Source organism: Ischnura elegans, chromosome 1 (genome assembly GCF_921293095.1).
Source record: "Ischnura elegans chromosome 1, ioIscEleg1.1, whole genome shotgun sequence".
NCBI lineage: Eukaryota > Metazoa > Arthropoda > Insecta > Odonata > Coenagrionidae > Ischnura > Ischnura elegans.
In genome coordinates, this window is record NC_060246.1 from 100,131,204 (window position 1) to 100,707,919 (window position 576,716).

Consider the following 576,716-nt stretch of genomic DNA (forward strand, 5'->3'; position numbering starts at 1 on the left):
CTACTTATACCAGCCTCCGGATTGAAAGAAAGATAGATAGATTGAGAGAGCTGGCAAAAGTAAGACATAACTAGCAAAAATGAGGTAAATTCTTGCTTCTATTTATTTAGTTTTCAAAGTGACAAAAAAACTGTTTCGGAAAAAGTGAAGAAAAACATGCCTTGAGGTGGGTTTGAGGCGATTTTTCAGTCAATACTAAGTACTCGTCTACAGTTGGAAATGACACGACGTTTCCGGCATATCGCGAACTTCAGCGAGCGGTGACTGCTGAGCAACCGACCGGTAAACGTGTTCAAGCTCTGGAAAAACGATACTGAGTATGTTCAGCGGAAATCAATCAGGCATAACCTGAAGCTCACTAGGGATCAATTTTTTCTGAGAAGCCACGGATGAAGGATCCGATTCTGGAGGAAAACACCAAGAAAAGCAGAAAATTTACTTATTTTTAAGGCTGATCCAGGAATTGTATCAATAAATGATATACTAATGCTTTTGCGGAGCAATATTTGTGAGCCCTTCGTACTACAGGTTGTAAAATCAATGAAATTAATGCCGTTAGTGTATACTCAAATAACCATTTATTGAAGGTATTCTACCATTTTAGGAACACAACCATTTTTGTAAACACTAAGTAATAAAGTCAATGACAACTAAGAAAAAAGCAAAAATGGGAAGGGTAAGCAAGAATGGGAAATCTAATATCACTAAGCTTGTTTGACCCATGCATAACAGAAGTGATATCTGAAATGAAAGCAAAGACAAGAGTTATTGAAATAAATGGCAAACAAATTAATTTCATTCGATTTGCTGACAACATAGCTCGAGTAAGTAGCAGACTCTCTAAGAGGGAATGAAATCGAATTCTTGATATTCTAAATGGTTAATTAAAACTGAAACTCCAGTAGAAAAAATAAAATAAACACAAAAAAAACAAAAATCATGGTGGGAGAAATAAAAAAAGGCTGAAAAATAACGAATATACTTTTAGGTGGAATGAGATTAGAAGAAATGGCTGAGTTCTACTTGGAAAGCGAATAAGAGAATAATTGAAACTGCTCCTCTTAAGTTCAAATGAAGAAGCGAAGCCAAAATAGTGTAAGCGAAGAGAGCCTTTCAATGACAGAAAAGTCTCCAAGTAAATGATAGTATTAGTACTGAAAGCTGGGAATGAATAGTGATAAGTTTTTAATGATGTGAGCGGACATACGTATGTGTGATATGAAACTTATGAAACTTAGTGATGCGTGGAATGCCATTTAAAGAAAATAAGAATGGTAACTTCTCCTTTTTATCCGATTTACCGAGAAATCTCCACGCAAACAGGAGTAGCCTGATTGTAGCGGTTGTTTATAATTTCATCTCAACGGTTTTTTGTACAGTCAAACTTATTTATTCACCCTCACATCGGTGGACGAATCGTCCGTTAAAGCGTTGGTTATGTGATGTACAACGATTTTAACCGGTGGAAATCCTGAGAAAACTAAAAAACTTAAAACGTAAATAATTCGCCCGGAAAGAATTACATCATAATTTTCTTATGGTCTAGTTTATTGTCTGAAAAACCTCTTATTTCCGAGAAATTAATACTTACTCAAAGAATGGAAAGCTTCTAATTGCCACCACGAGAAATAATAACTGTTGTTTTCTTCTTTATCCGACTAAATAATTACAAAAAATGGTAATGTGTCAGGCTCGTTTGATGGGCTCTGAGAAAAGAATGAGGGTTTCACTGACAGTGAGGTTTTGAATTAGAATCGGGAGTAGGTAAGAGCATGTGTCGCTCCCACTTGTGATGGCGTGTGAAGACTTCATACTCGTATGCGCGCTCATCCTCGTAATTACCCGTTTTTCGCTCCATGGGAAACTCTATCGGGTTCCCGGTCCTTCCTCGCTTTCAATTATCCACGCGAGAGAGTCCAATTCCATTGGACCTTTTCTAGATCCGTTTGATTCAACCCAGCCTCCCCTCCAAAGGCACTTTTGAAGCTTTACCTCCCGATCGACTGCCCTAAACTCGTGTTTCCTAGCAACGATTTCTGTCGAGGTTCGTCCTCAAGAAATTTCACGACTCATCGTTTCTGAATCCCAACAAAAGTTTATCAAGAAACAAAAAAACATTGCAGCACATATTTCGGTGGGAAAAATGAATGCTTAAAATATGTTAGCAATAAGGCCTTAATGGATGAAAAGTATTCCACGTCAAACGAGCTGTTGATACGATTTATTCTTAGAAGTAATAAGAAAAATATTTTCGCCTCGTATTATTCCCAACTGTGTTCGACTCTTCTCAAGTTGTGGTGTGTAAGGTCTCATTTACTTAACACCTCTTCACGTTTTTTTATTCAAACGTATTGAAATTATCAAAGCTTATTTTCAACTTGAAGGAAATAAGTGAGAATTTTACATTGTCTCTACTGTTTGTATATTGTTTGAGTTATTACCATAGGAAATTCAAGAATAAATCTTTCACAATCCAACATGCACCGAAGTATTAATTAGTAATATGCACGGGTGATTACGTATAGCTCCAAAAAATAGCAATTGGTTAGCTCTCATTCACATTGTAGGGAAATCCGTGAATATCATACGTGCACGAAATAATTAAGGATAAATGACATTTAGATTTTTATCCCCTCAATTTAACTCCAGATCTGATCTGAACAATTTAATAGGCCATAAGGATATGATAGGTATGGCTATTTCACTCCCCCTAGATAAGGCTGTGTCTCAAACCTGTCACAAAATTCACAGCTTAGTTTTAGGAATGAAATCAATCGCCAACGCGTTCACACCATGGCTTCATTTTAGACGCTAGGGAATTATCTTGTGATTTCACTCATAGTAATTTGACACAGGTGGTCGGTTTTGCAAAGGTCATGCCATTCAAATGCGGATCCTGAAATATGAATGCAGTTAATAAGGCAAAAAGGGATGCAAACATTCGTACGTACTATTTAATTTAGTGTGGAATTTCCATGGATATAGTGTTTGTATTATGAAATTCTTAGAGTTCCATAAGCAAAACCAGGTTTCATTTTTGAGGCATGACGAATAATGGCATGCTTAGTGAAAACAAAACCAATAATTTGAACACGATGGAAATAAGATAATGCAAAACATCATCGGTCTATAATAGCTATTAAGTCATTTATTTACAGCGAAAAGTTATAGATTTGGTGCTCTTCGAACTATTTAAGTGGCTTATATACCACATTTTATTACAATAAATACTCGTTTTTTAATGCATTCGAACTATGGCGTCAAATAAATTATACAAAGATGTTCCGGAAATGTATTTCAGAATATATTTTTCTCCTAAAAATAAGAGAGAGAGAGAGAGATAGAATTGTCATGAATTTATCAACCAGCTTCAAAAAATTGCTCGGTGATATATTTGGATGAGTACGCCATCTTCTCTTTCTCTCGATTTTCCATAGCAACGCGCTAACGAGTTTGACTCTAAATAAGCAGCAGGGAGGAGCGAAATCAGTAAAAAATCTAGTTATGCCCGAGAAAATTGATTTTAGCGCCGTGATAGCGATTGAACGAGACGGCTTCCTGCTGCTTTGGATTAGCTCTGGTTGATTAAGTTAACAGGTAACGTTTCGTTGTTGACAAAATTCAGAAGCAATGAAGAGGCAAGAGTCATAATTGAAAGATCCCTGCGAACGCTACCTGCGAAACTAATTTATAAAAAAATTGCAAAAGAATGGAAAACGATTGGGGATTGATATCGCAAGGGAAAATTAGAAAAAACTTAATCAAGCGTATGATTAAAGACTTGAATGGTAGTGTCCAGTTAATGGTGATAATTATTAACACATACGCCTAAACAGGGCTATATTTGTAGCCATTTAAGGGTTTATTTGAAGCAGTTCACATTAAGAGATCTTTAAACTTTACCGATGAACCCCTTTGTACCATTTCCCTGACCCTAAGTGTTGTCCTCGATATTGAATTAATTTTCATAAATATCATAAAATATTAATTAATTATTATATTAATTAAATATTCGTTCTAATTGATTAAATAATTCTAGACAATGGAAAGCAAGTATTCGTGAATATTATGATTTGAAATTTAACTGCGGAAGAACAGCTACTTCCTTAATCCTTTTTTTGCAGCAATTTACATATTTTATAACATATTAATAAGGCCGATAACACTTAAATCCATTTTATCCAATTTTTGTGACTTTAATTTTAACGGGTTGAGCCCTGGACTGTAGAAAAGAGTCAACCGGTTTCCACTCCATTTGTGACTATAAAGTGCGACTTCACTTGCTCGGATTTCGACTCCATCGTAGGCAGCACAGGAAAAAGAATTAGAATCCTAACTTGCTTGATGCGTGATGTGTACACATCAAGGCCTATTTTTGTGTGAAGTGCACCTTTATAAAACAAAAGCAACCTTAAATTCAAAACACTGAGAGAGTGATTATCTATCCAATATAGTAAGATAAAACCTATGACCTTGATTGATTGACCAATTTCAAACGGTTCTTTAGTGTTTTGCAGAAATACACATAATTGTCATGCAGTATATAGATAGTGTGTCTCACGGAGAAAAAAGGAAACTAAATACCGATTAATGGTATGAATGAAAATGAAGCTTTATTTAAAATATTCACGAAAACAGTTTTCAATGAGCATCGTTATTGCTCTGATGCCACTTGCCGTTCGCTCAAAAAACGGCTTGGATTAGAATTATTTTCACCAAATTAATATCGAATGGCAGAAAAACGATTTAGATTTCAAAATCTTTCTTACCATGCCGATCAATGTACTATGCAAACTCATTGGAATTTAAATGGGAGTGCTTTTGTATTCGTATTTTCATTATAAAATTATCAATCCTTCCAGAAATACATGAGATAAGGTGACCCCGTTAAGTAATTAAACTAAAAAGTTATTTCAGACATACTGAAAATACAAATATTTTCCAGGTTTCGATTTGGTGGTCTTTTGAATGAAAGGAGAGCGACCCCTAGACCACTTTGGGCTGAAACACCGTGGAAATAATGAACGAACACTTATCACCGTTGGGTGAGAAAATTAACGTCAACCTTTGGTTTAAGTCCATAATGTCCATAAAGTCCATAAATTACAAAGATCCAAAGATTACAGTTACATGAAGTTGATTTGTCCATCCTGTAATGATAATGTACAATTGCTTTAAAATAAAATTTAAACCCTAAGTAACGATATTATCATCACCCTGATGATTATGGAGTTGTATCACCCTTAATCTAGTGGGACTGTAACATACTAGTAAATTAAATCTGTTAAGTATTTCTGGAAAATTTCAACTGTTACGCAAATGCTCTTTTCACGACCGGATTTGATACATTATTGCCAACCTAAAATTAATGCAAAAAGTACTGAAAGCCGGTCACGAAACATTTTAGAAAACTTCCCAGTAACCTTTCGGAAAAAAATACCCGGTAACCTTAAATTTGCTAACACACTAATAATGATGTTGTCTCATTTAACTTAGGGTCGTGGTACATTGAAAATCGACATGGGCTTCCTTCAATTTTATTACGCGATGGCGACCCCGAGAAAACTTCACAATTTTCGCCGGAAAAGTGTTAAATCATACATACTACGGAAATTCTTTCAGCCTTACGCTCGCTCTCCCTGCTCTGGATTTTCTTCCCTAATTCTACTCCGACCGATTCCAACCCCCACCAACAGTCCTGAGCACTTTCCATCCCTTATCATTTTCCGCATTTATTCATCTCTCATTCTCGACGCACAATATCCAACCCCGTAGCCAATTCACCGTCTCTCTCTCTCTGCCTGCCCTCCCCCCATACGGTCTCCATCAACGTTTTTATCGTTCCAATCCAAGGGCGTTCTCTTCATCTGGAAACCCCTCTTCCTTCCTCCTTTCTCGCCTTCTTCTCTTTTTAGCGACCTCATTTTCATCCGGGAGACCAATTTTTTTCCATCTAATTTTTTTCGTTACTCCCTCGAAAATTCTATTTCCTCGGCCCATTTTGAGACTCGCGCCCTCGTTCATGCCAATATGCCGGTTTCATCTTGCTCCAGTTTTCTCCTTTCCCTTCTCCAGCTAATAAGGCGATGCGAGCTCAGTATATAGGGTGGAGGAAGAAAGAAACCTTGGCTCCTTTTACTTCCTCCGTCAGCCGCAGCCGAACTTGGAGCGGAGGAGCGGCGGCTGGGGGATTATACAAGTGTGCGGTACGTCGCACAGTCTAGGCCTCCCCTTCCTTCATCACCGCGAACAGCGGAGCTATTTTATTTCAGCGGCCGCTATAATCCCGCCGTAAATTGAGAGCGCTCACTTCTTATCACATGGGTAACAACAAGTGGCCTTAAATTACGGTTTCCGTCATAAAACACTTCGTGTAAATCATTTAAGTTCCATTTTTAATATATATTTCGTATAAAAATGTGATTTTCAATTCTCCCAGGAGAAAAAATCGAACCAACTAGCATTGCCCGTGATAAAAAACTTTCAGTTTGACGTACTCTAATGATATATGCGTGATTTTTTAAAATCACCTTGGGTGTTTGAACCTGTTAGATAAGCTTATATATATTTTAATCACTCCAGATTTGTTTTATATTTGGTTAAATTTAACCAACATTTTGGTTCAATTGTTTACATGGGATTTTTCACTCACTACAGAGAAATAAATTCGAAGTTATTTGCATTTATTTAGATCTAAATCTCATTCAAAAGAATTCTAACGATGTATGCGTGATTTTTAACCTCCTTGAGTGTAAGAAACTGTTTGTATTTATTTGGATTATTCCATTTATTTGGTATATATATTTGGTTAGCTTTATTTAGTTAGTTTTGGTTAAAATTCTAGGAAAAAATGTAGCATGTCATATATTGCCAATGGAGATAATGACGCCAAATCCTTAATTTATATTTTCTTATCTCCAATATATTTTCCAATACCTCTCATTATATATTCTTAAATATTTTTGTTTGCATAATTTTATCGGCAAGAGGAGCACCTCGTAAAAAGTCCTATTGTAGTCTAAAAGTTCAATATTACCAAACTGCTATATTGATTGGAGTCAATGAATGGTTTGTAGAGGTAAATCATTGAGAAAGTGAAAATTATCAGAAAAGAATACTTAATAATCATGTTTTGTGAAGACAGGATATACCCACAGTTTGAAATGTCACATTAATTTATTAATATAATGTGATTAGAATGAATAAATAAAGTATTTATCCATAAACAATACGTAAGCATAAGGCAAAAAATAAAAATCGACCATGTTTGTGGGGGCCGATACTCTTTACCCTGTGATGGAGGATATAAAGAGAGCCGTAATAAGCTTAACTACTTATGATTACCGAATTAAATGCTCTTGGAAAAGCCTCCATACTTCCGAGTACATTCATCATGAATTAAAAATTACCGTTATACAACTGCATGTCCTCAGGTCGTCATACAACATCAATAGAATATAAAGTGGTTGTAAATATTCAACGAACAACATATTTTTCCGGGGATCGAGGGTAAAATAATTGACTACGAATTGAAAATATAGCCTTTATTGAATAAAATTAATGAATGAAATTAATGAATAAAATTAATTTTTACCAGGAAAATATCCGTGCTTGGAGATACTAAATGAAATCGATATTGGAATAAAAATTAACAGTGTAACGCTCAGTACCCTCAACATATCATATTATGGGAAATAATTGATTAAAAGCTTCAGCGAAATTAATTTTCCCTTCCCTTTACGTCATTGTTGGATGGCTTATTTGATCCCAGTCTTACATATGGAATCGCTGTGAAATGTGGTTGAAGCCATTGGGTTATATATTCACTCCTTTGTAACGCGTATAAAATTGTATTTCCCTCAAGTTTCTTCTGGAACAGATTTATAATACATTTAAAAATTTGCGGGTCAAATTCATTTTGATTGCAATGCTAAAAATTTAATTTTATATCTAATTAGTAGAGAATACGTGGATATTTCCATATTTACGGGTTTTCGCTGCATCGGCTGTCAGGAGTTGACAGTTTTCGCGACATTCCACCAGGTGTCTTCAGGTAAAAGTGAGTAGAAAATATTTCGAAAATAATTATGCACTTCATAATACCAGCTCCATTTTAACAATGAAATAATTAGAAGTACTTATCGGTGATTTTGAGGAATGAATATATCTGAAAGAATAGGAGTGACATTAGGAATTTGTTAAAAGATGGAGAGTGATTTAATGAGCATTTTTAACAAAGGAATGAGTGGAAACACTTTCATAAAATTCGGAGAAAATGGGAAAAACTATGCATCTTCTATGTAAGAAATAAAGCTATGGAGCAAAATATTTCAAATACTAAGCGTATGTATTGTGCAAAATATGACAACAAATAATCATGAAATTGTTATTTAAAGAGCTAAAATGACCGAAGCTGTCCTCTTTTTGCCTATAGATGACAAATAAGGGAGGTCTGGTTGCTGAAAAATGCTTGTAAGCTGCACATACTGGATAAATAATAATGTAATAAAGGTAATGCTGATTTTAAATACACAATTTAAAGGCCAAAGATTCGGTTACACCACCGTTTTTATTAAATGCTAAATTATAGCCTAGTTTGAAAAAAATAACGAAACCAAGTGCTCTCCCAAATATTTTATGCCTGACAGCTAAGTTTGCTTAAGTGGCCTCTGATAGGGCTAAAAACTTAGCCAAGAAATAGGCCAAAACATTTTCTTACCTCTCTCTATTCTATCTCTATATATTATGATCTCTTAGAACCGAATTCCTCTGTCAAATCCTCTATGGTTTCACATCACGCCCGGTGAATATCCCTCTCGTGATATTCATGGAGCGTTCATAGAAAGGGGTCAACGTTAGATCAACCGTGTCCTCGAGCGTTTACCCACCTAACCCCCTCAAGGGCGGATAATCTCATTTGCCGGTCGTTACCCCTAATAAAAGCCAACACCGCGGGTCGGGGGGCGCATGAATGTTAACAAGGAATGTGCATGGCATTACGTGCAACGAAACGGTCTGTTTCACGGAGCCGCATCGCGATCGCTTCCAAAATTGTTGACATCGCCCACACGTTTCCGTTTGAAGACCTCAAACGGACCGGTCGGAAGCAATGCATTGCGCCTTGCGGCCGTCCGTCCGCTGCTCCAGAGCGTTTACTTACCTCCGCTCCTCTCATCGCTGATTCCTCGGAACTGCCGAGCGGTCCCTGGGGATGGTCGAATGGGGAAGCGTTTACTTAAGCCCAGTGGCGTCACTGATGTCCACTCCTCACCAGCTAGAATGGAGAAGAAGATATCAGCATAAAACTTAAATATATGAAATGCAGTCTATTAACTTTAATCTCACGTTAATTTCCTATATTCAGTGAAATTATGGAAAAATGTTGAAAATGGAAGGCATGAAATTCTACACAAAAATTGTCTCCTAAATGTATTTGCTACCAAGTCGGCAAATTTTTTTATATAAAAATAATAAACGACATTTTTTATATTAAAATAAACGACAAATCGTTGTTTTAGGACTAAAAATTTAATGGTTTGCAACAGTATTTATGATCTAGAATATTCAAACTCGCGCTGATTGTGATCAGGTTAAGCTAAAGATACCCATGCCAGTGACCTCCATTTTTACCTATCTCTGGTCAACTAACTGATGGAAGATGCGAGAAAGGGCTCGATTATGTTGCTTTTTGGTAGTTTTGTTTTCAGGGTCACATTAAATAAAAATATATGACATGCAATGCATGTGGATAACCGTAAAAGTAAAACAAGAGGGAAAGATAAGAGTGTAAAAACGATTAGCAACAAAAATATAAAACTAGGCTGGTATAATAGTTTGAAGAGTGTAATAATGGAAGTCCTAAAAGGCGGTATCGTAGCCTACATCCAGTAACAAAAACCAGGGACACCAGTGTCATGTTTTTGCTGAGCTAAAAATCGGAGTGTCGCCTTCTATTATCAAAGTCCCTTTTTCCCAACTGGTTTCTCAATCAGGAGCTGTAGATTTAAAATGATCTTCAATTTTTTAACAATGTCATACAGTTGTATGAAAGTTTAATAAATTTGCCTTATAAATTTTGACTAAAAATTTGTTTCTGTACCATTAAACAATATTGATTAGTCAGCAAATTCCATTTGGTATAAATAAATTAAACTCATTCATTTGATAGTAGTTATTAGTTTAAATAGATATATTTGTCCACAGGAAATATTTCCAAGATGAAAGGTAATACAGTTACAAAAGCAAATTATGAATGCTTCTGTTAAAAGATGATTGCCTCTCTTCCCAGTAACCATGCCTTCATGTTTATTTTAAAATTTCTCATTCAAATTACAAATGAGAGAATTAAATAAAATTATGAATCATTTAAGTCCATTATAAATCCACCCTAAAATTTTCATGTTTTATTCATGCGTCGCAAAATAAATTAAAAAAATAGAGTGGGCAAAATCAACTACAACTATCAAATTCCTCAACAATGTATTATTATTATTATTATAGTATTCTACCGATTAAGGTAGGTTTCCATGGAGTATTCGAGAAGCGATCTGGGAGCCTCCCTTTTCTTCCAGCACTGCCTTCTTTAATTCACTGTAAGGCCTACTCTCTTTCAATCTACCAAAAAGTCCTATTCTTTTCCTTCCCCTCCCTCGTTTCCCTAACATTCTACCCTCCAACACCATTTTCAACATCCCCTCCCCACTAAGTACTCGCTCCATCCATACCTCCTGTCTCCTGCGTATCTCATCTAAAAGCTGCCTCTCCTCGCCAACCATATCCAGCACTTCGTCGTTCCATTTCCTCTCCGTCCATTTCACCCTCTCCATTCTTCTCCATACCCACATCTCGAATGCCTCCAATCTTCTCTCGTCTTCTTTCCTCAGTGTCCACGTATCCGCACCGTAGAGAGCTACACTCCAAATCAAACTCTTCACCAGCCTTTTCTTTAAACTCTTACACAACGATCCTCTCAGAAGCTCCTTCCTGTTAATGAACGCCTCCTTCGCTAATGCTATTCTCTTCCTGATGTCCTTACTACTGTATCCGTTTTCCTCTATCGTACTGCCTAAATAGTTGAATTGCTCAACCTGCTCAACAATGTATAACAAATTTTAATTTTTTGAACAAAATCAGTGGTAAACTAAAAATTGATCGAATGTACAAGTATAAAATGTACAGTTAAAATACATGAAGCAAAGCAGAATGTTAAAAAAATTTAGAATGACTTAATCCGAGTTTTGACTTCGCCTTCCAAGTTCTAGAGAGCAGATCCGTGGCCTAATGTAGATCCTCAGTCGCGTTAATGCACATCCCGCGTCACAAACCGCACACCTAGTAAGTTCTGTGTGGATAATAATTTTGTGGGGCTCTGAATCAGAAGGTTGGGAAATGGCGTGGAATGACTCGAAATCGTAGCAGGATTTGGTGAAATACCTACATAACCATTTGCGGCTTTGGAACTCACTTGCATGAGAGGCCCAAATAGAAAATTTAAAAATCCCGAAAAAATATAGGAGTGCCTTTGAAGACTTGGGATCGAATTCACTGAAGCCCAAGCATATGACAAGATAAGCCTTTTAAGCAAGTAAGCCACTCATGCAAGGAAGGTGTACGGCTTTAATAGGAATCAGGTGTTCCCAAAATATGGACCGCACGCTAACGAATATTTGACCATGCTCTTCCCCGAGGCTAGGTTGTTATAGGATTTATTTTTTATATATGATTTATTGTTATCTATATCAGCCAAAGTTAAAGTGCCAAAAAATACCCGACCTTCATAGCTATTAATGTATGTGAGAAACCGCGTTGATATTATAATTAAATTTTTTATGAAGCATCCCGCGTGGTTTACAAAAATCGATGGAGAATTCATGTAGTCAACGTGTTAATTGCGTATTCTACGATAACTCCCTCAAACCCCTTCCTTTTCCAGGGGAACTTTATTATCATAAAACCTCCTGTTTAATTTAGATTTAGAGTTTTTAAAACATGTAGCCCTCATTTTTCAAGAGTTTTTTCTCTATATCTTACTGCTACATTAAATTATTTTGTACTTATTTCCTTGGATTCGACTTAGTTTTTTGCATTGAAATTTGTAGTACGCATTGCAGTGTAGCAATCATGATGAGCGTAGCCATCATTTGGCCAACTTATTACTTTCCTTTTGCTAAATCGTTTCCTCATTTATACATACATTGTATATATGCCATTTAGTCCTCCCCTCGGATTTACATTTCAATTTGAATGTTGTAGAAAATTCTGCATTTTTTCGAAATTTACTGAAGGCTCAGGGCACAATAATTCATTTAGGTAGGAGGAACAAGAATACTTTAAATTTAAGAAAAAAGTTTGTTACCTTTCCTCGATTTTTTTACTTTCTTCGTCTCTATTTTCCTGAGCCATCAATGATATATGCCTCATGTTCATATTTCTGCAGCATCGGTGTTACATTAATAATACTTATCATCTTTCTAATAAATTTTGCATTATTTATTTGATGACATATATTTGGATGAGATGTAATCATAGATAAAATGGGCAATTATGGGTTAATATTTCTCTGTTTTGGATATACCTGAGAGCGAAGTTATCTGCCAAATAGAGCAATCCCTACGGAGTGAGGAGCTTATTTTTTCAATCCGAGCAAAACGCTATGAGGCCTTTGAGAGAAAGAAGTTTTTTTGCGGTGATTTAAGTCGAGCCGTTTAGAGTTGCCCCATGATAGAGGATAGGGGTTGGAGAACCCTGATGACAGCGCGTGTCACAAGGCCAATAGTAGACTCACGTTTGCAACCCACATCTTTGCTTTCCTATACATCCTCGTCACTTGTACGAGAATCCTCAGGAAAAATTTTATTCCGATCTCATGTCTAAAAATGTATTGAGCCCTAACTTCGCTATGCCTTTTGCTCACTTCTAACCGTAAGTTTCTGACCTAACAACCTTGTCCCTACCCCTCTTTGAATCCTTTCAACTGAGATAGAACAAGTCTTGCTGGTTCAAATCAAGGAGGTGGTTCCTAAAAAGGATACCTTTTGATCTGAATTAGAGAATTTTTCGGGTCAAACAAGTCCCACCGAGAATCCTGTAAAAATACGCAATGTTGCACTAACTACCTCTATAACAGGTATTGTGTATAATTTGAAAATAGGAAATATACTTTTTTAAAGATTTCTTTTCATACCACCAAAAACAGCTCTATACGGCCTTTTACGTCGGAGTTATGTCGTCAACATGCGTAATGTATAAATCAGAGAATGCTACTGGTAATCTCTGAAAATCGCGAGCGAACTCAAGCCTTAAATTGGAGGGTATCAGGACACAAGCTCCCACTTTATGCCATTAAGATACTCCTCGTACTTCGTTTGGAACCATTTTTTATCGGGTAACCTTGATCGCATAGAAAATATAAAACAATTTGTTTAAGAAGACAGTAAACTGGATACAAGTCTTCCAACGGCAACTATAAGACTATAGGCTTAGTTGGCTGCAGGGAATTATAATTCTAATGAAAATCAGTAATCCGAATATATAATCATAAAAAAATAATTTTAGACGCATGTCATCAAATTTGAGAATAGCCACTGTGTTATAAAAACGTGAAAAACAATCGAAAATAGATTAGATTAATCGAGCCATCGAAGAAGAATAAGATGCACTGCAGAGAGAGAGAATTGGTGTGGAAGAAGAGTCGGAGACGTCGTCAGTTCACCGGTGTGCGAAGGGAGAAGGGGAACCTGGAGTGGAGCGTGAAGACAAGGCCATCAATTTATTTGAGGGCTCGTGGGAGGATATCACCCGAAGAACTCGAGACCCATGCGTCTCTAGGGCCTCGCAACTTCTCCTTTACCTTTCAAAGGTTTTCCCTGGATTCCCGTCTTACGAGGTTTTCTGTCGGCAGGAGCGAACTCAAGCCTTAAATTGGAGGGTCTCAGGGCACAAGCGGTTCAAGCCCCCACTTTATGCCATTAAGATACTCCTCGTACGTCGTTTGGGTTACTGGAACCATTTTCAATCGGGTTGTACCTTTGAATGCAAGAAGTGAAAACATAAAAATTTCGTTTGCGATCAATATCACCAAATACAGAAGAACGACTTCCTAAATTTTCGATATAATATAGTTTAAATGACAGCAAGTTCATTATTGTATAAAAAATTAATCGTTACAACTAGCTAACATTTAGAATATCAGTCTCATTCTTTCTCCACGAGATTACCAATCAATTGAGCCCTCGAAATTAAGTCTTTGGAATAGCTATCAATAAATGTTAAAAATATAAACTACATATAAGGAGCTGTATCAGATGAAAATCAGCGCACGTGAAAATGGATGTGAAAGAGGTAGTGTGAGCATTCCGTTTTTGAAAGAGACTACCTATTTAATTTTTTTCCCAGAAATATGGTCAGTATATATTCGACAAGGAGACTCAACTTTAATTCTTTTTTTTGCTAACATTTGTTTTCCTCGCAACAGAAGAGAAAATTGGTTATTCCTACGGGTTTTTTGAACTTTAATTTGTTCACAAAAGATCTGTGAAAGGCCTAATAGTTCACAAGGATAACTACACATAAAAAATAGTGTTGCGTGAAATTCATTACAAATTTTGTTCATCGATCAATATCCTGCAGTATTGAGAACATAATTATGATTCAATTTAATTCAAATTATGGAATAGATATGATGCTCACTATATTAACCGACGAATTCTACAAATAGTATTTATAGTGCGACTTCATTAGGAATTAACTGGGATATTATCAACATAATAATTAGTCTGCAATATTTTAATTAGTAATGTGAAGATTGTTCTTATCTCTCTAGTTATTTATATGATAAAACATAATTTTTAGCTCGCTCTTTTAGCATGCATATATCATCAGTAACACCAAGAGTAACGATGGAGTAAATGTAGAGACATTTTAAAGCTTTCATAGAGGTGGGAGAGTGTTTAAGCATTTTCTCTAAAATGTTCTTCAGAATTTTTAATCGACAGAATTAAGAATAAAATATAAGTATTTGCTAAAAACATTGAAAGTTCTGCCTATGCATAGTAAAATATTCCTAGAAGGTTTGTACTTGTTACGTAATACTTTAACGTTATCTACTGACCAGAAGATGTACCCTTAAAACAGGGGCGGATACAGAAAAAACTCAAGGGGGGGGCGCAACATATCTTGAGTTGTCTTTACTTTTATCGTAATAAAAGATCACAGTCAAGTCACAGCCAAAGTATAAGAAAATTTTATTTAAAATGATTGTAAACATGTAAAAGATAATGCCACCTTATGATATGAAAAAGTTGCAATTGTGGTTTTGCAATGTTCGGCAATACGGGCGGACCCGCAAGGGGGGGCGCGCGCCCCCTGCGCCCCCCATCTGTATCCGCCACTGCCTTAAAATTAACCATTTCTAACACAGAGCTGCTTCTGGGAGAAATAAAATTTGTAAACATCTCATTTTAAAAAAAGTGATACTTTTCTACTCAATCATAATTATTATGGCAGCTAAATATTTCACCATTAAACTTTACAGCACAAAAGGACATGTGGTTTAAATATTTCCTGAATAGAGCGGAAAATGTATACATTTTTGGTGTTACATAGTAGCAACATTTTTTTATAATGGGCTAAGTGATCGCTTGTTTAATACATTCTGGACGAGCCCAATCATTGCGATGCTTTTATTTTTGTTATTTTGTTGGCAATATATATAATATGTTGACACATCTAGATGGTGACTTTCACCACTAATGATTGCGCGCGTTAGAAAACGATCACTAACGTACGGATATTAAAGCAAGATTGAGTGCCCTTTTAAAGGAGGGGTCATAAAGAGGATCCAAAATTATATATTGACCGCATTGAGATGGCTTTTAACTAAATACGCGCCCAGGGTTCTCCCTTTCTCCGCATTCTTTATCAAGCCTCGCAAAAGTTTCGCACAATAGAGGATAATGTCGACGGCCATTTCTCTGCTGGAGGAAATGAAAGTTCTCTGAGCTATCTCCATCTGATACGGCAGGTAATTTAGAGAAACCGCTTGATGAGAACTTGATGGTTTTGCCAGCTCTGTAGATCTCAAAAGAAATGAGATAGGATCCCGTGCGTTGTAAATTTGGCGGCACAATAATTACAGGAAAAGGAGAGAGGTGTGCTGTTATGTCCGATGCTGTATAGAATAAATATTTTTACTGTAGCCCGCAAGTTTAAATAGAATCAACTCTACGTATGGAATAAAAAGGATTCCTCCCTTGGTAATGTTCAAGTCCTTTTTAAGGAAATCTTTGCTCTTGGAAAAAACAGCTCCGTCGAATAGATAACTGTAAAAATTTGTGGTTTCGATGTGTAGGATGCAGTAGCCGCGGCTGACCTTAAAAATTCCGCGAATGCAATGCCTCTGGTTCAATGTATCTCAGATATTTGAATATACCTCTATGAAATTTTCAAGGGCTCGAATTCAAAGAAATTAATTTACGAGCAAAACATTCTGGACATTACTGAATAAGAAGAGGAGAATAAAATATGTCTTTCCAATAAGGGAGTTAAATTACTCTTAAAATTTTTTTATTTGATTTTTCACCGGAGGAATATTTTACCTTGGATATTAGATTCCCTAAATTATTAACTTAAATAACCGTTCAGGGATACATCCCTCAAAAATATCTTACGAAAATTGTAAAAAAAGAATTTCAAAGCAAAAATAAAATAAAAAGGTTTTGCAGCGAGAATCTTACTTAGCTTTTATAACTCTGGACAATTGTTTACATTAAGTTACTCAAGAATATATACCGTTGTACTTTAAGATAACTTTTTATCGATATCAAACTAAAGTAAAACGTATAAATGAAATCGTGAGAGCTCCCACCATAAATGAGGATGCTCCATCCGAGAAATAAACTCAAAAAAGGTAAAAACAGAGTTATTTACTCGAGCACTCGCCAAATCTAAGCTATCAGTATCTTTAGATATCTCGTGTGTGTTTTGAAAAACCGAACTTAAAAAAATAAAATACAGCCTCAATAGCATTAAATTTGAATAAATAGCATTAAATTTGAATAAACTTAGGTTCTATTTGCTCTTCCAATGAATTTCCGATCCGGAATTTGCCATTGTGATAGACTGAACCTGCTGTTAGGTATCTAGGGGCACCCTTTGTCCTGACGCAAAATCTCGTGAACCCTTTGGCCCGGATGCTTTGCACTACATTCCATTAGCCATCTCACCCCTTTGGCCTTATACCACCGTGAAACGCTGACAAAGGCTACACGATCCCGTCTGTTTGAACTACGGGACGCACTCCCTAGTCACCTTCGGGGTCGAAAGGCACTCTAACGTAACGCGGACTCCACGATCGATACATCGGGAGTGACGGAAACGTGATTGAGGGACGTGGTAAAAAAGCGAGTTTTGACTATTTTTCCCTACCTATCTCCCTTTGCTGATTGGTTGTTTGGACCCCTGACAGACTCGCACAGCCGCAAGTGGGGACAAATGTCCTGGACGCAACGGAAGGACACATCCCGCGCTGAGATTTAAGGGAGCCTTACGACTTCTACCCTCCACAAAACGGACGACCCGCGGAATCGGAGAAACGTATTGGATTCGGAATCTCCTCGATAGCCGTGAGCGGACGGAAAAAAGCTTTCCATTTACGCATGATCGTGAGCGGACGTTCCGGTGGATGAGCCAATCAGCCTACAAAAAGTAACGAAGTTTGTTTTACAGCTTACGGCGAGCCTTTTTTTTATGTGTTCAATCGAACCCAATACTGTTCTATGGTACCACCTGTGCTCCCGTTTTCTCTACGCAGAAAAAAATATCGCAACAAGCAAAGCCATTTCAGTACAAAACGCTCGATACAGCAATCAACTAAGCTGGCTTCTCGGGAGACTGCGAAGGCTAGAGGAATACATAGACACTATCGCATAAGAGAAATTATATCATGTATCCAGTCTATTTACCGACATGAGTTATTTTATCTTATTTTATTTTCTCATTGACGAATATTTCTCAGGTTTTCAGCCAGGTTAATGCTTTTATATAAGCCAACGTTTCGGGAGACGACTTGTCTCCCATCCTCAAGGCTGTGTTACTTTATGGACTTGTGAAATTGAGTGTAAAATTGGACTTACATAAAATAACACAGCCTTGAGGATGGGAGACAAGTTGTCTCCAGAAACGTCGGCTAATATAAAAGCATTAACCTGGCTGAAAACCCGAGAAATATTCGTCAGAAGAATTCACCAGGAAAAATTAAAATCGTATATTTTCTCATTAATTATTGAACACCTAGTCGATGAATGATAATACTTCAATGATACTGGCTAGCCTCATTTTACAGCAGACCTGAAGGGTGTCTAGGGACCGTGGAGAACCTAAATTAGAAATGAAAACTTTACGATACAAGGATTAATTAGTTAATTAGAAAATAAAAGTATGAAACCAATTTTATGCTTAAATAACATGAAAATAGACTGCTCAAATATTGTCATGTCACAGTTGTGCGCCAATAACCATTCCAATCTCCAAGTTCCAAAATCTATGGACTCTAAAATGACACCAAGCTCTTGCGCTCTAAACGGTGGCCACGAGCCGGAGACATGACCACATTCCTTCTTTTGTTTTTCGTGCTCTCATATCATTCTCGTACGCAGCGCTTAATTAATCATTTTCCAAACTGTGGTCAGAAGCCGCTTCTGAAGACGCGTCTTCGTGACCAACGTATCCTGTATATAACGAAGGATGAGCCTACGGTCACAGATTGTAAACCTTCGGCGCGTGCATAATGTATCAACCTCCACACGACGCGACGGTACGCTGCCGGACGAGTCTTGTGTCTACCTTCATCCACCGCGTCTTCCCTGATCCACGGCTCGTCCTCTGACCACGCTCTTCGACGAGTAAGCCAAAACTCCAATCTGTATTGTTGCTATGAGTAATTATATGGATTTTACTGAAACAAATTGTGTTTTTTTCTTTATCGCGACCACCTCTGAGGTATGAAAAATGTCCAGGCCAGCTGAGTTATGCAACGCAATCACGAAAAAACTCGACGACGTCCGATCCTTGTAAAGAATCGATGATTTTCCTAGACATGATTCATGAATGTCGATCTAGCAACTAATCCTCGTTAGATATAATCTAGCCACAGAAGTTGTCGCCACTTTAAACGAACAATTCAATGTTTTAATTACCTATCATTGAGTATAACAAAATATTCACATTTTTAGTTCCTACAAAAACTCAAATCGTCAATTAGGGATGAAGTGGTGGACCAATTTATCTTTAAAATTCTACCCTAGATTAAATTTTCCATTTCTTGAGATATATGACATCATAATCGAATTCTTCGTTCTAGAACGTCGCCGATGCGTGAACACATAATTTACGTGTAGTTAAGAGCTGAGAACCACACTAAGTTTGCCCTCTCCTGTCGCCGTTTATTCAGCACGAGGTGCAACTTGGCATGTAAATATTCTCACGTGTTGGCGGTTCCCAGGGCAGGGAGGGCTGAAACCTGTGGGAGATCGAGAGAGAGAGAGAGGTGGAGGGCTTGAAGCGAAGTTTGTGTGACCAAAGTTGAGGGTCTGAATTGCATGCGACCGCCCGCTTGGTTTTGAACCTCCACTCCAAAGCACACGTCACCGACACCTCCACCGCGGGAAGAATGGTCCCCTGCAGGGGGTCAAGGGGATTTCGCCTCCAACTTCCCGCCTCTCCGTTTTCCTCTCCAGCCCTATCTTCTCCCCAACCTACCACTATCCTTCCATTCCGTTCTATTCAGAGAAGCTAAACTTACAATTTTATTTCTGAACGCGTTTGTCCAGAAAAAAGTGCCTTGGAAAGCCGTGTACCACGCGCACCTATTTTCCGGGAAACCGTGGCGGAAGAGGAGGTTGCGCATATAACATCAGTTACTAATCTCCCTGTCATCACCTAGAAGTCCCAACGGTGGCTCAGTCCCCTGAATATGGAGTAATAACATATATTTGTATATTACTCAATGCCTTGACGCCAAACTTGAGTCAGTAGGGCGTGTTTATTGCTATTAATTTTGTGGCATTACTCAAGCCCCCGTTGTTTTTGTTATAAAATCGGGGTACGCATGGAAAACGGGCTTATACAATAATTTATTTTCATTACTTGAGCATTTGCATTTACTACAGAAGATATGGCTAAGTGCAGGAAGACTTGAAGCCAATGAGAGTCTTGAGATGAGGGACAAAGCAAGAAGGACAACTGAATGAGACGAATTGTGGGAAAGCAAAGGCTACAGAGTGCGATGATGATGATGCGGATGTGTTTGATGAGGGTGTGTTCATGCTCTCAACAATGTAAAAACTCAGTAACTGAAGTGAATTCGATGATCGAAGAGTCGTCTGGATTATTGCGCTTTATAATCGGGCCATGGGCTACGTATTACTGATAATTTAATGAAATGAACCCAATGTGAGTACCTCAAATATATATCACACCCATTTGTATCATTGTCTTGCCTAACATTTGAATATCTATTGAAAATTTGTGTTCTAATCGATAAAGTATCGATATCACTATCGAAAGGTTTCCGATTGAATTCCAAATAAATTATTTGACCCCCCTAAGCAAAATAGTTGTGGCTGGAGATGACTATGGAATGAGTGCTTCCTGCAGCGTGACTTACGATATTCGTACGCATGTTTTTAATCTCGGGTGAGCCTTCACCTTTACCTGTCCAATCCAAGCTTCTCTTCACATCACAAACAATAAATCCTCTAGAAAAAATACTGGCTGAGTTTGTAACCCAAATTCACTTTCAATAAAGTGACATTACTGCATCTCTTAATTGCAATAAGTGTAAATTAATACGTAGAGTAATTAAGTATTTTAATGTTCTACTTTGCCATCTTGGCAACAAAATTTTTTTTCAGTTCTCGACTTCTCGGAGAATATTTTTATTGTTGTATAAATATCCTTATATAGCCAATGTTTGATGTGCAGGGTAATAAAATATTTATGTTCAAAATAATTAATTTTTGAATTATAGGCGACTTATAGGAAAATTGATTGGAAAAAAAGGAAAGAAAGCGGATGCGTGGGTGCAGAAAATTAAATGGGGAACTTTGGGATCGGTCGACCTCCTGAAGGTTGGTTCCTTCGGAAAATACGAGAGGTGGACAGAATGGGGAAAGAGTTAAAGCAAATAGGGAATGGAAGGGGAAATGATAAAGTAGAAATAAGAAGGAGATATTAGGGCGAATGGGACTATTGGAAAGCAAGGTATTGGTCGACCGCCTGAAGAAAGGATCTTCTGGTATTTCCTCTCATCAACCAAGCGGTGGAATATATTATAAAAAGCTGATAGATTTTTGAAGAAATAGCGGTTTAACTGTGGATTTTTTTTGGGATAATGCCAATTACTTTTCATTCTAAAACGGTAAGACGGTATCAGGGGCGCCGACTTATAAAAAATATTGGGGGGGCCCATATCGGAGGTCTTGCCCCGGGAAGAGGTTAAATTAAAAGTGTGTCGCAGCACTAAAACACTACCATGATTCACACCACTTGATTCAGTTAACCCTTTATAACCCAGAGCTGCTTAAGGTAGAAATCAAATTTATAGATGTTTTATTCTGAAAACATGAAAAATTTGCACTCGATCATAATTATCGAGGCAGATCAATATTTCGTCACTAACATTTACACCACAAAATAATGCGTAGTTTAGATATTTCCTAAATAGAGCTGAAAGTTTATACATTTTTGACGTTGCTTTGAAGCAACATTGGGTTATAATGGGTTAACCTGCTTAACCTTATAATTATTTGTTTTAACACATTGTTGAATTTATTTTAAAAGGTAACTATTGTCAAACATGGGAAATAAAAATCACCAATATATTTTTGTGATTTCACAAAGAATTATAATACTTAATTATTTTCTTTAATTATTGAGGGGGCTCAGCCCCCCCAAACGAATCTTTGAGGGGGCTCGGGCCCCCTCAGGCCCCATGGAGTCGGCACCACTGGACGGTATAGGAATAAACTGGGGCATTGAAATTACTCAAAAAAATTGAAGGGGTTTTGAAAAGTCAAGGTCACAGTTTAAAGTCTATTACGATTGGCTATAGAATAATACAGACTGCTTTGACTTACAGTTTAAAGCTTTATTTATTCTCTATCCACAATGTTTGAGTTTATTCTGTATGATCATATAACACGTTATTATCACATAGAGTTATCATCGGTGAATAAAGATATGGTAGAAGAGCTCATATCTCTAATGCCCAACCTCGGTGTCATCGAACTCTGCTATTAATTACAGTTTTAAAAATCGTCATTTTTTCCACTATTTGAAAGTAGGGATAAGTTCAAAAGAATAATAGGGTGTTAGTTAAAAACTTCAGGATCAAGTTGATATAAACTTGTTACTAGAAAAATGAGCTAACTTTAAAGGTGATTGGATTTTGTAATGAGATTGGAGCAGATTTTATATCAGAGTCGACTCTATTTCAGGTAAAACCCTGAGCGATACTTAAATATGTCAATTTTTTTTGTAAATTCAACATCAAACCCGAAGTAATTGCGTGAGATTGAATTCAATGCCTGATCAGGCCTGAAAAATCACATCAGACCTCGCATAATTATATTAAGCTACATTAAATTCCTTATTAGACCTAATCAAGGTAGATCATAACTGCCATACATAGACCAGGTTTTAAATAATTCCTATCCAGACCTGATACGTTGGAATCAAGGATTTCCACGAGGTTTAATTGAACTTCGAATATGACTCAAAGGATTGATTATAAAATTAATACAAACTGGCCTCTTATAATTACAGTTTTCATTTCTATTCACTATCTTTCCAGCATATTTGAGTAAATGCTGTGTTACCATATTGAAAATATCCTTCGACCGGTTCGAAAAATTTAAAATGTGTTCAAAAAGAGTCATATAGAGAATAGGATCGATTTTTGACAAGTTCCCTTTGTGGACATTCATTGTAATGAGATAGAAACAGCTGTAGTAATTGTCCACACCATTTTATTCACTTAACCGGTTTAAACGTTCACACATAATTATAAAGAGCTGTCTCTCAGTAGAAACGGCTCTTGATACAGACGTGTAAAGGTTGAAACCGGATGAGTGAATAAAATAGTGTGGATAATTACCACAGTTGTGACGCATACCTTCATGTCGTGTAACCGGTTGAGTAATAGTGTGGGAAATTACTACAGTTGTGACGTGTGAACGTAGAAAACGGTTGAGTAAATAAAATAGTGTGGCAAACTACTACAGCTGTTTCTATCTTATTGCAGTAGAGATTGATAAAGGGAATTTATGCGGGCGAGGAAAGACAAGGGCGAGGGAAATATGAACACGGAGTGAGAGACTTAGAGGGGACATGAGGGACGTTCGGAAAATGCGAAAGGTGAGCAAAAAGGGGCAGCAGGGAATGGCAAAGAGGAAGAGGAAAGTATAAGAAAGGATGGGAGAATGAGAGGGGACAAGGGACGGGTCACAGGGTGCCGAAGGGGACTGAGGCGGCCCAAGGAATTAATTAGGCCGGCCGACAAACTTTCCTCGTCGCATCCTCCACGGCCCGCTTCCTATGTCCACCCCCTCCGACTCCCCGGCATCCTTTGCCGCTTCTTCTTTCACTCCCAGGACTCTCCACACCACTGCCGACGTCCATACCCCCCGAAGGGAGCTTCCCCGCCCGAGGGAGAGCTGCGGAAACCCCTCGGCGGTGTTTCCCACATATCCTTCGCCCGTTCCATAGATTGCCCATCCCCCTCCGTCTCTCTCAACTTCCTTCTCCCACCGTAACCCCTTTCAGCCCTCGGGCCAGAACCAGACTTCATCAAAGGAATGAGATCATAATGTTCGGGGACCGATAAGTGTTTGACGTATTCATATTTTTTTTCGGAAGCGATTCCCAGAACTGATGAAAAGTAGCTAATTTGACTACATGTAGGGAAATTATCAGGGGATCAGGTAACAAGGAGGTTTATTGAGAGATGAGAGGAAATGGTTCTTCAGTCGAGAATATCAATTTTGAGTAAATAAAAGGAGGAATAAATTTACCATGAAACTTTAAATATTTCACAGGAGTAATTTTGAGGAAATTCGAACTTCTCAGTGCAAAGAAAATTTTTGGCTAGTAAAAGACTTAGAGAAGAGTGGTTATTTGCGTGCTATTATTGAAAAACTAGAACTAATTTACAGTCACATTACCCAAAGTCATCTTATTATCGAATTAATATTTTTTTCCCTTACGGAATTGTTTATTCAATTATTTCATTGCAATGCTTTATTTTCTCAGAATACTCAATACTCTCTATTTTCATTTGAAAAACATTATGAAAAACTGAATGCAGCTGCTGGTTTTGTCATTGAAGTTTATATTGATTGTTTTAAGACAAATTATAATGATACTTACACCTCCTGTCAAACACAAAATATAATTTTTCCGAGGAAAGTGTGAAATTTAAAAAACTTTTGTTTTGCAATATTTTTTATTTTTTCCGTGACGCATTTCGTCGTGCTGCCTTAGTAACATGGTACCTACAAGGCAAAGTATGAACGTTTAAATAAGTAGTGATGAAAGTTTCTTACAGCTGCATCAATGGTTTCTTTAATTCAGTTCCAGTGGCCGCCAAACTACAATGTACTATAAATATGACTCAAAAAAGTATTATTCCAACAGATTTCGGCCACTTAGGTTACAAAGGACACAAAAATTCACAATCCAAAGAGAGTCACACTTCATAACTTCTACCTCGATACGTATATTTTTTGACATATTATTATTTAGTAAAAATTATGGTTTTAAAACCTGCTCGCCAAGTAAAAACTAAATCCTACCATATAACCTTCTGTAACCTTAAATAGTGTAGTTTCCTTCATCAAAGAAAACGAAAGGCATTGATTGCAATTCGTTACCCACCATTAGTGTATTCATAATACACAAATTATTTGGTTTTTGAAATACCGGTTTAGACGAATGGCAAGGGTCAAATTTTATCCTCATTTGAAAAAGGCCAGATTGCCGCCCATGCGATTCCACTCCACGTGACGTCACAGGGACCTAGTTTCTGCACGAGAGGATAGGAGTTATACATCGTCTGAGGTTACCAATGCATGCATGAGGCACAGAGCTCAAGGAAACATGTCTTAATAATCACTTATTAAAACTAGCTAAGGTCGGAAAGTTTTCTTCGTTTGACAAGGTATTAATAAACCTTTTTTTAAGCAAAGCGCTACCAGCCAGCAAGGTACTCAGCTACCCGCTAGTATCCTGCGTCCTATCAGCGCTCAGAGCCTCGATCAAGGTCACCTCACAAGGCGGGAGGGGGAACCAGAAATGCGTCGCACGGACTTTTTCCCATCATTCCTACTTACGCGTCGCGTTTTCGCGCGCTTGAAATTTTTCACTTTTCATTTAATCGCGAAAAATAGATATCGTCATTTAAAAATCTAAAAGCGTGAAATACGTACTCCAGGAGTAATAATCTTTCGATTTAGGCAATAAAAAAATAATAGGAAACCACCCTATTGTCGTATAGTCTTTATGAAGGAAAGATTTAGCCCAAATACAATATTCTCTCTTACTCGAACTTTGATTATCGATTTACAATAAAATAGTTTCGTTTATGAACTTGCATTTTCCATTTCCACGCAGAATGAATCACCTACACTAATATGACTTCTTGAATACCGATGAGAAATATCTATCAATACAATCATCGTTAGTATGCAAACGCACAGCTTCAATCAAGACTATGTCAATATTCCACTCCAAAATTTCACTTAGTTCAGCCCGTATTCCGTACCATCCTTCAATTTTTTATTTCAGCTTCTGAAACTCGATTATTAAAAAAAATATTTTAGATTATAGATAAAAGAAGTGAGAATGAGAAGCATAAATTCGTAAATATTCATTCAATATTATTTACTCAAGAGCTGCCTCTTATCAGTTCGGAAGAATGGTATGACCAGCCCTCGGCAATCTTTTTCCCTCTCGTATATACTTATATTAATTTTTTATTCTATTGTTCCCTCTTGGATGTTTACATCTCGCCGCATATCATTCTATTACAAAATCCTTCCAAGCGAAAAATTCTCTGACATTCCCCCCGGAAACTTTTCCACTGGGGCTGAAAAGAAAAAAATGTAAGTGGAGACAGACAGAAGGGTAACGCATCCTTTTATCTTTCCACCCTTCGCCGCCTTCTAACCACTGCTAACATTTTGCATCTACCAACTTGGTTCCGTCGCCGAGTCATCGAAGTATTGGGGTAAAATTTCCGTATCTGCCGACAGTTTGACATTTTCCTTATTCAGTTCCAATTATTTCCACTCGCACTGCATTTCCAAGAAAGACAATCCCTCCGGCAGATGGCTTTGTCCCCAATGATTCCCTTGTGTTGCGGGATTTAGGCCAATGATCTTTGCGATTACTGCGAATTTTGGCTGTATATTCACTTTTCCATAGATTAATTAGGATGTAATGCATGTATCACGATTAGTTTTACTTTAATATAGGAGAATCTTCTTAATATAGCAGTGAAATAAAAACGGAATTCATTTTTTTTGTCGAGGGAGACTATGAGCGGACTCCAGGGTATTATGCTTCCCAGTGAATTCTTTTTATTATAAAATAAAATCGTTACCTGACTAAGCTGTCACTCCATTTGTACCTAGATTAAAAATCCATAAAATTCTCGTTGAGTAATTGTAGAGGATAGTGACATACTGAAATCTCACCAGGTAATATTTTTAACCCCTTGTTTAAACAAAGAAGATGACACCCCTGAGGCTGAAACCCTTCTCAAAACATAATTATGTTGATTGCTAAACACAGGGTTTAGCTGCATAGGATTCAAGAAGTGATTTCATGAAACTCGGAAAACTAACATATGATGAACGTAATGGTAATGGTAATGAAAAAGGTAATTAGAAAGTGTTCTTTTCCTATATCACTGCATCAAGCTGAATATATGACCTTAAAAAATATGATTGGCAAAATAGCTTAGCCTACAGATATAGCTGTTTAAAAGATTCATTCAATACCGGTACAGAGTTGGAGCAGTGGTTCTAGGTAGATGATATTAATCCATTCGTTGGCAGTTGAAAAGTCATCTGCAATGTAGAAAAAATGAAGGTTCCATAATTTTTGGTTCTTCTCCATGTATTTAAGTTATTAAGATAGCTTTTTCCGTCACTCAGGCTAGGAAATTCAGGTCAAAGTGCCACTACTACTTATGTAGTGGCACTTTGACCTGACTTTACAAGGTAGTGAAACGTCAAAAAGTATGGAAAAAACCCGCTTTGTCAATATTCGACAAAATATGAGGTCTCTTCCCCAACCGTCAGGTTTTAGAGTTTCTACCCCTCTATATTCTCTACGATAAATGATAATTACTTTTCCTACGTTTGCAAAATAATTAAATTAATGGCAGAAAATTCAATGCAATGAAACGAAAAATAGCTGTTTCATATTAAGAGGGTGTAGTACGATGTGAAAAATAACGCAACCGAAATAGGCTCGATGATGAGTGACTTACGAATATTGTTCATAGGCATCGCTTACAAGTTCATAAACTAAGTTTATCGATAATTAAGAAAAATGGAGAATATGGGACGTTGAAGAGATTATTATCACAATAAATCATAAAAAGTATGCTGGGAAAGAGCTATTAGGAGCCCAAAATCGACCAATCGACCTTTTACCAAACCGCTCATAGTGATCTAGGCAACCCAGAATATTTACCTAAGCTCTCTAAGAAACCTTAAGTAGTTGAATATTAGGTAAAAATGATGAGGGTTGTATATGGGCATTAACACTAGTCAACAATTCTCAGATTAGTTTGTCAAAGTTCTCCACTCAATTTTCCTATCAGAAAATCTTTTCTTTCCCACGCATTTCTTCTCTTTCACATCTTAACCTATTTCATGCATTTATTTACTTGATCTTGATTGATTTACTTGATTGATGAGATCTACCTTTTCTGACCTGGCCATCATGACACATGATCATAGAAATATTTATAAAAAGCTGATGGTTGAATTAAATGACGAACCTCATGTTTTTATACATTAGCATAGAAATAAGGAATAAAAATATTTGGTTCCTTATTTAACTCAACCGTGATCTCCGGTTAGATAACAAGGTATTGAACATAGTTCAAGCATGATATTTTCACAGATTTTATTTCCTTCTGAATCTTAAGAACCAATTCCATTAATGCTTTCTGTCTCCTTTTGATCTCATAATTTCCTCTCCGTACTCCTTGTAGCGAGCACTTCCTCGTTCCAAGACCTTGGTCTCTTAAAATAATTGTCATTTAAGGTAATAAGACGGCCAAAGGAGTCATGCGGAAACTACTTGTTTCTTTGATGTTATAGCTTTCTTTGATCGCTCATAATAATAGTCTCAAGATGATAAGATCTTCTTTTCAGAAAACCTTGGGTTTACAAAGTAAGAGATTGCATAAGAACAATAATAAGGTCAACTTAATGCTTTGAATTAATAAATTATACACCTGAAGATAATTAAAATTGTAATCATTTAAAATAAGGAAGTATTTTGATATTTAAGAATTTAGTTAATTAATAAAATATAAGTGCATGACTAAGATGGAGGCTACGCAAAACACAACGGTGGAAACATTTTCAGTTGAATAGACATAAAAATACGGGCACACTACGGAAATTGAGAAATACACTGTAATCCTCAGTTAAAATATTTTTTCATCGGAAACTAAGGCTAATCAGGAATATATGCTTACATAAAAGCTTAAGACTATACAACCTAACGATTCTAAAAAAAAATGGGGAGGCGCCTCCTGTGATTTTCCCTCTATATCTTCATCTACACCACTATATTTTGCAGATGTTCGCCCATCCTAAAAAACATGAATATAGCGCCTGAGATGTTTTCAGTAAAAAGAAACGCTTGAATTCCCAAAGGATACACGGAAAGGGAAGGACTTGGAAGGAGTTATGGTACAAAGCGAGGCGGCCTTTTTCTCATCTTGTACTCCGGTCCGCTTCCGTCGCATTTGCTCTTGGGGACCCCGTTGATTCGGAAATACCGAGTCTCTTTCCAGAAATATGAGGTTAAACGATAAAAAAATATTCATGGCCAAGATGGAGGATGATACCAAAGGGTCGAGTGCAGACTGAAGGAAGAGCTGTGTGAAAAAAGCCATGACACTCCCCGTAAATACTTGAAACCACTCCTCCATCCAACACTCCCTGGTGGGTGGAAAATTATCTCAGGCAAAAGCTTTCTCCGGCGACATCCCTCCGTATTTTCGGAAGGAAAATATACTTATTTTCTCCAAAGAAGTGTACGGTCCGTGGGAGCGATGGGATGTTGGGCTGGTAGTGGAGTGTTGGGAGACTTTGATGACTCGTGAGGGATGAGAGTTGTGAGTGGAGGAATAGAGTAAGTTCTACGCTGGGGGGAGAGGAAGAAAACAGCTCCCAAGCGGTGAGATGACCTCTTTGCCATTTCCTTCCAAGCAAACGGATTTGTTAGTGGAGGGAGGGGAAAAAAACTGCGGTCATCGCATCGCGGGAGAGAAGACCACAGAGGAAGGAGAGATTAGAGTGACGACGTGTGGAGATGTTTCCCGGGGTCGATGAAGGGAGGGTAGAGCATTCAGCTCCTTACACATACATTTTCATATATTTATTGGGAAATTAATTAATCAATTATTTATTCACTTATTGCCACACCACCGAAAATAGCGCTATTTGGCCAATCAGTGGGGTTTTCATAGCATTTAACTATTATACGTACAGGAACATCTTTGCCCTGGATTGAGACAACCTTCCCATTCGGGACTATAACTCAAGACATTCGGTTAGGCTCGCGAGGACCTTACATCGTCGTCACCGAGGCCGGCATTAAATAGTTAAATAAATAAATTTATTCAATTCAATCAAAAGTAACCGACAATTTTCCATATTAATTTAATTTTATTACACGCACGGCATCAATAAATATCGTATTTTCTTCCTGTGTAAATCGTTCACGGTTCTGAAGTAAAATAAAGGTATCTGTGGAAAATTACCAGTACATTTTAATTTACAAACATTTTAAAATATAATCAGATAAAGCCTGAAACAGCTCTCTTTATTTTCCGGTTCAGTTGATCGAAGCCATTATAGAAATGAAAATTCTCAAGGGAATTTAAAAAAAACTGTGATTTAAACATGTTCTAATATCTATACGCATGCCACTATCATTTGAATGAAAAGAAAATCAACTAACATATTCTACTTACATCTCGGAAAAATCATCCACTATAATTCCCTCATTGAGAACACGGTGAATGACCTTAAAAACGATTACTATAAGCGGGGTCTAATAGCACATTAGAGGGTAAATTTTTTAACTACGACGTGACACTACGGCAAAATATGAATATTATATGCAAGGACTAAAGTCAGTATGCAATGTTCATTTTTGGAGGGATTGAGAAACTGAAAGATTAGCACAATGCATAGCTTTGCTCTCAAGATTTGAAGTCGAAAAGCACCGTATTAAAAAAATGCCGTTTCATTTGTTAGATGATGGGGGGAGGGTGGGTGGTAGTGGCAGAATCTTTGAGAGGGAAGGCGGTCTCCGCACGGGGAGTCGTGATTTATTCAAGTGCGGGCGTCTCTGTGTGTCGAGGGAGAAACTCGGTTTGGGTGAGACATAGAAAACCACCCGTCGCTCCCTCCCACACCTTTCTCTAGCTCCAACACGCCTTGGAATGATTTTTTACTGATCGATGGGGTGATTTGCTTTGATACAGGAGACCGCGGTTTCGGAGAAAGGGATCGTTCTTGACTCGAAGGGGAGTCACATATCCTATTCCTTTGACGGAAAGGAATTCCTCTGAAACCACGGCGGGGCCCTTTCACCTGGGACGTTTTAAAAGCGATTCACGCCAGTGCGGCCATTAAGCTCGGAAAAAATCAGGTTTTGTGGATCCGAGCATAAATCTATGAGATTAGAGATTCAATTTTCCGGCATCAAGAAGTATTTTTACATTTGTCCTTAATTCTGGTATGATGCATATTTTATTTGGAGGGAACTTACGACAGTTGAGGTCATTTGTGCCCTGAGGGAAGGGTAGGGAAGGATGGGTGGAGAGAAACCCGGCACCGCCATTGGCTTGCTATTGACGAAAGTTGCCAAGGTGATCATTGCTTAGCGTCTCATCTGACGGACCAAGTGCTATATTTGAAGTGCCCTTAACAAAATATTCAGTTATGGATCGGGCAGTGTTTGGAAAATCTCCGCTACTGCCGGGATTTGAACCTGAGCCTATGGGATAGGAAGTCGACATTTTAGCCACCAATAATAACTGAACCCTTCTAAAATCTGTTTGAACGAAGAATCTGAATCATACTAATCATTTATATATTCGCGAATCACAGAAATAGAAAATGATTGCTCCATGTGATCAAGTAAAGGAAAATTATATTTGGATTTTTTTCTCGCACTGTATTTTAAGTAACAAGAAATTTTGTTTCCCTTCAAAGGTACTGATGAATTTATTCCCAAAACAGTACGTGGAATTGAGTAGAATTTCCTTCTCGGAAATCGCACCATTTTGGAAACATCAAAGATAAATGTTTTCCTCACCGCAAAAAGTCAGTTAAAAAACAAAAATTATGAATAAATTCATTAATTTCAGGCAATGTGCGGAGATTTTGATGAAAAAATTTCTTTGACTTGGTTATCGGAAGGAATCTGTTCATAACTTAACTTAACTATATTTTTTCCCTTTCCATTCTTCCCCTACTTGAAACAGGTTAAAAAATAATATTTTCTGCGTTGAGGAAGTGTGTACAAACGCAAGCCTGTTGGATTTTTGGAGCAAATTATTGAACAATTTTATCATTGAAACCATTTGCGTGAAATATGAAGACCTCTTTTTCTACTTTTCTCGCAGGCCAACAGTAATTTTTTGTGCACTATGATTAAAATAGTCAATTTTGTTTCGAGGAAATAACTGCTTTTAATAACTGTTAGTATACTATATGAAACCCTCATAGCGCAGATTTCTAATCGCAGGATACGATGGCCAACCACCGGGTATTCACAGAAATAAACTATCCGCTGACACGCATGATTGAATGTGTGATTTTCATACGCTAATGGAACAAGCCATACATACATTATCTCTAGGTCACTAATGCTCACCACTGAAAACGTAGGAGAGAAAGAATACTAAATTAAAATACTATCAAAAGGTGTAATTTTCATACAGTCTATTATAAGTATCTATTATTACTAGACATTTTTATCAAAATGGCACTTTACGGCCTTGATTTTTCTCATATGATAACATCATAAATTTATTTGAACGAGGAAATAATTTGACTTATAATCGGAGTTACGCATAATAGAAAGTAATACTCGTAAAAATTTAGAAAAAAAGGTCAAAAACATGCCATTCCTTCAAGATAATTGAAGCGTTCCTAACATGTCTTCCCGAGTGAGCTTAATTTAATTTATCAGATTGAAAAAAAGACTATGAAATACCAATGTACAATAGGTGACTTTGATTTCATCCATCAAACCAAGTAAACATTTGCTTTCTACGCTCACACTCAACTCTAGATAATACAATAAAAATTTCACTCTTCTCAATGTCCAAAAATTGGGGTTAACCACTGTAGTTGGGTTATACTTTCACGGTTAAGGTCATACCGAGCGAGAGGTTGCCTTAAGTGAGAAACTCACTGCACCTTGCGCTGGCATCATGATTATTAGCTCTTCACGGGGGATGCCTTGCCAGTGAAGTATCAGGCATCGGCCTCCGATGAAAGTAGCACATGTGAATAGATACTGGAGACTTGGCGGTTTCAACTTATAAAAAATTCACTCTGACCTTAACAAAAATAAGCACAGAGTCACCGATGAAAAATGCATCTCGCTCACTTTTATTTTAAATCAAGCTGCATAGACGTTCAAGGGAGAACTTTTCCAAGCGGGAATGTGCAAAGGAGAGGGAGGAGGCGACAGAAATAAAGTTAGCTCGGGCGAGATACGGGGAGGATAGAGGAAGAACACGTTTGACTTTTATATGGCAGGTGGTCTGCCTCCAGTTGGTCAAACCCAATTAATTCCCAAGGTCGGTGGGACGTTCGTTCAGTGTTTTAAATTAAATTCCACCTCAGCTTGCGGGTCACGGAGTGGAGGAGGATTGGCAGAGGGGGTTGTTAGTGGTGGGTGGATGGGGAGGTCGCGGGGGGGGAGGCTGGAATGGGTTGGATTGTGGGAGGGGGAGAGGAAGGTGCATTGCAGGCGTGGTCAGGCATCAAATGAGCAAGGATCTGGAAGTCGTTATCTCGGTGAAGACAGAATGGAGAATATTTCTATGGCAACGAGAAGAAAGAGAGCCAGCCCGGGCATAAAATATTTCTGCGCATAACTCGACTAAATTAGTCCTGAAGGTCACCAAGGACACGGTTCAAAATGTACCAAGGAATCAATAATTTTATTTCGCAGCCTACTTGTTTCAGCTAAAGAATATGTCTAATCCTACGATTAAGATTCATCTTCGTTCTTTGAGAATCTTCAAATGTGTATGCAATACATTAAAAATCATTCGAAGAGAAAATAATCCCGATTGATTTCATAGGATACCCTACCATACCTAGTCATATAGTATATATTACCTTATAAAGACGTTGATAATTAAGTCGGTAAGTACCCTTGAAATATTATAGAAGAAAAAACTCAGTAAGACGTCCTTCAATGCTAAAGATATTAAGTGAATCCTTGCCCTAAAAATGGGGAGTGAAGCCAAATATACTTTAATCGCATACTAAAAGCATTTTTCGGAGATGAGCATTAAAAATAAAAGTGAATATAAATAATGAATACCCGAATGAACTAAAGATAATGCGGGTTACAGGATCCATAAATTTCATCTAGAATATATCCATTACAGTCTAAGTGTTAAAACCAATTACAACACCGAAATGATTGGTTATACGTATAATAAAGAATGGATACTATTTACATTAGCTATTCCATAGAAAATTTATTAAGCTAATGCATTTGATTTTAGGACGCGGTGATTCAATTTGATTTTAATTTGATTAAATTAGCTTTTATTTACATCAGTTTATTCAACTGCTCAAATATTTTCCGAATAATATTTGTGAGAGCCTGAGAATGCCGATAAGCTAAAACCTTCTTAGAGCAGCGAATTTTCATCTCAGAAGATTAGCTTAAACTTGTAAATAACCGTATCAATCAGTAGTGATAAAGTAAAATCGAAAAAAATAAAAACAATGGATGTGTTAATATTTATAGAAGCAATATGTAGCTATGCTTAAGTAATTGGATGACATTTGTGGGCTTGATTCACAGGAATCTGAGGGAAACGACGATGAAAAGATTTTTCACTGCCGATGATGTTGGAACATTGGAAGTTAGGGAGAGAGATGGAAAGTAAGTAGTCATGGGCCAACTGTACACTAAAACATGAGATGAGGTTAAATTTTTTTTGATAAATTTACGTGATAAAATGAAGAGAATACATTTGATGTACGAAGCATTGCTATTGAAGTATTTATGGCTTGAACAATTGTTTCTGTATCTTCCAATGGCAGATCCTAGGTCCCAGGGAAGGTCATTCATTACACTAGGCATTTTGTTAACCCATACCAAACCATTTGCCCCAGAGGGATATGGGGACATCTTACCAACGCCTCTACAACACCGTTTCAACTTTGGTTCCGGATGTAATCGGTGCTGTACAACGATCCCTATCTTCCCATCCCTTGACATGGCAGCCTACCTATTTGGCAGCTGAATACTCATAGGACTAGAGTTATGGAGGGAGTGAGTACATTAATTAATCTCAAGGTAAATCTTATACTATTAATTACCTTATAGGGATAAAAATAATTGAAACTGAAGTAATAAAATTTGTTAGCCTGTGAAAAAATTTATGCAAAGTTTTTCTTTGCCAATGCGTCTTGATGCATTACGCCAAATTGATTGATCTACTCTAAAATATAATACGAAAAACACTGACATTAATGGGAAAGCAATAAAAAGTACCATCTTAAGGAGAATATTTAATTCTTACGGCGTATATAGAAAAACAGCACTAACTCAATTAAAGTACAATAAATACAAGTGTTATATTTTCAAAACAATAACTCAGCTGGCCGTACCCTAGTGCAAACAAGATTTCCAATACCATTGGTCATACGTAGCCAACCCAATCCTAAATCATATTGCCCTAGACGCTCCAGGACGCCTTCTCAAAGGATCCAATAGAGCGTTCCAGCTTCGGGTGTGGATGTAATCGCCGCCGCAACCCAATCCGTATGCGCCAATTCCCGCACACGCAATAGTTACGAAAAAAAAGATTGAAAAAAGAACATCGCAACAAGAATACCGACTCGCAGTGACCCACCGATCGAAATTTTCAGGCCACATAAAAAATAAACAAACGAAAGCGTACCCAAACACGCACACATTGGCTTGGTGGCGTGTCCCCTCGCGGATAACAACCAATAACAAACATCCCGGCCGTAAATATTGGGACGAGGCCGCAGAACCGAGCGCGCGCCCTTTCTTTGCGTATGGCGGGTAATGAGAGAGAGACGATCGCGCTGGGCGGGAATGACTAGGTAAGGGCGACGCTCCTGTGGGATGGCCACCGCAAAACTGAACCTGCCTGGCCGACGACGGTGAGGAATATATATGGCGATGGTGAGGCGAAGTGTGGTCCAGATGGGGATTGGTGAAGGGAGGAGGGAAAAAAATAAATGACTCCACGAGACTCGAATTTTTGGAAACGGGCCGTAAAACCTTGTGTTGTCGAATACTACCACCATAAACTATATGGCTCGGCCATGAAGATACACGAAGAGACTTTGACCATACTGACGGAAGGACAGAAAAGTCCAAATATGCATTGCTGTTCGTTATCTGCACGGTTCGTTATCTGTAGGGTTATTCAAAGGGGAGGATTTTATATTGCACCTCCACATTAAAACTGTTGAATAACGGGACAGCAAATTAATCGATAGTAGAAAAGATAACGTAAACGAAGAGTTTCAGAATACGAAATAGAATAATTAAAAAATATCTCTTGTAGATTTCGTTAACATACCTTGTGTTGCCGAATCCTGCCACCATAAACTATATGGCTCAGCGATGAAGATAGACGAAGGGACTTAACCATACCTACTGATGGAAGAGGCAATTAAGTCCAAATATGTGTTGCAGTTCGTTATCTGTATGGTTCGTTATCAGTGGGGCCATTCAAATTGGAGTATTATAGTATACCGCACCAGGGCTGCCAACTTATAAAAAACATTGGAGGGGACCATACTGGTGTCTTGCCCCGGGAAATTTTATAAATAGTGAGTTTTAAAATTTTTAAAAGCATTTTAGAAGTCATTTGTTCAACATTAGAACCCTGGAAACTCGACTCTCGATGACTCAACACCCCGGGGAAAATCGACAAGCCTGACTCTTCTTTTCCTCCCAACATAAAGAATTTTTGAGGGGGCTCGGGCCCCCTCAGGCCCCATGGAGCCGGCGTCACTATACTGTACCTTGATATTAAATCTGTTGAATAATATTCTAACAAATCAATGATTAGGTGAGAAAATAGGGTAAAATAAGAGAATCTGAAAACGATGTAGAGTAATCAAAAAAATTCTCCTGTAGATTTCATTAACATACCTTGTGATGTCGAATACTGCCACCATAAATTATATGGCTCAGACATGAAGATACACGAAGGGATTTTGACCATATTGATGGACGGAACAGAGAAGTCCAATTATGAATTGCAGTTCGTTATCTGTAAGTTTATTCTAATGGGAGGACAATATCGCGAATTGATATCAAATCTGCCGAATAATATCCTAGAAAATCAATTGAGAGAAGAGAAGATAGAATAAATTAAGAGTTTAAGAAAACGGAGTAGAATATGTAAAAAACCAATGTACCCTACCACCATAGCATCCAAAAGTGAGGAAAATAACATGCACTACAGCTATGTTTAATCAGAATTGTACGGCATATTGCAGCGGCCCTCGTCAAACACTTGGTAGATGTTTTAGTGGACCGATTTTTATCATTGTCTCGTAGAAATTTTTTTTTCTGAAAACCCGTAAAATATTAATCTTATAATTTAATAATTAAATAAAGGTACATAAATATTACCAGATAAATCGATGTATTTGGCTCATGAATACTTAAAAAAGGTGAGGTGTGTAACTACTGGAAAGCCTAAAAGACTTGCAAATATTTTAGTTAATTGATTTTTTCATGCTTAGAATTTCAACGTATCGCGCTATAAACAGTGAAAATGAGCCAAGAATTACATTTCAAAACAAATTAATCATCGAAAGTTAATAAAATAATCGATGAGAGTTGTTACATTTTAATAGAAAATTTAACTGAAACCCTTGTGATAAAATATGTTTGCACGAGATTCACTCGCGTTCTTTTGCAGGTTTCATCAACATCCCTTGCCTCGTTTCAACCAACCGCTACGCGTGCATGCAACTTGTCCTGTAATTTTTATTTATCAAAACACATAGATGCACCTCAAACCGTAGGCCAGGTGGGATTAAGCCTTCCACTCCACTTTTTCCGCGCCGATAAGGTAGAGCCACGGACCACGACCGCATCGTTTCGGCAGATGTTGAGAGCCCTGTTACGGGGTGGAAGGAGACTGCGGAAGTGGACGGCGATGGGTGGTGGCGCTGCTGCTGCTTGTGGTACACGTGTGTGGGAGGGGGGGAGGCTAAAATGAAGCAATGAGACGGAACAGATGCCCCGGATTGAGCATGACTAATGGGTTTATCTGCAGCGGGATGGGACGGCGTTAATGGCGAGGCCGCTTTACCATGGGAACACGATGGTAGGGCAATGATGGGGATGTGGACAGTGGCCCGTGGTGCGGCGTGGTGTGGCGCAAATATCGGGCGGTGAAACGATCACGGGTGCGGAGATGTAAAGAGGGATGTTTGCGAGCGGATGAAATCAAATGTTATGAAATGGTCGTGATACAAAGAAGCATGAAGGGAAGCGGAAAGTGAGGAGACTGAATGGTGGAGTATCCAATTAGGGAGACGATTAGTAGGTTCGCTAATGACTTTCCATCCTCAAGGATTGCGGTTTGAATCATGGAAAATGAGGATTTGTACCTGCATATTCGAGAATACGCAAAGCCTGCGATGCAGATTTCATCAGCAGCAGTATTTATTCATGTGTATTATTTTTCTCATATTTATATTTGCTCGATCACACTTTGCCTCATCGGTGTGGTAATTTATCTTGTCATTAATTTTTATTTCCTCTTCAAATTTTCACAAATATTCTTATTACACTCTAAAAACACTTTTTTTAAGATAACAACTCGGGAGCAAAGACACACTCTCACGCCACAACTATTACAATCCAACTCCGCATACACTCCCTCCCGCGCCGTCAACAACAATGGCCCCACTTCACCTCTGCTGCTCATTGTTGCCCGCTTCATTGTCCTCCTCCTATCAATCGTCACACCCACATCCAATCCAAAACAACTCAAAATTAAGTGTCACATACCTAATTACCAGTACTGCAACTATTGACAACGGTTCTCATGTTGCTTTATTTTGCTGATGGAATGAAGAGTATCTCACAGTAGTTATCTTTACGACTGGTTGGAAGGGAACCCAAATCTTCCATTTTTGCCATACTCCCTATATTTTAATTACTTCAACGGCTAATAAACCATGCAAAACCTTGAGTGCTGCTTAATCACTGATGAAAATATTTCAGCTAGATCACCGATAAAGCTGGCCAATAGCACTAAGGGGTGTAATTCAAATATTACCGCGGTAGGATATCTGAGATAGAGGAGGTCAGAGGGGTTATAAAGGCGAAGGGGAAGAGAATTCTGAACCCAACTTTTGTCAACAGATCCATCCGAGGAATGACTCTGGCTCACGCCACGCGCCACGGTATTAGTGGCTGTATCTGTGGCTCGTATGGCGATGATTTTCAAGGGAAAATGGAAACCATGGAAATTTTTTTACAATGGAAAATATTCAGGGTAATTTTGGAACTAGTAACGAAGTCGAAACAGTTACCTTTACAAATAACGGCGCTTTAAAGAAGATATTTTCTAGAATTATTAAGGAATGCATTAGAAAGAGCCTTACATGACATAAAAAGCGATATAATTAGAGGTTTTCTAAATTGATTAGAAGTATCTTTTTATACATTTTCGCATGAAATAGAGAAATAATTTTTATTAATCTTTGTTGGCTTGAAACATATGCATTAGAAGTTCTTCCTTCTTATTATAATCCATCATTATTTGGTCCACGTAAGGTCAAAAGTCTTGAATAATTATTTTACTTCAACATGAATAAAATGCTTCGGTAACAGTGTAATAAGAGGTTGTGTAATTCAGGCTTGAAATGGGAATGGTGTTATCATGCAATTTCGCAATAAATAATGATTAAAAGCAGAGTATCAAGCATTCACCAAAAAGGCTATAAACCTTTAGTATTTTAGAATAGTATTTTCGTTACTGAAAGTTGCCATTGCTTGCAAATCAAATCCTGATATGGTAATCAGTGTATACAATGGCTTAATAGAATATCCATCCCTGAAATGCCTAAAGGGCAAAATACTTTCTTTTATACTAACTAATCCCCAAAATCATCAGTTTTGTTCAATAATAAACATGATTTTTTCAACGAGTAAAAGTGAATAAAAGTTTCTGTGTCTTACTAATTGTTCGAAATAAACGTGAAAACCATTGAAATTATTAATTTCCCATTCAGTATTAAAATTATTAGTGCGATGTCGATGCTGTTTAGTTTAACATTTTGTGCAAATAAATATTTTGTGAAGCAAACAGAAAGATTGAATTATTTATATTTATTCCTACAAAGTGACTAAATCGGCAAATTAATATGAGGGACAAAAATCAGCCATGATAGGATTTTATTGGCCATTTACTAAGTGTAGTAGGCTTTGAAACTTTATAAGAAATCAACTCAACTATTTTTCAGGCGAAGTAATAAATTACTCAATATAACACGAGTTATATCCCCATAACGATTTTTTGCAAATGAGGTCCTGCATTCTCTCTCGCAAAAACCTTATCAACCATATCAGGAACATATTTGCGCATGGAAATAATATTTTTAATAGTAACCTGCATATCACTAACTGAAATTCAACCACGGGGCCATCATTAGAAAAGCAGCAATCAGGATGCATACAAAACTGAAACAGTAAAAATCTGAAAATTGAACATAATTGGCGAAATATAAATTCAAGACTGCAAAATATATGCCCGAGGTCAATTTTTGATCTATTAAAGGGCGTCCATCAGCCGTTGAACGTCGTAGTTCTCGTTTATGGTGTTACACTAATCTAATTAATTTTTGGAAGAAAAACCAACATGCAAGTGCTGAATAATACGATAAGGCGATATTATTTTATATAGCCTGTGAATATGCTTTACGTGAAGACATCGAAATCACGAAGGCATGTTGACCGATAGCGATAACGATTGCCCAAAATTGTGAAAGTATTTATTCCGTTTTGCATTAATAAAAACAAATCAATAAGTTATGTTCATTAAAGAAATATTTCAAGAGAAAATAAGTAAAATTCAAGTAAACCATTGGAAAGGTTAGATAAATGATTGTAACTTTGATGAAACCAAAAACAACTCTCAATACGTTAATTTTATATCTGAAGCGTTTGCTCGATCATTTAAATTACAAAAAATCTATTTGGGCACATTTTTATCTTAACGGTCGGTGAGAATGATTTGAAATCGTCTGATTGGGCCAGAGAGTCAACGATATTGATTCATGAAGTGTTGGTAGGCCTTACCGTGCGTTTGGAAACCGTCGCTAACCTCTAAGTATCCGCACAACTACCTATGGAATTAACGAGAATCATCGGTAGAATGTGTCACCGGAATAACTCTTACCGACAGTCGTCGGTAGAGGTGCATACCAGTAACGACAATCGTGGGTAACGAGTTCAGAATTCGGCCCCAGGGTGGTATTCCGCCCGACCTCACCCGGAAAATCTGCACCACAGATGGAACACTTTGGAAGAATTCGTTTCTTGGCTCGCATGAATTTACTCATGGGCATTGGCTTCAGCAACAATGACTCATCCTTCAATAGATTCCATGGGGAGTACTTGGTGTTAAGCCTGTATCCAAGACCGTTTCGTTTCCCGCGAGTAGGAATTCTGGAGCGTATATCCGCGAGGTTGGTAAAAGTCATTCATTAAGGATTCATTGGATCATGATGAGGGTTGAGGGAGGAAGATGAAGATAGTAGTGGTGAAAAGGCAAGAAACAAGACCCAGAGTTTTTCTCATCGTGGTGGATCGGCGGTAGGGAAAAATACGCTTATGGTGGGCTGGATAAAAGGAAAGGAACGAGTGAGTCGCCACCACCTGCACCTCTGGTTGAAAGCGCGATAAAAGGTCTCTGGATGCGATAAAGTTGATAGCTTAGTAGCGTCTAGGTTAATTAAGTAGTCAAGAGTACGGAAGAGCAGCGTTAATACTCTTTCAGGTGGAAGGGACGTAAATTTCCCTCGGGAGCACAAAGACTGAGAAGGTAAAGAGGAGGATGTAGATTGAAATGGTGGTAATAAAGGCTAAACGGTATTTAGCCTTGTCTCCAAAATGTAGTCGGTAGATCTGGTGCCTGATGTTGGAGCTAAGAAGTAATAGATTGCATACGAGCGATAGGTATATTCTTAGTAGGTAGATTCTTCAGAAAGTGACCTAAATTTTCCTGTTGTAATAAATAAATAAAATCAAAGAAAACTTTGAAATATAGAACCGAAGTTTTACTTAATGCTAGTTGTAAAGAAATTCTGCGAGGAAAAATTCATCTCAGCATATCATTTCAATATTGCATAGTTGGTATTCAGATGAGGTCAAAACTATCCTAAACTAATTTGTCGTTTTAGCAACTTCCCATTTACCATCAGAATAAAGATTAAAATTATTTTATTTTGGTATCTTTTTCCCAATGAAAATTCTATAACTAATAAAAACTCAGATACCTAACAGATCCACCCAGAACTTTTCATATAATTTCGAAATAAAATACTTGAATCAAATATTTGGTGCACGTCTGAAATGAGCATGAGGAATGAGTCAGAAGGACAGACATATCCTTAAAAGTATCCCCTAGATATATGAGAAAAGAGAGTGACATCTCATAACTAAAGTTTAGACAGATGTCAAAAGTCTCAATTTGAGTGGCCAAGTTTCCAAAGGCAGCTAGCTCCTTATTCTATCACTACCACGCAAGTGTTGGACGACCAACTCAAGAACTTTGGGCTCTCAATCCTTATCTGATTACTTATAGATCATGATATCATACAACTCTGTGACATTGATGACATATAAAAGAAATCACAAGCCTTCATGGACATGCACTTTCTCAGAATGTAGGGGAGGAATTTTGTGTGAACCTTCGCACTAAAATGGAAGTTCCGCATAAAGAATTTTGCAAATAATAACGGCATAATAATTTTAATTAATAAATCACCCAATGCGTACTTAGCGTTTTTTGCGTGTGGTAAAATTTAAAATTGAAATAATCTGGTGAGCAACTCATCTTTCTAAGTAAATGCAATGAGGTAGAGGATGATATTGGTTCCTTTTAGCTTTCCATATCATTCCAGGTAAAAGATGAGGATAAATAAACAAAAATAAAATTGGACGTATAAAACAGCGTACAAGTATCATTATTTCCGCAAACTATAACGAATAATCACTTGACATCCAAACACATCTCATTCTCTCTCAAACTCATTCTCTTGAGTATGGGAAAACAATTTTTTTTCCCAAGAGATGGAAACTAGGTATCGATCCCTAAGTCGCAGGATCTTTAATCTCTTATGGGACGGCACAAGGGTGGGCAAATTTCAGGTGTGGCAGAGAGTCAGGGGGGGGGGGGGGGAGGGACAATGGAAATCTTGCGATGGGAAGGGGAAATAATGCTGAGACTGGGGAAGAAATAAAAAACAAAACGGCCGGAGTACAGTGGGCTGAAATCGAAAGAAGCTGGCCACAAATGATTTTTTCCACTTCTAATTTTGCATTAACCATTAACTTTCCAATCATATAATCATCAATGAACACATTATTGAAATAATTTTATTTATAAGTCCTTTTTAAAGAAAGAGACGTCTGCCAAGTTAATATAAAATATCTCAATTTTTTCCCATTCTTTTGGAAAAATTGACAAGTATTTTGCTGCAGTTGCGTTTTGTATTACGCCGTGCATTAGGCCGCGGCGTAATGCACGGCGGTAAGCCCCTCAATGTGACTCGAGGTGTGGAAAACGAAGTGGGAGAAGGGTCAGCCAACGTAAATGAGGGAGGTAGAAACATTACGAGGGTACGGCAGAAGAGAAAGAGAATAGCTGTGAAAGAAGAGGCGAGAGAGCAATTTCAGGGATAAAAGGAAGACGAACAGGGATTGTTAAAGACACAACGGTAGAGTAGCAGGTGTGGCAACCCTGAAGAAACCGTGAAAGTAGGTGTTCTCTTTCGAATACCCGGGGAAGGATAAGATTGTCGTGGAATCTTTGGCAGGGGACTTGGGAGGTTGGACCACTGGATGCGACTGTGAGGGTCTCGCACACCGGATTTGGAGATGGTCGAAGGAGGAAGAAGAAGGGATGCGTGGGGGTAAGGGTGGCGTATCCCTTGGGAGATCCCTGGGAGGAGTTAGGGGCCCGGAAGTGGGGAAGGAGTTTCGGACGAGTTGGGACGCACGTGGACGAACGAGGCAGAGACAGAGAAAAAGAAGAAGATGAAAGAGCGTAGGTGAGGGAAAAGAATGGAATGAAACGCGCGCAACAAATACAGAATGAATGGCTGCAACACAGGATGGCAACAATGTATGGATGGAATCACTTGCACTCCCAAAGTTCATAGAAAAGCCGCGCTTTGATTCCCATACTTTTTTATGCCTGAGTTTTAACTTGTTGGCTTATCATCCTCCCCAACTCTCAGGTTAAATAAATAACTGCGCTGGTGAGAAAGGTAGAGTCATATGTATTGATTTATGTGTGTGTATACGAGTGCAAACGTTGGGGCTGTCCAGCGTGGATCAGTTAAATTTTTGATTCTTGTTGGGAACTATAAAGAAAAGCTACGTTTTTTTCCAGTTAATTTCATGATTAGGTTTGAAAATTGTAACTAACTATCCGGACCAACTTTTGCGTTGAATATCTGAGTCAGTGAACACTGTAGAGTCGTATACATGGATTTATATGAATGCATGTGAATAGGTACAGCAAGGTTGTGCAGTGTAGACCCGATAGAATTATGAAATTGCTGTGATACCAGTAGAATGCTTCACACATTTAGTGTATTAAACCTCTAAGTGACGTCAATTTAGAAATTAATGCTGTTACTCTAAGATAAACGATAAAGTAGAACGTCTTATGAATTACCTGCAAGAGTCGTGATGTGTGCGTGAAAAGTTTAGAATTACTTGTAATCAACATCAATTACAGTCATCGATAGATAAATATTTGAGTCGGCAAATAAATAAATTGACAGATAAAAAAATAGAAATAAAAAATCAATTTATTATTAATTAATTAATAATTAAATAATTAATTATTGATTAATTATTTTATTGATAAATATTTGAAGTTTCTCCATCATTTACGTTGAGTTCATAATTTAATAGCTTTAATAAAAAACCCACCAATTGGATGGCAACAAAACTATATTTCGTGTTTGAACCTGCTAGACATGTGGATTGCATTAGTGAAACAAGTAGTAATCATATCGATTGGAAGATATTTCTGCGGATAAATGTGGGAAACGAATGAACCATGAAATCGATATATATATATTTAAAAATATTTGGAAAGTGACTTCTTAGCACGTGTCCCAACACCATGGAATATACTGCAATGATAATTATTTCAGAACCTACGGTTGTATAAAGCATATTACCAACGTCATCGAAAGTCAAAATACAGCCACTCTGTGCATGGCATGCCATTTCAGAGAAAATTTTCCTATCATGATTTCGTGAGAGTAGCCGTATTGAGGTGTATCAGATTACTTACTATGTCAAAAGCCATGGTCGGAAATATCGAATGACCTTGAGGATGGAAATATCGAAGTTGTCTCTTCAAAGTTAACTATTAACTTCATGCATTTAAATGAAAAATTGACATTATTGCATTCTATGGTGGAAATGCATCGAAAATACATACGTGCCCAAAATGTCCTACCTATATATTATAATTAAAAATGCTTACCCATCAACGGAAAGTATTAACTTTTTCGTAAATTAGAACTTAGTACTAGTTTAATAAAATTTTTAGTAAAACTAGACTCAGTGCAATACAGAGTCTTTAAAAATATAATCTTTCCTTTTAAAAGAAGAGCGAAAACCGAAAGATTTCATTACGTTAAGTTCAACCACTAATAAACATGATGAAGTACAATTTGTGAAGTTCTTCTATCATTTTGGTACATACATAGGAGACCTGAAAATTTCTTGTTTGAACTGTCCACATTGCCATAAATGTCATTTTTTGCTATGAAATTTTAACTATTAGCGATACAGTCTCTTAAACCAATCTCTGTCTCGTTCGTAAGTACTGCAAAACGCCGAGATCTTCGTTGACCATCCAGAACCAAATCGCAAATATGTACACATTTATATTTGCGGTTTGCTTTTGCAAAACGCACCGTTAAAATCTGCAAACATGAGATTCTTGTAAGCAAAAACAGCACTGAATTTACAGTTTTCGACCCTATCCCAGCAGCCACGTCATTCCACTGATATGAGCGGACGAGGTTTTGCCTCAAACCTGAAGGACATTTTCGCCGAAGCATCCCAATGTTTGCCCTTCCTCAAACAGCTCCACGGCTGGCTGAAGGGGTATGAAAGTATACCAAGATGAAGGGTCCATTGCCGGTGTGATATGGACCCTAAAGCAGTCATATGATCCCGGTTTATACGAAGGGAGACATCCCGACAGCCCTCTTCTATATGTGCTGCTCTCTGGTGGTAACATATGGTGATAGGGTGATGGGAGGAAGAGGGTTGCACGAAGTGAAAGAGATAAAAAGAAATAGTGTTGGTTGCCGGGGTTTGCGTGAGGAAACAACTCGAGATGAGGAGGCATGGAAGGGCGTAGTGTAGGCCGCTTTGAGGATGGGAGGGCTACCCAGTTTCATCTATTAACTTAGCGACACGTATTCCCCACGAGACGTCTTCTCCTTTCGCCATGAAAAGAATTTATACCCCAAAGAAGTTCCGACCTGAATACTAAAGCGAGCCGACCTATTTATCATAAGCAATCTATCCCCAGTCACGTAGACCTCGAAGACTCATTGGTGGAAAATTTGTGCCCTGCAAAACGTAGATGTAGAACTCACTGAGTGGCGTTTTATTGCGCGTCTTCAGTTTGGAAATGATGGAAGCGTATCGTAATATTTCGGAAATTTAATAGTCTCATTTTTCCTTGTAAAAGAGTGCACACCATTATATCATGAAAAATTCGTTCAAATATTGTAACATGACTAGGTTTCGTATTTGATTACAGTTCCTTAATGAAACTGTATACAAATGCTTTGTATGTAATTATCTTCTTCTAACAGCAGCTGAAAAAGAGTAACTTATAGAAAAGGCAATATTATCTACATGTATGAGAAATCCATATCCAGATTACGAATCAATTATCACAATGAACGCTCAATAAATTAAAATCAATGAAAATAAACGTAAAACTAAATTGAATAAGGAAAAATTAATCATCATTTCTGAGTAATATCAAATTTTAGTTGAGGGAGGGAGGTCAATGAGGGAGATTTTTTCGTCCCCTACTGTGTTCTTTTATTTTTTATCTCTAGCAATATAAATATACGCCGGAGCTCATGAAAGTGGTTCAAGTGACAATATTTGGACCCCGTTGATCACTCCCCTACGCAATTTACTCGTGTTGCAAATTGAATTTCCTTTCATTACGAAAAAAAGATGACATGGGTATTAATGAAATTCCGGAGAAATATCAGTCCTCTACCTAAATACATTTTGATTAAAAACTCTCCCTACCTATGTATCAAAGATTTTTCTGCGGTGGACAAATATAAAACGAGGAAGAAAAAAATGAAACGAGGATGGGAAAATTAATCCCTTTCATGGCACGGGCGTGCGGAGTCAAAAACACGAACGTTCCGGAAGATAATTGAGCCCCCAGACTTCATTACGTGAAAGTAGGAATCCTTACTGCTGAGTACCACGAGCGGAGTGCATATTTGCCGAGCGGCTGCGAGTCTGAATTATTTACGCAGTTTCAAACCAAAACGAACGGAGGACTGTTTTTCATTATTTCCTTAGGGAGGAGAAGAAAAAAATGGGAAAAAAGTCGAAAGATAAACCAAGAAGATTACTTCCACGGATCGACGTGTTATTAATGCGCGGTTGGAATCAAAGGGAAGGGTAAAAAAATAATTGAAAAATAAATCAAAACATGGGTAAACGGTTCTTGGGAAATGAGACTGCAGGGACAAGTGCTGAGGAAAAGAGTAATTGGTGTCTCTCTCTTAGGAATGTTGATCGCTCCGAGAGGTGACCGGCAGACATTTTGTTCCTTCAGAATGGAAGGTAATTAATATGGACTTTATGCAAACTGGAGCAAGAATAAAGATAAATCGAGATAAATCTTGCGTCAACATAAGCTAACTCCTTCAGAATGGTTCAGATGAAGAGTCATGTGCACTTATTGGCGAAATAATTGAAATAAATAATTGCTTCCTTTGTGAATGTGCAGAAAATTTGTACTTTTAAGTTTTCTTAACTTCAATGAGGAGTTATCTTCAAATTTTAAATGGTAAACATTTTTCTGGAAGACTTTCTAAGCTAAAATTGCAGTTACGGCAGAAAATTTTACCTAAAATATCCATCACCACATTTTTGCTGTTGTTGAAGAAAGCAAGAAGTGCACTAATTAGGATGGGAGTAGGAGGGGATGATAAATGCGGTGTCTGGGCGGAGAATCCTCATATATCATGAAATATCACCAAAAATGAGAAAATGACTGTAATTGGCCACTTGACCTACTCGGTGAAAACCTACAAGGAAGTTCGTTCCATACACTAGATACGATGACTAATTAGAACCTCAAGCCTCGACAAGCTTACCAAAATAGGAGGTTCCCTTTAACCATAATATGTAGTCTATAGAACTAGCCCGAATGTGAGGGCCGATCTTTCCGAAAAAACTCTGATCATGATCCTCATTCCTTTACTCGTGACACCAACCTATAATCTCTGCCTCAGCTCCTCCTGTTGAAAGCAGGGTAAAAACGTAAAAAGTAAAATATTATATCCCATAACTCTGCACTCCCCAGGAAATCACTTTCTCTTAAAGATATCCATTTTTATTCAATAATGTAAGAGACCCTCTCAAATTGTTGGAAATCCGAAGAAACTTGCTCGAGATACTTCACAAAAAATGAAACGAAAATTTCAAAGCAATGGTAATGAGGAGTTAGATGTTAAAGACGGGGAGAAGAGAATAAAGCTGACGGCCGCCGAAAGAAATGGAGGGTTTGGTAGACAAGCGGTATCAGTGGCGGGTATAGATCCTGATTCCGAAGATGAGGGGAGGGGGCGGAAGGGGATAAGGGGGTTCGGTACCCTCTCTAATACACAACACTGAGGGGAACACCATTAGAAAATCAAAACATATGTTTGGCCCCATACATTGGCAGTCATTTTGAGTAATTTCGGTGTCGAGAGGCGATCGCGAGTTTCTACTATTTTCAGAGGTTATTCGTTGGGCGATTGCGGCCATTCAGGCCTACCTCTCTACATCTCTCTCGTGAATTTGGCTTAGTAGTGCTTAAGAATAACTCAAAATGATAGATTGATGATATTGTGCGGGTGATTCCGTAAAAGTTATCACCGTGGCTATTCCCGGTATACTTCAACAAATCGATAATATTACTGGATCAAGATAAACGTGAATTTCGGTCTACTAATTTAAATTTAGCACATCGAAAGTGAATTTACATTTACTTATACTCGAATAATAATATGAATGACGGAATATCATTGCGTGGCGCAGCCTTATCCTTGCGCATGATTCATTAAAAAAATTCAGGCATTTTAATCAATATTTTCTATATTTTTCCCATTTTGGTTGACGGGGAGACTTATCTCCATCATCACTTTATACACGCCCCTAAAATAAGTGATTTCTGGGGAAAGGGAACAAGATTGGAGGTATCTGCGCGTTACTGGGGGGCTGAGCATGGCAAACGGTATTGTTTTCTGCGGTCGATTTCGATCATGTTAGGCTGGAAATTATTTTATAGGAAATTTTTGTGCGAAATCATGTTTTTCTTGTTTTATACAACACTCCCAAAGAAACGAGGTGGGATCGAGAGCTCAACACGAGGTGAAGAAGTAAGTTTCGTTGTAGAATAGCGTGTGCGTAGGAAATCTATGGTAAAATATTTTAGATTAACATGGAGCTTGAAGTAAAGAGACTTAAATGCTTGAAACACAATAAAATATTCTGAATACGCAATGGAAATATATGACGAATCGTGGATAAATTAACATTTTTTTAGAAAAATGTGAACATAGAATACGCGATTATTTACAGGGATGCAAAATTAATTTACGGCTATTATTAGCAGCTGTATAATTTTAATAGTAAAATTTCACTTCAATTGAGAGCACTTAGAGTAAAACTAGTGTCAAGATTATATTAAACTAAGAAAAAGAAACAAGACCATCTGGAAGTCGATAGTGGAGGAGGAAATCAGGAAAAGCATTTGGGATGTGAACCTGCAATGGAATAGAAAAATAGGTATAATTGAAAGGAATAGAGATACCTAATAATGTTTAAAAAATTCACAACAAATGATTTTTCTGGTTTTGAATGATGCGTAGAAGGATTTTCAGTATGCAAAAACTGACTGGTTCATATTGGACAGCAATGTGAACGAATGTATCGAATTGCCGGGCATTTCTCGAAACCAATTTTCCGAGAATTACTAAATATCTCATTTCTGAGAATAACCAAACAAGTATTTACTTTTGATTTTTACCACAATGAAATCCAGATAGCTGGGTTCTTCTAAATGAACCTGTAATCATTAGACCATATGTAGAAATACTAATGCAGTTATGATTGCAGAACCAATTTTACCTCAATAATTTGCATTCATTAATAACTAATAAACTTAATTTTGGGAAATAAATATGCACAGGTTTTACGTTTTCAGCCAACAGGACTTAATGTGACGCTTTTGGACCGTTATATTCCAAACCAGTGCTTTGCAAAATGACGAATAATTACCGTGGACTATTGTGCGTTGGGAGTGAAATGAAACGTCACATGCATACGAGGGTTAATTATTTGACGAAGCTTATTTTCCGCTTGTTGTGTATTAAAACTATAATTAGTTTCATTAATGGAATTAGCCCATTTTAATCGAGTCATCAATTAACGGGGGTAGAATTGACTGAAGTGAATAAAGAGAGGATTCTAGCTACACCGTAAAGGAATGTTTTTTTCCATATATTGTAATCGATAATCTCCCCTTTCGTGGATATCCACATACCAATTGGATACCAAATTTAAGGCCTGTATACTAACAAATTTTAACTGCATATGCTAATACTAGCAATTCACTCTTACTAACGGATCTATTGAGAATGAAATTTAAAAATTTCAAGCAATTATAATGGAATTATTATAAAATATGCAGCCCTCAGTTTAATTCATTTTCTCATACAAAATAAAATGTGTGAATCAACTACCTTATGAATTGGAAAAAAACTTTTGGTATAAATATAAAGACTGTGTATACATATATGTATCCATGGTTAGTAAGGATATTTAAAAACTTGATAAGAACACCACATTCTCAAATACAAAATTCTTGACTAAAACTTGAAATGGTTTATATGTTCATATTCTGGGAATTCACAACCTTTGGTTGATATTCTAGGAGCCAGTATTTTATCACGTCACTCTTTATCGTCCACATTTGTTTTAGATGTAGATTTGAATCGTAAAATGGTTAATGGCCACTGGTGTGGTGAAACAAGAAAAATTATGGTTATTAATTGCATACGAGTTTGTAAAAAATATATAATTGAAAAACTGGCAAATATCAAACGAAATTTATTGGTAAACCTCCCTCTGGATATTTGAAATACTCCAATTATGCGAAGAAAAAAGTCAAAATGTTAGCGCCTGTATGGCAATCTAATGGTTCCATATGTAGACTCCCTTTATTAATTTACCTGAAACCATTGCCACACCAACGAACCCAAAATAATACCTATTTTATTATATAAATAGCCACTCAAAAAATAAGGTAGTTGACCGGTAGAAAGGTCAATATATTATCAGAATTGCAAGTGAAATATTCTAATGACTGATTAATATTTGATATTTATCATCGACTCTCCCTGTATTCCTGATATTATAGTAGTTTATTGCCATGCAATGGTAATATGCATTGCGCAAACAGCTGAATAATTCAATCAACTTTATTTCATCAATAACTACATCATCAACCACATTTCATCAATAAGTGTGGTCGACGAATTACTTAAGAAAAAATGGCAGAAACGCTGGCAAAAATTTTCTGGAGGTTCTCTTTTTAGGTATATTAAATAATAACCACCATCACAATAATACATACATATTTTTATACTTTACTTTTCGAGTAATCGACAAAGTTGTGATGGTTGCTGAAAAAGTATCAACAAATTAGGCATGTTATATTCGGTTGATCGATGCCCCTAGTTCTCCTGATATAATTCCAGGAGAGTGCATTAATATAAGCGTAATTTTATGACGAATATTTTCTGCATATATATTGTTTGAATGACAAAAAAGCCTTGCTAATAATTGATTGAATAAGTAAACTCTTCAAAACAGCGGCGCGCCAAACAATTAATTTAAACAATTAATGCAGTGCAATAATATTAATAATAGACTTTTAATATAAATTTCCAAATAATATGAACTTATTGTTTGTATCAAATACGATCAAACATATGAGAAAGTAGAAAATTGTGTGAAAAAAGTGCCCTCTTGGTTCATTCAAAATCAGTTGTTCAAAGATTGTCCATAAATAAACAATGCAGTCATTTTATATGCATATATGTTTATGTTTTAAATAACTAATTAAGTTTTATGATAAGTATAATTTGTATTTACTATGATATGCCTGGATAATCTCAAATCGAAAAAATCGCCGGCCTCGGTGGCGGCGGGGTAAAGTCCTCGCCTGCCAAACCGAAGGTCGCGGGTTCGAGTCCCGCCTGGGTAGGTTGCCCCTATCCAGGGCATGGTTGTGTTTGATAGTTGTTGTTTCATGTTATACCCTCCGATGTAAAAGGCCTTGTGAGCTGTTTTCGGGGCGATGGAAATAAATAAGAAATAAATAAATAAATAAATTCCAATGCTAAATAAATAAATTGTTTAAAGAAAATGTGAAATAACAATAAAGGTATTGCAAATACATAAACAATAGTTATAAATTAAGAATAAGCGCGTCAAAAGCAATAGGAGTAGACCTTAAGGTCAAATACATACACAATAACAACGCCGTAATTAATTTTGGCCAGCTTTTTTCGATTTGGAACCACTGCTGTGCGGCGGTCGATCAGTAAGTGTCAAAACATTAGCAGTATCGCTTGTCAAATAGTTTCGGGGTTCTGGAACCGCCTTTGAGGTGTTCCCTCCGCGTTCCGTGTATTTACCAAACTCTGCCCAAAAGCACTTACAAGACGGCGGCGGCCGTGTCCCCTCTCATCTCAGCCCGATATAGAGACGCATCTCCCTCCCTCTCTCTCTCTGTGCCGATGTTCTGGCTTCCTTTTCCCATCGAAACCAACCCCACCCGATCCCAAAAGCTCTCCTCGCTCCTGCCTCGACCCTTGCTAGGACTAAATTGCATTCCCAAGGCGACTTGTCATTTCATGAGATTCCCTGAGGGACGAGAGTCGAGATTCGGCTGCCTCCCGTGCATTGCCCGAGAGTAGTCGCGTGTATTCCTACGGTATCGCTGGAATTTGCTCGGAGGACACAATCACGAGTGGCGGGTGGAACGAGATTTATTGTTCAACATCCAGCCCGAAATTAAAAATAAAAAAATCAAATGAAATTTGGCTTTACCTTCATCAGAACTGGTGCAGATGTACCATTATCTAAACCAATACTGATGGAAATATTATAATTTAACATATGAGTGCTGGTTGGATAGGGGTTTGGCCGAAATGTGGATATAAATTTTAGAATTGAACCGAAAATATATAAAAACAAATAAAATTTGGCTTTAACTTCTTCATAACTAGTGTAGATTTATGATTTTTTTTAAACAGCACTTATGCACGTTTTATGATTTTACAAATAAGAAATCATTGAATTTTTGTTTTAAGAAATGAGCTTGTAATATTTATAATTGAGAAGAATTGGATGAAATTGAATGAAAAATCACCATGCCCAGTCAAGCTTAATGCCGATTAAGAAGCTTACAATTTTGTGATACGAAAAATTTCTGTCGAAAAAATAGACATAATATGGGATAGTTACATTGGAGCATGTGAATATCCAGAAAACCAACTGCAACTAGAAATTTTTTGTAAAATATGCTTTAAATAAGCCTTCGTCCAATGTACACAAATTGGAACCTCCTTTTTTAGGAGGAATGAATTTTTACAACTTTATTGTGGGTCATAAAAGAAATAAGTACTATCACCAATTCCCTTCCTTCAGGAAATGGAAAGCCGGTCACCGCATCAAATCTTCCATGAAATTAAGTATGTGCATTTGTACAAGAAAGATAATTTTCTTGACATCCTTCAGTTTAAATGGTATTATTTCTTTTTCGGAGACCTCAATTCATTGTCAACTGAATCCTAAGCTTCGTGTGATAATTGTTAGCCAAATACTTATATACACAATAATGTGATGTAAAAAGATACTCGGAAATAATTGCTAGTACACATTCTCAAGATTAGTGTCAGCTAGCATAAAGGTGGTTATCTAAAGCACGGGATATTACATATTTTTTATGATATATAATTTGAATTAATTTTAAATATGCTACAGGACCAAGCCACAGGATGAAAAAAAAATTCAAAGCAGATTTCCAGTATTGAGTGACTATTGCTACTCTGATGATTTAAAGTTATTTTTAACTTTAATTGACATTCCGTAGCCAGAAATAAATTCAATTTCAGTTTTAATGATAAAATCTATGGTGGAAATATTTAGATTTCCACTATTCCATTAGAAATTTCTATACCAAAACTTCAGAAAGTCATAAACGCTCTCACGGTCTTGAAAAATTTTCCTCCATGAGAGAAATGATTTTTCTGATGGTGTCCTTTGTTCTGGGAATCGGAAATAATTGGCATCGCATTCTTCGACGAAGCAATATATCGGTGTGAAGTTTGTGGGGAGATAGCGGTCTCATATTGAAAATAGGCCGCGATACCGAGGACACAAGAACCAACGCACCACTGGGCTGGGTATATCTCTCATTCCCTTTCTCATCGCTGAGAAATATCCACAAAACTTTTCAAGTTTTCCTCAAGCATGTATGCTCATCGTGGTGGAAAAAATCTCGATTTCCGGTCGGATGCCGTGGAACATGAAACATTCCATTCGTTCGCCTCCGTAATTGCCGCACGAGATAGGAAAGAAATGCAAAAAAATGAATAAAAAAGAATAAAATATAATCTTTCTCCTAAAAATGACTTCGGTTTGTGGACAAATTTTTCAACTGAGTGGTGCTGGGTATGTATAGAGCAAGCGCTGGTGAAATGACGGCTCTTTCCTTTTGGAAATACGTTGGCGAACGAAAGGATTGAAAAGAAAATGTCCGAAATGGCGGGAGGATTTTAACTCTTCTTCAAAGTTTATTTTTTTTCTTGCGGGAGCAAAGAGGATAGTCAATATGTACTCGCTTGGGCAATATGGGAGTTTTTCTCCTGTGAAAAACAGCACGCAGGTTTCTCTCCGAGGGATTTTGCATCCAGAAGAAAATCCCGGGTGATTTCGCTCTGGGATGTTCATTTTTTTCTCCTTTGCACTCTCCTCCAAACAGATGACTCCAGAGTCGTCGTGGGATTTCGGATCTCCCCACTGAGCTGGAGACTGTGTACTTTTTGGAAATATTCGCGAATGGCTCCTCGGTATGTGTAGGCGAGTACGTATGCATGATATCGCGGTCGGGATGTTTGCCCGGAAGGAAACTGGCATTCAGCTTTGTCCATCGCATTATCGCAAATCCCAATACAACTCGCGGTTCCATACAGAGCTCTGCAACTAGACCAGAACAACACACACGCTGTGGTCATTCTCGTCTCTTTTCCGTTCCGCAAGCTATTTTTACTCTAATTTTATGCAGAATACAGTACCCAGATATTTTTCGACAGTTTTTCTGTAACAAGACATCACTAAATATTTGCATTTGTAAAATGTGGTGCTCTCGGAACGCAATGTATACGTGCACAGAAAAAACATTTTAAGAGGTTTTGAGATTGGGAACCCATTACATAAAAATTATGAGTAATCGTTCTAAAATATATCAGATCTTTGTTTGGTGAGCATATTAACAAATGTTTATTAAATCCGAATTTATATATGCATCGATTATTCCCGTTAGTAATTTGTAATTTTTTTACTGGTGTTAATTTAAATTTCAATATTTACAAGACGCATGTGAAATTTATCCTGCACAAGTAAACGTAAAATCTAATCGCTAATGAACGCAGTTCTATTGGCTTGTTTTAGAAGCATGATGATTAGTTCAAGAGGATAGAAAAATTGTATGGCTATCTTCATTCATGATATTTGATGATAATATTATTTACCCCATGATAATGGCTTCAGATTTGGCTGCGTTTTGCGTCAGTTTGCTTTTCCTGAGGTGGATGAAAAAAACGCTAATAGTTTATATAATAGGGTGTTATCAGAATTTACAAATCAAAGCTTGTGATGGACCATATGATAAATTTAGCGTACTTGGAAATTGAGATAACAAATTCAGTAAGCACTCAATATTCGTTGTGTAGTTAATTAAACACCACACTTCAATGCTCTCATTAGTTAGCCTGGTTATTCCGTTTACAAGAAAGACTATTAATAGGGATTTCCAAATGTTTATTGCTAGTTCTGAGTTAAATGAATTTAATTACACCATATATTGCCATCATTATTCATACCACGTTCAGCGAAGTTAAAGAAAAAGAGCTACTAAATGTGCTAATGTTATCGATAGTATTACTTTCTCTCTCACCCACAGAATTCAGGAAATAACCATTAACTAGCTGAAAAAGGATGCCGATATGCTTTGAGGTTTTGAGATTGGGAACCCATTACATAAAAATTATAAGTGGTCGTTCTGAAATCTTTGTTTGATAAGCATATTAACAAATGTTTATCAAATCCGAATTCAACGGAATAGGAAGTAAAAACTAATGCTCGAATTTTCTTGGATCATTAATTCATTCTACCATACAGTCATTGGTTTTGCCAGGCGAAACATTTGAGAATCATTATTTCTATTTCAATTTATTTCGATTGCGATATCCCAAATCACCCATGAAGTACCTAAATGTTAATTAGTGCACTGATTTCATGCAAGAAATTTATTAATAAGACCTTTCCAGCAAACTTGAAGATTTAAAATGTCTAATAATTATGTTAATAATATTTTGTTCAAAGCTATATTATTTCCAGTATTTAATCTCTACATTACGAACATCTAGCATTATTTGGGAAGCTTTCTGCTCTAAATACGTCAAAGTAATATTCTATGAAAATTACTGCACTAGAAGTACCTGCATGAAAAATCATGCGTGGAATAGCAATTACAAAGGAATTTAAATTAGAAAATATTGGCTTATATGAAATATTAATTTGAACTTAATGAATTATGCAATCGAAAATAGTATAAATATTTTTATGGTAGCAAACTGCAATAATTTGTGGGTATATTACGATAGCCATTCCGTTATCTCTCCGGAAATAAATATCCTTAAATGTATGGTATAGATCTGAGTGTCTCTAGAGTACTGCCCTCGACTGTGTTGCTTCTGCCAAAATGATACGCTTCCCTACGGTATAAGGCTCGCGAATCCCCATGAACTTCGGTGCGAAAGAAGGCGGTACATGCTCGCCATCTAAAAGTAATAGGTTTTTAAAAACATAGCAAGCAGTGTCATTTTATTTAAAGGGACTTTCTCCATCAAATAAAAGGTATTTTGACTAGTATATTACGGACAAGGACATAAGTTGGGCTATATTCCAGCTTCCAAATACTTCAATTCTGCTACCATGCATGGCATTCCATACCAATGAGTTGAGTTATTTCTATAACCTTAGCTCGTCAAAGGAAAGCTACGCGCAAGATAATTTTCTAAGTATTGCCTGCGGGAGAATTCCATATGAACTGGGTGAGCAAGTTGTCGGAAAAAAGTAAAATATCAGAAAGGTTACAAAGACCATTAGAGGTACATAAGTCTACCCGTCTGAGTAATAATGCGACCTGAAATCGCTTATAAGATTGTTACTCACATTTGCATGAAATGAGAAACTTTCAAGGGACACGGATGTTACACGGAACAATGTTAAAAGAGTAAAATTCATGTGTTAGCTGCCTTAAGTACCACACGTATCCGTAAATATTTCTATAACATGATTTAAAGAAAGACTATCACATTATTAAAGACCAAAACAGGCAAATTATTAGCACTACATCTTAATACGTACCGGTAGTAACAAAAATACATGTAAGGACTTAATTTGATGCTCGATATCATGTAAATGCACGAACTTTAAAATTTCTATTTCGCTAGGCAAGGTAAAGAATTTCTCCTATTATTGAAATAACTTGAGCAAGTCCACTGGAAATTCATTAGATCTAACGGAAAAATACTATGAAATTTCGCTGTAAAAATGGAATTATGGATTTATTGGAGCTATTTAAAGACATTGAATTGGGTTGCAATCTGTGGACGAGATCATAAGAAAAAATACAATACTTCCTTCTCTTCACAGTTGAGGGTCTCCGATGAAAGATAATCCTGCATTTGTAATATCTCGAATATGGGAAAATCATTTTCTGTAATTCGCCACAAAATGGGTAGCATTGCATAGATGGTCAACAATATGAAGATGAGCAAGAATGATGGCAATAATTCAGAAATAGGAATATAGAGCTTCATGCATACACAGGAAAATATTGCAGATTTCGAAAGGCGCCATTATTTCTTGAAGGGAGGATATCGATAAAAGAATATATATCGCAACCAATGCGCCAGTCCAATTCGCGAAAGGGAAGAGCTGCACCCAGACAAGCACGGCGGAAGGATCCTAGGGGCGCCAATAGCCCTTCATCGGAAGCCATTACTCTTGGGCGAACTCTGCGGAGGCCGTGAATAGCCAATCGATCAATGAGACTCTCCTCGAATCGACGAAAACTTCATCTTACCCTCGTCCATTTTTTCTTCTCCCCTCTGAAATAAAGCTCTCCTTTTTCTCTACCTCCGTCCCTCTCCATCTTTCTGGAAGAATACGCTAAACGCATAATAAGAATTTACGATTTTATCGATGCATTGGTTCGTCATTTGTATGTTTGTCCATGCTCTGCTTTGCTGCTCAATGCGATAACTTACTAATGAGAAAATTATGTTGGCATACACGGAGTTTTAGTGCTTTAAAATGAAAAATGGTATTTTATGAGTTTATCAATGAAATATTGCCTCATTAAGGCTACTACTTTTCACGATTGAGCAGTTAATAATATAATAGAATTAATGTAGGTCCACTCGAAATCGTAGATTACATTTAGCAATTTTATTGGTTGAATACGGGAAAATCATGAGGTTGTATTTTAATTAATAACAAAAATGAAGTATGGACATAATTATAAGTCGTGGAAGGGAAAGTTTTTTTTACTTACCAATAGTGCCTAAGTTCTAAAATTCCTATGACTGTAAACCTCACCGAATACACACCAATGTTGAAAGTATTTAAACTAGAAATTTTCCGAACACTGAACATTTTAATGAAACAGTAAGATGCACAAAAGGTAATTTTTTCCATATTTTAAAGTCAGCGTGTTTAAATTCATTTCGTTTCGTTTCTACATTTCACTCCTGTGAACGAAATAGTGTAGTTTCCTTCATCAAAGAAAACGAAAGGCATTTATTGCGATATGTTACCCACCATTAGTGTATTCATAATATACAAATTATTTAGTTTTAGAAATCCCAGTTTAGACGAATGTCAATGTTATTAACCTCATTTGAAAAAGGCCAGATTGGCGCTCATGCGATGCCACTCCACGTGACGTCACAGGGACCTAGATTCTATACGAGTAGATAGGAGTTTTACATCGCCTAAGATTACCAATGCATTCATGAGGCACAGAGCTCAGGGAAACATTTCTTAATAATCACTTATTAAAATTGCCTATGGTCGGAAAGTTTCCTTCGTTTGATAGGGTATTTATAATCCTTATTTAAGCTAAGCGCTACCTGCTAGCAGGGTACTCAAGGCTACCGCCATGCTCGGCAGCAAGCAGCCTGCATCGTAGCGGCGTTCATAGCCTCGTACTCAGGTACCTCACACAGCAGAACGAACGAAGCCAGACGTCACACGGGCTTTTCCCAGCATTCATACTTAGCCGTCGCGTTTTCGCGCGCTTGAAAATTTTCACTTTTCATTTAATCACGAAAAAAATATCGTCATTTAAAAATCTAAAAGCGTGAAATGTGTACTCCAGGAGTAATAATGTTTCGAATTAGGCAGTAAAAAAATGAAAGGAAACCACCCTATTATTGAACCTCCTCACTGACTCCATCCTCGGTTTTTCAAAGCACCTGTGATTGTACAGTGTACAGTGTACACCCTTTCCTTCTTTTCTTCCCCTTCCTCCGCCTTCCCGTCTTATCATCCCCATCATGCCTTTCCTATTTAAGACGTTGCACACTTTGATATATTGTACCTGATGCTGCTGTAATCGAAACCGGTAGTACCAATAAATTTAAAATTGTGGAAATTGCTCCTGCTTTTTCATTATGTTCCGTTTCCTCTCCATCTTGCCTGAAACCTCAGATTATATTCCTATTATTGAAATTTTACAGGTTTTTACTTTCGTTTAGTTTCTGTTCCCATCCCTGGTGATTGATTGATTTGCGACATTTTAAACCTATTCGCTAGTCGATTGATATCGAATCGAATATCGAAAATCGAAATATCGAATTCCGAATGATCGATAGGATCACTTATGCAACACATCTCAATGCCCTGCGTCCGTTTATGCCCTCACCCCACCTTTAAGATTCGCCTTCCCTCCAGAGCATTACAGAGTCCGGCGGTGTGCTCACGATAGGACGTTAACCCCGTCTTCGTCTTCGTTTCGCCTCCCTCATCTTGCCCTCTCTGGCCCGAGACTCACACGGAAATACCCCTCTGTCCACTTTCGGACCCTCAGGCACGTCCAAGTTTCCTTTTTCGAGTTTTGCACTTTTCCCCGCCGAACCGCCGTCCCTTCAACACCACGCCTCCGTCTGCAGCCAGTCTCTAGTTCGCTTTCACTCCGTTTTCCCCGCTGGAGTTTCTCTCCCATTTCATTTTCATCCATAGCCCCATTATTACGAGCTGTTATCGACGACCGAGGTTATGCTGATTAATTTCATTTTCTCCTGTGCTATCGATCGTACCGATACGAATTTTTCTTAGTATTGTAAGAATAAAAATTTTAGTATTTTGTTATCTTTAAGTCTATATGCCAATATCTGTTCTAATTTTATTTGGATATCTTATTTCAAGCTGAAGCAAAGAGAAATAACAATGTATTCCTTTTTCCTGCGATTCCGTTTGAATGAGATCAATGAAGTTATAAGGATATAATCCTTATTAAGAGGCCACATTATTGCATGATGGCCATTAAACTCAATCGATTTTTCTGCGATCAATTGCAAATTGACTTCCCTTGGATTCGATTATTAGCTAGTGATATTCTCATTTACCATCTGCGGCAGCGAGCAATTCTTTATTCTTATGAAATTAGGGAGATGACGATGGAATCTGCTACTCTCTCACTGACTGGCTGATCAACGCTTGATCATCCAAGAGCCTCAATTATCATTGAAAAATCATATCCGCTACCTCAACTACCTCTACCTCATCCCACGCCTGTGGCGTAGGCAGGAATTTCGTTCGGGGGGTGGGGGGGTCCAAAACCAGGGGCGAAAATTTTTGAAAAACAGGGTACTAAGTAGAGGGTTTTAAACTAATTTTAACATTTTTAATAATCGTAATAACTTCATTGGTTGAAGAAATATAGTGTAAATTCATGATTTTTCAATATTTTGTTTTCTTTCATGAAAGAAAATAATTGCGTTTTTATATTTCGGGGGGATGCGGACCCCCCGGATCCCTCTCCTTGGCTACGCCACTGTCCCTCGCCTCTCTTGCCATCTCTGCAGCGTACGCGCTAAAATGCAATGGAGATAGAGGAGAACCTTTTCTCGCTCATCGACCAACGCTTACCCACCACGATTCTCTCCCAACTATCCTCACTTGCAAAAGATGACGAATTAATTTGGGGTCATTCACCAAAGAATTCAATATCTTTATCTTTCTTATCTTTAAGCCTAGATATAAAGGGCGCGAGTCCATAGATTTTCAGTCCATGAAATTCTATTGACTCAATTTGCTTTTTTAACTAGTAATAAGCTATCAATATTGAAGGTTTCTTTAAAACTTTATTAGATTTGTTTGATATTCATGAAGGTATGGGACATGTATGCAGTACATAAAAAAATTGCGCAATTATTCTTTTATCTGATATGTATATTTTTCATCACAAGAAGCTGAGAAATAAGTTTTCAGAGTAGGTACCTAATATGGTCAAAATGTAATTTCGACACTTATACCAGCCTTCCAATTTTAGATTTTCTTGTCACTATATAAATATATAATATTACGCCGAGATTAAAAACAAAAAAAAGAGTATGCATATAATAAATCTGATCTATATATGTTTTCATCAGGTACATAAATTGAATAGTGCCTCCATTTTGTGGGCGACACAAAATGATGTATTCTACTATTCCACACTATTAACTCCTGCTTCAAAGCCAATATTTCCACGAGGGTAAAAAGGGCTCATGAGCCCTCTTTAAGGTAACTTCTTTCTAGATAATTGGTATTATATTAGTTTCCCCACTTTTGCTTTACGAAGTCTACTGAGACTATTAGTTTAGATAGAAACAATCAACCATCATCTTACATTTGAGGAGAGTGTATACTTGATATCGTAGAAAAGTTTGTCGATCAATACTTCTCAGAATGAGATCCAGTGCTCAAAGTTTTATCGAAAGAAAGATTTCGTCTAGTAGCTTAATCATAAAAGTAAGCGTTCCCTTGAATTTGGCGACAGCAGTCGATCGATAGCCGCCGGTTCATTTGAGGACAATCGCCTGAAGCAATGGATCTCAACATCCAAGCGGGTTACTATATAAGATTTCCTATTATATTTCCAAAATTTCGTGCATTTTATGTCAGGACGATAGTAAAACAAATTGGAAGCTAAATTTCTGGTCTTCAAAACTTCTGTTGAAATACTAAATAGCTTAATAGCTAAATAAGGAAGTATATCCGTGTAATAAGCAAGTTAGGTGCGTTATAACGGAATAAATTGGTAGCGAAAAGAAAAATAAAAGCCAATATAACTCAGAAAGTGTCGAGAAAGACGCTCACCATCTCAAGTTTAGCAAAGACTTTAATAGAAATCTATCATAACAGCGATTAGTTTTGCAGGATTTCAAGATCAGTTTAAAATAAAATACATGGGATTTTGAAACCTTAGACGCAATGATTTAAAGAAACTTCCCGTGAAAGTGAAATGTTTTTGGAATTTCGTATTGTTGTGATATTTTTATTATTGAAAACCTTTATATTGAAAACGGCAAGAGTCAGGAATTCAATGGAACATATTTAGTTAACATAATATAAAAGCATAAAAATAAACTTCTTTTAATAAATTGGATTGGATATTGGAATATAACATCGCATAAAAATGAGAATTGTAGACAAAAATATATCGTTGGAAGAATGTATGTACAATAACTTTAAGGCCTTTTATTTATGAATCACTCGAGCTAACGCCTTGTGTGCAATGCTTCCTTAACCAATCTCACTCTTGAAGAAATGATATAAAAGGACTCACTTACTCATTCAGGTTGGTTTGCACAGGTAAGCGCACAGCTAACCTCGAAATAAGTGATAGGCGTGTAAATTTCAAGCATTTCAGGATAGAGGATTGGCAGGTCCTTTGTCTAGGTCGCTTAGCACTGCGAAGATTTTGTTTAGAATGTCGGAAGGTTTCACCTCGGATTTGAACCCTGGATCCCTCAATTAGCAGCTAAGTGCTCTACCCACTTGACTACCTCGCTCTCTGTAAGAGCACTACAGTAAATAAATAAGTGCAAAAATCCAGAAGCATATAAAAAAGTACTGCCAATAGATCATAGACATTATAATATTGGCCATATATAATGAATATTATTGAAATCACGAGTGAACTAAAAACTAAATTCGAATGATAAGTATAAGGCCCTCCGCATCCGGTAAAACTGGAGGTTTTAGGGATCAGCCCTCTTTACAGTTTAAGTCTAAAAAATAGCATGGCCAAAAATGATCTATCAATCAAATTTGGAGAATTACCGAAAGACTAAAATTTGTAAAGAATTTTTTGTTTAAATCCATTATTATTTAGGATAAGTTAAAAAATGTGTGCGTTAGTTATGTTTTTATTAACGTCATAGGACATTTTGGATAAAAAGATGGTCTAATAATGCTATAATATACATATTTTCTGACACCAGTATCTCGCCATCAAGTGGAATAAAATGGCAAAAAAACACTACTCAAGATAGTGTTTTTGGTATAATCAATTTCTTTCTGCGTCAGATCATCGCTTGTCAATAATCTTAAGATTGGTATTACGCAGGTCTCTACTCAACTCTCCTACAAGCTAATCGTGTCACACCTACGTATGTCTTCTTTTTCACATCCTTCATTACCTGTTCCATAAATTTTGTTCGAGGTCTTCCTTTTCCGTTCTTGTCATCCAATTGTCCCTCGACGATTGTCTTCATCAGGCCATCATGTCTCAAGAGATCTATAAGATTGTTCCATCTTCTTATTAAGGTTTTCTCTTCTCTTCAACTCCTCTTAGGACTTCCTCATTACTAACTCGGTCGATCCATTTGATTCTCATCATTCTTCTGTAGCACCACAGTTCGAAAGCCTCTATCCTAGATTTCTCCGTGGCTGTCATTGTCTATGCTTCCGAAGTCATCTAAAATGTATCTTTCAAGCGATACAAATATGTGGTTACATAACCAACAGCAATTGCATAAAGCATTTGGTATGAACCGGAAGTTACATTTTAGTAAGATAAAGACTTAAAAATCCTAGAGAAATAATAAATTAGGCAATAGTTTGTCCGCTTTCGGTGCAGCGGCAGTAGAAAACATACCACCTCCAGTCTGAACGGGAAGTAATGTCTCATGAAATAAAACGCTTTAAACTCAAAGGAACTTCGCGAATTAATCGATATTTTTTATTAATTAAATCGTTGGCGTGGTTAAGTAGATACATGCCACTTTCGGAATGAACCGGATATAATAATTTAGTTATACTTGTCCCATTAACCATGTAAATATGTATTAAGTCAAACTATAGTAGGCTCACTTAAACGGTTCACCGGTTGCGTTGATACATGCCACTTCCGGTCTTAACCGGAATTGATATTTTAGTAAGATATAACCAGTAGACCATATATATATAAGTATGGGTTCGAGCAATAGTTCAATCACCTATAACGGTGCAGCGGTTGAGTAGATTTCTTAAGTTACTTTCTCTAATTCAACCTTGTCAACAATGGTTTTATCATTCAAATCGGAGAAACTTTTTGGACGCCATGGTGTAAAAATTATACTTGCATACATACGTCCATATATATAACCGGGAGCGAAAAACAATACACTTTTTTCCCCTTGGTCATACTGTAATAAGGAATCTTTAATTGAAAATTATTGTTATGTGAACAGTACTAATTTGTTCTGATGCAGAACAAGATACATTTGATAAAAATGTTTTTAAAACGCAGTGGTCGTGGTAGAAAACTTTTAAAATCTTATTTATGCTCTGTGGCGTTGGAGCATCATTCACGCATAATACTATAGCCATATACCAGAGGTCAGTGGTTGCACGATTTCAGGACTTAATTAACCCTGTTCCATGAGAGCACCAAATCTTTGTCCCTTCCGCTCTGAACACCTCAGTCCTTCTCCTCCCCATCCTTTTCAGAGTTTCCGTTTCTATTTCCGGTTAACATTTCTACTTTAGGGAAGAAGAGAAAGGAGTGAAGGCTCGAGGAAACAAGGTACAGGACGAATGGCGGTTGAAAGAGAGGCAGAGGGAGGTGAAGGATGATGTTTCAAAAAGCGTGATCAAGGTTGGACAAGTACATAGGGGGAGTGAGAGTAAATGCCTTCGCAAATGTACGAGATAAAAGGACCAGGATAAATTTTGTGGCTTAAAAAAATTGCATAAGTTGAGACTGTGTACGCATGTTTAAGACTTTTGGGCAATCTACGGTTTTATTGAAACCATTGATGCATAGCCCGTCATCGTAAACTTCTCTTGCAAGGCCACCGTTTTAGCACGCAATTACATGACGGTAATAGTATACGAGCCGTGTTTTTCCTTTAGCTTTTATTTTTAAAGTAAAATCAAGGAGGTAAGATTTACAATCTAACAATGCACGCAAAGAACCGCATAAGGATTTATCACTCCGGAGAGTTATTCACCCACTGGAAGTGAATGGCTATGGCCTGAACCAAGTGATAACAGCGCGAATCGAACACTTCTCTATCCCGCCCACACAAAGTGAAGCTGTGAATTATCCTCGTGGGAGAATTCATCAACGCAGGCGTATGTAACAAATTATGTAGTTTTTTTAAAATTTTGCTATTGCTGATAATATTGCCGTTCGTTAATCTTAAACTTCCTCGAGGTTCTGGGAATGTATACATACCGCAATGTTATTACGATAGCGTTAATCGATCAATGCATTAGGAATTCCAATGAAATTGAAGTGAATGTAACCCGCATTCATTCAATATCTACTCGCTTTTTCAGGGCTGGATTAAATTATCACAGATTATCTTTTCTAGAAGTTTATATATCTAGAAGTTTCTAAATTTCTTTCGTGGTAACCATGGTCGTAAACATTATAAAACTGAATTCAATGAAGGAACTAATTGGTTTCATGAAGAAAACATTAAGCTTTAATTTTTAACATTAGTTGGAAAATTATGCTAACTTTATGCAACTGGATAAAATATAATTTGGATCAACCAACGTTGATGTCCCTACCCTCATCCATATATTGAAATAAAAATCGCAATTATAGTCTTTTTGTTTCGAAATGACTATTAATTCATATTTAAATAGACAATAGATAGCATGAAAATGGCACAAGCGAAGATACTGGGAGATAATTTCCAGTTTTGAAAGCGCAACAATAAACTGAATTTGAAATCAAATTATTTCATTCACCGCTGCATTGGTTATAGACTACAACTTCAGATATTATATCTTCTAGAGATTTGGTGGCAAAGAAGGGTGGAATTTTTTGGGAGCCGGAAGGCTATTCCACCTTTCTAACTCGAATGAGTTGATAGAAAAAGGATCCTGGGGTTGTGGAGGGGTGAAAAGGCTAAGTGGAGGGTTCGGTTGTGGGACCGTCCGGGTGAGTCAGGGTTTCCAAACCGATAGTGAGGAAAGGTCCACGGCGTGGCCGCTTCCTTTGTCGACGGGAGGACGTGGGTGAGAATATATTGGCGAGGGGGTCGAAGCCTTTCGCCACAAATTCTCTCCCTCTCTATATATGCATCCGATTCTGGGAACCAGGACGACGTTGACCGATAAGACGATTCCGAAGTGCGTACACAGGGGGACAACAGAAAGGGAAAAGAGTCGAATAAATCGTGTTTTGCGAGCGAGTGTGTAGCTTTGATGGCACGTGGAAGCTAGATCGAACTAAATGCAAGGGGGATCGGGTTGTTGTGATGGCTAGAGTGTTGGCTTCCTACCCGGCGGGCTCGGGTTCAATTCCCGGCAGTGGCAGAACATTTTCAGAGACTGCCCGATCCCTGCTTGAATGTTGTGTGGAGGACATTTCAAGCGCAACACTCCGTCCGTCGGATGGGACGTTAAGCCGTGGTCCCCTTGGCGCCTTTCGTGAAGAGCAGGCTAACGCCGACGCCGGGTTTCTCTCCACCCTTCCTTCCACACCCTTCCCTCATGGCGCAAATGACCTCAGCTGTCGGTCGCCTCCTCCAAATACCATACCATACTAAATGTAACGGTAAGTTGTTAGGGCTATGAACGTCATATCACTAGAATAAATGCATAGAATTATACATTTATGCTTGGTTTTTTGATTGAATTTGCTTCTCTTTGATATGCATCATCATCCCACATCTCAATTTCAAATACATATATCATACTCAAGAAGTAGGGCAACGAATCATTAGAACTTATTCGGTTACTAGACATATTTATTGAAGACAGCTGGGAGCGTATCCAGTGAAATAAATCGGATGAAAATAAACTAAATAGGAAATATCACACACATTTTTACATAAAATTTTCATACACATATACCAAAATTGCTGTGTAAAGATTTTTATTGTGATATAAAAATATCTACATTATATTAGTAAATAGTGAGTTATCGTTATTCAACAAATATTCCGCTACCATGTACGCGCAATACACAAGAATCGTTTCGCGTGTAACACGTCAACTCTTGCCTTCAGACTGAAAGCACATTTCGTGTAAAGATGAGAAAGATATGAAATTAAAGGCCAAATCCGAAGAAAATCGTACTGAGGCTTTGAAAATTCCAAATTTGAAAAATGAATCCATTTGAATGAATCATCTTCATTCTTAAGAACTGGAAACCAACAATAAATCGTAGCAATAGCTAAAATTGAGAATGCACTTTCTATGTTGCAATTCATGCAACGAAGAACTAATTTTTTAAATCTTATTTTTGTAAGTGATATCAAGAAAGTTCTCCAGTCGAAGCGGAAAGCCTATCTTTTACCGTATAAAGGCATTAAAAATACAAGTATTTTGATAAATTAAGTAATAATAAGTGAATTTTTATTTTTACTTATGCAGAACTGTTTTTCCATTATAGGAACGGTACTGAATAGTGAGAAAGATTGTCTAAACAGAATGCCACTATGCTCGTAAAAATAAATATTAGTGGAATTAATATCATGCTAATTTAGTCAGACTCTCTATTATCAATTCAATGCTTGATAACGACAAAAAATTCTAAATCCAGATTTATTATTATAGTATTCTACCGATTAAGGTAGGTTTCCATGGAGTACTAAAGAAGTGATCTGGGAGCCTCCCTTTCCATTCTGCACTGCCTTATTCAATTCACTGTAAGGCCTATTCCCTTTCAATCTATCTAAAAATCCTATCCTCTTCCTTCCCCTCCCTCTTTTCCTAACATTCTACCCTCTAGCACCGTTTTCAACATCCCCTCCCCTCTAAATACTCCTTCCATCCATATCTTCTGCCTCCTCCGTATCTCATTTAAAAGCTACCTCTCCTTGCCAACCATATCCAGCACTTCGTCGTTCCTTTTCCTCTCCGTCCATTTCACCTTTCCCATACCCACATCTCGAATGCCTCCAATCTTCTCTCGTCTTCTTTCTTCAGTGTCCACGTTTCCGCACATTAGGGAGCTACACTCTAGATCAAACTCTTCACTAACCTTTCCTTTAAATTCTTACTCTTACATAACGCTCCTCTCAGAAGCTCCTTCCTGTTCATGGAAGCATCCTTTTCTAGTGCAATTCGCTTCCTGATGTCCTTGCTGCTGTGTCCGTTTCCCTCTAATGTGCTGCCCAAGTAGTTGAATTGCTCTACATGCTCAAGTTTTTCCCCACCTACTTTTATCTTATTATCAGGCTATATTGTGGAAAGAAGCCATTTGAAATATGACTTTACTTGTACACTCAGCATATACCTTCTAATATATAGTAAATTTTGATGTGTTACCAAAAAGTACCTTGGTAATATAATATTGGGTAAAAAGCTTTAGTTTCTCAATATAGTATAGAATCACATTATAAATCCAAATTGACTACCACGAAATTGAAAATCCACGATCACAGGAAAGTTTATCCCCTATTTTTACATTTCCTACGTAAAATTCTAATTCTACTTTTGAAGAAAATGTAGTTTCATTTATCCTATCGACCAATAAAATCCGCTTTTTCTATTGCTTAGGAATCGTTGAGAAGCTTTGGATCCACGCCTACGCACAGTTCCTGCGAGAGGGGATGGTTTCTGAATGGGGTCGATCAAAGAGAGGACTGGGAGCCGAACCCCTTTTTCCTGTGTACCAATAGAATGGACGGCAGCGATCTATTCGGTCTCTGTTTGTCGAAAGGAAGCAAGGAAGGAGGCTACGGCAAGGGAGAGGAAAATGACACGGATAACGCGGATTTCGGCCGATGGCGGCGTGGGAGTCGGCCGAGGTCACCCGGATAGTGCGGCGACGTACTACAATACTTTGCTCGAGTTCGCTTTCGGCGGGCGGGCGGCATCGACGTTTCTCATCCACGGGGACTTTAAAAAAACTCTTCCCATCGACGTGGAAGTTTTCGCTCAGGAAATCCTCCCTGGGATCCAAGCTGGTAAATGGCTTCGAAGGGGACTAAATAATATGAGTGGGAGGGGAGAGTGGGGTTATGGAAGGATCGGCAGGAAGTTAAAGTCTGGAGGGGGGGGGGGGGGGTGGGAGTGCAATGGGAGGAGGGGGGCGTAGGAGTTGGGGTCCTAGCTCGCTTCCCTCCTCTCGCTCCCTTCAAACTTTATCGGAAAGTGTTTAGGAGTGCCGAGGTTACACCGTTTTGTTATAGAGTGAGAAAGGGATAAAGGGAAACTAACAGCATCCGCTAATCGGTCCTTATAGTTTGAAAACTATTTTTTCCTCCTTCGAGTGCTAGAGCAGCATCAATGAGATCACGAAATATATTCACATTATGCCTTCGCGGATGAAATCTTTAAATTGAGAATAAAATGAATGACTGGAGTTTTCATACGGATGTTACCCCTTCGTACGAAAAAAGAAAGTTGTATTTGAAATTTTACTAATAATCCAGTGAAGTATATTGAACGCTCGAACACATCCCTGAGGTAAAATAAACTTTTTGAGGATATATAAAATTATTCCTCAGCTTGAAAACCTTTACCATGATCAGAAAAGCATGAAAACGAATGATCTTTAATTAAAAGTTCTTGAAATAAAATAAGACTAAAGTTACTTAAGCTAGTAGAAATAGTGCAGAGTAGATAAATGAATAAGAAAAACATATTAGATTAGGAGGAAAAAAATATTAAGTCTGATATTCAAACAATACTAAGATATTCAAACAATACTGGTCTATAAATGAGAAAACAGTTATTCAAGGGAGATGTGGTGACAGAAGAACTCCAAATTGGGTAAAGTTTCAAATATGATCGTTCTTTCGGTTCCAAAATTACAAATTTAATAAAAGAATTACGTAAATGGATGGGAAAGATGAATGACGAGGAAAAGAAAAATCATCCTCGTTCAGCCATTTTCTCATAAAATGAAAATAAAATAAAATGCAAAAGCTGCCGCCTGCTTTCCAGGAGCTAGTGGAGTTCAGGCTCATTAACTCGCTCAGAGAGACCCGATCCATGACAGAAAGAATCGCTCACCCGGGTAATGATAAAGAAGAAACACGTGAGACGGATAAGCAAGGCTAGGAAGAAGAGGAGAAGCGGTGTCATGTCAGTGAAATCATTAACTTATCAGTGAAAGGGTGAGACCGTCGATTTTTTAACCTCTAATTGCTCGAGGAGTAAGAGTCGAATCGAGAAACGGATAAAATATGGATGGGTCTCTTCATTATCATCAAGCACTATCACTGCCGAAAATAAAAAAAGCGAATAAACAAATGGCGAACGAGCCCTTTGCAGGGGAAAAAATTAAATCTGAAATGGTTCATTGACACACGGTAATAGTAGCGCCATAGGTACCTAGATCAAACTCAAGATCCACACACAATTATCGTCGCTATGAATGGTCACTCTGACCGCATTGATGGCTAACAGAAGTATTATGCTCTCTGAAACTCTTTGGTATTTTTATTTATCTTTCTGAATGAATTTTGATAAATATTGTAACTAATTCAGTCCAAGCATAGGCCAGGGTTGAAAAAATGGTAAGCAAGGAATAGGACCCTATTTTTATCTCTGTGGGCAGTATACAAGGAACTGATAACACATGAAAATATTTAGGTAGAAGAATTCATAAAAATACCTCGCTAAATGCGGTTACTGTGAATATTAAACAAATGATAATTAAAAATAAAAAACGTATACCAATACACGTGCATAATTAATGAATGATAACTAACCTCATGACCTGAGAATCACGGTACAAAGGTGGAGTAAATTTTGGTGCAAAATCGTTAGGCGTGAGCAGAATTTTTAATATTCGCTCACATAATGTTCCTAATCAATGCGACCATCACAATGATGCTCTAAGTCATCAGTTTAAATGATGGCTCATCATAAATTAAGGGCCGCGCATAATGAGGGTGGTCCGAGGATGTTTTATGCATGCGAATTGGGGGAAATTTGCTTCCGATTTAGAATTTCATGAGGCATTCGTACGCTGTTCAACAGCTAATGAATCATCGAACTGAACTAAACCCTCTCTCTCTCTCTCTCCCTCTCAGTTAGACTCAGTACGTGATCAATACTTTGGGTAAGTTTTCATTTAAACACACATATTACAAGCAGCTGCATAGGAAGCAAGATGGACAATATAAATATATTATCCAACGTTCAACAATCGTATTAAATGGGTACTTTTTACATTAACTTAATAGATGGGACAAAATTAGAAATATACAAAGGATCGCATCGTAATTTTTAAGGCAGCTTCATGCAAATACCAAAAATTTAAAAAAGATTAGGTTATAAACAATGGGAACGGACAATGCGAGCACTATCTCTCGTTAAAATTGCTTTGTACGTACTAGCAACAAGTGCTCCGCGAAGCGGTGTTCATAGGATGGATATTCTGAATTCGTAAATTAATTCATAAAATTCAAATAGATATATTTCGAGGAACTATTACCATAAAAAGAGGAATAAATTAATAAAAAAAAAGTTTTCCCTCTGGCAATGAAAAAGAATTAAGAAAATATTTGGGTCTAGGTCGGAATTCAATTTATACCGTCATGATTTATGAAATTCAAGTTTCTTGATTTCAGTCGAAAAAATAACCATTAAAATAGAATGGAACTCATTTTTTTAATAACTCTTCGTCTTAAATAAAGTTGTTCAAGAGCATTTAATTCTAAGGGTTAGGAGGAAATTAAGATGTGGAAGATTAGGCTCTAGGCTTACATCGCCTCTGGGATTTTAAACATATCTTTCAGTTTGGCCCAAAGAATATCTTTTTATTGACAGTATACATAACCTAATACAAAGAACAAGGAGGGAGAGAGAGAGAGAGATGGAAGTCAAATACGGGATCAAAAAGATTCTTAAAAGAGATATTTATTTCCTAAAAATATAACCTTGAAATTTATTTAAAGCTACGTTAGTAGCATAAAATGTGGAAAAAAGATTTGCACTTGTTATCTGAAACTTTTTAAATGGAACCTCTTCAAAACTTCATCCTTCTGAAATTAAGTTTTCATCTCCTTAGTTATGAATTCCGTATTCCACCAAATTCTATTTACATGGATTGTAAACACTTAGATTAATGAAATTGAAGCTTGAGATGAGTATAAAATGCAAAATCCTTGCGATCAGCAAATTTTTTAGGTATCCTCGATAGTTAACAAATGGATAGTTGTTATAGGAAAATACTTTATTATATCTTTTTCTTGGAGGCCTGAAAATCGACATTGCAGTGCTTGCCAAAACTTTCATTTTGTTCCTAGAAATGATTTTCTGACAAACCCCGTTTGATGAAACATATACCACACTACACACCCAAACCATCATATTTCGTCGTAGATGCTAAACTTAATTTTCTGTGACTTTCCTTTCCAATATTTCCATCAACCCTTCATCCGGCTAGTTTACAAAGAAGGAATACACTTTACAGCCTCACGTGCTGTTTTGATACCAAATACAGATTCATTGTTGGAGACGAGGCGGATTTTTCACTTATGGCTTCTAATTGTTTAAAAAACAAACACAATTATCAGCAGGCCACTAAAACAGACTTTCCTTCTTGCAGTTTCAAAACGCCCATTCTTCTTCCAAAGCCACTGATATACATCAAATATACCTAACTATTCATTCCCGGATTGTATAAGTCTATTTTCATCGAATAAAATTACAGCATTCACCACACTGGGAAATTATTCAGCCACTCACTACTTTGCTCCCTTATTACCCACGTTAAAATTCCAAATTGAGTTTCAAGGGTGATATTTTTTTGAAGCATTTTCCTCAAGGACAATAAAAAAAGTTTTCAATGTTGCTCATAGCCACTCTGGGAGGATCACTTAAAATAAAAACAAGCGCCATTTCAAAGTTTTTTTTAGAGGGTTTTCATTCTCTGAGAAGTTTATCTTTTTTTTCGAGGAAAAACAAACTTTAACGCTGATGAATTTATTTCCTTAAGGGGGAAAAGAAAAGAAAAAATTGGCTCTGAAGTTCTTTTTTTCAATTAACCTGGCCTACCAAGGTCTTTGGAAGGTCGGTAGGAATGAGAGAGAGCTGATTTGCGAACGAGATGCGATTCCAAGAAGGCTCAGCGGGCGGCGTTCTGCTCCAGTAGTGCCACAGCAGCTTGCTCCCTCTGGGGGAACTTTCTAAATTGCGCGACGAACATGCTTCTTGCATTAATTGAAGCGGCGAAATACCCAACATGACCACGATGGCGCGGCGTTGAGTAACAATCGGGAAATTTTCGCATGAAACTTCTTCATACGAAAATTTGTCGAGGTAATGGGTGCCGCTAAGATGAGAGGAAACAGTGTCACGCCTCCAGAGATTCACAGTTGAAAATTTTTCGTTTTTTTTTGGTATTTATTTGCTCACACTTCGTACTATCTTTATCGTACGCTGCTATAATTTTTGAAAACTATTAAAGTGACAACTACCGTTTTTGAAGGGAAATAAGAAGTAGCAACTCTTTCTCCCAACCATAATTGTATGAGTACGGAGATCAATCACCTTTGTTAATGAAAGGTTTTTAGATATTGGCGAAGCAAATGATAAAATAATATTTTTTGTAAAAAATATTGGATTGTATAGCGCATGTTAACCGATAATAAAATGATATATCAGAATAAAGTCAAACAGAAAAAGTGCTGAGGTTAAGGTTGGGGTTTGTATTTTACCGTCAAGATTTATGGAATTGGATTTTCTTTATTGAAGTGGAAATTACAACAATATAAATAGAAGATAGTACATACATTTCATAACTTTCCGTCCCAGCTAAAGTTCCTTAAAAGAGTTAATTAAGTGGATTTAATTATGAACGATCCTAACCAATTAAGAGCACATTAGCTCACAATTCTCCTATTTTTCTTGTGTCAGTAAAAACTCGATAAAGATAAAAATTAATCATCTCACGAATCATAACACGTCCACAGAGCAATTAGGGAAGGAAGAGCAATAGTAGAGCAAGTACTGGCGTCACCTGCAAACGATCGCGTAAAAAATGAAGTCTTCCATTTTCAAGCGAGATAATTTAGCGAAAGAGAGTTAACAAAACTTTTTTTCGTAATTAGAAAAATGTTTAGCCCTGCTTATTTTGCGAGAAAAAAGATTTTCGAAAAAAGTTTAATATGCAGATAAACAGGGGGAAAACTTGTTTTTTTATTCATTCATTCCTTCTTCATGGTAATATTTCCTCGATGTACATCTTTCTTGATATCTATGAATGTATTTATGAATTCAGAATATCCTTCACATATATTTTTCGTCCCTGAGGTTGTGTAATAGGATAGACCAAAACAATTTTTGGCTTCAACACATTTGATAAGTGGTCATCTGAGCATACAACTCACTTCTGCCATGATAATCGACCAATACTCTTATGGAGTTGGTATCTGAATTATTCCACAATGAATTAAATATTTACTCTGTTAAGCACAGATAATATTAAAATCGCTAGCTCCACTGCAGAAACGCTCAACAATTGCCCACCGAATCAAATCCGCTCGTCTAGTACTATATACTAGTAGAGCTACTAGAGGTGCGTCTTTGATTCGATGGGCGATTGTTGAGCGTTTTTGCAGTGGGGGTTTAAAAATATAAAAAGTCTACCAAGAATATAAGCAGTTTTCAGTTTAAATGTAAATGAGATGCATTGAGGACCTGAAGATTTTTGACAATAGAATTAGATATTGTGTCCGGGTGGATCGGAAAATGAATGTGATTTCTCGAAACAGTTGAAAGTGAATTTATTTTGCTATCAAAAAATTTCAACTGATTTCTTTCCTCATATAATCGTTGTCATAACGAGATGGTTTAAAGGACTATTCAATTCATTATTTTATTATTTTATATCTCAAACCTAATACCAAAAAGACTAAATTTGATATCCTTTCACAGAAATCTATGCAACTCGTTATTACTTACTGAAACAATCAAATTTTTCTTACCGAATACGAATCTATCTTTCCTGGTGTTTTAATTTATTTATTGTTTATAAACACATTAAAATATATTAAAAATACATATCTCAAATATTTAAATACATATAATACATTAAAAACATTCCTTTTACAAATTCTTAACACGCTTTTCACTATATAACCAACACATATTCTGACTTATTGGGCAAGAAAAGATAAAAGAGAAAAACCCTGATATTACAAAATTTTAGAGTAAAAAAATATTTTTACAATTAGGAGACCTTCTGAGCCAAAACAGGCTCATCAGCAGGTTCTCCATAATTCATTTGTAAGAAGTTAAAAACATCTAAAAACAATAAAAGAAACGATAAAAAAACATATATTGCCTTAAAATTAAAAATTAAAGTCCTCAAGTAGATAATTTAAAAGTTTACCTTTTACATCCGAATATGTGGTTAAACCATGCATTTCTTTAGGTAATTTGTTAAACAATTTAGGAACGGTAACCACCATTTTTTTCACCGTATTGATTGAAGCATTTGGGGATTTTATATTGGTATATACTCCTCTTTTCCATTTTATGAAGATTGTCTTACAGTGTTTTGTATTTATTGGAAAAATAATTATCTATTACTAAAATACAGGTTAGAAGTTTTTCGAGTGGTAGTATTCTTAGTGTTTTATAGAAATTACTAGCTGACCCGGCGAACTTCGTATCGCCTAACAATCAATGAACTTAAAGTTTACTTACACCATTTATAAATCAAGAGCGGCTGTATCGTTTTTAATCATGTTTAATTTATTATAATGAAATATGGATACAAATTCAATAAAACTACGTAAATGAGTACCAAAATTGCTTGTCAGAAGGACATTTTCTTTATTGAATCTATATAGGGTGGATCGGAGCACGTCTACGCGGATATTTTTCAGCAAATTTTATTACGTTTTAGCTTAAGAAATTTTGGGCATTGTGGTTTAATAAAGCAGTTCATGAAATAAAAATTATACGCATTCAGTTGTTGGCTATTTGCGTTATTAGCTGTAAAAAAATGTTTTTAGGTCCAAGTCTGTTGCATACACTTGGCCCATTCAGGGGGGAGGTTGACACAACCCCAGACCGACGCTTGACTGATGCTCAAAATCGTGCAAGAAGAGCCCCTATGAGGCAGCATTCGCATTAAATGACTTAAGGCGCGCCAGTTTTAGTATCTCTGTTTGAAAAAAATGCACTGCGTAAACGTACTGCATGCGTAAACGCACCACGGTGAGCTCTACACATTCGGGTTTAATTTCTTGCGTCAAGCACCTTCTGAGAAACAACAGTTTTTGTTTTGTTACCAGGCGCAAGATGAAGCGGATGAAGCTAAATAAATATAGCGAAGCAAAGCAGTGACGCAGCGAGGGGAGGTTTTGGGGGATAAATCCCCCCCCCCCCCCCAAGAGCTTAGAGAATTTTTTTATGAAAGATTTTGTTATTAATATTAGGGGGACGGATTACTAACAAACAAAACATATTTAACTATTCACACAGACGCAAAACCCACTATTATGAACCATTTATCTTAAAAAATGTCTGGGGGAAGTGCCCCCACACTTCCCGCTTACCTTAGCGAGTTTTCTATACCCTACAGACCCGTGGTATTAGCTGCGCCCAAAACCCCCTATCCTAGCTACGCACTTGAAGCGAAGGAAGAAATACAGAGGATGGTTTATCGACTCGTGAACATAGCACGTTAAATTGACCATGAGAAAATCATGGGTTTTCATTAGCACATGAGCACAAACAACACAAAAACTGAAAGACTGGCCATGCGATTTTTTAATCGTTATCACGAATGCAACACGAATTGGAAATTGAATACGTTTAATCTCAAAAGGGCATATGAGTTGAGATAATGGAATCTACGGAATAAGGACTTCCTCACCTTTGAATTTTCCTTTGAGTGAAGTTGCGTGAATCACATTCATTACCAATTATTTTAATCACCAAACACGTTCCGTTGGATAGTTATGGTTGGTTTAGGCTTCGAAAGATCATGAACACAGAAACTACATTTTTCTGTAAATCGTGCCTTGGTAAGCTAGGTATGTCCAAGGACTTAAAATATTCAGATAGGTAGTTGGTGATTTCGTCTTCGTTTGTTACACATTTAAAAGATTCGAATTCATGCAGAGTACGAACTATTTGAATTTACCTCGTTTTAGTCATCCGCATCTTCGTTCTTGCTCGCTAAATCAACCATCTTTGATTCTTTTGGTGATCAATCATATTCTGGAACTCTTTGTTGATGATCTCACTGAAACTAATTTGCAATCATTCCAAGGAAATGAGTTAAAACTACTCGATTCCTCGACAGGAACACGGACATTACCGTTTGTCAACAATTGCTTGGAGATTTGTTTACAAACACGGTAGTGAAGTGTCAACTCGAGCTTGGCCACGGCTGGGCTTAGGCCCACCACACACGTTCCGGCCCGGCCTCAAGGCCCGGACTGTACAGTCCGGGCCTTGAGGCCAAACTGAACGTGTGTGGCGATGCCTTGAGGCGGATCGTCGGCCGGACGGCCGGATGGGAATCCAATGAGGCCCGGCCTCAAGGCCAAGGGGCCTTGAGGCCGGACCTCATTGTTTGGCCGGAGTCGTGTTCACCCCCCACGCAAACCAGTCGCGCGGTAGCTCTGTTCGAAGGTGTACCTTTTGTGCTCGACATGTCAACTATTGAAGTGATTGAGGCAATTGCAGTGATAGTGTGTGTTCTAGCGAAAAGGAAAAAGCGCAAGAGAAGCATGTGGGCGAAGTCGTGGCTTGAAAGGAAAAAGTTTACTCATGTTATTTATTAACCGAACTTCAGTGTTATCCGAAAGATTGGAAGAACTATTTAAGAATGGACGAACCAACTTACCTGGAGTTATTAAGAATGGTTACACCTTTTATTGCCAAGCAAGACACTGTTATGAGGCAAGCTATAACGCCTCACGAAAAGTTAACAGCAACATTGCGATATTTGGCTACAGGCAGGACACTGGAAGATTTGAAGTTCACTACTAGAATTTCCCCTCAATCTTTGGGACAAATTATACCAGAGACTTGCTTGGCATTAGCAAAAGCACTAAAGGACTTCTGTAAGGTAAATAAATAAAATAACTGATTGTGAGAGTCAAGCAAAATAAGTGGGCACACCTGTTAAAGTAATATATATATATTACATGAGTTATTACGCTATACATAGTATAACTTCTATATGAACAAAATTTTCTATCTCCCGTGTTGTCTTCAAATTATTAGCCTATTTATACGTTCAACTCGTGTATAGGTACTCACTTTACTTGACTCTTAATGCAATGTACGCAATTTGAAGTCAATTTCTATTGAACAACCGATGGAAATACAAATGCAGAGCTGTTTACAAACACTTCAAACATAAATTGACCCGTATTACTGTCCTTGGTAATGTTAAGTACTTAGGGCCAATATTTTAAATTATAAAAAAATATAAGAAAAAGTTATTGTAAATGGGTGTAATAAACTTGGTTCTATAATGTATCAAAAAAAGATTGCTGCTCCTCAGATGTTGATCGGTAGTTAGAATTAGTTTGATGTTGTTGGACGGATATTTGCGACTGGAAACTGTGATCTGATGAATGTGATGGAGGGCCATATTCCAAAGGGAAACCGGTATTTATTGAAGCATTTCTATGGAGTGATCCTAATTCTGCTTCAAACAGAGCATCATTCATCAGTTTCTGTGCAAAGATTCGCTGTTCAGGAATAAGTAGACGAAGTTTTTGGGCAACATGCTTTCCGTACAGATCAAACTGGTCTTCTTTCTTGACCTCCTTTAATCTTTGGCCCACAGTAACCAAAAGTTGGTCAGTTGGCGTTAGGGGTTTAGCTCGCTTAAATGGCTTGGAAGTTACAGCTCCTGAAGGCCCAGATGGTGTTGACTCAGAGAAGCTCAAGTTATCAGCCTGCTGGGCAAAGCGTTGGGCTGACGACACCTGAGTGGTGGGCGGAGAACATGTATTCTGCTCGGATGTCACATCAATACTCAGTTCTTCCTGAAACCCAACATATATGTTAAGTTCCACAAAATCATTTAATATTGGCTTACTTCTAATGCTATTTTTATCATGCACTATTTTTTCAGTGTCCAAAATCAGAAGAGGAATGGAGGATAGTGGCCAAAGGGTTTGAACTGAAGTGGAACTTTCCAAATTGTTTGGGGGCAATTGATGGCAAACATATTGCAATAACACCACCTCCAGGATGCGGGTCTTTTTTCTACAATTACAAAAATTTTCATAGCCAGATACTCCTGGCATTAGTTAATGCGAACTATGAAATACTTTACTTTAACTTTGGATGCAATGGCCGCGTATCTGATGGTGGAGTTTTTGAATTGATAGACATTTACAAAGTTCTTAATAATGGACGCCTTAATGTGCCCAAAGAAGACGTTGTTGACGGAGTCAATCTTCCATATGTGTTCATCGCAGACGATGCTTTCCCGCTTCGTGAAGATCTTATGAAGCCTTTTAACAGCAAAATCACTGACAAAAGGCGAAAAATTTATAACTATCGCTTGTCAAGAGGACGACGCGTGGTTGAAAGTGTGTTTGGTATACTCGCAGAAAGATTCGGAGTTTTACAAAAACCTATTTCCTTCATAAATTTAGACAAGGTAGAGAGTGTTACTGTTGCTTGCTGCTATTTACACAATTACCTTCGCAACAAAATACCTAAAGAATACAGCCCTTCTGACTGGTTGGACAATGAAGATTTGGAAACAGGTACATTTACTGCAGGACCTCGAATGGATCCGAACAAAAGTTTGGCACCTGGATCTAATCGGTCAAAAAGTGATAAAGCGAAAGATGTAAGGGAAAGATTCGTGAAATACTTCAACGACGAAGGAGCCGTGGAGTGGCAGGATAGATACGTGCATTAAGACTAATAACATATCTTAAATCTGAGGTTATGTAATAATTTACTAATTAGAAAGTACGAAAATAAAGTCATATGTTAGAAACCATCTGTGCCTGCGTCAAGACATTGCAAACATTGATCTATGAGTAATTATTGAATAGTATAATAATAATAATTTAATTGTATGCGTACCTGATCACTTCCATCAAGGTTTGATACACCTTCCATTGCCTCCTCTTGATCTCGTAGGAAGTTCAGCTCGTTGAAGTACCATAGTTTCGGAACGTACGCGTCCTCAGTTCCCATCCCCGATTTTTGTGAACATTTAATTTTTTTCAGCTCTTTTCTGTATGAACTCCTTAAGTTGTTTATTTTTTTAACAACACTGTCCTTAGTTGCTTGCGGGTCAATCTTTTTCATAAAATTCAATAAATCCTGATAAGCTGCCTCCCTCATGTCCCTGTTGCGGTATTCTTTGGCTTTAATTTTCCAGATACTTCCGTGGCCCCGGTATTTCTCTATGAACTGAAGTAGGCAATCCCTTGACCAGAAAGACATGCTTCACCTAAAGTATTTCACAAAATCCTTCACCATTCACTACAACGCCAACAGGCACACTACACCATCAACAACAAGACAGCTTTGATGATACGTTCATCAAATAGATTTTCTTATGAATATGTATCCATGTTGCTATGCATGTTGCTATGTATGTTGCTATTATGCTTTCGAATAAACAAGGATGCTGATTACGCTCCATTTTAACAATCAGATCTCAAAACAAGAATAAATATCAAACACTATTGAATATACTGCTGACATTTAACGTGTATGATTTATGTAATTACATTGCTCACATTCTACAGCACAAAACAATGCCAATAAATTTTTAATTGATCCTTTGGTTTCAAAGTTAGTAAATATTAGCGTTGTTTACAACAAATCTATCAATTTTCGTGGTATCAAAAATTAAATTTCTGCAAATTGTTAACACGTTGCGTACCGGGGTATTTAAATTCCTAGGAATTCTGGGTGGATGTGTTAAGATTGGAAATATGTGCCTATTAGGGCGTAATGCCTTTGTTTTAAACATGGTTAAAAAGCTAATGTTTAGAATATAACTTTACCCAAGCAAACTTAATGATGCATCAATTTATTATGAATAACGAACAACAATTGAAAACGTACTAACAACTACGCATTGTACGCTTTAAAACTGTTTAGGTTGACGCGCCTAAATGACGAGAATCTTCGTCATCCGTCCGGAACGTTCGGGAAAAAAATGACAAGAATTCTCGCCATCTGTATGCAACGTGTTAATAATAGATTTGGCTATCTTATATAAAAATCCCAAGTTATTGGATCGAAAACTACGGGACTACCAAGCGCTCAAAGTTGGGAAACTTGATTTTAGGCGCAAAAAACGGGTACTTTTTTATAAAAAAAAATTACAGAAAACAATATGGGGCGGAAATTTTTTTACGTAGATGATGCAACGTAGAAATAAATTCCCTTTCGTAGCTTTTCGTTGCATTGAAATTGATTGCCTCATCTAGACGATAGAGCTCCTCAAACTATGGCGTCTCGCATTTTTTTTTACAAATAGTAGATGCGAGAGGGTTGAAAATGTGGTGGGAGGGGGAAAACAAGTGTCTCGAACTGCAGGATTCACCCTTCACACTCCGTTCCGACTCCGTTTCGCTTGGCCTTGAGGCCGGACCTCATTGGATTCCCATCCGGCCGTCCGGCCGACGATCCGCCTCAAGGCATCGCCACACACGTTCAGTTTGGCCTCAAGGCCCGGACTGTACAGTCCGGGCCTTGAGGCCAAACTGAACGTGTGTGGGAGGCGGCCAAACTGCGCAGTCCAGGCCTCAAGGCCGGCCTCGAGGCCAGGCCTTGAGGCCGGGCCTTGAGGCCGGGCCGGAACGTGTGTGGTGGGCCTTACAATTAGCTCGAATTAAATTTTTTAAATGTAATTTCAATTTAATTAATATTTTGAATATATTTAGTAATTAAAATGTTATATTGTTACTGAATTCAGTTATTAAAGTGGTAAAAACAAAACAAATTATTTATTTTGTAGTTTTGACCGACTTATCAATTGTTGTGTTACTTTAACTCCTAAAAGCATGTCCATAGGAAAGAGATGATTTTTTTTGGTGAAATTATCCTTTTTTTAATAGCCTATATGTTAACCCCACCTGAGACGAATCCAAAGAACCAAATCTCATTGAAATCGGTGCAGCCGTTCTCGAGTTATAAGTGTTCTAACTAACACGATTTTCGACTTTCTTTTATATATATAGATTTGTATCGTGAGAGTCTGAGTTAGCTGACATGTTATTATCATCTTTTTGTTGTAAGCAATCGCTTTGATGATCCGGTTTTGTGTACTATATAGTTTTAATTTATGTACCCTACTGGTTTTACCCCCAATAGTAACACCATATCTTAATATTGATTCAGCTGTTGCGAAATACAACACCTTTTTAACTTTAATATGCAATAAATCTCTAATATGATACATTTGATAACTAACCTTTCGTACTTTACTACATATCTTCTCACAGTGTTCCCTAAATTTGAATATCTGATCTATTATGATACCGAGATACGTATATTGTGTTACTTGTTCTAATTTGTTGCATTTACACACAGACTTGGTTATTTCAGTATGCAGGCATTTATAATCATGTATTGTTATGTGAATCTGTTGAACGTTAGCTGCATTATTGGCTATGGACATAACTTTGGAATTCTTCATGTTGATGGAGAGGTCATGGTCATGTGACCCTTTTGTTAAGTTATTTACATCATTTTGCATGTAGGCAATGGCAGTATTTAAATCTCTATGAGCATATCATACAACATCATCAGCATAAAGTAAAATATCACAATTTAAAATACATTTAAATATACTATTAATATACACAGTAAACAAGATTGGTCCTAAAATAGAACCTTGAGGTACACCATATTCTACATTTCCTTGGTTTCCAATACAGTTTTTAAATTTCACCTTGATACTACTCTGCAGGAGATAGCTTCTAAACCATTTCAGGATATACCCTCTAATTCCAATATCCTGCAGTATATGCAGCAATGTGGGCAAATTGACAGAGTCGAAAGCTTTTTTATAATCCACATATGTGACTACTACTTTATTATTCTTATCAAGGTTGGTATTTATTACGTCGGCAAAATTTTCAAGTGCATCTTTAGCTCCTCTACCTTCCACAAATCCATATTGGTAGTCAGAGATTATTTTATGTTTTTTCAAGAAATTTGTTAGATACTGTGCCACATATTTCTCCATAATCTTATTGATAGTTGGTAGCAGGGAGATAGGTCTGTAATTTGCAAAATCTTTGTAGGATCCACCTTTATATATAGGTCTAACCAATGCAATTTTTAGCCCCTCAGGCACTATTCCTTGGGTAATGCTTCTTTTTACAAGAGTAGTTATAACAGGAAGAAGTATAGGGTTTGCCTTGATATCTCTGATTCTGATTCTATCTTGACCTGGTCCCTTATTTTTAAGCTCTTTTACAATTTTTTAAAAATAATATACTCCGTGGGTTCCGGTAAAAAAATACTATGGAAATAAATGTCATCATAAAATTTCTGTCCACAAGTACATTTAGTCTCTTCGCTTCTTATTAAAAATTGTTTCAAAAACTTATTACATATTTCTTGCTCATTAAAAGCATTAACTAAGTGGCTAAATATTGTATCACCATTACATCTGCTAATATTCCTACCTGTAACTCTATTAATTTCATTCCAAAGTGTCCTATTATCTTGTATATTTGATACCTTGGTATTAAAGTGATCAATTTTTGCTTTCCTAATATGTTTCACAGTTTTATTTCTTATGCTTTTATAATTTTCTTTGAGAAAATTATTTCTGGGGCTATTTTTCCATTTTTTAAAGGCCTTATCTCTTTCTAATATTAATTTGTAGATAGTTTCATTCATCCATTTATTTTCTTTCCTTCCTATAGGCTTGAAGGTTACCTTTGATTTTTCATAAATGTCATTGAATATCAGACTAAGTTTTGCAAACATAATATTAGGGTTGCTCTCCTCCACTACAGAGCTCCATTTATAATCATTTATCTGTAGGTCCACCTTACTATTGTCAATATATTCTATTTCCCTACGTCTATAATTTTTACAATCAGCTGACTGACCCTAACTTGTTTTTTTCTTTTGGTCTATGAAGGACACACCGATTAAGTAATGATCTGAAAGTCGATGTCTTATCATAAAACTGTTAACTAAGTTAGAATGTCCATTAAAATGTGTATGATCTAAACATGATTGAACCAGATGACCGTCTTTGATCTCTTCCCTTGTATATGCATTAATTAATGACAGGTACCCATGTGACAAAAGAAGTTCTTTATATTTTACAGTATTTGCACAGTGCTTATTTTTAAGATTTATGTTTATGTCACCAATGATGATGGACTTCTTGTTTTTGGACATCTTGAAAATGTTTTCTAGCTCCTGTAGGAAATGCAAAACATTTTGATCAGGAGGCTTATATATAGCCATTATTTTTATAGTTTTACCTTTTATATTTAGGGTCCCTATAATTGATTCCGAATTTATCATCTTAAAGTATTCATCAGTGAACTTAAAATCTTGTTTTATGTACAGTAGAATACCTCCACCTCTTCTACCTTCCCTTAGTGAGGAGTATACGTGGAAGTTAAAACATAATTTTATAGCTTAAAAACTCAAAAATATCATTTAAAACCTTATTATATTTTATACTTCTGTAGATGGAAACGTGATGACGAATTAAATGTTATGAATCAATGGTGACTACATGAGAAAATTGTTTTAGCTATACGATAAACACCGATTCAGAATCCATCTCTCATATTTTTTCTGACACTAATTGATATTTTCGTTTTATATGTGATTAAAGTCGTGCTAACTTTAATAGATGCCTCCTTAATATGGCCCTCTAATGCGGTATGCGTGAAAGGGAGTTTCAATTTCCATTATGCGCGTGTCCGAGAAGAATTCGATTTAATCATTTCCAATATGTACTTCTTTCAAATGCTTCAAGACTGTCCACAATGGGCAAAACATTTTTGATCAATTTAAATGGGTGAAACATGTCCGAGAACAAAAAGTGATGCAAAACAAAAGGTAGAAAATGAATTGATATTTAATAGTGACCAGCTATTCTATATAATTCTATAAAATGGTCACTAAGAGCTGTCACCATGAAGTGACCAGCATTCTGTTTCCTCTTGTTGCATGCGTGCGGTGGGCGTGGTAAACCACCAAAAGCGTCCAAGGACGATGGCCAACCCCGCCTGCAGAAGCCGTTAAAAAATTCTTTGCCTCTGCCCCCATTCTACCTGTGGAAGTGGTCGACCGCGTAACTGACCACTGGGCGTCGCATCTTCGCGCCTTATTTCAGAGCCCTTCAGCGAATTCCTTCCACAAAATGAGATCCGAGTTAATTTTTAACGGAATTTCCCTCGAGGGCTCGACCGCCGTTCTTCTCTTTTCTCATTCGTCCTGTCGTTGCCATGGTGACACGAATCCATTCACGGAAACACTCATGGGGAAGAGAAGGGCGATAATGGATTAGCGGAATGCTAGAGCGCGGCTCAATCACTTTGCTTTCACTTTCCTTGAACCACTATGTCTGCCCTTTCCCAACGTTTTGCTCTTTCACCCATTTTCAGCAAACGCTTTCTTTTCGAAAACTGCGAACTGTATGATGAGTTTTTGGATTTTTTTCTGAAAACTTAGCCACCGTTTGATGAAAACAGTGCATCAACTATTTTATAATTTTATAGTCTGAGGTTTCAGGCGAGATGGAGTGGAAACGTGACATAATGAAAATGAAAAAGCAGGAGCAATTTCCACAATTATAAGCATTTCCAATATGTACTTCTTTCAAATGCTTCAAGACTGTTCACAATGGGTAAAATATTTTTGATCAATTTAAATAAAATTGTGGAAATTGCTCCTGCTTTTTCATTTTCATTTATAATTTTACTTGACATTTTCAGGGATTGTTGCTAGTACTCTACTAGAATATTACCGCTTGCTCCGCTTGCATTCCTTAGCTGAGGCTGATTCGTTAAGCTGATCACGAATTATCAATTCAATGGTCAGCATGATTGCCTTCCTGAAAAATCTCATGCGTAATTCGCACGCAGCCCAACAAGTTCTGTGTTTTTTGTAAAATTTCAAAATGCAACAATTCGTAAACCGATATCTCCTCTCCAAACTATTTTCACATTAAAATTTAGTGTTATTTCATGAAATATTTCGAAAAGTAATGAAAAAAGTTTAAAAATTAACTGGAAAATTGGAATTGAGAGGAGGAAGAAATACTTAGAATTCGCTTGTTAAATATCAGTCAAGCGTTAATATTTTCTTAAAATGAATATTAATATGTTAAAACAAAAAAATTGACATCAGGTAAAGTTTTTCTCAGAAGAAATATAGCTATGGTAGCGAGACGAAAAGGAATATTTGAGTCTCACATTTCAAAACCCAACTTCTCTTTCGGGTCGAAGAAAAAAAGGCCTCGGAGAGTAATTCTTTTCGTTTCCATCTTTCTCAACTCCTCGTCCATTCAGACACCACTCCCACGCAGATATCCATCTACTTTTACTTTCCATTTTCCCAAGCGGACCTGCGCCGAAACTCCAGCCCTCCTCCCCTTACTTCTTTCGCAGTTCCAATATACTACTCCGTTCACCTCCCTCCATCACTTCGTTGACTAAGCCCTTTCCGTCCACGTTTCCGATCGGAAAGGCTTTCCTAGATGGATGCCTCCTTATTTCTTCGTTCACGCCCGATGGAGGAGACTACGGTCCGATACCCCGGCGAAAATTCCTGGGCGCAGTTGACTCCCTTCTTTGCACCAATCTCTTTCCTTTGCATATCGGACTCCATCGACTCTCTATTGATGTCCTACCTCTCGATCCACTGCGCGTCCATCTTATTCAGCAGCAAAAAAACTCTTCTCAGGCCATGTCAGAAAGTTCAATTTTCACTTTCATGGTCATGGACAAAATTCGTTCTTGATAATTAAATACCTGGGGTGAGAATGAGAAGGAATCAAAATTTGATATCATGAAAACGCCAAAGAAAAAATTCCTAGAATTGGATAGGGCATATGAAGAACAGTTAGAAGTATTGAACATTTATCACAGACAATTTTCTTCGTTGAAATCTCTCAGCCAAAAAGTAACCGCAGAGAGACTTTTGGAATAATTTAATATGAGTATTTAATTTAATATTTAAAGAAAATGCTGGGAGAAAGGAGATATCACCTTTCTCGTGGCGAAACACCTCCTCGAAGATAAACATTCATGTGATTTTGACCCAGAGATCGTCCATGTGGAGAAAAAATGCCGAAGACCAGACACTTTGGAAAAACCGGAAATTTTGCAAGAAGGAGCCATTTATCTTATGAGCGAGCAAATATTTTTTGGATATTCCCCACTCCTTTCCCAAAGTGCACCACGCAATGACGTATACCTCTCCTAAAATTCCCCTTCCCCCTGCCACCCAACCGTTCTGTATAAATACAGCTCCGTGACCAACTAATCCTTACTGTACTTGATTATGACCTAACGGTTGAAACGCGTCGTACTTTAAATAAACCTGTGGAAAAGTGCCATCTCTATTTTCTTTTAATACCTACAGGATGTCATACCACTACATTTCACCTGCTTCTGTTACTTTTAATTTAATATGTTTTTACATTGATCATACAATTTATCCATTTGGAATTTATTTAACTATTTTATTGTACGCCCCATTATTTATTTATTTATTTCCATTACCCCATAAACAGCACATCTACGGCCTTTACAATGGGGAATTAACAATTAACAATGAAGGACATTCACACACGCCCATGCCCTGGATGAGGGTAACTTACCCAGGCGGGACTCGAACCCGCGACCTTCGGATTGGCAGTCGAGGACTTTACCCCGCCGCCAACGAGGCCGGCGGTATAGGGTAAAACGCTTTAATTGTCAAAAATGTGTTTATATTTAAAATAAGGAATTTTGGTCTTTTGACGGGATAATATAATAATAATAATAATAATAGTAAAGAAAAACGTAAAGAGTTTCAGGTCAACCAGATTACAGTTTACTGCCTTCACTTCCACTGTTCTTGCTTGTTCATCATTCCGGTTTTATAAATTTCATGCACTTAACCTTTAGAGTCCTGCAACGTTGTCATTCGTTTTGGGTAAAGGCCGCAGTCAGCGGCCTTTACCCGAAATGTTTATTGCTACCTGGATATCTTACGCTTGGGCACTTTCCCTCACCAAAAGGATCGCTAAGGGGCTTAAATATATCTCTCTCACGTGACAGGGGGTGCCTCCTGCACAGGGGATCTCTTCTGTACAGGCTGGCAGCTAAAATCATGAACTCCCGCAGCCCAAGGGTTAAACTCAACTATCCCATTCATAACATAATTCTTGACAAAAACATCGATTGGTGACTCCTTTTATCATTTTTTAGAAATATAAATTAACACTCTCAACGGTCGCTAATTTTTATTTCATCAAGTAATATTTGAATATTAATACCGAGGCACATATATGGCATTGCCGACACGGCATAAATTATGCTGAATTTCTCATTTTTTACGATACTCAATTATTTACAATATAGTGAAAGTAGTATAGCTGTTTTGCGGAGCAAATCAAAATGATAAATGGCGGTATTCTACTTCTACCCTTTATTCTAACCACCAATTTTTAAAATCACATATCACGAAATTATCATGGCATACAATAAATTTAATAATAAAATCGTTTAAATGTAGTGCTTGGAAGAGTGGGAGAAAAGAGAAGTCTTCTAAAAATATTAAGGAGAGGACGGGACAACTTAGTGGGCCACATTATGAGACATTATGGCGGTACGAAAACAATCGTAGAAGGACAGGGGGAAGGTAGGGAAGTAAGGCAAGGGACGGCCGCGAATGAGTTACATAGGGCAAGTTATAAAGGATATGAAACAGAAGAAATACGTCGCTATGAAAAGGTTAGTGGATAGGAGAGAGGAATGGAGGGCTCCGTAAAACCAGTCTTGGGACTGTTGACTAATGATGATAGGCAATAAATTAAAATTAAATTAGATATGAAAATGTTGTGATATCTCTGAAATTGAAGCTTTTATCGTAAAAAATACGACATTGAAAGTTGAAATGTTTCCGATTATTTGGAGTCTAATGTAAAAATGAGATGCCATTCTCTTTGTGGATAGCATAAAATGAACGAAACTTATCTCAAATAAAATCAGCACAAGTTTCATATCCTTCCATCACTGCACATTAGGTCATTCAGCTTTTTCATGGTTACTTCGAAGTGCATCGAACAAAATGCCTTTCCACAGCTCAGTGAATAAGAAGTTGCGACCCCATGTTAAGGGTACAAAAAATGACTAGAAATTTCTCCCCTACCTCCTTCTAAGTATTGAAAAGACATCCTGAAACATTCTGCATAATGGCTTATGTTTTTTCTTAATTTAGTTCAAATGTACTTAAAATGGACGACCTTTTAATCTTAATTGATTAATTAACTTCATATTTTGTGCGATCGTTTGCAAGTTACAGGTTGCAGGTCCAGTACTTGCTGTACTATTACCCTTTCTTCCCTAGTTGCTCTGTGGTTGTATTTTTTATTGTAAGATGATAATTTTTAAAATCGATATCGCGTTTTAACTATCGCGAAAAAAAATAGAAGAATGATGAAGTAATGTGCTCTTAATTGGCTAGTATCGTTTATAATTAAATCCGCTTAATTAACTATTTTGAGAAACTTTAGTTGGGATGGGAAGTTATGAAATATATATGCTCCCTTCTATTTTAACTGTTGTTATTTCTACTCAAATTAAAAAACTCCAATTTCATAAATCTTGCCTTAATTTTTTCTACTCATATGCTTATATTTTTTGGTGCCACAGTCATGTAGCCCACGCACCACGAGCCACATTTTATTCCACAGTAATCTCCTCTTTCCTGTGCAATGCGGATTTCATTTTATTTGCCACCCTTCTTTCTTCAATATTTTCTTTTTTTTATATTTACTTGGCGGAAACGTCTCCCTTTGTAGAAAGGGGGCATTCTCTTCACCAACACCCCTCCGTGACGGAGAAAAGGGTAAAAAAAAGAAGTGTTCTTTCTCTATCTCTCTCACACACACACACACGAAACGTAGGAGAAAGCCGCAAATGTTGGAGCCACTCCAAAACCGACCACCCAGAGAAACCTCGGTTGGCAAAAACTATTGTCTGTGATCGCCTGCCCACACTCCCTCATTGTCCTGCCCCTCTTCCGTAAAAAAATAAGGACGCTTTGGCATTCCCGCGGCCTTTCTATCGGTTTGCCGCGCGACGGCAGCGCCCTATCAAAAACCCGTCATGTACCCCGTTATCGAACCTCCGTTTTCCGTCACACGACTCCTCCCCAGTGACCAAAAACGCGCGCCGCTCGTCCGTTGACCCGATGACTGGCTGCGTCGCCAGTTGGTACAACAAGGGCGACCTTTCCGCGGGACAGGGCGAGAAAATAATGTCGGGGAAATAAAATAAAACGGTCGATCGACCGGGACTCGGGCGGGAATCGACGTTTGGCATTTTCCAAAAAGGTTGATTGATGTGTTTCAATCACGCCCGTTCGACCCGTGACCACAGCGCCACAGTCTAGAAACTAATTGCCTACAATAACATCGCATAAAAACGTGAACGACTGAAAATTCAATACTTACCATTCGAATTGCTATGAAAAATACAGATAATAATATGAATTGGATAAGTTTGTACTTGAAAAATACATTGAAAGCCGGTTTCCTCGAAGCTGATGACCCAATATGACATATTATATTTGAATATATATATAGAAAAGTTTGGAATTCGACCAATCGTTTACGATAACTTTTCATTTTTCTTCACTTCAGATAGAGAAGATAGATGAAATTAAGTATAAATTTTTGTCGAATTTCTTCCTAAGAATGGTTTGAATGAAATGGAAAGAAGATATCCTCTCAAATTCTCCGACCAGTTAATATTTTCACACGGAGTTATTTTTTCTTTTTCCAATGCTCCATTAACTGTTCCATGTATTTAAGATCTTACTTTTCTGCTATAATTATTACCTAGTCTCTCGACGATTGTCTTCGTCGAGCCATTATACCTCAAGATAAGGCCGATTTAATTTCTCTACTTTCTCATTAAGGCTTTAATAAGGCTTCTATTCTCTCCTACTCTTATTAAGACTTCCTCATTGCTCATGCGGTCGGTCCATTCGATTTTCATCATTCTTTTGTCGCAAAATTTTTTAAATGCCTCCATTCTTGATTTATTTGTTTACAGCGGCTTCTTTAAGGCAGCGAAATGGCATTGAAAAGCTTTCGCAAGTCTTACTTCAAGAGTCATACTAGATCAAGAAACGATTCGCGTTCATCATTCCATGATTTGAACCGTTTCGTTGGTATGGATAGGTGAGGAAAGAGCTCACCCCAGAGTAAGACAAAGGCGTATGAATCCTTTCATACAGTCAGAGCGTATGAATCTCGTCACACAGTCAGAGCAGGGGCAGCTCCTCTCCCTGGGTCACCTCGCAAGAAAAGGAAATGTGTTGTAAGTATGTATCTTAAAGCTTCAACTGGGATCTCAGAGAGACGTCAAAGGAAAAAAAAATAATGCGGATAACTAAGCAAATGTTACAAAAACAGACCTGTGACCAGATTCCCCTCCCATTAAAAACAGTTGGGAACATGAGTGCCTTAATTATAGCCCAAGAATGAATGGGGACTTTTAAATACGTTAAAACTATTTAACCACTTTAAAGCAATCTTCTATTGGAAGAGATACAAGAATGAAACGAAAAATATGGTCTGATAGCGCTTACAATAAATCCATTAAGCAAAATGCATACACATTTGTAGTAGTAAGTGATTACATCCCTTGGCTATTGACTGGCTTTGCAATACGAAGTTTCTTCGCTAAAATTCCGAGCGGATAGGATCTTTCGCCACATAGGCACTGGATGCGAATATAAGTTCATAAATTTACCTTGAAGAGGGTTCCGACTAATCGTTACGTTTTTTATTATAGTGATTAATCTAGTAGTAACACGCTACACGAGCCAATAGAGAAGGGCTTTTCAACAACGCAGCAGGGCAAATAGAATTAAACATAGTAATGGCTATATCTTACACACCATTGTATGCTACTCCATACAATGTACAATTATATTCATTATATAGAACGGGAAAAATGCAAGAAAAACAAAGATAAAAAATATGGGTAAATAGTCATAGGGAAAAACATAATGGATGGTGGTTTTGAAAGCGAGATGAGGGAGGGGGCACACTTTTTCCTATTCCTCTGCATTCCTCATCTCCTGGCCCTTCCTCACACACTCATGCCTATATTCCTTCCCTCTCCTCGGGGAATTCCTCAAGATTAACCCCGAATCCTCCTGCCTTCCCTCCACTCTCCCTTGTACCCTTTCCTTCCCTTGAATCTCACTCCATCTTCGCGCCCTCCAGAAAAAAAGCCCTATTTCTTCAGCAAACGTCTCGCGCATTCTTCCCAGTCACTCCGCTCGACCTTTCCCGGAACAATTTCTCCTCCCCATGCTCACCGTTCAACCCAATCCACGCACCCAACTGGAGCTCACCTCTCCACTTCCACCCATTTAATCTTCTCCCACGCATCCATCGCAATATTTCTTTCCCCGAATCCTTCGCTGTCTTGTTTCGCCTCCTCGTTCCTCTCTTGTTTTTTAAAGCTGTTTGATGCGTAGTGAAAGAGCGTAGTGGCTTAGTAAGTAAAGCGCTTTGGCTGCTGGTTGAAGGGTCTATGGTTCAAAGCCAGAATGAAGCCTCCGGACACCTCCAAATAAAACTCCTCGAAGTGCGAGGTGATAAGCCTCCCTACCCTTAATCTGGTCTGCACAAACGGCACTAGCTTAGACCAGGGTGAGCTCTACTCTCACCCATCTAAACCAACTTTCGGATTGAATCACTGAGCGAATGAATTTTTTGTTAGCTGGAGGGGTCAAGTATTGGACCTTTATATAAAATCCCTCTCCCTACCTGGCAGCGTAGAGCCTTCAAGTGCAGCCTGCTTGGGCAAAAATTGAGGCAACGATCCTAGTTAATTTTAGCATGTATCTAAGACGAAAATCACGCCCATTTCAGGTGTATCTACATATCTAGACGATTCAAGCGAAATTGGGAAGGAGAAATGAACCTCATCATTTCGAAATAATCAGTGCGTTCAACTACTGTCCTATAAAGGAAATCAGTGCTACTAAAGCTCCGATTAAAAACGATGGCCATGCACGTGGTAACTGTAAAAGAAAAATTCAAGCGAGGACTCGTATCATGAAACGATACCTGCAATCCCTCCTCCTGCATTAATTCTCAAAGTTTCAGCTCTTAAACTCCTATCTACTTACGGCCTTCGTGGACGATCACTACGATTCTCTTCAACGATTCACAGATTCCCGTAAAAAAGCGACCATCATCGGTCAGGAAACGTTGGGGCCACCAGAAAATTGACGCGGCGACGTAGCCCATAAGTTTTTAATCTAACAAGATCACCACGAATTGGCGATGTCAAATTTATTTACCTCATTTCTTATATTTTCGCTTTCTGCTCCATTATCCCGTGTTCAATCTCGTCCCATCAATCTCTCAGCAGGGCGCTGAGGAAATGCCTAAACTAACCCTTTCAACCATCATCCATCTGCTACAGACATACGGCATTCGCTCTTCCACCCAAAATCTTCGTTAAACCCAATATACCAAATCCATAGCCTTATATAGGCTTCAGTGCAAATTTATTACAAGGCGAATACACAACCGTTGGTTGGCAAATCGTGCTCAAATTTTTTGATTCGGTAGTTCATGGCTATAAATTCAATATGCTGAAGCGAAACGACGCACCTACCGTAAAATTTCCAGAAAAAATGCAATTAAAGATTGTAATAAATGAAGTTACGGTACACAAACTGTACTGAATGCAAAATACAACATGTCGGCGCAGTCATTACGGTGGTCGACTGCGGATGCAGAGATGACGAGGTTACGCCTCACCGGCTGAACTTTTTTCTATGTTTTTAAAGGACTTAATTTTTTAAGTTATAAAAGATTATTTTTTCTTCGTTAGCTAATTGAAATATTTTTAACGCCATTTAAAAAATATTAATTAGTGCTGTCCAGGGTAGGAAATGAAGCAAATAACTAAAATAACCTCTCCAATGGCGGTTATATTTTTGGGAAATGCGCCTAGTCAGCAGCCTCTTGCGTGGCTGCACCCTAAAACTTGCCCCATTGTAAGTTGCCGGATGCATTACATCACTGGCATGCCATATTCTTTGGATTGGGACTGTTACTCTACCCATTTGGTGCAACAGTTATGTTATGCAATTTCAGATTGGTCACTTGCAGCCTATCATTTGGCTTTCGATGAGACCATTTTGGAAGCGATTGTGTGGTTTCATGGTGCAGAAACGGTGCAGTTAGAGTGAAGAAAGGTTTCTGGATGTTACCACAGGGTAATTTGCACCGTATCTCCCGACGCACAGTGGGTGGAAATCGGAAAAAGCCGGACAAAATGACAAAAGGGCTTTTTTTGAGTTGTAAATTTGAAACTTCGCAGGTATACTAAAAAATGATTGAAATTTATGGGCATGTACTTAATTTGACATAGATCCCACCCGTTACTGTAATAATGGCTCAAACGTGAGCTAATTTCCATTGTAACGCCTCGAAAATCTTTCAAGGTAAATAGATGGTGAAGTTATAGGTGGATTCTTGCGGAATAAAAAACCACATAATCTGTTGCCATGGTGTTTTTTTCTTTAATTATCCGTAATATTAAAGAATATCATCGATAAATTCTTACCATGCAGTTACAAAATGGCGGATACAGCTTTTCGACTAAGTTTTACATTTAGGTAGAGTTTCAAATGAGTTTTCGGCAAAGTCACGCAAAGCAACTCATATGAGAGCATTCTTTAAAGATTTCTTGAGGTTTTTATGCAGTTAGCTTTGAAATAAGTTTGCGACGCCGGAAATTACAATGACTCTATCAGGTATGCTATGTGTCATCTTTTTTCAAGTGGTCAGAATCATACCCAAAATAAATTACGCTGAAGAGCGCCATTTAATGACGGAAAAAGCGTTTGCACTCTCCACAAACTATTTCAAATCACTTTCACAAATTCTGCGCACTCAAAAGAACTTAACTTTCCTTCGCCACAGTGAAAGTAGAACTGAGGGTATGATGTACATTTTAAAAAAGCTAGAAGTTCCCGTGAAAATACCCCGTTAAGATCGTCAAAGGCTCCGCTCCGCGGTGTCATAAAACGACCGTTTTCGCAGTAGAATCCTGGGGGTCAGGGATCGGGGAGTAAATAAGGTATAAGAGTCCCAGCTGGTTAGTAGGTCTTGTTGTATGAGTCCCAGGAAAACAACTCACTTTTTCGGAGTTTGAACGCTTTTAATAGAAGCATGGTCTTCGATCGTATCCAAAGAAAACGAAATGAAGTTCAAGGAAATGTGCACTTACCTCGGCTGAAAATCAAGCGAAGGCCGGGGTTTCTTCACTTGATACGCCGGGAGAATCTTAGGTGCAATTAAAGTTGGGGAAGAGTTTCCATGGTTTATATATGGACGCGATGGACTCCGTGAGAAAATACCAGGGACTTTTGGGTTCAGACTTCCGAGAAAAAATATGGAGGAATAATTGCTTTGAGGAGGAAGAAGATGAATTTCACGGACGTCGATCTTTAGTTAAGAGACGCGTGCGGTCCGCATGAAGCGTAAGAGAAAGGGGAAGGGGTAAGTTTTAGGGTTGTTGGAGTCGACTTTGAAGAGTCAGTTCATTTGCCGTCTAACACAATGACACCTCTAATGAGCGAAAAATTCGTGCGTTCTAAACTGTCATTTCGGATATTTTTTCATCCTGTGCTTTCTCGTGTACAAAATGCGAACAGCCGTAAGTTTTTTCTCCACATTATCTCTATATTCGCTGAAAAATAAAAAAAATGTGTCAGTGTGGGAAAAAATCACTAATGCTCACGAACAAATCGAAGAATTTAAAAAAATGTGTAAAAGAAACTTTTCCATCCAATTAGAATTGAATCAAAATTGCCGCATCCAGGGAGGGCATTCACTCAATCCGCAGCGTCACCCATCTTGTCCGCGGCGTCAATCACCCATCACCGTGAAAAGGTAGCCTTAAATTGGAATCAAGAGAGGTAGGGATAGCAGTCTTCGGGACTGGTAATACGAAAGATAAAACTCCCAGCGGTACGAACAACGAGGCATCTCAGCTCCTAGTTCTATCCACTTTGGCACCTTGTCTTGGTGTTCGATTGTAAGTATTCTAGCTCACATAAAGACGTTTTCAACAGATCTCGGCAACTTATTTCTCTTCTGCAATGAGCTAAGCCCTTGTGCATTGTGTACCTACCATCCAGAGTTTTTGCATCAGAAATTGGCCCCAGCCATTCAACCGTGGAGTGGAGCATAGATGCAGTCAGACTTAGTCTAGTAGTACGTCAACATGGCCTTGGTTGATTGGTTTGCCGAGAATAAAAGAAATATACTACTACAAAACGTGCGGATTTGATTTCGGTGACTGATCAGGGCCATTTAATCTTGGAGTGGGTAAAAAAATCAGATTTGCCTCAAAATACCGATTTTACTAATAGCTCAAATGATATAGCTAGAGTTAATAGAGTGAAGTAGCTGTGCTTTGGTATCTCTAATATTTTACTTAATAATGCAAATGTTATTTTGGAAACAAGCGAAATATTTGCACAAAATGTAGAAAAGTGCTATGAGTGGCTTTAATTATTCAAGGAAAAGAGGAACCAAGACAGACAAAATGAGAAATTGTGATTTTACTTGACTTCAATGGTATCATTTACTTTTGACAAACAATATAAAATTTTATTTTAATGGTAGTCCTTTTTGATTAAAACTCCTTTTTGATCAAGGAAGCCAATACCAGTGGATACATACTAATTGCAATTCCTCTCCACTCATAATTACACTATGACTTAAGAGTAAAAATCTATTTATCAGCGGCCATGATTTGGTAACGATTATATGATTTAAAGGAAATTATTACCCAACAGTGAACTGTATTTCATCTTTCTTAACGTTTGCATTTTACCATTGAATAAAACTTATAAATCAAAATCACTTTTTGCTGTTAACATACAAAAAGCATGAGTAATAGTTGAGCCAGTTTAACTAAGTTTTAAATTTATTTATCATTCTTGGTTCCCAGGCATCTTATTTTCACCCAAAATGTTTAGCGGCTACGAAGTGTAAGAGCAGGTTTTATTTTAATCTTGAAAACGAGTTTAAATCACACTGATTGATGTTATGGACAAGTCACAACAATCTCGCTAAAACTGTCGTGCTTGTTGTCATTTTGAACGAAAACATTCATTTCTACCTCGGCTATTGGGAATGTCATAGTTAATGACTAGTTATAAATAGGGAAAGAATGAGTTTTCTTGCTACCCAAACTAAATATTTTAATAACTCCAGCAGTATATCTCACACAAATTAATTTACACACTATAAAAATGGATGAATATTGGCATTATTGAGTCATGTACAGCATTTTGAGGATTATAGATCACGCAATGAGTGTCAGGTAAAACGTGCCACATTCAGAATTACCGTATTTCAGTTGAATAGACTTCGAACCTCAATTATTAATTGAAAAGCGTGACGCGTGCTGTAAATAAACTCAAACCTTAAAATTCCGTTACAAATACAGCTCATTATGTTCTACAACAAATGAAATTAAGGCTTACTTTAAATAGCCACTCATTACTCTCTGAGTGGAGCCGTAATTAAATCTTATACAGGCATCAACATACAAAATAAAGTAAGTCATATCACTATTTTCGGTGGAAATATTCTGAATCAAAATCTAATGTAATGCTTGATAGGATTACCATTCAAAAAAAGGGACTTATCCATAAGCCTCTCTGCATTCAAGCTTCGTTATAATCCCCATTACGGACGCGCGAATGAATTCCACATTTTCCCAGTTAATCACAGCACTTCACCGTGAATCCTCATCGAGATTTCAAAAGACCGCTTTAATGCGAAGGTAGGCAGGTCGGTTGGTAGAGGAGGGGGGGAGAAAGAGAGAGAGAGAGAAAAAAATAAATTCGATATTCCTTTTTAGGGATTCGAGGACCATTTCAATTCCTCCATTCACCTCAGAGCGTGGTGATATCCGTCCTCAAACGGGTCTCTCTCTCAGCACCTGCTGCGGATTTGGGTCTTTTATATTTTTTTTAAAAGGGCGGGGATTTAATTTTTCTCCCTTGGACCCCTAAAAAAATCCCCACTTCAACATTCTCCTCCCCCTCTGCGTTTCTGTAGCCTTTTTCCTCATTCCATTCGAAGATTTACAGCCACCATACACACCCCACTTCAAGTCTTTCCTCATACATCCTCCCTCTAACACTCGCTTCCTTCCCTGAAATTATACCGTCAAACCCTTCGTTAACAACCGCTTGCAATTTGACAGGGTGGAGGATTTTTGGAAGGGGTGAGTGGATTTCAAAAGGAAAGGGATCAGGGAGTGGTATGTGGGGTGGGGAGGTAGGCGGAGCCTATTTCCTCTCGAGAGAGCCGACGTCGGAGTATCTTCGTGGGGAACGACATGGGAGGCTGGGTATACCAGCAGCGGAGGGCAATGGTTGAGCGGAGGGCGGGAAAAGATTTTGTAATCACATGGAATGGTGTGGAGTGCTTAAGAGAAAACTTTAATCCGGGAAAAAAAATGCTACCCTTCCCCGCAATGTGTTCGTCTTTTGTTACGTTTAATGGTTTTGGCCGCATAAGTCGGCTGAGTGGGGATTTTCTGCCACGCCCATTTCCTATTCTCTCCCCGCAACTCATTTCTTTCGTTTCCCTTTTCGACTGGAGAATGGTTCATTGGTCAGTTATTTTGAGAGGGGACCCACAAACAAGTTAGCGTAAGCCGCTGGGGATGGATAGATTAATGGGATAAGTGGGGAAACCCGAGGGAGAAGTAGGGATGATGCGAGACTTCCTAGCGTTAATCTATGTCCAGAAATCCCCAGGTTTATTGTAATGAGTCCTTCTTACATCTTCTTTAACAAGTTTACAGTAACTGTGTAGGCTACAAAATTACACTGATAGTTTTTCTGTTGACCTATTTGGGGAAGTAGGAGTACTAATCTCTCTACCATTGTTTAAATCTCGATCCCATGGCATATTATCTAACCATAAAAAGTTTTTCATTTCCAAATAAATAGGGTTAGATTACTTTAATTATTTTTTAAGATTTAGAGGAAAATATTTTTTCCGTTACGAAGAATGGTTTACACAAATAAATCACAGCAGTAAATTTATATGATTATAAATATTTCAAATGACAATTAATAAAATAATGAGATCATGATGGTGCTATGACTTAAGAGTACCAACAACTTAATTCAAAGATTGGTTCAGAATGTATGCACATATAAGATAAGTGAGGAGTAAAAATTTATTTCCAGTCTCATTTTCTTCATTCTCGTGAACCCTTCCATACCTATGTAACTTGAAACTGATTCTTAAAACTTACGCATGGCTGAGAAGTCAGCACTCTTGTGAGAAAAGAGAAGTTTGATGGAAAAACATACAAAATTCTAATCTTAACAAAATAATCCTCTTTCGCATTGCATATAATGGGAAATCTAGGAGTTCTGATGATAACACTGAGGCGGAATATAAACGTTCTAATACCCTGCCATTGAATGAGATTACAACGATGTCATAAAAGGATGTATGATAGTTTGAAGGATCATAAAATTAAAAAAGGTAAAAATTGACAAAATGTGCAGAATGATAAGCTCCTATCAGCGAGGTTTTCACTTTCCTCAATAATCACAGCATGAGTAAGAACTTTTACATAATAACGCACCAACGTATTCTCCATTGCATAATTGATAAGCTAAGATACGTATCCCCAGGAACCATGATATAGTGTTAGTATTATTGTTGTTATTTAACATCTTGAATGTGATACCGCTGAAAACTACTTTTTTTTGGACATGAAACCCATCTCGCTTATTCCATCACTTCTGCTCCTCCGTCTCCTACCTGCTTCTTCCTCGTGGACTTTTCCATTCCTCATGTGCCTTTTTTCATCTTCGTCCTCACAAATATCCTTCAGGAAAGCAAAGAAATCGGTCTCTCTTTCACCCAGATGCCTTGCCATAATCTCCATATCTCTCACTCCACATCCAAAGGAATCCTTCCTGTCCAAAAAAGACGACCCGTGCGATGCCTGAAAACAACATTTCTTTCCATTCGCATTTACATATACATATATTTCACAAGCCTGGAGACATTCGCCCCTGCTACCTATCCTTTGCCTTTTTCTCTCTACGTTCTGCGGTTACGCTTTCGGTCACCTTTGAACTTGCAACTCAATCGTTCTCTTCGTATTTCGTCCCCCTTAAACTCCTTATCATTCTCTCAATGTTATCCATATTTCCGGGGTTTTATTTCCCACCAATACGCAGCAACTGATCACCCTCAGTTTTATTTTTCTCTTTCGCAAATTTTCGCTTCCAAAACTCCACCCATTTTCTCTGTTTGTTGAGGGCATGAGCGAATAAAATGAAATTGAGAAACAACGGATCCATTAAATGCAAGCTGGAGCAAGACCCACAACCACCCACCTCTTAAAAATGACCTTGAATGTCAACGATAGTCACGTCGTACATCGTCGTACAAATTTTTATCTACTAAATGTGTGTGGATAGAGTTACTTAACGTAAAATAAAGTGCAAGCTTCAGAAATATGCTGTAATTTATGAAAGTGCCATTGTAAATGAGAATAGAGTAGGCAATGCAATAAAATAAACGGAAATCATGAAGTGTCAAGGGAAGATTGGTGAAGGATTGATAATCTTGCATGTTACAACCTCATTGCTCATTAATTTACAGGAAGATTAGGAGAGACAAGTGGTAGCCTTACATCCTAGACGCTTAAGAACATGATATTGCAGCTTCGAGATTAGAATAATTGCAGAACACAAGTTATAATTTCTAAAAACTTAGGCACAAAATCTCCTCCGGAATCAATTAACACCATATGCTCAAAAAGAAATGGAGATAACATTTCTCTTTTCCCATTGTTTCATCAAAGGATGTTGTGGGATTTAAAATATAATAGCATCACTCTTATTATACTCGATTAATCCGTATGTGCTGGAAAATCCAAGATACTTGCCGTACTCTCCTTGCGACACTTGCGTTATTCCTAGATGTCCTATTACATGCAAGACCAAAGATGAAAGCCTTTTTTTAAGATTGAAATTTCGTATACTTTTTTATCAACAATTTTTTTTATACTTCTCATTACAAAACTTATATGCCCAAATAATATTTTGCCATACCAAACACGTGTCTCGCCCTTCCCACCAACCGAATGAAATCAACCAAAATATCACATCTTAATTTTTCCCCTCCTCAAATTTCCTCTTTCCCCAACCCCAACCATATTCGCCCACGCTTGGCAAGGGGGAAGTCGAATAAAATGAACAGGCTTTAGCACCCCCTGTCGTTGGCACTAACGCCCTGTGACGATTGCGACAGACAGTTTTCGCGTGATTTGGGGGGGGGGGTGCCGAGGTTGGTAGGGGAGACGCTGTGGTGGATGCGGGGAGTTGTGGGAGGGGGGGTCTCTCATCCCGGACCAAAACCGCCTGCAGATTGCACGGGAGAACGAGCAGCGAATATAAATACATTACCGAGGGAGACTATTTGATTTTACCGCTCTTTTTCCCGTTTTAATTCGATCAATTCATGCTCTTGCCTTGGAACTTGGCTCTTTCTCTCACCCCATGCGGGAAATTGATGTCCAGTGGTAGGATAGACAAAACCACCGCACTTTATTATCGAGTTTCAGTGTGTCGAACGCTCGAGGAAATTCGCAGAGTTGTAGTAGATTGAGGGGTGGTGGTCTGAAATGATGAATCTGTCTCTGTCTATTAATTCACCTTTTGAAATTGCTTACTTTTTAAATGAAAAAATGTACAAATCTAAGTAATTTATTTGAAACTATTGCATTCTGAGAAAAATTAAATTATGCCTATGCCTGGCATAATATTAAAACTGAACGCTAGTTTTCCAATAGAGATAAAACCGTTTCATAAAAATCTTAAGTATAATTTGAAAATTTCCGTGTTATCAGAAATATAACTTGTATTAAAACAATTACATTAATTATTAAAGGTATGGAATCTCACATTACTTGATCAATCTCGTCTTACTTGATGCATTATAGGTCTTATGTGTTTCACAAAAAATTATACATTACGTAAGTGAAATAAATTAGTTGAAATACAAGAACTGTTTGAACAACGCAATGCCATTCTATTTATGTTCTTTAATATTAAAACCATTGGTTAAAAAAGGAATGCATTTATATGATCGATTTAAATAAAAGCAGTGTATTTTCTGAGGTATTTTGCATCTATTGCGCTCACTGGGAAGCAAGGCCGTGGTTATAAATAGAAACAAAAGCATGCCCAGAATTTTCCAGCACTGCTTTCTTCACACACATTCTTCGTTGCTGCGTCAACTACCTGGTCAATTTCCTAATATTGCATTCTCCAAATGCAAATTCATATAAGTATTGAGTTTTTCCTTGAGCCATAACCAATCAAACTACATATTATCTCATGGCTCTAATAATCCAGGAAATAAGACCAGTAATCCGTTAACCCCGACTTTTAAGACCCCCACTCCACCTAATTGCTTGATTAGTAGGGGTGCTTTGTGAATTTCATCGAAATATATTTCACACGATGATGAGTATAAACTTTTACTACTCCACAGTCTTGAATTCATCAAAGGCAATGACGCGATAAACATGACGTAAGAGACCTTTATGAGCTAGACATAATTTTTAATTTTGAAAACCATTAAAATCTCGTTATATATTGTAAACGGAGTATTACATTTTCCAAGGAGGCTTCCACGGTGGTTATAACGGTAGGCAGGGATTCTTCCGGGTTTCCTTCCGCGTTTATCCGTTTTACGTGACAATATTTCGCCAACGTTCCAATTGGATTTATCAGGTCCATTGAATTGTCAAGTCAGAAATTTGGTAGTCTTAATATACACCCTGTTTGGCGCCTATTTTGTGGAGGCGTTGGAAAAAATAGGCGCCAAACAGGGTGTCTATAAATGTGACCAAATTTATCCTTCGACACCTTAGTGGACCTGAGGAAGCCAACTGGAACGTTGGCAAAATATTGTCCAGTAAATTGGATAACGCAGAAGGAAATCCGGAATAATCGCTGCCTACCGGAGTATTAAATTTAATAAGAGTATTTACTTAATAATAATTTCAAGAATTCATAATTCGTACAAGATATATAACAGAAGGAAACGCCTCATTTTGCCAATCGGAACTCAATATGGACACCGATAAATTAAACGGGCATAAATTAAGCATAAACGATTCTCAGAATAAACAACAACCTAATTCTCATACAGTCAAGAAGCGCTTACGTGGAACTCTCGCTATACTTGCATCGTCATTTCCTCGTGCACAAGATTGGCTGCCTTCAAGCCATCCCTCGCGCGTCTAATCAGCTTTCAACACCTTCCGCCCAGTCCTCTTTCACCCTCCATCAACTTCCTCGCCTTTCTTCCCTTTTCAATTCCCCCTCCACAACATCCTCTTTAAGGAGTCTTCCTTGCACCTTTTGTTCTCCCCCGCCGAGGAGAGAGGAAAGCAAAAGGGGGGTGCGGTGTGCGACAGGGTTAACGCCTTGCACCTCAGCTCTTCAATCTTGCAAAGTAAGGAATTCAATTATGTGACGGATCGACCGAGGTGGCAAGATGAATTGTGCTGGCGGGTGTTGGGGAACGGGGGTTTGAGGGTCTTAATGTATGGGTCCGGGGTTTGAGGCGAGGGTGGAGAGGTGGGGGAAGAAACGTGAGGGGTGTGGAAAGCCGTAATGACCCTTGAAACGAACGTGAATTTGAGTTAGGAATTCATTTAAAGGGCACCGCTAAAAAAGATCCGTCCTGAGTTGAGTAATAATACATTTTGCGGCTGTAAGCGCCAAAGCCTCATTTCACCGCGAACATGCCGCTATTCATGACTAAGACAAGGGCTCGTCAATGGGTTTTGGGATGAATAAAAACGTTTTTTTTTACTGAAAAGGACTTGAATTCCTATGCAAGGAATGCATCAATGCTGGATTGTCTCGTACTCAAGAACAAAGGATAAAAACTCGATTATAGTCGCCAGATTTGAGTATTCGGGGGACATACAGAGAATTCAGTTGGAAAGAAGGATTCAAGGTATAAAGCCTTACACATTAGGCGTGGAAATATGACGTTAAGATATAGTTCAACATAATGAGGTAAATTAAGTCGTCAGCTTCTCATGCCTAGCCATCCAAGTTATCAATAGAGGTGCATACTTCACTGATGAATGAACAAAAAGATATCTTCAAACGAAGAGTTACTTTATAAAACAAATTCTATCACAAGTTCACATATCCTATATGTATAAAATGTAATCATATCATTCCCCAAATTTTTCCTCGTTTGATTCATTCATTGAAGATCCTCATTTATTATAACAAAGGATTTACATGAAATTCTAATTAATTCCACCATCATCGTTATCACATATCCATGAACAGCTAAAAATTTAATTTTTTTTATTGGAGTCTAAATTGGAGAAAAGAGTAAGAAAAATCAAGGATGGAATACATATGTGAATAATTTTCTTGCATGCTTATTCATTCAGCAGTAATAAAAAAGGTATGACTGAAGTAATTTTTTTTGAAGCATTACAAATCTACAAATTGTGAAGGTAAAGGGATAAATTTCGTCTCACAGTTGACAATGAAATGATTAACCAACTACCTCTTGGCTATTCATTTTCGTAGACTTCTGCAGTGGACATTATGTGCACTATTCACGATCGGTAGGGGTAGCACGCGACGCCTTTTTGGGAAAGACTAGGCGTCCATTGCAGGTTACGATAATCAGTCAATGCTCGCGAAAGCTAGGTCGACTGGACACCATGCATGTCTGTTCCTGAGAGCGAGAAGCCTATGAAGTCCGCATTACAATGCGTAATGCACGCTAGATTAATACATAGACGATAAAGTTTCTTAGGAATTTTCGAAAATAATCAACTTCTCAAGGCAGGACATAACAAATGCCCGGATAAACATTAGGAATAACACGAAGAAAAACATCATAGTGGGAAAACGTAGGCAATCGGTCATCTCCATTACAATAGTTTAAGGAACTATGGCTTGATATTGAGGATAACTCATCATAATTAAAGATAGTGATGAAATTGATTTTTGCAATGTTACTATAATTGGTTATTGTTTTTACTCCATCGTCATAACTTCATTCAATTAAATATAAGTAGGAGAAAAACTATAACGACAAATAGACGGTTTTGTTAATAATACGAACAATGCTTTGACCATCTAGCTGAGGTGGTCTTTGTGAGATTTTGGCAGAGAGCGAAAACGAAACGTGCAATAAGGTTTTAAAAATGGGGCTTAATAATTTGCGATAAAAAGTGCTGTTAAATTATCAGAAACAAAACGTAAAATTTCTGGTTAAGTTGTATTTTTCCATACCAAAATCAATAACTATGAAGTTTGCAATGCAAAGAAATGAAATTCATGAAAATATAAAAAAACAACTTTGATTCACACAATTTATTAAAAATTTATGCTAAATTAGAATATGAAAAGTGGCATAAATATAGTGTCTCAAGCTTAAACACATGGTTACTATAAATTCTGTACAATCAGGATCTATAATTCTCAAAGCATCAAGGTGGAAAAAATTGGTAAGAAACGGAAGTACAAACTTCCACATTCCTCACTAGCAAAAATTAAAATATTGAGGCATCACTATTTTGTACCCATCCAAATAATATAAATTATCATAAACTTAAGGAAAGGACTTTAAACAAACTAATTCATAAAGTACCGATATTCACAGACTAAAAGTGCAAGGTAAACTAGAAATTTATCGCAAAATTCTCTGCAATAAGACCTTTTGCATTTTTCATGCAGCGCAACAAGAAAAACATGCTGGAGCGGCGAAATTTATCCACGGGACAAGAAATAGTGATGCTAAAAATATCGGTAAAAATTGAATGAATAAGTTACTGCGAATTTAAAATATGCATGACTATCCCAATTAACCCCTGAGGACTTTGAATTTTTGATAAGATGAGAGTGAAATTGAGTCGGTGAGGTAGGGTGGTGACTGACAGAGGCGTAGTTTTGATGTATACGAGGGATATCGAAAGCGCAGAAATCAGTCGCGGGAACCACAAGGGGAGATTAATAATAAACGCAATACGGTAATTGGCATTTGCATACTCTCACTGGGGAAATCGGATATAAAGGCGGCGCACCGAAAGCAAAAAAAATATCCCTTCAGTCATACGCAGAACGGATAGTGCGGAAAGAAGACGGAGCACTGATAGGAAATATTCAATGAGACCGCATGAGGTTAAGAAAGACTATGTAGCCATGTAACTATGCATCTTTTCGTATTTTTTTGCATGCTATTTATAATTAATTATAAAAAATGATAATTATACATAGCAAAAATCTGAATAATATTTTATTAAATAAAATATTATGATAAATTTCAGAAATTTATCGAAATATTTTATTAAATAAAATACTATGATACATTTCTGAAATTAAGTCATCAAACCATTGCCCAAAAAAAAGATACAGCAAAGAATACCAGGTGGATTTCCAACGAAGTAAAATTATGCATATACTCAATCCTTAATAACTATACCCTAATTGGGAGCAAAAACGGTGGCATTTGTGGGTTCTTTAAAATATATTGAAACCCGAATCAGGTGTCTACAATATTCGAAGGATATAGGAATTATTTATGACACCAAGACGAAAGAAAATCAATGCGAATCCACAATATGATTGTATTGAGGTGGAACCTTACTTTGGGCAAAATGATACATCAGTAAGGAGCAAAGAAATTCTTCATAGCTCATCATTTCAGTGTGAGAAATTCCAAAAATTAAATATCTAAGTCAAATAATATAATGTCCATAATGGAAATAAGTGGAACGAAGTCCCGTGACTAGGGATAAATGAATAGGTTTGGTCAGCAAAGTGAACCAGGTTTTGGCTCAGCAAAAGTTTTGAATAAGGTCTGCTGCCTCACTCTGACATTACCGGAGACACTAAGTTTGAAATGGCCTTACGCCGTCGAAGCAAGTTTGGCTAAGGTGTCAAAACGCGTTGAATGACCCCCAAACCGCTTCTTTAAGCTCGGATATCCCGGAGCTACGCTTTTCTTGGCCCTTCCTCTCTAACCTTATAGTCGACTGTAAAACAGAAACCTCTCCACTTTCTTAATCCCCTCCAATTTGTACCACTTCTTCATCCCTTACTCACACTCTCTTGATAGCTTTTCGTCCACCATCCGGCTAACCCCAACCCTCACCCCACTGGTCCTTATGATTTCACGGCACGGATGAAATGGAACGAATCATCATTTCACCTCACGGATTCGGGAATATAAAATTACGGAAAAAAAATGAAATGTGATAAAAAGGGATTCGATCTTTTCGCGACTGCGTTTAGAAAAAAGGAAGTGGTGAGGGAGTCTTTTCCTCCTTTTCAGCGTACCTAATCTTCCTTTTTTTTTACATATTTATTTTGCAGGAGAAGTGAGGTGGATGAAGAGAATAAAATTCGGTTAAGCTGTCGCCGGTGGGAGAGTAGAAGGTTACCTCGAGAGAATTATTCGATACCCCTCAGTGGGAATCTTCCTTTGGATGTGAGGCCGACGATACTTTTATTTAATTTTTTTTCGATAAAAGGGCGAAGATGAGGGATACTGGATGCTGGAAAAATTTCTTTCTATCAGCATATATGCGAAGACATTTATGAGAATACGATTTGGTCAGACATGACTAAATTTGAGGGCAATTATGAGTTATTAAATCAATGTACTGGAAATTATGTATAGATGTATGATAAGCAGAATCATAAACCATTGTGAAATTTTCGTTATAATCTAATTAAATAAGTGCATGTTTGCTACAAAAACATAATTATATTTATTAAAATGGCAATGGTTAGCGTATTGAATAAAAATGTTATCTTTCGGGTCAAATATGCGCATATCAAACTTTGATTTTCATTGCTTATGCTTCACATATTCAATCTTTGTTTTCGAATTATTGCTACTAGTCGGAAATTAGTGGCAGCGCATTTAAAATGTTAAGAAAAAAAAGACTATTAAAATTCTGTTATCCAATATTTGCAAGAATATTTACATGGATCATTCATGAAATCTGATATATGACCATGAGTGCATAAAATATTTCACAAAATAACTACATGGTTCAGCTACAAAGAATGAGTAATGATGTATAATATAGGGCTATGAAGAATGTGCATGATATAGAGCTCCAAAATCCAAGTTAGTTGGGTTATGTAATGTCTGAAAAAATTCTTTTAAAATAATTTCCTCCATTTTCTCCATTACAATTTCTTTACTTTTTCCACTTGGAATAATATGAAAATCTGCTATGAGTGTCCCACAATTACCTCCTGATCTAGTCACCCAAAAGAAGGGAGGAGAAAGCGAAAATGTGGACTTTGGGTGAAAAGAAGTGGATTTCTTCCTGAGAGGAATGTGAGAGTGGGAGGGATAGAGGGAAGTGGTTCATAACGGTTCTTCGCGAAATGACCGACCGATGATCGAGGGTGGTCTCCCCGAGTGTGGGGCTGGTTAGTGGATATTAACGCGGGGGTGGAAATTTAGTGGGCTTTCGGGAAAGAATTGGAAGAGTGTGGGGAAAGAGGTGCGGAATGGGATTAAGGGATAGCAAGGGCACCGGGATTATAAGGCGAAGAGGATAAAAGGATGGTGTCGACGTTCCTCTCTACACCCTATTTCTGTAATTTTGTGAGCGATAAAAAATCTAGTGGTACGCTGCAAAAAGTAATAGCCTATGTCCCAGAAAAAAGTCCATAAAGTCCATAAAGTAATTTCATACATTCTTATTATAAGCACATTTAATTATAAATTTTTTTAAGGAAAAAATCTGCTGACGTAATTTGTATTAATGCCATCAAAAATGTTCTAAGGAGTACCAACCCATCCACTTTCTTTTACTTATTTCTCATCTTGAAACATGGGGTTCATATGAAATGAAATATTTTCACTTTTTATATTTAAAAATCAATTCAAGGAATATAAACGAGAGACAGTATTTACTTGAAGTTTAAAGGCCAGGAAATGAAACTGAAGTAAAATTAAAATTTATTGTAGTAACATTGTAGATTATTTGAAATATGCAAAGAGGAGGCCTAAAAATTGCTTTCGTACAATATTCCAATTTTTTGTACTGCTTAAGAGTAAAGAAAAACTTGACCTTATGGAGCATAAGAGCTGGCGATATATGAAATAAATAATACCTTTTTAATTCAAGGAATTCACTGCAATGAATTTGGAATGAACGAGCCATTGAAAGAGAAAAAAATTGTCGCACATAATGAGAAAAATATAAAGGTATATAAATCTACTTTGAAGACTCGAGGATAATATCATATTAAACTTCTGGATACAGATTCGGAGTTCCATTATCCAAATAGAAGAGGTTAGTGCTACACAATGCATTACAAGAAGCTCATTGAGTCGAATAACGAGGAAAGAGATCATCCTTGTTGTGGTATGTAACTTTCTGAAAACAGCTGGCTGTTAAAAATTGCTTTCGTACAATATTCCAATTTTTTTTTACTGCTTAAGAGAAAAGAAAAACTTGACCTTATGGAGCATAAGACCATGCTACTTCGATGGAAAATTTTGTAAGGTAATGATTTTGATCAACATATTTCACAATTGAGGTTTCTCGAGGACCTACTTAAACTATAACTTACCGTCAGAATTCAATAGATTGAGAACCCAATTATTTTTAGCGAAAAATGGATATGATAAAAGAGTGATTTTTTCCTCATTTTAGGCACTTAATACTCCCTGAGGGTAATCCTTCGAAGCTACTTCCTATTACGCCAGCCATTTTTCAGAGTAAAATGAGATTAACGACTGAAAGCGCCAAGTGAGAAGAGAGAAATTCACAATAGGCAGCGCGCGCGGAAAAAAATAACCTTTTAAACGGTTCATTATCTACAAATAACGTATTTTCAGTCAAAGCACGAGGAAAAAAAATATCCATGCAGAGAGAGAACGGCGATGAATAGCATCAAAGGTAGCAGGTGCGGCTTTAAATTTCTCCGTAACGATCTTGCGCCTTACGTATGAGCTTAAATAAACGTGCGCCTCATCATTACTCTTCATTTCTCAGCGCAGCGTCCGTTGCTTTCCAAGTCTATCACAAAGGCTCGCCCTGTCAGATTTATGGCACTATGAATTACTCCGAAGAACTCCAATGTCCAATCAGTTCTAGATTTACTCACAAAACACCTCGAATGTAACGGTTGAATGTAATGGATAATATAAGCAGGGTAAAATATTTGATTTCAGCTTGATTTGATTTCATTGTCTAAATGAGTGTAGGATTCTGGTTTGAGTTATGAAAACTTAAAGGTTGGAAAGGGTGACTAGAACCCTAGGTCATTTTATTTACAGGTTGATAGAGTGGAGTGACTATATTTTAGGCAATTATTTTTTATTTTGACTCAGGTTCTTATTCAATTGATGGAGTGCACAATCCGTTAAAACCTCGAGCACAACACCAATGATCATGTTAAAATAGAATATCTATGCCACCATTGAGATTTCACCCGGAGAAAATGTTAAATTTCGACTCTGATCCTATCATTATTTGCCGCGAATGAGGATAGATTAGCACTTAATTACAAAACACTAAAATAGTTGAATTTGCCTTCATGTTTTGTTAAATCCATCGCCTGGAGGAAAAGCAAAATCATTTATTCGTTCCAATTTTAAAAAGTTCATACTACTCATAATATATCTTAGTATTTCGCTTCGAAGATTATTTGTGAAGTAAAGCACTGATCTGGAAATATCTGGAACTACTAATCAGCTTGAAACATCGGCCTACGCTGTTGTGATCATTTTTATTCTATGTAATTTAAAGGAAGAATGTTCATACTCGAAATGCTGTACTAGGCGCTATCTAGTTTGATAAAATATATTAACCCTTAGTTTTCAAAACTTAGTTAACCTTACCTTAGTAAATCACTAATATACCTGCTTCTTGTTAATTGCATCTCTTGTCAGTTAACGCTTGAATCATCCACCGACCGCAATCCATTACCCCTTGTAACGCTTCCCTGACATGGTACACAAAATAAAACTGAACTAAAAAAAAATGAATTCGGATGTCTACCCCTGAATTGAGGTACGATGCAAATCACAGCACTGGCAGGACGAAAAGTCACCTTCCGACGGCCATAGCGGTTATAATAGTGGTAGCAGTTAGTTGGATTTTACCGCAGGGAAATGGGGGAAAAAACATGAAAGGAGAGTGACGCACTATATGGTTTGCGGAACCCCTTTTGGGGTAACGAGCCGTCAGTGACGAGAGATCGCGTTTGTGCGGGACGGTCGGCAGACAAAAGACGCTCGCGTGAACGACGGCAGCGGCGGCGGCTGTAGAAATTATTCTCGAGCATGCATCCGTAAAGATAACCTTACCCCTTTCCCCCGACTGTAACGCACTCCAAACCCTCTAAACCATTCCCCTCCGTTAACCCTTCGCTTTCCGCACTCTGAGGATATAAAAAAAAGAGGTTACGGAGGATGGATGGTGAAGGCGAAGGTAAAAGCAAGAAAGGGAGGGAGAAAAAGCCGAAAGTGAAAAAAGGAAGAACCGAGAAAAGAAAGAAACTGAAGAGGAACTTTGGGGAGGGAGGGAGGAGAGGGTGCACGAATGTGAGGAATAAAAATAGGCGTTCATTAAATGAGTTGCCGACGGCTGACGGTGGTGGTACTCAGGGCGTGGGAGGGGGTGGCAATTTTATATATACGTGACAAGGAAAGGTTTCCAAAGTGAGGAATGAGAGAAAATGACATGTAGAGTGGTGATGGTAGAGGTAGTTGACAGTATTGCATGTCATTTGATGCTGGTAATTTTGCAACACTTAGTATCATTAGAACGACTGCATTTATGGAAAAATGATTAGATAGGATTTAAAAGTTCTCATTTTACACAACCATTGGATCCAATCACTCATGCCAAATATACTAGCATATGATTTACTTCCGGTGAATCACTAAAGATATTGATTATATGTAGCGACATACACTTGTTTATCATTAAAATAAGCCACAAAAGTTACTCAACTAACTTACGATAAACATTTTAAGTGTTTTGTTATCATGCTTTAGCTCATCACAGAGGGTAGCTCCCAGGTAATGTTAAACATCACTGCTGCACAAGCCCATAACAGGTAACTAATTTTTGATACCATGCTTTGCATTTACAACAAGTTCCCAATATTGCTTTGATTCAATCACGCACCATGATGTTTTGGATACAAATCCTCGTACACTTCTAGGATGTACTAATAAAAAGTTTTCTACATTAGGAAGTAGCAGTGAAGTCTTGAATATGTTTTAAATGAAATTGTATCCGCCAAACAGAGTGGTGACAATATTCCTCTATAAAACTTTTTAAGCGACTAAAGAAACAAGTGGCGCTTCAGTTTATTGAATGCTGAATATCCATAATTATTTCTAAGTCTACCACAAAATAGTGCAGCCATAAAATTAAATTTTGCTTTGATTTTTTACATGATTACTTTTACTGAGAGAATACGTTATGATATATTATGAATGGAGGAAATCCCCCTCAAAATAGTTCACCCACGGCGTAATTTCGGAGATGGCGTGTATCACATAAAACATGGCAAAAGGTATATTTTATGCTCCAACATCACTGTAACCAGAATTTTACTTTTGATGTCAACGTAACCTTCTGCGTTTTAAATAAGTATAGTATGAGCTGACGAAGGGTTGGACGAAAGAAGGACCCTAACAAGCTATCGGTCTCAACCCGAGAAAAAATGACCTGATATAAAGATTTATTTTTTCATCAACCTTCTCGCGAAGGGGTGCAGGCCAGGGATCTGTTGGGCTGTCGGCAGAAGGGTGCAAACTTGACGAGGGAGCAGAGGAATCGGTGCGGAATGGAAAGAGCGGAGAGTGGTAGGGTGGGGAATGAGATTGGATTTGAGTCGGTGGGAGAGCGGAGCAGGTGAGGGGTGGGTGCGGCCACATACTCCCGCTGCTTCCTTCCCACCCCCTGCGGAGAGACCTCGAAGGTAAAGGTGACGGAGGAGCGTATGACACGGAGATAAGAATAGGACTTGCGTACAGAATAAATTAAAAGGTTCATAGATCTTTATTTTGAAATTTTTACCATGATCGAAGTGATGAAACCTTTTCCATATTCTAAACAATTTACATATACTTAAACCCTTGAATATGACATAGTTAATGGCGAAACCGAATGAGTAAATGAAGTTTGTAGATGTTAAAAAAGATTAATTACTCTAAATCTGCGAACTGGAGATGGATTTTTCCTAAGCGCAAGCATAGGAGTACGGTACAGCCAATAAGAACCACGAGCTGGGCAGCAAAATAGTTCTAATTCCTGTAAAATTGAATATTATTCCTCCATCTAAAATTGTGAAAGCAATGACACAGCTTAAAAATTCTTCCCAGTCCACAGGCTTGTTCTGAGGAATTCTGAAATCGACTGCATCTACTTTATTGGAATAATTTTCCATGCTAAAAAATTAATACGGTACAATAATTTCAATCATAACCACAGAAATACCAAACATCCAAAAGAGACTAATTTGGTATGAAATACAATCAAGCAATATGCGAAAGTAGAAAATCTTCTTTCGGCTCATTCACAATTTACTTTTCACATATTGTGGTAAAATAGATAATAAAATACATTGAATTGATGCTTGGAAATATTTTTCTCAGAGCTACCTTGAACCTCGCAGATTTTTGTCCGCGATATCAAAATTATTACTTCGTACTATTTAACCCTCCATCAGTCGCCTTAGAATTCGGAACGCTATTTTTCAAGCGGCGTCTCACGGACACCATTTTTTAATGGTTAAAAAGGGGTGAATTAAAGTAGAAATAACTTTTTTAACTACGAAAATTCTATCACAGAACATTAAATTACATGTATAGCTAACAGATTTATGCATAAAAATGATGGGGATATATTTATCAATAAAATACTTTGTACAACTTATTTTGACGCTTATATCAGCTGTAATTGCATCGAAATTATATCAGCATGTTTTATTTGAGCAATAACAGTAAATGTTTTCTGATTGCTCCAAGAAAATGAAATTTTTATAATTATTAAATTTTGACATTTAGTCATTCTGTTATTTTTTCGCCCATAGGCGTAACACGTCTTTCGGGCTGCGGAGATTTCTTATGTTCCACTTTCTTCATTGTTCTTTTGGAAACATATGCACGTATTGTCACACAATTCATTGACTTCAGTGTTATTATTAATTATAATATTAGGTTATTATGTCATTTTCTTCCAATCTAATGGTTAATAAGTAATTTTGGACCTCTTTTTTTATGCTTTCCACCACTAATTCATTTGCCGGATTTTTCATGAAATATATTCTTTGCCGAAGTTTCAACGAAATATGACTATTCCCTGGATAAATTATCTGCACATTTATTGCTACTACATTGAGTATTGCGTAGAATTCCACCATTGGTCAGCGATTAGTGTTTATTGAATCACAGCATGTCGAACATAATTTATCCACAACGTCAACCTCAGATTTCGTGGCATTGTAGAAAGCAACAATTTCAGGTTTTTTTTGGTTGTGCCTTTTTCTTCATCAATATAAGAATCGTGATGCATTGATGATAATGAATTATTTAAATACCTGTATTTTAAATTAAAAACGTATTAAAATTCTTTGTAATGAATATCGCGAAGGTTTTAGCATATAACGTTTTGTAGCTCAAGTTGTCACAAGGCGTCTACCAGACTCCAAAAGCTACAATATATCAATATTTTTCCAGGAATATGACAAAACATCAAATCGCATTGGCGACTAATTCAGAAGCATAAAATATTAAGATACAAGGAAGGTGAGCTTGAGTGAGTAGCTATGAAAACACTAAGTGGGGTTAGAAAAGATTTTGTTTTGGCGCCTGATAGACGCTGTGCGACCAACGGAGGATTAACCCTAAACTACGGGCGCGGTTTTTTTTAGACGTTAGTACTGGCGTGGGGACATTAAAGATCCCCAAATTGTTTATTTAATTTCTTAAAAACTACTGATATTTTGTTAGAACTACCATGAATTTTTGAAGGTATAAATTATTTTCAACAGATGCAGATTATTAGCTTTTGATATTTTCAATATTTAATATTTTTTCATATTTTTAGAGAAAAAAACCTTGCATATTTTTGTGAATACGTAAATACTTAATAAATAATAATCCATAATAATCCATACTTAATTTTCTCTTTATGCAGGTCCTGGGAACTCACAATTCAATGCCAAATCACCATGGGAGTACACAACAAATTTACCAGCGTGGGGATCTACTACCATCACCCCGCGCAAGAAGTTAAGGGTTAACGGAGTTCCCAATATATGGATAGGAGCGAAATATAGTTTTTAAAATTACATATCATCTCTATTTCACAAGAAATCACTGAATTCTATTAAAATTATTACAACTGCAAAAAGACTGGTTTAAATCTGCCAGGCAAGGCGTGACCCACCTTTCCTCCACTTTCATGAATGGTCTGTTCTATCACGATCTATTGAGATCAGGGTAAAGTGCACACAAGGGACAATCCGGACCGATGGGAAGGGGTTGGGAAGGGAAACTCCCTCTAATAAGTCCACAAAACAAATCTGGTAAAGGTTTTTGATGGGAGTGTTTAATAAAGGCTCCGCTGGGGATTCATACCTGGGGCTCTTCAGTGAGTAACTTGACTCTCTACCCATAAATATTGATATTTTCTAACCCCACTTCGTGTTTTCATAGCTACTCACTCAAACTCACCTTCCTTGTATCTTAATATTTTATGCTTCTGAATTAGCCACCAACGCGATTTGATATTTTGTCAAGAAATCTGCCAGGCAAGACGTGACCCATCTTTCCTTCACTTTCATGAATGGTCTGTTCTATCACGGTCTATTGAGATCAGGGTAGAGTGCACACAAGGAACAATCTGGACCGATGGGAAGGGGGTGCCGAGGGAAACTCCCTGTAATAAGTCCACTCTGAACGCACTCTCAAAGGGCTGCGTGCTTAAATGTACTCACTCAGCGTAAACACCTTCTTGCTCCTGCAACACATTACTCTTCCTTCATCATCACGAGCGAGGGGGGCCTAAGGAGCATGCGGCCTTGGTGATTTAAACGGCTCCTTTCATGTCACATGGCGACGGAAAGTGATAGTGCCCCATCAAATTTGCTGCACGATCCTACTATGAGAGCGTGGTCGTCTCCTGGGTAGAGAGTCAAGTTACTCACCGAAGAGCCCCAGGTATGAATCCCCAGTGGAGCCTTTATTAGACATTCCCATCAAAAACCTTTAGAGTGCGAGGTAGCCCAGCGGAGGGATATACCGTGGCTGTCTCGTGGGTAGAGTCTGGCTGCTGTTTGAAGAGTCTCGAGTTTAAATCCCGATGAAAACTCTTTACGCCACCAACCGAAATTTCCCGCAAAGGACGGCAGTCAAACGAAAGGAAATGGCTCCCCCACACGGGCTGTGAAAAATTTGAAGACCCAGGGCTTCGACTATGGCTTGCCTATCTAAATCAACCTTGGAGTTCATGTACTGAGCTAGTGTCTACAGATAATTAATTTATGTACACAAATTTATAACCGTTCAAATAAATGCCCATGAATACATTATATAAATGTATCAAGAGAGATATACCTTATCTATAAAAGGTGGCTGGGGAAAGTCTTAGGAATCAAGGCAAAAAGATATTTGGGTTATTACCAAAAAAACTCACGCAAAGAAGTGTAAGAGAAAACAAATGTATGGGAACAGTTAGCAATTGATTGAGATTAGATTGCGTAAGGTTAAGAAAAGGTAATGTGGCCAAACGTTTTGAAGCGAATTACTAATTATTCTGAACCGTAGTAAATAGGCAATAGAATAAGCAGAAATAGCGCGCCCATTTCCTTGTAAATTGTATAGCATAGGGATTCGGCGTACTCTCTGTTGTGTGACGCAGATAGTTAAGGCGCCAATAAAATGGATCTGGTATCGATCAAAAAGTTAAAAAAACACGTTGCGTAATGTGCAAATTGGTGGGGAACAACACGAGAGGACATTGAGATGTCTCCGGAGGGCCCCTGCTGCCGCAAACGAAAACCCGCGGGTTCGTTGTACACGTAATTGTTTTTCATCTCACAGCTTCCGCCACGGCTCATGGAAAATTTTAATCGTCAAGCCCGCGGTGAAATTGCCGGGGGGGGGGAAAGGGTTGAAGTTAAATTTTTAGCCCCTCGAGGAGAACTCGTTTCGGCACGATGGAAGGGGATGTTCAAGGCTATGAGGAAAAGCGCATTCGGATGGTCTAAATGTGGAGTTAGCGCATGAGGGCATGGTACCCTCCTTTAAAATAACGCTCAGTTAGTGCTTAAAACATATGTATAGATTTGTAAATGAAGCATGGCCTTTATGAAAATAGAAATCCGTCCGTCAATTAGAGACAATTCACTCTGTTTCTTGCATAACCTACATTTTAAAAAGTACTTTAAGCAATGGTGTTGAAACATATTTGCATGTGATTCAATCAGTGGAAATTAATCCCATAAATTATGTTTTTTATTCGCCTAAAAGACCTTTAACATTTACAAAGCCTTAAATCCTTTGAGGTGTGAATGTTATTAAGATGAAGGAATGTTTGCATGTGATAAAAATAAATAAAATATGCTCTTTTGAGTCAAAATGTACATAAAACGAATCTATAACCGTCCATTTTATGTGTAGTGGAGATTAGTTTTACATGATTGGAAAAATATAATCACAAAATTGTGAATAAAACATATGGTACATCAAATGCACCGTAATAACGCTCACAGTGGACGTAATTTTGTTTAAGTTGCACTCAAAATTGGGTAAAATTTAGCTTATACGATGACCCGTAAGTGATGATGTAAAGATTTGAGGAGTGGTAAAAGGCGTTTCCAATGCGTAGTCTATGACTCTCAAAGAAAGATTTTTTTACAGCATAAAGCCTCTCCTACTTGTTCGATCGTTTAACGCAAGATTCCAGGTTTGACTGAATAACGCCATTCCTGCCATTACTGAATAGTCTCGTAGACCGCATGCGATGTTATGTTAATTGTACTGAAATATGCACTGAACCGAAAAATAAATAATATAGATGGTTGCAGATTTTGAAGGATATAGCGATGCAGTTCAACGGCGGTATTTGATTGGAATTACAAATGTTCTAAATCCTTAAATTATGGTATTTCAGGCGCAACGACTCCATATTGATATTGATAGAGTACATACGGCTATTATGAGTTACCAAGCGGTGATAACTCAATATATTGTTACCGCCGAATAGAACGAATAACTGCTGTCTTAATTATGCCAATTATTCATAAGGATCTTTCAGCCAATGCAGTAGATGAATTATTCTTAATCCTTCAATGCTGGAATAATTATCTGAACTCAATTTTTTTGCCTTTTGACATCGGATGCAGATGCTTAAAATTTTCAGCCAACAAATATGTTTCCGATTTTCTTTTTAATTTTAAATTGTATTATTTCAACCCGAGCCCATTGAAAGCAAGTCAAAACAAGGACAAGCTCCAGGAACGAAAGGGATTTAAAAAAACTATAATCCTCACTCTACAACGCATCATGTATCCTCGTTGAGCCTCGTGATGACTTTGCTCCTGACCTCTTGTCATGCAATTTCCCCAAACTCACTCTTTTAATCCCATTTAAAATTTTTATGTAATCGAACTGAACAAGACCGGATAACCGGTAATGACCTTTCGCCCATTCTCTCATTACACCCATGCATTCATGCTAGAAATAATATTTTTTTCTCAACAAAAATTCCACTTGTCGGCAATCAATTTTGTTTTCGCCTCTCCCAAACAAGGCCGAAAGCCCTCGATTGGAAGCTCCGAACAACTCCAGCATCGTATCCCAATAAATTAATGACGCGAACACACTGTGAACTCAACCTTCCTCCTGGTTCGACGCTGGTTATACAACAGGCAGCGAGGGATGAGCGAAGAAGGGAAAATGCGGAAATTTGCTTTTCCCCGCGATTTGTATCACACCACGTGGAGTCAAACATACATCATCTGTACAGCAACAATATTAAGTATAAACGTAATGAAAACCTGAGAAGCCCTCATAAATACCATCCACCAGGTAAATATAAAGCCACATATTTGCAAATTGATTATCAGTCACCTACTACGAAAGAAATTCCAATATTTGGCACTACGAAAATGAAAGATACCCTTTTAATTTAACACGGCGAGGCGTAATTTCAAATGTTAGGTTTTAACCTTTTTCAACATCACTATGGCTCCTTTAAATTATCGCTGATTTCTGGCATAAAACAGTACCTACCAAAAAATGTAACCATCATGTTCCTCCACCGATAGGAGTTCAACTTTTATAAGTAGGAGAGCTTAATACCACAATTAAAGGTCAGGGACTAAGGTATTCCGGCTACATAGTATCGAGCAACGACAGGAAAATCGTATACTATTCGCATTTACCCAGTTGTCTCGCCGATGTTTATTATATACATGCATTTCCGTGTTCATATCTAGTATTAGACTGGCGCAACCCCAATAAACTAATATTTTTCCTCAGTATGATAAATTCACTTCCTTATTTATGGTAACTGAGAGAATGAACTCAGACCACAACCCAGGCACTCCGTAGAAGATAAAAAATACGCTCTTCTTAAACATGATGATTTGATTACTCTACCCGATTTAAAATTAACAACATGAATGCAACATTATTACAGGAACGATTAGAATAATGTCAACATATGGGACCAATATTCAATAAAGTTAAAGACAAAGTATAATGTCAATTTTGACCAGTGTTGGGATTAAAAAGAAATAATCCAGGTAAGAAAAAAAAATTCAATTTGGCTAAGATTTTCCCCCATTTTTTTAAACATTGATTGTGATAACATATTTTATAGATATTGTTAGAATAATAAGCCTGGATTGAATTTTAATTCAATGCAATAACATCCATGAAAAATATTAAAATATTAACCGCAAATAATCTCCTATGCATGTATATATGAAAGCTCGAACACTTCATCCTAAATTCTGTATGATCGAGTGATGTGAGTGTAACCAATGTAAGGAAAAAAAACAAGCACACATGCTCCCATATGATACACATTAGGGTAAAGCCAGTCGTCCAACCAGGGGGATTTATCGACACGCATCGGTTATATTTCCCGCGGCGGCCGGCGGCGTTATTTCGGACACAAAAATTGAACCGATCAATTGCGCGCACACGAATGTGCCGAGGAAAAAGGTGGCCAGAACGGTAGATAGCGGATAGCGCTTCGGGGGGCGATATCAGGCACGAGGAGAGAGCGGTAACTATGGTCGCCAGCCCCAAGGGCAAAAAAGGTTTGCTATCCCCGATATGGAGAAAGGTGGGAATGTATACTGGGGTGAAGGAAAAGTGATAAGGCAGGCGAGCCCAGGTGAGGAATTTTATAAACCGAATGGTAGAGAAGGGTTTTTAACAGAGGAGTGAGGTGAAATGGGAGAGGTCATTACTGATAGATTGACTGGATGACACTCTTTTTTCCCTCAGCAAATAAAGCGAGAGAAAAAAAGGCATTCCCTTTCCCCGTGGCAAACCTGACCACATGTTCCGAAACGATGGCTACACGAGCGCGCTTTACGTATATTTTTCATCTTAGCATGTTTTTTCTATCTCCCTCCGTCTTCCTTTTGTGTTATTTTGCGGGAGTTTTTTTTCGTTGAAATTTTTTCGCGCTCTCCTGACCTCATTTTGTTCGATACAAATTTTTATCCCTGGACAATTCACTGCTTACTCGTGAAGAGATGGATCGAGCAATGGTTCACATAGATATGAACACGTAGTAGCGTGGAGTGAGGAGAAAATACATGGTTTCTTTCTTATTCGTGTCCTCTTTATACACTGCCTACGCTAATACATGTCGATTTTCTGCTAGCCTTCGCGCATAAATGCACCACGCATGTTAAATCAAGCACGAAGATTTCTATTCCCGATTTCATTCCACAACCGGAACAGACTCCCTCGCTCAATTTTTATCATGAAATCAACGTTTATTCCATAACTCATGTAGTAAAGAAATAGTGCACATCCTTTAATTTCGTATACCTATGAAGTATTTTTCACCTCTTTAAAAATGTCAATTAAATTGGTTGACTCGGTGTAATTTTCTGCAGGCAAGCATATGAACCTGATGTTAATCTCAAATAAATTCACTTTCTTTAGCAATATTGGAAAATATATTGAGTTCCTCCTGTATTCATCCTGCAATGCATACCTGCTCGATTAAAATCACTGCTAGAGAACTCAAATTATCCACAGAAATTTTTTTCAAGCTATTTATTTTGGTATATATTCGGTACATACAGAATAAAAACAGGAATTTCAGATTAACGAACCATAAAAAATTGAATTACGAAATAATTATAGAGGAATGTTTTAGTTATTCCAACCGATTTTTCTACAATGTGAATTATCATTATTCAAATCAAAATTTGTATAAGTATTAATCTTAGTATTTTTAATGATTGGAACCAAAATGAATAGAAACAGATTTAACGGCTTCGTTTACGAACATATTCGCGCAATATCCGAAGTATATTGATATGGTTGGATCATTTCATCCTTTGCTCGACAAAATGAAACCTTCATGAAACGTAAAAATGAAAAATAGAATTATTTTTGCGCACCTCAACTGTGAATTATACCTGGGTAATTCTGCGGTTCCCATGTATTCCTGCTATTGCCTCAGGGTTTACGACGCAAGCGTGATTTTTAGGGTAAAAGGATTATTGCCTGCACTGCCAAACCCGATTACTTGAGTATTTTTTTATCAAGGGAACATGCTCAATTAACCATACGCTCCACCCTTTTTGTAGAATTAGACCGAGAGGAGTTTTATGGCAGCCATTTGCAACGAAAAACGAGTCGTGAAATGCAAAATAGCACCCTTTAGTGGCCAAAAAAGAGCCAATGATTGCATGCTTAACAAATAATCAGTGCTTTCTGTATCATGAACCTAGCTTAATCAATTCACGAGGTATTTGTAAGCTCGATAAACATGGCCAAAGGCTATAAAATAAAATAGTGCGTAGGATATTATTTCATCTCGTATGGTATCGTCTTTGGCCGTATATTATTGGACTTTATGGCTTCCTTCGCCAGGGATGTATTCCAACTGGAAAAACAGTTTCCATGAAATTATTCCGCACGCAAGAAATAAAATGATTTCATGACATTTCTTGCCACATTTTACAAATGATATCCTCATTGTACTACAGAAAAAACTACATTTTACTACAAAGAAACTACATTGTACTACAAAGAGAAAAATTGTGGACTTTCTCCGATGAAGTAGTCCCTCGCTTAACGATATGAAACGGCTTCAGAGGACCGATCTTAAATCGAATTCCATCTTACGGTGAATCGGCATAATTTATGTGCAAGTAATTAAAGCGTCAGCGCATTTGAGTGTTGCTATTTAAATAAATTCCTCAAGTGAACAAACAAGGCGAGTAATTTCACAATTGATGTCGTATTGTGCGAGTGGAAAAAACTTGAATTTTGAAAAAAAGTAAATTTTTAAAAGTGAAGTCTCCCAGAAATGGTGTTGGTGATGAATTCTGAAGATATAATGGACGGACAGGATCAGAAACGTGGAGCTATACCGAAGAATAGGAGAAGAAAGAGATTTGTGGAGTACCATACGCCAGTCAAGGATACGGTGAATGTGTAAGTCGTGAGTGAGGAATGTGATGGAGGGAAAATTGAAGAAAATGTCCCACAAGGTACACCAAGAGATACGTACCTGGGATTGATAAAGACACAAGGAAAAAATCAGGGAACTAAAGGAATCATCACAGGAAATGGAGAAATAGGCGTAAAACTGCAGAGTACACCAATCCTAGGATTGTAGTACGATGCGTATGTACTGAATTCAGACGCGTGAACAGGGTTCGTCCGTCTCGTCTGTCTCGGTAACGTCGAAGACCGGGGACGAGAGGAGGGTTGAGGCGGCGGGGATCACGGCGTCGACTGCGGGGTCGGAGGAGAGGCTCCGACGGAGAAGAGAGGGAGAAGGTGACGGACGGAGCGGGGACAGAGGTTTTGGTGCCGCCGCCGCTGCAGGAGGTGGAAGGGGGTGCGGCGCGCCTGCGCCGTCGGGTGCCGCCGCCACTCCGAGTGAGGAATACGGATAGGAAGAGAGAGAGAGAGGGACAGCGGCTGGGAGAAGAGAGACGGATGCAGAGAGGAGGAAGGGTATCTGAGGCGAGCCTTTTGGCCCGGCGCGTCTTCCGCGCCAGTGCGAGTGAGGCGCCCGCGGTGGACGCCAGGCGTCGAGGGACGACGAGCAGTCACGGACGCCCGCGCTTTCGAGACGGACCGTCTGGGAGTTGAGAGGAAAGGGAGAGTGTGTTTGTGAATCAAATACGGCGCATCCTTGCGTGAATTGTGCTGAAATATCGACGGAGTTTGGCGCGAGGTGGGCCCGTCAGTCCGCCCTGGACGTCGTAGGGGACGAGACGATGGAAACCTTCTCAAACAACCCCTGAAATTATTCGGGAGTAAGTGTGCAATCAACCATCTTATTTTCTTGCTGGATCGCCAATTTTAAGTCTCCACATAAGGGAAACTGTTTGGGGAGGGAATATAGGGAGAAGAACCCTTACCGCCCAGTTTCGGGAACCCGGCACCTGTGGGATGATATCGCCGAGAAGATCCATGGGGATTGCCTGCGAAGTGGGACGACTATTCCCATCGGGTGTAGACTCTGAAAGGGTGGAGGCTATCCTTGGGTTACTCTACTAGTATCAACCCCATTTTCAGCCTGAGGACACTTGTATCCCGGCGATTCGACACCTGGAAAGTCACTGGTTCTAGTCGCCCAGGGAGGATGAGGGCAGTGTTTAAACTATAGGTGCACGTACTTACTAAAGTAAGATAATAAAACACCGACATCGTAGTAGAAGAGGTGCGGACGGTGTGGAGTGGTGGCCTTGAGTTATTCCACCAGACCGGTGCGGCGGCAGCAAGTTCTGGGGACGACACTTGTTGGAGCGCCCGCGTTTGCGTGAGGAGATCGCCGGGGAAAGAAGGGTTACGTCCCCCGCGGCCGGCATGGCTGATCCTCGGCGGACGACATGAAGGTATGCCTGAGATGAGTGGAGGGAGGGCTTGGAGAAGGGGAGTGAGATAACACGGCCCGTGTTCTCCTGTCGGGCTGCCGAGTGAAAAATTGTATCTTCGGCGCCTCCTCGAGCAATATCGTTAATGGAACGCCCTTCGGAGGCAAGGCGTAAGCCATTCTTCATTTACTTCCCCCCTCTTTCGTGTCTATTTCATTGTTTTCATTCTCTTCGGGATAAGTTGGGAGACAGGGCTTTTAAAGGATTAGGGTGCCTACTGAGGTTAAGTTTATCTTTTTATAAAAAAAGTTACACCTATTCCCCATCGCCTGCGGGTTTGCAGCCTTTTTCAGGTGGAATTGATAGGTTTATTAACCTACCTCTCCCGCAGCAAGTAATAAAATGAAAATATATATTTTTTTCTTTTACTATTATTACATATTTCTTTCACTTCTCTTTCTATGAGTATCGTGAGATTAGGAAACGTTCAGAGTGGGAGTCTATCATGCTTCCTAAGGCTCAGTATTAGTTTTCATTGAAACTGTGGAGTGAAAATTGGTCTTCATCATCATGTATTTTCGAAACTCACGGCTGTATTTTAAAGAATAAAATGCCATTGGAATATTTTTCCCCTTATTGAAGAGAAAAATGTTTCAACCATGTTTTGGATAAGGAAACATACGGTTAAAAAGCTGCAGCAACGGAGAGTGGCCATGCAAATACTTTCGAGAACTCATATGTCTCTTCTACGGTTTGAATGTTTGTGAAATGTAGGAGAAGAAACCTTTTTATATATTTATCATTGTGTTCAGGAATTAATTATTGCTTAAAGAGATTTAAAATCACACTTATATCAAGTCATGATTAACTAATCCCGATTTCAAAAATATTTGGAGAGAATTAAACACCCGTTAATCAAGCCATAAACGCATAATATTGCTAATTGTATGAGCTCGTATAATATTTCTGTATTTTTAAGTTGAAGATAAGTTATGAAAATTTTTAGCTTGAGTTTAATTTAGGTTCTGTATTCTTTCATATCCTATATTATTTCCTTAAGTACAGTACGTACAAATTAGATTGACGAAAAACTTCATAAATATGAATCGTTTTATACTGCTTTTTGAATTACTATCTTCGATAATTTTCGTCCTAACTAATTTTACTTTGATCATATTTTTGTAATATTATAAAAATAAATTTGTGAATTTTGATTGCGGCGAAACAAGAATAAGTTGCATCACATAAAGGATACGAAAAAAATTACAAGACCAAAAAGTGAAATATCTTGGGCTTCTATAAATATGTAACTTAACCATAATCAAATTTCTTGACCGAACTTTTTCGAGTTAAAGAATAATTTCGTATCCGGTAGGTTACGAGTGAAAAATATTTGTAACGATACGAGTATATTTATCTCGCACCAAATATTCAGAAAGAATAACTTAATACGCTATTAACGGAGGGATTAATTATATCGCAAGTGCATATTATTTATTACAGCGACGCTTCTTTTAATACTTTAAAATTATCTAAGTTGGGTGGCTAAGCATTTTGTCTACTCCCATAATTCTTAGTCCGCAATAAATGACCTGCATTACTGAAGATACGCAAACTTTGACTGAGAAATCTTTTTTTACCTGTTGTTGTTCAAAGCTCTCTATAGGCTCATGTGGAAGCCTGACACTTCATTTGTTCCCGATACCCTCTCTTAGGGTTGATGGCATCGGCATAATTCATATTGCTGAAAATTTTACGAGCACATTATGTGGTAAGGTCAAAATTCAGGGAAAAGCACAGCAACACAGTGGCGGGGTTGCTCACACAGCACCTGAATCTATCTCTCCCAAATGACGACATTTACAATTCATCGCATCACGGGACATTCATGACTGCTGATGAAGTTTTCACGGACGGTACTCAGAGGTCGCTAATTTCTCACGGGGGACAGACTCCAAGCGGAGAGAAAATAAGCCACGTCGGAGTCCAGTGCTTAATTTTCAAGCAATATTTCCATATATCGAGTCCAGACCCGATTGGCGTACAAACACTCGCATGAGCCACGCGTGGCTGCACTCACAGCCAACCTCCGGGACGTTTGCTGTTTGGACGATATTGATGATTACACATGGGCGCACAGAGTGCTTTTACAGGGTAGTTTGGCGTTTCAGAAACTACTCGTCTCATCCAAAATTGAAGTGAATGCGCTGCAATATAACTATCAAGTGTTTCATGGGCATTTCCTGACGCACTGACGATGGATCACCGACCATTCGCTAGCGTTACTCTTGTAGTGGCGGTTATGCCTTTGGTCTCTCTCGTTTGCCGTCGACTTGTTGAAATTTGCAGGACAACCTGAATTTCTATCCGGTGCTCGGCTACTCAGATTACGCACTCGGGGTTGCCGTTCGAGTAATTGGGACACTCGACCTCTCATAGCATCTCCCACTTTACGGACGATCAAATGGACTGATGAAAAGGCTTTTTTTCCTTTGAACATTTTTTTTCACTTACGTTTGTTAGCAATTGCAAGGAAAATTTTAAGAGAACTTACCAGGAACTTTGTACCACGAATAAAGCATTTTTGGTGACTTTACTGGCATTTATATCAGCCAACTCCATTAATCACTTAGGGAAAGTAAGGTAGCTCAAGTGAAACACTTAATGCTTAAAACGGTATCATTAGTAGTTCAAACGAATAAGTATTTAAAAGTAAAACGAATAGTTGATAAACATTTTGAGGTGACCCAAAAATAAATTTTTTACAAGCTCGTCGCTGAAGTACTGAACAATTAAATGAGAGATAAATACAGGCAATTAACTATTTGAAGTTGAAAACAATAAATAAAATACTTCCCAAATTTCTGAAGGAAGCATAATTCTTTCAGAAACTCTGCTACGCATTCAAAATTTCTGCGTAGATATTGTGGACATATGCAACTTAAGAAATTGTGCAAATTACATATTCGTCATGAAGCGTTTGCATTCAGCTGGAAATCTACCCAAAATATATGAATATTAAAAAAATCACCCATATATGTCCTGGAAATGGTTCTCATAATTGATTTTTAAATTTGTAAACTTTGATGAAATAATTTTCCACGGAAAAAGAGGTTTAATTTCTGGCGAAGAAGATAAACATTTAGAGTATCACAGGAATTATGCGCCATCTGCGCCATATGTAAAAAAAATTGCTTTCTTACGCGTTTTACCGTTTTTGCTATTAAATCTATAACAGCATATGACAGAATAGGAAAAAGCTCGCATACATTTGGAGTATTGGTAAGTTTAGATGCATGATCGATGAAATATTGATGATTAGCAAAGTTGAGTTCTAGTTATTGGAAGATACATTAAGTTCATTGATTACCAATAATAGTAGAACGATAGAGTCAACGATGAAATGAAAATGTACAACCTTGGTAACTTTTCACAAGAAAATTTATTCGTACGACGCGTTTCGACGCTGAGGCGTCATTATCAAGTACACTCTTTGTGGTATCTACAATCCAATATATACCCAAATTCTGGCAGGGGTGGAGGGAGAGGGTTATACAGGGGGGGAAAATTGGGGAGGAGTGGGAGGGTTGGTGAGGGAATGGAACTAAATTTTCTTGACTTAACTATATCAAGGACGAGTGAAAAGTGTGATTTCGCCATTTTCCGGAAAAACTCCGCTACAGATCATGTCATACCAGCCACCTCCCGTCACCACTTCTCACAAAAACTATCCTCTTTCCACTACTTAATTAACCGGCTACTGGACATTCCCCTTTCTAGAAACAATTTCGAAAAAGAACTGAATACTATTAAATTTTTAGCAAAAAGGAATGGCTATTCATACAATTTGGTGGAAAAACTGCTGAAGAAAAAACAATATATAAGAACCAACAGCATGTTATACCATAACAAAGAAGAAAACAGTGAGGTTAAATGGTGTAAACTACCGTATTACGGGTGGCTGACTGAAAAACTATCCAGTGTCTTCCCCAAAGAATTTAGACCAGCGTTTTACAACCACGCTAACTTAAGAAATCTCCTCAACAGAACAAAAGATAAAGTGAAAAAATGGGAATGCAACGGGATATACAAACTCAAGTGTAATGATTGTGACGCAGTGTACGTGGGGCAGACGGGTAGGGCGTTCCAGACCAGAACTGAAGAACACAAAAGGTGTTTACGCACGGGGAATTTACAGCAATCCCACTTTGCAAAGCACCTGTGGGAAGAGGGACATCATAGTGACTTCGAACCGGACGTTTTACACAGATTCAAGAAGGGGAGGAAGATGGACGTCCTGGAGGAGTTGGAGATAAAAAGAAATTTGAGTTTGGGACATGTCCTTAATGACATCGTCTTCCTTAGAAATTCACCTCTCATTACCACTGCACTTAACCTTAACAATTTACCCCTTTCCAAACCGACCCTTTCCCCCGGCCCAGGAACCCTACCTGCCTCTCCTAGCGTGGGCTTAGTCACGCTTCCCAACCATTCCCTCACCAATCCTCCCACTCCTCCCCAATTTTCCCCCCCTGTATAACCATCTCCCTCCACCCCTGCCAGAATTTGGGTATATATTGGACTGTAGATACTACAAAGAGTGTACTTCGTAATGACGCCTCAGCGTCGAAACGCGTCGTACGAATAAATTTTCCTGTGAAAAGTTACCAAGGTTGTACATTTTCATTTCAACATGGATTTTCACAAATTTAAAGCCGAATCAATTGAATTCACGAGTCAAAGATCCTTAAATAGCCCCGTCAACTTTATCATATCGACCAGACAATTTTATCTTATTTCAAAATAGAAACTCAGTTTCATGTGGCGCTACTTTACTTACCACAATTCTTTGCAGGAATGTTATAGTTATTTTTTACTCATTCATATCAGTTATTGTATTCACTTATGCCGCAAAAACTCCCCAATGAAGAATTAAATATTAAGGTCAACATGTACTTCTGAATAAAGGATCAGAATAATCCGGATTAGTGAACACACACTTAGGAGGCCTTGAAATTCATTATTCCATACTAGCATAAGATCAGAGAGAAAAAATATTTAGAATTGGAGTTCGCACATTGAAAGAAGGTGAAGCCTGGGATATATTTAAAAAAACTTCCATGTACTCGTCTCAAAATATCTCATGCTCTACCACCTGGAATTCAGTCACGGAAGCATAGAGCGTAGTTCACGATCGCTTTGCCTTCACTGCACTGCATCCACTCGTGAAAGAACGTCGGGTAACGGGAGAAAAAAAATTATCGTCAGTTACATTGAGAGCAGGCGATCGAGCGGGAATAGGAGATCGATGGCGCGACGGAGGCAAGCAGCCAGTCTGGCATCACGAGGGGTCCCCGAGTCAGGAGGCCAATGCAAAGGAGTGAAAAAATGAAAAAAAGGGAAGGAGACAAGAGATGATGAGACGAGATCGAGATGAGATTCTGAGATGATTGTCTTTCGGTAGTTCACGGTAAAGAGCAAGGCGGCGGCGAGAGATGGGGTGGATAAAAATTATGAAAGAGGATGACACCAGTTTCGCCGTGGGAATTTTTATGAAAACGATCTATATAGTTAAAAGATGGTGTCTGTTTGCCACGGATTGCGACCAAAGTTAGCACATAGGTGCATCTCGTGCTCACACACCCTATAGTAGAACCGCTTCCCGAGATGCGAACTTCGGTTGTATCCGACGGGTCCTTTGCTTTGTGTTCTCAGTACTGGTTTTTTACGTCACGTCGTACAACTTCTGCAGTTATAAATCTTGTAGGGTAGGCACACCTTTTGACACGATTGAAGAGGAAACAAAAATTCTGCTATGGGACCATGAATTCCAAGTCACAAGTTTTCCACTTCTCTGGGTATTATCGTTCCCGAGCGACGCCGGGTACTTGTTAGTGTTCCATTTTGACGAAAGAATTTCAAAGGGAGCTTATTTATGCATTAAATCAACTTTTTATGGAGAGAATTAGTGGAACAGCATACATAAATGATACACAAGTACATCATAATGACCCCTTAATTTTAATTTCACAAACTCTACTACAGGTGTTTTGATTGGATTGCAATCATTATCAGGTACTAGTGATATATCGCATGGTGATGTAATAGTGTTTGTGCCATTAAAATTAAGTGGGCAGTACGATATTGTTCTGAATATATTATTTATTGAATCCACTGCAAACACACAAATGTTGTTGAAGTAGTTAGTTTTATGGTGGTTATTGCCTCCTTTCCCTTCATTTCTATTTATATAATATTTCTTTTCAAGTAAAGCCCAAGATGTGCACATATACAGTGTAGAGTAAGAATGGTGGAAATATGGAGGAAAGTGAAAGAAGAGGTAAAATGAAAATTGAACAAGCGCAGTTCAACTCCCAGTCCATGCTCACTAAGCGATTCAAACTGAATACCAGTTTGGATTAGAGAGGTTAGACTTCGCCATGAACTGGGACACTGGCGTGTGCATTACACAAATTAAGTACAGGGAGGTCATTTTATTTCCCTGGGCTACCTTGATCTTGGAGGAGGTTGGAGAGGGGGACTTTTGTGCAAAGGGGTCCCACGGTTTCCCGAGCCCAGTTCTGTGGGCAGCATGGCTGCTTATTGGGGAGATCTTTGGGTTATTAAATCGGAGAGTCCTGGATTGAAATCCTGGGTGTGACCTTCTGACTCCCCCAAAGAAAAATTCTCTGAGTGCGAGGTGAGTTAAGTGAATGAAATAACCCCTCTACCCTGAACAAACACCTTTGGTATAATATAAGATGAGCTCTAGCCTCACCAATCTGAACCTATCCTCGTTATTAGTCCATGGTGGCTCTCAAAAACATAAAATTTACGGAAGCAGCTATGTAATAATTATTCAATGATGACATTTGATTAGGGTATAATGTTTTCTCAGTGCAACCAATATTAATTACGCCTTTTTTGAGCGTCTATATCGGAATGTTTTTATAATCTCCCTTTCAAACTATTAGCACGAATGACACATTTGTAAAATTATGGAAGTGACGTAGAGAGATAAAATTAAAGTTGAGACAAGGATAAGGCCCAAATCGGTTACAAAGAAGTCCTGATGGTAAATTGACTTAATGCTAAGTCTTCTAGCACTACGTCTCTAGTTATTATCCATCTTCTGTTTCAGTAAATAAAAAGTTTCCCGACAAAACGTGAATGGACGTTTAAGAAAATACCTATAAATCTAGTACACTTGAATTAATCACAGAATCTGGACAAGGTAACAAAACTTTAGTGAATCTCATAGAGCTAGTGCATTTGCTTCCGAGAAACAAAATATCGTTAACCATTCCAAGAAAAGGAGCATAATTTAAAAAATTATCTAAATTTACACAAACAATTGGTGGAACTCAGTGCAAAATAATTTTTGAAATGCTCTACTTTCAAGGTCAAGTATCTGATTTTTCACGTGAAAGCATGCTATTACATTTGATCACCATCATTTTCCACTTTTTATTTGAATATTTAAGACTAAAAAGCTATCTCCCTGCTTTGTCGTCGTAAAAATGCACCGTAATTATTTTCAATTATTTAGTAAATGTTATTTATGAGACCTTTTTCCTAATCACTAGAAGTATAAAAAAATATATTTTAATACGAAAATCTATTTAATATCGGAAATAAATTATTTAATGTAAAAAACATATTATTTTTAAAACCTGAAATTTTGTTTTGGTTTTGCGAAAAATTCTTATGCCCAAAGCAAAATTTATATTATACGTTTAATTTACCGGGATACATATCTATTGTGAGTTTTTTTTAGTATTCACTACCCTATCAAAATTCTGTTGTCAGAATTAACGTTCCACATTTTTGGGTACCCCTTGGTATTAAGCTGAAAGCCGCTTGCTCCATGCTTTCATATCCGGAGTACTCAATCTCTTCCGCATGCGACGGAAGATTGAATTATTACGGGACAAGACCAGGTTCGATTGGTAATGCTTAGCAATGCATGAGAAATGAACGAGATTCGTGCAGGAAGATTGTGTTGAAATTCAAATGAATTTTGAATGGTCATTCCTGCATTTCACATTGTCAATCTTTCAATCTGTATTATACTGCATCAAAAGCAAACGTGACGTAAACTTTTATAGGTCCTTGAAGAAGTGAAAAAGTATTTGGCATAGAGCAAAACTATTGGGAGTGGGATTAAGAGCTCAGTTTATTCTTATTTTGCTTTTATTTAAGTATAGCCTTATATTTTATGCACTTAGTTTGAAAAATTTTAATTTATTGATTTCAGCTGAGATAAATAATACAATATTTTATGAAATATATGTTCATAATAATCAAATACAAATAGATAATGGGGCTTAACTATCAAACACTGACTGCTACTAAGAACAGCGACTACCTACTAAAAAGAACCCTACTGGGTCACTGGATAGGCACATTTTTTCTGTGTCAGCAATAAACCTTTTTCTTCATCAGTATTTACGACGATTTTGACTCTTTTCTGGGGTGTGAATAGAAACAAAATTTCGGTAAAAAACCCCTCTTAAGATCTCGGACAGAAACGGAGATATATGGTCCTCCGAACCGGCAAATGATGGCTGGGACCGCGATATGCCATTACCCACATCGTCCAAAACGCCGCCGCCACGGCGGTTGAGGCAAAATCCACTTTGCATAAGTGGTCGCCAGACGTGACCGTGATTCCCGAAGCATGCTCCGTCAGCGTAGTCAGGTGTGCAAGAGCCATTGCCGAGCTAGATTCCGGCGCGATGACTCTTACGGATACGTACTCTTAGGTACCACCACCACCGCCAGCAGTACCGCAATGCAATGTGACGTTCGCCCGCAGAAAATTATGAGTCGCGGTAATGGAGTGGAGTTTTGTAGGATCATAGACCGACTCCACTGATACCTATCACTACAACTGAACGTTACCTTTTCATTTTTTCCCTCTCTTCCATCCTACGCGGTGGCAGAGGCAGGTATTTCCATCGTAAATGTGCGAGGCGAGGATGTGATTTGGGTAACGATACAACCTCTATCACTTCTCGTTGAACACCATTATGCGGTCATATCCACACGTACATACACACGAGGTTGCCAAATGGCATGGAGGAGGACGTACCTACACCTGCACGAGTACTTTGCGACAATGAGAGGCGTGACTTCAGCGCACTTGAGAGTGGGAACTGGCGCAGCTCTTAGGATATATAATGGGAGTTTACACGAGGTGCAGCAACAAATGAAATGGTGAGTGTACCCACCATCATCGCTGGGAAAAGTGATTTTCCTAATGGTATTCCATTAATGCGCCTGGCTCATTCGAAATCTTAAGTCACTTAGCTATCTTTCGTGGTGATGCGCGAGTACTGAGAGTGACATGGAATTTTCTCTTCACGGTAGAATGCAGAAATATGCTATTAACGTGGATGGGGAACCATTTACTTTGGCTGAGGAAGACAATTCTCAACTATTTCTGTTTCATTCCAATGAAATTTTATAGGCAATGGAAAGAAATATCTAGTGATAAAAACGAAAACAGTGTTCCCCGCTTAGATTCATATTTTGTGTTTATAACAGAAGAAGAAGATGAATTAAAGTTGATATAATTGTCATCAAGTATTAAGGGTAGATTGAAGCCACATAGTCTAAGAGGAGGCTCAGTTATGAGAAGCATAATCAGAGAAAAATATTTCGAAAAAGACCCAAAATGAATTTTTTGAGATAATTTATAAAGTGAATCTGAGATCAAGGAGACTAAATGACCATCAGTATTTAATTGGGAAATTCAGGAGCTTTGAATTTTTGAGTTTCTTAGGAGAAAAACGACTCGTCTACAAAATTTTCCAGCACAAAATAAAATGCAGCGTAGTCAGCTAAAATGTTTGACTGGAAACAGTGAATCGAATTCTCTCTCCATAGTGTGTTCAAATAAAAAATGTCAACGGAAACATTCACGCCCAAAAGTGTCAATTTTATCCATTTCCGCCTAGCACACCGTAGCCACATGACTACATCCAACGATTCTTAGCATATGTTGCTCTAGAAGAAAACCCGCACTTCCTTTTACTGTCGATTTTACACAAATATGTTGTTCAATCTTTCAAAAACTCAATCCATTTATTAATTTATTTGTGAAGCTGGTCGGCATAAGCGCAATGACAGAAAGAGACGGGTGCAAAATGGTGATTCAGTATGGACTGATACTATCTGTAAATTACATACAAGTATCATAGAAGTAAATAGAAAATGGCATTTTATAGGTTATTTTAACTTTCCTGAACACAAAAGTATGCCTGCGCTATCTTTTCTATCAAGGTCACTAGTAGAAATTGAACACTAGATTCTGACCTAGTTACTGCCCAGTGCAGGTAAGGTATGGCTACGGGTCATTATGACGAAACAAGTTGATGTAGGATATCACACAAACGTTTTGCTTTAAATTACTATAGACGACCATAGGATCAACGTACTTAAATGTCTTCACAATCGCGAACAGAAAGTTTTTTGGGAGCAAATGGGTCTAAGAAGGCAATTTTACGCGCGAATTTGTTCCATCTGAAACACACAAGTATTTATTAGAGGAGTATTAGTTCCTTAATATTGCCGCATCTTATATCAGTTGCTTACTCATTTAGTTTAACTTTCTCGGGGAATTTACTAGAGGAATATTTAAAATTTTCCATTGATAACGCCGCAGGTTATATCAGTTGCTACCTTATTTAGTTCAACCTACTCGAGTTTATCCATCGACACACTCTTCCAGCTTTGGAAATGAAACATTCATTCCTTCATCAATCTCTCGAATACTTCCCATTGGAAATCTGAAAGGCTTCATCTGAGATGAGGGAGGCAAAGTGGGGAAGAGGGGTGGGGGAGGCGAGAGAGGTGGGGGAGGGGGGTGATTGAAGGGAGAAAGGTGAAGATTGAAGGCAGAGAGATATATGGACGGAGGAAGACGGGAGGGACACAAGAGAGCGTAATCAAAACTTATGCCGGCTCTTAGCACTCTCGAAACTTTGGACTTTGGTCCTTACCCATCCCAGTGCTTTCACTCCTTTTCCCCACCACCCACAATACCCCCCCCCTCTCTCTCTCTCTCTCTCTCTCCGGACCCCAAATTCCCTTTTACCCTCAACAGGCAATTCCCATCCCATACCACTTCCTGCCCATCCTTCCCACCATCCTCTTTCCTGTTTCCCCACTAAAGTCCTGTCATCACCATTTTCCGTGCGCGATCTCGTCGCGAACGGCTCTATCTTTTATAATCGCAACCCCCCTCTCTTTGCTTCTGTTTTTCGGCCGCTGCTGCCTTTTTCCTCGCCCCTGAAGCAAGGCTTTTAACGGGCGATGCCTCGCTTTAAACTTTCCTCTCTCGTGTGCTGTCGCTCTTTCCTTGTCTCCTTCAACCGTGAAATGCCCGTGTCTGGATTCGGAGCGTTGAGTGCGGTACGGCTGTAACTCCTTCCGGAAATCTAGTCTCATCTTCTCTCCCTTGAAACCCTCTTGTTCAACGTGCCGTCCTGAAGCTTTCCCTTTGAAGATTCACCTTTGCATTCTGACTCTCGCTCCCACGTTTACATCATTTCCATAGTTTCCTCGTCCAAATGACCCCTAATATGGTTGGATGTTTCCCTTACACCAAGAATTTTATTCCAGTTAGGCGTAGTCAGTTTTCGGTCCAAAGTATTGGTAAACAAAAACATTAAAAAATTAAACAAATATTTTCTGATCCTTTTAAATAAAAAATAAGTCATTTATTTGTAAATTAAGTCGTATCAATTTTCACTTAAAATAGCAGGAAATGTAATTCCATTGTTTCTAAATACGTGATGGAAGCGTACTAACTCAGTGAAATCTTGACAAAATGAGCTTGATGATTTTCCTGGTATTGCTTTTTTCGATACCTTAGACATATCACAACTACAGATAAGATAACGGACTATTATCTCTAAAGTAGTTATTTTAGTGCAAAAATATCGTCAAACCGATATCATAGCCCAAGTATTTTTTGGTAAATCACCATTTACGTTAGCTATTCACCAAAGTTGGAAATTCCACCCGTTGGAAGTTAGTATTCCACTTCCTGGAAATACCTTTAAAAAAGCCAATTTTGGCATTGCTTCAACTCAAGAGGATAAAGCATTAGTGTTTCATAGAGTACTTCCGTAAAATACCTTAGGTATGAAGTCTAATAAATATTCTTTCTAACAATCATTCACATATGAAAACATACAGTTGCATTGATTTACGTTAGCTTATCTATTTAGAAGCATTGATAGAAATTAAAAAAAATGAAACATTTAATTTAATTCTGACTTACTCATTTATTAATTTCTGCATAGATGTATCCGTTCAAAACTGCATCCTAATCGTTATACACATATACTGCGAGAAAACGCAACTCAAAATGGCCTTTTACTATAATTAATTTGACAGAGAGATCGGCATCACTATTCACGAGATAAGCGTTTACGAAACCTTTTTCACACCATCTTCTTACATGGAGTGCTATTTTGGAGAAAGCATATTTAGACAGACAAAAAGGGACGAATCGTTTTATTTAAGAAATGAAATTGATTCAAACTTGGATGCATCAATGGAGCGCCATTTTGGACTGATGTAACAGTATAACTAAGAGTTGTCAACAGATGGCTACATTGGTGAACGTCGGTACCATTTATGGTCGGTACGATGAGTGCCCTAGTCAACCAACGAACTATGTCTGTATCCATACCCATTATCCATTCCATAATCTAGCACTGAATGATTTGACAGAAGTAGCGGTGGACTTTCCACGTAAAATCAACGAAAAATTTCCCAAAGGAGGCAATTTTACACTAAAATTTAAAACTCTATTTTCTTTTTAAAGTTTTTGTTTTGAATTGCAGAATTGTCATGAAAAATAGTTTTAAACGATTGTCTACACAGTATGGATACACAAAATCTTTTAAATATTGCCTTTATTTTCAGTTCAGTAATTTTCTTGTTAGTGGCTACGAGATTCAGAAATTTACCGTCAGAACTTCGGAAAATGTTCTTAAAAACACTAATGGTTCACGACTCGATACAAATACACTCAGTCAGGACCTGCCGGTTCAAAACAATTGTCAAATTTAAGGTATTTGGGTTGAGTGCCACGTTAAATTCAAATGGATTTATCCAAAAGTGAAATATTTAAACAAATATGGATTAAATCGTTGACTTGTTTTTAGTTAATAATAATAATAATAAAATGCCTTTATTCGGGCGAGGTTGAGACTGGAAAGTCACCTCTTCCACCTAACCCCTGTTAACGTCCTATTCGTAAAAATTCCATATTGTCCTATTCGTAAAAACCCAGTTGAATATTTTGTTGCTTATTTCGGTAAAAAAATGAGTTCATAATTATTAAAGAAGTGTGTGATTCGAGAAAATAATGTCAATAATGGGAAATGTATTACTTGAATAATAAGTTAGTTTTTCAAAATATCTTGTAGCTTCTCTTAACAATAACGAAAATTTGAGAAAGAGAGGGTAAACCTACTCATTTCCATCGCAGAGATTGATACTAGTGTGAATTTTTCCATAAAAATATTTAAATTTAAGATAGGCCTGACTCAATGTACATTATCCCCCAGGAAGATTTCTTTTAATACATTTTTATATTAAATTGGAATTTCGTTCGACCTATGTAAAAATGCTAACACTTGAAAGAGCTAAGTAATTGGAAAAAGCGAGGAAATCGCACTCATCTTTCCATTAACTCCGATATAAATAACAAAATTTTAGGATATGAAGCATATCCGTGGAATCTGATTAAATTTATGTCACAGCCTTTCTGGAAAACCTGAGGCCTTGGCTGTTATTAGATAGCTATTACAGACACTGAAAAGGAAATTTTAATGCACAAGGGGGAGTGAATTCATTGGTGATTATTGGGTCTGCCTCATCACAATATTTTCACTCAAATACAGCGTAAATCTATGGATCCGTGCAGTTGTGCGTATAAGATTTTTTTCGTTTGGGTGCTGCAATATCATATGATTGAGTTAACCACGGCTTGCATACAGTAACTATGTATGACCATACATAATTATCTTTCTTCGGTACTAGATCTCACTCCCTCATCTTCACCGAGGTAAGACTCCGCTTGCAAAACATTTCCGGACAAAGCAATCGTAAAAAGTTAACGAAAATAATGCCATATCATAAACTGGAAATAAATATGAATCACTCATTAGCCGACGGGAAACACAGTTTTACTCCTGTTTTGATGGTGTATGTCTGATTAACTTTCATTTTAACCGGTTGCAAAATATTTGCCTTGAGCCCAAACCAGATTCAGGGTAAATCGACCGCAATGAGGTTACCTATTTGCCATCACCTTGTTTGAATGACATTTTTATTTCCGTCTGCACCACGTAATTGAGTAGATGACGGAGTGGATTCAGTAATTATCGAGAGACTATAAATATTCGCCTTTCCCTTCCATTGAATCACCTCGTTCCCTGAGGTTAATTCATCCAATTCTCCTCATTGCTTTGACTCCGCGCCATCCCCACCCTTCGCCTTGACAAAAACCCTCTCCCACCTATTCCCTAGGTAGGCATACCCCTGGCGGAGTCCTCCACCAGTCCCCTTCCCCATTTTGCCCCTATTTCTCTCCCCCAGAGCCTCCTCACCTTCATCCTTCCCTCCGAGACGGTCCCCTGGCGACCCTACTAAGCCTAGTATCCCCATTTCACCTTCGCAGCAAGAACACTCTCTCAAATTAAGTCTCGCGGAAGCTCGACTCGGAGACGTTGCCTACCCACCTCCACAAGCCCTCCGATCCGTCGTGCACACTCTTCTCTTCTCTCCCGCCCTGATTATTTCTAGGACTCTGCGCACCGTTCATGTTCCATAAATCACCACTCTGAGAGAAGGAAATTTAGATTTGAATCAAAATGTCGAAAAAAAAATCCTAGATTATTAGCAGGGGTTATCTTCTAAAATTGTAGGCACCTGGTCGTATACTCTACACGATTTCCAAATATAAGCCCCCACTCCTCTAAAAATTTAAATTTTTAAAAACTTGTAACATAATATATACAATGAGGAATCATGTTTAACTAAAAATTAAAAGAATTGATGAAATATTTTGACGCGATTTTTAACCGAAACGCCGCTCTGGTCGAAATTAAGCCCTGAATTTTAGTTACCTTACGGCTAAATTTTTTTAGGAGTCGTATTTAATTTTATTGGCCTGTAATTTTTGGTATGTATATTTTAACACGTTGCAAACGGATGGTGAGAATTCTCGTTATGTTTTTAACCGAGAGTTCCGGATGAATAACAAAGTCTCTCTTCATTTAGGCGCGACAACTGAAGCATTTTTAAACTATATCACAAATAGGTCAAGTGTTTTCAGTTGTTGTTTGTTACTTATTATGAATGAACGTATCGCAATGTTTGGTTAGGTAAAGCTATAATTTAGGCATTAGGTATTTAGCCGTGCTTATAACAAAGGAAGCTCATTATTGTCACGTGTTTTCAATGTCATCGTCTCTACCTAGGTACTTCGATTATACATTTTAACTTCCTGGTACGCAACTTGTTAAAATAAACGGTTTATAACATCCTGCACTAACACCTGAAAAGTGTCTGATAGGGTTAAATTCACTATTCAAAGGGGAAATTTTGGTTGACCCTGACTCTTAGATTACATTGCTATCTCGAATTTACTGTGTAGAATAATTCCAATGAAAAGTTTCATGTATTTTTGAATGTACATGTTAGTTTCTACTTTTGGCATCGTAATACATTTAAAAGCTGGAGTGAGAAACACTTGCGATAATTTCTATGTGCTACTTCGTGTTTTTATTCCAAGATATGGAAAAAAATACGGATAAAAACACTATGATTTTAAAACTATTGCTATAAAATCATATTCAACTCAATAAAATATTTAACTCATATTCAATAATTTTTGCCAAGACCATATAGCCTTGATACTACACCCTCATTAATTTGGACACTACCTCTTAGGTGGAATACTCAATATTTAACTTAAGTGGTCAATACTACAGATGCTAGGATTTCCATACACTTACGGAATAATCTGCTCTCATTCTCATCGCCTTTTATTACAATTTTCTTCTTCTCAGGGAATCATCTTTTTCTACTATTTGAAAGATTTTATCTCGGTTGCCTTCATATTGCTGTCGCGACTTTTGCTTTCTTCGTCAAACCAACGATGCCTTCACCTTGTGTCCCACCCTTTCCGCATGTTCCCACTAGCTTTATTAATCACACCACTGCGTAGGCACTGAGTCTTAAAGCACGTTATCCCTCGTTCCTTCTCCTCGACTCCGAAATTCACTCCCGCGATCATAGGTGGAGCTGAAAAGGGTCGGCTCAGGTAGGTGCACCAGCGCTCCTGGGAACGGAGGCGATTTTAATTACCGCGGTGACATTCGAAGGAAGCTCGCTCATCCGACTGTTGCCTGAGAGAGACTTATTTGCCAAATTAGGTATTGATCAAAATCGGAAGGATGAGAATACGAGATGCAGGAGCATTTGCATGAGGTAATGATTATTTTTTTTTAAAATTAATAAGAATTCAAGAGTGATTTTTACTAGGAATTATTATTGGAGATTGATAGCTAATGATTACATAGAATATACTGAGTTTGTGAATATTTTCTGGCAAAATTAACATGCAAAATAGATAGGAATAAAACCTTCATTGCAGCAAGACCAGAAACGTCAGCAAAAGTTGCTTCAGAGAGTTCAACTATCGTTTCACATTCCGTTACGTTAATCAACTTTATCAAATCAACTATTATATTGATCAAATCAATTTAACTCTGATCTCACTGATGAGAAATGAGGACATCCACCCGCAAAAAACATTTGGCACCAACGACATGCTTTCTTCCCCAAATTTTAGCAATTTGAATTATCATTCCATACCATCGAATTGAGTTAATTCATACAGTTTGCTGCAAACAAATCAGGTTATCATTTTAAAACAAGTAAATTACCTTTTAGAACTCATCCCCAATATTCTCATTCCCAATAATGCGATGATATCTCTGGCATCTCTTCTTTCATTTTTGCTAATGCTCCGCCTAGTTTTTTTTACGCCGCCTACTTATGATATTCTTTGTTTTCCCACCCTTTCAATTCCCTCCCCACATCTGCAGAATTTTGTTGGCTCTAAAGGAATTCGTATTCAGGTAAATGATTCCTCAATGGAATTTCCTCAATTTACGTGCACTTACGGGTGACTCGGCAAGGGCAGGTATGCCTCTGTCCATTCGGCCATTTCATTGCGGATTGATCCCTCCCTAGCTATATTTTCATAGACGAAAACATTTTTCAGGGATATCTCTTAGTATTTATACTATTTTACAGTCGAATAACCTCTTTATTCAAACCAAGATAAACTTTTGAAAACTTCTATCAGATTCTATACCTATCTATTTATCCATATATGTTCACTGTCTCATCTCCCTTACCTCCACATCCAGCCTTTCACTTCTCCGGAGGAATTTTTTCCTCGCATTCCCAAATCCACCTTTTCCTCCTTCGGCGCAATCTTTTACGCCTCTTTCGCCCTTTCCTTTCTTGACTTATTTTTCATTACGACTTCTTCTCCCTTCACCACCTCGTCTCCACCTCCTTCCAATCTTCCTCCCTTCATCTGCTCCTCTATACGCCCTCGGCATTTCATTCCCTTCCCCGTCTCCACGCGTCGTTCACTCATCTTGACCTATATCGCCTCCGGTCTTCCAGCCTCCAGCTCTTTTCGCTGGCCTCTAACCACTTTAGCCTCCAAACCTCGTTGATGCTAGCTCCCAGCCTGCTCGGAAAGCTTCTCCTGCCAAAAGCTTCTGAGCCAACCCTCACCAGGTTTCTCATCCCCCCACACCTCATCTGCCGCTTTCCCACGACGGCAGCAGACAGCCTATCACGGGGTCCGTCCTTTTTCCGTTTAAAAATCCCCTTACTTCACCCCCTGTTTTCCCTCCGCCCGTACCTTCTCCGTCCTCCACTTCAATCAACGAATGTCTCCGCACCTCGTACTACCCTTCAATTCCTTCGCGTCCCTCTTTTAATTTTCCCCGGGCGTTTTGCGTCCTTTCATTCCCTAGCAGGAACGTTTATCTCCACTCTCTTTCTCTCTCCGCGTGGTCTTATCTCTCTTGAGCCACTTCAACTGCTTCTCGGAACTCCCCCCGCGTTTACTCTGAAAGCGTTTAGCGTGGTTGGCGTTTCATCTCTGGTCTTTCCTCTGAAATTTCATCTTCTCCTTTTTCACCCAAATTTGCGTCTCGAGGACGCTGGAAATGAGAATTTACCTTCTACATTTTCTGCTTCATTTGGACTTAAAAGATCATAATCTGAAATAAGTACGCTATCAGGTATAAGTAAGTTTTTTTTACAGGGAACAAGGGATGAGTAGTATCTTCACCATGCGTTGATTTGAATATAGGTGTACATGCTGCTGCCCATTAAGAGACAAGAACAGCCTACTTTAATGCAAATTATCCAAACTGACTATCATTATCAGAATTCAATAAACGTTCTCCATTTTTATACCGTAATGCGATCCTTTGAGGTGGTAAGGAGATTGTGAACAGCTTCGAATGCAGGCCTAATATTCGACACTGTGCGAAAAATCTGCAGAGAAAAAAATCATTCCCCTTAACAAGGATCGCGAATGATTTTTTCTCTGTGGATTTTTCGCACAATTTGTACATTGCGGGTGACTCCGTAAAATTATTACCGATGGTAGTCCCGGTATACTTCAATTAATATTCGAAACACCACGAATAGTTAAACACCAAGAATTAACACGGATGCAAATCTTAAAAGATATGGAATTATGCAAATAGGGATGACTTTTGAAGGAATGAACCAAATAGGGATTAGGGTGTACTTATATTACAAGAGACAAGTAATATGGGAGAATAGAAATCAGCCATAAGAGAAAGCAAGTGACCTAAAAAATGGTGTTTTCAAAATTAAAATTGGTCGCTGCTTCATTCTGTCAAAACAGACTTGACAGCGCGAAGCCTTGCAAAAAAGATGTCCCTTAAAATTCATAAATTAGGCAAAACTACACTACAAATTCGAACGATTTATCTCGTAAACAAATAGGATATTTATTAAAATACAGTGTATGCTCAAATGAAAACTGAATGACCAAATCGAGGTCCTTTAACAATGTGCGATGGCAAAATTGTCTCCTCATTTGTATGCCAGCGGACTTGCTTTCATTTCTCCTCTCTTATTCAATCAATAACTCCTCATGAATTTCTGGGTGGTTCAAGAAACTCCCTCCCATGCTCTTTATTCGAATTGCGAGTTCCCTCCTCGCTTAACACTGCTCGCTGTCACTCAGCTCATTCTGCTTTATTTCATACGAGGGGATTTCTTCTCCTTTTTGTTATGATCGATGATGCCATGCACTTTACTCCTAATCATCCATCTCATCACAAATGCTATCCAATTCTGGATCTGTCTCTCCGTGAACGAGAACATAGAAGAGGGCATATCTTCAGGTCTGAGTACTTTCATCAAGAAAAGTGCAGCGGTTCTTATCACAAAGAAGAAGAAACCGTTATTATAATTATTTTTTACTCTCAAATCAGCCGCTTCGGTGTGCATTAGAAAAAAAATAAACTTCTTTATCACCATCTCGTCACATTTTGAGTTCCCTGCATGACATTTGCTCAAAGGTGTTCATCATTGACATTTCACGTTGACTGATGTTGCGGGGTGAATTTATTTTCAGCAGAATGTTTGCTCAGCCGATTTCATGTTTCCGAATTCATTCGACTGAAAACAGGATTCGGCTCATTTCCTGCTACCTTTTTTATTTTGGCGCACAAAATATTCTTCCATATCCGCTGGAATGTATCGGAAAACTCTCATTTATGCGCCATCGCAGGAATGATTTATTGTAAGTAAAATGTAAGAACAATGAGATGCTCTTGTTACCCGAAAAATGGAATGCCTTTTTTTTGGATCGCCCAAAGTTATCTGAATACTGAATATCCTAGATCTAATACTACAAATATCTGGATATGCTATTTTTTTACTTACCATACTCTGATATTCATTTGATATCCAAATGGAAATAATCTATCAAGAAAGAGGTACAGTATTACAAGGCCTTAGACACCATAATTTATATTTACTACTCTTCATTACAAATATATAATGAAATAACAAGGTTTATCATTACTGAGAGAAATAATGAACAATTCAAAAAAGTATGAGATCAGAGCCATTAACAATTCTTTCGTTTTATTTTCGCATATGTAAACAAATGGCATGCTAATGCTAACACTTCGTCAAAATTACTTCCAGGGCCCTTCAAAATCTTCAAAGCCTTCCTTCGAAGCCTTCAAAGGGACTTTGAATTCCGCATAATTCTCTGATAGCATTTTCCTTAATGAGAGTGCGGTGTTTATGAATGATTTCTACATGCTGCAGCTTTTTCAACGCATGAAACTTTACAAGTAAATGGTCTAATGAAGATCAACACAATTTATTCTTCATCACCGTCACTGACATAGTTTTTGTAATAGTGTATACCTAAGAGCACACGTATCAAAAAAAAAATCCGTTGACGGCTCTTGATTAAAGCCAAGCCGCGTCGATGAGAAATAATACCGCGAATGGAACCTTTAAAGGAGATGTGCTCGTAAAATTGTTGACTCACATCCAATGGAAAAGGGGTTTTTTGGACGACGAGAAGGATCCTGCGAATTTTTCCACCGGGAGCGCCGCGAGAGATTTAAAATTATGCAAATAACTGGACAATTCCCCACCGTAAATGAATTTGTATCGACTAGTATGGGCAGAGAGAAGGCCGTGCTCGTGTCGAAAAAATAAAAAAAAGAATAGTCGCTCCCGCATCGAGCGGGTGTAGTAGCGCGCACGGGTCCGCGTATTGGAATGATATGCAAATTTCGTCCGTGCGACGGAATCGAGCACGATGAGTATTGAAAGGGTATGGGGGTGAGGAGGGAGTGGATATATATGCAGCGGAGATAAGGGAACAATGGCAGATAGGAAGGGGTGGGAGAGAGAGAGAGGGTAGGGTAGTGGGGAGGTTCTTATGATAGGGTGTAGCGAGGCCTGCTCCGTTTTCGGACGGATGCTGCTCTTTCGGAGGAGTGGCGAGGTAGGAAAGATAGAGAGGGGCCTGAAAAGAGAGTCTATATTATAACTTCGTTATAACGTCATTTAAGGGACCACACAATTGCTGACGCTATATCGGAGTGACACTAGAAAAGGTTTATTTTTCTAAGAGATAAATAATAAAGGATAAATAAAGAGGTACGATTTTTCACGAAATACATAGATTGAGAAACACATGAGATTAATGGTGCAAATGCAACTAAAATTATGAGTAACAGTGCTGTGGTATTTAATTTTTATGAAAAAAATCACCAATATGAAGTGAATTAATGCAAACAATACACTATCTATTATGTTTAAGTAAATGCACAACGCAGTTCGTTGATAAAAAATTAAAAACTTACAAGCACTTTTAACTGAAGTCTTACCGCTCAAAGTAATCTGTATTTTTTATTTGAACAGCTCTTTCTGCTAGGAGCCGGATTTTGTTGAGGTTATATTCGAGGTTTTGGAACCTATTGACGATAAATCCGAGGTTTTATCAATGCTGACCCTTTAAGTTTGACGGCACTTAGAAACGAATGACCTTATATCCGTGCTGACGTGCACTAAAGTGAATATTGTTCCGGTACAGAAGTTCTAGAATTGTTGCATATTAAATATTTTTCCCATTTCCATATCTATTATTGTAAGTTCGTTATTGTAAAATCATGTTTGCATTTACATTTTCTGCAAAGAAATACACATCGTATCAAGAACGTGAAAATTTAGCGGTAATACAAACATGGAAACTATTTTAAAACTTTTAGTAATGCTTCAGTGGTTGAAAAAGATGGGTGTTTATTTTAATTAGTTATTTGTATGGTTGTGAATCATGTGCCTTTTATGTTACTCTATTTCCAATGGTTGATAACACCTACTTCGGATCTTCAATGCTTATTAGTTACCTAAATTACTTTTTTGGCCGTGCCACATTTCAAGTAGAGTATATTTTTTACATTCCTTCCATTATCAAAATAATCCCGTGAATGAATATAACCGTTTATTCACTTTGTATTGCGATTCGTGAAATGCCCACCCATAAAAGTTGACCATCATTATTTTCATAATAACGCAGGAAAATTTTAAAACCATCTAAAACATTGACTTTTGCACAAGTAAAATGTTTTGAGGATATTAATGGGATGCGGAGCACAGATAAAATGATGAAAAGGTTCTATTAGACTGCATTTCGGTATAGATCTTTTCAAATCCTCTGCCCTTTGTAGACTGCCTACCGCTTTGGATGGCAAGCGCATACCTCGGGTCACTGAGATGATGAACGGCATTGAAGAACGGTGGGCGTAGACTGGGAGGAAGTTTACGTGACTTGGTCCACCTATGCAGCCCATGGCGATGTCTCTTGCATAAAGACTGACTTCGTATGCAATGCAGTGGATGAAACACTAGACTTTTGTATCATGGGGAACATGTTATGATAGTTAATGAGCAATAAAGTTACTATTGTCATTATTTTCCATAAAAAAAGAAACCTCTCCCATTAATACGGATTGAATGAAAACTACAAAATAGTTTTCAGCCGAGTATAGAACACAAATTGTAAAGATAAATATAATGATACTGTAAACTACAATTAAGATTAGGTAAACTTTAATTTGTATTTTAACATAAAAATACATAGGACTGCCAAATCAGACCAAAATGTATGTACTAACAATTCGATCCAATAGTTGGAGTTAACCCAACACATGAAAGTGAATAAGAGAAGTTAATTTGTCACAATAAGTTTTAGCGGTATTAAAATCGATGTTAATAGTCTAAAATATCATCATAAAATTAGTGAAGTAGATAAATAATTTTCAATATTTATTTTTGGCATGCATAACTATGAGGTATCTGCGAAAGTGCTTGGTATAAGAATGAAATAAATCAAGAAAATTTGCTGCAGCATTCCACACGCGAGCGATCTTCTGAAATGGATATCGCATTTGATTAATTAGCTCACGAATAACGCATTCATTTGTCTCTACGTTGTTTGAACGAACGACGAATAGAGGGAAACGAATACTTCCCTTTGATCGAACGTTATTTATTTAGAAACGAATTTCTGCCAGAGAAAGCACCAACATTTCTCCACAGCCGATGTGCTTATTTTGTGGGGGAGGGAAGGAAACTTTCTCGATCCGGAAAGAAATGAGAGAGGCAAAACGTACGGTATTCTATCCTTCTCTTTGCTCTCCTTTTGCTTTGGCGAACGGTCCGAATCCAGGAAACAGCCCTCGTCCGCGATCACGAGCTGCAGGGTGAGGATGCAATCAAGGAAAAGCGGGGTGCGGCGGACGGGGAGGGTATGTGGGGGCGCGGGGGGATTCCTATTTTCCCCGGCGTCTTTTTCCTCCCTTTGCTAAACGGAAGCGTATATCAAATTGACCCAAAGGGAATCCTTTAGCAGCGCCAGCATCAACGGCCAAAAACATCACTTATTTAGGTTGGGATATATATTTTATTCAGGTAGCTCCAATGCAGTTCTAACTGGAATGTGTAAAATAAAGAGCGTAAGTTTGCAATTAATCTAAGCTAATGAACAAGAGATTAATTTATTTTCTTCGCAATATAAATGAACCGTGTTATCCTTTTACATTGAAATAAGCGCAAACATTTGATAAAATTAACTGATAATAATACAGTAGTGAATTACAAAACGCCCATACTTCCATCTGTTTTAAATACTTACTCTTGTCTAACCGCTCGTATAAATCATATTTTCGAATTAATAAGGCACGACAAAGAATCGTTCTCATTCACCTCATTATGTGTAACATCGATGTTAATGTAAAATTTTAAAATATGTTAAGGTAAAAAAGAGAAAAGGTTCTATGTTTAGCCATTGCTAAGTTGGTGTAGGACTTGGACAACCTCAGAACCGCGTACAAAATAAAAAAACTGGAATTATTACAAAATATCGTAATTATTTACATGAATGTCATTAAAAACAATTTCGGTACAATATGTTGTGCAATTCAATGTGAAAATAGCATTTTATCATAAAATATGTCATTGAACATCCGGTGATGCAAAAAAGAGCCGAATTTATATTCAGAAATTGTCGCACATCAATTTCTTTTTGTCATCTAACCCGAATGTTGGTTTGAATAAATGACGGTAGATTTCAACTTGGACCAAGTCCCAGGCGCGAATATTCGTATATTAAAGGTCGGAGGGGGCATTCCGTTCTCTTGGCCTCTCACTCTTCAAAATGTTTTGTCTGTAGATACCTATCCGAAGGCTTTATTTAAGATCTACACCTGAGACCTTTCGATCAGCAACACAAAGTCATCCAACGTTTACGACTATCAAAAGACTCAATAATACGTGTTACGCAAACAATACTTAAAAAAATAAAGAAAAAGATTCCCAAAACATATGAAACATTTGAAAAGATTCATGTAGCCCCTTGAAAATTATAGTTTAGGTCCATATCATCCAATAAGTTTCCACAAGAAAAAAATCACAATACTAACTTAAAATTGTAGATTAATACGCTTAAGTCTTCACCGATGCAGGTAAAAAAAATAACAAATGCTAAAGTACGAGGCCATGATATGAGATGTGTAAACTTATGTGTAGTAAATATATTTTTTGGACTCTCCCCGAAGTAACTTATGTTATTATGAAAAAAATAGAGAAAAGAATTTCTCAGTGCTTTTTGTGGGTTTTGAATTTCCAAGTTTTTTTGTGTTTGCCGTAGCGTAATGAGCACACAGATTTTCTAAAACACTTTCAAAAGATGGTCGCTCAAAATTTTGGAAGCGGAATGAAGTGCTATCCCAGTTTGCTGTGCGGTGACTAAGCAAAACTGATTTAAAATGAAGTAGACCGTGAGCCAATTAAGGTAAAAAAACTGTCCTCATTTGTGGCTGGAAATTAGGATGGATGGAACCCTTTTTAGAGTGAACAGGATCGTTTTACGTTAACTACATTGTTTTGTGAGTCAGTTGGCGCACCTTGCTAATGTTCACCATCCCAACATGCTTGGTCCTTTGCTTCTGGGAGCTACGATTTTATTCATGAAGACTTATATTCATATGCCTCAACAAACTACCATTATTTTTGCTCTTAAATGATTTAATCACTTTCAAAAATGCAGAAACCAGTACATAATCAACATCTATTACGAACATTGTGGAAAACGGAATAACTCCTACGTAACTGTTTAAATTTTCATTTTAATTTTTTAATTAAAAATTTCAAGACACCATTTAAACCTCACACTGAGTACTAATTTTAGCAGTAAACTCCTCAAGTACTATGAAGCAAATATTGAAGAACAAAAAGGGGCTTAATTGATTACTTAGCTGTCATGATAATTCTTCCATCGATTCTGTGAACCTTGACTATCCGTGCCATTAGTAAATATAAGATATTTTCAAAACTATCCGTGACAAAATTAAATTAGGTTAACAATGTGTACACTCGAATTGGTTATTCATTAGCAAGGAAACCTAATAGATTTTCATACAAATATTATTTGTATGAAATTCTATAATCGCAGGATATGGCCATATGTACCAGCATTTTCTACATCAATAGGCATATTCATTTGTTTTCATGCGAATAAGATTAGTCACCAGAGGGATTGCATTTATTTAAATGGAACCTTTTAGGCCCTCACATTTTTAAAAAGGAGAATTGTTAATTACCTTAATGAGATTTTACAGCAATATCACTTTTATATGGAATTGAAATAAATGGAAAATAATGATTTATTGTTCATGGAAACATTAATGGAAGATGTAAATAGAAGTAAATCCCAGGAATCGAATTATTTGCAATTAAAAACGTATAATTTACCCTCATAGTGTATAAACCTCTGGTTTTAGCTCTTTTTTCGATAAAAATTTTGGATCGTAAACATAGTAAATTGAATTGCGAAAATAAAACAGAAATGATTAACGAGGAAGCAGTGATGTAATATGAAACGAATGATGTGCATTGTCAGGGAATAAAATCAACATAATTCACATTTAAAAAAATAGAAAGTCTATTGTGCATTTAGGCTTAGGGAAAAATTTGGTGTTCCATTATAATAAAGAACCTAAAAGGAGACCTTAAGTTTTACTCTTAAGTTTTGCATTGCTTACCGGTGATAGAAACTCATTTTTGAGCAATTCAAAAATTATTGCCAATTTTTTACAATTAATAATCATTAAAATTTAGTCTGAAGAGCTTATACTATAAGAGATTCAACGTTTTTGCAAATTTATTTGCCTTTCTGATGGCTAATTGGACAAAACCAAACCACAGGAAAAACAATTGGAAGGAACAATTTCATAAATTGTAAATGATTTCTTTTTTATTTTCCTTGACCTCAATTTTTTAATGTCCATGACGTGTCTGAGTATTATCTCTCAGATTCTCGGTGTAAGAACGAATTGCAAAATTATTTGACTACTTAATAATAGTGAAAAATGTCGAAACTCTGGTCTCTTCTTTTTAATTGATGTAAAATTGAATTATTATTTATTTAAAATTCCATTATTGTAAAAAATATTATTAGTATGTTTTTGTTGTATTTTTCTTTGTGTAGATAGTGTTTTGTATTGTGATTAAGATTGTATTACATGCCTTAAGGTATTAATTTAGTATAGTCATATTCGTTCATATTCCAGAAGAAGATATAAAATATATATAAAAAAGTTTGCAAATAATCTAGCATATCATTCTTAGACCCATACTCTATGACGTCAATGAACACAAATTGCGATATCGATCGTGCAAAATAATAATCAGGGCTACAAAAAACGATAAGCTTTGTGTGTTTTATATATAACCTGCACTTAATTTAAGCTTAAAAAGATTCATTTTTATGCATGAATCACGTCCGCCTCTGAGTCATAGACATCACCGAAGCGCGGGGGGCGTGAGAAAAGCCCGCAGCGGGAGGGAAGAGGGGGATGCCCGCGGAGAGGGTGCGCTCAAGAGCCCGCATTACCATTCAGTGCATCATTCCGACTTGGCCACTCGGCCGTGATGATGCCTCGGAAAGTCCAACCGTCCAGCTGGCTGACCCCTCGAGATCTTTCCCGGCTGACTTGCTGCCGCACTCGTCGTCGGAGCCCGGAAAGTTGAGGCAATTTCTCGTTCAAGGCACTTGAAAACTAACTCGCTTGAGATCTGACGCTAAAGGTTTTTCCTTCCCTTAATGCCATCCGCAATTCGAGAATCAGCCACCGAACGCAAATGCTCACTCAGGTATGCTATCCTAATTTCCGCTACGAATGAGGAGTTGGAGGGTTGATGGAACATTAAGGAAGACGTAGCGTATTAGAAGATGACTTTGAAATGGTTGATTAAGGGTTTGAGAACCCTGAAAAATATGCGTCCTCATCTACTCACTCATCTGTCGTCATTGTTTAATTTTATGAATTATTTCATTAATCAATAAATAACTGAAAATATACAAAGACTCTGGAAAAATATATTTTATAGCTTCCGAAAACCTTCATTTTCATGAACAAAATCGCCTAAAATATTTGATGGTTGATACGTATATGCATATATAGACGTATCAAAAAATATTTTTCAAAAAAATATTACGGAGGCTACCGTGGTTATTAAATTGATGATTGGTTTGCTTGGATATAGATATACAGTGATATTCAGGTCTTTTTGGACCCGAAGACGGGAGCTAGAACGCGCCCGAAATTGTCGTCCGCCAAAAATGAGTCGACGCGTAATTAACCCGGAAACCAATAGTCATAAATATATTTTGTTCAAGTCGGCAATTATTTGTAGAAAAAAAGAAATCAAGACTAAAAACAAGAAATGGAATAAAGTTTCTCCTAACTTGTCCGAACTCCTTATCTAAATAGAAACAAATATTTGCTGAAAAATAATTCCCACCACACAAAGTATCCCTGGATTGAATGAAGAGGGTCAAAAACCAGGGGAGGCACCAGGGTCATGTGAGTTCACCCGGGAGAACAAGAGGACGATAACAGGAGGTTTCGCCGAGCTGAGGAAAGCGGACGAGGCCTCAGACCGAGCAAGGGGGTTTGTGCCGTGTAGCCCGATGGGGGATAGAGGCCGCGGTGCGGGCCGGAAAAGGGAGGGCTTTGGGCTTGTCTCGGAGTCGAGGGAGGAGGTTTGCGGCTTGCCGGGAAGGGATGAGGATTGACTGGCGGGAGAGTTGAGGCCGGAGAATTGATGGATCACAGCTTGTCCGCCTCCTCCTGAGGGCCTTGCCCTCCCTCTCTCTCCTCCTCTCTATGGAGAGGAAGACACTGTGCCCGGTCGGGGATCAAGAGAAGGAAGCGCCAAGCTGGGATGAGGTGGAGTCGATGCTAGGGTGGCCAACCCCTCCGGAAATCCAAAAAAGGAAAAAAAAACCATAGAGATGTAAGGCACTGGGAAAATATGGGTACTGTCTAAAGTTTACGATACATATCTGACTTCGTAATTTAGAGAATAGGTAGATAAAGGAAACGAGAATTCCATGTTGATTTTAAATGAGTTATGAGTTTGAAGTTCAATATAGATCTCCGTTTTATAATACATAACTATATACATGAATTCAGAGAGTCTTTAAAATGCAAGGTTACCTAGGAAGAGTATATTTATTTAGGGAAAACCACATTCACGAAAAAACCAGGAAAATTAAAAAAAGCTTAAATCGCCATCCGACTTTATGCTGTTAATAGTATAGAGATTATAAGTAGTTAAAACCCCAGGACTTATACTGCCTGCTATATTACTGACACCCTGACATATAGGTACTGCAAACAATGGTTTCTGTACGACTAAATGTAATAAATGGTATGTGTTTTACCCATTGTAATGCATTGTGTTCGTCACACTTAAAAACATAGATTATTAATAAGATATATAATATTTCTACTTTAAGCATTTTAAATATTGAAATACATAATTTTATCGATGCTCCAGTAAATGTAATATTAAACCTATCCATCCCAACTAATAATTTAATTAACTGAGTACAATTTTTTCCCAATTTTCTTTGGAATGCATGATAATTTGGATCCTGAATGAAGTACGTGTAGACGTAAAGAAATTACTTGCAAAAGGTCAAGGAAAAATAACAATACAAACGAGAAAACTGAGAATGAGCTGGACTTTTTATTTTCTTACGTGAGTGGCCATTGTTCAAACGAAATCATGGGATGAGTTTGGTGGTTGAAGGAAAGGGGCGCTCGCACGGTTGTTGGTGTGCCGTAGGAAGCGCATTTTCGAGGCGGAAGAAGGGTCGGTTCCCTTCAGAGTGACGGTTCGGCGAAAGATTGATTGGGCCGTCGAAATTCGAGACAGAAGGTGATGGGCGAAACAAGCAAGCAGCCGGTGGTGCTGGCTAATGCAGAAGATTAGGTGTATTAGGATTAGTTATCGTCATTCTCTTAATGGAAAATGTACAAGGTCCATACAGAAATAATCCAAACTTTATGCTAAATTGTGATATTTTGTGGAACAGAGTGACATTTGACCTAATCACGGAAAAACGTGTTTGTAGAGAAACTTTATTCTCTTCAAGGAATTGATATAGTTTATCGAAATTTGGGCCGTTAATAATAGTCTGTGGACCAATTGTCTATGATTAGCTAACGTTTGTCCGTGACTATGTTTACTGATTTATAAGTTGGCCAATATTTTAACTTATGAGAACTTGGCGGCTTATTTTTATTAAAATAGTCACGAAGGAAGAATACTTATTAGTGTTATTTTTTAGAGCTACCGAACTCATTTAAACGTGTATGTAGTAGGTATAGGTGATTGAAATGATCTATTATGGTAATCCTTATTTAAATTTCCGTATTGCACCAATATATTTGATCGGCAATTGATGTTCAATTGAGAAAAAAAGCAGAAACATTGAAAATGGCGAGAAATATTAGAAGTGAGGTAATAAATGTATGTTTTAATCAATGCGATACTAACTTACCTACAGTTAAGCCGTATTTATTTGAGTCTAATCAAACAACTTAAAGTATGACGATTTGTTGTGGCTACTCCTAAGACTCCACTGTCAGCCACTATTTTATTAAGCTGCCCAGGCTCTCGTCAGAGTAATGGGCTGGTAAATGATCGATTAGGCAATTCAATTTCGAGACGGTAGGTTGGTGATGGACAAAATGAGTAACAAGTATGTGGTGCTTTCTAATGCAGAAGGACAAGTGATACCGGTGGCAACCAAATCTCCCTTGTAATGCGTTATGACCTCCTTCCTGCGTTATGACAAAATAGTAATCATCATTCTACTTATATTCAGTACATGAGGTTACATGAATGTTTATGCTCATTGCTAGTCATTTATAAAGATATGTCTTCTGATGCTTTTTTCACAATGAATCAGATTTTGAAAGAAATAATATTGATATGGTCTAAAGCGGGGATCTCTAATTTACGAGGCCACGAGGGCCACATTCCAAGTTCCGAATCGCCCCGCGGGCCGGATAGCAAATTTGCCGATGACTGAAGTAATCGATTCCAACGTCTACTGAAGTATCCGGTGGCGTATTTCTTATTTACGAACAGTCGAAGGCAAAGGCGTGCAGTACAGCGCTTCAATGCGGCGTCTCACAAAGTTAAACGAGCGAGAATCGCGCGATACTTGAAACGAGTGCGCGAAAATTAGCTTTAAAATTCGATTGTACTGATAAAATAAAAAGCATTCTATTGTTATAATAGGTATTAAAAATATTTTTCTCTGCCATAAACTAGCCCGGAATTTAGACAACGACCTGCTCGATGGAAGGGTGAACCCCGTGGAATGTAGCAACTCCAACTACTCAGATGTAAAACGGGTTGCGTGCGTGGTCTATGCTCTCCCGTCCATCCTAGATGCCCAATTGCCATATCAATGCTTAATTATCCACCTGAAATGCAGCCGAAGACTAATTTATATTGTTTTTAATAAATGGATGAACTCATAATTAATTAATGATAAATTGTATTGTAAATACGAAATAATGTTTAGTAACAATGATATTTTGACGCATCTAAGATACTGCACTTTATATATGGTTTTTTAAGGCCTCTTATCACCAATTATTGAGACAAAAGAGTTAGTTATCGCAGACCGTGCTAAGGAATAGCTCTGTATTTACGTATTTACCCTGCATAATTATTAAAATGAATTAATAAAAAGTAAGTACGTTTGTTAAGGTATTTACATTTCAAGGAACTGAGAGGTCTGAAAAATATAATGGGCCATTTAAAAATTCGAACCTCACTCATTATGAATTAACGAAAACGAAAATTTAATTATAGTCATATAAAGACGATGATATGTATGTCTTCCAAATCCAATATAAGCGAAATACTCAAATGCTAAAAAATATGTATCTCAGAATAGCATATTAAAATTGTGGCAATGTATGTCATTAAAGGAGGAGCCCATCGAAACTCTGTTTCCTTACACATAAACCGACCCTCCGCAGATAATATTCCATTCTCTTTATACCGCAAAGTAATCTCGAGACAACCGCGTACAAGGATATGAAGGGCAGGAAATTTAAGAAGAAGCGAAGCAAAGGAGAGATGTGTGAATACGGTATCACATTTCCCTTCGTCTCCCATCAACCTCCTCTCCACTTATCCCAAAGCTGTCTCCGCTGTCATTTCTTTTTCCCTCTGGATAGTTGGAGTGGTAGGGCAGTTGGAGTATGTCAGCGGGAAATTTAGGTTGATAGAGAGAACGCAAAGGCTTCTGAGGTTGGGTCAGTAATCTGCAATGGCATTTTATAGACCTTTGATCTAGGAGGTATCATCCTCTGCAGTGAATTTGTATCTCTTTATTTTTCTCAGGTCAATGCATAATATCTCATAATCTTAACATTGATCTATCTTGTAAATGGGAAATTATATGGGAAATTTAATACGTTGGATCTAAAAGCAGATTATTTCTAGTAATATGTGAGTAATAAAGAAGATCCACGTAGAAATTAGTACAGAAAAAAACATGCATAAAAAGTATTCACGAATTATTTTAAGATGAAAACATGAAAAATAGATTTTAAGTGAAAAATATTTCAAAACACATGTGCATATTATTTACTCCCTGCTTTATTTGCACAATAAAGTTATATATTTACTTACAGACAATGTGAAATGCTCCAACGGTTACTACGGTTATATCCATTTTGAATCCTGGAAAATCTAAAAAAAAAAAAAAAAGAATTTTATGGTAAAATGTATCAAAAATTAAAACCTAAGAAATGATATAAATTTATGATTATTTTCAATGCTGTCTGACTCTGATGATTTATCCATCAAAAAAGATATTTAACTCTTACATATCCACCTCAAAAGTTATAACAGCCGTTATTTTAGGACATAATGAGGATTGAAGTAGGAGCATGGCCAAAATCATATTATGGCAAATGTGTACATTCTGGTCCGAGGTTAAATTTACACAGAGAAGAGATTGACTCACTGAATTGGATAGAGGTTAAGGTTAGGTGAATCTGGAGCGAAGTCATCGAGAAAACAGTAAAGACAAATACAAAAAATAACATGGTTGATACCTTAGTTGACAGAGATAAATTTGAAATTATTTTGACGAAGAGAAATTTATTTATTTTTTTAATTTATTTCTTCTCAAACCACCGAATACAGCCCATATTGGCCATTTTACATCGGTGTATTCTACAACTTTAACAAGTAAACGTACACGAACAACCATGCCCTGAACAGGGGAAACCTGCCCAGGTGGGACTAGAACCCGCGACCTCTTGTTTGGCAGGCGAGGACGTTACCCCGCCGCCACCGAGGCCGTCAAAGCATAGAAATAACTAGCTTCACTAGTTCTTGCATAAAGTCAATTAGTGTTGAATTAAAAAAGTAATTCATGTGGCCGGATATGGAGTATAAATTACAAAATGGGATTGAAAAAAACAAATTTTCCACCAATAACCTTTACATGGCCACATTAGCAAATCAGATAATTTCAATGATACTATGAGTCGGTTGATAATTTTCTGGAAAATAATATTTCTCATGTATAAACCATAAAGCCCCTAAACGACCGCTCACTCACTCATTCAAATGTTTGGGGTGAACGAGACGAGATACGACAAAGACCCTCTCTAACATTGTCTGAAAGCCCAGGAAAAATAATGAAAACAATAAATTTCCAAATACTTATCAGTCTTTTCATATAAAATTGAGTGTGGGGATTAGTTCAAAAAATGACCACCAAAATCCAATGGTAGCGAGGCAATCATAGCAACATTCTTGTTTATGCAAACAAGAGGAGCTAAATTGGAAAAGAAGATAAAGGAATTAAATCCGTAAACTGATAATGATAAGGTAGGAAATTTAGAAGGTAATTTTGAAAAGTCGATTTCTTTATGGCTTCTTTCCATAGAAACAAAAATTTGTTTACATCAAAGAGTATTCAACTGAAAAGCGGAGAAATATAAGGTAGGAAAATACTCATTGTTTTTGATAAATTACATTCTGTGTATGAAATTTCAGTGCTATCAAAATCGAGAGTGTGGTTGTGATTGATTCCATAGTTAACGAGGGCACATAATGCCATTTTTTTAAAGATGATTCGTGCTGTCGACTACTGTTCCTCTCTTGTTGCTGATTATAATGTTTTATTTTTTACGTTCTTTTTTCCGTTAATATCATTTTTAATGTGCAATGTTATTTTGTCATCTTCTACACACCTGAGATTTTATTGCATATTATATTGGATATTAAAGCTGTTCGGAGATTTTTGTGTATTCCGACTCATTAAAACTTTAAAGAGAGGAATTTCTGAAGTGGTATCATTCGCGAACATGATATATAATCTTTTGGTAAAATTCGTCATACTAGCCCCAATTCATGCGAAGGATCTCCAATTTGCGCATTTGCACTAGATGTAGATAATCAGTTTTTACGTAATTCTATGGTGTGAATCATCCTCTCTTTGGCTTACGAAGGGAAACTGCACCTTATTCATATTTCAAGAAATTGGTTGAGCAATGTGAAAAGTAATTAATAAACGTTTTTGTAATATTTATCATGGCAACCGATTAGCCTGGTCGATAGTGCCTGTTATTACGCGTGGGAGGCCCACGTTCAATAGCCTATGCAGGCATATTTCTTCTCCGATTATAATGTATTTATTTTGAGGAAACCTAAATTTAACTCCTAATTTTATGATTTTCAATCAGAAAAATTGAGCAAAAGCGAGTCCACGAGTATAAAAATACATCATTTGTCAACTTCTTTTCCATGAAAAATAATGTCCATAAATGGAGGCAATTCATAAACAGCAACTACATATATAATGTTCATTGATAATATGTAATGATATCCCTTCGAGAATTTTTCATTTTAATTGATGACAGAATTTTATGTTTTCGACCATGCCACCAGCCAAAATTTATTTTTATTGTCATTAAAATAAATAAATTTTAAATACAATTCTGATATAGTAAATCCATTATTTGGTAATCTATGAAATTTTTATGAAAGAGTAACTCGAAAAAACATTGCATGGAAACATAGCATCACTATAAAAGTAAACATATTGAAAATACAATTTTGTATTATTAGTCGAAATTGCCACTGCTTGGTTACTAGGATATTTATATTAAGTGCTCAATGTACTTTTGAGAACTCTTGGGCCTTGTAGACAACACATTTTATTTTGATATGGCATCCTGAAAATATGAATCCAGAAATTTTCAAATAAAACTTAACATACTTTGGATATGTTAATAATTAATAATTAAAATTATTTACCACTAATAATGGAAATAGCAGTGCTCTAAAAAGTCATCGCTCTCATAAAAACAAAAACTAAATAGTTTTCAAAAATTCTGAAATACTCTCCATTTCTTGGCTGGAGAACTTGCAAAAGCCACCCTTATACATTTTTGACGTCGTCAATCCGTCATCAGTGTGTTCTTCGTCTTATAACCCTATCTTACTTAAATCGCCAATCAATCAAATGTGTGCATATTTATGACGCAAATGGAACCAGGGGCTATATTTCCTGCAATTTCCTCGCGATGTTTAGTGTCACCAGCATTATATTACCCCTCTCAGACATGAGAAAACTCGACGAGGAAAAATGACTTCACCACGAAGAAATAACCCCACAGGGTGGAGGGAATGCTATACTTATAGTATGTGCAAATGATTTGCATACGTGAGTACATGCGCGGCTAATGAAGAATGGGGAAATGGAGCGGAGGCACAAGCCTTTGGAAGAAGTGGCGTAGCCGTGTGCGTGTCGTAAAACACGGTGAATTATTGAGTCTGTTTCGCAAGGCGCGGAGTGAGGTCGCTCGACGAGGCTTGAGAAGCCGGTGGTGAAAATGAGCGATAAGAGACGAAGAGAGGAGGAGCATGAAGGCAAGCGGAGAGGGGAGAGAAATACGAGCGAGAAATAAGAGAGCTGAGACAGAGAGAAAGTGAAGAGAAAAGGTTCACGCGGTAGTCGAAAGGAAAGAGCGAAAAAAATGCGGAGAGTGAGAAAGACGGAGTTCGTACGAAGGAGTACATATTTTGGATCTTAAGGTAGTTTGAGTGCCTCGGTAAAAGTAACAAGAATTTGATGAAACCTGTGTGATATATTCTTTGAAAGAAGCAATTTAAGTGGTCTAAATAAAAAGGGATTCCCATGTGCCATTTTTGATATATTAGGCGGTAAAATTAGGATAATGAAAAATGAGCTGTTATAAGGAAATAAGGTTTTTTCAAGCTAGCCATGTCGTTTGTATCAAGAAGTTGTTAATATGGCACTCATAAGAGGAAACATTCTGTGGCAAATTTAAATATGTCTGGGAAAGCATAACTTCATAATGAAATAAGAAAGATATTTGCGAGAAACTACCTGAAACTGGCAAGGTAGCATGGTACCAGCAATGCAAAACGAAAACCAATACATCAAATTTGCCTAAATTACGCAAATATGTTTCGTTTCCCGGCTTTTACATAAGTCTTGCATATGTTTTGTTTACAAATAAATGTAGTCATTAAGGATTTACCACTTAGATTGTGACTATATAGTCAAGATGTGTCCTCAACAATTCAGCCTGCAAAGGTTTGAAACAGTGATGCAACTAATTGAGTTGACTACTACAAATATGTTTAAAAAAATCATTTTTGGCGTGTGCATTGTGCACATATTGCACTCACATTGCATTCCTAATTACGTACAATTTGTATAATTTTTGTCGACTATTTTACAAAAATAATTGATAGCCTAAGTACATCACTTGACTTCAGCCGATGCCGCTCTAACTATATAAGTAAGTGAGGTCCTCTTTATGTAACATGTATAAAGTCTACAGCATTAAGGCAAGTCACAATGGTGATATTTTTTTATAAGATAAAAACAAAATGGTGAGATTTTTGGAACAATTGACACGTAATACAATTACAAAAAAGCGTTTGTGTAGTCCATAAATTTTACATACTGACACAGGTTTAGAAAACTATGTTATGTTCAAGGAAAATAATATACTTTTTTGAACCTAGGTCAGGTCATAATAATCTATGGACCATACTAACGTTTGTTTTTGATTATTTTTACTGAGAGATAGGATGGCCGAAGTGTTCACTTTTGCAAACTTTGCAGCTTTTGTGCATTGAAATAAATTCATGAGGAAAGAACACTTATCAGTAAGCTATTATTGAGAGCTACTACACTTGTTTAAACGTGTGTGTTGTAGCTATTAGTGATTGAAATGATCCGATTAGGGTACATATTATTTCGATGACCGTACAGTAGATGTGAATTATAACGGCTATTTGATGTTAAATTAACAAGAGAGCAGAAGAATTGAATACAGTGAGATAAATTAAAAGTTAATGTAATTAACTAACACTAAAGTCATATTTTAATCGATAAGTTATCGATGCACAATATGCCGCTGGAAAATGAGTTTACTGTATTATTCAACGATTATTGATTTATTTTTTTCACTCCATACACTCCACTGTCTACCAATAGTTTATTAAGATACCCAGGATCTCGTCAGAGTGATGGGCTGCTAAATGAATGATTACGCAAACAAAATTCGAGGCGGTAGGTAGGTAATGTAAAAAATGAGTAACGAGCATGTGGTGCTACCTATAAATGCAGAAGGACAAGTGGTACCGGTGGCGACCAAAGCTCCCTCTTGATGCCTCAAGTTAAAATAAAACATCATTCTTCTTATATGCAGTTCATGAGGTTACCATGCATTCTTATGCTCATTATAAATCGTTTATAGATATGTCTCCTGATACTTTGTATTCAGAACGAAACAGATTTTTAAATAAATAATATTGATATTTGATCTTGCTTAAAGGAGAGACAATTTAAGTTACTTGAAGCAATAAGTCAGCCGTTTCTAATTATAGTATTGAACTGTAGTGATAACTGCATTGTTGAAAAATCCGAATTAATGTTAAATTTGGAAAAGAGCGGAAGGATTGAAAATAGTGAGATAAATTAGAAATTAATGTACCAAGGTTGTATTTAACTTTATTCTTGATCAATAAAAGACGGAGAGATGGAGGAGGACGAAGGCAAGGGAAGGGAAATGCGAGCGAGAAAAGAGAGCTGAGACAGAGAGGATGAAAGGAGAAACGGTTCACGTAGAATTCGAATGGAGAGGCAAAAAAACGGAGAATGAGAAAGTCGCAGTTCGGATGAAGGAGTACATGTGGGTCTTAAGTGAGTGGGGTGTGACACTCTCCGCCGAGCTGGCAGGAAAAAAAATGAAGGCGGTTAGGGAATATATTTTTTTCATCCCCAGCTTGTGAAAAGTGGGTATCAACGTCAAGGTCATTAGTGGTACGTCCCTCATATGTTGCCGATCGACGGGAAAAGAACGAAGAAGACGGTCGAAGGAAAATTTGCCACTGTCATGGTATATCACCAGAGGCGTAAAATAAAGGGAGAAACTTGAGAATACGTCGACTCAAGATTATTCCACTCACTCGAGTAGTAAAATCTGCGTACTTTCAGAAGAACTTAAAGTCATACTACGAGTAATCTTTTCCAAGACATTCATCTTTCCTTAGACTACTGTAGTGTATATAGACATAGAGACAATGTTCAATGTTGTACTCTTATCAAGAGCATATGCATCCTACGCTGCCATTGAAGGTACCACTAAAAAAAATAACTGTCCTCACGACAAATAACAGCAACACTGATTTTTTTGTACTCAAATCAACAATTGAGTTTCTGTTTGAGTTTTCAACCAACTATTTTTGTATACTGCGTAATCGAGAAAAGGTTCACAAAGTGCAGCTACAAGTAAAAAACTCTTTCACTCAGAATTAAAAACACCTTCAAAATTCCAGAGACACTCATTAAGATCCTTATCTCAGTGAGATGTATATAAATTTGTAAAAAAAATTGGGATTAGATTGCCGCCTCACATGAATCATAATTAGTTCTTCGAGAAATTGTTATGCAAACCATGTAAAGAACTTAAATGGCCCCATTCTGTTTCAGTTAATCCTGGCACACGCAATTTGCTCTCAGCCGAGCGAAGCATGAAGTTTTGCTTGTCGTCTAAATTTTTTTGGGTGTACGCGAGTGCGTGGAACTAACATTTCATATGAGAGGCATAGAGACGAGGGCAGCGAGGATAACTCAAGGGCAATGTTTAGCACAGGGAACTTGCCAGGTGGGAACCGAATGGGGAAGTTTATTCTAACGATCAAGAGCATCCAAGAAGTTTGTCCTAAAGTCCTTCAAAGTTCTCTGCGTGGAGGAAAGAGGGTACGGCGGGCGTGAGCTAGGGAGTTCTGGAAACTCCCTCGAGTTGTAATCAGTATTCTCCGTTGAAATCACACCCAGTGGTTCCCACATATCTTGAAGCTTTTCCAGTACTGGGAGAGACCTTCACGCATTACTGCACGAGTTGAGGCCAAAATGTTGTTCAAGGGACCATCCTCTACGACAGGGTATGGATTCGCAGCATTCAGGAAAGGCAGGCAACGAAATTGCCAGGCTGCTAGTAAAATTGCCTTAAATACTTGATGCCTAGCAATATCAACATCGACGTTAACTTGAACATAATATTTAATTATTTTATATTGAATCGCAGACATTAATGACACAGAAAGCGTTTACATACGAAAAAATTCAGTATTCAACAAATTAGCACTATACTTAACAGGTGGATAGAAGTTGCAAATTGATTTGTGTGAGAAAACAAAAATATTTGCCTCTAAATTAGGCACATTACATATTCACATTTAGTCTTACTCTCGTGTAAATATTGCTTTGCTCTCTTTTGTCTTGCTAAGATAACTTTAAAAAATAGTTTTCAGCTCAAAAGAAGTTATTTAGCATTAAAAGATTACAAACAAATATGTCTCCTATAAAATTATTTTACATTAGTTTTTTATAAAGATTTTGATCATTTAATCCACAAAACATGCAGAGATAAGTATAAATTGTGAAGTAATTAGCATCAATATTGGGCCATCGAATTAAAGAAAATCTCAAAAGGCAATAGAATAATAAGCTGTTAACCATTTTAAGACGCTTCAATATTCTCAATCTATTATCCGCGGCAATGAACAATTTTAATGCGTATTAGACTTCTCATTTCCGTAAAGAAGTAATTATCCTCACCACATTAACATTATAGAGCATTTAAATCTCTCTCACTAGAGTTGCTGCCGCGACCTTTAACCTCCTATTTACTTTCTCATTAGGCAAGTTGGAATCGAGAAGCGCCTTAAAACCGAAATCCTAATGCCAAGGGGCTCCCTTAAAGTCCCTCTCCCTGAGAAACTGGAGCAGCGACCGACACATTCTACTGCGGGAATTGGGAGAGAATTGGTGTCGGTATGAAAAGGGGAAGGAGGTCGGATGCATTAGTCACGCTGTGTAGAGTGTGGATGAAAAAATTAAAGTATAATTACTGGAAGCACCAGAAAATATTAATTATAAAAAGATAAAAATAAGAATTTTTTGGGAAAATATATGATTAAAAATGAAAGAACAAGAACTGTGCAATGTCATTTGAAAACGATGATAAGATTATGTGCTTAATACACTTCACTGTATGATGTGGGAGCTGAATTTAATGATACTTACGTTACACGTTGGAAATTTTTGTTAATATTTATAGAAGAAGGCCCTGAAATAAACCAATGAAACTAATAAAGAAGTTTAGATAGATCGTAAAATATTTATAGTTCAGATAAAAATCTATAAGGACAAAATAATAAAAAATTACATAAATCAACGACAGTTTTAAATACAAGTTACATCATTACAATGATGATAAACGTATATTTTGAAATTTCTATGCATGATGTTATTCCAAATCATGACATAACCACACACAGCAAATGCATGTTTGTATCATGTTCAAATATAATTAATAGAAGCATGCCATAATGATGTGAACTTAATATGATTTCAATAACGTTTCATTATAGCCTAGGTGTTTTAGCTCCACTATGTGAAATTACAAGTAAATGAAAATTAAAAATTTAATATACCATTAAATTGACGTTGCTATTGTTAATTTCATACACAGGGGCATAAAAAAATTTAATCTACTACAGGAGTTTAAAACGGTGATATAGTTAATTAACAATCATTTTACACGGCATCGATCGAAAACCTATTGTATTGTGCCATAATGGCACACTAATAAAGGATTTCTCTAGTCTGAGTCACTCTGTAATTGCTAGTATTTTCCGTAACAGTCGTTGATCGTAAAGTTTACCAAGTACCTGTGGATGGAACGCGTTACGCGTGATTTATCAATCGGCGTTTCAATAAAATTTAAATATGTACATAAATCTTTCTCAAAATTAAACCGAGGACCCTTTATTTATTCAAGACGAAAAGAATGAATGTATAGCCAATTATCACACATTTAGTCAATTATCTCATATTTGGCAAATAGGGGTAATCGTACAAAACCACGTCTTCGATGGTGGAAATCCTTCAGCACATTTAAAGCGCACAAAAAATGATGGTACTCCATTGTCAGGGAAAAATAACCTAGAATAATTTGAAAGACGAGTAGGAAACTGAATAAAAGGGATTGATAGTTAAACCTTAGAGTGCCGGGGAGCGCTTTTGCGCTCCTATCTCTCGCGAAAAGTGCCTAGAGCGCGGTAGCGCTCCTCCTTCAATGTCACTCTTAGATGCTGATAGTTCATTAAATCATTCAATAGTCAATATTCATTTAATCTTAACATAAAATATTTTATATTACGTACTCAAAGGGTTAAGGGAACTCCATTCCGCTAATTATATACTGTTTTCTGACCAAGTCTTCGGCAAAATTTGTCAAGGGACTGTAAAAATAAAGAGCGGGACGCGCGAAGCAAAGCTACTAATCCTATTCAGTAATCCCGCAATATAATGCCTGAAGTCTTATACTGTAGATACATGTATAAGTACTGACAGAGATGGATTTAAGAAAAAGTGCGTGAATGAAGAGGGAAAATCGAGAGAGAAAGAAAGCATAAAGAAATAATAAATAAAGATATCGGATTGGCCAACAATTTTATTTATCACCTCACCACACGCATTACGATTGCCAATATCATCAGGTAAGTACCTGGTGATGTTTACAATTATCATCCAGTAAGTAGGTGACAATGATTGTAAGGCAATCGTAACGCGTGTTGTGAGATGTTAAATAAAATTAACGGGCAGTACGATATTTTTTTATCATTCGATATGTCGTCCCAGATATCTCTCCCGAGAAAGTTGGCTTTAAGTATGAAGGAGGTGAAAGAAAGTGTAAAGGAGGAGAATGAAGATGTTTGAAAACCTTAAAGGAGGTGAATGGAAGGGAACGAGGAAGGAGCAACAGATGTCAAGGAGGCAAGATAGGGAGGGATAAGAAGGGAGGAGGAATGCGAATTGGGTGGCTTGGTTGGAATAGGGATTTGAAAGGAAGGACCAGCCACTAGCGAGGTCGTCCAGAACGAAAGGAGCGAAGGGGAGATAGAGAGAGAGAGAGAGAGTTGAAGAAGGAATGGGAACGGGCAGAGAGAGCGGGATATTCGATGGAATTGACAGAGTTAGGGCTCCGCGCACGACTCCAAGGAAACCGGTTCCCCTTTCAAAATCCGACCCACGTGGATTCCCATTCGGAGCGGGGATTTCGGGCACAATTTCTCTCGTGCGATTGCGGGATTATGAAAGATGCGAATGCCGACTCCACTCCACATCGCGGTGCCAAATCCCTCGAACGATATTGTTCACGCATCCCATTCTGTTTATTTATAATCGGAGACGGTGGGGAAAATATAATGGGACCATTGTGTCCCGAAAGACTTCGATGAATGCGTGATAATAATTCGATCAAGGTATTGTCGAATTTTCATCGTATGGAATTGTAATATTCCGAATAAATTATGTCTATTTTTCAAGGAATCGCATCCAGTTCACGTGAATATATACGAAATTAATGGAGATGAACGACTCCTTAATGATTGAAATTAAGCACTTCTAACATCTTATCATACATAGCGATCGTTGGACGAATAGCCATGCAATGAAATACGAATATATTCTATCCATGCCTAACGAAAGAAAAGTTTTGGGTGCGGTTTTGTAATAAACCGAATGCACCTATGCCTTTTTAAGCCAAAATCTCATAGTCACTGTTTCCCATTGACTGAAATTGTATTTTTTGATTTCCATGTCTTCATTTTTTTACACAATTTTAAGGAATTAAAGGAGAAGTTAGCTCTAAAATAGCGGTCTTACATTACCAGTTTGGCCTGAATTTGGTCCGTTATACAACTGGGTAGTTGAGCGGTATCTCAGTTTCAGCCTTGCGGGAATATAGTGGACTTAATCTGAACACTAACCTACTTTGCATGGTGGCGTCCACGGAAAAAATATTTAGCGAAACTGTTTCGTCTATAGCAAAATTAATTTCCTCAAGTTATTAAAAAATACTTAAGAAAACTCCCGGCCATCACTCGCTTACAGTAAAAGTTCCTTTTTTGCCAAATATTGTATATTATTGCAAGCTTGATGAGTATGAATGGGCTACCTGAAATAATGGGATTGATTATAAAATACGTAAAATATTGAATGAAGCCTTGAATAAATCATGGAGGATCTTAAACACGTTCGGCATCAGATTATTTATTCATTGTACATTACGTTGCATATACATTCATTGAGAAAAATAAACGGGGAATTCTACGTAGAGAATTTGATCAATGAGAAATCTTAGTCATGTTGGAGGCATAAAAAGCAAATATCAATAGAAATTAGTGTTAATTAATTCCGCAATAGCACGGAGGAAGGGAAAGCAACTCAAAGTTATCTGCATCTAAGGCAACCACCGCAGTGCATTATAAATCATGATTAAAAGGAAATAAATAATGGAAATCGCGTTTAAATTAGTGAATGCTCCATACAGTTCCCATCAGTCTTTATATGCCCATTTTTATCAAACACGTAGGCCATAATAATAGGATATCCGCCGAACAAAGTTTCCGAGAAACAAAGAACCGAGCATATGATATAAGTATCAGCACGCTGCGCTGGTTCCCTTCTAAGATCTGATACAAAGAGATATCATACGTATGTGGCTTCGGGGGTACAGAGAGCAGCGCGGAATAGATAGAAAGATACTCGAGAGAGGAGAGAAAGACAAGCATTCCGAGATGCGCTTCTGGTGGTTTCTCGAAAAGAAATTGAGGAGATACGTGCCCAAGTGGAATTTTTGGAAATCTCCCGAAGAATCTGGACGCGACGACACCCTCCGGATAAAAAAGGAATTAAAAATACTCTCAAAAAGGAACGGAGAGGATTTTCTCGAGGATACGTAGTCACCGTCGAGGTGGCGTTGCTACCCTTTGTCCGATCTGCCCTTGAGAGAGAGAAAGAGAGAAACGGAATGTCGGTCACGGATGGTAATCTGGTAGAATGCGCTTTCTTTCAAATTTAAATATACGCTCGTCCTCACAATACAAGGGATCAACAAAGACGAATGCAAAATTGCTCCCCAAGGAAGTGGCACTGAGGAGACAAGTGGAAATCTTTTTTGACTGCATAAAAAAATTGAATTCAATTCAATAATTCGTTCTTTTTTATCTTCAATGCATCGCCTTTTGTCCCAGACAAAACGCTCATAGATAGGAAAAACAAAATAAGCCACAAGTAATTTTTTTACTTTCGCTTCTGATTTTTACTGCCCAAACTACATTATTTTTCAAAAAATAATATTTTTCTGTCATTAACTTCCAGAATTATTCGCATTTAGGATGCTATTTATTCAATTTTATAACACCTCAAACTATTTATCCTCAATTACATCTTGTTTCATATGGTAAATAATGCCTACTGCTCAAGAACGCCAATAATTATTAATTTATGCCTGAAAAAAGTACTACTCACAATATGGTTCAGACAAAAATGTGCAACAGACGCTACAAATACCTGTATAAAATTAGCTGAAACATAATGTTCGTAATATTAGTTTTAAATGTTAAACTCGTTGAACAAATTCAACAAAAGGACAAAGCATTATTTTTTATGTTCCTGTTCTAAAGAAAGAAATTGTAAAAAAAACGCAGAGGGATCCGAGGCCTGCCGTATCATTTGTGTTTCCATCATCGGATTTTTAGGGTAAAGATAAGGAAAGGATGATTCTTGCAGCAAAAAGTGTTGTTTTTCGGATATCCAAGTGGACCTCCTCTGTTTAATATTCATTGACATTAAATTTTGCATTAAATGAGGTCTCTTCTGACTAAATTATCTCTCCCGGTCTTATAGCTTCACCAACGGCCCAAAATTAGAATTCCATTCCACCCGAGGCTTGCCACATTTACTTTTTTCCCCAATTTTCTTGCGCGGTTCAGTGTGAGTTTAATAAAGTGGATTCTCATATTCAGCGTTAGAACACTTTATACAGTTTTGCATAAGCTTATGAATTAAAGTTGAAATTTAACGTAAATAATAACTAATTAATAATTAAGTACGTCAGATATTTCTCACTTATTTTAACTTGCTTTACCTAATTAGCGTTTCACTTCTTTTCCACAAGATTTCCTCCATGAGGATTTATTGTTGAAATAACTTTAAAGTATCGTGCATGACAAATATAAAATGTATTGCATGAACTAACTCAACCGTTAAAATAAGAACTCACTAAAACTTTCCTGAATACAGAGAGAGAGAAATATTTGAGGTGAAGCCGTTGAAAATATTTCAATAGACAGACTACTTAGCTTCTGCTGAAAGAAGAAAAAACATAAAATATGAAACTTGCTGCCTCGGATGTAAATTTGGCGCTGGATACAAAATATTGAGCGTGACAGTGCATACTAATTGGGGATCAAGCGAAGATTATAACAAAGATTAGCTGACTTGGCTCGGTTTTTATCAGATGTCTAATTACAAGCATATCACTTTAACGATAAGCTTACTAATCATATGCAAATGCGGGCTCAAACCGGCGCGGCGGAGCCGAGAACTTCTAAGTTCTTCTTCTGCTTGAGGGTATTCGACCACTAGAATAACAAAGATTCTGAGGAAGAAGATACCGGTTGGATTTCGAGAGGATTCAAATAATGGAATACTCACGGTGGGAGCTAATGCGGATGCGTAATGAAATTAGAGGATAACAAAGAGCTCTAAAATGGAATTCTTACTCCGCAGATAAAATACCCTCAAAACGTATCTCTAGGTAGATTGATGGGAGCATGAATGCGAGGAAGAACTTATTACGGTAATGGAATACATTCGTGGAGATATCCTGTGCCCTTAAGGGAAGTCTCCGACGTCCTTATAGTGGGCCAGTAAACTTAGGTGAGTTGTAAAGCAATTACCCCGCCTGCCATTATATCTTCCTTCCCTTGAGCTATCTACATTTCTACTTCGTAGGTTTCCACTCGTAAAACCAGAATTCTTAGGGCTCGGCGCAAGTTGCACCTAAGCCGCACGAATAAGCTCTTGGTGACCTGCTTATTCCCCAACACTGAGAGACTTTGTAGCTCGCGGTTTGATGATCAAACGATATCCAAAATGTGGACATAAGTAGGAGCATAATGCCAGCAAAAATTTTTTAAAACCTTTTTAGGTAAAAGGATTATTAAAGAGGCGCAGGATTTTAAAATTAATTTAAATTGCTCGGGGAAAAAAAAAGAATTCAAGGGAGAATTTATTTCAGGTACTTTCAGTTATTGTGAATGGCTAAAATATCAGCGTATTTAGCGTGATTATTTTGGCATTGCCACAAAAATGAATTCATATAAAGTTGGAAATCGAACCCAATTGCTGTTCAGCAGTATAATCTGAAGCCAGAGCATAAAAATCAACACAAAAGGGGAAAAGAGAATGGAATAGTTTTAAATAGTGGCCATCATACCACGTTCTTAACGTTTTGATAGCCGATGAATTTTATTTCATGACGTGCTTAGAATGTGATAAATAAAAGTGATTTCTTTATTTAAAATTTGCAAAAAGGACACATGCAATTTTAAATGCAAGTGTTGTTCTAACCGTTGGTGTGACGCATTAACCAAAAATGAACTCTAAAAATTGACAAAAAGTCATTTCCGAGTCCATACATCACCCTCAGTCCGACTCACTCAGTCCAAACCCCGGAGGTTGGCATGGTCAGGTGAGGGTAGAGCTCACTCGAGACTAAGCAACATGCGTGTAAATATCACACATTAAGAGTATGGGAAGCCAGTTCATTTCCTTGGGATAGTTTAATTATTTTTATTCACGGTGTCTGAAAGCTTCAGCCGGGATTTGAACTCAGAACCCTCCAATCAGCAGCCCGATACTTTATTCACACTAGGACTCGACGCTCACTACTCTATCGTTACTGAGTATGCGTAAATATCCGAATGATATTACACAATGGTAGTAAAGCACATGTTCATAGTAATGACCTTTGATAGCAACGTCACCAACTGTTGGAAGACTGAAGAAGAGGTTTTTCTTGCTGTTCTTTTGAGATGGAAACTGAACGAATAAACTTTTTCAGGCTCCCTAGTTCTAAAATTTCTATTATTCCTTTGTGGAACTTTCCTATTATTGAAAGCTTCCACAAATTTAAGCCTGAAATCATTCTTTTGCTGTTCATTTAATAATAATATGAGCTCTGTAGAGGTGTATATATATTTCTTATTCTTGGATGAAAAGGGTGGTTAGATTTAAAATAATCAAAAATGTCTGCAGAACTAGCTAATGAAACACTGATCGTTCTTCTACGTAAATTTATAGTGATCAAAACAGTGACAATAATTCACGGCCTCCGTTATATGGTGTAGGCTCCTTTGTCATTGTTGACGTAAGCAAAATTGGGTGTGCGAATAAAAGCCCCTAACGGGTTCCGGCCTCCAAATCAAAGCGGAATCATAAGTGGATAAATGGCGAAGGAAATAAGCTCGAAAAACCGTCGTCAATTTGGAGAGGGGGATTAGCGGCTTCGGCCGGAAGAAATTGAGTGGTGACCTCGCAACGGCCCGCGTGCACATAATATACAACGCAGCCTGGAATCGATGAATGCTGAGGGATATCCGAGGCGGAGGAGAGTTATTCTGATATTGGAGTAAAGGCAATAAAGCGGGCGGTGTGGGATGTCAGGGACACGCCCTGAAGACAAATTGTCCGTGTAGTTGGTTCGGGAGGTTTTTAGAGGAAGAGGTGGAGGTGGACGGAGGTGATCGAGAATAAAAATTATGGCGGTGAGCGGGGTCGTGGTGCAGGGCGGGACACGCAATCTCCCTCGGCCCAGAAAGCTCTCTTTGAGAGGGTCACACGCGATAGCGGACGTTTTAGTGAAGGAGCGAAGGGAAAATAGGGGCGTGGTGATTGTTTGCACGCAACTGAAGGTCATCCGAGGACAAAATCCTTCTTCTTCGCCAGCGACCACGCCTATATCCTCGCTATTAGGCTTTCTACATTTTGAGTGCACAGCAATCCTATAAGCGTGAACCTAGGAAATTAATAAGGGGCGGGCGTTCAGCTGTTATCTTCCTATCTTCATTTACATTACATTAAAAGTAATTCTTCGTTAAAACTTTCGCCGGTACTCGTCGTGTTATATTAAAAAATCTTTTAGGTCATTTCGCCGCGTCAATTTTTGGGTGGCCGAAACGTTTCGTGATCGATGCTGGTAGGTTTAACAAGGGAATCTAATGAAGTAGGAATTTTTATTCATATGCATAGGTATCCGTGTCAGTGGGTGGGGATGGGAGCAGGAGGTTGTGGGAGCAGGATATTGAGTGTTGTATTTCGTATTACATTATTCTAATTTTTATTAGTGTATTAGCTAATTTATTAATAATATCTAAATTCAAAAAAAATATATTTAATACTTACATAGATATACTCCAGTTATAATTAATCACGATTTGTGTTAATTGTAAGATATTGATTCATGTACAAACAGGAATAATTGATCCACTGTTAATTTTTTATCAGCAAAGACAACATGCGGTATAACTGAGAATCAGGGATGCCGACTTACAAAAAATATTGGGGGGCCCAAACCGGGGATCTTGGCCCGGGAAATTTTATAAGTAGTGAGTTTTAAGTATTTTCATATGATCAACATTAGAACCCTGATAACTCGAATCTCGATATGGATATATGGACGATATGGAAAATCGACAAGCCTGACACATTTTTTCCTCACACCCATAACAAATTTTTGAGGGGGCCCGGGCCCCCTCAGGCCCCATGGAGTCGGCGCCACTGCTGACAATCTTCATTCGAGGTGCCCAAAAAATCTTACCTGGTTGGTAGGAACATACTGTAATTGAGGATCACTCTAGGTTCGCAGTTTCAGATAATGGCATCATCCCTGAGGATAAAAAGGCATGGTCATACTTCTGCTCATTTAGATAAAGGACTAAGAGCATGAAAGGGTATCATGGAGTAAAGATAATTAAATAAAATGTGGGCATGAAAACGGTGTACAATGAAAAATAACCGGTACAGCTCCAAATCCGCAATGTAATAATGTACTTGTCTTCCCTTACCACTTTCATTGCGAGGAAAAATGGCCATGTTCACAAAGTTTCATTGAGCTTGCAATAATCAAAATGGGCAACTTGTATCGTAAAAAAGTTAATTAGAGCGGCTTGTAAAATTCAAAGAATATCAGTGTCACTAGTCAGAGTGCTTAATTAAAATCAAATCGATTTTTCATTTATAGTAATTATGCTTGCGCACTAAATGTCGAATTTCATGGAAAAGATTGTTCTAATAAAATGGCTGTCGCAACGACCAAAATGATTTCCTTTTATTAAGTTAGAATGCTAATACATTTACAAGAATTTCTCTTTGAAAGATGTGCATTAAAACAAACTGATATTTATAGTGGAATATTTCACTAAAATTTGAAAGCTTGACTGCTAGTTTTGACATATTTATTATATTTAGAGCATACTTTTCATAAATAATAAATTAAACACATCATGCAAAATCATCTCGTTTTATAGACTTTAATACCGCAACTTGTCTGATTGTACTGACTCAACAATGTCTATCTCTGATACCTTCAACAATACGACTTATCTAATTTTCCTAATACTACTGAGGTCACAGATTATATGTCCTTGGCCTAAGTGTTCTTCCTTTGAATTACTACCTTTCGAAAGACTGGACCCGGAAACTAGCAAAAATAATTAACACGATTAGATTAGATCTCTTTGAAAGTGAAGCTAGTCCTTATTTGGCCACGCCCTCATTTAATTACTCAGTGAGGGGCTGACTCCTGGCTTCAAATCGATAATGGACCCCAGTTCGTCTATCGGGTGAGGTAGACGGTTCACAATGGTGTTCCCACTGATGTTTTTTGCTGCATATAGTTGATACAAATCCTTCATCATTTCTCTTTCCTTTTAAGTAGTTTATTCTTCTTGTCTGAAGAGTAACCCGCTTACAATAAGTTTCGGTCCTATTACCAAACTAAATATCCTATGGTTACTGTTATAGAAGGATGACACTTTCTTTATTGATTCTACAATTATAAGCGTCCATTAAAAAATTGTTGTTTTTTGGGATGACATTACTAAAAGAAACCGTAAGATTTGAGGGAAAGGAACACTAAAATCTCTTTGTAATAAACATAGGAAGATAAAAAAGAATCGGTTCCAAAAGTATACAATATGAATAGATAAATTGTAAACAATATGAATGTGTAAATAATGCACCATTTTGTTAACTTCGAACAGATTAGTGAACGGGAAAGTATCCAAGGAGGGAAGAAAAAAAAGTACTCCAAAACTCCAAGAATTAATGCAGGTGGGTCCCAAGTAAAATGAGGGACGTAGATTTTAGAACTTTCTTTCCTTGGAGTAGTTGCATCGAACACAGAAATTGTTTTAATACATATTTTTAAAAACGAATTGTAATTGTTGGGACACTGAGTAAGTGCTGTGAAATTTCTTGATGTAGTAGGCTTTAGATGAACGTTAATAGCCGAAACGTGAGAAACAGCGGAGGAAAAACAAATTCACAAAGAGAAAAATTGAATAGTAAACGATGAAATGAAATATGAGGTTAAGGTGAATTAGGTGCAAAAACCTTAGCGTTACTAAGCAATGATTTTTCATAATGATATAAAAATTCATTTGTATTTTTCGTTATAAATTAAAAGTGTCAAGAAATTATTTTGATAAATGTTATCATAAAGTTTGAAATGGATACATTTCTCACAAAGTTCAAAATTATGTACCACAAATTTGCAAAGATGTAGGTAAGAATTTAATTGCATTGAAGGCTTGCGAATATTTAAAATTCTCATTTTATTTTCAAGATAGTGCTTGTATTTCCATTAGCAAACCGCTAATCGTTACTCAATGTTAGCACTGTGAATATAAAAATTAAATTCAGGATGAGTTCAACACTCATGCGCATAAAATATCTGCAGAAGGTAGATAAGCTATCAGAAGATAAACCTCAGGCCAAAATAGCAGATTATTTACTATAAGCAGTTAAAAAATGGAAATGATTCAATGGAATAAAATTACAATACACCTAAAATTTTTAAACTAACGTAAGCAACGTTCCTCAATGGGAATGGCAAAGATAGATGATCTTTTATTGCAAAATTAATACACGATAAAAAATTTAATCATCAAGAAAACTCAAATTTAACTCTCTTGGCTTTGTTGGTGCCATCAACCTCTCCAAATAAAGTAAGCCTTAATGATGACGAGTCATTAAAGTTACGCTCGGCTCTTAATACTGAGTCCAATTAATTTAATCCAGCTTAATAATTATAATTAAACCAGTAACTTTCCATTCATAGCATTAAATTTATACCTATGAAAAATTTCCAGTTTCATTATTATTAATTATGTTATTACACCTAATTAAACCTGAAACGGCTACCTTCATTAATCTAGCTTATCGCTGCCATGTAATGTACGTAATAAAAGAATTTAAAGGAAACACTCGTCTTATTTCAGTCGTTCTCTCCATTTCAGCCACTTTAAGGAGAGATTTTATGGTGAAAGAAATCTGCAATGTTCGTTACCAAGAGAATCCTTGAGATTCTTTCGCCGGGTATTTAGAAAAATATTTTTTTTTACGGTCTTGCCGGTAGACAAGAGAAGTGAAGTGCTTAAGCCAAAGAATAGTGGGTGAGATAGCTGGTAGCTAAACTTGAATGCTTATGAAGAGAATGAAGATGAAAAATGTAAACTCTGGGAATTAGAAATAAAAGGGAAAAGATACGTTAATTCAGGGTTCACTCGTCTCGATCTCATAAAGAGCATAATTTATTCTCATTATTAAAATAAAATTTCCAGTATTTGTGTGCATAGAAATAATTTTCAAACATTTCCGCACAGGACTTATGCTGAGAAATTACAAGCATGTTCTAGCAAAACTTATAAGGTATTTACTAAATTTTACATCGCTGATTTCAACGATTATGTTGGTTCGTACCAAATCTAATGGAGCGAAGACTAATATATTTTTAGCTGCGCGCAACTTTTGTTAAAGAACAATCCTGGGTACTGCATTTATATATTAACTTTTTAAAGAGTGAAACTTGTATCTCACCGTTAGGGCCAATTCTTGTTAGTTTTCTTTGAGAGATACTCAATTTATCTCGATAATTTCAAGATGATGAGATGATAGTTTAAGTGTTCTAAATGTAATACTCCACGAAAATAGTCAAAACCCTCCTGTATGAGCGGATAATGTGTGCTCTTAGCGAGGGAACTCTGCTTCAAAGTCTTGTACTCGTGAGATATAATTTTCAGCAATCAGTCAATGCAGTCTTATTTATGCGGTTTGTGCTAAAGAAACATAATCATTTACATCTCATGAGTACAGGAATTGGAACCGCACTTATCTCCCCAAGAGGACACATTATTTCCGCTAAACCAGGAGTACTATGCATATTTTCGTGACGCATTACCCGTTGAAAACTTGAACCATCAAATTAATATCATATAGGCACATTGATTATGATTCAAAGATAACCAACCAGTATTGACCGTAATGGTGAGAAATGGAGCCTTTTACTCTGTAAAAAGTTATCTTATTAACACAGTGCCCATTTATAAAGACAACTCATTTTTAATGAAAACGCTCGACGATTTTGTTGGTCCTTAACAATGCCCTAGGAATTATAAAAGGGGTACCATATGTTCGAGTTTCCCTGCGTTGGGCACGCAGAAGTTTATATGCAACTTCCCCAAAGCATTAATGTTTTTTTTTAGATTTTATCATCATCATCGTTTTTAATCATATCATATTTTAGACAATGATAACACACCAGTCTTGGAAGGCTTAGAAATTTACGCTAGGTCCTCTTGATAGTCTTCGATAGTGGCAAGAATTCGAACGTTAAAGGCAAAAATGATCCTGGAAGCCCGAGAAGTTGGAGTTTCACTCTTTAAAAAGTTGGCACATAGACACAGTGGCCACTTTTAATGACGACTCATTGTTAAATAAAAACCATAAAATGATAACTCACCAGTCTTTGCAGTATTAGTCTGTTTCCCTACGTCCTCTTGAGCAATAGGGATATTGGCGAGAATTCTAACGTAAATGGGTAGAATAATCCTGGAAGCCCGAGTAGGGGGAAGAGAATAGGTCACGGGAGTTGGACATAGGAGGGAAAGAGGGAGGAAGGGGGAAGAGAGAGAGAGAGAGGAGGAAGTGGGATTGGGTTTTATGGAGCAGCATCGTTAAAGGGATTGAAGGGAAGTGGTGAGGTGGAAGTGGGAGGCATCCTTGCCCCCAGGGGCCCACTATCCCCCGGGACCCTCCCTCCTGCTTCCCCATCCGCTTTTTTGGCACCGAGGATTCCGGTCAGGGCCGGCCGGGAGTGAATCGGAACGCGCAGGGCCAGAGCTAGCTACGGTCAGGGGGAAGTGTTACGGGGACAGGGCTTTATGGACGAAACGTGAGGCAGAATGCGCATTACTCTCTCCTCGCACAACCTTATCAAACCGGAGATATGGAGTTCCCCAAAGAGGTTCCTCGGTCGGGTCGATGGAAGAGTCGAAGCAAAGTAGAAGGTATGAAGACTTCATCCACGAACCATTAAAATTGAGTCTTCATCGAATTCTCTAGTATAAAAATATTGTCGATCAAGGGCGGATCCCAGATTTTTTTCTGGGGGGAAGGGCACAAAGTCCTGAAGGGCAAACGGTCTTCTCATACTTCAGATTAAAAACAACATACAGCAATTAATGTACGAAATATTCTCTTTATGTTAATATAAATGTTTTAAATATGGAAATATTACTAAGTTACACATATTATAACGACAGTTTGCGAACCCCTCTCCCAATTGGGCGATGCTTTCTTTCGAGCGCAGACTAGCAAACGATCAATGACCACCAAATCCGTCCTATTGACTTGGATTTCGGCTTCAATGATTGAGCTCCGTAAAACACAAAACAAGACTGGCGTAATGATAATCGTATCAAAAATCTAGTCTATTTTATAAGCGTCTGGGCGGGGGAGGGGGGAACACATGCCCCCGCGCCCCACCCTAAATTCGCTTATGTCGTTGATAATAATGATGGATGATTGAACCCTTTACCGGTGTATACAATGAATGAACTTCACTCGGGATTGTGAGCACCCGAAACGTCGGCTACCTTAACTTCTGTGATCCGCGCACATACCCAAGAGAATGTCATTCGTGATAATAATGATATTTGCCGATCCGAAAAGCGTCGAAGTGAGGGGAAGTTGGTAATAACGTCCTCCAAGACTTAATTTTAACCGTTGAAATAGAATATTCTTCGGTATAAACCTTGGTGCAGAAATCCACATTTGCATTTGGAAGGCTGGTGAGTGGGAGAGTGGAGCTTGAACAAGGAAATGAAGCTCTGGGTCGAGCTTATGCGGAGTCGTAATTTAGCAAATGTTATTTTTTCGGATGGGACGGTAATGGGTGGGAAGGCACAGGGTGCGCGGGTAATGAGGCGAGCGGCGTATTTTACTTTATTTCTTTCACGGGAGGGGACCGTCACACCACTAGCGGTCTGGCCGAGGGTTGAAGCAAGTCGGCGGAATTTTCACCGGTCATTAATGAGAAAAGTTTCAAGGAAAGGAAAAAAAAACATGCTCCATCCCTTACAAACTAGCCATCCGAACGCAGTAACGTGCATTGCGACAGCAGAGAGACGTGGTGATCCGACAATATAGCTACGTGAAATTTTAATGAGGGGGGGGGGATGAGTTATTTATGTACATAATAGTGGAAAAGTGCAATTTTATTTTAATGATTATTATTTACAGCTCTTCATCTCCCGTTATTCATGAAATATTTATAACTCGACCGAAATGGCACATTTCTATCAGAGCAACGAACTCATACAACAACCTTTTGGCTGTAGTACTGGGTAAAGGGTATTATTCACACCCGACTAAATTATTCACACACAAAGATCAATCATAATTTGGACCGATGTTCTAGGTATATGGAATAAAAATGGCTTAAATCGCCTAGTTACGAGAAAAATATACTTTATTTCGTTGTATTTATATAAAAAAATCGTTGAGCAGAAACATACCGCATCATAACGCAGTATTTTCTTCAACGTAAAGGAAAAAAAAACAAAAATGGCAATGAACAAAGAGTTTCAATCCATGAAATTGATGAAATTAAAGCGCTAAATAAAGGACAGAACGGCAATGTCTTAATCCGTTATATTACCAGGTATTGCAGAAAATTAATACTGGAACATTTTGTGGGAGGGCATTGTATTGTACCAAATCCATTGATACCGATCCCATTCTTCTAAAACAATATAAAAGTAAGACCTGAAAACTATTAAAAATGTTTCCAGAATTTTCCCCTCCTCACTTTTCACTCCTGATGTATGGCTGTTGTTTTATAGCTCCTTGCCACAAACCATGAGATCAAGGGTGGAATGGAGATTTGTCTTGTGGATTTGAACGGCACATTAGCCACAAAGAAGAGCGCAAGAGACGAACCCTCAGAAAAAAAGGGCTGGGAAGGTTGGTTATGAGGGGCTGGAACGGGAGTTTGGAGGCATGGCTGGCTTGGCGAAGGGAAAAGAGCTTAAAGACCTTCGACCGAGTCATTCATTTTTTTCTCGGAAAGTTGCTAAAAGGTTCTTTTCGTGACTCTGTTGGACGGGAAGAAAGGCCGGCCGGGTCGGGGGGAGCTCCCGGAGAGCAGGAAGGGAGTCTTCGACCGTCTGGGAGACCGGGCGGGGATGTTTGCGGCCGCGGCGAGGTGGATTCCGGGTCGGGGCGAAAAACATTTTTTCCACCCTCGAGAAGGAGAGTGGGGGAAGTCGGGCGAAGAAAAGGAGCAAGACGTCGGGCTCGGCCAGCGAGGATGCAGATAACCACGGAAGGTGGTTTCTTTGGCTTAAAACCCTCCTTCCCCTCCTCTCTCAATGGCTTTACTCCTTTTTGCCTCAATATCTCCTCTACTATAGCCCGCGTCTCCCTCTCCTGTTCGGCCTCATATCCGAGGAAAACCAACGCCCTGGTCTCCCTTTCATTACCTATTAAAAGGGAGGAAGTGAGGGAAGGGAACAGTGAGAGGTTGTATGAGGGAGCAAAGCTCCTCTTCGACGCTGATGCATGGGCCGGAGAAAAGGGGGTCAGGCATACAGAAAAAAAGTCGGGTGTGGCCACGTCAGGGGTTGAGGCTTAGAGCATAACTTGAATATGTTAGCATCTGAGGTTAGTAGCCGGATGATGACGGGGGATAGCTCTCATGTTTGCAGTGATGTTTGAAAAGCCTGAACGCTTCAGTACTCGTCATTGGTCAAGAAGTGAACACTAGCTAGAATTTTTGGCCGTGTACTACTCACATTTTGCATGATACGGAACTAGTAGGCTGTATATCCTGCATCTTGAGAGGTGCACATATTGATATGCTAAAAGTCATTAGAGGCAAGTCATTTAATACTTAATTATAATGTTAAAGGTATGAAATGCTGGCTACAAACCAATCAGGTAATCTCTTTGAAGCATCATCATGTATTATTTTTTGCATCGATTTTACAAAATACTTGCCAGGCAAACAAATTTCCAATCAATCCATGTATGGCAGTACAGTGGCAGATTTACACAATGGATAAAGTACATTTGAAATTAATGACCAGACTCCACGTGTATAATATTTTTAACAAATTTCTAAATAAACGAATGCAACGCAAGTATGTATGTTTATTTCGATGATACTGGCCTCAGATTTTGAAATTCCAAAACAAAATTATTGATTTTAGAGCTACATGGAATTTCTAGTCTGCGGGCAAACAAATATAACCTCTTACACATAAGAAAATGCGAAAAATATTTCCTTAGGAATTCGCTCGATAAAGAAACTCTGTTATAAATTCCATGTAGGTATGAAAAATTAATAGCAGCTGAACTCAAGGCAGAGGGAAACTTAAGCGAATCTTACGAGGGGAAAATCAGAAAAGCCGATGACAAATCCGATATCAGGGGACGTAGATAGTGGCACATGGAGGCGCGATGAAGCTTCAAGTCGCGCGCGAGCAAATCTTGCGGCCGAGGGAAAATTAAGACAACGGATGGGGTTTGAGCGAGAATGGGGAATGAAGCGCTACAGTCTCAGCTGAATGGAACCAAAAATGCGCGCATTTACTTAATCGGCTGGAGAGTTTCTCTTCCCTTGGCAATCTCCTTAGAGCCGTTTGCGGTTCTTTGAATGGAAAACGAAGTCCGCATACAAGCGAGCAGCAACTCTTCTCAAGAACTCTATGATAGCTTCCTTTTGACACTCAAGCAAATCTGGGGAGATTGGAGATGGGGATTATTCTGTAAGCTGCTAAAGATCTTTGCGGGAATACAAAGGGTATTATCAGTGGTCCGTTTTTCAAAGTCATGATGTGGATCCATTCCACAAGTTTCTTTGACTCTTGTGCACAAAGTTTACTGCAATAAACTGATATCAATGGCGTGTAGAAAAATATAAATATGTGTACATAGTTAAAATTTAGTGGCACATCGAAGATAAGACGCATGAACATTTATTTAATTCTTATGTATGATGTTGAAAATTGCGGGTGCAATAGTATCAAGTACTTACTAAAAGACAAAAATAAGGAATTCTACGGTTGAAAACAGATCGTATCCAACGAAATGTGGTATTTACAACAAGCGTTTACCCTGATGGGAAAATCAATAGTTTTTTCTCATTGCATAAATCACAAAGTGATGGAATTAAAAGAAATACCACGAAAAAAAAAACTCGCTACGATCAAGCTACCTAGTGATCATTTCGACACATTCTTCAGTAATAACAACGGGCTTTTAAAGGCACCTTTTTACACAAAATTTTTCTACTGCCAGGTAAAAATTGCATGATTCAGAATCTAGACTTCATGGCTAAAATTTAGGTGAATGTGCAAAGTATTTTTCGCTGCTATGCGGGCGACTTCATCGATATTAGTAACGATAGCCCGATTTCGTCCAGTGATGTAGAATGATCGAGCACTCCTTGAGTCGCTAACTCAACCAATAAATCATTGTTATGAGCTGCTAACTTAGAACCAGAATCCCACTGAAAAGGAACATTGGCGCACAGTTTCAATGTATCCAAGCATTTTATAAGCATAATACACACAGATTCGTTTCTGAGTTTCACAATGAAGAAAATATTAGGGTTCAAGTGGCATTAATAAACTTTACATGGACTGAAATCTTTGAAAAATATCTCTCAAATCATAAAAGTGCCACGTGATCTACGCTTGCGACTGTAAGAGCATCGCCCAGAGACGTGAACAAATGAAACGCCCTTCCTTGTTACTCCCGAGAATATCTCTACTGCGGAATAAATTGAGTTATAGCTTTGCAAAGCCGGGTCCATCCCGGGCTCAGGCAAGAGGAACGAATGACGTGCGATGGGATGAAAAATCCTCGAGGAGATGTGGTTTGGAGGATGCGCCGGGGCGTTTGATGAGCAAAACGAAACGTAGAAGGTCTGTTCCGGCCGACCTTTTCATTTCGTCCAGCTGGCCAACAACGCCCGACTCCCTTCGAGTCCCTCCTACTGCTTCTGCCTCATCCTTCTACTCCCCAAGATCAGTCGATACTCTTTAGCCCCGGGTGGAGTCCTCCCCTTTTTCCTGCTCCCTTCCCTTCAAGATCTAGGTTTCCCTCCAACTATTGTGTCTGTTCAAGTGACCGAATACCAAGTTGAAGACCCTGGCTATGAATAAGGCTGAAGGCCTATGCTATACCCCTCATCAGGGAGCTAAATTGGTATTAACAATGTTCATTTCCAATTTAAAAAATAGAACCATATTTTCATAAAATATGCTTTATAACACTACGCGCCGAAACTGCGGTAGTTTTTATTTTTTGAGCCATTAAAATATTTCCTCGGGAAAGTCGTCATCATCAGTAGACAGTCTAAGCCGGCGTGGATAATTTTCCTAAGCCTTTATCTCTTTCCCACAATCTCGCTGTACAGATTTTTGAGACATTAAAAAAGTACATGAAAACGTTTCGGAGAAGAGAAGCATATTTTTTTCTGGACGTGAATAGTAGGTGAAATTAAAAACTGTACATGCACAATTACAGAGAAGGCTTAAATATTGTCAATTGTCAACATTTATCACAATGTTATCAATATTATAAAGCCGTAATAAAGTAACATATTTAAAAATTAAGCGAATTGTTTAGAGTACATCGATTCTGATTAGAAAACGGCAACGTTATTCAAATTTAATAAGCTGATAAACAAGATAATAGACAGTCGCACTCACCAGGGATGTAACAAGAGGAGGGCTTGCGATGATTGTGGACTGGAGTCAGTTAAATCCAAAGGATCAAAGTCAGAAATGATGAATTACCTTCCTCTATAGCGCAGAAACATCCCAGAGTATGCCTAAAAGATCAGAAAAATGTACACTGTATTTTAACATGGTTGCCTACCTATGGTCTAAATAAAATGAAGTCAAAAATTTATAAGCCGAAAATTTGTTATGCATATTTGAGGTTACAGTACTACGAATATTCATTTCTCGGATTAAGTTTATCATATAAAATCAAAGTATTTGCGACAAACAGAAACATACAATAAATTGGTCCTTATAGATTAAAGATGAACAAGCAAAAAGATATCTCCACTTAAATAAAACTTAATTATCTCTCAGTTATGACAAAATACTAAATACACTACAGAAGTTCATTTCATGTTGGGTAGATTGATAGTGAATTGTCATTCCCTATAGATGTTACCAATTTCACCAAAAATAATTAACATAATTTTTCAATTAATAGGTTTATTTAATCTCAACAGCAGAATGACAATTATAAAACATAGTGGACGAATTTAATACAGTTTAGAGCAGTGACAACGGGTTTAACTGATTAGCTTGTTATAGCCTGGTATATGTGATGAGGTTTCAGAGAGATCACGGCCATAATGAACCCGAAAAAATAAACCCATGTGAAAAAACAGCGACATGACGGTACGCCCTAGTCATCTTGAAGTAGCAGCAGACATCACGGTTTTTCAACAGGATGATGGACTTCACTACAATCACAGCGGACTTGGTGTCACCATGTGCGCTTCGGCCTCCAGTTGCACTCAAACAGATTTCTAGTGCTAATTTGTAGCTACAATTTTTTTTCTTCGCTCTCAAGGCAACTAATTATCATGCCTTTCCAGGAAGTAATTTTTTTCAACCGTCCACTCTAGCACTCTCGTGTGATCATCGCGGTGCTATGGAAGCATTATGCAACAACAAACCCTTGAGCAATCGAACGAGTACACCCAAGCCCAGCATCCTCTCTGGACCCATTTCTGAACTACGCCCACCGCCATCATTTCTCTCTGCTGACATGCACGAATACATATGTATATAGGGAATAAAATCAAAACTCCCAAGCCACGGCTTTGTGGTACTTGATGTTTTAATGCACGGCGGCCGCGAAGTCTACGCCGTGTACACTGCTACCGAGAATTGAACAATGGCTTAACAGGTGTAGCCTTCGGTCCTCTATCTATGATTGGTGTAAGCCAATAAGTTTGCTTTGATGTATTGTGATACTGGTGATAAGCATCGAGTCACTACATGATTACCTGCCTCGTAGGTACAAACATATTCTTATGTAGTTGTTTTTTCATGTCATCAATTACATCATATTAATCATTTTGATTTATTAATTTAAATATATTTTAATTCAGTTATCAAGTAACGAGCCTTCACTCGCAGTAAAAATTGATATTATATGCTAAAGTCTTTACAAGGCAAAGAATAATTAACAGTGGTTTCTCAAATTATTCATCATTACATTTGTGACAGAATTAGTTCCAGCATTTTGAGCACTAAATTCAACTAAGTGCACATGTTGATTGAACTGGTAGATTATTTCATTTAAATACACTATTGATTAATTGAATAAAAAAGAATTGATCTAAATGAAAGCGATGCGTTTGTGCTCCACAAATTCATTTTTCAAGTTTGTCACCCCGTAGACCACAATATTACACTTCGTGCAAAAGGCATGCAACGATATACAATGAGGTTTGATTATTTTTCTCAGTCTGTTTTCGAAAATACCAACGATTTTGGTATTTACTACGGAAATGTAGTGAATATTACTTCAAAATCAAGCCACAGTTAAAAATTAAACCATTTACCTTATGAAGAGCATTTGTGATATAATTCTGACAAAATGCTGAGTCTTTTTACGGAGTAAAAATAGCATGGTTGGTATTTACAGTTGCCACATAAGTTTGTTCTTCAAGCTTAGAGCACCGAAGTACTTTGTCACATGTGGTTGGGATGGTTCACATGACATTGCGATGAGACCCTTAATTGCAATTCAAGTTCGTTCGTCCTTGAGGTCCTCCCACACACCTTGCGCTTCACCCTCCACCGGGGTTCTCTCTTTTTTCCCCTTGAGTTCATTTCATCATCGCCGATGGTGATTGGTTATCGGCTGCCTCCCTCCACAATTCCACTTGTCACCGTTAACTCTACTGCCGATGCGGTAAAATTGAGCGGTAGAAGATAACATATGGATGGAAGGAAGGGAAAGGATTCAATGTAAGAAGATAAAAGGATAGATGTGTGAAGTAAAGAGAACAATAGGGATGGTTGATTATTTCCTGTTGCATGTTATGGACAAGGATGATACTTCATCTGTAGGAATTTTTTTATCGTTTTTGATTATGAATATTTATAAGAAGGGTAGCGAGATCAACGCTCATTTGCGTGGTCGAGAGAAGAAAAAAAGAGAGAATAAAATACAGACGTTAATGTTTGCGTTCTCTAAGCAAAAATCAATCAGGAGACCATATATTGGCTTAACGCTAAAACGTAAAACTTGAAAGAGGTAAAACGTTGCATATATGACGTACCTATCCTCCATTTATTATCAAAATAGGAATCACGATTCCCATATTTTAAATGATCATCATTGCTGGAATTTTTACCAAAAACACTAAAATTGATAATATAATTTCTAACCATCACACTAGTACCAAAGCCTGATTTCAAGATCCTTATTTACATGTAAAAATATGGGACGATGCCATTTGATCCAAATTAAGAGTTCAAATTTTATCGTTTTGATAAATTAAGTTAAGATATCCGGAGGTACGGACTAGTTATTTATAATCCCAGTTACTTTCTTTAAATTGCAGATATCTGCGCGGGCGGAATCACGTAATTTCGGGACTAAGAGGATTTTCTCTTTTTTTTCTTTCAATAATTGTAAAACCACCGCAAGTGACCTGAAAATAAGTTCAGCTGATTCAAGCGTGATATAGTGTAAGTTCGGAATATTGAAATGAAAGATAATTGCTCTCTTCCACAATTATCTATATTGTGGAAAATTGCAACCACCTTTCATTTCATTATCCGAAAATAACTTGCTTGCTTACATATGGAGTTTCCGATATTTCCTTCTGATATGTACATAAAAAAACCGATAGACAGATACTTAAAACGGCCGTGCGTAAACAGAGGGGATTTTCCAATCCATACGGCGGCAGAAAGCATGTGTCAGTTGTATATAGGGAGGAGAGTTGGAGTTCGTTCGCCATTGCTGCACATCCCTGCGGTGCTGACGCAAGGGTTATTTCTAAAAGCTCCCTCACTCCCCCGCTGCCTTCCCCAACCCGCTATTTCCCGGCGTATTCCAAGGTCTAGGAGCGTATTCTGCCCGTCCAGAATTGAATGGATCTCACCCTATCTCTTATTCCCACTCGCCGACTCACAATTCCACGTCGCCTCTTTCCTTCGTCCGCGCTTCCAATGCCTACGAACTCTTCCTTTTTTCTTTTTTTGAATCCTCTTCGGAGCGCGATCGGGCCTCGCAATATCTCTTAATTGTCCTCTATTTGTTTCGCCGAATTGGCTGACAGCGCAGCGATTTCATTTTGACCTCCTCGTTTCTCGCGCTCTCACACGTAGAAATATCCAGCCGGAGGGAAGATCGGATAAAAAAAAAGAAATTGTATTAAAAATTGACACTAAATGAATTACGCGATTCAAGTACGTTAGAAAAAGTGAGAGATGGACGAGGTGAAAAAAATAAAATCTCGGCCGGAGGATATTTCGGACGGGAGAATGAAGTTTTCCAGTTTTGCTAGGCGGAAATCCACCTCGCATGAAATTTCTTTGCACAGCGCCAAAAAGAACCAAGATATATTTTCTCACGAGCAACACAAGTTATTTTCCTGTGTCATGTGGAACCCAAAGAGCAATTTACTACAGTCAAAAATATCTGAAACATCAAATCTCATCGCTCTTGCAAGCAGCTATCTCAGGATGGTACATCTTATAGTTCATGCCGATGAAATCACTCATCATTATAGCTGAAGACAATAGAGACGCAAGTATAATAAATTTACAGATTTTAGAAAAAATAGAAGCCATAGTAACCGTTTCAATAACCTAGTTTTTTTATCTACTATTTAGGGTTTACATAAAAATACAGTTTCCAACATACATCAAAAACAATAATGATGCTCCTATTGAGAAAATTTAAATCTTCATTACGTGGTTATTATGTCAGGGAATCATTAAGTGGTTACGTTGTAATTATACTACGTGGCTATTATGTAAGGGAATCATACCATATGCACTCAAAAAAATGATGATTGGAAAACCTATCAAAGTTTACTTAAACTTATCTCGGGTTTTCGCGAGGGAAGGAAAATCCAAGGCTGCCGACGTTTGGGGTTCCATCTCGTCACCCATTCTCAATGCTATATAATGTATTACATGCAGAATGTGTTAAATCTGAATATTTTTGTGTACAGAAAGTGCTAAATCATACTATCAAAGTCTAGCTTCCTAGATATTGGGGTCAGTGAATCAAATATGGAAAGTTAACTACTAATTTAATGATGAATGAAAATTGGAGAACAAAGAATAATTGCAAAGCGCTATTGATTTTTAGTCTAAAGAGGTAAGGCCAACTTATTCAAACTAACTAAAGATTACTTCTATTCCTGCTGAAATACAAATGATAGTTGTTCATAGTGTCCATTTTTTATAAATCGTATACATATTTCTGGGGTAAAAGGATTATTAATATCAGTATTTTTGCCCGAAATTATATAAAATGCAATTTTTACTTGAATTACTTGATTTGAGATAAAAATACACAGCCGAAAATTTAGCATGCAAAAAAGAAATGTATTATCGCTAAATATTGTTCGAACAAAGAAATGTGAAAGTTGAACATTTATGACTGAGATATGGAAAATCTTGTTAACGGAAAGGAAACAAAGGATTGAAAGCTATTATAGCCTATAAATGATACAATTAGGTATTCAACATATCAGCACACGCTACATTTCCCTTGAAGGGCCACCATCTTTAAATTTCTGGGTAGAAGAATAAAAGTATCTGAAAACATGAGAAACATGAGTGCATTCTCTTCCAAAGTAAACGCATATGATATTCAAGCCTGCAAGCGAGGGCAAAAACTTTTGTGAAGACATTCTGAGAGTCTCGGTTGAGGGCGCCGCGGGAAGGTCGAGAAAAAAATCCGGTCGCGAAACAAAAGCAAATCGAAATTGGAGGAGCGGGTGGGGTGGAGTTTATGACGTGGACACGTGTTTGCGACGACCGATCGAAACTTCCACGCATCGGAGCGGGAGAATAAAAACAAAAAAGGCGTAAGTTGACAACGGATTGTTGACTCCGCTGAATACGTAAGTAGATTATGAGAATGGAAGGGCGGAGAGGGGCGGGCGGAGGATTTCGTCGGAATGTTTTGGGAGAGCCGAGTTTACGCAGGGGGAGATAGGAGGAATTTGAGGATAACGGACAAGTGGGGAAGTCTCGTCTAGGGATAGAGAAAAGTGCTATGGCTTTTTTTTCAAAGTATCCCTCCCAGAAAATTTTCCTTGGAAGTTTACCCTCCTTGAACAATTTATCCTCCGCGGAAAATCTACCCTCCGGTCTTAGCCGCAGGACTTAGCGCAAATTCCTCTAGCCGAAGGACATTCGCATATAGGAAGGCAAAAATATCTCCGACTCAAAAGGCCAGAGACTCTAATGCCGGAGCTCTATCCGGAAACTACATCCGGACCTGCCTTCCAGAATTCATACTCTTAAGCAGCAGTGGCCCTTCGGATGGATACATTTGTTTTGTTTATCCAGGGAATATGAATGAACTGGATATTCTATAATGAGATAGAGCCTTTTCAATGGCATGCTGTTATAAATAGAGGAAAAATGGGATAGTGCAGGGCAACAAAGGCGAAGGCTTAGCACACACTAGAGAGGGGTTTAATATTTTGAACTTACCAGTTAAAGGCGGAAACAACTAATGATGTTGTATGATCTTAGGTTTTCCCGGCGTATCAGTTGCAGAAAAGTTTCTCGGGTTTTCCACCGGTTGATGTCGTCCATGTCTCCCGACGTTTCGATCCGCGACTTGCTGAGCATCCTCAGGGGATCTTCCGAATGCCGTTCTTCGAAATTTTTCCAGTAGGTATATATACACTCCATCCGAGGCCAGGTGTAACCTGATTGGTTCAGGCGTGTTGTGGTTTTCCCGCCATTTGATGATGATCAGCAAGTCGCGGATCGAAACGTCGGGACGACATCAACCGGTGGAAAACCCGAGAAACTTCTCTGCAACTAATGATGTTAACTCAGAGATTCAGGATACGTATCGCAATTCCTTAAACCAATTTGCTGACCTTCACGACCCATATTCCGCTTTTTTCAGCGAAAATCAATCCCCAATCATCCAATCATATCTCTCTCTTCAGGGACTCATTCTTCCATTCCCCTCCCCTCCATGCTTACCTATCGCCCACCGGAATGATTTCATCATTCCAACTGAAGCTTGGCGAGCAGACGCAAGTAATATGAGGAGCGGAACAAGGAGCTACATTGTACACGTGCTGTATTCCTTCCCCTCGATGTTAGCGTATTATTGGCTTTTCCTATAGTTACTTCCCACCTGGAAATGCCGAGAAGAATTCTCCAGAAATCGGTTGAAGGGAGTTAGTCAATTATCGACTGTGAAAGCTCCCTGCCACCTCGCCCGTTTGCCTGCAACCCTCAAGGAAGCAACAACTCTCCAAATTTTCCCTTCCTTTCATGACTCAAGGGAACCAACCTCCTTAACTTAACTTACATTCGTGCGAGTCTCTCTTTTGTGTTGCAACCGTCGCCGCGTGGTGCTCAGACCTCGCCCACAGTCGCCCGCACAAAGGCTGAGTTTTGCTATTTCTCAAGTGTAAGATTCTATGTTGGTTTGCATCATTCGTTGCTGAGTTGGAAATTTATTGCCCTATTGATTGGCTAGTTGGTTTTGTTTGCCCTCTTTGTAGTTTTCCCTCATTTGTGTCACGGACAGGTGGTAAAGAGTTCTCGTTTTTGATACGGCGTACGTTAGTAACTTTCGTTTCGCAAATATTACGCCTCAGTACTCACACAAAAAGATTTGAAGGCAATCGAAAGAATAGGTAAAAAAAGAAACAGGAACGTGTATGTTGAATAGCGTGTATCATGACGCATGTCACGCAACTATGCGTGGCTCACAGGCGCATTATTATGTAGGTCATTTTGAGCGAGAACGAACTGGTGAGGACTTTTTTTTAACCACTACGGAGGAAGGTGTGGAATAATAATAAGGAATCCACGCAAACCACATACTTTGCAATAGTTTCGTGAACATCGATAATAAATAATAATAGTTTCGTGAACATCGATAGTAAATAATCTCAAGGATAATTAACGAAAGTGGTTGGGCGCATCCTATAATGAATAAAACTGAGTATTTGAGATAGCACGGATAATAAACATCCAATTGTGGATTTTTTTTCTAGAAGGCTCATGAATAAGATGCACTCAAACTGTTTTAAATCCACATATGCAGTTGTGTTAATTACTAGAAAGTAAAATCATATTGAATTTCGATGCAAAGCTATCAAAAGCTCATGTAATGCATTTTAGTGGTAATGGAGCATAATTTTTGTAACGCTCTAAAATCGACAACGCAACAAACTTCTTCAGCATATTTTCAAAACTAATGGTAGGCATTTGGATTTAAATATCCCTCCCACGGCGGCTTACATTTCCTCTATGTCACTCATTTTTTGTCGTCTTTTTCCTGAAGACAGCAAATCCCATTTTAACATTCTACCGCAAAGACATAAAACTAACGCTCGTATTCCCCACAGTCATAATGGCAACTAGAATTACCTACAGATATAAGCAAAAGCTGGAGTGACGAATCCAGCTTATGTGCGTGAAACCAAGTGAGAACTTTACGCTGATATCATGGTAAAGCGAAGCCTTTGCGCCTCGGAAGCGGGGTCGAGTTTCTAGGAAAGCGTCTCTTTCTTAAACGACGGTGGCAAGAGACTGCTTTTACTCATGGCTTCCTTGTACACTACATTCACTGGAGAGGCACTAAGGTGCGGCTGATTGAATAAGTATCTAGTCATACGTAAAACAGGAGGCATTAGAGACGCAAGTTCCCTGGAAGATCTGAATACATTGTAAAACGTACCGAGGTGCTTGGCTGGCAATCAAGTTCACTCATTCAAACTGCTATTGCAAACATACTTCATCAAAGAACAACAAGGTATCCAATTTGGAGCTGTAAGGTATTGCAGTGTACAAATTATACTGAGGTGGATACGATGGAACTTCAAGAGGCATGAAAAATATGAATGAAGAGATGATTCTATAATGAAATGGAGCCGTTTCAAAGGCAAATTATTAGAGATAGATTAAAAAAGGATGGTAGAAGACAACAAAGTTGGATGTTTAGGACGTACCAAAGAGGGTTTAGTGCTTCGAACTTATCAATCAAAGGCAGAAAATTACATGTGATGTTAACTCAGAAATTCAGGATAAGTATTGCAATTCCTTAAATCAATTTCCCGGGAACGTAACCGTTCATATGACGAGTGATGGAACCGTCGAGGATTCTATGAACCGCAAATATAAGTATAATTACATTAAATAGCTAAAAATAGGAGGTCGACGAATGACGAATTTATAATTCTGCCAGATTTTTTGCGTCGAAAACTACCAACAACCAATTTTGAGTGACATATTGTTTGCAATAATTTTTATAAATTATTCTGATTATTCCATCAAAATCACCCACCCTGACTTCAATTAATGAACATCATTAATGCATTATTGGAATATTTATTCAAATCATTGTTTCATTACTTATTTACCCCGTCTACCAAAGTAAAAGGTATTGTGATTAAAACATTTGCCTACTTCTAAAAAAATATGGATGTAACTGATAACGAGGAAACCAACAAATTTTCATCTACTTGTATTTTAAGAGAAGCAGGCATTTTATTTAAGATTAAACATATTTGGTTCTTGAAATATAATTGAATTCAATAAAAAATTTAAGGTAAAAATGAAGGAAGCCCCAATAAAAATGATTATTCGTAACAAAAATTCACCTTTTGGAGAAATTTGAGATGATGATAATGACCTATTTTTCATCGAGTCTTGGATTTTTATATGGTTTCTCTATTTTTTTCAGGTAAACCTCTCCCTTTGATTTGGTAGCAACAGCTTACATCCGGACGAGCAACGTATGAGAGGTGTGTATTGTGAGCAGTGAACAAATTTGACTAATTTTCCCAAATTATGTACCTACTCTAAACTTCCTTCGGCATATAAGTGACACTTTTTGGTTAGACATTAGGTCAAAACAGCTATCATTAATGTACGTATTGCATGTATTTCCTTATTTTTCAGAATAAAGTGAACCTCCAGAGGAACTCAATAATTATTCCCCAGGAATTGATTGATACAGATTAATTAGTGTTTTAATAAATTTTTCTTGTACTTCTCAACTAGTCAGTTTCAAAACAAAAGGGTCATCAAATATCCCCCTAGTCTTTAAATTATGAGGATATAAACGTACACCGCGCGGGTTGGCATCCTAAAGCTTTACGGATTAAATCTCGTCGTTAATTCCCACTAATTAATGTATTTTCGGCGGAAAAAACGTCACAAGATCGATGCATTGCTTTCAAAACGTTGATTATTCAGCATTTATACTATGTAAACAATGGACATTCATCGTAAGTTAAAAGTTTCCTTTGAGTACGGCTGCAAATCAAAGAATCACGCAACTGAATAAAATAAGTTTCGGGTAGAAAACTTACAATTCGTGATTATTAATAACATATTTTATTTCCTCGACTCTGGCCGTACTTCGGAGGAACAATTTAGCAGACGAGTGACGTGTGAAATATCTAGATTGATACAGTGAAAAATAATACCACCTAAAATATACGGCCCAAGCATTTTGACCGCAAAGGTAGAATTGTGGAGGAATAAGTTTATGCCAAGAATATTTAGATTTAGTCAAGTTCTCAAATATTGACTTCGTTCAGATTGCTATACAAGTCTAATAAAGTATTATCACAGAAAACACACTGGGAGGAATTTATAATTCGAAAGGTTTACTTTCTACCCATACACCGATAACCAAATATGGTTGAATGAATTAGAGGCTCGGCCTACTGCCATTAGATGCAAGGGACACCCATATTTTTGCCACTAACAGGAGAACGGCGAACGCAAAATGGCCATTCAATTTTTAAGCTCAATGTTTTAACCTCTCCACACGTATGTCAAACGTAATGGGTCGAAACTATTCTCTCTTTTTCCCCTCCACTCAAATTTTGGGATCGAAACTTAAATATGAGCAGCGGAGTTTCGTTTAATTTGGTTTCATTCCCAGGAGTAAAGTTTCGTCCCGGGTCTAAACTAAACTGCTTGGTGATATTACTTTTGTGCGGGAACGAAACTAAACCTAGGCCTCGTATTATCGTTTCCCTCCGGGTCGAGACGAAAAATTTTCGTTTCGTTTCACTTGCCATCCTTGGTCTAAAGGACACCCCGTGTGCTCAATACTTAGCAATGACATTATTTTTTAATCAATTACTTCGTATTCTGTTCATGACCTGTCGGAAGTTGAAAAGGAACCTCCCTCGTATATGTATCCAAACTGATCAGAAGATTCCTTAGTAAAAGCATTTGCACAACTAAAATAAAGATTATACATGTGAAAAAATCATATAATATTTGATCCTTTCAAATCTTATGCGGAAAAACCAATTGTTCTACATTTTCAGTGAGCAGGTTTTGACGTATCAATGTTACGGTATTACTGCTTGCAGAAAATTGTCTTTCACAACATACTTTAGGGGCTGGAAAAGTACTCTCTTGCCAAAGTTGCAATATTTTGGAACCTTGGGAATGTGATTTAAAAGTAATAAGAACGATTAATGGATCGTGAATCTTCGTGGAATTTAAGTGGACGAAGGGAGTGAATGTCAGAGGCTAACTTTATCTTTGGAGACCAAAAAAGTCTTTTTCTATTACTAATTAATTAAAAATTTTAATAAACCATTTCAACACTTTTTTTTTAATTTTAGAAGGAAAATAAACGCAATAAAGGAATAAACAAAAGTTAGCATCGGATGTGCCTAGTACTCAAAAAGGCTAAAAGATGACACCCACTTGTGACGTCAAACACCCGAAAAACCGGAATGGTCCTCTAAACTTAAAAGTTGCATTTTTTCCATGGAAATCTCGATAATTATCACGTATTCTCTCGGCGCTTGGATAAAGAAAGTATGGGATGACACAACGGTCCACTCCGATCACGCCGCCGCGCCGCCCGTGCCGGAAGACAGTCAGCCTGATATTCAGGCCAGTCAGGTATTCGACGCCCACGTCGACTACTATAGTGGTTGACTGCTAAGTGTAAAACAAGCTGAATCTCCTAGACCAAGGGATTAGAACGACTTATTGACTTTAAAAGCTACATTATGACATGAGTTTTCTGATACCGCCCATTGTCGGCAGATTTCTGAACTTACTGGCCTCGACAGCTCTAACCGAAACTACTCGACAGGACTCGACATTCGTAATACTACTCGAGTCGAGTACCAACTGCTTCACTCGACTCAAATTTTCGAGTACTTGCACATCCCTAATACGAAGAAGATGCACATAAGAGTTACAGAAGATTTCGTTTTAATTCGACCCTTACTTTCTTTCATGCCTTGATATTAAGATAAAATGCGTGTTACACATCAGACCGTGGGAGAAATCTACCCTCTCTCACTTGGATCGCAAAATAAAGAGTGGGAGGGAACCTTTTTCCCTCATATTCTCTCCCGCACCCCTACACAACACCTACAACACACCCTTTGGCAACTGTCTGGTATCTACTGACTAAGTCCTCTTTCCCTCCGATCAAGCCCAGCTCACCCTGCGGCGGACGGCCTCTCTCACTCGCCGGATCCCGGAAAATTCTCCCACGGTTCCCCTTCCCCGCCATTTGATCCCACTTGCACATGGAATAAAAAATTAAATGACCACCCGTGTCCGGAGCACACGTCCTAATGGCCCCGCCCGGCATCACAAGCCGGGTTCCACACGCCGCCGCCCTGAGTGGAGTGAAAGAGGGGTTAGTTAGAGGGTCCGATTGGAAAAGTATGGAAGGGGATTTGAAAGGAAAGGGTGTGAGAGGACGCAATTTTAAAGTGAATGGGATACGGGAACGATATCGGTCCATCCTACCTTTTTTTCCATCCTCTCCTCGTGGCTTAATCCCACCATTTACGTTCGATCGTGAAACGTGACTACAGGGGCGAGAAATGTCGGCGCATGGGTTGTTCTTATTCGCGTATATCGTGCCTCTGAGTGCTCATGGCCTATCCTAATGTCATCAATAGTGTGAATTAATTATGTATAAAAAATCAAAGAAATTAATCCGAATTTTGGTAAAAAAGGTTCAATAAAGTTTTCATAGAATGTCTCTTTGAAAAAGTCGAGAAAAATGTCTTATCCCGCAGAATATTTAAAATTGAGGGAAGGTTCAGGTGTTGCCATATGTGATTTGTAAGGCTAACAATTAACTAATTTTAAGAAGTCATCAATGTCAGAATTCACTATTTGGTGGGATTTATCGTATGGGTCTTTTCTTTTAATTTTGTTAGTCATAAGTAATTTCCCGTGGCTAAAATGTAAGACCCCTCCATCTTGTCCTGCCACATTGACAGACCATGTTTTTATATGTGACAAATATCTGTATGTCCTTCCCTCCGATGAACTTTTCGTTCAAACCACATATTAAATTTGTTTCTTAGCCAATATTTATCCTCCAGAGTCGTTATTCTTTCTCACTCGAAATCTAATCCCCTGTTGCCTGAGTCCATTCTCCCGCAAAATAACACAATACCTTATTTCACTTCAGTGTTTATACTGCTCTTTTTCCATCTTATACATGGGATTATTATTCCCAGCTCCTCCTGATGAATGCCCTCAATTTGGCTGGAGCTGATAATATACTTTTATCGGACCATGTGATGGGTCAAGCCCTCGACTCTACTTACTGACCATGTTGTTATAATGAGTACGTAGGAATTTGGATTTAAATATCTCCCTCATGATGGTATTAGGTAATCCATGTCATCAATCATTGAATCGAAAATTCAAATCCATGTACCTTTACTTTAAAACGTCAAAAGCCAAAGGTTAATCTATATGCACTACATATACAACGAGAGCCACGAGTTGAAATTTCTGCCCAATCGGTTTTGGTGAAATACCAAAATTTATCGAAGTGAAGTTTCTTTAAACAACAGTATGTACTTCTTTATTCGAATTAAACCCAAAAAAGTACAGAAGACATCTTAATATTTTAATATATTTAATAAATAGGTTAAAAAATAAAGTGTAACAAAACAAAAACAACAAAAACGTAACACGCATTAAATACACTCAGATATCACGTAATACTTCATTTGTATGAACGACTCATCCGCTTTTCTTTAGTTTTGTTCCCCTAAAATATATGCTTAAATAGTTCCTGAAAATTATAAAATTGAACTGATGCTAAAAATAGCGTTGTAGAAATTTTAATCACGAATCGGGTCTTTCAAAAAAACCAAACCGAACCGCAAAGTTTTGAAATTTTGTTATGGACCTCTTTACATCGATTTAAGTTCGTTAGAAGAACCTCGACGAAAGAAATGATAGCTCATATTTCAACAAGCGATCTTAATTGGTCCCAGTATTGGCTCAATTTTTCATGATACCCGCGGCATAATCTAACACAGAAACCTCATGATTGCATGACAAGGCTAAGAAGGTAATGTTACGGTTTCCTCTTCCTCCCGCGCACCCCGGTGTCGCTGTGGTGAGAGGAATGTCGATGGAGAATAGAAAGGATGAAAGGAATGACTTCAATTTGGAAATTCTTAGAAGCGGAGACAGACCGGGTGGATGAGCAAGGTACAAAGAGAGAAAGAATGAGGAAGTGACGATATTGCAAGATAGGAAAAGGACAGCAATGCGTAGTTAATCATATCAGCTTCAGAGGAATAAAAAAGGTAGACCTGGGAGCTTAAGGAAGGTGATAAAAAATTTCCCGGGAGCCAGAGAAGGTTATTTTCATAAAAGAAAGGAAACAAAAGATGAAAATTTAAGGCATTTAAGTTGTAAACTGACATCAACTTCTAATAATTCATTTACATTTTTGACTGATGACTTTGAATTATCTCATTGTCAACTGTTTTTAGCAATTTTTCTGACAATTCGTACCTTAAACTCTAGTTATGTGTCTATTTACGAGGAAAGATTACAGCTAAGTGACATTAGCAACAACGAATCAAGAAGTACTTTTGGCTAGTTATATCACACCCAAATTATTATCTGTGATAAAAATGTAACAATAGCAAAAAATTAATTTTAATCGCAACATATAGGACACCGACATACCTATTGAAAATGTCACTTAAGAAGCGCACGTTTGGAACGAAATGCTTTAGAGATTCGTATTTCCCCCGAAAAATGAAGTACTTGAATAAGAAGCGGGCCGTAATGCAAAAATTTGCTACGACGCCAAATTAACGCTTGGATCCTCACATCAAAACTACACAGTATTTTGGGCGACTCACGGAGTAGCATGCACATGCAATAAGTATAAATGCATCATCGCATGAGCCCTAATGGGGATTAAATTATTTAATTTTGCGTAACGGTTAAGTAAAAATGCCTGATATTGGCCAATCCTCACTTGTTTATTCCTAGTCGCGAATTATTTTAATAGTGAAATAAATTTCCTACCAGTAAAAAGAATCCTTAAGTGTATAATAATATCTTACAAATTATCTTATCCTGAATTCAATGCGTGATATCAAAGTGATGCCCCTTAAATATAAAAAGCTGGAGAATTACTCTATTGCAAAGCGTCGTATTTGGGGTTAAAAATCAGTGTAACTTTTAGTATCCATATTTTCAGCTCTATTTTTGTAATATTTTGTGACTAATTTATAGTTAGGCTTATTTAACAGACCAGGCATTTTGCTAACATACCGCATGAATAATGCAATTTCCGAGATACACTTGTTTATAAGGTTTCAATTAATTTCCTGCACTAAATTATTTTATATGAGATATAAAATAGACACAGATGCCGATCAAAATTATATTTATCAAATATATTACCTTCAATGTTGTCATTTATTTTCACGGCAAAATACGAGGTCATTTTTTCCCTGTTCAATTTCCCCCGGAACAATTTTATCCAGCAATTACATACACGGGTTCGTCCATAACGATTTTATTTATGTATTATTGCAATTTTCACCGATGTACATAATAGAAATTTGGTTTTAACGAACACTTACCAGCAATTATAGTCGCCTTAGATTATTTTAGTGTTCAATATTTAAATTTTAACATCTTTGGACGGAGAAACGTTCATTATACAATGAAATAGGTAGCACGGAAGCTCTTCAAATAAAAACGCAGGAAGAAAAGCTGTGAAAGAGTGCAAGATACCTTAATATTTAAACAAAGTATAGATTTATTGGGTTCAAAATCTTCTATCACGTAATGTTGTCTGAATCATAATCATTTCCTGCTGAGGTGATTAGACTGAATTTTATGAAAATATTTAAACTGAGCCCATCTGTAGTGGTTTATTTTGGCGCTTATCATCATAATGGGCATTCCACATATCATATATTACACTCACTGGTGGCGTGCACTGAGATACGATAAAGGGATTTTCAAAAGGAGGTTTCAAACGAGTGGTCGAGAGGTCACAGAGAGTTGGGCACGTGGCTATGTAGAAATTCATGACACGATAAGCCACGCAGGTAAATTCCGAAGAAGTGAGGGACTGAAGGGAGGGAGAAGTAATGAAAGGAGGCCAACGAATGCCGTATAGTTGTGCTGGAGGGTGTCATTAGTAGAAGTCATCAGATTTCACCCACCGACAAGCACGCAGTTTGTCGCTATACTGCCTTAGATGAAATAGTGCGAGATCATGCAATTGTTGAGTCGTAAAAAATTGAAAAAACGGAATGAAAAATATGCATAATAATGGGTCGGTCATTTATGAGCAAGGGCAACAGTGCGCATCCTTTCGTTGCTCGTAATTATATATCGAAAGTGACGCACATTAATTTTAAGAACGAACTGTCGATGAATTTGTCTACTCGCGCTGCGGTAATTATTTTTCAATTCGCGAGTGCTTTGCATTTCCCGCTATCAATGCTAAAAAATTTCAAGATTTAGTAAAAAAATGCGTTACACACCTTCTAATTTGGCATTGGACACGGACACAGAAAATGAAACATATATAATTTCATTTTACTTCCCATCTTCCATTAAAAGAGACAGATGTGGACGAAGAAGTATCATAGGAAATAAAACCTGTACAATTTATCGAAAAAAAGTGTAAGGGGCAATGTTAGGGACATAAATAACTCAAATTCTTATGAAAAAATTGAAAAGCAATATTTAAAAGATATATGTTTGAAATTACGAATTGTAATACTAAGTTCTAAATACTCCACATCGAGCTCACCTATTCGAATTCTACTTTCTGAGTTACAAAACCATTCTAATTTGCAAAGGACGCTTAGTTCATTTTCGAATTTTTGTAAATATATGTAGAGTTACTTTAAAAACTCATTATATTGAAATTTTTGTTCTAATGTGCCGTAATTCGAGTATTTATGCAATTATTTTTGGCAATTCATTAATAGAGAAGCACATTGAGATTTCATCGCTCCTTCGTTTAAATTGAAGCAATGATTGCATCAGGCTACGCAAGTTGTTTGATGGTGTTTCCCAAGCGCAATCTACCTCAGTTGTCTCGGGAAATGCGGATATCACTACGCTATCCTGGCTCCTTGGTTCTCCTGGTAATTTTACGAAGGTCATGGCGCTTTGTGCAGGGACTTTGCGGTTTATCAAAGTTGGGAGTACAGAGAGATAGGGTTGCAGGTACTGATTCCAATCCGAGCACTAAAGTCACACTGGGATGTAAATGACTTCAAGTCTGCCGCGCTAATGGATGAAATTCACGTTAGCATTCTGGATAGCTCACTGCTTCATGCGGCGGCCAGGGGAGCAATAGGACTTAGGTTCAATAGTAACTCAAGGTGACTTTTTTAAAAAATAACTATGATAATGAAATGCCTCCTTCTTCAGGCAACATATTGGGCATCAAAAAGAAAATTGCATTATTTTTAAAGACTATAATTGCGCAGGGTCGATTTGAGTTTTATGATTGCCTTGGACCTTTAAGTTCTACCTTCCATGCTTCTCTAACAATGATTGGCTTTTAGAGCACATTTAACGTGAAAATTCATGCAATTTAATTTTTCCTTTTTAATTTTTGAGCACGAGTTCTTGCAATAATTAATGGCGTTAAGAGTTTTTGTTCAACAAAAAGTACAATTTTAATTTCGATTAATATTTCTCTTACTTTGTCTCTTTTCATTACATGAAACTTAATAACTCAACCATCAAAATAAGTGCTCTGAGTAGTTTGATGGTCTTCAAAGGGACTCGGGATGTAAAATATACTATATTTTGATTATAAGTCCAAGAATTCTCTATCGCAAGATAAATAAAATGAAACTATTTGTTTGTACACATATTTTTTCATAACTCAACTTTTACAGGTATATGTTTAAATTTAAGGAAAAGGGTAGCATGTAGTGAGAAATAAAAAGCGTCAAACTTCCCTAAAAAAAGTTTACTACAAAGAATAAGCAATGCTCGTAACAGTGTCTAGGAAAGTGAAAAGTCTGTCACTCATTTTCTTGTTGATGGTGTGACGGACCATTTATATCCTAAATAATTCTGCCAAAACTAAATTTTTATTCGTGTTGACAGCTCTATGTCAATCCATGCTGTCACACTTCACGTTATCATAATATTTAAGTGCTGTTCTCGTCAAGGTTGGTTTATCTCAATCATTTAGCGAATATTCTCTGCTATTCTCCACCATTAAAATGAACTTCATCCTTTAATTTCTTCGGTATGGTCTTATCCCGTCCATTCTCTCTATAAAACCTTTTTTCTTGTTCCGATTCCCTGCTTATCCGATGGTATTCCTTCTAACACGGCTTCTAACTCCCGATTATCACTTAATACACGATCCATCATAAACCTTTAGAAAATTACGTATCTCCTCTGGAAGTATCCTCTCCCCACCCATCATTCTCTCGCGGTAAGTTAGCTTGTTCGGCGGTGTCTTCATCCCCTGTGTAACTTGTATAAATCAAGTACAACGTGGAGAAAGATTATGTCGCGAAATTTTGGCCCTGGATACCTGATGCCAGTGGAAACCAAAATTAACAATGATGCTTAGGTCGAAAACGGACCATTTTTAAACTACAGAAACTTTGAGCCTTGCGGTCCGATTGGCCACGAGTTTGCCCTATTGTCGGATGCCCTGGACAACTAATGACTCCGATTATTTTGCCAGCCTGAAATGGCGATGTATCTAAGCCAAGCGGCGACAGATAAAACTCACGGCCAATCGGAGCGCTTTTCTTACAGTTTCTGTAGTTTAAAAAGTAAAAAATAACCAAAATATCATTGTTAATTTTAGTTCCTACTAGCATCACCGACCCAGGGTTTAAATTTCGTGAAAAAATGTATTTCCCTCCACCCGGTATGCATTATCATACCCCAAGTTAAGCAGCTCGTCCACGCTCTCATATACCTCGCTGTTCACAATTTTTTAAGTGAAAGAAGCAGGCAGTGAGACAAAAACATTCAGCGATGGAAGAGGACGGACGCAGAGAGATTTTTGTTGAGTTCGAACGCAAGCGATGGGCTTAACGGATGGGAGGCGGGGAGATTGGTCGTCGGGGGCGGCGGTGGCGCCCGCTGCCGTGGGGGATTGGCCGGTGGCGGAATCTCTGCTGGGGATTTGGACGGGGATTTCGTGAGGGAGGAGATAGGGACCCTGAGAAATATGTGAAGGTATCCAAAGGGGAGCAGAGGAAAATTGAAACGGTAGAGAGAAAGAGAGAGAGAGAGAGAGAGAGAGAGAGAGAGAGAGAGAGAGAGAGAGAGAGAGAGAGAGAGAGAGAGAGATGTGACATTCGAAGCGATCGAGAATGTGGAGCAGGCGTTTAAAGCATTGGCGAACAGAGAAGTGACGTCCTGAAAGTACCGGGAAAAAAATATCAATCTTACTCCCTATTATTCAATAATCATTCTTCAGTGAGCTTATTCACGCATTTTAAAAACAATTCATGTAATGAAAAGAAACAAAGTTTATTTTTTTATAAGCTATCACGTGTAAAAGTTGATTTTATAAATTGGTTTTATTGATAAAATTTACAAATAGAAATGCTAACCAGTTATTCATAGTTTGGCAAATGGAGCCAGACAAAACAAATCATGCGCTCGTCGATGGACGAATAGAAGGGGAGAACAACAAAGAAACACTTCGAGGAAAGTATGCGAAAGAAGTAAAGAAGAATGGGAAAAAGGAGACATACGTAATTGTGAAAAGATCAGCTATCAAGATAGTTGATTGGAGAGCTGCTTGACGCAATCTTAGTATTGTTGAGCAGTAATGATAATGACGTGGAAAATGGAATTTTTTCCCCGATTTTTACTTTTTTACAACACATGCGTGTAACACGGAAATATTATTGACTTGTGTATTACTATGGAATATAACACTCTATACAGCCATAGAAGCATGACCAAATGATAGATGCAGTGAAGCTAAAGATAATTTCTGCGAAAATGCAATGCCACGAGTATCCAAGAATGTGGTCCAAATGGATCGCCAATAATGAGTCATGAGAAGGTCCCACGCAGGGTGATATAAAAATTAAATCCTGAATTAATGAGAAGGATGCAGGAGGTGTTTTCCAGCACACCATATTATGTTGATAAATACAACCATCGAAGGGCAAATTGCCGGAAATAACGGCTAATGTAGGCCTCATGTTAATTTTATCATAAAAGCTATGAAGATCATAGAAGGGAAGACACGTGCATATTCAAAAGCTAGTTAATCGAACAGGGATGCGCTGCGTCAAACCAATCGAATAAATAAGGGAAATATTCTATTTAAGGGTTTATATTTCTTCATTTATAATTTCATGCAAAAAACGGCATGATGAGAAAACATAAGTGATGCAGTAAACCACATTCATAACTTTTGTAATAATGCGTGTAATTTGAAAGTTTGGCTGAATACGGATACATAGTTGAGTAAATGAATCACATTTTGAAAATTTTACCACTTCATTAAAAAAACATCAATTCAAACGATTCAGTAAGAGTCACTTTATTTGAATACGAGACATGGGTCCTCTCGAATCTGAGATTTAAAATAAATGATGTACTTTATTTTTTCGCGCACCGCAGCAACCCAATTTCAAGGCTATTGGCTCAATAAATAGACTTTGGAGGGTGAGGTGGAAATTTTTTAAGTGTTTTCAATTTTTATCCTTCCTAATTGTGTTTTCCGGTGAAGAGAACTTCTGTTACGATGGCTGTTCCCTGAAATGATTTGTTTGAAACCATACGATGCATTACAAAGGGTAATACAATGAGGAACGAGATTTCGTGTGTAAATCCGGTGAAAATTCCTTTAAAAAAAAACCTGCGAGCACCGTATTTTGACTCTCTTTCTGCGTAAGGCGAGGGAGGCACGGAGAAGAGCTTAGCTCTGATGTGGGGTCATGTTGTAAAGGGAACGGGAAAATTAAAGCGCATGTATGATTTTTTTTGCAGAGTGCATTGGGTAAACATTTTCCAAACACGTGCAGTGATGACTAACGATTTATTTTTAAAAAATCCGTCGAAAAAAGCCGCAATAGGGAATGCATTGATGATACTCAATACTCCTTTGTAACTATGATTCCATCACTTGAAAGTACTACTATATGGAAAATACCTAATATTGTATCATTATTTCAAAAATGCTAGTTCCAATAAATATAGTAGATTTTAAACTAACGTGGAATTACTGACGATAATATTCAAGGATTTATGATATTTGGCACTTTGTTTCCAAAATGATTAAAAATATTTCGACGGTTTATATTTTTTGAAAAAAAAATAAAATATACTTCTGATATCATACTTTAGTGAAAGAGAGTTCTACAGACTGTGCGAAAAATCTTAAATAAGAGTTCTACAGAGATAAAAAAGGTAATTTCAACAATTATATGCTCCTTAAAAATTCATTGAAACGTATGGAAATACTACGCAAAAGCAAGGAGCTTAAAATATAAAAAAAATTTGCTTGGTTTAGAATTTATCACGAAAACAAAAAAGATCCTAAGCCCGAATCATGAATTCTGCATCAAAAATTGTAATCCCATGTAGCTATTGCGATTATTCTGCTAGCAGTGTTATATAGGTGCACGAGAATGAACAATCCCCTTCAAAAGGCTTATATCATCTGTTACGAAATAGAGCGTTTCGAAGAATCCTTTTTCGAGTCAGGAAATAATAAAAAGATTCCTTCAAAGTAGTACCTGCCTACACCGCTTCCAGAATGTACCGACCAAATCGGCCGTAAATACTCGATTGCCGCTGCACCTTGGACTGAACAGAACACTCGTCGCGAAATGCTCGCAAGTTAAATGCGATACATTTTGAGATTATCCCATGCAGATCTGGCGCATGAATATTTTCCCATAAATCCTTCCGTGACATCAATTTTAGGAGCGGGAATTCGAATGGAAATTTTCTTAAGCCACGATCTACACGTTCGAGAGATATACATACAGACGCACCATTTTATACGTTTCCCCTCCCCGGAGAAATCAATACCGTAAAAGGCATTAGACGTTCTTTCCCAAATGTTCGCTCCACTGGCGATAAATTTCTCTTATCTCTCCCTCCCTTTCCTTAGCTCGAGAGTAGTAGTACCAATGGACTTGATTTAGGACCACGCTCTGATTTTGAAGTAAACGGAAGACGCTGGAGAACAAGACGTGAAAAGCAAAACGGAGGGAGGGAGAAATGCGGAACCCGAGGCGGCATGCTAGCAGTTATGCACGCAAGCTCAAGGCTGCTCAGTGCTTAAGAAAATGGGAGGGATTTGCATTCATTATTCAGCCGACTGCTGGCAATTCAGTCTTGGCCCAAAAAGAGGGCTAATGGAGAGGGCACGTACCGTACTCAACTCGACTCCGAAGCCACACATTTGAAATTTCAAGCGCAAAAATTAAAGCTTTTGATTAAATATATTTTTGAAGGACGTCCTGGAAAGACCACATAGCGAAATAGATTGTACTTGCGCTGCCACTGCCTTGAATGTCATAGTAACGCATGGTGCGGGGATTTATGATAATTTTATTAACTTCCTCATAAATTTCATGCTTTAAAGGGATCTCTGGAGAACACCGGGAAATGGTGGTAGAAATAGAGCTAGTTATTACTGGTAGCAAATATCGAAATATGTCATGATATAAGACGGAAAACCTTTTTCTGGAAGTGGTATTCATTCATAACAAAGAGCGTAACTTTAAAACGGACACATATGGTAGTGATCAAGTTTATCATTTATGTGAGATCCTAAAAGGCAACAGTAAGCTCGGAATATTCTTTTTTGCATTCCATGAGTATTTATTTGATAAAAAAATGAAAATTCTAGCAAATGAATCCATACCTCTATGCTCATTACTATTAAAATAACATTTCTAGAAAATATTCATCTCATATTTCATTTATACATTTCAATATTCATTTCATCTATCTTAACGATAATGTAGGGATCTCAAGACATTTATTAAGCACCCCATATTCTTGAGTATAAATATATTCGGTATGCATCCGTCACATTTAGGCTAAAAAAATATAGTGAATAAGGGAAATATATCGGTTAGAATGTAAATGAGGGATCTTCAACCAAAAATAAGCATGAATATGACGAATGTCTACAATTTTTCTTGCATGAACTCACATTTATTTGATTACCACCGAAATTGGGTATTCGATGGGTTGGACAAGGGAAGGTGAACAGAGCCGATACGGTCGCTTCAAAACGAAATGGGAAAAGAACTTACGGAATCGATTCAGAGTTGGGCGCCCCGATTGAATGTGAAATAAGCCGCAATAAGATGATAGAATGGCAGTTGACGATTGAATCGGAATACGGTGGAATGGTGGTATTAAAGCTAACAGTAATACTTTAAGGGTGCTGAGTAAATTGTAGCACTGAAGAAAGACTGTCGTCCTATTCACTTTAAAATAGGGTTGGAGGTATAATAGAGAGGCACGAAGTCTGGGAGTAGATTTGAAGTCGACATTACCCTACTTTCCAACGAAAGGCTTTTAGATCAACGCTCTGCAGCTCTTGAAATACTCTCCACTCGACCTCCAGTTACGGACAGAAATACCTTCGGGAAAAACTCCACATCTGCTAAAAACCCTAGGCGGTACTCCAGTAGGAAAAGGGCATTGGATATCAATGAGATATTCAGATCTAGAGAATGTTTCCTTGGAGATTGAAAATGGAAGGTTTTACAGCGGTTTTAAATATAATTATGTACTGAGGATACCGCAAAATGATTCAAAGACTAAAACTTTCATATTGAATAAATAGTAGGTAGCAATAAGGGCCCTCGATTTAAATTTTACGCGTTCGTTCACTTATATTAAGCGTCATATTACTTTCCCTTCTCTACGAGTGAAGATGTTTCGGAAACAGATGATATAAATATAATCTTAAGAATAGCGAATTAAGATTAGATACATATTTCTTCCCAAGTGGCACAACAAAAGATGCAGCATTTTACATGTAAAATAGCGGGTAAATACTAAAATTTAATTAAAGAGGAACTGGGTATTTTGCATCAAATACCTTGCGGCCATTAGTAAAAACGGCCATTTCTTTCGGTATAAAAAAGCTCCTCTCTCGCGGATGATTTTTCAAACGAGACAAAGTTTGCAAATTTTTCGTATTGGCCAGTCCAACTCCAATGGTATGGCCACTAAGATTCGAGAGGGAAGTCGAGTTATTCTAGCCGAGACGGTTTTTTTTGGTCCGTGCACATAAAATGAAACAGGGCCCAAAGATTTCATTGGAGTGAAAGACGCAAGGGGTCGTTCTCCACCCACGTGATGGCGTCTCCCACTGCGGAAAGAACTAGGGGAGTGAGAGGCGGGGAAGATTGAGTGACACAAAAACGGAGGAACAAGCGAGGAATGAAAAAGAGAAAGCAATGGGAGATGTGAACGCTGGATGTACTTTTGCCGCCCTGCTGGCGAATGGTTATGTCAGCAATTAGCCAGCAAGTATAGATGGTCATTGACACAATGGTACTCAGCCATTTTTTTTTACAAAACTCTGCCACAAAATACAATCACCGTCGTAAGGAACTTTGCTATACTTATGCCCAGATAAAATAATGACAAATGGCCTCAAAAATATTTCCATTGAAAAAGGCATGATCAAACGTTAAGGACGATGAAAAATAAATGAATATACGAGATGGAAGGAAAAAAAAGGAATAATTTAAGGATGGAGATAGTTTTAGGCCAATATTCTAAAAATAATTAGCTCTCTCAAATTTAAAGAGTCGAGTACGATTAAAAAAATGTATATTCCGATCCTTCGTAAAGTACAAATTTTACTACCGTAGAAAAAATGAACTCATGATTGCATTAAATTCTAAGGAGATCGCAAGGATTATGAAATGCATGATTGAATAAACAGAAATGTTTAAAGTCTGCGAAAAATGGTTGCAAATATAAATTAGCATGTACAAAAGCGAGTAATAAACGACTCTTATTGATTTCTCGCCAGAGTACAGCGCATATGTATCACTTTAGATATGAGACCTTTTGCTATATTAAATGATAATGTCTTTTCAAGAATTTTCAACTAAGCATGTTAAATCAGTTAAAGCTAAAGAATTGAACATGTTTCTTGAAGAAGCTAGCAACCTACTTTTTACCAACTTCCATCAATATTCACTACCTCGTTCTTTAAGTTTTTTTATTCTTTGGATAAAATGAAGTCAATACTTCCATTCTTAGCAAACAAAAATACATTAAATTAAAGTATATGTATTTTGTTTCTACATTACACCAGAAAGTTTGACTGGCTAACAGTAAAAAACGTAAAAAGAAAAAAAATATTATATAATAAGAAAGATAGTAAATTTCTGTTTTTCTCTTTATTTTCATTTAACTTACCTATACAATATTGTTTTTATGCTACGGAAGTCGCAACAGAATTTTTTTTAGTAAGTAGTGGTAACAGTAAGGATTTTTTTCCGATGAAGGAACGCATAGATATTTTATCATCATTTAGCAATTTTTTCGAGTGCCTGGCACTAATTTCGGGGGATATTATTTGGGGGTCTGAAATCAACCCTTGATTTTAGATACGAGAAAAATTTGCTCTAATCAACTGAAACCTGCGGCAGTATCAATAATGGCCTTGGTCAAAAATCACTTGAATGGCATCGCGTAAAACTATCCCCAAAAATGTATAGGGACTCATGGCACCACAATGGCTTTCTACAATATACCAGGTCAGTCTTAATTTCTAAAATACAGACGGCAAATTTGGGTTCATAAATGATTTTTACCCTTTTTTTGACCACCTGTCCAGCATATCCCCTCACACTCGCCTATACGTTTTTTTCCTTCTTTTTTTTCAATCCCTCAAAGAGAACGATCGAATGGAGAGGCAGCATGGGATAGGAGAAGGATGGAGAGTACGTGATGGGAGGCCATGAAGTGAACGCCAAACCCCCTCGATCGCCGCAGCCGTCCCGTCGTCTCTCATTTCATCGAGAAAACTCCCAACATTATGCATTATTGATGCGGAAGGAAGGCTGCTACTGAGGAAAAAGAAAAGGGAATCGTGGGATTCGAGGAGGAATAGAAGGCAACAGGGCGATGGATGGAGAAGAAGAAAATTTATTGAATCGAAAGGAGTTGAGAGATGGCCGAGGAAGCGGAAAAGACGAATTTCTGAAGGGCACGTGAGACTCGAATCGGTGCCGGAAAAAAACGAATGGTATACTTCATTGAATAAGTGAATTACTGAGTGCAAAGAATTCGTTGTTTATCCAGGTGGATGGCAATAGCAAAAAAATATGGGTGAGACGAAAAACGTCAATGAATGAAAAGTGGTTTGGCGGAGAAATAGATCCGGAGTATACCAAAAATCATAGAAAAATATTTTTATTTCTTAAGGATATATGATGTCATAATTATTTATAGACAGAGCTGTTTATCAGAAAGTTTGATTGGCTAACAGTAAAAAAACGTAAATATAAAAAATATTATAAAATAAGGAAGATAGTCACTCTCTGTTTCTCTCCTTCTTTTAATTCCACTGATATTCTATTTTTTTCTGCAACGGAAGCCACAACAGAAATGGATGTAATGATTTTTTTCCAATGAAGGGATGCATTGGTATTTTGTTATAATTTAGGAATTGTTTTCAGTGACTGGCACTAATTTTTTGGGGTCTGGATGAACCCTTGATTTTAGAGATGAGTAAAATTTGCTCCTATCGACTGCTACCTGCGGTAGTATCATGCAAGGCCTTGGTCAAAAATCATTTGAATGGGATTACTTTAAACTATCCCCAAAAATGTATAGGGACTCATGGTACTATAATGGCACTACTTGGCTTTCTACAATATAACAGGTCAGAGGTTAATTTTTAAAATTCTAACGGCACATTTGGGTTCGTAAATGATTTTTTCCACCTCTCCAGCATATCCCCTTACACTCGCCTATACGTTTTTTCCTTCCATTTTTCAATTCCTCAAATGGAGCGGTCAAATGAAGAAACAACATGCGATAGGAGAAGGATCGAGATTACGCGCCGTAAGGCCATAAAGGGAGCTCCAACATGCCGTGGTCTTATTAGAGCTCACTGACCCACCCCAAATTGCTATGTTCTTCTTGTTTGCATACAGACAAGATGGAAAGAATGGTAAAAACTAAAGATAACTCAGAATTGGTGCCTCAAGGGCAAACTAAAACAATGATACTTTACGTGAATTATGAAGTTCAGAAACAATATATTTTTGAGAATCACAGTGCTAAAGAAATGCACTATTGATTTTACGAGAATAACATTCAAGGTTTCTCCTAGCGTAATAGCATTTCACTCCGTCATAATACTAAGGAAAAACAAAAAAAAATCTCGTAAGCAAAACAGTATCCCTGAATCAGCTCTCTGCTCTCAAAGGAGTGTATACCCGAATGTACACTAATTTGATCAGCCTGCAATATAATAAATAGGTAGCTAATGAGGATTACGCTTTCATGGGCTGGAGATATTTCATAGTCCTGCATCACTCAATTCAGCGTCTTATATGATTATTACAGTAACTCGTACGAGACATCAAGAGAAGTAAAACATTACGACGCGTATACAAGCTTCACATAGCTTAAATAATCAACTATTTTTAGTGAAAGTAATGCGTGGTACAAGTCATTAAGCATTATAATTGCAATTGCATGAATATCAACCCCACTCCCGAAATAGCCACTCAATGATACTGAAAATGGGGCATAAATCTATCACGGTTTTATATATTAATTAATATTGAATGAATAAATATTAAATAAATTAACCATTTTCTACCTTAACTTAAACATTAACTAAACTTAATACAACCATTTTGTATAGCTTAACCAACGCACATTTAACGCGATTTTATACATAACGAAAGCAATGCATGGTACCGTCATAAATCATTATAATTGCCATTGCATGAATACCACCCCCAAATCCGAAATAGCCACTCATTGATACCGAGACCGGGGCATACATTTATAATGATTTTGTTCCGATCGATTCGAGATGCATTTCCCGGTGACGACAACGACACAAACGTATACACGGCGCCGGAATGGACCGATGAGGAATCCGGATGTGACGAGTGTGTTTGTGTGTGAGAGTGGAATGATGCGGGACATCGCTGAGCGAGGAAAGAGAAAGGGTGGTGGTGATTGGTTTGATTGAGTCGCGAAAAAGATTCGCATTTTTTTTTCGTCTCCTTTTCCTCGTGGGTGAAAAAAATGAAGTGAGAGAACGAAGTGGAATAATGAACTGCGCGTGATGTTTCGAGCCATCGTTATTTCCTGGCGTATGATATTTTTTTGCTTCCCGTTATTTGAGCATCGCTTCGACGCTGAAAGTGGTCTGGGATGCCAGGGAATAAAAACAGAATTAGTAAGAGAGAGAAAGAGAGATGGCGGTGTCCCGGGGTGAAGAGGTTGATGATGACGATGATGGTTATGGCGGTGATGATGATGTGGAATGTATGCATGTCTGCCCCAGTTCGGATTCCGAAATGAAAAAAAAAACGTTGATCGGACGAGACATGGATTGTGCTGCAGAATAAAATCAATTCCTCAATGTTTAAAGAGTGGTTGTACTGAAGACCTATTGCCGTTCGATTGTGGGAGGTAGTATCATGAAATTTTAAGAGGTAGTGTCATGATACATGCTTCAATTAGACTATTCATTTCGTTCGACTCCGTCAATTTCCCCGAAAAATTATGATTGAATTTCAAAGAAGACCCTAATGAGTTCTGTCATCCTCTTTTAACTCAATGAAACGAAAGCAATAAGGAATTCAGACTAAAATATTTGAAATTTGCTCTAATGTCAATGCTGGTACCACTCGCTTGTTAAATATTTAGCACGTAACAATAGTATATTATCTATTTCTTTTCGTATGCACATTTAATGTACCCAGATTCATCCGTTTTTACCTAACACGGGAAATTTATCATATAATTATCGCATAAAGAGAATTACATAATGTTTGGAAATTGATTCAACATCATTGTAGGTAAAAAAGAGAACCATGAAAGATATTATGTTACCCTCTATGATCCATTATTATGATATTTGTTTTGCTTTATATTTATATGTTTGTTTAAATATATGAAACATATAAAGTCTATGTAGAACAAAGATCCATTACTCAGGAGCAAAGTAAATTGTCAAGTGAGTTTCAACCCCCCAAGCGGAGTACATTATTATTGTACAAAGTTATGAATAGGTCTCTTACAAATTTTTCTTTCAAAGATCTTATTAAAATTCCTAAGATCAACGTGATTGCGTGCCACGAGTCAGCTGAATAAAAATTATAATAGCAATTTTTTAAAATCTGCACTACGGACACAGAACAGTTTTCATATTCAGCTTTTAGCTATGGATGCAACCGTTCTGTGCTGATGCCTCTCTCATTCATTTCATTTTGCTCAAAATATTTCGATCAGCTATAATTGCTGTAAATGATTTCCGATGAACAATGATAAAATGGCTATAATTTATCAATTAGCGTGGAACAGAACTAAAAATGGTAACTAATGTCACAACATGCATTAAATAAAAATTCCATTTAAATTCCTCAGAAGTAAAATTCCCACGCATGGGGTAAACACCATGTTCGCCAGCATGCAAAAGTGATGAAGTGAAAGTATAAAGAATCGACTCAGGATCAAGTATTTCTACGTCATATCAAACAACATTCGGTATGATCGATAGCTTGCTTTCATCAGAATAAGATGAGATAGGACCTGACGACATTCAGACGAGAGCCCAACATTGTGTACCTAGGATGATTGATAGCGAGGTTAAGAAGTACGTCAATGATTAATGTTGAATTTGGTCTGAGCCAAGAAATAAAGCATGTGAAAGGGAGGATTTTTAAGGGCTCCATCATGTGAAAGAGGTGTGTGCGTGTAGCCGAACACTTAGTCATCTTATATGGCCGAACCGTCAAATCATCCGGCTTCGACGTCGATAACCTTTCCCGTGTGGGTAATGGAACTTCTGATCGATTAGCATACAATGGGTTCGAAAGAGTCTGAATGTCGTAGGGCCCGTTTGCCCTCCTAGCTGCCTGGCAATCGGCCCGCCGTGAGTTTGCAAAAATGAGGCGACCATAGATGGTATGAAATTTTCCGCTCCACAATTCAAGTTAGTACTGGCCCAAATTTTGAGGCATAAACATGAGAATTTCATGTATTGTCGCATTATTCTACACTACATTCTCTGCAGAAAATAAAATCATTTGAAAAAATACGGCTCTACAAATTCTATATGCAAAAGTTTACATCTGAATGTTTAAGTTCTTTAAAAATGTGAATTTTGAAAATAAGATATAAATCTACTTCGTGGAACTTCCTTCTTCACCACTTCACTTGGACAGAATAAATAATAACAACAGAATATAGTTTCATTCAGTTACGGCTTGAATCAATGGGTAAACACTCATCATCCCATTGATTACACTTCCAAGTGACAGAATGAAATCAGTTTGCTCTACAAATTTAGTTGAGTTTGATGATCACTACTTCGTGTACATTATGAGTTACCTAAAAATTTTTGTTGAATTTAATAGAATTATATTTCACGCTGAGTAAAATTGAACTCTAACAATTTTAAAAATATAAATGATGAATATACAAGGGGAAGATGATTATGAACTTGAATATCAAATATGAAAAACTGTATTTTAAGGTTAAATTTACAATAGATTTTATTTTCATTATAAATATATGTTTAAGAAATCAATCGAGTGATCGAAGAAATATTTATTGAAGAAAAATAAGTCCGAATGTGATCATGAAAACTTAACTGAACAGGAAAAACAAGATGCTATTCACGAAGACAATTTAAAATTTTTGGATAAATTTATTTTTTACAGCTCATTAGGTTTGAAACTGATATTTCTAAATCCATGTATTACATGCAAAAAAGCTCCGCATACTAAAAACTTATTTTACTTGAAGAAGGAAGCAAAGTTTTATGGCGATGAAAAGTGCAGGAATAAAAATCTCGACCGATTCATATGCGCTGAAGATAATATCTGACCAGCTTACACTTTGGTGGAATTCTAAAGAACATAAATGACTGACCCAGTTACTACCTTTTGGGTAGTACAAAAAAAATGAATATCCACTTTTCAAGAGGCAATATTTGCCGAAGTTTTGCTGGCAAGACTGAAACATGCATGCTTGCGTGTTAATTTCCCGTCTTTCATCCTGAGAAAGGGAGATTCCTAATCGATGACCTGCATGCTAAATCTCCAGTGATTTCGCTCCTTGAATAAAGCCGCATAGACCACTGCATAATTAGTAGACGAGGTTGAATAAATTGCTAATTGAGGACACATTTGATCAAACGTGGATATGATTCATCCAACAAAACTATTTTGAAACAGAAAAAAAAAACAATTTTTTGTTGTGCTTCTTTGTTGGAAAGTGGTTGCTTCGATTTCAAATTGAAATCGGTGTTGAAGAATAATTTATTAATGACCAGTCTAATATTAAATCTAAAGCTCTACCTCAAAAGATAAAAAAATAGCAATCCTTGGTGATATCTTTGATGCGAATAAAATGTTGTCAAGCCGAAATTAATTTTGTATTTACATTAAATTTTCACCCGAGACGATGGAATAGCAAAGATGGTAAGCGCTATCTTAAAATGTAATCGGAGAATTACAACAAGTTGATTAAGTATGATAGCATTAAGTCTGTATTTGTTCATATTTATTTTAGGCGTAAAAACGCTTGTGTAAAATAATAAGCTCAGAACTGACTCGGTTATTCAACCTTAAGTGCCAACTACAGGGGAGTGAATAGCACAAATTTGGAGAAGAAAGACCTCTTCCTTCATTGGGCTACCTCGCTTTTTTAAATGGGTGGTCCAAAGGTTTCACTGGAGATTTGAACCCGGCACTCATCGATCAGCAGCCAAAAGCTCTCTCAACGACACTACCACCACCCCCTACTCATAGAAACCTTTTGATCTCCCTAATATTTCCTTATCAAAAATTATTTTCAATTCCTTTGCATGCATCACCATGACTATAAAATTTAAGGTTTTTATTGTTATTCTTTTCCTCGAATAGAATTTTGCAGGGAATTTACACAGTGATATACCATTATTGAAAAGTATGTCAGTACTCTGCATTAGAGATATGTAGTCTACAAAAAAGTATTAGTAAACATTAGGTCGATATGCATTGAATATGATGGAATAATAAACTCTGCATAAGGCTTCATAACAGTTGAAATAGCTACAAGGCGCTTATAACGGGACAATTTCTAAAATTGATTTAATATATTATATTGACTGAAGATACCCATTAGATTTCGAATAAAATGTTATTTAATTCTTGAAGCCTTCTTTTTGTGGCTGCATCAAGTAAAACCGTCTCAAGAACGCAAAATTATATCCCCCTATTCACTGGAAAGCAGTCGCCAAAGGTCATATACCAGGATAAATGGAATTCATAATCTGATGGCACGGTTTTATAGGGTGAAGCAATATTTTTAATTCTCTTAAGTGCTTAGCATGGATTTGAGGTGCGAAGATTCTCGGTCCTCGCTGATATTAGGGAAGGTAAAAAAACCCAAAAATTAATCATTAATGCAGGAATTTTTGCAATTTTTGCATTAGTAAATAGAAGACAAGGATAACAATTAATGGAAAAAAGATAAAAAAAGGAATCCTTCGCAACAATTGAACGATTTAGTTGGGTTCCTCCGGAAGTGTAGGATTGCAGGCAGGTGGGTGAGGAAAAGAAAAGATGCAATCAGCCAGGGGTCTCTATCGCCGTACTAAAAGCTGCGGGACCATTGTGAATGGCTTGGCCTTTCGGTCCCTTTCCATGGCTCTTATCGTCCGTTCGGTTAAAGTGTACATTTCCGCATTCTGGATCTGAGGTTTTGTTTCGGCCTTTTCAGCTGGGGAGTTTTTTCCTTTCGTGGCTTTCTTGCTTTTCAGCTAACGAGCAATGCGGAATTCCAAACCAATGGCTAGAATCTCTATTGAAAGGAGCGATTTAAAAGGAATAAAATTTGAACAAAAGCTTTTAGTTTAGGAGATTGATAGAAGAGTCGAAGAAAAAATAATAATCTGATGTTGTTTTGTATCCTTTATGTGCTACTTTTCTTCAATTAAACACTTTACAAGCCCTGTGATTTGTGGCGGCCGCACCTCCTGCCTCGCCGCCACATCGCTTGCCCGGAGGCAATTTAAAGCGCGCTCCGTCATCGCTTACTTCCAATAGATCCAGATAGCCCAGCGGTAGCGCAGTCGCCTCCCAATTGGGCGGCCCGGGTTCGATTCTCCGTGCCGGAAAGTTTTATTACTTAATTTTTCTAGCCTTCTAGAATTCCCGTCTAGAAGTTTCTTTAATGTTCAAGAACAGTAAGATAGAACATACTGGAAGTTGGCAAACTGAATAAATACTGCGGCCTTTCGGCCGGCAGTTCAGTGTAGAATTGTACATAATTCAATAAACATCGTCCAAACCATTCCATCGAATCTTCATTGTTAGCAGCCTACATCGACTCCTGCTACATACGGCCGGCAGTTCAGTGTAGAATTGTACATAATTCAATAAACATCGTCCAAACCATTCCATCGAATCTTCATTGTTAGCAGCCTACATCGACTCCTGCTACATACGGCCGGCAGTTCAGTGTAGAATTGTACATAATTCAATAAACATCGTCCAAACCATTCCATCGAATCTTCATTGTTAGCAGCCTACATCGACTCCTGCTACATACGGCCGGCAGTTCAGTGTAGAATTGTACATAATTCAATAAACATCGTCCAAACCATTCCATCGAATCTTCATTGTTAGCAGCCTACATCGACTCCTGCTACATACGGCCGGCAGTTCAGTGTAGAATTGTACATAATTCAATAAACATCGTCCAAACCATTCCATCGAATCTTCATTGTTAGCAGCCTACATCGACTCCTGCTACATACGGCCGGCAGTTCAGTGTAGAATTGTACATAATTCAATAAACATCGTCCAAACCATTCCATCGAATCTTCATTGTTAGCAGCCTACATCGACTCCTGCTACATACGGCCGGCAGTTCAGTGTAGAATTGTACATAATTCAATAAACATCGTCCAAACCATTCCATCGAATCTTCATTGTTAGCAGCCTACATCGACTCCTGCTACATACGGCCGGCAGTTCAGTGTAGAATTGTACATAATTCAATAAACATCGTCCAAACCATTCCATCGAATCTTCATTGTTAGCAGCCTACATCGACTCCTGCTACATACGGCCGGCAGTTCAGTGTAGAATTGTACATAATTCAATAAACATCGTCCAAACCATTCCATCGAATCTTCATTGTTAGCAGCCTACATTGACTCCTGCTACAGATTCTTTGTTTCAATGCGGAAACAACATCAATACTATCCTATTTTTCTTCTGCGCCAGAAATTGTGAGAAACGAAAGAGAAATATTTCTGAAAAAATTATAACGTTTCCGCTCGTTAGTAGGTACATCGGATTATGAAGCTGAAATTCAGTAAATCCAGAATTCAAATGAGATAATATAAAGGCCATTATAACAGTGATTCTTGAGAGGTTCTAATATTTACTTTAGCTAATTTACTGATCAAGTCCTCAAAGGCTTTCTTATCTCTCTCCGACAGTGGGTGGCAAAGCAGGAATAATATTGACTTCTGCGGGCCGGTGTAAAATTGAAGTTTGGTCACTTCGTTAGGAAAACTCCAATAAAACTTGCTTTAAATACACCCTTTGCAATGATGTGATACGGCTGATATGAAATTGAAACATCTGAGTAAAAATCGCAGTTATTTTTAAGCCTACATTACCATGCTAAATTTTCTCGAGCAGCGAAAAATCTTCGAACTGCTTGAAACAAAAGTTTGTATAATTTTTAAAGAATGCAATTGAAAATGAAAGTATTTTGTGAAAAAACAGTCCGCTATTACAAATTTATGAACAAAATACAAAAAAGGAATGGTGGACCATTATTTTCGCTTTTATTGACTTTATGGCAAAAAAAGACTCGTGATTATAACTTACGGTGATTTTTTAAATGCCAGTTTTGTGTGCCCTGGTTTGTGAATTAATGGAAAACCATTGTGCCTAAGATTAATATACTAATTCAAATTATATTCGTCTCAAATACATGCCTTAGATTTAGCGTGGCGCTTCTTTGTTGGAAAGTGGTTGCTTCGATTTCAAATTGAAATCGGTGTTGAAGAATAATTTCTTAATGACCAGTCTAATATTAAATCTAAATCTCTACCTCAAAAGATAAAAAATAGCCATCCTATGTGATATCTTTGATGCGAATAAAATGTTGTCAAGCCAAAGTTAATTTTGTATTTACATTAAATTTTCACCCGAGACGATGGAATAGCAAAGAAGAAAAAAAAGCGCTATCTTAAAATGTAGCCGGTATATTACAACAGGTTGAAACGAGGTAATATAAAAATAGTATGCAAGAAAAAATACTCCCCACGTTTTACCATACCTTCCCGTGAAGGGCTAACATAAGCAATGTTCTATAGGAAAGAAGCTTCTTAAATTCACCATCGCTGTTCCCAGCTCCAATGTCGGGATTTAGGTTAGGCCAGCCGTTTCCTTCGTGTCGCAGCAGCTGGGGACATTCTCGCACACATCAGCATGCTGTTAGAGGGTCAGCCAGGTTGACAGACAAGGAGGGATAGAGAAAAACGTCTTACGCTGGGTATTTTAAATTGCTGGAGCACGAGAGGAGAGTCATCTGTTGATTGTGTGGAGTTGTCCATGTTAAAATATGCATGCTATATTAAAATTTTCATGCACTGTAGGCATCACAAGGTAATAAGTCTTCAGTCAACTCCAATGATTCAATTGTTTAACTGGTAATAATATCCATATCATATCTTGTATAATAGGCGGTAAGACGAGCCTGGGAGTCAAAATTTAGCTGTGATATGCCTCTCTCAAAAATCGTATTTCTCTAAATAAATCCCCCAGAGATAATAAAATGATCTATATTAGAAGAGCACTTGAAGATGACCTATCGCTCAAAATGCGTCGTACTCTCAATGAATCTGTGGGAAAGTGCCATCTCTCTATTCTTTTAATACTTACAGGATGTCATTCCACGATATTTCTCCTGCTTCTGTTAGTTTTAATATGAATAGTGCCTAAACTGTTTAAGTAGCATATTTAATACTTAAATTTTTAAACGAAGGATAAAATTTTCCATCCCTTGAAAATAAATTAACATGACACCATAATGTAAAATTGACCGTTTGAAACAAATACGTGAACATATATTTAGAGCAAGAGCACGCTGAGGAAGTTGAAATGAGGGTCACGTTCTGCGCAAGCGGCTCTGGGTGCAAGGCACAGGAATAGGGTGGCCGGGGGTGTACACGGAGACTCGAACGAGAGGGTGCGACAGGAGGGTCGGTGGGCTAGCGAACATGCCGGCGTCCCAAGACAGCAGCAGCGTCGGAATCGATGCATTATTCAGGGACACGGAGGGGAAACTCCCTCCACGGACTGCGTGTGTGCATACACGGGTCCCTTGCCCTCGCTTCCTTCTCCTCAAGGGGACCTTACCCCTTCATCCCTCAACCACCCTCCCATCCTCACACTGCGTGAATACGTTCCGTCTAGTGACGGGCTTTATACAATGTAACACACACCCACACACTCACAAGTTCTTCCTGCAGCCACCAGGACCTCCTGTTAAGCTTTTCATTCTGTTCTTTTTTTCCGTCTCCACTCGCTACTTCCACATACACCCGTCCCCTCCCCTTTTCCGCGACCTTGACTCGCGGCGGGGACCGACCGACCCCTGTCTCCCGTCTAACCTTCGCTCGCCCGCTTGTCAAATTACGTGCCTCCGCGGGATTTCTGTATTCCACACTTTCTTATGATGAAGGCACTCGTGGACTGCATAGAGGGGAGGCCCAATTTCATTGCACAGAAGACTGATTTATGTTGCCACTTCTATCGTAATTTAATCGGTTTTCATAAATATCAGCGTCTCGGTGATGGGCGCAATGCGATCCATTTTTTTCCAATATTTTACACTGTAATGTTTATAATTGCGAGGAGTAGCATTGAAAAGTTATGAGTCTGATCGATTACATTATCATTTAAATGAATGTCTATTTAAACCCCTAATTATACCTTACTTCCCCATGAAACTCGGAATACTTTGTTTGCGAGCGACGCATGTGACGAATTTAGTTAACCCACTTCAATACGCAGTTTGTGAAAATACATTTTGAGGCTGACTTGAGGATAATCTTTCGTAATATTCGTGGATAAAGGCTATATTTAGCGGCAAGCATATGTTGTGATCAGACGACTGCCTTAACATTTTTCACTTTAATTATTATTTTCTGTTAGCAACTATTTTTATTTCCTCCCAAAAATATGATATATTCTGGTATAATTATATGAATTTAGCTCTACTGATTTCTTCTTCACTTTTCGGAACATGAAAAATATATTCAGGATAATTATGCTCCGAATGCATGCTATGCGAGAATTTAAGGCCTGCGGGCTAAGCAATCTTTTAAATAACCTTAGATGTCTCGTTTCATTTTCATTTAAGGGCTTTAATTTGATCCTTTGTTGTGATTTCAGGACTCAACGCAAAACGACGACAATCCATTTCCACCAAAAGAATATTCGTTATAACGGATGCAGTCTAATAATCAGTAGAGCATAAATATTTGAAAATTTGTGTAAACTGCATGGAAAGAAGTAATTAGAATTAAAATTGAATAGTTTCGTTATTTATATAGGTAGTGTAAAGGGAAATGCGCGAAAAATAGTGACGGGTCTTTCACTAATCTCTGAAAATTATCTTATAACGTTTAAAACCTTGATTCAACAATTCGAGAATGAGCGATTATCTTACAAGATTTTATAAAATAATGAGGTTTATTCGGCAAGGGCGGTGGTGTGCAGTTATTTCAATGATCGAAAACTGCTCCATTAAATTTTCGTTGCCAGAAGAGGGAATTCGCTAAGAAAATGAAAACTGGTCATGTATTTAATCGAATTTGGGAGCTGAAATGGTCCTCAAATCAACAACACCTCTCCAAACTAATGCGCAGATGATAGCTCCAAGTCTGCTTAAAACGGGAATGAATTCTTAAAACGTTACAAGAGGCATCGAGATACAGTCTTTCCACAAAGTCAGAATATACCGAGAGGTTGAATGCAGTGTGATTAGGATTAATAATGAATGAGTAAATGATCGAACCGAAGCAAAAATATATTTTATTTTGGCGTCACGAAAACGATTTTCATTGGAATTTCTATACCCGATGTTTGAATGGGTGGATAATTACAAATGAGCAAAGAAACATAGAGAGGCATGACTGCCCACTAAGAGGCCACTTTTGACATCAAGAAAGATTTTGATACACACTGAGGTATACTCGGCACGGTGCTGTGCAGTTATTTCAATTCCCGATAACCGCTCCATTAAATTATCTTTACCACAAGAGGTCATTAGTTAATTTTGGAAAATTCTACCAAAGCCATAAATTCTCACGATGAATTCCGCGGAAAAACTGTTATTTAATTATGATAACGTGTTTTTTACCTTTTACTTCTTTTTCTTAACCGTTTTTGCAGCAACCTGGGTGCAACTACAAAAGTAAAAATGAAGTTATTACGCTGAATTTCCCGGAAAAAACCATTGCTCTCAAATTTGAGCTAATCCTATAAGCGCACTTGACTTGCTTTTGTGCTTAAAATGATTATCAATCATGGCATCAACAACTTTTCATTCGTATCTCGAACAAATATGAAAACCATTACCTATTTATTTATTTTCATATCCCCGAAAACAGCTCATGATGGCCTTTATATCGGAATTTTTCCACAACTTTTAACAAAAATGCACGTTCACGAATATCCATTCCCTGGATAGGGGCAACCTACGCAGGCGGGACTCGAACCCGCGACCTCTTGTTTGGCAGGCGATGACTTTACCCTACCTCCACCGAGGCCGGCTATTAATAGGTTACCACCTACTTTCATATATAACTTGGCATAGACCAGCTTATCATATGGGATCTTATGTGAGCATGTCAATGTAATAGGGCAATTTATCAACCTGAGATAATGTAGTACAAGATGCTGATCCTAGGAGCAAGGTATAAGCTCGAAATTTGGATTCGTTGTCTTCGTAATTGGTTGCACCTGTTCGAGCGAATGCCTTTGATACAACTCTCATCATAACTAACTAATTACACATGAAAGGACGAGTTGGGTTGCCAGAGGACCGCTTTCGCAATATCGTATCAGAGCTTTGCCGTAACCAAGGCTTACATCTTATGCCAGGTGAAGCACTAGGAGAAGATTGCGGCGCGACGGAAGAGCTTGCGGCTGCAAGGGTGGTAATCAACTCATTGCGGCAGAGACGTGGTTGGGAATCAGTAACGAGGTCTCTCATTTTGTCATTTCTACCCATGGACTTTGAAATACTCTCTTATAATTAAATAACGTGCCTCCCGCCTAATTTACGAAATTATATGTAATGTCTTCATCACAGGCATTCCATTCCTCATACTCAATGAAATCACTGCAAGGAATTTGTAAAAATTACCACTCCTTGACCACCGTTGCTAGGAAAAAAGTAAGCAATGCTAATAAAATTCGTTTTCGTTACAAATATGTAATATAATGTTGTTATTAGACGACTGCTTTAACATTTTTACTTAAATTATTTTTGCTGTTCGCAACTATCTTGCATTTTTTCCTCCCCAGGATATGATATGTTTTGCTATAATATGACGAATTAAGCTCATATTTCATTCCTTTTAGGAGCATGACCAATATAGGAACGATTATGTACCTTATTCATGCTACGTGAGGATTTTAGGCCTACGATCCTATCAATCTTTTAAATAAGCTTATATATCTCAATTTAATGTTGCCCATTTCACAAATGTAAACTTTCTCGCGAGAGACTGTGGGGTCTTTGGTATGGCAGAGTGAGCACGGGAATTAGGTGTTAGTCTTATGACACTACCCAGTGAACGATTGGCACTGGCAGAGTGTATGTTATAAAACCCAGTTGTCACGGATGGAAGGCTTAGTGCGGACTAATGCATTAAATTTCTTCATTTGAAATTTGTCCCACGCTTTCGATGAATTGGAATAATGCCAGCTGCAAGTACCCAAATTGTATTCAAATTCCGATGCACGAACGTTGAAATGGTATTCAAATGCCGAGGAAGGCAACCCATCTCAAGTTGGTAGGTATTCCTCTGGCTATTCAAATATTCGTCACAGAAGACGCCTCTCTATCCGAGTACTCAGATATCTGCCTGGGTACTCAGGAACTTCCCTGGGCATTGAGGAACCTTTCACGGGATTAGACTACCATCTGATTACTCGGAAAGCAGTAATCAAATACATTTATTACACTCCCTCCCGAAAGATGTTTGCAGAATATAGGTGTGGAGAAGAACTTCCCGTTTCTATGTGGCTCAATGATCAATGTTCCTCATTAGTATAGTTTTTAATTTCAGCTGTAGCTATAGCTATGCTAAATGAATTTCTCACCAAATTGCTGTAAATGATTGTTTAATATCACTTCTATTACAGACTGGCTTTTTTTATATTGGCCGCGAACTCCCTCGAACATTCTGGAATTTATCTGGAACGGACGGAAAAAATACCGGCCGGTGCCGAGATTTAGACGCGGGCCGTCCACTTGGGAGTCGAACGCGTATCCACCGGTCCAACAACTTGGTGTGACAAATGACGCGCCACACAGCTTTTCATATACGAGTTCAGTTTCCCATTACGGCCCGCAATTCCATCGAATCCATCACATTTCCATCCGTTACTTTTCATTACCCCTCCTTAAAATTTTGCAAGGATTGCAGATGTCCGTGAATAAACTCCTATTTTTTTCAAATCTTATCATTCCTTCTGCCTCCATAGAAAAGATTCGACGTATTTGGCTCATAGTCCCTGCATCTCCCTCAGCTCCAGCCTCTCCTGGCACGTTCCTTCTTTCGCTCCAGGAAACTTGAGGTATCTCAGGTGACGCATAGCCTAGATTATCATGCTCCGCGTTCTTCCCTCGGCGGTACCGAAGAAAGCACAGCCCTCGAAGGGATCGCATAGCCTCGCTCACATAGGAACCCTGCGTGAGCAACTTCTCGAAGGTGGCGTTTGCAGGCCTCTCTATCAACAGTTTCCTAAGCAGGAGGGAGCCGAATGCATGCGATAGACTATTTAATATCGACGAGAAAAATCCCAAAGCATTGTAAATTTGCACTACAACAGAATTCGGCAACGCTTTGTCCCTGAGCTTTACCTCAATGTCATACTGCCCACTGAACTAGTAGCTACCGTGAGTTTAATTTTACAGTTTTGCGTTATTTGTTAAATATTATTTCTGCCAGTTCATTTCAATAAAATATTTTTCAGTCATATAATGCAATTTGAAACGTAATGCACCCTGTAATTTCGTAAATGAGTTAATTCATTTTTTTAAATGTTTCAGTTGGACGTGCATTGATTTGAAATAATTTAACAATGATGGACAAAAATGGGAGATTGTCATATCCATGCATACAAATATTCTGCGTGTATACCGATGTTTGAATTCTACTTAAACCTAACCATCTTGTATGTACTCTATGACGTGATCGATGCATGCATGCACTAGATAGAAACTTGTTCTGGGTAACTCTGCATTGGAAAACCTAGCACGTAAATAAGACAAGATTGGATTCTAGGTGGATAACATCACAGATGCTTCACCATGAATCGATAATGTTTTTCTCAAAATTCTTAATAGTTAAGGTAACTGTCATATTATTACTCTGGTTTGTAATTCCATCGTAAAAGAGAAATAATTGATGATTGATTTCAGGACTCGTAATTGCGCTCTTTATATTTTTAAGTGGACACATCATAAGAACTATGGAGTGTTAAAAAATTGGTGAGGTATTATGTTATTAGCAAAATCTGGAGCATTATTAATAAGTATGAAGTGCATTTAAGGTATTACAATGGCTCACAATTATACGCTACAGATTGAAAGATAGTTAAACTTGCTAAACCGAATAGAAAATAATCACAGCATAATGGAATGAGTTCTTTATTTAAACCCAAGACATTTAGAAGAAACAGCTCTTACCCATTATCTGTCTCAATCAAAACGCTGAACATAAAATATTTCAAAAATTTATAGCGAGAAATTCAGATTTCCGAGAATCGAGTCGGGTTTCTCGACAAAGGACAAAGGGTCTCTCCACTTGGGCTCTCCGCTTAACCGACACTCTTCAAATAAACCAGAGGGCACGGACCCTAAGGATTTAGCCAACCCTCCTTCAGCGGGATTTCATAAAACTAACATCTAATAGAAAATTAGATTTTCTTATTTCTCATATCTTGACCTCACTTAATTAATGATTAAATAATTCCTGGAGTATAGGTCATGCCATAATATGCAAATAGTTGTTTGCCAGCGTTTCAGTTCATTTTAAAACATTCATCAGGGTTATGAATGAAAAAATGATAGCACAATAGAAAATAATAATATACAATATTGATGAATAAATAAAGGTTACAAAACAGTTTTTTGAAATAATAGAATAAAAAAATGAGAAGGGAATACACAAGAATTTTTATCATACGTAAATTTTCTAATAATACCAGATGCCTTGTATGCGTTACTGCAAATAGGAAAATTTGCACCACTACTCCATGCGTTTGAGTCGTTTGCAGGTAAGTATCTATCATACACTACCGCTAATACATTTTAACTTCATTCTTTCAGTTTTCCTTCTCACATCTTTACTTCTTTAAATAGAAAACCTTTTCTTCCTACTTAACGTGGCTACTTATCTTACCGATCTGTTAAGTCTGTTCACAATGGCGCAACTGGGCTCAAGTTACCAATCGCCCGCCTCCTCCCTTAACAGCCAAGCTACCAACTTCGATCGTTCAATGCCGCTTGACCCCGTAGTAATCACCCCTACCAGATTTTTCTCCGAAAGCGTTTGACACACTAAGCTTCTTGCGTGGCGTTTGCTGACCGAGGATGCAAAATCAATGCAAACGACTCCTTTGAAACTGCAAATCGTTCCCGGTCATGCCATGCGTCAAGACTTTACCTCTGATTTGTCGCGACGAAGCACGAAATGTGCCACGCGTGTTTAATAGTGTGGGAGCATAAAATATGTATGTCAACGGTTATTCCAGTTGAAATAATTTCTCCTTCGTTACTGAAATTTGGATATGGAAAATCTCAAATATTTTATAACCAAGTAATTTAGGTTTCTTTACCACCCTAGTTACAGTATTTATTTAATATTCCTCATGATTTTCATCATATCTATAAGATTATTCTCATGATATGGTATGCTGAATATCCAATGCTGAGAAATAGCCTAATATTCATCGACATCGCGATAATACTTTCGTCCTCCAATAAAATGCGAAATATGTCAGTGAATGGGAAAACACAATGTCAACAGAAACCTGAGGTCTTTAAGCTTAACTTTTCACTCAGTTATTGAATTATACACAGCTAAAGTTTGAAAAATGCTAGTTAACGTTAAGACGAGTTGTTAAAATACAATGTCAGTCATTTGGACCACAAAAATACACTGAAAAAAACTAGAATGAAGTCAATAGTGCACAACTTTTCAAGCTTAGATGATAACCGAATAAAAAAAAAACTTCATTAAAGAAATAACTCCGTTTCCAAGCTAACCTCGCTTTCAGGGCCTGTTTAATGTTTATATCGTAATATATTATATCTCTTTAAATTACTGAGTATAAAATGGGACTTTTTACCAAACTTAAATCAACCTGTTAAAGCTAGCATTTTACTGTATGTTAGCGGATGTAATATCTTCACGGCCAGATTTGGAATTCTAAGGCAATAATTATCATTCAGGATATAATTGGGGTAGTTAAAAGTAATTAACCGAGAATTTTCGGCATTCTCGCGACTCAAGAACTTTTCATGCACTGCACAGGCGTCCCACTCCAAACCGCAAAATAGCATCTTGGGGCGAGATTTTGAGCAAAGTTTTAATTAAAACTCAGGTTCTCTTTTCCTTTTGAACAAGAGCCGAGTTTGTGCCTGGACTATAAATGAGATTTTGTCTTTAGACTTGTGGGAGTAGGAAAACTAAGAAAAATCTTTGTGCACGTGAGGTGAATCTTTCGCATGCAAATGAGGAAAATATGACCATTAGAAAAAGGAATATTATTTTCAGTCGTTTCTAACGCATAATCGATTGTTTTAGATATTACGTTCACATCAAGAAAATAATTCCCACTTGGCTACGCAAAATTTCTCCCTTGCATAGTGAAAAAATAAAAATATTATTAGCAAAATATTTGCATTATTTAGATGAAAATTACAATTGTACCATCGTGATCCAGGCTTTGTATTAACAATCGAATTATAGAGGCGTAATTATGGAATTCGGAGCCTAATTTGAAAATGAAATTAAAAAGGTGATGGTTTTTGATGGTTAAAATATGTTTAATGCTTGAAATTAGAACAGTGCAATTATTTTGAGGACCATGTTAGCAAAGTCTCTAGAAATTTAGGAAACGCGTGAAGGATGGAATAATTGACTCTGTGAAGTTCTGTCCCTGTTTGTTATTTTAAATCGCCTCTAGCGAATAATAATGCATACATATTTCGCTAAATGTGGATTTGATATACGCTCGTCAAGATAGTAAATTTATGGCATTAAACTGATAAAAATTAATTTAATCCTTCTTCAATAATTTAAACCCTAAAATCTCCAGAACTCTAATTCGCCAAATCAGGTTAAAATAATCACACGCTTGTCTTTAAAATAAATTATCTTTATTTCAGGTTTATGCCCCGCTGAGTTACTGATCAACTACCTGCCAACGCGGAATAATCAGGAACAACGGTAAGTCCTGGTAAAATACTATTCACCTGAAAATTTAAACAGATTCGGGCACCAATCGAGGAAATATGTTTTGATAAGCTTTTTATGTTTGTTTATGTGTTCCGTTAGTTTCTGTATGCAGTTAAAAGAAAGCTATTTTTATGTTTCTTGGTTGAAAATAAATTATGGATACCTATTTTAGGCTAAAATTCGAATTGAGTAACCTTAATTATACAAATATTTCGAATACGCCATGATCATTAAGCCAAAAAAATAATGTTATCCCCGATCAAGTTGAAACATTTACATTTTAAATATCTACTGATGCTAGAAAATTCAAACAGTTGTAGTTAGAGATAATGCTTGTTTTGTCTTGAAAACTTCTACTTCTACTTGTTTTCTTACATGGAATCAAAATGAAATGCATACCACTGAAGTGGGAATAGTATCCCTCACTAAAATATCTTTTTAAAAAATCATCAGCATATGGTAAAATATTTCGTACGAGGAAAATTGTGTTCAAAGAGTGTGAAAAGAAGTTTGTGCAAAAGCAGTGCTATGGAATTTCTGTAGAACGGCAGTGAACCTGATTCATTATTTAACAGGCTAATTTGCAATGATCTAATTATAAGGTAGCAAACACCAGGACTATTCACGTGTGTGTTGTAATCACTGGAGTAATATAATGGAGTAACATTATCATGTAATCAATTAATTTATATAACTTTGATGGTGGTTTAGGAGGTGAAGATGAGTATTTATCGAAAACATGGACGCTTCATCTAAATTCTAATTTCTTTTCCTTCGTGGAATAAAAAGCATAAACAGCCTTCACATATTTAGTTACGTAAAACATAAACAGTAGAAAAATAATGTTCAAAAGGTATTAAATTTGTTATGGCAACACCAAGATTTTTGGCATATCGGGGCAGAGGCGAATCTATGGGGGGCAGGGGCTCAGGGGGCTATAGCCCCGCCTTGGGTAACTAATTTATTCTAGATAGAATGGTGATTTTTTCCGACCCCCACTGCTGCTGGAATTTTAACCCCCACTTAGCCACCCCCTCTTGTCCCTATCCTGGATCCACCACTGTTAAATCGCGGCAGAAACGTCTCAGAAGGATAGTCGAGTTCATGGCTAAAAATTTATCATAATTAAAATTTCAATGAGACCAGCTGCAGTTTCAAATAATGTGCAGTAATTATGGAAATTGCGAAGGATTTTATTCTGTAAGAATCCTAGATGTATCAGGTTTTCAATACATCCACAGCGCTCATCAAAAAGGAAAAGATACATCACAACAAGAGCTCACACTATGAGATCGAGGACTGCTCTGGTATGCGTGGGATAAGAGTATCTAGAATTAACGGTACCTGTCTAAATTTTATATGAATGCCCGGGGCTTCAAGCCGTCGCAAGCGTCGTGTTCCTTCGAGACGTTTAATCACCACTCCAGGCCAACAACAAAGCTAACGTATCCTCCATTCGTCCCAGTAACCGTTGTTAAGCCACCAGCTCCTTTAATTTTCACCACGGATTTTCAAATTAAAAAGAAAGAAAAATAGAGAGGAGAATTAAAAACAATGAGTAAATCACACAGATTTTATTTCAGCATTCTTCGTTGTAATTTCTACCACCAAGGCTACAGCAGTTAGATTTGCAGAGATGAGTTTCAATGTATAATATTTGCATACGAGTCTTGATATATGGGTTTGAAGGCATTCATGTAATACAGCGTTTAAAAAAATACATCAAAGATAGAAGTACATGAAATGATAATTTAATATAATGATAAATGAAAAAACTTTGTGTATGACCACAGTTTTTATCAGCGTACGACGAATTTCAAAGAATCAGCTTCGCCACCATCAGGTACAGATACCCTGGTGGTGGCGATGTTATATGTTCCACAACATCTCGCCGCACACCGTTGAATACATCATAATTAATGTAATTGGATGGCGGAGCGTTCTGGTGGGTTTAACTGTCGGAGAGTTTGGGAGCACAAAAGGTGTGGGTTTTATTCGTAGAAAGCCTTAGAAGGAAGCTGGATATTCCACCGTTGACCCGGAGGAAATAGTTGCTCCCGTACTTCTCCAAACGGCTACTCTTGATCGACAACTTACTTTCTGATGGAGATACACGACCGTCAACCAATATAATCTAGTAGAAATACTCTCTGAATGAGCGTTTAATGGATAAATAATCTTGTTGAGCTTATATATCTCTCGAAAAAGAACGTTTGGTTGTAATTAATTTGAACTATAATTCATACAACTGCGCAATTGTTCTCATAACACGTAACTATTTACGCTATATATCCTTATTTTGCATAGAAAAATACATGGTCTTCTATTAATTATGCCTAGCGGCAATGATGCCGTGTTCTGAGTGATAAGTAAATAATATTCTCCAAATTGACAGGCAGTGATCAATATTCTGAAGCCAAGAGAAAACCTGTATGATAAATGGGTATAATAAATGGATATATTCAGGGCCTCAAACATTATGATTGTAACTACTTTTTGTAAGCTAAAGTTAATTGACTCGCGTGCAAAATAAAGTCAACAACCAGTTACAAATAAAGCATGAAATAGTTTTGCCGTCTCATTTGCTCAGCCTTCGCCAAACTTTTCCATTCACGAACCTAGCCCAATTTTGGCAAAAAATAGCAGGATCTACCCGCAGGCCGATTAATTGGCCCAAGAACGTTAACTATTATTTTTGGATTCCATTCCACTCCCGAGAGTCCTTTTCCTCTCCTCACACGTTTCCACACTTGTCCAATTTTACTCTCCCACTCCCGCCCTAACATTCGAACCGGCCTACGTCTCTCACTCACTCTCTCGCTACACGATTCCCATCCCCAGTCAACCATTGTTTACCTACTTGCCGTATCCCGGCGTCCTCCGCAGTCGCACTTAAAACACACAAAACTCGACGCTCACAAAACAAACGCTTCTCTCTCTCTCTCTCGCGTGCGCCCCTCGACGAACGAAGCCCGAACCATCACGCGCCCGGAGGCCCTGCGGCAATTATACTTTCAAATGTCTGCTGGCGTTGAATCGCTCACACACACTCGCTGCGAGAACCCGATTCCCCATCTTCTCTTTCAACCCTCTATATGTCTCTCTCTCTCTTCAACTCTATTTCCACGATCTCTATCCGTCTTTCAACCTCTCTTCCTTCCACACAAAATTCGCGCCGCGACGCTCTCTCTCTTTCTCTCATGTTTGCCATCCTCGGGAAGTGTCTGCAATTATATTGCGGCAGCAGTTTTTTTTTTCTTTTTCATTTTTCCGAGCCGTTCCGCAGTCCTCTCCGGTCTAAAGCAAGGTACTACACACTGCTGCCGTGGAGAGAGAGTTTTGCCCGCGGTTAGCGCACGGATAGCGGTTGCTCTAGGCATTCCCGTGTACACACGTTCCTGGGTTGAATTAATGGGAGAATAAGCCACTCGTCTCGCGAGCGCGTGGCAGAAGCTATCCACGGGTGTGGGCTTGCCCCGGATACATCCAGTTCTCTCTTTCACGGTATTTGTTACGTTTTCCCAAGGATTCCCCAGAATTTTATGGCGAAATGAGAGGAAGACGCGACCTCTTGTGCATAAGCTCAGGTGATGACTGCAGCAGTGGAGACATCATTGTGAGAAATAGAGACGAAGTCACATTCATAGTATATTGTTTGCAGTTAGTACGATTAATCCTTGGAAATAAGAAAATGTGTTTTCATATGCCATAAAATGTTTAGAAAATACTGACAAGAATTAGTCTTATGGTAATAATGATGACCTAAAGGCGTGAAATTAACAAAGGGAACCTTAGCTACAGAACGCAGTTAGAACGCACAGTTAGAACCTGCTGTCTCAACTACGTTCAGGGGATGGCATCTGCTATTGACTGGATAACATATTTACTGTGGATCCTATCTTAATTATATTTAATAGCAAAAATGTGTATTGTTGGGATACATCCAATTTTCATAAGTCTATTTTGAGTTTTTCCATTACAGTTGGCAGCAATTAGTTTTCCATTCAATTGTCTTTGGTGGTGAATAAGTGGGCACTTAAATGATGTTCCTAGAAAAGAATATGCTAACGGAGAGACTATTGATGGAGGGGGTACTGAGGAGCAATCACAAAACATGTTAAGTTCAGAATAAGTAGAAACAGCAGCAGTATTACAGCATTCTAACAAAATGTGAATAGAGACAAGCCTCATAAAACCTGAATGCGTAAATCAAATTGGAATATTTTAGACTTTGAATAAGAACGCTAAAGCCACTTTTCTGGCATCCAGATGAATAAAACAAGAACAATATTTAGTGTATTTTTGTTAAGAAAATGGTGTTACTCGTAAAAAAGAAGGCATCAAAAACTTAATTTAATATACCATTGATTTGTCACCGAATCAATAATGACCGAATATCACGTTTAAACTGGGGAATGCCAAAAATTTTTTATAAATGACTGACATAAATTAGTGTGATGCTAACTATAACGTAATAAAAAAACGTGACATTAACAAAGACAAACTAAGCTAGGTTTCAACTCCATTCAGGGGGTTATACCCTCTGATTGCTGGCTTGTACAGATTTACGGTTCTAAAGAAAGCCGTGAAACATACTACTGTCTTGGAGAGAGTTTTGCCTACGGTTAGCGCACTTACGGTGGTTGCTATTTCCCATCTGCTCACGTTCTTGGGTCGAATTCATGGGAGAATAATCCACTGGTCTCGTGAACGGATGTATTACTAATGTGTTGATTATGTTACGATTATATGTTGATTTGATGCCATTGTAATTTCGTATCAATACCTGTTCGATAGACGATTATTGGTATTACGGATTATTGGATTATTACGATATTAACTGTAATATTCGCAAACCTGAGTGTTTGCGTGGGTGAGATTTCCGTAGAACTTGTTCCACTGAGAAAATATGCAAGGTAGTGAGTTTGTATCTGATTTCATTGCATTTTTCAAATTTTTTTTGACTGAATTTGGTTTTGTGGTGGGTAAAGGCTCACCAAATCTGTTCATAAGAGACCTACGTGAGTATCCAGTTTCTCGGCATTCTGCTAGGTGAGTGAGTGAACTCTTACGTTGTCCTCATTTATTTCCCATTAAATGTTTGTGTACCTTCGCAATATCCAACCTCTTAACTGCCGAAGAGAGAGTACGGCCCGTATGGAAATAATTTATTTGAGTAAACATGCATTTTGCTTCCCGGAGAAGCATGAACTATTGAAAAAAGGGGCAGATTAGTAGAGAAACCCATCGGTCTGATCCGCAAAAATCTAAATGGATATGCATGAAGAGTTCTGCTTTAATAAGCCTCCCTGAACCCTGTCGCGACTGCGCCCTCAACGCCAGGCAAAGAGAGAAAACACCGAGGAATCCGACGGCATCGCGAGAAATAATAATAATATCCGAGCCACAAGAGGAGGATAGGATTCTGAGGTAAATATTAGTCTAATTGGAATGGTGGCAATTTGTGCTCGCAGCGGCGACGTGAGGTTACCCACGACCCCGGCGAGTGCAATGGGTTCGCCGTGGAGGGGGTTTTCAAAGGAGTGGAAATTTAAATTTATATCCTTTCGCGCAAACAGGCGAAGGCGATGATGACGATGGTCTCCCTTAAATCGCCGAGTTGATTTTTTGATGAAATGGCGAGCTCATCTCTCTCTCTCTCTTCGGTCTCGTAGGGGGAGGTTAAACTGAAGAAAAATGGAGCGCTCATGGGCGCGTTGACGAGTGAATTTTAACGGAATGGGGAGCTGGATATGTTTCTCTTCTTTTTTTTATGCCTTTACAAATTTAATGCACCCTCTGCGCTCGAGTGCGGAATTCAATGCGACGGCGAATTTATATCACAACACTCCGAGTCATGAATTTTGCATGCGGGGACACACCTAACATCATTCAGTGTCGATGGATCGGATGCGGAAGATGATTTTGTTTTTTTTTTCAATTTTTAAAATTTATCCACAAATTTAATCCAGGCGTTTTTCTGCAATTGGCGCAGCGTGAAATATATTTCGATTTTTTTATCAGATGGTGGCGTGCATTTTAATGTCCCACCGGCAAATATTTTTGGTGGGGGCAAGTGCAGGCAAAATTTTTGTGCGCATTGTTAGCCAATGTGTTCAATATTTTCGGCGAAATTCAAATGTTCGTGTAATTCAATTCGACTGCTCTCTCGAAATGTTCCAAAATTATGATTTGAAATCCATAGATCTGCAAATTATATTTCCAAGCTGAGTAGCAAGGTAGGAATGGCACGGAAAGAATAATGGGGAATGAACGGAGTTGAAAGTACTTTGCGAAATTAGAAAATGATTATTAGGAAACGCTGAAGGGTCTAAATCAACATTTCCGTGAAATTAAACGTTCTCATTAGGTAATGTTGTTTCAGAGGAAAGTTGATACTTCAATAACCTTATGGAAATTTCCCTAGTGAATTGATCCTACAATGTGAATTATCCTGATCCATGCAATGCGTTATCAGGCAAAAAACTAAATAGCGTAAAATAGGAGGAATAAAAAAAAAATAATGTAAGCATAACGAATCCATGAATTTTTACATTTATTCATTACCTTGAGGCTGAGCGTCAATGCGTCATGCATGAAAACCATTAAATACGCAATAAAAATTACTCGTTTTGCAATAGAAACGGTAGATGTAACTCAGGCACCAACATCCAACAATCAGCATGCGCTCCCACTATCGGAGAGGCGGTGTAATTACAACTTTATGTGGAAATGGACAGACACCAAGTTTTTGTGAAGTTATTTGAACGCATGAAGTTCGTTGGGCATCCATGGAGAGTTGATATGTTTCCCGGAGCCTTTAGGGACCAAACTTCAAATATATGAAGTGCAACAATAATAGTAGCGTCGGAAATAAAATGAATATCCTGAAACTATTTTTTTGAGTTTTTAGAAATGCTTATTTTCTGAAGAACCGTTCATTTCTGCCAATCGCCAATGGAAAAATTAAGAATAAATAAACTGCACACGTCTCGGAGTATACATTTCAACATAGCTAACCATCAGGCATAACACAAACAGAGATGGGTTTCGACTTCTGTACTTCGTAACTGTAGTAAGGGAACCGAGAGGGCTCTAGTAACAATCAAACTGTGGGTATCTCAGGCTTATAAATACAATGGCTTCGTGACGGATTGTCAAGTACCCCAAAGGCAGTATCTGAATTTATTTTCTCACAGCTACTTTGTATATTCAAACTTTACTTTCGTATCACTCCCATAATTAACCCTCTTTTATTCTTACATGAGCTGTTAATAAGTCTGTTGTACAAAAGAATGTGTTTCAGTTGTTTTTTTCTAGGTAGATCTCATCTTCTGCCATAAAGCATTTCAAAACCTACCAAAAAATGTACACTAAAATTTTCATTGCGTAAAATACAACAATGAACAGCATAAGTAGCCATTTATCCATTCGCACTATCTATATTACAGAATATAGAGAGAGAACCAATAATTTGACATGATAATAGATCAGGGGCTACTAAAATCTCCAAATGTTATATTTGTAAAAGAAGCATAAGTCAGCAGACTAAACATTTGAATTTCAACATTTTATCAGTATTACCTATTTGCATTTTTGAATACTCAATGCAGCAATAAACGAAATATTTTGGATAAACACATTTTCATCTGATTTAAATCGTAATTCAAGACCATAATGTGTTTAGTGAAAATTTACGAACGAATTCGGCAGAAATTAACTCCATGCTGTGGCAAAATAAATCAAAATCGACCAGAACAAAGAAAATTGTCATCGCAATTATTTCACGAAGATGAATGGAAAGAAATACCGTTACGACACGTCATTAAAATCCTGTAAGAGAAATAAAAGAGAAAGATTGTGGACGAAGGAGGTATCACGTGCCATAATAAATCAACATTATGGTGGCCGAGAGGGATAATTTTGCGATCAACGGTAGTAGGTTCTTTCGTTCGGCCGCAATCTTCAAGGGGAGATGAAGAAAGAAGAAGAGAGTCGGGAGGCGCCTCCTGCGGAGAGCCCACGAATTAAAACCGCTCGCCCACATCCCGTGGACCAATTAAGAGAAAAACCAAAGTAAAACGGTCCCCATCCCCAAGCCGCGATAATAAACCCGTGGGAGGACGATTTCGACGCGGGAAGTCCCGAAAAAAAGGTAGAGCGCCTGGAGAGCGAGTGGGGAGTGAGGAAACCATTAAAAAGGGTCAGGGAGGATGAGGTAAAGCTCAAAACCACCGGGAAATATAGAGCGGGGAAGAAGGAAAAGCGTGGGGGAGGGGGGGCAGGGCTGTGAGTGTGATTGGAGGAAATGAAAACCTTTCATCACCCGTCCTTGGCGTAAACCGCGGGAAAATTTGATGTGGCGAGGTTAAATGTGGTAATTAACCCCGTTGGAATATCTGATCATTCAAAAACGAAATTGCCCGCTTACCTGCTTTCTCCGCATTTGAGATTTTCATGTGATCCAATAAAGCATCTGAAACTAATTGCTTTTCACTAATAGCAGTGACTCATTAGGGGAGCATCCATTTGCGTTCAGCTCCGAATGAACGTATATTCCAGTTGAATGGACTGTCTTATTTACATTAAGGTACTCTTACGACGTCAAGATAAATGTAGGTTCGTAAAATATGATAAATATATTAGGAAATAGAGGTAAAATATAATTCCACTTATTTTCGAAGACTAGAGGCACATATTATGATGCCTAGGATATATATTTTGCATTGATTTAAGATATTTCTACTAGTCTATCACTGGTAAGAGAGGTTTTCTTCGTCAACATTTATCATAGAGTTGTGAATTTCTACCAAAAAGGGATGTCTTAAATGCATCCGCCATCATTTACTACACCCATCCTTTGTTGCCACGATTTCCACTATTCAAACTAAACCTTAATTAATCTTTTTTATCTTTTATAAAGGCTGTAGTTACGTCAGTCCGTGCCACCTATTTAAAATGTTAATCTCAGATCCCTGTGAATTAATTGGATACAAGAGGGTCCCGCATGTGTCTTTTCGTCGTAACAGCAAAGAAACTAATTTATGAGGGCAGGATGAGGGAGAAAGGGAGGCCAAGCGGTTTAATTTCCCCAAAAATGTCAACGAAACGCTTCCAGAAATCCATTTTGGTAAATTTAAGATTTTTGAATAATTCAAAATATTGTGGAGTTATTTTCTATAACAAGATTGCTAGGAGCAAAAAAAAAAAAAAAAAACAGTAAGCACGAAAACATTGCTATCTTCTCAATTTCGTGCAAAAATAAAATAGTAAGCCCAGAAATGCTTCAAGATTTTTATTTATTCCAAAATGAAAACTTAGGCTTATTAATTTTTGTGGGTTGACTGTAAATTAAAATGGCTAATTGCTCTGCTAATGATTAAAATAAAAATGAAAAATTTAAGTAACATTCACACCATTTTGCGGTATCGTCCATTTAGTGATATCCTACTTTATTTATAGTTAGGTTCACATTTAAGAAATTGATCCGTATTTTTAACTCATGTTAATAATAACCTTAATTTTCCATTGAAAGCTAATTCTTTCATATTTATAGCAGTAAACCCATCATCCAAATAATAGGTTTGATATTTGTTTTTACGAAATACCTCTAAAATTTTGCTAACTCCATTGTTTTTGCAATGAGAGATTGAAGAATCATCGCAGATTACTTTCCAAATAGAAAGAGAGATGGGTGTTATTATATTCACAGAAAGAATAATTTATAAATCTATTCCCTTGAGATTGAATTATTCCTGATTCTCACGAAAATAAAGGAAGAAAAATCCCAGGAAGAAGATGTCAATGGCTAATGTCAACTTTATGGAACAACATACCCAAAGATTAGGAAAGATATTGTATTACCCGGTAATTTTATTTAACAGTTGACAACACGTATTTAGATTGCTTTACGATCACCAACTGATATCACCTGATGATTATAGAGCAATTGAAACGCGTGCTGTGAACGGTTAATTAGTGGGTAGTACCATATCTTTGCTTATCATACTTTCAGTGACTGGTTTAAGGGGCCCAAGAGAAAATAGAGAATCGGAAGGCAAAAGTAGAAAATTTTAAGGGTAACAAGCGTGAGCCCTTCTGTTTGGGCAAGTAGATTTTTTCGTTTTGACCATGTTATTTTCTTCGTACACTACCCAACCATTCACCTCACAAAAATACACGAGTAGCCGCAGACACTGCGAATGGGACGAGGGGGTGCGCGATGAGGAAACAAGACTCGGATAACGCTATTAACCACGAGTCGGGCTCGACGATTGCCGGCAGAAAAGGGGGAGCGTGGCTCGGATTCCCATACCTACCGCCGGTCTCGCCCATTCCACCTCAGATGATGGCGAGAATAAATGGCGAGAGATTCTAAGCAGGAAGAGGGGGAGATTGCGGGTGGAGAACGGAAGGGATCGGAAAGGCTATGAAAAACGAAAAAAAAAATCACGAATCCCTTCGTTTTATTTGTGCAGCTTCCATTTTATCCGCTTGGATGCTTTTTTAAAAAAATATTTTTCCATAGCCGCTGAGGTATTCCGTCGAGAGAGAGAGAGAGACAGAGAGTGAAAGAAGAGGAGGAGGAATGGCTGAGAATGTAGGTCGCGCTAATTAGTGAGAGTTTGGTCCAGGGTGCGGAGGATGGGGGTGTGGATGGCGAGAGGCTGGAAAAGGCACTTTTGGGGAAGGCGATGGAGAGAGAGAGAGAGAGGGAGGGTGTGAGAGGTGTTGGGGACTGCCTCCCGGCACCCACCCTTAACACATACGCGCCTATCCCTGGATGCTGGGAATCCCTTTCTCTCCCTCGACCAACGCTCCCGCTCTGTTTTAACTCCTCGGCGATGAAATTTGATTTCGATGTCGCGGTGCGCGTATTTGCTTGTGTGGACCGAGTGAAAGGTTTCGGGGGAGAAAGGAGCAACGGAGTTCGATTCAGCCTCCGCTTTGGTGGATGTGATGAGCGTCGGGGCCTGCGTGTGAGTTCGTTCCGTGAAATCAAGCAAGCATAATATAAGCAGTAATTCGAAACCAATCTATCGATTACGCCAAAAACAAACAAATCGGCCTGGAATACATTCGCACTAACTCTACTTATGCTCGCACATGTTACCTTGATTGTCTTTTAATTAATTAAGTTATTCATAATAAATGAAAATGTGTAAAGGACAACGTTCCCTTTACGTACGGGCGCAAATTCAACTAGCACTAGCAAAAATACTTTTCCCTCAACTTCGTCTAGATTTTTTAGCACAGGTACCTCTTGTTTTTGCAAGATCTGTCATCGATAGCTGATTTGAGGAGCCATTTATTTGTATCTTCCATGTAAGTGACCATTTGTGTAGTAGTTTTAATTGAGTGTTAAGTTTGCTTATGTTAGTGTCTCCCTTCCGTGAAGTAGCTGTGATGGCAATGTCGTCAGCGTACATGTAAAGTGCGATGTAATTCATTCATTGATGAATGAATGTAACTTAAGGCGTAATATGGAATGTGGACAGCATCACGAATGCAAATGACAGCAGATAAATACCGTCGTTTAAATTGGCTTAGAACTCACAACGCAAGTACTTCTTATGTAGCTGATTCCGGCATGATTAACTGTTTTGTGAATACAAAGCTCTTCCGAAGAGAATTAAAAAAAATAATTAGACAGTTTATACTTCGTATCCCGTTTATCAAACCTTCTTTGCCATTATTTTCGGGCTACTTAGCCAAATAGAGCGTTTAAACGTCAATAAATTTTACTACTAATTAGACCACAAAGGTATTTAGAGGTCTTTAGTAGACCCTAATCCCAAACGATTAATAAATAATCGATAAATTACCAGCATAACCCTCAGCTCATTTCTAGCCGCACGTTTAGAGCTTGATTGAAACTCATTAACCACTTATAGAGAACGTATTCTGCAAACCATATTCAGCTTTAACTAGTCTACATAGAAACACACCCGGAGGAGAAGCATAATATTGAGCTATTTTGTCATCACACTTTATAAATAAAATACATTGAATCACATCACCTTGGGAAAGTAAAAGTAATCGGAAAAATTGAAACCGATCCATACAAATAAAATGGCAACAATTATCCGCATTCTTGAATTCTGGTCACCATTTTAGGACGCAGTGATTAGCATCGGCTTACTCTCTTGATTACTAATGAAAGAACATTTTAAATTTACAGGGGTATCTGAACATGCTACTTGACTTGGAAAACAGTGACCCGTGTTCTACATTAGCATGTGAAAGATTCTTATTATTAAAAAATGGTTCATTAAATACGCAATTTTTGTAATTTTCGGCTATTCCAGTGACAATGAGAACTGCTAATATTTTCTTCGCTGATGCTGAAAAATATTCTAAAGGCCTGTTTACACGGTACATTAACACGTACGGGTTAATGTCTAAATGTATGAACGCGAGAAAGAACGCCAAAATGCACTGTGTATTGTGTAACCACCTAACTTGTGCGAATTTATGCACAGAAAATAGAACCTGTTCTAATTTGGTTCATACATTCGTACATGTTCCGTTCCGGTCCACAAAAATCATTCACGCAAACGTAGTACGTGTTAATGTATCGTGTAAACAGGCCTTAAGAGAAGAAATTTTATGTGGTAGCTTGAACATTTTGGTGTCTTTTGAATACGTTTTCCAGTCTTCCCTTTTTCCTGGTGGACCCTTTTTTTTCACTCCGGCAAACAATAGTGGGTCCCATCATATATTAAGTTTGACCGAGAAGAAATATTGTGCATGGCTATTCTACGCTGTCTTGCGTCCCGTTTAAAGCGACGCCAAGGGAACGCTCGTTGTGTAGCGCAGCTTTGGAGCGAGTTGAAAAGAGTGGATTGGCGCGGTGAAAAACTTGTTCGATGCATTCTTCCATCGTGGACGTACTCATTTGTGTTGCGAATAGGTTCACGGCTTCACTTTTTTGCCCCTATGGCATGGCTCACGTGGTTTACTCACTGGCCGAACGTGGATAGACCTATGTATGGCCGCGGGGGACTTTCCATGGCCATGAAAATGGACCTGGAAATTGACGAACGTGAGGCCACTGTGCACACCAGCAGAAAACAGTGTAAAGACACTAGGAAACGGTCGAGGTGTGAGAAATAAAAAAAAGAACACTCGAATAACTATTTTTTTTCCATCGTAAACATTTCCGAAGCATGTTCTAGAAAATTACTCAATTTATAACGAAGGAGCTATTTGATATTTAGCCGTTTGATGTCAAATTTCCCGTGAACAAAAAGAATTTCAATTTATGCTTTTTAAAAGATTGAGAATAATGAGTAACAAAAGTATAAATCAAGCGAATTACGAAGAAGTTTTAAAAATTATTCTTAGAGTGATAGATAAGTAGTCTTAGGAAAGTCTCACGAAGGAGATGGAACAACAGAATCTGCCGTATCAAGAGTCAAAGGAAGGGAATCATGACCGGTTGAAGACTGAAGAGATGGAAGAAAAAAAACAAGGGCAAAGGAAGGTCTGGGAGAAAATATATGGAGGAAATGATGAAGTATGTTTCGGAAAAGAACTACATAAGGTTGAAAAGAGTAGCTGATACAATTAATGAGTGAAGAGAACAAATTTTTTACTGGTGTCTATTAATTATAACGAGAACGGGATCAATTGCGTGAAATTATTTTTAGCAATAATCATAAAATAAGTCATAAATTATATAGTCATAAAATAATACATGTAATTTACTAAGGCTTCTCGTGACGGATGAGTTTGAAAGAAAAGGAACAGCTTTTATTCATACAAGGAATTGGCAATGCAGGCTATAACTCACCATGTGTACAGTCTCGTATCTATAAATATCGGAAGCAATATGCCTGATAACTCATTTGGATCAGTTTCAGTTCTTGATGTGAAACAGTAAGTAAATGGATCGATAAACATGAAATGAATTGCTATAGATTTTGATAATTAACGAGAAAATAAATAGTCACATTAATGCAGACTAGTTACTGTGGAGCTACTATTGCGGTCTATGGAAAATTTAATGCCGGGTGCAAATGTAAATTCAATTTTAGCGCGTTTCAAGAAAGTTCAACATTAAAAATGCAATTTACAAACTATTTGAGTTAACTATATTGTTGTTTATCGACTGCATTAGAAGACTATTCTAAGGACCGGGCGATGAAGATAAAGATTATACTAAAAACAGATATTTCATGGACCATCGTTCACTAGCACCTCTGCTGAAATTATAAAAAAATATAATCTCAGGGAATAATTATACGACTTACCATATAAAATTAATAAGGCCCCATTAGTTAAAAAATAAATAGTCATTAATACTGCAGGGAATTTGTTGAGAGGAAATCCGATATAACCACGAAAGGGAATTTTCTAGTGGCTCAAAAAGGTATTTGAAGATTATTCAAACGGCTCTCTGCGAAAATCTCTCCTTTTTCATCAAGTCGCTCGCGCTCAAGTATTTATGGCGGAATTATGAATGCACATCATCGTCTATTCATCCATTCAATTCAATTAATCGTCAATGAGAGGGGAAAACCTTGTGAGTATACTTTTAAAGGAATTAATGAAACAGACCTGATTTATTCACCCCTGCACTTAAGGAATATTTTGAGATAACAGCTTTCTCGTAAAAAAGGGGGAAATAAATGATAATGACATCATTAATAACAAGCTGGGTTCTCCATCTGCGAGTGAAACGGGCATTGAAATTGGAGAAGAAAAATTAAGATAAGTGGAAATATTAACGAATAAATTACTTCAGAAACCCTCCAGAAATACAGGGAAGCTGAATGGAGCACGTCCTTGAACTACTTTGAACTGCTACCATAAACGCGACATTAGCAAGTAAATAGGTACACACAAAGGTGATCTTGACTTGACAGGCTTGGCACACAGCTTATTCCTAGACTTTTAATAAGAACCATCATAAAGGAACTTACGTCACTCAATGTTTTTTTAACTCATTAATTTTATGCGGAAGGAAAACTCCGATAAGTATTTGACTTCCGCAACAGCAATAAGCATTAGGTTTCTTGAAGTACAGTCATAGTTTAATAAATGGTTTTAATTACTGGCTTACGTACTGATTTATTCACTAGTTGACATATTTACAGAAAATTAAAATTTCATATTTTATTCAATATATGTACTTCCAAAAATAAAGGATCACATAAACATAACAATGATAATAGAGGGAGTCACGTGCTAAATATGAATTCTATAGAGTTATGCTTAAAAATATGTTACAGAAAGTCACCGTACATTCCTCTGAAAAAGCGGGACGAAGGAAATGCAATTCGTTTAAAGCGATATAAATTTTCTCTCCGATCTGTTTACTTTACGATTTTTGAGGATAATTTTAAGGGAAAAGTAACATGACTCAGTTAAATATTTTTCTACCCAATAACTGAAGGCAAACACCCGTTAAGTAAATTTCTCTAGCCAGCAGAGTTTTAAGATATAGCCATCCCCAATTGCATTAATGATCACTCCGATTACGATTCAAATGTTGGATGGCGTTCGTTTCACGTATAAAACTATATAATGCTAATAGAATTCTTTGATCCATGCCTTAGAAAAAACCATCTTTGACTTATCACACAGATGTTGCAAGGACTCGTGAGCTTAAATCTAGCAAAATATTTTGAAGGATATTCCACTTAAGAGTACCGATCCAGAAACAGAGTGGTGTATGAATTACGAGGCTTTTTGCGAAAGAAAGACATGAAAGATTTAATGGTTGGTCTATCTGATAAACATCTTATTCCCTCATGCGGACTTGAGCTGCATGACAGGATTAAAAAGATCTAATATTTTCTAATGCGCACGAATAACAGAGAAAACATACTAATCGTTAATAGATAAAGAAAATGGTCTCCAATGACCTCAAAATTTGGCACCTGACGTCAAAATAAACAGCAAAAACCAGAAAACCTTCCTGTGGTAGTTTTATATAGAAATATTGTTATTTCTATTAATTTTCATTGAAATTAATTAATAATTTTATATAAATCATCCCGTTAACTACCACAGGATGGACTTTTGGTTTTTTTGGTTTTTTATTTTGAGAGTGGTGCCAAATTTCACAGCCATTGGGGATCCTTATCTTCGTCTGTTAATATATAGAGGCCGTAGAGCTCTATTACCTTTATTTAATTCCATACTAATAATGTACAAGCAACGCTCATACATTTGTACAAACACCTCTCCCGTGTCACTCAATACGTATTTATTTCCTAAACAGAGAATTTTGGCCGAAGATTTCATGGTTGTTGAGTTTACATTCATTCATCCAATCATACGCCGTCGCATTTTGATATATATTTCCGCCGATTCAATTCTTTGCCTTGGTTTCTTTGCACAAAAAATCCCAAACGGTGATAAGAGATAATATTTTCTCTCCTCTTTTAGAGGCATGCGACGCTAAAATGTCTCACACGTATCGCGGCAAACATTTGATGGAGCATTGAGTTTTTTTCCTCTTTTAATCTCGTTTTATCACGTTCGAACCAACGGCAAGCAGAATCGAAGATCATATCTGGTTATCACCAAAACGGAACGCTACGGAACCTGAGAGATATTTAAAACGCAAAATATAAATGAACAAGTTCTCTCCATTTTAATGGCATTTGATCAAAGCTTTAGATATTTCCAATGTGTGCAATATTATGCTCTAATAACAAACGAATGTTAGCTGCATGTAGGATGCGAGATAAGGATATTACATCAGTAAAAGGTTACCGAGGTTTTCAAACATCAAAAGTATTAAAATTACTTCATTGCTAATTTACTCCACGAGAATTTAAAAATGACATTGTTAATTTTTAAACACAGTTATACACCGGGAAATCAGAGGTCTACTGGATGATGCTATAGTGATGATGATATAGTTTCTGATTTGAGAAATCGAGTAAACACCTAAAGCAACGCTGCTACAATCTCATATGGTAAAGGAGGGCAAGAGTACGCACCTAATGCATTTTCGGTTATATTTTGTGATTCAATGCGATATCAACCCAACATTTTGTTACTAGGTTCTTTAATTATTGTGTACTAACTACACAAAATTTGGCATGTTTAAATAGAATGGTTTTCTTGCTGTATAAAAAGTTATAAAATAAGTCATTTGCGTACTCTTACACTCCATGGCGTCGAGTACGCACCAGAAATTACTCAACAATGGTTACAAATGAGCGGCCCGTTGCCTTTATATACTGAGCAGGCTTCATGCCACCATTCATGACTAATGTAAGTCCACACTGAATCCACTTGTCATTAGAGGATTTTCCACATTCTGGGCGTACAGTTTCTTCTTCTTCCTCATATTTTTAAAGGGGTATGTTAAATGACTTGGAGGAATTTTAGGAGTCGTATTTTCTCTCAAGAGGATTTTTAGTGTTGAACTTTAGTTTTGCTTTTGACTTCATATTTTTATTTTTTAACATTTTTATATTTTCAATTAATTTCTTTTGTGCTTTTTTTGCCATCTTTTCAGCCTTTGCTATCTCATATTTTTTCTTTTTCTCTTTACTTTTATTTGAGAATTTTTTCGCTTTCTTGTTAAATGTAGGTACTTTAAACATGAAATGGTAAACATTACAAAATGAAATGGGAAATCAACAATTGAATATCCATTAATGTAAATGAGTAGGACTGATGTTATGCTAAAAGTACGCAATGCGGGTAAAAGTACCCAGATGTGTAATCTCACCGGACATGCTTTAAGAAATTACCGCTAGATACTACCAATATGCACAAATAACTCTCACGCTCATTTCATCAGCTAGCTAATGAACTGTACTTTACTATGATATCAGGTATATGACTATCAAAAATCATCCCATCTGCGTAGCTACACTTAATTTATAATTTTAAGGAGTTAATTTATTACACTTTAAAGTAGCAAAAGTATATTTTATCTGAAAATATCCAGACGAAATGCAGTGAAGCAACGGCAATGAGGCATGTTAGTCTGCTGCTAAAGACGCATTATGCAATCTTAGCGTGACGCATCTGCATTGCTGACAACTGCTACAAAATTCAGTGCTTACTCTTACCAGACTGCGTATTCTTACCCTCTTTCCCTTACTCATCCAATACTGGCTATTGAAAAAGTAAGACACCCCAACTTGATGAGTTATAACTTCCAAACGGAGTTACAAATTCCAATGCAGCAACTGCAAAACATAGTTTTTATACGTTGGTACATGTTATTTGAAAATTCTCTACTCCGATGCGGTTATAGGTATTAATTTTTCTCAACGAAGTACACTTTTTTGCACGCTAAATTATGTTACCCAACTTTGAGCGCTATTGTCTCCATTGTTTTGGTTACCATAACTTGTAGTTTTTTTACTCGGAAGATAGATCAATACTAAACTGCGGGAAACAAATTCCGAATTGTTCTTAGGAAGCAAAGAGTTTGTGTCGCAAAAATTAAAGAAGTAGTCTCAGTTTTTAGGCGCTAGAGCTCCTCAAACTATAGCGTCTTTCTTTTTTCATCGTCAGTAGGTGCCAATTCAGCACTATTAGCCTCGTAAGGGCTGAAACACTCGGGCTGAAATGAACTGTGAGCAATATTTTTTCTCTGGTAGGAGGTAAATTTACACAAGACAGCTCTTGAGAATGTTGCGTAACCTTTTCCTGAATATACACAATTACTTATACCACTTATTTTTTTATCAGAGCGCGACCCGGGTTTCAATGAATCATCGGGTCGCGCTCTGATAAAAACATAAGTGGTATAAGTAATTGTGTACATCCAGGAAAAAACTTATAATGGAATATCACAAAATAAACCAAGAGTTGGTGAATTTTGTTGCGCAAGCATAGAAACCGGTTGAGTAAGATTAAAAAAGTGTGGAAAAATACTACAGTTTTCTCAATCATTACTAGTAACTTTACACCTTTAATCAGCTCCCAAGGAAGGACTTCGACGAGCTCTTATCATTGCCGCAATATTTTCCCAGTACTAACTCTGAACCGTATCGTTAACGCGGAAGGGAACGGCGTCGAAGGTTTTGGAAGTGGATGGGATCCGAAGGAACGAGGCGAGGATCGCCCGGACTAGGCACTGCGGAAACCGAAGGGAGGCAGGCGCCGCCGTATGGGTCTCCCCCACACCATCCCACCGCGTTCCCCCTTCCACATTACCTTTCACCGTTGACCTTTCGTGCTGGAAGGGAACGCGAAAAAAGGAACGGGCGGGACACGAGAGGAGTCACGCCAGCATTAAATGGAATCTTTGTTAGGCCGCTTAATGCGGATTCGCGGGTTTTTTTTAAAGTGCAAGCAGTTTCCCTCCCCCCACTGAGGAGTGGGAGTGAGAATCATGAAGAAAAGAAAAACTTACACTACGGCTTGTTATTTTTGGGTAGCCGACCGAGATCATTTGGGCAGTAAAAGAGTAAAGGGTGGATGGAATGGCAAGGAGCTGGTGGTGTAAGCGAGCTGACCACCTTTCCTGGTTGGCGTATTTCAATCCCCGCTCTGCTAATTACATGTGAAGAGGGTGAGTTTTTGTTTCCACAAATCACGTTGACTGAGGGACGAAGAGGTTTGCAATTTGGCTGTCTTGAATTTATTAAAATTTGAGCTCCATGCTGGCAGAATTTGTGAAAATCACAAGTGAAAAATAATTATGCTAAGGCTTCTTCTTCTTGGATATTTATGCGTACCTTCGAATATAAAGCGAATAAATCGTTATTGAGGATCACCAAAAAGGTGGTGTTGGTACCATTTGATGACGGTCTTCATTTTAATTGAATACAAAAATTCCAATCAATTCACTTTATCGGACGTTATTTTGAAAAACATACCACAAATATATAAGGCTGACAGAGAATTACGATGTCTTTATGAATTTGGCGGGAAACAATTAGATGATCTCACAATCACAAGTGAAAAATAATTATGCTAAGGCTTCTTCTTCTTGGATAATTATGCGTACCTTCGAATATAAAGCGAATAAATCGTTATTGAGGATCACCAAAAAGGTGGTGTTTGTACCATTTGATGACGGTCTTCATTTTAATTAAAAACAAAAATTCCAATCAATTCACTTTATCGGACGTTATTTTGAAAAACATACCACAAATATAAACGGCTGACAGAGAATTACGATGTCTTTATGAATTTGGCGGGAAACAATTAGATGATCTCACAAGAAAAGCATGAAATTAATTTTACTGAAATCATACTTGGTGTTGAAAAAAACTCAAAAAGAGTTATTAACTTAGAGCACATTGTAAAAATCGTATGACACACGGGGAAATTGTAATTTTCATTTACAATAGCTTACTATTAACTAAAAATTCATGCGTTTCAAAAATATGCCATAAGTTGGTACCAAAAATTAAAATTTCTGTCAAATCTTAAAAGAATAAGGCATTTTCTGGAAAAAAATACCGATGCCTTATGTGCAAGCCTATAAAAGAATTTACCACCGATAAAAAAATCGCAATGCAATTCCTCAAAACATTGCATGCATTAATACGCAAAGGTTAAAATGTTTATTGCTGCTTTCATTGCTTGGATATTTATCTACCAAGGAAGATAAGAGCAAAAGATTTCGTGGGGTACAACGGTATAGTGCTACATTTTCTGTTTCACTTCCGCATTGAATTTTAATAGGCTGACAATTTTGGATACATTTAAAAACGAATGAATTTTCCACACCCTGCTCAAACGTGTCGCACAATTAAGCACTAAAACGGTAACAAAATTCTATGCGCAATTAGAGAATTATTTTTCATTCCTTTATAGCGTAGTTATAGCTGGATGGAGAAGACAACATAAAAGTATGGCCCATCAACTTGCAAAACATTAGTGAAAATATTGCTGGATGATAAGGTCATTCGTGATCTCCATGAGTCACGACACGAGCATTAAAATAGCGTTTATGAGCACCAATAAGGTATCTCCCCGCTCTTTTTCTTCCTCCATTCAAGGCGCAATGACATTCTTCTATAGGCATTTGGCATCACTTACCACAGCAGGAAAATCAAACCTTGAAGTAAATAGTTCTAATAATCGCAACCAAAATCCAACTATAAATACATTCAGGTACTGAGTACAAAACTTTCTAGAAGTAACACATCGATAAACATCGGTAGTTAATAGTTCTGCCCGGGGAAAATTATCAAAGGGTACATAATCAAACTTTTGTGCCACTTTGAAATTAAAATTATTTTTATAGTTACTTCATGCCTCATTTGATAACCATAGATGAAGTGTGTATTGTGCCACGGATTTCCACGGTTTCTTTTTTAATTACAAAACGGTCGATTAAATTATAAACTTCACGAGTGAAACTGACATTATACCTAAATGAGAATGCTCCAATGCGAAGAAAATTTGGGAGATATTTTATCTTCATTGCGGTCTTCAATGACCGTAAGTGTTTACACAAAACGTGTATTTTCCTTGATTCAACGTTCTAAAAGGAAACGTGTATATTTCATTTCAACGAGGGAAGAACCAAGCAGTCAAAACGTCAACGACGCAATTAGAGCAATGGGTCATTTTGCTAGTGACAAAACTTGCTGCTTGCTTGCTGCTTGCTTGCTGCTGCTTGATAGATCATCAATCGTATTTTTCCATTAACTCATTATGAGCTAGCCAGGAAAAATGTATTCATCATAGCTCCCAAGCATCTCAGAAAAAATATTCCGTAATTTCTTTCTCTTTCGCGGGAATAGGGCGAAAAATTGTGGAGTTCTAAGGGCCTTTCCGCAAATTTCAATCAAGAAAAAGTTTTCAAGGGAAATTGGAGCGAGGCGACTTCCCCTCCTCCATGAAGTGCTCCCCTAGGCCTCCATCGATAAATCATGAGCCTCATTCCTATAAATGTTTAACTAAAAGCATGATATCGGGTTTTCATTTATTCAGATCTGATGGGGGAACCGATTATATTTCGTCAGTCGCTCCAAAGCTTCCAAAACTCCCTCGATCCTTTCCTTCCACGGCATCCTCCATGACTTTAAATTTGATTGAATTATTCAACGTGTGCGGAAGGGCAAGAGAGATGAGCCGAGTGAATGGAGGGAGAGGAGGCTTGGGAGACGGAAAGAGAGTGAGTTTGGGAGGGCCAAAGTCGTAGTTTTAAGGTAGGCAGACTGGCGGGTACGGGACGTAAGACGGGTGCCAAAGCTCCTTGCTCCCTTCAGATGTCAGCCTCCCGTCTTCCAAGGAGGCTCGGAAGATTTTTCCACCCAGCGCCCCGATCCCACCACCCTCTCTCCCTACCCATGGTGGTGCACTTGCCCGGGTACAACTCACTTTCTCCGGGTGGACACCTAATCGGGAAATCCGGGAATTTGCAAACTTCACGAGAAACTTCGGAATAAAACCAGGGAAATATAATCTGATGGGGAAGACCCAGGATTGTTAAGCTACAGGGAAAATTCTTGAAGCCATAGGGAAAACCCATGACTTAGAAGCTATAGGGAACTCTCAGGAAAAAAGAAAAATGCCATCTTCGGAGAAAACATGGGAACTATAAGGTATAAACAAAAAAAACTGAAAAACCAAAATATGAGAATTAAAATGGACCGGGAAAACCTCGGAATCAAATGGTAAGATGAAATATCAATTTAAGTATTTCCTCAAATTAACCTCCACCAAAAAAATCGTGAGACGCAGTACTACGATGGCCATCGTGAGCTAAAAATGTTTTCTGCGTAATCACTTTTTCTGATTTTATTTAAACTGACTTTGTCGAAGTCATTTCAAGTTTACCACATCACTGTATTTCATCCTCATCATAACTTTTTGACGATCCTAAGATTGGTTTGACTCAACTGCCAACTGAAGTCTTCTATCAGTCAATCATTTCTCACTTACGTATTCCATCTTTTTCACATATTTCTTTACTTGTTCCACATAATTGATTCGCGATCTTCCTGTTCCGATCTAGCCATCTGCTTGCCCTCGGCGATCAACGTCATCATCACTGTATTTGCTTTCATTAAAGATTTATTGAGCAATTGTTCTTGATTTACCCTCTAGAATAGGCTTTTAAGTATTCAATACATAATGTTTGATGTTTTTCGTCAAAGACAACTCGAATGGTGCCATTTAAAATGGAAATATTTTGTTCCAATATGTTGATTCATGCTAAATATATTCAATTTCCCAGCAACGTTTCCCCGTTATGTATTTTTTTTATAAACGCGTAAAATAATGATCCATAAGTGGACCAATTGACCCGATTCGCAGTTTCGTAGAGCGAAGGTGACTTACCCAATATATGTGGGCGATAATGCAATACCAAGGAGTTTTATAAATAATTAATGATGTTCAACACAAAAATATGCATCCTAAATATGACACATTATTTTCACAATTTTATACCATAAAAACACAACCTGCAGAAAATTTTCAAAATTATTGCAATTTCTCTATCAATCAACCTATCTATCAATTATGGGCGCAAGAAACACGAGGATATGATACATAAATATTTGAAAAATAAGTGGAAAAACAAAACAATTCGGGAAAAACGGGAAAAAATAAAAAAAGTACACGGGAAAACTCGGGAACCTCGTTCATACCACTGAGTAGCCACCTCCTGTCTCACCATGGCAGTTTTCCCTTCCCAACTTCCCGTCCTAAAAGTTCTCCTTTTGCCTAAACTCCTTCCAATTCCTTTTACACTCACCCCCACAAGCCTCATTCCATCCATAAGGGCATCCTCTTGAAAGAAAAAACCCGACCATCCCCCTTCCGGGACGGAAATTTTACCGGCAGGGGATTTTATTTCCATAAGCCTCTCTCTCTCTCCTCACAGCGTACACCTACCTTGTCCCACTCACCCTCTATCTGTCCGCTAGGGGAAGGGTCGTAGACCCGACCGTACCCATGTATAACGACTGCTTCCGATGAAAGTGCCTATACATAACTTTGGAGCGTGTTAGAAATAGAAGATATAGCTTAGAAGACGCCTATTTGGGCGATTTATCGATTGCCTTGGGAATGCAAATGTCAGGCACTCTTATCGATAGAAATAAGTAAAAAAAAGTTTTTTAATATAATTTGTGCATTGCGGATTGCTCCGTAAAGATATCACCGTGGCTGGTCCCAGTATGGTTTAACTAATCAAGAGCAAACACCTCTGATCAAAGTTTGGGCTTTGCTCTCCGGCTGTGGCGCTGTGCGCACTATTGTAACGTCGCGTCCATGATGTTCGGCGTGATTGATTATGCCATGGTCCTTGGATTATGCATTAATGTTTGAATTGTATTTTTATTTGTATGCGTGTATGTTTATGTTGCTGTTTTGGAGTTGAGGGCGTTATGGTGATGGGGAGTAAACAACGAATGGTTAGTAAGAGAGCCATTTTGGATGCAGGAGAGAAAATAAAGCTCTAAAGATTATAAATGATTATTGTTGTTTAACAAGAAAAAAAGATTGCGACATCACACTATTTTGGACTTCTTGTCGCATCCATATACTCAGCAATCTGTTCCACCTCTTCCGGAATAATGTCCGGTAACTGGCTAAAGCACTGAACCAGAAATCGGGAGAATCCCGGTTAAATCAAATGATTTTTTCCCTGTATATTTTTAGCACAATTTGTGAATCGCGAGCACGGACTTAAGCATTGAGGGTGACTCCTTAAAGTTATCACCGTGGCCAATTCCGGTATACTTCAATTAAAATAAGAAATTTGAGATTCAAAATATCTTCTTAGTAATATATGTATGACCTGGCGATGGTAGCCACTCAAAATTTCGTGAAATGCAAGACAAAAAGAAGGGATATGCCGAGAAATCTTGAAAAAGTGTAAAACCGAAATACCACGTTTTTATAGGTAACTAAATCTCAAAACTAGGCCTCTCAATTTAGCTGTCGATAACATTATTAATTTTATTAGTTCCAAATATAGTAATGTTTTTGGTGAGAATTTCAAATAATAAGAGTATTTTCTGGAGAGACAATCAATGCACTGATATTTTCCATAGTAGTCAGAGGAATTATTTAAATGAACCTCTAAATATCAATTAAAACCATCGGGACTGGACTCAAGGTAGCAACAGCCAAGTGTCTGATCCATAAACGGTCATTCACTTCACCAAATACTAATTTTTATTCCGCAAAAGAGAGATTGAATCTCACTGGTCGAGGAAAAATATGAATTTATCATCTCAATAAAGTATGAATGCTTTTTCTTACTCATAATATTATCGTTGAAACATTTATAGTCTTTCATCAAACAGAATTTACTGCATATTTAGGTTTACTGGAAGGAGTGGCTGTTGAAAGAAAACCATATCACATTATGGAAGACTTTAAATTCCTCATTAACATCTTAGACGTGGAGGAAGGGCTCCATATAATCAATAACACACACCAGTTTTTAATGACGGTGTAATAGCCGAAACCGGTTATAGAAAATTTTCATAAATTATTTGTGGAAGCAAAAAAGTGTCTGTTATAGATAATATTTTCAACGTTTACAACTACCCAAAATACTGTATGGCGAATTACGCTCCGTTGAAGACGAAATTAATGAAAGTTTAAAAAAAAGATATTCTATAAGGCACACTTGTTCTCAAAATATCTCGGTAATGTGCTTCGATGAGGGAAAAATTAGCCTGTAAAATGCCAAACTGCACGAAGTCTTATCGGAAGGCCCGAATGACCGAACGGGAGGCAAATCCTACAAAATAAGGTACATATTAGGATAAGCAGAGAATTTTTTATTCATCGGTTTGAGTCCAAACTCACGCCAAGAAAAACGGCCTTAATAGTTTTGTCGAGGACCAGTCATTACTATGAACTGGGAAATCTTGAAAAGTCTGGAGGGGATTGTACAAAATGGCGGCGTACTAATGACGCCATTATTCCCGTTACCCTTTCACGGATTTCTCGCACTCTTCCTCACTTTCAAGTGTGAGAGACCCAAATGTTTGGCGACGCTCGCAGAAAAAGGGAAGAAGAAAATGTTTCGGTAAGCGTTGAGAATGGGCGAAAGGGTTGGGGTAGGTACATCTGAGAAATTCCTGTTAATTAAGAAGCCCGAATGCCTCGGTCGCTTCCCTTCCCTTCTTCTCTCCCCCCGGGGGTCCACAATTATTTTCGACGCGACCGAAGACTTTAATGGGTAATTGAAACTCTTGGTAGCATCGACTAATGACGAAAAATATCTTTTACAAAAGCATTTCCACGGCACACTCATTAGCGATAAGAGAAGAACTACGATTGAACCGAAAAAATAATACTTGTTGATATAAAAAATTTTCCGCTAACTGTTCACTATGTAAAAATATGAATGAATGCAAAAATACAACTAAATTGAATGACATATACTAAGTAAATCGAAATATAATTGTTTTGCCATTTCATTCATGAAGAAACTACGATTAAATAAAAAAGACCTTATTGTTATGAAAGCATTTTAATTGACTGTGCATATTGTAGAAAAATGAATTATTGCATAAATATTAGTGTGTTGAATGTTACATGCTAAATAAATTGGAATACATTTGTTTTGCTTTTTCAGTAATGAATTCCAAAACAAGTCTTCACCCCAACGATTTCTGAATCACAATGGGATGAAGGTTACATATTTTTGGGATTTCTAGGGGTTTCGCTACGATTTTTTTCTTTGAATAGATAATGCATGTAATATCTATTATATTAGTGATAGAAATTTCAAATGATGTCTTGCGAAACTTAGGTGGTGTTTCATTAAGGATATTAGAAAAATCTCTTTCATGGGCTTCTTCTTCGCCCACAGTGCGGTCATTATGAGAATAATTTGGAACAATTTCTGCAACACTGGAGGTATTTCGTCATTATTTCACCATTCTTTGCGTCAATGCGTCGTTTCTGCGTCAAGAATTAAAATCGTTTCCGTTAAACATTCGTAACTATCCAACAGCATTAGATAACATGTCCAATGGAGCTTGTTAATTAATTCCATTATCCTTACATATTATGCTTTGATTTAATTCTTCATATGTTCATATTTGCGAATAAAATGTAATCAGTGACTTAAAATGTTATATGATAAATGGAATAAATAAGGAAATAATGGATGCTAACTCAAATAACAAATTAGCCAATCTAGCCATTTTTGTTCCTTGTAATCTATCTGATGTAATATATGGATGCGTAAATTAGGGTTTCCTGTAAAAAAAATTTCCTATATCCATAACATTGATTAACAATGGAAAATAATAGCTTGGTCTGCATTAAAAATGGCGTGGCACACATATTCCACTCTCTAACACGCACCGATGTTAATAGCGTTTTAAAACATGGCAAGTTAATGCAGCTCCTCGTCTGCAATGAAATAATCTGGGTAATGGCATCGGCAACTAAAATATAGTGCTTCATACAAAAATAGCAATTGGAAGTATTCAATACCAAATACTTTTAAGGTTAGTAAGTTATCAAAATAATGCAATTTTTCTCAATTTCTTAGCAAGCGGAAAGCTTCATATATATAGAGACATTTTTTCATATTTAACAATATGCAAAGTTTAAAACTTATTGCACACGAGAAAAACCGACGAAAAATCTCGGTAAAACCATGATAAATCCGAGAAATTCTACCTTATTTTACGATTTTTCGAACGATACGATCGGCAGATTTATCATTTCTGGGTACATTTTCTTTATTTTTACAGACTCACCAACAGCAACTTTTCCTTACTAAAGCGATTCGAGAGAATAAATTTAAACATTTTCGTACCACCCTAATCGTCGTCTTATCTTCAAACGAAAATCTTCACTAGAGCGAGTAGGTATCCAAAGTTAGCTCCGTACAAATCTCATCCATCTGGAGCAGTATTCATGCCCTTAATCCCAAAAGCAAGGTGCTCGTATGTAGGAGGCCCAACTCTATCCCATAGATGGCTGATCTCTGTGGCCACTTCGACCGCGTTTCAATCGGTTTTCAAAAATGTCTGCGGTGCGGTGATGAGTGCGATACGATCCACTTTTTTTTCCAATATTTTGAATTATGACGTTCTCGAATGCGAGGGATAGCATTGAGGTGTTATGAATTTGAGAAATAACATCATCATGAATGTAAATTTCGGTTGAAAACCCTAATTATACCTTATATCTTGGCGAAACTCGGATCAATTTGTCCGTCAGTGACACGAGGAGCGACTTCTGTAGACTCATTTCAATGCGCGGTGGACGACAACACATTAAAAAGACCGGCTATAGGATACTCTTTTGTAATGTTCGTGCCTAAAAGAGTAACTTGAGATTAGAGGGGGTGGAGGGTTGAACTCGCCCTGACCCTCTCCTTTGCTCCGGTGGTAGTGGCGCATGGCGGTCTCCTTTTCAAGGTCAGCGAATGAGGGAGATGCATGAGGTTGGCGTGGGTGGTTTTGGCGCCCATCTGCTTGCCGATCAAAAATGTATCTGCGGTGGCTGAGCTAGTCTGGCCGGGGTTTATGGCGAAGGTCGGCTGGTGCGGCGAGGGAGCAATGTATACATCAGAGGATCTCGAGTGGTCGGGAGTGAAGGGAATACCAAGGAGCCCTTTCCTCTTCCCGCTCATGTCTTATCTACCCACAGAATGGTACCCAAGCCTTGGATTTGTACACCAACCGGGAAGAAATCTCGGCTCCCTCTTTCTCTTCCACAAAATGTTGCGATTTTTCGTTCATTTATATCTACGCCCCTTTAGCTATAGTCCACCCTTTAGGGTCGGAACACACTAGATAAAATCGAAATTGCTGGAGGTTGCCACTTTGTACAAAAGTATTTAGTTAAACGAGGGCCATTTTTTCAACCTCCAATGGGTCATGATCAGAAGACGAAGTGATTGATTAAAATTATTTCAAGGCTAAATGTTAAACACACTTGTGGTGTCCTTCCGACGTGATGGCCTCGGCGATTGAGGAATTAGTCGTGCCTGTGGACAAGCTTTACAATACCTTCTTCACGGAATGTTGCTACTAAAGACTTCCAATGAATTATGCCTCTCTCCTGAAGCTCATTACCCGTTTGAAAACGCTTCCCTCCAACCCACATCTTCATTTCAGCGTAAAGATGGAAGTCACACGGCACGAGGTCGGCATTGCATGGCGGGTGATCGAAATTGTCCCATTGAAATCGCTCAAGGAGCAGTTGGGCTGCATCTGCGGTGAGATGACGGGCGTTGTCATGGATCAGAATACTTCTAAAAGTCAGCATGTCTCCTCATTTGTTTTGAAACCTACTTTAACGATTTTAAATACAACTTAGCTCTAAAATTAGGACCTATTTTACACGCTTTTGGGATGCTACAATTGCAGATTCAGAAAGGGGCTATAGTCCCCCCTTGGGTATCCAATTTACACTAGATACGAGTAGAATGGTAGTTTTGTTCGGACCCCCACCACTGCTCGGAGGTTACCTTCCACTTAGCTCCCCCTAATCTCTCTCTATCCTGGATCCGCCAATGCCAATTAAATCTACATATACATAAGACCTGGCAAGCCGCCTAAAAAGGTGTATGGCAGAGGGTTTTAGGACACCAGCCGTCTATATATAAGAAGAAAATGCTCAAACAAAATTACTACTAGCATTTATTTAATTCCTTTATTTCCTTTGGTTCCTTTATTCCTTTGGTTCGGGGGAAAACGGAATTCCCATACCTATCCGTTGGAAATAAATATTTCTCTTGATTTATCGCTTCTGTTGTACCTGGGTATGTAGTGAGGCTCTACGATGTCTCCTGTCGCTCCTAAAGATATCTCTTCTCAATTGTTCAAGCAATCTGAGAAATGATGAATGAGTACCCACCAAAATATCTAACAGTTGCAGTGATAATTTAAAAGGCAACCGAAATTATATCCTTTTAAACCTAATTTCCAATTTATGTAATCCCAACTTCGCTCTCCAGGCAGATTTAATTAGTGCATATTTCATCACGTTCGAGGCATTCCCCAAGGTCGCTCTCCTAACAAGAACAAAATTTCATGACACTTTTGCATTGCAAAGACCATTCACGGGCTTTTTGGGGATTTACTCTCGGATTCAAAATACTCCAAAATTATGCTCTATATAAATGTAGCTTAAAATATTACGCAGGTACTTAAGATTCTCAAAACACTGGACTCAATAGAGATACGACGAGCACAAAGGAACGTATCAGAAGAACGAAGATATAGTCATATCCGATATATTGATTCATATGGCATAATTATCGATTAGCTATTTATGATGAACTACAAAATTCTTGCAACCAACTCGCCCGAAACTGTCTTACTAAAGACAGCAATTAGCTTTCGTGAAAAATTGCTTGCCTTTAGCAATTAGTTTTCCCACCAATTACGGCATTTTCTGCAACTTTGAATTTGAATTAATATTAAATGAAATATGTATGGCGCCTATCTTGCCTTCGAAATGCATGAAAATTAATCATAAAAATTTTATGTATTTATTTTATGCTTACATATTTTTTATATGAAATATTCGTACACTAAACGACACGGATGAATAAACACTGCATATCGATTTTACTTACCTGTTTCCGTTCCAGGAGAAACATCGTGAATTATTTTCTTTCGGCGCAACCTAACGATTTTTTCTTCGAGTCTATCAAATTATTCATAACCCTGTGCTTGCTATGAATGAAATATATGTATGACATCGGCAAAATCGTCATATTCCCTTTAAGCTTACACCAGGCATCAATCGAACACGCATCCCATCGGAGAAAGGGTCGAATCGCAGGTCCTACGTATTCCAATTTTATAGGGTACCACTTTCTCCACAACCTCTTTCACCCGAAATTGAGTTTCTGAATGTTTGGTATGATTGCCAGTGAATGGATAGCACGCTCCGTTCTCTACAACTTCCAGCTTGGCATAAAATTGCTCAGTCCCATCCCCCAAAGCCAGGGAGTGGAAATGCAGACCGATTATACCGTATCTAGGATGGGCAACCCGCTGCCCTAGGAACAACATTATTGTGACCCGTAAAGTAATATGCCACAATACATATAATTTTTACAATTTAGATCATAATTATTAATGGAGTTAATATCTTAAACTCAATGCATTAATTAGGACAAAAAAGAGAATCTAGCATAAATACTGGTACCTGCCTCCATGAAGTCTCGTATTTATTTATAAACTAATATTAACTTAACAATTTTGATTTAAAGTTTAGCATTATTAAATGGCTTGATTATCCTAGTATCGAATCGACTATTTAGAGGATGGTTTACTGAAACACGATAGAAAATGGCAAGGGCTCATGCCCTTCGAATTGTTAAATAAAGTAAAAAAAATAAATAAAATATCATTAGAATCAATCTATGAGTTGAACGATAGGAGAAGACTTTTGTGGCAAACTAAGTACACATTTTTACAAGGTACTTCCTTTCCGTCGAGAAATTTGCATATGCCTTGAATGAATAAATGATCCACCTGCCGAAATATGCATGAGAGAAATAATATAAATTTATGCCATACTTATGCAAACACCATTTTTCACACACCAGGTAAATTTGCGAAAGCGCCACATAAATAATTCCTTTACGATTTAATTGGAAATATTCCTCAAAAAGGGAGAGCTAGCTGCTTCCAGAAATTATCACGTCCAAACTTCAGCCTAATCTACCATTATTGGAGTTATATTTCAAATAATAAGCGATCAATCAATAGTAAAACTGTAAGCAGTATCCATAGGTTTTGGATCGAATTAACAGGAGAATGCTCAACAACGTCTCCGCAACATGTCATTCGGTAACAAATTCGTAATACTTCGCCAGAGGGATCTCAATAAATGCTTTACCAAACAATGTTTGTTCCATTTTGCTTCCTCCTGAGAAATTTGCGTATGAAAATTCCCATTATATAGCCGACCTTTACGTTCAAAAAAACATGACATAACACATTTTTTTCTTTAGAGCAGCATTGAAAAGTAACCATATCTTGCAATCGAATTAATAACTGTGAACTTTTTTTCATCAAATCAGGTTATCTAAAACTGCAATGAAATCCGAAAAAATAAAAGAAAACATGAATTACATTTCGTGACCACCTTATTCCAAACATAAGACGCATAACAGCATTTTATTTCTATCTGAGTTTATGCAATATATTTTGATCTTCCATTTAAACCCTATGACTTTTACTTGGCATGCAATAGATATTTTTCGAAAAACAGGGACTGCGCATAAATTATTTTATTCATTCTTTCGAACTACATTTCCAAACCCATCATCGTTTTGCAATATTCCAACTCTAGATTGAAAACATTTTAAAAGAAAGGCTGCTCCTCTTCATTTGTCACAACATTCAAATATGATTGGTGGATTCTGCTTTCCCTTACTCATCGTTCCGTCATACTACTACACCAGTGATCCATCTCTACCTTTTCCCCAAATATCGCCGACATTTATACCGGGATCCCATGCCTTTCCCTATCTCCCTTTATCACATGCTACCATCCTCTATAAGCAAAGGGTAAGAGGTCCGCACACGCGAGATGTTTGCGAAGAGTAGCCAGTAGGTTTGGCATTCCCACCCTCTGTCCCGTTTGTTTGTCAATTCAGCGTAGCCAATACGCGATGCTTTGGTTTGATTAAGCACGTGTGTGTGGCCAGAGCTGGACTAGCTCATCGGAGAATATCCCATCGGAATACAAAGAGTGAGTAAACGACAAGCAAATAAATAAACGACAAATCCTTACAGTCTTAAGTAATAAGGTGCATTTTATGCATTCATTCAAAATGTCTCTAATTCTGAAAAAATATCAGCATCGTCTTAGGGAAAAGATTATAATTAAAAGCAAAAAATAATTCTCTCAAAAATGTTCCATTAAATAGTAACCACGGAGGCACTCCAATATTTTAAGGCTATTATTGCATGCGGAACTTTTTATATTTTATATATATGTAAATATTGGGAAAAACTACTCTTTTTCGGATGCATAATGAAATTGCCAATAGATAAGTTCCTTCACTCCTAATACCGCGATTTATTTTTTCTCTCTTAATTTGAAGGAACTATTTCATGATTTCAACTAATAACCATAATCATTAGTCATCAATCCTGAGATTAGTTTGTCGGAGCTCTCCATTCCTCTCTCCTATCCGCTAACCTTTTCATAGCGACGTATTTCTTCTTTCTTACATCCCTTATAACCTGTCCTGTGTAACTCATTCGGGACCGCCCCTTACCCTCCTTCCCATCCACCTGTCCTTCAGCAATTGTCTTCATCAGGCCATCATGCCTCAAAATGTGGCCAGCTAAGTTGTCCCGTCTTCTGCATAAGGTTTTTAGGAGGCTTCTCTTTTCTCCCACTCTTCTTAGCACTTCCTCGTTACTTACACGGTCAATCCATTTAATCAATCCAGTCAATCCATTCGGTAGCACCACATTTCGAATGCTTCCACTCTTGACTTCTCTACTGCTGTCAACGTTCAAGTCTCGCTTCCTTAGAGAAGCATACTCCATACATATCATCTTATGAATTGTTTCCTTACTTTTATGCTTGTATTCTCTGCTATAAGAAGATTCTTCTTTTTGTAGAAATCCCTCTTCACTTGTACTATTCTACTGACTACTTCTTTCTTGCTTCATCCATCGTTGGTAATTCGGCCTCAAATATTTGAAAAGCTTTCAACAAAACAACAGATTAAAACACTACAAATAACAAAAAGTTAACTAGCACATCTAACGATCAAAGATGCGGTTTCTAATGCCTGTTATGATAAAAATATTTCTATAACTTTGGAGACCGTGAATGTAATTAGGGTACACAGAACCAGTAATTAGCCAATCTGAATCAACTCACGGCAGCGTTCCTTGGTATAAGATGGAGGCTGAATTTAAAATCAATATTTTATTCTATGATCTAATTAAAAAATAGATGAGGATTTTTGACCCGGAGATGATGCAAGGTTTGAGATAGGAATAAATGTTTTGAAAAATTAGGAAAATAGGAAAAATATCCTGACCTTCAGTTCGGGTACGTTAACTTTGGAGTGAACGATACCCGGACTTAATTGAAAAGAAGGGAAGGAAATGATTGATATTAGCACCAATTTCCGAAAACATGCTCTTTATTCGCCATATCTTGAGTAAAATACTAAATTAAAAATATTATATCATGCATTAAATTCACACCATATTAAATTTGAAATTCAAAATCAGGAAAACCAGCTGTTTCTTTGCTTGGGCTCTCCGCGGGTAAACACGCTACCGTTTTCGCTCTGCCGTCTATTGGAATTTATTTGACGTTTCTCACAAATTAACGCACGAAGCGAATTGAGGGCAAACAATCATCAAACGCCTAGCGCACTGATATGAATAACGAAATTAAAAAAAGACCTCTCGGAGCGGAGAAACGGGACCCTAATACTCCGAAAGCAATATAGCTGGAGTCGCTGGCGATTTTCAGCCAAAAAATCTTTTTTTTTATGAATTCAAAGAGTCACCCACTTCTCCCTCTTTCAAAAGAGGCGTCGAAGAAATGGCTCCATAAACCTTAGCACGGAACCACGGTTGGCGCTCAAATCTCTCAAAAGAACACGTGGCCTATTTCATGAATCGGACGGTTACCTTGGAAGCGTATCACGAAGAAAGGAATTCACTCCTGGTTCTTGCGCCTCCGAGAAAAACAGAAAAAAATATATTTTTTCAAAACGCTCTCAATCTGAGTCATCAAAACAGCATACCTGCCTACTTCTCGTCTCTGTTAATAGTGACGTACCTGCGGCTCCAAGCATATTTTTACTCCCAGCAAGAGAGAGAAAATTTAACCTCCCCATTGCACATTGAAAATCTAACAATTTGGTAGAAACGGTAATTAGGGTCGTTTTAGGTGGCTGTTTTGGCCTATTTAACCTCGCTGCTAGAAAATGTCTAGTTTAGAAGTATAGATCTCGTCGTTCATTAGCAACACTCTCTTAATGAAGTAAGATTTTTACTAATTAGAAGTTTCTTCAAATTCATAAACTACCTACTAATAATGTAACAGTGCGCATAAATTTCATCCACAATTGCGAACAAATTTATTGTATGGCATGGCATTGATTTGATATCCAAAGGGCTACAAAGGCCCGAAGATGAAAAAGTTGCCGATTAAAGGTATTGTAACCATAGCCCTTAATTTTTCTAATTAGGGTTTAAATATTAATCACGAGGAATCCACTAAATTTAGATCCTTTTATTGAATTAGAACAATGGCAGCATTCTTTATAATCAACAATGCAAATAGCGCGTTTTTAAATTTACTTCTCAACTTAACTAAATGAACGTATCAAAAAGAGGTTCAAGCAAAATTCTTGATCATTTATACATGCTAATTTTTCACTATTCAGCATATCGATGGCTAAGTTCTAACAACAGGTATCTCAAATTCGGACGGTTTGAGACCTGCTCTCCTGAAAAGTTGCTATTTTTGAGATACGTGTCATTAGAACTTAGCCATCGATATGTTTTACGCATTTTTATGAATGATATACAATGAAATACGAATAAAAAAATTGACGCCAAATGGTTTTTACATCCCTCAGTAAAACGTAAATAGCGTTCCGAGAAAGATGTAGCATACAGATTCTCTACAATTTTATGAGCTATTATTTCTATTAATTGCTTCAAAAAGGAAAGTGGAATCAATGCGCTAGCTGTCGTTATCGCAATAATCAATTCTCATTGAATGTGGCTCGCCGAAATGAAAAATCATTAATTCATCCGATTTTACTCGTGGGGGGAAAAATCTTGAATACCCTGTCCAACTCATCTCTGAAACTAGGCAGAGGTCAAGTTAACATCTATCTCTCTCCATGCTTGAACATAATTTCAAAACAAGCCATTGTCATGGAATGGAACATAAATTAGCGAGTACCTGTTTTAGGTATAAATATTACTGATTTAAAACTCAACACTTCATGCATCATCAAAGAATTTTCTCAAACGTTTAAAAAAATCCCTTTAAAAAACCACTTACACGTGGTAGCCCATCACCTGCATAGGTGAATAACAGGGTGGTCCGCCGCTCAATATGAAAATTGCTCCCATAGGTACCATCCTGACATCCATTTTGACTCAAGTGTTGGGCGTAGAACACAATGCACCCTGCAGACTTCCTAGTTCAAACGTCGACGGCCTGCTGGGTGCATTAAACGTGCAAGAATCCGAGCCGATGTATGTTGCCATCAACTCCCGTTCTCCCCGACGACCATGGAGAGCCATTTCGGGGATTTTTTTATCGCCTCATTTTTCGAGGGAAACATATTTTTGGGGCACTCGTCTGGCGAGCAGCAAGGTGCTTTACTGCTGTCCCCTCCCGTCATTTATGATCCCCCGTTAAGAGCCGGAAGCGTCTGCTCGGAAGAGGTGTCAGAGCCGAAACACTCCACGCAATTTATGTCGCGAGGTCTAAACAGAATTTGTGACCGTACATTAACTGCACAACACGTATAGCCCGCGATTTTGCAACGTAGTAAAGATTTGCGCAATGGATAAAAATAATTTTTTATTCCATAAAGTACATAGTTCTTCTACATTGTAAATGATCCTGTCTATTCAATGAGAATGAACAAAAATTTCTTATCTTTAGCCAAAAACTTCTATATTCTATTCATGAATTCTATTTATAATCTCTCATTGCTGCCCGCGTTCACTGATTCGATTCCCACCTGGCTAAGTTGAACTTATCCAGGGCATGGGCGGTAGTAAATGTCCTTCTTTGTTTATTGTTTAATCCCCGTTGTAAAGGCCGTAATTGTGCTGTTTACGGGGAGATTAAAATAAATATAAAAATTAATCCCATGATTACTTTGATGAGCTTGAATGTATTCTTCTTTTTTCTTCCAACCTGAATTATTAAAAGTTATTTCACGAAATAGTCTTAGCTAATATTCAAGAAATACGCACTTCGACAGGCATTATCTATAACATTTAGTTCACTATTCACTATTTTCCTTTAATTTAGACCGCGGTGAACACGAAAATCAAGTATCAATCGAACGAACAAGTAATATCCCAAAGAACTTATGGTAAATAATTTATACTCTATCTTTCCCCTCCAGTCCTTACTCCTCACCTCCTTACTTCTCCGCCCACCTCCCCCACTTGAAATTTAAAGTAGAAGCGCCAATCACCAGCACCATTCCTTTGAAGAAGTGACCATCAGTCGGTCGCGAAACGTCGGAGCAAAAATCCTATGTACCACGTGGCATGCACCTGCTTGTCACCTTTTAATTATGCAATCAAATATTAATTATTTGCATGAAGTATGTAGTGGAGGAATACTGAATAAATGAATTCTTATTCATGGTGAAACAAAAACACAGTACTATTCCACAAAATTTATTTAAGCTGTCATCTATTTAAGCTAATGAATTCTTAATATTAAATTAAAATCAGCGTGACTAATTAATGAAAAAAAACGTGTTTACATAAACCTTATAGCAACGTGTGATACAGAAGTAATGAAGTAGAGCCTACATAAACACGAGCTTCAGAGTACGTTAATGAAATAAAAATATTCAAGGCAATTATTTAAATATGAGAAATATGTAGCAAAATAAACTTGAAGTCGGCAAAAACATCTTTTCTCGAAGGTATATTAAGTAATGACAATGAACGAGGGTAAATATTACAAGCTTTCATATTCAAAATCAGTATATTCCACTGACATCCCAAATAGGTATTTCATTTTCAAGCTCAAAAAATAAAAATAACAGATTAAATTAATATTAACGAACACAAATCAAATTGTATGATTCACTTATTGATTCCTTTGTGAGCTACGTAAGATCTGTTGTAAATATTACTGGCAATGTGCCATAAATCAGTAAATTACTGGAAGCATTTGCATCTGGAAAGAATCTTCTTCCCAAAAACAAGCCACAGGGGCAACTGCAGGGGAAAAGTTTCTAAAGAAGGCTATGGCTATGGCAGAATACGTTTGATGCAATATTATCTTTCCATCCTTGTCGGAGACTCGGAAAATAAGTTGAGCATTGACTTTGAGGAACTGCTGAGGTTCTTCTTCTCCCCTCTATCAGAGAATATTTATACATGGATGCATTTGTGAGAGTTGCACGATCCTCCCTCGCTCAAACATAGAAGCAAGGATGATGATAAAAAGAAGGCTGAGGAAAACCTCGCGCATCCATCTATGGCAGCGAAGATTTCTCGGGTCCTCACATCGGGTAAGGTCCCCCCATATCTCATTCCGACGTTTCGACAAGCAACTCGCCCATCGTCTTCAGGGATTCAGGAATGATTCAGGATGCATTGTAAGGATGCAAGGATGATTAAGTAATTAAATACATGACATTGCATGGAAATGTTTCCTTGATAGTGAAAATAATATAATTAAATAATGGGCTCGTTCAACATATATTTTAAGATCGATAGAGATAGATATTGACGATTAAAGGTATAGATATTTTCTGTTTTTCGATCTGCGGCCCACGTGTAAAGCTGATCATGCCAAAGAACCGACGATCTCAATCTTTTCCCATATGCAATCGTGAAGTTAAGAGGTCTTAGCGAGATTTCCACCGCATTTCTGCTACTGCTCACCTTTGTGCATAGACCCCGTGTGTTTCATTGTCTTTTTCAAGTCTTATGAGCGATTTCTTTCCTCATTTGAAGTATATCCTGAACGAGTAAAGGAAGCAGAACTAAATGGACGTCATCAGCTCATGAAAAGTGGGCGGAATTAATGGCGTTTATTGTTAATTTTAAACTCAGGAGAGAACAGCTAAAAGAGGAATTCCTTTTCCTTACTGACTTATCTTTCCATTTCGTGCACAGAATTTTTTTGTGCATTTAGAATGTGAAAGAATGTCCCAATTGAAGAAACGGCATCCGCTACAACTTCCACATCACTAGGGAAGAAATGACAATACTTAGTATCCTCCAGACCGAAAATAATAGAGATTTTCTTATATTGAGTTCAGTTCAAAAACTAAACGCTTTTTGAAAGCAAAGGTCGATAACGAGGATACAATAGTCGCGGATAAATAGCATCCAATTCTCTCATTCCACTCTTATTAAGTACTCTTTTGTGAGAGCAATATAAAAATGCAAGTCCATACTACTTTATGATAGCACACAAACAACTTTTGCACCCTCTACAGTGGACGAAGTCACTTACTGTCGGGATGAATGTGAAGAGTCATTTGTAAGAATGTGAAATTAAGATGTGAATGAGCTAATAATTAAAGCAACGAACTCCTGAAGTGAACTGAGCACTCTAATGTACGTGTCTTCAACATTTTTTAATGCAAGGGCAAAAAATCAATTTCACTTCGTCCGGAGGACCTTTTAAAACCGCAGCATGCACAAATAAAAAACAATTTCGACCATCCGCGGTGTTTCGGAGGCCACACAATTTTTATGATATTCTCCACGGCATTCTGTCAGAGGACCTATTTCCATCCTCCTCTGAGGTGATGAAGAATTTTTCGTTCCTAGCCAAGCATCCCGGTATCAGCGAGGCCAGCCCGAACTCACTCGAGAGAGGAACCCACCGCGAATGCATAAATTCCGCGCTTTTGGCGGTGGAGAGGAACAAAGGCGCTGGAGGCGGTGGCGGCAAGGGGCCTCCCTAGAGTGCGGCCCCTTTTGACCGTCCGCCGCGACGCTCTCAGAAAACAGAAGAGGAAGGCGCTCTCCGCCGCGGTCTCGACCGACGAGCCGACCAACGGACGAGCACCCTCTACGACTTGTTTGTTTGGAGGTCAGAGGTTCGTGGACCCTTTGCCACTAGCATATATCGGACGGAGGGGCCTTTATACTGCGCCCTGCGGGGGAGAGAGAGAGCTGACCGCCCAAGGTCAGAGGTGAGCTAGTGCCATAAGTGGGGTGGAGTGGAGTCAGAGGAGGCCTCCTGAAGCCCTCGACGGCGAGGTACGACGCGCTGCTGCTGCTTGCTTTTACCATCTCGTATTTTGAGTTCTCCTGCGAGTGTTTGCGTGGGATGCCACATGTTCATCACCGCTAGGCGCGGGGAGCTTTTATTTAAAAAGGCTCTGCCCACCACTGCGACCAACCTCTTCGTCTGATCGCAATGACTCACTTGATTTTAAAAGGATATGGCAGGATGTAGAGGTAGAGTGGGCAAAACAGATAATATGATTCGAACTTCTCGGCTGCTGAAATATTTTTTCTCTAATACACAAATCTTTTATTTTTTGTTTTTCTTTATTTTTTTCTTTTTGAGGCGCTTATTTTATAATAAATTCTTTATTATTCAACCATATTTCCTTCAAGGCTGCCGTATAATGCTATATTGGACACTATTTTACGACAGACGTTTGGTACCTATCAGAAATAAACTTTGGGAAAGTTGGTTTAACAGCGAAGGATACCGTGAAAAATGTTCAAATAAGCACATAAAAAAGCTAAAAATGCTGAAAGTTACAGGTTAGAGTAGACTAGGCCGTGGACTAGAGAGATTAAAAGTATTATTACTACTTTTCCTCTTCTATTCTTGACCTTGTTTAATAACTTTTTATGATATTTCTTGGAGTTTAGGTCAATCAAAATTAATGGTAACTAGGTGTGGCAATACCTTATATATATGTATACTTTAAATTATATTACTGTATAAAAAACGCGATCGTAACATTTTTATGAAAAAATATTGTATATCATTGTCATCTTTGTATTTTATATTGTTCATGTTTTCACTTTCATAGCCCTGAGGATGATTTTAAATAAATCGAAACGTTGGCTATAACTTGGTTTCAATTGACCTAAACTCCAAGAAATATCATAAAAGAGATTAAAAGTAAACTTTTCGACGGAGAATCATGGTGCCTTTGATCTATTACGACTGTTTCAATATCCCCAATTTAGAGCTTTGCGTATGAGTAGTTTTCCGTGTTTCTTGGTACATCTAGATAATCTGTAAAAATGCTAAGATGATTGTCTGTGGAAAAATGAAACAAGGTTGAGATAACCTAATATAATTATTAAGTTTTCATCTCCAACATGATAAGCAAAGTAAATATTTCAATATTATTATTGGTGTGGAATATCTTACGACTATCGAATCGCTAAACTAGCATTATTAGCGTTAAAATTGACATTTTCCGATAAACCGTCGCTACCTTTCTCATTCATGTGTCTTCCTTGCTAGTAGTTATTACGGCATTACACGTCGTGCTGCTGTTCACTTTTGCGCTCCTATGTTTTGAATCCTCTTGGGAGTGATTGCGTGCATCGCGTGTTCCAGTTCAAATAGGTGGCGTTCATTTAAGATCATAATAAATGGAAGAGATATTTCATTCAAGAATCATCAATGAGGATTTTATGAATGTAAAGAGGTCTTTTGAACGCAAAGATAGAGTAGAACAAACAATATCGACAGGGGACATCAGTCTCCTTCATGGTGCCCTTGTCTTATAATGGCCTGAAATCATAACATATTACTTGCGCCGTTATGCTCTTGCTAATCAAGGGTTATCAAACTCGTTACCACTCACTTGATGACGCGGTGTCACCAACAAACGTCTCCCTAGTGTTCAACAGTTATACATAGAACATATCATATCAAAAATAGAAGTTATTGAATGACACGTTAGCGGCATCATGATTTAGTTGCAATTTACCCAGGCTCCTCCTTGTTCCATGTAACAGCTATCTTTCGTTACTGAAAGCGAGGGTTTTTTGCTATTTTTTTACTTCTTGTTCCTTTAACTCCTTCTTTTCCTTTCCCACTCTCAGCGCCAAAATCACAGGTGACGTAGCCTTCTGCGCACACGTTAACCATAATTTTTAACGAGCAAGGTACAAATAGGAGTAAAAGCAAAGAGGAGGAGGGCATTGCTGTCTATCCATTTTATTTTCACTCATCGTCGCGTCCAAAAGGCGGCATTTTCGACCTCCGAAACATCAAAAGGATTGCAGCTCGTCTTCAGTGCCACCTCACGGGTCACTTGAAAAAGTGCCATTACTTCGCCGACTGCCTGCCACCGTGCTGTCCTTTTTTTCATGCCGTCTTTCTCGTTTGCTTTGCTCTTGTCACCTCGGGATGATGTTTGCTTTTATTTTACTTACAGACCCATTCCAAAACCGAGAAAAACTTCTCTCCGCTATGTTTTTTTCCTCCCTAAACGTGTTTTTTGTTCGCTGCTCTTGCCTTCCACCCCCCGAAACTCTCTCCCTTCCACCATTTCTCTCCCTACGGAGATTTTTAACCTAATTTTCCGTGCTAACTCCTCCTTCCGCCCTTCCCACAGTTCCCTTGTTCCTCGCGCAAACTTTCCGCTAGAAAGAGGAATCGCGAACGAGAAGGATTTTCCAGAGATTACCTCTTTAAGCTTGCCTTTCAAAGGGCGTGGTCACGAAAATTATGTGGCGAATGTAATTTATTCCAGCACTCAAGGGGGTTTTTGAGGAGTTACCGCTGGTACTGCTTTCTGAGAATAAGCAGTTTCTTAATGTGTCAAGGAGTCTGAACATGTCGTGCACCTCGTGACCATTCCTGTTATCTTGCCCATCTCTATTTCCTTTAGTATTTCATATTTTATGATGGGTTCATTAGGTAAAGAGTGGTTCCACAACGGAATACGAGAATGTAGAAACTGACTTTAAGACAAAAAAAATCTTTACAGCCATTTAATTTTAAATGCAGAAAAATAGTCCATTGAACGTGTCTGTCGCTCGAAATTTTGCTAGTATTCTTATCGAATAATAGGGGAAGTTGGGGATTGCCATGGAGCTTCAAACATGAATGAACGGGTGAAAGTAGTAGGTACATTGAAAACATTCTCTGATCCATACCCGCAGAAATGGTACATACCTACTGCGATGGTGAACCGCCGGTTTTACTGGTTTACTTGCTCACTGCAAATGAAGATTTCAGTTCCTATTTATTTTGCTCAAAAATAGTTTTGGTCTTCGAAGTCATTACTCCATTCTATACTTCTTAAGTTATGTAGTCGTATTGATAACTACAACGCCAACTTTAAGGAAAAAGGGTGAAAGTAACGGTAATGGGACAAATATTTTACTCTGCCGGTTAAAATTTTCGTGGTCCATTTTTCGACGATATTTTCGTAAAATTATACAACAGGGGGTGAGCGAAGGTGTATTTTATTAATTTTCTCTTTGAGCATTTAATTAGCCTTATACGATTATTGCTCGATGGTTTAAAACAAAATGTTATATATCATCCATCTTTAGGAATAAACTCAACACTTTGAGATATTAATAAATGAATGGCAAGGAGTGACGCCACCATACGATGGTAAACTCAGAAAAACTCTTATGAAAACTCTGATTAAATTCAAAATAGAAAAATAAGTATCTTTAAAATACTAAAAGGAAAAAGACTGTGAAAGTTCATTAAAATGTCAAACTTTTACCTGCAACAACACTAAAACAATAACGAGCAACATTCCTTCGGATCACTATGTTTATTTTTGATTGTATGACCCAAATCCGTCCCATAAGGTTACATTTTAGGATAGAAAACATACATTCATATTGTACTCCAAAATTTGGGTATTACACCATAAATTAAGCAATAGAAAATTTGCGGCGTGATAGTTAACGATTTTATAGAAACTAAAAAAGAATATCAACAAATAGTGTCCTCACTGACCTGGAAAACGTGAGCAACTCATAGGCACAAAAGTTCTTGGCTTGATAAATTTATGGAATATTAAAGCTTGTCTATACACTCAGAAATTTCTACGGGTTGTGAAAACATATTTAAACTGTGAATTCTCCGGCAGATACTGGCGAACACTCTAAAATATCCATTTATTACATAAAATTATACCGTTCATTTTTGGATTCGTTGCACTACTTTCGTCTATGCATAACAATTAGCCTAACACTTCCAACCGATTATTGATTTAATCGAGAGAATATTCAGGTCTGTATTTTTTTGAAAATTCTATATCATTACTTTCACGATTAATTACTTAAAGACTTCGGGTGAAAACCTCGGAAAATGATAATGTTTTACTAGGAAAGTGCATGGTATTGGAAGTCTGCGTTGAAAGGTGAACACATTAATTAACACAGCGAAAAAATAAATGTAAATTCTATGGCTCAGATTCTCTTAAACTATGGCTGACATGAGATAAGTGAGAACAATGACGACGCGCAATCTCGGAGGCGATAATCGAAATTTCAGGGGGGATGAACGTAGACCAAGCTTTCACCATGGAATGAATAGAGCAAGGCAGAGAGAGAGAGAGAGTCATTTTGGCGCGCTGGAACGCAGCACTGAACTTTCCTCGGAGGCAATAATTTCCCATTTCCCGTGGAACAACGAAGCGAGGGAGTTGACAGCGAGGAATGGAGGCGCGGCAGGAGACACCGTTCTTCTGTAACTCGCCGTAAGCACCGCTGCCTCCAACTCCACCACCCCTCCCTCCTCCCACAGCCACTCATCCATTCATTTATTCGGGCAATCGGAAACACGACTTGATTCCCCGAAATCCGTGATTCGTTATTCCTCGCGATGAGAAAAAGGGAAAGGTTGAGGATATGAGGGAAAAAGAGAGTGAGAGAGACGGAGGGAGGAGATTAGACTAAAAAAACTGATTGGCTAAAAGGCAAAAATTATAGTTTCTTTTTACTTAAACCAGTAAAAAAATTAATCATAACCATACAGCTACGGAAAAAATTGTCAAAAATCTAATAATTGAATTATATTATTAGCGTTTCTTACAAGTAATGGACTCTGAATACGTTCAGAATGTATGCAATCAAACTTTTTCTGTGCCTCTAAAGGTGTAATTATAACAGGTAAATTATAATCTTCATTACTCATTGAGTCAATGGTTAAATATACACTGCTTCTTAATTCCATTGAAACACTGAATATTGAATAAGCACATAACATGCACATAATTGATGCAATTTATTACACTATGAACTTAATTTTCATATTTATTTAATACTAAAAATTAAATGGAATTGATCTCATAGGTATATATGACGAAACATTGATGAATAACTACCAGTATCCTATCATAGGAGAAAACTAGTATAGCATCTTTTCACTGTTTGCTGAACTAGAGATTATATAATGCAGAGAGTAATTCTAGAAATTTATATAAAATATCCTGAAAATGAAATTGACGCGTATAAAAGTTATCTCTGATTAAAGTTTCGTGGAGAAGCTTAAGTTCATGCACACGAAAATAAAAGTCAAGGTAGCCAAAACGTATCTGACTTGCACAAGTTTTAAAGTGGATGTACGGCTGAATGCTGGAAAGGGAGACGAGAGAGAAGAAACGGAAGACGGAGATAGACAGAGCAAGGAAGGAAGGCGTTCGGAGAGAAGGAATTTTTGTGCGGGACATAAAGCAGCTCCAAGGGAGGCATTCAACAAAGAGGCGGTGGAGAAGATAAGGGGGCTCAAGTCAGGAGAGTCGTCAAAGAGCGCACAGAAGGAAGCAGACATTCTGCTACGGAAGACGAGCTGATGTCTAGGCTGACAAACAAAGACGAGGGAAAAGTAATAGAACGACTGGAAGACAGGTATGTGTCCGGGAGAAATGATGGAGGAAATTATCGTGACCTCATAAGCTTGAGCAGAAAAATCCTGATGGTTTATCATCATCAAGGGTCAAAAATCCTAAGATTGATATTACCAAGCTCATCGCTCAATATTCCCTTAAGTTAACCTTTTCACACTTATGTATTTATTCTCTTTCACGGCCATGTGTTTCCCTTGTTCAATATATTTTTTAAACTCTTTTATTACTTCTTCTGTTTTATATTTTCATATTATATTCATTGTATTATATCCGCCCATTCCTACATTTTCCCTTAACAAAATATTTAATTTGTGTATTATGAGCTTTATGGTACGCTACAAATCCTAAATATTCTAAATGGATAATTTCCAAGAACAATAAACCTTATTATTATTATTATTGTTATATATTATTTGTTCCGTTATTTTTCCGTTGCTGCCATACACTGTCCGTCGACGATCATCTCCATATGGCTATCATGCCTCAAGGTATGGCCTAGTAAGTCGTTCGCCAACTTCTTATTAAGGTTTACATTAGGCTTTCATCCTATTCTACTTTTCTTTGAGATTCTTCATTGCTCATTCGTCACATCCATTTGGTTTAATTGTTCTTCTGTAGAACACCATTTCGAATGCCTCTCCCACATTTATATGCTGCTAACATCGATAATGCTTTACAGCCACAGAGAATCATACTCTCAATTTAAGGCATAGACGGTGGTATAAATATAAAAGTAACAATCATCCAAAACTTACCGCAGATAGAGTTAAAATACTTCGTCTAACTACCAACTTCACGGATGACGGATAAAAGATAACAAGCAGACATTAAATCGTATCAATCTATTTATTTTTCATCATTATATCTCTATAATTCCTGTCACTTATGCATACACTAAATAACAAGATCGTGACGTAACTACTTGGAAATAAGTGCTTCAAAACATTTACTAGAAAGATATAAAGTTATATCATACCTAGAAGTCTAGTGATTGAATCCAAGAATTAATTTGTCTATAATACTTCCGAACTCTGGCTTTTGGCTCTTGGAATGAAAAGTCAGTTCTGAGTCCATTGCACCTAGTCTATCAAAACACTTAACGTTTGGTTGAAATTTTTGCACTTGATAGTTGTAAGTAGGTCCAAAATTTTATTCGAAATGCTCGCTTCATTCAGTAAAATATCTAGGTTGAGGTCTACCCTTACTTATTTATTATTTATTTTCACACCTTCGAAAACAGCACTTTTCGGCCTTAACATCGGGGTTTTTGACAAAAGTTAACAATCTTTCGTGCACAAACATCCATGCCCTGGATAAAGATAACTTACCTACCTAGGTGAAACTCCAACCCGCAACCTTTGGTTTGGCAGGCGAGGACTTAAGCCCGTCGCCACCGAGGCCGGCTTATCCATACCAACTATCGGGTTGAAAAATCTCAGTTACGTACCACAATTGACCTGATATTTTTTGTAGCGGTATGTAGATGACTTCAAAAGCCTTTATTGGGAGAGGAAACGGAGAGGAAATACATTGCCTTTGTCATAATAACAGCACGGGAAAGAGCTATGAGAATTAATGAAACTGTTGCGATTGCTAATTAATGTTTTTTATCGTGGAACTTACCTAAGCTAAATGCAATATTAACGCTGAACTTACAGGCTATACTATATCTGCTTTTAAGGCCCATCGTATTTTCTTTTTAATTTATGGCAATAAAAGCTCACAATCGCCCGCAGTGCTTTCATTTTGCCACTTTTTCCTAACCCTACTCACGCTTTATAATTCTCCCATTTCCTCTCTTTGGTCATTTTCTAAATTGAGACAGACCGTATAATTTCAGAGCAAGCCGTTAGCACGAAATTTCCATTAAATACTTCCCTATTTCAGATCACTGCTCAGCGTTGCACTTAAGTTCCTTTTTCATGCACCAAACAACCGATTGGTATTTCAGAAATCGGAATAATATTCTCTGATCAGTAGTACACCAGTTTCGTATTTCTTAGCGATGATTATTGCCATTCCGGATTTCCAATCCACCATCAACTCCACAGTTGATGACGAAGAAACTTTGTAGTAGAAATCATGGATGAACTACGAGCATAAGGTAATTTCTGTCATATCACATATTTTTAATTAATGTTTCACTTCTTCTAAATTGCATAAACAATAATTATGTGATTCTGTGAATATAAAGTAAAAAAATTCAAATTAAGGGAAATGCAGTTGAATTCACAATTTGACCATTAATTTTGTTTTTAGTTTTTAAAAAGTAATTTCATTTCTCACAGGGATCTGAAATACACGATCAAATACACTCGTGTTTGTGGCAAGATTTGTTACCCACGGCTTTTTCACGGTTTATTCCATGTATTAAGGTTTTATGAAAGGTGATGAGTTTTTAAGTAGAAAGCATGAAGTAATATGAATCCTCATTGCGTTAACTGATAATTTACAATTAGCGCCGTGGGCTGACTGAAATATAGGCGTTCCTCAAGCTCAAAATCATTTTTCCTAATTTTCACGGGATTTTGTGAGTAGAATACCATGTACCACAGTAGATTACATCGTATGCCATCTTTTGCAACCCATCAGACCTCCTACGGGAAATTTTGGTCACAATGTGAGGTAGATCGCTACTTCATTTTAGTTTAAAAATTGAAATACCTTCATCATTGCCAAAACGGTACATGATTTCGAATTAGGACTGACGAACATTTATTCCAAGCCTCCCACGATATTAAAGGTCTGAAATAAAAAGTTTTGCAAGGGAATTTGCTAATTACTAACGTAAAAAGGTGATCAATCAGCCGAAATATATGAATTCAAATTTGTAAAATTTGAATTCCAATGTGAAATATCAACTGCTGTAGTATACTTTTATAGCTATTTCCAGCGTCAGAGAACCAACATGACATAACAATCACCAATCCACAGTATTGAATGGCATTGCCATTAAGTCACCATGAAGTTAATGTGCTAGGAAATGGTGTACCCTCAAAAACTTCAGGATTTTGGAGCCTATAGCCAGTTTTTCTACTTTTTGTTACGATTAATTATAGTATCCAACATAACCCTACCAATTCTGAATGTAAGAACTAATAGCATAAACGGAGAGTTCAGCTCCTATTCTCTCGATTCCGAACTCTTACTTATATGAGGACACTGTACTGATCCAGATGTATAAATTAAATTCGTTCACCGGAGTTCCGTTGAAAGAGGGAACATAACTCCGTTACAGGTAAGCGAATGCTCCTCATATTAGAAATCGATATTTAGGCCAATAATCATTTTGAGCACTTTCCGACCCTCCCTCTGTTTATTCCTCATCCCCCTCCCTCTGCCGACTCTTCATTACACCTCACCTCACATAAACCCTTTATACACTCAGCACCCTCAACTCGACCCTTTCATATCACAGCGCGTAAATCATTTTCTGACGGAGGTCGGCACGTGTAGGGTAGAGCAGGACCCCTATCTTCGTTGGTATAACTTGAACCGGGTGGGGATCACGCACCTTGTCCGATCCGGGTCTGAGTAGTTGCGCTCATTTTACCCTGAGTAATATTTTATCATTTGTCTGGTCGTCATTAAGCTGTACAGTAAACAGAGAGTACACAACAGTTTTTGGTCCGCTGTCTCAGAACTCACCGAATGAGGAACATCTTGATGCTCTAACTCGATAAGAGGGGCCGTAAAGAAAAATTGGTAAAAAGCTTATGAGATTTGAAGATATGTATTAGAAAATAAATTTTTAAAATTGAAAACAGGTCAGTTAAATGAAAAATAGGATGAGAGAAGTGGTCTTGCAATGTTTCAAAATGAGATTAATTGAACAGTTATTTGGAAGTTTTTAAAGAACGCATTATTATTACAATCATATTGACTCAAAATATGATTAATTATGTTATTAACCACATCAGGCTTGACTTCGTGGGAGTTAATTTAACCAATAATAATGAAATATTCGTACTTTTCCACTAAATTCAATGGAAAATTACTAATACCTAATTACGAATATAGTTGATTAGTTCTCATTTTGAAAATTATGTTACACCTCCAGCCAATGGAGAAAGACAATTGGATGGGTCTCTTTAAACGTGACATTCCAGCTCCTATCACACTCTGAAAATATTGGCACACTGATACACTTTGAACTAAGCGCCCCGGCACCCCCCATTGCATAATATCTGCCCATGACGACGTAAGCTGCACCATGGCGTTTCCAATCGTCCAGTATGTAATAACAATTAAGTACTTTAACATTTGTTTTAGTGAGAGCAGCTTTAGAGATGGTGTATACTTTTAATTCAGTTAATTATTCACTCAAATCATCATGCAAATTTGAACGTGAAGCCTGCGAGGTCTAAAAGGTTGCTGACCGTTTTGAGATTGCTTCAGATTTCATAGTGCGTTTTTTAAGGGAAGAGAACAGCATTATGAATGAAGCTTCCCATTTTTGTATATGATTATCTATGTTTGGATATTGGTTAATAGGCGTGCACAGCGGATGGACACGATTGAATGGCACATGATACTACAGACGTATCATACCTAGAAAGTACTTTCCAGGGTGATGTAGTTAAATATTCCTCATTTTCCTCAGGAACGAATAACAAGATACGTCTAGTGCAGACAAAAAATGAATTTCCCAACACTGTGGTGTAGCTAACCACGTTGTTTATCAAATGAAAATTTTTAAAACCTCACTGCGCCTGGAAAAGACCGGATTTCTAGGTGGATGTGTAGGAGAATGGAGAACGTTAAGTGGACGGAGAGGAAGGGAAACGACCAAATGCTTGACGTAGTGGGCAAGATACAGAAGAGACATAAGGCTTGGATGAAGTAATTACTGAGCGGTGAGGGTATATTAAAAAATTACGCTAGAGAGAAGAAAGATGGGTTAGCGCGGGAGGTGGAGGAACAGAATAGATTTTATGAATAGAGTGAAAATGAATCGGTCTTTCCGTGAATTGTATAGGGAAGCCCAACTTCGGAGGGTAAACAGATTGATATTTCCCAAAATTCTGTACTTAGGCCTATCTTAACCAGTAGAAGACTTTAATAACAGTAATCTAAGAGATGCACATCGGCTTCAGCGCATGGGGCCAAGGCTGAAATGAAAAAATGCCTAAATTACCTGATGAATCTAATGGGACTAATTGGCTGAAAACGACCGCTCCATTTTGCTTGATTTTATGTTGTTCATATCGATTGAAAATTTTATGCCCACTAAATTTCATTCTCACGAAGAAGGAAATGCATCAGTATTTGAATACAATCTGTCAATAAAAATTAACTCCGCTAACTGTTTCCATTTCCCATAGCAGAAAATGAAGGTTTCAATGCTGGCTTATGGTTACTGCACATCTTGAATGAGCACACTTATTATCCCTCTAAGACAAAAAAAGCTTCAATATTAGCGTCACTATAGCAACTCTGTCCTCATGGATATTCGTTCTGTAAAGAGAGCCATTCAAACGCAGCAGATTCTGCGCATGGGACAAGGCTGAAATAGCAAAAAGCTAGATCACGTTATGTATTTGATGGGACTGATTGGCTTATGGTGATTTTCTATGATTTTATGTTATTTATTTCAATTGGACATTTTATGCCTGCTAAAATTAATTTTCATGAGGAAGAATATTCATCTGAATTTGAATACAATCTATATATAGAAATTTAATTCGCTGTTTACATTTCCCATAACAGCTAATTTAGAAGTTGGGGTTTCAACGTTGGCTTATGGTTACTGCAAATCCTGAATGTGCAAACTTATTATCCCTCTGAGACAATGAAACCTTCAATATTAGAGTCAATATAGCTTTGCTGTCCTCTCCGTATTGTAGAGAGAGCCTCTATCCTTCTCTGCTCACGTCGGACGTTTTCCTTTTCGGAGCCGCGGGGGCTTTTGCGGCCGTGGTCGGTGAGGGCGCGTGAAGTTAATGGCTCGCCCACGTGACGCATCAAGCTCTTTTCCCGCCGCACGCCTCCTGCATCCGGGCCCGGGTGTTTCCCGGGAGTTAATTCGCTAATCAACCCGAGCGGATCTCTCTCCCGGAGTGGCGCCAAACTGCCGCCATATTTCAGCCGGATTATGTGCTTTCGCCGCGGTTTAACTGCCGTTCTCACGAGTCTCCACTGGATTCCTCCGTGAGCTACGTTTGGGAGACGCAAGCGGGAGCGAAAATATTGTTGGGAAATTCATAATGCTCCTCCGGTTGCAGAGGGCCTTGATGGGCGCGATGTGCCAATGCAATAATGGAGGAAAAATTCGTGGAGGGTTCACTATTCAAGAAAGTGAAGGAAAATAGCGATTATGGGCATAGGAGACCAAGTGTGACGGATGGCCCGGGCTTAATACCTCGAGGAGGTACTTTGATATCATTAATTTGGAGAAGAGGGAAAAGCTTACACCAGACACCACTGATAACGCACTCCTAGCTTGTTTCTATACATAAGCAAGCCCATCAGGCACTGGATTTCTAATTGGAATTTTGCTGCATCAATTGAACTGGAACACGAGCTTTTATAGATTTCGTTGAATTTTTTGATTGCGAGTGATGTCAAACAAAAAATAGAATGCCACATATGAGACATAGTGAAGTTTTATTTTAATACTTTACTAATTTTAAAATGATTTTTAATTATGCAATTTAAATTGATTATAATAGCGAAATATTTCTGCTTTTCAATTGCATATTCAATAGGAATCTGATCAGAGAAACAGATGATACATATGTTGGGACTTTTAATATTACAAGTTAATATTTCGGAGACATATTTAAATTCGGGTAGTTGGAGGTAAGTTTTTGACCCGCAAACTCTGCACTATCTTTTTTAATCTTAATGGTTGAACCAACATTTCACATAAAGTTTTCAAATGTAATGCGGGAAAAAATGGAATGACGACATTAAAGTGTGTACCTGCTCTGCATTTACTAATTCAAAAGCAATTAAAAAACCGTTGGAAAATCAAGTATTTGGCTTCTTTAACATTCGAGAAACTATACCTAGACTCTAAAAAATAATACTTATGGTTTCAAAGTATTTTTGAGCATATAAAATTGAAAATGTACAAATTTGAGGTCTTTAGTGGTTACATATCCATTGTTGTGAATGCTATCTCTATATACTGTCATTTAATATTCATATCATCCAGCAATGATACACTTTGGTGATAATTAATTATATAGTAATAAAACGTATAACCTATCGTGCTATTTCATGCATGCGACTTAAAATTGGGCCTAAGCGGAACTAAGTTCCAAGTAATATGAAAAACATTGCTCTTACCAGCTACTTTGTGAGTATTAACGAAGCCAGGAGGATTTTTTTCGGTATGACGTGATAGAATTCTCATTTAGAAAGAAATACGTACAGAAAAAAACTTTGAGTTAAACTAAATTTTTAATAAAGTCATATTAAATTTTGTATTTGTGCACGATTAAATTTAAAAAATAATCAAATACACAAAACTACAAATGTACTTTTGCTAACACTTCACGAGTTAGGGCTAACCCCTGACTTAGACATATGTGCGTGAATTTCACGCATTCGGGACAGGGAGGGCCAGTTCCTCTCCCTGGACCTTCCTGCACTTTATTGTTTGTGGATAACAAAAGCTTCTCCTAGGATTCGAACCCGGAACCCTGAGATCAGTGTCCCAACGCTTTACCCACAGGTCATCTAGGCTCACACGCGGTACTATAAATAAATGCGAAATTAATCGCCATTTAACAAAAGTATTATTGTCAAAACGCCATTAAATATATAACTACCTTGACTGCTTTTGAATGAATAATAAGTCTTATCCCATCATACATTCATGTAATGGCTTCCAAATATTAATATTTAGGACATCTTTTAAAGATTAATTTTTGCGTAAGATGAATGAGCATACTTGTAAACGAGATCAACGTTGTGGGTGCCTTTAAAAATTCACCACTTTTTGGCTTGAATTGCCAAAATAAGACTTTCAAATATAATAACCTTCAAAAAGGACCTTGAATATGTTACTTTATAGGAATAAAGCTTTGAAGAAAGCTATGGAGGAAAATTTAATGGCAAACGAGAAAGTGATGGCCCGCACAACCTCTCCGTGAGAAAGAAGAGAGAGAGGACACACAGGCTTCCCCTTGGTAATGAATCTAGAGATACGCGAGAGCAACCCTCCCATGACGATTGATAAGAGCAGTAATCGAGATATGATTCTCGGCGGTGGGAGAAAAAGTTGATTCTAACCATCTGTCGGGGCTGCTGCGAGAGAGTACGTTCGATCTTTCGTATTGCTCGGTCCAAGTTCGCCTTTTTATCACCGTCATTGGACGAGAGGGGAGTTCGCTCACGAGCTAAGCCGAAGAAGGTAAAAGGGCGCTGCGGTGTGGTTGAAGGAAGGGTGGCCGCAGCGTTATCACGGCCATCATCATTATCATCATGTGTCCCGGCTCCGGTTCGCATTTTTTATTTAACCTCGGTCTCGAACGTGGGGTGCGATTAAAAGGCCTTCACTTGCAGATGCGGTAAATGCCCCGGAGCGATTAATGCTTGCGCTGATTCCGCCAGAGACGGAATGGAAGGATCCATTTGGAACCCACACTATCGGTTCTCTGAAATTGTTCTCCCTCTTCTCGGAAGACCTTTCAGTCAGATCACATGCTACAAAGCTCGCTTTTACATTAGAAAAATCATGCTGTTTGACGATGTTTCCATCAGAAAAACTAAAATATAATTTTTTTACATTACTGTAAGAACATGCGGAACTCTCATGGAGTATAATGGAGGGCTCCCATCGCTTTGCCATATGTTTTCTTAAAGTATACTTCAGGAGTTCTACCTGAACTACGGGTAACATGGGAGATAGGTGGAAACTTATAATATAATTAAAATATTTATAACTCAATATAAATAAATCTAATAAAAATTCCATTGAATAGTTTTAATACCCATTCAATTTAATAGCGATCATTTAAGGAACTTTATGACTATGTCAATATGCGTTCATGTCAATCAGCGTTAAACTGCGGTATTTTGGTTCAAAATGTAGAAAAACTGCGTCGCAGTCGGTATTATTCACAGCATTCGTCAGATTTTGGTTATATATTTTTTCTTTCATTATCAGAGGCATAAGACATGAGGGTGCTCAGAGAGAAAATTATATTTACGAAGAGCAAGAAATAATTGAAATTTTTGACATAATCGCAGGAGTACCTCCGTTATCTCTCATTATAATAATATACATTTTGGTGCTTTAGCTCCAGATTTTTCATGTGTTTAACACCAGATGAAATGGACGATAGACCGAATTTAAAGCAAAAAACCAAAATAAATCACCAATTTTAGATTAACCACATACAAAAATCATTGCCATGTAAGAAAAAAACTCATTTTAGTTACAGAGATGCATTACTAAGCTACACTCTACCGGAATCTTAAAGTTTTTAATGAATGAAGCTCAGTATACCTTTGGTAATAATCGAGGTACAAATACTATGAACTCATCGTGAGCTAAAGGCAGACGGGAGAACTAACATAGCTGTAAGGAATAAATATGGAATATAATGTGACTCTTTCAACAGCAAAATTCGCCGCTTGAGGGAAAATTGGGAGTGGTTTTGATGGCCTCCATTCGTTGCTATTCTAGCGCCACGGATGACTTGAGACGAGGGTATTATTTTGGTGCCATATTTCAAGCAGGACTAGCACTGCCGTTTTCAGCAACCTTAACGAGTTTGCGTTCTTCATTAAAAGATAAGATGAATGGGCAGGAAGACAGAGGACTCAAGGAAGATGCTTCGTTAGGAAGTTGCACACTTCATTTAATCTTTCTTTAGAGTCATTCAGTCTGAAAAATCTGGCCCAGTATACGGGAATATAAAGCAAGGACTAACTTTTGCTGAAAGGTTTTTACTAGAACCATCGCACCACTGACGCTGATTATAAACAAAATAACAAGCAATTCATACCTATCTTTTCTGTTATGATAAACGCCATTTCTATTAATTATTTTTATAATAATAAGACGAAGTATAACAAAACAAGATTTATGCATCCCAATGATATCAACTAGATTTATTTAAAGGAAGTAATCGCAGATTTGCCAAGAGTTTCACCTAGCCAACCGCAAGTGCAAACGAAGTCCCGAAATTCCGAAGAGGAAAACTAAGTTTTGTCTTGACCATTAGCCTCGGGATAATGACGTTATGGGAACGAACAACCACTTCCGATTGTATAAACCACCGTGCCTTCTAAAGCCAAAAAAATCTCGGAGGTAAGAAGAATCGATGATAGCCTTAGTGGTCAGTAAAGTGCATGACGCGATAAAAAGTTCAAATGTTAAGGCAAATGAAAGGAATATCCTCCTTGGAATTTCCTAAATAGATGAGGATTAAATGCAATGTGCTGCATAATAAATTAATGAGATTAAATCAATGTTGTTGCAAATATCTTTCATGAACCTTCAATAGAAAATTAAAATCGTGATCAGAAGGATTGGCCTTATACTCCGATAAAATGCGCAGAGGAAGTTATGTTGGATGGGAAGCAGAAGGGTTGTGACGCTGTAAGCAGATTATCTGGTAAGGAAATTACGTATAGCCCCGCGTTGAACCAATATTCGAATTGTACACTGTTAATGATTATGATGAAGACATTTCCATTGAACTAGTATTGACTGGATTAATAGGGAGCTCAATACTCTACCACAAATCCAATTGTGAAGAGGAGACGTGAAACCGATATTAGACGTTAGAAAAACAACACAGTAAGTTCATTCATTTAATATGAAAGCATGACATCATTGAAATAGCGATGAAGATGAAGCTAGTTAAAAAATCATCATAAGCATAATATTGTGCAAAAGTTACGAGGGATGCAAGGCAGGTAATGAGGAAGTTGAGGTGAAGTTCTTATTTCATTTATTGGATTTATGTAAGCTCAAAAATTTATTTTTTCATACTCATACTTCTCAATATTATACGCGTTCGCGTGTGTAAATATCATTTGCGCTTCTTGTTAAAATGCGTGGTGACAATGAAAAACCCAAAACTTTATGATGTCAGTAAGACCATTCTCATTTTCAAATCTGATATATATTTTGGCGCGAGCTGGATTTACCATTCAGATTGTGATTGCTTAATTAAAAGAATGCAAAAACAATGTATATAATAATATACAAAAGCGGCTTCTACAACATCTTTGATCTTATGAACTTAAGGCCCATACATACATAAATTATTATAATATCCGTTGATGCACTCCATCAAAAACTCTTCACAGTGAGCTCAATTCAACACTTTTTTCTTCTACATATCTCAATTTACTTTCCTGGTAATTATTGCAGAACATGGAGTGCTTTGATTGAATTAAAAACTGCAAATTGTAAGTGGAAGAGATTTTAGAGGTCTGTGATATTAATTACGGTATTATAAAAATAAAATTTTAAACGATAATTTTTTAATGGTTAAGATTCATTTATTTGAAAAAAACATTCAAAAATAATTTTTTATTTGCCATTATATATTTGAAGTTATTATTTGGCATAGAAAGTCAATTAGGTAGGTGTTTTACCACAGTTTTAATGATTTTACAGTCACAAATTTCTCTAATTGGGCACATCTACTAATTATCAATTAATTACTGAGTGTGAAATTAAGAGAAGTGACATGGAAAACATTATTGGATTCATTATTTTCTGTAGCTTTTATTATTACCGATGGACTTACTATTAAATAATTTTATCCATTAGGCATTTAAAAAGTGTTTTCATTTATAAAAGAAAATGGTTTGAACAAACCTAGCTAAATTACCAGTATATAATGATAAAAATATTTAAAATATATATTTTTAAGAGCCCATTTTTGGCAGTTGTCAATATTTTTTCAAGAAAAAAATTATATGAATAATATCAATGAAAGCATATGAAATCATGAGCTATCAAATATAAGCTTTCGGTTTGACAAAACTATATATAATTAATCGGAATAAATAGTACACCAAGAATAATTTTGAACTCAAGTCATAATATTACCCTTTGATATATCAAATTTATCAGCAAAGTAAAACCAATATCTTCTATCGTAACTTTGGTTAAAAATTAAATACGCCTGGAAATGAAAAGGTAAAAAAATGACTGAAAATGATGGGCCTCTGCTACAGGGCAGAGAAATATTTTTTCGATACTCATCTTTCTTTATGCTTCATCATCATCATCATCATCACTGGTCAACAATCCTAGGATTGGTTTGACGCAGCTCTCCACTTAGTTCTCCTATCAGCTAATCTTTTCACTCCTACGTATTTCTTAATTATTACAAATTAGCAAAAGAGAAAAATGTTTGCGGCAAAATGCATGCATTCATTCGAAACGCAAGGATGGCTATTAGATTAAAACTAATAGGAATCCTTCATAGATACTGTGCCATAGGAGTAAGTGCATTTTCCAAAAACAGGTCTTCTCAATGGACTATTGTCATAAAAAATTGCGTCCAATATAGTCACTATACATCCAATCTACTCGTATGTTCTACTTAATTAAATTAAATTCTCTTTATTCGCGCAAAAAGATAGTAATACACAGCATATAACTGAACTAATCCTCTACTACATTCCATTTCGGATAGTCAATATCATCGTGACACCCACCGATCGATGCCATTTGAAGGAAACAGCCACCTCATATTTTTGCGCTATAAACTGCGGAAAGACAAACGGATATCATACGGATACGGATAGCGGAGATAACGCCGGCGTTGTCAAAGGGGAAAAAAAGTTGCATTGTGAGACTCATTCCGAAGCCCGTTCCCTTCATCTCGCAGTATCGAGATGCCGCCACAATCTGCCTTTCATCTGCCACAGTCTCATTCGCCTTCCCACGAGCAAATCCATCTCTCCTCTCCCCCCCCCCATACCTCCCCTGTGGCCATCCCCCATCACGCTCTCCTCACAAAAGGTAGCCAATCAACACGCACCATTAACGCTGACGCTGACAACGCCGCCTGAGGGTGTCCGTCGGGACTATACAACCTCCTCCCGCAACGCCTCCTTTTTCTCTATATATCACTCACTCACTCACTCTTCTTTAGGCACTTTCCCTCCTCCCCCACCCCTGTCCCCTGCCACGCCCCCAATCGAGCTGCCACAATCCTCGGGAGAAGGGGGGCGAGTGTCGAGGGATAACCATCGACTCATCTTCATTCCAATCGGAAAACGAAGTTAATCATGATCACGCCAACAAATATAGGTGTATCGTGTCGATCAAAGAGTTTTACGTATGCTTTTAAGCTAATTGCTAGTGAAAATTTAGTTTTCATAAATTATTTCTTTATCATCTGCCATAGCTGTTAGATATATAACTGTAACCGTATCATCTGTTATACTATGGCAAATGTATTCATCTTACAGGTATTTTTCCAATGAGATGTGTTTTGAGGTCTGTTTTATGTGTGTTAATATTATTTTCCACTATATAACATGCCGCTGGTATGAATTCTACGGATCCTTCTGACAAGCGCCTTAGTGGGTCCTGATTTAAATATGCAATAAAGGCAATACATAATTGAACCTAATACATATTGATATGACACAGCTCTCCTTTCAATTGTTCTCATTCAACTGTCAGCCATGGCGGAGAATCTACATCCAGAGCATGGATAAGTTGCGCATTGATAGTTATGAAGTACTTCACGGATTTTGAAGGTCAAAAAGCAATTTAGATTTTCTAGTGATGGCAAAAATAATGATGTTTAATTCTATTAATTTCTTCAACCGTTACTCTGTGGCATCTTATGTCATCAAATTCATATACTTAGTAATAGTAAACAATAAATAAATAACCTTTACACAAAATAACCATAAATACTTAATTTGATAGCCGATTTCAGCGCTTAGGTAACCTATATGGGGGTTATAACATCGAAGGTATCTTAATCCTTTGGCGGTACTAGAGGGAAAATGATGCTAATATCATGCAAAACATGCTCAATATTTGGTCCCACGGAAACGGCAGTAAGGTGATGCAATCGATCGGTGAAAATGACATAGGGGAATAATAAATGATATTTAAGTAGGCCCCATGTCTCTGGCATTTAGCGCTGTTATTGGTATTATTTCGCTGTGGCAACAGTGCAAACATTGAGGTTTGAATCTGACCGCAAAATGGACAACTTTCGGAAACCAAAATTTCCTCCCGTGGGGTCAGTGCGTTTTGCGGCTTTCTCGCCAAAGCACAAAGGCGTATTAATTACCACTGCTTTAATATGATCGCTCGGAAATCATGCTGGTGATATTGAGAAATTGCCTCGCATTCATTCCTGCCAATGTGTTTCTCGTTGAATCCAGCCTGGTCAAAGAAAACAAGAGTCGAGTATATAATTTCCAAAGGTTTTGATTTCATTAGTAACTCGCAAAAATAATTAAATAGGGCTCAACTCAAACCAAAATTATCTCCTAATTTCATGAAATCTTCTTTTCATCCTAAAAAAACAATGTGTTGGGCATTTCGTTAGCTGTTAACATAATCATAATTCATAAATATTTTGATTCACTGATAATATTTTCTATGTAATCTTTAAATAAGAGTTAATTCACGCCGAAAATATCCAACAACATTATACAAGCCGGAAATATAGCCGGAAAAAATTATTTATATCCTGCAATGCAGTCATTTTTCGTCTTGACCTTTTGTGATCATTTGTATATAATGTCATTAAAAAGTATCAGACTACGTTGATAATTAAGACATTTCATGTTTACTTTGGTGGTCAATGTGAAAATAACACCGGAAAGAAAAAAAATTTCGCCATAAATAAAATTTAAGAGATGGTCAAATATTATTCTTTCAAACTTTCTTTCATCAATTATTTTCACCGAATTTTATTTCTTGATTATTGCTTGAAATCTTCCAAACTCCAAATTATCTGCTACTTTTAGTAATTATATCTCGTTCGTATGCTTAAAAATGATTCCTCCTCTTAAATGTGAATAATTTTACACTCAAAAGTGGTTCGCTTAGTAGACAAGCTTCTCACATCGTTGAGTTCAGCCCTAATTTCAGTCATTCTCAGAGCCCAAATTAAAATTGAGCGATCCTCTATCGGAATAGTTAAATTCTATTCTGAACATTCAAGTGCTTACAAAAGCAATAAATATGATAAAAGTAATTTTGCTAAACTAAATATGCAACGGCCATGGGAGCGATTTTAAAATGATTATTTTAAAATCATGCAACGCCGTGAATGAGAGAATAGTTGGAAATTAAAAAAAAAAATTGAATGTAAGGATAGCACTCTGATAAATGAATATATTTACTCATTCTTTTCTGCTATTCTGACTTCCGTTTTAAAACTCATCTCTTCCTCCGTTAGGTAACTTGGTAAGAATAATTCGATAAATACATAATAATTTACGCCTGAAGGTGATGATTACTCATCGAAACCCGGGTCGCGTTATATAAAAAAGTAGGTACCTATTGGTTTAAGTAAAAGTGAATTGTCCAAGAAACTTTATGATGGAATATTACACAGTTAAGAATGAGTTAGTAAATTTAGTTTAATTCAAGTCTACATTTTTTTGCGAGATGTACAGCACAGCACCAAGCTACCTGGTGGGATAGCCCTGTTCACGTGCCGTAATTACTAATGCATTGAAATTAATCCGAGTATTTTCTCCTAGTTTCGTTCATGCCAAACCGCGTTATCCTAGCCTTTATAACGGGATAATTTTGCGTGAGCTCTCTAACTATCTGCTTTAAGTTCCGAGATATATCATCTCTTTAAAGAAAAATATCCTCATCTCCCCTCTCACAGATAGAGAATGCACCTCCATCTTGACTCGATTTTTTTCATAAGGACTTTTTTTCGACTATTTTTTGCAGCGTCTCCCTTCATGATGCGCATTTTTCTCACCCCTTCCCCCTCACCTTCAAACTCCTCGTCTCGACCCCCGCCCCGTGCCCGCTTAAGTTTTTCAGTCCTTCTCTCGACCGCCGGGGTTTTTAAGCATTATTATTTTTCTCGTGCGATCTCATAGCGCTTCGTGCTCCTTTTAATGGACGGCTATGCATACCATGTCACGGAGAGACAAATGTTTCACGCGAAATACAATGGGTCACGGTGCACGGCATCCGTGAATCCAGGAAACCCCCTCCTATCCTTCCCCCCAAAACTCCCATATTTTTTTTTAACCCTGTGATTCAGAGTGCGCTGCGGTAGTTTCAGGGAAGTAAGTCCTCCACGTGGAAGCTACTGAAGATCGGAGGTGAGCTTAAGAGCACGAAAATATTTTGTCAAATACTTAGTCTTCTTAATTTAACAAGAATGATTTCATTCAAAAGGAATATTGCGAAGTTTGGGCATTTATGAAAAGTGAGGGAAACACTAATCTCCAACAAAAAAATTGGAAAAAATTATCATGAATTAATAGTTGTAAAGTTATTTTTTTAATGAAAGGGGTGCTAAATGACGAATTTTGTATCAACTCTAGGTTGTCATCACCAGGTCCTAGGAAGAATTGTATAAACGCTTATTCCAGGCATGTTTTAATTTTAAAATAAAAAATAGAATTAACTTTTAAATAATGTACCACAGAGTAAATATAATGTACTGCTATTACTTGATGATAATATTTGTCTACTGAATCAAATAGTAACTCATAGTCAAATCGCTAAAGTCTAAAATATAACTGAGCAAATCAGACCATTATATTATTTAAGCTAACTTAGAAAGCTTGAAAATATCTAAACTTGTGAAGGTCATAAGTATGTGATTTTGGCTAAGATGTTATGTAAAAAACAGCTAACAATTTAATTAATTTTATTCCGTGTGCGAAAACTGCAGAGATTGAGGTCATCAAAATCATCCTTAGAGACAAATTCTGATTACCATGAAATTTGACAATTTGTAACTTTCAATGACGATGCTTGTTGGATTTATTGTCTGCATGGGGGAGGGAGGCTACTGAGGCTTAGTAGGCTGGAATTGCCAAAGATATAGAATGTGTAAAAGTGCATGAGTTCTTGCATTCCAAGCCTAGAGTCTTACTCCATTCAAAAATGAGCAGAAGTATATTTACTTACATTTTATATTCCTACTTTTAACAGTTTGCTCACATCAAACGGGAAAATTGCATTCTCCTTACTTTTCTGTCGTATACATCATCTAGTGAAATAAAATACCCATTTCTCTCCACAAAAACCTTCTTACGGCTGATGCCTTAAAAGCGTTCATTAACTCTCTGCACTACACGAGGAAGGCCTCTTTCGTTTAAATATATAATGTGAAATAGATGTGAAATCCTTAAAGTGAAAGATAATGGAATCCTTGCTACCGCTCAAAGAATTTGATCCTTAAGTGGTACTATCAAAGCATATCTTTCAAAAAAGCACTTTCAAAATTTAAACTGCGTAAAAGGTATAAATTCAGGTCAGTGTGATTCTCAAACCCATCTACTAGACTAGCTCAATTCATTCCATAAGTTCAAAGTTATTTATTTATATCATTGTTAATAAATCATGAATTATGCCATGAATCTATAAAAAAAATACTTTACCAAAGCATTAAAAGTCATGACTACGGTGTGCTATGTAAATCAACTCTCTTTCATTCAAATAATAAAATACATATTGCATACAAGAAATGGCTGTGTTGCAATCGAAGTATCGAGTTATTGAAAATGACTGTCAGGGGGTAGTGTTAACTTAGTGGTGTGAATGCAGTGATCCAAATAATGCTCTTAATCGTTATAAATCCTCTACAATTTAGGGAAAAGGTTAAGAAAACAGACCTTTCGTCTGCAAGACAATAACAAAGAATATCAAATATAAAATAAACATCTCCTACGAATTCAAAATCCGACAATCACTAAGGATTTTATTGATAACTTTTTTCTGGCTATAAATGGAAAATATTTGCTCCTTTGAGGCCTCTCGGCGACCATGTAACAAAACTTCGTCATCTGCCTACATCTCTGGGGTGTTTTTTTGTTTTCGCTATCGTGGACGCCCGGTCAAATTTGACGTTCTCTCAGATAACAGAGCAATACTCTCCTTTCTCTCCCGTTGCTTTGGTGACGCGAGGCCGGCTTATGTCACTTTCCCCTCGCGCTCTATGTGACACTTTAATCTCGACCTTTGCTTTTTCCTCTTGCAGTCCGTGAAAATATTTTTTTCGCGCCACAATGCGCAAATTGTGATGTGACGTTAGCAGATATTATGGACTGCAGCGTGTTTCTTAAATAACCTTCATTACGGCATCTTCTTTTCAAAAGTAATAAGTATGAAAACTTGGAAAAGCAGAGAATTTTCTATGAAGCTCGCCATTTAAGCTCGCAATTGTGAAAAAATAATGCCAGAAACGGAATGGTTGAAACTGCCAGGGTTCTATCATCATAGTTTTGTGCCATACCAATCCTATATAATAGGATTTTGAGTCATGAGGTTTAGCTCACTCTCTGAAGTTCATTTGTTTATAGCAGTTGGGAAAATAGGGGTATGGAAACTATTGAGCACCAAAAGAATGAATATAAAAGTATTCCGTAACTCAATGGGTATAGTGCAAGGGTAATCAGAGAAGAATAATTAAAATAGTCAGACAATTGTTAAAAGCACACGAATGACAGTTTTTGTAGCGTAACTGTAAAAATAACCCAGTTCCCGTTTTAATCCAATCTCAGATTAGAGTAATTGTATTAGAATTTCTGTCTATCTCTCTTTCATCCATCGCATTGGTATCGGCATCGTATCGGTATTGGCATCGGTATCGCATTGGTATTACCATCGTATCGGTCGCATTGTTTTTTATGAACTGAGAAATGTTGATATGTTGGATGTTGGCTTGCTAGAGTTAATTCTCAATGGAAAAAAAATCTCTTCTATAGTGTTGCTCGTTGTACGTTTCAGTCCCCAAATAAAGTGAACTATGACGTTTGCAATTCATCATAAGTACATCTGCGGAAGGATTTATCGTACGTTTAAAAGTTAACAACTCCTTTCAGAATCAATTTAGCGATCCGAAGAAGTTTGATGAGTGTCTGAAAGCTCCCTCAATGACGCAAAAAGGCGAGTGTTGAATACGAACAAAAAGCGCAGCGGTAGGGTGAATCGAGTTAGGACGGAGTTAGAGTGAGGGATTCATTAAAAATCACAAAACTGTTGCCAGAACGTTGAATTCTTGCGCCCCAATTTTCACAGTAGGTACTGGGTTCGATATCCATGCTCTCACCAAAATCTGCAATGGAGTGGCCAGAAGGCACTAGGTATACGGGTGATTACTGATGTTGGCATAAATAATCTACCAATAAATAGTTTCAATTATTACAGTCATTTTATTTACCTTAACCATTCCCACCTTTCACTTTGAAGACTTTTTAGGTGTCAGGATCGGTCACTCTTACCCGTGAACAATAAAGGAAAGGGATGCGTAAGTTGGCTGACCAAAACTTTAAACTCTTGTAACCTAATTTTCAGATTTGCTAATGACTTCTACATGAATTTCCTCAACTATTAAATAAGACGTCGTTGCCACATATTTCTGCAGAGGTGTGGTTAGAGATTAAAAAAAAAAATCCACCAAAAATTAACGATATCGTTTACTAAATGAATATACTCCACCATTGTAAATTTTCACAGTCTATTTTTATTTGGTACTACGCGTTTTACCGCTAAGGCGTCACTTTCGGGAGTAATATTCCTAGAGAATGACGCCTTAGCGTTGAAACGCGTCGTACCAAATAAAGAAATGAAAATTTATAACGGTTGTACAATTCAGCTCGAATTTTCACCATCTGAAATCCAAATCGATCGATTTCGCCATTGATCACATCAAATAAAATTTCGCTTAATTGTTCCCTCATTAAATTTCCCTTAATTGTTCCCATCTCTCGCCTTCCAAACTTCAAGATGGGTCACCATAGTTCGTGAATTATAAAGGAGAGGGAATGTGTAGTGGTTGGTAGGAGGCGTATACTTAGAATGCACCTCCTCTCACACCCCATGGCTCATCCCTAAACCACTCTTCTCTGGGATTGCTCCTCGCACGTCTGGAGTTGCGTCATTGCCGCCCCTTGAGAGAGAGAGAGAGAGAGAGAGAGAGAGCAGCGCAAACAAATCCCACTCGCTACCCTCTCGGCTTTGCACCGCCTCCAACCCCCAACAACCAACACCTCCTCATACATAGAGGATCACAGGCGGATTTAGGGGGGGGCACGTGTCCCCCCCCCAGACACCTAAAAAATAGACGATTTTTAATACGGTCTCGTTCTCATTACTTTCGTTTTGTTTTGTGCAATCTGTAATAGAATTAAATCTAGAGGCTACTTGAAAATCTTCTCCTTTGTACGTGAATTCAGGAAGTTATATCTCTAGTAAAATAAAAATAGAACTGAATGGCAAGACACGGAAGTCAGCAAATCGTTAAGGTGACATAAAGTATGCTGTGTAAAGATGAAAATAATCCGTATTTATTGATTTCTTCGATATTGACCGCAAGTTAATTATTAAAAAAATATGAGCTGTCTAAAGGCAACATAGAAGGGAATTGTCGTTATTATATATGTTACTTATTAATAACTTGTATTTTAAAATAAAAAGTATATTTCGTTCCATATTTTTTGCATGTTATTCTCAATCCCAAGTATGAGGAGACGGTTTGCCTATTGGACCCTTGCCCCCCCCCCCTTCCAGAAAAAATACTGTATCCGCCCTTGTAGAGGATATACCTACTTAGTACTCTTAATTCCCGGCATGGCTGAACCCCTGTTTCCCACCATTCCTCATCCCCTACTCTATCTTCATCCCTACCATATCGCATCCCTTTAAAACCACGTGCCAACCCTTAATATTCGTCACACTCTTGGCCTCCTTGGCTCCAGAGATATTAATCTCTTCTCCACATATTCCGCCCTCTACTTAGCCTAATAATCCGTCCTCTCGCTTGCCTCCTCAAACATGCCCATCCCACCCAGCCAGCATAAATAATCCGAAGCCGTCCGCCCCGTATCCTTGTCATATTCCATCCGCCCTCCCACCCTCACTGCAAAACTCTCCTCCCGCTAAACCCCTTGGAGAGCGCTCTCCTCCGCCGCGGGGTGCTTTCCAACCCCTTCGCACGGCCGCTCCGTCCCGTCTTCATTTGCATCCTAATCTGGTCTCTTTGCACTCTTACGCGGCGCCTTGTACGTAATAACTTGATTTCACTTAACTTAGCGTGACTATTGAGTAGGAAGTTTGATTTTAAAAATTGCTTATTCATTTATGACAGATATTTGAATACTGGTATCATTAGTGACTGGTTCTTTTGATTTACTTCAAAATTTAAAACAAGGCTTGCTTGCAGGAGTATCACAATTAAATCACCGCATAGTTATGAAAAAATCGACCAAAGTGTTAGATAGATCCAACTGAAACCAATAAAACAAACTTTAAACCCCGGAAAAGCTATAATTTTTCTATTAATTTATCTGTAGTAAAGTAGGTAGTTAATATTCTTGGAATGTCATTCCAACAAACGGAAGTCTATGTAGTTGATGAACGATCGGACCTGTGATTGGTGTGCTATCTTCAGCTATCAGTCTGGATGGTATCGATTAAGTTACGTCGAGTTAAGTTGGTGTGAATGAGGTTTTGGGGTAGAGAAAGGAAGGATAGAAACCCTTGCCGCATGACTGTGTTTCATCCGCCGATAGGGAGTTTTGTAAGGGGTCTTCGGCCGAGACGGACTTAACGAGTGTGGCCGTAATGCAAAGTGCGGTTCGTGGATCGGACGGGGCTGATTATGCATCCGAATTCGTTTAGCAAAAGTAGAGATACTCCCTTCTAAGTGGCGGCTCGCGTTGGTTGAGGGGAAAAACGGATTGCAGCGAAAATGAGCATTAGATTGAGGAAGTTATGCGTAGAAGAAGGCATAGTTGTAGAAGGAAGAAGTGATTTAGGAGAGAGGCTATCGATAAAGAGAGCGTGAATCCAGGTTGAAGACTAAAAATCCAGTCTCTCCGAAAACCGGAAATTATATTCGAAGAATGGCCATAGTTTTCATCGTACCCAAATTAAATTACGGCAAAAAAGTTTTGTTAGAGAATGTATGTTCAAAAGAAGTGCATTTTAAATTTGCTTATATATTTTCAGAATGTAACTGTCACGAGGAAGTGATTTTGTATACGACTACTCCATCTTACTCTCTCACACTCAATCCTTACCTGACATATGTTTCTAGTTATGGTTTATTTTTAATAAAAATTAAAGTTCATGCCCCAATAGATTATTTACTTAATATATCTTGTTAAACTGAATATCTTGTAAGTAGTCCTATGGAGCAGCAATATCGTCAGATTTATTATTTTAAGTACCTTTTTATTTTAGGTATTTTTAATATTAGCAATGGAGTACTACCCAACGGCATGGGAGAAATCATTTCTAAAGAAATTTAGCTTGTCAAAAGGTAATAAGGAGTTTGCGAAATTATCGTCTCGATACTTAATTTGAAGGTTTAATTAGTTAAAGTGTTTGGTTTTCTACAGAACAAAAAATATTTATTTGTACAGCATTATTTAATTTTGCCATATTAGATTTGAAGAATTGATTTATCGTATTTTTTCCCCACCAATAATAATGTCTAGAAAAAAAGCCCAAGACGCAGTACCCATTTACCATAAAAGCCTGATCCAGAACTGAGGTTGCAGAGATTTTTTTCGAAATTTATACTCTTATCGTAACTTGACATAAGAGTAATTCCCACAGGATTCAATAGGGAAATTCAGTAGGATTCATAGTTACCCCTAAAAAACTACTTTCTCTTTTCTGCGCCGCTATTCCTTGAAAAACAACACCGCTCTCCTTACGATTGCTATTCTTCTCTCCTTGTCCCACACTTTTTTTCCATAGGCATTCAACGACACCCATCCCTCCCAACGTCAGTCATTCACTCCTTTTTTTTTATATTCCTTTCCCTTTCACTTCCGGCCCCAGAATTATATATATTTCTCCACTCCCGTTTCTCCTCTTGCACCAAATTCTTTCCCAACCACTCTCCGCGGCGGCCGCCATTAGTAAAACGCCTCTCACAGAAACCTCTTTCTTCCTCCCCTCCGTCCGTCCTCCTCTTCGGATAAATTATCCTTTAATCTCCTTAGTGGCGTGCTAATAGTCTGAGAAAAAAGAGGAGGAAATTTTTTCCACTCCTCCCCCTCCTCCTCTGCCACAACTTCCCACTTCCCATTTCCCATACTCCCGGGTCTCCCACGTGGCTTATCTGACTTAGTCGCACCCTCTCTCTGATTGTTGCGCGATTGTTTCCCGGCAAATGGTCCGGGGGTTCCCCCATTTGCTCGGTACACAGAGCCTGTTCCTCTTTCCATGACGGAATCACTTCTCCTCCGTTCACAGTTCGGCCGGTGAACGATTTCCTCGTTACTTTACTCACCCCGATTAGCTTAACGCTTTCGTCAGAGACAAAAATAATGCTCTTTTGAAAAAAAATTGGCCAATAGCTAATATGATGTGAGTGCAATGGTGAATGATTGAGAAAAAGTCAATAGACATTGTCATAGATTGATTTCGATATTTGCATGCCAATGATGAAAAGCAGCGGCAATGTTTGACTCGCTCTAGGTTGTGGAGTCCCTCCAAAACGGCAGTTAAAATACAAATTTTAAAGATTCACCCAATTATTTTCAATGAGTTTTAACTTTATCAAAGTAGTAGCATAATTATTCATCTCATAACAAAAATTAGCACATGTAACACTGGTGCTATCATGAACAAAAATAATTTTTTTTATCTTTGAATTACTTCTATCAAAATATATTATAGAAAGGCATTTAAAACGTACATTTCTAGTCGTTCCATCTTTCCAAAAATTTTTAGTACAAATTTAAATCTACATCAGTACATACAAAAATAATAACTGAAGTGAAAAATATGAACATGTCATCGAATGTAATATAAAAAATGTAAAGAAACACTAAAAATGTTTTTCATACATTTATATTAACTATTTTTAGAGTTTAGCCTTCTCAAGTTTTACATATATGCTCGACTGAAATACCGACTCGCAACTAAGAAGACGCAGCGTATCATACGGAACTACATGTTTTCTTTTCATCGACAAAACGCATTATTGCGGGTAAAAATTGCAAAGCAATTGTAGTGACTCGAGAGCACGTGGACATTAATAAATTCATTGGAATAATTTATAATGGCAATTTTGCGGAAAATGAATCGCTTAACCGTGCATGGATTCCTATCTCCTTTTCTCTACGAGGTTTTCCGCTCCTGGAACCACGCCAATGAAATCATGCCTTGCGGGGCTTATTGGGCTGGAATAGGAATGGCGATATGAGCATGCTTACATTCTTTGCGCTTTTTTTTGCTACTTCTTGTTGTATCATCTACAAAATGTATGGAAATGCATATTTTCTAGAGATAATAAACACAGAAATACTACGTAGGACGAAAATATGTATAAATACTCATTAAAATTTATTTTTCGCGGGCATTGCTCACGTGTGACAGATTAATTTGTCGAAATGGGCTTCAGATTAATAAAAAAAATGGATGTTAATGGAAATGCACGACATATTGAGCATAATGCAAAGAAGCAAGAGCATAATATGACAAAAATGTTTCATCAAAGCAGATTTATAATGTTTGATTATGAAATATTTTAAAATATCAAAATAATTTTGCTCGGAATTGATATATTTATTCCAAGATCAAATTATCCATTTAGACTTAACAATTCATAGAGATTCAATATCCATAGAGATTAAACAATTAAGAATTTCAAAATCAGCATTACGCCAAAGATAAAAATGCAATTAAATCATTTCCATAAACACCAAGCATGATAGATAAACACATGCATGGTGATCTTTTTTGTGCTGAGAAATCTGTACCATTGCCAATATTCGTCATGAATTTCTGGCCATTTTTCTCATGTTGCTGTTGACTGACATGGAATCTCTGGAGAATTTGAATCATTAACGGAATCGAGTAATTAAGTAACCCCAAGCTTCTCCAATGGTTAGCGCACTCTCCAACTCTATGGTTATCGGTGGATATAACGATTACAGCGAAAAATTAGGAGGTACAATGACAGGAAAACGCTATATTTGAGTTCACGAAACAACAAAGTTGCATGCAGCAAAAGACGTTGATCAACTTACCGCACACCTCGGAGTTATCGAAGTCCGTTGATTCTGTTTATGGTTTTATTTACATTAAATAGACTAGAAAAATTATTATGTAAGTATTCATTAAGTTTCAATAACTAATGAAAACATCAATGGCGTAATTCTGCATTGATTTTAACAAGAACGTTTAACTTGCGCTGAATTTGAAGTATATTTGGCAAACTTAAACTCATCATGCGGGAAAATTTAGATTAATAAGCGCACGTCATTGACCTATGGAATAATAAACCATAGTTTTAAAAGCAGATCACGGAATTAGTCGACGAAATGAAATTACCAATTGGCATATACTGTCGAATGCAATTATCTCTCTCCGGAAGAAAGTGCACTATGGAATTAAATGTAAATCATTCTTTATTACAGGCCGACCCCTCTCCCTCTGCAATGGCTCGTGTGGCTCTTTTGGCGGTTGTCTGCCTTGGACTAAGGGCGCATGCGCAGCGAGCTCCATGTTACGAATGCGAGGAATACAAGGACGCCCACCCAGAATCGAATCCTTATGGACAGGTGAGTAAACGTTAACGAAAAGAAAATTAAACCACACATCATACACTACAACCCAAGCCTAACCTAACCTAACATTAAGTAATATCTACATGTATGTTCCCATCGTTTCTCAAAATGTCCGGCCACTTAAAAAGAGTTAAAACCACCATTATTATACTTTTTCAAAGAATTTGAAACGGAAATCTCATAATCCTTGCTAATCCTAGCTTGACCGACGATATCAATTTTCATTCAGATTCAGGTTTCAACACTCATCTGTGAATAAAATTCAATGTAATGATGACTTGTCCAATAACTCCGGGTTCGTGTACATTTATATATACACTTGAAATATTCCGATCTTAAAAAAGATTTTCTCAATTCAGAAGGAAAAAAATAGTAACCTAGATCCCATAAACCCGGAAAAAATCAAATAAATATGAAACTGCAAGTTCTCCGCCTGAAGGATTTGCATAAAGTCATAAAAAAATCTTTAACATAGAGTTTTCCTTCCATTTTTGGGGTAAATGATTATATCTCAATTATGATTAATGACCAATAACCGCTACGGTAATCACTATAAAATTTAGAAAGCAACCTTATGATCGCTAATTGAAGTTGGCTCACGGGTAGTGACACGATAATTATTTTTCAGAAGAAAGTTTATGAAGAATTCTTGAGATTGTCAAACGTAGGCTCATTGACGATCGCTGTTGTGCGTTATTTGATCATGGGAGGCCGGTATTAAGGCAATTAAAAATTAATTTCGACCGACCTCATTTGACCAGGGTTATTAAATTACCCCCGATAAAATTAGAACACGCCATAATCGAGTTAAGTTCCAATTTATTACTAAAAAAAGAAATACATGAAAAACCAATGAAAAATTGTTTTTCCCATGGGTAAGGAAGGTTCAATGCTAAACTATTTTGCTACAAAAACGCCTATCCACTCAACCAAGTGCTTAAGTCACTTGAGGGAACACCTATCACCCTGCTAATAGGAGAATTTTTCTTTCTTATTCATCTCATACTTTTTTAAATTCCTTCCCATGCTCCTCTTGTACTATAACGGAGTTAATTTTAATTTTCAATACCCAATTTCAATTTCCCTTCCCCTAAGTTGATCCCTCAATTTTCATCCTCCCCCTTCGCAATAACGCATATGTTTCCCTTGTATAGAAAGTAAAAAAAGACACCAATTATACTCTGGTAAGTTGTTAGAATTATTATGACACGTATAACACTATTTTGTTACGAATATGTTCAATATTCACACCAACTTCGGGTTGAATCACTGAGAGAGTACGGCTCAATCTAAGGGTGGCAATATGTGTAGAAATTCGGAGAAGGGTACCATAGCTTATTTCATTTGCAGAGGGTGGGGTAGGAATGGTGACGATCAACACGCAATCAGAATTGGCGTGGTCTTTGCGAAGGGCTCCAGGGGGACCGTGGCTTAACGTCCTATCCGACGGACGGAGTAATTTACTTGAAGTGCCCCCAAAAACGCACTCAACCAGTGATCGGGCAGTCACTGAAAAATCTCCGCCCCTACCAGGATTTGAATCAAGGTCCACACCATATCGATGGCTTCCAGCTGCAATGTAGTATCTCAAAGCATTGTTCCATTCAGGCGTATCTAGAGTTTCTTGTCCAGAAAATCCCAAGTGTAAAATTTCACCTATTTAATCGTATCTGAAATTCCGTCCATTGTGAACTGCTATTCTGACATACAATTTTACGGACGAAATTTCAGATACGATTAATTATATGCCTCAAATTCACAAACTACTTTCTGGAGAAGAAATTCAAGATGCATCTGAATGGAATGAGTTTTTGAGATATTACTGGTCGATGGTCCATGTTCACTACAACAACCCAATTCCTGAGGTAGCAAAATGCTTGTGAAGCAGGAGGTAACAATAATTAGATAAAATACAGGATGAAAAGTATAAGAGAATCAATTACGATTTCATAATTGGTTATTATCTTCGAGTTGGTATTTATTTCAGTAACAGGGTGAGCATTTTTAGCCACATATCTGTGTATTGTTGTTTGTTTAAAGTGTGTCACATTATTTAAGAAGTAAAAGTTAAGTTGAATATTTCAAGTACAAGAAGAAATCTATTTATTCAAGAAGTTTACCAAATAACCAAAAGAAAAGACTTCAATGGTGAGAGTAACGCAGCGTCTCCAACTGCAAGCTATGGAAGAACTATGTTAGTATAGTAGAAGCTACTCGAGGGAACAACATCTCACCATTTCCACCAGAAGAAAAGAATATACATTCTCTCTCTCCCACCGCCTTTAATTTAAATTCCACTCCAAGCTCCCCTTATCCTTTCACGGAGTAAACAAAATGGCCACCTCCCCGTGTTTCCATCCCTCCTCTTGGAGATATAAAAAAAAAGATCGTGGGTAAAGAGAGCGGGGTGGATGGGGGAACCCAACTCATTCCGGGAACAATGTGGCCTTTCCCTTCCTTCCCACAGTCCTCCACGCTTCCTCTCCATATTTCAATGCTCCTATCACTCCGTCGAGGGTGAATGTGCCGGACACACTTCTCCACCGAGGCCATCCTTTCCCTCTCTCTCGAGCATTTTTCATTCCCTTATACTTTCCATTTCCTCTCCTATTAGGTAATTCCTCTATTTTATTTCTTCCTCCTCCCCCTCCGCCTCCCGCTAACGTCTCTATTTCTCCCTCCGAATACCAATTTCCTGGCCGCAGATCCCTTTTCCACCGATTGACTTACTAACCAGTCTCCATTTCTAAGTAAATGCAAGTTCTCAATTTAAAATTTACATTAAATTGGTACCTAGGTTTGGAGTTATTGGAAATAATGTCTGGAATTTCCGACGAGGTAGCACTCTCTTCATCCTACTTGGATTCAGTGTCGAATATTACTGAGGAGGATTCTCCACTAGGCCACTGTATGTGCTGCCACCGATGGCTTTTTATGGGACTGGTTGATAAAAACCCCTAAGCGTAACTCAGACGATAGAGCAATCCAAATGTCACGAGGAAATGAACTATAATTAGGGAAATGAACTGGAATTTACGTTCAAGATATTATAATCATTAAAACTCTTACTTTTCCATGAATTCGTCTCGTGTGAAAATTTTCTATTGCAAGCAATGGGAAGAAAGAGATTGATCTCAGCTGATTGCAACCAAGCGGGCATTTTTTTTAACCGATGAAAAAGGAGGGAAGAGGTGCCATAAATCAATTTTTACGAGGCTTCCTTCTTTATAGTTGCTTTGGATTAAATACGCCGAAACACTTAAAAATGTAAAGGTCATGTTTTGGATATAAAAAAATCTCGTGAATTATAATCTCGTAATATGATCTAATCGCAAAACTCATAGGTGCCTAGATATATATTAGTACTAAAAGCTATTAACATAAAGACTCGATAAAATATTGCCATTATTAAGATAAAAAAATTGCAATAAAAGCTTAATCATAAATTTCGATCCAAAGCCGATGAGTCAAATATATTTCAATCATGAATAACATTATCATAACCTCATGAAAACCTGTTATTGAAATCCAATAGCCCGCTAAGTTTTCGAGAGTTTTCTTTTACCTTTGAAACTTATTGAAGTCTAAGTGGTGGAAAGAATTCAAAAAAATATTAATCCCTCATTTTCGTCGCTTTGGGAATTACCCAATCGTCGACCTTAGCCTCTGAAAAAAATGGCCGTCCTTGCTGTTTCGAAAAAAAAACTATTTATTAGTTCACTTGCTTTGCTTTCACTTTCACCGTCAAATTCTCGCATGTTTTGCATGTGACTTAACTGTGGTCGTTTCGTGATGCGTCACAGTGCAGAGTTGGGCGTGGTAAATAGCGCGTGAGGCTTTTTCACTTATCACCCGCAGTGGTTTTTCCCTCTCCACTTCCAATGCTCTCTTTTTTTATTCTTTGCGAATCGGCTTAAATACAGAAGTGGACGATGTCAACGGTCGGACGATATTTTTTTTATAAGTGGTCGTCTAGGCTTTCGACCGAGTGAGATTTTCATACGCGCCATTTAGCGCGCACGAGAATTTCCTGAGCAATTTTTTTTTACCACCCGACTGGGACTGCAAGTGAATTTTTTAAACACAAAAAATCTCCGCTTTTACCTCAAAAATGTATAGCCATCCAATACAATAATTATTAAATTATTTTTATTAAAACGTTAAACGAAGTTGCCAATCCAGGTATTAACAATAAGCTGTATAACTGAAAGGGACTGAAAATATTTGTTGACTTCGTTATCACAACACGCATTTAGGATTTATGCTTTACCATGCAAAAACTTGATATCATGGGCATTGAAAGAAGCATGTCGGGAGAGGTCAAAGAGAAATTTCATGCATAATATTTATATTTCTAGGCGTTTGTTTCCACAAAATTCATTGAAAATCTCAAAGTCATTCAAACATTAAGGATATACGCAAGTGTAACCATCGATTCAGAGTACGTAAACACGATTTTCAGAAGCAAAATCCTTTTCAATGATGGGCACCGCATCTCCTCCCTACAGCCCAAAAAGTAAAAGTGACTATACTTCGTCGATTAGAAAAGTGCCGTCAACTCTAAATTGCATGAAGAGTCTCAATGGTCAAAAGGTGTGATTATTATATCTGCCTATTCTGTTCGCAAAAATGCTATAAGACGAACGCAGAGAATTGTGGGCGGTGAGATTATGAGTTCTCTAATTCCATACCTTTGCCAAAATAGCTAAGTGATCTTTCAAATCGACATGAGCGATACATTTTTGTGTATCATAAGAATTTTGATCATGAACAGTAAGAATCATACATAAGACCTCACCAACCACAGGAAAAGTATGTCATATCTCTCTCCGAAATTGCTCTCACATATTGGGCAATGTTACACAACAGCTCTATATCTACCTTTAAGCCCACGTAGATATAGGCGTAAGCCCACAAAGTAAAACCATCTAAATTTGATGCAATATATTTAGTCACCAAAACTAACCTTATTAAGAAATCCAGCGAAAGTCATCCTCTCCGTGTAGTCCCTGCGCTTCTTTCGGATGTTCCTATTACTTTGCTGAGCTTGAGAATACCAAGTATGATCGGCGACGGTAGCGATGGCACTGACGACGAACGCTCGCCTGAGCAACGCCAGTGGCAGCGTGGCCTCTCGGGTTTTTCCACTCCGTCCTCGTCGTCTAACGTTCACGAGCGCAAGATCCAAACCCCTCGGTTGAAGGCGCCCCAGCATGTTTTGGGACTTATTCAATGACATGTATAGCTACGGGCCACCTCTAAGGTGTTTGGCAGGAGGTGACCAATCACCATAAATGAGTGCAAAACAGCATGGCGGCAAGATTATTTTCTAATGCCAATCTATCGCAATGGCCATCAATTTCTCCGTAATTAGCTAAATAAACAGCGAGGAGATACTACTCATGACCACGGTGGTGACGCCACAAAAGTAAAGAAGGATAAAATTGGACCAGTAACACTTCCATGGGGTACAACTGAGGGAACGCGTCCAGTTTCCGAGTTAGGTCTATACAAAACAACTCTCTGCTCGCAATGCCTTAGAAATCCTCGATACAACCTATTAAGTTCATACTTATCGAAATTGCATGATTCCAAATTTTGAAGAAACTTTAAATTTGTGACCTTATCTAATGCCTTACTGAAGTCTCAAATATAGCGTCAACTTGAGCATGGCTGTCTCCCGTAATCACCGGAACTCTTCTCTATCTTGTTGTCCTATACTCGGATAGCGTGAGTGGATGTCTTCATTTGAGTTCTGATCCTGTAATACACGTAATCAGCGGTTGCAAAAGTCCTATCTTTCCGATCTTACTCTAATTGCTGCACACATCTCCATAACGCAAACGAAGTAGTTCACTCAGGCACTGGTATTAGCTGAATCTATCCTGGATGAATCGGAACTTCAGGCAAAGAGCACATGCATTTGGATTGGAGTGGGAAAGAAGTGAGGCACGTAATAATGTTAACCGTTATGATTAACACTGCCTTTTCATTGTTTTAACAAAGACTAAAGGTCTGTCCCCCTCAACATGAAGCTGGGTATTCACACAGCAAAACTTACATCGAGGTGAGCTTTCATAACCCATTCATGCCGATTGATTTGAATCACAAAGTGGAGCTCTTTCAACCTACCCAGGGAGTACCTACTCATACCAGCTATCTTTAGGAGTTGTGGAGTGAATAAAAACCCTAATAAGATAGCAATAAACTCTTCCACTCACGATATCTCAACCAGAGCCCCCTTAGTACAAGACATCTAACCACCCGCATCTTTCGATGACGAAGGGTGTGGTGGTTATCACCATATGGACCTGGGTTCAAATCGCGGCGGTGACGGATATTTTTTAGGTACTGCCCGATTGTTACTTAAATGCTTTATACAGGGTCCTTCAATTACATTACTCCGTCCGTCGTATGTGACGTTGAACCGTGGCCACTCCGTGCCTTAGGTAAAAAGCAATCTAAATACCGACGCCGACTCTCCAACCTTCCTTAACTGCCATTTTACATCGAGGCAACAGCCATAGCTGTCTGCTGTCCCTTAAAATACCTACCTACCCACATAGCTGGAATTAACTCATCATCGTAACCTTCCTATGCCACCCATTGTATAGAGGCCCCTTCTCCTCATCCAAACAACCCTTTTCCCCCCTCCACTCCCCATTGGTAAGCGTCCGATTCCCCTACCTTTCCCCGTCACCCTGGAAATCCATTATCTTCCTCCCCCGTTACGGAAGCCCATTTCATTTCACTCGACCCAAAAAACCACGACCATTTTAATCCTCTCTCTCCGTCTTCCACTCCCAACCCGCGGCGATACCACAATAAGAGAGGCCCAGTTCAGAGTTCCTAATCCAGCTCCTGCCAGGCGCCATTCACCCGGGAGATTTAAAATATCCGCCCGAGAAAATTGAATAACCGAGCCCGTTGTGGAACAACTATCGTCCTTGTGTTAATCGCCCTACGTGTCAGTGCCAGGCGTATTGTGTTCCAGCCGCTCCGATGGGGTTATCAAGACTACGTGCTTGGATAAGGAAGACTTACGGTTGGGGAAAGGGAGAGAAATGGAGCTGTACTGGTAGGGAGGGGGTTGGGACCCCCTCTTAGGGGCTTTTGGTCTGACGGCCAAGGATTTAGCGCACCCTTGGATGAAGTCAGTGAGCCAAGAGATCAGGGTTAAATGCTCCAAAAAGCGGACGGTGTTACTGGGTGTGAACTGCGAGCCTTTCTGTGCCAACTGTATATTCCTCTTCCCCTCAACCCTTGCCCTGCAATCTCATCCCCGTCCAAAGCTTACCACGCAATAAGTGGGCAGAGATGTGATGTTTGCGAAATCCGACGTATCCACCCGGACTGGACCAGTAATCATGCGATTAAGCATAACAATACAATTTTGCCCTCTCTCACTGCTCATCTCGCTTGCCAGGAAAAGGCAATACAGTAGAGTTAGAGTTCATCATTTAGTCAATGGGAAAATTCGATACTTCACACAATAGTGCATAGCGATGAATTCGCAGATATGTCTTTGTTCGACTTGATGAAGAAGAAATCCAAATATTCCTTGCTCGGCAAGGGACTTTTATAAGACTAAAAATTGTTTTATGCTATTCTTGCTATAAATTGTTAACGTCGATGTTTTACTTCATTACTTAGTTAGATGTGGACGTATACTATGTGCCACTAGTTTATGAAAAATATAAAAAAAATTTATATAAATGTGATTTTTCGTCCTTTCCAAAATTATGAGAGCATAAACGATTGGCTAAGCAGGAAATCGTGACGGGAAAACTTAATCATAATAACATTAAACATGTTTGAAGTACCCGATGGCAGAAAATCAGAGGAAAAAGATTGTTGATCCCATACCACATGCACGTAATAAATATGAACGCAGGGAGTAGAAATGTAGTGATGGAAAATACCAGTTTTTTATTCATTATTTGAACGCCATTAAGCTCTGCTTATATTCACTGGAGGTTGCCATTTTTCCTTTGTGGTACATGATGACTTGTAGTGCAAATGAATCATTTTAAGAATGAGGTTTGATATTTTTTCAGGGATAAGTTTATGGAAATAAAAAAAAATCTATCATGTGTGGGAGCAATACTTTTCATGTTAAAGAGCCAAACGGAATTCCTTCAGAAAATATCAGATTCATCATGCAGGGGAAATGGTTCACATGTCATTGCATCATAAAACTGCATCAATTTCATGGCACCCAAGATTAAGGCGTCATTTAATAGCAGTCCTTGTTTTGATGCTCGATAAAATTAATAATTTATATTTGTAGCATTTCTACTTTGACGAACTTGGGAAAATGGATTTTCCTTGATAACGTCATCTCAATTATGGGTGATTCCCTAAGGCAGTTTTCGAGAGGCTAGTTGTAAAGTTGTCATTTACTCCGTTACCTCAAACTAGCCATGTATAGTATATATGATTTATGCGCTTTTCTGTAAGCAAGAACGATAAAACTGTCGCTATTTAGCTACGTTCAGACATTGCTTTTTTAGACGTCTACCCACCAATTCCTGAAAAAATATTGATTGCCCAGATATTTTTATAGAATGAAAGAACCTGCAAAAATGTGGACGGGACTTTACGAGAGCTTATAAAAAATTTTTAGTATCCATAAAATATAAATACGACGGAAAATAAATATCCTTCCATGCTTCAAAGGGACTGAAGCATAAAATATTGCAAATCAATATGCTCCAAAGGGTTTACTACAATCTAACATGCAAAAGTACTCCGCCAACGAACATGAGCATATAAAACATCAAGTGCTTATCCAATGTATTTTTCCTTTTGTATTTTATTGTTCAAAGTAAAAAAATGTGTATTGTAGCAGTAGCTATTCCTTCAGAGACATAACATGTAATTCCGAAGATAGGAAATGGACGTATTAAATGGCCATCTGCCCTCCATATTTATACATGCATAAAACCTATTAGGATGGAAGAGTTTCTATTAGACGAATCTAAAACTAGAGTAATATTCGTATCGAGTATCTATTTTCCAAATTCTTTAAAAATTAAGCCAAATTAAAAGTAAAAATTGATGTCAACAGACCCAGACGATGTAATGGTTTTCTTCGCCATTATTTCCCAAAATTTCCATTATGACAATGTGACTTACGCTGCTTCACTCGGCTGCCGTCCTCCCCTTCAAGGCACCATAGCATGCCTCATCATAAATCATCTCATGCGCATAATTCAAAAGACTTCATAGCAGAGTCCTGTTTATTACGTCCTCCTGAGGTTCAGCCACGTACAAATCACTGTTCAAGACATGCTAAAGGGACAATATCCCTGGCCCGCAATCTGTGTTGTATCTCTGCCATAAATGCCGTCTTTTCCTTCAACATCTCCCACGTTTGCTTAGCTCGTAGTCAGTAGGATAACCCATACCACTCCTTAACCTACCAAATAACCAATACATTGTGCGGTGTAGACGTATTTTCCCCAGTGACAGGACTTGCCGTATTCCATTCCTTCCCCTCTGCTTGTCCTATCACCAATAGAGCTATATTTATGTAAAAGGAAATGTTTGTATACTCGAGAGCAATAAACTGCGAAATCATTTCTCTGTTAATCATGAAATTTAAAATTAAAATATATATTTTCAAGAATAAGGTTTATATACCTCATTTGCTGTAACTGGTTTTCTTCCATGATGATCTATTCATGTATAGCATTACCTGCATCGGTTTCATTTTTGTCCTTTTGAAGCTATTTCAATCCTAATAGAAAGATGGGATTTTTAGTAGAGTAAGTTTGATTTTTTTGCATTTACTCTTTGTATTTCTGTGGAAGTCATGTTTACCAGTAAATATATTTTTTATCTGAAATTAACAATAGTAGCATTCTTCGACGGCTAGTTATAGACAAAATACAATCTAATCAGGTGATTGTCAATTCGCAATGCAATACAATTTCCATTATAATTTTTTTTAATGCTAGGCGTTGGGATTAATAACTATTACTCTTCCTAGCTGAATTTTTACCGTTTATAATGGGGTAAAGAAATAAAGCCTGTCGTGACAACGTCTTCAGAGGTATGCTAGTATTCTATGGAAGAAAAGCGCACACCCATACATTCCCGCTTCCTCTTGCAAGGTCACGTTCTCCGTCTGCATCCACTGTCGTCGTCACTATTGCGTTCGAATTCCCACAAGAGGACACATGCAGTACACCCAGCGAATCTCATCACATACCAACCCTTCCTCTCCTCGAACGAGACTCAAATCCGTTTGCTCGTCTGCTCGTTCAGAATTCGAACAGATTCCCTTCATTTGTCTTTGTCTCCCACGTGCAAGGACTCCTGCTCCTTCCTCCGCGAGTTTCCGCGGCGATAATTGCCAATTGTTAACGCCGCCGGAGCTGGGGCAAAGGCATCTCCCAGGAGACAAGAGTGGGGAGGCGATTTTGAGATGCAATTTGGCCGCGCACCCATCCTAGTTCACGCGACGTTACCCAAACCCCCTCCCCTCCTCACACGTGTTCTTAGAATTGGCCGTGAGTCTAATTTAACGTGACAAAGAGTGCTTTTAGAGTCAAAAAGCGCTCGAAGGGATTTTTTTTCTTCCTTTTTTCCAGTTTTTTAAAAAGTGTTTGTGCTTCTCTTCGATTCCTCTGAAATGTATGGCGCAGCCTTCTGGATCGGCAGACAGGAGATTGGAGGAAATGGGGCAGAGAAACATGTTCGACACCTCCTCACTCCTTCCCGTGATGGTGACTCGCACTTTGAGCATCAGTGAAGGTTAGGTCACAAAGGCTCTGTATCTAGACCAAAGGAAATTTCAGCGAAATCCTTTATTCTTCCTCTCGTCGCATATGAAGTGAGCACGTGTACGAAAATTGAAATTGGCTGTGCAACGCTGAAGCAAATTGATACAATTTTTCGACTAAGGTACTCACTAAAAGCTTTATCAGGAATTCGACTTTGGATCGAGGACGGGTTGGTAAAAGACCAATTAATTAAAGATCATTTAATTTTGCAGGCCTATTTTTGAGGCTAAAAGCTTTATAATTCTGTTTCATGCACAAAAAATAAACAAAGAGCAATCCTCTTTCTAAGTAATGACAAGATTCAATTATGATGATAACCTTTTATTACGTCAAGGACTTTTCATAGTCACACTAAACTTAAGATTCAATGCAAGGAAACATAAAATTTGTCTGCTGAAAGTATTTGGGGACGTATACATTTTTGGTTGAAAATAGGAAAATAACAGAAAGACAGCAACCAGAAGAAACTATATTTCAAAAACTTGGATACTATTTCTTGTTTCAAAATATTTTCTTATATTCAAGGTACAATAATATTTACCTCAACTACATAAAGTATGTCGAATGGAAGGGCCAAGATAATTTAATTAATAAAATTAAATACTCCTCATTAATCATTACAAATAAAATTATGGAAAAAGCAAATTAAGTAAAATTTTTCTGTATTCCCTGAATAAAGTCATTCATCAGTGTTACTATAATACTAAAAATTTTCGCTTTTATTTTGTTAGCAATTTAGAAACAAAAAAATTACTTCGTTCATCAGTTTTCCTTTGCTATTGCATGTGGTGAAGCTCTAAGGATGCTGACATCCGTATTTTTTTTACGTTTTTAGGTTCATCGTCTACTTCTTGAACAATCCGCGGCGAATATTTGGCGTCCTTAATACTTTCGCATATAATTTGATGGCGTCAAAAACTCATGTCGAGCGTAACACTGCTTATTTGCTACTTTCGTCTTTGTGCATGCGTCTCTCGAAGTTTTTTTGGTGTTCACATTGGTGTGAGAAACTTCTTCCCTCAGTCGGCGGCTATCACAGAATTAGTTAATGAACCGAAACTGTAATGAACCTTTCAAGTCACGAAAAGGAAGCACGAACTTTCGTGCCTCTTCATTTTTAACTCACAAGATAATTGCAGAATGGGGATGAATTTTTACATTCTAGCTTATCTTTCTCTGCAATTTACGTAATTATGTTGATAAAATAGCGATTTTGGGGGTGAAAAGATCGTCTATTTTACAAAACTAAAAACATCTTACCGTATTATGAACTCAGTTTACCTAAAAACATTCCGTGGATTTTATTTATTCCATAAATAAACAGAAGATGTTATCTGCTGTAAAATGATGGAATTATTAGACATCACCTATAACTGAGATTTATTAAAATATAAATGTTGACTGAAAACTCACACCCACCAATTTCAAGACAAAGGGCATAAAACCTAGGTGGGCACGAAAAATCAGGCCCATAAAAAGCAAACGCATAAAAGGAAAGGTGACACAAAACCGGTAAATGTCGCGGGGCAATCAATGCGGTGCCAATTGGTGGTCTCAGGAGCGGTACCAAAGGAGCGGGTGCCGTTCGTCATCGCGATCGAAAGATCGCCGCCCCGCAGTGGCGGAACGTGACATATCGCGCCCGTGGGTCCGGCTCATCTATCACCTCGCCCGGTGAGAGAGCGTCCGTTTCTGAGACCCGTGATTAGGCGATATCGCAACCGCCTATCCTTTGACGACAGGGCACCTATCCCACCATTCCTTTTCCTTAGGGCATTCGCAAACCAAAATCTGTTTCCAAATCCCCGCGTTCCAATGGCAAACCCCTGGCTCGATTCAATTTAGGTGAAATTCCACGCTCTTTTTGCGTTCAAGGGCGTTAGAGAAAAACGTAACGGATTAGAGACGAAGGAAACAAATCAAAATTTGACAAACTAAATCCTCGGATTTCGAGGAAGAGCAATTTAATGTAAGCTTCTGGTCACGATATCGATATTTAGGGAGGAGATAACTTCAGCAGTCATATTTCCACCACAGTGGGGCATTTTACTATTTCTACTTCTCGGGACTAATAGTAACGTTTCAAAAGAGTCATTAGGTGAATAACTACAGTATTTTAAACGGAGTTCAGTAAAGCGAAATAATTACATTCAGTGCGCTCAAAATTTATGAATAATTGCAGCTATGAAGAATGTGAAGATATCGGTAAAAAAATCATACAAAACTATATATTTCGAGTACAAAACGCCTGGATAGTAGGATGACATTCACAATTAATGGAATGGGTCATTTCCTCTTTCCTATTTCCTCCTTCCCATATATTACACTCACTAGTAAGCTAAGTCTAACATTTTTAAGAGCCAGTTGGATGAAATTACGTCATGAAAGGGAATTACTGTTATTTCCTGTAGACCAGATAAATAAATTTAACTACCTCTTGTATTCTTATTTTTTCCATTTTCTTTAACTCTTTCAACACTAGATTGAATACATAGAATTTTAATTTGTTTTTCAATGCCACTGTATCTGGTAAGTACAAAGCTGATTCCCTAATTGTAAATCATAATTCACTTAGGTTGAGTGGCAGGAGATTTTAGGCTCGCCTTAATTGTTCAAACTCACGGCTAGCGCATTGATTCGGGAGGAAGGTAGTTGCAATTGCTATGAAGTTGAAGGGGATAAGAAAGTGCGAGTACTTGCAATTTCTATCACTTTTGTTCCATAGATTAAGCTGGATTAATGAAAATTCGATATTGAGTTCAGTCATTGACATCTTCAAATTATTCCGCAAGTTTCCTCAATAGTTACGCGCTGGAGGTGTTGTGTTAACGTTATCCTCTATGGGGAAGCAAAAGATTTAGAAGCACGTTGTGATATGATTGCCAGAGGTTGACCAAACATTTATTTAAGTTCCTTATTTCCGTGGTAACAATATATTCCCATAGCTATCTGTGCGGAAAGATATAATCTTATCGGTTCGGTCGTACCTACAAATATTGTACGGTTCTAAGATAATGTTCTCCAGGTTGTTTTGAAATATATCCTTTCTTAATTTCTCAAGCAAAATAAGCTTAGAAAGTAAAATTCGAGTCTCTGCGATTCAGTAAAAGCTCAATCATTTCTGTAACGCATTGTCTCCCTAAATACTTTTAGCTCACCCAGGCGCGTCACACAGGCTGCACTAAGGCACTGGAAAAATGGATTTGACTACCAGATTTAGACCTAGCATTATTTTAGCCCTTAATTGTTCGTGTAATCAATATATTTCTACACCTATGCGTTCGATAAAATCTAATTTATCGTTTCTGTCGGTTCGAGAAATATTGTACGATCGTCATATATTTTTCTACAGGTTGCATTGAAATAAATTAAGTATACCGGAAATAGCCACGGTGATAACTTTACAAAGTCACTCGAAATGCACAAATTGTGTTAAAAATCCACAGAGAAATTGTCCGGTACTGTCTTCAAATTTTTACAGGGTAAACAACGCCTCGGTAGCTTAACTGGCTAAAGCACTCCACCAGAAATCGGGGGATCCAGGTTTGAATTGCGGTCAAGGCGTATGGCTTTTTCTCTGTGCATTTTTCGCACCATTCGTGCATTGACATTATTTATAATTTCTCAAGAAATCTATACCTGGCACGTAGCATCCGAGTCTCTCCGATCCAGTAAAATCTCAAATCATTTCGCAACGCACAATCTCCCCCAAAACTTTTCTAGCTCAGCTTGGCGTGTAACGCAGGCTGCACTGGAAACAGGCCACAATAGTCGAGGTTATAGAGCAAGACACTAAGCCTCAAGTGGAGGGAAGGGGATGGCAGGCGCTCCGAGCACTACCGGAGGCAGATTGGAACCAACACGGCCTTCTCCTCGCTTCGCTTGTAGGGAGGAGCAATCACGCGGAAGTGATTCGCCTTGTCGAGATGAGGCATTGCCCCGAGTCGCTTTGGTCGCCGAGCCGGAAGAGAGAAGAGGAGAGGGCGAGGGATAGATAAGAGAGAGGACAGGAGAGAGACAAGGGTGGTGGAGATGGATGGGACGATGAGGAGCGGAGGAGGGGGGGAAATTGGCAAGCTAAGGAATCTCCATTGCACCCCTTCCTTCCCCCCCTCCGTTGACCCCTTCCCCTCCCATTGTGCCCGTCTCGCCAGGCTCGGGTGGCAGCTCTCTCTCCGCTGCGGTGGAAACGCCCAGCTTAATTAGGGGAGAGAGCAAAGTTCGCAAGAGGACGCTCAAGATTCCCTTAATTTCTAACTCTTTCTTTTTTTCATAAGGGAGCATCAGCAGGACGACGAAAAACTTAGTGTCTCCTCGCTCGCCGAGCGGTGGGAGATTGGCGGAGTTTGCGGAGGTGAACTTTGAATTGAATCGAAGGAGACTGCGATTGTGACTGGCACGCGTTCATTTTTTTTCGGGTTCACGTATTGGATGTTCAAAGTTTGTTTGTTCTCCGAAAAATTGAGGGGAAAGATAATCAAAAGTGACGGGTAATAAATGTCACTAGTGACGAGTAATAAAGTTTACACTGTATTTGATCCTTGAATTCAACATCAGCCTTGCTACCACGCTTTCTGTAACTCCAAGAGTATAGAATAGAGGGGAATAAACCTTTAAGAAAACAGTGGAGATGTTTTTCATAAATATGAAAATATATATCATATCGGTTTTTCATAAATATGGTTATGATCTCTATTAATGCTAATAGTAAAATTAAAATCCTTTTCAGTATAAACCAAGCATAAAAAATAGCCTCAGTTACGTTTTTAAATATATTGCATATGTACCAACAAGCACACATACATTAATGAAACTAATTCTCAGGTAAAGGTTCAATCTAAGGCTCATATCAGGCCAAAAACCTGGAACATGTCTAGTTTATCGGCTTTATCCTCGGCCATCTCCCATTTCAAAAACCAGAATTATAACATATGGTGCTATTTTTGTCACTAGTTATGGATGAAAAAGCGAGTTTTAAAATTTTGATTATTTCCAGAGATGAGGCCATTTCATTTTAGAATTTTAAAATTTATCCATTTTAAACATATGAAACCGTAAGTATGCTCAGCACTGTTACTTTAATGCCTCTCCCTTCATTATCTTGCGCTGAGATCTGCTTTTAAAGGGCATTTAAAATTATTGTGAACATCAGCAAGAGAGCATATATAAATATTGTTGGACGAAAATCAAAGCGATAATGCATCTCAAGTCCATACCGCTTAGTTTCAAAATTTAAGTACGTAAAAATGAATGTAATCAACAATAATTATGGTTTCTAAGGAATTTTAAGGATAAATATTGGCTAAGTATTTTGTCAACAGTGAACTTTGACGTATTTGAAGTGAAGAACTCCTGTTTTTAATCCTCTTTAAAAAAAATTAGTCGTGAACAAATGAATAACAGAAAGTAGCATGTCCATGAATGATGTGTGTAGATAGAATAATGAAGACTTCTTTTTAGGGATGCAAATTAGATAGACTACTATTGTAATAGCAACAGTGAGAGCGCGTTCGGTAACAGACACACAAATGAGCAATGTTACGAGGGGGTGCAAATAAAAGTTGATAATATTATGACTACTTTCGCAAATGGTAGTTAAGGAGACTCACATTTTTCATTAAATAGTTAGAGGAAAATATATGAATCAAAGAATATTATGTAAAAATTACTTCTCATTTGAGAAGATGAACCACAGCGTTATTTGCCACCTAATCTTAAACCGAAAACACTTCTCAAACCACTTCCTTTATGGTACATTCACGTGAAGTCACGTTCGTTAATTTGCTTTTGAAGATAAAAAGCAGCTTAATGTAAAAGTACCGCAAAAAATAAAATCACGTCTCAGGACCCGCAATATCTTTAAAAGGCAACGTTTACACGTGAGTAAAAAAAAATGTACAAACATAATTAAATCCCGGCTTGGATCCTCAAATTGGAAACGTGTGTTTTCAAAATCCTGCAGCAGACAAGGTCAAAGCCCCCGAAAAGAAATGAAAAGGACGCCGGGAGCAGGAAAAAAATGAATAAAACTTTTTTAATGCAATCTTTTTTTTCTTATTTATATCTCGCAAGAAAAGTGATGCCAATAAACTCCACCATTATTATTTACACGCTAAAAAAATTTCCAAAATGCCCACTTGACTCTTTACGATCGGCGATAATTTGAAAAAAAAGTAAGTCATTGATATTCGAAAGTGAACTTATTAATGCTTTTACACAGTGGACAAACAGAAAGATTTATGTGAGGGCCAAAACGAGTGTCTCTTCTCTTTTCCCGCTCAAGATATCCATCCCCTTCCACCTCATTATTAAAATTCCGAATTCATGCACGGCAGGGCGCTTAAGGTAAACAACGGAGCGGGAAGAGAAGGGAAAAAATGAATGTTAAGTAAAAGGGAGATTACGCCAGGAGTTCAGATGTGCGTGTGTGCAGGTGTGCGTGTGTGACGAGCGAAAGGGAAAGGAGGAAACTAACGAGGACTGGCTGAATAAACATCTGTCCGCGAAAAAAAATAATAGGAATGAAAGGAAAGGCGCGGCCGCGGAACGGTATGGAGAGGATCAAAAAAACATAATAAATTTCGGCTTTCGAGGAAAGGGGTTTGCAGTGTGCTTGAGGGACTTGCCAGGTATAGAGGAATACGGAGAGAAAGGGTCCAGAAAGAGGGTCGCGAAATTAAGGACCTGGTTCAGTTTTTTTTCTGAGAATCTAACAAAAATAAACTCAATTTTCTATTATGATTTACGTTTTTTTAAGTGATTTATTCTTTTATAAGTTAATCAGAATAAAATTTGCAACTTATCCTCGAATATAATTTGCAAAAAAACAAGATTTGGAATGATTACTTTACTTCAGAATAGCCACATATACAAAACTTTCCAGAACTAAATATAAAAACAACAGCCGGAGAAGTCTCGCGATAAACTTTACTCTCATATTTCAATCGAGGAAAAAATTGATTTTATTTGCAGTCCATATGTTTTACAGGCTCTTGAAAAAAAATATGGCCAGTGGGACTTCATGAACTAATTTTCGTTTTGAAAATTTTAGCTTGATATATTAAGATACTTTTGATATGATAATGAAAAATACTAAAGTAAAAGTATGGAATTTGAATAACATTTATGTTATGATAAAGATTTATAGCGGCGGAGAAAAAATAGACAAGGGGGTTTGCAGTGGTTAAAAAAACTCTTAAAAAAAGGATTATTTCAACTTTTGAGGGTGGAATGCATTAGTCTGTTTGGGAGAAATTTCCGGGGTAGATATGGACGGGTTCGCAGAGAAGGACTCGGATCAGAGGGTTGCGGAATTCAGAACATGAAGTGGAGCTGGGGAGAAAATTCCTTTTAAACCCATGAAAATACTTGTTTATCTCAGAGGCATATCTTTCGTCCTTTTAAAAATGTGAATCACAATAAAATCCACTAAGTATATTATTTTAAAAAATTTAAGCAATTTATCCCCAAACAAATTGAAGAGTATTAATTTTAAAAATAAGTACAGAACCAATAGTGAAATCCAAAATTTATGATGATAATGTTTTACTAACTTCCGAAACTTAAAACGGCAAGAGAAATCTTGCGACTAGCTTAATTCTGAGAGTTTTACCGAGAAAATAAATTTCATTCATGCCTACTGTATTATATTCAATATATGACAATTTATGCTAAAGGGAAATCAACTAATTGCCGCTTTTGAAATTCTAACCATATATTTCTAGACACATTTGCGCAATTTAATAATTTCATCAATATTCCACCATTTTAGGTAGAAACTTCTTGATACCTTGATATTTCCTTGGAGATTTCAAAGAAAAAATATAAAACTTATGCCATCATACAGATCAAGGTTAGGAATGCCTGAAGAAATAAAAAAACGATACAACTGCGGAACGTTTTGGAGAGCTTTAAAGCTTTCGCGGTGGTTAGCAATCCACTTGGGGTTCTAGCGACACACGGAGGAATATGCCTCCGGAGAGAGGGGCTCTAGTGGTGTAAGAGCGTAAAGTGGGGATAGGTCCAGGGATGGCAAGTGAAACGAAACGAAAATGTTTCGTTTCGTTTCACTTCCGGAGAGACCCGGCCCGGAGAGCAACAAAAATACGAGGTCTAGGTTGAGTTTCGTTCTCCCACGAAATTAAAATCACCAAGGAGTTTACTTTCGACTCGGGGAGAAACTTCACTCTCGGGAACGAAAATAAATTAATCGTAACTCCATTGTTCATAGTTAAGTTTCTATCCCAGAAGTTGAGTAGGGGGGTATAGAGGGAATAGTTTCGAACCATTAGGTTTGACGAAAGTGCAGAGAAGTTAAAACATTGAGCTTAAAAATCAAATGGCCAGTTTGTGTTCAAAGTAGATGTAGAAAGGGGTTCCTGGAACGGAAGTGGTCGGCCATTTTGTTTTTTAAGAGAATGAGCCAATGAAATCGCTGGATTTTGAGGCGGGAGATTTGAAACCGAGAAACAGAGACGCAGCGAATGCGCAATAGAAACAGAGACGCAGCGAATGCGCAAGAGAGACAGAGGCGCAGCGAATGCGCGAGGGGTTCGCGGGAGGTTTGAAATCGAGAAACAGAGACGCAGCGAATGCGCAAGAGAGACAGAGGCGCAGCGATTGCGCGAGGGGTTCGCGGGAGGTTTGAAATCGATGAACAGAGGCGCAGCGAATGCGCTAGAGAGAGACAATTGCGCAGCGAATGCGCGAGGGAAAACGAGAGGAGCAGCGAATGCGCGAGGGTTGCGAGCGATGCGGATCGGATGGGATCGGATCCGCGTTTTTTGTATGGACACCACATTTGTTAAAATAAAAAAATATTAACCTTTATCCTGTGATATTATTTAATGAAAGAACATAAAATCTTTTAAGACATTTTTATTGTCAATAAATAAACATTTTCTGTTCAGTTTTGAGTATGAACTTTATCACTCTCAGACGGACACCTTTAGTAGCATCTGTGATACCATAATTCACTTTTGATCGTCTATGGTCGGTGTAACACACAGGTTTTGGACCATCAATACAATCACTTTTAATTCCTCCTCCTCCTTTTGCGTAGACTCGAGGCCGGATGCATTCGTACACATCACACCAGATGATTGGGTGTTGATCTTCCGCGAGGCGACGCTTTTCCGGATCGGTAATGTCATCCTGAGTAGTTACATTAAATCTCTCCACTACCCCATTCTCATTCTCGAAGCCGGAGAAGGTCACCTTCTGTCCGACCACTTCAAATGTCTTTCTCTGGTGTCGGAATACACAGTAATAAACTGCCTTAAAAGGTACCGAGAGCACAAAATCTTTGCCTCGATGAGGGATGTATACGATGTAAGTATCAGGATCTGACTGCTTCTCCACCCGGAGATTGGTGTGCTCCAGGGAGGCTTCGGGATCTCTTTGCAGCTCAGCGTCAGTTCTGGAAGCCATGCTAACGTTGAATGAGCTAATAATCATCCGGGAATCATTTATATGCGGAGAAGGAGGAGTCACGCGTCATAATTACCATCAAATAAAAATTTCAAGTCACTTTTCAATCAAAGCTTTGTCAAAACAAACAAAAAGGAGCAAAATCATTAATTTTCTAGTGAACTTATGACTGTACTTCGATCATCATCATCATCATCATCATCATCATCATCATCATCATCATCACGAGCATCATCATTATTACGATTAAAACCATTAACACGATCTACATCACCATAGTCATTGTCCATTGATCCATCAGAAAAAAATTCTAATTTAATAGCATCATCGACACGACACTCAGGCAGCACAGTTATAACAACATACTCCTCCTTCATCGGCACTACCTTACGACATTTTCTACAATCAACAGCAGGCCTTGTTAACAGAACCGGGTGGGTTGAGCACAGACCACATTGGCGAGCGTGAGGATGATCACTCCCACTCCTCAAGGTTTCATACCCCTGCAGCACTGATAAAAATGGCATGTTCAGGTTGAAAAAACAATCCTCGCAGACCTCAACAATTCTGGGAAAACAGTGCCTTATTTTCTTCCTAAGGAATCTTCCATGTATGCGATACTTTGTGTACCTCACACAAATATATAATGGTCCAGTGGAATCCATTAACAAACAATGTTCCCTTCGAGCAACACACCTCTTACACGAATAGATCGGGCGGAGTGGATTCATAGTGTGAGAGAAAGAACTGAAAGCGTTGCTTATATAAAGTCTACAGAGGGAGACACTTGGCAACAGTGTGGGGAAAATATGGGAACAATGCCAGGATGGGGAGCGTGATAAGGGAGTTCGAGACGGTGGGAACAATGACAGGAAGCAGGTGGTGCGTCAGAAGGGAGTAGATAAACTCGACTCAACGTTGAACAGGAAGGAATCGCAGGCTTGGGGTATTTTTTGAGTATGAAATGAAACGCATGGATAATATAACACATTTTTTATTCTTGCAAGAGAGGTACAATGTATTTCGCTTTGTTCGTCAAGTGAAAGATGCAACAAACAATCAATGCATATTAATGAATACAAAACTTATTCTTTTTCTGCTTTCAATTTTAAAAGTAATTCTTTCCGTGAATTGTGACAAATAATCCACATTTTCAATTTTACACAGTTTTTCACAGCACACGTGAACTTATCCGTCTGTTGATGACATGCTAAGGAGCACTTCCCCAATGATAATGTTGGAATTTGCTTCAATGATGGTACATTCAAAAATTTTTCAAGCTCGATTACCTCGCGTGCTAAAGCTTGCGAAAGGAATTGACACTTCTCATTCCCTTTTGCAAGTAAATAATGAAATGACCAGGTGTGCTCATCAAGAATTTGCTGTAATTGATCATATGGAATATTTCCCACATCATCGGGTATTCCATGGTAATAGGTTTGCACCCACTTATTTTCTTTCTCTTCAGTCATGCCGTTAGGAAGCTGGAACACCCATTGCTTTCGCCAGTTGTGTTCGTAATCCTCAATGGCTAGTTCCCTGATGACGAATTCGTTCACCACTCCATTCTTCTGCACTAATGCTTGAAAGTCTATAATTAGTGCGCTGATAATTTCAGGTCCGAATGGGGGTAAAAATCTTTGTCGACGTCTCATGGGAATTTAATTCTCAAGACGTTTGATTGTTCGTCACCGAAAGTGATAAACACCTTCCCGATGTCCGAATCTTTCAACGCCTGAGTGATATTGTTCAAATAACTGACAACCAAATCACCCTTGCGGATGACTGTGTCAAGTGCAGAATTAATATATTCAAATGAGTTTAGCAGTACCTTCCAATCGCAAGCGTTTAAGGGCACACGAGCATTTTTACCACCTAGATTAATGTGAGGTATCCCAAAATATTTTACAAATTTGACGGATGAATTCACGTATGGGGGAATCACTGACGTTTCGAAATAGTCTGTAATGACTGCAGCGTAGTTTTCCAAGCTTGTCCACTGTTCCAGATTGAGTATCACAGTTTGGCTTGAAGACGATATTTCAACGCATGGTGCGGCACATTCCACCAACCATCCGATGCGCACGCTCTTCGTCTTGCACAGCTTCAGCGATGACTGCAGCAAGGTGTGCGACAATGGACTGGAGGGTGATGATGATCTCCTCCTCTTCTTTATCTCCGGCTTAGACATTATCAACTGATGATCCCGATGTCTTTCAATCAGCTTTTATAGGCGAATGGATGAGTGTGTGGGGTGGGGAAAGGAGGGGTACATGGTAGGGGTAGATGATTATAGTAATGTAGTGGTGGGATGTTTGCATCCAGGACAATTTTTTTTCATGGGTGGTCGACCATCAAAACATATAACACCTAGGTTATAGTGTTCATAACACAGGTTGTATTCACTGTCACATTTTCCATGAAGTCTCTTGATCAGAACGTGCACTTGTCTTGGGCGAACAACCTCCAAAAAGGCTACTGGTAAGTTCTTTATATGTTTTTCACTTAATTTCTCCACATCAGCTCCCAAGGCAATGCAGGCTCTTATAGCTTCGTTCACAGCTTCCATCGCTATACACTCTCTTTACAACGTCTAGATGTGAAATGAAGACGTCCACGTGAGGTGAAATGAAGACGTCCACGTGAGGTGATTCTTCGTTCCACTAGAGCGCAGCACCTCTGTGACATGGGGTGACATTTTCTTTTCCGTCGTAGTCTACCAAACTCTTGGAGGAAGTATTTTGAAACTTTGCAGTCATTAAGAGTTGGTATTTTATGAAACAGTGAGGGAAATACGGAAATAGACATGCGAGTGATGGATTTAAAGAGTGCATACAGACAACAATACTCCCCGCAAAGATCTGATTTATAATTTTGAAGTCTAACAGAATTTTTTATCACGGTAAAGGGTTTCAGAAAGTTGATTATGCCCTCAACTAGAGGAGGAAAAGCATACGAGTCGAAATACTCAGCATTTTTCCTACTCACACATACTGCAACCCAATGGGTTCTAGGCTCGTGTGAAGGATCAAAATTTATCACATAAATTCCAGGGATTGCACGGTTAGGAAGCTGATCGGAAGGAAATACTCCTCTATACTTTCGTTTAGTTCGAGGATCTCTCGATAAAACATCATTGATATCACCTGTTTGCATGTTCAACGACTACTTAACTCTATCAACGAGTGTCATCCTATTAAAATCAATCGAAATTTCTGAATTATACTCTGCATATGTAATAACGGTCACAGCATTTGGAAGAGGATCATTAAATTTCGCTTCAAATCTCACATTACCAGAGATTGTTTTAGAGACGTGACTTTCGTCTCCACTTCGATCTGGAGTAAGATCCCAAGCTAACACGGTGTAACCGTGTTTGAACATGTCCAAAGATACTTGATTACCCCAGTCACTATGATGTGCACCCAAAGCAGAATAAAGCTGGCGGTACACGCGAGTGGCATAATTATTTGTTTCGCTGTGAAAATCCATTTCTAATCCACCCACAGGGTTCGGGGAACCGTTTACGTAGATACAACAATATTGCATCGAGTAATGCTTAAAGCTAAAGGGATTTTTCTCCCTTTTACCCTGATAAGCATCATCATCTACCATTACCACAAGTAAATTTGTGGGAATTTGACCAACTATTAAGTTCTCATTATTTATCATTGTGACATTGGACGGAACTGTGAAAGTCTTGACTTCAACTCGTTTATATGGGTATATGACATCCTGTTTCCTGATCAATTGTTCATGTGCCAACAAAACTGAAGGATTTATTTCGTAATGTGGAACGAATAGTGTAGCTTGAATGATTTTTAACACTGAATTGCCATTCTCTTTCTCCTTTATGTAAAACGCAGGTTTGGACAATGACAGAACGACGTCCACGTCCACACCATTAATTAGATATCGAGGCTGATTGAATAAGTCAACGTGAAGTTTCCCCTCAAATTCTACAACATTACTATTTGTGAACCATCCCTTTCTTGTTTTGAATCCCTTGTTATCAGCAGTCTGCTTGTCCAAATCCTTTCCAGTATCCAATACCCATCCATCACACTCGAGATGGGTACGAGAAGCATCTGCACCATAATTTAATAATTTTTCGAAATAGGATCTATAATGGTAATTATCCGAGGAAGTTATCCGACTACCGTTGAAATACACATGACACTGCTCGAACAATGAATGCAATAGATTATTAACTACTCCAGGTTGATCTGTATCCGTTGATTTGTAATCTTCACCACTGATTTTACATAACTTTGCTTTAATGTTCAAAACTATACCATTCAAATCTCTGTATCGATCACCGCTATCCTTGATCGCGAATCTTAATTCAGTAGCGTTATCAATGGAAGCAATCGGTCTATAGGGTACGACAGTACATCCGAGCACACTCGATTGGAGACTTGGACGTTGAAATAAGTCTAAGCAGTCGGGAATGTACTCGCTAACCTCCATGATGTTATCACCTCGGTGACAAAACGTTCAATAAACCTATCACAGCATGTGACTAAATATTTATGCAAACACATCTTTGACACGTTTTCGTAGCTTCTTTCGAGTGCGCGTCTTGCGTTTTCGCCCTCCTCCTACTTGATTCTTCTTCTTTACCCTTTTTATTTTCTTTCTGCTATATTTAACCCTTGCTCGCTTAGGAGCACGTAAACCGGCTCCAGCCATCCTGGATATCTTATCCTCTGCTTTCCTTTTTAAATTTTCAACAGCCTCAGAAGATCTCGTTTGCAAAACCTCCTTGATTGGTTTTCCGGTGCCAATATCAGATAACACCCTAATACCTGTATCCCTAGCTTCTCTACCTACTGCCTTAATTCCCCCTGTGACCAATGGTTTGACGAATTTCCAAAGTCCTCTGAAAAAATTTCCTAACCCTCTACCTCGTTGTCTATAATGACTTGACCGATATACAGTACCAATATCACCTCCGCCGACCTGTGAAAAGTATCGACGATAACGATCTACATCCTCCAACATCATGTTAATTAATGAGAATTACAAACTCTACTCGTCTATTTATTGCTTAACAAAATGCAGAACGACAGTCGATGGGTTTATACTATCAGGGAATGGATACAATTCGCCCATCTTATTCAATAGTTTTATTTCTACGGTGTCGAAGTCATGCTTATCGAGTTGCATATAATATGGTTGAGTGAAAATTTGATGATTACCCTTATCACCCATCACCACCCTCAGACATTTTGACATAACATCTCCAATAATTTGTGGTGCTAAAACATCCAAGTAAACGAACACCTGACTCGTCAGACGCTCTGGTTCATCAGGTATAACGGTCTCATTTTCTGAACTTAGTCGTCGTTTCCGACTCATCCTCGGCATCTTGTAGGCAGGAATGGTTATATTTGTGAATGTATTCATGAATTGTGTGTCAAATTCTCTCTTTCCTGTCGAACTATCGCCAATATCTTCTCTGATCGAAGTGAGAAGTTCTTCTAAAGTGTATTCGGAGGCTGTAAGTGGTATTTTACCAACCCGTTTGACGTTAACGAACGTATAAGAACAGTCTAGTGAGGAACGCTTGATAAAAGGCTTACCCTTCAGATGAGTGGAAAGTTTGTGTTGAAACCATGTGCTAAGGGATAAGATGTATCTCCATCTTTTTTCATCTGCGAGTTCATTGTGAAAATACTTTAACAATTCATCAAAAGCATAAGTTTTCGTTTCCAAATTTACAACTTCATCATCCAAAACTTTAACCTTTACGATAGGACAGATCGATGATTCTCTCGATTCGCTCTCTTCTTTGGATGGTGAACGTTCACCTTCATGCTCGCTTTCCGTCTTCCCTTCGCTTTCTGTCTTTGACTTTTCCTCACTTTCGTTCTTTGTCTCTCCTTCGGATGGCAGGTCTAAAGGTATGTTAAGTCTTGGGAAATAAATTTCTGCGAGGCCTACTCTCCAAGTGTCTTCTGTGGCTATGCGCTGTGGTAATTTGACTCGAAAATTCGCGATTGAATTTTCGGGGAAATATTTCCCAGAGCTATCGCTCAAAAGAAACACGAAAAAATCTTCAGTCATTACAACCTTCTCACTACACTTGCTGGAATCCAACTGTTGAAATCATCACCATAACCTTTCCATTTAACATAATATTCCAAATTCCTTCCCTTTCCTCGTCTGTGCAAAATATTTTCCACTTGAAACTCGGTACGAGAACTGACTCTCGTCTTGGACAGTTCCTCACCATAAAAAGATCCCTTTATGCGTTCACCATTAAGATCTTCTAATCTATATGTTGGAATGGGTGTTCTATCAACTTTCCAAACTTTAAAAATTTCAGTGGAGAAATTTTGCTCGTATCCCTTCGCAAAGGGTAGCCTCTCTTTTGATATTCGAACAAAATCGCCAATGGAGAATTTAGGTTTTTTATGTTTAATAGACGCTAAACGACGTGCGACGAGGAACGCATTTCTATCGCTCACTTCTTTCGGAGGTACACCTGTGCTGGAATGTTCACGTTCGTTATATCCATTCAAAAGCTTCGATAATACATTGACATAATTTAAGGTATTGAATTTGGTAAAATATTTATACATGCGTCCCTTGAGCGTGCGATTAAATCTTTCTACTACGGCAGCTTTCACATCGGTATTGTTTGTCGTGTAAAATTTTATCCCTTGATTTGCAAGGAAGCGTTTAAACTTAACGTTAGAGAATTCAGTCCCCTTATCACTCTGAACCTTATTTGGTTTCCTGTGGACAAATATTTCTCGAAAAGCCTCAATCACATTCTCTGCAGTCTTGCTCTTGAGAGGGATGGCCCATGCATACTTGGAAAACACATCAATTACAGTGAGAAGGTACGTATAACCATTGTTGTATTTTTTTAACTTTCTCATATCGTTAAGGTCACATTGCCAAGTGTCGTCAATGTATTCAGGAGTATATCTATTTCTGAGGAATGTCTTTCGCGTGGGCTTATGAAGAGTGTAAGTTTCCTGTCTCTCTAACCATTCTCTAACACGTCTCTTACTCACTATCTTATTTACACCCCTCCAAAGTCTATCAACAGTGGAATAACTGGCAGGATTAGCAGGGTCATAATATACTGCCTTTAACCTAGAGTCTTCCATCGCGGAGCTTGTCTTACTCTTCTTAGTCGTTCTTTGAGAGGAGGTGTGTGTGCCTCTTCCTCTGATTGTACTTCTCTCGCGAAATCGTCCATGTCTCTTTCCTTGTTCTTTGCCCTTCGATTTACAGCTTTTGACCATGATTTAGCACTCCTTCGTTCCCCTTTCAAATGTTTCCTTCCTTCAGTTAGCTTCTCTCCAAACTTTCTTTTCTGTTCCGTTCTTCCTTCCAGAGGATTTCTATCCTCGCTTGCGTATGATATAGGAATGGGATCATTCATGCTATTTACAGCTTCTAAATACAAATCTAATATCTTGCGATAATGATGCCATTTTTTTGTATCATTCATTTTCATGCCAAGCACTTTTTGCATTTCGTCATCTAATCTTGAGGTATCTCGCATTAACCGCTGCTTTTTTAACGTCTGTGGATCGATGAGAAACATCCTTTTTAGATTCATCCTATCAAACTTCCCAGGACACCGCTCAAAAGTGATCCTAACAGAACCGGTAGAAAACCACCCTTCTGTTTCAACAAAAGCCTCTTTTGCTTTATGGTTACTTTAGGACAACTCAATTTACGAAGCGTTTTTTTTATAGCGAACCAACTTCTTCTTCACAGTTCCACTAATTTTATGATTTCCGTTTAATGTATTCAGACAACACTCACAAAGGGCTTTTATCCCGTCGTCGTTTACGGATTCTATGACTGATTTTCGCAATTTCGGATCGGCGGTGTTTAACAGCCTGATGAGGTGACAGTGTCGTTTCAATCTCCTCATAGTCTTCTACATGTGATGGAACGAACACGGAAGCTATTTCTCCCGGAAATATATGTGTCCTATACCGTAATAGATCGTCCGTCTCTTGTGAAAGGCCGAGGACAAAGTAAGTAAATGGAGCTGATGTTACCTCCTTATAAACCCTCAGAAGTTCACTTGGATTCTCCGGGTAAACCTGTGCTGCGAGGAATCGAAATTGAGACCGATCTCGTGGATTTTTGAAAACCGTTATATATTTAGCGTTGAGGGAAATATTGCGAGCCTGTGGACTCTGGTAAAATACGTTTTGTGTGATGAGAATTACTGAAAAATTTGAATGGTGAGAACCTCGAGTAAAGAGTTCGCTGACCCCCTTGTTATAACAGTCATGCATTAAATCGTCTATAACGTAAAGAGTGGGTATCCTTCGTGGATTCTCGAATGTTGGAACCTCGTATTGAAACTCTACACCCTTCAGCTCTTTCTCAGGTTTACTTTGTCGACTGCAGCACCAAATTACTCTTTCAATTTTGCCATCTACCAACTCCTTTAAATTCTCTAAAAATCGTATAACGAAAGTAGTTTTTCCACAACATGAAGGACCTGCGCATATACATGTAAATGGATGCTTCCACATCAATGATGTAGACATCACTGATCGTGAATTGAAGGGGACACTGAGTTTATACTTGTCCCTCAAGCTTCGATACTATACCTTTTAACTCATCGACAACATTCGAGAGAGTTGACGCAGTTGCGCATTCTATTCCGAAGAGTGATAAACTTTTCTTACCTGCGTTCCGCAGGGTCATATCGAATTCGTTATACTCATAATAACTGTCCCCTTTGAAAAAATATAACATCCCATTCGTAAATCTAAAAGCAGAACTGATATTGCCCGGTATAGGAGGAAATTTTGTGTAAAGATACATAAACTCCTTTGGTTCGAAGCTACACTCATCCATCTCTATTACTAAAACATTGTTGTGAATCACATACGTTCTACCTGTGTACGTGATTATATTAATAATAGAATCAATTGCATTTAAAGGCATCATCATAATTTCTTTTCCTATCAATTTTGTAATGTCCCCACGCAAGAGTGTTCACACCGTCATCATGTATGTAGCGTTTATCATCATTTGAACTCAACGCTGTTTTATTTATTTCAACTGTACAGAGCTGATGTTTTTGCGATCTAATTAGAAACATTTTTCTAAAGGCTATAGAATTTTCGCGCAGACAATTTAAGTAATCATTGAAAGTGATCGTTTTATCTATTGTGACTTTTTTGACCCCCTTAGCTCTCTTTCCCTCTGCTTTGCCTAGTACACGATAGGAATAAAGTTTGCTTCGGAGACCTACGAAATGCGTCATAATCTTACCCCCACACTCATCCTTCATCTTTCCAATTACCTTTTCATTTCTTTTTGAATAACACGGGTGGTTTGGATGGTAATTAGAAGTATCATAGAGTGAAATGTTTCTTTCCATATCGGAGTAAAAGTTCATCGTTCTAAGCTCTAGAATAAAGCTGTCTGTGTCCATATAAAGTAATGATACGTCTTTTTTATAATTCACTTTAATATGATTGTAAAAAAAATCATACATCAACACTAGATATATCTAGAACGGCCTGCCCTATATATATAGGTTTATTCATTTTAATGCTGCTATACCTTCTGTGAACAGCAACTAGATTTTCAGCAAAAATTGTTCGGTCGAGAAATAATGAACTACAGATTAACTTTTCTAATCGTTTCTCATTACTGACCAATTCAATGTTTTTATAATTTCGAACATTCTGAAGCGTCTTCCCGTAAACACTATTATTAAAAATCTTGAATAGGTCCCTTTCAAACTCTGATGTTGCGAGTTTCCGTTTTTCCGAATTGATATCAATATACGGTTTCATCCATGGAGATTGATCAAATTGGATAACTCTGTAGGTTGCTTTTAATTTAAGCCCCGCCGCTAAGGCTTGTTTGAGGGTTCTGTAATGTATGACGTAGTGTTTTTTATCATGCAGCGTTGTCATCAATTTCGTGTGTTTACCATTCGGTGGTGTTTTCTTTTCTGGACAAAATGGCAAGTCTGAGTGAAAATCGTGAAGTTCTTTGGGATACTCTATGTCAACTTCTAATATGTACCCTTTGGGTGAATCGTCAGGGATTAAAGTGACGTCAAGAGGGTCAACCCACATAAATCCTCCCGATGGAAGGTGGGCAGACAACGCATATCCATATAAATTGTTAGCATCTAAATATGCTAAAAAGGATGACTCCTTTGAGGGATCATACGCTTCCATGTACTTGTTGTTTGCTTCCGCGTAACGCTTTACACACTGACTTATACCTCCACGAATTCCTTTTTCAATCATAAGAACCATGTCATAGTCTGTTAATAGCTCAAGTGTGATCCTTGTATATTTTAGCATAGCATCAAATGAGAGACCAGGTAGAGTGTAATACCACGCAGGGTCCAACCCGTATGTCGAAAGACAAAAATCTCTAAAATTTTCGAAAATATCAGCTAGAAGAAGAACATCCGTTTTTAAATACAAGTCTGAATATTCTCCAAGGTTTTTACATTGAAATTCGACCCAAACTGTTTCAGCAACTTCGTAGTCATCTTGGGTTATTGTATCCTCTGTTATAGTACTGTAAAAATATTCTTTTGGGGGAAGGGATTGGACTTCCAATTTTTCCCATGAATCTACAAACTCATAAGGAAATACTCCCTTTCTTGTGATCCAGTCAGTTTTTTCTTTAAAAATTTGGGTTGTTTGCCTGAATTTATCCCTAGGAAGTGTGTCCACTAATTTGGAGAGGGATGTACTCAAAAATCTAAAGCTATCGACGAACCGATATGAGAAATTAGAATCTACATATTTAGAAAATGTAATATACTTTTCCTCGCTGTGTGGGATGCAAGTGATTTTCAAATTATCATAACCTAGATGTGGTACAATGAGATGGGCATCATAATTTGAAAGATTGTGTAAAAAATCAGGTAAGTATTTAGGAACTTGACAATTCACATTACAGTTACGGTGAGCCGCACCTCGAAATTTCCCCGAAAGATGGTCGTGATCTCTAACACGATCATTACCTAATGTATACCCACAAATATGACAAATGCTCGCATTATTAAAAGCAATTATCTCTTCCTCACTTAACTTTTCCAACGGCACCTTTCTTCCATACACTTCACTCACAAAAACAGACATTTCCTTTAGCTTTTCCAGAAAAACCTGCACTGCATCTTTACCTCTATAAAGAAAAGGCTCGAATGTCTCACCGGTATTCGCAACCATGAGCAGACAGAACGACATGACTTCATGCTGCTGACACGTTTTTGTGTATGAATGCTCATTCCTAGGAGTACAACTTGAAACTTTGGGAAGAATGCATTCAAAGTCTGCATATGCAACGTATGGTAGTCTCATTATGTTGGAATAATTTTTAAAACTCAAATAAGAATCCGTACCTTCAGGAAGAATAACTTTTGAGGGTGAATTCCGTATGCAATCATCCTTGTGAGAGAGGAGATTTTTTTCTGAATTGAACGAGAGGAAACAACGTTTACAGACGTGAATACTTGCCTTATGCTTACTGATTTGATGATGGACGAGTTTATTGAAATTTCTGACCCAACAGTAGTGTGAATTATTCCCTTCAACTAAATACATTAGATCGCGATGGTCCTCCAGCTCCTTTTCCACAACCTTTATGGGATAAACGTTATTTTTTTCATCAAGTCCAAAAATGTTAATAGAAATAGAATTCTTTCTTTCGAACACTTGGATTTTAGAAATTTCCACGGGGTAATTAATACAATCCCAATCGTAATATTTAGGATATTCAACACTATCATAACTTGACACGCGATGTGGTGATTGTTCAATAAATTTTGCCAGAATAGAATATTTAAAGCAAAAGGCATCTCTATTTTGCACATTAATTACTGCTTTTGTACCAGAAATTTTCGGTGGTAATCTGATGAAAGATGACCCTCTAAGTGGTTGATAGCGATTTATCCTAAGTTCTAACCCTAACACATCAAAAAGGGTCCATCCAGACCCTTTTGCGGAACTTTCAGATTTTTCTTTTAAAATCTTTGCGAATAATTCTTCTAAAATTTCACCCACATCGTCCGACTGTAAAACCCTAACATTTTTTGTCTTGAAACATCGCTCCTGCTCTTCTTCATCTTTCTGAAACATTGCCTTTACCAAAATATTGATTTTAAGAGATGTATTCTCTAAACATTCTTCAATTTTTTCCTTCAAATTATTCTTTATGCTACTAAAAAAATTTACAACATCTGTATGCACTCCCCCACCACTCACCCAATAGGTTTTTAGACGGTTCCGAGCAGCAGATTCCATCAGCGTCAGTGATGGACCAACTCCTCCTCCAATCTGATCCTCCAATCCTCCTCCTCTTCGAATTGCATGACGATGATGAACACCAGACATTTCGTGTGCTGCCAAGTATCTAGGACGATAGTACACGTAACAGGTTTCACAAAGAACAAGATCCTCCATCGTTGCCGTCTACCTTTCTGTATTGAAACTGATATTTTAGGGAGAAAATTTTCCCTTTATATATCCTCTATCTTGGCAAGCATCTGCGTTTGCGCGCATTCAATCCCCCCACACTCTCCCTAATTTCACTCACCCCTACCATTGTATCAGAACTTATGGTGCACCAAGACAAGTTCAGACTCGCTCAAGAGGAACTAATGATTATTAATCAAAAAATGTTCTCTTTTACTCTTAAGTTTCCTCTTTGTTTTGTCCACAATGAAATTATGAGAAGAAATATTTTAAATAACACTCACAAATTCAGCTATGAAGACACTTTTATTATTAAATATAAATGTATACATCAATTTTTATAAATCGTTTACTGCCTCAATCATTTAACGTTGAGGTACCCCTTTACTTTAACTAATACAATATTCTCCCCCCATGAGTTTTCGTTGAAACAATTAATTTCCGCTTCACTCAAATTAAAAAATTTAGGCATGAATATCTTCCTGTCTCTTCCTTCAAATTCTATCGTAGCCAAAAGCGCCTCTCCATATCTGGTTTTTGTTGCCTCCAGTTTTGTAACAGAATATTCTTTTCCTTCGATGAGGTCTTCCCTCTTGAGGAATTCCACATTCTTCTGTTGGTTAAGAAGTTGCGTTTTGATGGATTCCATCTAAAAGTATAAATATATATATTAAAATAATAACGTTTGCATTTATAACTAAATATTTCAATTTAATAATGAATATAAATATATACTTACTATAAATTATATCCAGATGATGATTTTTCAACGTGATCAACAGAATATTTTTCTTTACGAGAGCTGTGATACTTTTACAGAAGTACAGTTGATCGAATGTCTTTTTATGTTCTCTGGACTTATATTTATATGAATCCCAACCCATCCCACTCGCAAGCGAAACTGGTTTCTACTGGTTACGCTCACACGGATCCCATGAGGGTTCCCTTCTCACACCAACAGTTGCATGATGGGGTTTATCAAATTTTTTCACACGCTCCAGCAGTCACGTACACACTGCCTCAACCGTCTCAAGTTTATCTTCTCTCTTCTCACACCTCGCCCGAGACAATTTTATCTTCTCTCTTCTCACGCCTCGCGCATCCGGTCGCCACTCAGCCGAGCCAAGTTTATCTTTTCTCTTCTCACGCCTCGCGCATCCGGTCATTGTTTATCTTCTCCCGAGCAGACGCAAATATCCTTTTATCACATGCGTTGAGTCTTTGCGCAAAAAGCTCTCGTCGAGTGATAGGACTTTTATATAAAAGCTCTCTTCAGTGTCCCTCCATCCATTCAATACCGCCGGTCAGCTGGTCAACTGAACAGTCTTCAAGCCTCCTGCATCCTGAGCCGCCTCAAACGCCCAGCCGACACCGGAGCCGCCTGCGAGCGTCACCAGCGCCATCCGACGCCAGCTTCCCCGACCGTTGAGGACGCATGGTGCGTTGTCCGGCCACCAGTCCTGAAAAAGGACCATTTTCTTCAAAACCAAAATTTTCCGGACGACACCTAGGACGGCTACCGGAGGTCCAAAGAGGTCGAGCGCCCTCAAGGGCTCAGCCCGCTGAGGCCTAGTTGCTTCACAACCTCCGAATCTTTAGCCTCATTGGCCCTCTTAAGGGCCTTTTTTCCTTAAACTTCGGTTTTTGCTGCTTCTACCGCCAGGACATCGGCCGCAGCCTAGGAACACCACCGTGCAGCACCCGCGGACCTTCCCGCCAAGATACACCGACCTCCGAGGCCCCTAAGGGGACCTTTTTGGACTTCCAAAAATTCTTCGGGTAGCCGGCTTGACAGCACCCAGAGGAGTAGACAAGCCGAGCGCCCTCAAGGACTCCTCTCGCTGAGGCTTAATTCCTGCACGGCACCAGCATATTCAACCACATTGGCCCTCTTAAGGGCCTTTTTTCACTTTTGTCCAGAAATCATCTGCAACCGCTGCCTTACCATCGGCCGCAGCCAGGGACATCAAAGAGGCGCCATCTGCGGGTTAGCCCGCCTGGACAACTCCCTCCCGTTCGTCAAAAGGGCACTCGTGGGGCCACGGCTGGTCAGGTCTGTCCCTAAATTCGGGTCTGGTCACCCTGGTTATTACCCCATTCAACAGTCAACACGGACAAGAGCTCTCTCTCTCTCTTCCGTTCGCAGTCACCTCTCGCAGAAATGTTGTGCGCCATAGTCGATGTTTACCATCTGGTCGCGGCAAGGGCTATGCTCTGCTTGTTCTGCGCATCCCGTTTCGGATGGAACGTTAGGGAAAGGAGACATCCTCTCTCCCTTGAACACCTTCGGGTGTTCAATTGCAGTTGCTGCAAGAGAAATTTGGCTGTGTGTGTGAGGTCGTGGACGGAGTGTGCAGAGTGCTGTCAGGCTATGGTAATTTGCCCTCCTCCACAGATTCGCCAGCAAGAACAGCAGCCGACACCTCCGCTGATTCGCCAGCAAGAACAGCTACCCACAGCGGTTGCTGTAGAAGGTGGTGAGTGCTTGCGGCCCATGCGAGCACAGCAGCCGCCGCCACAACACGCGCGGGAGCAGCAACAACGTGGTGAACGAACGCTGCCCCCGCCTGCTAGTTCGCGTCCACACCACCCTACGCCACAGCAGATGCGGGAGGAGGAGGAGCTACAACGCTGTGAACGAGTGCCGCCCCCCGCTGCTAGTTCGCGTCCACACCACCCTACGCCACAGCAGATGCGGGAGGAGGAGAAGGAGCTACAACGCTGTGAACGAACGCCACCCCCCGCTGCTAGTTCGCGTCCACGGCAACAGCCGCCGCCTCAGCAGATGGAGCAGGAACATCAACATAAGCTTTCGTATGAAGATTTTCCCTTGCTGAGGCGACGGTTGCAAATGTACCACATTTCTTCGCCAGACGAACGACACTCGACAGTGGAGGAGGAGGAGGAGGTTCAGGTCAAAAGAATTAAAGTGCGAGTTTTCCCAGAGGCGCATTTTTGATGATTTGTGAAATATTTTATTTGATAGTAATTGTGAGGAGGAGGACAGAGAGAGAGGAAGATAAAATACTGATTGTTCGGATTGTTAAAAAAATGGATTATATTAAAGTCCAAGAGAGTACAGGAATAGTATTGAAAAAGCCACAGGGATGTTTGCTTCCCTCACTTCCTAACTCTAGTTCGAAGGAAAATATTAATATTCTCCTTCGTATTATTGTTCGGAAGAGAAGGAAGAAAACATCCCTTTGACTTTTTCAATCCGATTCCCGTACACTCTTGGACTTTAATATAATCCGTTTTTTGACTTTCCGAACCATCAGTCTTTTTCTTCCATCTCACTCTCCCCCCTTTTCGTACTTATTTGATTTTTAGTAGTAATTGAGAAAGTGATTGTTGTTTGTTCTTGAAAAAAAGTTTTGATTTGAAAAGTGTCTATAATTTGTTTTAATGGGAAAAAGTGACTCAATTTATGTGTTTATTTTGGTGTAGTGAGTGTTAGTGATTTTTTTTAATTTGATGGTTATGGAAAGTGATTGTTGTTTGTTCTTGAAAAAAAGTTTTGATTTGAAAAGTGTCTATAATTTGTTTTGAAGGAAAAAGTGACTAAATTTATGTGTTTATTTTGGTGTAGTGAGATTTTTAGTGAATTTTTTTATTTGATGGTTATTGTGGGGAGGGAGAGAGAGAGAGGAAGAAAAAGACTGTTGGTTGGGATTGTTCAAAAATGGATTTTATGAAAGTCCAAGAGAGTAAGGAATCGGCTTGAGAAAGCTTATGGCGTGGGTATTTCCTTCACTTCCCAACTCTAGTTCGAAGGAAAATATTAATATTATCCTTCGGATTATTGTTCGGAAGAGAAGGAAGAAAACATCCCTTTGACTTTTTCAATCCGATTCCCGTACACTCTTGGACTTTAATATAATCCGTTTTTTGACTTTCCGAACCATCAGTCTTTTTCTTCCATCTCACTCTTCCCCCTTTTCGTACTTATTTGATTTTTAGTAGTAATTGAGAAAGTGATTGTTGTTTGTTCTTGAAAAAAAGTTTTGATTTGAAAAGTGTCTATAATTTGTTTTAATGGGAAAAAGTGACTCAATTTATGTGTTTATTTTGGTGTAGTGAGTGTTAGTGATTTTTTTTAATTTGATGGTTATGGAAAGTGATTGTTGTTTGTTCTTGAAAAAAAGTTTTGATTTGAAAAGTGTCTATAATTTGTTTTGAAGGAAAAAGTGACTAAATTTATGTGTTTATTTTGGTGTAGTGAGATTTTTAGTGAATTTTTTTATTTGATGGTTATTGTGGGGAGGGAGAGAGAGAGAGGAAGAAAAAGACTGTTGGTTGGGATTGTTCAAAAATGGATTTTATGAAAGTCCAAGAGAGTAAGGAATCGGCTTGAGAAAGCTTATGGCGTGGGTATTTCCTTCACTTCCCAACTCTAGTTCGAAGGAAAATATTAATATTATCCTTCGGATTATTGTTCGGAAGAGAAGGAAATAGCCATCCCTGTGGCTTTCTCCATCCGATTCCTGTACTCTCTTGGACTTTTATATGATCCGTTTTTTGACTTTCTCATCCGACAGTCTTTTTCTTCCAACTCCCTCTCCCCCTTTTCGTACTAAGTTGATTTTCGTGCTCATAAATTAAAATTTTTTATTTATACAATAAAACAGAAATATTCAAACCGAGCTGAGTGAGTGTGTTTCATTGAAATCACCCAAGATCCGATCCCATCCGATCCGCATCGCTCGCAACCCTCGCGCATTCGCTGCTCCTCTCGTTTTCCCTCGCGCATTCGCTGCGCAATTGTCTCTCTCTAGCGCATTCGCTGCGCCTCTGTTCATCGATTTCAAACCTCCCGCGAACCCCTCGCGCAATCGCTGCGCCTCTGTCTCTCTTGCGCATTCGCTGCGTCTCTGTTTCTCGATTTCAAACCTCCCGCGAACCCCTCGCGCATTCGCTGCGCCTCTGTCTCTCTTGCGCATTCGCTGCGTCTCTGTTTCTGTTGCGCATTCGCTGCGTCTCTGTTTCTCGGTTTCAAATCTCCCGCCTCAAAATCCAGCGATTTCATTGGCTCATTCTCTTAAAAAACAAAATGGCCGACAACTTCCGTTCCAGGAACCCCTTTCTACATCTACTGTTCAACGTTCTCCTGTTCGTGTTAAAAATATGAGTACCCCATGCATCTAATGGCGGCAGGCCGAGCCTCATCATTTAACATCATTTAACCATACTTCGGACTCGGTTTGCGGGTCGAAACTAAACCGTTCGAAGGTGAAGCACGTGGTCCCTCGGGAGCGAAACAGTATCTGTTTTTCGTTTCACCCAAGATTTTTAGTTTAGTTTCGACCCGAAGTAGTTTTGACTCCGATTTCGTTTCCACCCCGAGTTTAGCTCCTCGAGTTTAAATGCATTTCGTTTCGTTTCTACATTTCGCTCCCGGGAACGAAATTATAGAAATTTTACCGGTTTTGAATTTCGTTTAGTTTCTGTTGCCATCCCAGGGGCCCTATCCACTAAGACAATCTCTCGGATAGTTCGTGGTTGGTTCTCGGAAAGACGTCATCATTACGGAATGAGCTATTCACTAAGGTCTATCCGAACTTTCCGTCACGGGAACTCGTCCGAGAGCGGCCGAAATGACGGAGGGTGTCGGAAAGTGACTTTCCGTTTCTCGGAAACGGAAAGTGATATGCCAGCTGGTAAGTTATGGAATATTTTTACCAGTAAAGTGATGCTGTAGAAGCTGGTAAGAAATCTCAAATCATTTGCAATACTGGCACGGTATGTGTACTAAATACAATGGTAAATAGATGATTATGAACGAAGTTTGGAATTAAATAAAGTTGCAGTTGAACCGAAGAAGTCAATGCCTGTTTTTGTTCAAGTTGTAGTTACTTTCTTAATAAGTTCCAATTTGGGAAATGGTGTTATCCGTTGAAATAAATAAATAAATGCCTTTAAAGGCATTGACGCTTTTCAACAATGCATTAATTAAGTTACTTAATCAATTTGTTTTGGAGTCAGTTGTTTCGAATTTGACGTTGTGTTTGGATTTCGACCTGCTAGATTTGAACATTGATAAAATGTGTTTCTTATTCAATAAGTCAACATATTTAAATCTACTATTGTCAATTAAAAATATGCTATACCAATTAATTAAGGCATATTAATTCTTCCTCGGTTAACAAACCAAATCAAAATATTTTATTTGATGGGAAAATGGTTTGATCAGCAAGAAATTGCATAAACTTTGAATATACCATACTACATTAATATTTCTTCTCATATTAGCATATTATTAGCATATTTTCACTTACCTCCTCCGCGTTCCATTTTCAAAGGTATGATAAACAATTGCCGGACGATAATCAGCCATTGGCTCCGTGAGGATACGTCATCAGTAACTTCGGCAATCTTCGCCTCTTCTGCCCAAGAAGGGGGGAGGGCACGGAATATATTCCGCGAAGCATAGTGGATAGCGTAACAACGCTTCCGAGTGACGGAAACGGAATCGGACACGGAAACGGAAAGTTCGATTCCGAAATCACGGAAACGAGGAGACTTAGTTACTGAATAGGGCTCCAGGATAGGGCTCTGCACGTACACGAAACAAAGAGCTCGGGTAACTTAAGGAATCACCTCAATTTGAAATGAATCATCATCTTCATTTAATTTTTAATAGAGTTCGTAAAATTAACATTGGCGACTCGATTTTGTCAATTACGTAGCTGAAGCTTACGAGGCTAAATCGCAGAATGAGCTCTCTAAACATGACATATGATTGTATGCTAAAATATTAAAAATCATTGGCTGAATGTTCAGATATAGCTGAGAGCTATTCCTTTCAGCAATAATTTAATTGCGATTTATCTCTAGGGGATTCTATCGGCCGATTATGTAAAGCAATTAATTATTACGAACATAGACACAACATTCCAATACGAAAGACACCTAAACGCCTAATAAAAGTGTTCCTGAGACCATTATGAAAATGAAATAGCAAAATAATATTTTTTTATGGAGTAGAGAAAAATTGTACGAATAAAAGAATCAAGAATTATTAAAGAAAAACTCCGACAACAAATTTTTTTAGCAAATGAATTTGTTTGTTTGACCATATGGTTTCTTGAAATTACTTCATAGAGGGTGGAAAAATATTTTTCTCGCTCCAAATTTTAGCTATTGATAATCTAGTTATCCTTCTCAAATGATATATTTGGACTTTAATCGTAAAATTTACTGCAATGGCCAAATGAACTTGAATATCTTACTTATGGGTAAAAACCACAGTACTTGTGGCCTTTAATTTTGGTTTAACACAAATATAATTACCTCTCACGGGCTAATCGGCAAGTTTATATTTTAAGACAGTTTCTTGTCTTATTATATCACATTTTTGGGATGAGTTTCATAGACCCATGCCATACAATAGACCCAAGCAGATGATAAAGAGATCTGATAGTGGAAGAGGCGTTCATGTAGGTAACCAAGCCATCAGAACTTTAAAAAAGTTCCTGCCCCACGACTACCCTACGAAGGCCACCACATCTCCGTTCCAATCACTTCAGCCGCTATCTCTCCGAGGAGCCCCTTCAGAACTAAATCTAACGAAGTCAGCGAGCGCTAGGGTACCCTCGACGTCGGAGCGGGCAAGCAAGCGAGACGGGTAGTAGCCCGCCCCCCCAGCCCCTCCTTATAAAAGTAGTAGTACCTACCTACATCCACTTCCTGGCTTCCAACCCTGAGGCCAACATCCTCAGGCACAGTTCGATAGCATTCAGCAGTACTCTTTCCCCCTTTCCCGCACTCGAGGCAAACCCCCCCTGTATGTCCGGTCCTACTCCTCTTACCCATCTTACCCCCTCATCTCCCCCTTGACTCTTTTCTGACTTTCCCCTCCGTCCAGAATTTTCAACCCTCTCCACTTCGACGGCCTCCAAGGGCTCTTATCTCATCCAATCTGGTTCCGATCTTTTTTCGATCTTTTGAGATGCCCTCCTAGGAAGCCTCCTCGAGGACCGGCCCCGAAGCACCGCTGCACCGCGTCCGGTTACACTCGGGGAAGAAGTTACCAGACACGCTCGCCGTGAGGGGTATGAACTTTGGAATGAAACTTACAAAACTTCACGTGATTAATGAAGTCGGGATCTTATTCCGTAGCGTAGATCATTGGTGGGTGCTTAATGGAAGGGATTTAAAGAGAGTGATTTATTTTGCAAGGGCTTGGTAAATTTTATGGTTCGCCCTAAATCGGAATTTGAGATTTGCCTTCTGAACTTCATGATTAAATTGAAGTGAGAAGTTTTTCTCAGGCGTGCATTTTAGAAAATTTATTAATTTAAATTTGACCGTTTATATGGGTATTTCGGGGAAAATCTAGGGCGTAAAAGCACGATGATTACGGTGACATTGGCTTACCCAGATACAGGAAAAAAGGTACGGTATTCATAAATAAAACCTACCCAAAGTAAACAGTTATACACAACATGCATTATTTGATTTGAGCACAAATAATTATTAAATGAGGAAAATATCTGATATGTTTTGAGAGTTCGCTAGTCATAGAATAGAGTGTTGTAGATAAATATTTTTACTGGAAATAAGATTTAATAGACAAGGAATATTGCTAAAACAACCCTTGGAAGCAATCGATCATGATTGTGGGATAAAGCCATGATAGAAATACCTACCGAATTCCATCCAAAAATACCTCTTCTTATTTACTGAAGTGTACCTAATATAGGTATTTATGCATAATTTTTTTCGATGTCCAATTTATTATTCTGTGGTGGGTTGATTCTTTTGACTGTAGAAGAATCTACACGCCTTGACCTGTGTGATACGGCTTAACCAACTTGGTAAATTATACATCTAAACCCATATTTCACCAGCATTCCGATCCTAAATTTAACAAATTTAAATTGTAAACAGTAAGTATTATTTTAACAAATGAGATGATGCGTTAGAAGATGTGAATATATCATTCTTTTGAGACAGAGACCACTGTTAAATGCTACATTAATTATGAAAGCATGAAAATCATATTTCAATGTCACCAAGCCTCTGCATGAAAGGTGATAAACATCTTTAGACATAATTTTATTAGTATTGCTATTGTTACTATTATTTAGACATGTTTTGTGTAAATTTTCAATTCATGCCTCATGGAAACTGAGAATCACTCCCAGCAATATCTACCACCACTCCATTTCACATTGTATTCTCTTCGCCTGAATGAGTAAAATGACCTGACCCCAAAGAAAGCGCAATCCTTCCACATGATCAAATATCCCCTTTAATTTTCAATTTCCAAGCTATCCACCATTCAATCCCTTTCTCCTCAGTCCTCCGTTCTTGTCATTTCTCGAACATACCGCTCTCTATGGCACCCATGGAATTCCATCACCCTCGGAGATATCGACCTTCATCCACCTGATATTCCAATCCTCCTTTCTTCCTAAAACCGGCTAGACTATCTCTACCTTCGGCCCTCTCGAAAACAGTGAAACCCTCGCAGGTCATTCCCGCTCCCTTCAACGTCTGATCCGCAAGCAGCCTTGTTTGTTCCACTGCCTGTGTTCCCCCTTCTGCTCTACTCTCGCTTTCCCCTCTTATCATTCCGCGCTCGCAGTCACAAACATCCTCTCCTCCCCTCCGTTTCGCCTGGAAATCCCTCGTTCATAAATATGTTTCCGGGAGTGCAACGAATGACAAGAAGTATATTTGAAAACAACGCGAGTAGGCTTGCAAAATTATGAGCCGTAGGAAGGATCGTGCGAAGACTTCACGACGCCGATAAAAAAATACATATAATGGCTATGAGCCTGATTCATTGCAAACAACAAAGGCACATCTTTATTCATGAGAAATTTCTTGGCTCTCACCTATTTAGCCTGATTTCAACTTTTTAGCTTTAAAACGAAGTAGTGAAAAAATTCAACTCAAGGAACGACGTAAAAAATGAAATGCAGGGAAATAACTTCAAAAAAATATTTTCACTTCAAACTCTCATATAAACTTTCTACATCAGGTGCTCTCGAGAGGAAAAAAATAGAGAATTTTGTTTAATTCCTACAACAGGCATAGTAACTAACAGTTGTTTTCACTTCGGTGTATAAAAGGTGAATAGACTTCAAAACGATAGGGCCCGCCCAAAACTGGGAACAAAGTGCTTCAAATAAAGCTAATTTGTTAATCCCGTTTACATTTTTTGATATTCTAACTTAAAAATAGGATGCTATGAAAAGAAGTCAGATTTATTTTTTTGCAAAAAAATACCTATTAAGAATTCTTAAGTGAAGTGTACTAGTTACTACCCCTAGTAAATGCGTTACGGCCAAGGAAAATACTTCTGCTTACTATACGCCCTACATTCTAAAAAGTTATCCTACAAAAATTTGACCTTCAGAAAGTTGGACTTAAACTTGGCATATAATTTTTCGCCATACTCCAAAACACTAAAAAAAATGAGAAACTCAAGCTATACATTTTTTAGAAAAATTTCCACTTCTGCCTGCTATCGTTTAAATCCTGTGGCGGTGAGCTTGACACAATTGGAATTAGGAATATGCGAGTAGCACGTTTTGATCTCGAGTCGAGTTGAAAACTAATCGCGAGTATCGAGTCGAGTCGAGTATGGTAATTTCTGGACCAGGCAATACAACAACGCATGCTCCATCACATTCTCATTTTTCCTACCCCCTTGTAAATTTTCTTTTCTGAATGCTTAGTTTGATCTAAAAAGGGTAAAATAATTACGAATGTTGATGGTAATCGTTAGAATTGAGAGATGAATGAAAATTTATATGTCTTAAAGAATTCTTCGAGCACATTTGAAATGAATTAATCTCTAGTAATATGTCGAAAATTAAATTAATATACGTATCCAAAATGCTAGAAAGAGCCCTGAGTAAAGTCATTTGTACAATATTAATAAACATTAAATTCGTAAATGAATCATGTAATATTTGATCCCTTTAAATTCTCAGGCAGAAATACCAATTATTCTATATGCTCAGGCTGCAGATTTTCACGTCTCCATTGCCTTTCGCTACACAACTATGTGGCTGGGCAAATACACTCTAGCAAATATGGCAAGATTTGAGAACTTTGGAAATTAAAAAAAAATAACAAGATTTTTATGGATCTTGAATCTTCTTGGAATTCAAGTTGACGAAGCAAACGAAATATAGAAGGTATCTTCAGTTTTATGGACAAAAAAATATCTCAATTTCTCACTTCGTGTAATCAACCTTAGCGACTCTTGTTTTTAAGTACATGATGGAAAATAAATGCATCAAAGGAATGAAATAAAAATTAACATCGGACGTGCAGCGTACTCAAAAAACCTAAAATATGGCACCACTTGTGATATGAAACACCGGGATAAAAACCGCCATTGTCATAACAACTTTTGCGTATTATCTTGACGTTCGAGTACAGAAAATAGGATAGGGTATAAAAATATCGCACAAAAAAGTATGAGCGATGCAGTGGTCCACTCCGATTTCTTCGAATGCGCTGCCGGGTCGGAGGATGGTCGGACACCGTCACTGACGAAAAGGTATTCAGCGCCAACGTCATCGACTACTATAGTGGTTGACTGCTAAGTATACAGCAAGCTGAAACTCCCAGGACAAGGCAATGGAGTGGCTTATCAATTTTAAAAACGATGGCATTAGTTTCGACGAGTTTCATGATAGCACTTCCTGTCGGAAGATTTCTGAACCTTCAAACCTCGCCAGCTCTGTAACCGAAACTACTTGACTCAACATTCGTAATGCTACTGGAAACATTCGAGTGGAGTACCAAGTACTCGACTCGACTCGAATTTTTGAGTACTCGCACATTCCTAACCGGAATTATTTCGATTGGTTTTCATTCTGAACGGTTGATTCCGATTGGTCACAAGGTGTTCGGAATTAATTTTATTCCAATCTTTTCACTTCGACGGGTCACTACAAGGGGTCATATCGCCGTCGCAATGAGAATTTTCAAGCATGAAATACTTTGATCGCGTAGATAACTAATCGGAATCGACCGTTTGGATCGAAAACCGACCTGAATTATTCCGAATAGCGCCAAGCACACCCCCCTGGATCGCGACTGGCTCAAATGAGAACATATGCCGCAATATGTATTCGTAAATGGTTCAAATGGATTTCGGTAGTAATTTCGCTTGCATTTGACAGCTGAGCGTTAAATAAATGCTCCATCGGTTGGAGCTGAGGTGAATTAGTTGAAGCCGACGGTATTCGAGTCAAATACATTATTCTAAACGTTTCCAATTAGACTGAGACGTGCCTAAGTAAGGCTCTCATTAGACTGGAAGGAACAACTAGTCTTATATTGAAGCAGAGAGTGCTACATTCGCGCATTTTCACATTTTGGCGGATTCAGTCAAACTAAGTTAATTCTACCGTGCAACATTGCTAGAAAATAGTAAGAGTCTATTCCAGCATTCACATGCAATGAGGCACCAAACCCAGAAAAAAGAGGATGAATGAGGAAAAATATGTTTTGAATAGTAGTTGTTGGAAAAGTTCCACAATACGTATTTATGTATTTTACCTCATTGATTTCAATTAGAATAAGCAACTCCGCATTCGCTAATGGCAATGGACGTTAAAAAATTTAGGATCACTATTTAGATATGGAAATAAGAAAATAAGTTTTTAGGGCTAAAAGTTGAAGGATTCATTGGGAACAAATCAAATACGTGTTTTTATTGAGATAAAGCAATATGGACGCAGGTGACAGGTAACATTAACGGTGAAGTTACAGTTGGTTGACACCGACAAAAGAGGTAAAATTTTGACCTCTAAAGACATAAAATTTCTTTAAATGTTTGTAAATATGGTAATAAAACCTTCTCAAAGCGGTCACAAAAACGTAGACACCCCATTTTGAATAGAAATAGCTTAGCCAAAGAGTTCTAAAAACAATGAAATGAATAATTCAGTTAATGGTCTCGCACGAGGGAGAAAACAGAAAAGGCGTGTGTCTGGAGGCGCGACAGGCTTAAAGTCAAGGGCCGGCTCAACTCTTCCACGTGCCTCCCACGCTCAACTTGTGACAATTTTGTTGGCCCTCAAAGAAATTTCAGACAGGAGGGAATGGTAAAAAAAATAAACTCGAGGGAAAAAATGTACGTTCCAAATTTGAAAAAAAGTAAAAATAAAACGAAAAAAGTACCATTCTGACTCCTACACTCTTAAAGACTTTTCTCATGCTCACACTAATGCCACTCACTTTTTCTCTTTCATGGCATTATCCGACCTTTTCCTCTTTCTTGCCTTTCGACGTACTGTCGAAACTTGAAAGGCAAGAGGCAAAGTTAATCTCTACGTTAAACATTTTTCGCCCTTCTCTTCTCTCTTCTTGAAACCCTTTCTCGGTGTATAATTTTTGAAAGTAAATCTCTCCGTACCTAAAGTATAGAGATGCATAATTCTTGAAATTGTCTGTGCTCCTCATTGACTATGAATAATTACGGCTATTATGGTGAGGACAATAAGGAAAACTTCTCCCAGAAATGTAAATACGGTTGTGTAATATGTATATGCGCCGTCTCTATTTATTTAGCTGCTCTTCATGTGCTTGTTTAACATTTATTTTCGAGTATATACTCAATTTATTATTGAGTTAACAGATCTGCAAGGTGGAGTTATAAGGCTTGGGTTTCATTTGGCAAATAAATAAGTTTAGTTTTGCTCTCACTGATTTTAATTTGCGCGTATCTTTGAAAGGTGATCTCATAACGGGCGATAAACCTAAAATGTTACCAACGTAAAAAATAAACAATTAATTCCGCCATCTTCGCGTTCTTTATTCCCCTCAGTGCTGCTCCTCTTCTCTCCACACACCTCCTTCTTTCTACGGCCTCTTTTTCTCTTCCCTTTCTCAAAGCGACCATTTCACAGTAGGACGAACAGGATTGGCGCGATCGGCGGCTTTTGGCGTCGGAGTGTTCACCGTGGCCTCTCCTCGTTTGGGATTTGGTTTCTCGAGATGGCTCGCTACTTAGTTTTCATCTTTTGCGCGCTCTCGACCCCTTATCTCTCCTTAGGATGAAGCCAAGCAAGTTTTTCGGGGCCGCGAAGCAGAAGGGAGAAGCGAGGGGGCCCCGATGAATGAACTTTTAGTTGCCTTTAAACCGCGTCCCCCTCTTCCACTTTCCACGGACGCGAACTCTTCGGAAGGAGAGAAAAAAATTCTGTTCCGTGTTCCTCGATATCGAGTTTCTCCCGTCTCTCTTTGCAACCTCTCTCTTTCCACTCCCTTGGGCAAATTTTTGTCGTGTTTCAGCGGTGAGCGGTAAAATGGCATAAGAGTTTTAGACCGAACCTCCCTTCCCTTCACTTCCCCTTTTAAAGCGCCGTATTTTTATCGAAATGAGGCTGATTCAGCGGCAACTTTTCGATTTTGTAATTTTCCACAGTCCTGGGCTGAACTAAGCGTTATCGCTCCCTTTTTATTTGTCCACATATTAAAATAATCCATAGGTTAAAAATAACTAATCATTTTCAACAGAATGGTTCGGAAAGACATTCAACATTATCTTGTTTTAACTAAAAATGTTTGTATAGATTCTAAAAATGAGCTCAAACCTCGTTGGTATGGGTACCTGAGGATGTATTGTGATCAATTTATTCCACCTTCCTATTTCCCATTTAGCATACTTAAAATCTTTACAATTCAACATGAATCACAAATAAATACAACTTCAATGCGATGATTACACATACCAAGACATATTGAAAACCCTTTCTTGGTGTGTCATTTTTTAAAGTGAACCATTCCTTAGCTAGGATCATAGCTTTCACTAGCTAGGATCCAAAAGTGGATGGTTACTTTGGAAACAGGGAAAATGGAAATGATATTAATGTTAATCAATTCACTCCCCAACCATAGAGCGACATCTGCAGTTGTCGCTGAAAATATTTTGGATTCCGATTCGAAGATTCGACGCTTTGACTCTTGAGTATCGCTCATAAAGTAGCAAATGGCAACATTGAACTTTATTCTTCCATATAGTCCCTTATTATTGGTGATTTTGGGCACGAAGTATTAAATTGTATAGTATATGCCATTAACATCAAATATCCTCTCTTGAGCCGCGTAAATGAGGACATGAGTTCATAAATTCGTCTAATCCAGCATAAATTACTGGACTGATTAGTTTCACCGGATTAACTAGTTTTTGTCCATACTTAAATCGTTGATTATTGCTTGATAGAGCCATATTTAAGTATTTGAGTTTTATTCTGTTTTAAAAGAACTACCAAAACATTCATATGACTATATATGATTTTTCGTGAAAAAATTAAAGAAACCGTAAAAAAACTGTGACTATAATAATTTAATTGGACAAAAATACTATGAAACTTAGTCGGTAGCATCTAACAATACAAAAATTTTCGTTTATCAACTATTCTGTATGACCATTATCGATATATATATACCTAAAATATGAGGAGCTCTGTTACACATGACGTTCTGCTACACATATTGCGCTCTGAATATGGATCGAAATGAAGCCCACATCCTCACCCTCCCTCTACACCATTAACATTTAAATGAACCTGAAAGCTAGCTAGCTGCCGTCACGGACGGAGTTTTCGAGAAACCTTGTCCCCAGCAGAACGGGACGATTTTAATGTCGCCGTCGCGAGCCGTCATTGTCATGCACCTTCATTTCAATGCGCATACAGCTCCTTTATTTTCCTGCAGCTGCAACAATCACATTACCATTTCACCATCACAACCAGTAGAAAACTTTTCTTCGCACCATTAATTCATGTATCCCTTTCCTAATATATTTTTACAATCAGAAAGGAAGATACATTTTCTTTAATTCGCCGTACAATAAATTATTTTTCAGCGACATATTATCTGGTGTACCATGACTCATTTGAAACAAGGCATGCTCCAGTGTCAATGTACGATGCATATGATAGGAATGTCTCATAAATGGTTTTATATTATTATAATTATTGTTTTCGCCAGTGTGTGTGAAGCCGCTATAGTAATATTTGACGGAAAGAAAAACTATGTTTTCACTCTCGAAAGAAATTTGTATTTAAAATAACTGACTATAGGAAGATAGCCTAGCATCATCATCATATGACGTTCAAACATTACATTATGATCGGAAATGAAATTTTAAGAAATAAGTGCTTTTGCTCAAGCGTCCAATGAGTATTAGTCTTCAGATATTATCAATAGAAAGTGCTTATCCGATTGCATGCATCTATGTGGTTAACTTGTACTTTATTGCCGTAATATGTAGAAAAATATTGCCGTAATATGTAGAAAACTTGAGAAAGAACGTTTTTCGGAGATTAGGATTGCCATTGACGCACAAATGTCTTGTAAATCATTGAAAATAAACTCACTGAGGTGTATGTCATTATATCTATGGTTCCCCATTTTTTCTCGATGAGAAGTAAAGTTTGTTCACAGAAGGTTGGTTGGTTGCTACTTTCATTTAGGAGTAACTATGTCCTCCTAACTGAAGTCAACCTTCACCCTCTCATCAATCTCAATACGAAACCCGTCGTCTAGAAGCCGGGAGAAAGCCACAGTAGATATAAGTTGCGCCTACACGGCCCTAAGTATTTTATCCCTGAAGACGGTTTAGGTGGTATAGAATTGGGTAAATCTCTCCAGTCGCCCTCTTTGCATTTGAACTTTCTACAAGGAAATCGCGTGATTGGCACTCCAAATTCCCCGACGAACCAAAAGTCTTGAACAATATCCGCCTTTAAGTGACAGTTCCTGTTGAATGACCTCCCGAGACTCATTTTATTCTGTTTCCATGTTTTCAGGGAAGAGATAGGGTTAAGAGTGTTTTACGTGATATCTTCCAGTGAACTACCATGCCTGACTCGGAGTCATCAACCTATCTGGCATCAGCGGCCTTACCAGGAGTATTTGAGAATTTCATCTAACAGTGTAGCTCTTGAGGTCATTGGACTCCCAAGCCTTGTCACCACGAGAAGATTGTAGGCCAGAGGAAATGGCACGTCAAAAAAATGCTTACTTGGATGAATATTTACCAACTCCACATATATTTAGCTTTTTACCTGGATTTATCATATGATAGATAGATAAATAGATAGAAAAATATTTATTTTTCAGGAAAAAATCCATTAGAACAAAAATAATAATAATAAATTACTTAAATAAAAGACAGTTTGCTAGCACACTAAATAATAGATTACAATGATGATAAACTGAAATTTTTGAAATTTCTATGAATAATGCTATTCCATTTCATGACATAACCAAACATAGCGAATGGATGAAATCTAAGTAAAAACGCCAAATACAGGTATAAATCAAGATATGAAGCTAATTTGGAGAATAAAATGAAAAAATATTAACCCTAAAAAACAATATCGGGAAGTCCCCAATTTCTTTTCTTATCCTGATGTATCATTATTTTAATATTTTTTCGTTAAAGTAAACCTTCTATTCAGAATAGGACCCAAGCCCTGACCAACAGAACAAAGTATTATGCGAAAATGTTACGCTTCGTGTTATCTGCAGTCTAGCAAAATTAAAAACCCAATCCATAAATGACTCCATGATTTATCCACTGATTAAAAAAAATTATATTCCCTTTGGATTTTCCTTTACATTTTACATTTTGATGCAATCTTGATATCTTCCCTGATGTAAAAATTTCGTAACTCACGGTAGCAGGGCTATTATAGCCCTTGTGCATATGAGATATAGTTTTGCCAGGGGAAGAATTCGCAGCATCAATACGATGGTGATATTTGGTGGAGTGAAATAAACAAGCATGCATTATTCGGTTTTTTATGAACTATACTGAATTGAAAACTGCAATTTGATACTGTGTTTCTTCATCGGAATTTGTTTATCATTCCAAACAAAAAGGGTCTTTCAAATTCAATTAACATAGAAATGGGTTTGAAAATGAGTTGTAATACTTGAATATTCTAGGAAAATTTATAATATTAATGCTTTAACTCCCATTACTTTTCGCAGGATGACGCGCATATGCGACAAGTAGCGCACGAACGTGAAGCCAAGGTAAATCATGAAGTTAGTGATGTTCTTTAGAAATGCAACTTTTAGGTTTATAGATGTACTTTATCCTTTTATTGGGCAGAGAAAAATGTGAAATAATATTATGGAAGCAATCAAAATTAGGAGCCTAAAAAATAAAAAAAAACCACAATGAGTATCTTAACTGACAAAAAAAATGTTCTGGTGTTTTTTCTAGCTTCGAGATATGCTTGCAACAAATCCATTCCTTTTAAAGGAATGTCTGTAAATAAATAAAGTACTTCTGAAATAATCAACCCAAATGTGAAGATATGTTTCCAATAAAATTTCATTTGATTAATCATTATTGTTTACGAGGCTATTTTACTCTGTTAGGATAGAACTAGAATGTGGCATGAAATTTAAATATGTTACAAAAACGCACGAAATTTTGGCCTGAGAGTAGATTTAGAAATTTAAAATTTTAAAATTTTCTCTGTATTTCAAAAATTTCATGACATTATTCTTTGATTATTACAAATATTAAGGTAAAATATGAAAGTCTATTTGCATGCAATTTTTTGCTGGTGGGATGGAATAATAATTTCCGAAACAAAAATACAGTTATAGGTGAATGATATATTCTGTATTTTTATGCTAAAAATCTGATTTTTAATGAATAATGTCCTTCGACAAGACAAATGTTTTTGACAAATGAACGACAATTTGATAGAAAATGTTTTCAGTTGGTGAAATTTTAAACGTAACGACAAATAAAAGAGTTGTATTATTTGTGAAATACATGCATACGGAGATTTAGAATAAAATAGAGAGAAAAATTGGGATTTCTTGGATCTTCGAATAAAAGTAGAGACTGAATACAAAAATACCATTGGAAATACTATTACATTAACTCCACAATTAATGTCAATTTTTACACGACATACGATTTAACGCAATGGATTGAAGTCACAAGTTATGAGGATTTTTCGCATTACTCCTGCATTTCTAGATACCACCCTTTTAATAACAATGATTTAATAATTTGCGTCTCACTGTAGCAAAGCTTAGTTCTTTATTTTTCAAGACGTCAGTTTTACTTTTTAAGTCGTCTGTGATACAAATATTTGTAGTTTTTTGTTTTCCTCACGTAAAATTAACATGAGGACAAGATGATGCTACAAACAAGCTATGAGGATTTTTCGCATTGCTCCTGCATTTCTTGATATCACCCTTTTAATAACAATGATTTAATAATTTGCGTCTCACTGTAGCAAAGTTTAGCGATTTATTTTTCAAAACGTCAGTTTTACTTTTTAAGTAATCGGTGCATCGGTTTAAGACATCGGCTGCATATATTTGTAATTTTTTATTTTCCTCACGAAAATTGATTTGAGGACGAGATGATGATACAATCTACTCCCGGAATTCCGGTGCAGATATTAACAATCAAAATACAATTCGGAAATAGCCCAATAATTAAGTAATTCACATGTTTGGACAGACTTCCTGCTGTGCTGGACTAAATATGTAGAAGAGAAACAGCAGAAATACCGTATTTCATGTATTACAAAACTTTTCCACCCTTGCTCTGTTTCAATGCCGATCAAAGTTTTCCTTCCATTGCATGTTAGGGAATAAGTGTGCTTTCTTATTGCCAGAGCCCTCAAGTATTGGCTCCTTAAAAAAAGGCAGGAGCCTAATGGAACGAAAATATTTTTGTCCAAAACGCGAATTTATGCTAGAAAAGAAAATCCAGATTAGCTTCAAAACTCCTCTCAATTTATGATCTTTCTTTGCGCTTTTAATTGAAATTTCCTTATTTATGTCCATAATTCCACCTTTTAATTATAAAATTATAAAATAGTCCGACTTAAGCTTCACATGACGTAAATATATGATATTTAAGTCTTCGAGGGATTCAAATAAGTTTTTACTCGTACATGTAGCTTGAATGTTAAAAATTGGATAGAAATTGGTCTTCTCGGTACAGGGATAATGTAAATTATGTGCACAATTTCTCGCCAAAAAATCAAGATTCATGTATTATAGATATGCTATAGGAGAGGAAAATATCGAAATTGAAAATAATGCAGTCATAGTTTACTTGAGATATTTCCAATTTACGTTTACTTAAAATCGATCATATCTCGATAGGTGGGGTTTATGAGGGTTTCACGACAGGAGTGTAAAATTCATAGATACGCCATAAACATACACCAGTTTTTAAAATATTTCGCGTTATATTATTATTAAATGATGAAGTTAACACCACAATAAAATGATTTGGCAAAAATAATTAATATTATGGGGCTCCGACTCAATTTCAATAAGTCTTTCCTTAGAAGCGAAATCTTTACAAAATAAACTGCTGCAGAAGTGGTCCAAGGCTTAGTCAATGGCTTTTTATTTATACCAATAGCTCTCAATGTCATAAGCATGGCGAATAAATAAATGGAAAATTCTGATGCAAATGAAAAAAAATCCACAGAATACTTTTTAAGTTCTAAATTGATGTTAATCTCCGGAGCTGAAGTTTATTAAAAAATTTCTCAAACTTATAGGGTGGCAAGGATATATTCAATTCAATCTTAATTTCATACGACACACTCATCACCATTGAAAAATCGTGATCTAGGCTAACACGTGGTCTCTTTTCGACATTTTTTTGGGACACCGACGGGTTTGTTCATTGTTGCCACTATAATGGATGCACACGAAAAACAACATAGTACGAAAGCACTACCCACTTAGCCAGTTGGTTGGCTGACTGGAGAAATTTCTTCCCATGACTGCGGTCGACGCGACGAGTCTCGTCGCGAGAGTTCTTGAAATAATAAAAAGCAAAGGAGGAGAAAAGAGCGCTCTTACACGTCCCTGCAACATCCAACAGCAGCGGTCCATCGAGAGCGAAGCCTCAAGTGTGAGCACGCAGACTGCGCCTCTCTGCGGTTTTTTGCATTTTTGGGCTCCACAAGAGAACACCACGGAATTTCGTTTTTGCCATGCATCTCCACAAGAGTATTTTTTTATAAATTCCATTTTATCACCGGGTTTGTATTTTTTTCAGTACACAGTCTACAAAATCCTTCCAACTCTCTTGCTAGTTGGAACCGAATGTGCATTTTTTTCTTCACGCTAAGCAGAATAAAATGAAGAATGAAATTCCCGTTTGGCCTGTCTATGAGATGTTTCCTCACTCTTCATGCATGTAAACCCATTTATCTCATTTTCTCCCCTCCCGCTCTACATCTTTGTATCATTCCATATGGGCCTTTATGTTTCCATTTCTGCCTCTGTCCTTTCTGTATCCCCGAAATAGTTCCCATGTAAACTATGAGCCACACATTATCTTGGAAAACCATATATTGAAATATGAGTAGAAGAGACTACCCTCAACAGGGCGTAACCAGAAAATATCTTAGCAAGTATAAAATGCCAGCAGTTGAGACTCATGTTGTAAGAATATTTTTTTGGGTGACCACGGAGCAGTAGGTTGCAATTATCCTCAAAATATACTCGGCATACTTTAGACCTTAAGATTACTTTATATAGGCAGGGATAGATATCATCCAGAACTAATGCACAAGCGTGCTACGTACCTATACCTACGTGCCCGAATGTGTGGGATTCAGGGTAAGGTTGGTAGGAGCTACCGGCCTACCTTGCATTTCGAGGATATTTGATGCTCAAAGGCTCCATTCAGGATTTGAGCCCAGGACACAGGTCAGTATCAGAGCATATCCATAAAGATATGCCAGGCCACTATTATATGAGTCTATGTTTCCATTTATTCTCTTTTAATTTCCCAAAATAGTTCCAGTATAACAATTGTGCTTCATAATTTGTGCTGTTAGCCAAATAATGAAACGGGAGTTGAGGTGACAGTCTTCGGTTTACTAACAACAAAATTCAAGTAATAGTTTTAGACTCTAGACTCTTCTCATAAGACTTTTTTAGGAGACTACATTGCCTTCGATCAAAAAAATACATTATATGCCACCCCGAAGTCTAGATAAGGTAACCTCAATAAACTAGCCATAAAGAAAAAATTAACAAGGCAAGAAAATCAATCAATATTTCACAAATTACATGTATTTTATTTTAACACAGGTTAAATTATAAAGTGAATGAAGGAGCCAGAGAGGAGTGGAATAATTTTTTAGCATACATCGTGTTAGCTTTCTTAATTATCACTTATACCAAAAATCTCAAATATCCAGGGATGCCGACTTACAAAAAAATTGGGGGGGGCCCAAACCGGGAATCTTGCCCCGGAAATTTTAAAAGTAGTGAATTTTAAATTTTTAAGCATTTTAGAAGAGTCATATGATCAACATTAGAAGCCTGATAACTCGAGTCTCAATATCTGGACACTCAAGGGAAAATCGGCAAGCCTGACACATTTTTTCCTCACACCCATAACGAAATTTTGACAGGGCTCGGGCCCCCTCAGGCCCCATGGAGTCGGCGCCACTGCAAATATCTCTCGGCATTGGAAGGTTTAACTTCATCTCATGGAGGTCATTGCACTCCCAAACTTGGTGGCTAACGCAAGAATCCTGACTTCGGCAACTTACTGATCGTCCCGTTCCTTAAGGAAACTTGCCTCCAAAATACCTTATACTTCGAAAATGATGGCCATGTAATTGGAAGTATACCTTTTTTGGCCTTTTATAATTTCTATACTTGCGTAAAGAGTAGGATGTTTTTTTCACAAACGCTTTCTTTGCGGCATTTAACCATTATTTGTACTTTAAAACCATGAGTATTAAATATTGCATACGGTTTATCTAAAAAAAGATAAAGTACTAAAACTTAATTGAACATAGAGAGGTAGAGTCTATGAGAACGCCGCAAGGCAACATCAAAAAAAAATCTTTCTCAACGCTCACTGAAAGCAACATCTCAAAAACCATGAATAGATAAACTTTCTTAGTGCTGGGACGTTGGAAGTTATTCTTAGGCAAAGCGTTGCACTTACAGAGTTTCCTACTTACGGAATTATCACTACTTGAACTACATACTAATAGAGTCGAGCTATGGGAAAACTTGCTCTATGAGAGGTCTGCGTGAAACTGGAGGTAAGATTTAATTACTAGGGTACTTCGTCCTGAGGATTATTAAAGTTTAGAGGTAAAAATATTTTGATGGGATTCAAAGTTGGGCTGCTTCCAACGGAATTAATCTCCCCCATCAAATACACTCGTGCGCCATTTCCCACCGAAGCATTTATTAGAACAATTTTCCTTCAATGAATGGACGATTAGTCTCGGCTCAAATTTTCCTAGTAAAAACAAATGACGGTCATTAATTACCCATAGAATACAAAAATGTAAGCTGATGTGATTTTATAGAGACTGAATCCTTATAAAGAGCCACTTATGAGCATATTAGGTGATAATAAGATACTTCTGATGCATTTAATTTTTTTATGGCCGGTGAAAAATCCCCGAGGTTGTCTTTAGTTTATTTCATCCAGTTTTTGGCATGGATTGTAATGCGTAATTGGGCAAATGATTTAATATATAACAGAGGAGAAGTAGCATCATTGAAAAAAAACTTTTATCTCATATCATTCCAGTAATAATTTCTCGAATGGGTGGGTATCTAATATGTAAACCTAAAATGTTTGCCAAGGGTAAGCCAAAACAAAGTTTAAGTGGAAGCTATAACAAATGATCAGCCGCAAAGAGCCGGGAATGGGATCTATTATCCCCATTATCATTATTTGTTCTCGGACAGGATTTAAGGCCACTTTTATTCCCTGCAGTGTCTACTCTTTCCACAACACATTCATTCATAGCGGAGCACATGGGGCCATCATCCTCCGGTGAGCACAGCCTAGACGACAGCGGGCGCGCCGCTTTCGGCTTTTCTTTAAGCTCTTTGTAGGAGAACGTTGGACACGTGAGCTAAGGTTTCGGGGATAGCGAGTTGAGAAGCAAGAAAGAAAGAGAGGGGAGTTGAGAGAGTGGGGTAATATACGAGAGAGCCTAAAGAACGAGCGGGAAGAAAGATAGGGCCGGATTCATTAGGGAACGAGGTGGCTTAGAAGCATGCGCCTGCTCCAAGAATTTAGACACTAGCTCCGACGCAAGTCCATTATTACCACTTAACACTAGAACCGCTGAACTTTATAACCCCACCAAAACCGCGGCATGGGACTTTTTTGTCCCATTGACAAAATACTTTGTTCCTGTCATGTTTAAGCATAATTGACGTTTTTTTTGAGGTTTGTGTGAACAAAACACGTGCTTAGGTAATGTTTAAAACGTTTTATTAAGTATAACTAGGAATACAGTAAACTTATTTTGACAACAAAAGTGTTGTTTGCCAAGAGGGGCGCAGCGCCGGGCAGAGGTGACGCGGCCGGCGCTGCGTGAGTAGGCGGCCGGCGCAGTGCACAGGTTATTTCCTTCTGCGCTTCTAACTGGCAGAATAACGGTATCTGTGCATCGATCCCCTTCGTAATAAACTGTAATTATGCTAAATACAAAATAAGTGTAAAAAAAACTGAAATTGTATGTTTTCCCCATATGGGACAAAAAAGTCCATCTTGCGGTTCAAGGTAAATCGTCGTTTTTCTCGCGAACCAAACATCGTACAATATTTTCAATACAACTATTCGATAGAGCATAAAAAATAAGTAAAATTCAGTGAATTTCAAAGGGATCAAACCACTGGTACTTGAATGGCAAACATTTGCAAAGGGCGATGGGACAAAAAAGTCCCGTCCGCGGTTCTAGTGTTAAATAATGACCAATAAAGAATTTTGTAGGTGTATTTCAGATCAATATTTTATTAATTACTCTGGACTATTTCTCTTTCCATTATGGTTGGTTTGCTTTCTTTCCACAAAGGCTGTTCTCCTACATCCATTTTACCGATTCTACCTTTTATATCGGTCTTCAGTGTATATCACTTCCCCACTGAGTACTCTCTCCATTTGAATCGCTAACTGCAGAAAGGCATCGTGTCAAATTGGACGATTTTCCTTTTTTCTTCTTTAAGTTGTTGCTCGGTGCAAGACTCAACGTTTCCTATTAAAAGGAAAAAAATATATGGAAACATATGCTCGGTGTTATTAGCAATACATGTTTCCTTTTCGAACGAAACGTTTAGTCCAGCACCTAGCAACAAGTTAAATTAAAAAAATATAAATCGTCCCAACTGGACAGACTGGACTTTCTGCAGTTATCGATTCATTTATCAACCTTGACTCATGATCCGAAAAATTTCCTGCCAAATGACGCGTAGCCGTGCATACTTAATGTGATGTGATCCCAAGGTTAATTCTACGCCGCGCCACCCGTAAATATGTGCTAGAAACGACACCAACAAGGATTCATGCTCCGTTAGAAGTCGGTAACCGACTTAAAGAACTCCTGATCTACTCACTGACGAGCGCTTTTCTTCCTTGGTATAAGATGGACAAAGCTTTTTTAATATATGGGAAGAAATGCGCCAAGACAAGAAGAAATCAGGTATAGAGATAAACTTGGAGACAACTAGAAGAGGTGGGATAGTAGGTATCATATCTTAACATGGGGAACCCTCTCCAAACAAAGATCCAATCAGCATTATTTTCGTACTCAATTCCCTGACAGCGAATTTGGAGATAATTACCTAATATTTCGTGGTATTATTTAGAAACATTTAAGCCCTGTACACACGGCGACATTTCTGGCGCCGAAAATGGCGCAAGTGGTGGCAAGGTGAACATTTCTCCGTGTGTACAATGACATCGCATGCCATCTGCTGGTATGCAAGATAATCGCATACAATTTGCTGGCCCTGGTAAGGATTAGAACACGTTCTATTTTCCAAGCGATCTGGCAGCAATATCTGGCGAAATTCCGCTGTGTTTTGTTTGAGAAGAGAGAAGTTGGGAGGACAGAATACTTAAAGATTAAAGTTTATACATCAAAAAGACCTTCAGTTAAGTGTAAAGCACCTATTTTTTGTTATAGACAAACAAATTATTGCAAATCTTGATTAGACTATGCATAAATACACGGTCACGAAGTCTTTTTTGATGCTTCTGTTTTCCATAGCGTGGTTTTATTGTGATGGCCAGTGATAATTTTTGTATATGTATTCGGTATATATTAACGTGGTGAGATATAATTCTTATTATTCTTATAATAATTAATTTAAATGTAGTTTCAGAGAAATGATTGGCCAGGGCTTGATTAGGGATTGAAAAGAACACATTTTATAATTTTATTATAGCTATATACGCAAAAGTGGCGACAAAATCTACCATTCTTGAAAAGACACCAAAAAAATGAATTATGCTTTAAACAATTGATTAAAAAATAGATTAACGAAAAGAGAAAGAAAAACGTATTAATAACGTGAGTATCCAAGGAGAGCTTTTCTCTATAGAAATGTAGGCAATCACTGCTGACCTCTGTGCCTCAAATTCAGGTGGCAAAATTTACTTCTACTTAATTGGATACTTTCGAAGTCCACCTGAGCCAATGTGTCTGCAAAAGATGCGATACATATATTTAATACTTATTACCTTTAAAAATAGTTTTATAATTTCACTAAGCGTAAAATAAGATCACTACCGAAAGAACATCACTTTGGAACATCAGTGATGAATCGAGATATATGTTATGAGAAGGAAAGTCTGTTTCGATACGCATAAACACTAAGCATAGATATACGTTTGGTAGGGGAACTTTAAAAAGTAGAACAGGCTGAAAATTTCTGCGGTGAAATTGTTCCCTGACTGGTAGGCAGATACGCAAATATAGACATCAGTAACGTCTTTGGGAAGGGTGGGTGGGTGAAAGTAATAGAGCTGGGATTATGGTTGACTGTAGAGGGCAATGATGGGAGGAGCGGAATGTGGCCGTTGGGGCTGGATTTGAAATGGAAGTCAAATTGCGGCAGATTGCGCGCCCATCAACCCGTCCCCGGGAAATGCGGCGGCGTCTTTAGGTGCCGCCCGCCGGGGTGACATCAATTCATCTTTCCCTCCACTTTCCTTCGTTCTCTCGTTCGTTTTTCCTCCCTCATCCTTGCAAGCGACATCCTCTTACGGATGCTCATCCCTCTCACCACTTCAAAGACACTTGACCTAACCGAGTCCTCGCCAAACTACAGTTCTCCCTCCCCCTTGCGGCACGCCTAGCTTTCCCAAACAACCAAAACATCCCTCCCCCCTTTTTCAATCCCTTCCGTTGGTTTCCTCCAAGAATCGCTCCCCCATCGCCTGTGATTAGATTCTGCCGCAATTGTCGTAATGCCTTTCCCGTTTCTCAGTTTTTGCCATAGAAGTTTCTGCGCAGAGATCTGGCATTTCTTATGATTCTGTAAGTTTATCCTTTAAAAACAAACAATTAAGAATTTTTGTTGATTTTTCAAGGAAATTTTGCTAATATCTGATCGCTATTTCATACCACGGGAACCGTTTAAACTGGGCTACATTTTAAGACTAAAATCTCATGTTCTTGACACTTGATTCATCTTCCCTCGTTGAAATCCAGTTCGAATTTTTAATATGTAATTGAAAGAAATTATGGAAATGATGTCAATGTCACCTCATGAGTAACATGAGCAGCTAAATCGCGGGAAGTACTAAAAAATTCCACTAAATGCTTGCGAGGAAAAATTATAATCCTTCACTATAATTAAAAAAGCCTTTATTCAACTAACCCAGCCAAAGGCTACACTTAGTTTAGTATTATGTATTTTTAAATAAAAATGCATAAGATTTAAATAATGCTTTCACTCGATTTCATTGCAATTGCGTACTCAAAATCATATCTCTTGTAATTTAAATGTTAATTAAAAGGTACCAAATGAAGACTTAGTTCTTCACTAGTCTTTATTACGTTGTTTCACTGTATGACACTCAATTAAAACAACTTAAAATTTCGATACAAATAAAGAGACTCAATAAAATAGCAGTTCAAAATAAAAATAAATACTTACACTTTCATTTAATAAATTCTACACTCACACTCTCTTTCGGGGTTGAATTTTTGTCGACCCGCAATTAAAAATGTAAATCCAGTGGCATAAGTACCTTGTGAGAGTTACTCCCCTTACTCTGAAGATTTGACGGCAAACGCTAAATAGAGTGTTGTCCAAAAAATCAATAAGGAAATTTTAACAGAAAAAATCTACGACAGTCAGAAAAAAGGGATATGTATGTCCGCCACATTTTTTCAAAAATATATACGTGATGAAAAAGATATACTAGGGGAGAAAAATAACGGAAGAGAGAAATATTCGACCTTGAGCGTCCTTAAACCAGTCCAGGAAAGAGAGCCAGAGGGGGGTGGCAGGCGATGGAGAGTTTTGAGGGATTGTGGAAGTGACGTCACAACAAACATTATATAACAAAATGGAGATTCGAGATTCTTCAGTTACAGCGAGGCGAGGGTAATCCAATTTCTGCTCACAAAACGAGTCCCTGCACCCCAACTCCCCTCCTACGTAACTTCCCATTGATATTCCAAACTAGCAGGGCACCCACGCCCCATATTCAGCACAAGGCAGCCATCCCTCACCATTCCCTCTTATAAACTACCTCATCCCACCATACTTTTCCCCTCCCTCTCAATCCGAACGGACACTCGGAACACCATTTCGCTATTCCCAGCATCCAGAGACATTTTCCAAGCTTAAAGAGGACGCATACCTCGGGAACGACCGTTTTTCCTGGCGACGGACGGATGCCTCACTTAAAAATTATGAAATAATTTTGAAATTTTTAGGATTAATGCCAGAGACCCTTAACTACATTTGACTCAAAATTCAAAAGGTTACCATAGTAACGTTTTTATTACTCAAATGTAATGTTTTTCTTCTTATTTGAGAAACACGAAAATGATACCAAAATTTTTACACATTATACTCTGAAAATTTCATGAGGATACCATAAGGCGAGTGTGAAGCGAGTACTTTTTCTCAAGCCTAAGTAAAGCTGGTTGAGAGGGAGGTATTCATCCTCTACCTTTATCTAGAACCGATCCTTCCGAATTCTGCATACGTTTAAGGCCGCATTTATTATCTGTAACTGACTGTTATCTAGCCCATAGCAGGAGCGATGCATCAAAAATCAAATAATGTACATTCATATTTCATGCTACGATTCCTCTACCCATGGCGAAAGATGTATACTTCCCGTGTCTAGTCATAGTTAGGAAGAAATGGAGCTGTTTTCATGCTAAAGTGATGCATTTAATAATACAGTGATAATGAATTACACATTTGCTCCATCCATTTTTACATGATATTTATTTTACCAAATTGCATTTAATTATTGGATAATTAATACCATTCCCATGGTTAGTTTCAGCACAGAGTTTTTCTACACATTCTGTAGCATGAGTTACGAATATCACACGCAATGATCATAGTTGCGGACCTTAACATTAGAAATCCATTTAAATCCCGTAAGAATTTGCACTCTTCGTGCATAGTTACCATACCTTTGAGATTAAAAAAGCATCTGATAAATACTAAGTAATTTTAATACTTCTCGTGCACATTCATAACTGGTCGACTCGTATATTGTCTAATCAATCGATCTGGGGCAATCAGTAGCTCTCTCACGCCCATACCCATTGCCTCATCTGACTGATAGTTCTTACCTAGCATTGGAATCGGCGGAGTGTTTGGGCCACGAAATTTCGGGAGGTTTGGTGGAAAGACAATGGGATGAGGCCAAGGGCGTATTTTTGGTGAGATTCCAGCAAAGGGTGAGGAAAGAGAGAGAAAAGGAGGGTGAGAGAATGGGAGTTCGTGAGGGGGAAGAATGAGAAACAGATCTCATTGTAAGGGAGACTGAGGATTTTGAGGGAGGATGGAAAAAGTAAGGAAGACCGGACAAGAAAGAATAAATAAGTAGGGAGAAGGATCTAATGGATGACGTAAACAAAGATCATGCTTCTAATCTTAAGGTTCTGTTTCGTATACCCGTATTCATCGGTAGGAACTTTAAGACGCAAAAAAATTCCTGATAAACGATCAAATAAAAATTTTTGGTTTTACGATAAAAACTATTTGACAAATTTATTGTTTAAAAATTCAGAGAATTACCAAATCTAAATCTAAAGATAAATAGCAAGTTAACGCATTTTGATTTATAAATTAATCGTTATATTTGCCGTCAAGGAGCTGTGGTCAACATGGCCGGTTTCAAATGTGTTATATTAACTTATTCACGATCTGGAGGGATGAAAACTTGTACCACAACATTGTTGGCAAATTTTGAAAGTTTTAATAATATATCCTAGCAACTCACATACAAGATGTAGTATTACTTAACGTTCATAAGACTTGAGACATTAAATTAATCTGCAAAATACATTATGACAAATATTCTCCACAACTTTGGGAGGGCATTAAGTTAATCATGGCTTTTTATTTTCTACAAACTATACCGGCGAGAGAAAGTTTACGAGGCATAAAGAGACATATATTTCTACATCTGAGAGACTTCATAAGCTATTACATCAATTTCTCTGCTGTTACTATATGTCCTACTGAATTCCGCGGGCTAGTTTTTTTAGGGTCATCTGTCTCAATAAGAAGCTTTACTAATATCTAATACTTCTCCTCAAATATATTCCTTTCGTTTAGAATTATTTGGATGAATCGAACATAATCTTAATACATTTAAATTATCTAGCTAGATTTTGTTAAAAATTTTCTACTACAAACACTTGCAAACTTGTAAGAAATGACAATTACATTAACGCTTGGGAAAGGAGCACTGTTCGTTTACCTTTCTGCAAGAAAAAATGGGAGGGTACAAAATTAATTCCACATATATTTGTAATCACTTACGTACTTACATGGGTTTTCGTTTAACCTGTTCTGTTCTGCAGCTGGTACCATAATGCAATAGCATTTCAATGTGTTTCATTTATTTAATTAATGCATTACAAAAATACCACAGTGACTCACAATGGTAAATAAAACAATAAAAAATAATAAATAAAACGAAGGCAACAATAAAAACATCAGTATTTAACGTTATTATCATATAAAAACAAATAAATGTAATATTCATAGGGTACGAGACGAGATTTTACGATGGAGATGGTGCAAGAAAGATGAGGGATGGAAAAAGAATCAAAATTGGGAACAAAGTTTGAATGGGATAAATAGGAAATAACTAAATATACAATTGATTAATACTGGAGAGTGAATTTAAATCAAAATATGACTGTCCATAACCTAGTGAAAATTAGTGACAGTTTATTGCAATATAAAACAATATCAACTATGATTAATTCTTATCGTTTCTGGAAGGTTAAGTAAAAACAGATGCGGGTATATATTTTCGGTATAGTTAATGCATTGTTAACGTCATCAGATGAGATTTTATGCTAAGAAATGAACGGTATGGAAAAACGACATGTAATGCTGGAAATTGTTTCAACACTAGTTAGCTCGGACGAATTCAAGATAGTCATGAAATATATTCTTGATACTCCAAGATATAAGAATTTTCATGAGAAAGGACTATTTTCTAAAAAAAATAGAACCAAAATGTCTTGTGCAGAATGACCAAACTCATGGAATATATATCCAAGGAAAATTGTACTGGATCACAAACTGTTATGGTGATGCTTAAGAAAAAAAAGGAACCCTAAGGAAAAGTGACTTGATTTGTGGAAGTTGAAGCAATATCGTTTAGGTCTGCTAACACGGAAAGTAGAATAGACCACCTAGCCGGAGAAAACCTCCAGGTATGCCATTACTCCCTGAGGGAAACAACAAACAAGAGGCTCACCGATCAAACAAGCGAATAAACAAATATACAAACACCGCCGGTGGGAGCAAAAACGACGCGACGCGCCATGAATTACATTTTCGTGCTTACGATCGACCCTTTAAGGTAAAATAATACCGCAGGAGTACTCAGAGGAGGAAAAAGAGCAGGAGAGATGGAAGTAATCACGAGGGATGGACGCAGTGTGATGAATGGGAAAGAGGGGACAAATAAATTGAGAGCTAAAAGAGGAGAAAGTTCTGCGGAATGAGGGTGGAATTGTGGGTAAGGATTGAAAAGAATGGGAGAAAAAACGTCGACAACTTCACAGGAGCGTAGGAGTAGAGAATTTTGTGGAAAAGTTAAGGGGTCAAAATATAGAAGGTAAGAAGAGAATGGACAGGAGAAGAATAGAAGGAAGACTGGAAAGAAATTATGAAAGAACGAGAAAGAACTAGGACGTAAGAAGAGGCAAATAAATGAAGATGGAAAGAAAGACGGAAATGGTTTCGAAAGGAGAATCAAAGGATAAAGGATAAAAAGTAAATGAGAGACAAAATTGAAGAGTACAAAAGGCCAAAGGACAACGTAAAAGAGTGAATAGAAAAGGTAAGAAAATAATGGACGAGGTAGAGGTGGGGGAGGTAGGAGCATGGGAAAGTTAAAGGAGAGAAGGGAGGAATGAGACTCAGAGGAGCACCTTCATCTCCGACGCCACCGTCCTCTCTCGATCTCCGTATTCTTCTCAGAATCCCTCAGGGATCGGACAGGGATGCCAGGGAAAAAGGGTGGAAGAAGAGGAAGTGGGGGAAGGGCAGACGGAGGGGAAAGCAAGGTTGGGGGGTGGCACAGATGGGAAACAGACCCTGGGAAGACGAAAAGAGGAAGTAGAGATAGCTTAAGCCCAATTCACAACAACTTATCCTGGCGTAAATTGACTTATCATGAACTTGATGTATAGATTATTTGACGCTTCATTCACGGCTCTTAGAGCATATAAATCGTAAAATATATTTTAAATAACTTATGATACTTTTTATACCTTTCGGTAGCAATTTTTATTCTTTTACATCTTTTAATTTCAAGAAATATTTATGTTTATTAACCAATAATATGATAATTCGATTTGTGTCATATAAGTTGCTGTGAACCTACAAAAACTGACATTTCACTAACTCCGTAAGAACGCCTGTTAAATTAAAATTAAGTTGTTGAGATGACGGCTTAAGCCTCAGAAAAAAGTGAAATTTTGCAAAATAAGCAGGAAGAGCTACTATTATATACTCAGCTTGGGCTGGTAGTGATTGTTGCCATTTGGAAGATTTACACCATTCTCTCCTTGAACTAGTGAGTGTAGAAGTCGAAGGTGAAAAAAATGCCTTACACTTATCAGGGTTATGTGAGGTTTTTACGAGTCTTCTCTACCCGTATTAGGAAAATGCACCTTGTAGCTGGCGCTGTACCTCACTTCCAATATTTAGAAGGAAACTAAAATGTTAAAGTTCTTCATGTCATTTAGTCCATTAGCACTCTTTTATTACTTTTAAAATGGTTATTGGGTGTTTAACAAAGCTTTAATGATATTGAAAAATTTAAATTCAAACAGTGCGATATTACCGAATGACGTACACCATTTTCACAGGTGATATTTATCTGTGAAGTCCATCTTGATTGGGCTTTTCCCACTCAATTAATTCCCGTATGAAAAAACCTTTACGTGCTTCTAAGCCACTATTGAGGCAATGATGAGCAGAGGGGTGTAATTAACAACAATTAAAATTTAGAGTCAACTAATTCACATGATAGGGGAAAGCCTACCCTGTTTGATGGCAAATACAGTACGATTGTGGGTGGTAGTGGCAGCTTTAATAGGCACTGCTATGTAGCGGAATTCAAATCAACTACTTAGTAAAAAATTCATTTTGTTTGCACTTTAAACCGGTTTTACATAAAAGTTAGCATTTGCCGCTTACATCCCTTCGCTTGCCTCAATTGTACATAATTAATTCATTCATGAATTTGTTTTTTGGCATTGGAATCGAATTTTTACCTTTGAGAATCCGACTCTGGGTCGATAAATTTAGTTTCTACCACTCAAGTTACGTCTCGTAAGGTATATGTGAAGCAGCAGACATACCTCTCAAGGTCCCAACTCCGTAGTTACGCCAAGTTAAGTCAACTGTTACGAACGCGGCAGGGATCCAGACCCAACCTTTTTGCTCTAGCACGAAGAAGAAGAGAGACGGATCCAGCCCATCTTGTCCAACCCCAAACGACCCACACCAACCCTATCCACCCGATCATTCTCAGCCATCCCTCTACCTTTCTCCAACCCTCGGCCCACTACGGCCCCCAACGTCAGAGAAACAAGCTCTTTTCATTCCGCGCCTCAAAACTCTCGCAAAACTCAAAATCCTTTCCCTTCTCCTTTCCCCCCTGGATTTTTTCTCTCCAAAGCTCGCTCTGTGTCTGTCCCTGCTCATATACACTCCCACACAAAGAGAGCTCTCGGTTCGAAATCCTTCCTTCGGCACCATCATCAACGCTATCCCTTTCTATCATCTGCCATGAGACCTTTTCTTATCCATAAACCGCAGGCCTCGTCATTCGGACGGACCGTCTCCTCTCACATACATCGCCTATCATTCCGAAATTCTCTTGGCTTTGTACATACAATATCTTCATTTATAAGGATTGAATCAGGTAATGGCGTAGTTCATGTCTGTTACGGTTACCTGAATTCTTGAATGCAAAAGGTCGGTCGAGGTAATTTCTTCATTCAATGAAATACGCTTTCGCTAAAAACATAATATTCGTTGGCAAGGTAAAATTTTCACTGATTGCTGTGCATTTTAATGATAATATTCGGCTGGAAATATTTCTTGCTTATCATGAATCTTCACATACAGTGAGGATTCAAGATGTGCAAACCTTTTCTTAGTTCCTTTTAGTAAAGTCCCTACTTCTTGCTTCCTTTTAGGTATGTTATATAGATCGATTATATACTTTCATATTTGATATAAGAACATCATGTTATTTGTTAAAAATAATTGATTCTCGATTTTCCCTCTCATAGAAATACCCATTTTACTTACTTATCGCTTAGATTATGATTCATTGGACTTAATAGCAAGAGATTGGGGATACATAAGATTACAATCACCTCCTGCACCGTCGTTGCACTTCGAAATTTCGCTTAGCAAAGCGTGCAATGCGGAACTAAGCCTCGACCACAATCTGAAAACGCAGAAGAAAGAAGCGAGGGTGACAATATGGATTATATGTTTGGGACTTTTACCTCAAGACAGTAGAGGTTAATCCCGAATAACACGATCGATCACCATGGAAGTCTATGGATCAATTGGGCTCTACTCTTTGTAGTGAGATAATGGCGGAGTCATTGTTTTCAACACACGCGATCATCATGTATTCGATTTGATCCTTCGTATCCATTCCACTGATATTTCCCGTACTTCGCTCACGAAACCGACAGATGTGTAACGTATGTTTAATAATTAACGCAACTGATTTCACTGGCTTTAGCAGGATTTGAAAATGCAACTTTAACAAATATAGAGAAAAGGGAGGGGCAATGACTGTCAGTATCGCTAAATAAGATGTTATCTCAGAGCTATCATCGCACTTCACCTCCATCATTTTAATGATTTTAGACGCAAGTGATTTCGTTTCGGTTATTTTCTATTCTTATTCCAAATTGCGCGTGCGTGAAATTCTGCGTGATTTGCCCCATCTCTATAAATATAGTTAATGAGGAAATTATTAGAAAATTTACCCCTCTGTTCTTCTCGCATTATGACCACAAAGAATTTTTAAATAAAATTAAGGAAGCCAGCGAATCTTGAATGCAGAAGAAACAGATGTCTAAATTGGTTATGAACCTTGGACCATATCGTATGCAGCTAGATGCTCATAACACGTGATGAGAGCAATCACGGTGCAGGAGAGGTTAAAATCAAATACTTTATATACTACTAAATCTTCTAAATTAAATTGATAAAAATTGAAAGAAAGAGGTCAGCATTTTCAGACTCATAAATTTACATTAATTTGATTCATTAAAAAATAGAAAAAATGGTGACTTTTCCTACCCATACACATTTATCATTTCACACCATAATTATAGTATAGCGGAATAAATTAATAGTACATCAGAATAAAATAATACTTGCTTAGTCCAAAAAACTTAAATTGAAACAAGGGAGAACCAGTTACCTTCAACATTTGTGAAAGACAAAAGACGACATTCTTGTTACCATTGCCCCGACCCCATGAACCAACCAATACTACTTCCTAGATCAACCAAAAAAAATGTTGCATCATCAACGATGGAACGCATCTGACAGTTGAATGGTTCTATTCGTTCAGGCAATCGTTCAACGACATAATCCTTGAAGAACAACAACAACAACAAGAGAAAGGTACCGGATTGAGGTTTCGTAATCAAGGTTATCGAATTTCACCCTTTTCCCTATAGCCATAAATTATAAGCATTTTAATTCCCTTCAATCTGCCTGGATTCTCGCTGCGAAGCAGATTTTTGAGATTTGTTACGCTCGACTCCATGTGGATCATTCATGTTCCTCTGTTTGCTTCGCATTTCCGTGTGTCCTGGGTGCGTCGGAGGTTTGGAAAAAAAGGAGGCCAACAAAGGGAGGGTCTTCTCGACAAATTTCCCTTGAAAGGATACGCGGGACCCGTACCGCTCCTACTCAAAGATTCCATTTTCGGGGTTCTAACATCTCCTTCTTCTCTCAAGAATGGCAACTCCTGCTTTCCTCTCTTCCCCCCTTTTTTCGCCGTCCTCCTGTGTGTTTACAAGGCACATTTTCACGCATTTTTCTTCCACGTTCCCTCACATGAAATATATTTTCTCCTTCCAAAATCTCTCCAAGATTCCACTGAGCTCTTTGCTTGGATGCACATGTATCATAAGCATATTCTCATATTTTTCCTTCTGTGTTCCCTTGTTCGTGTTTCAATATTAAATCATAGGATGAACTATTGGCTTTTTATTAGTATAAATATTAAATGAAATATGAAATGAATGGTGGAGTGCAGAAGCTGCAGGGCAGTGAAACGTGCTAACTCATTTAAAAAAAAATTCTGTGTAGGAAAGAGTGAAGTATCTTTATATGAATTACGTAGAAGACAAGATTGAAATGAACACAATCACTCTAGGATTCCTCAAGTATATGATGCACTTTTCATTTAAAGGTCAATAAATTTCACGATCTACCTTCAGGCTACCGACAAGTTTTTGCTCCGTTTTAAGTAGCTATTAAGTAGGGAAACTAGAAACGTAAATTGCATGATCAGTTGGAACCGCGAAGTTAATCTGGACTAAAGTTACCTGTTTTTATCACCAGTGAAGAGAGACCCAACGTTTTGGTTACATGTCTTCTTCCCAGGGGTAGTTGTTCTCGTCCAACCCTGACTAACATCTTTTCTCCCTCCCTTCCCGTCAGCCACCTCCAATTTCCACCCGCACAATGCCCCTCCTCCCACAGCCCTATGACGCACCACCTAAAGTTCCATCCATCCCATTACACAGTTCCATCCACTTTGGTGCTCCCGTCCCCAGCTCTTTTCTTCCCACCATCTTTTTCCCCAAGCCTTTCCCACTGGAGTCTACAGAATATACCTACCTCACGTACAATCCTCATCCTATTCCGTTCCAGGCGATCCGAAATCTTTTCCGCCGACTTGAAACTCTTCAATGCCTCTCAGCACGGGATAGTAGGCAGTCGATCCAAACGATCACCACCTCTCTCTCTCTCTCCACCCTTTTTTTAACATCTTCCTTTCTCCTCGCCCTCGTGCGTGGCTGCTACTTCCTCCCCGACAATTCTCAAGGTAGGCTTTTCCACACCGCTTCTCCCTCAATCCGACTCGTCGTTGCTGACGAATCTCTCGGAGCCAAACTACACCAACCTTCGGCTTTTTTCTTTTTTTAACATTGGTGCTCACAAAAAGTAGGAGATTGTTTTCAGAGCCATAATACGTTCCTTCAGGAATATCATTGCATTCCTTTAAAAAAAAGGTAATTTGGACTTTGTATGTCTATTGAAGTGTCACAAGATATTTACGATTGGAAGTGAGTAATCATATCTGACCAAAATATGCAGGTTTGCATGCCAATAATATTTATCGTTAAGGCAACTTCAGTGCACCAGCGAAATTCCCTCACGGCTACTAATAAAGCTCAGTTGTCCAAGGAAAGAAACATTACCGCCGATATTATGAAAATCTTTTAATTATACATCTGACTATGGAATATCGGTTCTTATTCTATTAGAAGTACTTGATTGCCTTCTGTATGAATACACCTGTAGCGGATTTCATTTGAATTTTCTTAGCCACTCTTTACGAAATCATAGCAGTTCTTTATAAGTCTACATTCTTCTCACGGTTTTAGATAAAAGAAATACTTGAGGCAGTAAAGTTTTGAAGGCATGACGAGCGAAGGAGAAGTTGGTAAACGGATTTCGCATGGAACTAGTACAGTAACATTGGGGAAAGGTAGTCAAACTGACGTTAAAGAAGGCACTTTTTGCGTCACCAGAGAATAGACTTGACTGAGAGATGACTAAGGATTACTTTTTTTACGACTTGCACTTGAGAGGAAAAGATATAGCTTACGGCGGAAGAGGCAGAGTCGGAGGTTTCATTGTTAGAAAGAAGCACGATAATCGTTCTGCGACGTTTCTGCGTCTATCTATGTTTTTTGTAAATGTTCATTTATGTCAACTGTTTCAAATTATTTTCTTCTATTGTATTAGATTAACCGAAAATTTTAGTGCATGTTAATTTTTGTTAATTGGTTCAAATTATTTTCTTCTGCTGTATTTGGCTATCTTGAAATTTTTGTATATGCTCATTTTTGTTATTTGGTTCAAATGATTATTATATTTGTTAAACTGATTGCTGAGATATAAACTGTTTATATAAAAATGTTCCATCGGAGGTAAAAATCTGAGAACAAAAAATTATATTATATTATTATTATGTTATAAGGCGACAGAAACTTGAGTTATTCGCAAAAACTTTGGGGTAATAGTCTACTTTAAATGAGCCAAACATGGGACAACTCCTCACGTTAACCTCCACGTAACATGGCGATAGAGAGGAAACTTAACGGTGGAAACAAAAAGACCCGAAAGTTATGCATCGAATGCAGCGGAAATTCTAAGGAGTCAGTTCAAAAATTTTCTCACTTGCAATCTAACTAGACACCACCACCACCGATTCGAATCGGAGTAACCTTTCAGTCTTCTTACTTTTAACATAACTACCATTGTACAAAAATTACAGTGGAAAAATTAAATCTGAGTGTTGAGCAGAGATAATGGTTTAGATGAATACCTGGTGTATCATAAATAATAATAGAGTGTAATATGTTCCAGACAATAGTGTAATATGACCTTGGCTCTCTTCACAATGCCTGGAAGTAGGTATCAAATAAATACCTAATATTATGCCTCCACCGAGTAGAACCAGGATCCTATATATCAATAATAGCCTAGCATGAATGCCTATTTTATTAATTCACGGACTCTGATATTGGATTCAGGGTTAAGATTTTGTGGGAGAGGGGTGCTGAAATTATCCCCCCTGTAGGTTCACAGACGTATGGACTATTGGATGGATAATACGATGTTTCCGATGAATCTATGGAAACTGTTACGTTAGAGTTCAAAGAAAAGGTAGGTGAATAGCTTTTTCTGTAGTGTGGTACCTCGTGGTGCAAAAACGTGGACGACGGGGAAACGAAACGAATAAATAATAAGGGTATTCGAAATGTGGATGCGGAGAAAATTAAAGGAGTTGAGATGGATAAGGATGATTGAGGAAGGGCTAAACATGGTGGGTGAGGAAAGAAAACTTCTAAATGCAATGATAAGGAGACATGGGGCCTGAAGAATTAACTACACACATAGAAAAATAATTTGAATGCAGTTAGAATAGTAGGACAAGGTAGGAAAAGTTATGCGAAAATGTGCAATCACAGTTGTCTGAAACAATCTCAAAATGGGTGACATTGCGTAATTGTTGATACTCCCTCAAGTTTCTCATTTAATTGAGCTCAAAGATTAGGTGTTTCAGGCAATTATATTCATGGAATTTCGCAAAACCTAACTATTTATTTTTTTTTGAAAATCAAGAGTATTAAATTAATTGTCGAAAATGCTGGATACCCAAGAAAAACCGTTTTCATGGTAACTGCAAAGTACATCCAATAAAATGTTTGTTTGGGTTGCCATAACTCTGTAACAGAGGATATGCAACCCCATGAATGAACAAAACAATGCTTAAAATTGTCTTCCTTACCGCCCTCTGAAGTAATGCAGATTCCTTCTGAAGCACTCTCTACATAATGATAAACAAAGTTGATTACGCAAAATCATACCTCATTAAATTCTTAATTACACAGTGGAAAGCAAGAGAATACTCTTGCATAACATTTTTTTTACTGAATGCTCGCTCATAAATCGGAGTTCCCCAAATAATATCCTAAATAAACGCATTGCAAGTACCTTGTATGCTCCATGAATACAATAATCGAGAGCGGATTTTGCCCTTCCAAGCTGCCTTGCTTTCATATTGAACTAAGAGACACGATATATGGCTACCGTGGGTGCGGAATATTTACACTTTGAAATATATACGCATAGATTTCCTTCAATTTCCTCTCCTGATATTCGAACATAGAGTTCAGACATATAAGGACAATACACCATGTGGAAGGCGAGACGTGAAGATTTACAGCGAGTGATGACGGGTGAGAAATAAATCCTTGGATTCTTTCTTTCGTGTGTCACCTCTCGGGATTACGTTGAACGAAAAAAAAAATATCCATGCCGGCACCCGGAGAATTCTTATCCATACCTTCCGTATTGGTTACATCATTCTGAAAAATATATATACATTGGCTTATAGCTTTTCTTTTTATCTCACGAGAGATTTAATTTGATTTTCCATCCCCGCTTCTTTCCACTATCCCCGAAGCGTTGCGATGGGAGGAGAAAAGGAAAGACGCGAATTATTTACGGGCGAGGGTTGGAGGAAAAAAATTGGATCCTAGTTTTCGAAGAGCTGTTGTTGTTGTTGCGGTACCGAGAATGGGATGTGGGTGTTATCAAAGAAAAGCAGTTGACACAAATTGGCTGTACACTGTCTTAACTCTTGGAAATAAATCACTTTAGTTTCAAACAAGTGGTAAAATTGGTCAAAGAAAACATGTTTTTAAAAACATGTTTTCTTTTACCTTTATGGATGGAAACAGTGTGTTGCGCGGTCTTACCGATATGGAATAGCACTCCAGAAACAATTTCATATTTGTTTTCAAACCTATCCAAGAGCTAAATTCATTTGGAGCTAAAAGAAAAACTTACTGTCTTCGTCTGATTAATAATACCCACATGAATAAAGAGTCAATTATTCGGAAAATATCAAATAAATTTCGTGCAAAGACCTTCGATCATTCATCAAGGAGTACATAACTAGCTAGATCAAAAGTTGTGGCACGGATTTCAATAGATATTCATAGAGTATGTTGGTAAAAATAGGCATGTATTATGCACTATTTCGCTGAAAAACTGCTAGATATATAGTGTAATTAATATAATTATGAACATTTCGGAGGAACGCTTCGAAGTATTGAGTGATTATGCATAATAATGTCTTCCCAGTACATTCAAGCTGTGCGGAGGAAAAAAATCTGCAGAAAAGCATAACAAATGAAGTTATAATTTATTTAAAGCCTGATAAGGAATCTAATCTTGCAGCGCCACTTATCGCCCCTACATTTAAGAGGCCTCACCAGACTAGTCGTAAAATTATGAATGAAACAAATTTTGGAGCATGTTTTCTGTGTAGTGAAACCAGTACCAAATTCTCATACTCAAATCGTTCGGGTACTAAAATTTATTTAAAAAAACTGCCTAAGCATAGCGGCCCCCTACCATTAGGATACAAACTGTGGGGACCGATAATCTTTTGAAAGCATGCATGGAAATTTCGCCATTTTCACAAAAGATTATTCTCCATAGAAAATCCTGGCTCTACGATAATGCCGTACCACGAGGGTGTACTCTAAAAAAGCACTCGAGCGCCAGTATGCGAAGATGTTAGGATATAACAGAGTTGGTGACATCTATGCATTCACATACATGTCATGTTTATGCTACGCTTGTGGGCGCTCTTGCGTTCTGTGCTGGACTTTCTACTTAAAATGTAATGGGAGACAAAGAGGGGTTTGGTATAAACAGGCACCGAAAGAGCCCTTCAACAAAGAGAAAAAATTGAATGTGGATGAGCGGCTGGAAAATATGGAAGGTGCAAGCTCGTAATAGAGGGTTGGAGTGGGGGTAAAATAAAGCTCCCCTGCGCCGCTCGCATGGGCCATTTACATGGAAATAGAACAATGCAAAGAGGAAGGTCGGAAACAGCGCCCTCCATCTTGAGGGGATAAGTAGCTTAGTATTAAAGAAACCTTTCATGAGTTTATTGCATCGAAATAGGAGTAAACCTTATGCTTGGATTGGAAAAATATGCCAAAAAACTAAAATTACTATTCTCATGGCCAAAATATACCAACATTGTTTTGCTAGGTCGGGTAAGAGGTCCTATGAAACAGTTTTATGTCTTGCTGGGGTTACTTGACATAATCGTAACCTTAAATTGAGAATAATTTAAAGCTATAACGAGGTAAAGTAATTTTGACTAACTTATTGACAAAGTCATAAGTGCAAATAAAAAGAATTCGTTTATCCTGATTTACATACTCCGCAAATTTCACTACACATTATAAGCCCGACTCATTGAGTAAAAACAACAGATAACCAAACGGAAATAATTTTTATTGTAAATCTGCTAACTATTCATTACTGGGAATGCTATTATGACACGTACCGTACGACATCAAAGAGAGTATTTGTTTTTCTGAAATTATTAACTAATGAAATCAAATTTTATTGGAACTTCCATTTGCTTTGTATATCTTTTAAAGCAGACGTTTTCTTGTTCGACGAATCTCTTACATTATTCAATGCCGTACATTACCGTTTTCATGTGGGCATTTGAGGTACATCCTATTTTTTATCAGATTCATGAGGATAGAAATTTTCAATTTAAAAAGGTAAGTAAGAATTGTATTGTTTATTATGATATGTTCACAGGTCATAGACCCTAAAAAAATCATCAAATAAAAAAGTTTCTCCTACCATTTATTATATTGTTGCCCTGTGACTGATTACAGGGATAAAAAGGCTAAACCTCTTTTCCACTGAAAATAATAGAGCAGATTATGACTTGGATTACGACTAAAGATGCCGGCCTAAATGTAAATAAACCTAAGTTAAAAATAGAAAATTTAGACACAAAAATGCCACGGTATTTATTTCCCCCACCATTGTTCACACTGACTTTCATTTCAGTGTACAATTCATTTTAACTCTTGTGTACTATCTTAAGCTTCCAATAGAAAAAGTAATTACTCTTACAAGCTGCCCGTATAGAGTCAACTGGCCGCAGCGAGTTGAGGATTAAAAAAAATAATTACAATATTCTGTAGTGTATTCGTGGAATGGAATGAAGATAAAAATGATGAAGGCAATGCAAAGAGGTAGAATGCGTTTTGTGCATCAGGGAACGAAAGAGGGGGACATTCATTTAGCTCTCTGCCGTCCAATGGTCCCGTCCCATTCCGTCCCAGCCATTGTCATTCTAAGTGCCATTCTCCTCCCGAGGAGAACCCAAAAATAAGCCAACCTCTTTTTTTCTCATTTTTCGTAGAAAATATCGTCAAAACCTATTTCAACGTTCACATGAATGCTAAAATTATCATAGATTTTCTTTTAACCTGCATAAATAGGTAGAAAAATAACGGAAAATAAGAAAAAAACGATGTTGGTCATGCACACGCATGTTCGTGCAAGTTTTCATTTAGAATACAAGCAATACCTTTGGAATTCAATTTCGCATAATATGTAATTTGCTACTTTGACTGATCAGATTTTATACGTCATTAATTTATTGAATTGCTATGAGTAATAATAGAAGTCATCAGCGAACTTGCTTGGAATATTTTACTTTCTGGGGGACAGCATTCATGTTATATACCTCTTAAATACAGCAACTACATTTAAACATAAAATGAATGCTAACCCTTCGTGGTCACACAATGTTTGCAATTCTTTATTAAAAATATTAATATTGTGTAGGAATCGTTTTAGGCCTAAAATTAACTGTGATGACGCCTATTTGATGTAATAAAACACCAGCCTCATGCAAGCAATTCATCCATGTGTTTGAGTAACGTTTTTGATTGAAATGAAATGAATAGCCTTAGTATATGCTGGTGATTTCTCCCCCCTGATAAGCTCCCCCTTCCTGGGCCTGAAGTTAAAGCGTAGATGTGGATTAAAATCATATATTAGACGAGGGAGAAAGGCATTCCCACTATCCATACTACGCTAACAAGCGGTGCGGCAGCATCTGCGACCAGATTGCGTTCTTTAGCTTGCTTCCTTATCCTATCCATGGTGGAATCGGGGTTGATGTCTCACGCTTGAATCCACCCTCATGCACTGGCGCCGATTTTGACCTCGTTTTTGCGAAGATCGTGCCTGCCCTCGCAATAGCTTACATCCCCTAGATGCGCAGAATAGGAGAAGTGAAACGTGTGGGATGGATTAGGAATAAGCAAGGAGGGAAAGTGAGCTATGGGCTGGCATAATATCAGAATGGCGTCGAATTATAGAAATGATTTTCCGAGTTATATTAGTCCATTGGAGTCATACAGCACCAAGTAGGTAGCCGAAAATTCCTCGCTGTGCCTCGACCATCTCTGTCTGATAAGATATAATCCCTCCTTCAAATCTTGCTGCGGTAAATATGTAACGAGATTCATCCTAATTTATGACAAGCAAATGATGAATTTCAAAGTTAGCAAACATATTTGATAATACAATCCGGGACATACCAGTTTTTCAGTCGTGAAAACTATTTTTTCAGGATAAGCTCTTACGACCCTATAATCTCCAATGCGCTACGCCAAAATCTTTCGTGGGGGCTATAACACTCTGTATATCGCCAGCTATCCCCAAAGGGACAGCATAGAGGAGACCCCACCCCATACCTAAGATCATTGATTAATGCTGCCACTTCGCTTTGTAATCGGTTATCAAAAGTGTCCGCAGTACGGCGATGACGACAGAGCAATCCCTCTACTCCCACTGATTGCAATAGAGTACTAGCACTTGTGATGAAGAAAACTGAAAAGTTATGAATGAGATTAATAATATCATCTCAAGTATAAGATTCGATTATCAGTCGTAATCATAGCAAATATCCTAGTGTAATTTGCATATCTTTACCTTCAGTGTCCCAAGTGATGACTTTCTTTAATTCATTTATATGAGCGGTGGGTGACAGGACATTTGAAGACCGAATGGAGAATCCTTATTGTAATATTCGGGGCTATCCCTTTCAGTTTTCCCAACCTCTTTTCCCTACCGTGCGCTACCATTTAAGATCTTCACCGAAAAAGCAGCCGAGTCCTTTCACCGAGAGCTCCTTTCTCTTTCCTCTCTCATTCATTCTCAATCTCGCATATTTTTACGGCGACATTTAGCCACCGTGCCGCCACCTTTTCTTAAGTTCCTCAAGTTCACCGCCAGCACATGGTCTTAAGATTCTATCTCTTCTTAAAGATAGCCTCAACGAGCCCGTTCCACGTTATTTCCCTGGAAGATTTTCAATTTATGTTCCCTTTATTTGTACGAAGAAACACACTTTCCGAGGCTATCGAGGAATATCCACTTTTTAAAAGATATTATTCAGATAAAAATAATTATGTTCATTACATTTGGTAACTAGATACTGATCAGTGTATAACGGCCTTCTACGGTAACGAGATATATTAATCGAACGTATCTGTATATGCCAGGAACATCGTCTACATTTGTGCAAATAAAAGTGTCTTCAAATGCATTCAGTATACGGTTTCTATCTTATCATATCATATACTACATTCTAAAAATTCAGCTTTCCTAGCTTCAATAAATATCCTATTACTTATCAACTAACCTGCAAAAATACTCAAGCACATCGTCCAATTGATGATTTGAAACATTTTAAAATGAGTCGTGTAAACACACTTGGAGGATATGTTGAATGCAATAAAAGTTTAAATGCATTATTTATCCATGCATCTAAAAATCCATAACTGTGCCAATGAGAAATATCTATAGAACTATGTCATTGGCTATTGCCTTTATTGGGAGCAATGGACCTGATGACTCTAACACGGAGCACATGGCACCTCTTAAATGTAATAAATCACCTTATCTGCAAATACTTCAAGGAGAAATAGAGGAAAAAGTATTATGAAACATTATGCAATGTGATATGTACATGGGAATGGCGCCATATTTTAAACTGCTAATAGCTAGGCATAAAAAACATAAGGATTTCGCAGATCTTGGAAGAAACTGAATTGAAGTAAATCAGTAGTCTGTACAGAACCACCTCCATGACTGCCTTAATTTTGGGATTTATCTTTCAAAAAACATTCTTTAATAAATGCAAGTTCATTTCAGGTAACTCCATCAACTCAGATCTACATCTCAGGTACTCATCTTTCCGCAGTAAAGGATAGAATGAAAAAAAACTATTTAATCAAAAAACATATTGCTGGATTTCTAAATTAAAAATGAAAAACTTCACAACATTATCAAAAATTCTTTTCTAAGTGCCCGTCAATAATATAGGGACACCAGAGACGATTATCTTGATATTTGAATGCATACAAAATACTCCCAGGATGAAATCCCAAAAAAAATCATTAAGCTAAGAGAATATATTAACATGGTGAAATCCAACCTTCGCCCAAATAAATTTGCACCCGTGCAAAAGACTGCGTATAAAGTTACTTATTCAATGCACAATTCAGAGTTATTATGAGCTAATTTTATTTTGACCACGAAAAGCGAAATGAAGGTACTATAGGCATGGTATTTTGAAACCTTCATCACCTTCAGTTTTTCAAACTTTCACTAACTTATTGGAAAAGACATAGGTACCATCATGATTTATGATTTTAAATTTCATTATGTTGTCCCTAAAATCAATATTCACATCTATACATTACCCTGCAAGCCATCCAATCGGGTGTTTGGCAAGTGATATTAGGATGCCTGTCGTTTACCCAAAAGATAATGCGAAATAATGACGGTACACGTGGTGAAGGATATGACTCTTTGAGCACGACCAAGCATTCACCCATGACATTTATTTTTTGAGGGAAAAAATCCACTAATTATATAATGGAAGTTGTGACTAAATGAAAATAATTAGCACTTTTCCAAAGTTTTTACCTCAAAACTAGAATATTCTAGTTTAGAGTATTCCTATAGAACTATTTTTTTTCTCCTTCTTTCCAGTTTTTTTTTAAATAGTCATTTTATGTGAATTTGCCGAAACTGATAATAATAATCTTATATATTATTTCTACTGTATAGATACCTTTTTCTCAACTTATACGCAACCAAACTCTACAAATGAGGTACCAAAATGCACAGAATTTATCAGAGAACATTCGACGGCATATCTTACTTCCTAAATATTGCTATTGTTTCCTAAAATTGGTTTTTAAATAATAAAAAAAAAACAAAAACTGGTAAATATTCCTGACGTTAACGGCGCACAAACTGGTACATTTGTTCATTTGCAACAATATCTCGCATCCTTTTATTAACTTTTATCAAAATGTGGCTGATTCCACATTCAAGTCTCCTGTTGATACGTAAGAATGAGTCATCATGTGCGTTTAACAGAGGATAGTGTAATTACTTCCAATGTTGTGTTTAAAGAGGTCCTCTGACCTCAATTTGTACATGAAAATTCCAATTAAATTTGTACATAAGACCCTGCCTTTTTTTAACATTTTAAAATTAGAAACGCGCCTATTCCCTTGTGGACCTGCACTGAAAAGAGCGGGGGAAGCCCGCTGGGAGCGGGCGCATCACGCTCGTAATAATAATAATGCAGCCGTGTTAATCATCATCAAATTGGCAGTTATTAGTGAAATTGTAGCATTCGCATTAAAATGGCTTAACTCGTGGATAAGGTATCGCCATTCCATTCATTCTATTGTGACTGGATCCTTCTTCTCCGATTCCTCACGCCTTCCTTTGGCTCAACGCTCAACCCCCAGCCATTGTCATGTCTCACGCCTACGGAGTCTTCACGTTCCTACCCATTGAGGAGAAGTTCCCTCGAGGGGCTCATACAAATTCCACTCCGCTCCATTCTTTCATTAGTCCTCCCACTTAGCCCGACCCGGGGCGCACTAATGCTTTGCGATAAATTACTTTACTCTCACCTCGCTAAAAGCCCTTCTTCCATCGCTCCACCTCACCATATGACCCCCCGAAAACCTTAACCATCTCCCACACCAAACCAAAGTCGTGCCTCTCTCTATCTACCTCCTCTTTCCAACGTGTTTACGCGCCCAAACACCGGCTTTTAAATTAATAAGATAAAGGATATATTCCTCACAGACGCGACGGTAATAAGAATGGAAAGCTCAGATATGTGCAATGCTAAAAGGCAAATAAGAAACACATTTTTTAATCGCCGATAAAATGAATACGGAGTTACTTCTCAATGCTATTTTATAATTATTTCTATCATTTTCGAAACGGGGTCGTACTACGGAAAACATTGCCGATCACAATTGGACACACTCAGGATTGATGACACTTTGCATAGATTTGTGTTGGATTTGCATTCAGTTTTAAGTATCGAAAAATATTATAAAAATCTTGTTTTGGCTGAATTTTGTCCCCTACTTGTGCATTGATACAAAATATTGCTTCGCGTAGGATTTTTCAATATGATCAGAAAAGTTTTGCTGAAGGAATTAAAGGTGCTTCATATTTATTATCACCTGTTCGTGTGAAATCTGGTATGTTTAAAAATTTTTCTATTAATCGCCATCCTCAGTGCCTTGAGGTTTCTGGTGGTGATTGTTCATATGCGCTCTTAATCGAAAGTAAGGCTAATTAACCCCCAAGCTCCAATTTCAAAATATAAGTTGGTTGGACATCCCTTAGGGCGAAATATTTTAGCGGTATTTAGTCAAGATGATTGTAGAATTTGGGCTCAGTCAATACCCTGATATATTGAGAGTTAATACCAGCATCCTTCTAATCACTTCGGATGCCATGAGAAATTAATTGATTTATTTTTATAGATGGCACTCACTTTTTCACTCATTTTATTGGCATAAAAAATATAAGATAATCACACTTGTAAAAATAGCAAAAAACTATCCTCGTAGCGAATGAAAAATTAACTGATGCCCATAGGAGATAATCTAATAAAAAAATTACTATCCATGAATTTAAGGAGTTGATATGAACTGAATGAACAAAAGATTCAGTGCTACCAGTGATAATTATTGATAGTAGATACTAGAAAATAATATTTTATGTTTCTATGCATTCTCGTTTTTAAAGTACTTCAAGGGAGAAAAAGTGCTCAGAAAAAGAAAAAAACAGCATATAATCGCATATATTATTTTGCGTTTAGCAGAATGTTGCTCCCCTACAATCATCATAAGCGTTGCTTTAATGAGAAGTTCTGTCACTCATAAAATAGGAGACTAGCAAAACTAAACTTAATATTAGCTTTCAATTACCAAGCCAAAGCAGTAATTAACCGTGTCCCTATTTGCAAGCTAAATTACAGAAAAACATCTTGGGAAATTAGGGACTTGATTCTACTATTAAACGGTATAGGCAACACAATTCCTTGAGTTTTGCGTTGCTGTGAGGATTGCCTTGCCTTCCATCGCACCAGTGCTTGGGAGGAAATGGGAATTTATAAAGTAAAAGAGGGAAAAGCAAAGACCGCCTCCTTTAAGAAGTACTAGGGAAGAGTAAATGAGACAGATCGTGTGTATTGGAATATGAAACCGATGAGAGGACGTGCCGTTTCCGATTCCGTATTTTTCTTTCGGAGGAGTTGAGTGGAATTAATTAATACATCCAATTTCAACTTAGCCTTTATGGCACGTATTTCCTATAACCCTTTGCAGACTTTTTTACCCTTTAACACTGCTTTCGTCCTGAAGTACAGCGGCGCAGCATTACAAGACCAAGCATCTCATCCTTATTCTTACTATAGCTCTTCAATGCTAATACTAATGTTCTCCTCCAATGCCCGAAATTGCACGCAATGATTTTTGAACGCATAGGTTCCGAATTTTAGTTTTTGTGGGCAAAATCATGAACAATGGACACTATAACTCTTGGCAGAGGGTGTTTCATCAATTTAAACATAGGTTGATATTCTGCAATTCTACGCCAGCTACCATTCCTAGTCAATTTCCTCCATTCTCAGACGTTTTTAACCCCAAAATGTCACTTACCCATGCCAGTAATTCGCATCCCAATTCAATGCAGCTATGATAATTTACTATACTCAACCAAAAGAAAATGGTATTTTTTGTAACAAAGAATCAATAATTTCGACATGCATTGCGAAGTTATATCTTTATACAAAGAAACTGCTTTTAAAAAAAGCATAATTAAAACCCATAAAAATGGTAGAAAGTCCTTTTCTTATCCGCCAAAAAGAATAAAACGTGCCATTCAACTTAGCATAGATATTTTGAGAAACCGATGAAAAAAAAACCTTCCAATTAATATCTACAGATGTATTTCACATTTTTAGCTCTTGAAGAATTAAATTAACATCATAAAGTCAAAATCAATTATTCGCCTCTCTCAAGCGGTTTAAGTCTGCAAGGGTTTAATGTTCAAAAAGGTTAACTGCCGCAGTGGGATTCCTTCAAAAAGCCGCACCTTAATCGCCGCAGTTAATGAAGTGATAGCATCCTTGGCACCATAAAATTCAGGTCTGCACTTAAAACGAATGGCTATGAGGCTTAGCTTATTTCCTTTGCATATATATACACAAGCATCTACAATCTAATTTAAGTTTTGCTGAAAATTCTTGACCTTAGATGCCTCAAGAAATTTTAAAATTTCTTCACCATCGGCACAAAAATTTATTCACATACGATTACTAATTTACATTTCTCAGGAAACTGTGTATGTAATTATTGTAAATGTAAATTATTTTAAATCCTTTGAACCAGCAGGATAGGATTAATTAAGTTAGCAAGAGCTGTTCATAATCAATTGTCTTTTCAATCGTAAAATGTATTATATAAAATCTCAAATGCATCGCTAAATCTACCTTTTTACGATTTGTGCATATTTATGTCCCCAAATTCTATGTGGGAGAGTGCGCTATTTAGGGTAATTTAAATCGAATAAATCACTGAATCACGACTAACGCCTTAATGTAGCAACGGGAAGGTGATTTGAGCACTATTTTATTGTATCGTTTAGAAAGATCTCCATATATTAATCCCATCCTCACATTTTTGTCCTACAATAGTGAGTATATGTAATCATGCAACGACGTAGATTATGGGCGCTTTCTGGGACTTCAAAAGGGATCATGGTTAAGCCGTTATAAAAATAAGGTAGCCGGAATCGACTGTGCGCGAAAGAGGGTATACCGTGTAGGAAATTTATGCCTCGTTCAGATTACGATTGTTCCAGCAATCATCGGAACAATCGTGCATTCACACGACTATGGTTAAAACATATGCTGCCCTCTAGTGCTGACATCTAAAGTGAACAAGAAATTAACGGTTAGCTAAGTTGCTGAGGTATGCAGGGTCAAAATATGACTGTGTTCAACGTGTATTTACCGAATAATTTTTCTTCCGACCATATTATTCCTTCCTTGGACAAATCCATGAAAAAAATAGAGCGAAGGGAGCTTCACGTCTTTCTCTTATCGCTTCCGTTTCCGGTTTCCCAGCGCCTAACCATCGTATAGTGGCAACGTTCGGAACTACGTGAAATATTGTCAGGACATGCATTCACACGGCCAGTTCGGCCAATTATCGTTAGGACGATCGCTCGGACGATCGTAATGTGAACGAGGCATTAGGAGGATGGATGTAATGATAGGTGGATTGTGAGCGAACGACATTAGCAATCGAGATTTTTTTATGTGATCGATTGATGGATGACATCCCTCCGACGAACGACACAATCTTTTCGGCTTTTATTGACGACACCTTTTGTGATATTGATATTGGTCTTCACCGAGCATAAAATAGCATCGGTCACCAATGACATAATCAGTGACCTACGATCGGTCATTCGCGACTGACTCACTCAGGTGAATCGTGAACGGTGATCGACATCCCGAAAAGACCGACTTGGCCCATCACCTGACGCATACGCTATCCAAATAAATAACTAATCGCCAATGCATAAAATGGGTTGCATTTTCATAAATCCACACCGCTTGGACTCCTTTGATGAAGAACATGCAGTACTACTAATCAACTACGCTCGGCAACCAAAGATCAAAGACAAGGATCAGCTCACACAAGGTGAGAAGGACCATGAGGTGAGAAAGTGGGGGCAAGGAAAAAATACTATGGAGATGACTCAGATTCGATAGGTACATGTTAGCCGGTAATGGTCAAAGTAATGTATCCATCCGCATTTAAAAAAATGAGTAATGATCCATTAAATTATTTTCTGCCTTCCAAGTAGATTCCGACCGGTTTCATGAGGTCCCATATAGTCCCATTAAATAAGCGGGAAAATTTTCCACTAAATTGCATTTCCATCAATGTGATCCCAATTAATCCTTGAAAAATCAAACTGGGCAAAATATATAAGCATAAATTGAAGGGATTGCGAATATACTCGGTTAGCTATAGTTTTTATACACGGGTGAACGGTACTTTAATACTCAACGTATGAATTTAATCCTCTTAAAATAATCGTTAAAGTTCATAAATGATTACTTCTTCTCTCTCTTAATGCCGGCAAATTAAAGCACTAAAATATAATCATTTCATGTAGGTAGTGAGTAGAATTTGTCATTCACTTTATTGTGCAAATAAACCACAGGTCACCGCTGATTACAGTGTACCGGCTTTCTACTGGGTAAGGCAGTGGAACCATTGTCCTCATAAAGAAGCAGGCAGAACCTCCGAAAGAGAACGCTAGTTTACATGTCCCGATTGGAAGTGCCTGAACTACTAACCACGAATTTAATGTAAAATATTATTTTTTCAAGGAAAATCAAGAAAACTAGTTGCTTTTACGTTTAATTTTTAATTCAAGACTTCAGTATTGTTCGATTTTTGCTGAATGAAGAAAAATCCTAGTTACCATTTTACCAGCTGTATTCACAACTTGTGTGCTGTAACAGGATATGAGACCAAAGTTATCACACAAATAATGTGAAACACATCACCAAGTAAAAACCACTAGGAACTCTGAGGGGGAAAAACAGCGTAACTATGGCCGCACATTCCAGCTGACCACCCAGCGCCTCCCGAGGGGAAACTGGTAAAAAAAAACAGGGGCGACGCACCCACTGAAGACTGCCTGCCCGAGTATCCGATTGCCTCCTCACCTTCCATTTCCAGCCAAACATCCATCTGTTTGCCGCCCTCTTTCAGCCTCCTCGCGGGCTTGTATTTCATTTGTTTCTTCCTCCCTCTCCCTCTCTCTCTCATTCTGTATTCCACAATGCCACTCGGGAGCAAAACAACGTCGTGGTGTAAGAGATGTTCGCTCCCACAGGGTGAAAACAATTTCAACTTCTCTTCTGCTGGAAACACGGGCAGGCCGAACGAATACTTTCCGAACTCTAACCATCTCTTCCCCTTTTCACCTGACTTCCCTCTCTCGTTCGGAGGTATAGCACAGCCACGAACTGCAATAACGCACTGCTGTACGTGCAGTGCAAATAATGAACTTACAGCAGTGCTAACATAGTGGGCAATTTTAATGCTTTTCCTGCCTTTAGTTCTCTCTCATTAATAAAAATAAACCGTAAGTCACCACTGATTATGAATTTCTGATTTCCAGCTGGATTATGCAATGGGACCAAACAACACATGCAGACACAAAGAAGCATAAGAGTATGCCATCTTTGCTAGGAAACGTACAAGGCAAACATAATGTTTGAATGGTAAACCCAGTTACAAAAACTGCAAAATAGCAATAAAAAAATTTACTCAGAGATCTTGAAATGTTCAAAACATAGGTAAATACAAGTTTTTCGGGATATACACAATTACTTATACCACTTATTTTATGTGAGAGCGCGACCCAGGTTTCATTAAATTATCATCATCTTCAGGCGCAAATTATGATTTGTTTATCTTATTATTGTTACCTAGTTGCTTCATGAATTTTAAAACGGACGCCAGAAAAAAAAACAAAATTTTTGTGTATATCCAGGAAAACGTATAATGGAATACAACAAAGTAAAGCAAGAGTTAGTGAATTTTATAGGTAAATTCAAACAAAGCATATCTTGATTCAAGTTGAAGAGAATTGATTACGCCACCAAGCGAGGATAAAACGCCGAGGTATCATTTGAAATTACAGAGGTATAATTAAACGGCTAATGCTAAGGAGTGTCTCAGACAAGGTGTCACAATTACGGAGAATACATGCCCTAGAGAGGAAGATGCACAAAGTTTGTACAAACAAAAATATTTCCCCTTTGAATTGTGTGTGATTGCGTTTTTAGCTGCAATTTTTCATAAATACAACCAAATTCCGTTTTTACACTCAATATTTGCCCAAGCCACTTCTATACATATTAATCTATCATGTTAGAAAATAATGCAATTGGATCGGATCATCATGATATCCTTAACCTCCTTTGTCCTAACCCATCCTGACTTACTTGAGATACTTTTCCGCATATAATTGAACAATAAGTAACGATTAATATTTTATAACAAGTATTTTGAAGTAAAATTTGCGAAAATTTTCTATGAAATTTCAACAAAGAATTGTATGAGCCGTACATGATGTCAACCAAATATTCTACCAAAATAAGGTTAGTCCAGGTAATAAAATGCCGAAAGAAAAGTGTTTCATTCATTGTTACTTAAATTTATCGGAGGAGAATATTAATTAAATATTAATCACCTATTATTCACAGGATGTGCTTTTAAAAGAATTTACCATTTTTTTGTTTGTTGAGAGCTCAAAAGTATTGGTCAAGACTCCTGAAGCGCAGTAATTTGGATACCGGTAATAGCGACATGTTTCCTATCCTCGCGATATTTCCTTTTTCTTACCTTTTTGGGTAATCAAATTGGACCATCACACTAGCACATTGCAAACACTTTGACCGTCAATCGAGAGAAAGGAATTTCTCTAGCGTGCTATCGTTGCATATGAATGGTAAAAGGATTTCTTTTCATTTGACCGTCCCAGTTTCAAACGTTTGCTTTGATGAGCCAATTACAAATTGCATGTTGAACAGAGAGAAAGTGAGAAGAGGAAAGGTACACAATCGAAATGATTAGTTTTTGGCCAGACGTCAACTAGATCTGAGGATTCCCTTTGACTGCAGTACCAAACCAGTGCAGTGCAGTTTTCCAATAACAAAGGAAATCTCTAAAATAGTCACTATTGGGGATGTATTTGTTTTCAAATGGTCAAACGCCATAATAAATCTCTCAACCTGAAGAGGATTAAACTTTTCGCAGACTTTAGAATAGAATTGTTGGACATAGATTGGGAATATTTTTCATCGATCAGTCCAACACGCATGCCCATGGTCTCTAACGGAAGGGTATTACGAAACGGAAATATGTATTAAAGGTAGATATGAATGAAAAAAAATATAATTTGAAAATAAATTACATGCATTACAGCTAAATAGCTCTTTAATATTATTATTTTACTAAATAACTCTTTAATATTATTATCTTACATAGATCTGATCATGACGCTGAGTAAGCATACAGTTTTATTCGATAAAAGTCTTTGGTTTGAAGAGACCGCATTCAAGCTTAAAGAAATAAATTCGCGCGTGTTCTAAGGGTGGCCGAGCATTAGTGCGGGGAAGGTTGCTAGAGTTTGTGCTTAAGAGTCCCATCTAGATTAGTTACAAATAGTGCATAAGATGAAAAGAATCCTATATTTCTAGAGGGTCATATTGAGTCAAGCAATACAAACAAAAAATTTAATGAAAGGTGACGAATTCGAAAACATGTTTAAGATGCAATATGGGAAAAGCTTTGATTGAGCTATATTTAAATGAAATCAAAAGATTTTTGTACAAATAAAATGGAGAAAAGAACTCATGAAACCAAATATACTTAGACAAATTACGTTAGAAACAAAAAATTCTTTGCCGAGGACAATACAAAAATAATTGTCAAAATAAAAGTCCCAAAATAATGAAAATGTAATAGGTCTAAATATTACAGGGTATAGTCTCTAATCAGTTTCAAGTTTTATTGATACATAAATCAATGTACATCGCAAGCATGTAATGACGAAATTTCCTTTATCAACTGTGAAATTTGTGGGCTCACCGTCCGACACCAAATGAATAAAGTTTTATTCCAGTATATAAAGGATATTTTAAAAAAATTACAGTTCAAATTTAAAAAAATATTCTTGTTTTATGCTATAGATCAAAAATAAAAATTAAATATTCCAAAAAATTTACTAAACGATTAAATTAACCATAACAATTCTACACACTGACACCATGGATTTGTCGTGAAAAACCTCCGCTGCAACTCTACGGGGAGTGGGACGTATTGCCGAGCACTAATCTCCAAACTCGAACCTAAGAGTGACTGGGCGGAATTTCTGTGCGAAAGCGAAACCTCCTCAATTTCCTTCCACCGAGAGCGCACTCAGCTTGCTTACCACCGATGTCTGACGGAGAAGGATTTTTCTTCCGCCCTCGCTTAACTCCTGAGTTGCCTTCGTCAGAGAGCCACGGACGTTTGCAGCCGAAGGCTCATCATTAATTCGGACGAAGGGGAGATGAAGGCGAAATGTCTGGGCTGAGGGAATAAGAGAGAGAGAGACGGGAAATGGAGAGAGATTGGCGAAGGAATATATGTATATACACACGGAAAAAGAGGGCAAAAGAGAGGGTTGAGGGACGAAAAAGGAATTCCCTCCCCTTAAATATGAATGCCGTGGACTTGGAAGCTTAATGAGTGCGTGGATATTCCCTCGAAATGAAACCGGCAAAAGCGAAGGAAGAAAGCTGGAGGATTCCGAAAAAAATCCAACCGAGACGATATCCAGCGGATCGGTCCATCCGCTTTAATGCCTGGCTCGCATGGGGACTCGATTTCTCGGCAGACGCTGCGAATTAGATTAGTTAACAATTCATTGATAAGGCTATGTAATTTTTAGGCTCATAAGAAATGAAAAAGTCTGACGTGATAGAGTCACAAAATAAGTAAAGCGTACCAAAAATACCCTAGGTACCTGCATGCGACGTGTATGCACCTGCGACCGTGAGATTAAAATTCCTTGCCCAAATTATTTTATTCAACCTATATTAAACGCCAATACTTCAAACGCGTAATCATATTCATTTTTAAAGTTAAATTCCTTATTTATTTTCATTTAATTTTAAATGCCATTATTTTTGCAGCTTAAAATATCCTAATTTCATCGCACGTCAGATTTTTTGCAGCCCTTTCTTCACGCCAGAGCTATCACAAGATATTTATGGGAAGTATACTTGCTAATGAGAGTTCATCCACTGTTTTTCGTGATTTTTCAGGAAGCCTCAACTGTTTTTAGAGATGACATTCCAACTATTAGGGCGTGGAATTTAATACAGCTTTTAAATTCCGAACGTATCTGTAAGAGTGTGCCTTTTTCTACAGTTACGCAAAATAAATAGAACATATTCCTTTATGTTAGCTTGCGGTGTTAGTAACCTTGCTTCAAAGTAAAAAAATTGGATTTTCATTATAGTGCATAGGGAAGGGGAGAAGCCGAATTTCCATCACTATTGTTGAAAAATGCAGCATACATAAATAAAGACAAAATTAACTGAGAAATAACGGCACTGGAGTCGTTCATATGAGTTCTCACATATGTGTACATCATACCAAAAGATATTTTCTTCATCCTCTTCTTTTAAAACAATCAATTTTTTCATCTTGCTCGTTAGAATGCATTGCTGTGTTTTGGTTGCTGTAGAAAAAATTGACATATGATCACAAAATCTAGCCTAAATAAAGGTTCCAGGCAGATTGTCAGACGCGATGAGGAAAAAATGGCAAAGCAAAAACCAAGTAAAACCACTTCTAAAAACTTTCTCTTTGAAAATTCTTGAATTAATAGAAATAACGTACCCGTGTCTTCGAATACCTTTCAGGAAGGTGTGAAATGTGAAACCCAATACCGCAAGACGTTTTCTTTAATTTGTAATCCTATGGTTTCTTTGGAAAATCTGATTATGGAAAAATTTCACGCTCAGCGGGCTCGGCCAATTTTAACAGGATTTGAGCTCCACATTCCTTCAGCCAATAGAAAACGATTCCCATCCTAAAAAGTGGTATTCCAGACATACAATAATCCGAGAAATTTGGTTTGGCATTCCGTATGTATCACTATGGCCCATACCTATGGGACACCCATAGGGGTTTAAAGAAGTCCTTAGGTCATGGCCTTGACTTCCGTAAATCTCCTATAACATCTATCACCATGTAATCCAAGCACAAAATAATTACATACCTTTCTATACAAAGGTTAAATATCGGTTATACAAATTTTCATAGGAAATGATGGTTCAATAATGCAATGGACAACGTATCGGTGAAAGGTGCATCACCTCCGGTTAATGTCTCTGATGAATAATTATCACATATCCAACCGGGTGGTATAGCTTTAATTCCCCTGTATTTCTATGATGAACTCTCTCTTCATCTTGAAAGAAAAACTTCTCTCATATTCAGATTTTGAATATGAAGATTATGATAGACTACGCCGTCGAAAGGTTAAATTGTACCGCGACCCGTTGGTGCAGTTGTAGAATAGGTAATGGTAGGCTCCGGTAGGGAATTTATGGCTATGAATGCTTTGGAAACTACGTCTACATATAAATCAATACCAATGCCAATGTACTTGTGGTGAAAAATACCTGTGAGTACCATAAATATGGATATTTATGGGTACCAGAAATACCAAGGGAAAGATACATGATGCGCTATGGGCTAAGGTTGAGAGGACTATAAAAAAAAACAGGGGCGAATAAAGCTGGAGGCGCTTGTGCCCTTATCTCAGGCGAGGAAGCCGAAGTCCCGCACAGCTTAGTGTCCCCTTCGACACAGGCGGTTCGCTCTTTTACCTTCCGTAATCTCTTCAAAACATGCGACACGAGGCGCAGGAAGCCCCTCAGAAATATTTTCCACCTCCGAGAATTTTGCGGCGGCAAATAAGTATTCTCCCTCATAGCGGGAAGCCATTGGATCCGCTATCATCCCGTGATTGAGCTCAAGCGAGCGGTGCCAGTCACTTAAACTTGAACTGGAGTCACCCGTCTATATTAGATAGATGTGAAAATATGTTAAGGCGACCGATAAATATTGCTTATTCGGAAGAGTACTCCAATCGATTATTTACGCCACATATACAAACTATGTTGTTTGCCATGTGCCGTACCAGACCTTGCCCCCAAAATAACCTTGTTACCATCAAAAGATTTATAGTAATACGATAGTACTACGGCAACTTTTATGTTTGAGGCTTTCTAGCATGACTGGATTTTCCTTGATATTGCTTCTCAATTATTGCTCGATTTGCAATTCTTTTACTCGATTACTCGATTTTCACTGACTATGTCTTAGCCAAAAGAATATAAATAAAATTTCACCGCGCTTTTAATCGGAGGGTAGTTCAACAAGTCAATTATTCAATTATTTTTATTTATACTTTGATCATAGTTGCCTGAGACCAATTCTGAAAAAATCTCAAAGCTATAATTCCACTAACATTTACGAAATCAACTATGTAAATAAATCAAATAGCGGTAATTTATTTACCTCAAAAATTACGTGTTTTTTGATAGTATCAAACTTTTCTTTTTTAGTGCAAGTACTTAAGTTTAGATTATAGGGAATGTATTCTTTTTAAAGCTACGACCAAAGTCACCATCAAACGAGTCTTTAGGGTTTCTTTAACTGCTCAATATCAAAAAAGTATATTGTACCTGGATATTCATACTGCATTGAAAAATAAATGATTGGAAAATGTTTATTCATGATTGGAAAAATACTTAATGCATCAGATAAATCATTGGCAATCACCTTTTCGGAAGAAATTTCTTCTTGTCGTTGCACTGAAACAGATACAAAGTTAATCACTTGCCATAAGAATTTTGGTTCAGTTTCATGTTTGTCAGAACTAAAATTCTTTATCTATGTAGTTATCCTATCAAAAATGATAATATCCGGAAAAAACTTCTAGCCAAATGCAAGAATGCTAGCCAAATGTAAAGAATGATAGATATTTTTTATAATCTTCATTTGCATGAATTTCCTTTAAATATTTATCTTTCTTCATATCCGATAATTATTAGATTCCAACAACCAATCATTTAACGATACATGCTTTCTATAAGCCATAAAAATAAAATTTTCTAGTTTTTTGACTCTCCCTTAGATTTCCCATCCATCGATACCGCAAAATCCAAATTTCCCTTACTTAGTAGAGACTACAAGGGAAACAGCTTGCACTATGAATATTTTTCCATTTAAAGCGGGTTAAATAGGTAAATGAAGTACATTTTTGTCTACCTACGCCTTTTGTCTATACCCATATGTCTATACCCCAGATATAATTGAGATTAGTATACATAGTTTTTGCTATGAAATGTGCTAGCACTGGATATATAGCAATAATTTTCTTCAAACCATATCAAGCTACATTTTATTAGCTACCTGTGCGATCGAAATAATTTATTGAATACTCCGCTCCTACTCCGAACTATGTATCAAAATGAACAGCGTACCCGAAATTGATTATCAGAAACGGTTAGACGATACTATATGAGACGATATTATATTTTCCTCAGACGAAAATATTTCAATATGCGAATTCACTCGTTCGATTAATAGAGAAATTCTATTTCCCAACAGTAACACATATATGTATCTCTCTATGCTACATGAATTCGTGCGGGACATTATTCCGCAATTTAGGGGATTGCTATTCGCTTTAACGCCGGAGTTCGCGGATGAGATTGTCCCGTTTTATTACCCGCTCACAACCAGCCGCGACATCATTCACTCCGTGCAGCCGCAGACCGTTTGAATGGGCGAATTAGCTATGCCACGCAGACGCCGGAAAAAAAGCGAGCGACGTTGATGAAATCCACTATCAATTGCCCACAACAATTGTCCTCACAAAAGGAAAAAGTAGAGTTCCTCGTTTATACTTTTGCTAAAAGATCATAAATGGATTTTTTAATGCGACAGTGGTTTTATTAATCTTCGGTCAGGTTTTCACTCGCCAAGGATTTTTACCACTGGCTTACTGAGATGCAAAAGACGTATTTGTTATAGATGGCGTATAAAGTACATGAGGAAAATAAAAATGATTATCTTGGCTTAGTAGTTTTTTAATTCATTCTTTCATGAAGACTAAATGTTGAATAAATTACTATGATGCTGTAGGAGAAGTAAAATATCTGACGCAAAAGGTAACAATATTATCCCTGAGGCCACAACTTTTACCCTCTTTCATCATGAGAAGATTGAAATATACTTTGTATTCATCGTTTCTATTGATTTAAAGTTATTTTAATCATAATAAATATGAACATTTATCCTCCAGGACTGAATTAGTACACTTCCTGCGTTAAATTTGAGAGTGGTTTTTTTTCATATTTGCTATATAAATAAGAGTTCTATCACAACGCATCTACGTTACCCTTTAAGTAAGGGATTGAGAACAATTAAAGAAAAAAAACACCACAGTATACTTCAAGATATATCAGGCCCACAAAGGAAGAAAATATAGGCAAGAATCCTGCATGAATGAGGCACAATCCTTCAAGTAAAAAAGCCCGCATGAAAATATCCAAATTTATGGAAAATTGGTGGGTGGATTCGCCGATACTGTGATTTTCAATTTGAAACAGACCTACGCTTCTTTCATTCCACCAACGTTTGATATCTCTGAAGTGTGCGTGATCTCAGGTGGAGGCAAGATGCGAGCAGCACGAAGTTCTTTTTTTCTCTCTCCATAGTTTGGCCTTTTCGTTGCAAGGGGGCGTGGGTAAGTGGACAGGGATCTCGAGATGGATGGCCGGCTTGTGGGAAGCCGGACTGCTGACGCGACCAAGATCCCCCTCGTGGTGACCAACGGGGATTCCGAAAGAGGAAGTGAACGGAAAAGCAAATGGAAGGGAGGGAAGCGGTGAAAGATGAGGAGCTGTGTGCGGAGGTGCGTGACGAAGCATTGTAGACGACCACGTCAATGGAATGGGTCAACGCTACCATCAAGTAGCAGTTTTTATCCTTTAAAATTGCAGTACTGTGCTACAGTGTTGGAGGCTTAAAATTTTTTGGCTCTCTTTTGTAACATTCCCCGTACCCAGTACTGTTCACAGTAGGCAGAGTCAAATTTTATTCGAGGGATATATAATTTTTCCAGGGGGCAATTGTAATACTGTTAAAATCAACAATAAGAACCTTAAAGAGGAATTTATTGAAATTACATCCCAAGAACTAAAACTCATAAAATACGCATAAATCCATGGTGATAATGTTGACATTTGTAATTTTCAGTTGTGTTTTGTCTCTGTTGGTTGGTTACCAAGATTGTTTATTGATCTGTATTTGTTAACAATCCTTATGTGTGTGAAGTTAAAATACGGTACTACTAAAACTTTTAAAATATGAAGAGTTATTGCATTTAATTCATTTACAACTACCAGTGCTTTCCAATAAAATACCAACAGAGGTTATGGGCCCAGGACTGGTAAATTATAAGAAGTAAGTGAAGTCTTCATAATGTCGTCTGACGCATCCGGTATATCGTCTCACATTAAGCCGTTGTGTGGGCGTGAAGGATATCCAACTTGGAAATTTAAGCTGAAGGCGTATTTAATAGATCAAAACTTGTGGCATGCTGTTGATGGATACCCAAATGATGATCATACTGATGCTGCTTCAAAGTCCAGGAAGGATGAGCGTGCCCTAGCTAAGATTTGTTTGTGCGTGGACGATTCCGCTATCATACATGTAAGAAGATGCAAAACAGCTGCTGAAGCATGGAAAGTTCTTGCCGATGCATATGAAGATAAGGGTTTTGCCCGGAGACTTAACCTTCAAAAGACTTTGTACCGGTTATCCCTCGGAGAAGATTATACGTCCATTGAAGAGTACCTAACTGCCGTAATGGATACCGCTCAGAAGCTTGCTGATATTGGGAAGGAGATTCCTGATGAGGATTTAGTTGCTATTTTGCTTGGAGGTCTTCCTTCACATTACGACCCCCTAGTAATGGCACTCGAGAATTCAGGAGTTGAAGTAACGGTGAACATGGTGAAAACTAAACTCTTAAATGAAATGTCCAAAAATGATGGTGCAACTGAGACTGCATTTGCATCCAATGCGTCTCGAACTATTCCGAAGAAAAAGAAGTTCCCGAAACGCGACAACTCTCAAGATGGTATCGTCTGCTATGGATGCAACCAACCCGGCCATAAAAAACCAGACTGTCCAAACAAGACCAAGAAAACGGCACAGACATCGAGTTCAACCCACAAGCAGCTACACAAGAAACAATACACTTTATTCTCGGATTTAGGTGTTGGTGGTTGTGCTCAAAGCAATAAAAATGATTGGTTTGTGGATTCCGGGGCAACTGCCCATATGACTCCTCATAAAGATATTCTGTTCAATGTTAAAAGTAACTCTGGTTTGGAGATTGTGTGTGCTGATAAACGTAAGTTGCAGAGTGACAGTATAGGTGATGTCATGATTCACAAAAGTAATAACAACAACAGTATTAGTAGTATTTCTGAAGTTGTTCATGTGCCTAATCTTGCTACAAATCTTATATCTGTGTCAAAATGTGTTTCAAAAGGTTTTGTTGTAGTATTTACGAAAGAAGGTGCTAAATTTTTTCATGATAATGATTGTAGTATTTCAGGGAATGTTTTAATGACTGCTCTTCCCAGTAACGGGTTATATAAGATAGAGTCACAGGTATCAGAAAAGTCCCTGGCTGCTACAACTAACCCTTCTCAGCAAACTCTTTGGCATTGGAGGTTGGGACATCTCTGCCGCTATGGTATGAATCTACTGAGAAATGGATTAGCTGATGGAGTTGATTACGCCCCTGAGGAAAATAGAACTGTATGTACTGCATGTCTAGAAGGGAAACAGAGTCAAGAACCTTTTCTTAAAATCAAAAGTAAAAGGGCGACTAAATGCCTAGAGTTGATTCATTCTGACCTCTGTGGACCATTCAGTGTAAAATCATTAGAAGGAAATAAGTATTTACTTGTATTTATAGACGATTACTCTAGAATGATATTTACCTATTTCATTAAAACAAAAGATCAAGTTAGAGTAAAGTTTCAAGAGTTTAAAAACCTCATGGAAAAGCAAACTGGCCAGAAAATTAAAATTTTACGATCAGATAATGGTTCTGAGTATGTTAATAGGGAATTCTCAGATTATCTTAAGTCAGAAGGAATTATTCACCAGACTTCCATACCCCGTACTCCTCAGCAAAATGGTGTTGCTGAAAGGGGAAACAGAAGCATTGTGGAGAAGGCTCGTTCCATGTTGCATAGTGCCAGACTACCTAAGTCATTTTGGGAAGAAGCTGTGAGAACTGCTACGTATCTCAAGAATAAATCACCTCATAGATCCGTTACAGGAATGACTCCAGAAGAAAAATGGACAGGTGAGCGTCCCAACTTGACACACTTAAGAGTATTTGGCTGCCGAGCTTTTGTACATATTCCAAAGGAGGAACGCAAGAAGTGGGATAGCAAAAGCAAGGAACATATATTTGTAGGATATAGTGAGAATAAGAAAGCTTACAAATTTAGGGATCTTTCTAATTATATGAAGGTAGTCCATGCTAGAGATGTTGTGTTTTTAGAAAATAATTTTTCCGGTGAGAGCAGTACTGATGCTCAAATTCCTTTGGATTCTTACAATGAAAATGCAGATTCAACAAAAGATGAAGCTGCGGCTGCTGTTAAAATTCTTTTGGATTCTCCTTGTGAAAATGCAGACTCAACAGAAGATAAAGCTGGGACTAATGTTCAAGAAACTGCTAAGAGTCCTAGATATCCTCAAAGGGTACGTAACAAGAAACAATTTCCTGATCATGTTGTTTTACAAGCAAAAAATTTCTTTGACAAAGAACCTACCACATTTGGAGAGGCTATGCAAAGTGAAGACAAAGAGCATTGGATGAAAGCAATGATGGAGGAATTAGAGTGTCTTAGAAAAAATGAAACTTGGAAGCTAGTGCGAGTTGCAAATAAAAGTGTAATACCATGTAAATGGGTTTACAAATTGAAAAGAGACAATGGTGGTAAGATCATCAAGTACAAAGCTCGTTTAGTTGCTAAAGGTTTTGCTCAAACTCATGGTATAGACTTTGAAGAAACTTTTTCTCCGGTAGTCAGAGGTTCAACTATCCGTTTGCTGTTGGCTATGGCAGCAGAACTGAATCTTGATGTTGAACATCTGGATGTCGAAACTGCTTTTTTAAATGCCACTTTAGATGAAACCATCTATATGACACAACCAGAAGGTTTCATAGCTGTAGGTGAAGAGAAGAAGGTTTGTCTATTACAGAAGTCTATTTATGGACTCAAGCAGGCTAGTCGTGCTTGGAACAAAACAGTTCACAAGTTATTGTATGAGATAGGGTATATTAAATCAAAACATGAACCCTGTGTCTACTTTAAACATATTGGAACTAAAATAGTTATTATTACATTATATGTTGATGATTTCTTTATATTCTCCAATGATGAGAAAGAAAAGAAGAAATTGAAGGAAGAATTGAAGAAGAGATTTGTCATTAAGGATCTTGGCAAGATCAAACATGCCCTGGGAATGAATTTTACAAGAGATGAGAAGAGGGGAGTATTCAAGATAGACCAGAAACAATACATTAAAGATGCTTTAAAGAGTTTTGGCATGGAAGATTGTAAGATTGTTTCGACCCCAGTTGACGTTAGTCAAATGAAAGAGAAGGGTAAGGATATCATAGATGTCCCGTACCAGTCATTAATTGGAACTCTCATGTATCTCTCCGTCAACACGCGGCCAGATATTTCCTTCATTACTAGCTATCTCTCCCAGTTTAATAAGAAGCATACAGATATACACTGGAAGATGGCCAAGCGGGTACTTCGTTATCTAAAAGGTACTATGGAAATGGGACTCACATACAAATGCACTGGGAAGCCTATTTTTGGTTTTTCTGATGCAGATTTTGCAAATGATCTAAATGATAGGCATTCATACTCTGGATATGTTTTCACTTGTGCAGGTGGACCAGTCTCCTGGAGTAGTAGAAAACAAAAATGTGTTGCCCAATCGTCTTGTGAGGCAGAATATATTGCTCTTTCCGAGGCTACTAGAGAGGCTATTCATCTAAAACATCTTATTTCCGAATTATTTCAGGAACAAGAAATTATTACTATTTTTGAGGACAATCAGAGCGCTCTCAAGTTAGCAGAAAATCCTGTTTTCCATGATAGAATGAAGCATGTAGATGTGAAATACCATTTTGTTAGAGAACAAGTAGAAAACGGTAATATAAACGTAGATTTTCTCTCCACTGAGGAAATGACAGCTGACATACTTACCAAGGGCTTAAATCGTATAAAACATGAAAAATGTATGAGAGGTTTAGGCATGGTTTAAAAATAATTTTAAAAAATTTGTAATTCATTTGATGGAAATGCTAAAGAGCTGTTTCAGCACATCTTCAATTACGGGGGGGTGTTGACATTTGTAATTTTCAGTTGTGTTTTGTCTCTGTTGGTTGGTTACCAAGATTGTTTATTGATCTGTATTTGTTAACAATCCTTATGTGTGTGAAGTTAAAATACGGTACTACTAAAACTTTTAAAATATGAAGAGTTATTGCATTTAATTCATTTACAACCACCAGTGCTTTCCAATAAAATACCAACAGATAATTCCAATAATCTCTTCCGTGAAGCAACGTGTCCCGACTGGCTGACCGATTCATTCATCGGCCAAAACTATAAGGAAAAGTTCGTGAAATTTCCAGTATAAATTCTTTGCGTCGTATATTGACGCATCAATGGAGTATTACGGAAAGACATAAAAATTGCGAAACAAGATATCTACCGAAGAGAAAGAGGTACAGCAACAGAGATAAAAATTCTCTTTCTTTATCTACCAACAACTCACTTAAATTCACCACTAGATTTAAAGGCAACCTCTGAACAAACAGCGCAATATATTACGCTCATGCATTGTATCACCAGACATAGATTGCGTCAGTAAATGAATTTATCGAAAATAAAGTATGTAGTATCAATAGCCGTTAAAGTCGAATTTATGACTGATAATATATAAAATTCAATCTTATCGATCCTTTATCATTCTCCGCAAAAACAATGAAGCAGTACTTTTTTCACCAAGCACCTTTTCTTATGGTAAACTAATAACGTAATACAATAAGAGTGTCGCAGTTTTTGGAAAAGTACCAACGAAAGTCAGTACTAGAGTAGGTAGGCTTCTGATAATGGCCGTCGATGAAGCAATTGAGAGGTAAAATTTTCTGCAGATATTCAATGTTGGCTGCTTCATTGCTCAATGTGGAACACAAAACAAGCTTAATGAAAAGAAAATAATCCGAATTGCAGAGAATTTAAAACATATCTATAAATTGATCCGATAGGTAAGGATGCATATACATAAAATATCATAGGATTCAGAGATTTAGCTACTGTGTATTTTCCGTGTTTATTTCGTGTGATGTAACTTCACAAATTACCATATTACGTTATTATTGCCTATTTGAAACGGAATACAAGTACCACTTTAATAAAAACAAACTTTAATGCATGAGACTAAAATTTGAATCACATTGCGCGTAACGTTTCGGGCTAGATCCTAAAATAAGCATCGTACCAGATTCTTAAAGCGATGTACGCATTCTGTATTGATAAAACCTACTTCTTGATAATAATGATGAGATGTAACGTTTGCGGAAAATATAAAAGAGAAAAATGAGAAAAAGATGAGGAAGGAGAAATGGGATACGGTTTATTCTTTCGAGGAGAGAGTCGATATTCTGGAGGATCTGGAGGGCTTGCCTACTTAGTATGAGGACTGTGAGAGAAGAATGGAGAGGGATAGAGAAAAAATATATATAGAGGGAGAGCAGAAGGAGGCTTTTGGAGTTAGGAAAGAGACATCTGGTGAGAATTTATGGTGGTCCGCTGTGTGTGCAGCCTTAAAAACCGCTCTCCGTTGCAAGGCTCGGTTGAGGAAAAAAATAAGCTGTACGCCAAGCGGCGCTGAGTCCTGCTGATGCAAGAGTAATAACTCAACGCCTCCCACCCACCCTGCCCTGCCTGTAGGAGAATGTTTGATTCCCGCTTAAGAGCACTGGAGGCCTAAGTTATTTCTTTCATGTGCTGGGCGTGCGCATGAAGATAATGCATGGAATACGCATGCAACCAGGCGCATCAGAGCAAGGATTCCAAGCACTCCTTCTATCGCCGATAAAAAGAACTAAAGGTCAGTTTATTGCTGCTTAAATCCTTTGACGCCGTAAAGCATAGTTTAATTGCATAAATTTTAAAAATTACAGCCTTAATAATTGTCAACACTATCATGACAATCATAATAATTTGTTTGTTTTTTTGCTTGTTGGAGGATATTTTGAAATGAACATTAAAAATTCACGGCAGTGCACCTATTATATTTTTTATCTTACCTATCATGTCAATATTACATAAATTTTCCAGTTATCACATTTTTAGTCTACGTATTTTACTTCCCTTATCTTAAAATCCGGTACTATAGTTTTAAATTTTAAAGGACCATAGCATTTTGAATACGATCTCATTGCTAATTTCATAATCTGGAGACTTTCAAATATTATCATCATAATAAAACAGAGATACTATCGTGTTATGCAAACCTATTCTTCAGTTAGTTTAGCGTAAAACTATTTCATTAAGACGAAGGTTTTTAGCAACAGAAGAGAAGACTTATAATGAATACAAATCGCGGTGGTTGAAACTTGAGAGAATGGGAGGGACGTCTTTTCGCTGTCTCTGCCTTGCACCTTTACGCTGTGCTCTGAACTACCATGAAGTAAAACGGTTCGATGAGTAGTATCATTGTACTGAGGAACCAAGAAGTTTACCAAGATCTGGGTTCTAGAACCTACAGTTAATAAACAAGAAATATATCCAATATTCAAATGTGGAAGAAAATGGTTTCGGAATTGATCACAAAACGTGCGCCACTGTGCAGACCACAACGCTCTACAGAGGGCCAATGGTAGTTTGTAATGCAACCTCGTCCATGAAACCCCCCAGAAATGCATACAACCATTTCGAAACGAGCAATAAATTTCATAGAAAAATGAAAAAAATACCAATAGCAACTGGCTACTTCCCATGGACAACACGCGAATTGTAAAACAAGAGTAAGCCCTCGACATTATTAATTTTGTAGCAATGCCGCTCAGATTTATATTGCTCGATGTTGTATCATTGTGGTCCATCGACGGGAATAACAGAAGATTGATATGGATTCGCCAAGGTTATTGCCACTACTGAACACCGTAATAAGTTTGAGAGGATGCTTGGAAAATAATAAGGATATAAATAACCTGCCGCATCAACGGCAGTTTCATTGACATCAACTGCGATGAGAAAAAAGAAAGAAACACCAAGAATATTCCTTAAAATTCCATGAAAATTAAGAACACCGTTGAGTTTCGAGCTGTAGTCCAGAAATACATAGGTTTACCGCTTAATACTTGTACCTGAGTCTTTTTTTCTCCCGGCAATACCTTGTTATTCACTGACCGTCCCATGCCAGGTTAAATATAGCTACAAATATACCCCCTAACCCATACATTATGCACATACGGGCTATAAAACCCTCAAAATCACCAAATTATACCACTGGTAGTCGTTAATGGTGGAAAGTACCCTGGGGACTTAACGACTCGTACCTATGGACAACTTATTTCTCAGCTGAAGAGCCATTCTATTTAAAGTAGTGATGAACAACGTCTTCTCCACACAGATAAACTGTTTTTCAGCCATCATGGAACCTATTTTGAAAGTTAATTGAGGCAAGATGAAATTTCTCCTATGTTTTATTATATTTCCTGTAGGTTAAAAATCGAAAAGAATTTCGGGCCTAAGGTTGAAGTTTTTAACCTTAACGTTATACGCATCCAAAGAAGATATAATATTCAAGTGAAGATGCTAATACGTAATAAAAAATCCGATTAATGACACAATCTATAGTATCATAGTCAGAAAAGCAACGAATATTTCAGAAAAGGATAATTATTAATGAATAGAGTAAATTAATAAAAAAATTAATTAGCCAAAAATAAAAGCTGCAAATTTATTTTTGGTACAACAAAGCATTCAGTGATAGTAAACCAATGAAATCAACAAGAAGCATTAATTTTCGAAAATATTATTTTTGTGGTGCGATCAATATATAATATGAAAAACGTATGTATGTACCTGATCTGAGAAAGAAAATTCTAAAACGTAAGAATGTCTTTATTAGTATTCCACAGAACAATAAACTAAGGGGTAGTGAAATAAATATTGACATGGGAAAGTTGAAAGAAAATCACTTCCTTTTTGAAAAAGTATCGTGAATCTCATGTCACTTTGATAAAACTCATTTATACCGAAGCCAAGACTCTTAACAAGGACATCCGATGAAATTGCAGCCTTTTACACTGGAAAAGGGAGATGTGGAATTCAAAATCTAGTGATCTAGGATAGGGTAGGATTGGATATGTTTTGTTCGCGATCCACGACCGCTTCAATCGAAGTTACTGCTCCATCATTTGCAGTGGGACACAGAGGTGAGATTCGCCACTATCGTTCGGGGATAGCGACCCAAAATTACGACCGTCCGCAATCCCTAATTACGCCACCATTTGTGGCGTGCAAACCGACGACCAATCTTGTCCCTCGCAGGTGGAGTGGCGATCGCCTATCCAAATGCGACTGCGATATCTACGATTGAATAGTCTTACCCGATGGAGTCCTGACCACGCGTCCCTTCTGCATAGGACGTGAAAATTTGGCCTACTAGGGATCAAATCACTATGATGGATGACTGTGCGAATAAGGAGAAGGTATTAAGCCTTGATAATGATATCCTCCCAATACCAAAGGCATCGTGAGGTGCTTGGTTTCTTTTTATTCGAAGGTTCAGATTTCAGATAGACACAAAGCAAAAAATAGACTAAAGCAGTAATAAATAAGTTGTAATAAAATTAATTTAGATTTATAAGAAAGAGGAGACCTAGATATAAAGATTATTTTAACTCCCTCAAATTTCATGATCGTAGAAATAATTTTCCACGCAAGTAAACCGTTGCAAATGGGTTTCGTGGAATTACAGAGCGCATTTGATGACGCCGATTAAAAAAAGTATTCTTTTCAGAAGAAAAAAAATAGAATATGATGACTTGAGAGGAGAATAATAGGCGTGTACAACTAAACAAGGGTATAATGGTAACTCAACTCACTTAAAACGAAGAATATAAGAAGAAAAATAAGATGGAGTCAAGGACTAGAGACACTAAAAGTTACACGAAACAAATTTGAGTGTGGAGTTTTTGCCTCAACTCAATGGAAAATCCACTAAATGTTTCATATTATTGAAAAAGGTTATCCTTGTAGGACATCGATTCAAAACTTTTTAATTAATATGAGTTAAATTTTGCTTGCTATCTGTTGCTACAGTTGACTCTTCGGAAATAATTCATTGCTAAGGAAAACGAAGGACTTTGTGTCACCAAAACCAATTTCTTTGCTGATTCAAATTCTCATAGCATCATAATATTTTATTTGAATATGAACCACCCTCCGTAAAGCAGAGGAAACAGGCAAATTTCTTTATTTAGAAAGGAATGATTTTGCGGAAATTTTAAAGCGGATATATATAAAATTTTGAGGCCATACTAGGTTACTCCCAATTATTTTGCGCTTAAAAAAATACCATCATCAATGAGTTATTGGACATAATATGCATAATATTAACAATTAATCGTTCTACTATCTTGTTTTTCAGATTCGGTCGCACTGCACTTACCCGTGCGAATGTCCGGGGTCGGACGCCGTCAAGTGTCCTCCGGGGGTGACGGTGGTGCGGGACGGGTGCGGGTGTTGCGAGGTGTGCGCCCGCCAGAGGGGCGAGTCCTGTGACGGTTCCATCTCGTGCGACCCAAGGAAGGGACTCATGTGCCAGTTCCCCACCGACTCACCGACCGGGTCGGGGACCTGCCAAGGTGAGAGAACGGAAGAAGGTGTGGTCATACACTCATATCACATTATACAGGGTGTCCCATTAATCTTGACCACCCGAAATAACTTTTTGTCCAGATGCAAATTCAAAAATGTGTCAAGCAAATGTCCATTAGCCGTCAGGGGGACATTAATCAGCATGATCCCCTTCCTTGTAGTTTTGTTATTTACAAAGATATGAACAGCGGTATGTCTTTTTTAAAGGCACCCTATATTTTTTATTCGGCAATTCATTTCCTCAACTAAAGACTTATCCAAAAATGTAGCGCAGTGGACCATTAACATAAACACAGTGTTATGAAAAATGACTGACTCAAAAGCGCTTAGTGCAGGTACGTGGGTATTGGATCTACTCCACTTGCTGACGTGGACAGTGAACAAATGAAAACATAGTAAAATGCACACCAGTCATTCATAAACAATATAGGGTTCCATTTAAAAAAGACATACCGCTTTTCATATCTTTGTAAATAACGAAGCTACAAGGAAGACAGTGGTGCTGATTAATGTCCCCGTGACGGCTAATGAACATTTGCTTGACACATTTTTGAATTTGCATCTGGACAAAAAGTTATTTCGGGTGGTCAAGATAAATGGGACACCCTGTATGTATTATTACAGAAAGGTCTTTTTCTGTCATTCCCCATTATGCCTCGTTAATACGGCACCTACAGTATACCGGCCCTTATTTTTCAGAATTGAGAAAAGATTTATTTTCCTAGTCTCAAAATGATCCAAATGGGATTAATATTCACATGTTAAAATTTGGCTTCTCTAAAATGACGGAAACCAGTGCCGCAAGGGTCCTAAGTACTGAGGATTTTTTTTTGGGTAGGTAAGAAAAAGTCCTAGAGTGACAAATGAGGTATCATTTTAAACGTTGAACCGTCGACTTTTGCGGAAATATACAATCTCAATTTTAAATTTTACTATTTACCCAGTAATGACTTTTAAGTTTCGGTTTTTCCATATCGATTACTCGCTCAAGTTGTATCGACTCCATTTTTAATACGGAACTTCAAAAGAGGTTTAGAACCCGTTAAATCCATTACTAAACAGAAATACCTAACATAAGCAGACAAAAATATTAAAAATAAAATTTAAGAAGTATGACGAATGCTTCATAAACAGACATCAAGATTGTTCCTCCTGGTGCCTTCTCTCTTGCCTGTATTGCATCCATATCTTTTGTATATTTTTAAAGAAAGCAAGTATAAAGAAAGTACTTTATGATACACCTTCTACTCTATTTAATATCGGATTACACCGTTTCCTTCACATGATCATTCCCTTATAGCGTGAAAGTGAGAAATTTTCGTACGGGTTACAAAGCTGTACACTATAGTGACTTCACTAGAATAGCCATTAGACAGAAACGAGGTTGTGCTTACAAGTTTCTGAGAAGTTTTCTGCAATTATAAATGACAGCAGGGGTTCGGAAACAGTTTGAATTAGATTTTACTTACGCTAATTCACGTCTTTCTTATGCAGATTTTTATGGAGAAGTCAAACTATTAAGATGTGATGTGTGCGTTGATCTCTCCATCTTTCGGGTTTGTTGTCGCTCTATGACAAACAACGCGGTGAAAACCCGAAATATCAAGACTACTACTAGACAACACGTGATGTGTGCGTTGGATTTATTGGTACAGCACTCAGCTGACTTCAAACAAAAATGTACCTTACCGTCGAGTGGTAATGTTACAAAAAAAAAACAATTTTAACATGCATGGCATACCCAAAACTTTAGTAACTGCGCTCATAACATAGAATCGAAAAGAGTTGAAACTTTATTTATAGCTTTTAAGAAAGCTTTCGACGCAGTATCTCCCAAAAATACTTTGGACTATAGGGAAGTGCACTAATTTTTTTTTATTGCTGAATTTGAAAGTTTAGCCTAAAAAAGAAACATTAGTATAATCACTTTTATTTTCTGCATCTGGGGTATGCACTTTGAAACGTTTTGAAAGTCGTAAAATTTCATGTTGCGCTGAAACACAGTGCCTCCATCTTGATTGAGATGTGACGTCACAAGGCAGTAGTCACCAGTGGAGTATCACTGAATTCCGTCGCCTTCTTTAGCGCGGCGAGAGTTTCCGGGAATCGGTGGAGTTTGCTTCCTAAAAATGTCGTCTAGTACCGAAAACATGAATTCAAAATAGAATTATAAATGATTTTTTGTTCCAAATTTCATCTCGACGTCGAAACAAAAGCCTGGAGAAGATATTCATTCCCGTGCCTTAAGCACAAGCTATACGGAATAAATGGTTGAAGGCTGCTCCTGACTCTTACCTATCGATGATATTCTGTTTTGAAGATCATTTGAAGGTATTGTAAGATCAAATTGATATTTATATTATAATAATTTACTTAATAGGTACCTCAGTCACATCAGAAAGTGTGTTGAGTCAAAATATAGCATCTTCCGCGTAGACCTACGTAATTTATAAACTGAAAGTAGTTTGGTTAAAGAATTATGGCGCGACTGTTTTTTTACACGACCGGGCAAAATGCGTACTTTGCCCATGATATGTGCATATATGATAACAAACTATTTTTGTTAAAGTTAATCTTTATTTGTTGAAATTAGTACATTTATAGGTGATACAGATATAAAGGTAGACGGCAGGTCGCGCGGCGTAATTTGTACTCCACTGGTGACGGGTTCATCTTGCTGATCCAAAAAATTAGCTACAATACCTCGAACTTTGAAAACTCGCAATATAGGCAGTCAAAGTACATTGTAAGAATACACGAGACCATTATAGCCCAGAATGTACGTACAATGTCGAAATCCTTGGTTTTCAAAGATTGACGTATTTTATACGCCAGCGCGCCCGGTCCAGGGTTATCAACTTTTATTTCATCCTATTTGTTAGTTGAAATTATATTTCAGAATGGTTCTTTTAGCACTGCTACTGAGGTAAACTGGTAGGTACTGAGTACAAGGTACTGAGGTATGTACTGAGTAAGTAAACTCCCTTTGGAGTAATGTGAATTACAAGTGTTCGAGATATATGGCATTTTATATTCGCTTTGTGTTCTTATTAATTATGCCTGTACGCATATTGTTGCTTGCCGCGAGCCTTTAATGGTATGTGCTCTTGCAAGAGTGGTTTTCATTTTTAATATGGAAGTTGGTCAGTATAAGCAAAGAAAAAATTAACATTTTAGCGCACACCAACCCTTGTAGTCATCGTATCTCTGCCTTTGTAATGACACTGCTAAAATACCTAAACGCCATAATGATGATAAAAAAATTGTCTCATGTCAATGATTGCTGCAATTATAATTAATGATAAACTTGATGCCGTATGATCACAATGAAGACAACAAAAAATAATGCCATGACGCAGACTTGAACCACGATCCTTCGGGTGAGATTTATCTTTTGAATCGTGCACGCTTCCACTACCCCAACCGACCAATTGAAAGCAGTGGACATTTTGGATTTATATATATAACTTGTAAAAAGTAACGCATGAAAATTAATTAATTACAGCCTAACTAACGCCCTAATTGAAAAAGATGCAGCAAGGTACGCGGTCTCCCCTTGTTAGCCTTAACGTCTCGCATTTCTATGGAGCGTTGAACCTGTCCTCCTTATTCAGTAACCATAAATACATCAAAGTTTGGTATACCATTTATAATTCGTTGGAATTTTCCTTCTCCCAACCAAGATTATCTTTTCTTGAACCCATCCTGGACAGCGAATCATTGCAACAACCAGCCAGCTCGGAAATAAGGCTAACATCCCATGATTCTAGTTGCGGAGGGCGAACGTTCCGGCCGGCGTGAATACATACGCAACGAATAAGTCTTGCAGCAAACGTCTGAAATAGGTTTATTAGTTTGACTCGGTTCTTACAAAAAAAGTTTTGGCATGATAAACGTCATTGTGCCAAAATATACCCAGCGAAAAATAAATGCCATCATGCATTCATTAAAGATTCAATGTGCTATTCGTACTACTCTTTCCAAACTTGAAGTTGACACGTAAATGAATATTAATATATTACGCAATGATGAAGTCGTTTACTCAAAAGAGAAGCAGCCACATATATATTCTGAAGATATTTTATGACAGCCAAAAACGGATACCCTCAAATTCTGTAATTTTTATATGCAATAATAGTGGTAGAACTAAACGGTGTAGAAGCTGCCTTCGGCTACTGCCTTGTGACGTCACGGCCAATATTCAACATGGACACCCGTTTTCGCGGCCTTTGAATTTTTCCATATTTCAGACGGTCATCTCGAATAAAGTATTCACTTTTAGGATTTAAACTGTGGTTTTACGACATTATGTTATTCTGAACTCTAATTTAAAAAATGTGTTTGGTGCATTTGAAACACTAGTGCACTTCCCTATTGAAGTCATGCAGGTTAAACGAAAGAATAGTAAACTGGATACGCTACTTTCTGAGTGATCGTAAGCAAAAAGTAGTTCCCATCGGTATAAGCCGCGATGTAGTTGGTGTGACATCAGGTACCCAATAGAAAGTGTTTATTCATTTCATATATAAAAATGAATGCCATTAAATTGGTGCTCATGTTGCAGGGAGAGATGAAAAGGGCAAACACATGACTATTCGGGATTCATTTCCTGGAAATGAATCCCAAATATAAATGGGAATATTAATTGCAAACAAGCCTACATTCAGTGAAATTGAATTAAGAATCATTAATAATTAGAAAAAATATAGTAAAAATGTGTACATAAATATAAAAATATATAGTATAAATGCATGTTTTGAAGATATACCTTCAATACAAGACAATAGCTCCTTTACTTATAATTTTCCGCCCATTTCAATTATTTCCGAGAAATATACGGGCAATGAGTGGACAGCTTCATGAAGCGACAGGGATCGTTTTTCGAGAATGGTATGAGTATTATTAGCAATATTTTATGCACTCTTTGATGCTTTACAACTTATCGAATAAGGAGATAAAGAAGCAATTCAAGTAAACACTGATTTCCTCGGTATGTTTTTCTGATTAGGAAGAGTACGTCCACCAAAAAAAAACAGAAATGAGTGTTGATTGGCGTATAAATTAGTTAAATACAAACGTTAGAATAAACTTACACAGTTAAAAATTGGAGTGAAAATTACGAGGATTTCTCGAAAAATAACGAAACATCTCGTAAAAATATGATCCTTGTTTTGAATTAAGCTAAATTGCATATGTCAATAAGTGCATCGGGCAACAATTTTACAACGATTTGTGCGAAATTCATTCTTTCGATTTAAAATGGGGATTGTGGGTGACATTTAATTGAATTCTCCCAGGAGCAGCGCAATTAAACTTGATAAAATATTCAGGTAATAATATGTATTGCGACTGACTAAACATTTGAGCATTTTTGTTGCACCAAACTTGACACATGCCCCACAAAGCTGAACATAGTTGTATCCTCTATGTCTTCTAGTCTCAATTAGTCTCTCGCCTCCTCCTACCGTTACCCTCAAATAATTAAACAGGAAACTCACTCTAGTCGTAAGATTACCCTAGTTATCTCCTTCATATTGTACAAGGAATATGCTAAACTCGACCAGTCACGCAATCAAGGAGGTAAATGGAGAAGACACTGAAGATAATCAGTAATCAAACTTGCCAGAGGCTTTACCAACTCCATCCGCTAATGATGATCTTATAATTATCAATTTGTAGTTACCATTCTCTGGAATTAGTGGAAATGTGAATTAATAATAAAATATCTCGCTGCAACTGCTCTTAGTTCATAGCCCACACAGAAATAGTTTCAGCCCTCATCTTAAACCACCTACATTACTTCGCATAGCTTACTCACAATAATATCATCACAAAAAATGACTTTTTAAAATCAAATAAACAACAAGCTTTAAAGTTTAACAAATTCTAAAAATTTAACAAACTACAAAATGCCGAGCGTAAGGAAGAGAAGTTTTTTTCTTAGCCGAATATATCACAAAATGTGGGCTTCGTAAAGGCATCCCGTGATAAAAAAGCTCTTTTACGACATTAATGGGCTAAAATCATTTACATATTTTTCGGGAAGTATTACAGCATTATGAAGAACTTATAATTGCAGGGCATTTACGCAAATTTTAACTCATGTTTTAAAGTTCTCAATTTCATATTATTGGTTGATCTGAACTCATCGCACAATGCTTGAGGATGTGAACAAACAGCCATATATTGATAAAACTATGATATATTCATTAAAATGACGAAAAATAAACACGTAATATAAACAATTCAGTTGTCAGCGTGTAAACTCAGGAACTAAAACACCCGTGCATTGATACCAGATAATTTTTATCCCATCCAAACTTTCCGGAATTTCAGCTACGTTACAGGGTAAAATATCCGCTTAAGGATATCTAATTTTCGCAACATGTCCTCGGATCTGCATATTTCCTATATTTTCAAGGACGTTACTTAGATTACCGTAAATCAATCCTCAAAAATAAGTCACATTCCTTAGTAGATCAGTCCCAGGAGTTTCAGGCTCAAGGTTATGGAATACTCAATAACCTTTGAAATTATAATCTTTTTATTTCAACTATGATAAGGACATGAGTGAGAACGAAATCAGAGCGGTGGGAATGAACAAACCGTGTGTTGTGCTAAAATTATCCAACCTTAACTTGAAGAAAAATTAACAGTAAAAAGAATTAGTAGCTTTTAAGTTACACAACAGCAGATCGAGTTTTATCTGACAACAAATATTGAAGAAATCTTATAGAACTTCACACAGAGTAAAGAAATGTCGAATATTTCGCCTAGGTAAAAAAATTAATTTGAAGTGACAAGCTTAGAAATTGAGGATAGCATAACAATTAAAAGCAGCGTAATTCGACTTATCGTGACCATTTGATGAGATTAATCCACTATCTCTCAATTTCCTTTCAAAAGCAATGTCTACATATATTTCTAAATAACTACCGAAAGCAATCTAGAATTGATTTCAAGGCCAATACACAGTGTGGTTACATTGTTCATCTCTCCTTCTGGGCTAAAATATGTCAAATATCTCCGAGTCAAGTCGCTTTTAACGGGTCTTAACCTGGATCCGCCCAATGTAACATAAATGTCACACCCTGTATCGCTCCACTGTAATGCCTCGTTCACATTACGATCGTCCGAGCCGTCGTCCTAACGATAGTTGACCGAACTAGCCGTGTGAATGCAAGTTCTGACTATAGTTGACGTAGTTCCGAACGTTGCCACTTTACTATGGTTAGGCGCTGGGAGACCGGAAATGGAAGCGACAAGAGAAGGACGAAAAGCTCGTTAAGCTCTATTATTTTCATGGATTTGTCCTAGGAAGGAAGAATATGAGCGGAAGAAAAATTATTCGGTAAATACACGTTGAAAACAGTAACATCTTGTCAATGCAAACCTCAACAGCTTTGCTAATCATCAATTTCCCGTTCACTTTAGATGTCAGCACTAGAGAGCAGCACAGGTTTCAACCATCGTAATGTGAATGCACGATAGTTCCGACGACGGCTCGGACGATCGTAATGTGAACGAGGCATAATGGCTCTTGCATCGTTCGGGCACGGTATATTGTTGTGTTTTATACCTTATAAGAAAGAGGAAGCTAAGTGCTTCAATTCAAGGTAAGAATTGTCAAGTGAGAGTGAAGACCTATCCTTTGAGTACCCCTGGTACTTATGCGCCTTCCCTAGACACTAAAAATGGACGTTCGCTTTGTGTAAATATTTAATTTTTTCATTAACTATATGCGCTACAGCGACAATTTTTGGTATGTATCAACATTATGATACAAAATTATTAATAATACATTAATATGTTTGGTATTGCTTTCCATTTCTGTAATATACTCTGATAAATGTTACTGTGACATAAATGTCACATTGGGCGGATCCCTATGCAAATCTTCAAAGTTTCGAATTTTACGCTCTAGTTAGAATTTATTCCATTTTCAACGTTTTTTCCTTCGTATTCCCGCCAAAAGACTTATTATTTATCAATTAGTCGATAAATTTGCATTTATTAACTTTTATTCCGGTAATTACTTTTGAATTAATTTTTTCAATATTAGGGATAGCTCAAAGATATTACACTGTGTGAAGCCAAATAGCTTCCGGAAAACGAAGACTTTGACGGAGTACAATATACCTTGAGCTACCAGAAGCAGCAATTGTCACTGATGAGGACATTGCAGATGACCAGGCTGGTGGACTTGTGGAAAATTTAACGGGAAGACAACTTCGGGCAAGAGTGGAGCTTGTTTTGCAGCTTGATAATGATAATACTAATGAATTTCAAGAGAAGTCCTGAAGTATTTCGGTACCAGTTAGATGTAAGGAAAAGGATTCGAAGTCAACGAAGCTTACATCACTTCTCCAATAGAAAAAAGTAAAAAGAGAAGCTGCCAATTTGCGACAAGAAGGTCATTTTGTAAGAAATAGGTTATTCCCCGAAACAGATCTTCCTGAATAGAGGGAAAAATTAGGTGTAGAAATTTTTTAAATAGTTTTTTCGGCGACATTCTTTTTTCTCATGGTAGAATTAGATAATTCTACTACTTCTATTGTTTTTTCATCTTCTAGCATCAGTAAAGAGGAGATGAAAATTTTCATTGGGATTTTACTGTTATGAGGTTGTAACTGGTTTCCATCCAAGCGATGCTCCTGGGAAGATTCTGGGGGTGCTCACAACTCAATGGTTACCGTAGCCTAGCGAAGGAATAGGTTCTTTGTGATGAGTAGATACCTTCACTGTGCAGACAATACGATGCCCGACATAATAGACAAATTGTGGTAGCTTCGCCGTAGATCACTAAATTGAAAGAACGTTTCAGAGGGATTTTTCCCACTGAAAAAACTCTCTTTTGGCAGGAGTATGATTGTGGAGTATTTTGGTATCCATCCTTGCATGTAATTCATTCGACGGAGGACAATCAGTTTTGGTGGTAATGGTGGAATATTTTCCTTGACTTTTGGATGTAGCTGTTCACAATCTGAAGCTGTTCACAATCTGTTCACGAGCGAAATCTGGTCATTGCATGTCACAATTAGAGATCAGGCGTGTAATAATGCAAACATTACTGACCATACATCGATGCAAAGGCAAGTATAGCCGCCGTACTACTTCATTTTCAACAGAGGCAGACAGTAAAATATGTTACGATGCTAATGATCAATTAGTCTCAAAAGATTGCGTCGCCGTGCTGGAGAACATTGCGCTTCCGTCAAATGCACTGCATGCGATGCATGAAGTATGGACAAATATTGCTTTACTACTTACCACTCAAAATGGTACGTATACACCGGCATTGAACTCTAAAGCAATCTTTAGTTTATATGAAACAAATTGATTCAATTTTAATTCAATTTTATAAGGTATTACACCCTTATATGTTGTGAGAATATTTTTCAAACATGTATATTTATATTATGTATTTTCCAAAATTGGGAAATGCATTTTCAACTATTTTACTTATTAGCCATGTAAAAATATTATTTAAATGTACCTTCAACAAATCCATTGATTGTGTCAATTCAAGGTTCTGTAATTTCATAACACTACTGCCGAAAACTTAAATTTATACATAAATTTAAAATAACTTTTCTTGATGTGTATTAGACAAGTTTATAATATAAACATTATAAATTTAAATATACCCCAAACTTGTGAAATAGCATTGAAAAAATCCAAAACACTTCTACATCTTAAAAAATCACAATTTGCATCGAAAAATTTATGAATCGCGGGCAATGGAACTCTGAAAATTATTGCTAAATGTTTAAACAATTTACTTTAAATTTAAACAAAATCTTGAAAATAGTGTACGTAATTAATAGTAATATGTTTTTCTAGTGTTTTTTATCATTTAAATGAACAGTGCAGCTCAAATGCGAAAAATATTTGCTTTTTCTGGGGAAATATTACCTTGCACCAAAAGACAACAGATCCGCCCAATGTGACATTTATGTCACAGCCTGTATCTCGGAAACTACACAACCGATCAACGAAATATTTTCAGAATGTAGTAAAAATGAAACCCTTACCATTCCCCTAGAATATGAATTATTAATCTCAAAAAAAATATTTTGGGCGGAATATATAAGGCTTTAAATACCAAAGAATCTTGGACTTCTTTGAATCGTCTTCATGACGATTGTCGTGAATACTCTTACAACGTCGACCTTCATAAATTTTACCAGCAAACAATTGGAAGAGAACTGCATCACCGCTTCATTTATTAAAAAGTAAAAAGAAAATCTCGGTTTTGAAAAAAAATATTTCGTTCCTCACAAAGCCTCCAAAAAATTCCCTGAAACTTCAAACAAGAGAATTGGAAAAATGCGTGGCCAAGACTTGGCATGGGTTTCATCATCATAATCCCGATTATTGTATCTATGAATCCACCACTCCACTGTTCCGCATATACCAGAGGCCTTTGTGCATGAATGCTGAGGCGTATATCGATCTCCTTTGTCTGCGGTTCCTCCCTCTCACTCTTTCTACCGTCCGTAAACGCTGCTCAGTTTTATTTGGTTACCCTCGGGATAATAACATCAACGGAGCCAAGTTCCTCAAAGTGGTAATTACGCGAGAGGGACGGAGGGCGGGGAGGGGGCGGTGCTGAGGGTAGGAGGGGCGGGGGAAGTTCTCTGGGAAAAGGCTGTCGGTTGGAGCGGCTGCAGCAGAGTAGAGAGATCAGAGCGACCGAAGAAAGGGGAATTGAGGTCTACAAAGCTGAAACAGTGAGGTTATTGTATGTATGGGTGAGGCTGCAACGTGAAAAACTAAAAAGTGTATCACTAATATAACGATAACTTATAATCCCTTTCCAATAGAAACTAAGACAATATTCAAGGACTGAACACATAAAATTGATAAATGACTGTAAAGAAGAAAAATGGCACATCTATCATTCAAAACATATTCAGACTAACCGAAAATCGAACCCTGTCTTTGCAGTGATCACCCTGAGAAGATGAAAAATTTTCACATTTTTTCGTTCGCCACCTACGATATGTTCCTCCCATTTTCCCGTCATTTACAATTCTGAACATATCATCCCAGGATGATATGTTCAGAATTGTATATTTATGCAAAATTTGAAATAAAAAAGCTAAGCAAATTAATAAACGATAATCTGGAATGTAATGAATGCCGAAAATTAAAGAGAGCATTTTCGAACACGTTGTGTATTATTCGTAGATCTCAAATATCATGTCTTCCTACAAATTTTATCATGTTTCTCGATACATGGATAGTTGAAGGATACAAATACTTTCATTAGCTACAATACTTTAAATAAATGTCAACGAAATGAATAAATGGAAACCTTTCATTTAGCTGTGATATGTGGCTTTGATTTCTAAAGTCGTATCACTTAATGAATCAAACTCAATGGAAATTTAAAATATATACCTTATAGCTTTAAATAAATAAAATTTGCTTAAACGATAGTGTAATTTAAATTTTAGAAGGAAACGAATCAATGTAATAGCATTAATATTACACGATGCAAATAGAAAAAAAATTTACATTCTAATAATGCCGTGAAGCTCAACTGAATCCACGGTAAGATACCGTAACAGTCGCAAAAGTATAACTATTGCCTTTGTTCATATTTCTCCCAGTGTCTGACTGCGACTGTGACTGCCAGCCTGTTCACCGCTCTCCCTGTCTTCCACTCTCAATCCTCTCCTTCGTTCAACGTCTCCCCTCTCCTATACCTACTTCACCCCGATGAATACATCAGAGGGTACGAAATCTTCACTCTTCCTGTCCCCATCCTCAATTGAATTGGCTAACTCCCGACTGCTAACTTGAAATGTGGTGCTGGAGACGATTGATGGGAATCAAATTAGCATGGGAAGTGCGGAATTACACCTGGGGATGGAAGGAAGAGCAGATGAGATGAGCGAAAAAAACCTATTTTTCCTAGACTGTGGTTTACACTGGTTCACTAACAGGTATGGTACATAGCTATGCGGCGATCTATAAAAAATATTTCTAAAGGTCGCTTATCTTTTGCTAAAATTTTATTCAAATGTACCTTGACGGCTACTACAGGATTTACAGAAGTAGCACACTGGATATCCAGTTCTTAGCAGTATCATACATTTCATAGGAGATGGATTTGTACTCTCTAATACCTGCATTAAATGATTCATTCGATGTCAAATGAATTGCTAGTGGATGTGCATTATTGCTAGAGGAAAATGAGAAAGCAATTTTTACGTGATGAGTGTTAAATTTACTAGAACAATACACGAAAATGTCGATAGTTATTAACCCCACAATCAATCAATGTCTGTGAATTGCATATGATTTTATTACAATTATTAGTGTCAAATGGAACATAATTACTTAACAAATGTATCCTGTAAGAACTTTCCTCGCTCTATCCCATTCAAGAAATCTCATTTCTCAATTACTTTCTTGCCCATTTATGATTAAATACCCACTCGATCCACGGATGCACTAACAGGCTCGGATTTGTTCTTGCAAGTATCAAGACTCATCAGGAAAGAACAAAGACGCATAGTATGGTGAGTCATCATGGTTGATTTAGGTGGTCACTTGGATAACCAGCATAGCGACCAAAACTGGTGTAATCATTTCAGGCACACGCTTGGGAAGCTCGATATTCTCTCTCTCGCAGCCCCGCAAAACCACAATGCCCCTCCTTTTCGAGGACATTGAGATATTTTCACGGTCCAAATCATTTATCTCCCACGATCATCAGCCTATCATATTTTGGTCCATTCGTCCACCATAACTTTCCTCGCCCAATCCCTTTCGAGAAATCTCATTTCTCTGATTACTCACTTTCCCCATTCTGCTTCAAATACCCATCCGCTTTCTCGATGGACTTGTAATCTCGGATTTATTCGAGCAAGTATCACCGCCCACGTCGTAAATCTTGTTTCCACCATTTATAAAACTAATATTTTCAATGAATTAAGCATATGAACATGTACAGTTTATGTATCTTATTATATCCTTATAAAATAGAACAATCTAGATGTAAAAATTAACATAGTTAATACTTTTTCAAGGTAACAGCCCGAAATATTCATGACAATGTGTACATGAAATATTTTCCCCTCTCTGAGAATGGGCTTGGCTATCTTTACACCCTCCTTAACCAATTGTCTGACAGCAAAAAAGGGTAGTAGGAGGACGTAATTAATGCGAGAAAAACATGCGCAAAAAAGGGTGATATATCACTCCCTCAGACTCCAGCGTAATATATCTTATAAATGAGCAGTGCGTCACCATAGTAGCTGTGATGGGGGATAAATTAATTTACGTGCGGATATTTTGCTTTCACCGGCATAAAAATATCTCAGTGGGAACAGCTCTAGAAAAAATTTGATAGTACCTCTAATTGGTGGAGAACACCATTAGAAGAGCAAAGAAAAAATTGAAGGATATTCGCGTGCCTGTTTCACCATTAAGTCCCTCATTAACCTTCGATTCAATTTAAACAGAGTTGAAACTCAGAGATTCAAACAGATTCTTACTTCGTGAGGCAACTATAAAGGACGTAAGATTGATCTGTTGCCTGTATTGTGAAATGTGCTAACAAGTTGTTGGTATTTTCCGACGTTGTTCCGAAAAAAGAAACTGAAAGGGGTTATTAGAAGATACGTAGCTGTGCAATAAAGGCTCATTTAGGGGATCAAATGGTGACTTACGAGTGTGTGCAAATAGAAGACTTTATGGGCTCCCTAATATCAGTCGATGTCTCAGCGGTTGATAGAAGATGCATAAGCGATGGTCTTCGAAGAATCTCTCGAGAAAAATTTCGGCTTACAAAACAATCCTTTACTTTATAAAACTGTAACCAGGCTTCCAATCAATATAGATTACCCCCTAATCAGAATCATAAAAGGTTATTTTTAAATGAAATTTTGAATGATTTCTGTATTGTATGGAAGGATGGGAAATTCTTAAGTTTTTTAAACTCCTCTCCAATTGGGGGATAAAATCAATGAAAAAATTAAGCAAGCGAAGATTGCCGCCCGAGCCAGAAGATCCTTTACTCCGTTCAGCCACCGATCGGCAAATTGAAAAGTGAGGGTAGTGGAATTCAGCCAAGCGCATAGAGACGGGAGAAGCAAGCGACCTCCCGTGAATCACAAGAAAACGCTTTTCCGCTAATGAATAGGGAAGGAGAAATCGAGTAAAAAATATAAAAAAACACAATCCTTTCAGAAACTATTAGAATTGGATATCAAAATCATATAATGAGCTTTTCAGGAAAAAATATGAGTAGCAAAAGATATAAAAATTCAGTTCCTTTTAAAAACAATCCGGATCAACACCCACATATCAATCGATGATTTCTGTGTTACTGAGTTACGGAAGCATTCTGTGACAGCAAATAATATATTAATATTTTCCTTTCTTCAGGTAAACATAAAAAGTCCAACCTACATGCAATCCACTATCATATCTCCTCACAATCTCATCATCACCAAAACCAAGTGCTACTTGCAGACTTCACTAAGAGTTGTTCACAAAGACTCTCAGAGACTCCCTGATGGCCGTACATAGGTTCCTTGCTAGCCTTCAATATCTCCCCGGTCTCCCACTTGCCTAGCCGCGCCATCTCTATCACGTTTCCTAAAAGGAGAAAAGGTGGGAATTGACCCAACCAAGTCTCCAAACTCACACTTAGGGGAAGGTCTTCATTGGCATTTCTACTCCACTGCAATTCAATCCAATCATCTTCCTTCTTTTGCAAAAGAAACTGACATTTACAATTCAAGTAAGATTCCATAGCTTTGTTTACGTACGAATGTTAGAATAGTTGCATTGTTTTTATCAAGACATCGAAAAGAGAGAAAAAGATGGAGTAAAAATCAAAAATATAAGTTATAATAAAAGTCCAACATTTATGTAGAACGGTGTTATAACTTTTCTTGGCTCCAATGCGTCTTAGTGACAAATTAAAAATGCACAACTACGGTCTCCGTAGAGTTCCATTCATCTTAAATTAATGAATTTACGTTATCAGATAAACATTGTAAATGAAAAATGGCAGAAATAGAAATATCAACCGTAAAGAAGGGTTTTTAAACAGAAAAAAGGGAAACCTACCAGAGAGCGAAAATAGAAAAATTCTAGAACAATATAATTCTATGTGACCTTTGAAGTTGACTAATAATGTTTCAAAAAATTGAAACACTGCCATTCAAGAGTTCTTCAACCTAATTTAATACTGATAAAAAATAAATCATCAAAGGCTTGGCAAAATGAAGGAATCAAAAGCATTAAGACTTTCTCTTCAAATTTCTGAACAGATAAGAACTCTTACGAAGGTGCTAAGCACTCTAACATCGCAAAAATGAAAAATAATGATGTTGTTCTGAGCATGGTGAAACTAGACTGAGGCTCTTTTCTCAAAATAGTAAAAAGTCGTTACATTGTTAGATTGTGAGTAAAAAGATTTTCTTACTTCCTATTTTTACTGCAACGCCTGACCCCTACTTCTTCGCCGTTATGGAAGTAAAACTTGGCCGAATTGAACTCGAGCGCTCGAGGCCACGAAGCCGTCAAAACTATCTCAGAAATGCAACTACAAAGTGAGCTCCCAAGTTTGTTCCGGTATGAGTTCCCTAAAGTCCCATTGAAGCGATGGACGCATTAACTGAAACATTTTCCAGGGTCGATCCAATCTGCTCACTCACTTCTAAGCACGGAGGAAGTTTAGCCGCTCTGAGAATTCCAGCTCAGTGCTCCTCAGTTCCCCAAAAAAGTGCCTGAACCATGGTCAAAAGGATAGAATATTTATTGAACATTTTTTATCGAATGGCTGAAAGTCGGTAATTATGAGCATAGTAAATCAAATTAAATCGTACTTATCGAAATGAATTTTTACTTTGTACAGCCATTTCATACCAAAGTCGTTCCTCCACAGCATGAAGCTGCATGTGTAGGAATTTACCAAAAATAAATCATTTAGGATTTATTTTGTACTTGGCTTCATTTAGAATTAATATCACTTATTTACCAAGTCATATACATACCATGCTTTGTTTAAGCGATTGATCGGCAACCATTGTAATTGTGGGCCAATAAGGAACAAAAAACTGTTGTATTTGGCGCGAAAAAATAACCCTTACAACTATTTTACTCTTAAATTAATGAGACGATTTGTCGAGAAAATGTATAGCACATATTAGCATTTGTTTACGATATTCTATGAATTATATCTGAAATATTCACAGGATAAACGCATTATAACCATTGTGGTCCGCAGGTACACTTTCATTCGAATATGCAGCCTGCAAGACTGAAAACTTTATCGAACAACGAAGTGAATAAATTGCATAGAAATATTAGATACTAAAATACATTGAAGCTCTCCAAATTTAGGGAAATTTACTCTGAACCAGCGGTAAATGTATACAGCTTTTTTTACACCGCTACGATACACATAATGGAGTATTAAGAGAGATAGAAGCATTGGTTTGCAATTGGCACTCTCCCATCCATCAACGGATTTTCGTTTCGTCGGACTTATTCCCGAATGAGGAGGCCGAACCGCGCCCACCACCACCAGCAGCAGCAGCGGCGATTTTTCCTCCACACATACGCACCGCCACTCCTCTATAGATCCCATTGATGTTGTGTAAATGGGAGAGCCATTCATCTCAATTCCGCTCTAATAAAGCCGTTTGTCTGCCTTCCCTTCATCCAGCCTTTCCTCCGACTGCCCCGCCTCCAACAAGCAATCTCCTAATCACACCCAATGCTCAATCTGACTTCCAGTGTAAAGGTACTTTCCATTTGGAAAAATGCTTTGCTTTTTTTGTCTATGGCTACTGATCCAGGACTAGGAGAGATAAAATGGCAATCATGGAGGCGGAAGTACGCACAGAAATTTAAATGGAGTAAGACAGGCAAACCGGTAGAATTGGTGAAAACGAGTTCCTCATGCAAATTTTGAGGTGTAGGTAGACTTCAAAAACGATACATGAAAAGAATTCTAGTAATAAGCCGGCACCTCTTAAACCTCATTACATACCTTTCATTTTCTTACATTATTATTACATACTTATACGATTTAGATGCGGCCAGTAGTATGCATATTTAGTTAAACACTGAGTATAAATTGCAAGCCATATGGAATACATTGGATAATACTTGACTGAATCCGCGTCATTTATTTAAAACGACGGAAAAAAAGACTAGAAAAGTTCAAATTCCACCACGAATTAAAACCACGGGAAAGAGACAGCAAAATTTCTACCTGCTCATAATTTCTGCATGAAAACATGAATACAATAGACAGATTTTTTATATTTATATTTGTAAATTTTAAAATTGCATTAAAATTTTATTTATTATAAGTGCACTTTAAATTATCATTCCTGCTGTATGTGTACCATTCTCTTTAAACTAAAATTAAAATGAATAATGGGAAAAATAATAAATAAATCAACTTCAACATCAGTCTCATCTCACATGATTCGCATCCAGGAATTTATAAAGGCATCCTGTACATGTTACGGATTAGAGTTAGGTCGCATCTCTCCTTTTATTTAATCGATACCATTTTCTTTCATTCTCGTATTTCCATAAAAAATTCCTTCTCCGATCTTTGACCCCGTGGTACTTCTTTCACGTCTTCTCTTCCATCCGAAATCCGGAAAGCAAGACTCGCTTTATTTTATTTATTTTTTCTGCCCTCACCTCTTCTGCCATTATCGGATCCCATCTCTCCAGGAGCCCTCGTACCCTTCCATCTCATTAGCCATTCAAGGCCCCACCAATCTCATCACCGCTCGCGTTATTCACGCACCGATGACCCCGCGAACCATTCACCATCCTTCCAGCTTTTTCTCCCTCTCGGTCGCTCCTTCAAAAATCTGCAAACCTGCCCTTACAATAGTCAAGAGGATTGGTTCGGCTGCCTGAAAATCCGTGAGGGAAAGGCAGAAAAATGGTTGAAAAATCCCATGGCTAATAATAATTGAGGCAGTTTTTTAGATTTCTAGATCCAAAGAATATCTCTTCAATTTGTGAAAACTTGAGTTTCTCAAACTAATGAATGGAAAAATGAAAGGAGAGAGAAAATAATAAATTTGATGGAATGCACAAATGATTACTGCTATATCATCTGGGGAATGAACGCCATGAGAGCGGATTGGGAATAATGTTTTCCTCACCCAAGTGAAATAAAAACGTAAAACATAAAACATAGCTTCTCAAAGATAATCATCATTTTATCATAATTGATGGACTTCATAAAAGCCGGCTGACGAACTGATCCATATCAAGGTACTTATATGGTTAATTTCTATTGACGGAAATGGTAAACCATCTGTTATTGTGGAGAAAAATATGTTGTTTCAACACTTCCACGATGACCATATAAAGTAAGTAAATGTTAACTTGAAATTGTATCAACCAAACTTAATTTAGCAGAAAGTCGTTTGGAGAAATTCATACCTTCAGTTCTGAATATAAAAAATATCAAACAATTCTGTAATCATTTGGCAATTAAGGGAGAAAATAAAGCATAAAATGTGTTTTATGTCTAAAAGAGTTCTCCCACAATCCAATTAGAATTACAAATTTACCGAAAGTAAAAATAAAATTAATTCTACTGAGCAAAACTGAATGGATCTACTTAACCCGTTGACAGAACAATTTTACAAAACTTGAAATATAACCATGTGTATTAAAGTAATGTTGATCTAGAAATTATTTTCTATAATCCTACACTATCATTAAGTTTTAAACTGTTACTGCTGTACTCGAATAAAAGAATTCATTATGAGAACATTTTAACCTTCACTTGAACACGTTTCTTTAATAAAACAACCTAGTAAATAAAATAATATGACACAATATCCATTCTTCATTTTGCACTGAATTATGCACACGAATTTCTCTATAATTGAATAAAATCACGAACTTTATCTCCTTGCTGACGAAATTTAGTGCAACTGTTCTTACCCATCATTAATACGTCGTGATGACATCTGCTGCCGTTAACCCTTCCCAAATTACCAGGGATACGCCTAAAAATACTCGTGCGCGCACACTTTCTTCCCTTTTCATCTCAAAGTCTCTGTCACCTCTTGCAATTTCCATCCCTGAGGGGGTAGCAAGCTCCGTTTCCCAAAACTTGCCGCGCCTCGAGAGTTTTCTTTTTAGTCGAAGAAGGCGTCGTCGGCCAGACGGAAGACAGACGCGTCCGCAAAAGATCGTCTTCCTCCGGCTGGAGTGCCTCATCACGCGACAGCGCCGCACTTTGCGCAAACTTTCACGCCATTGCCTTCCTTCGACAAAGTCGCTCCTCGGAAAAGTTTTTAATCGAGTTAAAAACCAGTCGCGTTCGCCCTCTGCGGACGAGGTTGTTTGGGAGGGTTTGGAGGTCCCTCACCGCACACCTTGCATTATACTCCTCTCTTTGTCTCTCTCCCTCCGTTTCTCCCCGACGGGTCGCGGAAATGAGGTGCACTGGAATATCAAGGGGGACGAAAGCTCGGATCCGACGCGTAATGGTATGAGGCGCGGATGGGTGTGAGAATGTCCTCGCTCCTTCTCTCCCAAGTCCTCTCCGACTGCACAAGGTTAGGGTATGACTGCTGCAGTGGCTTCTCTGAAACAAACCGACCCCCCGCAACGGAGCAGAGTGGCCTTCAGATTTCCCTCGGGGAAACGCGCTCGACGCGATGACTCTCATTGACTTCTCAATGCACTTGAGTAACGCATATCACCCTCAGACAAATTTCCAGGTTATGATTGCGTCCTCGAGCTACTGAGGTGAACGAGGGTCTCTCTGAGCACGAAAGAACGCAAGTGCCTTCGAGTAAGTGCATACAAAAATGATGGATTACATGAGGCCGTCAGTAGTTATGGTGAACTATGTCTGATGAACACAGATGTCAAAGTTATTCAAAGATAATTTAACGCTTCCAAAGACCAATCATACGTTAAATCGAACTGAAATTTCGTGGCCCTTTGTGGGATTTATCTTGGAGAAGAGAAGATGGTACAAATAGGCAGGGTAGTGCTGTGAGAAAGGTCAAAATGCTAGTCAGGAATATCCATTCATACTGCTAAACAAACTTGCCAAGCTTAAAAAATTTCCCTCCTCAAGCGCTAGAAGCTATCATTTGAACACTCATTGCATTCATTCCTTCTTGCGTACTAGTAAAATTACGATTATCATAATCCTTTTATTGTACGCTAAATAAACTAAAATAGTCGTTTACTGGCGGCGAACGATTGATAATACCCTGATACTATTATAATAAAGGTATCTATGAGGAAATTGGTAAGCAATTCTAAGAGTGTACTTCCCAAAGTGTTTCTACGACTATATACAACCTTAAAATGAATTTTCAATTGATTTAAAGCAAACACCGTGGTTATATTCATAGAGGAACCACTAGATTTATCCAAGATAGCCATTATCAAAGTCAGAAGAAGACATGATCCTTCAGAATGTGTACGCATTCCAAGCATCACCAGCGGGCACATTTTAGTTCAAATAAGAAGCATCACGATCACTTTTCACGTGTCTCCCGAGAATCTCCATATCCCTAGAAATATGAGCAGTGAGAAAGAACATCACTTTCATATCTACTGAAAGCATCTAGACACGTATGCGTTCTCACCCACATATTCACCTATTTGGCCTGACAGTGTTCGTTGCCACACGAACTATCTGATCACGGCAGCATCTGCCTCGATAGAGGCGACGACGCCCATATCCGCCCGTTCCAAAGAGGTGTCGCCTCCAGGGATCCATGACTACACTCCTCGTCGACGCCAAAAATATTGTCCCGTCCCTCGACACCCAGGCCGCGACGCGACGCTAGATGCTCCTTTCTCGAGATGGGACGGAACTGCCGCGCGTCGTAAGAGCACATCACCAAAAGTCGTCATTCTCACGATCTGCACATTACTACTCCTCTCTCTCACTCTCCGCCCATTTCGCCTGCATGTCGTAGTCTCGGTGACGGAGGGAACTCGTGAAAGAATAGTGCAAGCGGAGATACTTATCGGTCGTTCACCTCGATAGCTCTATTGTTGAAAGATAAAAAATAATATTCGGGAGTATTCCTATCACAGGATTCTGAAGGAGGTGTAGTGAATTAATAATTTCTACCAGCATACCAGCACTTTTTATATTCTTTACAGTAGATATTTTAAGTGAATTGCTTACTTACAAGCTTTGAAGTTCTCCACTGTAAATAGATTAAAAATACTCCACGGCTATCACTTTAAAATCGGGAGAGGAAATTTATAAATAAAATTTAAAATAAAAAACATAAGTTTTCAACGATGAAAGTTTCTTTTCAACCATAACTTACTATTCTCGGAGTGTAAGTTATGCCGGCTGAGAATTTGATAACTTCTCCGGAATATCCAGGAAAAATGAACTATCTTTCTTATTCTAAATGCCTACAACTCAGAAGTTCAATGGCTTAAACAAGGAAGCCTGATATTTTTGCGGGAAAGAGCTTGGCTACTGGCCGGAGAGTTCCGGATTCATAATATCACGTTAACTCTATCCTTGCTCTGCCATACCAACTTTTCGATTAACTGATTGGGCGAATGATACTTCAAGCGGGAGTGGGATTCAAATGTTTCATAAAATTACGCGCATAAGGAAGCATTGGGCAAGATCAATAAGTAAGCAAAATTGTCGGAGCGAACAAGAATATTGAATTGAAATAGTTAATAGCATTGAATTAATGAATGAAAAACAAGGCATTAATGCTTTTAATGCATACTAAACCCTACTGTCAACTGTAATCGAGAGCTGAGACAAAGATGAGATGAGAAAGAAATTGATAGAATTGAGGCACGCCATATAGTGTGTATTTTTATTAAAATGATGGGAGAAAGATAATATTTGCAATCTATTTGAGCAATAAAATATTCAGAAAGAGTTAATGAACATAAAGGAAAAACGTAAGATGTGGTGTTTCTTTTGAAGAACTTTCTGGCACGAAAACATGGATCCTCTGTGTCCAACAAGTTTTGAATTCTCTACAAGATAAAATTGCTGAGCCACAAGTTATGCTAAAATATTTTGTTTTATTGTTGAGATCTATTCATAAACATATTAATGAATCAGTATTTTCAAAAACGATAAAAAAGGGTTTAGCCAAAACACGCCAAGAATTGCTCGAAACACTATCTAAGTTTTCCAGAATCAAATGTAAAGTAAAATTGGATTAGATTATTCCCAAACGTAGATGATTTGTGAGAAAGGTATGTAAGTATGCCACAGAAAACGTTTTAAGGACAAATTACCGGAGGACGCAAGTATTAAAAACAAACAAAGTAAAAATAGTGGAACTGAGTAATCTCGAAGATACATTTGGAAAATAGAATGTTATTTAGGGAGCGGTAACCATTAGAATGGATTAATAATGATATAATTGCTACTATAAATAATCAAGGATGGGTTATTATGGAAAAATAAGAAAAATTGTCCAAATATCTCCTCAATTGAAATAATAAAAATCTTCAAAACTATTAACTGATTTTTTTAAATGTGACAGCTGATAAAATAGCGCGAGATACAAACCACTGTGACGAATAAAAGTAATAAATACCCGTGAGTATTTATTATTCACCTTGATCACGCGTAAATATTTGGACTATTTCATCTTCATTCAACGGCAATTATCAGATTAAGGTTTCTCTGAATTTCTGGATACTTTCCTTTGCGTCATCCAAATTTGTATTGTATAAAGCCTAGTTACGACCTTCGCCGAACTGCACGCACTTCAACATGGTTTGGAGCCCGTGGCTTCAACAAGCAGAAGTATTCTGCAACGAGGTCCATCCACCCATTCCAATTCGAATTGCATTGATTGCTTGTTCTCGTGCTCTGAATAACCCCCAAGAGATTCCTAGTCTGCTGGAGTTTCTTTCCAATTTATTCCGAGACATCCATGTTCCCTTCACGCCAGGGAAATAATCTGTGCGTCCCTTAATGAGGCGTTTCAGATGCAAATGGAAATCTGTTAATGTGAAGCGTTCATGGAAAAACCTATTTTCGTTTCTGCTCTACGTAGTACACTTGATAGCCGAAAACAAACCAAGAAGGGAAATATATTCCCTAACCAAAACGGTGTTCCCTGAGATCGCAAAGTACTAAAATTCTTTAAAGTGAATGATGATGCGGATAACACAAAATCATGAATGATAGGGAGTAAGTTTTGTTGGCCTTGAACCAGAATTAATTTTGGCGATTGCTATAAGGTTAGAAATTATTATCGTAAATTCAAAACATAATTGGGCACACAATTTCTCTCGGTGGGAATAGAAGTGAGGACCTTTCGGTTTCAAAATAAGCTTGTATAGCTAAATTACTATACTTCACAAACTTCTTTTTCTTCGATAGTGACGAAAATGATTTTTAACAAAGTAATGAATCAACGAAATGAAAGCAACGATTAAAGTCTAACATTTGAATAACATTTTATAGCAAATTACATAGCGATACAAAAATTTTAGTTTCGAATTTATATATAATTGTAGGACAAAGGTTTGATTTGAAATGGTATTAACATCAATAACATCAAATCAATCATCTTAAAAAGTAAATAACTGAAATATAAAGCTCTTGTCAATAGGGATCTGGGTGGCTTACCAACCCCGGTCCGTCTAGTGCTTAGTTCACGACTTATATAGAAATAGATTACTGGTATAAACGTATGCGCCTGCGGGCTTTCTTTCATCCACAAGAGAGACGGTCGGCGTCCTTGGCACCGTGGTTGCCCAAGACGCCTTTTCCCACCACCAAGTGGACCACTCAGCCACGTTTCAAAAGCTCTCCACCATAATCGATACGCAGAGAAGTGAATTCAAAAATATTTTTGATGCCCCTCGAGAACAATGAAGTGCGGACAGGAGATTCGAAATAGAGGACAAGGGCCATTTTTCGTCTTTGTATGGTCGAGAATAAAATGAAGGGACGCCGTAGGGTGTAAATGGGTCAAGCGGCGGAGTGGATGCACTTGACCAAAAGAAAGGAGTGACATACGGACTCTTCAGAAATTGATGGGCCCAGATCCTTTCACCTGAGGAAAGGAAAAGTAGGCGGGGACTCCATGAATTGGCATTGTAACATTTAGGGATTTTCAGGAAAAAAATAATATGAACACAATTTTGCAATTTCCGTATCCTTAATTGCATACTCCACTATATCGGAAGGTTATATTTCGTTTAGCTCACGTGGCTAGCATCTAATTCGATAAATAAAATCTCTACCCCTGTTGCCAAAGAAGTAAATATATTTAGAATATTATTTTATATTCTCTTGTACGAGTACCACAGACCGGAATGTAAGACGCGCACACTATGTTTCAGGAAATAAAAATAAGAGAAATATTATTTCAAAAAAGCAATCAGCATTTTACTTGCGCACTATGCACATGAAATGTCGCCGAGTGCGACTATAGTGGTTCGCGCCATTTTTAGGGCGCCACAATAAGCAGGGAATGACAAAGGGAAAAAAATAATAGTTCATTCGGAGCTTGTCCATTGGATCGTCTTTATGAGTCTTACCCATGTATTTCATATAAAGTGGGAGTACTAGAGTGGCCCGCCCATCCTCTCATATGACGTGCAACACGTTTTTAATGTCGTCGACAAAAAAATTCTGCGCATGAGACATGAGATTATAATACGACATTGTAAAATTTACTCAGATTATTCAGTGTTATCACCAGTTTATCCATTAGATAAAGTAACTTGAATGATTATGTTGGCTTCTTCAGCAATTTAAAGGGCTTGGTAGGAAGATTTGCAAACATTCAATGCACCATGAGGAAACTCCGCTTTCTCGTCTGCGACTGAACCTAATTGATATTTTCGTTTTGAATAAACACTCAAATTTACAATACGAAATGCTTGACTACCACTTTTCACCTAGTCTATCACAACACCTATCGCAAGATCTAGAAGAACAGCTTTAACCAACCACAATTTGCATGATAGAACGGAATCACAAATCCACTCATCCCAGATTGCATGCGGTGGAAACATAAGTCTCCCCATCACATGGTGGCGACATGGCACTTGTGATAAGAAGGAAGATAGAGAGCGCCTGCACACGAAAGAGATAGGGAGTATCTTGTGTGAAGCGGAAAACCTCTGTGGGTGGTGAAGATAGCTCAGCTTTGCACTAGATACATTGTGGGAAGAAAAGGCGAGGTGGGAAGGGAGGTGTTAAGGTCGCGAAGATTGGATGCTGTCTCGGCGGAGGGTTGAATAAGGGGGAATAGGCGGAGGGTGTTTGTGAAGGAAGGGTAAGGAAAGAAGTAGGGCATCACTAAACAGCCTTGGTGTCCCTGTATGTGTTTGTGTGAATGGGGCGAATTTGCTTCTGGAATGGAGCCGAGCCAAAGGTGGGGACGTCTAGTTGGTGATGGTGCGGTTTGGGCCGCAGTCATCTCCCAGCAGTTAAAGCAGGCTCGCTTGGCTTCCTTCAAATGAGTAGTGATCCACATCCACTTATACCTACCTACCTTCCCTAGTCGCGCAATCCCTTGTACTGATGGCTTAAAGGGGGTGGGAGGTACATGATGGAGGACTGCACATAGCAAATGAGATGTGTGATTTCGTGGCGCTTGTGTGAGTGCGAGGACTATGGATAATGTTGAGGGGAAACGACATCCCTATGTGAATCGAGCTGAGATATGCAGTTTCGTGTCCTAGTCAAGCGGGATTAAACGCGAGGACATAATCACTAGAGATGGAAGAGGCATACGTGTTCTTGCGCCACGTGCGCTAAGGGGAGAGTTGATTCATGAAGACGACAAGGAATTTCGGCTATCACCCGAGATTCACATCATGAGGAGTACATAATTCACGTAAACCTAATTTTCGGGATTGCTCATAATGATGTTTATCATCCAGCATTACATGCAAAATCCCTTCTAACTAACGCAAGCATTATTACTGTCAACCGTTTGTTCCATTTCGAACATATGCTGTGCCAAAAATTTACATTTCAATTTGAATTTCAATCTAATGATAAAAATTTGTTTATTTTAAATACATACTTAAGTTCACATTATTACTTCATTCATCCTAGCCATCATTAGCCATATATCTATCGTCTTCACCACATTCTAGATCTGAAAATTACGAAAGATTTAAGGGATGTATTACCTCTATGCACTATAAATAAGGTGAAAAAATTCTATTCGTGGTTATATTCATTATCAGCATAGGTCATACAAACTCGTTCACTATATTTTCACAAATGGTTCAAACTAAATAAGAGTGCTTAGAACCTGCTTCCGTGAGGTAATTACTCATGTTTTGTACTAAAAAAACGAACAAACAAGAAACATAATGTGTTCTTTGTCATAATAAGGTTAATTCCACTTAAAAGACTTAAAGCTGAGCCTGATAATTAACGTGACACTAATTCTGTAAATTATTTTCTAATGATGCATTTTCCTTCGTTTCATGTTTCATGCAACCTGGACCGATGGAATAGTGATTAAAGGTCTCCCATGCACCGTTCAGAATCGCACGTACGAAAATGGTGAAACATTTCTGCTTGACTGCCGAACGCAATGTTCCTGTCAGGTAAGTCCACATTCCATGAAATATCTTCGGTTTGGTTGATTTTTAACTCTGTTCAACGAACTGATTGCGATGGTAGAGAAACATTTTTGTAATTCTATAAGTTCATAGCTTACGGACTTATTAGGAGATGATTTCCGAAAGTAAACCACTAAAGATTAGATAGCTATGATTTCTATAAAGAAACGAAATATTTTTTGCTTTAACATATTATCTCTCCTTATGCATGAATGAGTCAAATTTTGAATTGACATCCATGCATGATATAAGGGACCATGGGTCTCCATTTATGGAATTACATGAAAACAAATTAGTTACGGATGAATTCATCGATCCAATACCCATTGGAGTCCCAGGCACTGGCGAATGTTAACCAGCGATGGAAATTGCCATATGCAACCAGAGTTCCAGTTTTCCGTATCTTTGAGCCTTTTCATATTTTTGAAAATTGTATCGTATCTCCATAAGTAAAAAACACGAATTCGTTTTATCTCTATCAAATACTGCATTCAGGCACACGGTATATAATGAACACCAGATGAACTCATGCATGCTAATCTTCTATTCATCCACAATACAGCATTCGGGAGCAAGAATCTGATAGGGGCATAAAAACTGCCAATATATGCTATGTATCATTCATAACACGAATTCCATTTAATTTTATACATTTAATAACCTAATATGCAGTTTATAGGGTGAAAAAAGGGGAAATACATTAATATATATTTAAATATGTGGCCGATCGAGGCGAACGAACAAAAATTGTACTACTAAAACATAGACACACGTAAAAAAAAGGGACACTCACAAATAAACGTTCAGACGTTTCAGCGGATTGATCCGCTATCCTCAATGCTGAAGGTGAACTGCTGCAGGCAGGGTAAGTTCCTCCAGTCGCCCTCCTTGGTGAGGTAGTGGGGGTGGAAGAAGGGGAAGGGGAGAGGGGGGGAAAAGGGAGGGTAGGGTTTGTTTTGGCTTTTAGTGGGCGATGTTTAGCCCGGGCGTTTCAAACGCCTTTTCAACCCAGATGTGGGCCATCTCCCTCGTCCTCACCTCGATGATAGTTGCCCTCTCTGGCAAAACTTCAATGAAGGTTAGGGAAAAACATTGGTCAAAGGTACTGTTGTGTGAGGAAGTGTGAATGGGGATGGGTTCATGAAAGGGGGGAGTTTTGCAGGAGTGCCTGTGGTTGTTCATACGGATGGATATGGGTGTGGTACATTCTCCTATGTAGTACGCGGGGCAAAAATTACAAAATAGCCTGTATACAACGTTGAAGGAAGTGCAAGACGGTGTGGAGGAGGATCTATTGATGACAGGTGAAGTGGTGGGGCGTAGCAGGGGGCAGCATTTGCAACGGGGGCGGTTGCATGGAGTCAGGGAGGAAGGTGGGGGCAGAGCGTGCCGTAGGAGGGGGCGGGTGGATTTTAAAATATTACCTAAGTTAGGTGCTCTTCTGTAGGCAATGGAGGGGCAGGATGGAAGAAGAGCAGCCGTGATTTTGTTTTTTCTGATGATAGGGTACAGATCTTTTAATATTTTTTTAATTTTTTGAGAGTCCGGGAAGAATGTGGTGGTGAGATTCAGTTTCCTGGTTTGTTCTTTTTTGGTGCGTGGGGTGTACTGTTCGGAGGGAGAGAGTATTTTCTTTTTAAGCAGGGGTTCTGGATACTTTCGTTTGAGGAGAGCATGATGGAGGTTCTGTGTGGCTCTTTGAAGAGATGGTGAATTGTTGCAGATGCGATGGGCACGGACTGATAGGGAGTAGGGGATTGCGTGTTTGGTGTGAGGTGGATGGCAACTGGTGTAGTGCAAGTATTGTTCATGGTTGGTGGGTTTTTTGTGGATGGAGGTGCTGAAGGTATTGTTTTCAAGGCGGATGTTTATGTCAAGGAAGGTAAGGGAGGAAGCAGAAATTGATGAAGTGAAAGAAACGGATGAGGTGGAGTTGAGGGATGCAATGAAAGTTTCTAGCGAGTCACGCCCATGGGCCCATAGTAAAAAAATATCATCGATGAAGCGGACCCACAGGAGAGGCTTAAGGGTTTGGGAATTTAAATAAGAGTTTTCCAGGTGACCCATGTAGAGGTTTGCGTAGGCTGGGGCCATTCTGGTTCCCATCGGGACTCCTCGCTTCTGTAGGTAGATGGTGTCGTTGAAGTTGAAGGCGTTTTTGTTTAGAATCAGTTCAGCTAATTGGGTGATGAAGTTGGTGGAGGGAGAGTGAGGCTGAGGGCGTTGGGCAAGAAAGTAGTTGAGGGCATTGAGGCCTTCGTGGTGGGGAATGGAAGTATAAAGTGAAACGACGTCAATTGTCGCCATTAGGAGATTGGTACCGGTAGGGATAGGGGTTGAGTTAAGTATGCTTAGGAAATGATAGGAGTCTTTTATGAAAGATGGGAGGGTGGTGACAAGAGGTTGCAAGTAGTGATCTAGAAGGGCTGATATTCTTTCGGTTGGGGAATTGCGGCTAGACACAATGGGACGGCCAGGGTTATTGGGTTTGTGTATTTTGGGGAGAAGATAGAATTGTGGAGTGTTGAAATCGGCAGGTGATAGAAGATTAATATCGGAGGGGCTTAGTCCTTCTGCGGGACTATACAGTTTATGGGTTAAAATAAAGGTGAAAGAAAATAAAATATGAAATATACAGCAAAATATAATGCTTATAGTATTTTATTTATATCATATTTATTTGCTGCCACCCTTACTAGCGTACATTATTCTACTGAAAATCCACAGCTCAATTGTATTAAAGCATCAAAAAAATTACGAATTTTTTTGCCACAAAACCACACGTGAGTAATAATTGTGCAGTCTGACTCCCGACACGAATGCCTCGCATGCAAGACAACTCTGATGTGTGTACGCAGATATTATCAAACATCGGAGCGCGTTCCCGCGGAATGACTCCCAAGTCCTCGACCCCTTTCATGCCGTCATTTTGCACGCTCACCCCTTCGCCGAAAAAGATACACTCTCGAGGGACAAATGTGAGATGTAGCTTTCACTCCCGCATGTTTCCGAAACAAGAATTCAGAGCAAGAAAGAGAAAAGAGAGCCAAGTATGAAACGCTATATATACATATTTTTTTTGGAATGGGGAGCGCGAGCGTTGTATATGCATAAATGTATGTATGATTTTTATATGCATGAATGGGTTCAGACCTGTGCGAAGGTAGAGGAGGGGAGGTAGCGGGTTGGTTTGTACGCTTTCCTCGGTGGCTCTCGAGAGGAAAAAGGGAGTCGCTGTGGAAATATTAAGGATTCAAGGGAATGAGAGAAAGAGATACCATGGAACCTTTCTGGACGTGACAGGAAGGAATTGGAAATAGAACCATGCGTTGAGGGAGAATATAGAGTAAATTTCACAGCCATCTCGCACACACAATCATATTTTATCTTGGATAGACGGATATCATCGTCTGACTTCAACAATGCCGCCAGTTACTAATATCGGCAGCATCTACAATGCAAGATGCGCAAGTAATGCGACAGGGTACATAATTTGCAAGATATGCTTCATGGATTTCGATGACGGAAAGCATTTCTGTGAGAACTACTAGAAGCTTATAATACCAATTGAGATTTTAAAATGTTATAGTTTTTAATACTTTAAGAAAGAACTTTTACAGTGAACATTTTAACCACACATTGAATAGTTCCCACTGGATAGTAAGAAATAACTCTTAGTCTTCTAAGTGAAAGATAAATAAATAAATTAAACACGGACACATGCAACGGATCAACAGAGAAAAAATGGTTATGAATCAGATTATGAGTCTTACATATGCATGATATACCTCTCATGACAAAATAAACTCATTATCTTCTGTTTTCATACCATTCTTTATCGCAATGGAGCAAGTGGCTGAAATGTTTTGATGCCATCAAGGTACAAATTTTAAGCAAAAATATTGTTTCTAAACATGCAATTGTCTTCAAACGGATAACAATAGAAGGCCATGAAAACATCTATTTACTTCATCCTGCTAATCTAGCATTCTCCCTCTCTTTTCCCACATTTTTGGATATAGAGTGCTCGGAAGTTCAGGTAGTACTGAAAAACCATACTTCCTAAAGCTATGTGAAGTTGAAGAGAATAACTTTTACATAGAACATAAAAAGAAGGCACGTCGATTAATTTAATCCATATACTAGAGTTGAAATATAAGAATAAATTGAAAAGCAAGGCAGCATGTGAAACTGAGGTGATAAGAACACAGAGACAACGGAAGACAATAAAGAAAGGGATAGGAAAATGTGTAAATGGAGTACTCAGAAATGCTTTACACTTTATGAGAAAACACGAGGAGAGCAAGCGTTTTGAAAAGGGAGCGCATAACCAGGCATATGCGGGTAGAGTTTGAAAGTGGCAGGACATCTGTTTTTATTACTAAGCCATACATGAATAATAAAACTCAAGAGAGCTTGTCGAGTGCAAGTGAATTGATTATTCGTTTGCTCTTTGTGTCACGTGACCATCATACACTCCCAACCCAGTGCCTTTATTTTGGGACGCTTTTGTGCGTGAAAGAGCTAAATGAAAGATTAAAGACAAAAATCTCCCATATTTTTCCTCTAACGCTAGCTTCCCACCTCCAGGTCCCCATCTTATTTATTAACGTGTCTTTCCTGGGGGACCTTTATAAACTCCAGGGGCTGACTCGTGACGGAGTCAGGTCGGAACTGGAACGGAAAAAGGCCGACGAAGGCGGTGAAGGAAAATGGGAGACACTCCACTAGGCTATGTACATTTTGCTTCGTCAGGTGCGCCGACCACAGGGGAAGAAGGAGAGGCAGAATACATATAGGATATGCGAGCAGGAGAGGTTGTAGCAGGGGAGTATGGGGGGTTGCCGGTACGCAAGGGGCTACCGGACGCGTGGGCAAAATAAATGTTGGCCCTCGGCAACACAAAGGGCTCTGACGCGGACAAATAGCGGGGAGAATTTTCAGTCCCTGGACACAACCGCGCGACCAGCTGCGAGGGTAAAAGATCTTCTTAGGCTTAGCTATTATTGTACACGATAGCGTCCGTGGCACTTCGATATTCAAGGGATAGCTTGAATATAAATGCCTTATTTGTTGCCTTTTCTCCCGGTCATGAAGCGGATAGTTTCTCTTTTGTCTGCTTTCCGAGGGTTTGAAAAATGTTCTAGCTAGCTCAGCAATCAAGCAAACCCAAAAGAAAAAAAAATTGGAGAAGATGAAAGCCAGAAACAATCACCCTTCTCTTTTGTGTCAAAAAAATCTGCAAGCATCCGATCATTAAATCATCGGCTTATAATCGTCTAAAGTTTATGAATGAACCTTCATACGAAATCTAATTCTTCAATCAAATTTTTTGTCATCTATTGCGAGTTCCATTATATAGCAAGGAATTTAATCTCATGGATGTCAGAGCAAAATTAGTGGTATTTCTTAGAAGGGGCAAATAAACTATGAAGACGAGATTTGATCGAATTGTATATTCAGAATCATCCCGTGAAACAAGATTACTTTTGAGCTCTAATTTTCCAGGAGAATACGAAATGGGACTCGTCAAGGTTTTTGCTAGATGTGACGCATTTGTGTTTCAAGGGTAATTGCATGAAATTAAATTTACTCTCAGTTGGCAATAATGATGCCAAAAGGAAGATAATCTGCCAGTTACAGCAGAAATATAAACGCTTTTTAGCTCTTTGCTCTGAGAAATTCTACTAAATTACACTGCTGTTATTAGGGAAGAAAAATGATTACATCAGCGAGTTTAAAGCTCACTGTATTCCGAAAACGTCAAGGTGGCAGAGAACTTTTAATAAATTAAATCATTTGAGAAAAATCAAGTATATTGTGTCCTTTGGTGATCAAATTAACATGATAAAATAGGCATAATGAAATTTTTCCCTTTATTGCACATTGTCAATTGTCCTTGAAATAAGGTTGGGTACCATGCCAATAATGAAATTGAATTCACACCGATACTTGAAAAAATTCCGGTAATTTTGGAAATGGTGACAATAAAATATTTAAAATTTATTCGGTTAAAGATTTACCGTTTCACCAACGTATGGTTACACTTATTTAATTTAAACGAGACCATAGCCAGTAAAATTATCTATATGTTTATGCTCTAATGAATAGAAGAGTTGAAAATGTGTGAGCTTGGGGAAGGCTCACAACACGCTCGACCAGGTTTGTTTTGGCGATGGATTACTTGCTTAAAATTTATATTAAATGATTTTGACATTTTCAGGGCATGTGGAGAAGACCCTTTTCAACATTTTCATGTGCCTTTAATTTGAAAATTTGTGGTCAGTAATTTCTAAAATGCAATTTCTTTTATATTCGAGAAACATTCAAATGTAGAAAAAGGTCCATTGTAGGTACTCTGAAAATTTCAAGATTATAGAATATATTTTGGATTAACAATGAGTAGAAAAAATTAAAAGGCATGAGATTGACGGAAAGGTATGTGCTCTTATGAGAAAACAACGGAGAGAAAATGGAGTACGTGGTAAGCGGAATGGCCAAGCTAGCATCTCAGTGTAGGAATGAAAAATCCTAGTGAATTGCAGATTTCGACTTGACTTGGAGCATCGAGCTGGTAACCCGGTCTTCCCTGCCTTCTCTTAGCCAGATGCATCAAGAAATAGAAAGCGCAACGCTCCGACGTCTCCGACGTCTCCGACGCGCAACGCTTCATAATGCACTACGGTAGATAGATGAGGGAATGCAAAACTCATCGCAGGCGCTCGAATAATTTCAAATTGGGCGACGAAAGTTGTAAAAAGCTCTCCCACTGGTTCCAACCGTTCACCCGTAACAACTGGTTTCAGGGATTATACTCTACCAGTCCTATCAACAAAACAAAAAGATCTGCTTGACAGCTGAATGGAATAATTGTTCAGAACGAAGATTTGGGAGTCCTTTTACCTTTTGTTTTATTGCATAATATATATTATATATTTATAAAATAATGTATGTATATGGTCAATCGAAGAGAACCGACAAAAATTGATAGTTAAAAAGCACAGAAACACATAAAAAAGGGACACTCACAAAAACTAGCAGACGTTTCAACGGGTTGCCTTTTTTATGTGTATCTGTGTTTTTTAACTATCAATTTTTGTCCGTTCTCTTCGATCGGCCATATACATACATTATCGCTTAGTGCGCTTTCCTCAAGATTTTATATATAATAATATATATTTTTCAATTCGACATAAGGTTTCTCCGACAAAATGTGCCAGAGGGGCTTCCGGCAAGTAATCACAGAATTGAATCCGGGCATCGTATAGACGGGCTGGAAAAAAAAGAAAAACGAAAGCACATGTGTGCGCAACCATGCGAGAGAAAATCCCCGCTTAGTCTGCGAGACAACTGATGCGTCAGTCTACGGTTTGGTGTACATGTGATGGGACACATCCAGGAGAGAATCCTCTTCAAAATAATTGATCCAGATACGTCAAACTTAAAATCCACATCGAGAAGGAATCAATCAGGCTGAAGTAATCGAATACTACGCATCAGAAGATGGCTTACCTCGTATTATTTTCAACCGCAGCTGAAAAGCTACCACCTACCAGTAAGCTACGCCAAGCATTTCTGATAAATAAATGAGAAAAGTTAAAATTTTGATAGGATACCGCTGAATAGAAAAATCTGTGCAGGAAGTGTTATGCGCCAATCATTGAAAATTTGCTGAAATCACTTGGTTACTACCACTTTATGGGCCGACTTGTAGTTCACATTGAGATACAATTAGGCATCACCATGAAATAAAAAATTTATCAGAAAAAAGAAAAAGTACATAAAGAGTTTCCATGATGTCTCTTTGATTAAAATCTTTTAAAACTTTCAGTCTGAAGGGTAAATCCTGCAGTATTTTGGCACTAATGTGCAATGGTTTTGATGTTAAGTTTTAGTAAGACTTAGTCGTATCTGCAGCACCTCCGTTGCACACGATAACGCATATGATTCTAAAAGAGCATGCTGATTGTGAGTTTTTAAAATTTATAAAATATATACTGATCACTAGAAAAGTACCAGATTTATATCTAGTATAAGAGTGATAATGCCTTCTTTTCACCCATTAGAGGTCCGAAAACCATAATTTACGTTTCATAATTTTTAAACGTGCAGAGAGCTAAAATCTATTGCGCATTAAAATATTTTTTTATAAAATGAGCTATTTAAAAAAAATATCATTTTGACCTAAACTCCAAGATACTTATGATCATTAAAATTATCAGCAAAATTATTTTATTGTTTTAGCAAGCCTCTTGAGGCAACCATGAGATTTCCGCAATTCATGTCGGAAATCGTGAGAATTGCAAATATTGCACAATAGAAACTGCCAAGTATTAAATTTTATCAAGAATGGTTCTCATGAAAAAAATGACATGCAAGTTAAGTAAATAAAAACCTACGGCACACACTTTTTCCCCAGTTCACCCTATCCTAGCTAGATAAATTGGTTTGCAGTTAAAACTGCGGATCACTGTGGGCAATTCAAAAGATCCGAAACTCGGGCCATCGGAAAAACTGGGCAGGGAACACTTGAAGCCTTCGACACCTGATATTGAAGGAAAATGCTAAGGACCTAATGCAGGAATAGGAAGCGACACGAGATTTAACACCAAGAAGCATCATTCGCCAGAATAGGACCCGGTGAATCAATCATTTCATAAGGCTTAACAATTACTGAATTGCATGAGGAATATAATGAAGGGAAAAATTGAAGGAACAGTCCCCAGAAAAGACTCATATTACGTATTCGGGACCAGTGAAGACGGGCACAGGGTTAAGAGTATTACGAAACTGTAGAAACTGCCGGAGGAAAGGGGGAAATATAAGGGTTTACAATAATAAACTTAGGATTGTACTGCTAAGAATTTATGTTGGAACTGCAAAAGTGACAGACATCTGCGTACTCGCGTGAGATCGAATGGTGGTCGAATGCTGCTGGGGATTGGAAGAGGCATCAAGAAAGAAGATGCCATTTCTTTTCACCCCGGAGGTAGAAGAGCAGGAGGAAAAGTGAAGAAGTGGGCTTAGGGGAATAATGGCGGCAGGATTGAAGGGAAAGAGGGCGAGATAAGGAAGATGGAGAGCAAGGGTAATAGAGATAAGTGTCCTTCAGGGAGAGAGAGAGAGAGGCGTGTGAAATAATTAGATATATTTATTTTATTACTTTTGAAAGAGCGGCTTGAGGGAGCGAGGCTAGGGGGCATTGTCCTCGCCATTCCCTCCCCGAGGTCCACACTCTGCGTGCGGAGAAGGCGGGAGTAAAAGGGAAAGGCATAAAATAAAACAGAGCATGGAGGAAATGGCGTTTTGTGGGGGAGGGGTTGAGCGAGTGAGGGCAGTGGCAGGGAATATTTCACGCGACACGGAAGGTGAGTCCAAAACTCGGAGGCCCTACCTAGAATGCAAGATGGAGAGAATTTTACAGACGCCTTCTCTTGGAAATTTATATTTTTCTTGGATTTTATTTTCATCTAGTTATTAAGACTGTTCTTTCAAATGATATACATTTAATTGATTGGTTTATGAAGACTTCAGCAACAAACTTATAGACTTCATGAGTTGTCTACCTCTAACATGACCATAAATAAAAAGTTAAATTTGAAAAAAAAACTTGAGTGAAATATAAATCCATGTAGAAATTTTAGTATATTAGTTTCAGTCGTTTAAATTGCCACCCAATCAATATTTTTGTAAATTATTTGGCCCATTTATATCCATAAGTAACGATAGTATGATAATAAAATAAGGAATTATTTTACTAAAAAAATTCTCGCGTATTAAATGTCAATTTTTTCGTGTCGTAGGTGGACACATAGATTGTGCTAAAATTGCTCTTTTCGTCCAAACTGGAAATTTTGTGATCGCATGGATCACTAGTATAACGTGCCTCAAGAGTCGCGCTGTTCATGCGCAATTAGAAAAATCCACGTCATAAATATGCTGCTTTGGTAAAAATAATACTAGCGTGACGTCAGTGATCCAGGTGAAAGTTTGATCAACTTCCACAATGGACAATGAAAGAAGGAGGACATCTGTTATTGCATAGGTATGATCGAAGACTCTTTACCATAGGAATCCTTCATTAAGTAAAAATTATATTCCGCACTATGAGTACGTCAATTTGTATGCAATTTCGAAAAGAAACTTGTCATGGCATGCTTTAAAACCTTATGCCAAAATAAAATTACAAAAAATGTTCAGACATGCCCAGTCTCCACTACCTCCCGGTCAGGGAGGGATTTGGGTGGCCCTAAAAAGAATAATACGTGTCGTACAAAGGAGATAAAACCCCGGATTTTCGGCCACAAACCCGAAATCGATGTTTTCGAGACACGTAGTTTGAGCGCCAGCATAAAATGAAAGAGGACCGAGGGTCGCTCTGCGGGGAGGCCTAAGTAGAGACCTGCGTGCCCTCGAAATAAAGCTCAGGAAAAAGGCATGAATTCGATTCGAGTCAGGAAAGAGATGGGATGGAAAAATACAGGGAAATACATAGCAAGAGAATGAAGCATGTGAGAAACGTATAGACCGCTCATAGAAAATTTGATCAGATTGCATTAACTCATCTTGTGAGGATGTCAAAAGAGACGCAAAAAAAGATAAGAAAAAGACGATTAGAAGGATGAAAACCTGATACCCGAGGGAACGTAATTATCACTAGAATTCGATGAAATGATCTTAAGTACGCCGTTTACAATTGTAATGATTTGAATACACGATCAGGAAAGTGAAAAAATTTATATTTTCGTGTAAAATAACAACTTGAGTATTTCAAAATAGGAGCATAAATAAAAAGGTTGCCTCCGATTGTTAAGGGCAGAGTTCAACCCGCACTAAGTCAAAAAAGCGAATTTTAGTGCATTCAAGGTAAATATGTATCCACACTTTTTCCTTTCAAATCCGGGAAAATTAATAAAAAATACGACACTGGCAATATGTAATGATTTATGATTTATTATCAAAGATTGATAATATACTAAATTTAAGCGAAAAACAAATACTCCAAGGCTTCATCATACGTAATTATTCAAATCTCTTATTTGCCTGCGATTTAAATTTCACCATCAACAATGCTGCTGCCATATTGCCTGAACACGTTCTTTGTTGTACGACTGCTAATTTAATTTTCTACTGAGCTGATAATAATAAGCAGATTTAATTGTCTTTCTCGTCATACCTTTAATAGACATAATAACTAAATCAAGATACACAGGCTCTGTGACTATAGCATTAAACCCGCACTTCCTTTCCTAGAAATGCAATGGGAACATTTAATACGATACTTATGCTTAAAAATCTAAAAAAAGGAACTATGGAATAACTGCTCATACAAATGAGACCAAAATGATCGAATAAGGCAAAAGTATCATTCAAGAAGTTACATCTACTTCGGTGAAATGTAAAGTTATTGGTTTCATAATTTTTTAACAAAAAACTTAAATAGAGCTAATGGATTCTGAGTTACAAAATATATTCCGTTCTATAGCGCCTTGCATACGATTGATTATGATGAAATAAAATTAGTAGATATGAAAATGGAAATAGAACCAATTAACTGAGAGTTGAATTGTTTCATTTTCTAAATATTTACTTTGCTTACCACCAATTTTCAATCTGTCGATTCTATTCACTTTAGAAAGAGGGCTAATGCATGGCTGTGCTTGACGCATAGATTCACACCGTGTGTGAGGGGGCAAGAACATGGTGAGATAAGAGGGTGAAAAAGGCAAAAGAGCTTCAAAGTCGCAAAGAATATAGAATTTGCTGGACCACTAGGGGTGTGGAGGATAAGGAAGGAGTCGAGGAAGGGGAAAAGACTTCTTGGGTTTCAAGGAAGAGGGTAGGTTTGTCTCCTCTCGAATCATAAGGGGTCGCTATGGATAGGATCTACCACTCTCAAGGAGGGTCACGTCCCTAGGGTGCCATGGAGATGTAAAAAAAATCGCCGGTTGCATCAGTGGACCCATGAATAGAGGCTAAATCTTCGATGCCGGTCCTCTCAATAGTAAGAAATACGACATATCAATCTTAAAGATCTTTCGCATTTGTTCTGTGACGTTCTTGATCGTTTGGCAAAAATTAAAAAAAGACTTAACCAACGTAACATTTCCTATTTTTATTGAAAATGCTATTTTGACCAAATATTTATGGAATTCACGAAAGGAATATGAATTATGAAGTGTTCAATAAAAGTAAACCAAAAAACATTTCGTTTCAGTAGCGCCAAATTATACCTACCAAGACGATCGCTATAATGGGCATATTTAATAATATATCTTGGAGTTTTAGGTCAATGTAAAAACAAGTTATAGCCAATGTTTTGATTTATTTAAAATCATCAATAAATGTGTACAAAGTTAAGAGCCCTGAGGATGATTTTAAATAAATCGAAACGTTGGCTATAACTTGTTTTTACATTGACCTAAAACTCCAAGATATATTATTAAATGTATTAAACAAGGTCAAGAATAGAAGAGGAAGAAATAATTATAATGGGCATATGGGAGTGTGGATATCGTAATGAAAAAACGTCGTGGGTATATAGTCTACCATTGAAACCTGTAATTGATAATATAGTCACCAAATTTACTAAGTTTTCTAATGATGAGTTACTTTCTCCTTTGCACAGTAAAAATAATTGTTTTGGCAAATATTCTAAATAGGTAAAGCATACTACTTCGGTTACATCTACAAGAGGTGTCTTATACAAAGTATCCACTTCAGAGAAGAATCACATGCGTATTTGGAGGTAGAACAATATTCGAAGAGCAGAAGAGCCACCAGAAGGATTTCTCGGACCAAAATATGCGGAACGATGGCAAAGTCTTCCTCCTGATACGCGTTCCAGCGTTTTAGAGAGTTGAGAACGAATCAAACTCCTGAGTGCCTGAATGCGTTTTACTACAGGGTTACTACATATTCCAATCACTGATTTTATTTTTCCAGAAAAATATTATGCGTGCTAACGGCGATCGATTTATTTAAAAAGGCTGAAGCATGCGTAAATTATGAGACTTATTCTTTATATTTAACTGAGATTGACTCTTTCTCAAGCGAAAGTATATCATATAAAGTTATACATCGCCTCATAGAGTTTCATTGAAGTTTAGGTATTAATCCCGTCGGAAAATGAAACTAAATTGAAAAAAGTAAATGCTAACAACTAACCCCTAGCTACATAAACCGTTTCCTCATGAAAAAGTGTATTTAAGTATTCGTGTCTAAGAAATAAGGGTGTGCGTTGGCACAGAACCCGTCTGATTGTGGGACCTAGACTCTTTACTGTTGTAAGAAAATCCATCAGTGCTCTTCGTGTGGAATACCCGTCTTGCTAAAAGAAGCCAGCAAAAATGACATAAGGGGGCCAGCATTTTCGGTTGCGATATCAATATTCTTTACTGATTTGTACAATTTTATCTGCTCACGCGGCACAGAGGGCTTGGCTACCAGGGCATATATCCAATTCCCTTGTTTACTTAGTTGATTGCGTGCAAAGAATATAGCCTCAATTTTCATTTCCAAACATACTTAGATCTTCACTGGCTTTATTCTATACCTAGTTTTTTCACTCATCAGAAAATCCACATGTTTTAATTTGCGCTCATTCATAGCAGCAATGAGCCTCTATTAATTAATAGGGCTCAGCTCCAGAATTCCAGTACGTATTCCCAAAAATTCTGGTAAAGAGATTGTGCTACGTCAGCGTGGCTCGTATGAAGGATTTCGCAAGCATTACAAAGGCTTGAGGATTAAGGGCGTATTGTGAACAAATTTTCCCACAAAAAAGAGAGACGAAGGTCGGACCCGGGAGATGGCGGGACCACAGAAAACCATGGTATACTACCTCGATGCTACGGGACCTCGTACACTTAAACGATATCTTCCGTTCATCTATTCAGAAAAGCAATGTCTATAAATGACATTAAAAACAGGCGATAAAAATTATGCAAATAATGTATCTTATGATAGTTGTACATGTTGCTTGCGTTATTTGTTTGCAGGTCATTAAAGTTCTGAGATTACTCATTCCTATTCATGAGTTAAAAGGGAATTCCTCATTAAAAAGCGTTATTTATTAAATTATAAGATACAAAAATTTTCATGCATGGAAATCGTTGGGTAAAACGACGCATGTAGAGACATTAATTTCTTCAGCTGGTTTAATAATGTAAGGTTAGCGCGAACCGGAGCATGCTTCTGATGCAACCTTAAATTGAGAAAATTGTGAAGTGATAGTAAAGCAAGTTAATTCAGAATAAAATAAGTTAAACTGACGACATTCAATGGAAGCATTCGTTAACTAAGATTCTCATGCTCACCAAAATCTCAGCCACACAATATGAAACTGCCTCTGGAGTCAATGATGGAGGTAAATGGGTGAAATATGCTCCATCCTTTCATGAGATACCAAAACAGTCATGCGATTCAACGTCAATCCTTTTACCGATATGATATGATGCTGGTGCGAAACGCTAGTGGCGTATCTAGCCTTAGATGATTCAAAGGTGGGATCGTGGTCCCGCATATTTGAGGGTAGACGTCAACGCAACTGGTGACGCTGAAGATCGAAGATTCATTGTCCCGGACATGCCGGGAAATGGGGGCGACGAGCCGTGTAATGTTCGCACTGGCTGACGGAAACCGTTGACGGTGTGAGCGGGGTCTCAAGGGAGATACGTCGTGGCCTCGAGAAATTATTTGCGAAAATGAACGAAGCACCTAGGCAGACCAGTTTGCCATGTCCAGTCCCAGATCGAAGGACTATCGCCACGTGCCCACTGACGTACTGGGCTACGCGACGCATGCATAATTTGGCTTGTTAGCTAACCCCTTTTCCAGGTGTTCAGCATGTGGGATTCAGTTAAATCATCATTCCATAAGATTTATTTTAGAGGGCATTGAAAGCGATTTTCCCATGAATAATCAATTAAATGCCATTAAAATTTCATGAAAGCTGTTAAAACTTCACTCAGGAATATATAAATTTTGATACGCTTGCGACTCGTTAACATTACTTATTTTTCTTGCCAATTGAATGCAAAGAAAAGATAAATAACCGAGGCATTTAAATGATACGTGATAGTTGACAAAGAGGGTTGGCAGTATCATGCCTTTATTTCTCCGGTGTAGGTATTCATTCCATTTAATTATCATGGAGTATAATGCTGCTTGCGTACTTTTCATTAGCATATTCCTCAGGAGTAAACTTAAGTGGCCTTAAAATTCACGTGAAATCAAAGCTATTCAAACCAGTGGAATGAATGTGGTGAAAAGTGTTTTATTTCAACAAAATATATTCATGTCACATATGGTAATACTTAAAACCGTAGGCTTAAAGCAATAGCTTAATATCCACAGCAGTAGGAAAACCCTCTCGAAAGGACTTGATAAAAAGAATATTACTTCAACGTAGCACCCGTTTCCTTCTTTGAAGTGAATATTTTGAAGCTGAAGGCGAAACATTTGGACTTTTACTGGTGTACTGAAATGACAGATTTAGAGCTGCAAGAGACAAATGCATAGTACTTCATCCACTTTGCCTCACCCATTCAAGAGGCAGAAGGAGAAAAAAATTTAGTCTTGATATATGCTTGCGTTGAAGGTTTAGTCCATTAAGAGCAATTTCCGAAGGCATTGACTGAGTGCTCCGATAGAGAGTATGTGCCCGCCGATAAGTGAACGTCTGTGGCGTCGTGTCGCTCCTGAAGCGAAGACAAATGAGGTGAAGAGCGCTTGCAAAATAATTCGCGTTAGTCGTTGGAAATTGCATACTATTTTCAAGATGATATTACCCGTTTTTTCAGTTCCTCTAAAAGATCAACTGATATACCTTCAACATTATGAGCCCTGGTAAAATAACATCACAGAGCATTATATATGCGTTAATACTTATCCTTTCGTTTAAGGTCTAGAGAGCCACAGTTGGAAACGACCAGAGAATAATAATAAGTTTTATTCAACCCAAAATCATTAGACTTTGGAATAAAATATATTCTAGAATAGAGTAACCCATTTGGAAATACTTCGCTTTGGGAATACAGTTCGTTCGTACGTGTAAAATGCTTCTAGTGTGTTGCTGCTAGTAAAGAGCTTTATGACAATGCATTAGTACTGGTAGGGGTAAAGGAAAAATTATCATAGTTAACTAATTAACCAATTTACATTTTTATATTAATAAAATAATTAACATTAAACCAATAGGATTGACAGTGCTTTGAGCTACAAAATTTTAAAACTATTCAAATAATGTTGATTTATCATCAATAGAAAATTACCAAAGTATTTTTGTTTCGAAAAGTGTTAAATTTGAACCAAGTTCAAAAAAAATACGCGCCAACAATGGATTTAACTGTGATAAATTCAAAACCTTCAACTTGTCTTACTGATCACTTAACAAAATAAGGATTTGTTTACTTATTTATCCGAATAACGTAAATATGCGCTGCCAAAGAAAGGGTATGACAGAAAACTGGTTGAAACCATTATTTACTCAATTTGTAACACAGTTCATCCGAAAGACGCAAAATAATCTTAAAAATAGAATTGATGGTTTGAGGCGTTACTGAGTGGAACTTACTCATGATGAATAAAAAATTTAAACTGTTTTTCCACAGAATATATTTGTAATTATACGACCATGGGAAGACCCATCCCCTCCACTCCCCTTCCACCCTCCTAACCCCCCCCCCCCAAGTCTACAGTCACCCCCCACTCGCTCTGGCTATATGTAAGGTATTTAAGGATGTTGAACCACTGTACTTGCCGCTTGAGAATGACGCGGAGCGTCGAAACCATGGTCGTATAATTATGAATATATTCTGTGGAAAAACGAAGTTAAATTTCTTTTTTATTCATAAAAATAGAATATAAGTGTTTCAGATATTATTAGGGTAACATGCAGAAGCCGGGAAACACTCTGCCTGTTAAAATCTCCAAGTTTTTGCCGTTGGAATTTCATTCCAATGACCTTCACCTCCGTGATTCGAGTGAAAATATCACGGAGCTAAAGAGCAATCGCGACTCTTAGTCAATGTACTCGGGTAGTAAATCAGACCAATCATGCTTTTCTTTCCTCCTCATTCCCGACTACCAAATATTCTCTCTGCCATCTACATTATATGGAAAATAAGTGGATGTAGTGCCGATATCGGGAATTTGCACCTCGATCCGAAAGGGCAAGGGAGGAGCGTGTGGAGAAGTGAACTCGCCAGGAATGTGACTCGAGGGTTGAAGAAATGGAGGATAAGAGGGAACGAGGGAGGATATATTTTTTCCAGGAGCATCTAGGAAAAAATAACATCTGCCCCGCTTCGAGATGAGATCTTCGGCGAGAAGATGAGAGTATGTGGAAGCTGGAGAACCGCTTGGTGGAGAGTGTTGCGAGGGGGAAAGGGGGAGGAAGTGGATGGCCCAAAAAAATGAAGGTATCCACCAGGGAGGAGGAGGAGGAGAGAAAACTTTGGAGTGAAAGTGTGCGATAGGAAGATGCCTTCCAGCAGAAATATAGTCATCCATGTAACATGCCTGAATCTGGGGTGGGAGTGCGCTCAGGTTAAAGAGGGAAGGGCAAGGTACTGGGGTGATGGGGCTACATTCCTCGATCGCGTTAGGCTAAGAACTACTTATTCATGTCTTCTCGTCATGCTTCGTGTTCAAAATAATTGAACTAAATTTTGTATTCACTTACTCTGTCATAGAGGCAAGTAAACTAACGGCAAATTCAAAACGCTTTTTTTTTTAAAGATGCCTTTTCTGAGCATCTTTGATACCGAAGTATAAAATAACGATTTTAAGTAATTGAATTAACTTAATAAGTTATCGTGCTTCGATATTCATTTCTGTGCAAAAGAATGTGATAACTAGTTATACCCTGAAAATTAACAAGCATATACAATCACAACGCGAGTCCCGCAATGCTTGAGTCTAAAAATTATTGAAAGATGACCATGTAGCGGCATAATTTAGTCATGACTTATGATGTACAGCTGAAACAAATTGAAGCTTCTTCCATAAAATTTTCCTTCAGAGAAAGTATGGATGATTTTTTTTTTTTACTTTTCATGGTGCACGGATTTGAATATATTCATTTACATGTAGGCACAACTCACCATATTTCATCTTAGAATGAGAGATAATATTGCTGTTATAGTTGATTGGTTCTCAGAAGGATGAGTATTCCTAACTACATCTTGAATGGTAAAAGTTTAAATTGATAACTCATGAACTTTTAAGCCTTTTAAGGGATTGGGTAGCTTTGCTTACATTCACAGGATGAAAAGAGAGGTTTTTCTCTCCCCTACAAACCTATTCCACGACCAACGCGAGACCTTTTGAGAGACTCTGGGAGGGAGATGGTGTGAAAAAACTTAACAGTTAATTTCGGGAACGTGGAGGAAAAGAAACATGAACATCACTCCCTCTGTAACCTTTACCACTTTCCTTTTCCTCTTACTTCTCCGATCCCAGCATTTGCAGATATACTCTCAACTCCCCTCGAATAATCCACGAATGCCTTAAGGTTTTTTTTATGCATCTGTTCGTTGCAGAGCAGATCTTCACAGCGATCCATGTACTCGAAAAGATGTTGATTCCACGCTTTTGGAATTACATCGAAGGATAATCTGGGAGGGATAGCTTGAGAAATGAAGGCGAAAAAGTACTCACCGATAGGAGATCGATAAGTTAAAATGAATGGCAGGGTGGTAGAAAATTGCTGAGTTATATCGAAAATTAAAAGATATTTTTCAAACTCCAATTCTATTTAATAAACAAAGGGCCATATATTTTATAACTTTCTGTCAGATCAATCATACTTTTCTCCCCTCATTCCCGACTACCAAATATTCTTTCTGCCATCTACATTATATGTCTTTGTGTATGTCTTTATATGTCTTATACTTTCTGTCGCTTCTCTATTTTTTGGGGTTATTAGCAGTAATTTATGTTATTACCCGAGCTCTGGATTGTATGTGGAAGCCTTACATTCGTCAATTTATTTAATTTTTTACATTAACGTTATACATACATGCATAGCAACCTTCAAACATTTTTACTAAAACTTTAACCATATTCGTTCGTTAAATACTTAACCCCTCTTTTATGTATCGCCACCTTAATTAGGGTGCTTTAAGGTATCCCTCTGCCTTACTGCCGAGCCCACAATTCGAATGTAATCTTTATCATCTTTAGCATCGACTGAAGATCTTTTCATCTGAAATTTACTCCATTAATCACATGTCGTCACGGGGTAATACCGCCTCGAACCGTAATAAAGGTGATAATTGGTATTCCACACGCTGCGACCGAAATCACGCCCGGATCGGTCCAGATTGTGTTCGGCTTAGGGAATAGCGCTCTCGTCTCCTGTGACTTGCTGGGCGCGGAGCAATCATGACGTGTGGGGCTTAGGTCGGAGCGGTGCGCTTTATAATTCCCTTCGATTCGCCTCGATTAGCAGGTAGTGCGCGGCGCGCCGCCGTGAGGTACCGACGCAGAATTAAGTGCGACCAGCGCTCAATAAATGGAGCATTTCTCGTGAACTACAATTTAGAAGCGCCTCCGTTGAAAACAGACGAGCTACATTGAGGAAAACTTTACGAAGGATACCTACAATCTCAGGTTCATGACTTTATTTGTTTAGCTTTACCATCTTGGAAAATTATACGTTGAACATTAATATTGTGCATAAATATATTGAGCCTGATTTCAAAATAGTGTCTTTAGTTGTATTCTAGCGAAATATCAAAGGTAATGTGAATTATGGATCCAAGAAAAAATTGTACAGTCTGAAGCTTGCATCAATATTTTCATTTTTATACTAATCATTAAAAAAATGAAAACATGGCAAAGAGATAGCCGAACGTGTTAAAAACTAAGTAAAACGTGGCCCTGACATTTTGTAAAATATTTCTTTATCCACAAATTTATTCCATAGTAGAATTTACATTTTGCAAGCGTTAGGTTATCCGTTAGGCAAGCACGGAGTAGGTAGGTACGTTAAATATTATTATGATACATTAAAATGCGAAAAATATGTTGCTTGTAATTCCACATTTTAGTGGCTAAAATATTGCTACAATAAATAATATAATATCAGGATAATATAATGAGGATGGAACCCGACTCGTGTTCCGAAACGTCGGCAGAATGGAGGGAGACCACCCGGCTGGAAGCCCGAATAGCCTTTTTTGAATATAATATCAGGCTAAAACGATGACATAACTGATTTTTTTCGTTATTTCACATCCTCAGCGGCTAAATGATAAATTTCCAACAATTTTGTTGTTTGTTGGTTTTAATTTATTTATTTTTAATGTTATTGTACTCATGTTACTCATTAATGAAGTTCTGCAACATTCAAGAAAAAACCATTGATTAATTTAGAAAATATTAGGTGTCTGAATCTTCATAGGGTAGAAAAACAAAATAAAATTGAAATTATAGCTTCTAGATTTTTCATCACTACATTGCCCGTGGAAAGTGTAGCATTTAAAGTTTAATATTTCAAATTAAGAGTTTAGTATTTCTATCCTCCTGATTTCTTTGGTCCAACAAAAATAGGAAATAAATGTAACCCCAAAATTTGTCAAACTCTCGGCAATTGGATAGACTTGAAGGTCATCTTGACTTATACAGATGCCCAGTCACATTAAACCGAACAAATGACCTCGACTCCAGAGTTTCCACAATGAAAATTTGTGTCCCTGATATAATAAATTTCCAAGGAACTGTTGCATTTCGATATCGATGGCTTCGTGTCTCCGAAGACGGCAGGAATAAAAATAAAAAAATAGAGGACAAAAGGAGCTCATGTTGGAGGGCTTCTTAGTACGTCGAAGCGGAAGAAATAAAGTCACGTAGCTGTGTGTTCATTGGGCACAAAGGAACATAAATTCAATATTTCCCCTCGGTCTTTCCCCGTTCCGTAACGAAGTTTCATCTAAAGTATCCTCGAGCAAGAGGAGAGGGAACACTGAGCCTACACGCCTCTGCACACACCAAATACGCCCAAGGAAAGAAAAATACACTCGCCCAGTGAACACTCAAAACGAAAAACCGCGCTCCAACCCACTTGCCTCGCCACGGAGAGGAAACAATACTCGCAGGAGGGGATATATTCTCGTCCTTTATTCCAATTTTCAATTTGTACCAACCTTTCTTTACGGTCCACAAAATTTCCCCATTGTCGTTCCAATTTGGGTCTCCTGAAGAACAGAATTCGTTACTGACCCTTTCAGTCTATTATTATTATCCTATTTTCCTATTCGTATTGCTGATACGTTTGGTTTACATGATGCCACAAAGGGTTAAGGGCCACAAATACTCAAAGGTTGAATTTATTACGCCCTTATAGTTAGCGTTTACTGCTGGTTCCGAGTCTTTAACCATGAGCCGATTGACAGCTCTCGTTAGCCCATCAAAGGTGAACAATATATGGACGAAATTATCATTGTCTTAGGGATTAGTTCCCCTAAAAATTCCTTCAGAAAGAATCAGAACCTTGCACTGTTTTACTTTAATATCTGAAGAAAAGGTCAATTCATCATTCATGTCTGTTGCATGATTCGAGTTAATTCTTTCCTGATATCCCCCGAGTTACACATGGGGATAATAATTTACAATCAATACGTGAGGGATAATAATTACTGAATCAAAAGTAAGTACGCTTAATGTATGGCATAAACTTTCACGTAATTATATGCCTATCAATCTTTTACATTCTATGGAAAATAATTATAAAAACCACTGCTACTTTTATGATGAAACAAATAATTTAATTTCGTTGTGGAAGGCCTATAGTTATAGTTCCACATAAATATGCCATATAAATATGTATTTTACTTTAGAAAAATATATCAAAAATCAGGTCTTTACGTGAACTAAGGCAAAAAATTTGAACACCGTAAGGATATTTTTTTTCGGACACTTCCATTCATTTGGAAGTGATTCTTATTCACTGGAATTTTAAGCGACGATCAAATCCCGGCAGACGGGTCATGAAAGCCAGCGGCCGCAATTCTCCCTTCCCTACTAGTAGCCAACATTGTGCGGCTCAGTGCAGGTACACATATATCCCGCCCATCCGTAAGCTGCTCCAATGGATGCTGTTGGGCCCTCCATTTGAGACGAGCTGTGCGTCGCGATAGTTCCCCTGAGTAACCAAGCTGAAAATGCTAACGATGAACTGGCCACCTTTGATTGAAGCTTTTGACGCGCCTTTGATCGCAGGATGACATCACACCTCCTCCTTTTCGCCGGTTTAACTGTCACCATAATTCCCGCCTTAATTCGATTTCGGTTCATCTACTCGTGATGAGCGAAAATTAGATCCAATTTTTGGCATGCTTAACCCAAGTAACACGAAAACTGATGGGCAAAGAAGGTGATTAGAATATTTAATCTATCGATATTTCCCTCATGTCATACGTACCTTATCAATTCCGAGCTTCAAGATTACTCGTAATTCAACGGTCATTTTGTAAATAAAAATTAATTATTCATTAATATATCATAATAACATCTTATAATACGGCACAAAGAGATCTAATACTATTTGAATTATAATGAAGTACTTATGCCGTAGCAATTGAAGGCTTAACTCTTTAAATCACGGGATTTATGCATAGTTATGCTCCTAAAAGTAGTATTTTTTTTAGCTCAACCGTACCTATAGTTAGGGAATGATTTGATAAAATTACTATGATTATTAAATGATATAACAAATCACCTATTAATCAGCATAATTTACATTAATGTCAATATGACTACAACTAATTACCACCAATTATATTTCTAATGTTTAATGCGAGTAATTATCATGAATATTATATAAAAACCTTGAATATTACCTAGATCGATAATCCTTTAGTAATTATGAAGGAATTAACGCTCAGTTAATAACAGATACGCATCTTACCGAATAATGCTATATCATAATGATTTTTCATTTAGGGGAGTTTCCATAAAACGGCGTCGCCATAGAGGCTCCGCAATAATATTTTTAGGGTACATTAACGTATGTGCTATTCCCAAGCTCTTTTAAACTATTCTAAATAAAAAATTTAATACTTTTTCAACTTCTTATTCGTTACATCGTAATTTAATTCATTTGAAAGCATTTTTTTAGGAAGGGTCAACGAAAAATCTCACTCTAACTTTCAACAAGGCCAATGACCTTCAATTAAATTTGGAAATTCTGCTCAGAATCATCACTTCTTCTTGAGTGATAGGACATCTTTTTTTATTATTAAAATATGCCTTTATACATGAAAAATCTAATGGAAATGGTGTTGTACAGAGCAATTTCTCTTACTTTAAGTGCAACGTAATCGTTTGTATTTTTTCCATTTATTTTTGTTATTCCGTTGTGTTTATCTTTATCCTTAACGCATTGTTGAAGTTGTTGATTGATGTCTTCCTTTAAGAAGGACGTTCTCCATCTTGTTTCCCATTAAGTATTATTAAAATTGATCAACCTGAATATCCTGTCGTCTTAATAAACCTACAAAATTCAAGAAATTGCTATAAAGTGATTGATAGGACATATTTATTTTCAGTGATATTTATATGCACTCTAAACAAGTAAAATCCAATGAAAATTGCTTTAAAGCGTGTGGGCTAAAAGAGGCTAAAAATTGCATACGGTATCGCTACTCTGAAAGCTGATTTTAATTGAGTCAAAATGGGTCCAAATTCATTTTGGCACAATTTACTTTCAACTTTGTCACGCCTGGGTGCCGACCCACACAACAGACTTCACTTTTCTCACTCCGAGACAGTTTAAAATGCCTCCTACGTCGATTCAATCATGACATTCTTCCTTTTCTCTCGGCTCTTGTTTCTCTCCGTCCTTCACTTGATGTCTGTTGAATTCCGCCACTTCCTCACTCACCCTCGGGGCGCCAATGCGAGGGCTGGCCGCGCCATCTCTCTGTCTCCTTTCGCTCGTCCGACTCCGGTCGCTGCTCCCGCCCAAGTGGCCGCCTTTCTCCCTGGCACAATGACTCGAATTCAACACAATCTCGCTCAAATGCAAGCGTCTCCGTCTGCTGAAGTTATTAACGCCCAGTTCTCCTGCCCTTGCTGTTCTCCTTTCATTTCTTTCTTTTCTCAATGCCTCCTTCTCTTGTCATGTGTCGGATATTTGTTGCTTTATTCGCGACGCTCATATACATACCCTCACAATGACTCTTTGCTTGGGTCACTCAATACGAAATCGAGCGTCTCAATGAAACAGCTCTTTATACATTGGGGAGAATTTGTTCCCCTACTGTGCAAAAATGGTGATAAATAAGTAATTTCTTTGAGGTAGCAATGCGCATGAGTGATTGATAGATTGGAAATACAACTGCGTATTCAGGTAGAAAAAATGATCTACGATTCTCACTAAAAAACCTAGATACACCTTCATCCTTAGGAAAGTTTCAACTGACGGCTTTCTTGACAATTTAAAAATACTTTTGGTATTCATTCTATTGTCGTTGAAGAAGTTGCAAAAGTTAGAATTCGCAAATTATTTATTTGGAAATTCTACGGTAAAAAGAAAGAGCTCATCTAGTAAAGATGTTGAAAAATATTTTGATGGAAAAGTAACTTGTGAAATTTTTTTAATCAAAAAAGTATATGCCTTAGAGTCGACATCAAATCCTAATACCATACCTACTCTCCGCATATGCTATACAATAAAATTTAGGATATTTCTTGAATTCTTAATAGAATATTTGAATGAAAGCGTTCACGTTACACCAGCATCCAGCGATTTCTGATTCACTAAAAACTAGGATAAATGTTACGTATATGCATAAAGTTATCTCGATAATATTCTCTCGATTTAACGTAACCGGAGTAAATAATGTTAAGCTCCTCTGTAATAACCTTGGATAATTTCCTAAATCAGGGTAACAAAAGTAATTTTAGAGTTCATTGAAACCCAAAAACTTCCTAATTAGCTAATTTTTAAATGGATGTTCTGCGCTAAATTCAGACAAATGTGTGAATTTTTAACTTGCTTGAAGGAATTCATACTTAAAATTACTTGTAGATGTTATTAAGCAAAAGCGTACGAAAAAGCACAAAAATATTGTATACTTCATATTCTCACGCGAACTGCATCAGAATCATTCCACACCAGCGAAATCATAAAAAGGAGAATTAAAATATAATTACTCATTTACTAACAGATTGGAAGGCGACCTCTTATTCTACAAAAGGCATTCATCGTGCTGGTCATTAATGCATGGAAAGCTATTTGATTCGCTAATGATATCTAATTAATATACGGCGTAATTTATCCACCCAATACTTTCCAATTAATTTTACTTGCATCATCATTCTGATAGATGGATTAATTGAAGCCATTGGAGCCATATCGAAAAGTGAAAACTTCAGGGAATGCAGAAGGAAGGAGGGGTACAAAGTTATTTTGTAGCTTTATAAGTTTTTTTACATTTTTACATTCCAAAAATACTACTCATCTTGCTTGTTAAAATGCTGTAACGCTATATGATTCCAATTTGTCGTGATATTATAGATGTTAATTATTATCCAATTAGGTAAAATTTTGTGATTTCTTTTGGGGAACATAATTTTTTTCATATAGTAAAATTCTAATCGGACTGGTATGCAAGGAATGAAATATGTAGGAGCAAATTGAAATTTTAATGCATACATATAATATGGTTTTCACCACAAATTCAACTACATTTTACAAGAGATATAAAACTTTAAAATCCAATCAAAAATATTTATTAATACATCTATACATTAATTATTAATGTCCGTCGAATTCCGAAATTTCCAAATGGTTTTTAAATGATATGACATTAAATTTTATTTTATTTTAAATAACTATTAAATTTAGTAGTATTTAATAGTCAAAATTGGTATCCTAAATGATAACTTGAATTAAGAGAGCGAATCTTGTGTCAATATTTCACTCTATGTTTGCACTTTCTATATTTTATGTTACAATATTTCCTGGAGTTTAGGTCAATGTAAAACAAGTTATAGCCAACATTCCGATTTATTTTAAATCATCATCAGGGCAATGAAAGAAAAAACATTCAAAAATTTTTGTGTATTCTATTCTGTTCTTATTTAAATTATATTATTGTACAAAAAAAAGCGATCGTATCATTTTTATGTAAAAATATTATATATCGTTGTTATCTTTGTATTTTATATTGTTCATTTTTTTTCTTTCATAGGCCTGATTATGATTTTAAATAAATCGAAACGTTGGCTATACCTTGTTTTACATTGGCCTAAACTCCAGGAAATATTATAACATATATTAATTATGGTCAAGATAAGAAGAGAAAAATTTTTTTTCTATACATTGCGTCATAGCATAGCATCAATAGTCTATTTCCTGCTTTCCTTTCGTAATGGTGTTGACCCTTTTTTTTCCTCCTCTTTCCATTGCCCACTGCAGAACGGGACGTATGCGTGCGCATCGCTGTGTCCTCAGGAGAGTATATCTCCCAGGGGCACTTCATGTCTCCATCCGAGGCTCGTCGAAGTTCAAGGCCAATGCTGCCGGGAGTGGATGTGCGACTCAGTGACTGGTGAGGTGTACTCTGGAATGTGTCCGCGATCTGACCACGACTCCGCCCTTGGAGAATTACCCATGACCCCCTAGAATCCTCACGTTATCGATTGCACGGATATGGCTTCGTTTTAAGATTGGCTGTTTTATTCTCTACGGCGCATTCAGTTTCTCTGAACACCTTACTTCTTGAAAATTGCTGCCACAGTCAGTTTGGTTTGTGAATGTTAAAATAAGCAGAGGAATTAAATCCGCCCATTTACTTTTATGAGACAAAGTTAGTAATTTTAGGGAAAACTAACGATAAGTAAAAAGCAATATTCCATCTACTCCAATTGAATTTCATGTTTTTACTCTTATTAAACTAAAATGTAATGTCATAACCTTAATAAAATAACCGAAAATAAAATGAGGTATCCTTTGATGAGATTGAATCCTTTCCACCAAAACCACGCGCGGCTCTGAAGAGAAGGTACTTCTTGTTTTAAAGGTATTGCCTTTTTTGTGTAGCTTTTTACTGTCCTTAGCATTTGTTTAGCGTAAAGAACTGGACGCAAATCTTATAGATGCAAATGAATTGAATATTCAAATCAAATAGAAGTTAAATTAATTTAAAAATGTATTAACATATGGTCAAAGATTTCCAATCAAAGATTTTCAAGCGAAAAAACCTTTCGTGTCAAATGCTCTTTATTCAATGAATTTCATTTTCCATCGTATATATTCTAGTTCCTCTCGCATCTAATGCCATAAAATACTGAAGTACCTACCTCATACCTAGCGAAGAATTTCAGAGCATTAATATATGTGTTGGTTATGAGATAAAGATATCAAACTCAAGGAGAGATATGGAGGTGGATCGCATAACTATTGACAGGGCTCACGTGAGTCAAGAATTTAAACTGGAATATGTAATAATAAATAAAATTTTACTTTATACTGTGCAATTTATGCTTCATTCTCTAATGCAGGGCGTAAATTATATTTTTTCATATGAAGAACCAGCACGTCATGAAATGTCAACTGAAATTATTAAACAAACTCTCTGAAACTTTCCAAAATTGTTTTAACTTTTAATTTATAGGAATCCATCAATCTTTAGAAATTAAAAAAAAAAAAAATGTTTTTCACACACTTTCAGCCCAGCGACCGCCGCCTCCCTGCAATGCCCGGTTCACCGAATGGTCAGACTGCTCGTCGACATGCGGTCTCGGCCTATCCACCAGGGTCATCTCCAAAGAAAACAACACTCAGGTTGAAGTAAGTGGATAGTCTAATATATAAAGATATACTCAGGATTTTCACTTGGAATTGTTTGATCGATGCGTTATTTTTTTACAACCCAATTTTTAGCTTGATGACTAAAGTAAAGTCAAGCCTGAATCACAAGTTTTTCGATGATGACTTGAGCGATAGACCTTCCCATCTCTTTTCCCATCACTTGGTACATCACATTTTCTCTCAACGTCGCTCTCGCTGACGTCCAATCAGAACGCACGACTACATTGCGCGATTGTAGCGCCACGGTCGTTTTGCATTGGAACGAGCAGATTGCAGCTTAACAGAAGAGGGAAAGAAAGAGTGAAGGAAAAATGGGCTGAAATAACGATCTTGTGTTAAAAAAAACTGATGCCTCAAGCAATTACTTTTTCGTCCCAAATAATGACTGAGGAGTCATCACTATTTGTGATGCAAAAAAAATGATCGTGAGGCTTTAATGATATAAATACAAGAGCATGAGTGGCCACCAACACTGTTCTTGTAAACAATGTTCTGGTTAAAAATGTTATTTTATCTTATTCCTGGCCCAAAAACTTTAATTTTGAATAAAAAAAATTACTTGATTTGTTATTCCTCGATATCATTCAAGGAATAAATTGTATCAAAGCTTTATTTGGTGCTAATCCGTGTCAACAACAGAAATATTCCAATAGCATATTTGCAAAAATAACTATATAACCATTTACTGCCCCAAAAGGCACGTGAATAAGAAGATTGATTTCATCAGTTTATTCATGAATGATTTTCTTTATCTCCCTTATCAGCCTTTGTCATCGTCCGAGGGAGACTGCGGAGCTCCTGGAGGCGTGGAAGTGAGGCTGTGTCAAGAGAAGCCGTGTAACCCGGAGGACAGCGCCCTTCTGCCACTAATGCCTCAGTCACATCCTCTCAAAGCAAGGCATCATCACATACGGGTATGACACTCAATGACAGTATATGTGTCATGAAGAAAAAGGGGAATGTTTGATGTAATATTACTTAGCTCCTCCAGTGATACTGACTTTAAACTTGCTTTGAGACCTTGCGCAAGTTAAGCCAAAAAATGAATAAGTCTAAATATTGGCAAACAGTGAGACGCGTGGATTCTTAAACGTAGATAAAGTACTTTAGGCTTATTGTCAGGCAAATAAAAATTGTTGTTCAGTGATTTTTTAAAATCACGAACCAAAATATCTCCCTCGTGACCATGTAAAAGAATGTTTGGACCTACTATCACTCATTTCAATGCATTTAATTTGCATGATTTACATCTGCCTATGAATTATAAAGCCTTATAAAACAATATTCATCAAGAAAAAGTATCAATAGAACCATATAGTATTTAATCAAGTTGATTAAAAATGTTTAGACCATTAGAATTGAAGGCTAACAAGGACTAATTACTCAAAGATAGAAGTTAAAATGAACTTTTAAAATAAAAGCGTTTAAATAGTAAAGCATCTGTCAAATGTAGGATCAAGTTACATAGCTTACAAAAATTATTAACACTTTGTTACTCATAAATTTTGAATAGACTCAAACATTTAAAGCAATTTTCAAATTTATCATACTCGACGTTGAACACAGCTATAAATAGTGGATTGAAAAGTGTTATTACCCTACAAATCCCACGAACAATTGTTAATCCCTTTGGGATAAAAAGGTTATCAAGGAAGCCTTACGCTGCCGAGATAGACGTAGTGCATTGATCTTGATGAAATTACGCAGTTGAGTCACAAAATAATAAGATCTTGACATACTATTGTAGGCTCAGTATGGCTACTAAGGAGGAAAAAGGGAGTTTTATCGATGATGGATTGATTAGGAGACGGATTAAAGAAGAATCCTTGGTAAGACGCAGAGGGTGGAATAGGTATTGTAAGAAGGTCGAAGATCCCAAACTCTTTTCCCTTGAATACGAACGAAATAGGGAGGCGAGCCGCTATTAAGTGGCGCTGCTGTTCCACGGGGTGGGTGGAATATCTTGAGCTGCTGAGAAAATCACGCGCAAGATGAGAAATAATTTATTGTATTATTCTTAAACAAAATATACCACTTTCTATTATGTGGCCAAATGTATACGCGGCCAGTATTAGTTTTTCGATTGTAATTCTACCAGTTCCGATGTGAAATATCCACTGCATAACATGATGATTTTTCCCCGTGATATTCAAATTACCCATAGATCCACTTTAACTAATGTTAAAATAAGGAAATCAAAAGTAAACCGAATGAAGATTGAATGATGCACTGTTTTCGGAAGGGGATGCAATACCTTTTTTACTTAAAAATAGGATATTAACAATCAGCATCCCCTAATAGCTATACCATAGGAGATAAAAGTAAAATCAATTAAAAAATCCTGTGTGAAATTTAAATAAAATATTAAAGTATGTAAAATATTTAGATATATCTCAAAACAAAGAAGTTCTATTGATAATGTCAATGAATGAAAATCAACGCAATAGGAAAAAAATATGGGTTCACACAATTCAAGATGCTTGAAAAAATAAGTAAATTAATTGATTAATCTTAAAATTGGTTGAAGAAACATAAGGTATCATTCTATCTCAATTTTACTTAAAGTTACATTTTATGTATATTAAGTAAAGGAACATTTTATTATTGTTAAGTTTTGAATGATTGATTATCCAGCTTAGTAAAACCACTTGTGTATGGTTTTACCACCGACCATCGTTTCGGTTTAAATAAAAGTGTGTAAAACAGACAAGTGGTTTTACTAAGCTGAATATCAAATATTTCCACCGTATCACGCCGGACACTATCTTATATCGATTATCAATTTTGAGCAAAATATATTTTCAGCATGGTAACAAAATTCTAAAAGACCTAAAATAATTTCTTATTTCTCTAGAAAGCAACCTCTTCTAGCCCCCCACGAAATGCCAAATTTAAAGGTGGAAGGCCCCGTATGACAAGACGAGGTCCACGTGAGAGGATCGTAAGGAAAGACTTTTGGTTTTACGGGCACAAGGGAATGGAAAATAATCACGAGAGGGACGGATGACCCGGGCCGGGTGACACATAAGGGTCCACTGTTAAACTAGAAAGGCCGCCTTTTATATCTTCCGTCCATAAGGGTGACTCCAACGTGGCAACGGATACAGGGAGTGAGAGTGAGTGAGGAAGCCAGTCGGAAACCCAGACCTTTGCTGGATTTTTGCGCACGGTGCCATTCAGGCCCTTAGAAAGCGTGGGATTGAGGAAGCTAGGCAATAGAACGAGAGAAATAGGGAGGAAAATGCATAAGGGAAAAAGAAAAGGCAGAGTAGAAGCAAAGGGTCCGGGAAAATGAATGCAGAAAGTGCGGTCAACAGAACCTTTGGGCTTTAGTTTCTATTCGTTTCCCACGTAAAACTTCCTGATATCGTCAGAGATTGATCCATTTGACAGCGTTCCTTATTAGAATGAAGGATCAGAATGGTCTTGAGAGAGGTGTATGTGTGAAAATTACAAAATTATAATTGCGGGTCAATTTACATCAGATTTGTCTCCGAGCCAAGGCTAATTTAACCTTAAATTCGCACCACGTTTTTAGTTTTTGATATCTGATATATTCTTCTAAAACCTTTCCTACCTTTTCATCAATCAAACTTGAAATTTTCAATAATTTAAGTGGCCGTAGGCAGTTATTTTCTTCTTACTAAAAAACTTGGTTTTTATAAAAATGTTATTTTATTCATTAATATTTATTCTTGTTATGAAGCATATACCTTTACAAGAATAATTGATAAGAGGTCAGAGGTAATAGGTCATTATCGGTCCATAAAATTCATTTTTAAGTATGATTGCTCTTCAATAAGTATGATAGACAACAATGTTGCATCTATCCTCTCTTCTAGTGCAGAAATCATTAAAGAAGCCATTACAAGGAAGATTAGCTTATTTCTTCCAGCTTTCCATTTCCCTCTTAGTGTTTTCATGAAAAGGAAAGAAAATCTTCTCTAATATTCTGAAGAACGTAAATAATTGATGCACTCTACTTCATGTTTCTCTTTCAAAGCTAAATAAAAATTTAAAGTGATTTATCACCAAAGGGAAGTCAGAGGATTTTGCTGGCGAGCATTTCGTCAGAGTCAACATCAATTATATGAATGGACTGCGTCATTTTTCAAGTGGAAAGTAGTTTTTATCGCTCTCTAAAACTGTAAAATGAGAATTCTTCGTACTTGGTATGATGGGTGTTATTAATAATACTCAGCAACCGAAATTTCATGAATTACGAGAGAAAATCAAATTTAGGCATATGATATCCCATAAAAAATGAGGATGAACAAATCCACTAATAAATCAGTTGAGGCTAGCGGCACCACTACCAAATTAATGAGTGTCTCTCAACCCTCATCCTCACAAGCATAATTACTTTCATATAGTGTATGGTGAGTTTTTTTTGCGCTTTTCAAATTACTAGAGTCGAAATCACATTCATATCAATAGATAACCGAGTATAAATAGATAATAGAGTTACCAAAAATATGAAGCTAACGAAATGTGTTTCTTACGGGAAAGTAAAACATCAATATAGTGTCAGAGAAAGACAATTTCGAACATTACCAGTAGATTGAGTCGAGTTATTAAAAACTACTAACCTCCTTGGCGGCGCGGTAAAGCCCTCGCCTATCAAACCGAAGGTCGTAGGTTCAAGACTCACCTGAGCAGGCTGCCCCTATTCCAGTCATGGATATTCGTGTACGATTAATTCTTAAACGTCATGAAAGCGCCGACGTAAAGCCCAGTTAGCGCTTTTTTCGGTGGGGTGGCAATAAAGAATATAAACAAGAAAGACTCATAGCCCTGAGGACGATGGCCGAGTCGGGCATCGAAACGTCGGCAGTTATGCAGTTCCTTACCCGGTGGCGATCCCGAGAACTCTTCAGTAAATAAAGAACTTTCGATCTATCCGGCAGAAATTAAAAACATGATAAATTAAATATGCAATATTAAATATAATATATCAATAAAGAATATAAACAAGAAAGACTCACAGCCCTGAGGACGATGGCCGAGTCGGGCATCGAAACGTCGGCAGTTATGCAGTTCCTTACCCGGTGGCGATCCCGAGAACTCTTCAGTAAATAAAGAACTTTCGATCTATCCGGCAGAAATTAAAAACATGATAAATTAAATATGCTTCATAAAATTTTTATAAAGTGAAATATTTATCTGATTAATTTAACTGAACAGTAAATATATCAAGTATTAATAGTGGTCATTGAAGTTTTTGCGAACAAGTAATATAAGCATAGTAACGAGGATCATAAAAAGAGGTCGGCAATAAAAAAAACCGCGGTTTCATCATCACAAAAAATAAGATGAATCTACCTGCCTAAATCGACTGAGATGTATGCGTAAGTGTGGAGGGGGGAGGGAAGGGATGTGGAGAAGGTTTGCGGAGCAGACGATCCCTAAGCTGCCCAAAAAAAAAAGACCCCATCGACGTCGGATGGGGGAGCCTGGATAATCTCATTATGAGTCTGCAGAGTGCGCGATTAGTTAATTACTACTTCTTTCGAGTTGCGCCAAAGTTATGAGGGAAAGTAGGAGCGTCGGGGAAGTGGGGAAAGACTGTAGATGAAGATGACGGGGTTGGTAAGGAGGCGCTTCATGCGACCGTTGCGTGCAGGTGGATCCGGAGAGACTTGTTTGCATAGGGAAGGTAGGATTAAGAGAGCCCATTACGCTCCTTAACATCCTGAAATTAATATTCCCATTCCGCCCCGAGCCTGAGTAATCATTGCTGTGAGGCTCGCGTGAAGTTTAATTGCTGCCAATGAATGCTTAAGGCAAAAGTTTTATGCCATGCATTACCGACCCACTTCATCCCCCAATCCTCCACCTTCCCATCCCTTACCCTTATATCATTCGTAAAAGGATGCGCGCGTGTTAACATTTTGCATCATCGTCCCCGGGGATGAGTTCGGAATACTAATAGCCCCTTGGGTGCTCGCTGAATGGAGCGCTGATTTTTATCGCGGGTCGAGACGAAACTTCCTTTTGCGGAGGTCGGAGGTTGTTGTGCCGCCTTCCTTCGTCGTCGTAGGATATCTAGTTTCACTGGAATTTAAAGCCGACGATAGAAAGGCAAGGATCGCGATCCCACAATCTCGTTACGTTACCCAGACGGAAGATTCATAAAGATTGCAGGGTTTTTCCATACCGATCATGCCAGACGCATTGACGTAAAGTAGTTTAAGGAAGTGTCTTTCATAGCGATGCATGATCAAAGGTAAAGTTCTCGAGGAAATAAATAGAATGTGTAGCCTCCTCCCAATGCTGCAATGCATGTATATTCTTAAATATGTATGAAATACTTGACTCATATTAAAGGCAGCTTATGAACAGAATAAAATCATCTTCCACCTCAGATGTAATAGAATCGGAACTGAGACTATTTCTATTAATATTACTGCCTTGCGGATTCCATTTTCTTCAACAGACTCAAAAGGTTTTCATTATATCGCTCTTTTAAAAGTAAGAGTTCGATTTCATCAAGCCACAGCATATTAATACATTGTAACGTTTGTAGACGTGCAATTTAAGTTCTAATTAGAACGTATGGTACTTCTCACGGATGATTTAATCTTAATTTTCGAATACTAGATAGAACTTTTCTGCTTTTCGGATAGGAGTAAGGAAGGACGTACCTGGAGCAAATACAGGAGAGAGTAGAAATGGAACTGTATGATAACTGGTCTATCCTAACCAGTATTTCAATGATATTTATTCCAAGAAATCTGGGCTTAAATCTTTTCTAGATCCACCTAATTACGCATTGTTTAGCATAATTCCTGGCAAATCATCCTGATTATATTGTTGTGGAAAATGTTACTCCCCATATCACTTCAAAATCAACCCCTTACCTAATGAGCTCTGAACTTCATGAGGTGGGTGGCTCGAATTAGGTGGGCTAGCATCATATCCTAGTAGGCAGTGGTGGATCTATGGGGGGTCTATAGCATATCCTATTTACACTAGATAGAATGGTATTTTTTTCGGACCCGCAATACTGCTGGGAGGTTACCCCCTTCATAGCCCCCCGCTAGTTCCTATCCTGGATCCACCAGTGCTAGTAGGCAAAGGTTTCCTCAAGGAATTTCCTATTAGCAAGTATTTACAATATATTTCCATTATCTAAGGGCTTGTAATAAGTATAAGTTTCCATTTAGTTCCCCGGAACTGGAATGACGAGGAAGAAACGGGATCTTGGAGTAATTTTGGAATCAAAACAAGAAGATAGAAAAGGTAATAGACAATCATATGCATCATCAGGAATCATGACTGAAAAAACTGAGGTGCGCTTTAGATTCAAAGATATGTTCAGAAAAATGGCAACACGAATGAGGGTTTGGCATGGTACCTTTCACATTACCATAGTATTAATACTTACCTTTATTGCTCCGCAGAAGGGCCACGAATGCAAGGCGACTCAGCGGCCCTCTGGCCCTGTCCGACTGCGCGTGGGTCCGTGCCGCAGCCGCAAGCGCTTCCGCCCACGCTCGTGCGGAAACTGCCCGGGCGCCTGCTGCCGCCCCGTGCTCACCCACACCATCCGGGTGCTCTTCGCCTGCGCCACCCGCCGTGGACACCCGCTGCCCGAGGGAAGCGAGGGGACCGCGGGCGAGGAACAGCTCGTCGGCGGTTGGGGAGGGCGGTGGCTGCCGGCACCACCAGCTTCCCTGCTCTCCCTCGCACGACCCGGCTCCGACCTGTGGCTTCTCGAGCCCAACTACAAGAAGAAGAAGGAGCCCGGTAGGGAACAAGAGGAGACAACGACGGAACCCCTGCCACCTCCAGCATATCCGGTAGGGGCACCGCCGAGATCGAAGCCGCAGCAGCGTGGGGGATCTTCTACGGCGGATTCCTCCGAGGACAACCCGTCAAACGACGAGGAGGAGGCGTCGTCAATGTCGGCGGTCGGGGCAGCCGGGGGTTCTGCAGCCCTGCCACCCCCGGGGGCGGACGATGACGAGGACGACATGGGTGTGGTGGGGCGGGCCTGGGTGCGGAGAAGGCTCGGGGACGCGGGCCGCTGGGGGCGGAGGCCGCGGGGGCGGCGGAGGAGGCGGAGCGTGGCCAGCAGACGCTTCGAGTGGAGTTCTGTGTCGGAGAGCGAGGAGCTGGTCACTCTGAGCGTGCAGTGGATCGTGAGGTGCAAGTGCACGGAGCCGTGTCCCGCCGAGAGCGCTCCCACAACTCCAGGGGCGGAAGAGGAGGACGCGGAGGAGGAGGAGGGTGTGGAGGAGGAGGAAGGTGAGAGCAGCGGTGAAAGGATGGCGGATGTCGCAGAGGGTGCCGGCCGGGAGGAGGGGGAGTCGGAGGACATGGGGGAGCGGGGTGTGGCGGTGCAGGAGAGGGAAGCGGCCGAGGACGGTGGTGCTGCCGGAGAGTATGAAGTGGACGGTGGGGAGGAAGAGAGCGAAGATGGCGATAAGGGAGATTCGGAAGAGGACGATGGAGAGGAAGTGGAGGATGTGCGAGTGGTAAACCGTTTCGGGGAAGTCATACTCCATCGAGTGCACAGGATGGCCAAGCCGTAACTCACGTCAACATAACCATTTGCAATGGAGTAATAAAATAAATATATTCTTAACATATGATAATATCACACAAAATGGGAGAGTTTTTAGAGAGGATCAAATGCATAAAATACCAAATCACACGCAACACTACACCAATTTTCTCTACTCATGGTGGTTGATCTTTGACGCCCTTGGGTGTATTTCATTTTTCTAGCCAAGAAGAGAGGAATGGGGAGAGAACGTGAGTTTGTGATTGTCTAGAATATTGAAAAGAGCACTAATGCGTACAAGGTCAGCTAACATCGCTAGAGGAAAGGGATATAGTGCCCTGTACACATTCACAGAAAAATCACTTAAATCCTTACGCATTTAATGACACCCACACACAAGTAAAGCAAACACAAAATTGGTCGCATCTATGGTGATGCAAGAAATGTAAGAGGTGACGCAAAAAATTTTTGTCGTTAGATATTTATCATATCATGTGTTAAGCCGGTCGAGTGGTGGTTGCTACGTAGTCCGGTGTGAACAGACTGTTTTGCCTTGGTGCCATTCAGCCTTATATATAAAAAAAAACCAATCCAACGGTGATGGAGAAACTGACAAACTGTTGAAATGATAGCAGTGTTTTGAAAAAAAATAAAATGATGTGAGATGAAAATAATAATATAATACATAGTTTTGAGGGTCACATGATTCGGTGAGCGATACACAAGATGATGATGTCATGCTTCAAGGTGCGGTGGATTAAGCACAATTTTATTTCTTTTGATTTTCAAAATGGCCGGCGGTGGTACCAATTATTATATCGACTATTTTTTAAATGAAGGAGTAGATACTAAAGTTCACCATTCATTCAACAGTACCGTTATATAAAGCTAAGTCTTTTATGACTATCTTCCTTACTTAGTTTAATTAAAATACTTTTTTAATTTCAACTTTCCTTTTTTTAACTTTGCGATTTCAAAAGATATTTACTATGCGATATCAGCTGCAGACTTTAAAAAGAGATACACCGATAATGAGCTATCAAAGCGATCGTCCCATTTTATTTTATTGCTGAAATGGCAAAAATTCTCATTAAAAATAAATTCATTACATTTTATCGCTATGAGACCATATTACCCATTAAATTATTTGAATCACACACTCGACTTATCGCGCAAATTTGGCTTGCATTTGCGTGATCTCTGCAAAAATGCGTTTGCTTAACGTTAAGCATTAGTTTTTGGACGAATCGATGAAACGTTTCACACGCATCAGTCTGCTGTTTGGAGTGGATTTCACCACAATAATGTTATTCCATTCCGGAAATCACCGGATATAGGTCTCATACTAATAGAAATCTTGTCTAGTGTAAGTGGGAAAAGTGAGAAAGAACGCCATGGGTATAGAGAATATAACTTTTGTAGAACTAATTTTTGTTAGCAACAATGCAAATCTTAATGTAAAGTCACGAATTGCCTTGAACCTTATGTTTAGCCATGAAATTGAATTTTCTTTCGTCATGTTTATATTACTGAATCGAAAAAGATAAAGCCATCAATTGAGATTATAAACCATGATTTGAAACAATGCATTCAAAATACGAATTCTAAGCATTTTAATTACAAGTGATCAATGATGATTAATTCTAAAATTCCAACGGATACTTGTCTCTTTTTTGAATAAATCCCCAATAAAATATAGTTCTTGAGGTATACTAAAGTAAATTGGCTGAGAAAGTTTTACCTACATATTTCATTGAACCACATCGACTGTAATATCATACGGATACAATGGCGTTCTTTCAGAAGAATAGGGAATCAATGGGACCAGATAAAAGGAGAAAATGCACGTTCCTCTAACATATCCCTCACCTTTAACCTTTTTAGTACTATATATTTCTGAGTCCCAATGTTCCATACTGGAGTTAAAGCTCGTTAACCTTAGTAACGCGGTTGCGCAAAAAAATACGACCGTTTATTGTGATAACGTCTAATTTTTGATCGGGCGCTGATTATTGTAAGACGTTGATATCATTTCATTTGAAACTGAAGACACTCCTAGTTTTATTTCACGCCGCTAATAATAATTGATTCCGCTGTGACGATGAGGAGTTCTAACAGGGGAGGAACACGGATGAGTTTCACCAATGCCGAGTGCATCCATGAATCAATGCACGAAGATTCGTTACTTAATAAAAGTTTACTAGTAAGATTTTAAAGACTGCATATGTAGTACACGCAAGTTTTATTTGTCCCACAGGAGCGCTGCAACTGTGGGCTTGTAAAAGTTCGTAGCAAATAGTGATTGAAATAAAAAAAAACAATAAGTGAAACATAATACCATTGGCACGTGTGAGAAATCACTCTCTCAAGCGGTTGTATTAAAATCACGGTGTTAATCTGCTAAGGAAAATTTGATAACTGTAAATTTTATGTCACATTTTAAAAAAGTATTATTTTTGAAGTGTATGTTTTCCTTGAAAACTAAAAAAAATATTGTGAAGATTCAAACGTGTGGTTTTGTATAAATTTTGTGAATATACACAGTAGTCACTTGAAACGAGATGGTCATTTCATTTCTCCTAGGAATTATTTGTACAAATCAAATACATTGACATAAAAGGCAATCGCACTCGAGATAGGCGAGCAGACTTGTTAGGAATATCCCATATTAATCCCATATGTCCCATTACTTTAAAAGGGGCCATAATATTATGATTTTAGCGGAAATTTGGATTGATAAGGGTGAATATTTTGGACACTCATTTGACAGCTTGCTCTTGACTGCAGGCTAGAGGTAACAATAACATGGTATCCCAATTGAAGGACGGAGTTTTGCTCTCGAGTTAACTATCAAAGGAGGAGTCCAGGTAGGTACCTCCGAAATATTTATTCACTGAAGAGGATGGGAACCCAGATTTTTAATCTAGATAACTTCCTTAGTTCACTAATTTTATGTTAAGAAAAGAAGACTCTTGACAACACTGGCAGAGCAATCAATTCAAATTTCAATAGTTCCTATCAATAAAACATGATTTCATTAACTTCAATATTATTATAGATATCTGTTCTTTGGCAATATTATCATTTTTGGTAGCAAAATTGATTTCATCTATTTAAATAAACTTAAAATACATTAAGCCTCTCCGAGGAGGTTTTCAATGACGACATATCGTAAAAAATTAGTTTCAAAGTTTACCAATGCCGAGAGTGTTTTATGGACTTAAAGTTTTTAAATATTTATTATACATTCTCTTGAATTAGTGGTTCATACTTTAAACAAGGATAAGTCTCAGCGGGTAATGTCATTAGATTGCTCCCAACATACTTTGAGCATCTCAATGTTACCGTGGCATAATGAATTGTATATGATTATTGAATGGTACACTATTGCTCTACGCTTGGGCTCCAAGAATAATCACTTAAGAGAACCTTGTGGCTTTGATTGGTGAGTAAAGTTTTTATTTTTATGCTCCCTCCGTGTTTCATTGATGTTTAAATTTCTCACATAACAGGATAACTACGATGGGTACACGTGTTTACCAATGAGGATGCTAGCTAGTCGCCCTATAAGACCTTAAGATCAGATAGGAAAGTTTAAAGACGCATATCAGGGCCAAATAAACTTCAAATATGCAGTTTAAAGTTTTATAATGACAGTAAAAATTTTGCACACAATTAATCATTACCTGTTCCCAATTCTCCAAGAAGGCAATACTGAACCAGGAAATTCAATCAAAAAAATTTGTGATAGTGAAATTAAACTATTTAATCCGTATGCTCCCCCTTATGCAAAGCCAAAAATTTCAATAAATTTCATTTTATTAAAAATTATGGCAAAATGGTCTTGAGAGTGACAATATAAACAAAAATACTTTCCTAAGGATAGATGTATCCAAATCGATTGAACGAGTTTTTTACACGACGGAAAGCATAAATTAATTTTACCGTAAAACAAAGGTATTCACAGAAAATATTTTCTTAATTACACTGGAAATTGATCTCACAAATGAAAAATAATGCACCGTAGTTGTAAACTCTAATAGAAATGTAATCCGTTATTCACTTGAAGATCTGTCTCCCTAATATGTAAAGAATAAAGAGAAGCAAACCAAAGATGCCATTCGTTAGCGTCTCAACGTGTCACAAGCAGTTCATCATTTTTTCTTTTCAAACTATGTAAGGTTAATGTAAAACCAAGTCATTCATTACGTAGTTTCTCCAATTTGCATTTCAATACCGTTTTACCCTTTAATGTCAGTCTTTCTTGTAACTATAAAACAGTTAATGTTCGAGGGGAACAGAGTGGCAGTGAGAGCTTTGAAGATTAATGATGCGTTGGCCAAAAAGGTCCCGAAATGCGAGAAAAGAGTTTCAGCGCAAAGAGAAAAACTGCAAATGTGACCAGAGAGGTTAACTTTCATTCAGAAACGACTTTGCTAACTTTTAACTGACTTAAATGGGTGACCAAAGCAGTTGTAAAGGCACATAGCGTTCATTCCTTCCTTCTTGAATGAATGAATGAACAGAATGAGCAATTAGCATATTCACATTTTGAGAGCGGAAAGTACCCCTGATGACGTAAATGCAAAAGGCAGACGACGGATCAACGTATAGGCGGTGAACATAATGATGATGAGATTTGCGGAAAGTCTTGGAGGTCTTGAGAAAATCTTGGAGAGAACGTCTCAGAAGGTAACTTTTAAGAAGATGTAAGAGTTGTAAAAAGAAAAGGTCCAAAGGGTTTAAAGGTAACATTACACCATCACTTATGTATAAGGCTCTTGGACATAATAATATTTACGAATAATAGTAATTTCTACAGGCAGGAGAAGATAGCTGGAACAAATCATGGCAAGTAAAAGTCAAAATTTTGGACGAGGTAAGTAAAGAAAAAGCAAAATGTATCAAGCTTCTTGATGATATTGTCATGCTACCGTTTGTAGATATTTTTAACACAAATAGTGTTTTACTATTTCTCTGAATCTCACGTCACGTTATACACTAATGCTCATATATCAAACTGAAAACTAGAGCGTTTCACTATTTTCACGAACTATTATCAAAAAATCTTCCGGAAATGAAAACTGAAAATGTTACAGAGCCTCAGCTTCAGGTACTCTCATCAATCCTTTCAATAATTTATCCAAATAAAGATCCATTTACCAAAGTAAAAGCTGGTGGTAATAATTAATAATGTGCTACTTTGCATTTTAAAATCGAAACAGACTACGAAATGGAAATCAATAATAATGTTAAGAGTAGAACTATATGCATATAGAATCGTATTTATAATTATAGACAGGGACTGTCCAACACATATGATAGGCGGTACTTCGTAAAAATATTCCCGTTTTTAATTAGGAATGCTTCAAAATTTAAAACATGAATGTGAAATACCTCTGTGAAATAGAGTACCATAAAAAGTCTATAAAGTCTATAAAAAAAAGTCTATAAGCATTCGCATGTTATTACTTTTAGAACAGTGAAATTTTGATGGAAAAGTATGAAACTGAATTTTTTCTCGTTGAGCCATTTACGGTTACCATTAGGAGTTGCATTAAAAAGGCGTACCCTCATTAGCCATAAACATGAAAGTTAATGAACTTTGAAAATTGCCATTGGTATTAAATCGTGAGAGATTACGCGTTTTGAAATGGCAAATAATAAAAAATTACCTACGCTTCCAACCCATAGAGGATTGACAACTACAAAAAAATACGAGCATTGAAAAATTCGTTTTTAATATGAAAAATAGTTAATTTGAAACATAGGGGATCAATAAAAAAATATAAACGGAAAACATTCGGTGCAAATGCATTTTTGCACCAAATATTCTGACAATGGACAGGAGTATACCCGGAATATTTTATATCTACCATTGACATGCATGTACGGTGTACCTGAAAACGTTTTCCAGCAGCCAAAAGAATTAACAAAGGAGTTCAAAATGTATATGGTTGCTCGTTAAGAAATGTTTATTAATCAATTTTACACAATTTATGGGAGTTCAAGCTTAGCTACATTAACGATTGAACTTTTAGACAAATTGGATTTTTGAAACATTCTAAATAATTTGTGAGACAATCATAATCGAAGAACAATTGTCACAATAAGTTGTTACTTACCATATTATTACCTCAAGATATAACTCAATTCAATACAATTCAAAAGAACTATTTTAAATCGGTTGTACATACACAACCTTTTCACAAAATATCAATGTTAACTTTCTTTTGGAATTTGGCCAAATAATATTTTTATGAAACCATCAAATAAATTACGATAAAATGAGAGGTTCAAAAATCTGCCATAGGTAATAGAAAAAATGAACATGATGACCTGATCGAAGGTTGGATTTTAAGGGGAAGAAGTTACGAGTGAATACATACGAAAATGACCTGTTAAGAGAAACTTAACGTCCTGATACTGGGCTCCGTGAGAGTAAAATCCCTACTTCTTTAATAATGAATCGGGGAGAAAGAAAAATTCTCATTTTACTAGGATGATTTCCAAATTTAAAAAACTGCCGAACAACTGCTTTAATTTAATGGATTATTCTCAGGCTAACGATATTCTTAATTGATTGAATTCTCTTGAACCAAATAACGAAAGTTAAGACCTTTCACAATGATGAATATTCTCCATCAGCTTTGAAATTAAAATTGCCACAGCTCAATTTCATAGATTGTGTATATTTCAACATTGTCCGTATCGGTATATTTTTCTCATCTTTCAATCATTAGCGTTGAGTTTCCTGAACAAATTCATAGATTCATAGACCTAACTAAAGAGAGGGTAAAAAAACAACACGTTATTTACCAAGGGTACGAATACCAGAGAGGTTAACTAGTGCACGGAAGATCCTGCCCACAATGTAAAATTTGTTCTCACGTAATTATGAAGTTTTCTTACGACTAAAAACAAAAATATTCCATTTCAATCTCGCATGGCTTATCATGAACAAGAAAAAAGTTTTAGTGATTCTCTAGTTGGTTTATGCTGATTACAAATCATAATAATATACCGTGCAAATATTTCATGCGAAAGAAAGCAAAAATAATTATTCAAAAATTGCATCTAATTCTCAGTAATAATAATAATAACAATAATAATTTTCCTCATTTTTTCTCCAAAGTCACATATAATTTGATATCCTTCATATTGTAGCTATCGGCTTTCTACTCCACATGTTTTGGCCTGAAACCTGTAACCTTTTCTATAAACTATTCATAATATCTACCTAGAACTACATAAGATACGAATGATATAAGGGAAAATAATGGCAGCCCCGAATTTACTCCACTTCAATCGCAGTTGGAAATCCATGGCAACACAATGGACAATCTCAGGTTTGGATAAGGGTGTCCCGACGTGAACGCATGGTCCTCCGCGGTAGAAGGACTCATTCTTGTGACCGTCGTGAGATCGACAAACGAGCTTCAAAGAAAGGAAAAAAGGAGTAGATAGACAAAACGGAGAAGAGTGAATAAGAAATGCAAAAGAAGGAACGAGAGGGGAAATGGCTGAGATGGGTTGGAGAGACGCGAAGCTTAGGGAGAATTTAGGAACGAACGTGCTCTGGTTGCCGTATCGCGCAAAGAATTACACGTTTTTGGGGATGGCAAAAAAAAGTACAACGTTGAGGGATAAGAAGAAAAGGAGATTGTGATGAAAGAGAGAAAAAAGAGAGAGATTGTGTGTGTGTGAGTGAGAAAGAAGATATGGAAAAGGTAGGAGAAAAATCTTTGCGGGAACATTTTTTCCGAGAGAAGGAAAAATGGGGAAGTGGAAGAGGAAATGTTTACATGTCCCTAGAATGGAATGCGCGGAACGGTAGTGGAGGCTGCGAGGGAGAGGAAGAAGTGTGGGTTTCCGTACGAATGTGTGACTGTGAAGAGGGAAGGAAGAAGGATAAGGGTAGTGGTGCAGGAGCGGGCGCGGGAGATGTCAGTTTAAAGGAGAGGGAAATTCGAGGGTGGCGACGTGCGGAGATTTCGGGAGGAGGAGCGGGAAAAAATTGGGAGACTGACAGATGAAGGGAAGAACGCGCGCACACACACTGCGGGAGAAATCTATTTCCAGGCGCGGTATTTATTTATCGTTTGGGTGGGCCTCCCTTTCCTACCGAAATTCGTATTCCCTCATGATGCATGATGTGGCCGAACTAACAAGCAAACATTTGTAGGCAACGGTTCAATCAGAGGGACTCCCGTTATTTCCCAGTAAAAGTGAGCATCAGCTGAAACAACAAGAGCGTCAGGAAAGTGGGCGAATATTTAATTTTGCAGCTAAATAAATAAGATTAATTAGCATAATATAAAGGTATATCAATTCTCATGTAGCAAACGTAATAGCTTTTACGAGAATTTTAAAAACGAATTCATTCTCTGCAAGAAGAACTTTTATTAAAACATTATTTCATAATTTTAAAATAATCTTCTTCAGTAATTTTTAAAGATTATTTAGAGCTTTGATAAACTTACAGTATATTAGTAGATTCATTTCTTGTTTCGTATTCGGCCAAAAAATAAAAACTGGCATCCATCAGGTAAAAAATGATTAGTAGACTTCTAAGGCCATTAATGCGAAGATGAGTACTGAATTTTTTTTCAAAAGTGTAGAAAGAACACTGATCCGTGAATTTTCATTTTTTCTCCACAATTTAGTCAAAGAGCCATTGTAGTTTGTTTGACCACATTTGCCCTTAATGGGGTGAAAGAGCGTTCCGAAGAAGATAGCAGCGCTTCATTTTGAGCGTTGATGAAGCACCCTTTGACCGCTCTCGGTAACTTGACTTCTGCTCTCGCGAGAAAGCGAGCAAAACCAACTTCTGAATCACCCTCAGGGCACCAGGAAGAGATGTTTGAGGTGGGAGGGATTCTGAGAAAGCACGTGAGGAAGGGAGGGTGGTCCACCCGCGGGATAATTGGAGGCCGGTTACCCGGAGGTCCTGGGCAGGGGTGAAGTTGACGCTTGAGCGACGGCTACTGAGCATCACCTAAGACTCGTCCGAGTTTGCGTGAGAGGCATGGCCGGAAGGTGTGAAGCAAACCCAAGGGCTCAGCATCCTCTAAGTGGTTATCTAATCTGCTGGGTACTGCATCATTCACTGTCCTAAAATATCACTAACGGCCATAATTAGTTCGCTCGGATGCTCGACCTCTTTCATACACTAGTAAAAACATCTTAAAGTTTTAAAAGCGATTTCTGATTGTAGGGAACATGTAGAAAAATGTGTCAGTGTGTTTAACCTTGCTAATTGCATTAGACTTGTCTGACTTGACTCCGAGGTTTCAGAAGATCACGTAAGTTATCAGTTCCCCGGCAGTTCAAGACCAAATTACTGTTAGAATAACTAAGCATAAGTGATTTTTAATAATAATACTTCATTAATGAGTCTTTCTTGCTTTCGGTGGTCGAATAAAGTGGTACACAAGCATAATTAATGCTGCCGCTTCCTCTTCTATGTCTTGCGATTAGATACAATAATGAATCTTTAGACAAAAGTAGATTGATGGTACATAAGTTCAATTATTATAACTTACGACTAAAAGCACTATTTATGCGAAAATTTCACAGCAAAAAAAGTCATTCGCATTGACCGAGGACTTAGTTAGTTAAGCTACCGACGTTCATTTGTACATGCGGAAATTTTTTCGCTGTGGTATTTTCGCACAATTTGTGCAACGCAGGTGACTTCCGTGAAGTTATCATCGTTGCTAGTCCCGATATACTTAAACTAAAATAACTGTATCAAAAATAATTTTCTATGAAGTTCGCTGTGCCAAATTACCTAGTCGATGGCAAGCACTTAAAGAAATAAATGATTTTTAAGGCATTTAATATGAAATCCATTGAGAATCGTTGGTGTAACCTCAATGATGCCACAATGCATACGAAAAGCTAGTATCGGAAAACTATTTTTAAGTCAAGAAATTTCCGTTTCTAATTAGCTTTCTTATTTTCAATTAGACTAGGAACTTAACCGCAGCCATGGAATTCCGCACTTCATTGCCAGTACCCTCTAAAAGCGTATCAATATGGCTTCTCATTAGGGTTTTACCTAAATATTTCCGAGGATTTTCCTATATCCTTGAAGAATGAAATTTTCTTATATACGTACACTGGCATAAATTAAAATCTATTCTAGGAACACCATTGCCAGAAAATATGACTGCTAGGAGCACCTTCGAAGATTTACTTTGATGTGACTGCAGTTTACGCTCGATATCTTCTTTGTCAGATGTTTCCTGATGAAAACGAAGATGTTATTTCAAAGTGAACTTCTAAAAATAAATTTGAAGTTCTATCTTATAACGAATATATCTAATACAGGATATTACATAAAAGTATATTTTGCGTTAGAAGAAATTTTACAAAAATCTGAGTAGTGTGCATATTATGCGTCAAACGAAAGTTTCGAGATTTTTTAGCAATCAAACGCCACTCCATTGAAGTCTTTAATATCACATATGAGTTTATTTAGCGTGCTTCCAGAAATGCATACATTATTCACGTAATTTATAATATTTTCGAAAAATTTTCACTCCACGTTTCGGAACTGTGTCACATTCGAAAAAATGTAAGGATCGCATGGTCAGCGTAATAACCATAGACCTTTTTCCAAGGGTGCTAACCATTTGCGCCAGCGACCCATTTGAATGCCCATATTTCGTGATAAATAGGAGTATAATCACGTAAGATGAGTTTATTGATTAGTGATCTCAACAGACCCGCACTCAAATTTTTTTGGAACGAAGCTAATTCTTGGTCAAGAATCTTTAGCCATCACCGAACTCGAATACTTGGTCATCAGTAAGCGCCATTTCCTATGCTCAAGGTTGGAAAAACTTCCTCCTCCTGGGAAAAGTTGCTTCTTGTACATCATTCTATAGCGTTTATGCATGGATTAAACCTACAGAGCATCAAAAAGGGTCATCCATTACGTTTAATGTTGGAAAAACATTCCCCTGCTCCTCACAAAACTTGCTTTTTGCACATCCATGTCGTTTATGAAGAGGTTCAACCAGCATCTAAAGTTCTCTCACGGACAGGAATCGAGATGGAGGGAAAGAGAGGGTGGGGTAGGAAATGTGAGGGACATACCCTCCTTAATATAGCTCCAACCGCTTCGGGTGCGGAAACGGGGATGCAGCGGAGGGTTACGCGAGGGGATGGAATGGATGGACGAGAGAAAAAGAGGATATCTCCTCCTCCCTCTCCATCCCTTTCCTCCGCTAATGTGCGGGCGGAGAGCGTGGGGTGGTCTGCGGGCGGATCGCGGCGAAACAAAAAAAACTGAGATGCGGGGAAAAAGAAACTTGCTCAACGTATTATGGAGGTAGGGTCCACAGGCCACCTCTATTGTGGCTCGGGGCTGTTCAAGGGGCAAGAGAGAATTCAATTGGATGAGATAGAGTGAGTGTCGAAGGAAAAGAGGAGAGGAAGTGCATTTGAGAGAGAAAAGACGTTATCCGGCTATGCGAAGGACACATGATACAATGAAGGAGAGTTTATATTGAGTATCAGTCATATAATTTTTTTCCTCAAGATTATAAATTTGTTTTAGAAGGCATGAGGCTGGTAGATAGAGAGAAATTAATTGGAATGGCAAGTGTCATGACCATTTCTTGATGCTCTAAGCCAGCGAACCATATAAGGCTTCCAATAGCTTTCTCTCAGTTAAAACATCCGTCGAATATATTTGGAGAGAAACTAAAAAAATACTTGTAGACATTCAGTGAGTTAAAGTCATCGATAGATGAATAAGCCAATCGTCTGCAGAGAAGGGGATAAATATAGGCAAAGACAATAAATTGGCAAGTTGCTTTCGGAGAAACCTCCACAATGAGGTTAGTCTTTCACCTAAAATTATTTTCAATGTTACTGGCATTTTTTCGTGATAAAATAGCAACAGAATATTCGCATACCGCTCTCGACTTTTAGTACGATATCAAGGAAGCGATGTTTGTAGACTCACTGTCTCCGCGGCTCTAACTTTCAAATCAATTTTCGCTAGGCTGTAATACGACGGTTTAAGAGGTATACTGATAACTTCGTCTACTCTATGAAATTTATTCGGTGCTACGCCGACCGACTTCAACACTCCCATATCATTATCAATAGGAAACACCTCAGTATTTCTTCAAGTATTTTCCTGGATAATTAAGCGGTAGTGTTGAAATCAATCGAGGTTGGTCTGAATTAAGTCACGTGGAATGGACAAATGCACTTATTTCACCAGGAGAAAGCTCGCAAGAAATTGAAGATGTCTGTATTTCTACGTTACGCCTGGAGTTGGGAGGAGTGTATCATGAAGGCGAATGGGTTTCGATGGGAGGGGGGAGGGAGGAAGAGGGCTAAGAGGGGGGGAGGATTGATGTGCAACCGCGATGAGGGGGAAGTGGGGAGAAAAAAAGCGAGGGGAGGAGGAGTTAATGGGAAGGCATCGGGTGGGGTTGGCGAAACGGGTCGCGGAAGGAAGTAAGGAGTAAATGGTGGACTGATGTAATGGGGAGGAAGTTGGAGAAGAAGCGAGACAGAGAGAGAGAGAAGGGGGAGGGAGGATGGACTGAAATACAGGGTGACCACTCGAGGGAACTAAGTTCTCGAGTGTATCGCTTTTTTCTCGAGAATATTTTCACTGTGGAACATTTTTTCTATCCTGTTACTTTGCAATATTACTTCTGCACGTGTTGTCCGATACATAGCAATGCTGAATAGGAATGAATTGTCCAAAAGAAATGGAGATTGAATATTTATCTCAAAAGGGGAAAGTGCGAAAACCGGATCTCAGGATAAAATCAAACTTTGTTTTGCCAGTTACACTAATAATATCCGACTGGAATGGATGTGCTGAATGAAGAATTAATTATAAGAAAAAGATGCGAAGAAAGCGTTTCAAATTGGATTGACGGACGTTTTTTTTAATTTAATTTCACGTTGCGAAGTAGTATACATTGCAGGTCGTATGACAGAAGAGAAACGGCTTGCATGGCGAGTATTTAGGTTTTTAACAAATTTGCCTCGGATTAAATACTCTCAGCATAATAAATAAGTTGTTAGGATGTAATATATAAATCATGAATTTAGAGACCAACTCCCCTCAGCTTGGTAAAAGTTAGCGGTATTCATGAAAATGTTACTTTGTTCAATTCCACACTTACTGATTAAAATCAGATCCGGGTTTCCACAACTGTACCATCACATTGCTGATGAAGCAGGTGAATTTTGGACCCATTGTTTGTTGACATACAACACAGATGATGGCTCGTTGGGCACTTTCAACACATTTCGAAAACGATCGTGATAGAGATTGAAACCTAAAGAGACCCATATTTTCCGTTTTTCCATTCATCGCCAATTCCTCCAGATATCCGTGGGAAAAAATGCGCATACAAGTGGATGGCGTAACAAACTCATGCCGAGGGAGTCACTGCATCTTGTTGACTTCTCAGCTTTGTGTATGGTACTCATGACATGGGTTCATGGTTTTTACGCTCTCGTGAGCGATTTCATGAAAGGTTGTACCTGAACGAGTAAATGGACCAAGACTCAGATGACGTCAACAACTCATAAATAGTAAGCGGTATTTTTCGCGGTTCCTTGCTTTAAACTTACGACAAAGTGGCAGAAATAGGGACGATTAATGGTCGTCGTAACATACCTCTCCCTTCCATCCACCAAATGCTTTTTTGAATGATGATTCCGGGTCGGGGTTACTCCATTGTGTTATAGCCCGCTTCGGTTCCGCAAAACTGGAAGATAATTGAAATCAACGGGCAATATTATGTTAACATATCGGCATGAACGCAAGGTTCCCCTCTCTCTAGTTTGCGAAACACTTCCTTGCCATTTGCATTAACTTCACTTCAACCCAAAGAAATGCCCCTGTTTTTCCCGGTTTATCTCGATTTCTGGAGTGTGTGGCCACACTGACTGAATGCAATGGGAGGAAGGGTGGAAGGGAATCTTTTTCTTCTCATCCCTGATCATTCCCTCCTTTCTCTCTCCCTCCCCTCTTTCGTGTCCTGGGGATGAGTCGGAAGATTGTGTTACGGGGGTAGGAGAAGCATTATGTCGGCGGATGAAACTTCAGAACGGGAGGAAAAGTGGAGGGGGTTGTTGTGAGAGGCGGGGGAGGGTGATGGAGGAGTGGGGTGGAAGAGGATATACCGTTGGGGAATGAAAAGGAAGCGGGTTGCGGTGGAGATGGATCGGATATTTTGCACCAGGAAGGGACGACGAGTTGCAGCGACAAAGCAGTTCCGTTTGTATTTAAGCGCGCTTGGAATGAGTCCACCCCGCTTTTTATAACGAGAGACACCTGCGGGCAAATAGAGCGAGAGCCGACAAATAATTTTATCTAGCTTATGCCAGTAGAGAAGATCCTAGGGCATCGTGAGGTTTCAAGCACAAGCACATTACTGTATAGATAGGGGAAAAACTTTTGCCAATTTATAATGACCGCAATGAATGAAAATGAAAATGAAAAATATTCGACCAATTTCCCCTGTAATTTTGTTACCTCTGCAATCCTCAAAGTCATTATTCCAGGAAACAAAAATTATTGCCAAAGAAGGGATATATATTTATCTGAAAATAATTACTATTTTTTGAGACAAAAAAACTATGCGAAGAGTTTAAGCAAAGAAGAGTATGAAAACACATTGGTTCTCATCGAATAGAGAATATTTCCAATAGATACTATGAGAGAAAGTAACATTGATCAACCTAATGATTGACTGAAATTTTCACCATCACATTCAATAGTGGTAATAAAAAAACGTCAAATCTTACAAAAACTTCGGAGCTTTACTTCAAATCCGAGCTTCTCACAAGAAAGAACAACAAAATTGTAATCCTTCCAGCAAGTTTAGATTTTTATAAGCCTAAGAAGTTTGGCGTGGAAAAAGGATATTTCAGTAAGATGGACAAGGAAAGACAATAAATTGGGATTTTATGACTTTTTTCTTGTACCTCCCATTCAATTTGAAATCAAAGAAAATTGAAACCAATACCTTTGTGTCCAAAATGTTCATTGGATTGCAGATACTCACCAGGAAATCCTGCCAGTACGTTTCGTGAATTATATTTTCTTTATAAAATAGTGAAAAACATTACAATGTTTTGAGCAAAATACGGCTATTTCTACGTTAAGAATACCAAGAATACCATTCTGAAACGAAGTTTGTAAAAAAACGGAGACGAAATTGAAAGGCTCGCTTGAAAAGTCATAAGGACACATAAACTTACCTCCGGTAAGAAGAGTGATAGGGTTATCCTGAGAAATGGCAAGGGACACTAGACGGTAAAATTCATGTCAAAAAGGCTAAAATACGAACGACCTCCAGGGAACTCGAGAGAGTGGTGCATTCAGGAGGGGATCGAGGAAGAAGCATTGAAGTGGATTAGGAGGGGAGTGAAAGAAGAGAAGAAGCTTTCGTTTCCAATATAGAAATGCCCGAGGAAATAAAATGTTAGGGGGAGATATGCAGGCAAGTGAGTGACTGCAGGGTATCAGGAGGCGGAATGAAAAACGGATAATTTTTTATACCGTGAAAAAATATATACGGGAGGGCGGTGCACGATAGATGTTCTATCCAGATGACAGAAGTGGGGGTGAGTTTGTTTTGATGAAAATTGTGCTGACTGCTCATCACAGAAGTCTTCGTTCATATCCCGATATTTGCTGCGGGCAAAAGAGGATATACGAGTCCCGATTACTTCTTCGGCATTGTAAAGTTAAAGATCAGTGATGCACCTGCGTGCTGGGACGTCAGAAAGTCTTGGGCAATTTTATTCGAGAAGTCTGAAGCCGTTTCCCGGGAGGACTCCACATTTTTCTCTATTCTCACATATCCAAGTTCTGCGATGTCATATTTTATGGTGCAGATTAGCTTATATGATCTAAAAAGACTAGCCTCATTTAAACGCTCAGCATAGTTTTAGCATACAAATAGCACATATCCATAGTTGTATCGTTGAAGTTGTTTCTCTCTAAGGGCGAACAATCCGGCCTCATATTGTAGGGTGACTTGTGGTGGCACGTGACACCATGTTATCCAATTGAAATTCTCTAGTGATACTATGAATAGAAACTTAGTTAAATTCATGAAATGAATCACTTTAGGCTTAACAAATAATTGAGCTGTACGTAGATTGAATTTGTTGATTTATCTCAAATCACTGGCTAAAAGTAAACGTCAGTCGCGTCACATTTGGGAACATTATTTATCGTGCGGCGTCACACAGACACATTTTGGAATGGTTAATCAAAATGCATGAGAGGAGAGATAACTGTTTTAACTACAATAAATTATTCACTGAATACTAAGTTTCATAAATGGACAACAATTTTATGCTTATGAATGATGGAGATATTTTTATTAACAAAAGGCTGAATACTACTTATTTTTAAGTTCCTTACAATTTTTATTTCATCGAAATTAAATCAAAATTTTTAATTTGAACAGTAAATACAAAAATGTTTCTCACAGCTTCACTGTACGAATTTAGCTAATAACCTAACTCATAATTTTGACTACAATGGGAATTATTGATTTTGGAGACATTTTATAATGATAGCGCGTTCAGTTAAACTTGAACCAAAATTAACCTGTCAGATTGGAAAATTAGTATTCGATGCTACCATAGAATTGTTATGTGTATGCTTAAGGTTAATGTTATGCACCTACATGAATGTAATAAGCCACCATAAACGTATATAGCAGAGGGGAAAACGATGTTCTATTCGCGAAAGTTCACTCAAAATATGTGAGAACCATGGTAAATTATTCGCAATAATAGTTTTACTCTGGTGTTTAATTCACTGCAATAAAAAATTAGTAGCAATAAGACGTATATCCAATAATTTAATGCCCCAAAGATTTGTTAGTTCAAATAATAAACTCATTGAAAAAATGATCGTTGAATAGCACGAAGCCATTAGCATGTAACGTATTGTAACTCAAGTTGTCGCGTGGCGTCTACCAGACTCCAAAGACAACAAAATATCAAAATTTATTCCATAAATGTGACAAAAGTTAAAATCATATTGGTGACCATTTTAGAATCATAAAATGATAAGATACAAGGAATATGAGTTTCTTCATTATGAAAATATTATTTTGGCAAAGTAAAAAATTAGCCTGGTGTCTGATAGACGCCACGTGACAACGGAGGTTTAAACTACTTACGCTAAATATGAATCGTCATTATGAATAAAAAAATTTATTTGCAGAAGTCCATCGGATTACTATTTCTTCACTAATGAAACATCTGTAAATGAAAGGCACAGAAAATCTTTAAAGCTTCTCGCACGATAGTTGTCAACATCATTTTCGGTATTGCTATGGCCATAGCTGCTGTGGTGCATGAAATCTCATAGAAAAATGTCGTTATTATAACTATTAGAATGCCAAACGTTTTTCTCACGACATTCAATCGACATGAGAAACATTGCGTAGGAATTAACTACCTCATATAATTATGAAAATCGATGAAACGTGATATAGTTTGGAATTAGACACCAATATATAAACAAATTTAAATATTTAAAGCGTTAAGAAAACCTACCAGCATGGTAACTCGAACCTATGATTCCAAGATTCTAGGTCGAGGACGTATGCAAATTAGTATGCTAGCGAGAAGTCCCTCTCTGCCGTCAATTTTTGGGGGATACTCTGACACACAAATTAGATGATAAATTGACGCAGTTAAATTTTAAAAGGAACCTTGAAGCGTGCGTACAGCTAGGTAGAATGGTTTTAATGGTAAAATTATAGGATAATGGTAACGACTGCAAACTTTTGGGACAACGTTATCGCACGGCAAAATTTTGAACTGAATACTTAGACAAGGATCAAACTTTTGGGACGAGGAGAGGAAATGGAGAAATGCGATGGGAACGAAGAGAAAAATAGAGCTTTCCACGAATAATATCGCGCCGCTACAACGTTAGTCGGTGGGAAGGGACATGAATCGCATCTTCTAACAGCACCCACCGTTTGCTCACGGAGGTGTGCAGGTATCGTCCAACTTCCTTTCGGGCGACGAATCCTCGCGCCCATTGATAAGATTACCCGCGATTCGAATGCAAAGAGCGGAGTGCATTGGCAAAGAGGAAGTTTAGAGGAAGGAGGAAAAAGAGCCCTTGTTCCCCTTCTTCCCCCCCGTCTAACCGTCCCATCCACACTTCCTGGTCGTCGTCGCATCGCCGAGATGGAGAACTGAGGATCGCGACTCGACCGTGATAGGAATATTCGAGATTCGTTCGAGATATCGCAGAGATTTCCCAGCTCCTATACTCCGCGTACAGTCTCGAGATTTTTTTCCGTTTTCTGCACCCTTCATATAAGTGCACAAAAATTTTTCCTCCTCCAATCCCTTCTTATCCAACCATTGCAAACATCCCTTTCAAGCCTGTCCCGCTTACCGCTATCCCTTTACGCCCATGTTCGGAGAGGTGTGGATTTCCGTCGCAAAAAAATAGAATAACCTACTTTTCCCGGTGTCGTCCCACGCTGGCCCAAGCGCCAAAATTGGATCTAGTCACAAACGAGAGACTATAGGTCCCTCTTTCCTGAGGAGTGCGTTCATGTATTCAGGATGGGACGGGTGTCCCGGAAACACGTTGCTTTTAAATTAGCGGGAGTGTTTGTTTGGGGGAATTTGAAAGGATAACGGGGACGACTAGGAATGGCTGAATACGGAGAGCTGTAACTAAGCCCCCACAATTTCGATTGCCTCCTATCCGTACTGATTTGATGCAATGTGCGGACGTGATTGCAATCATTTATGTCCATTGAATGCAAGGGTTGAATGCACTCATAGCATTGAAGTTGAACTTTATAATATGTTCATTCTCAATAAGGAATATTATTCGTTAACCTAACTTGAATTTTCAACATTAAAACAATTTCAATGATGGGAATTTCGGATTCAACCTCCATTTCCTTAATGTTAAGCTAAATCCAGATAAATATGAGATAAGTAACAGTTACATAAATAGCAAAAATGTCAGTCATAAAAGACTTACCTGGCCATTGAGTTTTAGCGAATATAGCGAACTATACCCGTGAAAATCATGATTTGCACTAATATTAACAGCACACCTTTCTTGACTAGATTAAATTTACCTTTTCATTGAGAGAATTTTTAAATTAATAATTAATATTAGAAGATTACTCACAGCACCGAACCATCCAAATTAGACGCCTCTTAGAACCATACAAATTAGACGGCTTATCACCGTTGAATTATCTAATATCTAGAAGGATTTTACGCCAGCTAGGTCAGAGATTGAGAGATGGCAGTGGTGAATGTCGCAGTTTCCACGTGTGGCTTTTGCATTATTCATCAATTTTGACAAAAGAAAAGGGTCAGCTGATGATCAAACGGGAAACAGTGAAAAAATAACAGTAAAGTAAAAGAATATATAGTAATGAGGGTCATTCATGAGGAGTTCATTAAACAGCCATCGAAAACAATTTGTCCGCTTCAAGGCCTAAAATTTACCTTCAGAAAAAAACCAGATTGGTGGTGAAAATTACTAGGGATTTTAAATTTAAGTACGTTATAACCTGACACTTTACTTGGCTATGAAATGAGATTATTTTCGATGTTAAGTTAAAAATCTTATCGAATTACCAGTAAGTATAGGTGTGACTACCATTAACTCTATCCAAAGCTAACTCTTAATTCATTTTCAACGAGGAAGTTTACTACTTCATTCTCTTAATCTAATTTAAACAACACAAACGATTGAATCGATAATTTATAGACAATAGTCTATAGTAGTAGAGAAATAATACTTGCCTTAAGCGATTCTTAATGTTGAGCTATATTTGATGCTGTTATGCAGCTACTTTTCCTTCTATATCAATAAATTGTCTCCTGGAAAAGCAATATAATGTCTACATATCCTATTTTATATTGTGAATGTGGCTCTTGAAAAGGCACCACTTACAAGGGAGAAATTGCCATTAAATTGCCATTACCTTTGCCAGTGTGGAAATTACCATTTGTGGAAATTACCAGTGTGGAAATTACCATGGATGGTGAGTAGAGCTTTGATTAATTCACTTCCTCCTGGAGGCATATCCACGCGAGTTTCAGAGATGAATTCACAGCATGAGCCAAAGCTAAGGAAATGTGTCCCACGTGCTGCTAACACAAACCAATTTCTAAAGGCCTCGTAACATGCCTTTCGGCTGTATTGGAAACCACTACCTCATGGAGAAGAATTATAACAGTTCCTAATTCAACTAGGCCGCATACAAGCCTCTTCACTTATTTTTGACATACTCGTGTGTATCATTTCACTCGTTCTTGTACCTATCTCTCGTCGGTGCTTCCAACGACTTTGAATAAAATTCCTCCGTAACTCCATATTCACGGCCGGAAAATCTGAAACATATTTCCCCTTTAATACGTATTCTTCACCCAAAGTTTCGGAGTATTTATTTTCCAAGAAACCGATCTCTTCATTAGGTCACGTGAGGATAAACACCTGAACAAGGAAAAGTTTTATGCATGAATTTTAAGCAATTATCCCCAGAGAAAGAAGAAATACTTCCGTTTTATCATAAAAATAAATATGGAATCCCTTTATAAATTTAATGAAGAAAAGATAAGGAATTAAAAAATTGATAAGGTATTTTAAGATGAATTCCATTTCACGTTACTTACTTTAATATTAGTCTTGAATTCAGAATTTACAGAAAAATATACGTTTTGTTGGGCTCAGTGGAGTTACAGTGCACAGTCAATTTGTAGATTTTTTTGGATTTAAATAAAAATATATAAAAAATAATCAGCTATATATTCTTCTATGTTTATTCTCCATGCTTTGCTAATAATTGCCTCAGGTTAAACGAGTCAGCCAAGTGACATTCCAATCTTTTTGACTCTGGTTAAGGAGTAGATATAAATTATAATGGTTTTTTAAGAAATATTTTCAGCTAAGCCGTGCAGAAATGTTTAACAAAAATCCGTTGCATTTTCTCTGGTGGCCCGTAGCTTTATATGATAGCAGATCATAAAGCTTAAGGTAGTATTTTGGAGTATTTTTGCACGCAATATTTAGTTGACTCTTTTATTTTTCGTGAACTATTGATTAAAGGCCCATCATCAAAGTTCTCTCTCGCCGTCAAACACGGAATTTATTACAAATGCGTACATTTTGAATCTAAATAAAAATATTTTCTTTTTCTTTTCATTGATATATGCGTCTATAATGTAGCTATTTAATACAGCGGCAGAATTAGATGATATACTGTGAAGAATTGGTAGAGCAATTAAAAAAAATATGAAGGATATTCTCAATTCGATATACGTGATTCAACGAAAAAGTAAGATAGGATTAGAAAAATATGATGGCAATCAGGGACAAAAGATTCCTCTATCTTGGGTAAAAAAGGAAGGACCATGAATTAATAGAGATAATAAAGAAGATCACTTACGTATCGAACCTTTCCATCGCCAAATTTAGACCACTATTTTAAACTCTTGACCTTTTCCAATGGAAGCTCAATTAGAATTCATATTTGCCTTACTCTCTGATTGGATTATGGCTTAAATGAGCTAATAGTTTATCAATCCTCGTCCCCATTTTCCAACTAGAAAGGAATTAATTTATTGAAATCGTAAGGTGATAGAAAAAAGTAGATTAGAGGTGGGTGTTTTACTTTACCTTCACATTTTATTTATACGCCTCATCAAATTTTCTTAAACTCTGTATTTTAGCATTGTTTGATACACTTTTAATTTTTTTCCCAAAATATTTTTCAGAATTTCATAATATGATGCTCCTCTATTATAATTGTTATAGGTACCCACTGAGTGATGTGTATTGATGATTATAAAATCGTGATGCTACTCAGTACTCCATTATGGAAATAGGTATTCAAGATTTCACGTCATGTTGACAAATAATAATAAATAGGTAGTCCAAAAATTAATAAAGAATAAATATTGGAATACTTGTTTATTTTCGGGTTGAAAATAGCTCTAAAACCAAATGTAACATGTAAGTTTTCGTATATATTCTAAGCACCTTTTGTTTTGTATTTAATCGCAAAACTGGAGACATGATTCACAGGACGTAATATAAGGAGATAGTTATGCAAAGACTCAAAAGACATATCTAAGCAAAATTTTTAACGTGTGTGTCCTGCGTACTCATAGAAGAAAAATCTGAAATTTAATTCTCTTTATAAAGATGAAATATTTGCAATTTAAATAAATGGAGAATTATGAGCTCGTTCACCAATTTCACTTGCCGACTGTGATAGATGCATTTAGGTTGATGGATACACGGCCACATGTCGAGCAGCAAACTCCTTTTACGATGATTTTACGGTTTGTGTAACGGCCGCGTGCGGTCCGTTGTTTGTCATTGTCCACAATCCTACAAGAATTTTCTTTCCTAAGTGAAAGGTTTTCCCTTTACGAGTATATGAGTCAGGTCTCAAATAAAATCATTAACTCATGAAAAGTGGGCAGGGACGTTCTTACTTATTTAATATACGATTATGTGTTTATGACTGAATGACGAAAGGAATGTTTTTAAAATGGGTCGGCACCCTAGCATCGGATATAAAATCCATTAGCCCATGTTATAAACAATGTGAATCCACCTCCACTGTGGCGTTAGGAAGAGTTGATGTGTGGCATTCAGTGACACAGTCAGGCGTATCTTGTCCCATTTCTCATTCCCGCTAATGTATGCATACGATGCGGGAGTGCGGGTGGCTTTTCTTTTATGTTTTAAAATATGAATGGATCCGAAAACAAAAAAAGTGGAAAGCGCCTTTTCACACAGTCACCACTGTGCTTATGATCTGAATTATTGCTGTCGAGAACAAGAGCAGCTACTTAATGTGGGATACTGCGAAGCGAAGTGCACACATTCATCTCAGTTAATGTGGTATTAACTATTCACTGACCCAAATCATGATTCTGAAAGAAAAAGCCGACTCAATTCATAATTTATGAATCATTAATCCATTAATTACATATCGAAAATTTCTGCAAGCACATATACCGGAATAGATATGTACTTTCCTGTCTCACCTGAATGTTGCAAAACTTTCTAATCTGGCCCATGATACGCATTTGCAAGCTTTTTTATTCGAAGATAATTTTTCAACTAACTAGATATCAACATTTCTTGACCGGCAAAGCCAATAAATTCAAATTACTGTTGAAATGTACGAAGCATATTTCTCCATTGTCGTGACTTCATAATATTTCAGCATGTATCAGTTTTCCTGTAAAGTAATTAATTTTTATGTTCGCGTGCAATTTCGTTTGAATAAGGTATCATTCGAGATTACTTTTTTATATTTCGTCTGATATTATTCGGGTTTATAAAAATTTGCAATGCAGAAATTGTGGAATGATTTAAACAATTATTTGAATTTTATTATATACCCACAGCTAGTCTTAAGATCGCTATTTCGTAGGGAAACTTAAAAAGCAATGGCCATTCTATGTATACCAGACTCGAGACTGAGCAGGCTTCAGTTCTCAAGTTCGCCTCCCTCAAACCTTCGTCCGACAGCAGTTGGAAAGAGCTGAGAGGAAAAGTAAATAATTTACCTCCACCCTCTGAGAGGCCGAGGCAAATAATCCATGAATATTCATGAGAAATATAATTAAGGTCTTTTGATATTTCATGAGACCACTCAGAAACCCTTCGTCGGCCCTTAGCCTCGCTCACCTGAGAGCGGAAAATTACGGGGTGAAGGGGCGAAGAAAGTGACTGCGAAAGCATTTTCATTAAAAAGCTGTCATGGGAGGTGAATGGAAGGTTAGCAGCCGAGGCAATCATTTAATGGTCGGTGGGGTGGCACTCCATTTGTTTCATAAGTGAGTCTTCTGATATCATTTTCACGATCCTCCTCAAAGGTTATCCCTCCTCAACATCTAGGTACGAAAAAGTGATATTGACAGCCCTAGTTTTTTTTATCTGCTCCAATAGCTGGTTTAGGGCAGGAAGATAAATACAGAGAAATGGGGTCTCCTTCATTGATTTGGTATTGGATGGCCATATTTATTTAGTTTCTGTTTCATTTCTGCCACTCGTTTTATATTCAAGTACATGCATATTTTTGCTATCTACAGCCCCTCAAAGGCCTCATTTTTCAGTATCTCCGTGTCGTGAGGAAATTTAATCAGTGAATTCAATGCATCTAAAATAAAATACACGGATCCCGACCCTATTTATGTGCTAGAAGATATTTTGCTGATTTAAAAGAAAGCTAGCTTATGTAAATATCTAAAATTTATAAAATACTGATCAGTACTCGCTAATAACCTTTCGGACTTCGTAACCTTCTTGCAAGAAAAGGATGAAAAGAAGGAAATACGCCGAGAGGTTGGATGCCATTAAGACCGCATTCACATACCACTTTTTACGGCAGGGCAAATAAAATCTGAAATGCCAAGGAGTCTACTGGTGTTTTTTTTGCATAAGGCTACGAAATGCCTCGGTGTTAATATCTAGCACTTATTCCTTAACAATTCTGTACACATCGGGCACGTAAGTGTTCCTTTAGATTCAAGATATTGCGATGGCCTTTGAGTGAATGACATGAGAAGGGGAAACTACACAGATGGAAAACATAAAAAAGAATACAGAAAAATGAATACTGATCTAATTGTAAGATCTAGGAAGGAAGTTCGAAAACGGTGTGTTGCTGGGTGAGAGGTCCAAGCACGAGGACATACGGTTGGTTCTTTTTATAAAAGCGATAATGACTTCTCATCTGAGCACAGAAGTAATTGTAAGGAATAAAAATATTATTACCGCCCGAAAGACCCACAAACTGAGAACTTTCAAGTTAGATACGAGAGAGTTAATCCTTTGAAAAAAAAAGCCTTTGAAAAATCACGTGTGTATCAATTTAAATTGCAGTTGACATCGAAAAATGGCACACCGTCATCTTGAGCTGGAGCAATGTGAGTTACTTTTTTTCCACTAAATTATTCATTCCCTCCCTTCTTTATGAATGCTTAATTTTCACTCGCGCTTATTCCACTTCAAATAAGGCTCACGTCTGAGAAGGGTTTTTTATTGGTTATTTTTCTTTCCTCATTCTGGATCACATCCTCTTCTCCAGTTGCACATCTTCTCCTTCTCCTCCTCATGACTAATCTTGCCGTTTCGGATAAAATTTCCACAGACAATTTTTCCAAAAGAGAGAAGTCTTCATTGACGAGTAGATATCAACCACAGCGTATAATTATATAGCAAAAAACAAAAACCGTTGTGAAATAATCTTTATTGCACAACTTATAAAATAAATATTTACAGTATTTCGATTTTGTCATTTTCAATTAATCGCTTGACACCCTGACAATACCTATTTGTGGGTTTTTATTCAATAACTAACTCAAAAGTTACATGCTAACAACTTCCAATCTAAATTTTGTCTAAAAGGAGGGAACAAGTATACTTGCCGTTTATGAAATCCTTCAGAAAAGTAGACCCACAATAATTCTTTCAACACGGATAGGCATCGAGAAACTTGTGAATGCGAGAGCTGTCCTTGAAGTGACAAGGGTTACCATTGGAAAAAAACGCCCCTCAACACTTTAGTAACGTTCAAAAGGTCATGCGTGAGTCACCCCTTGGTTTTCAGGCTATAGATTAAAGTAAGAAGAGACATAGCTACAGTACAGCATGCAGATCCAATCCAAACTGAAAAAAGGAAGATTTTTTAAAATTTCATCAAGTGGCACTCGGTACGGGCTCTTTATTTACAAAAAAGCTCTCGAGATATATATTTTCTCTTTCAACCTCCCCTGCAAAGGTCAATTTTGTCTCACTCAAATCTTTAATGAGTTTTCTGTTATCTCTCTTTCATTTTCTTTTCTCACGTTCTCTTTCATATCAGATTTAACACCTTTTCTCATCTTATTGTATTTTCCTCCCCTTTTCCATCTCATTTTTCCTCATTTCCTATTTCAGTCTTCGCAAAGTACCTACTTCACGAAATTAGATTTTTCGATGATAGCACTCATGGAGGTCGAACTCAATCCAAGAGCGCAAGCTCGTGTTACAGAGTTTCTCCATGTTGCTATCTGTAATGACGATTGGGAAGATACGAAATATGAAAGGATTCCAAAAAAAAACTGAGAAGTAAATTGGCACAATCATCTGCCCGATGATAGACTCGATTTGAGCGAAAGGCACAGAAATTCTGCATAATTCATTCAGAGGGCATCTGATAAATCATTCAGAGGGTAAAATATGCTTTATCGATCTCGAAATGAGGTATGAACTCACTTTTTAACTATGTATTTTTTCGTGAATAGATTATTTAAATCCAGCTTAAACAATACAGCAATAGTGGATTAGTGATGGATCTTCTCGGAACTACCTCATATACTTTGGACCGTTCTATACGTTCTATAGTCAAGGCAAAAAAAAGGCCACAGTAACTGAGAAAGCCGATATTACACTGCCTTTACCGTGGGAGATACTATAACTGCTTTTCGTCAGCTTAAGTTCCTCTTCAGATTCGCCTATTTTTAAAATTTTCCAATAAATCACGATTATTGATCGTAAGTTCTTCTTTTCACAACACGAATAATAAAACACGAATTTGAATTATCTTCATTGCCGATGCGTATCGAAATTTTATTCTGCATTATTCACGAATCAGCTTTTCGTTGACTCCAAAAAGTTTTATTTAAAATTCAATCTCATTTAGCACATTTCTTCAATATCTTAATTTTTCAATTTCCTCTTCTTAATGCGTTATCACAGTATTTTGTTGACAATTTTCCAAATTTGAGGAGAGCTAAATATTTCTCAGAACAATTCCACTTTCTTCTGATTGATTCCTTTTCCTTTCATAAGAGTTAGGTAATTGCATTAGCAGGAAAAATGCAGAACCAGTTTGCATAATTGAGTCAAAGCAGAAAATGTCAACTCTTTAAACCCATTCTCCTTTTTTCCTAAAATGCTGATCGCGTAACGAATTCAATTTTATCAACATTATTTAGAAAGTACCTACTATGGTTTTATTTGTCTTTAATTTTTCAAACGTTTTCCATGAAACACTAATTATCAGAAATATAAACGACCAACTCGGAATTTACACTGACTCAGTGCTTCACACCGAAGGATGGTTTAGTAGGGTTAGGGTAGAGCTCGCCCCGGACTAGGCCACTGGATAAGATCGCAAATTCAGGGTGGGGGGACAAGTGCTTTCCGTAGGCCACCTCGCAGTTTGAGGATTTTGATTTGGGGGAGAGGACGTTCGAAGCGTCTTCCGGGTTTTGAACCCGGGACCCATCGATCATCAATCAAGAGATCTACCCACTGGCCTACCACACTCACAATTTTACGTCACAGGGGAACTGAAGAGACGCAGCCTAATCATCCTTCTATTTGTGGAATTATATGATGATTAAAGGACGCGCAACCGCTGAGGCTTACCAATCCAGTCTCGGGGATCCAAAGCTTCACCCACCAATGAAATTTCATGCAAATGCAAATCAGCCCCTTTGAGCAAATGCCAAAATTTGGGCAAGTTTCGCGCGCATGGAAATGCAGGGTAATTAATTCCATCACGATCTGGACCAACCCTGGAGAAAGGAGAAAAGTAGGAGACAACCTGCGAATAGCCGATAGAAGTATAGGGAGACCACACAAACGATAACAAGCGATGTGAATCACAGTGTGTGTAATTAGCATCCCAAAATTATTATTCTTAAATTTCAGTGTCACTTTTGGTATTTCAAGTCAATAATATTGAACTATCCTAATTGCTTAAATGTAAAACGGCAACTATTGCATTTTATTCGTACAAAAAATATAGACAAATTACATATTTCACGGAATGACAGCCAAAAATTTGATAAAGACAAAAATCTAAGCAATATGTGCCAACAAAAAACACTAAAGAATTTTCCATAGAGCTCTGTAGTCTATTTTAGACCTCTTTAAAAAAATAAAACGACTTGACGTTATTTCTGACTGATCACTAATCATTTATGGATTTTTACACTTTGAATTAATTAAGTGCATTTAAGATTTATAAACATATTACGAATTAAATAAGGAAACCAGGTGAACTTCAGGATATTGGTGGAATGGTCTCGGGTTTAAATCTGGGAGAAGCCCAAGAAAAACTACTTCGTGCGTTACTTTCGTGATTCAAGGTGGCCAAGGAAAAGGTACTTTAGTGCATGAGACCCACCACCGTTTGAAGTTATCTAAAGCTCTACCCTCTCTCAGCTAGGATGAAAGCTTTTCAGGTTTCCAACCGCGTCAGGATCTGCATGGTGTAGGCCGACGTTTCGATGAGAGACTTTCCCAACATCCTCCTGTTATGAAAGTCTCTTTTCCCGGTGAATAGCATGAAGTAAATCTTCTCGGGTTTCCAACCGGGTCAGGGTCTGCATGGTCTGGTCCGACGTTTCCCAACACAAGGATGTTGGTAAAATCTGTCATCGAAACGTCGGCCTACACCATGCACACCCTGACCCGGTTAAAAACCCGATAAGCTTTCATCCATGCTATTTATCGGGAAAAGCTCAGATTCTTCTTCATATCTCTCGACTATCCGAACCGATAAAGTTGCTGGAGAATTTGATGCTTTATTAAGCTGAAAATTCAGTTTAAAATCTTTTTTGTAACTTGCTAAAATTGTATCCCAAACGCTTTAAGAGTCCCTGAGAATACGAAATGCCATATACTAAGGAACAGCCCCTGTTCCAAAGCCTTGGAAAGTCATTTCACGCGCTGCTGAGACACGATTTGGACGAAGGGGTGAAGATGTTGTAAAATGTAATGTAAGCGTCCATGCCATCTGCAGCATCCACGCAGTGGGAAGCACTACGTAGCCTCTAGAGAAAAGGGAATGTCGATGCCATTGTGCGTTGTCAGAACGATTCTCCGGAGATGCAATTCAGCGGGCAGCCTCTCCCCTGGCGAAGTCGTGGGAATGCGTTATTCACGCGATTTCGCGTGTGTCCACCAGTGAGGGGTAAAGAAGGACGGGCAGCAGGGCGTGGAGAAAGAAAGAGGTTGTTGCTGAAAGGGTGGATGAGCGTAAAGGGGAAAAGGAAAGTGTGCTCGTCCTTGCTAATGCAAACCTCGAGATGATGCGAGAGGAAAAGAACGAGGAGATGAAATAGTGGACAAACAACGTATGTCCTCTTGGTTTGGGCAGCCCAACCCGTAGTAAACAATGAAAACTTTTTTTTAAACAAACCAAGTCCACTCAGTAACGTTTTGAGACAATTATTTCTATGAACATTCAAAGATATTGCAAACCATCACTTGAATTGACATGCTATTTTATTTAATAAAATCATTTAATGTAATGGAATAATCTATTGGCGCAGCTAGGCTTCCCAGTTGTCCTCCTCAACTTCTAACGAAAAATTCCTCCGACATTAAAGCAGACATCTTCAGGTTTGAAGATGAAGGGATTCCCAAGGGAGAAGCAGCCCGCGGAAGCCTGCATCAACATCAAATAATATACTATAATTTTAAAAATCAGCATCTCTAGTACCCCAAAGACACTAAAAATAACAAACCACATTAACCTCTTTCCAATAGTGTCTTTGACACGGACGTATCTACCAAAAGATTTTGGGGTTGAATAATAGCGAAAAGCTTACCGAAATTTAAGCCTTGAGATAACCAATATTAAAATTGACTTGAGGAAGCTGATAAAGTATTTCTTAGTTAAAGGTACTTCCTTCTGTGTAAGTAACCCAGTCAGGCATTGGCAAGCTAGCCATTTCAATTTCATAATTTGGGAAGGTTTTTCCAACTATTCTTTTATGAAAATTCGGCACACATTTCTCCCTGTGTCTTCTCCTTTAATTTATACCCTACTATTGCTGAGCCCCACTCACCTGGGAAATATCATCGCACCCACCTCCCTTGCCACCTCTCTCACTTTGCCGAACCCAGCATCAAGACCACCCTTTCTTATTATGGCTCCACTATCCTACTGCACCATGCTGGCATCTAGTAAAAAAATTCCCACAGGTGCCTTGAGTAATCCGCCACATTTGGTCACGAATTTATGCCTGGGAACTATCCACTCCCTCGAAGGATACGTGGCGGCTCCTTTTCCCCGCAAATTTTCCTTCATTTGAAAGTAATCATGCATTAGTTCTTGAAATGTGTATTTAAAAAGGGAACGTGTATTTGAAAATTGACTGCAAAACGGAAGCATAGCAATTAAACATTAATGGTAATTGTATAGAAAAGGGGAAGTGTATAAAATTTGAGGCTCATATTAGTGAAATTTAATTAAAGGTGATCTCATTTGAGAATTGGCAAAACTTAATATGCTTTGAGTAAATCATGATGAACATATTTAATATGAAAAAATCGAGATGAAAGAAGGATTTATGAAAACATATTTACGTAATTTACCTACGTTTATTCTCCGTAGGTAGATTAAAACTTGAATTACCATAAGAAAAAGTTCATATTTTGGTAAAAAATTAAATACCAGAGCTTTAATAAGGTTCCCACTATATTTCGAGCCATGAAAACATGGATTAAGAATAAAAAACTTTGAATAAAAATAAAATAGCTACCAGCTGTTTGATATGAAAAACTCGAGATCAAAGGTTTTATAAAAACATATTTCTGTAATTTTTCTACGTTTATCCTCATAGGTAGATGATTGCTTGAATAACCATGTGAAAAAGTTCATATTTTGGTGAAACATTACACAGAAGAGCATTAATAACGTTTCCACTGTATTTATAACCATAAAAACATAGATAAAGAATAAAAAAACTTTGAATAAAATATAATATCCAGCATCTGAGAAATAAACATAGCATACGTACCATGAATTTCACTTCAAGCGTAATGCATTAGGAAACGAGACATGTTTCACATAAAATAAAAAAAATTAACATTATCATAATTATGGACATCTATTACTCACATTGCTAAGCGAGATCAAAGTAAAGCGACTATTTCCCAACGCCTCTCATCAGCGTAATACTTTCATGAAAACTCTACCGAAAAGCGTGGGAGTTAATGACTACACCAATTAAGGTCAAAATTAGGGAAATATTTTAAGAGGCATTCAGCTACCCTGCCATAGAAATCTGCGAGAAATTTCTGACCATACCCGGCGTGAATCTGTTGATGGTGATGGTAATGCACGATATTACCGGCTTTTCATCCCAAAATTCCACCTCGGCTGCTGGGAAAACTCTCGCAAAAAACGTCGGAGGGCGGTGTTATCGCTTCGCAAGTTTTTGGGTAATAGCCATTAAAAACTGGTCTTTAAAGTTGGCAACACCAAATCATCAAAGAGAGGGAGAGAAGCAGAGATGCAAGGACAACACACATCTCGTTCATTGAAGGGGAGTAGAGGGAGATGAAAATGTGAGGCCAGGAAACCCCAGGAGACAAGCCCAAAATTGTGCAGATGAACGACATGGAGCGCTCAAAATGCATTCAGAGATAGGTTGCGGACAGTAGGTTGAAGAGGTGAGGGCTGATGAGTATCCTCGCGTGAAAATGGGAAGGTGGTGACGGGAAAGGATAGGAACAAGAAGGGGAGAGATTCGATTTAATTTAAGAGAAGTGTTGCCTCAGCGTGAGTCTCAGAGCGATTAAGTCAACTATAAGAAGATTGGAGAGAGAGGAACGATACTTTCATGAAATTTCAAAATGTAACTTTCAAGGTGTATTTTACATGCCATCGGTCCATAAATTTATTCATATAAGATTTCACTTGATATTCCCGCATGTCATTGTGGCAGAACTTGCTTAAGCAAAGAAAAAACGCTGTCTATTTAAATTAATTTCATAAAAAACTGACATACTTTTGGTTATGCCATAAAAATAACTATTAAACATAGTATTAGCAAGGCAACATATTACTCTTTGCATAATTATGACATGAAAGCTTTAAATGAAGTGAATCTACATTAGCTGCAGCGCAAATGCGCTAAGGTCGGCTGAAATTGCTGGAATAAATATTGAGTCAAGAATAAAAGGATTTAATTATCAATATTCTGAGTGCCCTCATTTGGCTTTTTTGCGTCAATAGATATTATCTATGATCGCAATACTTTTTTTAACTAAATGGGTGAAAATTATTTTTTTAATCGCTCAGTTACAAGCCAACCTACTTAAGACAACATTCTAGTGAATGATATTTCCACCCAGAGTTAGATATTGTTATAATATCATATTTAAACTGTCTGATCAAAAGAGTACCAAAACCGCCCTGGTTTTAAAAACGCTATTCATATTTGTCAAATAAGTCAGAATTAAGGATTGAATGAATCCTGATAACCGAATTTAGGACAAATATAGCTGCTAACCGAGGTTTATTTAAGTGACTACAGGCCACAAGAATAAAACGATATCTGAAGTTCCATCATCCTTTCATATCACTTTGTAATGATCAGGGGCCATGAAAACTGCTCAAAAAACATTGAAGCACATTACCATTGATATTTTTTTTTCGTTTGATCATAACCTCTTCCTGAGAGTAACTTTGCCGTATTATCTATCGATAAATTTTGGCTTCACGATTTTATGTCATTGGCTATTAAGAGAGTAAACACTTCACTATGGAACAGCATTAGCTATGACTGGGATTCGGGCATAGTACTCCAAACTCGCGCCAAGTTACCTGTTCAGGAGTATACTAAGCATCTGGCGCACATTACGAAGAACCGATTATGGTTCCAGGACATTTGATAATTTTACTTCGCGAAATTTCTGCTTAAATGCCTTTCTTAAAATATAGAAATTGTTGAAATAAATAGAAGATTATAAGAAATACGCTCGCACCTTCCCTCCACTTTCACTGCCACTAACTGCGTGGTCATAACTGCGACAAGCTACTATTTCACGAGATCAATATGTGGAACCGGATCGCGAGAATTGGAGAAATATTTTGACAAACGGGCCGTGTGTGAGCGGGACGGATGTTGGCACACATCTGACGAAGACGACGACGTCGGCGCGTGGGAGGACAAGGAGGGCGAGTGCTGTTAAAACCACCCTTTCAGGACCGTAACGAGAGGAATTTAATCTGGCCCCGGGCGGCGACGCGGCCGTCGTCTCTTGCTCACTCCTCTGCAAGAGGCCTTCGCCACCACTTAAAAAAAAAGGCCAGGCCCGTCCCCGAAAGCAACCCTAAAACACTCGTCGCACCCACTTCATCAACAGCCTCCAATCTCACCTCTCTCTCCCTCGTCTCTCCTTGGACCTCCACCAAAGCTCTTTCCTTTTTTTTCAAATCCCTCTCATTCCACCCTCTCGCCTCTGGCATTAAAAACAGTTCAACCCGACCGCAGCCTAATTAAATTAGCGCGAGTCTCGTGACTTCGTGACTTCCCCTTCTCACTTTCGCTCTCTTCTTTCTCTCTCTCTGCTCTGACTCCGGTGCTTGTCTGTCCGAAAGATGACTGGCTGCTCGAGCTTTCCTCTTTTCTCACAGGTGTCAGGAGAGGTGAAAGGGGATGAAGGGAGACGTCGACGCCGTCCTCCTATCCCCATACGAGGCATCTCGCGGTGAGGGACGAGGAAAATGGTTGTACGATCCAGAAATTTGATACAAAAAAAAACGGGGCCGTAAAATGTCACAGAGGCCATATTTCTTTTTACTTCTCGCCATAAAAACGGTGGAAGTTGTCTTAAGTATATGCGTAGGTAGGCAACGACCGTTGGAACTCATACGGTAGTAAATTTACGAGTCAACAAAACTACAATAAAACAGACATTTTTTTCGGATAGTTAATTGATTAAATTAAAATAATCTTAGCATTCATCGTTAACAATTATGTATTATTTTAAGCATAAAAATAATCAGTGAATGTTTTAACGGTGGATTTCAAATATTATCATATATCGTTAACAACCCACTCTAAAGCGGTCCTTTCGCAATAGCTATAGGATACGTACATAGTACAAAATGTGGAACAAATCTAGGAAAGTATATTTAACGGTTATCTTGGGACGGATCCAATGACAATGTCTTACAACGCAGGAGTATCTCAAAGCAACTTTGATTCATAGCGGTGGTCGCACATATTTTAGAGGTTGTCAAAACGGTAATTGGATGCTTTAATATCACCCGGCCCGGGATGTAGAACATTAAGCAGTGATACCTTCGTCCTATTTATTTAAGGCTACGTGAATAGTATTTGTCACTTCTCAACCGGCTACATATTTTCTTTTTCCTTCACAAATTACACGTTGAAAATTTGCGTGACCATCATTCAATTTTCAGGGAATCGAGATAATTATAGAAAAATTTGCCCTCAATTCAATTTTAGAAATTGTACACAACATAAATTAATTAGGTAAAATTTTCAAAAATACAGATTGTGCTGATCTTTTCACGACCAACAGCGATCTCCTATCTTTCAGACTATATCTACAACCTCAATATTTGGTAAACTAATGACTATTGACGCGACATTCTCTAAACACATGAGAACAAAGAGAAGTGATGGTAGAAAGTAGCCGAAGTGAAGTAGATAATACAGATGACCTGCATGAAAAAAAAGTTTTCCCATAGTTTCTAACGGAAATTTTTGGCAACTTAAGAGGATATTTTGATTTTAGTCCTTAAAAATGCCAGTCTAAGTCAGAAAGATATTTGGCCAGATGAGCGTCAAAATGTCCACGACTTCTTCCATTCCAGCCATAAAAATAGATGAAGAGATATTGAGGCCATAAAACATTGGGGAAGAAATAAAAAGGAAAATAATGTAATTAAATAAGACCAATACCAAGGCATCAACCAGTCAAAATACCACAATGGCTTTTTGCTGGCTTACGATGTGGTGAAACAATTTTAAATCAAAATAAAGGGCCAAGATATTTTATAGACTGTCCGAAACCGACTTATGAGATGCAATTGAGTAATATTATAATGTAATAGTCGGCCCCATTACACAGTCATGCTCACTGATTTTTTTTTACCTTTTCCCTTTTCTACTTTTCCCAACCTCACCCCTCATCTCCTTGGCTCTTAGAAGTGAATGAGTGTATGTGTGTGTGAAGGAGTGTTTAAGTGTCAAAGCGTTGAAAAAGGGTGAAAGAATATAATTTTAGTGAAGTGAAATCCTAAACAAAAAATAAAAAGTAAACTTCCCCATTAGTGCCCTTTCCTCCTCAAAGCCCCCCCTCTGTCAAAATGTCCCCCAACGTATATCGTCAGCGAATGCCGTCAGCGAATGGTATAAAGGCCATGGCGGTGAGGAGCGATGAACAGATTGACTATGAAATGACGTCACAATGAAATGACTATGACGTCACTCGTGGGCAAAGGCTCTGCTCGACGAATCAACGACAACCAATTGGTGTGGAGGAGCCGAACGGAAATCAGAAGTGAACAGAAGGTGAGTTCTTGGCAGTAATTTTAGCCATTCGCAGATTTGGCGTACCGGTACCTGAAGAAGGACCATTCGTTCCCCAACTTCTAAAGAATCAACAGCATGGTGGAGAATCCGGAGCACCGCAAACCCGACGCCACTCCCATCCCTAGAAAAGAGGAGCACAACGTCGGAAGATTCTGGTGCAGAGATATCTCCGGGCTGTCACTGTCTTAGGAGCCGACACGCAAGGTTGTCATCGCCCGATAGGAATATCCCTTAAAAAACCCCAAAAAAGAATGCTTCAGCTGCAGTGCTAACTTCTCATCGAAACCGTCCCCTGCCCTGTGAAAGTGTAAATTGAATTATTATCGTCGTCATTGAGGACGGGTGTGCTAAACAAACGGAAAGGACTACTCAATACCTCCCTGGAATCATGAAGAATATTTGAAATTGTAGCTTTTTTATACTATACGCCTTTAGCGGCTTTCATTTATTTTTTCGTCATATCATCTCTTATGCGTTTGTTATGTCTTTTCTGTAAATCATTTATGTTTCATTTCCCATCCATCCATCGCGCATTTAGCTAGTAAGAGGGTTCCTTATTTCACGTTATATTTATGCCAAGTCTTCCGATAATAATCTTCGCTTTAATTGACGTAATAGTGTGAGTGTGTCATTCGTCGGACTAGTTGAGAAGACGAGGCTTCAAATCAACCCTGATCATATCTTTCCCGACGTCCATGTGTAATTCTCCGGCGGTAAAGCCCAGGAGCATGAAGGATTGGAGTCACTCGAGGACCCCCCACTCGCGTATATTCTCCTGGTGAGTTTTTTTTTGCTGTTGTGTGTTTGGTGGCGCGGGTTTGTCCTGTTGTGCCGTGTGGGAGGAGTTAGCGGCAATTCATCTTATTTTTACAGTACACGTTTCTGTCAACCCAATTACAATCCGGGCGGGCCGTGGACCATTAAAATATATAAATCGAATTTAAACCACAAGCTGTAGTAATATCAATATCCATATTCATGGCCAATTATTAAGTCATAGTCCCCTTTCACATTTCGATTATAATAGATTACACCTACTACAACTCTCACAGTAAAATTTAATTTCACCAATTTTTTTTCATTGATCACTGTTCTCATTATGCGCAAAGTGTAATTTTAACTTGTCCAATACAAGCTATGAAAATAAAGGAAGAGGCTCATATTTCATAGTGTAAACCTGTTTTTGTATCAAATTGTTAATTATTTATGTATTATTTGGTAGTTTTTCTCATTCGGCTAGGCACCGAGCATATGTATCTATTATTATTAATGTTGTTTCTGATGGAGGCCATTTAATGAGCGTTTAATCATATCCGAATACTTTTCCCCGCTCTGAAGCATATTTTTGAGAGATGAAGCGATGATATAAACATATGCGGCCGTATTCATAGTTTCCTTAGTAAGCTACTAACGCCCAAGTAGCGTTCTAAGTAGTAGCATACTAGCAAAATGGTATTCATAGATCGTTAGTAAGGGCTACTAAGCTTAGTATGCTACTATCTTAGTAGCCGGTTCTTAGTCGCCCTCCGGCCTTGTCTAAGGGAGCTACTAAATATGGCGGACCGTTGTGGATGATCGAACTCCGGTTTTATTTGTATACTGTTATAGAGTTTTTATGCATTTGTGCCAAAATGGAATACGAGAATCCATTCTCCAAGTAAGGCAGGCAACGTATGTAGTGTAATTGTTGACAGGAATTCAAAGTTTTTCGTAGCTGCGAGGAAGCTACGACTTGCAGTGAACTTGTGCCTCTCGTGTAAGTGAACACAATTTGTACATTCAGTGCGCCCCTAAGTGAATTGATTGCATATAGACGATGAAGTAAAGAGTGAAGCGACAAGTGAAGTGATTTGTGAGTGTATGAGCTTCGACAAAATTATTTATTTCTTTCATACTGGTTTAACCATTTCGATCAAAGGTATCTACTAGCTGTTGCGAAGGGGATATGTTTCATATTTGAAGCAGTTGTTCTTTAGGGATACAGCAAACAATTATAAATTTTCATTCGTTTGTACGCTTATAATTTGTGTTTGATTATATTCCTAATTCTAGTCACTTTATCGTGAGTTTTCGGCAGTGTTTACATTTCGCGTATTTCGTTGCGCTGTTGTTTTTGTTTTGGTTACGGTACGAGTGATAGTGGAGAGTGAGATTGGAAGTTTGTGGATGTTACAATTTCTGGTTTAAAAGTTTGTGTCAGCCTATTTATTTCATTGTCTACGTAATGGTAATGTGAAATAACATCAACTGATTCTAAATCATTAGTGATGAGTGGGAAGTGAGATGTGAAGAATTCTTTCGAAAGTCAACGAGTGCAAATTCTTTTGGTGTGTGCAGAGTGTTTGGAAAACTGATTATCATTGTTTACTAGAGTTACGTTATAGTGTTTTAAATTAAGTGTGAGTCAAGCTTTTCATTGAACCAGTTGATTCAGAATGTACGGATTATAAGTGTCATAAAGACAGCTCGTGAAATGTGAAGTGAAATGTTGTGTGCGTTGTAGTGCTATTTGTGATATGATCAGCAATAAATAAGTAAAACAAGTTACGTTAATTATGCTTTGTTTTTTACATTAACCACCTCTAGTAAAGTATATGTCGTATATTTCCGCACGCTGTCAATATTTGAAATATTTAAATGTAGCGAAGCAGATTGTTGTTTCCTTGACTAACATTTTAGGAGTTCCAAACAGATGTTACTAATTGCTCGCACGTAGGTGTTTGTAACATAATAAATGTGTATCATTCACACATTTATCTCAACGTTATTTTCTTAACGTTTCATTTCTCCGTTGCAAAAGTTTTCGTTTCTACCCCGACATTGAGGTGTATTTCTGCTTTCCGAATACAGATATGTATAACTGACGTTGCTAGTTATGTTTTTCCATACTAATCACGCATACACTAATGGAAACAAATATCGGAAGTGCAAACAATATCTAATGTATATGATCAATGAATACACTGCCGTTTGTACAACAATAACTGCATCTCAAACATACAAATGCTTCTGTATTACTCATAAATCTACCCTTTCCCATTGGTGTTGCATAATTTTTGTGTACAGCAATCAAAATATATGTCTGCAATGCGATATCGCATCGAATTATCCGCTATGAAGTAAAAATTTCAATGCATTTTGCTGAATCAATTGCTTTTGTTTGAAAGTTTTACGAATTTTCCGCGCCGCGGAGGAGTCAGATGCAGTGTTGTCAAGCGTAGCCTAGCGGGTTGAACCCAAATCGCTACCGAGTATAGGCTGCCGAGCTGGTTAGTAGCATACTAAGTTAGTAGCTCGTAGTAGCTCACGCAATAGAATCCATGAATACCATATCTTAGTAGGCGACTAAAAGGTCTTAGTAGCCGACTAAGTTAGTCGCCCTACTAGCGTGTTTTAGCGGAAATCTATGAATACGGCCGATGATGTCCATAAGGTACTCGGTAAAAATGATAATTGTATGCAAACATGTATAATTCAGTATGAAATACATGGTTAAAGTGGAGATACTTATTGCTGGCTTATATTTTTATGGATCATTGAACAGGCAATTTTCCTTTTACAGCAAAAACAAAAGCCCTGTAATTACGCCGGAGATGTGCCGTTAAATAGTCGTAAAGTATCAAAATGGAACTCGAATCTTTATTGTTCACCATAAAAAAAGGTGAGGTGGTCTTCGAAATACAAATGGAGGAAGTTACAGCATAAACTGAGACGTAGGTATGTCCACCAATGCACATCTCGTAACTGATGATTAGGCATTGCATAGGGAATTAATACAATTGATTTTAGGGCATTGGAATCGTTTTGATGAGTATATAATATTGACATTCTTAGTAAAAAAGATAAGTTAAGTAAAAAAACCACAATTTACTTCAGTGTATGGACAAATTTACCAATCCAATCATTAAAAAGGAAAAATTATAAAAATGGTGTAGTCAATACTACCCTAAGTATTGACTACATTATCCGATATAGTGTGGAAAAATACGTATCTGCCCTCTTGACAAGACCAAGGCTAGTTGAATCCAGGAACTGTTTTCGGAAATTATTCTCTCAGGTAATCAAGTATTAAAAATAAATTGTTTACATCATTACAATATGCTTCCATAAGGCAGGAGACACATTTATTTTAATTGAATGAAAACTGAGCATGAAAAATCTATAGCATTCAAAGTATCACATGTACGGAAACTAATTCGAAATGAAAGGTTAATTTTTTTAAAATCATTGTTTTGATAATGTAATTGTTAAGCCACAGTCATTAGTCATCTACATTATTTTGAAAGTTATTGTAGTTGGTTATCACGATATCCTCGCAAAAAAAGTAGGCACCGATATGCAATTTTTGCAACGGCATTTTCCTCATCATCTTAACCAAGATGGGATAGGGAACACTTCCCGAAAAATCTAGCTAAAATTAATAAATTAATACCTGTCAATGACAAAGAAAATATTTTTAATAGAATTTTCTAAAGAATAAAATTAAATAAATCCTCTTACATGACAAAGCAGGAATCTTTAACGAACAAAAATATATGAAAGATTTTCTTAAAAATGAATGTATATCAGAAACAAATCGAGACTGGTTCCCTTGTGAACAACACTTCGCAAATTAAGATGAGGTCGTCCGACAGTTCAGTGTGATCAAGATGGGACGATGGCGAGCGATGGAGATGGAGTCACCGAGGAGAGGAATTTTTAGAACACCACTCTCGTAATCTTCCTTCCAATATTACAGGCACATTTCTTTCTGGACGTTTTCAGATTGCATCCCGGCACAGTATTCCGACCACCGAGATACGTACTCGCAGGCGAGGAATCTGGACTTCCTATTCCAATCCCTTCTTCTAATACCTTACCAAAAAACTCCTCGCAGTTGCTTTTAATCTGGAGGCGATTCTCTTCCGCGGGAGAGGAGAATTAATATCCGCAGCGTCTAAATTTGCATGCGAGCCCCGCATGCTCGGGCTCGGTGTAGGGTTAAACGGATAGTGCTAAGATTGGAGGTCGTATATTTTTCCGAGAATAAGATGCAAAGCCTCACCCTGGTTTATCCGATGCCATATCTATCACTGAAAATCATTTTGGTCACCAAGAGGAATTTGGAATTTGAGAAATCTTGGAAATTCATTTCCATTGCTGATATTAAAGAGTGTGTTTTCGATTACTATTGTCTTAGAATGCAGTATTATCTGCCTGATCAATCTAAAGTAGTGAAATTTTACGAAATAATCTGAATAATTTCTAATAGTACCTCGTAACTTTAAAATGTGGAATAGATGAGTGCACAAAACTCTGTGAATTTTGACATACCCTTAATGGAAGAGGGCGTTATGTTTATGCGGAATTTACAAAGATATATTGTAGAGGCATGTGCTTAGAGAATCCTAAAAATTTAAACGTGCTTGAAAAATATAGGTACTAGGCGATAAAAAAGCGATAAGAACTTTCCAAAATTTGCTGTACTTAGATGGAGGCCTCCTCTCAAATGGTTGTTATCTCCATTATTTCTCAAGCATAAATTCTTAAATAAATTCATTGAATAAAGTTAAAAAGCAATATTTATGTAACCTAATATTTATTATTTGGGCTATTAAAGCATCATTAATCAGTAAGTTACCGTTGTCAGGATTAACATGAGGTCGGAAGTAATCCCAGTTTATTTTCAAAGGTAAGACACATGAATATTAAAGTATTTTCAAGAAAGATAAGTATTTAAATGAATAAGAACTTAGCCCTTAATGTTAGAAATAGATGTTATCTAGCATTAAGCTATGAAATATATGGTTTGGAGAAAGAATATATTTTTGGGAACACCTATTGATCCAGATTATCTTTGGTACATCCCCTTTCTTGAATTTTGAACTTTCGAAAACTTATGAATTTATCATGGGACTTGAATATCGCGGAGTCATAAAATTTATAAATATAATATTCAGTGGTATTTGTTTATCGCATATGAAATCGTACCCATCATGTAGAACAATTACCTAACCGCAATTCATCTCCCAATTTAGATCGAAGAAGTTTCGCAAATTTATTTAGGAGTATCGCAATTCATCTCCCAATAAGTCCTAAATAGTTTTTTGAGGATTCCGTTGCAGTGACTACCATAAGATACACTGGGACCGTTCTGATTCATCTTACAGCTACTTCGACTCGTACGGAGATTCATCCACCAATCCTTTCCTTCCATTTAGTTTCGCTTTCTTACTCTCGATGTTAGTGTAACTGAGCTCCATTGGAAAGTATTGGGGTTAGGTTAAAAATAAATATTCTGGCTACCAAATATAGGGCGTGAAACGGAAGAAATTTTTAATGTGATGAGACCAAGCTCTTGCCCCAATGAATTTAATCTTTTCAAGCGTCTTTCTAAAATCACTTAATAAGGGACTTACCGGAGCGTTTCCAACGTTCTCTCATTGGGAGAGACATAGATGAAAATTTTAAATCCTATTGCAGTGTAATATCTTAATGTGTCATTTTAATTAGTCTAATCCTGAGAGAATGATTACTCACGCAGGTAATTATAAAGAGATTCAGTTCCCTTCGCATTGGCCCTAGTGACAGTAAAAGGTGCGAGGCTATTCAACATGATTACCCCATGGAAAAGAGTAAACTTTTTGTTACGTGAACCAATTGCAGACTAAGGGCGTAAGTAGGGAAAATAATAGTGTGTCCAATGCGGAATACCTCGAGGCAAAATCGATTGAAAAAGTGCAATGAAATTGGCTTTTTACAATATTATATATTGGGAACCATGGCAGAATAAACAAAAGAAGAAAAAGTAAAAAGAGGAAGAAAAAATAGAATTTAAATTTTGAAAAATAAATAAGAGAGTAGGATTAGTATGTACGTATGTAATATATTAATACAAATAAGGACGAAAGGAAATTTATAGACGAAATTAACTGTATGAGGAGCAGAGCCACGGCGACAATGCTTATATAAAACGTCACTTCCATCTGAAGGATTCTACTCCCACCCTAGGTTGCAATATTTGAGATTATATTGAAAAACAATTGTCTCTCATACTTCTATGAACACAAAATATGGGTGCACTTTTGTGTGAAAAAAAAAACTGAGTATGGGAAATGTAAAAGTCAACTGCTAATATTATCACCGTATCTGGCGTTAATACGAAATATCCATTACTATCCTTACAAAATCGTAAGCGTAAGGACAGGTGGTACCGTTTAACATGAAATTATTGGAAACTTCGTAGTCAAACTTGTGAATTTCATTCTGAATTAGTACCATTTTTATTTACGGGAAACACATGTAGTTTATTTCATTTACTGCTCAAACATTTCAACATTTTTGAGTTTTTCCATCGTGGTTTATTCACTCAACCCGTTATTTACTTAGCTATGCTTATTCAACATGGAATTTTTCACCTTTTCAGTGCATATTTGATCTACCGAACGAATAAACCATTTCCACAATTACCTGCAAAAATAATGCAGGAAAGTGTAATCATCGAGAACAAAGCCTCCACTTTTTATGAATATCGCTGAATTTTTTAATATTTTTAATTAGTAAAACTCATCGATGGTAATTTTAAATTATGCGGAAACGTTTGCTTCACATAAATAATGTTCTTTCTCTTTTGGAAACTCTATTTGTATTCAATCAGATTCAACTTGGTGCCTGTGATTTTAGCCACTTTTGGAATAGACAGGCTCTGATTGCGCTGTTAACCTTCATTAATATTCTTTTAGTTGTTTTCAGTATAATGCTTCCATCATTAATGCCCATTACCAAAAATTCCATGCATCATTGTGGGTCTGTTTCGGAGTTCCCGTTATGACACACTAATTTATTATGCGCGGTATTTATTTAGTTTTATCGGAGCTAGGTTCAATTAATCGGTTCGGGAGAAAGCAGACATCATTCATAGTCATATTTTAACCTGGCAATGCAGAGATACCCAAATATAAAAAATTAACAATCTTCTTTTGTATGAGAATAATTAAAACTCTTCATCAAATTATTTGCAGCATTGAATTTCCCTTGATTTAACTTGTTGTGAAATTTTTGAAGCCCGACGCCAACAGATCCATGAGCCTTACTGTTCTATTATAATATAATTTAAATAGAAGGTCATTTTATTGGTATAATCTATAAATTAAGTGATAGAAAAGTGTGAATATCTCTTTTTTATAAAGTCATCGGAATTCATATAACAATAGCAAATGTCATTACTTCAAAATGTGAGCCCAATATCCTAATTCGTATTACATTTACATTAAAATACGTGGCACGACGAAATGCAAGAGAAGCTTTATCAAAGGTATACGACAACAGTATCCTTTTATGAAAATTAGTGTCCAAATTCGCCGTTGACATTTACCTTGCCCGCCTCTCTTCTTCCAACCTCTCAACGTCAGCCGGATTCCAATATTTTCTCTTCCTTTGACGGGAAAGCAAATGGGTCGTATTGTAGCCGTAGCAGAGTCGCAAATACTAATGCGGACCGAGTTTCCAGAGTATCCACCTCCTGGTGACCACAGCCACTCTAATAAATACGGGTTCTGCGTACCACTCCGAATCAAACCTCGGACATCAAAACTGAGTATTATAGCGTGTGGGTGGACACATAATAATGGCCACCATCACCATACATATGCCTCTATAGAAGGATCCTCATTACCCCTTATGCATAGCCGGCGACCACTTTCATTAATCAGCACCAGTGACTGTTTCCCCAGGGAAATAAAGAATCATTGTTTCTCTACTTTGGTCCTCAAAAGGCTCTTGGATTTACTTTACACTTGATTTCGAGTCATTGATAGTGTTGATATTGCTTTTGAGCCGTCTAACTTACTAGAGTTATTTCCTGAATCCATAACTTGCGGTGTTACTTTTCTGACACGGTTCTTCGGTTTTTCCAATGATGTTTATCATCATTGAGTAAATTTTTATCACATACATTTATTTTATCGCTAGGCCCAAGAAAATTTTTCTTTCCATGGAACTGAAGGCAACGCATATAAAAGGTGAATAAAATCAACAACAGACATCAAAAGTATCCAAAATAAAAGAAATGTTACATTGATATTTACTTTTTTTTTGGGTGGAATCCTTAAATCTATCTGCTCTTACGTATTCGTAAATATGTCTGAAAGAAGGTTAGAAGAAAACATTTTCTAAATATTTTGGAAACAATTGTGTAGTTTTTTTCTCTTGACGAATATAGAGGGTAAGAATGGAGTTTTAAATAAAGAAAACAAAGTGTTCAGTTCGTTTGCACTTGTCCGCGACATAGAGCTATGATTAACCCTACACAGAAGCAAAGAACACCCCGAAAATCTCATTTATAAAATTACTTCATATAAAGGATGAAAATTATGCAAGAATATGTGCTCCAATGACATAAGGAACACTTCGGAAGCGATACCTTGAAGAGGAAAAGGATCCTGATTTTCTGCAGTTCTAGACAATTTCGATGGAATTTATGCGACAGACCACAAAATGAAAAACTGAACTAAATATTGGGGATAACGTTATTCGTGGAAATGCTATGACCAAGTACACCTTCGTATCTTTCTTTTGCATTTCTGTGCGGGGCATGTTTTTTTTCAATATCGGATTACTATAAGCATAAATATCAATTGGCGATGCCATCCCCAATTTAATCTACCAGCACTCCGCGCAGTCATCACATCAACGCCTTACGTTCCACGCTTCTCAACATTTTTTTCCACTCCCTTCCGTTTAATGCTCCTCAATTTCTTTTTTCAATCCTTTTCCCCCATTAGGGATCTTTTTTTAGAGATCCCAAACATGCTTTTTTTCAACTCCTCTGCCGTCTCGACTGAAAGCCTGACCCTCCAACCCTAAGGGTACGAAAAAAATTGCTTGTCCTCCATTTCATCTCAAACACTGAAGGCCCGGAATGGCCTCCTCCAATGCTTGCCCAAGCACCTTCTTCCACCGAACGGTATGTTTACGCGCCATTTTCTTCCGGAACATCAGGTTTTTGCTTTAGCCTGCATCTTCTTTTTTCTCGTCCCCCTACAAACTTCTTCGCTCGATCGATTGATGCATGTTTTTCATTTCACGACGCCATAAAGATGCGACGGGAGAGACTGATTATTTTTGCTTCGCCTTTGCGCCTTGGAAATTAATAAACGCATAGTAAATACTCAAACTGCATGTTAAGGACGATCCCATTCGACTAAATAGATCAAAGCTATTAATTTTTGTAAACTTTGTCTATGAAGATGTTTCAGTTCATAGATAACATCCTTCGAAGGTAAGAAGTTTTATTCAAGTACCGAAAACATAGGGAATTCGTTCATATTAGAAAGAAAACACAATCATTTGAACTATTTTAACATAACACACGCTTATTTTCATTTCTGTAACTTATTTAATCTTGAACGATAGAATTCACTCTGAGCTTAGTAGGCTCGATGAAGTGTAAAAGTTTCATATTATCACGACTTTTACAGCATAAACGACCTCAGTAGTTTTTTTTAGCAATGACATGTATCCTGCTTGTAATTACGATTCTTCCTATTCTCAGACAAGTACCAAGTGCCCATTTAAAAGTGCAGGTGGTAAGAGCCCAATATTTTATCATCAGTTGATGAAGCACTTTTAGATTATCAACTTTTCGGATATTATTAACAATGATATTTCCTTAAAAAGTGCTTTTACAAAAAGATTGCAAATCCAAAGCTTACTTAAACGCAGAGACGAAAAGACTGGAAGTTTCTTTTAATATTTAAAATTTTACAACAGTCATCAAAGAGCCGAAGAAAATTCATTGGATTCTGCATGAACAGAAGTATATTTTCATGGTCAGGAAAAAAATTACTCAGATTTTCCTTAATTATAAACTTACTACAACAGCTTCTCGTCCAACTTTTATGTTAATGATTAATGACGTTTTTAAATTTCCGTAAATAAAATATAGGTAAATACGAATATTCTTAAGTACATGGATCGAAAGTACCTAATGATTCACGGGTATATCTGCCTTCCTTTACTACCGTTTTTGTTCGAAACCGAATTTTGTTTGTTAAATCTAATCACTAAATTCTCGAATATTAAATAGGACATTCATTCTCTCTAAATTCACCCGAATTGGTGAAGACAAGAATGAATTAAGTTGGTGTGACTCTTAAAATATAAGTTGCTTGTATATATTATTGTAATCTTATAGTCTTCTATTTTAATATTTAAATTAATAGATACTAATTACATAGTCTTCAGGGAGAGAAAAATACCACTGTAACGCTATAGCCACCTAATTTCCACATATAGGAGTCCTCTAGGATGACAGGGTGATAAATGCTCTAAAATAAATTGTGTGCCCTACTTTTAGATATGTTTGCATATGGTGCTCATACTTTTGAAAGAACTATGACTCAAAAAATGCGCCTAGGACGCCGAACAAGCGCTTACACCAGCAATATCTTCATGAATAATTCACCAGGATAAAGGGCCATGGTCCGATAACTTAGCAGTAAAACTTATCCATCGACTTCCTTATGAATTCTGCTCTGCTATTGGCCCGAATGGATTTTGAATACCGGAATATTTTTGGAATTCGCTTTGCTGAGACTAAATCGTGCAGCAGAGAGCATGGATTCCAAAATAAATCTAAATCTTCTGCTCGGTAATCTTTCCTTTAGAAACCAAACATCACTCGACTCGCAATGCACAAATTCAAGCCATACTGTGAAAAAGGCCAACCATCTGCGTTGAGTCTCCTGGGCCATTCCAGCTTAGCTTAGGGCGTATCAACAACGTAGTCTTCTTACCTATTCATATCGTCCATGACTCTCGTACTGCTTGACCATCTGGGAATATCTTTTATGACTGCCTTTCTTTGTTATTCAATGCTTTAAGAAACTTTCTTAAAATTTTTGTATTTGAATTCTGGTTCAGTTAATGCACATTTTTCGTTTCTAAAGAAGCTATTATGGGCCCTCAAATACTCTCTTCCATCAATATCCAATGAAAGTCACCGGATAAACTTCGTCAGCATGGGTCTTCATTTTTGCCACGCGTACAACCCCAGAGTACGATATCAAATCCTTAAGGGGTCGTAATGCAAATGAAAATATATTCCTGATACCCTCTTTTAGCTCCTTTAGACTACAATACAGAGTACTGGTGGAGGCAAACATTATATTTAAAAGTGATTGAGCTTAAAATTTCCAAATGCTCAACATGTTATTTTTTTGCACTGTACAGCTTGTTTTCAGAGTAACATAGCTTAGGTATGTTTTTACAAGTTATAGTTTTTATTAACCATTCAGACATTCATACTTGAGTAGTGAATATATCACAAATGCTAATGAAATTAACGATCTTAGAGCTTCTTCTCAGCCTTAAATTAGAATAAATTACTACTAAAGCCCGCATTTATAAGAGTAATGCTCGCTCGGAATGAACCTATGAACGGAGTATGTATTGCATTAAGTGTTAACTACTTTACTAGTGAGTGCAAGTGTTTATTTGGAATTTTTTATATGGAAGATATCATAGTATGAAAAATTTCATATTGGATCGATTGAATAAATTCAAATTCCCTTTTGGGAGAATGGATATGCGTTTTAGTAATGCATGAAAAATCAGCCAAAGTAAGAGTGTATTTTGGCCAGATCAATTGCATAGCATTGTCTCTGTTACATTTGGTTTGAATATCTGCCAGGAAGTATAACACCTAAAGCGAAACTGACAAAGGCCCGTCAACTCGGGCATTGCACTCGATAAACAAGATTTGTATTTTAACAAGTGAAACTGAACAATGGGATTAGTTTTGGGAAAAAATATCCCCTAACGGGTTCGCCATTTTGCAGCTCTTTGAATGAGCATTGAACCATATCATATATATATATATTGGTTCTCTGAGGGTAAAGGAACAATGGTGCTTGGATAAAAAAAGAGAACTCGCTTTACAGACTCCCGCAGCCATTCTGAAAACGTTGGGCTGAGGGACGAAACGAAAGCTTACAGGAAATAAACGAGAAAGGCGAGAAGCGTCAGGCGTATTCAAAACAAGTGATGTAAAAATTAAATTAAGCGTCAAACCTTTACTTCTCTTCCACCGCCTGTTTGTCACCAACAGGGTGGCGCGTTACATGCTGGAATTCAGTAAAAAAGAGTGCTGATAAAAAAGGCGAATCTAGACGGGAAACACGTTTTTACCAGTTAGCTGCCTAGCGTGTTTTGTCACGCGCGTTGACTGCGGAATGTACCCCCGTTTTATTTTTTTTCAAGCAAAAAAATAAAAAAGGATCGTGCAAGAACATGTCAAGTGTGTTAAAAGGGTGTAGGGAAATTGGATTCCCTTCAATCGCAGAGGCATTCAAAGTTATGGCGTGCCGAGTTGCGTTGCAAATTCACCAAGAACAGCATGTTAGCAGGAAACGACATCGGTATCTGTGTAGCCGTAGAGAACGAATTCGTAAGCTTAAGGTGCACGCGGAGAGTGAATTGGATTTATCAGTCTTTTGTCGATAAATCGTAAAAAGTAGAAAAGTAGAAAGTCTTTAAAAAATAATTCATGAATTAAATTTGCACGAAAAATCAAAATTGAGCAAAGTGAATCGTGAGCAAACAGTTCAAAACGTAAAATTTTATTTCGAGAAAGGGTATTGTTTCTCTGATTACATCGTTTAAATCGGTTAAAACGCATATCGTTAAAATAAAAAATTTGCGAGGGGAAATTGTAAAGTTAGAACAATAGTGTATTTTACAATAAAAATTTTAGAATTAGTCATAACTAATTGAAAATGCTAGAATAATAGTGTGTCGTATATCCATTAAGGCTGATTATAACAGGCGATGAACGGTCAAGCCTTAAAATATTGAAGCATCCAAACCAAATCAACGATCTGCTAAAGAAATTCTCTCCAATATGGCGTTAATTTCAATTAGTGCATTGATACTCTAGATTTAAATATTTTTACAAATTCATTGTTCTATAAGTCATACGATATATTATTGTACTGCAAAAAAGGCTTATTAGAGTAATTTTAAAAAAGAGCCGTCTTTAAAGTTCTTTTCCTCTATTTTGTAGTATAGGTTTACTTCCCTTGAGATATCTTTTTATTTACAAGGTTTTACGTCGATTTTTCATGAGAAGTGGAATTACGGGGTTATAATTATACAACCGTCCTTCCTTCACCCTACGAAGATCACGTATTACTTTACCAAGACCTAACCTTACGCTGTATAAACGTCGTTTCTTGTTTATAGGCCCAAAAGTGTATAACTTATTACCTGATTCATGCCTGAAAGCAAAAAATAATAACACAATTATGAAAAATATACAGTCTTGGTTGTTTAGAATTCAAAGTATGGAGGATATTTTTCTTTGATATAATACCATGTAATACTTGTACGTTCTTACTTCAATTCAAATGCTGTGCCTAAAATGTTTCTATGTCAGCATGACCCTTTGTAAATAATGGTAGCCATAAAACAGGTTGTCCTTAATGGCTACCTAAAGTTACTCCTTTTTATGTAATTAATTCTATTATGTACTTTTTATTTTTTTTGAGCAATAAAAACAATTTATTCCTTCTTTATTATATTATTATATAATTTATTTCTTCCGACCACCTAATGACTCTGAAAATCACTATCAGCCGCATTTAAGAGGAGAGGTAAACATCAGCTATATCGCAATGAAAAAGCACTATGAAACCAGAAACGACCTTTCCCTCTGTTGGATTTTAATCTCGTTATTGTCCAGATATGTTTGCTCCGTAAATGGACTTTGAGCTTTGCGGTCGCGGGGAGATCTCTCTTCACAGGAGTGCCGCGAAGGTGCTGGGCGAGTTTACTGAGCGCTGATCCGGCCGGACTTGGCCGTTGAAAGTGATGCCCTCATTCGTCCATTAGTATTCAACCTCTCATTAGCCCATGGGCTCGCTTGTCTCGCCAACCTTAAAGCTCACTAATTGTGTGCCCTTGTGTGGACTCGTTCAGTCATAATTCACGACCTCTCCCCATTTCTGAGGTCGTCCTTTCGATTATCGGTTTGTTTTATTCATTGGCCCGGACTACTACGCGAGCTATTTGAAGTAAAATTAGAGGCATAAAGTCATTTTCCCTCGAGTGATCGTTCAACCCACAGTTTCATCTTTGATTCATTAGTCACTAATAAGCGACTGATTAATAAAATTTTTATTATGAATAAAGGAGATAATATTCCCAAACTAGTACCTTTGGAAATAATGAGTTATATACCAAGGACCGTAATAAATGTATAGTAAGTCTTTTATCAGTAAACAATCACTCAGTAATTTGCTAGGATGGTTTACGATATGGAATTCTTAGGTAACATTCAATGTTCACTTTGTGATACATGCCGAAGGTTGGCTTGGATAAGGGAGGCTAGACCTCAGTCGTGTGGATAGCACAAATTCATGGTCCAAGGGCTAATTCCATTCTCTGACCCACCTCGAAATTTAAGGGTAAGTTTTCGATCATGCAAAGGCCTTGAGCTAGATTTGAACCCGGGACACTTCGGTCATCAGCGCAGCGCTCTACTCACTTTATGGTATTAAAAGCATAAGTGAATATTATTGCGATATACTGCATTTCATGATAATCTCTTTTTAATAGAGAAAGGAATACACATACTTCCAAAACATTTAAACAAAACAAAAAATGATGGTAGCAGACAAGTTAGAGGAAAAATCTGAAAAATGTTATTCGCAGTACGAGAAAATGCGGTAATCAAATTCCACTACGGTAATCAAAGAAAAAATAAATTGTGAATAACGAGAGAGAAATAATTTAGTCGCGTAGCAACGTAAAGGGAACGACAAAACCTATTCATATGAGCTTGAAATAAAAAAGAAACACAAATTTAAAAGCACTTTCATTTTTTCACCCTCATCCCTTTAATAGTGTACGGTATTGGAATCAAGTACTGGAATATGAAGGGAAAGGAGGAAGCAAAACAAAAGAAACTGCTGGCATACCGCACAGCATTCCTTAATCTCCCTCGCTTCTCCTCCGTAATCCCTCTCTCCTTCCCATACTCTTCCCTTGTTCTCGGGGTTAACCCTTTATATCTACTCCCTTCCCGCAACAGAAGGAAAACACGAGCTCCTTGGTGCCCCGGCCGACGTAACCCTTGACCCTTTCATCTCCTTCCTCGCCACTTCATTCTCCGGAAAGGACGCCCACCTCATAAACAGGAGAGGGCGATGTTGCCACTTGGCTGAGTTATTTCTTACCCGCCCATCTCCTCACATGACTCACATAAATACACCTTAAACATCTGCTCCCCCTGAGTGAAACGATATAAATTCCGAATCTGAGCATAATCACGTTATTCTACTCGAGAGGTTTCATTCTTGAGCTCAACGTGGATGGTTAAACTGTATTACTCACACTTAATAGCCATTTAAAAGATGTAATCAGCCAAAAATATTTATCTTCAGGTATTTTTTTAAATTCATGCTTAAATAATCTTCACAACTACACTCATATCATTGTTTAGTATCATAAAATGTAAAGTGGCATTCTCCTGACAGATTCAAATCGTACGCAACTTTCGCCATTGGATTTATATGCCCAATAATAATGCATAAAAAAGTATGCGAGAAAAGTAATTCAATATTTAATCATTAAATGAAACATGAGATCATTGATTTTTGAATAACTTAATACGCACATATCTAAGAATAAGCCTCATTTTACCGATTAATTTCTTTTTTTACATACTAGTGTACATAACGCATAGAAAAATAGTTTCAAGTTAAACTGATTGCACCCACATCATTTTATCTCACGAATTAAGCGAACTTTAACACCGGTTCGAAGAAGTAGAACTAATCCAGTTTGAATGAACTTCGGCTACATTAGATCTCATCTCTCCGTACCAGGATTGCCTTCAATTCATCTTAACTCATCAAGTTTCATCAGAAATCCTCCCTGCGAAGGGTACTAAATTTAAGTTGGCACTACTCTATCTCAATGCTCGCCAAGGGGAATTCCTTAGTCAAGTCGTAGTTTTCCAAGTCAAATTTTCCACGTTAGGATAAAAAATAAGAAGACTGAGACGTAAATTTGGCTGGGACCCTGAAATCGTTGACCCTTTAAGTGACCTTTCAGCATAAACACAGTACACTTAGTGTTTCTCACGTCATTCCCCTAAATTTCCCCCTCTCGATTCCACTTCCTGTCATTCAAAACAGCAGCGCTCTAATGGATCCATATACGTCAGCATACAGCACTTGCATGGAGCAAACGCTAGGGAAGCACCCATTTGGAGGTAGAAGGGGTGGTTTTCAAATCATAGATATAAAAAGCTAAATACGCAATCAACACCTTCCTTAAGGATACATACAGTTATCTTTCGAACCTCATTCCGACTAAACTTAATGAATAAATAAATCACATGTTGTCGGTGTCACATTATACTTTTATTCCTATGTATTCTTTTATTTCTTTGAAAATAAACAATAGCCAAGTTTTGAGCACATATAAGTTGTATTCTCTAAAATATGGGAGTGGATTCGTAAGTCTACTAGTTATCGCTCATACTTAATCTTTCGTTATCTCTCTATGGTGTAAGCGTCGCTTGAGATGTTAGGGGTAAGAGCAATAAACTAAGATGTTAAGCTCAAATTATTAGTTAATGCTGTGATACATTGGTTAAAAATTTTTAAGTATTGGCGGTAAACCATTGAATTTAAAATTTATCAAAAACGTTTAACAATAAAATACCTTTGCATACGTCCGATACACTTAAAGAAGTTTTATGATTAAAAAAAAGAAAACAGCAGGGAAAATAATGAAAAAATAATATATGCAAGAATCGTTTTCATCTTTTGATAATCTTGCATCACCTAAATGCAAATATAAAATGTATGCCTTACTATTCAATCTGATACACATAAAATTTCTAGTTACTATAATGAAATATAGTCCTTAAACATTAAATCTAACTTTAGATAGGATTTTATCTGCTTTCCTTGCTTAGTTTGAAAGACTTCTCCTCATCCTGATCTATTTTACAAAATATTACGTGCCCTGAGTTTTTTCTAACCATTACTAAGTCCTACAATAGTTGAACCTATTTGCAAGTTAACTGAGCGACTGCTCCATCATCTGTCTTTTGCAATCACCTTATTCAAATCCTCCACCCCGTATGGAATGGGCATTCCTCATCTTTGGCGGAAAAAATACATTGTAGGTACATACGGAATAGAAAGGAGGAGAAAACATCGGATTGCACATTGCATATGTTTGAGTTAAATCGGATAAAATAAATCGATAGGCAGAATAGGTTCACTCTGTACCTGAAACTTCGGGAGATTTTATTTTATAGTAGAAGCTAGGAAATCTTTCCCTCCTTTCATCGCCTAGTTGAGTTGAATGGTGGCAACAGTTTAAAATCTTTGCTGCAGGCACTCAAAAAGATGGATGTTTCCGAATCGGTGATGGTCATGAGGAAGGATGTCGTTACGCAATCGCAAATATTTGCATAATCGAGTGACGTATTTGCAAATAAAAGAGGAAAATGTAACTATCTCTTGATAGCAGTTTTGAGTTATACACGTGGATATAGGAGTCGGTGCACTGCGGAAATCCGAACGCCTTTTCAACACCCAACGTCACATTCTATGCATCTTTTCCCCATTGGATACAATTTGGGTAGCCACCGTTCCCCGATACATATTTTACATTTTTCACTCTGACAAAAAGCTTTCGTGCATGCATATGGGAGAGGAAAATATCCTCCTGCTCCAAAATAAGGAATAAACTCTGAACTTGCTACCGTATAGCACAAATTAAAAGACTGTAGGTAGTTGAATTTTTCGAATAATTGAGTTCTCGTTTTGTAGCTTGATGGGAGACACTAAAAGCACCCTTCCGTGTCAGAAAAAATGGAGTCGGAAGTTCGGATCAGGCTTATGCCTGCGCTTGGGATCTATCCATTTCCTCATTCCCAACCATCTCCCTCCTTCCATCCAATACGATACGTTACACGTACACTACGACTGTGTCTAAAGTAATCACCCACTGAACTCTCAAATAATGAGTACTCCATTAATTACTCATTATTTGAGAATTCACAACAATGAGTAATCATTAATCATATCATCGATCATGGATACTCAAATTATTTAACGATTAGTCAAAGGATTGAATTTACGCTAAAACAAATACAATGGATATTAAGGTGACTGCAACGGCCAATGCGAACAAGTTTTCGTAAATTCTATGGTGAATAGCATGGTAATGACTGAAATGGACGAACCGGCAATTTGTATTCTTAACATAACCAAATGGCAACAAAAATATTCATGAAAGATGATAGCTATTAGCAATTTTTTCATCTTACTCTGGAAATATGGTAAGATAACTTAATCTTTAATGCATAGGAATTACTTTTCCTGATCGAAGATAACCAAATTAAGAGCGATTTAAGACACTAACTCAAAATGATCGCTTAAAAAATGTCTGGAATGAAAACTTTGCTTTTTTTTGTGAGCTACAATTTTCAATGAGATTTAATGAGTATCAATCGATAAGCTTCTGGAAATAAAAATAAATGAAGCGTACTGAAAGTAGGTAAAAAATGAGTCATACGCACTGTGAATGATTAATTAACTATGTCATATTTCCCCATTCAGAATTCATTAAATTTCTCCGTTCCATTGTGCCAGAGAGCATCATTTTATGGGGTTTAGCGATGAAAGTGACTGATGACCTCGGTGAGAAGGGAATGAATATTCAGAGACGGAAGCTATACCAACGGAGGGAATTTGCTGAGACAGCAGGTCGGAGCATAATAGAGATTCAGCGTTCAGCATTGATGTATGTTAGCGCATAATGGACGCTGTCGTATCATGATATTGAGTCCAACTATGTAGACAGATAACAAATCTTTCGAATAGGTGGAAAAAGCAAATAAATATATGATTTTTAGGCTTCTACTCCAATAAAAAAAATTTCTGCCGCTTCAATTCTCACTGTACCTTATTACAGTGATCGTTATGGACATTAATAAAGGTAAAAGAAAAGGCTAGCTGAGACCTTGCTTCCGGTGTATACATATACATCATAGATGCCTTTATCTCTATTGCATTGACAGCATTACCTCTGTTTGTGGGCTCCTGTGGTTACTCTTTGAATATTAAAGGCGTAATAATGTGAATTTATTCTAGAGAAATGCGGGACTCCATTCAGTTCTTTCAATAACAATTGAAAAAATTGTTGAGCGAGACCATAGAAATATTGACATTCTTCAACACTCATTAATATTGATTAATTTCTTTGGCTTACGCATATTTCACGAGAAAGTATGGAAGAAAACCTAAAATCGAACGGATGCAACGCATTCCTCTTTGTCAACCGTCCTCAAGGGATTTACAATGTTTCCGAACCCTGACTGGCTTCCTATCGGAAACATCGGATTTATTTCCAATCAAAGCACATCACTGAGGGGAAAAGGCTCTTTTCGACCTTAAATTTGGAAGCCAACGGTAAATAACCAATTACAAAACTGTCTTTTCTATGCACCGGGAGCGTAAGGTGGCGATGCGAATACCAAGATCCATCTACAACTTCTTCAAGGTGCTGGTTTATCCAATTAGTCAAGATTATTCCTTTTCGTCACGTAATTTACGACAGATGCTAGTCAAGATTTACCTTTCAAAAGCGCATGGTGATCATATTATCACTTACATTTATTCAATTACTAAAGAAGGCGATTTCACCCTACAACTTGCAAAATTCCATCATACATGATGGAAAATAATAAAGTGAGAATTTGCAAGAAGTAGAGTCGGTCTGCATGTATAGACTTCGGTAGTTAACCCTACTGAAAGTGACCCTAGTTCTTAAATTATGAATAGAAGTAATTTATATTGAATTATTTGTGCCCTCATGACAGATGAAGTGGTTATATTTTAACCACTATTTGTAATACTGGAAGTAGAAGTACCAATAGTGGCTGAATTATGAAAGACCAATGCTCACTGCTCCAGTGCCCAAGCTTAAAATATCGTAATGCATGGTATCAAAAACTGACATCAGCGAAATTGCACCCATTTCCCTAGTACTAAGTTCTGATAGTTCAATATTTTTGAAAGTTAACTAGAAATGATCATCAAAACTAATTTAAGAGGAAATACTTCATTTGAACTATATATCAATAAAATTTGAAATCATAAGATGAAATAGCTACTGTTCTATGAATGGATTACCGTTTCCACACTTTCATCGCAATAGCTGAATATTTACCAATCAAATAGCCTTGCTTTTGTTGTTGGCCACTATTTGTCATTGAATTGTAAAACAATTGGATGGAAATAATAAAATATTTTTTGTGAATTTCAATGCACTACAAACTTATTTTCAGGCCTCAACTTCATTTACAATGAATAATGTGCCCCAAACTGTGTATAAAATGGATTTTTTAAAATATCTTACCTATTATGAGAAATCTTGTAACTAAAATCACCTTTAATAAATATACTTACAATTCTAAATTTTTCATATCATTGATTGTAGATATTTTGATGAAAGGGTGTCGAACCTACAACCTCAAAAGTGAAAGGAAATAATGCTGACTAAAATTTCCACTGAAAATGTCAACTTCACCTTTCATCAAACTCTTAAATACCAATAACCTCCATGGAACTCCTACAACCTACTCATAAACCAAGCATGCTAAGGTGGCTCCGTCATCAGAGTAACAAAAGAACATTTCTTAAAGCCAAGGAAGGGCATTGAAATATTTGGGGTTAAAGTAAACAAATCTCAGGAAGGAGTTTCAAGCAAATACATCGGAAGAGCAAATATGTCTTCTGCCAGGTACTAGACTCATCAGCACTCGCCTTGCCCTTTTGAAGGCGAGGCAAATATAGCACCGCTGCCTGGCGTGAAATCTCTCCTTGCAACACATCCTGCTCCGAACATGTAGATGCGGATATTGCCTGTGGAGGATACAAAAAAAAAGCATCTCGCCCCGCAATTCAAGGCTATATATGCCTTCCCATTCGACCCACGCTATGTGTCGAGACGATGGATAACACGAATCGACGCCTGTCTTGCCTCGCTCCAATATGCGGTGTAAAACCTCATTTTCTCCTCAGCTCCGCGTGCCTCCGTTATGTTCGCTCGCCCTATTCTGGTCCTCTGGTGGTGGTGGTGGTAGCGGCGACCTTGACCAAAACTTCGGCTCGTATTTACGCGGTGCAACCATCCGCAAGCTTCGGCCTCTGGGAATCAATGCATACGTCGGAGATGCGGTCCAAATTAAAGCCCCCGCATTGCCCCAGTTTCGATCTGATGGTTCGAGAGAGGAGCAATTTTTTTCGCCTTTCGCGAGTTTCGAAAAAATGCTCATACATGTTGGGAGGTTCACGGGGAGAGACCAAATTTGAATGACGACAGTGACGTCCCGTTTGGATGTGAATTCCTCGTTCTGTCAACTCGCTGGTCGATACATACGGGTTCTGTTTCAGAGGAGAAGTTAAAAAGAGATGGGAAAATTGTAAACCATCAGGCTAACCACCCTCATTAAATTGTGACAAATTGAGTACCTACCCCTCAAATCTGTGTGGAGGAAATTAAGAAAAAAAAGGTGCCATTGATGTAGTTCCCCCCTTATTAAAGGGTGCAAGGATGCGAATTGGGTGCTTGCCCATCCCTTTTCTACTACCACAGAAAAACGAATATAAAAAGATTCCCATGAATGAGTAATATCATGCAAAATCTCTATTCCGTTGTGAAAACTTTCATCATGCCTAAGTGGCTATGTTTAGCTTTCATAAACCAGTTCAAATGCCATCACTCCATTTAATTAAACTGTACCCACCAAAAATTTAAGTAAGACATTCTAAAGCATAAATACTTTATAAAATGTTTCATCTAATTTACTATAAATTTAATAATGACTAAAATGTTTTGAAAAATATTGGCCAGTGATTAATGGTGTTGGATTCCGGGTTCTCCAGCAACATTTGTTGCCTAAGTGTGACAACAGTTTCGAAAGAAATAGATACTCTCGTCTTGTGGTTGACTGTGAGAATCCTGGATATTTCTCAGCCATGTATATTACTGGCTGTTGTTCCGCTGAGCGCTGATAAGCTAACGCTCTAATTTGATTTGTTATTCTCAAGTACTGGTTTAATTGAAGTAATTGATTATTTATTATTCCCTAAACATTACGACTATGCCATATCATATTGCCTGGTACATTATCAATTGGTAAATTTATTCAATTGTCGCTTCGATATGAAATATTCGGATACCATTGCACAATATCTTCGTTGGGCCAGTGATTTAATATCATAGTCATAGTGATCATTGTGCAGCAGTGAATATAGTAATGGTAATTAAACACCTATTTAATGAAATTGATAAGAAAAATGAAATTTGGCAAAGGTGAAATAAATATTATCCTTTTAAAAGAAAACAGGATCCCTTTCTATCCTCTGTCGTGTTATTTCCAGCAAACTAGTTTTGAAAGGGAAAGAAATATCTGTATACTTTGTAAGCAAATCCTCAAGCTTTTTTGTTACACGGCGAGAATTTTCCCGAGTGGGATCGGTATGATAAAATGTACGAGGATAAATATCCCCACCCACCCATAAAGGTGTCACTCTTCCCTATACCGTCCCGGCACCTTCGTTCCTAGCCCTGTGCTCTACCTAAAATCCCCATAATCCTCCACTCCTACTCCCGATACTACTCCCCAAGCCCCTCCACTTCCCCTCCTCAAACCTAAGTGTCGCGTCACCTCCCACCCTCAGCCCACAACCCCGGGACCAATATTTCCCCTCACCGAGATGTCGCTCGCAACCCCTGCATCCGAAACCAACTCCGTCCCCGTCTTCTCCCACGCACGGCTCCGCTCCTCCCCTGGGAATTCCCGACCGCGCCATCTCTCCTACCGTGGGATGACTATCACCGACCATCCTACACCCGCTTTCTCCAAACTTCCTCACTCGGGATTCCAAATCCTAAAGTTTTCCCACAAATGTGCACATATTCGCATACATTTTGTAACTATTTTATTTTCTGTTCCAGTACATTGCAACGTTTTATATGTCCATTCTTCTCATCAACACCATGCTCTTTGATGCCATTAAACTTTTTGTAGCTTTGACTGTATAAAAATATTTCTAGCATATTTTTCATTTGTGACGCAAATATATAGTGTAAGTATTTAGTATTACTTCCATTACGAGGTGTTAGAAAGAAAAATGGATTACCTATTCTCTATTTCGCCCCAATAATTATCATTGCCAATTTCCCCCTTTTATTGTCGTCTATGTATTTTTAACAGCATTTTTGGTTTGTTTTGGACGAGGGACGGGTCACATATAATAAATGGTATTTAATCATGCAAAATACAAAGTAATACGCCTGACCGGCACTTGAGAGATCCGGGTTCAAATACCGGCAAAGTAAAATATTTTTTCGTGGTGAACTTTATCCTTATTGTATTTAACAAAAAAAAACTCTTCAATTGCCGCAAAACCTGTTTCTCATGACTCAGAAAGCAGCAATTTTAAGAACTTACCAAATGGTCTGATAAATTTTGAATTAAGATTTAAAAGGCGAGAGCCTTCCTATTTCATATTTCATACCCCTCGCATGAAGCACCGAAATAACTTTGATAAATAATGTCCATTGAGTTGCAAATGAATTTGAATCACTTTGAAGCTAATCAACGCGGATCTTGAAGGTTACAGTATTCTAATCTTTAACAGCTGATTGATACTAGTCATATCTAGGTAAAACCATTCGCCCACTCATACTCTGGCTAAAATAAAATACGGACTACCGGGTCAGCAATCCAATAACAATTTGTTGATCAATTGGTATTGCACATTATTATCATGATTTGTCAGAATATCGCTGAAAAAAGATTTTATTCGTCAGTTTTTTCATCTCACTTAATTTTATTCGCAATGAGTGTTCCACAAGGCCTACATTTTTGAACGAGAATCATGTTACAAAGATAAACGATCCTCCTGAAGGAAAAGTGGATTAATTTGAAATAGGATATTTCCTCAATGAATCCCATTCCAATGAATCCACTCACTTTCCCCGACATCCTTACAGCCACCTTTTCCAACCTATCTTTTTGACATAAAATCCTCATTCTTTGTACAATGGCTGGAATGTTATACCCTTCTTTAGGATCCGAAGAAATATTAAGCAGAGTTCTCTGAAGAGGTGATGAATCTTCTATTGGCTGATTCAACGATATACGTTACTGCAAATCTTTTAAATTCGAAAATAATTTTCTTAGCTGCATGGCACAAGGCTACATAAGCGCTACACAGGAGGGATTGATAAATAAAGCATTAATTAGGGTCAATTGTCGTAAACTTGGCTCCTTATTACCTAATAAATATTGCCTAAATTTACATTATTTCGGAATTTCGAGAAGAAGATGGCTAGATACCTGTGCAATGAGGAAAGGAGAGGGTCGAAATGACATCTTCTGATTGCCATTTTCGAAGGGAAAAAAGCAAAAATAATGAGAGAAAAATGCTTATGCTTATAAAGGAATACACAGGATTAATAATTTTCCCACTCTCTCGATAAGTAATTGAAATAAAACAAGACATTTAAAGCTCACAATTATAGCAATGTTAAATATATATTGAGACACATGTTTAAAAGTTAAATATAACTGCCGTTAATTCACTACTAATTCAAAAGTTACCATAATGGCCAGAATATGCCATTAAGCCCTTCTCATGAAATACCATATAAAAAGTCACTTTCTAGTTCTTGCAGTTATTTTACATGCATCGATTCTTTGAAAATGTATTGTGATTTATTTTCAAGCAACGGCGTCATAGACCTTTATGCTTGAAGCTGACTTTATGATGCCTTATCAAGCTCCATTTTCGCTCTGGGGTAGAGAAAAAATCACGCTTCGTTCAACTTTTCTATTTAGATCTTATGATAAACCACGAAAAATATTGCGGGTACGTATCATCACCTACTTATCTTTTGGTGTTTGCTATGGAGACCCACAAACAGTCCCAAATAAATTTTAAAACTTTCGGCTTCAACCCCTCCTGAAACTTATGGCCTTAATTTTGACGACCTTAAGTGACCTTAAACAAATTTCCTTAGCCAGAAAAAATCAACGCCACATTCACCCTTCTCGGATTCATATCTACCATCAACCCACACGTCAGCCGATGACTAACTGCTCCCTGATGATCACCCGTCAATCTAAAAGTCAGTTTGCATATTTCTTCCATAATGCGAGCTCTAGGGTCGTCTTTAAGCCTTCTTCAAGGCCTTTGACATCAGGTGTTAAAACTCGCGTTCTTTCTCCTTTCGTCCTACTTGTGACGTGTGATCGCCTCACTGTCAAACGTTTTCATGTGACCTAAAACCACGGTATATTAGCCTGCTCTTCATGGTCATTACAAAATATAGCTATCAACTTCCTCATTTGAATGCAGAATCTTAGGTTCAAGGGTGAAAAAATATATTTTTAGCTGGGTAATTTTTCACAACAAAGCCAGAGGCTGTAAGTTAAGAAATATCTGACTTATTAAACCACGTGCTGCTGTTGTAACACCATTAAATAAATGAAGTCGCCCGTCGAATAAAAATCTAGTAACCAAAAGAGGTATATTAAAATATTGAAGATCGACATTATTTATAACAATAGTTTTAAAATTAAAAGTTTAACATTGAGTATATATGTGACCAAATTTCATAAAAAAGATTGACCATTGTGGCAAAGGATTTATAAAAGATTAGCGCTGACGTAACTGAGCATGGTCGTATACGAATCGTAAAGTCTTATACAGCGAAAATAAATGTAAATATTTCTTTCAGGATAATATTATAATGATTTTTTTAGGAGTAACGCATCAGCAAAATGTAATGAATAATTTCATTGGTAATCTTTTAAGTATTCCAAAATGCCCGTTTAAGCGGCTGATCACAAAATTTACCGGCTACTAATTAAAATCGCGTAACTCACACCGGGTTTCGAGATCGTGAATCCTTTCGACACATTAAAAAAAAGCATTTAAGCTGAAATTGAGGTACGGGATTAAAGCCCTTGCACCAGGAAAATTTTATCAAAACTTCACTAACTCGTGAGGCAAACTTTCTAGCGTAAATAACCTGCCAAAGAGATTAATGCAGAGGAGGCGATTACGGTTTGAAGTTGAATGCTTAAAAAAACAAAACCTCGTTACATCTCTTTGCTCATCTAATCTGTTTGCGCAGGTCTCTTTAAGTCTTAAACCCATCCTATAAAAAAAATGAGTACAAAAATAGAAGATAGCAAACAGCAAGTGACGGGACGACCGCCGTAAAGGGCCGGCAAAAATTTTAAATAAAGACCGATGACATTGAGAAGAAGGGAAAAAGGGACAACAACTTCACGAGGAAAAAAACGGAGCTATAAAATATAAAAAATGGCGGGAAATAACCATCACTCTCCTTCAGACCTTCCCCCCCGTCCGCATCCGCTGCCACGAGGGAAATGCCGGGAAATTTTTTGGCATCCCACGCCCACCTTCCATCACCCACGATCGTCTTACGTCGCGCAGAAACAAATGACGCGTTAAAATGCTAATGGGGCGGGAAAAAAGGATATTTTGGATGAAAAAAGATGAATGGGATTAAGTTTCCTCCGAGAACAATGCCCTAGCTCATCACACATAGACGAGTTCGATCAATTACTTTTAGCATTTACTGACATGATATATTATGGATTTTGTAGTAGAAGGAGCACAATGCTATTATTGACGCGATTTGGATACATATTGCTTTTGCCAAAAGATTGTGCGTCGTGATGGCCGGAAGTAGCTGAGAATCTGATGTTAACACGAAACTTGTGTAATATTTCAAAGCCTGTTGCGTGAAACCGCCGAATGTCCTTTCTCCCTCGCGTTGCGATCCTTGATGAACCACGAGGGCCAAACAGCAAGTACTTACCAAGAGCCTTGATAAAATTGTCATGGAAATCAAAGAACCTGGCCTGCGCAGTGGATTGCGAAAGGAAAAGGTCCTTGCTTAGATCTCTGGTCCAGGGGAAATAATTTCTCATGGGAATTCATGTATAAAAGTTGTCTTTTCTTCGGTCTGCATCAAACTGATAGCGTCTTTATAATTGCTATGAAGCTCCGGTTCGAATTATGTATACCCAATTCCCCCCCTCCCAGCAATATTTCCTTTCCTTTAGGTCAGAAGATAGCGTTATGTTGGCAATTTTTGGCAATTGAATGATCATACGCATTCTGCTCCACAAAAATAAATACTTTACTGTGGATCAATCAATGATAGTGTGCTAGAAATATGATTTTGACAGCAAAAGTGTTTCCTATTTTTTTAATGAACTATTTTGAATATAAACAGGTAATTAACCTCACCCAATAAGGTTTCTGAGCTTCCTGTAAAACAGGCAATCACAGTAAAAATGTTCGAAAGAGTTCACTGATTCGTATTCCGGTAATTCATTTTCATTTAAGTTTTGGACACAATACCTGCTATGATTTTGACATCGGCAAAAGTTAGAGAGCCATCGAAACTTCAGTCCCTGGAAAAATTAAGAACATGTAGAAGAAGGGTAAATTAAAATAATTGCTTTATTTTTCGCTCATTTACGATCTGTTAAGTATAATATGAGTGATTATTGCGGAATTCGGCGGAATTGAGGCATGGACAATGACAGCCGCGGAGAAATCAAGGATAAAGTCCTTCGAAATGTGGTTTTATAGAAGAATGGTGAAGATCAAATTGATCGACCGAGTAAGTAATGAGAAAGTCTGAAGAAGAGTGGAGAGAGAAGAAAAGCCTCTAGAAAACCTTGACAAGAAGCCAGAAAAATATAATAGGCCATATATTGAGACATGATAGCCTGATGAAGACAACATTTTCAAGGGATGAGTAGATGTTAGGAATGGAAAAGGAAGACTTCAGATTAAATATGTGGAACAGGTAAAGAAGTATGTGAAAGAAAAGAATTTCATAGGTGTGAAAAGATAAGCTGATACGATAGTTGAGTGGAGAGCTGGATCAAATCAATAATTGTTGACCAGTGGTGATGATTATGAGATTACCAAAAGACCAAGCAGAAGCTACTTGATGTGGATGAGAACGTATTACTATCCTCCCTCGGTATTCTGGTATTCACATGAGCTGTACTCTCGTGCCTTTACAAGATAGTGAGGACCTAATGGCCAAGATACACTGAATTTATGAAGCTACCTCCGTCACGCTTACCGAAATGAATGTTGAGCCGACATTAGTCCAGAATCCAGTGATATCTTAGTCGTCTGGGATGTGCCATCGAATCAAAAGCAATGCGGCCACAGCTACTGTTTAGTGGAGACTTTCTGTTTTCTCACGCCGTGGCTAATGTGCGACCATGCTGACAGATTGTGGGTGCTTGAGAGGCAGTGGTGGTAGATCGAGGCACGACACACGTCAGGCGTCATCTCGTGATTCATTGTGCGTGAGGAAGCCTCGTGAATGCGGCAGGTGAAAGGAAGCAATGTCGGTATTACCCCTCCTAGCTTGTTTTAGTCGAACCACGTCTCAATTTTAGCTCACACGGCCCATGATCGGATTCGGTTATCAAATAGGAAATATCCATATCTCAGTCACTCTTGCACGCAAGAAAATATAGCTAAATTAATTTTATTCGCACTCATTAAGTAGTACTTCTTTCCAAAAAATATGAATAATCGCTCTCTTCTGAATAGCTAATCCAATAGAGAATCAAACAAAGACAAAGAGGTAAAGTGATAAACTGAAAGATAAAGAACTACGAGATAGCATAGAAGAAAAAACGTTATAAATCATGGTTGTTTGCTATCTTTCCTCTTCAGTGATCTGAGTAGTTATTATAAACTAACGTTAAATAGGCTAAAAGAGCAATTAGTTGGCGATCTTAGGTAAGAAAATTGGCCATTAGCAGGTAGAGATTATCACACGATTCCCTACAGGTCATCGAAATAGCTGCTCAATTTTTCACGGCTAACAAGCCCATAACTCTCAAGGCGCTTACACTACAAAACATTAATTTTAGTTTAAATAAGTATAGGCTACATTTTATATTATTCTTCATAGAAATAACACCATGACGAGGAAAATGATATGTATCTTTCACGAGGGAATGCGTAAGTTATTAGTTTCACCGTATGTAAGAGTCACGTACAATGTAATTTTTAACAAAGTCGAGATAAATGATTTTGCTGGTGCACATACAATGAGAAATCCATTTACTTGGCTAGAACATAGAGTTCATTTACTCGTAAAAACTTGTCCTCCTGTAATTTAGAAAACAATATTGTACGCTCAAAATAACTTCGGCCAAATTATAATAGGTTGGCTTTCGGGTTTAAAATTAATCAGTGCACTATCTCGGTTTTCGGGGTTAAGCCGAGTTGAGTTGTCACCGTTTACATACGTGGCCGACGTTTCGGAGGCGATCCAGCACTCCATCTTCTGGGCGCATTAAGCGATCGTCGGAAGAGAAGTGGTTTGCACCCGAGATTGACTCAAGCAGCAAATACATAGTAAAATATCTTCTCGAGTAATTTTCACGGAGTATACAATCAATGGCCCGCGGATATAAAAAAAAGTCATCACGCCTATGTTATTAGTGCAAATATACAGCTAACCTCTATTCCCATCACCGAGTTTAAAAATTATGCGGAGGATCTTTTATCGCCATAGATCCTTCCTCTATGATACCAGTATATCACTCAGAATATGAAGAAAGGTACAGCCATTTCCATTCCATTCCTTCTCCAGCTCCTGCTTTAACCTTCCATTATAGATCCATGAATTGCAAACCCTTCCCTCTCTCAGCAGAAGTCGCCTCATATCTCTCCTGCCTCCAGTGCCGTCTCTCGCGCGGCCACTTCCCGTAATGGGCGTCGCATCACTCCCGCCGTATTACATACATCCACATGATGCCCCGACTCCGAGAGACCATTCGCAGCATTGCTCCGTCATCATCGCGGTGCGTTTCCCACTCCCACACAACTCGACAAAACAGGGGCTGAGGAGTCAAGGTGAGGGTTCGAATCATTTCGCTCATCCACAGCACAGCCTCCGCACTGAAAAATGTCTACACTCCTCCACGTGATTGATCAGCTGTTCGGGACATGCGGTTCATATCTGTGGTAACTGATGACGCGAGACCTAAGTGGAGAATCCATTTATGGCAGTACCCCTCTAAAGGGTGTTTCGAAAAAATGAGGTACCAAATATAATTGCAGCGTTTTTTTCCATATTAACAAGTATTGTGAATTCTCGCAATGAATTTCATTATTGCAGGAGAAAATAATTACGGGTAGTGTTAGAACAGCATAGAGATTTCATTACTATGTATCTACCATTAAAAAAAATTGATGGCTTTTTTAAGTGTGATAATCAAATAATCTACGCAGTTTACACGTCTAAAATACCCCGCTTTTCTTGCGATAATCCGGATGTAATGATTATTTCTACAAAAACAGCTAGTATGGTAGCAGCTCCACGTGACACAGGTTTCGTACAGCTTTTACGTTTCTCGCTTCCGGGAAAATATTTTCACCAGAGAAATGCAATGTACAGTTTCCCTACCCGCGTGCAAGAGTCTCATATTCCAATCCATTTGTCTATTTCAATATCTTAACTTTTATGCGAAAAAAAGCCACCTATTCAATTTCCTCATCGGTTTTTCTCTTAACTCAATTGTCTTCCCATTCCTAATTCCTACTATTATAAGAAAAGGTACCTAGTCAAAAATTGAAAATTCAACAACGCACCAAAAAAGATGTTGAATAAATTCACTGAAGTGCCTTGTTTTTACAAAATTTTACCTTCGACAATCACGCACTCTTGCAAGACTATTCCCGTAAGGAGAATTTGTTACCCATGTTTTATATTAGCAATCACCGGCTATCAAAATAACGGTTCCTCTGACTAATGATGGTAAAATAAGTTTTTTCATGCGGAGGTAACAGAACATGGACCCACATTTCCTTTTCATAAGTCCGATTTCGTTGTTACTAATGGAAAAACCTATTGTTAAAATAAAAGAAAAATGAGTAATTTTACCATTTAAACTATTGCATCATGGAAAATATTATCGCCGAAATAATCAAATGGAAAAACAATAAATGTTCTTTCATCCATCTAATGGTTGAATTTACAATCCGATACCTCAATTATAAGTAATTTAAATAAGCAAATAAAGAAGCTTTTGCATCTATTTCTATATTTTTATTTTGGGATAGGCGTTTTCGGCCATTTAGAGCCGCTTGGTCTCTTTAAAATGAACGCTTGGCAAATTATTTAAGATTGGGTCATCAAGACGATTATTTTAAAGGTAACATGATAGCTACCTAGTAATCGCAGCACCAACATTTTGGAAATCCAAACATTTTTGTTCGGACTATCTGCTTTTTATTTTTAGAAGATGGGTATGAGTGCTTGAACAATTTATTGACGCGGTATAGAATAAGATGGCTTTATTTTCAGAGCACAAAATAATTTAATGGCTAGCTGGTTAGTAATTTAAAGCACCCTATAACATAATCCTTTCAGGTATGAACTTTGTTTCCCATCAAGCAAGGAAACTCAATATCCACGTAAACTGTTTCTTCCCTCTTCCAAGATTTTCAGTGAAAGGCTTATCCTTATTTTACTCTGGCGCTCACTTTTCCGAAATAATCTGATCTCCCAACCCTAAGCCTCCTCCTTTAACGGAATTTTCTTTTCCACGGTAAAGATGGGAATGTTTTAGCCTCCAATATTTCGGCTTCAGAATACCTCAGATCATCATCGGTAGTAGGTAAATCATTTGTTCATCATCCAAGATATATTTACTTACGTTTATCAGTACCTTATTCATATGGTCATAAAACCGACGGGCAGTGCATAAATAGATGTTATATCATGGCCTGTTACATATTCTAATTCAAATTCCTATTTTAATGGAGCTCCTACAGTTATGACTCCATTTATGCACTAAAACGACCTAGTATAGCATAAGTTAAAAGGTGTAAAAAATCCATTAATTGCTCATTACTTGCGTATCTTTCACATTTCTTCAGAAAGTCCAAATCATCGCATAAGGGTCTCATGATCTCTATTAACTTCCTACCTGCTAAGAATAGCATTCCAGAGCGTAATGTGTTCCCAAAAATTTCTTCGAATTCAGAATAAAGGTTGAAAATATCTGCTGCGTACAATTTACTTATTTTTACCATAAATTTCGCTGATGGTCAAATAAAATGATCCTAGAATTGTCAGAGATAATTGTAGATTTATTCTATGTCGAGTTCACGATATGATTTGAAAGCATGGCGGAATACTACAGGTAATATGTTATAAATTCGAACAAAATTATCGTGGAAAATTATTCCATACTTGAGTTACTAAAGTTCGTCCCCTCTCGAAAATTTCGATATACGGATATTATGTGAAAAAGTTTCCGAGAATTTTTGTATGACTTAACAAGATCAAATATATAAAGGAGTATCAGATAAACAAATACGGTTTTGAAAAGCATTCCCATATCAATGAATAAGGGAATTATTCATATAAAACGAGTTTGCTTGGAGCCCCATTCAAGAGGAAACCTTTTGAGAGTGGTAAAACGTTAATTGCGCTCAGGTAATTGAGACGGCGAATCAGGCAGAGAAAGGAGCTATGTGCCTAAAAAAGAACAGTAAGGAGTGGAGTGGAGTTTATTATGCTCCACTAAAACTAAACCACGCCTTCCCATACGTAAGATCAATGTGAAACACTCGAACATTTCGGCTGAATAGTTGGAGAGGCAGAATTATTCCTAACAGCAAAATTGTATGGAACAGAACATGTCCACTTACTTACCACCATCCCTCTCAGACCTTCGCCGCTTTTCCTCTCCATTAACCAGTCTTCCTCCTTCGTCTCCTCCTACTTTCCCTCCATTATCCACCTTCCAAAAGAGCGTGCCCTCCAGCTGGCCGCACATTTAACTTTATCGATTCCTCCAGGGAGGCCGTTAATTCCCCCACGGGGCTAATCTACTGGAGGCCAGCGCTCTCTGTTTGAGGGAGGCATGAGCGCTGTGGCCGAGTCGGCGCTGGCGATTTTTTTTTATTCCGGGCGAAAGGTAACAGCCCTCGGACAGAGGTGGGTCATGCGGTCAATTAGATATGAGGGCAAGGAAGAGGAAGATAGGATGAAAAGTTTGGTGGACTTCTTGGATGAAAGTATGGATACAGATACTGGGTTTTCAATGAAAGGACCAAGCATGAATATTTTTAGTGGATTTTGGGCAAAATAGAGCTCTTCACGCGAGTGGATGATTCCTCCGCCTTAGGTCATCTTTTTCACTGCCGTCATTTTCCTGGTCTTCACTCCATTGGTAAAACAGTTTAAGTTTACTAATAGTCAAGTGAAAAACTCGCATAAATGGAGTAGAAGTTTTTTGGTCGTCCCGAATTAAAAAGGGTGAAATCATCTAAAACCTTCCAATGACCTCCAAAACCAACCTTCTTTTTGTCTACCGAGTGAATTTAGAGGAGGCCCAAGAATAATTGTATGGTATAGGGTGCTGATTTTTTCCCAGAGGTAGCAATGGGAACCTGTAAAATACGTAAAAAAAAACCTGTATAGCATGACTGGACAATTATATAGTGGAATTTTTTTAAATTTCATATTATTCGGCACTAATCAGCAAATTTTCTTGGAGATTCTACTTTGCAAAATATAGGAAGCATCATTAATGGATGACATTCTCCACAAAACAAATCACCAAGCACACAACACGCATCGCCTCCTCCCCAGCCACTACGATGAGGGGACAGTGTATTGCAGGTAATGATTAGCATGTTAGAAATAAACACCAAGGTATGAATAACTAGTGTGTTTTATAGAGCAAAAGATATTGCTCCACGCTGTAAATAAGTCTAGAGTAATATGGATCGAAGTTATAAGCCAGTCTACATTCAAAGATAAAGCGGCAATAGAGTAAAATTAGGTTTAGGAGAACGAACGATCATAAAATGGCTTAATTATTGATAAGAAGGAAGCATTTTTCATTAAAAGCATTATTTACTTAGCTAATTTAAAAGCTCTCTTCTCGCATCACTACTTTTAGGGTTTGCGTATTGCAGGTTGCGAATAGCGTGTCAAATATTAATACACAAGTATCACAGAATAATATGGATGTTCTCCAAAGAGCATGTATGATTGCATGAAACCCAAGTAATACACGACCGTCCAGAGATGCAGATCGACTTTAAAATTCCAGAGTCCGTGGATAAAAGATAGTGGCATAAAAAAATTTGAATGAGGGAAAAAGCCAGAGGATTTTGGGTGGTGGTTCGAACTCATACTATAAGCAGGGCGAGCGGAGAGGCGAGGGACACACAAAGGGTGTCGGCACTGTAGCGGCATATCGATGTGCCTTTGTTTGCCCACCGGGCTTTTTAGATGGGATTGACGATAGGACGAGTCGGGATGTGAGAGTTAAGGGCGCGTGTATCTTTTTTTCTCTCAGTCCTGCGGTGCGGCTCTCCTGAAGACCCGTGAGGACATGTGAGATAATGAAAGGGCCGAAATGTGACTGTTTTTCCCGTGGATCGGCTGTGTTACTCGGTCATACGTTTGACAGTGGCTTCCATTATACACACCTTATGGCGATGTTCTCTCTCTCATCAAAAAATAAAATGGGAAAAAAGAAAAGGCCTATCGACCCCAAAACTCATTTATAGCGGCGTGTGCTCAGGTGCGCTCACTCTGAGGCCGCTTCCGAGGAATACTCTATGGCAGGTAAGTGAGCGGCTTCATCCAGCTTCAGAAAGAAAAAAAAATAAAATGTAAAAACCTCAATGAACGGAATATTTCACTGTGCCATAAAAATTCATGCATAGAATATATTTTTCAACGCAATATACCTGACTGCACAACACCCGTTGGAAAGATTCTTGGATTCACTGAGCAAATTTCAAATTCTCCACCCAAAAATTACCACTGAATATCCATCCCAAATACAAGTTATAATGTTGAGGGTTATCTGGGTAAAAATATTAAATTTGAAAACAGCTTAAAGTAGAACGTACCAGTGACACGATACTTTATGTCATGCAATTAGCGCACAACAATCAAGCTCAAATGAGATTGTGCAACTTCCAGTGGGCTGAATTCATTGGACATAATTGAGAGGCTTTGAAGGAAAGGGGCTCAAGTGATTTTCTTTCTAAATAGAGTTGGGTACAGAAATTGATTAAATCAATTTACAAAAGTTGGTGGCAAAGGAATACGATTGAGTCTCTGTTCTCTGCTAATGTCGGGAGGAAAATAATATGCACTGCAAAATACCTATGATCTAATTAATCGTAGCGGGCGTAACTTGGTGGAAATCCTTAATCGCAGGAATAGAAGGATCAACAACTTTGCTATTTCCACATAGTAATTATTGACACCGACCATGGTTTCGTTACAGAGTAACGTTGATAATGTTATCAATACGTTAAACATTATCTAGGTTACTCTGTAACGAAACCATGGTCGGTGTCAACAAATTACTATGTGGAAATAGCAAAGTTGTTGATCCTTCTATTCCTAGTTGATATCGTTTGTAAGTTTACTTTCAGCTCCCAACTCTGTTTATTAAAAATATAACTTGTAACCTTTGGTTTGTCACTCCCCTCAATTGCTAAATATTTTAGCACAATTTGGATCTCCAACTGACTTCCACGTTTCCGAAAAACTCTTAACGTCAAATCTCAGTGCATTGATTTTTTTTTAATTCTGGCATTAGAGTTCATCGCGGTAAAGGGCGGAAGTTTTTCTCCTCAGGTAATGCGACAGAAACTTCCCATTCGAACCGACCTGCCCCAGTTCCAAAGGAGTCGGCCCCACGGAGACCCAATTCAAACGATTGAAGGCGTCTAAAAACTTTCCAGGCTTCCTTAGAAAAAGCCCCGTCCCATCAAATTATCGCAGCCCATCACGACCTCATTATCCGTACACTTTCGTCCGAGACTGTTCCGTGCCCGACCCCAGGTCGCACCATTCACGAAGGCGGTCGGTCGCAGCCTCGCACCGACCGACCGGGCCGCTGCAATTTTCCCCGACAGTCATTTCCTCCCTCTCTCACCTTTTGCAGCTCAAATAGGCACCTGCAGTTGCGCAATGATCCCGCGACCTCATCCTCAGAAATGAGAAATGAAGTGCGATACATTGTGATGGGCGCCGAGGCGTAGAATTAGCCAGGCTGCGGCATCATTTCAACGTGAAGTTGACAAAAAAAGGATCCAGTGTTACAATGTAAAGAGCTTGGGCACGCATGTCTGAATATTTTCTTTCAATTAGCCACCTGAAAGGTTTCCTTTGCGTTCTAATGACTAATGGATGGTGGATTGTATTGTTTTACACAGTACGCCAGGGGTGTCAGTCTGATATTTTGCCACCTCACTCATGTAAATCGTGACGAATGATTTTTTTTGTCAGAATTTATGATTCGCCTTGCTTCAAATTCAGTTCAACAAAAATTCAGGTGGATATATGTTTTTCAAATTACCAAAGTTTTGCTTATGTGGACCGGGCATATGCTACAAATGAATGGGTTTATGAGTTTAGGAGATGTCTCACTAAATATAATTAATTTTCATTGTTATCCCTCTCCCAACTCCCTATGCACCCTTCATTACAAGAACACTTTCTTACGGGTTGCAGTATGACTTGGACTCTGATTTCGCTTTTTTTGGGATTTCTCACAATTTCTATACTCCTCTTCCTAGTAAAAAAACAGCAAACAATTACATGCAAGCCCTATTTATTGACCTTGTAAATAATAGCTAACACTTACCTGGTATATATTAATTATTACTCGCTTATAATTCCTTAAGTATTTGCTTGAAAGATCTGTGTATTTCACACCATCGCAAAAACATCTCATTTTTTCTGAACGCAATTGTAGCATCGATAGAGAAAAATCCAATTCAAGCAAATCTTTACATCCTTACATACGTTACGACCCGACATAGAAACTTGCAACGGTCTCAACATAACCTCACTTTAAGAGTCATCTTACGCTGTCTGTATTCTTGTAACGGTGTTATAACGGTATTTTCCCGCCATTGCACTTGCTGACAACCCAGCCTCCTTACAGAGATTTTTTAATAGAAAATGAATGTGCGAAGTGTTTTCATTTGTTTAGCCAAGGTTCAATCCACAATATTATGCTGAAAAAAGTATCTAAGGATCATTTATATAATAAATCATAATACCAGTATCATACACTGACTGATTATAAACTTTGTGCAGAGAATAAGTAATAATAATAATCCCAAATGATGATATTAATCTATATTTTCTTAATTAAAAAAAATGGAGCGTAAAAACATAACTGTTAAATTGCCATTTCGCCGTCTTGATGAAAAGGTAGGTGAGTACTCTTGCATTGAAATACTGCCTGATATACGCCAGTGTTGATAGAATGACCTGTAAATCTTCACAAATAAAATGATTTACCTGCAACAATTTCATTAAGGTTCGTAAATATATAACTTCTCATTTAAATTTTCCAAATAAATACAACAAAGCGATTTTAACCTTGGAGGAATCCTAGGTTTTGGCGAGATCCACGATTGTGAATGCGCCCTTTCCAAATATCATATACATTCAAAAGCTTCGAATATCACACGCAATACATGCCATAAACCATTGCTAGTGATGAGTACGTTGCCCTGTGCCTCCGAATTTACCATTCACGCGGCCACCATTTGACAGGGATGAGAGGAAAAAGACTTTGAGTGAACCAATCCCGTCTCTTTTACGGGAATAAGACGAATCAGGCCACAGAAAAATATTACGCATAGGACTTTTCCTATACGAGCATCTGGCAACACGGAAACCAATTTGGATAAGCATGCCCACTAGAAGGGCATGAACGAGATCTAGAAATGATGGATCCATCCTGCTGCCCTCATTCGCGAAGAGAGGCGGCGAAAAGAGCGTTTGACCCCCGCATCAGTGACCGGGTGGAAAAGAAAGCGGACGTGGATTCGGGTATTGACTTCGAGGCCATTAATGTGATGGAATGCAGCGACAACAAAGGAAGCCAGGACAGCATGTAGAATCACACTATCGCAGGAGGGAATTACATGCGGTGTTGTGGGGTCAGACGGATGAGAAGGATTGGCAGGGTTATATAACCATGGTCTCCGTTCTACATAGATGCGCCCCAGCGTAGGGTGGGTATCGCTGTGCTCAGTAGTGTTATGTTTGATATGAATATGGGTCGGTGATAAGCAATACAAGGAACGCACGTTTCGATACGCGAGGTGAATAAAGGTAAATCAATTGGTCATTCCTCTAAATAAATGTAAAAATGGGGTTTTTATGTCACCTAGGTATTCGAGGAAGATTCAAATGACAAAATTTGAGTTCACTTGATGGGTATGATTAAACTGATTAACTGAGATTTTAGAGTTTTCATGATAGTTATTTCGATTGGACACTTTATATTCCCTAGATTTAATAAAAAACAAAGGACGTAAGGTATTTTAATATTAATTATTTACAAATATTTCATTAGCTGAAATTTTCTATTCGCTATAAAAACACTGAAGTAGTAGTCTTAATGCTGGCCTCGCCGTATCTAAGAAATATCATTCAAAATAAGGATTGAGAGGTTTTTTCTCTATATACCTAGACTGGATTCCATGGGCGCTTTAAGTCTATTTGATGAAAAATTGTCCTTGTAGATACAAACATTCGATAAATATTACGGTTCAACATGGTTATGTCTGCGCAACCTTAGAGGCAGCCTTTGAATACAGTTCTTTTCCATCGTCCAAGATTTCCCACTGCTGGGAAATTATGCCCCAGTTGTTCTCAATGGCCGAAGGAATTGGACTGCTCCTCCGGAAGTCTCCGAACATAGCGAAAAGCTATAAGGAACCTTTACGTCGCTGATGATGTATAATGTAGCTATCACCGACATACTCACCTCGTGGGGAATGTTTAAGTATATAAGGCTAACATTTTTAGCCGGCAATAACAATTTACTGATATCAAGGTGTTCGGAATGCCGCTAAGCGAGGCTACAAAAGCTGCATTTGTATATCTACATAATACCCTGCGAGCCACCTCTAGGGTGTTTGGCAGGGGGTGATCAATCACCAGCATGCATCATGCATTTGGACTCCCACATGCACACCACACCGTCCAAAGAACGTCCCGTATAATAACAAACTATACTACTATATGCTGTTAGAAATAGAATATAGAATAGATATTCAGAAACATGCATTAAGTTTTACATAGGTTAGTAAGCTACACTACAAGTCATGCAATCTATTTACGAGTTCTATTGCTGCCGTTATAATCTCTTATCGATCGTGGAAAAAATGACATTCGGAATCTGTCTGTTCTGCAATCTATCTCTCTTATTTTATTTATATGATCTGATCTTCCGTAGTATGTTGGCGTCCGCAAGATATGGTTAACTTCGTCAGAAAAGACACTGCTCTTGAATTTATCTCAAAGGTTTAGTCTATTTTTCAATCTACGGTCCGACAGAGATTCCCATCCGAGTTTATCTAAGATGTCAGTTACACTAACAAGACTATCGTAACGACCTTTCACATACCTGGCAGCTCTTCTTTGCACGCGTTCTAACTCTGTTATTAAGCCTTTTTCATGAGGGTCCCAAACACTGGCAGCGTATTCCAGATGTGGCCTAACGAGGGAAAAGTAGCTAATTTCTCTCACTTTGTCGTCGATGTAGGATTGTAGGGATGGTTTAGGTGGCAGTGGAAGTGCCAATGCTCGAAAACAAGAAATCGGTAAAATCGTGGTGCGTTGATTGGTAAATAGTTATAATGAGAGTGGTTTAAGGGAGCGCCCTAGCGTTTGAATTTCCCAGTTAACGGCTCACGAAGGCCTCAAGCCACAGAGCCGGGACATGGAGACCGAAGCCGAAGCGCCTCGAGGGAGAGAAAGGGGGGGAGGAAAGGCCACTCCCCTCCCAACTTCACCCGCGACGACTCCGGGAGAAATTTGATACTCATGAAAAATATGATACGGGTCGCTGGATCAGGGGTCTCTTTCGGAGTTGATACGTGACACCTAAATGCCGGCGAGCCAATTAAAAATAGCAGAAGCCTTGGGGGCCGTGTTCTTCTCTCAGGCGCTGAAAAAGTAGGCCTGTGGAGGCGAGGTCCTTTTGAGTTAACACCTTTTCCGAAATTGCTGACGGTAATATTTACATTTTGTAAGCTGGAATTCCGTCAAAATCATGTTATAGACGGCTAGGTAAGGGACGGTTAGGTGGCGGCTGGGTAAAGTCCTCGCCTGCCATTCAAGAGTCGCGGGTTCGAGTCCCACCTGGTTAGGTTTCCCTTATCCAGAGGTTGGTTGTTCGTGTAATTAATTGCTAAATTTTTCGAATACCCAATATAAAATGGCTCGTATTCCATTTATTACGTTCGTAATTTACGTTCTTCTCATCAAAAGCCTACAGTGTTCATCAGGGGCCAACTAGGACTTTTTCTGGGGGAGGGGGGCATAAGGGTCTGACCTGTCTTCTCATGTTTGAGAGGAAAAAAAAAACAAAATGCAACAATTACTGTGGAAAATATTCTCTTTATTTTGGTTTGAAAGTTAAGAATATTAAATTGAATGATTGAGGATCCGTAATACACAAAATAAAACGGACATGATGATAACCGTATTAAAAATGTGGGGGCACGTGCCCCCCTCCATCCCCATAATTTATTTTAATCTAGCATGAGCTGAAAAATTCGAGCAACGTTAAATTTTTCGCATATCGGGCATGCGTTTCTCCGTAATGATATAGCAGCAAAAATTTTGCGGGAGATGGAAATGTTGCTCAAATTTCCCTCCTTCTGGTACTAGAGAAAATACCAAAACTCGATTGCAGAACTACAGTAGAGGTGGTGCAACTGAATTTGTTGCTATACCTGTCAATTCGAGCGTGTATACCCATGGCACTAGTAAAACATCTTTTCCTTTGTCATATGGTTTGCTTTTACATGGCACCAGCTCCTCCACTATTTCACCGATTAGTGGGCTCAGCGAAAGGGGCAGACGAAAACAGCCTAATTCTCACACGCCAGTTAATATGAAATGGTCCATAATCTCCCGCGCTAGCAATCTGCCTGAGATTCGTGTAACATGAGCTGAAGAGCTTAATGGGATGGCTTCGCACAACAGGAAGGGGGGGTAAGAGAAAAGTAGGGTGTCTTCGATGGGTAGGGATTAGAGCCGACAAACGGCCAGCGGTGGGGGAGAAGATCTGATTAAACCAGAATAATCTTGCATCAGTATGGTGAAGCTTCCATATTTATGACTAGAGCTTCCTGGGGTGCAATCAGACTCAAAGCATCAAATGCGATGTAAACCTTAGGAAATTATATTTGATTAGTTTGCACGTTGCGGAATATAACCCCTAGAATTACATTTCAAGAATGAATATGCAAATCATTGAAAGTAAAATAATGATAATCAAACCATATTTTCAAAAATTGCTTCTTCTAATTTCAGCCATTGAAGTCGTGTGTTGGTGTTCAGCACATGCGTTAAAATTTTATCAATCAGCACAATTTTAGGGCAGATATTTTGTTAATATTTCATCAAACGTGTAATTTCAGGGAATGGGAGATAAAAGAGTGAAAAAAGATGGTAGGTATATTCGCCATAATAAACTTAGTACATTTCCATAGTACCTACTTAGGGATAAGCGCAAGGCCATTATACGGTTACTATTCTTATGCACTTAATTTTGACAAAATTTGGTTAACAGATTCAATTCGTCACCAGAGTGTCTAAGGATAAAATTCGGCAGAATGTAATATAGAACAACCACTTGTGCTAATATCTTCAGGGCCAAGGTACCTTTCGTTTACGCATGAGTGTAACGCTGGCTCCAAGCTTACGAGTTTTTATAGTATAAGAGGGTATTATCAAAAGCGTAATTCATTAGAAAAAGGTGAGGAAAACTATCAAACATTTTTTGATAGTAAAATGCAAGCAATGAGTTTAACTTCCATTTTATTAAGAAATAATATAATCATTCGCCACGATCATTTAAATTATTAAAAATGAGGACCTATCCTTATGTTTGGCCTGATTACTCCAGGATACATACCAAAAATGCGAGATAGAACCGGAAAAATACTGTTTTTACAACATTGCAGTACCTTGTAAACAAATTGCTTTATCAACGATTTTAATTTCTCCTGGTAAATACTACTGATGAATTCTTCTCGGGTTCTCATCCAGGTTAATTCTTTCGTATAAGCCGACGTTTCGAGAGACGACTTGTCTCTCATCATCAAGGCCTTGTTACTCTTTGAAAGTTCAATTTCACACTAAGAATTCATCAAACTGTTTTATCCACTGAAATTAAAAAATGAAAACTTGCTCAGCGTATAAAAATTCTTGAGTTTCCGTGAATAACAATGGAATTGAAAAAAAGACATAATTTTCCAATTCAATGGAAACAGTGGCTTCTGCAATTGTTTTAAAGAGCGGTTTTTTGTTTTCTTTCTGCCCTAGTTAAGAAGATGATAATAGAAGTGACCTAACCTTTTGCGAGCGATATTAAAATTCGAAAAATATCCCATTTCAGGCTGCGTTGAACATTATAGAACCTTCCTATTCAGAGTATTTGTTGAGGGTCAAAGCGGAATGAACAGTAGGAGGCGCTCAAAGCGTAAAACAATGGCGGTGCCAAAGAGATGCCTGAGCCAGCTTCTGTGTAGCCAAGAGCTCTGGGGTTATACCGCAGTCGGAGGCCGGGGTTCCTCAAAAGAACGGGAAACGAGCGATTGCGGCCGACGTGAATGGAGAAATCGCATGAATGGCCTCTTCGCGAGGGATAAAGTTTTCGAAATAAAAAAAAAGAGGACCCGATTCCGACAAAGGGCAGGTTCATTTTATTTTTTGTTCATGCGATTACCGCTAATACCGTCAGCTGAAATATACCGGTATATAAACCGTGGGAGTCTCTATCAGCTCAGCATAAGGATCGGTGAGTTTCAATTCGAATTGCAAACACAAAGAAATTAATGCGATATCTTGCCTGAGTACACGAGCGTTAAATCCGGTTGGACAATATAATTGCAATGCCGTGGGAATCAAAAATAGATGGGTATAAAAATGTACGCATTTGGTAATATTTGGAATAAGTAAATCTCTTTTGCTTAAAAAATGAAATGAGGAAGAAGGAATAGCTAAGCAACAATTCATCAATGAGTGTAGGTACTCACAATTGAAACGCAGAAAATAATTTTCCCATAAATTGCTCTTGATAAAAACAAGGTATCAAAATAAGAACAAAAATGATACCATAAAATACTTACCTTCTTTGCCTGTGGGTTTATTGGGGTGGGTCTTTGTGATAGTGTGTGTGTATGCTTATGCTTAGCCACTGATCAGAGGCAACAAGTATATTGATACGGTGTTAGGTGTCACGACTTTCTTATCACTAATACCTAACAAATCACCAGAAGGAATCAATTATTTTCATAATTTCTTGTTTTAAATTTGAGTTTAACAGGAAAAAAGTGTAGTAAGATAAAATATACTCTGACGAGCTACTATAAGAAAATACGAAAGCGGACTTAGTTTAGCAGGCTGGACTAAATCAAAAGAGTAGTAAAACATATTCTCAGTATAAGAATGACGCCTCGGTAGCCTTCGTAGACGGACGTGTTTCTACCGAGCTCTTGTTTAACGGGAACGCGAAAGCTCGACCGGCGAGCGAGACCTCGTTCGCCGGCACTCCTTCGGCTTCGGCCCCCGCTCAGGCGCCCAGTCCCAACCATGGCGACTGAACGACGAAGCACCCTTCTTCTCACGACGGAGGAAAAGGACGATTTTCCCTCACCACTGGAGGTCTACATTTTCTTAACGGAAACGCTGGGCCTCGTGGATGAAGATATCTATGGAATTCAATTTGGTTTTAACAGAAGAATGGTTTTTGTGAAACTACATACCGAAGAAAGAATGCAGATAATCATGGAAGATGGACCGAGACGTCTGCCCTTTCCATCAAGAGGAAACGAGAGAACTAAGTGCTCCATTGAGAGCACAGCCGGAACACCTGTCCAAGTAAAAATCATTGGTCTCCCCTTTGAGATTGGATTGATGGAGATATCGAAGGAATTATCCCAATATGGAAAGGTTCAAAGAATTTGGGAGAGTACATGGGGAAGCCACCGCATGCAAAGGTTCTACACAGGTACGAGATTAGCCCGCATGGTGATAGACAGCAACATACCTTCTTTTATTAAGGTTTCCGGACAACGTGCTCTCATAATATACGAGGGACAGAAGCGTACGTGCGCAAGATGCGGTCAAGTCGGCCACGAGAGGAAAAACTGCCCACGGAACACCAGCGGAAGAAGTTACGCAGAGGCAATGGCTGCCCCACTCTCCTCTGCACAGTTTCTGGATGAAAAGTCCTTGGAAGAGGCAGCACGAGGCCTTATCGCACTTGAGACCGCACCGAGAGACGAATTTCCGGCCTTACCCACGAGGCCCCATTGGACCAGACAGTCCGAATCGGACCATGGATCCCCGGATCGGAAGCGACAAGCGCGTGAGGCTTGCTCGGCATTGCAGGACGCCCCCGAGACCTCGACACCCCCTCCTGCAGCTGTGGCCGACATTTCCCCCTCCCACACTTCGACACCCCCTCCCGCCGCAGTCGACTGCCCCCCTGGCTCTCCCAAGCCGGTAACGCAGCACGAACGGGAAGAAGACGCCATGACGGAAAATAGTGGCGTAATTGTGGCCTCCGAACTCCCCCAAGTCACGATCATCAGCGAGGACCTATTCCGGACAATGGAGGAGAAGACCGCTAGCCAGCCTGCGGCATCACAGGACATTGATACCCTGACTCTCACACCTGAGGATTCGGAAATCAACATTTCTGTTTCACTCTCCCCAATCAGCGACAACCCGACCATAGAAACCCTTTCTCTTCCAATACCACCTTCGACATCCTACTCCTTGTCCCCTACGCCTGAAGACATGTCCACTGAGCACCAACATGCGAACTCTGACTCCTCCCTGTTTTGCCCACCCGAGCTGAGACCAAGCGTCACCAGAAGCCGTTTCTTCATCCCTGTCTCCGAGACAGCGTCGGAGACGAGTGCGGATGAGGAGACCTTGGATGGGGCGCAGTTTAGACAAGAGACATCGGCACCGAAGAGCCCCAGGCGACCTGGGAAACGGCGAGGGGAAGCAGGCCGTCGGAAACCACGGCGCCAGGGCGACACAAGTGAAAAAAATAAAGAGAGTAAGTAACACCCCGCCTCACAACCACCATGCGCTGTCTGACTTTAAATATTGCCAGGATTTCAAACCCGATCAAAGTAAAACTCCTCTCGTCCTTTATTCAAAATTTGAAGCCTGATATCGTCTTGCTACAGGAGACGACTTTTGATTTTGTCTGGCCGGACCCAAACTTTCAGATATTTTCTAATAACCTAGGGACTAACCTAGGTATTGTCACACTTGTCCACAATAATATCTCCTGTCACCACATTCGGCGTCACCCCTCAGGACGTATTTTATCACTCGTTGCCGCAGGAACCCATTTTATCAATGTTTATGCCCCATCCGGGGAAGGAAATAGACATGTACGTGACCGTTTTTTCGAAGACGATCTACTGTCATACTTAACAACCTTCACTGGGAAGGCTGTAATGGGGGGAGATTTTAATTCGATATACAGACGCGAAGACTCGGACACGAACCGCGAAAAAATCACTTACCGGCCGAGCCACTCTCTCGCGCGGCTCATCCAAAGCACGCGTGCCTCTGACGCCTCTCTCCTTCCCGACGCCCGCCCCGCCCCTTTCACGAGAGCAGGACGCAAGTCTCGCACTCGAATTGACTATTTCTTCCTATCCTCTTCCATCAAACCCCTATTCATTTCCATCCAAACTCTACCTGTAAGCACCTCGGATCACTGCGCTCTAGTGCTCGACCTTAACCTCACTGATACGCCTTGTACTGCGCGGCATCCCCCCTCTCCATATTGGAGAATGGATGTAGGCATCCTTGGGGAAGAAAACATTCGATTAGCCATTGGAGATCGAATCACAGGCCTAATATCCTCCATCCGCCCCATGACAGACATCACGAATTGGTGGGAAAAGGTCTTCAAACCTAAAATAGCGAGTTACATAAAGAAACTACAGAGGCAAAGGTCGAAGGAGATCAATTTCACACTTTTTTTTTATAGAAGTGCATTGAATGACCTGATGCAAGCACCAGAAAAACATGCTACCTTTCAAAAACTTGCTACGTCATTGAAAACAGCTATTTTTAATTTAGAACTAAGAAAATATGCCCCACGGTGCTGGCAGCGGGAATTAAACCCCGACACATGGGGTCCCCTTACACTTGCTGACCTCCAACGCACTGTAAGATTACAACAAACCCAGACACACTCGCCTCGCCTCTCAAACAACAAAGATGGCCTTCTCCGGGAAGCCACCGCACACCTCACGAACACCTTCCAACGCTACCCCCCTTGGAGTGAGGCGGACATGCCCCCTTTGCCAAATCTTCCAACCCTCCCGCTCGAAGCGCAAGACACACTCACCGGCGGCATCGCTGAGGAGGAGCTCGATGCCGTAATAAAATCGCTACCAAAAGGAAAAGCGCCAGGCATGGATGGATTACCCTTTGAATTCTATGTAACTTTTTGGAATATACTTGGGAAAACATTAAAAAATGTTCTCAATCAGTCATTGACTGATGGAACTTTGACTCCGAGCCAAAGATGCGCCGTCATTAGCCTCCTTCCAAAGTCGGGGCGCCCAAAATCATTCCTCGACTACAGGCCGATAGCGCTCCTCAACAGCGACTATAAAATATTGGCGCATGTGCTTAAAAACCGCATGATCGAAGTTACGGACCATGTTTTGTCTCCGTTACAATTTGCCATCTCAAGGCAACGAAACATAATAGATGCCACCTTACTCATCCGAGACATAATTCTATCCGCATCCGAAATGGAAAAAGACCCTTGCTCCATACTTGCTGTAGACCTCAAGAAGGCCTTTGATTTTGTTCGCGTTCCATATATTATTGAAATAATGAAACGCATGCTCTTTCCTGATAAATTCATTGGGTTTATCAGCACCCTATATTCAAACGTGAATGCCAGAATTAAAATAAACAATGCCCTCACCCCCGTTGTTGAAATAAGGAATTCCGTGAGACAGGGTTGTCCGCTATCTATGCTATTATTCGCCATTGCGATGGACCCGGTCATTCGCACACTAGAAGCAGCGAACATAGGCATCACGTGTGGAGGTTTTCGTCATACAGCTATTCTATATGCTGATGACATCAGCATATTTGTAAATTCAGACGAGCAGCTGGTGACTGCAAAAGAGATAATTCAAAGATATCAATCCGGCGGGTTAATCATCAATGAGAAAAAATCAAAATTCCTCCATATCAGCGGGCCACGACCAGTATTGCCAGCACCCTGGGCGGAGGTGTCTCCATTTGTGAAGATATTAGGCCTATGGTGGGGCGTTAACCCAGAAGATATGCTCACTCGAAACTGGGAAGTGGTGGAGCGGGCCGTACGTCAAGGAGTGGGAATGTACACACTCAGCTCGCTGCCTCTCACGGGCCGTGTCCGCGCAGTTGAGCAGGTAATAACGCCCAAGATATGGTATATGGCTCACGTTTGGCCCCTCCCCAACAAGACTCATGCCATCATAGTAAAATCTACGAACGCTATGATTTGGTATAAACATATGCGGAAGGTCTCCCGCTCGCAGCTCTACGGTCCGTTTGATCGCGGAGGGCTAAAATTGACGGACGTAGCGTTAAAATGCGATATACTGCTAGCGAAGACACACATACGAATTCTCGCGGGATCGGACAATCCGAGGAAAACCTTAATGAAAAATGCATGGGCAAAAGCTGATAATCTCATTACTTTCCGAAAAGCCTCTACAAACATTAAAAAGTTAGTCGAAATTCTTCGTGCGGGGGAATCATTTACTACGAAAATTATTTACGAGAGAGCATTGGGAATTAAATACCCGCACTTTACTCGTCCACCGTCTAATTCGTGGCGGAACTGGGCTGATAGTGGGAAAGATGCTAGACTCATTAGTACGATGTACTGCGTGATAGCCGACCTGTTGCCTATAAGACAACACCTCCACCGTATGCGTCTTGCCGCATCCCCAAACTGCCCACTGTGTGGGCAAGAGGACACCAACAGCCATCATATTCTTGGCTGCAATGAACCCCCTATGGAATGGCTAGTCTTAAGGAGAATCCTCAGAACTTGGGACACTTTCGGTGCCGGTCCAGATAGTGACGATAGGCTTATTTCCCTCAATTTTCGACTTTTCCCTTCCTATAAAAACAAAATCCTTTCCACATTGATATCCAAATTTGTTTATCTAAGACTGCATGGTGGGGATGTGGGCGGGGGTCTCTCAATGCTGCTCAGCAACCTTCCCCTCCGCGGCGCTCCACCGTCTACACGACCCTGGCTCCTGCGACTCTTGAAGGCGAGGGAGTGAGTGAAGTGACTGGACGTCGCCCTGATTGCTCGGCGTACTCTTTGATGTGGGAGCACACCAGGGCAGTGACAGCTGTATGCGGAGAGGACCTTGAGCAATAGACTACCGAAAGGCAACAGCACTCTTCAAAATGTTCTAATTGTTCTAATGTTTTTTTTTAAATGTTTTTTTTTTGGTCTTTAAAAATAACCAAATGAACTTTGAAATAACTCTGTACATCCATCTTGAAAATAAATGCAATTTAATCGTAGCTTAACTGGCTAAAGCACTCGGCCGGAAATCGAGGGATCCGGGTTCGAATCCCGGTCAAGGCGAATGATTTTTTCTCTGTGGATTTTTCGCGCAATTGTGCATTGCGGGTGACTCCCGTAAAGTTATCACCGTGGCTAGTCCCGGTATACTTAAATATTCCCAGTCATTTCATTCCATATTTTTCTACGAGCAATGGTAGAACATGTTAAAATTCGAATTGACATAAAATGAGGATTGCGCGTAGGCTGAGCAGCTAATGCGTCAATGAGCAGCAGTAGCCTATTGTGTCCTCAAAAAAAAAACCTTCGTTGCAGATCAAGCGGCTATTTGAACCGATTGACAAAGGAAGCTATTGAATTAAGGTTGGCTGATAAAAACTTCCACCGCGGTACGGTATACTCGATCAGGCAGTTCTCAAGGTAGAAACCAGTTCCATAAGTTAAGAAGACGGCACGAAGAAACACCAACGACAAGATCACCGACAGCCCATAATAAACGACCCTACACGCGGCCGGAATACATATTAATTCGGAAAAGTCTTGACCAAGCTCTCAACGCCGTGAGGACGATGGCAGAGTTAGACATTGAAACGTGGCGTCGGCTCTGACTGAACAGCTCACCTGGCGGGAATCCCATTCATTCTCAGTCTTATATAATGAATCATCTGCCTTCAGTGAATTTGAACGCCCCGCGCTATTGCCGCAGTGGGTTAGGTAGGACTGGCGTTGCACCTTCCTTGAAAGAGCTGGCTAGCAGAAGGGATAACATGGAAGGGTCAACAAAGACTCTGCTCCATTCACCAAGACGAATGATATCGCGAAACAATTCTTGGAATACGTTTCTATACTCGCTGCACGGCCTTCTATGCTCACTTTCCTCTCTGTTCCATTCTCCTCTCAATCTTATTACTTCCTCTTCCTCTGAGGATTAACAGTACCTAAGCTATCGTCGGGGCAACACAATAGTACTAATTTCCTACCTATAGCGTGAACATAGAATCTTGCCACATATAATATCACTTGAATTTGACGCATTACTTTGCTGGATTATTATAACTTTTCGATAAATTACCATTATTACAATTTCACTTCATTTATCGTAAATCATTATTTAAAAATTAATAAACCTCTGATTAATGATGAGAATGATTTGATTAATTTCTAAGTGCAAAATTTTATTTTTAAAGCTACTTATTATTTTTAATGAAGTAGGTTCTTGGTTTATAACTAATAAATAAGCTTCTTCTTTTTTAACTCTAAATTATTGGCATACATAAAAACTAAATTCCCTGTGTTTCGTATTTATTAAAATTTATTTACAATTTTAATGAGAATTTTTACATAAAAAGTTATATTCTAGACATTTATCAATTCATATTTGTTTTCCTTTTTGATGAAACTAATTCGTATTTCATCAGTTGTATGTTTATTATAAGTTAATATCTTGAACATGCATCTCAGCGAGAAGGCATTTTATCATGATTGATGCAAAGGCTCACTGACGGCAGATTCCGTTTACGGCAAACAGAACAGGGAAATAATTTTTAAAGTTTTCAGAGAGCACTTCTAGGAATCCATAAATGCTCGGACTACAGAATGGCGCTCAAGCGAACAACAGAGATTAGAAGTTGGGTACTGGGTCATTCAGCAAAAGAGAGCCATAACAATGCGTATGAACGTAATGATGTCTTAAGGGGTGTCTATTTCACTGGTTATGTATGTACATGTAGTAATATTTTGGGGCAGTGGAATAAATATCTTTATTCTTTATTCTTATTCTTTAAACGGCCAAGTTCATAATCGTCTAAAAAATCTCAGTAGAAAGTGCAGGATGAGGGATATCGTGAGTGAGCTATTCTGCTGCGTAATGAGAGCGTTGTAAGGGGAATTTAAAGCACATAATGAACAGTAAGAATGCTTAAAAGCCAATTCCGTACTCATTATGTATTCAATGAAAAATAAAGACCAATAATGTTGGAATGAATACGATTGCGCAAACTTAAAAGTTTTTTCATCTAGATTTTTTGATGACGTATTCATAACAGATGCATTCATTTTTAATTCCAGTGATTCCATGTGAAGCATGTCAATCAAATGAATGACTTGGAATGAGTGGCAATTAACCCAAAGGCAGAGTCACATTATCTTACTTTTTTCAGTTTTTGGATTCTTATGCATTGAAACTATCCCAAAAAAGTTAACTTTACATTTATACTACTTATTTAATTCATAAATTAGCGCTAAATGATAAAAACAGTTTCCCTAACTGATGTTTTGGCCCTATATGCTAATAAAAAACTAAATACTTCTAAGTTCCGACAAGGGTACAGTTAAATCAAGTACTTTGTGCTGCGTACAACTTTGACTTATGCTGTCTTACCTAAACGCTGTTCAATTACGGCTTTTCAAATTTTGTTATTACCAACTACAACAATAACTTTTATCTTCACTATTTACACCAGAACTAACCATTCTGCATCACCTAAAATTACGACATCATAATGGCAGACATGAGATATTTTTACTCATTCGATAATTCCTTCCACAGCTTGAATCCAGTGCTCAACACAATTTGAGAATTTACTCTGAAACAAAGAACAACTCTCCTCCACGTACCTACTACCTAAAATTACAACTACGCGACTCCTAAAGTCGAGAATAATAAAGTGTGTCGTCATGTAACGCTCATTCGGTCTCCCTATTCATGATGGACCCCGGTAACGTTCCACAAAAGAAAATAAAGCTTGGTTTTAATTAAAAGAGTCAGGGCGGATATAGGATTATAAGGGGATGAGTGTGGCCAAGACGTCTGAATGGGAGGACATGCCTACACATTCCAGCCGAAAGCATACAAGCAGGCAGAGAACTGCACTCATTAACGCTGCTCGGTCTATACACCGAATGAGGAAACGGCATGGGCAGGACTAGCGGTGGAGCAAGGGCATTTCTCTCGCGAACAGTGTTCTCCAGAGAAGTTACGGCCCGATAAAGCTCTCAGGAGTCGCGAATTTTATATTCGCGTTACGAAATTATACGCCGAGATCTCTGAGAACAATAACTTAGTAAGATTGACTGGATTAATTCCCGGGATATAAAACTAACGATTCACTTTAATTAAACTCACGCAGGTGAATTAAATTTTATATTATTTTATATCTTTATGTTCGATAATTTTTCAAAGCCATCATGTACCTTGACATTTATATCTTTTCCCATTGTATATCAGTTCCATAAAAAAAAACTTATTGTGCGTCATGACGATACATCAAGAAGCCTTCACATGTTTTTAACCTTCAACAGTTATCACCATTAAACCTTACCAGCAACAGTTCCCCTTGATCACATGTTCCCCTTGAGCAGATGTATAAGCGCAGCGTGATTTTAATCTTAGGGTATTCCAGACGTTAATCATTGAAGGCAATGGAAATAAACGCTCAGAATTATGGCTGAGGAAAAGAATTATATTTTCTTAAACACAGCAATAGGAAAAAAACACAATAATACCAATGGTTTCTCAACACATAGTTACCAAGCGGGTAAGCAGGAGTAAGCAAATATAAACAAAAAATAGAATCAGAGGCGAAATCAAGGTTTTATTTGTCTTACTTGCAATCTCAGGTTGTGCGTATCAACACAATCAAGAATTGCCTTGACTTGGTTACATAAGCAACGTAAACATTTGCACATATTTCATTCATGATCCACTTGAATCTCAACGGAAAAACGGAAGACACTGTCTAAACGGGTGGAGGATTGGAAAAAATTACTAGGAACTGAGGGAAGATTTCCATCGTATATCGGATATAATTTAAGGAGAAAGTATAATGAACCTAGTACCAACACGTTAAGAGATTCATGGATACGATCAAGAAGCGTTATGTGCCGGAACGTAAAGCGCCAGTTTCGGTATTTTCAATAATTTTTAAGAAGAAAACGTCAAGTAACTATCTTTATAAAAATGCTATGGTATGTTCACATTAACTATATAAAATTATGAAGCTTCCCACTACACGGCCACAAAACTATTACTTTTGTATAAAGCTTCAAAAGTAGATCATTTGCTTTATTTTAAAAGGAAGTGGTTTCAACTGCTATAATTACTTCGTTGCATGATCTCAAACTACTACTTCATTCATTTCTGTGATTAACTCTCAACTCAAGAATTACTATGTGGGAATGTGAAGTATAGTTTCGAAATAGAACTTCTTCGTATTATTATACATAACGCATGCCAAGTTACTCTATATGCTTGAGCTGGGCTTCATTCATGGTAAAGAGTGTGTTGCGAGAGTTCTAACTATTTTAATTTATGCCAGTAAGATTTTTGGATGGTTTGATTCAAAGAGAGATGGCACGATCAAGACAAAGTTTTAATATTAAAATGTGAATAAAATCAACATATTTAGGCGTTACTTGGTGGAACGATGAGATATTCATGGTTAAATAAAAACACAGTACTATTCCACAACCTTATATTTTTGCAGTCTACTAGTTTCAACGTTACAACGTCATTATCAAGACGCCGATAATGACTCTTGATAAGTCTTGATAATGACGTTGTAACGTTGAAACTAGTAGACTGCAAAAATATAAGGTTGTGGAATACTACTGTGTTTTTATTTAACCATGAATATTAAAATGTGATTGTGAGGAATGTATATGATAAAAAAGAAGTCATTCTCTCTTTTTTAATGAATAAACTTTTAACAGAATATCAATGTACTCATTATCAGGAAGAATTTTCAATACACTTCCTTCATAGCCTGCATTCAAAGTCAGCCTAATGATGACGTTGAAAAACGATGAACTTGCGAGGAAGTGCATTAAATTCTAATTAGTGGAAAATTGCCTTCGTTTTAGAACCTCAAAGCCCAGAATAGGAGGAAAACTTTAGGTACTATTATTCTATTTAATCTTCAGAAAAGTATTTCTTAAATGTATATCTCTGCTCTTAAAGATAACTAAACACACATATCTTCCCAGATTAGTAAACTAATTAGTCTCTTAAATTTTCCCTAATGAATTTGCTTCAAGGCTACAGGAGCTGTAATCCACTGAAGATATTTAATTATCACCACCACTGACTACATTTGCCAGTATTGTCAGCAAATTCTCTCGAGTATTACTTAACCATGTACTTTTATGATCGACAGATTTAAAAATATGAATTCATTTCTGAAGTGATAAAAAATTATTTATTTTTGGTTATATTTGCATATAAATATGTAAAATACTGAGGGTGGGCTCATTTCTCCATAGCAACGCATAAATAGTAGCTCTTTATGACCCTCTAAGATCCGCTCTTCTTTAATACTAACCCTGGAGTGATCAGATAACAGTTTGACTAGGATGGGGATTACGTAGAGTGAGTAAGATCAGTGCAAGGCTCTAAGCTCTCAGTGCTGACCCAATGACAGTAAAACGTCCTTTCGTCCATCAGGAATGTTTGCTCTGAGTTTCATTCACTTAGCATTTCTCGGGTTTCAGTCCCGTCACCAGTGTTGGCGCCTGAAATGCAAAAACATTTGTTCACCACACCGTTTCGGCCCGTTAGCTAGCAATAAAGGCAAGTACATGGCCAATCGTGTCCATCATTAACAACCAACCGGTTTCCATTGAGAACAATAAAAAATATTGGTATCAAGTTTGATCGTTACAGATGTAAAATAATACCGACACGTTAAAGAAAAATTGCGAATAAATCGTAAAATATCAAACCAACCAATTACAACCTTTTTTATATTTTCATTTCACTAAACTCCGCCAGTAAAAATGTTTTCGAGCATCGCAAAACTCATGAATGGAATAATACAGTTAACATTTGCTGATTAATGATAACGATAGGAGATTTGGAATCTCCACTTTCCAGGTTTTAACTTATAAACCATTAATTGCCATTTATACACTTAGTTGGTTAGAAATTAAGTACTCTTCACCCTGCAATCGGTAAAAAATTGTACATGTTTTCTTCACTCCCTATGTCAACAAAATTACCTTAAATGGAAAGAAGAGTATGTTTATGTAGGTGTTATGGCGGGATAAATTGATAACAGCTTCATCACAGGTAAAAAGCCTTTACAGGTAAAAATAAATTATTCATTTCCAACACAATGTGAGAGTAAATTTCCAAATAGAGTCTTAATTAATGCAAAGAATGTTTGATGAAAATTGGTCTTGCATCCACTTTATCTCTTAGGAAATACAATAAGCACAAAAATTTACATATTTATTTACAATAGAAGCGTAAAAACGTTGACGTAAAAATTAAACATATAATTTACTGATTATTTGGGAGGCTAACCGCACTTCTGAGTTTTTGGGATCTGATGAAAATACCTACCTACGCCCAAAAGTATACATAATGTATTCGTTGCTACGTTTTTCAATCCTATACTTTGCACGCATATTGACGGTAAATTACTTCCATTAGGCGCGCAAAATTTGATCGAAATATGCGCCAGTTTTTCTGGTAACGTTTTTAAAAGGAATAACTGCAGAAAATCTTTGAGTGTAAGATATTAGACGTATTCCGTCTTTCCATATATACCTTTCTGTTTCTGTAAGTAAGGATTTCAACCTCACCCCATAAACGCCATTGCCACAATATTGGAACGCTAAAAGAGATTCTTATGAGATGAGAAAATAATTCTAGATATAAAAATTGAATCAGATTCACATATATTTCGGGGATAAAATTAAATTTCTAAATAGTTTATAACGACTATATTTTTCGATTTTATTATAGTATCATATTGTAGCTGTCGTTTTTAATTTCAAAAAAGTCTACGAGACAGCAATAATGGCATAAATACAAATATGAAAGAATTTTATTCAGTAGTAAAATTATTCCGGCAGAAAATTCTGTGGTAGGACTCCAGTATCATATTATATCAGAATTCTCATATAAAGTAAGAGATATTCGAAGAAATAAGCAGTTAGTAGCTTTGATGCGATGCGGAAGCTTTGTTTCATCCTTACGAGGATGAATGGCGAAATAAGGCTGTCGTCGTGCAGCTAAATGACAAAGCATGTGAATCGCGCGAAATCCTGCGATTTAACCGTTGACGAGAATATGGTCTAATTAAGGTTATACATCCCTAGGACAGCTTGGAAATCTCTCTAGCGTGCAACTGAGGGTCTAGTTTACGGTCACAGGTCTACATGCCTTTGTGCGTTAGCTCTTGAGGACACTGGTCCACTAAGTTTGTCTCAGCATGCTCAGCTGGATCCGCTAGGGACGCGAAATGGAGACAAAGTAAGATGAGACTGTGAGGAGGGCGAGATTATCCACTCCCGTTCCTTAAGGAGCGAATCAAGGATCACAGAGTTAGACGTTGGATTTGCGGTATATCCAAAGCAGGCCAACACAGTTGAAAGGATGACATTAAGCGATGCAGTGGTTTACATAGTGTGCTTTGAAAATACTTAAACAAAAACACAATAATTTGGCAAATTCTTATTTTTTCTTCAGAAAGCCATATTTTTTTTACACTTAAAAGAACTTGTGGGATGAAATGCGTCGCTTATTACCGAAAAATTCCGGATTCAAACCCCGAGCGTAACATTATCACACCCCTGACACAATACTTCATGACGCGACTCGGCCCTGAGAAAGTAAATGGCAATACTACCCTGACTTTGTTAAAATTAAAAACCCGTGTTTTAGAATGGTATGAGCACTATCCTCACCTAATCAATCCACCGATGAAATGGTTCGAAGAAATGATGATAATAATATTTCCCCGATAACTTATTCCATCGATACCAAAACCATTTGTATTCCTTAAACTGCAAAATGTAAAATATCAAATTCAGGTGCTTTCTTAGAATATCAAATATCGTATGGAATAAATTTTAGCTTCTCTATACAAGAAACCAGTGAAAGTAGCATAACTCATTGCTCATTGGTGAATGAACGCATGCTTGCTGTTCAAACTTGTTTTACAGTACATCCATAGAATTTACATTATAGATGAAGGTAAGGCAAGAGGACGATGAAGGAAGCAGATCCTCCATTGCATTCAAAAGAATATCAACGATACAGAAATTTTTTAAATAATCAATTTGTAGGTTATATCGATAACTCAAATTGATTGTTTGAGGCGTAACTTGGTGAAAGCGATTCACAGAGGTCCATCACATCCTTTTATATCAGGCTAGGAAAGGTAGGTAGGAAGGTAATTAGGTTGAACGGATTGGTCAACAGAGAAGAGGGAGGGGGGAAAAAACTTGGTCATCACTCAAGAAAATCGACCGTTAAGATGCTATTCCCAACAAGTCACAAATGATGCATAGGTGCTAAACCGTCAGTTTTTGGACAGTTTTTACGCTGCCTGAGTTACCATTGGTATTCTTGAAGTTTGATATAGGTCTTGCCCAAGCGTATTACAAAAGTTTCTTAATCATCAAACAGTTTTGAGAACAAGAAAAAGTAGTGTATTTTGTTTTCAGATTTCAAATTAAGGTGAAATTCCATCTTAGCGCACCGAAATAGTACCATGACATAGAGTAAATATAGCTGCCATATGATAATTGGTGGGTCGTCGAGGAACCATTATACTCGTGCACGACGCGTTTGAGAAGCGGCGTCACGGCGAGGTCGGCAATATATAAGCATGACCCTTTCTCAGAGACGCGCAGTCCAAATATTATTTTCGCCGCTTAATAATAGGGTGGTTTCCTATTTTTTAAATTGCCTAAATCGAAAGATTATTACTTCTGGAGTACGTAGGTATTTCGCGCTTTTAGATTTTTAAATGACGATATCTATTTTTCGCGATTAAATGAAAAGTGAAAATTTTCAAACGCGCGAAAACGCGACGGCTAAGTATGAATGCTGGGAAAAGCCCGTGTGACGTCATTCTAGTTCCAGCTGCCACCGTTTGAGGCCGCCTTGGTGCGAGGCTACGAACGCCGATACGATGCAGGCTGCTAGCAGGCATGGCTTGGCTTAAGTAAGAATTATTAACACCCTATCAAACGAAGGAATCTTTCCGACCTTAGGCAATTTAACAGTGACTATTAAGAGATGTTTCCCTGAGCAATGTGCCTCATGCTTGCATTGGTAATCTCAGACGATGTAAAATTCATGACTACTCGTATAGCATCTAGATCCCTATGACGTCACTTGGAGTGGCATAGCATGGCCACCAATATGGCCTTTTTCAAATGAGGTTAAAATTGACCATTAACGTTCGTATAAACTGTGATTTCTAAAGCCAAATAATTTGTAAATTATGAATACACTAATGGTGGATAATGAATCGCAATCAATGCCCTTCGTTTTCTTTGATGAATGAAACTACCCTATCGTTATTTGATCGATAGCATTGCTAAAAATACCAGCTGCTTTTCTATTTAAGCCAGTTTCCTTCATGCCACACGCCGAGTCCAAAAATAAAACAGGAATGTTTATAGGTATTTAGAGTTAAAGAACATTTTTGCCCATAAACTCCTATTGAGGGGACTTACATTTGAATATCTTGAATGGTCAATTTTTCGGGAACAATCGCATACTACACGGTAAAAAATGAAATGCCATGCGACGAAAATACCCTGAACGTAAAAATGTCTCTCCAACGCTTCCAAAGCCTCCACTGATTTTCACCACAAAAGACTGCAATAATTCATGAGTTATTTTTTTCATTTCAAAACTATCCCGGGCATGGAATTCAAGAGCATTCGCAGTAGGTAGGAAAGAAAAAAATGATGAACTGGAGTTTGGAAATATAACTTGACCGACACGCCTACGCACTACAAGTCCTAATGGGATTTATACGAGGTGACCTCTATTCTTGTACACCAATCCATATTTCTCAGCTGAATAGGGAAATGCATCTTATCATTTCTGGATCAGGCGGGAAAGCCGTTAGCAATGGCAAAGAGCGAAAGTTTTACGACAATGGGAAGGTACCTTTTTTGCAGGTCCAGTTCACACCGTTTTCGAGCAATTCTGAGAGAGAAAATCGCAAGTAAAAATGCTTTTTTCCTCTTTTTCTACAAGTTCCCATTTTTTATCTCCTAGCCATTCGCTTATTTTTGGAAAGTAATAACTGCCATTCCCTCACCGCGAGTAAACTTATGACATTGATACATTTATGACTGCCCACATGTCATACAAGCCAACAACATTTATGATTAAAATATAAAACCTATAGCACTCGCAGCAAATAAAGATTATAATAGTTTGTAATCCATAAAATATTTTACGGCCCATTATCACTGCAATGTTATGATCATGAAAAAGTATTATTTACCGTAAAAAAACTCAGGTTCCAGATACAAACTGGATGATATATGAACCTATAAGTGGGGCCACAATTTTTTATCAGTTTAGCAGTGTAATATCCATTATTTTAGCCCACGCAAAATATAATCGAGGAAGAAAATGCTACTATTTCTGGTCGATAAGCATTCGGAGAAGGTGACCGACACCTTAGGTACATTGCCCCATAGGGAAGATAACGAAGAGTGAAGAGAAATCCGGAATTCGCATTAGCTTGCTCTAAATGAAACGATCCAAAGGAATTGCGGATCAGCGCCCGACGGACAGAGTGCTGTACCAGAAATACTCTCCAAAATGCACCCAGGCAATCTTAGGGCAGTTTATGAAATATATTCGCCACATCCGGGCTTTGAACTTAGGACCATGAGGTGGGAGGTTAACATTCTTGCATATATACTTACCCGATCCCCTCCCAATTTAATTTTATCTGGCATTCAAGATGTATTGAGGCTTTCAGTTGCTGGGTGCTGAATGTGGGGGCCAAAGAAAGTTTCTTCTTAAGCTAGATGGATAATGCCACCAATGAGGAAATAAGGCGGAGATAGAAGCATCCGAGGGAATTAGGATAGAAGACAAACTAATCCGATCAATCAACTGATGAAGAAGGTTACTCTTTTTTGTTCGAGTTTTCCTTAATTCCCATGGCTGCGAAGAGAACCAGGGAGAATTCATAGCATTGAACCAATAGCAAAATCGCAATGGATCGTAATGAATAAATTCACGCAGGAAAGAGCAATATTGCATCTTAGTTGGAATTTAGAGGCATAAGAGAGAAAAATTGTGAATTGATTTTTAATACTTGTAGCGGATGCCAACTATTAGTGATGCATGTGTGAAGGCAAACATGATGTTGGGACGAAAAATGAAGAAATCAGGGCATTAGTACGTTCACCCCACGTCATATGAGCGTATTTCAAATTAAGGAATATCGCCTGTCTGAAGATTCCCTTTCAATATTAGATCCAGAACTAAAATGATTAAAAAATTCAGAAAATATTTACGAATCCACTATTCCCCGTGGTACAAAAATACAGAAAATCCATCCCGTGTTTACTGCTGGAAGTGGCGGCAAATAAATCTAAAGTGGAAACCGACACAACACATCCAACATCAATATTTATCTAGAATAAAGGGAAAATTAGGAAATTTGGAACTAAAAAAAATAGTTAATAAACATGCTGACATCTTTCCTTTTCAATCGGTGGTAAATAAAATGCATATAAAATGCCCAATTGAAATTTAAAAAAAAATATGAAAACACATGCTAATGACGAAATGGCTAATCAGCTATCTTTCCTGACACGGAAAGTTTGCAGGTGGAGGGGATTTTATGATTGAGGACTTTCCATGTCGGCTTTGGCCCTGTGCGCAGAATCTGACAATCACTCATTTACGTTCACTCTAAGGTATTGCTGCTATCAACCGAATGACCTCCATGACATCAACTAAAAATAGGACAATACAGCAACAATCTTTTGTCACATGATAGCATAAATATTCGCTGTTGTATTTGTACAATCGTAACAAAAGGGACAGGCGAGGTCCTGAACCCAAATTTCCAGGGAAAATGGAATAACGGAAACAGCATAAGCGGTTCTTCAATACAGTAGGTATTGAAGATCTACTACAGTCCTACACCCCTACAAAAAGTAGTGAAGCCTTCTTTACGCCCCGAAAACTGACCTCATTGCGCCCCTTTGACAAGGCCAAGGCCAACATTATATTCCTTTCGCATTCCTTTCCCTCTGGAATCTTACCTCAAAAATCCGTGTCAAATTGCAGACGGAGGCCGCGGGGAATCTAACGTAATGTTTATGAAGGCAACCTCTAATGAAACACTCACGCTCGAAATATAACGGGTCTCTGAAGAAGCAATCATTCTAACAGGCACTATTTTGGAAGCTGCCCTGGAAACTGAGGAAACTCCGCGCAGCTGGTTTCGCCCGAATCATCATGCTTGGAGTCAACGCGGAGAGATGATTTCTCAGAGGAACTTCGGGTGGAGAGAGATAGAACGAGCGTCGGCAAAGGAAGGGATTTCTCGGAACGGCTAGGGACGCTCGGTGTGTCTTGCGGCAAACGAGCCAAAAAAATTTAAAAAAAGAGACAGGGGCACATTTCTCGCCAAGCAGAAGTATTACGTCTAGCCCCAAAACGAGCTCCGTTCCTCATCGCTTCTCACCGGGCCAAATTCCTTAAAAAACACACACACACAAACGCCCGCGAATCCGAGTCTCAAATCCACCCCTTCACTCTTTCTGCGGTCGGCTGATGAATATCACACGCTCCAAGAGCAATATGTAAGAGAGAGGTGAACGAGGGCTAAACTACGATTTTTTGAACATTTATTCGAGAAGGGATCCACATAAAAAGACAAAAATGAGTGGAGAGGAATCGGAACAGAGACAGCCACGCCTCTTGACACAAGCATCATTACTATATGCATTTTATGGAGCATCTTATGCACTAAGTGCATCAAATGTTACGCATTTCAAGGGCAATATGTAAGAGAGAGGAGAACAAGGGCTAAATTGAGATTTTTTACATTTTTTCCAAGCAAAAAAGACGTAAAAACAGTGGAGAGACATAAGAAATGGGCAAGCCAGGCAGGATGCTTGAGATAATTAAGTACCCAAAAATATGATTTCAACAAATAAAAGCACATATGCACAATTCTGCGAGGAGCTCTCAATAAAAAGGCCGTACCCCAACGGACTTAGCATAGTTTCGGAATTCGAATAAAACAGTTCGATTGCATTAAAATTATGCCCTTACCTCCAAAATTGATACCTGGCCACACGCCTGGGGACATCCGAAGTATTAGAAAAAAATTAAGGCATGAGGACAATTAAGACACAGTGAGTAAATTTCGTTTTTGGACCACGGGAATGCAAAATTCACGGCCCCGAATTCCCACGGAGTTGAGAAGTGTGAATAATAAACACGAATGTTAGGTAAGGAAACATGACTTAGCTCAATGCCAAGAAAAGAGAACAAGTATTTAAAATGGCCTTGATGTAGGCCGACCTTAAATCTTAAGCTAATACTTAAAATTCGGGCACGGAATAACTACCTCCTATCTAACCGAGACGAGTTCTTTGAAATCTGTCAATATTTTTCCTTTGTTTTCCATGAAATAACTTATTGTTTACCCAATCTGCATTAATTTCAAGTGAATTATTAAAAAAACAAACAATGAGTGCATTTGGGTATTTAAAACCTGTATCATTGACGGCGGAAAATTCAAGTTTTTCCAGGAAATTAAAATTACTTGTACCGGGGTTGGCATCACTGACCTTTGAATTCCTTGACCAAAGTACAAACAGCAATTTTACTTTCTGCATCTTCATCAACGAGATACCCCACCATCCACCTCAATAGGCACCAGATGATGAGTGTTTTGACAGTTGCTTTAACGACAAATATTGTAACGTTTCCCTGAGAGACGGAAATGGTGTGACGTCTCATACTTTATGTTGTATATACAATATTGTATCCATGGGGAGAAGTAAATGCGGCTACATTTCGATAGTAGAAGCTCCAATTTTCATGTACTAGTAGCCTATTTTAGACGGAAATACCCATATATTAACAAATTAAATTTAAACTAAACCATAATAGTTTACTGTAGATTCAGTACCAAAATTCGCGGGAAAATATTTTATCCTACATGTCATATTATCAAATATGTTTTATTATGTATCACCTCCTTGAAACATGTATACCGCTTAATAACGAAATTGACCGGCAATAAAATCTTTCCAATTCATCAACCCAGTGGAAGGCATGGCAAACTATAACTCATCCCAAGCCATCGCCTCTAAAAGTTACACTGCCTCGCAAATGTATCTACCGATTTGATCGATAGATTTTTCTTCCTCATAGGAAAATCTACTAAAATTGGTAGAATATTAATTGTGTACGCATGGTTTCGCTAGGTAGGGCCTCCTTTGCTTCCATAGCCCTGGAGTGTTTTATCCCTATTTCCCGCCCTTCCAATCCTTTCCTTTCCCTGGAGGCGTCGGCGGGCTCCGATCACGACGGCGCCTCTGTCCTTTTTCCTTCCTCTCCAGCCCCTCCCCGGGTGTCCTGGCGTATAAGCCTCGGGCTTGGTTCCGGGCCCCGGTGTGTTGTACCCTTAGCAGGGTTCGCCCAGAACCCTCAGAATTCTTGCCTCGCAAATGTATCATGCGTCATCCTCTTGCATTCCAGTACTGTATGCTACTGTGCCCCGAATTTCAAATCGCAGGTGATGCATGGTGTTCCCGCGAGAATACACACGGAAATACAACTTCAAGCAATCCAGGAGAATTTGAAATTTAAGGCGAATAATTCTCACGCGAAAGAGGAAGACAGAAAACGGAACGGGAAGAAGCAGAGTAACGAAGAAGGGAACGTTGCGCAAATGAAAAAGGGACGAAAGAAATGGAGAGAAGGGAGGACACATTTCGCGGAGATAGAGGGCGCAATGGGTTGGTATTTCGAACGAAGGAAGAGGAAATATAAAAAGAAAAGTTGGAGCACTGGGGAGGAACATTGACGCGAGGTGATGAGCGTGGATAACGCGACGAGAATTACGAAAGGAAAAGAGTCTAAACGCGTGGAAACGACGACTTGGAAGCGGAGGGGAATAAAGGAGACGTGATTTCGGTATATTTTTTATCTTCCAGAAAGGATGCGGGCTCCCGTGTCAAAGGAGCGCACATTTTACGCGGATGGTAACATGAGCATTCAACCTACAACGAACGTAGCTCTCCTGCGAACCGAATTTATCATCTGCTTCCACCCCCTCTCCAGCCAAAAAACTGCAACGACAGACACACCTCCCTTTTTTTTTGTATGCCGCGTAATTTTATCACGCGGCCTTTGACACGCCGAACAGAAAAGAGGTAAGGAGTCATGTGCCGACGAAAAAAATCAGTCTTTCCTTGTCAAAAATCTATTCTGTCTAAAGAGCTTTGGGTACCTATTGTATCCACTGCCCATTATGTAGCCTAATGGGACCAAGTCTCCTTTTTTACTACAAGCCTGCATGCATCTGCAAAGGATAGAATGGAGGTTACAAGCCCATGGGAACTTTCTGCTGCAGCAGGTTCGTTTTGCGTGAGTTTTCGCGCGTACAGCGCAGCGAAGTTACTCGGAAACTATTCAGATGAGTGGCATAATGAAAGCTAATGAGGGCGTGAAGCGGAAGGAATGGCGGCTGAGCAAGAACTCAGGGGGAAAATTTGCGCTCGCTATGGCCCTAGGTGTAATCAAAAGCACGTGAATACACCTTCATAAACAGCAAGAGAGGGAGAGGAAAAACGTGTCTATTGGAGAGGATAGACCGCCTTAATGCATTTATTAAGACAAATTCGTAATGCTCTCTATGTATTAAGCCACGCAATACTGCAAATGACTTGAATAGAACCACTGGATTTCCAATTAAGTCGTTTTTTAATCTTACGATTATAATTGTCGAGACTGACACCGTGTCAGGAACTGCAATGCTTCCGACGTTTCAGCGACCGACTCGGCTCTCGATAGATACTATCAACCTTGAAGACATAACGTCGAAAGGTCGCATCGGCATCATCCCAGTTCTTTCCGATTGGCAGACCCGAGAGATTTTTACGCAGTATTTACCGGGAAATTACCCACTCCATATCGTTATATTATCCCTCTTTATCGGTTTTAATATATAAACATTTACATATTCAGTATGAAATAGTTGCACAAATATGTTGCTCATTATATTTGTTCATTGCATTCTATTTTAATGTAGAACCGAAGCAAGCAATGGTGAGCCATGTCAGTGAAGTTAGGAAATTCTTTCTCAGGTACTATTACGCCGCATACCGCTAACTAACTCAAAGGGAATTTCGTGAGCATCAAAGAAGCAGGAACGTAAACGGTGCATCATGCGAAAAAGAATACTTACAAGCAAAGAATTTCTACACAAAAATTAATTCGACAACGCCGAAAGTCATTCTAACAAGTTAGATAGTTACGTTATAAAATTTTTCTAATACTGTCCTATGCTTATGTAAAGACAAAATTATGCCTAATGATTTTATGAAAAATTCTTCATCATTTCTTGACGACAAATCTACTTTTTTACTCTGTTCATTATATTCATCACAGATTCGGGAACAACACCCTGAATTAAAACATTTTCTGAGTGAATATAGACGCAGTAGCGTCATGACTCAAATATACAAATGTAATTTGTTTCATAGGAATTTACGATATGGAATCGTATTAACTGTATGGTTGAAATAACACACCTATTAACGGACATTTCTCTTGTACGGAACATGAAAACAATTTATTCAAGGCTCGGCAGTACGTATTAAAAAATCTAAAGATCAATTAATGCTGATTTAATTTCATTCATACAACAATTACCAGCTATTTGTGGGCTCCTCTGTCAATTTAATCAAATTACGCACATTTTCATAAAAAAATAACATTTCACTCACACCAATCACAGCATTATTAATTCAGTCAGATACATGCGGGAATACTTACATGAAAGAGTGAAACTGACATCGCTTGGCGTAGCCGTTAATAGCTTTGGGCATAATGCTGGCATTAAAAAAAACCGGAAAAGGGCAATATGTAAGCATAAATAGCATTAATAGGCAAAACAAATTTGCTTAAAGCCCTCGAAATGAATGGATGATGCCGTTCTGGATCTGAAGTGCAAGAGATTTTGAAGCCGGCGTAGTTCGTCGACCGACCAAATTTTTTATTCATGAAAATACAATATCTAAAATGAACAGATTACACTTGAAAGGTAAGTAAATATATATATGTATGCATGTGAAGCACTATATTATTAAACATTGTGCTTTTATTATTTTGATAAAATGGAGGATAAACCCATACTTAGTAAACAAGCATTAAGAACGGGAATCTTTTAAAATAATTGTTACATTACATCTGTTGTTCTCGCAATCATGTAAAGCCGTCATTTTTGGAATTACAACTTGCACTATTATGTAAAAGGAGAATCAACATGCCTACATTTTTAATGCCTTCGGTAATGAATCCTTAAAAACTTGGCGTTAGATAATTATTTGGGGTTTTAGTTCAAATTTCCTATACTATGCTGGATACCTTGTTATGGATAATGGTTTCATTCCGCAATGGGTAAATACTTAGCCATTAATTATGCTAGGGAATTGGGGATAGATCTAGAAAATCCAAAATCGTATTCCTGTACGTAATTTTAAAATCTGACCTACCTTACGTTTGGTTCAGAAAACTATTCACGTAATGCTGTGAAAGACGATTATGAATCACCAAATCCAAACATTAGTTTCCACGAAAATTGAAACTTTCCTAAGAATATCATCTATCATTATTCGCCATCGGTGTCGAATAAGGTTCACTAGAGCAAGAATAGACCTATGGTAGCGGAAAGTAAAAGCAGCTACTTAAAAATCGAGTTTCTTTAAATTTAATCAGAGGGGCACTCAAGATCACTGAATTTCCTCGCCCTGGAGGCATCTTCAAGAAAGAAAAATAAATTAAATTAAAAAAATAAATCCCAGAGCAATTTAATCCACATCGAATACCTTTTCCAAGACTTGAGGCGTGGGGGTGAAAGAGTATTTGTTTTTTTTTCGATCATACCATCAGCGCTGCCGTAGAGGCTCCGAGAAAGAAGAGTTCATTAAAAAAATCTAATGGCAAAAAATGTATGCTAAGAGTTTGCATATTTTCCTCAAGTAAAAGAGAATGAAATTAAAATGGACTTGCACGTCAAATCACTTGAGAGTGGAAGGTTCTCGGGAATAAATTATCTCAACGTCAGGATTTGCGTGGATCCTCTTGCAGGCTAAATTTTCCGCGTTCATACCACTCAATTCTATTTTTATACACCTTCATCTTTTCATGCATGAATTATCGCAAATATTAGGCTACATGTAATCCATTAAGGAGCTATTTCTATTAACTAATCAAAAGTGTTAATGAAAAGCCAGCCTCAAGAGTAAAGTTGTACTACAGCGCTCAACGTGATGGCTGAGTATCTCATACCTGATGCCACCATTGATACCCCGTTAACTTTAATATTAATTTGGAAATGGAATAAGTAAGCAAATAAAATAATAATAAATAGATTTCAATAAAACTCTGTTAATTACCCTCACGACTATTGTTAAGTTTTGACACTCCATTGAATTTCAAACTGAAGAACATGTTGACATGCGAAAAATGAAAATCATATCTTAGATAGATCGCAAAATATTTTGATTACTGCCGCAAATGTAAAATATCGCTCTTAGATAATATTTAATCAGAGAGAGCACTTATTGGCCTTGTCGTCATTCATTCTAACCAGCTAGTACGATAAGCCATGCAAAAAATACATGTAATAAGTTTAACGCTATTACATGTAAATCTCCATTTTCTTCTGATAGTGTGAAACCACTCAAATTTGAATCTTCCCCAGTGATTCGTATTCCAATTTGCAACTGCTTACATGTTGTAACACAGATGTAGAAAGGTAGGCAAATGAATATCCAAGCTTATTCAAAAAAGGCTATTCGGGCTTCCAGCCGGGTGGTCTCCCTCCATTCTGCCGACGTTTCGGAACACGAGTCGGGTTCCATCCTCAGGGCTAATGGTGAGTGGATGAAGTTTGCCAGCTTGTTTACTTTTCAGTTGGTTGTGAGGTCTAAAGTGATTGGCCCGAATAGCCTTTTTTGAACATATTCGCCGGGAAAGCATCAGTTTTTAATCCAAGCTTATTGTTATGAACTATGAGATTTCAATTGTTTACGCCTTGAAACTAATTTCCTCCAATGTATTCTAACACCATAAAACATGTTTCAAGTATCTAAGTGTTCACTAGATAGCAGTACGCTATACGTTGATTCGTTTTCCTATTTTTTTCTTTTAATTTCCAAAATTTCATGTGCCTTCTGACAAACTACACCCTGGGAAAAACTTCCGTGGAACCTGCGTGAGTACTTTCAACTGTCGTTGAAATCATTCAGCATATTAGAGTTTTCTATCGTTCAGTCTTATTCTCTACTTTCTTTTAAAGCCATTGCAATTCCTACACCCCTTCATCACCTTAGACATGGAGAACTGAAAACTATTCTAACGTTAACTGCTCAAAGTTTTTTCGAAAAAGATTTAATCGGAATTTTGGTGCCAAGAGATCCTTGAGAGTTTGAACGATTGAATAGAGACTGATTAATGATAGACGTGGTAAGGACGCATGTATGGAGCAGGGAGTAATCGTAAAATCCGGAACAAGGAAAATCTTGTCTATATGTAAGTACTCCTAGTAGTGAGAAATACGGCTTCTTGAGTGGAAGGACAAGGCACCACAACTTGGTTCAGGTGTCACATACCGCGAAAAAAATATTTAATGCAAAAAAAACACCTTAAAACTGAGGCCCTAATGGAATACGTTCAAATAAGTGCCCTTTTTCGTTTTTCTGTGGGATTTATTTTCAGAAATAAAATGAATAAAACTTCAAATAATGAAAATGACTAAAATTTTGTCAAATACAACGTTAAAAGTTGAAACTTTTATTGAAAAAAAAAATCTATATCCATTTTATGTGAATGAGACAGCCGATCACATTGTTAATTATAAATTTATGCTTTAGGAATGACCACATTTTAGAAAAGCTGTGGTTAAAAGCAAAGCTAATCCAATATTCAGATGTGTCATTCAATTTTGCAACAGAGCATATACAGTACTAAAATTGAGTAGGATTGTTTATTTTTTTAATTTGAAAACAAGCGTTGGGAAGATGCTCCAAATAAAAATGTGTACTTAATTAATGACCAATCTGAAGTGCGCAGTGAAACGTCAGTGATTTACAAAAAGGAGAGTTCATATATGCTATCATTAATAATAATAAATAACCTTGAAATGTGCAGTGGTAACGCAAAAAATTCATAAGTAACCGTATGCCGCAAAATGTTCTCATGAAAACTTCATGGAAAATTTTCTAATAGAATCGAACATTAATGCAAAATTGAAAACACATGAATAAATGAAGGGTAAAAAATAATTTCCTTGACACATACAACTTATGGGACAATTACTCACTTGTGCATACTGTCTTGTAGAAGCAAAAAATATCTATACATTGTACAATAGGTATGTGCGATTAAAAAAAAATGTTTCCTCATATGTCATTTCAGAGGAGCACGAATTGCTTCCACAAGATCGAATAAGGCACGCATTTCCACATTCATGACATCCTTCCCCTCTGCCGTTTCTCACCGAATCCTACCGTTACGCCTTATAGCACCCATTCTCTCCTCTTAACCGTGCCCATCGGATGCGGATAACATTCCGGCTCTTTAAGTAATCAAGCCGAGAGGAAATTTTCGGACCAGAGAGCTCTTTGCAGTCCTAATCCCCCTCTCCCTTTTTATTACTGAGAGAGCAGCTCGCCCATTCACGGAACCTCTCCTTCAACACATCCCATTGTTACTCACGAGAGATCGCTTTCAAACGGCCCGGAGACGATTTTCCGCCCGTCCACTTGCCTCCAATGCTCTGCGAGTTCCTACCCAATCCACCACCGCCGAATCCCGCCAGCAAAGCCCTAAACGCGTATCTAAAATGGACGCCAAATATATAATTCGGCACTTAGCAAAAGAACTATCTTTCTATCGCTTTCTATCGCATTGCCACGGAATTGAATACAAGCGCCCCAAATAGTTTATGATGCATCCACCAAACTTTGTGCTAAGTTAACGCTACGTTTATGCATGTGTATTACTTCACACTAGTGGTTACCATTATATAGTTCATATATTAATGTTTTTAAAACAGTTATTGTAATTGTAACCACTTGTATTTCAATTTTATCCGGATAAAATTATTTTTGAACCGCTCTATAAGTGGAGAAGAAAGTGGTCTATGTGGGATCCTATAATTTCGGTACTGTAGGTGGAACGCTGATTTTAAGACTTCCCCTCCCTCGCAGCTCCCGGGCGATGGCCAGCTGGCTACGCGACCTAGAAACATTCGAATGAATACCTAGCTCTACCTTCACTCCAAATGGAAGCGAGCTTCCAACGCAGTGCTTCTGCGTTTATCGCTTGGCGAACGTTTTTCTCTTCGAACCCTTTATCTTTTTCGGCATCTGTTAGGGCAGTAGGCACCACTAGCGCAGTGTCTACAAAATAATAAACTCAAACGATTCCAAGTGAAATTACATGACATATTCTCGCTAATGCTTCATCTTAAATACCTTGGACACATTTATCAATCTTTTCCACGTTTGGTGTGAAATATTTTTAATTACACGCTCAATTCCACAGAGAAACCAAAAATTCCACTATTTTGTGACATAGCAATATAGAAGGCATCGCTCTCGCAGTAGACGTCCTCAAGCCGGCGTATCCTTAGAGGTTGCACAACTACCAGGCATTTTTATTAGTTTTCTTGGAATTGGGTCAATTCTCTTCAATTAATACGGAGATATCGGTAATCAATACTGATCACAAGCCGTGGAAGTTACACGAAGGATAAATTGTCTTCCATGCGATAGGCAGCAAAATAGATCGAGATAATTTCGTATCGGCTTGCATAGCTTGCGTGACGTTTGTAGAGCAGAACGGAATCTGTTTGGGAGGTAACATCTAAGGTAGAGGTCTCCAAACTTTTCAATGCAAGGGCCAAATTATATATTTCCCGGGCGGGCCAAAGGAATTTTAAAAACTCAGTGACTTAATTTCCTCAAAAATTAGAGTATGAGCACGGAAAAATAAATAATATATCTTGTTGGAAAAAATAAGGGTAAACTAAATAGATTCCTGTCTTAGTTTTATGCAACAAAATTAGTGCAACGAATAATACTGTCGTTTTGACTTCAAAATTTCATTATAATCAGGTTCCAAATTAGATGTTCCAAACGAGAAATTGTTAGTAAACTCACAAGGATTTGTTTGGCGGGCCGGATGCGGCCCGCGGGCCATAGTTCGGAGATCCCTGATATAAGGCAGCAAACAAGAGTTGTCATTTGTCCCTAAATATTCCCGCCATCTTATCATCCCTTTTTCTAAAACTTTCATTTACTTGGTTTCCACTACAGGCTCACATAAAAACATAAGTCTTGAAAAAAAGGTTTGTCTTCGTCAATCTCGCTCATGCATGTCACCTAATCCCCACTTACAATTCTTGCATTCTCATTTTAACCCTTAACCAATGTCAATCCCCCTCTCTTCGATCGTAATCGTATCCAGAACTCTATTAATTTTTATGTCCCTCGATGATATATTGCATGAATGACAGGAATGTATAGCTAGCGACTACATCTACTCTTTTTTTCTAGTCACGGCCAAGTAAAATACAGATCTTTTCAGAGTATAGTCCCTCATGGTTACACCTTCAAAGAACCGAAGAATCAAAATCGAGGGAATAGTTCTCTCAAGAGGTGCATAACTTTACCAACCGAAAAACATATATCCATATAATTTGTAGGATATTGATTTTACCGTAGAGAATATTATATACTGTAATTTTATAACTACTACTACTGATAAAATATGCTAGCACTAAAATTATGTACGGTGGAAAGCAGAGTAAGAACTTTCCAGAGGGATAAAGTGCCTTATACGACGGCAATATATATTTGTAAATAATCGCAATTTGATTGACCATTGATCAAGCCGGCATCTCAAAGTTTACCGAATAGCTATAAACCTGAGAATTCCTGACTAAATGACCCTAACTTCAACAGGTTTTATAAATGCTCTAGTTTTTCAACAACTTCACATCCCTCTCAATTTTGATACCATAAATTTTTAACGGATAATGATAAGGATTTCTTGGAGATGACATTTCCAGCCAGAGAAATGACATCTCATGTAGTATTATGTTCATAATTTTATCCTAAATTCTCAGCCATCGCTACAGTTATAAATATCATCATACTTTGCAAATAAAAATATTCCAAATGAATAAGTATGTACTTCACCCTAGGCTTAAAATATAGGTGCTCCTTACACTTGCATACATACTATAATAATAATAATACATAGATGGAAAAGAAAACTATTCAGGATGATCACAAAGCACGGACTGTTAATTTATAATTTACCATGATATGAAAATTC

At 37.9% G+C, this 576,716-nt stretch overlaps 2 protein-coding genes across 4 annotated transcripts; one reads left to right on the top strand and one right to left on the bottom strand.

Annotated features, from left to right (window-relative positions):
- Positions 1 to 79,174: 79,174 nt before the first annotated feature.
- On the bottom strand, positions 79,175 to 81,085 carry LOC124153376. The gene is made up of 2 exons (XM_046526494.1): positions 80,935 to 81,085; positions 79,175 to 79,874 (listed from the first exon to the last, which is right to left on the bottom strand). Exons 1-2 carry the CDS (start codon positions 81,046 to 81,048, stop codon positions 79,350 to 79,352), a joined length of 639 nt encoding a protein of 212 aa, XP_046382450.1. The 5' UTR covers positions 81,049 to 81,085; the 3' UTR covers positions 79,175 to 79,349.
- A 43,221-nt stretch (positions 81,086 to 124,306) lies between these two features.
- Positions 124,307 to 470,731, top strand: LOC124167264. 3 transcript variants are annotated; one of them, XM_046545155.1, is made up of 10 exons: positions 124,307 to 125,268; positions 229,207 to 229,267; positions 300,234 to 300,377; positions 351,022 to 351,066; positions 405,015 to 405,231; positions 431,730 to 431,821; positions 458,268 to 458,400; positions 459,523 to 459,641; positions 460,427 to 460,576; positions 467,066 to 470,731. In XM_046545155.1, the coding sequence occupies exons 3-10, from the start codon at positions 300,255 to 300,257 to the stop codon at positions 468,197 to 468,199; spliced, it is 2,013 nt and encodes a 670-aa protein (XP_046401111.1). In that variant the 5' UTR covers positions 124,307 to 125,268; positions 229,207 to 229,267; positions 300,234 to 300,254; the 3' UTR covers positions 468,200 to 470,731. The 3 variants fall into 3 exon arrangements, with proteins under 3 accessions (XP_046401111.1, XP_046401121.1, XP_046401131.1); XM_046545165.1 differs by having other exon boundaries at positions 431,739 to 431,821; XM_046545175.1 differs by lacking the exon at positions 351,022 to 351,066.
- Positions 470,732 to 576,716: the final 105,985 nt, after the last annotated feature.

What these genes read in the sequence shown, in the direction of transcription:
- LOC124153376 (XM_046526494.1), bottom strand. Translation starts at nt 81,048, where the DNA reads ATGGGAACTGAGGACGCGTACGTTCCGAAACTATGGTACTTCAACGAG. An exon ending in ACCTTGATGGAAGTGATCAG is followed by an intron (nt 79,875 to 80,934) that starts GTACGCATACAA and finishes GTTGGGTTTCAG; the next exon opens with GAAGAACTGAGTATTGATGT.
- LOC124167264 (XM_046545155.1), top strand. Translation starts at nt 300,255, where the DNA reads ATGGCTCGTGTGGCTCTTTTGGCGGTTGTCTGCCTTGGACTAAGGGCG. An exon ending in AATCGAATCCTTATGGACAG is followed by an intron (nt 300,378 to 351,021) that starts GTGAGTAAACGT and finishes TACTTTTCGCAG; the next exon opens with GATGACGCGCATATGCGACA. An exon ending in GAACGCAATGTTCCTGTCAG is followed by an intron (nt 431,822 to 458,267) that starts GTAAGTCCACAT and finishes TGCCCACTGCAG; the next exon opens with AACGGGACGTATGCGTGCGC.